The sequence below is a fragment of the Hevea brasiliensis genome, chromosome 5 (assembly GCF_030052815.1).
Source record: "Hevea brasiliensis isolate MT/VB/25A 57/8 chromosome 5, ASM3005281v1, whole genome shotgun sequence".
NCBI lineage: Eukaryota > Viridiplantae > Streptophyta > Magnoliopsida > Malpighiales > Euphorbiaceae > Hevea > Hevea brasiliensis.
This window is the reverse complement of record NC_079497.1, coordinates 114,296,274-114,791,220: the sequence shown is the minus strand read 5'-3', so window position 1 is coordinate 114,791,220 and position 494,947 is coordinate 114,296,274. Positions and strand designations below refer to the sequence as shown.

The 494,947-nt window shown below is 35.3% G+C and overlaps 40 protein-coding genes, 3 long non-coding RNA genes, 1 other non-coding gene and 1 pseudogene across 87 annotated transcripts; 23 read left to right on the top strand and 22 right to left on the bottom strand.

The window, feature by feature from the left end:
- Nucleotides 1-130: 130 nt before the first annotated feature.
- On the top strand, nucleotides 131-2,723 carry LOC131179990 (glutathione S-transferase L3-like). 2 transcript variants are annotated; one of them, XM_058147557.1, is made up of 10 exons: nucleotides 136-187; nucleotides 270-353; nucleotides 500-560; nucleotides 634-720; nucleotides 1,167-1,265; nucleotides 1,373-1,475; nucleotides 1,558-1,634; nucleotides 1,799-1,906; nucleotides 2,354-2,434; nucleotides 2,516-2,723. In XM_058147557.1, exons 1-10 carry the CDS (start codon nucleotides 174-176, stop codon nucleotides 2,522-2,524), a joined length of 723 nt encoding a protein of 240 aa, XP_058003540.1. In that variant the 5' UTR covers nucleotides 136-173; the 3' UTR covers nucleotides 2,525-2,723. The 2 variants fall into 2 exon arrangements, with proteins under 2 accessions (XP_058003539.1, XP_058003540.1); XM_058147556.1 differs by lacking the exon at nucleotides 2,516-2,723 and having other exon boundaries at nucleotides 131-187; nucleotides 2,354-2,446.
- Nucleotides 2,724-29,324: 26,601 nt separating this feature from the next.
- LOC131180289 (uncharacterized) lies at nucleotides 29,325-30,821 on the bottom strand. Its single transcript, XR_009149065.1, has 2 exons — nucleotides 30,204-30,821; nucleotides 29,325-29,755 (listed from the first exon to the last, which is right to left on the bottom strand). It is a non-coding gene; the product is annotated as an uncharacterized LOC131180289 (long non-coding RNA).
- A 5,313-nt stretch (nucleotides 30,822-36,134) lies between these two features.
- Nucleotides 36,135-37,499, bottom strand: LOC131180288 (uncharacterized). The gene is made up of 3 exons (XR_009149064.1): nucleotides 37,412-37,499; nucleotides 36,906-36,963; nucleotides 36,135-36,328 (listed from the first exon to the last, which is right to left on the bottom strand). It is a non-coding gene; the product is annotated as an uncharacterized LOC131180288 (long non-coding RNA).
- Nucleotides 37,500-37,862: 363 nt separating this feature from the next.
- On the top strand, nucleotides 37,863-41,564 carry LOC110633694 (glutathione S-transferase L3). 2 transcript variants are annotated; one of them, XM_058147555.1, is made up of 10 exons: nucleotides 37,863-39,025; nucleotides 39,110-39,193; nucleotides 39,340-39,400; nucleotides 39,474-39,560; nucleotides 40,005-40,103; nucleotides 40,211-40,313; nucleotides 40,396-40,472; nucleotides 40,637-40,744; nucleotides 41,194-41,274; nucleotides 41,357-41,564. In XM_058147555.1, exons 1-10 carry the CDS (start codon nucleotides 39,012-39,014, stop codon nucleotides 41,363-41,365), a joined length of 723 nt encoding a protein of 240 aa, XP_058003538.1. In that variant the 5' UTR covers nucleotides 37,863-39,011; the 3' UTR covers nucleotides 41,366-41,564. The 2 variants fall into 2 exon arrangements, with proteins under 2 accessions (XP_058003538.1, XP_058003537.1); XM_058147554.1 differs by lacking the exon at nucleotides 41,357-41,564 and having other exon boundaries at nucleotides 41,194-41,286.
- A 1,660-nt stretch (nucleotides 41,565-43,224) lies between these two features.
- Nucleotides 43,225-46,407, top strand: LOC110633672 (glutathione S-transferase L3). Of its 2 annotated transcripts, XM_021782391.2 has the most exons (9): nucleotides 43,225-43,707; nucleotides 43,858-43,918; nucleotides 44,001-44,087; nucleotides 44,736-44,834; nucleotides 44,942-45,044; nucleotides 45,126-45,202; nucleotides 45,366-45,473; nucleotides 45,952-46,032; nucleotides 46,139-46,407. In XM_021782391.2, exons 1-9 carry the CDS (start codon nucleotides 43,421-43,423, stop codon nucleotides 46,145-46,147), a joined length of 912 nt encoding a protein of 303 aa, XP_021638083.1. In that variant the 5' UTR covers nucleotides 43,225-43,420; the 3' UTR covers nucleotides 46,148-46,407. The 2 variants fall into 2 exon arrangements, with proteins under 2 accessions (XP_021638083.1, XP_058003536.1); XM_058147553.1 differs by lacking the exon at nucleotides 46,139-46,407 and having other exon boundaries at nucleotides 45,952-46,044.
- A 1,374-nt stretch (nucleotides 46,408-47,781) lies between these two features.
- LOC110633722 (uncharacterized) lies at nucleotides 47,782-62,318 on the top strand. The gene is made up of 18 exons (XM_021782445.2): nucleotides 47,782-47,983; nucleotides 48,529-48,598; nucleotides 49,082-49,861; nucleotides 49,955-50,101; nucleotides 50,225-50,338; nucleotides 51,170-51,228; nucleotides 51,559-51,625; nucleotides 51,795-51,846; nucleotides 51,954-52,046; nucleotides 52,172-52,255; nucleotides 52,395-52,795; nucleotides 53,631-53,692; nucleotides 59,075-59,144; nucleotides 59,725-59,805; nucleotides 59,956-60,057; nucleotides 60,527-60,651; nucleotides 61,536-61,626; nucleotides 61,968-62,318. Exons 1-18 carry the CDS (start codon nucleotides 47,937-47,939, stop codon nucleotides 62,046-62,048), a joined length of 2,526 nt encoding a protein of 841 aa, XP_021638137.2. The 5' UTR covers nucleotides 47,782-47,936; the 3' UTR covers nucleotides 62,049-62,318.
- Nucleotides 62,319-62,548: 230 nt separating this feature from the next.
- Nucleotides 62,549-67,726, bottom strand: LOC110633728 (probable serine/threonine-protein kinase PBL7). The gene is made up of 5 exons (XM_058147552.1): nucleotides 67,420-67,726; nucleotides 65,674-65,864; nucleotides 65,210-65,399; nucleotides 64,731-65,122; nucleotides 62,549-63,255 (listed from the first exon to the last, which is right to left on the bottom strand). Exons 1-5 carry the CDS (start codon nucleotides 67,529-67,531, stop codon nucleotides 62,986-62,988), a joined length of 1,155 nt encoding a protein of 384 aa, XP_058003535.1. The 5' UTR covers nucleotides 67,532-67,726; the 3' UTR covers nucleotides 62,549-62,985.
- A 1,449-nt stretch (nucleotides 67,727-69,175) lies between these two features.
- On the bottom strand, nucleotides 69,176-74,235 carry LOC110633736 (WRKY transcription factor 44). Of its 3 annotated transcripts, none has more exons than XM_021782490.2 (6): nucleotides 73,849-74,235; nucleotides 71,765-72,232; nucleotides 71,538-71,669; nucleotides 70,601-71,340; nucleotides 70,270-70,434; nucleotides 69,176-69,739 (listed from the first exon to the last, which is right to left on the bottom strand). In XM_021782490.2, exons 2-6 carry the CDS (start codon nucleotides 71,981-71,983, stop codon nucleotides 69,556-69,558), a joined length of 1,440 nt encoding a protein of 479 aa, XP_021638182.2. In that variant the 5' UTR covers nucleotides 71,984-72,232; nucleotides 73,849-74,235; the 3' UTR covers nucleotides 69,176-69,555. The 3 variants fall into 3 exon arrangements, with proteins under 3 accessions (XP_021638182.2, XP_021638191.2, XP_021638159.2); XM_021782499.2 differs by lacking the exon at nucleotides 73,849-74,235 and adding an exon at nucleotides 73,267-73,672; XM_021782467.2 differs by lacking the exon at nucleotides 73,849-74,235 and having other exon boundaries at nucleotides 71,765-73,672.
- A 24,236-nt stretch (nucleotides 74,236-98,471) lies between these two features.
- LOC110633765 (two-component response regulator-like APRR7) lies at nucleotides 98,472-122,074 on the bottom strand. 3 transcript variants are annotated; one of them, XM_021782509.2, is made up of 9 exons: nucleotides 121,203-122,074; nucleotides 120,718-121,074; nucleotides 104,879-105,040; nucleotides 104,627-104,760; nucleotides 104,198-104,359; nucleotides 102,722-102,905; nucleotides 102,121-102,568; nucleotides 101,160-102,000; nucleotides 98,472-98,874 (listed from the first exon to the last, which is right to left on the bottom strand). In XM_021782509.2, exons 2-8 carry the CDS (start codon nucleotides 121,061-121,063, stop codon nucleotides 101,214-101,216), a joined length of 2,223 nt encoding a protein of 740 aa, XP_021638201.2. In that variant the 5' UTR covers nucleotides 121,064-121,074; nucleotides 121,203-122,074; the 3' UTR covers nucleotides 98,472-98,874; nucleotides 101,160-101,213. The 3 variants fall into 3 exon arrangements, with proteins under 3 accessions (XP_021638201.2, XP_058003533.1, XP_058003532.1); XM_058147550.1 differs by having other exon boundaries at nucleotides 121,150-122,060; XM_058147549.1 differs by having other exon boundaries at nucleotides 120,718-122,061.
- A 1,169-nt stretch (nucleotides 122,075-123,243) lies between these two features.
- On the bottom strand, nucleotides 123,244-130,850 carry LOC110633771 (pentatricopeptide repeat-containing protein At5g02830, chloroplastic). Its single transcript, XM_021782523.2, has 12 exons — nucleotides 130,296-130,850; nucleotides 129,750-129,837; nucleotides 128,450-128,654; nucleotides 127,675-127,782; nucleotides 127,008-127,172; nucleotides 126,308-126,901; nucleotides 125,595-125,660; nucleotides 125,394-125,474; nucleotides 125,158-125,255; nucleotides 124,217-124,427; nucleotides 123,943-124,003; nucleotides 123,244-123,785 (listed from the first exon to the last, which is right to left on the bottom strand). The coding sequence occupies exons 1-12, from the start codon at nucleotides 130,846-130,848 to the stop codon at nucleotides 123,448-123,450; spliced, it is 2,568 nt and encodes an 855-aa protein (XP_021638215.2). The 5' UTR covers nucleotides 130,849-130,850; the 3' UTR covers nucleotides 123,244-123,447.
- Nucleotides 130,851-131,156: 306 nt separating this feature from the next.
- LOC110633786 (zinc finger CCCH domain-containing protein 11) lies at nucleotides 131,157-134,979 on the top strand. The gene is made up of 8 exons (XM_021782552.2): nucleotides 131,157-131,327; nucleotides 131,566-131,650; nucleotides 131,763-131,903; nucleotides 132,012-132,100; nucleotides 133,196-133,384; nucleotides 133,535-133,665; nucleotides 133,818-133,920; nucleotides 134,333-134,979. The coding sequence occupies exons 1-8, from the start codon at nucleotides 131,157-131,159 to the stop codon at nucleotides 134,495-134,497; spliced, it is 1,074 nt and encodes a 357-aa protein (XP_021638244.2). The 3' UTR covers nucleotides 134,498-134,979.
- An 8,464-nt stretch (nucleotides 134,980-143,443) lies between these two features.
- Nucleotides 143,444-146,852, bottom strand: LOC110633795 (uncharacterized). Of its 3 annotated transcripts, none has more exons than XR_002490887.2 (3): nucleotides 146,555-146,852; nucleotides 144,554-144,915; nucleotides 143,444-143,962 (listed from the first exon to the last, which is right to left on the bottom strand). XR_002490887.2 is itself a non-coding variant. In XM_021782561.2 (2 exons), the coding sequence occupies exons 1-2, from the start codon at nucleotides 146,706-146,708 to the stop codon at nucleotides 144,647-144,649; spliced, it is 423 nt and encodes a 140-aa protein (XP_021638253.1). In that variant the 5' UTR covers nucleotides 146,709-146,851; the 3' UTR covers nucleotides 144,479-144,646. The 3 variants fall into 3 exon arrangements, 1 of the variants encoding a protein (XP_021638253.1); XR_002490888.2 differs by having other exon boundaries at nucleotides 143,444-143,956; XM_021782561.2 differs by lacking the exon at nucleotides 143,444-143,962 and having other exon boundaries at nucleotides 144,479-144,915; nucleotides 146,555-146,851.
- A 1,421-nt stretch (nucleotides 146,853-148,273) lies between these two features.
- On the top strand, nucleotides 148,274-158,183 carry LOC110632136 (protein REVEILLE 8). 3 transcript variants are annotated; one of them, XM_058147547.1, is made up of 9 exons: nucleotides 148,274-148,713; nucleotides 149,727-149,784; nucleotides 149,858-149,981; nucleotides 150,075-150,233; nucleotides 150,343-150,468; nucleotides 150,557-150,666; nucleotides 156,564-156,623; nucleotides 157,577-157,694; nucleotides 157,779-158,183. In XM_058147547.1, exons 1-8 carry the CDS (start codon nucleotides 148,493-148,495, stop codon nucleotides 157,658-157,660), a joined length of 942 nt encoding a protein of 313 aa, XP_058003530.1. In that variant the 5' UTR covers nucleotides 148,274-148,492; the 3' UTR covers nucleotides 157,661-157,694; nucleotides 157,779-158,183. The 3 variants fall into 3 exon arrangements, with proteins under 3 accessions (XP_058003530.1, XP_058003531.1, XP_058003529.1); XM_058147548.1 differs by having other exon boundaries at nucleotides 148,274-148,630; nucleotides 157,577-158,183; XM_058147546.1 differs by having other exon boundaries at nucleotides 157,577-158,183.
- Nucleotides 158,184-158,500: 317 nt separating this feature from the next.
- Nucleotides 158,501-165,695, top strand: LOC110632147 (mediator of RNA polymerase II transcription subunit 4-like; annotated as a pseudogene).
- Nucleotides 165,696-167,400: 1,705 nt separating this feature from the next.
- LOC110633808 (60S ribosomal protein L4) lies at nucleotides 167,401-169,645 on the top strand. The gene is made up of 2 exons (XM_021782580.2): nucleotides 167,401-168,583; nucleotides 169,327-169,645. The coding sequence occupies exons 1-2, from the start codon at nucleotides 167,468-167,470 to the stop codon at nucleotides 169,438-169,440; spliced, it is 1,230 nt and encodes a 409-aa protein (XP_021638272.2). The 5' UTR covers nucleotides 167,401-167,467; the 3' UTR covers nucleotides 169,441-169,645.
- Nucleotides 169,646-178,975: 9,330 nt separating this feature from the next.
- On the top strand, nucleotides 178,976-182,210 carry LOC110633816 (APETALA2-like protein 3). The gene is made up of 10 exons (XM_058147544.1): nucleotides 178,976-179,551; nucleotides 179,689-179,714; nucleotides 179,850-179,880; nucleotides 179,992-180,079; nucleotides 180,167-180,312; nucleotides 180,480-180,524; nucleotides 180,628-180,731; nucleotides 180,820-180,956; nucleotides 181,088-181,204; nucleotides 181,603-182,210. Exons 1-10 carry the CDS (start codon nucleotides 179,142-179,144, stop codon nucleotides 181,846-181,848), a joined length of 1,350 nt encoding a protein of 449 aa, XP_058003527.1. The 5' UTR covers nucleotides 178,976-179,141; the 3' UTR covers nucleotides 181,849-182,210.
- Nucleotides 182,211-186,195: 3,985 nt separating this feature from the next.
- Nucleotides 186,196-186,802, bottom strand: LOC131179989 (uncharacterized). Its single transcript, XR_009149000.1, has 2 exons — nucleotides 186,666-186,802; nucleotides 186,196-186,546 (listed from the first exon to the last, which is right to left on the bottom strand). It is a non-coding gene; the product is annotated as an uncharacterized LOC131179989 (long non-coding RNA).
- A 35-nt stretch (nucleotides 186,803-186,837) lies between these two features.
- On the bottom strand, nucleotides 186,838-194,728 carry LOC110633822 (uncharacterized). Its single transcript, XM_021782604.2, has 14 exons — nucleotides 194,584-194,728; nucleotides 193,615-193,704; nucleotides 193,331-193,458; nucleotides 193,093-193,246; nucleotides 192,854-192,963; nucleotides 192,639-192,722; nucleotides 192,515-192,563; nucleotides 191,654-191,745; nucleotides 189,837-189,975; nucleotides 189,520-189,584; nucleotides 188,173-189,422; nucleotides 187,756-187,848; nucleotides 186,992-187,680; nucleotides 186,838-186,909 (listed from the first exon to the last, which is right to left on the bottom strand). The coding sequence occupies exons 2-13, from the start codon at nucleotides 193,696-193,698 to the stop codon at nucleotides 187,130-187,132; spliced, it is 2,799 nt and encodes a 932-aa protein (XP_021638296.2). The 5' UTR covers nucleotides 193,699-193,704; nucleotides 194,584-194,728; the 3' UTR covers nucleotides 186,838-186,909; nucleotides 186,992-187,129.
- Nucleotides 194,729-197,030: 2,302 nt separating this feature from the next.
- Nucleotides 197,031-199,340, top strand: LOC110633839 (L-ascorbate peroxidase 2, cytosolic). 2 transcript variants are annotated; one of them, XM_058147542.1, is made up of 10 exons: nucleotides 197,031-197,173; nucleotides 197,270-197,397; nucleotides 197,504-197,678; nucleotides 197,765-197,830; nucleotides 197,924-197,972; nucleotides 198,064-198,146; nucleotides 198,255-198,334; nucleotides 198,721-198,823; nucleotides 198,927-198,985; nucleotides 199,097-199,340. In XM_058147542.1, exons 2-10 carry the CDS (start codon nucleotides 197,279-197,281, stop codon nucleotides 199,113-199,115), a joined length of 753 nt encoding a protein of 250 aa, XP_058003525.1. In that variant the 5' UTR covers nucleotides 197,031-197,173; nucleotides 197,270-197,278; the 3' UTR covers nucleotides 199,116-199,340. The 2 variants fall into 2 exon arrangements, with proteins under 2 accessions (XP_058003525.1, XP_058003526.1); XM_058147543.1 differs by lacking the exon at nucleotides 198,721-198,823 and having other exon boundaries at nucleotides 197,066-197,173.
- A 5,868-nt stretch (nucleotides 199,341-205,208) lies between these two features.
- On the top strand, nucleotides 205,209-207,110 carry LOC131180177 (L-ascorbate peroxidase 2, cytosolic-like). Its single transcript, XM_058147807.1, has 8 exons — nucleotides 205,209-205,448; nucleotides 205,535-205,600; nucleotides 205,694-205,742; nucleotides 205,834-205,916; nucleotides 206,025-206,104; nucleotides 206,491-206,593; nucleotides 206,697-206,755; nucleotides 206,867-207,110. The coding sequence occupies exons 1-8, from the start codon at nucleotides 205,209-205,211 to the stop codon at nucleotides 206,883-206,885; spliced, it is 699 nt and encodes a 232-aa protein (XP_058003790.1). The 3' UTR covers nucleotides 206,886-207,110.
- Nucleotides 207,111-225,141: 18,031 nt separating this feature from the next.
- LOC110633848 (probable LRR receptor-like serine/threonine-protein kinase At1g67720) lies at nucleotides 225,142-233,238 on the top strand. Its single transcript, XM_058147531.1, has 15 exons — nucleotides 225,142-225,588; nucleotides 226,530-227,061; nucleotides 227,366-227,871; nucleotides 228,100-228,232; nucleotides 228,355-228,426; nucleotides 228,535-228,603; nucleotides 228,732-228,803; nucleotides 229,103-229,171; nucleotides 229,925-230,076; nucleotides 230,178-230,419; nucleotides 231,223-231,349; nucleotides 231,418-231,486; nucleotides 231,634-231,820; nucleotides 232,282-232,417; nucleotides 232,589-233,238. Exons 1-15 carry the CDS (start codon nucleotides 225,519-225,521, stop codon nucleotides 232,922-232,924), a joined length of 2,772 nt encoding a protein of 923 aa, XP_058003514.1. The 5' UTR covers nucleotides 225,142-225,518; the 3' UTR covers nucleotides 232,925-233,238.
- Nucleotides 233,239-233,644: 406 nt separating this feature from the next.
- Nucleotides 233,645-236,344, top strand: LOC110633855 (nuclear transcription factor Y subunit B). Of its 10 annotated transcripts, none has more exons than XM_058147539.1 (7): nucleotides 233,677-233,863; nucleotides 233,989-234,234; nucleotides 234,344-234,749; nucleotides 234,883-234,945; nucleotides 235,079-235,129; nucleotides 235,295-235,363; nucleotides 236,032-236,344. In XM_058147539.1, exons 2-3 carry the CDS (start codon nucleotides 234,002-234,004, stop codon nucleotides 234,543-234,545), a joined length of 435 nt encoding a protein of 144 aa, XP_058003522.1. In that variant the 5' UTR covers nucleotides 233,677-233,863; nucleotides 233,989-234,001; the 3' UTR covers nucleotides 234,546-234,749; nucleotides 234,883-234,945; nucleotides 235,079-235,129; nucleotides 235,295-235,363; nucleotides 236,032-236,344. The 10 variants fall into 10 exon arrangements, with proteins under 10 accessions (XP_058003524.1, XP_058003522.1, XP_058003521.1 ...); XM_058147540.1 differs by having other exon boundaries at nucleotides 233,679-233,863; nucleotides 234,344-234,473; nucleotides 234,744-234,945; XM_058147538.1 differs by lacking the exon at nucleotides 235,295-235,363.
- A 3,059-nt stretch (nucleotides 236,345-239,403) lies between these two features.
- Nucleotides 239,404-253,734, top strand: LOC110633888 (E3 ubiquitin-protein ligase UPL4). Its single transcript, XM_021782714.2, has 18 exons — nucleotides 239,404-239,584; nucleotides 240,127-240,835; nucleotides 240,964-241,074; nucleotides 241,211-241,327; nucleotides 241,434-241,592; nucleotides 241,680-241,841; nucleotides 243,364-243,519; nucleotides 243,601-243,722; nucleotides 243,806-244,964; nucleotides 245,096-245,194; nucleotides 245,352-246,593; nucleotides 246,704-246,928; nucleotides 247,021-247,125; nucleotides 252,511-252,591; nucleotides 252,700-252,768; nucleotides 252,866-252,994; nucleotides 253,099-253,182; nucleotides 253,260-253,734. Exons 2-18 carry the CDS (start codon nucleotides 240,185-240,187, stop codon nucleotides 253,323-253,325), a joined length of 4,737 nt encoding a protein of 1,578 aa, XP_021638406.2. The 5' UTR covers nucleotides 239,404-239,584; nucleotides 240,127-240,184; the 3' UTR covers nucleotides 253,326-253,734.
- A 204-nt stretch (nucleotides 253,735-253,938) lies between these two features.
- On the top strand, nucleotides 253,939-256,413 carry LOC110633931 (pentatricopeptide repeat-containing protein At3g09650, chloroplastic). The gene has a single exon (XM_021782779.2). The coding sequence runs from the start codon at nucleotides 254,072-254,074 to the stop codon at nucleotides 256,325-256,327; it is 2,256 nt and encodes a 751-aa protein (XP_021638471.2). The 5' UTR covers nucleotides 253,939-254,071; the 3' UTR covers nucleotides 256,328-256,413.
- Nucleotides 256,414-256,510: 97 nt separating this feature from the next.
- LOC110633923 (probable DNA helicase MCM8) lies at nucleotides 256,511-281,837 on the bottom strand. Of its 2 annotated transcripts, XM_021782766.2 has the most exons (17): nucleotides 281,248-281,837; nucleotides 280,996-281,136; nucleotides 280,790-280,907; nucleotides 280,463-280,685; nucleotides 280,154-280,317; nucleotides 279,686-279,949; nucleotides 279,187-279,282; nucleotides 278,853-279,005; nucleotides 259,435-259,505; nucleotides 259,224-259,342; nucleotides 258,816-258,945; nucleotides 258,298-258,349; nucleotides 257,998-258,154; nucleotides 257,715-257,889; nucleotides 257,167-257,337; nucleotides 256,958-257,071; nucleotides 256,511-256,765 (listed from the first exon to the last, which is right to left on the bottom strand). In XM_021782766.2, exons 1-17 carry the CDS (start codon nucleotides 281,440-281,442, stop codon nucleotides 256,715-256,717), a joined length of 2,394 nt encoding a protein of 797 aa, XP_021638458.2. In that variant the 5' UTR covers nucleotides 281,443-281,837; the 3' UTR covers nucleotides 256,511-256,714. The 2 variants fall into 2 exon arrangements, with proteins under 2 accessions (XP_021638458.2, XP_058003513.1); XM_058147530.1 differs by lacking the exon at nucleotides 279,187-279,282.
- A 34-nt stretch (nucleotides 281,838-281,871) lies between these two features.
- Nucleotides 281,872-285,577, top strand: LOC110633905 (PWWP domain-containing protein 5). 5 transcript variants are annotated; one of them, XM_021782753.2, is made up of 4 exons: nucleotides 281,873-282,017; nucleotides 282,095-282,191; nucleotides 282,264-284,857; nucleotides 285,119-285,577. In XM_021782753.2, the coding sequence occupies exons 2-3, from the start codon at nucleotides 282,117-282,119 to the stop codon at nucleotides 284,841-284,843; spliced, it is 2,655 nt and encodes an 884-aa protein (XP_021638445.2). In that variant the 5' UTR covers nucleotides 281,873-282,017; nucleotides 282,095-282,116; the 3' UTR covers nucleotides 284,844-284,857; nucleotides 285,119-285,577. The 5 variants fall into 5 exon arrangements, 2 of the variants coding, with proteins under 2 accessions (XP_021638436.2, XP_021638445.2); XM_021782744.2 differs by having other exon boundaries at nucleotides 281,872-282,017; nucleotides 282,095-284,857; XR_002490906.2 differs by having other exon boundaries at nucleotides 281,873-284,857; nucleotides 285,119-285,215; nucleotides 285,400-285,577.
- A 1,089-nt stretch (nucleotides 285,578-286,666) lies between these two features.
- Nucleotides 286,667-292,253, top strand: LOC110633941 (uncharacterized). Of its 5 annotated transcripts, XM_021782796.2 has the most exons (10): nucleotides 286,670-286,808; nucleotides 286,905-287,130; nucleotides 287,878-288,105; nucleotides 288,202-288,471; nucleotides 289,159-289,193; nucleotides 289,269-289,364; nucleotides 289,661-289,844; nucleotides 289,918-290,585; nucleotides 290,831-291,718; nucleotides 291,876-292,253. In XM_021782796.2, exons 2-9 carry the CDS (start codon nucleotides 287,007-287,009, stop codon nucleotides 291,680-291,682), a joined length of 2,457 nt encoding a protein of 818 aa, XP_021638488.2. In that variant the 5' UTR covers nucleotides 286,670-286,808; nucleotides 286,905-287,006; the 3' UTR covers nucleotides 291,683-291,718; nucleotides 291,876-292,253. The 5 variants fall into 5 exon arrangements, with proteins under 5 accessions (XP_058003511.1, XP_021638497.2, XP_021638502.2 ...); XM_058147528.1 differs by lacking the exon at nucleotides 286,905-287,130 and having other exon boundaries at nucleotides 286,667-286,808; nucleotides 287,923-288,105; XM_021782805.2 differs by having other exon boundaries at nucleotides 286,668-287,130; nucleotides 289,924-290,585.
- Nucleotides 292,254-292,835: 582 nt separating this feature from the next.
- LOC110633974 (40S ribosomal protein S23) lies at nucleotides 292,836-294,410 on the bottom strand. Its single transcript, XM_058147529.1, has 4 exons — nucleotides 294,255-294,410; nucleotides 293,441-293,596; nucleotides 293,199-293,325; nucleotides 292,836-293,117 (listed from the first exon to the last, which is right to left on the bottom strand). Exons 1-4 carry the CDS (start codon nucleotides 294,257-294,259, stop codon nucleotides 292,977-292,979), a joined length of 429 nt encoding a protein of 142 aa, XP_058003512.1. The 5' UTR covers nucleotides 294,260-294,410; the 3' UTR covers nucleotides 292,836-292,976.
- A 23,227-nt stretch (nucleotides 294,411-317,637) lies between these two features.
- LOC110632256 (interactor of constitutive active ROPs 2, chloroplastic) lies at nucleotides 317,638-322,905 on the bottom strand. 4 transcript variants are annotated; one of them, XM_058147523.1, is made up of 5 exons: nucleotides 322,668-322,905; nucleotides 321,138-321,241; nucleotides 319,926-320,103; nucleotides 317,966-319,674; nucleotides 317,638-317,842 (listed from the first exon to the last, which is right to left on the bottom strand). In XM_058147523.1, the coding sequence occupies exons 2-4, from the start codon at nucleotides 321,155-321,157 to the stop codon at nucleotides 318,007-318,009; spliced, it is 1,866 nt and encodes a 621-aa protein (XP_058003506.1). In that variant the 5' UTR covers nucleotides 321,158-321,241; nucleotides 322,668-322,905; the 3' UTR covers nucleotides 317,638-317,842; nucleotides 317,966-318,006. The 4 variants fall into 4 exon arrangements, with proteins under 4 accessions (XP_058003506.1, XP_058003507.1, XP_058003509.1 ...); XM_058147524.1 differs by having other exon boundaries at nucleotides 317,987-319,674; nucleotides 322,668-322,900; XM_058147526.1 differs by lacking the exon at nucleotides 322,668-322,905 and adding an exon at nucleotides 322,110-322,294.
- Nucleotides 322,906-325,265: 2,360 nt separating this feature from the next.
- LOC110632228 (uncharacterized) lies at nucleotides 325,266-329,492 on the top strand. The gene is made up of 6 exons (XM_021780373.2): nucleotides 325,266-326,163; nucleotides 326,793-326,984; nucleotides 327,091-327,330; nucleotides 327,582-327,799; nucleotides 328,092-328,346; nucleotides 328,911-329,492. The coding sequence occupies exons 1-6, from the start codon at nucleotides 325,749-325,751 to the stop codon at nucleotides 329,172-329,174; spliced, it is 1,584 nt and encodes a 527-aa protein (XP_021636065.2). The 5' UTR covers nucleotides 325,266-325,748; the 3' UTR covers nucleotides 329,175-329,492.
- Nucleotides 329,493-331,181: 1,689 nt separating this feature from the next.
- On the bottom strand, nucleotides 331,182-335,893 carry LOC110632236 (protein IQ-DOMAIN 2). Of its 2 annotated transcripts, XM_021780384.2 has the most exons (6): nucleotides 335,365-335,893; nucleotides 334,769-334,881; nucleotides 334,342-334,683; nucleotides 333,125-333,346; nucleotides 332,560-332,679; nucleotides 331,182-332,180 (listed from the first exon to the last, which is right to left on the bottom strand). In XM_021780384.2, exons 2-6 carry the CDS (start codon nucleotides 334,841-334,843, stop codon nucleotides 331,482-331,484), a joined length of 1,458 nt encoding a protein of 485 aa, XP_021636076.2. In that variant the 5' UTR covers nucleotides 334,844-334,881; nucleotides 335,365-335,893; the 3' UTR covers nucleotides 331,182-331,481. The 2 variants fall into 2 exon arrangements, with proteins under 2 accessions (XP_021636076.2, XP_021636084.2); XM_021780392.2 differs by lacking the exon at nucleotides 335,365-335,893 and having other exon boundaries at nucleotides 334,769-334,938.
- A 1,879-nt stretch (nucleotides 335,894-337,772) lies between these two features.
- Nucleotides 337,773-340,344, bottom strand: LOC110632249 (beta-1,4-xylosyltransferase IRX9-like). The gene is made up of 3 exons (XM_021780403.2): nucleotides 339,348-340,344; nucleotides 338,538-338,766; nucleotides 337,773-338,020 (listed from the first exon to the last, which is right to left on the bottom strand). Exons 1-3 carry the CDS (start codon nucleotides 340,043-340,045, stop codon nucleotides 337,853-337,855), a joined length of 1,095 nt encoding a protein of 364 aa, XP_021636095.2. The 5' UTR covers nucleotides 340,046-340,344; the 3' UTR covers nucleotides 337,773-337,852.
- A 2,223-nt stretch (nucleotides 340,345-342,567) lies between these two features.
- Nucleotides 342,568-349,416, bottom strand: LOC110632219 (importin subunit alpha-9). Its single transcript, XM_021780363.2, has 11 exons — nucleotides 349,191-349,416; nucleotides 348,703-348,922; nucleotides 348,057-348,210; nucleotides 347,592-347,694; nucleotides 347,023-347,207; nucleotides 345,994-346,073; nucleotides 345,071-345,221; nucleotides 344,341-344,422; nucleotides 344,200-344,258; nucleotides 343,817-344,122; nucleotides 342,568-342,953 (listed from the first exon to the last, which is right to left on the bottom strand). The coding sequence occupies exons 1-11, from the start codon at nucleotides 349,240-349,242 to the stop codon at nucleotides 342,780-342,782; spliced, it is 1,566 nt and encodes a 521-aa protein (XP_021636055.1). The 5' UTR covers nucleotides 349,243-349,416; the 3' UTR covers nucleotides 342,568-342,779.
- Nucleotides 349,417-355,950: 6,534 nt separating this feature from the next.
- On the top strand, nucleotides 355,951-359,520 carry LOC110632212 (lipid phosphate phosphatase gamma). Its single transcript, XM_021780356.2, has 2 exons — nucleotides 355,951-356,841; nucleotides 359,154-359,520. Exon 1 carries the CDS (start codon nucleotides 356,151-356,153, stop codon nucleotides 356,817-356,819), a length of 669 nt encoding a protein of 222 aa, XP_021636048.2. The 5' UTR covers nucleotides 355,951-356,150; the 3' UTR covers nucleotides 356,820-356,841; nucleotides 359,154-359,520.
- Nucleotides 359,521-360,239: 719 nt separating this feature from the next.
- On the top strand, nucleotides 360,240-363,942 carry LOC110632201 (uncharacterized). The gene is made up of 4 exons (XM_021780345.2): nucleotides 360,240-360,899; nucleotides 362,146-362,579; nucleotides 363,185-363,440; nucleotides 363,611-363,942. Exons 1-4 carry the CDS (start codon nucleotides 360,473-360,475, stop codon nucleotides 363,724-363,726), a joined length of 1,233 nt encoding a protein of 410 aa, XP_021636037.2. The 5' UTR covers nucleotides 360,240-360,472; the 3' UTR covers nucleotides 363,727-363,942.
- Nucleotides 363,943-370,285: 6,343 nt separating this feature from the next.
- Nucleotides 370,286-371,208, top strand: LOC110634015 (uncharacterized). Its single transcript, XM_021782885.2, has 3 exons — nucleotides 370,286-370,601; nucleotides 370,703-370,866; nucleotides 370,983-371,208. Exons 1-3 carry the CDS (start codon nucleotides 370,529-370,531, stop codon nucleotides 371,001-371,003), a joined length of 258 nt encoding a protein of 85 aa, XP_021638577.2. The 5' UTR covers nucleotides 370,286-370,528; the 3' UTR covers nucleotides 371,004-371,208.
- Nucleotides 371,209-383,957: 12,749 nt separating this feature from the next.
- LOC110660113 (cell number regulator 8) lies at nucleotides 383,958-386,882 on the top strand. The gene is made up of 3 exons (XM_021818294.2): nucleotides 383,958-384,454; nucleotides 385,315-385,517; nucleotides 386,510-386,882. Exons 1-3 carry the CDS (start codon nucleotides 384,127-384,129, stop codon nucleotides 386,747-386,749), a joined length of 771 nt encoding a protein of 256 aa, XP_021673986.2. The 5' UTR covers nucleotides 383,958-384,126; the 3' UTR covers nucleotides 386,750-386,882.
- A 173-nt stretch (nucleotides 386,883-387,055) lies between these two features.
- On the bottom strand, nucleotides 387,056-389,499 carry LOC110660114 (DNA-binding protein S1FA). Its single transcript, XM_021818295.2, has 2 exons — nucleotides 389,306-389,499; nucleotides 387,056-387,436 (listed from the first exon to the last, which is right to left on the bottom strand). Exons 1-2 carry the CDS (start codon nucleotides 389,357-389,359, stop codon nucleotides 387,221-387,223), a joined length of 270 nt encoding a protein of 89 aa, XP_021673987.2. The 5' UTR covers nucleotides 389,360-389,499; the 3' UTR covers nucleotides 387,056-387,220.
- A 1,721-nt stretch (nucleotides 389,500-391,220) lies between these two features.
- LOC110660116 (L-type lectin-domain containing receptor kinase VIII.1) lies at nucleotides 391,221-394,158 on the bottom strand. The gene has a single exon (XM_021818296.2). It carries the CDS (start codon nucleotides 393,789-393,791, stop codon nucleotides 391,644-391,646), a length of 2,148 nt encoding a protein of 715 aa, XP_021673988.2. The 5' UTR covers nucleotides 393,792-394,158; the 3' UTR covers nucleotides 391,221-391,643.
- A 27,904-nt stretch (nucleotides 394,159-422,062) lies between these two features.
- LOC110660117 (uncharacterized) lies at nucleotides 422,063-423,242 on the bottom strand. Its single transcript, XM_021818297.2, has 2 exons — nucleotides 422,947-423,242; nucleotides 422,063-422,860 (listed from the first exon to the last, which is right to left on the bottom strand). Exons 1-2 carry the CDS (start codon nucleotides 423,232-423,234, stop codon nucleotides 422,264-422,266), a joined length of 885 nt encoding a protein of 294 aa, XP_021673989.2. The 5' UTR covers nucleotides 423,235-423,242; the 3' UTR covers nucleotides 422,063-422,263.
- A 2,214-nt stretch (nucleotides 423,243-425,456) lies between these two features.
- Nucleotides 425,457-425,562, bottom strand: LOC131180432 (small nucleolar RNA R71). Its single transcript, XR_009149206.1, has one exon. It is a non-coding gene; the product is annotated as a small nucleolar RNA R71 (small nucleolar RNA).
- A 12,439-nt stretch (nucleotides 425,563-438,001) lies between these two features.
- Nucleotides 438,002-443,300, bottom strand: LOC110660118 (MLO-like protein 3). Its single transcript, XM_021818298.2, has 15 exons — nucleotides 443,107-443,300; nucleotides 442,961-443,018; nucleotides 442,588-442,862; nucleotides 442,381-442,497; nucleotides 442,241-442,301; nucleotides 441,369-441,457; nucleotides 441,145-441,219; nucleotides 440,937-441,028; nucleotides 440,790-440,839; nucleotides 440,173-440,213; nucleotides 439,029-439,202; nucleotides 438,889-438,924; nucleotides 438,676-438,743; nucleotides 438,516-438,576; nucleotides 438,002-438,417 (listed from the first exon to the last, which is right to left on the bottom strand). The coding sequence occupies exons 1-15, from the start codon at nucleotides 443,245-443,247 to the stop codon at nucleotides 438,190-438,192; spliced, it is 1,566 nt and encodes a 521-aa protein (XP_021673990.2). The 5' UTR covers nucleotides 443,248-443,300; the 3' UTR covers nucleotides 438,002-438,189.
- Nucleotides 443,301-446,782: 3,482 nt separating this feature from the next.
- LOC110660119 (MLO-like protein 12) lies at nucleotides 446,783-450,187 on the top strand. Its single transcript, XM_021818300.2, has 15 exons — nucleotides 446,783-446,939; nucleotides 447,061-447,118; nucleotides 447,214-447,440; nucleotides 447,534-447,650; nucleotides 447,735-447,795; nucleotides 447,877-447,965; nucleotides 448,048-448,122; nucleotides 448,232-448,326; nucleotides 448,415-448,464; nucleotides 448,844-448,884; nucleotides 448,991-449,164; nucleotides 449,251-449,286; nucleotides 449,373-449,440; nucleotides 449,531-449,591; nucleotides 449,680-450,187. Exons 1-15 carry the CDS (start codon nucleotides 446,817-446,819, stop codon nucleotides 450,073-450,075), a joined length of 1,671 nt encoding a protein of 556 aa, XP_021673992.2. The 5' UTR covers nucleotides 446,783-446,816; the 3' UTR covers nucleotides 450,076-450,187.
- Nucleotides 450,188-450,276: 89 nt separating this feature from the next.
- Nucleotides 450,277-459,608, bottom strand: LOC110656435 (probable E3 ubiquitin-protein ligase ZFP1). Of its 10 annotated transcripts, none has more exons than XM_021813178.2 (10): nucleotides 459,447-459,608; nucleotides 458,055-458,140; nucleotides 457,589-457,723; nucleotides 456,497-457,377; nucleotides 453,061-453,220; nucleotides 451,884-452,633; nucleotides 451,405-451,805; nucleotides 451,068-451,166; nucleotides 450,814-450,951; nucleotides 450,277-450,618 (listed from the first exon to the last, which is right to left on the bottom strand). In XM_021813178.2, the coding sequence occupies exons 5-10, from the start codon at nucleotides 453,158-453,160 to the stop codon at nucleotides 450,472-450,474; spliced, it is 1,635 nt and encodes a 544-aa protein (XP_021668870.2). In that variant the 5' UTR covers nucleotides 453,161-453,220; nucleotides 456,497-457,377; nucleotides 457,589-457,723; nucleotides 458,055-458,140; nucleotides 459,447-459,608; the 3' UTR covers nucleotides 450,277-450,471. The 10 variants fall into 10 exon arrangements, with proteins under 10 accessions (XP_021668870.2, XP_058003501.1, XP_021668871.2 ...); XM_058147518.1 differs by having other exon boundaries at nucleotides 457,255-457,377; nucleotides 459,447-459,604; XM_021813179.2 differs by lacking the exon at nucleotides 456,497-457,377 and having other exon boundaries at nucleotides 459,447-459,604.
- Nucleotides 459,609-480,919: 21,311 nt separating this feature from the next.
- LOC131180175 (uncharacterized) lies at nucleotides 480,920-481,471 on the bottom strand. The gene has a single exon (XM_058147806.1). The coding sequence runs from the start codon at nucleotides 481,469-481,471 to the stop codon at nucleotides 480,920-480,922; it is 552 nt and encodes a 183-aa protein (XP_058003789.1).
- Nucleotides 481,472-494,947: the final 13,476 nt, after the last annotated feature.

The following is a 494,947-nucleotide window of genomic DNA, read 5'->3' as shown; positions in this document are numbered from 1 at the left end:
TCTATTTCTGTGTATCTTACTCGTTGCTCACCTGGCATGTCGTCACTGCTAAGATCACTATAACTCTCAACATCTCTATATAAAGAGCATTCCTCATTCTGCACTTACCATCTCAACACTCCCAATACCTTCATCCATTATCGTTTCTCCACTGAAGAACTCTGCTTCAACCAATGGCTGCTACTGCGTAAGAATCTCCAAACTTTCTACAATTTTCCTTCTTCTTGTTGATTTTCTTCTAAATTTCTTTCTTTCTTTCTTCCCCTTAGTTTGGATAAGAGCGTGCCTGAGATATTGCCTCCAGTGCTGGAACCCGCTGCTGAGCAACCTCCACTATTCGATGGAACCATAAGGTTTTCTTCTTTTTCTTTCTTTAATCAAACCCGTCTGTCTTCTCTGTCTACGTTTATTGTTAATCTCAAATTTTTATGTTACAGGAGTCTCATTTATTTTTGTTTATATATTTACTGATATTTCTTTCTTTCCCCTTCACTTGAAGGCTGTATACCGCCTACAGATGTCCATTTGCACAGCGAGTGTGGATCACCAGGAACTATAAGGTTGCTTAATCTCTTTTCTCCATTATGTTCTCTTTTTAAAGATTTCTTCTTTATGTAACTATGTGGGGTGCAGGGTTTACAAGACAAGATCAAGATAATTCCTCTCAACCTTGACAGTAGGCCTGCTTGGTATGGAGAGAAAGTTTACCCCACCAATAAGGTCGGTATAGTTAATTTGTAGAAGTCATATATTTTCTTTTTCATGAATTTATGTAAGTTGAACTGCAATTCATTTTCTTGCTTGGCATGTGAGTCTTTTTTTTTTTTTTTTTCCAGTAATATTTCAACTGCTTTATTGTAGGTAAAATTATACTGTTTCTAAATATATTTTTAAGGATACCATTAAATTATATTCGATTATCCAAAAATGAACTTTGAACGAGAATCAGCATCCATTTTCAAACCAAACCCATTGTGCCCTGAAAGATATTGTCCTGGAATTTGTCATTGTTTTTGGACTTAAAAAGCTTTTGTATCTGCGTAAAAAATTCTTGCTATTTCGGTACACTGCATTTTTCTTGTGTACTAATTGCATACTTTTGTTGATAGGATAAGAAGCTGTTCCTTGTTTTCTTAGTTGATGATGAAATCTTTCTTTTTTTATAGGTGCCATCTTTGGAACACAACGGCAAAATCATTGGCGAGAGTCTTGATTTGATTAAATACCTTGATAGCAACTTTGAAGGGCCATCTCTTTTCCCTGATGTAAGATGTACATATTTCTGTTTGCATCTGTGATAAAAGGCCATACTCTCTTTCTGCTTATGTTTGTGTGTGAAGTTGGACTAAATTAATGCTGTAAATTACTGTAGGATGCTGCTAAAAAAGAGTTTGCTGAAGAGTTATTTGCCTACACTGATACTTTCAACAAAATTGTGTTTACTTCATTTAAGGGAGATCCAGCAAAAGAAGCTGGTCAGTTTTGAAACTTACTGAGGTTATATGGATAGCTTTCAACGTATAAAATGTGCTAACTAAAGTCACTAAATTGGTTTAGCTCCCGCTTTTGATTACTTGGAAAATGCTCTTCATAAATTTGATGATGCGCCATTCTTGCTTGGCCAATTCAGTTTGGTAAGTTTCATTCTCAATTTTATGTTGATATTTTTTCCTATCTAACATATTAATTATTGATCTTTTAGTTTGCAATTTGGAAATGAGTGTCACAGTTAAACTATTGCATAACACATTATTTTTGAGCATTCTGCTTGACTTTGGTTAAATTTTGTGTTCTTCAGGTGGATATAGCCTATATTCCCTTTGTTGAAAGATTCCATGTATTTTTATCAGAGGTATTCAAATATGATATCACTGCTGGCAGGCCTAAACTTGCAGCTTGGATTGAGGTATGAGCTATTTCTTTTCCTTGATGACTTGGCCTTTCTGTTTGTGTCTTAAGATATTGTGTTTAAACCATTTTATTCCCCTATGTGATGCAATTTTAAGATCTTCTAGTTTTCTAGTTCCCTCACTTTTCCATTTCCTCTCCCTTAGCAAGCTTTCCTCCTTACATGCACACAATCTTCGCTCTCTTCCTCTGGTTGAAAGACGCCCTTGTAACTCAGTGTTCTGGACCATTGCCTTATCTGAGTTTAATCAAGCTATTATCGTGGTTTCTTGTTGTCTTAAGCTTTTGAACAATCATTTACTGTTGCACAACTTATTGTTAGAACTAAATTTTCAAGCATTCCTTGATTCCTGTCTTCATCAAGGATTTTGGAAATGAACTGGTGTTGATTCTGAGTTTTAAATTGTTAATTTGTAACTTTCCCTTTTATAAAATCCTTGTGTAGGAGATAAACAATATTGCAGCTTACAAGCAGACAAAATTAGATCCAAAAGAGATTGTTGAAATATTCAAGAAGCGCTTTCTGGTGAGTGCATAATTTTACTATGATAATTCATGGAGTTGCAACAAAATAGCTGACAACTTCTATGTGTTTCCTTATTTGCAGGCTCAGTAATGCTCTTGGCAATGGTGGTTTTACGAAGAGACTGAACAAGAGACTTAATGTCTCCTACATAATATATCTTGGTTGAATAAAAATATTTTTCGTATTATTGGTTTTGCAAGGATCAAACTCATGTTAGTAATGTATTGTTGAATGGTTTGCCAGTATGTGCCTCGAGCGCATAAATAAAGATGATACTTGTTTAATGATATGTTTAGGCGTTACTGTTGTTGCATTTACTTTTGATTGAAGATTACTGTATTAAACTCTTAATCTTTGATGCTTGTTATTCAAGATTCTTTAGTCTAGGAGCACTGAGAATGAATAATACATGCATGGGTTCCTCCAATGGTGATGGAAGCACCTTGACAGTTGCATTAAAGAGCCATTGTATGCTATTGTTAGCCATTGGCCCTTTCTGTGAGTTTATTAAAATGTTCAACAACCAAATATTGGATTTATACAAGAGTAAAAATGTTCAACAACTCTGTATTTTCTGCATCCTCATAACATTTATTTCCAATATCAAAAACGATGAAAAATGAATGAATTACAAGCTTATTGGTCGGGAAGCATGCCTGATTCCTGGAAGAGTAAAAAAATTAGTAGAAAATGCATCTTGGGAAAAAACAATTATAGAAGAAAGTTCCTAGAATGTCTTGGCTGCTGAATTCTTTTGCCCAAAAGGACAAAATATTACTCCTGCTCTCTTCCATGGCTGCTCAATTTCATATAAGGTAATATTACTTTATTATAAAAATAATTTAATTTAACATATTTTTACAATTTATCTTGTGAAATTTTTATAAAATGAATTTTCTTTCCGTAAAATAATTAATTATAAAAAAAATTTAATAACTTAAAATTTATTTACTAAAAAAAAAATTTTTTTTAGTAATATTATAAAAATATTAATTATAAACAAACCAAATAAGGTATATATATTTAATATTTTTAATTAAAATTATAAAATTTTATAGAAAAAATTTAAAGATATTACAGAAAATATGATAATTTAATATAATTTTACAACTCACTTCAGATTATTTTTGTAAAATAATAATATTTTTATCAATTAATTAATTAATTATAAAAAATTTACTAACTTAAAAAAAATAGCAAAGAAAAAGGGCATTTAATATTTTTATAATAATACTATAAAGTAAAATATTAGTTAAAGAAAATAATTAATAAGATATAACATATCACATTTAAAATTTATAATTTTAATTAAAATTATAAAACTTTATCGAAAATTTTAATATATTAGTACTATTATCTATAATTAATGAGAACCTACTATATTTGGTGAGTAACTTATTGGTAAATATAATTTTTTAATAAAATTTTCCACATGTAATTTATCTGTTAAATTTTGAAAAAAATATTATGTGGTTTTTTTAGTAAAGTAATTTTTTTAAGTTAATAATTTTTTTTTTGTAATTAATCACTTTAAGGGAAAAAAAAATACCATTCTATAAAAATTTTATAAAATTAGTTGTAAAATTATGTTATCATTTAATTTTTTTTTTATAAAAAATAATTTTATTTTGAATGAATCCAAAACAAAGTTATATTAAAATAAATAAATAAAATAAAAAAAAACATTTTAAAAATAATTAAGAAATATTTTTAAAAATAAATAAAAAAATATCTTTAACATAAAACTTATTAAATATATAATATTTATGTGAAATTAATATTTAATTCAATAATAAAATAAAAATAAAATGAATTAAATTCAAAATAAACAACCATATAAAGCAAATGCACTAACATTTCTATGTTTGGCAAAAACAAAAACAAACACGCATATTGTCCCATTTTGCTGATAAAATTCATTATCTCTCTCAAGGCTTTCTTATCGCCACATGGCATTTCACATCGCAAAGATCACTATAACTCTCAAAGATCTCTCAGATAAAGAGCATTCCTCATTCTTCACTTATCATTTCATCACTTCCACTTCCTTTGCCCATTTTCATTATTTCTCAACTCTAACTCGCTTCAACCAATGGTTGCTATCGTAAGAATCTACAAACGCCTCCAATTTTCCTTCTTTTTGTTGATTTCTCTAACACTATGTTTGGGAGGACCATTTTGGAGCCAAGGTACGGCTAAGGCAAAGCATTTTCAAAACATCATTTTCAACCCACCAAGGAGCGCTTATGTCGCTGTCACGTCGTCAGGCGACTTTTGCCGGCATTCCAGGCGGCGGCCGGCGAGGGGAGGTGGTTGGGGAGGCACGCCGGCAAGCTGGGATGGCTGGGGAGGCGGCGGCGCGACAAGGGGAGGAGGGAGGAGAAAGAAAACGGGAGAGAAAGAGAGAGGGGTCGGGACGCACGCGGGGAGGAAGAAAAAAGGAAGAAGCCGGTCCGATTCGATCGGTCCGATCTGGTCCGATTCGATTCGGCCGGTCCGATTCAGGATACAAAATTTTAAATTTTTACTCTGCCTTGGGACCGAAAATGAGGCCCAAAAATTCGGAAAAAATTCTAGAAAACTCAGAAAAATTTGTACACTCCAAATATATTTTTAGTTTTGCCATGTGGTCTTTAAATTAATTTTTAAAAATCATCAAAATTTATATTTTCGAAAAATCGAACCCGATTTCTAAATTCCAAAAAATCTCAAATAATTTCCTAAAATTTTATTAAAATTAAAATATTAATATTTACTCAAAAATAATAAATTTAAAAATTAGGGGTGTTATATTCTTCCTCCCTTACAGAAAATTCGTCCTCGAATTTTACACAAGGCAGAATAAAGTACAGGATTACACATTGAACAGATAAGGGTACTTGCTATGCATGTCCTGCTCGACTCCTGTGCACTCTTCCACCGATCGGCTCTCCACAAAACCTTAACCATAAGGATCTGTTTTGATCTTAGCTGCCTCACTTGGTAGTCCACTATGGCTACAGGTTGCTCCTCAAACGTCAAGTTTTCTTTTAGCTCTATTACATCCGGCTGTAGTACATGATAAGGATCAGGAATGTATTTCCTGAGCATGGAGATGTGAAACACAGGATGAACATGAGAAATGTTAGGTGGTAGCTCCAACCGGTAGGCAATCGCCTCCAACTCACAAGAACCTCAAAAGGTCCAATATACCGAGGTGCCAACTTGCCCTTTTTCCAAATCTCAAGACTCCTTCATTGGAGAAACCTTCAAGAATACATAGTCGCCATCGCAAACTCCACATCCTCCGTCTGGGTCCGTATAACTCTTCTCGCCATCAAAGTCAAGCTTTCAATCGCTCCTAATTAAAAGAACTATCTCTGAAGTGTACTGCACTAGGTCTACATCATGTACCTTCACTTCTCCTATTTCCGCCCAACACAGAGGAGACCTACACTTTCTTCCATATAGTGCCTCATAGGGTGCCATCCCTATGCTGGAATGATAACTGTTGTTGTAGGCAAACTCCACCAAAGCTAGTTGATCATCCCATAGACCTCCAAAATCCAAAACACTCATGCGAAGTATGTCTTCCAGTGTTTGGATTGTCCTTTCAGACTTTCCGTCTGTCTGAGGGTGAAAAGCAGTACTAAAGTTCAACTATGTGCCAAGTGCCTCCTGCAACTTTCTCCAAAATCGAGAAGTGAATCAGCCCTGGCCGATATTATGGAAGCGTAAACTCCATGCAACTGACTATTTCTCAAATGTAGAGTCGAGCATCGTGCCACATAATATGTAGTATTCATGTGCAAGAAGCAAGCTGATTTAGTTAAGCGGTCTACAATTATCCATATTGAATCATATCCTCGCGTGGTACGAGGCAACCCAGTCACGAAATCCATAGTAATCATTTCCCACTTCCATTCTGGGATAGGGAGCTCTTGCAGCTTCCCTGATGGTCTCTGGTGTTCAAACTTCACCTTCCGACAAGTCAAGCACTTGGACACAAAATCGCTATGTCTCTCTTCATGCCATTCCACCAATAGCTATCTTTCACATCATGGTACATCTTGGTGGAGCTCGTGGACATTGTATGTTGTATAGTGTCCCTCTCACATGATTTCATTTCTCGAGATTGTCCACATCGTGCACACATATCCTAGAACCTTGCACTAGGGCGCCATCATTAGCAAATCCAAACTCACCACCTTCACCTTCACACAGACTTTTCTATGATTTTTATCAATTGTTGGTCTCGTGGCCGGGAAACTCTAACTCGTCTCACAAGTCCGGCCTCACCAAAAATGAGCCAACAATACCCCTCATCCGAAAGATCTAGGATTAAACCTTGATCCATCAACTCATGTACTTCCGAATCAACTGCCTCTTTCTCACGAAATGTGCACCAAGCTACCGTAAGATTTTCTCGCCAAAGCATCCGCTACTACATTGGCCTTCCTAGGGTGGTACCGATGGTGCAATCATAGTCCTTCGTAAGCTCCATCCATCTCCTCTGCCTCAAGTTTAAATCCCTCTGTTGGAAGATGTACTTCAAACTCTTATGGTCGGTGTATATCTCGCACACTTCACCATACATGTAGTGTCTCCAGATTTTTAGTGCAAAGACTGCAGCCGCCATTTCCAAATCATAGGTGAGATAGTTCTCATGCCTCTCTTCACCGCCTTGAAGCATAAGCCACTACTTTTCCATTCTCGCATCAAAACACACCCTAAGCCAACTCGAGGCATTACAATACACTGTATATCCTTCACCACTCATCGGTAGTGTCAACACCGGGGCGGTGGTTAGACATCCCTTAAGCTTCTGGAAACTCTCCTCACAGTCATCTATCTAAATGAATGGAACACTCTTCCGAGTTAACTTAGTTAGGGGAGCCGCTATCCTGGAAAAATCTTGCACAAAACGCCTATAGTAGCTGGCTAGACTCGTAAAACTTCGCACCTCGCTGATCGTTGTAGGCCTAAGCCAATCGGGCCATACCTTCAATTTTCTTGGGATCCACTTGAATACCTTCACTAGAAATCACGTGTCCCAAGAATGAGATGCTTTCTAGCCAAAATTCACATTTTAAAAACTTGGCATATACCGGTGCTCCTCAACGCCCGCAACACCATTCTCAAGTGCCACACGTGTTCTTCCTCAGTCCGAGAGTATACCAAAATGTCATCTATGAATACGATGACAAAACGGTCCAAAAATGTCTTGAACACCCGGTTCACCAAGTCTATGAAGGCTGCTGGTGCATTAGTGAGTCCAAAAGACATCAGCAAGAACTCATAATGATCATATCTTGTCCTGAATGCCGTTTTGGACACATTCTCATTCCTGATTCTCAACTGATGGTAGCCTGATCGCAGGTCTATCTTGGAAAAGAATCTAGCCCCTTGGAACTGATCAAACAAATCATCGATCCGAGGAAGTGGATACTTGTTCTTCACAAATACCTTGTTCAAATTGCCTATAGTCAATACACAACCTCAATGACCCATCCTTCTTTCTCACAAATAGAATAGGAGTGCCTAGGTGAAGTGCTCTGACGTATAAAACCCTTGTCCAAAATCTCCCGTAGTTGCTCCTTAACTCTTTCAATTCTGGTGCCATCCTATAAGGCGCATTGATATGGGATTTGTACCCTAACAATATCAATGCGTAACTCTATTTCTCTTTCTGGTGGCAACCCTGGAAGCTCCTTAGGGAAGACATCCATGAATTCTCTGACAACAGGAATATTTTCCATATTGACACCTTCTACAGATGTATCTCTTACCAATGCCAAATACCCTTGACATCCACGCCTCAACATTTTTCTAGCATTAATTGTTGACACCAAATTATATGGAGCCACGCTTTTGTCACCATCAAAGCTAAACTCTTTCACACCAGGTATCTGAAAATACACCTTTTTGTTCCTGCAGTCTAAAGTGGCATAATGAGTTGCCAACCAATCCATCCCCAAAATTACATCGAAATTTATTACTGGTAGAGGAACCAAGTCCGGGAGGATCTTTCCATCCACTACTATCGGGCTACTGGAAAACCATGTCTACATCTATGTTGTCACTAAGTGGGGTAGCTACAGACAAAGGGCATTTTAAAGTTGTAGGGTTTCTACCTAATCTCATGGCAAACACAGGGGAGACAAATGAGTGCGCAGCACGTGGATCTATCAAAACACGACCCTCATAGGAACAGACTAGAAGAATACCTGCCACAACTGCATTGGAAACCTGAGCATCCTGGTGGGTGAGAGTGAAAACCCGAGCTTGACTCTACCCCGAGTGGCGTAACTCGACATCGACTTCTACCTCCGACCGCCTCCAAATCCTCGCCCCTTATCCTTGGCCTGTTGGCACATCGAATCGATCGCCGCCATGCTAGAAGCACCAGTGATACAAATCGACGAGGAACATTTGCAATACAACCCTGTGACCCCATATGTGGCTCATCAAGACGCAGGCATTCCTCAGCAAAGTGACTCGTTGGCTACACTGGCGTACTCTTGAACCCATCATACAAGGTCCTGAATGTCCTCTTCCACACTATGCACAAGGTGCCAAGGAGGATCTCAACTGCACTCTAATCTGCATTCTCGAATCGTGACCATCGCTAGATCCATACTCGGTCCAACCTCGGATTTGTGTCTAAAACCACTCTTCTTGTTCCTACTTCTTCCTCTATAATTACTCCGCCACCACTATCCAAGCACCTAAGTGGGGAACACCAAGAACCTCTCGCCTGCTTTCCTTTGCTCTTCCGCTGCCATCCACAAAGATAGCTAATCTCTATCTGTCTGCTCGATCAACTACCACATCGTAAGATCGACGTACATCATGGCCAGTTTGCATACCTCCCGCCAAGCCCCTTTAGGAATCTCTTCACCTTCATAGTTTCGTAGCTACCGTGGGGGCATACCGCCAATTCCGTAAATTTCAGAGCATATTCATCTACTGCACTGCTATTCGCCTTAAGGCCTCAAAGGCCCACCGCTTTGATCTCTCAAACTTTTGGTACAAACTGCTGATGAACAGCTTCCACAACTGAGTCCACGACAAACCCTCCATCCGAGGTAATATGTAGTCATTCATCCATTGTCTAGGCATAGGCCCTATGACATGCTGCATACACTCTATAAGTCTTCTATCACCAATCGCACTCGCTCTCGCCTGTCTCAGAATCCAAAACTAATATGCATCGTCGACACATCATAAGTACTGTGCACCAACTTTTTGAAATTGATTATCTGTTTGTAAGGTTCCCCTCTTGGTGCGATGGACTACTGCTGCTGTGGAGGGTGGACCATATACTACGCCATCATATCGATGGTTCTCTGCAACCCAGCTAGAGTAGCTGCCATTGGGTCCATTGAACCCTGTGCCATAAAAGATCGATCTCGAATCGTGGCATCCGCTTCTTCTACTTGAGCAGCTCTAGGCCTCCTAACCCGTCTCCTCGGGGCAGTTGCCTCATCCTGTGCTGACACCTCGTCAGGCACATCTGGTTCTGGTGCAGTGGCAGCTCTCCTGCATTTACACATTTTCCTGAAATTCAGCAGCATTAGCCCACAATATTCAAAACAACATGTTACACAGCTCTATAGACTTATATTTATACATAATTATATGAAGCAGAAACTAGAAGCAAAGATGACAATGCAAGACGAATGTGGACCCTATTTTCCGCATGTGACTCATAGTAAACTCTTCCCAACACTTTAGACAAACATTCCCTAAGAATCTGGAGCCTAGGCTCTGATACCACATTTGTCACGACCCAACCTATGGGCTGACCCAAGACTAGACTGGCCACCCTTAAAGCCCCGAGGCCCGTAGTAAGCCTAACTATTCATTAACCCATCTTTAAAGCCCATTTGGGACCAATTTCAAGAAATCAACCGGACATAGTACAGCCATAAAATAGACCTTTCAATAGGTAGTTTTTAACTCACCCGACCAGAAACACAATAAATAATCAATTGGGGAGCTCAGCTCACCTTCCACATACTCAAATATCATAAAATAAATGGGAGCTCAGCTCCCTCATCCAACCCATCAAACATTCATAAAATAATAAGTTTACAGGTCCAAAATAAAAATTTATATTACAAACCCAATTTAATAAATATTTCTAACACATGCGGAAATTCTAAGAGTTAACAGGTTTATACAAACATTAATTAATGACCTGCGAGGGAAAAAAGCAGGTTAACCTCAAAAATATCCTCCTGTGGCCTGGAAAAATATTGAACAGGAGTGAGCGTTTGACTCAGAGAGTAAAATATCAATTTTAACCATAATCTCTATAACTATCTAAAACTAATGCACCCTATAGAGTGAAATGCAACATCAGTAATAATTTCACATCATAACATCAAAAAGGTAATTTGGAGCACTCACACACCCAGTAATATCAATCATAATATATAGGAGCTGATCCCCTATTCAACTCTCTTAATCCAACCTGTGCCATCGAAGAACTCAGCTCGGACTTCCACTTAAATAACCAAATTGGGGTCCCAGCGAAGAACTCAAGCCGTGTCTACCCCGAAGGATCGGGTCCCAGTGAAGATCTCAAGCCATCCTATCCATAGTCAACACCACATCACACGCACGCCAACGCACGCACACTGCTCCAAATTATCACAACAACATTCATGGCACTTTAATAGTTGTGAATGCAACATAAAACGTGCCTAGAGTTTAACTACATAGATATATACATATAAGTGATACATGGGCATGCTTGAACATATAATAATATCGAAATTATAATTAAAATTAATATTTTACTAACAAACTTGACAACAATCACTGTGGTGGCTGGGCGGAGGAAGAAGGCTGTCCCGGCTCACCTGACAATTTTATTATAATCATTTAATAAATTTGATTCAATACAAACTAAGAAAAGACCAAATACGTCATAAGTCGTGCCGAAAATCCGGCAGAGTCTCCCCTATACCTAGGACCTACCCAACCTGCAAAAGGGCTCAAAACGCATTTCTATATTCACAATTCATACACTCACAACTCAATCACATCACACAGCCCTCCTGGGCCCATTCAAACAGTCATCAATTACAATATGTAAATTGACAGTTTAGTCCTTATAATTGATCATTTTTACAGAAATTGCCCAGATAAGCTCTAAAAATTCTAAAACTTTGCCCCGCAGTCCCTAGCAATATTACTAGGCTATTGAAAAAAGAATCATAATTTTCTGAGCTATCACGAATATTTTATGGATTTTTAATCCTATTTAAGTACTAGAAAATTATGAAAAAGTAAAGTTTGGGTTTACCTATGCCGATTCCGACTTCAGGGACGCGCTTGAGACGTCTGACAATGGTGGGGTAGCCAAAACCTCGATCCAATTCGGAGACTTTTTCCGTAGCCGGTCTGTCTGGCCGGAAATTCACAGACCTGGACAACTGTTGAATTTCCGCGAATTGAAGATACCTACATGAAGCCCACAACACGGGGATAAGCACATAAATTTTACGGGATTTTCTAAGCTCATTAAATGCTCAGAAAAACACCGCGGTTCTCAGGGGACCCACCAAAACGCGGTTTAAAAATTTTGAAATTTATATTGCCGCTAAGCTCTCGACGAGTGAAGCACTCGTACTCTCGCTTCTCGTGGGGTTCACGGTTTAGAGAAATCTAGCCCAAAAATCAAAATGGGCTAAAACTTCCTGCAAAAATTGACAAACCGCCGATGGATTTCGTGTTCTTGGTGTCTATGGAAAGCTCTCGACGAGTAGATGAGTTTAGACACAAGACCCGCCAATCGGATCGGCCGAATTTCGCCAGAAGACGGCAAAGGCGCTTACGCGCCATGTCGCTTCGCGACTTTTTGCCTGCTGCCTGTGGCGGCGGTGAGGGGAGGTGGTCAGAGGCATGCCGGCGAAATGGATGGTCAGAGGCGCGGCGGCAAGGAGAGGAGGGAGGAGAGAGAAAATGGGAGAGAAATAGAGAGGGGTAGGGACGCGCGCGGGGAGGAAGAAAAAAGGAAGAAGCCGGTCCGATCAGGTCCGATTCGATTTGGTCGGTCCCATTCAGGATACAAAATTTTAAATTTTTACTCTGCCTTAGAACCGAAAACGAGTCCCAAAAATTCCGAAAAAATTCTAGAAAACTCTAAAAATTTGTAGACTCCAAATATATTTTTTGTGTTGCTATGTGGTCTTTTAATTAATTTTTAAAAATTATCAAAGTTTATATTTTTGAAAAATCGAACCCAATTTCTAAATTCCTAAAAATCTCAAATAATTTCCTAAAATTTAATTAAAATTAAAACATCAATATTTGCCCAGAAATAATAAATTTAAAAATTAGGGGTGTTACATTTATTTTAAATGATCTATATTTAATATTAAAATTATTTTTAATTAAATAATTATATCATGTTAATTAGTTTAATGGTGTTAAGGTAAAAAGTTTTCTTTGCTATTGACGCATAACATAAGATACCACTTAATAAAAAATTTAATTTTTTTCAACTTAAAATAAATACTAAATAATTATATATATATATATATATTATAATTTATAATAATTAATTATAAGAATTTGCAAAAAAAAAACATGAAATATTAGTTAAAGATAATAATTGAGTAAGATATAATATATTATATTTAAAATCTATAATTTTATAATTTATAATAATTAATTATAAGAATTTGCAAAAAAAAAAAACATGAAATATTAGTTAAAGATAATAATTGAGTAAGATATAATATACTCAACTCAACTCAACTCAACTAAGCTTTTATCTCAAAAATTTGGGGTCGGCTATATGGATTCGCTTTTTCCACTCTGAACGATTTTGGGTTAAATCCTCATAAATGTGTAATGCTTCTAAGTCATGTTGTACTACTCTCCTCCAAGTCAATTTAGGTCTACCCCTTTTTTTCTTTCTATCCTCTAACCTAATGTGCTCTACTTGTCTAACTGGAGCCTCCGTATGTCTACGCTTCACATGACCAAACCACCTCAATCTCCCTTCTCTCAACTTATCTTCAATTGGCGCCACTCCTACCTTTTTTCTAATACTCTCATTACGGACTTTATCTAGTCTAGTATGACCACTCATCCACCTTAACATTCTCATCTCTCGCAACTCTTATCTTAGATGCATACGACTCTTCAAAGGCCCAACACTCACTACCATATAACATAGCCGGTAGTATGGCTCTACGGTAAAATTTTCCTTTCAATTTATTGGGAATCTTACGATCACATAAAACTCCCGTGGCACGTCTCCACTTCAACTATCCGGCTTTAATCCTATGACTAACATCCTCCTCACATCCCCCATCTACTTGAAGGACTGAGCCTAGATATTTAAAGTGATTACTTTGTAACAGCATTCACTCCATTCAAACTAACTCCTTCCCTATCACCAGTTTAGCCTTCACTGAACTTGCAATGCATGTATTCTGTCTTCGTTATACTTAACTTAAAACCCTTTGACTCTAGAGCACTTCTCCAAAGTTCTAGCTTTCTATTGACTCCTTCTCGTGTCTCATCTATCAGAACAATATCATCCGCAAACATCATGCACCAAGGAATACTCTCTTGTATATGTTTTGTCACTTCATCTAAAACTAATGTAAAAAGGTAAGGGCTTATGGCTGATCCTTGGTGTAATCCAATTGAGATCGGAAAATCTCTTGTGTCCGCTTCCACTGTGCGCACAATAGTAGTTGCTCCTTCATACATATCTTTCAATACTTGTATGTACCTAATAGATACCCACTTTGTTCTAACACATTCCATAAGACCTCTCTTGGAACACTATCATAAGCCTTCTCTAAATCAATAAAACCATGTGTAGATCTTTCTTCACATCTCTATATTTCTCCATCAAGCTTCTAATGAGAAAGATCGCTTCCATAGTTGAACGACCGGGCATGAAACCAAATTGATTGAGAGAGATAGAAGTATCATGACATAGTTGATGCTCCACAACTCTCTCCCACAACTTCATAGTATGGCTCATGAGTTTAATTCTATAGTTTGAGCAACTCAGTATGTCTCCTTATTTTTAAAAATAGGTACTAAAAGACTCTTTCTCCATTCATCAGGCATTTTCTTTGAGTTTAGAATCTTATTAAATAATTTAGTTAACTATGCCACTCCCATATCTCCCAAATACTTCCACACTTCAATTGGTATTTCATCAAGTCCACAGGCTTTACCCACTTTCATTCTCTTAAGTGCTTCCTTTACTTCTAAAGATCGAATCCTTCTAGTATAATTTACATTCTTTTCTATTGTTCTATAATCTATATTCACGCTTATTACCATTTTGACTATTATTAAAGAGATCATTAAAATAATTTCTCCATCTTTCTTTAATGTCCTCATCTTTCACCAACACTTTTCCTTCTTTATCCTTAATGCACCTAACTTGATTGAGATCTTGACATTTCCTTTCTCTACTCCTTGCTAATCTATAAATATCTTTCTCCCTTCTTTAGTTCCAAGTTTCTCATATAACTTTTCAAAGGCCCGTGCTCTTGCTTGACTAATCGCTTTTTGCCTCTTTCTTTGCTATCTTGTACTGCTCATATGCCTCATTATTATCACATTTAGGTAATTTCTTATACTGCTCTCTTTTTCTCTTCAACGCCTTTTGTACTTCCTCATTCCACCACCATCTCTCTTTGAGGGAGGTCCATGTCCTTTAGACTCTCCAAGTACTTTTCTAGCTACTTCTCTAATCTTTGATGCCATCCAGATCCACATATCATTGGCCTCCATATCTAGCTTCCATACTTCGGACTCGAGAAGCTCATTTTTGAACTTCACTTGATTTACTCCTTTGAACTCTCACCACTTTGTTCGAGCTACACTATTTCTTCTGACCTTACTTGAATTGTTCCTAAACTTGACATCCAAGACAACCAACCTATGTTGCCTTGTTAAAGCCTCTCCTGGAATGACCTTGCAATCCTTGCATAGAGCTCTATTTGTCTTCCTGGTTAAGAGGAAGTCGATTTGGCTTCTATGTTGCCCACTTTTGAAAGTCACTAAATGTGACTCTCTTTTATAAAGTAGGTATTTGCTAGTATCAGGTCATATGCCATAGCAAAATCCAGGATGCTTTTTCCCTCTTCATTTCGATTGCCAAAACCAAAACCTCCATGAACATTCTCATAACCTTGTCTATCACTTCCTACATGTCCATTCAAATCTCCACCAATGAAAACATTCTCTTCATTCGGTATGCTTTGCATTAAATCATCCATATCTTCCCAAAACCTTTATTTACTCTTACTGTCTAGTCCTATTTGTGGGGCATAAGCACTAACTATATTTATTGTTTCTCCTTCTAGTACTAGCTTTACTAGTATAATTCTATCTCCTACTATTTTCACAGCTACTACTGCATCTTTCAATGTTGTGTCTATGATTATAGCCACTCCGTTCTTGTTTCTCTCCTTTTCGGTAAACCACGCTTGTACTCGAATTACCCGCTTCCTTACTTTTCTCTCCTACCCATTCAGTCTCCTGAATGCAAGCAATATTCACCATTCTCCTTTCCAAGGTATCCACAAGCTCCATTAATTTTCCTGTAAGTAATCCAACATTCCAAGTACCAACACTGATCCTCCTCCTATCCTGCTCCTTCCTAATTGGTCTCCTTCTATGATATCTTCTATTGTTTTCTATGTCTATCTTGTGTTCTGTTCCACTATTTGTTCTACTATCTGTCCTGTGGACTAACTTCTTTACCCACACCCGTCCATGATGTGGGAACCCTTGCTCACTTAACACCACACCCGGGCGCCGGCATGACGCGTCGCTTTCGGTGAACGCCCTACACCCTTGCATATTTATCATTACACCTGGCTCCGGCGCACAAGGCCGTTAGTAGAGAATGCCCCAACGTTTATATCATTTGAATCCGAGTAAGATATAATATATTATATTTAAAATCTATAATTTTAATTTAAAGTATTAAATTTATAAAACTTTAATATATTAATTATTTTAACATTATTAATAAATAAATATTGTCACACCTTACCCCTCTGTAAGGCATCACATGATCCCGTAGAATACCTAATGAACTACCGCACTTCACCTACCGATAACTCATTAAGTACCCTACAAGGGATTTTAAAACAATTTTCCTATTTTTGATAAGTGGTGAGCATTTCTAATAAGTGTTTAAAACATTTAGTTGAAATTAAAACTAATTAATATTTTTGGCCATTTTAGTTTTCCGCAAATTTTATAAAAATTTTGACAGAGTTTCCTCTGTATTTTGAGAAAACCGTTCTTCGAATACCTGTAAAAAGCACTTCTAAAAGTTTTTCTCAACCACTACTTCAGTTTCACAATCAAACTCAATCAATTTCTCAAGATTCACAAGTTCAATAATTCTCAAAATACTGCCAATCAATATCATTCATATTTCATTAAAAACAAAACAATTTGTACACAACCTTACAAATTTATATCAAAAGAAACACAAACTAAACTTTATTACAAACTTCATACAAATTTGTGTACAAGCTGCTCAAGACCCATTTTTACATGTCCATACATTTATGTGCAATATATACATCAAAAGGAGTATTTACAGTTAGGGTATAAATTATACCCGAAGGCTTCAAGCTGATGACTTCACACACCTCAAATACCGCCGCTTCCTCTAGTCTCAGATCGCATGACAAAGAATAAAGCTATCACGAGTACTAGGACTCAGTGGTGCACAATATACTAAAATAATCTTTATGCAAAGCTTAAAGCACATTCATTCAAAAATTTGACTAAACATGAAAATTAAATACAATCATGCATTGTAAGATTTTACATGTAAACCAAGTTCATTTCAAAGTATCAAAACACATTTCATAAAACCCACAGTTAGATCACGCCATTCGAAACAAATAGAATCTCAATAGCCAGAGGCTAAAGAGAAATTACATGAATCTCGATAGCCAAAGGCTAAAGAGAAATCATATCACAAGGCTAGCTAGCTCAAATATATGGATATCCATTTACATCCTCTTCTACTGGCACACCTCAACACTTCTCCAGAGAAGGAATCAAAATTCGAAACTAATTACCCCCACTAGTCGTGCTAGTGAGGTGTTCAATATATGGTCATGACACTGTGGTTTCAAAACTTATCTTAACAATTTGCTAAACATTGTCATTTCAAATATACACAATAACTTTCACAATTTAAATCAAACATCATAAAAATGCTATAATCCAATATTTCACATTATTCAAAACATTATGCAAAAGATGATTATAAAAGTATATGTTGTGCACAAACCTCAAACGAGTCGCCTGTTGGCCTTGACTCGACTCCTCGGGTTCTGTCCCGGTATTCTTTTCCACTGAAACACGAAATTTTCCAATGTTTCAGTACTAAAACTTAAAATAAATCCAAAATAAACTTAACTTCACATTTACCTAGCTCTAACGTGTTAAATTCGACGTTCTCAAAATTTTGTGTTTGAGTTACTATTCATCGCACTATTCAAGTCAAATTATTGACTTTCTAAGGCTTAATGGGTATGGGAACTCCAACTTCACCCACATACCACATTTTTGTCACCAAACGTGTTGGTTTTGGTCATTTGTTTAAAGCTTAGGTTATTTTGGCAAAATTGCCAATTTTCGCTTTGGTTCTCCGGTTGTACTGTTCCATTGGTCGATCTACTGTTGGAATTTGACAAAACTTCCTTCATAGAAAATGTTCCTTATTGTCTTAAGTGTATTCTCATTTTTGGATCACCCCAATCGGAGTTTTGTAGCTCAAGTTATGGCCAAAATAAGTTTACTGTTCATATGTACTGTTCATACTGAGATTTTAGTGCTGGCAGATTTTTGGTCTAACTTTGGTTAATAATTTGACCAAGTTAAGTTCATAATTTGGTCTCACTTTCTTCATATGAAATGTTGTACTATGTCTTAGGTTTCCATCGGTTCAAGAATCGCCTAAATCCGAGTTTTCTAGAGAGAGTTATAGCCATCCAAACATTGCTGCTCAATGAAAATTCTGCAGAATCTCAGTACAGTAATTTAATTTTGCTCAATGATTTTGAAAGGGTTAGTGGCCTAATTTGGGTTGGTGTTCTTCATGAAAGTTTTAGGTCTATATCATATCTAATTGCTAGTAAAATTTCAGGTCAATTTGACCTACCTAGCTCGAGTTATGACCAAATGAACAGTTACTATTCATTTGGTCAGTTTGGTGCAGTGGCAGCCAGCAATCAATTCACTTTGGTCAATTGTTTCACCAAGTTTTGGTCAATTTTTGGCCATGGTTCCTTAATGAAAATTGTGCTCTTTTATGTCTATTTTCATCTCCAATTGGTGGCATATCAATTGGACTTGTAAAATTTGAGTTTTGGTCCTTCAGTGGTTTGGTCATGCTGCCAGCAGCATGACCATTTACCTCCGAATTTAGTTTTCATTCCTATCATTCCCACACAAGTTATTTGGTCATAATTGACCATTATTTCATTTCACAATAGGTTAAACATGCCATTTATGCATTTCTCCAAATTTTGGTTCATAAACCCTAGCATTGAAACCCTAACTCACTCATTCAATCACAATTGGTGCATTTCCATCTTAACACCATACTAATGTAAGTTTATTAACATCTTTAATTCCCTTTAAACACATCAAACCATACCAATCATACTCCCATCAACCAAGCCAAAATTTCAGTTTAGTCCTTCTCCCATGATTTTATTTCATTTCAAGTTTATTTACAAGCTCTTGATGCCACACTAACACTAATTAAACAATAAAAATTGAAGTTTATAGTACTATACCTTGAGCAGAATTTTCTTCCTCCTTTTCTTCAAATTTTTCTTCTTTCTTTTCCTTGAATCTTCTTTCTTAGTTGCCCAAACAAGGTCTACTTATGGTAGGACAATTTTGTATGGTTGGATTTTAGTTTTTCAAGCTAAAAAATGAGCTTTCATGGTGGTTTTGTGAGGGAGAGAAGAGAGTGACGTTTTTGAGAAGATGAAGATGACTTTTTGTTGTTAATTTTTTTCTTTTCTTAATTTATTTTAGTTGATGGAAGACCACAAAATCCCATTTAATAAATAACTTAATTAATTTCTTATTGACATCATTCATGATGTCATCATCTTTAACTTTTCTATCTTCTTCTTCTTTTTTTTTTCTTTTTTTTTCTATTAGTTTTTTAATTTAATTCTCGATTCCGAAATTTTCTTTTCTCCGATTTTATTTGACAGTTAGGTCAGGAGTCAGCTCTCGGGGTCAATTGACCAAATTGCCCTCGCGGCTCATCCCGGTTTGCAAATAATCCAATATTTCTTCCGCCTCGACCTAATTATTTGACCGACTTAACAGCTTCTTTTCGTGATTTTCTTTTCCATCAGGTCCATAAGGGTCCTAAGGACCGCAGTCACTACTTTTTACGGTCAAATTTGAGTTTAAAATGACTTTAGCTGCGTTCCCGAGGAGGTCACTCATCGCGTGACTCTCGGCTGCTTAACCTCTTATGTTCCGTTTTTCTTATTTATAGTTAACTAATTAAACATTACTAATTATTTGTGTTTATGGCTTCTCAAGTTGTCTTAAATGTGGCTCTAATCTCCTTAATTGTCCGAACCGACACCGGTCACCGGAACAGTGAAATCTACCAGGCTATGCAAACAAGGGTGTTACAATTCTCCCCCCCTTAAAATAAATTTTGTCTCGAAATTTTACCTGGTACTAATCTCTGAATAGCTGTGGGTACTGTCTCCTCATGTCCTCTTCTCGTTCCCAAGTAGCCTCCTGGCCCGAATGATGGCTCCACAACACTTTTACCAACGGTATTTGCTTGTTCCGTAGCTGCTTCACCTTATAAGCCAGAATCACTATGGGTTCTTCCTCATATGTGAGGTCTGGATTCACTTCAATTTCATCTACTGGTAGTACATGAGATGGGTCTGATCGATACCTCCTCAACATAGACACATGGAAGACATTATGTATCTTTTCCAACTCTAGAGGTAGTGCCAACCGATATGCCAAAGGACCCACTCTTTCCAAAACCTCATATGGCCCAATGAAACGAGGACTTAGTTTCCCTTTTCTGCCGAATCTCATAATCCTCTTCCAAGGAGAAACCTTGAGGAAAACTTTCTCACCCACTACATACTCAATATCTCTTCTTTTCAAATCAACATAGGACTTCTGACGGTCTGATGCAGCTTTAAGTCGATCTCTGATCACCCTAATTTTCTCTTCAGTCTGTTGGACAATTTCGGGTCCGATCATCTTTCTTTCACCCACGTCATCCCAACACAACGGGGTTCTACATTTTCTGCCATACAAAGCTTCATATGGAGGCATCCCAATGCTTGATTGGTAGCTGTTGTTGTAAGCAAACTCAATCAAAGGCAAGTGTGTATCCCAACTACCCTCAAACTCAATCACACAAGCCCGTAGCATGTCCTCCAAAATCTGAATTACCCTTTCAGACTGGCCATCTGTCTGTGGGTGGAATGCAGTACTAAAGTTCAATCTAGTTCCTAGGGCTCTCTAAAGACTATCCCAGAATCTAGAAGTGAACCTAGGATCTCTGTCTGACACGATGGATACTGGCACTCCATGCAATCTCACAATCTCATCGATGTATAACTTGGCCAATCTTTCTAAACTGTAGTCCATTCGATCTGGCAGAAAATGAGCAGATTTAGTCAGTCTGTCAACAATGACCCAAACTGCATCATGACTCTTCTGTGTCCTCGAAAGTCCCATCACAAAATCCATCGTTATTCTTTCCCATTTCCATTCTGGTACTGGTAGTGGATGTAACAACCCAGCGGGTACTTGATGTTCTGCCTTTACTTGCTGACAAGTTAGGCATTTGGATACAAACTCTGCCACATCTCTTTTCATAGCCATCCACCAGTAATGCTCCTTTAGCCCTCTATACATTTTTGTGCCACCAGGGTGAATGGCAAAAGGAGACTCATGTGCTTCCTTCAAAATGATCTGCCTCAAATCAACATCATTAGGAACACATATTCTGCCTGTGTAACAAAGAAACCATCATCTCCGATTGAGAATTCTCGTTTCTTGCCCCGCTTGACTTCTTCCATCAACTTCGATACTTCTAATCATTCGAAAGTACCATTCTAATATGATCAATCAACACCGGCCGTACATGCCATGCAACCGTTGTCCGCCTCATCATTAATCTCTAAACCGCATGTAATGATCTCAACTCATGTACCAAAGACAAAGGAGTAACTCGAGACTTGCCATAGTCTTGCAACTTAAGGCGCCACCACAACATTAGCTTTCCTCGGCGATAGTCTATCGCATAATCATAGTCTTTTATCAACTCTAACCATCTCCTCTGCCTCAAATTCACTCTTTTGGGTGCCCAAATACTTCAAACTCTTATGATCTGTGTAGATGTAACACTTTTCCCCATATAAATAATGTCTCCAGATCTTAAGAGCAAACACAATGGCTGCAAGCTCCAAATCATGTGTTGGATAATTCCTCTCATGCGGTTTCAGCTGGCGTGATGCATAGGCAATGACATTTCGATCTTGCATCAACACACAACCTAACTCGTTGTGAGAAGCATCGCTGTAAACTGTATATTCTTTACCCGGTGTGGGTAAAGTTAGGACTGGAGTTTCAGTCAAACATCTCTTCAATTCATCAAAACTCTGCTGGCATTTATCCGTCCACTGAAATTTTACATCTTTTCTAAGCAGCTTGGTCAATGGAGATGCCAACATGGAGAATCCCTTCACAAATCTACGGTAGTATCCAGCTAAACCCAGAAAACTACGAATTTCTGTGATATTTCTGGGTGGCCTCCAATTAAGGACAGCTTCAATCTTACTTGGATCTACCTTAATGCCCTCTTCTGATACTACATGCCCCAAAAAGGATATCTCCTTCAGCCAAAATTCACACTTTGACAATTTGGCATATAGCTGTTTCTCCCTCAAAGTCTGTAGTACAATCCGCAGATGTCTGTCATACTCTTCTGCATTCCTCGAATAGACCAATATATCATCAATGAATACCACAACAAACTGGTCGAGGTATGGTCTGAAGATAGTGTTCATCAGATCCATAAAAGTAGCCGGAGCATTAGTTAACCCGAATGGCATAACCAAAAACTCATAATGGCCATAGCGGGTTCTAAAGGCAGTTTTAGAAATACTCTGCTCTTGTACCTTCAGCTGATAATAACCTGATCTCAGGTCAATTTTGGAGAACATACCGCACTTCAACCGATCAAACAAGTCATCAATGCGGGTAATGGATATCTATTCTTTATTGTCACCTTATTCAACCGCCGATAATCAATACACAAGCGGAGAGTGCCATCTTTCTTCTTTACAAACAACACCGCGCTCCCAAGGTGACACACTAGGCGGATAAAGCCCTTGTCAAGCAATTCTTGCAATCGCACTTTCAACTCTTTCAATTCTGCAGTGCCATTCTATATGGCGTTATGGAGATTGGATCCACACTGTGCATAACATCAATTTCAAATCGCACCTCTCTTTCTCGAGGTAATCCCGCAATTCATCAGAAATACATCCGAAAATCACATACGAGGGATGTCCCTTAGTGCCGACTCCCACTTGGGTGTCTATCACATGTGCCAAGTATGCTTCACACTTTCTCGATCATCTTTCCGCTAGTGCAAATTAAATGATGTTTGATGGCGAAATGCCTCTCCCCGTATGACCACATCACCGCACAAAGGGAGACCAAAAGTGATCGCTTCGCCTACAAATAAATCATAGCATGATGCCTGGCTAACCAATCCATGCCTAAGATAATATCATACTCTCTGAAGGGCATCTCAATCAAGTCTGACAGGAAAACATGTCCTTGGATCACCAAAGGATAGTCTCTATAAATTCTGTTGACCCGGACCTCTTGTCCTAACGGACTAGTTACTAGCACTTCAAAACCCATTTGCACACATGGGACAGCAAGTGAACTGACTATGCTAGCACTAACATATGAATGGGTTGAACCCGGATCAAACAATACAAATACATCTTGACCAGAGATAGAGAATGTACCAGCTACCACATCAGAAGTCTCAGCCTCTTCACGTCGTCTCATTGCGTAGATTCTGGTTGAAGCACTTCCTTGTCCTGACTGACCAATTGTGCCCTGACTGCCTGAAGCAGTGCCTCTACCTCTGCCTCTTCCTCTGCCAACTGACTGTGAACTTCTGGGAGCAGGACTCTGAATAGATCCCTCGGCAGTAGTAGGAGCTGGGCTATATCTCGGAGCACTAGTACAGTCTCTTGCTAAATGACCCTTGCCTCCACAGTTAAAGCAGGCTCCAGTGGCCCAATAACATTCCCCCCCATGAATCTTGCTACAAGTCTCACAGGGGCGGGCAGAATGTGAACCTCGCTGATCACGACTAGACCTAGGGGTCTCGACTGTAAAATCTGCCCGCCAAATCTGCCACCTCGACCCCTGCTGGGTCCACTAAACTTCTTTTTCTTTCCAGAGGTAGCACCAGAACTCTGTTCAACTGATTTTTCCCCCTTGTCTTTTTCTAATTTCTCGACTTTTTCCTTCACTGGGTTTGCTTCTGCTTCAACTCTCTCCAGTTCAAGTGCTTGAGACATAAGTTCTGAGAAGTTGCTGTGTCGAAATCCCACAACTTGCATCCTTATGCTGGGCTTCAAACCCGTCTCAAATCTCTTGCATCTTGCCTTACTGGTAGTAAGGAGACTCTCCGCATAGTGACTCAAGCGGGAGAACTCCCTCTCATACTCAGCCACTGATCTATTCCCTTGTTTCAAACTCAAAAATTCTTGCAACTTCTGATCAACATATGCGTCTGGGATGTATTTCTGTCTGAACTCTCTGATGAAGTCATCCCAGGTTAGCATTGGTGGTTCAGCCAAGCTGTGGGGGATAGTCTTCCACCAGTCATACGCATCCCCTTGCAATAGAGACACAGAATACTCAAGCTTCAATTCATCTTGGCAAGGCTTCTTAAATACTGGCCCATTCTTTCAAGCCATTGCTCGCCTCAAGTGGGTCCATCAGTACTTTAAATTCTGCAGCCCCATACTTCAATAACTTGTCATACTGTTCGCCGAGGCAGTGGTTGTGCCATGTGTGGTTGGGGTGGAGCTTGAGCAGCATACCTCACCATTTGTCAAAACATCGCAGCCATCTCTGGCGAATTGTGCAGAAATCGCGCATTTGTGGGGTGTCGCTGACCCACCGACATTCGTAAAGCTGGGCTTCCTCTTGTGCCTCGGCTTCAGCATCGCTCAACTGAGTGATCCCCTTCTTCCATAACAATTTGGAGTAGGGTATCTCCTGAATAAGTAACACAAGGAGATTTCCCTCCGTTAATTCATATTCATGATGTAATGCACTGTATGTAACAATTATGGACATTGAGCAGTTGTACTTAACAAAGAAAAGACACAAATTCACAATTGAAAACATAATTCAAAAACTTGCTCTGATACCACTAAAACATGTCACACCTTACCCCTCTGTAAGGCATCACATGATCCCGTAGAATACCTAATGAACTACCGCACTTCACCTACCGATAACTCATTAAGTACCCTACAAGGGATTTTAAAACAATTTTCCTATTTTTGATAAGTGGTGAGCATTTCTAATAAGTGTTTAAAACATTTAGTTGAAATTAAAACTAATTAATATTTTTGGCCATTTTAGTTTTCCGCAAATTTTATAAAAATTTTGACAGAGTTTCCTCTATATTTTGAGAAAACCGTTCTTCGAATACCTGTAAAAAGCACTTCTAAAAGTTTTTCTCAACCACTACTTCAGTTTCACAATCAAACTCAATCAATTTCTCAAGATTCACAAGTTCAATAATTCTCAAAATACTGTCAATCAATATCATTCATATTTCATTAAAAACAAAACAATTTGTACACAACCTTACAAATTTATATCAAAAGAAACACAAACTAAACTTTATTACAAACTTCATATAAATTTGTGTACAAGCTGCTCAAGACCCATTTTTACATGTCCATACATTTATGTGCAATATATACATCAAAAGGAGTATTTACAGTTAGGGTATAAATTATACCCGAAGGCTTCAAGCTGATGACTTCACACACCTCAAAGCCATTTGCTCCTCTAGTCTCAGATCTCATGACAAAGAATAAAAGCTATCGCTGAGTACTAGGACTCAGTGGTGCACAATATACTAAAATAATCTTTATGCAAAGCTTAAAGCACATTCATTCAAAAATTTGACTAAACATGAAAATTAAATACAATCATGCATTGTAAGATTTTACATGTAAACCAAGTTCATTTCAAAGTATCAAAACACATTTCATAAAACCCACAGTTAGATCACGCCATTCGAAACAAATAGAATCTCAATAGCCAGAGGCTAAAGAGAAATTACATGAATCTCGATAGCCAAAGGCTAAAGAGAAATCATATCACAAGGCTAGCTAGCTCAAATATATGGATATCCATTCACATCCTCTTCTACTGGCACACCTCAACACTTCTCCAGAGAAGGAATCAAAATTCGAAACTAATTACCCCCACTAGTCGTGCTAGTGAGGTGTTCAATATATGGTCATGACACTGTGGTTTCAAAATTTATCTTAACAATTTGCTAAACATTGTCATTTCAAATATACACAATAACTTTCACAATTTAAATCAAACATCATAAAAATGCTATAATCCAATATTTCACATTATTCAAAACATTATGCAAAAGATGATTATAAAAGTATATGTTGTGCACAAACCTCAAACGAGTCGCCTGTTGGCCTTGACTCGACTCCTCGGGTTCTGTCCCGGTATTCTTTTCCACTGAAACACGAAATTTTTCAATGTTTCAGTACTAAAACTTAAAATAAATCCAAAATAAACTTAACTTCACATTTACCTAGCTCTAACGTGTTAAATTCGACGCTCGATATTTTGTGTTTCTGGTTACTATTCAATACACTATTCCAGTCTAATTATTGACTTTCTTAGGCTTAATGGGTTTTGGAACTCCAACTTCACCCACATACCACATTTTGGTCACCAAACTTGTTGGTTTTGGTCATTTGTTTAAAGCTTAGGTTATTTTGGCAAAATTGCCAATTTTCGGTTTTGGTTCTCCGAAGTTGTACTGTTCCATTGGTCGATCTACTGTTGGAATTTGACAAAACTTCCTTCATAGAAAATGTTCCTTATTGTCTTAAGTGTATTCTCATTTTTGGATCACCCCAATCGGAGTTTTGTAGCTCAAGTTATGGCCAAAATAAGTTTACTGTTCATATGTACTGTTCATACTGAGATTTTAGTGCTGGCAGATTTTTGGTCTAACTTTGGTTAATAATTTGACCAAGTTAAGTTCATAATTTGGTCTCACTTTCTTCATATGAAATGTTGTACTATGTCTTAGGTTTCCATCGGTTCAAGAATCGCCTAAATCCGAGTTTTCTAGAGAGAGTTATAGCCATCCAAACATTGCTGCTCAATGAAAATTCTGCAGAATCTCAGTACAGTAATTTAATTTTGCTCAATGATTTTGAAAGGGTTAGTGGCCTAATTTGGGTTGGTGTTCTTCATGAAAGTTTTAGGTCTATATCATATCTAATTGCTGGTAAAATTTCAGGTCAATTTGACCTACCTAGCTCGAGTTATGACCAAATGAACAGTTACTATTCATTTGGTCAGTTTGGTGCAGTGGCAGCCAGCAATCAATTCACTTTGGTCAATTGTTTCACCAAGTTTTGGTCAATTTTTGGCCATGGTTCCTTAATGAAAATTGTGCTCTTTTATGTCTATTTTCATCTCCAATTGGTGGCATATCAATTGGACTTGTAAAATTTGAGTTTTGGTCCTTCAAAGTGGGTTTGGTCATGCTGCCAGCAGCATGACCATTTACCTCCGAATTTAGTTTTCATTCCTATCATTCCCACACAAGTTATTTGGTCATAATTGACCATTATTTCATTTCACAATAGGTTAAACATGCCATTTATGCATTTCTCCAAATTTTGGTTCATAAACCCTAGCATTGAAACCCTAACTCACTCATTCAATCACAATTGGTGCATTTCCATCTTAACACCATACTAATGTAAGTTTATTAACATCTTTAATTCCCTTTAAACACATCAAACCATACCAATCATACTCCCATCAACCAAGCCAAAATTTCAGTTTAGTCCTTCTCCCATGATTTTATTTCATTTCAAGTTTATTTACAAGCTCTTGATGCCACACTAACACTAATTAAACAATAAAAATTGAAGTTTATAGTACTATACCTTGAGCAGAATTTTCTTCCTCCTTTTCTTCAAATTTTTCTTCTTTCTTTTCCTTGAATCTTCTTTCTTAGTTGCCCAAACAAGGTCTACTTATGGTAGGACAATTTTGTATGGTTGGATTTTAGTTTTTCAAGCTAAAAAATGAGCTTTCATGGTGGTTTTGTGAGGGAGAGAAGAGAGTGACGTTTTTGAGAAGATGAAGATGACTTTTTGTTGTTAATTTTTTTCTTTTCTTAATTTATTTTAGTTGATGGAAGACCACAAAATCCCATTTAATAAATAACTTAATTAATTTCTTATTGACATCATTCATGATGTCATCATCTTTAACTTTTCTATCTTCTTCTTCTTTTTTTTTTCTTTTTTTTTCTATTAGTTCTTTAATTTAATTCTCGATTCCGAAATTTTCTTTTCTCCGATTTTATTTGACAGTTAGGTCAGGAGTCAGCTCTCGGGGTCAATTGACCAAATTGCCCCTCGCCGGTTCATCCCGGTTTGCAAATAATCCAATATTTCTTCCGGCTCCCTGACCTAATTATTTGACTGACTTAACAGTTCTTTTTCGTGATTTTCTCTTTTCCACTGTGTCCATAAGGGTCCTAAGGACCGCAGCGTCACTTTTTACGGTTCGAAATTTGAGTTTAAAATGACTTCGCAGTCGTTCCCGAGGAGGTCACTCATCGCTGTGACTCTCGGCTCATTTAACCTCTTATGTTCCGTTTTTCTTATTTATAGTTAACTAATTAAACATTACTAATTATTTGTGTTTATGGCTTCTCAAGTTGTCTTAAATGTGGCTCTAATCTCCTTAATTGTCCGAACCGACACCGGTCACCGGAACAGTGAAATCTACCAGGCTATGCAAACGGGGGTGTTACAAATATAATTTTATATTTATAATTTTTTAACAATATTTGTGACGACCCAACCTATGGGCCGGACCGGCACTAGGACCTGGGCCAGCCTAAAGCCCCCGAGGCCCGTAGTAAGCCTAACTGTTCATTTACCCAATTCTAAGGCCCATTTGGGCCCAATTTCAAGAAAACAAACGGACAGAGTCCGGCCATAAAATGGACTTTCCAACGGGGAGTTTTTGACTCACCCGACCTGTAAACACAATAATACTCAATTGGGGAGCTCAGCTCACCCTCCACATACTCATAGCATCATAAAAGAAATGGGAGCTCAGCTCCCTCATCCAATCCATCAAACAGACATAGAATATTAAGTTTACAGGTCCAACATGATAATAATATTACAGACCAAATTCAAATAAATACTGCTAACACATGCGGAAATTCTAGGAGTAAATAAAATTACACAAATATTGATAAACAACCTGCGAAGTATAAAAGCAAGTTAACCCAGAATAAAATATCCTCCTGTGGCCTGTAAAAATTTTTGAACAGGAGTGAGCGTTCGACTCAGAGAGTAAAATATCAATTTTAACCATAATCTCTATAACTATCTAGTACTAATGCAACCTATGGAGTGAAATGCAACAGCAACAACATTTTCACATCATAGCATCAAAAAGGTAATTTGGAGCACTCACACACCCTGTAGTATCAATCATAACATATGGGAGCTGATCCCCTATACAGCTCTCTTAAATCCAACCTGGTGCCAGCGAATTACTCAAGCTCGGACTTCCACTTAATAACCAAATCGAGGGTCCCAGCGAATTACTCAAGCCGTGACTACCCCTCGAAGGATCGGGTCCCAGCGAATTACTCAAGCCGTGACTACCCCGTCCTATCCATAGTCCACACCACATCACAAGCACGCCAACGCACGCACACTGCTCCAAATTACCACAACAACATCCATGGCACATCAACAGTTATGAATGCAACATAAATCGTGCCTAGAGTTTAACTACATAAATATATGCATATAAGTGATGCATGGGCATGCTTGAACATATAATAATATCGAAATTACAATTAAAATTAATATTCTACTCACAGACTTGACGATGGTCACTGAGGCGGCTGGGCGGAGGAAGAAGGCTGTCCCGGCTCACCTGACAATTTTTATTACAATCATTTAATAAATTTGACTCAATACAAACAAAGAAAAAGACCAATACGTCCTAAGTCGTGCAGAAAATCCGGCAGAGTCTCTCCTATACCTAGGACCTACCCAACCTGCAAAATGGCTCAAAACACACTTCTATATTCACAATCCATATATCCACAGTTCAATCATATCACACAGCCCCTCCTGGGCCCATCAAATCAATCATCCATCACAGTATGTAATATTTCAATTTAGTCCTTATAATTGACCATTTTTGCAAAAACTGCCCAAATAAGCTCTAAAAATTCTAAAACTTTGCCCCGCGGTCCTTAGCAATATTACTAAGCTATTGCAAAAAGAATCATAATTTTCTAAGCTACCACAAATATTTTATGGATTTTTAATCCTATTTAAACACTAGAAAATTACGAAAAAGCAAGGTTCGGGTTTACCTTTGCCGATTCCGACTTCGGGAACGCACTCGGGACATCTGACAATGGGGGGCTAGCCAAAACCTCGGTCCAATTCGGAGACTTTTCCGGTAACGGGTCTGTCGGGCCGGAATTTCACAGACCCGGTCAACTGTCGAATTTCCGCGAATTGAGGATACCTACACGAAGCCCAATAATAATATATAAAATCAGGGGTGTTACATTCTTCCCCCCTTACAGAAAATTCGTCCTCGAATTTTACACAAGGCAGAATAAAGTACATGATTACACATTGAACAGATAAGGGTACTTGCTACGCATGTCCCGTTCTGACTCCCAGGTGCACTCTTCCACTGACTGGCTCCTCCACAAAACCTTAACCATAGGGATCTGTTTTGATCTTAGCTGTCTCACTTGGTAGTCCACTATGGCTACAGGTTGCTCCTCAAATGTCAAGTTCTCTTTTAGCTCTATTACATCTGGTTGTAGTACATGAGAAGGATCTGGAATGTATTTTCTGAGCATGGAGATGTGAAACACGGGATGAACGTGAGAAAGATTGGGTGGTAGCTCCAACCGGTAGGCAACTGCTCCAACTCTATCAGTAACCTCAAAAGGTCCGATATACCGAGGTGCCAACTTGCCTTTCTTTCCAAACCTCATAACTCCCTTCATTGGAGAAACCTTCAGGAATACATAGTCGCTCACTGCAAACTCCACATCCCTCCGTCTGGGGTCTGCATAACTCTTACGCCATCTTGAAAGTCAAGCTGCTGCTCTCGATTAAAGGAACTACCTTTGAAGTGTACTGCACTAGGTCTACATCATGCACCTTCGTTTCCCCCATTTCTGTCCAACACAGAGGAGACCTACACTTTCTTCCATATAATGCCTCATAGGGTGCCATCCCTATGCTGGAGTGATAACTGTTGTTGTAGGCAAACTCCACCAAAGCTAGCTGCTCATCCCATTGACCTCCAAAATCCAAGACACTCATGCGAAGCATGTCTTCCAGTGTTTGGATTGTCCTTTCGGACTGTCCGTCTGTCTGAGGGTGGAAAGCCGTACTGAAGTTCAACTGTGTGCCAAGTGCCTCCTTTAACTTTCTCCAAAACCGAGAAGTGAACTGGGGCCCTCTGTCAGATATTATGGAAGCCGGAACTCCATGCAATCTGACTATTTCTCGAATGTAGAGCCGGGCGTACTGTGCCACAGAATATGTAGTATTTACAGGCAAGAAGTGAGCTGATTTGGTTAGACGGTCTACAATTACCCATATCGAATCATATCCTCGCGTGGTACGAGGCAACCCAGTCACAAAATCCATAGTGATCATTTCCCACTTCCATTCTAGGATAGGGAGCTCTTGCAGCTTCCCTGACGGTCTCTGGTGTTCAAACTTCACCTTCTGACAAGTCAAGCACTTGGACACAAAGTCTGCTATGTCTCTCTTCATGCCATTCCACCAATAGCTATCTTTCACATCATGGTACATCTTGGTGGAACCTGGGTGGACACTGTACAGTGTATAGTGTGCTTCTTGCATGATTTCATTTCTGAGATTGTCTACATCGGGCACACATATCCTCGAACCATGCACTAGGGCGCCATCATTGGCAAATCCAAACTCACCACCTTCACCTTGCTGTACTCTTTCTATAATCTTCATCAATTGTTGGTCTCTGTGCTGGGAAACTCTAACTCTGTCCCTCAAGTCCGCCTCACCAAAAATGAGCCAACAATACCCCTCATCCGAAAGATCTAGGATTAAACCTTGATCCATCAACTCATGTACTTCTGAATCAACCGTCTCTTCTCTCACAAATGTGCGCCAAATCGCTGTAAGATTTCTGCTCAAGGCATCTGCTACAACATTGGCCTTCCTGTGGTGGTACCGATGGTGCAATCATAGTCTTCGTAAGCTCCATCCATCTTCTCTGCCTCAAGTTTAAATCCTCTGTTGGAAGATATACTTCAAACTCTTGTGGTCGGTGTATATCTCGCACACTTCACCATACAGTAGTGTCTCCATTTTCATTGCAAAGTCTACACCGCCATTTTCAAATCATGGGTGGGGTAGTTCGCTCATGCCTCTTCACCGCCTTGAAGCATAAGCCACTACCTTTCCATTCTGCATCAAAACACACCCAATGCCAACTCGAGGCGTCACAATACACGGTGTATCCTTCACCACTCACTGTAGTGCCAACACAAAGTGGTTAGACACTCCTTATCCTCATCATTATAACCGACTCTATCGAGCTCTCTTCCCGTCCTTTGCATCTTATCCACTTCCCTTTTCCTATTTTTGGTATTGTTGGTATCTTTTCAACTCTTTGTATTTATTCCTTAATTTTAGTCCTATCTCATCCTTACACCTTTTCCTTCGAAGATGTCTATCCCATCATCAACTTTAACTTTCTTTTTATTTCTTAGTCTTATCTTGATTACTAGTTCCGTTACTTCAGGAATTCTAACCTTACGATTTTCTCCTACCAGCACATTCTTCACCTTTTGTAACACTTATAATTAACCATAGAAAATTCGTTTTTGTAACCCCTTTCCCAACTTAACTATCAGAACATTATCATTTCCTACCAGCCTTAGTAGGAAATTGCTCATCCTGGATGGATAGGAGCTTCAGAAACTATAAGTTCCATCTGAACTAATACGGCTGTGGGAAATGTGTGTCATGCCTTAATTCTAAATAAGATACTTCACGTGTTTATTCTCCTTAATATAATCACATATACTGTCTACAACTTTCCAAACTTCAACCTCAAATTACCCATTGGCAATAATTTCATCTATTGAAACTCATCCACAATTAGTATTTCCTCCAGCTCATAGTTTAAAACAGTTGCAAGCCTTAGTAGCTAACTCAATTTAACTCATGTCATTACTCTGTTCGTCCTTTCATACTTAATACTAGGTATGCACTTACTGTCATTCTCATATCAGGAAATTATGTATGAATTTGTGCCTACCAAACTCTCAATAACTAGGTCTCCTTGACTCAGTTTCTGTTCCTTATATAACCTTCTAAAACCAAAAGCACAAGCTAAACTTGAAAAGAAAGAAAAATATCCTCTTATATTCAACTACGCCAATTGTCCATATAATAACGTTTAACCTATGTTTCTTGGTATTTTTCTTCAAATTTCATCATCTCTTAGCACAATTGTGCTCTACCTATAAGATATCATCTGCATGAACACTTTACCGTACCATTGTCCTTCCTGACATAATATTTTATAATTTATTAACTTTACTTATACTCGACCAATGATTCATATCTATCATCGTTTATATTGTGCTATTAACTTTTGTTGATTCCTGAAAGATTTCTCTCACTAATAAATTCTTCCAACACCAATTCCACCCTTATCTATGGTCATTAATTTGATCCTTGAACTTTCTAGTGATTTATAACCACCCAGACTTGTCACTTTTCGTTCTACTCCTATCGTTGTTCTCATTTATTTCTTCACTGCAAAGTGATTCGGTTGATCACACTAAAAATGTTTGCCTAACATTCATAACGAACCTCTAACTACCTTCTCACTATCTCAAAAGTCTAACCTAAAGCTTATGTGTCATTATCTATAATTCTTTCCACTCATCATACCTATTTGATCCCTTAGATTGACCTTTATTCAACTTACTACTTACTAACTTCATTTTCTCTACCTAATTAGGTAGTCCGCAATACCATCGCACACCTTCTAGCATTTACTCATTATTATGTTATTCCATACCTCCATCACTATTCTCACTAATGTGGTCCCATTTTGGGTTTTCCATCTTTGTCATTCACCTTGCCAAGAATAACACTTAGCCTACCCTATATCTTAACTTTGTTCCTTTTATTATGCGCTCTTCAGATTGTCCTTCCGTTTATCTCCTTTGTCTTACCCAAAATAGAACTTAACTATTCTATCCCTTGTTCCATTCTTCTTCCTAACATGACAGCTGTACCTACAAACTATATCTTTCAGAGTTTCTACCACGTTATCACATGTCTATGCTACTCAGATTTGGTCCTTTGACCACTCTAGCTAGTACTTCCACTAGCATTTAGATTATATTGCATCTGCAATCAATTGTCCAAACTTTCATTCTGCACTTTCTCTATCCATTGGCCTTCTATAATTTATCTTTGCTAATTTATTACTCTTGACACTATTATAATTAGATTATACTATTGTTTTGAACGATATGAAGTTAGAAAGGAACTCAGGAAATTACAGTCATACTTTTTTTTTGTATGATTTATATTCTTAGCTTACATAATACCCTTACTACCTCGAGAACTGATTCTGCAGTAATTTTATTTATTTGTTATTATTATTATTATTTTCCATGTTTACTCAACTAGCCAAACTTAAGATTCCGGCTACCCAAACCCGTCATCCAATTCAAAGGATTTACATCCATCATGATCTGATTATATATGATTCCTATAATGGAACTTGTATCATCTGCAGGATACCCCAGCCAACTACTCTCTACCACACTCTACAGTCCCATCTGGGCACTATTTGGTTGGTCACCATTATTAGTAATAACTTTCGATCCCTTCTGAAAAGATAGGACTACACCCTAACTTGCTGCATCAAAGGTACTACATTTACCACCTTGCCCAAACCATGTCAAATTAATGACTCTCCTATCATATCATATCTCTGTGAATCATCAATTCATAGTTTCAACCTTCCCTAGGTAGTAGGGTTGCACTTTACACCTTGCTAATACACACAAGGTATTCTATTCTCACTAAGTTCTAAGCAAAACGTCTATCGTTCTGCAAAAACCATCCAAAATTCCATACCGAAGACTAGATGGTCTCACTCTATAGGCATCAAATTTACATTGAAACTAGTCCGAAACCTCTGGTCTGATGGCAACTCTTACTGTAACTCTAGCTCATGCTAGGGTAACTGAGTCACTAACTCTAGTTACCACCCAACTGTGACCTTTCGATATTCTAGCTCTAGACTCTTAACCAGGAGTTCCCAACTCCTCTGTAGATATAAAACTCTGTTCTGGCATAATTGTACCAAAACAGAAGCCATCCGCAAACACCCTCATTATGGAGCACCACGGGGATGCACGCAGCTCTATATAATAATCTCATGTCGGTACTGTAATCTGCAGCTTACAGAGCAGACATCGAGAACATTGTATAGTTACTACGATACGTCCGGACCGACTAGGCCTCCTAATTTCTTATCTCTCTCGAATCTTCTATTATCATAAACTTATTCTGACGGGGTCATCCACTGATGACTGCCTGCAGTGGTATCCTCATCCTTATCTAGGGCAACTGTACTTTCAAGACTCACGTTTATGTACTCGTGCCTTGCACGAAATGGGCACACCATTTAAACCCATACAGACAGAAACATAGCATTTCTTGGAGTACGTATCCTCATGATGGACCTCACATGTCTACTAACTCTATTTCACATTTCTGTGTACTCTATGAAAATCAAGACACTAACTGAGGTAATCTTATATTTTTCGAGGTATAACGTAGAATCTAGAAACAAAGAATTACAGGAAAAGACGAAAGAGAATCCTATACTCCGCATGTGACTCCTAGTAGACTCTTCCCAACACTTAGATAATTTTTCCCTATGAATCTGGAGCCTAAGCTCTGATACCACATCTGTCACAACCCAACCTATGGGCCGGACCGACACTAGGACCTGGGCCAGCCTAAAGCCCCCGAGGCCCGTAGTAAGCCTAACTGTTCATTTACCCAATTCTAAGGCCCATTTGGGCCCAATTTCAAGAAAACAAACGGACAGAGTCCGGCCATAAAATGGACTTTCCAACGGGGAGTTTTTGACTCACCCGACCTGTAAACACAATAATACTCAATTGGGGAGCTCAGCTCACCCTCCACATACTCATAGCATCATAAAAGAAATGGGAGCTCAACTCCCTCATCCAATCCATCAAACAGACATAGAATATTAAGTTTACAGGTCCAACATGATAATAATATTACAGACCAAATTCAAATAAATACTGCTAACACATGCGGAAATTCTAGGAGTAAATAAAATTACACAAATATTGATAAACAACCTGCGAAGTATAAAAGCAGGTTAACCCAGAATAAAATATCCTCCTGTGGCCTGTAAAAATTTTTGAACAGGAGTGAGCGTTCGACTCAGAGAGTAAAATATCAATTTTAACCATAATCTCTATAACTATCTAGTGCTAATGCAACCTGTGAAGTGAAATGCAACAGCAACAACATTTTCACATCATAGCATCAAAAAGGTAATTTGGAGCACTCACACACCCTGTAGTATCAATCATAACATATGGGAGCTGATCCCCTATACAGCTCTCTTAAATCCAACTTGGTGCCAGCGAATTACTCAAGCTCGGACTTCCACTTAATAACCAAATCGAGGGTCCCAGCGAATTACTCAAGCCGTGACTACCCCTCGAAGGATCGGTCCCGCCAATTACTCAAGCCGTGACTACCCCGTCCTATCCATAGTCCACACCACATCACACGCACGCCAACGCACGCACACTGCTCCAAATTACCACAACAACATCCATGGCACATCAACAGTTATGAATGCAACATAAATCGTGCCTAGAGTTTAACTACATAAATATATACATATAAGTGATGCATGGGCATGCTTGAACATATAATAATATCGAAATTACAATTAAAATTAATATTCTACTCACAGACTTGACGATGGTCACTGAGGCGGCTGGGCGGAGGAAGAAGGCTGTCCCGGCTCACCTGACAATTTTTATTACAATCATTTAATAAATTTGACTCAATACAAACAAAGAAAAAGACCAATACGTCCTAAGTCGTGCAGAAAATCCGGCAGAGTCTCCCCTATACCTAGGACCTACCCAACCTGCAAAATGGCTCAAAACACACTTCTATATTCACAATCCATATATCCACAGTTCAATCATATCACACAGCTCCTCCTGGGCCCATCAAATCAATCATCCATCACAGTATGTAATATTTCAATTTAGTCCTTATAATTGACCATTTTTGCAAAAACTGCCCAAATAAGCTCTAAAAATTCTAAAACTTTGCCCCGCGGTCCTTAGCAATATTACTAAGCTATTGCAAAAAGAATCATAATTTTCTAAGCTACCACAAATATTTTATGGATTTTTAATCCTATTTAAACACTAGAAAATTACGAAAAAGTAAGGTTCGGGTTTACCTTTGCCGATTCCGACTTCGGGAACGCACTCGGGACGTCTGACAATGGGGGGCTAGCCAAAACCTCGGTCCAATTCGGAGACTTTTTCCAGAACTGTCGGGCCTAATTTCATGAATCCGGTCAACTGTCGAATTTCTGCGAATTGAGGATACCTACACGAAGCCCAATAATAATATATAAAATCAGGGGTGTTACAATATTTGTCCTATATAACTTATCTATTAAATTTTTTTAAAAAATACTATATGTATTTTTTTAGTAAAAAAATTTACCTTTTCTGTTAAATGTCTTTTTTGTGTTTAAGGAAAATTTATCATCTTATAGAAATTTCATTATAAAATGATATAAAATAATCTCATATTTTGTAATAATTACTTTTGTATGAATTTAAAAAATCATAAAAGGCCGTTATTGCATGATCATCATCATCCTCCACTGGTTACGTTCAATTTTAACGGGGCTAATCGAATTGGAAATTGAAAATTTATGCTCAAGAGTTCAATTCAATTCATGCAAATATCAATAATCAAAATAAACAACTATAGAAAAGGCAATTGCACTGCGGCGTATTGCTCTCCCTTCCCTCTGTGATGACTGTTATGGTGGAAGTGGAAGACATTTTGCATGTTCTTAGTCACTGCCATCAAGCTCGGGGATTTTTGTTGGGTTTGGTTGATCCCAATTTTGTGGGACATTATTTTAATCCCAATTTGAAGGTTACAGAAGGGATGCAATTGAAATTAAGAAGGAACGACCTCGTGAATTTTAAATGTTCCAGGAATGGCTCACTGTCCCTTCCTCGGGCTGAGACGTCGGTGTCTTGGAGGGACCCTGATCATGGATTTAACAAGCTCAATACCGGTGGGTCGAGAAGAGAGAACACTGGAGAAGCGTCAGCAGGGGGTCTTATGCGGGATTTTGTGGGAAATTGCTGCAGAGGTTTTGTTTCCAACTTAGGTCGTTGCTCTATTCTGGCTGCGGAAATCTGGGAAAGGTTTGAAATTAGCCAAAGCGATGGGAATAACTCAGATCATGGTTGAGTGCTATAATGAAATTGCAGTGGTTATTTTGCAGGGAAGGATTGAGGGGCATCCTATGGTTTATGCTCTGGTCAAGGAAGTCAAGAGATTTCTTGAGATGGATTGGGATGTCAGAATTCAGCATGTGTATAGAGAAGCTAATTTCTCTGCAGATTGGATGGCAAATTTTGCCTCGAGCTTTCCTCTGGGAACGCATCAGATTGCTCTTCCGCCTGTGGCTCGCTCACGATGCTGTTGGCACTGCCTATTCTAGGAATGTGGTTGCGTAGTTTGTTTTCTTAGCCTTTGGGCTCGTTGTTTCCACCCAAAAAATAGAAAGCACTTGAACAAACATGTACTCATCCCACTTTTCAGATAAAATTCAATCTCCTCTCTGGCTGTCTCATTTTCTATTTCTGTGTATCTTACTCGTTGCTCACCTGGCATGTCGTCACTGCTAAGATCACTATAACTCTCAACATCTCTATATAAAGAGCATTCCTCATTCTGCACTTACCATCTCAACACTCCCAATACCTTCATCCATTATCGTTTCTCCACTGAAGAACTCGCTTCAACCAATGGCTGCTACTGCGTAAGAATCTCCAAACTTTCTCTACAATTTTCCTTCTTCTTGTTGATTTTCTTCTAAATTTCTTTCTTTCTTTCTTCCCCTTAGTTTGGATAAGAGCGTGCCTGAGATATTGCCTCCAGTGCTGGAACCCGCTGCTGAGCAACCTCCACTCTTCGATGGAACCATAAGGTTTTCTTCTTTTTCTTTCTTTAATCAAACCCGTCTGTCTTCTCTGTCTACGTTTATTGTTAATCTCAAATTTTTATGTTACAGGAGTCTCATTTATTTTTGTTTATATATTTACTGATATTTCTTTCTTTCCCCTTCACTTGAAGGCTGTATACCGCCTACAGATGTCCATTTGCACAGCGAGTGTGGATCACCAGGAACTATAAGGTTGCTTAATCTCTTTTCTCCATTATGTTCTCTTTTTAAAGATTTCTTCTTTATGTAACTATGTGGGGTGCAGGGTTTACAAGACAAGATCAAGATAATTCCTCTCAACCTTGACAGTAGGCCTGCTTGGTATGGAGAGAAAGTTTACCCCACCAATAAGGTCGGTATAGTTAATTTGTAGAAGTCATGTATTTTCTTTTTCATGAATTTATGTAAGTTGAACTGCAATTCATTTTCTTGCTTGGCATGTGAGTCTTTTTTTTTTTTTTTCCAGTAATATTTCAACTGCTTTATTGTAGGTAAAATTATACTGTTTCTAAATATATTTTTAAGGATACCATTAAATTATATTCGATTATCCAAAAATTAACTTTGAACGAGAATCAGCATCCATTTTCAAACCAAACCCATTGTGCCCTGAAAGATATTGTCCTGGAATTTGTCATTGTTTTTGGACTTAAAAAGCTTTTGTATCTGCGTAAAAAATTCTTGCTATTTCGGTACACTTCATTTTTCTTGTGTACTAATTGCATACTTTTGTTGATAGGATAAGAAGCTGTTCCTTGTTTTCTTAGTTGATGATGAAATCTTTCTTTTTTTATAGGTGCCATCTTTGGAACACAACGGCAAAATCATTGGCGAGAGTCTTGATTTGATTAAATACCTTGATAGCAACTTTGAAGGGCCATCTCTTTTCCCTGATGTAAGATGTACATATTTCTGTTTGCATCTGTGATAAAAGGCCATACTCTCTTTCTGCTTATGTTTGTGTGTGAAGTTGGACTAAATTAATGCTGTAAATTACTGTAGGATGCTGCTAAAAAAGAGTTTGCTGAAGAGTTATTTGCCTACACTGATACTTTCAACAAAATTGTGTTTACTTCATTTAAGGGAGATCCAGCAAAAGAAGCTGGTCAGTTTTGAAACTTGCTGAGGTTATATGGATAGCTTTCAACGTATAAAATGTGCTAACTAAAGTCACTAAATTGGTTTAGGTCCCGCTTTTGATTACTTGGAAAATGCTCTTCATAAATTTGATGTTGCGCCATTCTTGCTTGGCCAATTCAGTTTGGTAAGTTTCATTCTCAATTTTATGTTGATATTTTTTCCTATCTAACATATTAATTATTGATCTTTTAGTTTGCAATTTGTAAATGAGTGTCACAGTTAAACTATTGCATAACACATTATTTTTGAGCATTCTGCTTGACTTTGGTTAAATTTTGTGTTCTTCAGGTGGATATAGCCTATATTCCCTTTGTTGAAAGATTCCATGTATTTTTATCAGAGGTATTCAAATATGATATCACTGCTGGCAGGCCTAAACTTGCAGCTTGGATTGAGGTATGAGCTATTTCTTTTCCTTGATGACTTGGCCTTTCTGTTTGTGTCTTAAGATATTGTGTTTAAACCATTTTATTCCCCTATGTGATGCAATTTTAAGATCTTCTAGTTTTCTAGTTCCCTCACTTTTCCATTTCCTCTCCCTTGGCAAGCTTTCCCCTCCTTACATGCACACAATCTTCGTCTTCTTCCTCTGGTTGAAAGACGCCCTTGTAACTCAGTGTTCTGGACCATTGCCTTATCTGAGTTTAATCAAGCTATTATCGTGGTTTCTTGTTGTCTTAAGCTTTTGAACAATCATTTACTGTTGCACAACTTATTGTTAGAACTAAATTTTCAAGCATTCCTTGATTCCTGTCTTCATCAAGGATTTTGGAAATGAACTGGTGTTGATTCTGAGTTTTAAATTGTTAATTTGTAACTTTCCCTTTTATAAAATCCTTGTGTAGGAGATAAACAATATTGCAGCTTACAAGCAGACAAAATTAGATCCAAAAGAGATTGTTGAAATATTCAAGAAGCGCTTTCTGGTGAGTGCATAATTTTACTATGATAATTCATGGGAGTTGCAACAAAATAGCTGACAACTTCTATGTGTTTCCTTATTTGCAGGCTCAGTAATGCTCTTGGCAATGGTGGTTTTACGAAGAGACTGAACAAGAGACTTAATGTCTCCTACATAATATATCTTGGTTGAATAAAAATATTTTTCGTATTATTGGTTTTGCAAGGATCAAACTCATGTTAGTAATGTATTGTTGAATGGTTTGCCAGTATGTGCCTCGAGCGCATAAATAAAGATGATACTTGTTTAATGATATGTTTAGGCGTTACTGTTGTTGCATTTACTTTTGATTGAAGATTACTGTATTAAACTCTTAATCTTTGATGCTTGTTATTCAAGATTCTTTAGTCTAGGAGCACTGAGAATGAATAATACATGCATGGGTTCCTCCAATGGTGATGGAAGCACCTTGACAGTTGCATTAAAGAGCCATTGTATGCTATTGTTAGCCATTGGCCCTTTCTGTGAGTTTATTAAAATGTTCAACAACCAAATATTGGATTTATACAAGAGTAAAAATGTTCAACAACTCTGTATTTTCTGCATCCTCATAACATTTATTTCCAATATCAAAAACGATGAAAAATGAATGAATTACAAGCTTATTGGTCGGGAAGCATGCCTGATTCCTGGAAGAGTAAAAAAATTAGTAGAAAATGCATCTTGGGAAAAAACAATTATAGAAGAAAGTTCCTAGAATGTCTTGGCTGCTGAATTCTTTTGCCCAAAAGGACAAAATATTACTCCTGCTCTCTTCCATGGCTGCTCAATTTCATATAAGGTAATATTACTTTATTATAAAAATAATTTAATTTAACATATTTTTACAATTTATCTTGTGAAATTTTTATAAAATGATTAATTATAAAAAAAATTTAATAACTTAAAATTTATTTACTAAAAAAAAAAATTTTTTTTAGTAATATTATAAAAATATTAATTATAAACAAACCAAATAAGGTATATATATTTAATATTTTTAATTAAAATTATAAAATTTTATAGAAAAAATTTAAAGATATTACAGAAAATATGATAATTTAATATAATTTTACAACTCACTTCAGATTATTTTTGTAAAATAATAATATTTTTATCAATTAATTAATTAATTATAAAAAATTTACTAACTTAAAAAAAATAGCAAAGAAAAAGGGCATTTAATATTTTTATAATAATACTATAAAGTAAAATATTAGTTAAAGAAAATAATTAATAAGATATAACATATCACATTTAAAATTTATAATTTTAATTAAAATTATAAAACTTTATCGAAAATTTTAATATATTAGTACTATTATCTATAATTAATGAGAACCTACTATATTTGGTGAGTAACTTATTGGTAAATATAATTTTTTAATAAAATTTTCCACATGTAATTTATCTGTTAAATTTTGAAAAAAATATTATGTGTTTTTTTAGTAAAGTAATTTTTTTAAGTTAATAATTTTTTTTTTGTAATTAATCACTTTAAGGGAAAAAAAAATACCATTCTATAAAAATTTTATAAAATTAGTTGTAAAATTATGTTATCATTAATTTTTTTTTTATAAAAAATAATTTTATTTTGAATGAATCCAAAACAAAGTTATATTAAAATAAATAAATAAAATAAAAAAAACATTTTAAAAAATAATTAAGAAATATTTTTAAAAATAAATAAAAAAATATCTTTAACATAAAACTTATTAAATATATAATATTTATGTGAAATTAATATTTAATTCAATAATAAAATAAAAATAAAATGAATTAAATTCAAAATAAACAACCATATAAAGCAAATGCACTAACATTTCTATGTTTGGCAAAAACAAAAACAAACACGCATATTGTCCCATTTTGCTGATAAAATTCATTATCTCTCTGCGTTTCTTACTGCTCACATGGCATTTCGTCACTGCAAAGATCACTATAACTCTCAGCATCTCTGTATAAAGAGCATTCCTCATTCTTCACTTATCATTTCATCACTTCCACTTCCTTCGCCCATTTTCATTATTTCTCAACTCCAGAACTCGCTTCAACCAATGGTTGCTACTGCGTAAGAATCTACAAACGCCCTCTCCAATTTTCCTTCTTTTTTTGTTGATTTCTCTAACACTATGTTTGGGAGGACCATTTTGGAGCCAAGGTACGGCTTGTTGAGTTTTAAAGAAGGTAAGGCTTTTGAAGGCAAAGCATTTTCAAAACATCATTTTCGACCCACCAAATTGGCGGGTGCCTGCCATTACCTCACTTTAAGAAAACCTCTATATGCTTCATCCAAACACACCGTAAGTTTCTCTCTTTCCATTTCTCCGCTTGGTTTGGATAAGAGCGTGCCGGAGAAATGGCCTCCAGTGCTGGAACCCACTGCTGAGCAACCTCAACTCTTCGATGGAACCATAAGGTTTTCTTCTTCTATTTTTTAACCAAACCCATCTGTCTTCGCTGTCTACTTTTGTTGTGAATCTCAAATTTTTATGTTACACAAGTCCCATTTGTATTTGGTTATGTATTTACTGATTTTTTTTTTCCTTTCTTTCCCCTACAATTGAAGGCTGTATACCGCCTACATATGTCCATTTGCACAGCGAGTGTGGATCACCAGGAACTATAAGGTTGCTTAATCTCTTTTCTAGATTAGGACCATTAGGTTCTCTTTTTAAAGATTTCTTCGTTAATTATTTATGTGGGGTGCAGGGATTACAAGACAAGATCAAGCTAATTCCTCTCAACCTTCAAAGTAGGCCTGATTGGTATGGAGAGAAAGTTTGCCCCACCAATAAGGTCATTATAATTTGTATGAGTCATATATTTTCTTTTTCATGAATTCATACAAGTTTAGCTGCAATTGACCTATTGTTATATTTTTCTGTTACGGAAATTGCAATTATTTATGAGGCATTTGAACAAAAAACCGTGAATTCTGCTTTATTATGATCTATGGCACTTGGGAAGCATTAGGGCAATGTTTGGTTTGATTTGGAATTGGGCATGCAATGTAATAGGGCAATGTTTGGTTTGATTTGGAATTGGGCATGCAATGTAATTCTTGGAATATGATCTCATTTTCTTGTTTGGCATATAAGAGTCCTTTTCTATTTTTTAAAAATATTTCAACTACTTTAATGTAGGTAAAGTTATACTGTTTCTAGATATATTTAAGGATACCATTAAATCATATTTGATTATCCAAAACTGAACTTTGAATGAGAATCAGCATCCATTTTCAAAGCAAAACAATGTGCCCTGAAAGATATTTTCCTAGAATTTGTCATTGTTTTTGGATTTGAAAAGCTTTTGTATCAGTTTAAAAAATTTTTGCTATTTCAGTACGAGCCATTTTTCTCGTATGTTAATTGCATACTTTTGTTGATAGGATAAGAAACTGTTCCTAATTTTCTTAGTTGATAATGAAATCTTTCTTTTGTATAGGTGCCAACTTTGGAACATAAGGGTAAAATCATTGGGGAGAGTCTTGATTTGATTAAATACCTTGATAGCAACTTTGAAGGGCAATCTCTTCTCCCTGATGTAAGATGTACATAATTCTTTTGGCATCCAGGATGAAAAGGCATATTCTCTGGCTGTTTATGTTTGAGTGGGAAGTTGGACTAAATTAATACTGTAAATTTCTGTAGGATCATGCTAAAAAAGAGTTTGCTGAAGAGTTATTTGCCTACACTGATACTTTCAACAAAATTGTGTATACTTCATTAAAGGGTGATCCAGCAAAAGAAGCTGGTCAGTTTGAGAACTATTGAGATTATATGGGTAGCTTTCCATGTATAAAATGTGCTAACTAAAGTCACTAAATTGCTTTAGGTCCTGCTTTTGATTACTTGGAAAATGCTCTTCATAAATTTGATGATGGGCCATTCTTGCTTTGCCAATTCAGTTTGGTAAGTTGCATTCTCAATTTTGTGTTGATGTTTTTCCCTCTCTAACATATTAAATATTCATGTTTTAGTTTGCAATTTGGAAATGCGCGTCACAGTTAAACTACTGTCATAACACATTATTTGAACATTCTGCTTGACTTTGGTTAAATTGTGTGTTCTTCAGGTGGATATAGCCTACATTCCCTTTGTTGAAAGATTCCATGTGTTTTTATCAGAGGTATTCAAATATGATATCACTGCTGGCAGGCCTAAACTTGCAGCTTGGATTGAGGTATGAGCTATTTCTGTTCCTAGATGACTTGGCCTTTCTGTTTGTGCTTAAGATACTGTGTTCAAAAGATAATTATTCCCCTGTTCAATTAGTGTTACAATTTAGGATAAGTATATTTTTAGATCTTCTAGTGTTCTAATTCTCTCACTTTTCCATTTCCTCTTCCTTGGCAAGCTTAATTCCCCCTCTTTACACACACATACAATCATCTACCTTCTTCCTCTTGTTTAAAAACGCCCTTGTAACTCAGTTTTCTAGACCATTGCCTTATCTGAGTTTCATCAAGTTATGATCTTGGTTTCTTGTTGTCTTAAGCTTAAGAACAATCATTTACTGTTGCACAACTTATTGTTAGAACTAAATTTTCAAGTATTCCTTAATTCTTGTCTTGAACAAGGATTTTGGAAATGAGCTGGTGTTGGTTCTTAGTTTTTAATTGTTAATTTGTAACTTTCCTTTTAATAAAATACTTGTGTAGGAGATAAACGATATTGAGGCTTACAAGCAGACAAAATTAGATCCTAAAGAGCATGTTGAATTGTTCAAGAAGCGCTTTCAAGTGAGTACATAATCACAATATTATCATGACATTGTAATAATTTGCTTAAATTCATGGGAGTTGCGATATAATAATTGACATCTTCTATGTTTATCCTTATTTGCAGGCTCAATAATTTCTAGGCAATGGTGATGTAGACTGAATAAGAGACTTGATGTCTCCTACATAATACATCTTGGTTGAATAAAAATATTATGTGTATTATTAGTTTTGCAAGGATCAAACTCATGTTAGCAATGTATTAATGAATGGTCTGCCAGTATGTGCCTCTAGCGCATAAATCATAACGATCAAACTTATTTAGTCATTTGTACGTGTAACTGTTGTTTCAGTTACTTTGATCAAAGATCACTGTAGTAAACTTTTAACCTGTCATGTTTATTATTCAAGATTCTTTAGTTTAGGAGCACTGAGAATGAATAACATATGGATGGGTTCCTTCATTGGTGATGGAAGCACCTTGACAGTTGCATAAAAAAGGCATTGCATGCTATTGTTAGCGATTGGCCTTTTATTTGAGCTTCTTAAAATGTTCAACAAGCGAATATTGGATTTATACAAGCACAATCTCTGTATTTTCTACATCCGTATAACATTTAGTTCCAATATCAGAAAACTAATGACAAGCTTAAATAATTGGTTGGGAAGCATGCCTGATTCCTGGAAGAGTGAAAAATTGCAGATATGGAATCAATGATTGTACACGAATAAAGAAAGAAAATACAGAAACTTCTTGGAAAGAACAGCTTAAGAACAGGTATAACATAAAGTTCCTAGAATGACCTGGCTGCTGCTGTAAGTCTTCAGAATATATATATATATATATATATATATATATATATATATATATATATATATATATATATATATAGAAAAGCTGAGTTTTAAAAAATGTTTTTTTCAAGGGTGTGTCATGTAACTTAAAGGGGTGTTTTAAAAAAATGTCATGTAATATTGTCTCTTTTTTTATCTTTATTTTTATATAAAAAAATCTAATTATATTAAATATTAACTTTTTTATTTAAATATTTTCAACTTTCAACTACTAAAATTTTATTCAATATACAAAATAATAATTATTTAAAATTCTTTTTATTTCATCTTTTAATAATTTTAAAATTCCTAAGTTTATAATTTCAAATATTATAAAATTCTACTCATCATATAATATTTCTTTAAAAATCAATATTTTTAATTAAATTTTCAATTATATTAGGAAAAGTGAGAATTATTTTTTAAAATTTATTAATATATATTTAAATAATTATTTAAAAAAATTATTTATTAAATTTAAAAATTATTTTTAAAAATATTTCGCATATTTAAAGTCTAAAATTTTTACGGCATGCTGGTTTTTTTTATTAACATATGTCAACTAATTTAAAAATAATAAAAAACAATTTATTAATCAATTTATTTATATATTAATATTTAAAATAAAATTATATATTTTTTAAAATTTTATAATTAACAAGATTTTTAATTTAACAAAAATTTTAAAATAATATCAAATTCAATATCATATAAATTCAATACTGTTGTTAAATCAATACTGTTGTCGGGCGAGAGAGGGAATACGGAGTGGACCCACGGTGGTCAAATTCAACGGTCAACTACTACCCTTCAAACATTATTCACCGCGCGTGACCTACAGTCACAAATTTTCCAATAAAAAGGTGGCACGTTGCCCACAGTGGGCCAGCAAGATCATTAATCTATGTCCTTTTAGCATGTCCCCATTGAGAAACCCGCCTTAGAAGCAGCACGTGACCATCCTACACATTAACGACCAGGAGCCGGAGCAAAGCTCTTAGCTATCAACTCTCCGAAATTCACAAAATTCAGTTAGCAAAATTCATGGGTTAGATCTCCGAAATCTCCAAATCTTGATCGGTTGATCGAAGATGGCGGAGAAGAGCTTTAATCTCCTCCACACTATCGAGCGCAGGAGGTATACATTTCATTTCCAACTTTTTTTTTTCTGTCCACGCGTCAATTGAAGCTAAACTTTCTCCACAATTATTTGAAAGATTCTCTCATTCATCTTCTTCTGATGAAAATGAATATGGTTTTTGGATTGATAGCTAAAGATGTTGCTTGCATTATGTTTTTCTACAATACCAATGTTTAGTACTTGAATTTCTAGTGTTTTACTTGATAGTGGAGATGCTATTTGTAGAAAATAATGAAACTTTTATCCTTCTAGTACTGAGCCGAGAATAGAGTTAGGTTAGATTATGTGGTATGAAGGGTGGAATTGTGAGATTGGTGTAAAACAGAAAAGAGCTATGGGCAGTAGAATTGGAGTTCTATCTGAAGTATGTTGTTGTCCTTGTTGAGTAGGCGCTCATTAGAGGTTGATTCCAGGCAAGTTATTTGTATTAAGAATTGGATGGCATTTCTGTTCCTTTGAGGATTTTAGAAATGGGAATTCCTTATTTGCTTTTTTTTTTTTTTTTTTTTTTCTCTCCCCCTGATTTTTATCACTGTCTACAGGGATTCCTATGGATTTGCTTTGAGACCTCAACACGTACAAAGATATAGAGAGTACGTTAGTATCTATAAGGTATATTTCCCTTTTAATCCTTACTAGTTGAAGCAATTTCATGTAAGCCAATCTAGGTTGAGTCTTTTTCCACTCTGATTTAACAGAGGCACGTTTTAACCAATCTCTAAAATCAAGGTGATTTGTAGAGCTGTCTTCTAATCAATTTTGAACTATTGCCCGTGTATCAGGATTGATAAATTGAAATTTATTCATTTTGGAATTTAATGATTCAGATGTTAACTAAACAATTGCTGTCGTTTTTTCAGCAAAAGCTATTACTCTAAAATTTTTCCTGCTAAAGCAAATTTTCTGGTTTATAATTTGTCGTTGTAATTTAAAAGATATGAAATATGTCATCTTCATGCTTCATGTCCTAGTATCTTTAAGAGGTTACTTTTGGATAATTTCATGAACTATTTTCCACTGAGATTAGCAGAGTGAAATCAATAAAAGTAAAAGGGGTGTTTTCTTCCCAGCTTAGAAATATATTCATGATTTCAGGAGGAGGAACAGGAAAGATCAGAGAAATGGAGGATCTTCCTTGAACATCAAACAGAATCTGATCAATTTTGCTCATCTGAAGAGGAATCTGGAGAGATATTGCGGGCTGCTAAATTGGGAGTACAGACCATTTCAGAAAGAGGCCAAGAGGGGGATTATTCTAGTGGGAAGAAATCTGATTTTGATGGCTCAGAAGAATGTGATCCTCAACAGGTGGTGCAACTTTCAGACGAAACTGAGAAAGAGGAGCAATTTTCAGAGGAACAACAGAAGGAACAGTCTTCGGAAGAGCTTGGAAAGGAGGTGCAGCTTTCCAAAGAACTCAAAAAGGAGGACCAGATTTCAAAGGAACCTGAACTAGTGGTGCAGCATTTGGAAGAACCAGAAAAAGAGGTGCAACTTTCAAAAGAACCTAAAGAGGAGGAGCTGCTCCTAAAACAATCAAAGGCCGCTAAAGTTCAAACCTGGTCTAGGATTAGACTCTCCCTCCATGCCCTCGAGAAAATGATGAGTTCACGTGTTAAGAACATAAAGAATATGAAAGACAATCAGATCACTGCAGGCAGAGGTCATCTTCTATCAACGAGAGAGGCAGAACTTGCAGGAGAAGCCAAGGACGTTGAGGAGGATGTCTGTGTTAAGGACACTTCTGATGGAAAAGTCAAGACATCCATACAAGAAAATACAGCAGACAATGAGACTCCAGAGATGTTCTTTTCTTGGAAGGAAGAACTTGAGTTCCTTGTTCATGGGGGAGTGCCGAAGGATCTCAGAGGAGAGGTAAAGCTGACACTATTTAGTTTGTCAATGCACTTGAAGTTCTTCTATTTATAACAAAATTGCATATTCACCATGTTTATCCTGCCATTATAGGTATGGCAAGCCTTTGTTGGGGTAAAGGCACGTCGAGTGGAGAAGTATTATGAGGAGTTGCTGGCTGAAGAAAGTAAGGCTGATGAAAGCAAGGACCATAGTAACTCAAATGATGTACCCAGGAAATGGAAAAGGCAAATTGAGAAGGTCATTAGATGCATGCGCCTAGGACTTTATCGTTCAATCTTTTAAATTTGTAGGTGCTACTTCTTTTGCTTTGGATTGCAATCCAGGTTTCTCCCTAGAATGATTTTTATGTTTACATTGCAGGATATACCACGAACCTTCCCGGGTCATCCTGCATTGGATGAGCATGGCAGGGATTCCTTGAGGCGTTTACTTTTAGCCTATGCGCGGCATAATCCCTCTGTTGGGTATTGTCAGGTAGTTGGTATCCAAATTAATATTTCTGTACATTCTAGCTTAACTCTGAACAATGCTTCAATTTATCTGCTTCAATATTTTCTATTTCAACGGAAATTTGTGTAGACATTGTTTTTATGAGCCAGATTGAATCCTCCTAAGTTCTATGACATCATTGAAAAAAAAAAAACAGAGACTATCCTTTTCTTTTGAAATCTCTCTCTTGATTATTCTCCTCCCCCTCCTCCTCTCTCTCTCTCTCTCCATCCCTCCCTCTTCTTCATTTCTTTGTTTCAGTTCTTTAGAAATTTCTCTCTTGATTACTTCCGTTGTTCATATAGCTAACCCCAAATTTTTGGGATAAAGGATTAATTGAGTTGAGTTGAGTATTACTTCCATTGTTCATACAAGTCATGTAAACTGAATGCAAAGGGTTTCTTCAAGGTTCAGAAAATGATGCCAGGGTTATGTCCTGCAACAATAAAAATGCAATGGCCCAAAACACCTTAAAATTTTGCAATGTTATCAGAGGTTTATTGACATTTGATTGTTGAGGTCTCAGCGTGTTGAAGCTTCCTTGTCACCCCAAAAGACAAGCATTTTGCAGGGTTTTTTTTTTTTTAATTCTGGATTTGATTTGCTCCAAACTCAACTTTATTGGCATAATTGATTTTTGGCAAGTGGTCAGGTTGTGTTTTACGCTAGTCATAATGTGTTGCACTTGCTTCACATGGTTATCTTACCATATAATCCTTATATTAACTTCAATTTAAGAAAACCATGGCATAGTGAATTGATTATATATTGGCATAATCATGCTTGTTATTAACTATAATACCTAAATAAATGCAGGCGATGAATTTCTTTGCTGGATTATTGCTACTTCTGATGCCTGAGGAAAATGCCTTTTGGTATGTTTGAGAAGCCTATCTCCTTTGTTTATTATTTTAAACAGGGATGTGATGAAAATGAACTGAGAAAAGTTCATTAAATAAAACTTATGACTGGGCACTGTTCATATCTGGAGGATAAATTTTATAACTGGTTTTTATCACTCCACCCACAAAATTTCGTTTCTTTTATTGTGTGACTTGAAATTAGTGTATTTTTTTGCTTCATCAGTCTCTAATATAAATGAGGGCACTGCTTATCTGTTTCTTTGTTCGTGATATGCACAAATACACATTATAATTATATACAGATAGGCTTGATGGACCAGTCTGTTTGGTGGAATTTCTCAGGACTTTGGTGGGCATTATTGATGACTATTTTGACGGCTACTATACGGAAGAAATGATAGAATCTCAGGTGTGAGTCATTTCTTAATTCTTATCCAAAGCCACTTGTTGTTTTCTGCTTTAGCAATTGGCATACATGTATATGACATTCATTTAGACCGATAGATCAAATATTTATAGAAGGATTGGAGACTTTTCTGTTATTTGATCTTTATTAAATAAGTTGTTTTTGTGATTAGGTGGACCAACTTGTTTTTGAGGAGTTGATGAGAGAAAGATTTCCAAAATTGGGTTTGTCAATGTTCAACACTTGCTGTATTTAGCAATCTATTTTGCAGTTCTTTTCTCACATGAATCTGTATAGACAATTTTTCATTCCATTTATGCCTTTTGTGCAGTTAATCATCTGGATTACTTGGGAGTGCAGGTGGCATGGATATCTGGACCTTGGTTTCTTTCCATCTTTGTCAATATGATTCCTTGGGAAAGTGGTGAGCTTTTGTGGTTTCAGATGAAAATAAATTTTTGCACAGCATTTTCTCGTTCTGTTTAATTATATATTGGTTATTCTCATTTCAATATTAACTTTGAACTGTTATGGTTCCTTTTTCTCCAGTTATCCGAGTTTGGGATGTTCTTCTGTTTGAAGGAAATCGTGTGATGCTGTTTCGAACTGCACTTGCTTTGATGGAATTATATGGTACTGATTAATTTATATTATGAAAACAAGTGTTTTTGCTTTCTATACGTTTTGTTTTCAATCTGCTTGGGTAAATTCCAATTTGTTGATGTTTCTAGGGGTAAAGCAACATAATTCCATGCCATGCAATTTTCTGTAGGTCCAGCCTTAGTAACAACTAAAGATGCTGGGGATGCAATTACTTTGTTGCAATCCCTTGCGGGGTCAACATTTGATAGCAGCCAGCTTGTTTTTACTGCTTGCATGGGGTTTTTGGCTGTAAATGAGGCTAGACTACAAGAGTTGAGAGAAAAGCATAGACCAGCTGTACTACTAGTGGTAGAGGAAAGATCGAAAAAGGGTAGAGTTTGGAAGGATTCAAAGGGGCTTGCATCTAAGCTGTACAGTTTTAAGCATGACCGTGGACAAGTAACAAAAGAAAAAAAGAATGGTGAAGGAGGCAAGTCTAACTTGGAGCATCCCTCCTCTAATCTGGATGCTTTGCTTGGTGATCTAAATGTTGTAACTGAAGCAGATTCACTACCTGATCTTCAAGAACAGGTACTTTTTCCCTCTTTTTAAATTAGTTCTGCATTTTTAAGGTGTATGGAACATGATTTCAAATCGCCGTCGCGTTTAAGGAAACAGGCCTACAACTGCCGTAACGTAGCGCTATGCAAATTTTTTTGAAAATTCGGAAAGTTTATAAAATGATTAGATATTAGTAGATACAAGTAAAATTAAGATACACAGTTGTATAATAAGCACAAATACATCAAATCTGTCATTTTTAGACATCAATGAAAAGAGAAGAAAAAAAATACTGTTTGCATCCAGAATACTGCCTTCATGGGATTGCTTTATTAATTATTGATATATCTGTGGACAAGATATGTTCTCTTAATGGTCTTTCACCTTCTTAGGTTTGACTAGATTCTAGTTACCCATGTTGGGTGATTTGAATTCGTTTGGGGTTAGATTCCATTATGATCAGTTTCATAACATGATAAAGAATTCTAACATATCATTTTCTGAAATATTCACTGATGTTTCAAATATTAAATGTACTTATGCCACCTCCAAAAATATAGGTTTGGCCTGAAATATGAAGAGGAAACATGGTAAAAAATCTAATTTTGAGTATTTGACCATAATTTTCTTGTATATATTAATTTCATTATCAGAATTACAATGGCTGCATTATGAAAATTAGAATGTTTTGGCTGACTTTCTGTTCTTATCGTGGCTAATCATCTTCAAGCATTCCATAATTTAAAAATACATGAAGAAATATATGTTCAAGGTTTAATCTTTTGCTCAAATTCTTGTAAAAGATTGAAGGCAAGTTATTGTTTTCACTCATTTTAAAATTCAGTCATTAACAGCTTTTGTGCAGGTGGTTTGGCTGAAGGTTGAATTGTGCAGGTTGCTGGAGGAGAAAAGATCTTCCATACTCAGGTTTGTACTTTTTGCAGTATCTAGCTTCTTCAACTTTCAAGGATGTAATTGTTTCATTGTTCCCATATATAGTGGAGATAACATGATGAATGACTGCTTTAAAAGTAGAAAAATGTAAACATCCTGGCAGCTTAAATAATGCTGTCACAATCACATTTTTGGTTTGCCTTGTATGTTCTGCAGGTCATATTGTAATTTATCTGCATTGCAGGATTTAGCCTTGTTGATTGCTGTAGAAAGAGATGATTCTCCTTAATTTCAATTAATCTGTACATGGGTATATATATACAATTGATTCCTATAATTGTGTTCTACTAATTAGGAAGAAATCCTAAATAAGAAATCCCAAATAGGAATACAGAATACAGAATATACAGAGAAATAATATAGTGATTGACTTTCCATAACACTCCCCCTCAAGTTGGAGCATAGATGTTAATCATGCCCAACTTGTTACAAATGTAGTCAATTTTAGCTCCATTCAGAGCTTTTGTGAAAATATCTCCTAACTGCTCTCCAGTTTTGATGTGTCCTGTTGAGATGATCTGTTGTTGAATCTTTTCACGAACAAAGTGACAATCAATCTCAATATGTTTGGTCCGCTCATGAAACATCGGATTAGAAGCAATATGGAGAGCAGCTTGATTATCACACTACAATTTCGCAGGCAGTGAGGTCTTAAAACCTGTCACATCTAGTAATTGAAGTATCTACATTACCTCACATACTGATTGTGTCATGGCTCTGTATTCGGATTCAGCACTAGATCAAGAAACTACATTCTGCTTCTTGCTTTTCCAAGACACCAAATTTCTTCTAACAAAAACGCAATATCCAGTAGTTGACCTCCTGTCAACCTTAGATCCAGCCCAGTCGGCATCTGAAAAATATTTAATATTCAAATGCCCATGATTACCATATAACAAACCTCTTCCTAGAGCGCCCTTCAGATAACACTAGATTTGTCCCAAGGCTTCCCAATGAGCAACCGTTGGGGAAGACATAAATTGACTTACCATACTAACGGCATAAGCAATGTCAAGACGAGTGACTGTAAGGTAGTTTAATTTTCCTACCAATCTCCTGTATCTCTCTGGATCTTCAAACAACTCACTATCCCCTGCTAACAGTTGTAAATTTGGAGTCATTGGTGCGCTACAAGGCTTAGCACCTAATTTTTCTGTCTCTGTCAATAAATCGAGGACATATTTTCTTTGAGACAAGAAAATACCCTTCTTACTTCTCATAACTTTAATACCCAAGAAATACTTTAACAATCCCAAGTCTTTGGTCTGAAACTGGGTTTGGAGGAAAGTTTTAAGAGATGAAATACCTGCAGAGTCACTCCTAGTGATGACAATGTCATCCACATAGATTACCAGGAGAATTAGACCAACCTCAGATTGCCTATAAAATACTGAGTGATCACACTTACTCTTTTGCATACCAAATTCCTGTACTGCTTTACTGAATCTCCCAAACCAAGCCCTAGGACTTTGTTTCAAGCCGTAAAGAGACTTCCGAAGCCTACAAACTTTACCCAACTTCCCCTGAGCAACAAACCCAGGTGGTTGGTCCATATACACCTCCTCTTGAAGATCACCATGAAGGAAAGCATTCTTGATATCCAATTGGTGCAGGGGCTAATCATATGTAGCTGCTAAAGAGATAAACAAGCGAACAGAAGTAAGTTTAGCTATAGGAGAAAAAGTGTCAGTAATCAACCTCATATGTCTGAGCATATCCTTTTGCTATAAGGCGTGCTTTTAACCTAGCCACAAAACCATCAGGATTTACCTTTACTGTAAATATCCATTTGTAACCAATAGCTTTCTTACCAGTGGGCAAAGGCAACAGTTCCCATGTACCATTAGCATCTAAAGCCTCCATTTCCTCTTTCATAGCAGCACACCAGCCAGGATGAGACAGTGCCTCACCAACAGTATTAGAGATAGGAACAGAGTCTAAAGAAGTAACAAAACATCGAGAACAAGAAGACAATTGATTATAAGAAACAAAAGTAGAGATAGGGTAAGTACATGAACGTTTACCTTTACGAAGAGCAATGGGTAAGTCTAGATCAAAATCATGATCAGTATGAGATACAGGATCTCCCAACGAAGTAGCTGGTGGAGGATCTGAGTCAAGAATCTCCTATCTCCTGGAATAAACATGAACAACGGGAGGTCGAGCAAGTCTAGAGACAGAAGGAACAGGCTGTGGGAAAGGACTAGACATTGGTTTGATAGTATATATTAATAGATCATCCTCCTCCCCCTGACTCTCATACACAGATGATTGAGGAAAAAATGTAGTGTACTAAAAAAATGTGACATCTGCAGAAACAAGATAAGGATCAAGAGTAGGAGAGAAATATCGGTACCCTTTTTGCAGTAGGAAGTACCCAAGGAAGACACATTTGAGAGACTTTGGATCCAATTTAATAACCTGTGGACGAGCATCACGCACAAAACAGGTACAACAAAAAATACGGGGTTCAACAGGAAACAAAGCAGTATAAGGAATATCCCCATTAAGGACAGAAGACGGCATACGATTGATAAAAAAACATGCGTAGAAACTGTATCCGCCCAAAAGTGTTTAGGAACTTTCATCTGAAAAAGAAAAGCACGAGTTACCTCAAGAAGATATCGATTTTTTCTTTCGGCCACGCCATTTTGGGATGGGGTATTTACACAGGAAGACTGATGAAGAATGCCATTTTGTGTCATATAAGACTGAAATTGTGCTGAAAAGTATTCTTTGGCATTGTCACTTCTTAATATACGCACAGAAATATTAAATTGAGTTTTGATTTCATTACAAAAGGCGTAAAAGATAGAAAACAACTCAGAACGGTTTTTCATTAAATATAACCAGGTAACACGAGTAATCATCAGCAAAAGTAACAAAATAACGAAATCCAATTTTAGAAGTAACAAAACAACGACCCCAAATATCAGAATGAACTAACTCAAAAGGAGATGAAGCCCGTTTATTGACTTTAGATACAGAAGGCAAACGATGATGTTTTGCAAACTGACACGACTCACATTCTAGTACTGATAAAGACTGAAATTGAGGACACAGCTTCTTCATGGTAGACAAAGAAGGATGGCCCAATCTACAATGAGCTTCAAGAGGTGTTAAGGTACTGGACCAAACAAGCGACCGCGGTACATGATTTTCCAGAATGTAGAGACCACCTGACTCACGTCCTCTACCAATAATCTGCTTCATCGTAAGCTCCTGAAACAAACACTGGTCAGGAAAAAAAGGAAACAGAACAATTTAAGGTACGAGTAAGTTTACTAACAGAAAGTAGATTAAAAGAGAATTTTGGTAGATATAAAACAGATGATAAAAAAATTAATGAAGTCGGATTCGCAGTTCCAGAACCCATGACACAAGAAGTAGAACCATCAGCTAAAATAACAGTAAAGGAAGTGAGATTAGACTGAAAAGCAGATAGAAGACTAGAATTACCTGTCATGTGATCTGTCGCACTAGAATCAATAACCCATTTGGATGAGGAAGATACAAGGCATGTAGTGGATTTACTTGACTCGTGATCGCGATGTGAGGAACCGGTAGGCTTTAGAGATGCACGATCTTTGGGAAAATCGTGCAAAATCCTCTCTGAGATACCAAAATAGTTTTCTTAGAGGAAGATACTGTAGAATCCTCTGCTGCCATATTTGCCATCTGTGATCGCTGATTTTTCCTTTGAAGTTGCGGACAATTATATTTTGTATAGCCAGGCTCATGGCAATAATAACAAATGACTCATCTTGAGTCCTGATTAGAACTAGTCTCTCCATTACGTTGATTACTTCTGTTGCCTGTAATTCCTCCTCTACTTCCTTTTCTATTACTCTGTTGTCCATTTAGATTACGGCTAATAAGAGCACTACTGGTAGGCTATGAAGATTGGGTACTCTCTGTACGAAGGAGCCGTGTGAACGTTTCATGTAAAGAGGAAATCTCAGAATTGGAGAGAATCTGAGATTTAGCAGTCTCATACTTTGAAGGAAGGCCTGCAAGAAAACTCATAACAGCCAGTTGCTCCCGTTGGGCCTGCTGAACTTTCACATCAGGACTAAAAGGTAACAATACATTAAGTTCCTCATATACCCGTTTAAAATCCATAAAATAAGCCGTGAAAGACTTATCCTCTTTCTCAGCACAGTAGAATGCCTTACAAGCATCATAAATACGGGAGATATTCCCTTTACTAGAATACAGAAAATCTAAGTAATTCATCAATTCCTTAACAAATTCACAGTGAAACATCATAAATAGGGGAGATATTCCCTTTACCAGAATACAGAAAATCTAAGTAATCCATCAATTCCTTAACAATTTCACAGTGATTAATTAAACTAATTACCACACTGTGAATCGAGTTCCGAAGCTACAAAAACAACCAAGCATCCTCTCTTAGCCAAGTTTGTCGTGTATCATCCGTAGGTCGATTTTTAGTAAGGGGATCATTCTTATCAATGCTACGCAAATAGATCCTAACAGTCTTACTCCACTCCAGGTAATTCGAACCATTAAGTTTGTGTTCCGTGATCTTAGTCATCACCGGAATCACATCTGAAATAACATTCTTGTTGTCTACTATTTGTTGAGACAAAGAAAACTAACCAAAATGCTAATCCAAAGTGCTTACAGCAGCAAAATAACCCAAAATCACAAATCAAACAAATACCGAAATGGGATCTGAGAGCCAAACCTCAGAAGTCCTTTAATAGTGTACTGGATCAGGCAACAACACACAGTGGTGGAATGAGGGGGTTGAGGCGACGCCGGCGATGTTGATCGGAGTTGAAACGGCCAGTCGGCAGCCAAGGTTTCTCCTGAGCTGGGTGGTGAGAACAAATAGTTACCCTAGATAGATGACCTGCTCTGATATTATGTAGAAAGAGATGATTCTCCTTAATTTCAATTAATCTGTACATGGGTATATATATATACAATTGATTTCTATAATTGTGTTCTACTAATTAGGAAGAAATCCTAAATAAGAAATCCTAAATAGGAATACAGAATACAGAATATACAGAGAAATAATATAGTGATTGACTTTCCATAACAATTGCATTGTTCTTATTCTGATATACATTAGTTTTCTGTTCACCTTTATTTGCATTAGCAGATATCCTCCCTGTCTAATTCTGTGACTAACAGTTGCTTTTTAAGGGCTATTCGTTATTGGTGGTAATCATTCATGATAACAAATAGGTGTCAATCAGTTCAAAGCTAGGAACGACTTATAACAACAATTTTAATTGCTGATTGACCTGTCTAATTCGTCTTGTACACATACCCACGAAAAATCCAGTTGTATTTATGCTATTCATTCTTGTGCTTTTCCAGATCTGAGGAACTGGAGACAGCATTGATGGAAATGGTAAAAGAAGATAATCGACGGCAATTGAGTGCAAAGGTACATTTAAAGTTGATTGGACAACTATTGTTGTTTCTATTTACTCCATTGTGAAAGATATTTGCGCTGGTATAATTTAAACTTTTCTCCCATCCTAGGTTTGGAATTTTTTGGATCACATTATGGACTTTCGTAGTTTGAATACAGTGGATAAAATCAATCAAATGCCACATGTGAAAAGATTGCCTGCAAATGATTTATTTTTCTCAATAAATTTCTCCTTTGAGGCTAAATTTTATTCTTTGATGTTTTGGAGTGGTGGAAGACAAATGCTTTAGGGATCTTGCTTTGGTTTGATTTGAGTTTAATCACAATAATTAAAACTCAGTATATGAAGTTTCCAATGCTGATTGTTATGGACCTGATTAAAAGAAGCCTATCATGAATTCAGTTAATTTTAGAAGTATAAAAGAAAAGGAACTGATTCAAAGATCCACCAAGGCATAAACATAATATGCCTTGTCCTCAAGCTACAAGCTGAATTAGTCAGTAGTTGATAAGTATAAATACTTTGTTGTCCATTTGGGCTTCTTGCCACTCAATTTGCTTGGCTAAGTCAAACTTGAGATTGATTTTGCAGATTGAGCTATTGGAGCAAGAGGTGGCTGATCTGCGGCAAGCCCTTTCTGATAAGAAAGAACAGGAAGCTGCAATGCTTCAGGTTAACATTTCCTAATAATTCTATAATATCCTTCTTTCCTGATGATCGAATATTTTATTCTAATGTCTACTTTTAGAAGTTGGATCTATATTTATGCTGTGAGGAGTCCTAACTCCTAACTAATCTGTATAATGTTTATTAATGTTGCAGGTTCTGATGCGGGTAGAGCAAGAACAGAGGATAACTGAAGAAGCTCGTGTAAGTGCTGAGCAAGATGCAACTGCTCAAAGATATGCAGCAACTATACTTCAGGTTTCCTTTCTCCCCTTTTCTCTGGTTATCTTAGTCTTCAATATTGCAGGCAGCTGAAGCAGATCTGAATTTTTGTAAAATAAAAATATTGCTACGTTATTTTATGGATTGAATAAGCACCTCCTATATCTTTTTAAGTTAAATTTTTGGATAGATGAGTCTTCGCCAACCCTTCTGTAGTGAACTAGATCTTTTCAAGATGGTCATACATTGAGAGTCATTTTCTTCCCCTTATCGATGTGTATTTATTTAACGTGAAAACAATCGGTCCTCCATTGTTTGTTTTATGTCTCCTCATGGCAATTATATGGCTGTTGAAAACGGCTATTTGATAGTACCTGGAAGATTGTGCTGTTATTCTCTCTGCACCATCAACAATTATGATCCTAGGAATATAGCATTACGTTTCACTTTCCATCTTTACTTTGCATTATTACATCTATTTACAGTACAGCAATTATATGTGCAGGAAAAATATGAGAAGGCTATGGCTTCACTTTCTCAGATGGAACAAAGGGTGGTTATGGCAGAATCAATGTTGGAGGCTACCATAAATTATGAATCTGGGCAAGCTAAAGCACTGTCTTCTCCACGGTACACAAGGAAAATCATCATTGTTTTATAGTTTTTCACGTGGCTAACATCATATAATAACTGAAAATAGTCCACTCTGCTTTGCATGAATATGTGACCGAAAACTAATGCGACTCCTTTCACATGGTCCTTTTAACAAGTCCAGCCAACTGACAATGAAAACATAAAATGCAACATATGAAAATTCTTTAAAGACCCCTAAGAAAAGTTTGGCTTTCCATCTACAGAAGATCTAAATTACATCTAGCTAGCGTCTGCTAGAAATGCCCAAATGCCAACAACTCTGTCCTGGATGGTAAATTTTTCTTGTTTTATGACCTTAAGCTTTTTAACAAATAGTAGCATATGGGTGATTCTCTTTGCCATTGTCTATCAAACTTACATAGTACCATACTACCATTATGTCATGAGGGATCTAAATTTGATCAAAGATCAATGAAGCTTCCTTGCAATTAAAATATTTTCAAAGCTTTTTATGTATGTTCTGCAAATATGCATACACAGCACAACACCCTTAAAGTGGTCTTTTTTCTTTAATGGCAAATGAATCCCCTGATTAATGCTAATGTGGATCAATAGAAGGTTGCCCTCTGGGATTTATCTATATAAGCTTTTTCTGCAGACTGTGACATCCATTAATGCGCCTATGCATGATCCAAGACATATGCTCTTTTGATATTGATGATTGTGCAATGGGCTTTACCATTGTTTCTGCATGCCATGCAACCATTTTGTTCACCTAGTCACACTACGAAACTGGGATTTTGTTGCATACAAATCTTTACATCAGTCGCTTTACTTAAGCATACTGAGAATTCATGTGCATTTGAATGTATTTTGTGCATCTAAGTTGCATTGTGTTTCTGTATGTAATTTGCTTGTAGATTAGGGCACAGTCAAAGCTCCACAGCAGAAAGCCCCGGAAGAAGGATGGGTCTATTAAAATTTGGCCTTGGATGGCGTGACAAAATTAAGGCAAGTATTTGTGCTTTCGCCCTATTTTTGGTGAATATCCGTGTTAGGTTCAAAACAAGGGAAGATGAGTATAGATAAATGCTTAATATACTTGAAAGCAGTCATCAATAATTAAGAGGACAGGTTTGCCCAGAATTCCCTGGCATGTTATTAAATTGCAAAATTTTTATTTGTTCTAATTGTTTAAGTTGGTTTAAATAACAATCTCTATAGTCCACTCTGTTGGTTCATTAATTGTTCTTAAGATTTTCCTTTGGACAGTTCCTCGATAATGGATTTAAGCCATGATGTGTGTGTGTGTGTGTGTGTTTTAATTATATAAAAAAAATTCTGTGTGACAGGGGAAACCAAATGACGAGTCCGCCGACATTATGTCCAGTAATGGGGGAAAAGATCCAAGCCCTTTGCTGAAAGAAAGCTAAGACCAAGAGAAGATGTAGGGGAGAATTTTCAGAATGCCTCTAAGATGGCACTTTTTGCCCAAGAACTCGCCAAGTTCTCTTTGTAATTATGCATACATTCAGGGTAGGAGAAAGGAAGCCATATATTTGTATCAATTTCAGTTCGAAGTAATTAAAGCAATTTTTGGTCCCCCTTCTCTTCCCTTTTTTCATCATCATCTTCTTCCAGAGAACATATTGTAGAGTATGATTTATAACATTTTTTAGTACATGAGGTTCTTTTTTATTTCATTTTGTTCAAAGCTGAATGAAGAATAAACTACCTTTCCTTTTACAAGTTTATAAATATTTTGCCATTGTTTAACAGTTGTTTTATATTGACCGTCTAAACATTTCCTGCATGCACATTTATGCTTACTTTTGTGTGAGATCAGTGATTATAAGTGGTCACTTCTCTTTATTCATGTGCCTCTTTTATCTTTTGTTTGGAGTAGGATATATTTTTTGACAAGGCAATAAACTGCTTGCAAGCCTACGTTTCCATTTGCATCTCAGTGCCATGTTCTATTATCGAACTGTTTAATTTTACAGGGCTTTCATATGTTGAGGAACAAGAAATATACAACCACCAGCATTAGAAAGCCCTCGCACCTGGTATTAACAAACAATAGGGATCAACATAGGTCGTTGGGAATATGTATATGATTACAACCAACTACTCTGGTTCAAGACGTATCTGCTAATATAAAAAATACCAAATACCCGGAATGACACAAAAATTTGATATGAAGGCCCTAATGAGATGTGGCCGATGCTAAAACTCTGAGCCTTGTGATCTACATAAATTTGTATGCAATCCTTTTGAGCATTAATATTTCCTTGTCAAGCACAAGGAATCCAAGATATCAACAATCAGTAGTGGAACAATCTTAACTTAATCCCCTTGGTTTGAAACCTGTCAGATCCTGCCACTACTGAGCCTTGCTTCCTTCTTTGTTCTTCTAGGAGTGCCAGGGGCCGTCTGTGCATCTGGGTCATATTTTTGTGAAGCAAGGTAAGTCAAAGCTGTAACCACATCAGCTATAACTGGTCTCAAATTAGGCTGCTCCTGGACACACATTGCTGCAATAGCAAGAGCTTGGTACAAACCCCTTGGAGGATACTGACCTTGAAGCATTGGATCAGCCATTTGTGAGAATTTTTTTCGGTCTTTGAACAAGGGGCTTGCCTGCAGTCAAAGTCAACATGCCATCAGCTAACACAGCAGTAAGTCCTTAATTTCACTCTCTCTTTTTCCTTTTCATTTATACAGTTCTATAGTAATGAGGGCCAAGGCTTACTAAGTGGGGGAAAGAAAAATCAATTAGTAAGAACCCAAATTTGGACCAAAACCTTAGGACTTCCTTCACAAATCAATATGTTGCTTTCTGCAATAAGAAAATATTTCCTGACAAGACAAACAGTAACCTTTATATAACGTTGAGCTAGCCTCAATTATGGTCGTCACTATTATGCATTTATGTTTTAAAGCATTGTATTCTGCAATCACCAATCATATATTACATTGAAAAAAAGAGAGGAATGAATTGTTATTTTGAAATAAATGTATGGTGGAAGATTGTTTCAAAGTTCAACTGTTTATAAGCAATGCATTGACATTTTTATTATAAATCAAAGTTCACTTCAATAAAAAAAAAAAAAATGAAAGCTACCTAAAACAAATGCACATTCTAGCTATATATCATACATTTCCTGTCAAGGGCGGAACTAGAAATTCATCTTTTCTGGTGTTGGGAGGGGGGTGTGGTGGGGGGGTGGGTGGGTGGTGGGGGGGTGGGTGGGTGGATGAACGTTAAAAGAAAATGAATGAAATCTTGATAAAATATAGGGCCAAAATAAAAATGTGAAATAATAATATAAAGAACCTGAATGAAATTTATATAGAAGTGTAGGGGCTAAATCAAAGCTATGAAAGTATTAAAGAGCTAAACAATATATACATATATATTAAAAAAAAGTAAAATTTATAGGCAAACATTTAATTTTAAACACTTTTGGGGGTCCTAGGGCCTAGGCTCCTTTACTTCATAACGTAGTTCTGCCCCGGCTTCCTGTGGAAACTCAAAGCGCAAGTGATTAGGCAATAAATTATGACTTCAGGCAAATATGAAGCAATAGAGGACTATATACACATAATTGACTTACAACCCCATTGTCTCTAGCCTAAGTTGTGTGTTTGAAGCTGTTCCTCCTATTCTACCTAGCCAAATTCCTAGATTTGGTATGAAAGCCTATCAGACTACTCATGAAGCTCAATCTCAGGTTTGGACTGGAGCTGGTGAAAATGCGAGTTGGAAGGGTGGTAGATTCTACTGATTATCCCATTAAGAGGTAGCACCACATGACTCGTGTGTTGATGTTACAAAACCACATACCTGCAATTACAAAACTGCACTACTGGATTCCTATCTTTATTTATCAGGAAAACTCTATCACCAGATCATCCTCTTCAGCGAGTGACACTATTTAGGGAAATTTTACACCACTCACCATGACATTTCACTGAATGTGCTGACTCATGAAATGATATATCACACAAAGCAAACAATGATATGGGCAAAGATCCCAGGAAAAACAAACAGGATTCTTAAACTTATTTCTCAAGGACAATGTGAAAGCATCAACAAAGGCAGGGTCTCTTACCCAAGCAACAAGATTTTGCTCCCCTGTAGCTTTCGAACTGTCGATTGCTTTTCGGCCTGTAATGATTTCCAGAAGAACAACCCCAAAACTATAAACATCTGATTTGATAGTCAGCTGACCTGTCATTGCATATTCTGGGGCACAGTATCCATAGGTGCCCATGACCCTAGTGGATACATGGGTGTGATCTCCAACAGGCCCAAGTTTAGCCAAGCCAAAATCAGAGAGCTTAGGATGATAGCCCTCACCAAGCAAAATGTTGGAGCACTTTAAATCTCGATATATAACAGGGGGACTAGCTTTATCATGTAAATACTCCAATCCTTTTGCTGCACCAGCTGCTATTTTCATTCTTGTGTTCCAATCAAGTCGTTTCATGCCTGGTGAAATATCTGGAAAAGAAGCAAGTAAGCTGCCAGCCTAAAAGGAAGAAATAGGTATGAATATTAAATCACATCAAGTTAATGCAATGTATATACCATGCAAATGGTCTTCTAAAGATCCTAGAGGCATGTACTCATAAACCAGTAGCCTTTGATCTCCATCAGCACAATAACCAATTAGATTAACAAGATTAGGGTGGTGAAGTAGACTTAACATCAACACTTCAACTAGAAATTCCCTGTTCCCTTGCAAACCATTACGATTAAGTTGCTTGATAGCTACAACCTGAAACAAACACCACAAGGATTGACTTTCAGTACCTACTTGCTTCACATACATGCTTGGAGCTTCAGTTCTTTTCACAAAAAGTATTCATAATTTTATCAGTCAAAGCTCCTAGTAGAATTTTACGGTTGAAATTGACCCAAAAAGTAAAATTCAACACTTAAAAGCAAGCCACAAAATTAGAGGAGAGAACTTGGTGTGGAACTTACATAGGTTGCTTACAATTTTATCCAATATGCAATAGAAAAGTTACTATATGATCAACGTGACTAACCTGGTTAGTGCTTTCTAGACGCCCTTTGTACACCCTTCCAAATCCTCCCTCACCCAACAAAGTTTCTGCTCTAAAATTTTTAGCTGCGGTTGCCAATTCACGGAATGTAAATGTCAGTGCTGAAATGTTATCTGACCCTCCATGTTTAGAAGCATCCTTAACACTTAAAGGGGAATTGCACTCCAATTTCTCTGCAAATAAAGATATGGGGGAAAACTTTTAAGCATTAATCCATGCTCATATTGGGACTTGAAATATTACAGAAGATCTATCATCACATTCCAGAAATCACCTCCATGTGTAGTACATATGAGATGCTATAAAGAATTTTGCTACCATTTTGGTTCACTGTCTCAAGACTAATTAAGATAAGCAACAAAAGATTAAGCATGATTCAATAATCCATAGAAACATAAAGCAAGATTTCAATTACTGAAACAAGTACTTTATCCACCACTATCAGTTAACGTTTTAACCAAAAAAAACAAAAAAAAAAGGCCCTTCAATAATTCAATTCCTTGTTGTCAGTAGCATTTTTTTTAATTAATTAGTTATTCTTTCTGCAGAAGACATTCAAAACAATAATATGCAGTTCAAAATGCTCAAATTGGAAAAAAAACCTATAACTTCAACAGGGCTTCACTGCTCCCTCACATGCGATAACTCTATCTCTATGTGACAATTGAAGAAATTAAAGAATGCAATATAAATGCAGCAACTTGACCTTGGACTTGGAGAATAGAGACTTTAAGTAATGAGCATTGGCTTTCTCTCCTTTTCTTTCTTTTTTTAAGTTGTTGCTTAGGATATTCGAAACAGTTTTTTTTTTATCTATTAAAATATTAAAAGAAGAAGAAGAAGAAGAAGAAGAAGAAGAAGAGAAAGAAAGGGTGTCTTCCTAGGAATTTGAAAACTTAAGCCTTGAGCAGCAAAGAGTAATTAAGACAAAAGAAATTTGCAGAAAGAGAAGGGAGGAAAGGAAATCCCAACAATTTTTTAAAATTTAAAAAGAAAATTGTAGAAGATAATTAGAAAATGAATTAGAAGAAAGAATAATAACAAAAAGAAAGACTTAAAGGGGAACTGCTCTCCAGTTTATCTGCACACAAAGATATGGGGGGAAACAGTTCATTAATGATACAAAAAAAAAAAAAAAAAAAAAAAAAAAAAAAAAAAAAAACTTTGCAGGGTTGTTCTAGCAGTGGAATTGGATATGAAGCTCCTATCAAAGGATAATAAACCACAACTGTTGCATCTCACAAGCAAATATCAACCAGCAGCTGATCTGGATTGTTGTGATGAAGCAAAGCAAACAAAATTTTAAGCATTAATCCATGCTTAGATTGGGACTTGAAATCTTACATAAGATATATTATCATATTCCAGAAATCACCTCCATACATATATGCTCTAAAGGATTTTGTTACCGTCTTGGTTCACTGTCTCAAGACTAATTAACATAAGCAACAAAAGATTAAGCATCCTCAATAAACCATAGAAACATAAAACAAGTACATTATCCTGCACTGTGAGTTAACATTTAGCTGTTTCGAGTAAGTTTGGCAGGCAGGAACACCCCATTTCTCAAGGACATCAGGGATAGTAAAGAAGCAATTAAATACCTAGACATGTCTTAAAAAGAGAGAAATTCATTCACAACAAACCCAGAAAAGGAAACAGCAAAAGATCCTTAGTCCTAGAGTGATTACATGAAACGGGTCACACTGTTTGTGAAGAAATAGTAACCTGAAGTGGGTTTGATCTGATCAAGTTGCTTCTGGTTGATGATCATCCATTTCTTCGTCTTCTTCTTTGAGTTATTGGCTCTTGAAATACCGGAACAGGGAATCCATGCCATCCGTCCTCAATTAACACTATTTATGAAAGAAATAGAGAATGAAGAACTCAAAGGGATAGTTGTTGGTAATATATAGTGGCCATGGAAATAGATAGATAAGTTAAAACGGGGAAAGAAAAAAAGAGAGAAGCCATCAACCAACCATCTCTCTTCCTTTCCAGCTTTCTATGCTTTCGTTTCCTTTCCAGTTTCTTTCAAATTTGATGATTGGCTGAAACGGTCTTATTGGACCACCCTCTCTTAAGAAAAACGATGTCGTTTACTATCATAAGTTGATGGTTTTGGTGCGTTCGTTAATTTCCGTTGACGAGATCCAACGACTGTATCTTCTGCATCATATGATGTCAACGCGGAGTTGACTTGCGCTTTCTACAGCCCAGTGAAATTTGGCAGATTTTAAATCAAATTTCATACCATTTATAAAATGCTCTATGACTGCAAAGAGTACTAAAATTTAATATTTTGAATGTATCAAATAATTTTTTATAAAATTTTCTTAATTATTTTCAAAAAAAAAAATGTTTGTTACATCTTAATCAATTTCAAAGAGCAAGAGTTGCTTAATTAGTGAATGAAACTTGTCAAATTCTTGATTTATGATAATTGTTTATGATTTTAAATAGCATTACAAGTTATTATTTAGCATTATAGTAAAATTGATTTGATTAAAGACAAATAAGTCACAATGAAGACTTAAAATTTGTAATCGTTGAAAATATGTAAGTGTCAAATAAATTGAGTAAAAAATATATAAATGAAAATGACCATACGCTTATTGCATTTGCCTTAAGATTTTTTATTAAATATGGTGTATTTTTTATGAAGATACATTAAAAAAGATTCATGCTTTGGCCTCTCTAAATCTTTAAAAATAATAATAATATGGAGATGGAGACAAATCACATAGGTGAAAGGGATAATAGGAAGAAAGAAAGAAAGAAAGAAAGAAAGAGTCTAAAATGCCCAAATGGCACGTCCAAGAAAACGTGCAAAGCAAATGGTATGGATCAATTAACAATAAGCAAAGCATAGGTGGACTCAGAAAACTAACTTCCAACTTCAATATCTTTTACGTAAAAATCACGCACACAAATTCAAGTAAAGAAAATTCAACTTTTCCTTATACAAAGATAGATTATAATACTGAAGTCATCTTCGTAAGTTTAGCGTTAAATATATAAAACTATTGAAATTGGGTGGTAAAAACGCGGTTTGAGTATAGATCCTAAAGAAGCCAGATCCATGAATTGAGTCAAGATGAACCAGATTTGGGTAAACTCCCAGACTAGTCAAGGAGAAATAGAGCATGAGCGCAATGCTAAGAAGAGCTAGACATAAGTAGATGGTCCACCTCATGCAGTGGTGAGTGAGTAATTTCATGCTGATCTTCAAGTCCAATAAGAAAAGGGTCCTTCTATAATTCAATTCCTTCTTGTCGGTAGCATTTTTTTTTTTTTTTTAATTAGTTATTCTTTCTGCAGAAGAGATCAAAACAATAATATGCAGTTCAAAATGTTCAGGCTAATAGGAAAGAAACTATTAACATTGACAGGGGCTTCACTGCTTTCACTTACATGCAATAACTCTTATCTCTACTTGACAATTATAGTATTTAAAGCTTTGTAATGGTAAACTTGTTCAAAGTTGATAGGAAATGGAACTGCACTGCATACATATTACACATTGATTATCCAAGGCAAGTCATCACTTCATTGTTATGCTCAATTAAAAAATAATTGGAAAAAAAGAAAATTGTATTCCTAAATAATAAAGCTAAAGACAGCACAGGCAGCAATAAGAGATTAGGTCGAAGGAAGAAAGGAAAATAATCTGAATTACCAAATACAAAACTGTCTTCACCAAGAAGTGCCTGCGAGCTAGCCACAGGATTTCACAGGACAAACATGTAGAAATGCAGCTTCTCCCAATTATTTAGCTTCTGACGCATCTCAATTCTTTTCTGTTCAGACTCTAATGGTCAGAATAAACATCAAGTTGCAAATAGCCTCCTTCAACTCATGAGATCACGCCTTGCTTCTACTGGTAGGAGCCTGTGAATTGGGTTCAGATGCTGAATTTGTGCTCCTGACAGGCATCTCATGGTTATGTTTCCCCTCATACGTTGTAATAAAAGCTCCCGGATCATCTGATACTCTCTCCACATACTTGCGGACATTGCATTTTAGACCTGTGCAACGATAGTAACTTCTGCAAGATGAATAAAAATAAGATGTGAGGAAAGTTTAAGAAAATACTAAGAGAGTTTTGATAAGAGGGTAAAAATAAAATGCAGCAACTACTGATGTTTCTGAATAAACTAGCAACCTACTTAAAACTAGAAATGATCATGGAATCTAAATCAAAAGGTTGTGAATATTAGGAATACAAGTTCAAGCCTTGCCGAAATAGCCAGATTCATTTCTTCAAAGTGTTTCTTAAGAGATCAAACATACGGAGGCTTCAGTTAGACAAGTAGAGCACATTAGGTTAGAGGATAGAAAGAAAAAAAGGAGAGGAGATTAGTACAACATGACGATCTAGAAGCATTACACATTTCTGAGGATTTAATCCAAAATTGTTTAGAGTGGAGAATGCGAATCCATATAGGCGATCCCAAATTTTTGGGATAAAGGCTTAATTGAGTTGAGTTTCTTAAGAGATCCTATTAAAACTCAGTCTGGATAACAGAAGAAAATCAGAAAATATTATACATCCTCAACTAGTCCAGGAGTATCAACCTGGGATATGGATTTCCCTTCACAACTTTCTGCCCATATTTTCTCCAGCGGAAACCATCACCCACTATCTCAGTTTCAGTAGAACTTTGTACCACTAGGCAGGACTCTTGTGCTTGTACACCATCCCCTGATATGCCTGCTTCATTTGATTGATTATCATTTTTCCTGAAAGAGTATCAATAAAATCATAATGAAGATCATCATTCAAGAATTATTAATAGCATTGAACATCAACTGATGAAAGACCAAATGACTATCACTTTTCCAACAATATGGTGAATGTGGAAAACACCACAGATTTTCAAACTATCTAAAATGCTTTATCTCTTACCTCCTTTTAATTTTAGGTTCATCACCATCTCCCTCCAATCCCCTACTTCCTTCCTCACATTCCCCACTAAGCCCACAAGAGTTATCAGGAGTTGCAACACCAGCATTAATTGATCCAGTTCCAGCAGGATCATGGGATGATGGAGCTTTAGCCTGATAAGTCGAATGAAGAGGCAATCCTTTTTCATTCTGATCTTCACCTCTACATTTAGAACCTTCATTTCTTTCATTGAGATGATTATTCCATAATGGGGTACTTATGCCTTGACCATTGCCATCGGATACAATTCCTAGCCCTTCCATCCCTGATGAGTTGCGTTTAGGAGGCTGAGGCTTTGAATGGTTGTGTTCACCCTTGTAGACAATTTCTGCAATCTGTCCATCTAAAGATCTTTCGACCTTCTTTTTCACTGGACAATTTGGATGCGTGCACTTGTAGTAACTTCGCGGATACTCACTTCCCTTTACTTGCTTTTGCCCATATTTTCTCCAATTATAACCATCATATGAAGGTCGATCCCTATTAGATGCAGCAGATAAGGTTTTCAGATCCTCCTCTTGGTTCTGAGATGTTAACCTTGAGGGTTCAGTTGACTGATCTGTTTGTGCATGAGATGGAATATTATGGTGAAAATTTGATGTAATCTGGGTTGTAAAATTGTGGTTTTCTTGGTTTGTATGTTGAACTCGAGCCTCAAGCAATGGTAGCGTTTGTTGTTGATGACCAGCAACAAAATTTCCCTGGTCAGAAGAAAACTTTTTATTCTTGCATTTTTAGCGTCTCAAAAGTAGAGCAGTGATACTCTGCATATTCAACATCATATTATATACATGTATTCCAGAAGAACATGTATATATCAGGACAAGAAAGAGGAAGAGTAAGAAGAAGAAGACAAAGAAAAAGTGAAGTTACAGGAAAGAAGAACATGACTACTAACCATATTCGCCAAAAGAGAAACGGTTGTCTTTGAAACAAGTTTGGCCTGCGGTTTATATATCACAGTAGGTTTACTGTCTGATTTTGAAACTTTATCATATGAATTGCAAAGTGCAGTTCCAGAGAGATCAGCCTGACATTATCAAAAAAAAAAAAAAAAAAATTTGTAAAGTTAAGAGAGAAGTTTTCTTGAAGGGGAAGGACGACTCGGAGTGACTAAGTGGTCACCTGGGAAGAAATCGATGCAGCTGGAGCACGATTCACCATTGGCTTGAACCTCACTGTCTTTGGTCTAATAGCAGCAACTGTGGTTTCTGAACATACATTAGGGGGTGAAACACTAATGGCACCTGCAAGGAGTTCTGAGAAAGTCCTAAAATTGGAGCAAGTAGGCCTGGAAGCTACTGGTTTGGCTATAACTACCCTTTCTGCTTCCTTGATTTCCATTTTCAAAGAATATCCGGAATGCCAATTTCACATTTTATTGGTGAATCATATGCCAATTGAACATGAAGGAAAGCTCGGAACTCCAATGTTATTGGCCCCTAATTCCCAATTTAACTGAATGCTAAAATATTCTAAGCAAGCTGTGGAGAAGGAAAACTTGGCAGTGACAGATAATATGTAGACGCTTAGGCATTGCTCTTCTTCAAGTCGGGTCCAACAGTGCAAGGATCAAAGTTAACTTCTTTGAATCTGCACCACGCATGGATTATGTTGATGATTAATACAAAACCGAAGATTAAATTAACAAGAAGAAATAAAAGTACTACTCCAAAAAGAACATTATCATGCCACTTGCAGCAGCAGGCATTTGTTGGTAACAAATTAACTTCTTACTTTTAAAATAAACTATTGCATTGGATCATACTCAAAATTGCAGAATCTTTTCATGCTCCACTGCCAATAAAAACTTTTAAAGTGCAGATTTTTCTTTAAAAGTAAATACTGTTAGGAGATAGGAGAAAGAAATCAAAGAAGGTAAGATGATAAGCAATACCAATTTTGCAAAATATTTTGCTACCAATATAAGAAGAACTGCAGGGCAGTTGTGAGGTCACTGGCTTTGGAAAAGAATGGAAAAAGAAATGAATCAAAGAAGAATTGAGTAATTAAGTTCTCTAACTACACATACTAAAACTCACCTAAAAGCATGTGAAATTGAAGGGATCCCCAGAAAAATTCCTGTTCTCTCAACTTAAAATTACAGTAGCTAATGAGGTCTTTTTTTTATTTTTTTATTTTATCAAAGCTAATGAGGTCTAATATCTGTAAGAAGTGAAGAAAACAAATAGCCAATTGAGCAAACAATCTTATTGAAGGACAGACAGTTGAAACATCTTCTTGATTTCCAACCAAATACAAATAACAGTAAAGGAACCATTTCCAGTATCCACTTTTTCCTTTCTTAACAATCTTTACTCTTTAAAGTCTTAACTACTACCACCAACAGAAAACATAATTTCAAGAACTTACTATACCTACACATCATTGCTATGACTATGAGCAATTGCAGACAAATATCCAACCAACAATCATAAACCTCGGATAAAAGTCTGCAATAACTTCAAGTATTGCTACATTAGAGAAAAAGTAGCAGTTCCCAACTTCACTCACTCCTAGCACAAAATGATGTGCATCTGCCTCCTACCCTTTGGTAAACAAAAACTTCCAACTGCAATTACTAGTTTACAGTTAATACATCAAGATTTTCTGGAAGGTTATAGTACATGATAGAGTTCCTTCTGATATTCTTATACCAGAATCATGCAGCTTCTTGAGATAACAAAGTTGTTGAGCAGTGGATGAACATGAATAGGAAACATAAAGAACTGAAAATTTTGGTTTAATGCTTAAGTTCCCCAGCAAAGAAATTAAAAACCTTCATCTTATATGGGATCATTTTTAATCTCATAAATTCCCCAGTTAACTAAAGTTCTGACCCAGATTTTAATTTTTATTTCAGATAGTTAGGATTCTTAAACAAAAATTAGCAAAAATTACACCAATATCGTAGTAAGTTAGTGGAAGAATTGAAAAATCAACAAGGTTTGTAAAAATAAAGAAATTTTGTTAGAATTTGGAAGGTTGATAGAAAAGATTTAAACCCTAGAAATACTTAATAAAAAGAGAAGATGGAAAAAAAGAGGATAAATGTATTAAGAAATCATATGGTTGGACAAGATTTCATTTAGAATCTCTATGTGAGTTGATAAAACATTGAACATAAACCTGCATTGCAGAAGCAGCAACTCAATAAGAAATATAGAATTAAGAAATCAAAGAAGGTGACATAAATGCAGCAACTTGACCTTGGGGAACAGAGACTTTAACTCATGAATGTAATACAATTATGTAAGTAATGAGCATTGGCTTTGTCTTCTTTTCTAAGTTCTTGCATAGGATACTTGAAACAGATTTCTTTATATATTAAAAAAAATAAAAATACATAGAGAAAAAAGGGAGTTTTCCTAGAAAGTTGAATGCTTCAGCCTTCAGCAGCAAATAGTAATTTAGACAGAAGAAATTTTGCAGTAAGAGGAGGGAGGAAAGAAAATCCCAACAATTTTTTTTTTTAATTTAAAAAAGAAAATTGTAGAAGATAATTATAAAATGAAATGGAAGAAAGACTGGTAACAAAAAAGAAGGTTGGGTTGGCTGGCGTAGGAAAGAAAAAGAAAGACAGCTGCAGTGAAGCGAAGGGTACGGCCAATTAACTCTCTCTCTCTCTCTCTCTCTCTCTCTCTCTCTCTCTGTCTGTGCACTGCACACATAAATAAATAAATAAGAAAATAGGAAAAGTTGTGATTAGAAATAAAAAATTATTTTATCATTTTGATATTAATTTAAATTAAAGTTTATTACTTTTTAACTAATAAATTAATTTAAAAAAACTTTTTTTACTAATATTTAAGACGAATCTAACAATATGCTTCCCACATTATTTCATATTAAAAAAATTACTTTCTTTTTTTGAGTTCTACAAAGTGAAAGTAAGGGAAAAAAAAGAAAAAAAAAACCCTAAAATGAGGTAAGAAAATTTCAAAATGGAAAAGGTAAGCAAGCAAGAAACATGAGCAAAGTATAAATGAAAGAAGCAAATAGTATTAGATGAGTGAGGGACTTGGAAATGGTAATTTTATGACAAAGGAAAGCCGCCTTGTCTCATTATCTACTCTAGCTTTTGAAACATTAGGCTATACCTACCTTTTCACATTATTAAAATAAAGACTTGGATTTCCACTTGCTTCTTTTTTATATAATACAACAAAATTAGGGTATTAACTAAGATTAGTGACATTCAATGTTTCTAACTTCAAAACACATTACATCTTCTTTGACAAGTTCAAATATAAAGTGGGTATTCATCATCAATTAAAAAAGAAAACTATAGCCTATCTAGGCAAGCTTTTTCATATATATGTGTGTCACAGAAGAGCTACTATATGCAAGATTTTTCTTAATTTATTGCATAATTCTCTTCATTATTTAAAATAAACTATATCTTAACATACCATTTGCTATAATATTTGTGAGTAAACTATGTAGAAGATTATAATATTTGTGGTAAAATCTTGGAAATTGTTTTAATTATGATAAATACTTGTATAAAAAAACATAAAATAATGAAGAAGAAGAAAAAAAGAACGAGGGATTAGTGGAGAAGTGAGGATTGGAATGTTAGTTGGGGCAGATGAGGACACGTGTGACGGTGACCCAGCCAAAGTCCAAACCTCCAAACTGAAATTCTACGGCAAAGACTGGTAGTTGTATCATGCCCCGCACGTGCCAAATCATCCCTCAGGTTTACTTGCCATTGCTATATCTAAGGATTTTTTTTTTTTTTTTGTCATTATAAAGTGTATCTGAACTATTAGTCAATCAAAATAATTACTTTCTGAATTCTCGTAATAGCCTGAAAATCATAAAAGACAGATAGCGAGCTATAAAATAATGAGTTAAACGGTATACTTATAATCCCTAATCTTGAACCTGGGATCTCTCCTAAACTCATCTTATCATTAACCATTAGGCCAATGAATCATTAATATCTAAAGAATTCAAGGAGTAAGAATCAAATGGTAATATGCTTCTAATTGAATCAGATAGTAATATGATTCTGATGATTAGATGAAGTTAGATTAGATGTATTTATGCTGAAATTTAAATTTAAAAAAAAATTATAATTTTAAAAGTAATTTTAATATTATTAAATTAAAAGTAATTACTTTATTATTTAATATATATATATATATATTCATCCAATCACTCTTAAGTCTCCAACGATAAATATTTAAAATCTACATATGAAAATATTGCAATTTCTAATTCTCTTACAATGATTCATTTTCGATGTAACACCCATAATTTTTAAATTAATTATTTTATGGAAAGATATTAATATTTTATTTTATTTTATTTAAATTTTAGGAAATTATTTGAAATTTTTTGAATTTTTGAAATCGAGTTCGATTTTTCAAAAATATAGAACTTTGATGATTTTTTAAAATTTATTTAAAGACCACGTGGTAAAACTAAAAATATATTTAAACTCTACGAATTTTTCTGAGTTTTATGAAATTTTTTTCGAAATTTTTGGCATCGTTTTTTGTCCCAAGGCATAGTAAAAATTCAATTTTGGATATCTTGAATAGAACCGCTTGAATCGAACCGGACCGGTAGAATCAGACCGGCCCATTTTCTTTTATCTCTTCTTCTTCGCGCGCCCTCGACACTCTCCCTCTCTCTCGTGTTTTCTCTCTCCTCCCTTCCCCTCTAACTGACCAGCCACAGCCTCAGCCTCCCCAGCTTGCCGGCGCACCTCTAGCGCCCTTCCCCCTCGCCGGCCACCGCCTGAAGAGCCGGAAAAATGCTCCCAAAGACGCTTACGCACGCAGCACGCCGTTTCGTCTTCTCGGGCCGATTCCGGCCAATCTGGCCACCAATCGGACCGGGTCTTGTCCCAAAACACTTCTACACCTCGAGAGCTTTTCATAAACACCAAAAATACTAAAATCCATCGGGCGGTTTGCTCAATTTTTGTCTGGAAAGTTTTAGCCCATTTTGACTTTCGGGATAGATATTTCAAAAACCGTAAACCCCACCAAAAATATGAGGGTACCGGAGTGCTCCACTCGTCAAGAGCTTCGCGACAATACCCATTTCAAAATTTTCCAACACCATTTTTCAGTGGGTCCCGCGAGATTTCACAGTATTTTTTCGAGTATTAAATGAGTTTAGAAAATTTCATAAAAATTATATACCTTTAATTCACTGAAATTCAATAGTATAAATTTAACTTATACTATATATCCAATAACCTAAATTTGGTTTCAAGTAATGCTATAGACTTTGCAATCTTATTGCAAACCAAACCTATTTAATTAATCAATTTGTAACACCCCTGATTTTTTATATATTATTATTGGGCTTCGTGTAGGTATCCTCAATTCGCGGAAATTCGACAGTTAATGGGATGCGTGAATTTCCGGCGAACAGACCGACTACGGAAAAGTCTCCGGGTGGATCGAGGTTTTGGCTACCCCACCATTGTCAGGCATCCCGAGCGCGTTCCCGAAGTCGGAATCGGCAAAGGTAAACCCGAACCTTTCTTTTTCGTAATTTTCTAGTGCTTAAATAGGATTGAAAATCCATAAAATATTCGTGGTAGCTTAGAAAATTACGATTCTTTTTGCAATAGCTTAGTAATATTTCTAAGGACCGCGGGGCAGAGTTTTATAATTTTTAGAGCTTATTTGTGCAGTTTTTGCAAAAATGATCAATTATAAGGACTAAATTGAAATTTTACATATTGTGATGAATGATTGATTTGATGGGCCCAGGAGGGGCTGTGTGATGTGATTGAGTTGTGGATATATGGATTGTGGATATAGAAGTGTGTTTTGAGCCCTTTTGCAGGTTGGGTAGGTCCTAGGTATAGGGGAGACTCTGCCGGATTTTCGGCACGACTTAGGACGTATTGGTCTTTTTCTTTGTTTGTATTGAGTCAAATTTATTAAATGATTGTAATAAAAATTGTCAGGTGAGCCGGGACAGCCTTCTTCCTCCGCCCAGCCGCCTCAGTGACCACCGTCAAGTCTGTGAGTAGAATATTAATTTTAATTGTAATTTCGATATTATTATATGTTCAAGCATGCCCATGCATCACTTATATGCATATATTTATGTAGTTAAACTCTAGGCACGATTTATGTTGCATTCATAACTGTTGATGTGCCATGGATGTTGTTGTGGTAATTTGGAGCAGTGTGCGTGCGTTGGCGTGCGTGTGATGTGGTGTGGACTATGGATAGGACGGGGCAGTCACGGCTTGAGTAATTCGCTGGGACCCGATCCTTCGAGGGGTAGTCACGGCTTGAGTAATTCGCTGGGACCCTCGATTTGGTTATTAAGTGGAAGTCCGAGCTTGAGTAATTCGCTGGCACCAGGTTGGATTTAAGAGAGCTGTATAGGGGATCAGCTCCCATATGTTATGATTGATACTACAGGGTGTGTGAGTGCTCCAAATTACCTTTTTGATGTTATGATGTGAAAATGTTGTTTATGTTGCATTTCACTCTACAGGGTGCATTAGTTCAGATAGTTATAGAGATTATAGTTAAGATTGATATTTTACTCTCTGAGTCGAACGCTCACTCCTGTTCAAAAATTTTTACAGGCCGCAGGAGGATATTTTATTCTGGGTTAACCTGCTTTTATACTTCGCAGGTTGTTTATCGATATTTGTGTAATTTTATTTACTCCTAGAATTTCCGCATGTGTTAGCAGTAATTATTTGAATTTGGTCTGTAATATTATTATCATGTTGGACCTGTAAACTTAATATTTTAAGTCTGTTTTGATGGATTGGATGAGGGAGCTGAGCTCCCATTTATTATTATGTTGATGAGTATGTGGAGGGTGAGCTGAGCTCCCCAATGGATTGTTTATTGTGTTTACAGGTCGGGTGAGTCAAAAACTCCCCGTTGGTAAGTCCATTTTATGGCCGGACTCTGTCCGTTTGTTTTCTTGAATTTGGGCCCAATGGGCCTTAGAGTTGGGTTAATGAACAGTTAGGCTTACTACGGGCCTCGGGGGCTTTAGGCTGGCCCAGGTCCTAGTGCCGGTCCGGCCCATAGGTTGGGTCGTGACAAATGTGGTATCAGAGCTTAGGCTCCAGATTCATAGGGAAAAATTATCTAAGTGTTGGGAAGAGTCTACTAGGAGTCACATGCGGAGTATAGGATTCTGTTTCGTCTTTTCCTGTAATTCTTTGTTTCTAGATTCTACGTTATACCTCGGGAAATATAAGATTACCTCAGTTAGTGTCTTGATTTTCGTGGAGTACACAGAAATGTGAAATAGAGTTAGTAGACATGTGAGATCTATCATGAGGATACGTACTCCAAGAAATGTTATATTTTTGTCAGTATGGGTTTAAATGGTGTGCCCATTTCCTGTAAGACACGAGTACATAAAAGTGAGTCTTAAAAGTACAGTTGCCCTAGATAAGGATGAGGATACCACTACTGGCAGTCATCAGTAGATGACCCAGTCAGAATAAGTTTGTGATAATAGAAGATTCAAGAGAGATAAGAAATTAGGAGACCTAGTCTGTCAGGACGTATCGTAGTAACTATACAATATTCTCGATGTCTGCTCTGTAAGCTGCAGATTACAGTACCGACATGAGATTATTGTGTAGAGCTGCGTGCATCCCATGGTGCTCCATAATGAGGGTGTTTGAGATGGCTTCTGTTTTGCATACGATTATGCGAACGAGTTCTATATTTGCAGAGGAGTTGGGAACTCTGGCTAAGAGTTTAGAGTTAGAATATTGAAAGGTCACGTTAGGTGATAACTAGAGTCGATGACTCGATTACTGACAAAGATGAGCTAGAGTTTCATCAAGAGTTGCCATCAGACCAGAGGTTTCGGACTAGTTGCAAAGTAAAGGTGACACTTATAGAGTGAGAATAGTATACCTTGTGTGTATCAGTATGGAATAAAGTACAACTCTACTACCTAGAGAAGGTCGAAACTATGAATTGATGATTTATAGAGCTATGATATGATAAAAGAGTCATTAACTTGACATGGTTCTGGCAAGGTGGTAGATGTAGTACCTTTGTTGCAGCAAGTTAGGATATAGTCCTATCTTTTCAGAATGGATCGAAGGTTATTACTGATAATGATGACTTATGGAATAGTGTCCCAGATGGGAATGTAGAGTGTGGTAGAGAGTAGATGGCTCGGGTATCCAGGAGAGGATACAAGTTACATTATAGGAATCATATATAATCAGATCACGATGGATGTAAATCCTTTGAATTGGATGACGGGTTTGGGTGCCCGAAATCTTAAGTTTTGGAATTGAGTAAACATGGAAAATAATAATAATAATAATAATAAAAATAATAATAAATAAAATTACTGCAGAATCAGTTCTCGAGGTAGTAAGGGTATTATGTAAGTTAAAGGATAAGAATAGAGATCATACAATAAAAGTATGACTGTAATTTCTCGAGTTCCTTTCTAATTTCAAATTATTCATAACAATAGTATAATCTAATTATAATAGTGTTAAGAGTAATAAATTAGCGAAGATAAATCATAGAAGGCCAATGGATAAAGAAAGTGCAGAATGAAAGTTTGGGCAATTGATTGCAGATGCAATATAATCTAAATGCTAGTGGAAGTACTAGCTAGAGTGGTCAAAGGACCAAATCTGAGTAGCACAGACATATGATAACGCGATAGAGACTCTGAAAGATATAGTTAGCAAGTACAGCTATTATGTTAGGAAGAAGAATGGAACCAGGGATAGAATAGTCAAGTTCTATTTTGGGTAAGACAAAGGAAATAAATGAAAGGACAACCTAAAGAGCGCATAATAAAAGGAACAAAGTTAAGATATAGGATAGGCTAAGTGTTATTCTTGGCAAGGAGAATGACAAGGATGGAAAACCCAAAATGGGATCACATTAGTGAGAAAAGTGATGGAGGTATGGAATACAATAATAATGAGTAAATGTTAGAAGGTGTGCGATGGTATTGCGGACTACCTAAATAGGTAGAGAAAGAGAAGTTAGTAAGCAGTAAGTTGAATAAAAGTCAGTCTAAGGGATCAAATTAATGACCCTAGATAAGGGTGGAATTAGTGTTGGAAGAATTTATTAGTGAGAGAAATCTTTCAGGAATCAACAAAAGTTAAGGGCACAATAAAAATGATGATAGATATGAATCATAGGTCGAGTATAAGTAAAGTTAATAAATTATAAAATATTATGTCAAGAAGGAAAATGGTAGTAGAAAGGGTTTATGCAGATGATAACTTATAGGTAGAGCATAATTGTTTTAGGAGATGATGAAATTTGGAGATAAAGACCAAGAAACTTAGGTGAAACGTTATAATATGACAATCGGGTGTAGTTGAATATAAGAGGATATTTTCTTTCTTTTCAAGTTTAGCTTGTGCTTTTGGTTCTAGAAGGTTATATAAGGAACAAAAACTGAGTCAAGGAGACCTAGTTATTGAGAGTTTAGTAGGCACAAATTCATACATAATTTCCTGATATGAGAATGACAGTAAGTGCATACCTAGTATTAAGTATGAAAGGACGAACAGAGTAATGACAGGAGTTAAATTGAGTTAGCTACTAAGGCTTGCAACTGTTTTAAACTATGAGTTGGAGGAAGTACTACTTATGGTTGAGATTCAATAGATGAAATTGTTGCTGATGGGTAATTTGAGGTTGAAGTTTAGAAAGCTATGGGCAGTATATATGATTATATTAAGGAGAATGAACACGTGAAGTATCTTGTTTGGAATTAAGGCATGACACATATTTCCTACAGCCTTGTTAGTTCAGATGGAACTTATAGTTTATGTGGCTCATATTAATCCAGATAAGCAATTTCCTACTAAGGTGATAGGGAATGATAATGTTACGATAGTTAAGTTGGAAAAAGGGGATACAAGAAAAAAAATTTTCTATGGGTAATTATAAGTGTTACATAAGGTGAAGAATGTCTTTGGTAGGAGTAAATCATAGGGTTAGAATTCTTGAAGTAATGAAACTAGTATTCAAGATAAGACTAAGAAATAAAAAGAAAGTTAAAGTTGATGATGGGATAGACATCTTTGAAGGAAAAGGTGTAAGGATGAGATAGGACTAAAATTAAGGAATAAGTACAGCAGGTTGAAATGATACCAATAATACCAAAAATAGGAAAAGGGAAGTGGATAAGATGCAAAGGATAGGAAGAGAGCTCGATAGAGTCAGTTATAATGATGAGGATAAGGAGTGTCTAACCACCTTTGTGTTAACACTACCTATGAGCGGTGAAGGATACAGGTGTCTTTGTGATGCCTCTAGAGTTGGCCTAGGGTGTGTTTTGATGCAGAATGGAAAAGTAGTGGCTTATGCTTCAAGGCAGCTGAAGAGGCATGAGCAGAACTATCCCACCCATGATTTGGAAATGGCGGCTGTAGTCTTTGCACTAAAAATCTTGAGACACTACCTGTATGGTGAAGTGTGCGAGATATACACCGACCATAAGAGTTTGAAGTACATTTTCCAACAGAGGGATTTAAACTTGAGACAGAGGAGATGGATGGAGCTTCTGGAAGACTATGATTGCCCCATCCAGTACCACCCTGGGAAGGCCAATGTAGTAGCAGATGCTTTAAGCAGAAAATCTTCCGCGCTTGGCGCACATTTCACAGAGAAGAGACCGTTGATTCAGGAGGTAAATGTGTTGATGTATAAAGGTTTAATCCTAGATATTTCAGATTAGTTGGTATTGTTTGCTCACTTTTGGTGAGGCGGACTTGAGGGACAGAGTTAGAGTTTCCCAGCACAGAGACCAACAATTGATGAAGATTATAGAAAGAGTACAGCAAGGTGAAGGTGGTGAGTTTGGATTTGCCAATGATGGCGCCCTAGTGCAAAGTTCTAGGATATGTGTGCCCAATGTGGACAACCTCAGGAATGAAATCATGCGAGAGGCACACTATACACTGTACAGTGTCCACCCAGGTTCCACCAAGATGTACCATGATGTGAAAGATAGCTATTGGTGGAATGGCATGAAGAGAGACATAGCGGACTTTGTGTCCAAGTGCTTGACTTGTCAGAAGGTGAAGTTTGAACACCAGAGACCGTCAGGGAAGCTGCAAGAGCTCCCTATCCCAGAATGGAAGTGGGAAATGATCACTATGGATTTTGTGGTAGGTTGCCTCGTACCACGCGAGGATATGATTCGATATGGGTAATTGTAGACCGCTTGACCAAATCAGCTCACTTCTTACCTGTGAAGACTACATATTCTGTGGCACAGTATGCCCGGCTCTATATTCGAGAAATAGTCAGATTGCATGGAGTTCCGGCTTCCATAATATCTGACAGAGGGCCCCAGTTCACTTCTCGGTTTTGGAGAAAGTTGCAGGAGGCACTTGGCACACAATTGAACTTGATCTGACTTTCCACCTCGCATGCACGGACAGTCCGAAAGGACGATCCAAACACTGGAAGACATGCTTCGCATGAGTGTCTTGGATTTTGGAGGTCAATGGGATGAGCAGCTAGCTTTGGTGGAGTTTGCCTACAACAACAGTTATCACTCCAGCATAGGGATGGCACCCTATGAGGCACTATATGGAAGAAAGTGTAGGTCTCCTCTGTGTTGGACAGAAATGGGGGAAGCAAGGGTGCATGATGTAGACCTAGTGCAGTACACTTCAGAGATAGTTCCTTTAATCAGGGAACGATCAAAACAACTTTTCAAGAGGCGAAAAGTTATGCGGACCCATCGAGAGATGTGGAGTTTGCAGTGGACGACTATGTATTCCTGAAGGTTTCTCCAATGAAGGGAGTCATGAGATTTGGAAAGAAGGGCAAGTTGGCACCTCGGTATATTGGACCTTTTGAGGTTACTGATAGAGTTGGAGCAGTTGCCTACCGGTTGGAGCTACCACCCAACCTCTCTCACGTTCATCCCGTGTTTCACATCTCCATGTTCAGGAAATACATTCCCGATCCTTCTCATGTACTGCAGCCGGATGTTATAGAGCTAAAAGAGAACTTGACATTTGAGGAGCAGCCTGTAGCCATAGTGGACTACCAAGTGAGACAACTGAGATCAAAACAGATCCCTATGGTTAAGGTTTTGTGGAGGAGTCAGTCAGTGGAAGAGTGCACCTGGGAGTTAGAACGGGACATGCGTAGCAAGTACCCTTTATCTGCTCAATGTATAATCATGTGCTTTATTCGCTTGTGTAAAATTCGATGACGAATTTTCTGTCAGGGGGGAAGAATGTAAAACACCTGATTTTTTTATATCTTATTATTGGGCTTCGTGTAGGTATCCTCAATTCGCGGAAATTCGACAGTTGTCCGGATCTGTGAATTTCAGTCCTGACAGACCAGCTACCGGAAAAGTCTCCGAATTGGATCGAGGTTTTGGCTACCCCACCATTGTCAGGCATCCCGAGCGCGTTCCAGAAGTCGGAATCGGCAAAGGTAAACCCGAACCTTGCTTTTTCGTAATTTTCTAGTGCTTAAATAGGATTGAAAATCCATAATATATTCGTGTTAGCTTAGAAAATTACGATTCTTTTTTCAATAGCTTAGTAATATTTCTAAGGACATGGGCGAGTTTTATAATTTTTAGAGCTTATTTGAGCAGCTTTTGCAAAAATGATCAATTATAAGGACTAAATTGAAATTTTACATATTGTGATGAATGATTGATTTGATGGGCCCGGGAGGGCTGTGTGATGTGATTGAGTTGTGGATATATGGATTGTGGATATAGAAGTGTGTTTTGAGCCCTTTTGCAAGTTGGGTAGGTCCTAGGTATAGGGAGACTCGCCGGATTTTGCACGACTTAGGGCGTATTGGTCTTTTTCTTTTTTTGTATTGAGTAAGATTTATTAAATGATTTTAATAAAATTGTCGTGGTGAGCCGATGACCTTTCTTCCTCCGCCCAGCCTCGGTGACCACCATCAAGTCTGTGAGTAAAATATTAATTTTAATTGTAATTTCGATATTATTATATGTTCAGCATGCCCATGCATCACTTATATGCATATATTTATGTAGTTAAACTCTAGGCACGATTTATGTTGCATTCATAACTGTTGATGTGCCATGGATGTTGTTGTGGTAATTTGGAGCAGTGTGCGTGCGTTGGCGTGCGTGTGATGTGGTGTGGACTATGGATAGGACGGGGCAGTCACGGCTTGAGTAATTCGCTGGGACCCGATCCTTCGAGGGGTAGTCACGGCTTGAGTAATTCGCTGGGACCCTCGATTTGGTTATTAAGTGGAAGTCCGAGCTTGAGTAATTACGGCACGGGTTGGATTTAAGAGAGCTGTATAGGGGATCAGCTCCCATATGTTATGATTGATACTACAGGGTGTGTGAGTGCTCCAAATTACCTTTTTGATGTTATGATGTGAAAATGTTGTTTATGTTGCATTTCACTCTACAGGGTGCATTAGTTCAGATAGTTATAGAGATTATAGTTAAGATTGATATTTTACTCTCTGAGTCGAACGCTCACTCCTGTTCAAAAATTTTTACAGGCCACAGGAGGATATTTTATTCTGGGTTAACCTGCTTTTATACTTCGCAGAATGTTTATCTAAATTTTTGTAATTTTATTTACTCCTAGAATTTTCGCATGTGTTAGCAGTAATTATTTGAATTTGGTCTGTAATATTATTATCATGTTGGACCTGTAAACTTAATATTTTAAGTCTGTTTTGATGGATTGGATGAGGGAGCTGAGCTCCCATTTATTATTATGTTGATGAGTATGTGGAGGGTGAGCTGAGCTCCCCAATGGATTGTTTATTGTGTTTACAGGTCGGGTGAGTCAAAAACTCCTCGTTGGTAAGTCCATTTTATGGCCGGACTCTGTTCGTTTGTTTTCTTGAATTTGGGCCCAATGGGCCTTAGAGTTGGGTTAATGAACAGTTAGGCTTACTACGGGCCTCGGGGGCTTTAGGCTGGCCCAGGTCCTAGTGCCGGTCCGGCCCATAGGTTGGGTCGTGACACAATTAAACTCTTTAATTAATCAATTAAATCATATTTTACTTGGTAATTATCTTGTGTATGTGTGTGACTCACTAGGCTCATCACTAATTGGCAATGAGATATGATATTAACTCTTAATATCATCAGAACTCTTTCTTACCATATAAATAATTTCTCTAAATCATTTTAGGCATCTCATAGACTGTGGTTGACACCTAGTATAGCGTACCATTGCCACCCAATCAGTAACAAGGAATACCTTAAATGAACCTTTAATCATATATTACCATGTACTAGAACATCTCTGTTATAAAATCCCAATTTGAGCTAGAGTCATGGTTTATGTCAAACCCCATTTGCTATGAATATTATATTCTCTTTTAATTCCAGTTCTTGATTAATTAGATTTTCTTATCAGAAACTCTTTTCTGATTAAATCTGTCTGTCCTTACCAGGAACTTAAAATATCAAGAACAATTAAATGAATATAGGACTTTATCCCTATTTACTTAGGGTAACAGATTCTATCTTGATCAACACCTACCTCCATATATAACTAGTAGGAGCCAACACATGCCCATATACCCATACACAATTCAAGTATGAAAGCATTATCAAACTCAAACCACCTATATACAAGATAACTGTGTTATCTCAGGTCTAAAGATTATATTCACTGATATGATATATGACAATGCATTGATAAGAGTAAACTCCATGTGCTTGTCATATACGTCACTGGTTCAGCCTACTTATCATGTATAAGTGCCTATCATGTTTGTTATATGGCATGAGGCTCATCATTTCATCTTATTTATATCTCATATAAATACCTTGGGAACAAACATGATTACAATCTTTCTGGATAAGTCATGTCCTTATTGTAAAGTATCCTCGATTATGAACCAATTTATAATACTTTGTGCTATAAATAATATCACTCATATTCTTAATAACTTAAGAATAGAATTTCTAATAAAATATCAATGGACCTTTTCTATTACACATAAATACATTATGTAAATGGAAAAGTGAAATTGCCTTTTATTAATAAAATATGTACAAGATACATACTAAATGTTATGTTCTATGGCATACTACTAACAATCTCTCATTAGTACTAGAGTCATTCATTACAATATCTTAGACCCATCTTCTTAATATGTCTATCTAACTGAGCTTGTGACATAGGCTTCGTAAATGGATCAACTGGATTTTCAGCTGATGTTATTTTCTGCATGGCTACATCGCCTCGCCCAACTATTTCTCTGATAATGTGGTAGCGCCTTTCAATGTGTTTGGAATTTTGGTGAGACCGGGGTTCCTTAGCCTGTATGACCACTCCATTGTTGTCACAATAGAGTGGAACTGCTGACTCAATGGAAGGAACTACTGTAAGTTCTGTAATGAACTTATTTATCCAAACAGCTTCTTTTGCAGCATCTGATACAGCAATATACTCAGCCTCTATAGTAGAATCAGCAATCGTACTCTATTTGGAACTCTTCAAACTGACTGCACCTCCATTACAAATGAACACAAACCCAGAGGTAGACTTTCTATCATTGATATCTAATTGAAAATTAGAATCAGTATAACCATCCAATTATAAGTCACCACCTCCATAAATCAAGAATAAATCCTTAGTTCTTCTCAAGTACTTAAGGATATTCTTGACAGCTATCTAGTATTCCAAACCTGAATTGGATTGAAACCTGCTAGTAAAACTAACAGCATGTGCGATATTCGGCTTAGTACATATCATTGCATACATCAAACTCCCAATAGCCAAAGCATATGGAATCCTGGCCATTTTATCTCTTTCTTCAGGTGTCTTTGGAGACATCTCTTTAGAAAGGTGGATATCATATCTCACTGATAACAATCCTCTCTTGGAATCAAACATGTTAAACCTCTTTAATACCTTTTCAAGTATAGACTTTGGGATAAACCAATTATTCTTTTCGCTCTATCTGTATAGATGCAAATTTCAAGAATATAGGTTGCTTCCCTAAGTCTTTCATGGAGAATGTATTTGACAACCATACCTTTATTGTCACACCCCGGCTTAGCGGGCCCCAGCTCAAGCCCCTCTATGGGTGGCCATCTTGCCGGCGTACCCCTCTAGAGGCCGGCGATGCGACTCAAATCGGTACTGTCCGCTTTGGTGGAGTTCAATCCCTTCGCCCTGTAGAGCTAGGATTCGAACCCATATCACCTCACCTGACGGTTTCGCCTCTTACCAATTGGAGCTGCATCGCGCTTTGGTGGAGTTCAATCCCTTCGCCCTGCAGAGCTAGGATTCGAACCCATATCACCTCACGGATTTGCTTCGCCTCTTACCAATTGAGCTGCAGCTCAATTGGTAAGAGGCGAAGCAAATCCGTGAGGTGATATGGGTTCGAATCCTAGCTCTGCAGGGCGAAGGGATTGAACTCCACCAAAGCGGACAGTACCGATTTGAGTCGCATCGCCGGCCTCTAGAGGGGTACGCCGGCAAGATGGCCACCCATAGAGGAGCTTGAGCTGCGGCCCGCTAAGCCGGGGTGTGACATTTATAGCTGTCAACATACCTATGTCATTACCTATCAACAGAATATTATCCACATATAAGACAAGGAAAGTGATAGCACTATCACTAACCTTCTTATATACATATAGCTCATCCACATTTTTGATAAAACCAAATGACTTAATGGCTTTATCAAAATGGATGTTCCAACTCCTCGAAACTTGTTTCAACTCATAAATGGATCGCTTTAGCTCGCATACCTTAGAACTATCTTGGGATTCAAAGCTCCTATGTTGTTCCATGAAAATGTTTTCTTCAATGTATCCATTGAGAAAAGTTATTTTGACATCCATCTGCCAAATCTCATAATCATAGTATGCAGCTATTGCTAATAGAATCCTAATTGATTTAAGCATGACAACAGGAGATAAAGTCTCCTCATAGTCGATTCCTTGCCTTTGGCGAAACCCTTTCGCTACTAGCCTTGCTTTATAGGTCTCTACCTTTCATCAGAACCAATTTTCTTCTTGAAAACCCATTTATTCCCTATAGGCACAGTACCTTCAGGTGGGTCAACAAGATCCCAAACTTGATTCTTATACATGGAATCAATTTCAGATTTCATAGCTTCAATCCATTTTGAAGAGTCTATATCTGATATAGCTTCTTCATAGGTAAGTGGATCATCTCCATGATCTACTTCTTCATGAGTAAACAACTCTTTTTCATCTTCATGAAGGAAACCATATCTCACTAGTGGGTGAGATATACTGGTCGATCTGCGAGGAATTACTATAGATATTTCATCAATAGGTATAGGTTGACTAAATGGATCTATATCCATTTGATCTGTTGGTTGGTCAGAATTCTCCAATTCTAACTATATTTGCCTTCCTTTGCCTCCTTCTTCAATAAACTGTTGTTTAAGAAAAATGGCATCTCTGTTTACCACAACTTTTTGTGATGTAGGCAAATAAAAATAATATCCAAAACTCTCTTTTGGATATCCAATAAATCGACCCTTTTCTGATCTGGTTTCCAATTTATCGATGTTCAGCTTTTTGATATAAGCTGGACAACTCCAAATCTTAACATGCTTAAGACTTGGTTTTCTTCCATGCCATATCTCATAAGGTGTGGAAGAAACTGATTTTGATGGAATCCTATTCAGAATATGTAAAGCTGATTCTAATGCAAATCCCCAAAAGGAGATTGACATATCAGTATAGCTCATCATACTACGTACCATATCTAATAGGGTACGATTTCTCCTTTCAGATATACCATTCAGCTGTGGCGTTCCTGGAGGAGTCAGCTGGGAAACAATGCCATATTCTTTCAAGTATTTATCAAATTCAGTACTTAAGTATTTACCTCCACGATCTGATCGAAGAGTTTTAATACTTTTTTCTGTTTGATTTTCTACTTCAGATTTAAATTCTTTGAACTTTTCAAAGGATTCATGTTTGTATTTCATCAAATACAAATACCCAAACCTTGATTTATCATTAGTAAAGGTAATAAAGTAATGAAAACTACCTCTAGCCATTTCCTTAAATGGATCACATACATCACTATGTATTAGCTTCAAAATATTTTCAGCTCTTAGTCCTTGTCCAATAAAGGGTGATCTAGTCATTTTGCCCTGAAGGCAAGATTCAAAAGTTGGAGTAGGTTCAGAACCCAATGAGGATAAATTCCTCATTTTCTCTAGTTTTGTAATCCTATCTTTTGCAACATGACCTAATCTTAAGTGCCAAATATATTTTGAACTTGAGTTGATTTTCACCATGGCATTGCATTCTTTTAGATTGCTTGCATTCATTTTGTGTTTATCATTATTATCCAAATAATAAAGACCACCATGCATATAACCTGAGCCAACATATTTATTTCCAAAATAAATATTGCAAACATTATCTGTGAACTGAAATTCATAGCCATTTCTAGTCAAACTAGTTATAGAAATGATATTCTTAAAAGCATCAAGCACATACAAAATATTATTCAAATACAAAACATGTCCACACATATAAAAAGATTTAGATCCTATGGCTAAAACTTCAATAGTTGAGCCATCGTCAATCTGGAGTCTAACATCTCGAGCATGCAAGCTACTACTGTTTGCTAGTTCCTGCATATCATAAGAAATGTGAGAACTGGCACCAGTATCTAAAACCCAAGCTGTAGATGAACTATGAGCATTATCAGTATCTAAATAACAAGATATAGACATACCTTCTGAAAGTGTATCCTTCTTGTCCTTCAAAGAAGTAAGATACTCTAGGCAGTTCCTTTTCCAGTGCCCATCATTCTGGCAGTGAAAATACTTTCTTTTGTCTCCATTAGCTTTGGTCTTCCCTTTCTATTTGGCTATCTTCTTGGAAGGTCCTGGAACTTGAGGTTTCTTTTTCTTATTGCCCTTCTTCTTGTTGGACTTTCCAGCAAAAGAAGATGCAATCAAAGCTACCTCTTTTTCTTTATTGCCCGGCATATTCTTTTGGGCAATAACAAGCCTGTTAAGTAAACCAACCAAGGTGTATTCCTGCTTAGTCATATGGAAATTTGTCACAAAATTCCCAAATGACTCAGGTAGGGACTGAAGGATCAAATTCATCTGCAGTTGGAAATCCATGTTAAAGTCAAGATGTTCCAGCTGCTCTATAAGCCGAATCATCTTGTGGACATGATCCCCAATATTCTGTCCCTCAGACATTCTCATTCGAAATAGCTGCCTAGATATCTTATACCTAGCATTCCTATTATGCTCACCATATAACTCTTGTAGGTGAAGGAGGATCTCACTTGCACTCTGCATGTTCTCATGCTGCTTTTGTAACTCATTACTCATAGAAGCAAGCATGTAACACTTGGCTCTCATATCATGCTCCTTCCACTTGTCCAAAGTGTCATGTTCCTCTTAAGTGGCCTTTGGAGGTAAGGGATCAGGAACATTTGAGTCTAGAATATATCAAATATGTTCTATGTTCAGGACAAGTTTTAAATTTCTTAGCCAATCAGAAAGATTGGGTCCTATCAATCTATTGTGAACAAGTATGCTTGCAAGGATATTGGATGGTGGTGGTTGTTGAATGCTCATTATTATCAAAAGAATAACTGTAGAAAATAACTAGATTAATTAGTAAATGTATCAAGTAATTAACCAAAATGATTATGGTCTTTTAATCAAATTAGTCCTCCCACTAACTTGGCAAATCCTACACTTTCAAAGTAGGAAACGAAAATCCTAGTTTGATAGATTTCTAGTGGGTGATTGAATTTTTATAGTCTTATTGATCATCCTCAGGCATATTCATTATTGGAATTACAATAAACTATAAGTGAGCAACTCCTTGCCCATCATATCTCATGTGAGGTTCAATCCTTTATCTAGCCCCTAATGCTCAAAATCTCAGGCACATCCATTATTGATTCATCTTGCATTAGTTAAGTTGATCCCATTAAGCCAGTAAACATGCAAATAACTTTAATGTCCTCAGGCACATCCATTATTGGGCATCAACTTATTTACATATTTACAACATCTCATGCTTAACAATTATTCTTAAGAAAATCTCTTAAATTAAATGCATCAAATGCAGGTATTTAAAATTTCTTAAAATAATTGCCTTAATGGAGGGCCCATGATATAATTTAATTATACCATTTCCAACTTAATCATTTGTTTGGAAGATTTAGTGGTCGGCTTAATTACTATTATGGTCTCACTTTGCACATTATCTAATTAGCATGCATATATCATATACTTGCATACATCTCATGCATACATGGATAAATAATAAATATGGTATGATCATGGACTTTCTAAGGGATTCAATTCTGAGCCATCAAGAATTGAATTAGGGCATTCCTAGGTGCATTTCATTCATTCATTTTACAAGAGTTGTCGAAAGAGTACATAGTCAACACTTGATCTTGATTTTCTTTCACTGGTCCCACCAATGCTCTTGACCTCCTTGATCTTCTTGCAATCCAATTACATAGTAATCCTTGACATACCAAGGCGAATTTACAAGAATATGGACTTTAAAGTCCTCAAATAAATGAAATTACAACCTAAATTATTACAACACTTATAATACATGCCACAAAAAATAAAACTAATTATTTTACAACTCAAAGAAAAATAAAAAAAATAAATCCAATAACATTGGTCTTTTATTATCCATGATCATCCATCATACATATTACCATTTAACAATTAAATAAACATACATACTAAAATTAAATTGAATATCTCATATTCAACTAAAAAATTCAGATTTGAATCTCATTCAAAGAAATTTAAAATTTTATATTTGAATCTCATTCAAACAAATTTAAAAATTCATGTTTGAATCTCATTCAAACAATTGAATTAAAATTTAATTATGTGATTAAAATTCTTAATTAAATAATTTAATTAAGTGTGGGCCTTAATTCATATACAACAATTGTATAAAGAATCACCAAACCATGCGCACACTTTAAATGTAAAAACCATGCGCACACTTTCATGGATACGACACCATGCTGCCACATATATGAATGCAACCAGCAATGAATCAATCAAAATTAATTAAATCACACAATTAAATCTCATATTAAACAATCTAAATGGCAAATATAGTGGCTCTGATACCAATTGAGGGAGTGGAAGCATAAAAGTTTTTCATTAGAGCATTGAATTTTAAAAATTTTCTTCTAGGGTTACATACATCATATCACATCTGTTATATGCCTAATTAATTTCAATGCTCAATTGCATATTAAAATACTTTTAATATGTATTAGGATATATGTTTGCCATTCAAGATTGTGAATTAACAAATTAATTCATTTAAACCCTAGTTTAAAGGAGGAGTTAGAGCACTAACCTCTTTGATGCACCATGGATGTGATTGCTACCTTTACGAAGCACCTAGGACCCCAAGTGTTGTCCCTCTAGCTTGTCCACACCAAGATCACCAATGGGCAGCCCCCAATTTGCTTCTCAAGCCTTTGCCAACCAATTATAAATTGGGTTCTTACCTTTAGAGAGGTTGTATGTGTGTATAGGACACTAGAAACAATTTCTAACAATTTTAATTCAAAGGGAATGGAGTGATTCTCTTTTAATTGATGAGAAAAGATGAAGAGAGGAGAGGGAGGAAGAGGTGCCGCCACACATAAGAGAGAATAAGAGTGAGTGTTTCTTCTTTTCTTTTCCTTTTTATAATTAGGTCATCACTTAAACCCTATGCCACATATCACCTCCACATTGCATCTTATTTTCAATTGACCTAATCACATTAAGCCAAGTGTCAAAGCTAGACTTAATCTTGACTTTGATCATCTTACATGATAGGAAGACAAATGGCAAGCTAATATGGTGCCATGTGTCACCATCTCATGGTGCCACATGTCACCATGTGAAATGACCAAATTACCCTTATGTTGTAATTTTGAGTTCTGAACCCAAAATCATTATTTCTTATCTTCAAATCAATTTATATCAAATATAAATTAATTAATTAATCTCTATTAATTAAATTTTCACAATTAAATTCATATTTAAACACTTTAAATATAAATTTAACTTATACTATACATCCAATAACCTAGATTTGGTTTCAAGTCATGCTAGTGACTTTGCAATCTTATTACAAACCAAACCTATTTAATTAATCAATTAAACTCTTTAATTAATCAATTAAATCATATTTTACTTAGTTATTATCTTGTGTATGTGTGTGACTCACTAGGCTCATCACTAATTGGCAATGAGATATGATATTAACTCTTAATATCATCAGAACTCTTTCTTACCATAAATGATTTCTCTAAATCATTTTAGGCATCTCATAGACCATGGTTGACACATAGCATAGCGTGCCATGGCCACCCAATCAGTAACAAATAATACTTTAAATGAACCTTTAATCATATGTTACCATGCACTAGAACCTCTCTGTTATAAAATCTCAATTCGAGCTAGAGTTATGGTTTATGTCAAACCCCATTTGCTATGAATATTATGTTCTCTTTTAATTTCAGTTCTTGATTAATTAGATTTTCTTGTCAGAAACTCTTTTCTGACTAAATCTGTCTGTCCTGGCCAGGAACTTGAAACATCAAGAACAATTACATGAACATAGGACTTTATCCCTATTTACTTAGGGTAACAGATTCTATCTTGATCAATACCTACCTCCATATATAACTAGTAGGAGCCAACACATGCCTATATAACCATACACAATACAAGAATGAAAGCATTATCAAACTCAAATTACTTATATACAAGATAACTGTGTTATCTCAGGTCTAAAGATTATATGCACTGATATGATATATGACAATGCATTGACAAGAGTAAACTCCATGTGCTTGTCATATGCGTCACTAGTTCGGTCTACTTATTATGTATAAGTGCCTATCATGTTTATTATATGGCATGAGACTCACCATTCCATCTTATTTATATTTCATATAAATACCTTGGGAACAAATATGATTACAATCTTTCTGGATAAGTCATGTCCTTATTGTTAAGTATCCTCGATTGTGAACCAATTTATGATATTTTGTGCTAGAAATACTGTCACTCATATTCTTAACAACTTAATAATATAATTTCTAACAAAATATCAATGGACCTTTTCTATTACACATAAATACATTATGTAAACGGAAAAGTGAAATTACCTTTTATTAATAAAATATGTACAAGATATATATTAAATGATATGCTCTAGGGCATACTACTAACAGACACTCGCTAGGACCCCGTATTTGATTTATGAAGTGAAAGTCTGGCTTGAGAGACACTCGCTGGCAGAGGTTGGTTTAAGAGAGTTGTATAGGGGATCAGCTCCCATATATGTACTGTTTGAACAGTGTTGGGTGTGTGAGTGCTCCAAATTGCCTTTTTACTGTTATGATGTAATTTGTATGAAATTTATGATGATATTGCATTTCATTCCTTAGGATGCATTAGCTTTAGATAGCTATAGAAATTGTGGTTAAAATTAGTATTTTACTCTTTGAGTCGAACGCTCGCTCCTGTTCATTTATTTTTTCAGGCTACAGGAGGATTACTTGTTGTGACTAACCTGCTCTTCTTCTTCGCAGGTCAATTAGTAGTATTTAATGTATTTTGTACAATTGAGTTAAATTTTAGATTCCGCATGTATTAGAAATATCTTAAATTAATTTGGGTCTGTAATATAATATGGTGTTGAATTTGTAAGATTATTAATTTCATGCATGATTGGATTGGATGAGGGAACTGAGCTCCCATTGGATTTTTGATATTATGAGCATGTGGAGGGTGAGCTGAGCTCCCAAATTTATTTATATTGTGTTTATAGGTCAGACGAGTCAAAAACTCCCCATTGAATGGTCCATTTTATGGCTGAATTCTGTCCGATTGAATTCTTGAAATTGGGCCCAAATGGACCTTAGGATTGGGTTGAGGAATAATTAGATTTACTACGGGTCTCCAGAACTTTAGGCTGGCTCAGGTCCTAGTACCGATCTGGCCCATAGGTTGGGTCGTGACATTCAATGCATATAAAAGAAAAGGAAATGATTAAATGTTGATTTTGTCTCCTCATGAGTGGCACTAACTACAAAATAATAGATTTTGAAATGTTGATTAAGTAGGGATTCAAAGAGTACTAAACTAACTTAAAAAAAATATTTGACTTAACTACTTATTTTTAATTTTTAATTTAAAATATATTTTTTAACTTAAAAATTAATTTAAAAATAAGTAGTTAATTATTTAATAAAATTAATTAAAATTAATTTTTAATAATTTAAGTATTTAATTAAAAGGTATTTAAAAGAAGCTTAATTTATCAAAATGACTAAAAATGATATATCATTAAATATTATAGTTGTCAAAATGAAGATAATTTTAATATCTTTAAAAATTATTAGAATAATATAGGTTTTTACTTGGTTAAAGAATAACTTTAAAATAAGTAAATAAGTTGTAAGTAACGACTCATTACTTATAGTTTTTGACTTATTTTAAATAATTTTTTAAATTTATAAGTCAAATTAAATATTCATCTACTTGTAACTTTATAGTTATTATAAGTAGTATTGACTATTTATAAGTCAAATCAAATGCCCTCTAAATTTAAAAGTGTATATGATATACATGAAGTCAATGAGATTTTGGCATTGAGCATCTATTTTATAGTGTAAGAAGTCAAAATTTTTTTAAGTACTCATAGTAGATCCGGTTAAGTATCAAAATTGAATCGATTCAAACCAAATGAAAATCAATTAAAATTGACTTTAAAATGAATTAAATTAAATAGAAATCGGATGATTTCATTCATAATTAAATTTTTTATTCTTTTTAAATTGAATATTAATGCGAATTTAGTGCATAATAAAGTTAAATGACATAATGATTTATATAGCCAATCCAATTAATTTTGAATTAAAACTTTATTATTGTTTAAAAAAGTTTTTTTTTTTAAATAAAATCAATTATTGTATTTATTAAAATTGAAATCGAAAGAACCAACTACACTCTTTAATTTGTAATTTCAATTTTAATTTCCTAAATTTTGAATTGAAGTCACCGATTTCAATTCAAAATTAGGTTCTGGATTGTGTCTCATGAAAATTAATTATCCTTATTTTATCCTCGTATCGAATTTCTAAATTCATTAATTAAGAAATAAAATAGAACTTAGGACCTCAACTAAATCATTCACTAAATCTTCAACCCATTATTAATTTAAATGTAACCCCAAGTCAAAGAAGCAACCCCATTTCATGATACACATAACTCTCTAATTCTTTAAGTGGTATAACCTGGCTGCTGGGCTGGTTCTGGTTGATTTTGGGTAGGAATTGATAGTTAAAATCTTAGTAAGGGAGTGAACCAAAATTAGATTGGATCAGATTCAATTCCAGACAATTTCAGTTCGATTCAAAGGTGATTTCAATTTTTAACGATTTTTATTCTAGTTGGAAAACAATTTGGTTCATGTGTAACTCTCTAAATCCGGCACTTCTTTTTTTTTTTTTTTTAAAAAAAAATCTAATTTGAACCATTAGAACTAACAATTGAAACCACTAATTTCAGTTCAATATTTAGAGAAGGGGATCGAAACTAGCCCCTATAGTCAATTTGGTTCCTATTCAGACTGTTGAACCAGTAATTCGGACTAATTTTAAATTTGATTCAAGTTGATTTCAATCCGATTCAAAGCCTGAACCGGCCTGTGGGCTGACCTACATGGTAATGTTTTTTTGGACACCAAAACATAGGCCCCTTATTGAAAGGCAGTCCAGTCGCATTAAACATTATGTTAAGGAGTACTCGTATGCTTCTAAGTTTCTCTTCGGAATGAAATTGGACTTCTCAAATAACATTTATTCATAGGAAAAAAAGAGAACAGGGGCCTACCCCCATACCCATACCCACACCCATACCCAGACCCAGTGCAAGATTTCCTTTCCCAGCTGACATTCTCTTTGGAGAGAAATAGAATTTATCTCAATTTCCACATGTATTCAACTCAATATTGTCTGCAAGCTTAACAGAATCTCCCATTATCCACAACATTTGCTTATTTATTTATTTATTTATTTATGTAATTGGTAATTGCTGCTATTATTATTGCATGGATCCACAGTTCAAAGTCTTCATCCTGCAACAATTAACAGATTCTTCATCAAAGCACAATGAGTCCAAGCTTATTGGTCACAAGAAAGGCATTTGATAGTGTTACCAAGTCTAAAGATTATAGTACACTGAAATCCTGAGCTCTCACGTATCTTGTTTTGCCTCTTTCATTAGTGCCTCAACTGTTATTTGAATGTAATTGCACTGAAGGAACTTGTGTACAAAGATATAAATCAATGAAGCTACTTTTTGTAAGATTATTTAGGACTTGAATCGTAAAAATTTGACTTGACTTAATTATTTTTCTAAATGAGTAAAACTTAAGTCTATTTTTTAAGCTCGTTTACTCAAACTTGTTAACATTTCACTCATTAAATCGCGAGACCTTACTTATTTAATAGGTTTGTAACTTATAAATAGACTCACAAGTTAACTTATTTAATTAAAATTATTTAGTTTTAAATTTATTATCTTAAACTTACTAAAAATTACATTGAACTTGAGCTATAAATATAAAAGAACCCGCTTGAACTTATTAACATTTGGCTCATTTAGAAATAAATCGAGCTCCTCCTCAGTTGATTAATATATCCTTCCCCTCAAAAGGAAGTCGGCATCATTTCTTGTTCCTCAAACTATTCTGGATAATCAATTGATTCCCAACACCACGAGTAACTAGTGATACCCAAATCTCAATTAAAAGCAAAAATATATCCAAAATAGCACCTTCACGAGAAAGCTTAGGAACACACCAAACCAATCGGGTCTTTCTCAGTTTTCACAAGCAATTCGCTGTTCAATCAAGTTTCAGACAGCCAACACACTATGTAAATGTAAATTTATTTCAGAAGGATAGCCCTTTCAAGACTAGCCACCTTCCTAAGTAGCAGGCAAAAGTTCTAAGCAACAAATACTGTTCCGCAATTTAAGTTTACATCAATCAAATACAGTTCTTGTTCTCTATCTATTCATGTCAAGCCACCTATGCCCCGAATAATCAGTGCGTAATTTTCACTATCAGATCAAGGGATCAATTAGCTCTCTTGTTGCTCTGCTTGTGCTCCCATTAGCTGTCTGCCGCACAAATTGTCCCCGCACACGCGGTCGTTGCTCGGCTAATCTCTTCCTGCTTTGTTACCGAACCTGAGACATAAAAACATTATCAATCTAAGCCTTTTTTTTTTCCCAATAAAACTTACAGGGTTGAACAATTAACGTAAGTTGGGGAAACCCTTTTATAAAACAAGATTTAACTGGTTTATATTGACAGATGAAAATGAAGCAAAATCTAGCTCAGCCACAAAATAATGAAAAATATAGACAAAACAGAGTTGAAACAGAGATATGTAGCATTATAACTGCCAAATATTTGAACTTGATTTATAAGGAAAATCTCGCCATTAGGCCAACGAAAACACGCAAAGAAACCGGAAAAAGAAATGACGGTAATGCTACACAAAAAGAAGACTTTCTGAGTTCCAATTGACATGAGGTATGCAACCCTGAAAGAAGCCTAGAACCAAAGTTGGATATATTCAGAAATAAAAAAATTTAACTTACAGGACGTCGCCTAATGCAATAATATAATCTTGCAAAATTTGTTGCAGGTTAAAGGCCTGACTCATGAAAGCAGCTGCTTCATGAGGAAGAATTGAAGAAAAGCACTCTCTCCAAAATTTCATTCCCAATATCATGCTTTGATGGAACTAAACATGGTGATTGCCAATTGAAAATGTAAACAAGATGATCAGGCTTGTGACTGAATAAGAAAGCGATATGCACAAGGGCAGAGCACAAAAAGAATCATGTTGAGTATTCATGCATGCATATACACATCCTCCAGTTGCAGGAAAGCTCAATAGATTCCAACCCTCTTTTATTAGAGGTTGAATCACCCAAAAGAATTGGGATAATGACAACATAAGTGCTTGAACTTTCAGCAACTTCCATATATAAGCTCCCCAACTTTAAATTTGGCAATCAAGTCTCTGAACAAACAAAATGTTTCTAATCAAGTGATTCTGACCATTTATGGATTCCAAAATGCCAATGTATACGTCAAAGACCATTCTCTAAAATTCATGTTGAGTTGGGTAAAATAATCCCAGCTTAACAGGTACAAATAATTATCTGCAGCAAAAAATAACTCCTTCGAGGTAGTATAACATAGACAATAGCAATCAACATGAGTCTCTGTGCCCGTCCAATTGACATTATTTTTCCTAACTCACATGAACCTTGGAGTAAAGAAAGCCACAATGTCCTCGTAAACAATCTGCTGATGGTACAATCTAATGCAGTTGATTACAAAATTATTAATTCAAGCACTTGATGCAAAAATTTAAAGTTGAAGCATTCAGATTCGCTTGAAAGTGCAATCACTTCTTGTAGTCATTTTTCCCAACAAAATACAAAATTTAGGGGCCTGTTTACTAGTGAAAAACAGTTTTCTATTTTCCATTTTGTAAGAAAATTTCAGTTTTCATTTTCCATGGAAAATGAGGGAAAATATGGAAATGTGTTCACCAATCAACAATAGAAAACAGTTTTCTAATCCAAAAATTAAAAAACAATATATTTCATATCTTTCATAATTAAAAAAATAAATAAAAAAATATATTTAAAAACTTTACTTTTAAAAAATTATTTAATATGTGTTATTTATTTTATAATAATATAGTTAATTTTTTATTATTGAAAATTAATATTTCTAAATAATATTAAATTTTAATTATGAAAAATTATAATATAATTTATTTAAAGAAAAATCATTGTTTTCAATTGGAAAACAAAACTTTCTTTATAAAAGAAAACAATGGAATTTGTTTTCTAAATCTTAGTTCAATTTTGGAAAACTGGAAAAATAGTTTTCCAGTTCTCCCTTTGGATAATTGGCACATATGAAAATGAAACTCTATTTTCCATTTTTTAGAAAATTTTCAAGAAAAATACTCCAATTTTCCATAAGTAAACATGCCCCAGATGTCCAAGAAATATATGACCAACAAAGGAAATCCTCCCAATGCACACAAATATTGCATAGAACAATTTAAATAGTGGATGAGAAAATCCAAATAAATTTGTATTGATAACTTGGCAACTGCTTGCACATAAATAGCAAATAAGCAAATGATACACACAGCAAGGGCAAAGATAATGAGAGTTGAAGGTAGGAGGACACCATATACAGCAAAAATGCAAAAGAAAAGAGCCATTAAAACAGTGATTCTCCAGATTTTCTTATTTACTTGGTGATGTTCTTTTGAAGCAAAAGCACGGAAAACAAAGAATGGAAGACCATTCCATAAAAACAGGGAACTTGAAAGGAAAAACCAAAATGGGAAGAAAAAGAATCAGAAAGAAATTGTGTCCTAATATAGCAACTACAACCCTCCATTAGAATGAAAACTATTTCTAATGCCAGTTACCTTTTTCCTGAAGCATCGCTACTTTCTTTTCTGTCGAAATTTGGTCAAGGCAGCTTATCTCTGAGAAAACTTGCTCTGATCTACTAGGTTTCCATCCCCAGTTCCACTCCCAGTCCCACGGCCATCACCACTTCCAGCTTTACCAGCGATTCCATTATCACTTTCTACATTAGTCCCTTCAGCATTGACTGCAGTGCAACTCCCATTTTGTCCATTGCTCCCGTGGTTACTGCCATGGTTACTACTGGAAGCACTTCCATTGATGCTGTAATTGCCACCATTACCTTCAACAGGACCACCCAACAAATTGGAGGACCCACAATGTGGAGGAGCTGCAGCCATTTTCTTCAATGATGAATTATCATGGTCAGGTGGCAGCTGTTGCTGTTGCTGTTGTGATTGCATGCTGTGAGGAGGATGATGATGATGATGGTTAGCAAGGTGCTGAATTTGGAGTTCCTGATTGGTGCCTCTTGGTTGAGCTAGCATTGTTGCACCGGCTACATCATTAGCTTTCTCTGATAAAATCTGCTGAGGGGCACATAATGGGTCACCTTTCAATGGCCGGAAACTAGAAGGTGGATGCAAATATTTGATTGTGGATGATACTGCTGATTTATTTTTCAAGACCATTGACTCAGTAAAAGTGTGATTTGTGGTGGAACCCATATCAATGTTATTGCAACCAACATTTGAGCATTGATTAGGATGATCACCATTCGAATGAGACAGCATATCACAAACTAATCCTTTTTTGGTAAAATCTAAACTAGAATCATGTGGGGAACCACTTTTAATGTTTACACCAGGAGCCTTATTTGAATTTGAGGCCGCATTATACCTGCTTAATACAAAGCAAATATGAACAAACTATCCACAATGTAGACATTAAGTATAAATTGTTTAGGATCTCTAATTGATGTAAGAAAATAAAAGTTAGGTCTTTATGCTTTTCTCATACCTAGAAAAAGCTGAAGAGTCTGAACGTCTTAAGACATTGCGGCCTTCCAAAACAGTAGTCCCGATATCCTTAGCTCCTCTAAGTCTTTTTAAACTAAGTTCAAGGGGCGGTGTTTCTTTAGCATCATTAGAGGCTGTATTTTTTATATCTGAGATCTTGGAATGTCTACATGAAGCCTCAAACTCTGTGCTATCCATATGGGGATCACAAACATTTGTGATGAAACCTGTCAGACTAGCAGCTTCATACTTTATTTTGCTTGATGGACTCTCACTGTTGAGGTCTAGCCGTCCTTTAACAGTTTGTTCTTTGAGTTTACCAGATCCCCCCTCAAGCACATTCTTCTGTTTTGCACCTACAAGTTTGATAGAATCCTCAACTTGGTATTCAAGTCGTAAATCTAGATTTCCTGGCACAACTTTCTCCGAGTCTTTACCAATTGCATTCTCTGAAATATACATATAAAAAAGGCCCACTATATGTTAGACATGAGGGAAAGAAAAACAAAGACATTAAAAAAGAAATGAAAATAACCTGAACAACAGAAAACATCTAATGAATAGCTCAATCAAAGCCTTGGTACACAGATCATCTCACGTACCAAGATGTTCCTCCTGTTCTTCACGCTCCCTTATAGTGGTTACAGGTGCCTGCTTGTTACCCGATATTTCAGCATTGGAGTAGATAACTTGTGCACAAGTACTGTCAGGACATTCAGCAATTTGATCCCAAGGAGACACTGGCTGGGGACTGTCAACATCTACAGCTCGTTTTGTCCAAGAGCTCTGCAAAATACTCATGCAGTCATAACCTTTTAAGTACTTGTAGAAAAAGTCCAACCTATACAAAATTTTTTCAAGTTCTACAAACTTTGAAGTGAGTTTGAAATTGGCATGATCTCATACAATCTAATTTATAATAATCTATTTCATATCTCAAGACTCTTCCCAGTATCAACTTGTACTTCCTATTCACTTTTGCATGCATATTTATACATACACGTGAGATTTTTCTAACCTGAAGGAAGACATAGTAATTCGATAAATAACTTATTATGATCAAAGTAGGTTAGCATTTATAATATGTGGGGGCATGTACATTATGTCATTGTCAATTATATTATATCATGAAAATAATCACTTAAATTTTGCCAACTTACTATGACCATTACTTCTTTATGTTCCGTGCAACAGCAGTTCTATTTTTTGTTGGAGATCTCCTTTAGAAAAGTAAAGGACCCGCAGCCAATAAAAGAAAATTTCAACATTTTATTACTTGATTTTGAGGAAAACAAATTAGGGTAAGCAAAAGTTAACCTAAAAATGCAATTTATCACCATAATATGTTGAGCTGCAAATGAGAGAAAGCATATCAATACTATTATTCATGCAATGTCATTATCATTATGGAAGAATACACACCAATGACTTTCATATTAAAATTTGTGAAGTAATTATGCAATAACAACAGTAGTCTAAGGATATATGAAGTAAATGATTTTCAAGCAGGCACTACATGAGGAGTTCCTCTCACATTTGATCAGTTTCTCAAATGAAATGAGAGAAAGGAAAGTTATTACCTGTCCCCTCCAACAAAAAATAAATAAATAAATAAATAAAAAGGAGATACTTTTAGAATGACTTGCTTTCCTGAATCTTTGAGAAGCATTGTTTCTATTCCATTAACTGAAGAAAAAATCTTTAAAATGCTAGAAGAATTTATTTATCTGATTTTGGTGAAACATAGCGTCTTTGTGGTGATCCTGATGGACTACAACAGAATTTGCTAAGGCCAATAACAATGACAAAAATGATGTCAAAACAATAAGTTACAGATTAAAGGCTATCCAGCTCACTGCTTATAAAAAAGCTTGGGATAGTAGCAATTAAAAAACCTGTTACAGTACCAGAACTAGAATAACTTCCTAAGTATAATTGCAAATATTGATAGTTCCAAATGTAATCACATTAAATATACACCAATAACAAATTTCCAGGATATTCTGGCCATATGCAATACAGAAAGTAAATAATGAGTATAAACATAATTTTGATAATAAAAGACTGATCTTACTTACCTGGGTGCCACTCCCATTGTCACTTCCACCCCCAACATTTAAACCACTGCTTTCACTATCATCTTCATCATTGCTTCCAGTGCCGTTGTCAGACTTTTCAACACTCCTTGATTTTACAGATTTTTGAGTCTGTGTGCCACTTTCACTTCCACTAGCACTAGACTAAGGGAAAGATGAGAAATGATCATTAAACATGGAAAGCAATATGCCCAAGCATGAAACTGAAAACCATAACCAGTATCATCACATAAATGTAACTTCCAAATCAAATCCTTCTATCTCAAAAGGGTAAATGCAAACAGGTGTATTCACTTCTGCATGCCATCAGAAAATAAGAAAAAGGGAAAAAGCAGTTGGCGACTTCATGATGAACTAATTGTGTTTGAGGTATGGATTTAAAATCTGAGGAGGAAAGTCCCAACTACTCACACTATGGCATCTTCTCCATACATGCTGCCAAAGGTTCTTAAGTTCATTCTTCCGTATGGGCTTCACTAAAAAGTCAACAGCGCCTTTTGATAAACACTTAAAGACTAAGCTCATTGAGTCATGAGAGGACATCACTGCACACAGATCTCATCAGAAAAGATCATTAAAAATATCTATTCAAGAAGACTTCATAAATAAACAATCAAGCTTTAACGCCAGAAACCAATAAAATGAATGAATAATTGAACTTACTGATGACAGGAATGTTCTTGCGTGTCTTGTGGCTCATAATTTTGCATAAAAGACCAATTCCAGATAATTGAGGCAGGACTACCTCAGTTAAGACCACGTCAATGTGATTGGTCAAATCTTCTAGTATCTTCCATGCTTGTAATCCATTTGCTGTTTCGATAACTGACATGATAATAAGAATAATAAGAACAGCAACAACAATAACTGTAGCTGTAATACTCTCACTATAGTAATTCTGTACATTCTACTGTTCGGGTGACCAGTGTTGGTCCGGACAGCTAGAACGTCTGAAAAAATATTTAAACTAAAGTGAGGAACCATAATTAACTCAAATATTAATAAAAAAAATTAAAAAAAATTTTAAAAATAAAATACAACCAAATTAAATAAGCCGGTGCCCTAGCGACGGGTAACCAAGTGGGAAGTTGCGGTTCTCGCAACTAGGAGCCCTAAACCCATGAGAAAATTCATAAAATAATTTTTGGGACTCCAGAGAAGAGTCATTGAAGTTCCTATGGCATTAGAATGTCAAGAAAATGCTTAAAAAAATTTTTAGATCGGTACAGACGATTTTGGCTCAATAAGCCAAACAGAGGGCATTTTGGTCATTTCGTCTTCAGAGATGATTTTTGGCCGACTTGTCCAGTTAAGTAAATAATTATTATGATATAAAATGTGAATAAATATTACTAAAAATTAAATTAAAAATGAGTAAAAAAGAAAAAAAAAAGAAAATGAAATAAAAGTCATATTTATGACATAAGCATGATGTAATTAAAATATTTTCACCCAACCAAATTTTGACACATCATTATAAACTACTTAAACATGAATAAAAGGAGATAAAAATTAAAGAACTAAATAGCTATCTTCAACCTTTGGGCAGCAAAAAACGTAGAAAGAGAGAGAGGAAAGAAAACTCCATGAAAGCTCCACTAAGCTCCAAACTCCACTCAATTCCACCATAAATCTCATCCTCCCTTTATTAAAATTTACCCTTATCACTAGATCAAGCTTGGGGCAACCATTAGAAGGAAAAATATTGAAGAATTACAAGCTCAAGTTGGGACTCAAGTAAGGTTAGTGTCCAATTCCTTGACTCTTTCCTTTAAATTCTTGTTAGAATGAAAATTTTAGCTAGGATATATGTAATTTCTTTAAAAATAAACATGTTATAGTGTTACCCTTTTTTTTTTGGCAGCCATGGACTTGTTATGGTGTTGATGATTTCTTTGGATTAAATGAGTGAATAGGCTGCCCTTGATATGATTGTATCACTCAAAATATTAGTTTATGAGTTTAGTGTAAGAAAATGAAATTTTAGAATTCTAGGGCTAGGGTTTGAAACTCAAATATAGGAGTAGATGCAATTGAACACAAAATTATGTTGTAATGGTCATGTAGTGACTATTTGGTAAGCTTTAAACTGAATATGAAGTGAATTGAATCATTGAATGTTGGAAAGCGTAGGCTATCTTGTGTGCTGCAGTCTGGACTCTTGGAGTCCAGTGTGTTTGGAGAGCCTTAACTGAACTTGTGTAGCTCCAATTGGTGCAAGGCCAATTGGAGGTGAAACTAGATACATAATGCTACAATTTTGGTAAAGGAACCCTACCCAGAAAACCAACCTAAGTAGCTCTAAAAATTGACCTAATCCGGGTGACCAATATGCAGTCCCTAGAAAATGACCAAATGAACAGTGTTCATTCATTTAGTCATAACTCAGTGTAGAAAGGTCCAATTGACCTGAATTTTTACCAGTAGAAAGCTGAGACATAGCCCTACAACTTTCATGAAGAAAACAAACCCAAATTTTGACCATAACATATCCAAAAACTGACCTGCAGTCAGTGTACAAAAACTGCAGAATTGATTCTGCCCAGAAATTCTGGAAAAATTGCAATCCGGCCAGTTATGGTGTTTAGGCCATAACTTAAGCTTCAAAACTCCAAATGGAGTGAGTTAAAAAAAGAAATGTAACTAGACACAATAAGGAACAACTTTGATGAATAACATTTGGCCAAATTCTCACTGTAGAATGGCCTAATGGAATAGTGAACTCTAGTACCCAAAACTGAAATTTCTGATTTATTCACCATTGGTTAGAAGTATGGATTGGTAACTAATGCCAACACTTTTGGGAACCAAAATGTGGTAAATTTATGTGATTAGGACTTATGTAGCTATTATGCATTGGAAAGAAAATAATTTGACCTAAATAGTAAAATAAATAGTAACCTTACATGTAAAGTACGAAAATTCAATCAATAACTTGGTAATGTGCCCTAGTACATCTAGTAAGATTCGTTTGGATAGGTTGGCATGCCAATAGGGTTCAGTTAGCAGTACTACACATAGCATTATGCCATTCTATGATTTTATGGCTTTTAGCCATTCTGAAATTATGGTGATACTTTGCCTTGTGCCTAATAATTATTGCACACCGGGAGATACATATGTGACCGATGGTACTTGGTACTCAGTGCCAGTTTACCCGTTTATCCAGTCCAATCATCCAGTATAGGTTACTTGGGCAACTAAAAATGGAAATTGATAAATTTAATGAAATCATTGATATAACAAGTGCCAAATAAATAGACTACAAATAATTATCAAAAATTTGTCTGCATGAGACATCAATATACACACTGCATATTTATTCTCTTTTAGTTCTTTTATTTTATTATTGACACCACTAAGCATTATTATTTAGCGCGTCGCTTTTTGCCACGCGTAGGTTCTGGAGAGACAGACAGAGAACCCAGCAAACCATAGACTGGGTGAGGTCACAGATCTGCATTGAGTCAGAGTCACCTCTCATCTGCAGTGCATCAGTGGTAGGACTTTTAGGTCCCTTTTGAAATTTTGTTTTTGCATTTTGTAATGGGTAGTAGTTTGTGATTTATAAATTATAAACTCGTGTAAATCGTAAATTGATGTAATCATATGTTGATGCACATATTTTGTAAAATTTAATTAATTAATATAATTTGAGAATATCTTCACGAAATTAAATTTGATTTTGATCTGAATGAAATTGTGGATTCATGTTGAAAATTTGAGATGGTTGTGAATGTTAAAAATTGTTGAGACCATGTTGATGGTTATTGGAGTTTGAGAATATGGATGAATATTGGAAGTGTTTTTAAGAGGTTTCGAAGAACTGTTTTCTCCATTTTTAGCCGGTACTCTGCCAGATTTTCTATGAAATTTTCGAAATCTCAAATAAATTTATAATTTCTATAAATGACTTAAATGAGTCAAATCTCACAAATTGCATTTCATCACCATAAAGAAATAAATTAAGGAAAGATAAAAATAATTGAGATAAAATATGGTATTCCGGTACACTATGTGGCATATCTTATTCGGCTACACTGTAGACGGGTAAGGAGTGTCACATTTAGTGGTATCAGAGCATGGTTTAGGCGTTTCTGGATTTAGATTGAGTCCATACAATGCATTGTATTTGTAAGAGTCGAGGTGACACTAATGCAGATCTGTTTGTCTTTGTTATTTTGATTAGGATATGGACCCCATGTCACAGAGGGCAGTTGAGGAGGAAGTGGAGAGTCATGCTCCACCTGCAGCAGCTGAAACTAGGGATAGGGGAGAACCTGCTCTACCAGCTCCAACAAAGCCTGCTCAGCCTCCACAGGCCATGTTTCAGCAAATGGCCGAGTTTTTCAAACAAATGGAAGGGGTAATGCCACCACCATCACCTCCACAGTAGAAATCCCATCTGGAAAAACTGAGAAAATTTGGAGCAGTAGATTTCTTTGGCAAGAGAGAAGATGATTCTATTGCAGCTGAGAATTGGTTGAACAGAACGGGAAGAGTTTTAAAACAACTTCACTGCACCCTAGAGCAAAACTTAGAGGCTGCTGTATCTCTACTGCAAGATGATGCCTATCAATGGTGGGATACAGTGTCCAGTGAAGTGCAACCAGAACAAATAACCTGAGACTTCTTCCTCTCAGAGTTCAAAAAGAAGTATGTGGGTAGTGTATATCTGGAAGAGAGTAGAAGAGAATTCATTAATCTTAGGCAGAGAAAACTGACAGTGGCAGAGTATGAAAAAGAATTTATTAGATTAAGCCGTTATGGAAGGGAGATAGTCCCTAATGAGGCCGAGAGGTGTAAAAGTTTTGAAGAGGGGCTAAATGACAACATAAAGATAATGATCACTACTTTGGGAATCACATACTTCACCAAGTTAGTAGAAGCTACAGTAAAAGTTGAGAAAATCAGAATAAGTGAGCAGACCAGAAGAGAGAGACAGCAGAAGAGGGGCCCAGGTTAGTCTAGCTCATCTCCTGCGCCTGGAAAGAAGTTCAAAGATCCACCTGCTCAGAGTTCAGGTCAGTCTCATGGTCAGGGTCAGTCCTAGGGGCCCAGGCCATAGTTCACACCTAGGAGAGGCCAGTCCACACAATTAGTGGGCAGCTCTCCAGGGACGGTGTTCAGGGGACCAGCCCCAGCATATTTTGCTTGTCCACATTGCCTGAAGTGGCATAAGGGGGAGTGTTGGAGAGTGACGGGTGCCTGCCTAAGGTGTGGGTCGACAGAGCATCAGTTAAAGAACTGTCCACGCAGAACTGCCACAGCTGCTCCAGCATAAGCAGATAGACCTGCCCCTGCACCTCAAAGGGGTAGGAAGTTCGATAAATCTGAGGCAGTTAGTCCATCACTGAGACCTGCATCTGAGCCAGCCGAGAGGCCAGAGCCTATGCCATGAGAGCTCAGGAGGAGCAAGATGCCCCAGATGTTATCAGGGGTACGTTCTCCCTCTACAACACATCTGTGCATGCATTAATGGATCCAGGATCCACTCATTCATACATCTGCATCAACTTACCCGTAGAAAATGGGACACTAGTAGGGGAGAGTGACCAAGACATCCTGGTCACTAATCCATTGGGCCACAGTGTAGTGGTGAACAAGGTGTACAAAGGTTGCCCGTTAAGGATTCAGGGGTATGAATTCTTGGCAGACCTGATTAAATTGTCTTCAAATGAGTTGGATGTGATTTTGGGAATGGACTAGTTGTCACGTCATCAGGCAATGGTCAACTGTAAACTGAAGAGGATTTCCTTGAAAATTCCTGAGGGTAATGAGATTACAGTTGTGGGGGAAAGGACAGATTTTTTGTCCAATATTATCTCAGCCACAGTTGCAAGAAAACTGATGAAAAAAGGCTGTGAAGCCTACCTAGCACATGTGGTGGATACTAGACAGGCTAAACCAGATCTTTGTGACATACCCACAGTAAGAGACTTCCCAGATGTGTTCCCTGAAGAATTGCCTGGCTTGCCACCAGAAAGGAAAGTGAAATTTGGCATTGAGATACTGCCGGGTACAACACCAATCTTTATTGCTCCTTATAGGATGGCACCTACTGAGTTAAAGGAGCTGAAAATCCAGTTGCAGGAGTTACTGGATAAGGGGTTCATACGCCCCAGTGTGTCACCATAGGGAGCTCCAGTGCTGTTTGTAAAGAAGAAGGATGGGACTTTGAGGTTATGCATCGATTACCGACAGTTGAATAAAGTGACTGTGAAGAACAAGTATCTGTTACCTAGAATTGATGATCCATTTGATCAGTTGAAGGGAGTAGGAGTATTTTCCAAAATTGATCTCAAATCAGGGTATCATCAGTTGAGGGTGAAGGATGCAGATGTGCCAAAGACTGCATTTAGGACCCGGTATGGGCATTATGAGTTTCTTGTGATGCCCTTTGGCCTAACAAATGTACCAGCAGCATTCATGGACCTTATGAACCGTATCTTCCATCCACACCTAGATCAGTTCGTAGTGGTTTTTATTGATGATATTTTGGTGTATTCCAAGACCAGGGAAGAACATGATGAGCATTTGAGGATTGTCCTGCAAACACTGAGAGAAAAGAAGCTGTATGCTAAGTTGTCCAAGTGTGACTTCTGGTTGAGTGAGATTGCATTTCTTGGATACATAGTGTCGGCTGATAGGATTAGAGTGGATCCCAAGAAAATAGAAGTAGTGATGGAATGGAAGCCTCCCAGAAATACAACTGAGGTCAGAAGTTTCTTGGGGCTAGCTGGGTATTATAAAAGATTTGTGAAGGGATTTTCTTTAATAACTGCTCCAATGACCAATTTGTTACACAAGAATGTCATATTTGACAGGAATGACAAATGTCAAGCCAGTTTTGAGAGGCTGAAGGCTATATTGACAGAAGCACCAGTGTTGACACAGCCAGTATCTGGGAAAGACTTTGTGGTCTATAGTGATGCCTCACATAATGGGTTAGGATGTGTATTGATGCAAGAGGGAAACGTGGTCGCCTATGCTTCCAGGCAGCTAAGGCTATATGAACAAAATTACCCTACCCATGATTTAGAATTTGCAGCAATTATCTTCGCACTGAAGATACGAAGGCACTACTTGTTTGGTGAAAAGTGCTACATTTACACAGGCCACAAAAGTCTGAAATATTTGCCAACACAGAAGGAACTCAACCTTAGACAGAGGCGATGGATTGATTTCCTGAAGAACTATGATTGTGTGATTGACTACCATCCTGGGAAGGCAAATGTAGTTGCTGATACTTTGAGCAGAAAATCCATCACAGCCTTGAGGTCATTGAATGCCTGTCTATCCTTAGCTCGAGATGGAGCTATTTTGGCTGAGTTACAAGTGAGGCCAAACCTGCTACAACAGATTTTAAATGGGCAGAAGGTAGATGAGAAGTTAATGACTACTATGAGCAAAATCTCAAAAGGGAAGGCAACTAACTATGAGGTGAAAGCAGATGGGTGTCTGTACTACAAAGGAAGAGTGTGTGTACCAGATGATGGGAAATTGAAAGCCAGTATCCTGAAAGAGGCACACACCAGTGTTTATGCTATGCACCCAGTAAGTACAAAAATGTATCATGACCTCAAACTTCATTATTGGTGGCCTGGTATGAAGAAGGACATAGCTGACTATGTGACTAAATGCTTGACATGTCAGCAAGTCAAGGAAAAACATCAAGTTCCATCGGGTTTGCTACAGCCTATACGCATACCTAAATGGAAAATGGATCGGGTCACCATGGATTTTGTAAGTGGTCTACCTCTCACCCAGAAGAAGCATGACGCAGTATGGGTGATAGTGGATAGATTGACGAAGTCAGCACACTTTCTGCTAGTTAGAACCGACAACTCACTGGAGAAGTTAGCAAAATTGTATATCAGTGAGATAGTTAGACTGCATGGAATTCCACTTTCCATCGTATCTGATCGAGACCCAAGGTTTACATCAAGATTTTGAAAGAGGTTGCATGAATCATTGGGTACACAACTCCACTTTAGCACAGTTTTCCATCATCAGACGGATGGGCAATCAGAAAGAGTAATCCAGGTAAAATTTGAAACCAATGGAACTAATACAAATATTGAACTGAAATGATAATATAACATGAAATATACGTCAGGTCCTTGAGGATATGCTAAAGAGTTGTGTCATTGAGTTTGAGGGAAGTTGGGATAAATACCTCCCACTCGCAGAATTTGCATACAACAATAGCTACCAAGCTAGCATCCAAATGGCCCCGTATGAAGCATTGTATGAAAGGAAATATAGAACTCCAGTGTGTTGCACTGAATTGGGCGAAGATAAACTGGTAGGGCCAGACCTGGTGAAACAGACTGAGGAGAAGGTAAAGCTAATCAAAGCCAATCTGAAAGTTGCCTCAGATAGACAGAAATCTTATGCCGACCTAAAGAGAAAAGAAATAGAATATGCAATTGGAGATAAGGTGTTCCTTAAGGTGTCACAGTGGAAAAAAGTATTAAGGTTTGGAAGAAAAGATAAGTTAAGCCCTAGGTTCATTGGCCCATATGAAGTCATTGAACGTGTGGGTCCAGTGGCCTAAAGGCTAGCTTTACCACCAGAGCTGGACAAGATCCACAATGTGTTTCATGTATCCATGCTGAGAAGATACCGCTCAAATCCTTCACATGTCATCTCCATGGAAGAAATTGAAGTACAACCGGATTTGACATATGAAGAAGAACCCATATAGATCCTGGCTCGGGAAGTGAAAGAGTTGAGGAATAAGCAGATTCCACTGGTGAAAGTGCTTTGGAGGCACAACAACACCGAGGAGGCAACTTGGGAAAGTGAAGAGACGATGAGGCAACAATTCCCTCAACTGTTTGCATCAAGTAAATTTTGAGGACGAAATTTAAATTAGAGGGGAAGAGTTGTAACACCCTCACTGTAGCAATTCTGTACATTTTACTGTTCGGGTGACCAGTGTCGGTCTGAACAGCTAGAACGTCTAGAAAAATATTTAAATTAAAATGAGAAACTATAATTAACTCAAATATTAATAAAAAAATTTAGAAAAAATTTTAGAAATAAAATACAACCAAGTTAAATAAGCCGGTACCCTAGCGATGGGTAACCCAGTGGGAAGTTACAGTCCTCGCAACAAAGAGCCCTAAACCTAGGAGAAATTTCATAAAATAATTTTTGGGACTCCAGAGAAGAGTCATTGAGGTTTCTATAGCATTAGAATGCCAAGAAAATGCTTAGAAAAATTTTTAGATCGGTACAGATGATTTTGGCTCAATAAGTCAAACGGAGGGCATTTTAGTCATTTCGTCTTTAGAGATGATTTTTGACCGACTTGTCTAGTTAAGTAAATAATTATTATGATGATATAAAATGTGAATAAATATTGCTAAAAATTAAATTAAAAATAACTAGAAAAGAAAAAAAAAAGAAAATGAAATAAAAGTCATATTTATGACATAATCATGATGCAATTAAAATATTTTCACCCAACCAAATTTTGACACATCATTATAAACTACTTAAACATGAATACAAGGAGATAAAAATTAAAGAACTAAATAGCTATGTTCAACCTTTGGGTAGCCAAAAACGTAGAGAGAGAGAGAGGAAAGAAAACTCCATGAAAGCTCCACTAAGCTCCAAACGCCACTAAATTCCACCATAAATCTCATCCTCCCTTCATTAAAATTTACCCTTATCACTAGATCAAGCTTGGGGCAGTCATTAGAATGAAAAATATTGAAGAATTACAAGCTCAAGTTGGGACTCAAGTAAGGTTAGTGTCAAATTCCTTGACTCTTTCCTTTAAATTCTTGTTAGAATGAAAATTTGAGCTAGGATATGTGTAATTTCTTTAAAAATAAACATGTTATAGTGTCACCCTATTTTTTTGGCAGCCATGAACTTGTTATGGTGTTGATGATTTCTTTGGATTAAATGAGTGAATAGACTGCCCTTGATATGATTGTATCACTCAAAATATTAGTTTATGAGTATAGTGCAAGAAAATGAAATTTTGGAATTCTAGGGCTAGGGTTTGAAACTCAAATATGGGAGTAGATGCAATTGAACACAAAATGATGTTGTAATGGTCATGTAGTGACCATTTGGTAAGCTTTAAACTGAATATGAAGTGAATTGAGTCATTGAATGTTGGAAAGGGTAGGCTGCCTTGTGTGCTGCAGTCTGGACTCTTGGAGTCCAGTGTGTTTGGAGAGCCTTAACTGAACTTGTGTAGCTCCAATTGGTGCAAGGCCAATTGGAGGTGAAACTAGATACATAATGCTATAATTTTGGTGAAGGAACCCTACCTAGAAAACCAACCCAAGTGGTTCTAAAAATTGGAAAATGACCAAATGAACAGTGTTCATTCATTTGGTCATAACTTAATGTAGAAATGTCCAATTGACCTAAATTTTTACCAGTAAAAAGCTGAGACATAGTCCTACAACTTTCATGAAGAAAACAAACCCAAATTTTGACCATAACATGTCCAAAAACTAACCTACAGTCAGTGCACAAAAAACTGCAGAATTGATTCTGCCCAAAAATTCTAGAAAAATTGCAATCCGGCCAGTTATGGTGTTTAGGCCATAACTTGAGCTACAAAACTCCAAATGGAGTTATTCAAAAAAAGAAATGTAACTAGACACAATAAGGAACAACTTTGATGAAGAACATTTGGCCAAATTCTTCCTATAGAATGGCCTAATAGAATAGTGAACTATAGCACCCAAAACTGAAATTTCTGATTTATTCACCATTGGTTAGAAGAATGGATTGGCAACTAATGCCAACATTTTTGGGAACCAAAATGTGGTAAATTTATGTGATTAGGACTTATGTAGCTATTATGTATTGAAAAGTCAATAATTTGACCTAAATAGTAAAATAAATAGTAACCTTACGTGTAAAGTATGAAAATTTAATCAATAACTTGGTAATGTGCCCTAGTATACCTAGTAAAATTCGTTTGGATAGGTTAGCATGCCAATAGGGTTCAGTTAGCAGTACTGCACATAGCATTATGCCATTCTGTGATTTTATGGCTTTTAGCCATTCTGAAATTATGGTGATACTTGGCCTTGTGCCTAATAATTATTACAGCTTATTAGCTGTTCTGTTGCACACCGGGAGATACATATGTGACCGATGGTGTAACGGCCCGGGGTACTTAGTACCCAGTGCCAGTTTACCCATTTATCCAGTCCAATCATCTAGTATATGTTACTTGAGCAACTAAAAATGAAAGTTGATAAATTTAATGAAATCATTGATATAACAAGTGCCAAATAAATAGACTACAAATAATTATCAAAAATTTGTCTGCATGAGACATCAATATACACACTGCATATTTATTTTCTTTTAGTTCTTTTATTTTATTATTGGCACCACTAAGTATTATTGCTTAACGCGTCGCTTTTTGCCACCTGTAGGTTCTGGAGAGACAGATAGAGAGCTCAGCAGACCACAGACTAGGTGAGGTCACAGATCTGCATAGAGTCAGAGTCACCTCTCATCTGCAGTGCATCAGTGGTAGGACCTTTAGGTCCCTTTTGAAATTTTGTTTTTGCATTTTGTAATGGGTAGTAGTTTGTGATTTGTAAATTATGAACTCATATAAATAGTAAATTGATGTAATCATATGTTGATGCACATATTTTGTAAAATTTCGTTAATTAATATAATTTGAGAATATCTTCATGAAATTAAATTTGATTTTGATCTGAATGAAATTGTGGATTCATGTTGAAAATTTGAGATGGTTGTGAATGTTGAAAATTGTTGAGACCATGTTGATGGTTGTTGGAGTTTGAAAATATGGATGAATATTGGAAGTGTTTTTCACAGGTTCCGAAGAACTGCCAAATTTTCTATAAAATTTTCGAAACCTCAAATAAATTTATAATTTCTATAAATGACTTAAATGAGTCAAATCTCACAAATTGCATTTCATCACCATAAAGAAATAAATTAAGGAAGGATAAAAATAATTAAGATAAAATATGGTGTTCCGATACACTGTGTAGCATATCTTATTCGGCTACACTGTAGACGGGTAAGGGGTGTCACAGTAGCAATATCATATCAGAAGGCAAAATTTTTTTTTAAAAAAGGAAGACATTATACATACATTTAGTGCCAATATCCTAGGTAGATAATAATAAATTGCTACTGATTTAAGTCGGCTTAATACGTGCGCAAATCACTAGCCTATCAGTTCAAAGGTCCTATGTCATATGCCTCGTCAATCTTTAGTTGTGTTCATCAGCAAGTTGGTTAGTAGCTTTGTCTTTTAAGATGTAGTTAGCAAATGACTATTACTAACTATAGTTGCATGAGTGCCTCCAAGAATCCAGGGTTAGTAAAGATATATTAAGAAACCAACATCCGCATTGAGTAAGTTTGATAATAAGAAACTTATTCTCAATCATCTTCTTCCTTTTGCATCCTCCCATTCCTCTCCCCACCCCCACCCCCCCTGTCACGGGGCCACTTCCTAGCTCGGACAGCAGTCCCGTGCGGTGCCTAAACTTCCACCCAATCTAGGCCAGCCTACTCGTATTCAAGGGTCTTTCCCCTTAAAGAGGATTTCCAATATCCTTATCGAGGGCCTCTCATGTATCTAGCCGATCATCGAGCATTGATATTCCTTGTAACACGATGTCGCCCCTCATCGTGTACATCCTCAAGCATCTACCGAAAGCCTAGCAACAAGCATCATCCGACCGTATGGCTGAACCCAAAGTCAATGTAAAATATTTGTTTCCCTATACCGAATAGCATCATTGGCCCGTATACCGAGCAGCATCGTCGGCCTTATATAGAAACCTCGGCCTTGGAGAGATGCGCACTACAAGCCCCTCGGCCTTATAGTGTCCATGAAGCTCCTTCTTCATGGAGACACCGAACTCCCATCTCTCGAGAGCACGATGCCCGCTGCCTAGTACAATGAGTACGTAGGGAGCTCACTTAGAGTCACGCCCTTGCGCCAGTGACCCCGGGGATGGTGGAGAGCTTGACACCAAATTCGGCAACTAGCTGGGCCCGACCGTGCTCACTAGTGGCCAACTAGTCACACCCCCCCCTAAAGAGCATTAGGAACATAGTGAACTCTGGTAGGAGGAGACATCAGTATGTCTCAGTGGTCACACCCCCCTGGACTTTCCCATATTTATAAAAGTGTCCGCCAAACTTCTCATTCTCATCAATTGTGCCCTTGCACCATTTTATAGGCCTACGACTTGGCTGGATTTGGCCAATGCTCGCGGGGTAACGGGCTGTCCCCCTTACACCCCCCTCCTCTTTTTTTTTTTTTTTTTTTTTTTTTTTTTTCATTAAATCTCTCTAGGACTAATAGATTAGAGATTCAAGCGCTAAAAGGTGACCCTTGATCTTAGATGAGAACAATTCCTAAGTGTTAAATTTGAACTAGAAATCTTTAATTTTGTTCATTCACACACACACACACACACACACACACACAAAAAACTCAAATCCCTGAAATTATGCTAACCAGTATAGGAATATATACACATATTTACTTCCTATTATATAGAACTCCCCTCAAATTGGAACGTGGAATCTCATCAATTCCAACACTCCCACTTGATGAAATTCTTATTAAAGCCAAGAACTCCCTCACAATAGCTCACAAATAGCACAACTAGCAGTTCACAAGGATGCACAAACACTAGAGCTTGATAACAATGAATTTTAAAAAAAGGACCCAAAACCATCCTTAGAACATTGCAACAAGTCCAACAATCCTCAGGTTCAATAATACCCATAAGAAACCACCAAAGGGTACCAGATTAGAAGCACCTACAAAAAGGCACGAACACACAAAGCAACTCACAAGGTTGCACTACCCTCTCCAAAAGCAATGCTAGTAAGGAAACACCAATACAAAGCAACTCACAATATTGCACTTCCCTCTCTAAAAGTGACACCGGCAAGGAAAAAGACTGAAACAGTAGTAAGATTTTCCACCAGCTCACGGAGCCCAAATACAAAAACGTCAAAGGAGTATCAAATGAGGCAAGTCCAAAAGCAGAAATTGAAAGCAAATAGGCAAGGATCGCAGAGCCCAAATACAAAAAACACAGTAACCAACAGAAATATAGCCAACAAAACAGTGACTAAAATAGCCACGGGTTACCCAAACCTTAGTATCAATAGTCATAACAATAAACCTTCTAGAGTCAAGTAAACTAAACACTAGGAATTAACAACAAAATGTTGTCAACACAAAAAGACCCAAATATAGGAATTGAAGCTTCAACCAAGTCAGCCACAAATAAAAAACAAGAAGATATAAATGAAGTAGGACCACAAATAACCTGCAATCGATGCACAACCAAGCCCGCAATGGAAGAACCAAACAAATAAGAACAATGCCGATGAACAGTACCAAAGCCATAATAAATCAAGGCTCTGATACCATATTAATTTTGAAGTAGAAATCCTTGATTTTATTCATTCATAATACACATATATTATATACATACAACTCAAATCCATAAATAGGAAAAGAATAAAGTCCCTAAAATTATGCTAACTAATATAGGAATATATACACAAATTTACTTCCTATTCTATAATACTCCCCCTCAAGTTAGAACATAGAATTTCATAATTCCAACACTAAGAGCTAGACAAAATAACATAATCAAGAATTCATAAAGATTTGAGATTATTTCCTCACTCACAATGAACTTGCATATTCACAAGTGCAAGACTCATATTTGCTAAAAGTACTGTTGTAGAAGTGATGCAGTATAATTTTGTTAACAAATTGTTAGGCCCAATGTTGATGCAAGCATCATAGTCCAGAATCTCTAGGACTTGCTAATAAACATTTTCAAATGTTATCCATGACTTGCAAATTGAAAGGTTGATGTGCACACTACTCTGGAGCAAGAAGATTCACTTTGCGCATCAAGATACATTTTGTGAAAAGTAAGCTTTTTATTGAGTAGAGTTTGCCTACAAGCCACAACCTGAATGAAGTTTTTCTGTAATCCTTAGTCTTTTTGGTTTATATGAATGTTAGAATGCTCGCAAGCACCTTACCTAGAGGTTCTAGAATCTTGCTACTTATCAAACTAATAAAGTTCCTTCACATAATTACATAAATTTGGAACATTTGGAAAAGGTTACAGAGGTAGCATCTTTTCCGACATTCTTCTGCAAGACCATACAATACTAGAGTCGTTACTTCATATATATCAGACAAATACGCAACTCAACTCAACTATGCCTTTATCCCAAAAATTTGGGGTCGACTATATGGATTCACTTTCTTCACTCTAAACGATTTTGGGCTAAATCCTCAGAAATGTGTAATGCTTCTAGGTCATGTTGTACTAGTCTCCTCCAAGTCAATTTAGGTCTACCCCTTTTTTTCTTTCTATCCTCTAACCTAATGTGCTCTACTTGTCTAACTGAAACCTCCGTATGTCTACACTTCACATGACCAAACCACCTTAATCTCTCTTCTCTCAACTTATCTTCAATTGGCACCACTCCTACCTGTTGTCTAATACTCTCATTACGGACTTTATCTAGTCTAGTATGGCCACTCATCCACCTTAACATTCTCATCTCCGCAACTCTTATCTTAGACACATACGACTCCTTCAGTGCCCAACACTCACTACCATATAACATAGCCGGTCGTATGACTGTACGGTAAAATTTTCCTTTCAACTTATTGGGAATCTTGCGATCACATAAAACTCCCGTAGCACGTCTCCACTTCAGCCGTCCGGCTTTAATCACATGACTAACATCCTCCTCACATCCGTCATCTACTTGAAGGACTGAGCCGAGATATTTAAAGTGATTACTTTGGGACAGTACCACTCCATCCAAACTAACTCCTTCCCTATCACTAGTTTGGCCTTCACTGAACTTGCAATGCATGTATTCTGTCTTCATTCTACTTAACTTAAAGCCCTTTGACTCTAGAGTACTTCTCCAAAACTCTAGTTTTCTATTGACTCCTTCTCGCGTCTCATCTATCAGAACAATATCATCCGCAAACATCATGCACTAAGAAATACTCTCTTGTATGCGTTTCGTCAATTCATCTAAAACTAATGTAAAAAGGCAAGGGTTTATAGCTGATCCTTAGTGTAATCCAATTGAGATCGGAAAATCTCTTGTGTCCTCTCACACTGTGCGCACAATAGTAGTTGCTCCTTAATACATATCTTTTGTTCTTGTCATTTATCTGCTTAAAAATTTCCCTTAAACATAAATTTTGAAATTTTGAAAAAAAAAAATCAGTAATTTAACTTTTCTTCCAAAATTTTCTGAAAGATTTTGCATCTTCAATGTGCTAGAAGCCTAGAAACCATTCACTTTTGTCCCACAAGATTTTATGAATGTACAACACTTGCTGCAAGCATAATGTTAACTCAGAACTTTGTATCCTCATTTCAGTTTTTATGACAATTTTACTATTGTAATAAAGCATTCACTGTCACAGAGAACACTACACAAACCTTCATAACTGCAATTCCGAAGTAGAGCAGTGACAACATGGCGTGTAGAATCATCATATTCAACAAGCAGAACCTGGAGGGATCTCAAATGGAGAAACCTCTCCCAACAAACTATTGATCCTTGAGACTGTTGTTGCTGCGCAATTTGCAGTGCAGCTGCAGGGGGCTGGGGAGCCCCTCCATGCCCATCTTTTATGTTTTCAGCAATGCCATTGACTTCCAAACCATGATATTCAGCTAAATTTTGCTCCTCGCTCACAACTCCATCCTTAACTCTCTTCTTCCCGTTGTGAAGCCGATGATTTAGTGGCCTCAAATCTTTGTCCCCATCACCATCAACGCTCATCTAGACGCTCCCTGTGAATCAGATTCAAAAAGCCTGATAACAATAATAATAATAAAGAAGTTGCAACACCTGAACAGTGAAAAAACCTCTTCAATCCACAAAACAAATGGCACATAGCGTCTGCTTCCAGAAACCCAACCTCTAAAGACAGTTCAGCTCAACCTGAAACAAGAGAGCAAATCACCAGGCCGGCAGTGACGCAGACAGCAGATCCATAACCAAATAAACAACACCACCTTAGATATAAATTGTATTCAATCCTCTAAAAATGTTCTGAATTTTCCCTGAAAGAATAGAGCATCATATCAGGTTATCTAAAATGTATATCAACCTAAAAAGAGAAATCGCCACCACTCAGACTCAAACCAAAAAAAAAAAAAAAGAAAGACCTCAAATTTCATGCTTAATCTTACTACTCAACCCATGAATATCAACCGACAGAGAGTGGATTGTAGTCGACTAATTTCCATACACTGCATAATTGTACAAAGTTCAGCAACAAACCCTAATCTCAAGCAAACAGAGAATCAAAAAGCTTCTACCATAACATAATTTAATAAAAAAAACACAATTGCAAAGATCTAAACAATCTTCAATCAAGCACTCATTTCAAACATCTTCAGCTTACTGCAGAACCGTGTCTTCAAGCATCAAAAATTGCATAAAATAAACAATTAATATGAATTCTTCACAGGATTTAAAAGTTTTTTAAAAAATTGATAAATTTCCTCTAAAGCTTACACAGATTAGACTGAAAAAGATTAATCACCTCCAAAATTTCATTAACCACCGTTACCAAGCTCAATTAAGCAACAAATCATTCGAGAATTTAACATTGCAGAAAAGAAAAATAAGCTAATTCTCAAAGCCTGTCAGTTGGAAAAAAATTAAAAATCAAATTTAGAATTTATAAACAGTAAAAAAAAAAAAAAAAAAAAGAAAAGAAAATGAGTTTGACTGGTGTAAGAAACAAGGAGCCCAGAACAAAAGGCAAATATCGGCTACCTTCCTGTTTGGGAGGAGAAGGGAAGAGAGATTAGATGCATGCCGGGTTGCTGACGTGGAGGAAATGGAGGTGTGGAATGTTTCAGAAGTGCCACGTGAAGTAGATATTTACACGTGGCGAAGTGACATGGCCTTGGTGAGCTGGACAAAATCTAATGCCGGGAGCTCAAGGTTTGTATAGAGTTCCTCTAATGACCTTGTAGATCTGATGTCGGACACGTGGGAGGTTTTAGTCGTTTTCACGGACGTCAAAGTTTCAAACGTCCAGCGTATATTCTACTGTTTGAATGATTTATAATTGAAGGGCGCTCATGACGGCGTTCAATTAGTAAAATGATTATATTAGACACTTTTTGATCCAAATGACGAAAATTTCCCCAATGTTTGAAGGTAAGGGCACGATTAGGTAAATCCATGAAAAATATCTAGAATTGTTTTGGCTTTACCACTAATTTTGCATTTTCTTTCTTTTATATATATATATATATTACTTTTTAATAATATTTTTTTGCAAAAGGTTTTTTTAATCTTTCAACTTGATAAATTTTAAAATAGTATGAAAGTATATTAAGAAATGTGTATCCTAAGGTTAGAGTATTTGAACGCTAGGATGATAAAATTTGTCACTCCTAGCATTAGACGACATCGTTTTGAGCGTAATTACTGGTTTTCCCACAACAACAGGGAAAGAGAGCAGTGACACAGAAATTTCGAAACCATTTTGGGTTATTAATGAAAGCTTCCAAATGCAACCAATGGTTAGTGTTACGGTGGTTGGATAAGGTAGATCACTCACCACCAAAGATTTGATTCTTGATACATCCGCAACCACCTTGAACCATGATGAAAATGGCGCATTGCCGCGTTCACCATTTCAAGATGAGTCGAATGACGTAGGCAACACGCTAAAACTCCTCCATTAGCGTTGACTATTTGTCTTCGGTGGACGGCAAGCCATTCCTCACATTTCCCATCTTCGCAACTTCTTCATTGATCTTAGGCCTGGAATTTTGAGAGAATTTTTGTTCGCTTGAATACCAAAATTACCTGTGAATTTTAAAGTGATCTTCTTGTGTACGATGCTTGTGCACTTGGTTTGTTGAAGAAAATGAGCAGTCATATCTTCTAGGAAGTCGATGAAGTTACCCATTTAAGGGTGAACAACAGAAAGCAAAAATCATAATGATATGGTGGCAACTAATGAACAAATGAAACACATCACATATGAGAAAGTGGTCTTTTTTGGTTGAGTACATTTGATCTTCTATCATAGCACTGTTTTGTGCTGCTCTGAAGTATACCAAGAGGAAAAAAAAAAAGGAAGAAGAACGCATATACAATCATTTACAAAAAATTTGGCATTTGTACATAAATAATAATCACCTTCCAGTAGAACATGTTCGTCTTTGCAGCCAACAATGCAATGAATTCTTTGTGACCTTTAACCTCCGTAGAACAATAGGACGTCGAGAGAGAGATACCATCTTCCTATCTGTTCCACAACTTTTTGGCCACTTAGGATCTGAATCAAGAAGGCTTTCAAAATCTGTCTCTGGGTCAGCCCTAAATCTAGGGTCTGCAATAAGAACCTCTAGCCCTAATTCATTCTGCAGAAGTTCAAATATTGTACGTTTCACCTCTGACTTCTGTGTGGCAGGAAGCATATCTACTTTATCAACTCCTAAGGTTATCCACATGTCATCTTTCACTGGACGTCCTGAAATCAGAAATTAGTGAAGCATCAAAATGCTTTAAGTTGTGCATCTAACTTTATCGTTCAAACTTGTGTACAACATGTGATTTAATTGTGCAAACATGAAACCATGAAGGAAAATAGTGGGTGGTTCTTTATTAGTCTACCGTTGATACTATACCTAAAGAATAATTCTCTTTGATCATCCGGAGAACTGCAAGAACCACAATCCGAGCTTCAACCTGTCAAGATATGTTGAAGAGATTAGCAATGGAAACAAAACATCAACACTTTTCTCTATAGCTACAATCGAAACAAGAAACTTCAGATCAGGGTTGGTACACAAATCTTAAAAACTGTATAATGGAACCATGATTAAGATCAGTGCTAGGAACTATTACCTAATGATTCAATAACAATATTTCAGCATTATCACGCACTGATATTAACTTTACCTTTGTCAGGCCCTGCAGGTCAACAGATAGATTTTCAGCAATACCGTTCTGCAAGTGTGCTGCAACTCTCTCTAGAAGCAGGCTGTGGGGTCCTCCAAAGTCAGATTTTTTGTACGCTTCAAACTCATCTTGGCTCTGATCATTATCTTGCATTACTCCTTCACACCACTCTTCAATTAGTTGCTTAAGATAGTAATCATTGGATTTATACCTGCATTGTCAACACATCACGACAAGCAAAGTGAACCCAACTGATTCAATATCAATTAGTATGCAATATACTCTAACTATCCTTTATGTAAAGTGATTCAGTCAAAATATATGCTAGGCAATATGAGGAAAAAGGCATAGAATTTGTCAAATTCTGTTAGTAAAGTTTGATGAGCAGTTCTAGAGCATTGCATGGTTATATCCAGAAAGATATTACTCTTTTAAAAACATTTTAAATATTTAATTGTATGGTTTTCTGAAACCCTTCCACATAAATACAAACATCTAGACAATGGAGTACCATAAAAAAATTAAAAAAAAAAAATAAATAAATAAATAAAAATCTTATGTTAAATTAGCAGACAAGGACAAATTTTATTTTGTTATTATAAATGAGAATACTCCTTGCTTGGGAAAATGACAGCCACGACAAGTACTTTTTCACACCTTTCAATTACCAGGAAAGCTTACAGAACAGGCTATACGCTTAAAGGATTATGGTGATATGGTAATTATTAAAAAAAAAAGAGTATTAGAAAATTCTCCAATGAATGACTTAATGCATCATTCCTAAGAAATGGAATTGATGGTCAGAAGCAAGGGCCTGATTGCAAATTAATTTTATTAGGAATCATAACAAGTTTCTTGATTGATGGAGAGGAGGGATACAGATATTTTAGCAATTTTACATGGCAATTGCTACAGAAACTTCATTATATGTGCCAGCATACCCTGCTTTCCTCATATCCTGATATATAGCCAGGCATTGTTGCACTTCTTTCAAAGAACCACATCTGGTACGAGCTTTTAGCAATGTATCATATGTCACCTGAAAGAAGGTAAAAGACCATTGACAATTTATTCAAGCTAAATGAAATTACCAGTGGCTTAAATATGAATGTGGCAGCATGCAAAATGAAATTCACATAATGATTGAAAAAAAAAAAAGGACATTCTTAGTACTTACTAAATTTGGTTTTATTTGGTATCTTTTCATTTCTGCAAATAATGAAAATGCCAGCTTCAAATTTTTATTTTCCACACAGACCTATGAACCAAAACAGAATGAAGAATCTCATCTGGGGAAAATCAAATGGAGAAAACCCTGAAAAAAAAAAGGAAATTAAGAGTACAATCCAGTGTAAAAAAAAAAAAGGAAAACTTAGACCTTGATAGCTGTTGTATATGCAACAACATCAGGTTCAACTGCAACCCCACGCATGTTCTTCAAAATCTGCACCGAGAGGATATATTCTCATGAATATTTTGTCCATAATAACTACAGAAGCAAAAATAAAAGAAGAAAAGAACATAGTGACAGCCGCTGGAAAGAGAGGAAGAGTTGTTTGATGGAAAATTTGGTTCTTGAAGTCATTCATGAAACAATGTTAAGAAAGGGAAAAAAACTTAAGCCACAGCTTAATCAGTCTAAAGAATGGAATCATACAGCCTATATAAGGGGTCTTGCAAATACAAGAAATTCTTTAAGGCCCTTACCTTTTAGTTCCAAAAAGTACAACTTTAAGTATAGATCCTTTATCAGTGTAATCACTACAGAAATTTATTCAAGTGATGAGTGTCTATTGGGATAGGGCAAAAGGTAAGTGGCAAATGACAGCACCTAATATTATTCTAGCTTACTGCAGAACATGACACCCACAGTTACCTATATGAGTTACAACAAATGCAATTGCTACTTAACTAAATTCCCTTTTCTGGCTTTTACTCTCCTTTTGATAAGTGGGTTATGTTTATTGGATTTGGATCCTTTTCAAAGAGCGGTAATAGTGATATTAAGATGATACTCACAATACGGAGATAATGAAAATTAGGCACAAAGATAAAAACAAAGATCAACTGTATTTGTATGATAAAGCTTACCTTTAAGGCACCCTCCACGTTGCCGGAACTTCCACATATATCAATCAAGATTGACCAGCTTATATGATTGGGGGAAAGGCCTACAGTCTTCATCTCATCCATTAAGGCCTTTGCACGATGGTAATCACTACCACATGCTTTCATTAATATATTATATGTTGTAGATGATGGCATAAAGGGAAAGTTCTTAATAAAGCCTAAATGATGTGAATTAGATGCTATATTTGGCACAGTAATAATATCATGTGACTGAGCGTGCTCTACACTTGAAATAGTAATTGCACTCGCATTGTTATCTGCATTGAAAATATCCTGGACTTCACTTCCCTTCCAAGTCTGGAAAAGCCGAAAAGCTCTATCATACTGGAAAGCCTCTACACAAGCATGTAAAAGGATGTTGCAACACTGTGAATTTGGTTCACACCCAGCTAAATGCATCTCTTCAAATAATTTAATTGCCTGCTCTACGAGACCCACATTGGCACAGGCACTGATCAATGATGACCATGTAAACTTGTTAGGATTAACACCAGATGATAGCATATCTTCTTTAATTTTTAGTGCCATTTGCCACAATTTTGCATCTGCAAAGATCTGGAATCAATGCATCATATAGAAGCTACTGAGTGATGATATTACGATGAGATTATCCATGGAGGAGAAGCTGAGATTCACAATCATATACCACAGTGAGATGTACCTTTATGATTGTGCAGTATGTGAAGTCATCCAACTTCAACTGTCCTGCTGATTCCAACTGCTTTACTTCTTTATAAACGTCTTGGGCCAAGTCCACTCTTCCAGCGAATGAGCATGCCTTCAAAAGGATATTATAAGATGCTATATCTGCTGTTACACCAAGATTCTGAATGCATAGGACAAAGAGGATTACCGTACTGTATAGATGATATTAATGCACAAAATATCTGCATTTGAATCAGTCTTCAGCATTACAGGGAAAAAAGATAATATCAATTAACTTTGCATTACACTGAAGAAAAATTTACAATTTCTTGCTTAATGTTTTAACAGTAGTATCATGATACAAAGAAGTGAGAAATGGTTTTAAAAAAAAAAAAATGCAGAACATCATTCCAAAGTTTGATAATTTTGTATCTCTAATCAAATAAATGGCAAAAGAATAAGTCAAAAGCTTAATGATAACAAGAATGTACATGCATAGACTAAAATATTTATAAATGTATACTCTGGACAATAGAGCTCAACTTTAAAGGATGAAGACATGGGAAATAATTTTGTGTATTGTGTGTGTGAGCCCAAGCTTGTGTGCATGAAGCGAGCATGTGTGCAGGAGAGAGAGAGAGAGAGAGAGAGAGAGAGAGAGAGAGAGAGAAAGAGAGAGTTACTTGCATGTTCTTGTACACATGCAATGTGTAACCCAAATCATGGGCATTCACATTCATGAGACTGTTAAAAACATAAGTATTTGGGATGACCTTCTGATTGAGTATGTCCTGCAGCATCATTCACATGTGAAAAAAAGTACTCAGCAGCTTTCTTAAGTTTCACAAAACAATTCGTAAATGCAAATTCTAACATTCATGTTTTGTGAGAGAAATATTAGAGATCATGAGATTTCAAGGGCACAAAAATTTTAATTAATGTAACTGTAAATTATATATTGAAATCTAGTTCCCATGAATCCTATCACATCCAAAATGATCGTTTATTATTTTTTTGAAGGTCTAATAAACCTACAAAGAATGTAAGTAAACTTGCTGACTGATAGCAGTAAATCTATTCAGACATCAATTCCTAGATTTTGTAATAGATAAAATTGGCAGAGAGTATACAAGCTTCAAATTGTATGTATTCATCCTATAAAGTGGGCCATCCTTCATTATCTCTGTGTTTACGTCTTTTATTATTGGTGCCTATCACTGAAAGTTGGTGAAATCCTCTAAGACTGCCGGAGTCTGAAGTTCATTGAATGAAAGAAATGGATATACATGTTAACGTGGTTAGATAGCATTCAAATACAAATTTAAACTGTTCATTGGCAAAATACAAACTACAATCCAAAGCAAAGAGCTATGACATTTAAACCAAATGAAGTTTCAATAAACAATTCATATAAGAAATTTTAGAAGATGAAGATAGTCAAAGACCCAAAGAAAGTACCTCATAAATATACCTGGATTTCATGTAGTCACCACAAAGACCACAAACATCAATTACAGCACGATATACATACATATTGGGAACATCTGAGTGCTGCTTCGATGCTTCATATGCAGCCAAAGCAGCTTCCAAGTCCCCCTTTTTTCCAAATTTTTTTATAATGCTACAGAATAATATACCTTCATGTGGAAATAGACATGCATACCTGCCACGCAAAATAATCAAACTACGAAGTTATTAAAGGTGTAAGATGCATTAAGGCACAAAGAGGTCCTAGGGCCTAGGCACAAGCACATGTCTGGGTGACATGAGGCACATCGAAAACTTAAAGTTCAATCACTAAGGTAAAGTGCTGATATCCAAACAAACAAGAGATGTTTAAGAGTGCAAACCTAAATCCAACATTCTACTAAATTACTTATTACTAAATTGCAACAAAACCTAAAACAACTAACTACTACTCAATCCTTATCAAAAGTAACATGATCTCATCATCATCTTCAAAACTTCCAAAGTTCTTTTATTTTTCATCCTCATTATATTCATCTCTTCTTCCTTATCAAGACTACTGCTCAATCCGTTCCTTATCTCTAAGTACTAGAAGAGTATTGGTTATCAAATTAGAAGATGATGCTTTTGCCATTTCCTTAGGCCTAACACTTGGAGTGGATGTAGGCTGAACACTTTTGTCTTTTGTTGCTCTAGCACAATAGAAATTCTCTTCAACTCCAGTAGCTTTAGGAACTGCACCACAAATTAAATTATCATCTTCAAACACAACTTCATCCTCAACATCCAAGAAGAAATTGATTTGGTAAGCTCAATCTTGCTTATTCTGTTCAGAGAAGAAAATAAAAACCCCAAGCTTTCAAGTCTGCCATTCCTATATTTTCTTAATTGTTTGTGTTTGTGTATTTTGGGTGTATGAGCCTATGGCAAGCCAACTTATATAGCATATGGGTGATGGAGATTTGATCGTCATTATATTTTTTTTTTTTTAAAAAAAGCATAAATGTATCAAAGGTGCACCTTGCACCATCTGTTGCATGTGCCTTAGCCAAAAGGCATTGCCTGAGTGACAGCGCCTGCCTTTGGGTGCTAGAGGTGCCACTCGCTAGGCTTTGAGCCTGTGGCACCTGGAGCTTGAGGCATGCCTTTGACAATTTAACATAGCAAAAAAGGAAAAAAAAAATTGAAACCACATTCACTGCGAGATACATTTTCTCCTGATGCGAAATAAATCTCAAAATAATTTGTCATATGTCTTAGGAACACACTCTTTCACAAAAAATGACCTTACCTAACCGCCATCTCTGGGTTACGTTTATGAATACAGATTTCAATAAATTGAGGTGGCTCCATTAGTTCTTTGATGCAGAAGGAAAAGCCTGCAAAATGAAATATTCCTTATCCAACGCAAAGAATCTCAATTATACAATAGCAAGTATATATTGAATCTTCCAAGCATGAACACTCACATAAAATCGCTGACAAATGCATGCATAGATATGTATCATAGTTTTCACTTGAATTGAGCTCTATTGGCTGGACAAGAAGTATGCCTCCCAAGATGTCTTAGTGATCATGCACTGACATCCCATTTCTTCAGTATTTTCTACAGTCGTTTTCATCACTGAAAACTCATTTCAACTCACATTCAAGCCAATTTAGCTATCAGAAAGAGGATCCCCTAAAAAAACAAATAAAACCGAAAGGCATGCGACTTCTAGACTATGAGTACAGCAAAACAAACTATCATGCATATGTTAATCACCCCGATAAATAATTGTTAAGATCAATTAGAGAAACAAATGGCAAAAAACTAATCAGAAACTGAAAAATTTACCTGCAAGAGCCTCCATTAAAACAACAAATTGCTCCAGGTCAAGACAATTCACAATCCGCACAAACTCTGCTCTAAGCAATTCCATAGCTACCCCATCAAACAGCTTCAACGGGGGAATTCCCAGCTTCTCAACTCTCCTCAAAACCTCAACAACACTTTCTACATTTCCCTCGCTAAGATTCTTGGAAATCCCCTTAGCCAAAGCCATCACATTGAGTCCATCAACGAAATGCGAAACCTCAACACCTGAAGCAATCACTGACTCAGCAATTATAGCGAAGTCATTGAGGCGGCCGTCCTCAACAAGCTTGGAAGCAAGGTCGAGGTAGTAGTTGAGGAGGGACTTACGACGTGCAAGGTCCAATCGGGTGGTGGAGAGGAGCGGAGAGCGGGAATGTAGTGTGGGGATTGGCTTGGATGAAGAAGGAAGAAGATTACTCCGGAATGAGGGTTTGGTTTTGGATTTGGAGGAATGGTGGTGAGGAGTAGAGGAGGAAGATGGATTAGGAGGAGTGACTATGGAGGAGGAGCCTAGGATCACAAGCTCTCTCATCGTTGCTACTCCAATGCCCCAACCGTCATTTTTAGCGGGTTTAAGCTTATGCGATTTGCTATAGAGTGGATTGAATTTGAAAGGTTGGCATTCTCGGTTGAAGAAGCAGGAAGTTGTGTTTGGGCCTTGGGCCTTGAGAAGGCTGACCCAAATTGGGGTATAGACGCCTAATAGAAAATGAAAATCCCCCGGCGTCACCACTCGTCTCCTCACCGGACCAATCAAGAAACGCCGCAATAGAAAGCCCTAGCCACCATCGGAGTAGCTTGTGTGCGGTGGTGGTGGTGTTAGTTGGATGCAAATAAGAGATGCCACCAAAGCAACAATCAAAAGCCGATTTAGCGAAGAAGCAGAAGATCGTCGAAGACAAGACCTTCGGGCTTAAGAACAAAAACAAGAGCAAGAATGTGCAGAAATATGTACAGAATCTCAAGCAATCCGTACAGCCCAACCCTGACCCTACTAAGGTCGCAGCAAAGGTACGATTTCTGCATGTTTACTTATTTTTCATTTTCTAATATATTTTTCTTTTTTTTTAATTAATTCTTCATCGAATTTAGGCTGTTCTATTCAATTTATCGCTAATTTTCTTCTGCTTCCACAGGAAAAAATGGCAGATTTATCTTTTTTTTTTTAATGGAAAGATATTAGAAGATTGTTGAACTGTTGAATTTCGTTTGGTTGTTTCTTTTCTTTTTTTTTTTTCTAATTTCACAGAAAAAGGAGGAGGAAGATAAGGCCAAAGAGAAGGAGCTGAACGATTTGTTCAAGGTTGCTGTTAGCCAGCCAAAAGTTCCCATTGGTAAAACTCTCTCTTTCTCAAAAAGAATGGATGATTATGAAGTAGTTGTGAGCTTTTTGTTGTATGCATATTTTGGTTGAATTTGCCCTATACTAATAGCCCATGTTATCAGGTGTTGATCCCAAGTCTATATTGTGCGAATTCTATAAAGTGGGACAGTGTGCTAAAGGTTTCAAATGCAAATTTTCACACGATTTGAATGTTCAGAGGAAAGGAGAAAAGATTGATCTTTATAGTGATAAGCGTGACCAAGGTTATTGCATGAGAATTTTTTTTTTTTTTTTTTTCCTGTTATTGACTTATGAGCTTTCATCTAGTTATTTTTCTTCTTCTCATTTTGTATTTGGGTTTTCTTTTTAAGAAACAATGGAGGATTGGGATCAAGAGACTTTGGAAAAGGTTGTGGAGTCAAAGAAAACGGAGTATAATCATAACAAACCTACTGATATTGTAAGTTCTCTTCTTAAAAACTTGAATTTGTTTCATGGAGAACTAAAAGGAATTCAGCTTTGTTTCCCATTATTTCCATGCAATATACAGCCCATTTATGAGCTTCACACTTATAACATGAACTTGTGCTTTTCTTTTTCCTTGTTAATTGTGTTATTTACTTCTAGTCCTAGAAATATGATTTCAATATGATATGTCCTTGCTACTTCGGAAGATGTGATCTCTTTGTTTTATGGCTCTGAGGCATGGTCTTTGCAGAAAAAGACTTCTGTAATACTCCCCATTAGAATTTAAGAATTAATAGTGCATTTAATGTTTCAACAATCATATCAATTTTTATTCAGTATTATCTAATTGTACTTTCTATGGCAAATCTTGACTGTATTTGATTTTTATTCCTTACTCCACATCTAATGGATGATTAAGTTTAGACAAATGTTCGTGAAAGACTGATACCAGAATGAGGGTGGAAATGTAAGATAGCATGGGAAATGTAAATTGAAAATATAGACCTGCACACACATTTGCGTATTTGGAAACTTGGAAAGATGATATATCCATTCAATTTAAAGTCTACTAGACATATAAAGAGAGTGCTTTGAGAGTTCTTGTCAATCTAGTTAGGGGGAAAAAAGATCAAGAGAGTGTATTGAGAATAGGTGTGAAGATATTACTTAAAAGATTACAAGATTGAGAGAAATGGTAGTGGATATTAGAAAAAAGATTCTTTTCATTTTTCAAAAAATAACTTTATACTGTAAAGGAAACAATGCCAAGGAAGTAAGATGACAAAGATGTTTGTATGGTATTTACTCAGAAAAGATGAGATTTTTGAAGTCCAATCTCTTTAAATCGGTGTCCATGCACAATTGAGCTCATGGCATCTACACATTCAGGCATATGGATACTTGCTGACACTCAAAAGTCGAAAGCAAACCTGATCAAGCAAATTACCCTTGAGAAGAAGCATTGTATGTTGCCATAATATGAGCTGATATGATGAGATAGAACTTTTGTCGTCTAAATGAACATTTAATCTGTGATTTTATTTGTGCAAATTTTGATGTGTTTGAATATATATATATATATATGCAGGTTTGCAAATATTTTCTGGAAGCTGTGGAGAAGAAACAATATGGCTGGTTTTGGGTCTGCCCAAACGGTGGTAAAGATTGTCATTATCGGCATGCTCTTCCTCCAGGATATATATTAAAATCACAGATGAAGGCTTTGTTAGAGGAAGAGACTGAAAAGATTCCAATTGAGGAGGAGATTGAAAATCAGGTGATAACATTTTTGCTTACGATATCAATACCTTGCATTTAGCAACGGGTCATTTCTCTTATTGCACAACAGATCATATATCATTTTTTGTTATGTTCATTACTTTTACCATCCAATAGTTTTTCGCCAAATAAATGTTCTTGATTTTAGCGTGCCAAAGTGACAACTTCAACCCCTATGACTCCTGAGTTGTTCATGCAATGGAAGAAGAAAAAAATAGAAGAGAGAGATGTTGGTTTGGCTGCACAGAGGGCAGAGAGGGCTAAGAATGATCGAATGAGGTATATGTTTCTTCCTCTCACACCCCCAAAAAAAAACAAAAAAAAAAAAAAAGAAGAAAGCTTCCACCACACAGGAGGGAGGGAGAGTTGATCATTTATGTCCTATTACATTAGTGTTATATGCTAAACATGTACTTTTGATTGCGTTCCAGTGGCCGTGAGCTGTTTCTATCAGATTCTAGTATTTTTGTGGATGATGCTGAGGCATATGACGAATATCGAAGAGAGGAACAACCTGATGTTCCTGAAGAGAAGGTAAACTATCCACTTATGTGATTTTGAAACAACAAGCTCAAATAAATAATGACAACAACAACATCGACAGCAAGAAAAGATGTTTGCCTTTGCATGTCATTTAGACAAGGTTAATGGAACAAAAACATTAGAGTTGGTTAATGGAAAAACAAAGGCTTTCTGCTTATTTGTTTATAGCTTAATTAACTTGGTACTTGTACTTTGTATCAAGGGTCAACAAAATAAACTGGTGAATATTTTCAAGCATTTGTATAGGCTTAATTTGTGGAGTGTTGACGCTTATGATGCATTTCAATTTGCAATTTTTTGTTACTGTAATCCATAAAACTGAAATGGATCTTTACCTATTCAAAGATATTGCAAAATGAAATTTCTTTTTAACTGGCTTACATTTGGTTTTGCTCCTATTCAGGCCAATGTCAATTCTTCAGCTGATGGGCCGAGTACCTCAGCAACATCCGTCGCCAATATTGAAGATGATGATGATGATGAATTGGACATGGATGAGTTAAATGAACTGGAAGCAAGCTTAGCAAAAACATCAATCCAAATTCAGGAGCCTGGCCGTGTCAATTAGTTTTGAGATGCAGAGTCTGATGTCCACATGCCTTTTAAAGTGTTGACTCCATGATCCTGCTGCAGAAGGATGTCCATGGCCTGCAACTACTTTGCGAGCCGTTGATGGTGTTCTGCGAGATCTTTTTGGAAGTTATGAGCCTCCCTGGTTTCAGCAATACATCTTTACACAATGCCTTCTATATATGATATTAAATGAGTATATTATGCATGTTTGTGTTAAATGGCCTTTGCAATTTGTCTAGTTTTGATGCTAGGTTTTCTCCATTCAATAATAGTAGGAAGAGGATCATAAACGTGATTGTAGGTTGACAATTTCTTTAGCATTGATGTCATTAGCGATACCTTGTGTTTGAAATTATGTGATTTGGCTGAGAAGTAAGGTCTTCACTAGATTGAGATCTTTTTATATGTTAGGGGAAAGATGATTGATTATTCTTTTATTTTAATGAATTAATAACATGAGTTCTTTTTATTTAGGCATTAAGGCTCCATCAGGAAAGCCTTATTTTAAATGTTGAAATTAAGATGTTTAGTTGTTCTAAAGTTCTTATGACTACAACATATTGAACTTAAATTTTTTTTTTTTAATATTTTAACTGTTGGTGTTAAATTTTTCTTTCTTTAAATATTTTAGATTTTCGATGTTTAAGATTGTGTTTTTTATAAGAATTTTCTTGTAATTTAACAATTGAAGAGTTTATTTATAGGCTATTTATGCTACCAAGCAAAGCATATTTTTCATGAAGTTAATTACAAAAATTTGTAAAAAATTTGGAGAAGTACTCTAGAGTCAAAGGGTTTTAAGTTAAGTAGAATGAAGACATAATATATGCATTGCAAGTTCAGTGAAGGCCGAACTGGTGATAGGAAAGGAGTTAGTTTGGATGGAGTGATACTGTCCCAAAGTAATCACTTTAAATATCTTGGCTCAGTTCTTCAAGTAGAAGGGGATGTGAGGAGGATGTTAGTCATAGGATTAAAGCTAGATGGTTAAAGTGGAGACGTGCCACAAGAATTTTTTGTGATCGCAAGATTTCAAATAAGTTGAAAGAAAAATTTTGCCGTATAGCCATATAACCGACCACGTTATATGGTAGTGAGTGTTAGGCACTGAAAGAGTCGTATGTGTCTAAGATAAGAGTTGCGGAGATGAGAATGTTAAGGTGGATGAGTGGCTATACTAGACTAGATAAAGTCTGTAATGATAGTATTAGAGAAAAGGTAGGAGTGGTACCAATTGAGGATAAGTTGAGAGAAGGGAGATTGATGTGGTTTGGTCATGTGAAACGAGACATACGGAGACTCCAGTTGGACAAGTAAAGCACATTAGGGTAGAGGATAAAAAGAAAAGAAGTGGTAGACTTAAACTCACTTAAAAGAGAGTAGTACAATATGACCTAGAACCATTACACATTTTCAAGGATTTAACCCAAAATCGTTTAGAGTGGAGAAAGAGAATCTATACAGCTTACTCCAAATTTTTTGGATAAAAACTTCGTTAAGTTGAGTTGAGTTGTATGATATACACCCTTTTCATTTAGAAATATGCTTGTAAAGAATAGTCCATAGAATATCTCAAAAAATTTGCTCTATCGGTGAGTAAGGATGGAAAATGATTTTTTTTTATCAGACTTTCTCTCTCTTCTCTTTCTTTAATATCTTCTCTCTTTTCATATATTTTCTCTTTCCTCTCTATTGTATCTTTATTATACTATTACTCCCTCTCTAACTTGAGGGTCGAAAAGCCTTTAAGGACCTTCTTGGTGGATCTTTGAAATTTTCTTTGTTTGCAAGTCCTTTGTAACTATGTGAGACTATAATGATGAAATTTGTAATTTTTAAAAATTAAAAATTGTCATAATTTTATTTGTAAAAAAAATAAATTTTATAAATTAAAATAGTAAAATATGACTCACCACAACTAAAAAAAAGAAAAAAAAAAGAAACAATGATTGATTATGAGATGAATATTATGAAGCAGCACTAAAGAAACCAGAAGACAATTTATACTGTGGAAGATGAAGGAATGATTGTATAAAAACTAAAATGTACTTGGGAGACTAACACTTTTTGAGACAACCACAAGACATTGTTTCACTACAAAAATGAAAATGTCCCTCATCAAATGAATTTTAATTTTTTTTCTTCGGTCAACGAAACAATTATTGTTCCTGCTGTTAATTAACAAAATTTAATCATTATTTATATTAAAAAAAATTAAAAATAAGTCAATTTAGATTAATTTAAAAATGTAATTTGCAGATTGTAAATGAATATGGGTTTTATGAAAATAAAGTTTTCTTTAAAATTGATATGGTGTATTTATATCACTAATCTATATATGTCTTCTATCCCTAAAATATATATATATATATATATATAAAGGTACACTTCCAAACAAGACTCGTTTATTGTGTTAAAAAAATTTTCTCTAAGGTTTTCCAAATTTTAAGTTGTTAGAAATTACTAAAATTTTGCTTCTATGATTCTCATTTCCTTGACTGTATAAAAAGGTCGCTTATTTACTCTAATCTATTCATTAAGTTATTAAGTAAACGTTTTAAAAATAAGTCATTTAAATCAAGAAAAAAAAATCTAAAATTTATTTAATTTTAAGTGTATTATTACATTTTATTTAGTATTATTATTAAGAAAACAAAATTAATATGTTAATTTAAAATTAAATTTATATGTTTTAATTATAAAAATTTCAAAATAATTAAATATTTATTTTCAAGTTATTATTTTTATCACTAAAAAATCTATTTACCATTGTTGTCAAGAAAATTTATTTTTTTAAATATATTAATTAGATAGTATTAAAAAATAATTTAATGTAATAGCTTAAATTTTTTTAAATATAAATTTTATATTTTTATATGGTATTTTAATATTATCTAACTAAATTATAATTTTTGTAATACTTTTATTTATATATTTTTAATTTTTTTTAAATAAATTTTATAAAATTATTTTAAAGTTTCAATTTTAAATTTAAACAATTAGTTTTAAAGTTTAATATTATATTAAGTATTATAGTATTATATTATCATGCATTTATTTATACTTAAATTTTTATTTATATTTAATTAAATGAAATAATTTAAATATTTAGCAGTAGTATTTAAATTATTAATTAGTTAAATTTTAAGGAAATTTAATTAAAATTTATTTATTTATTTTATTAAATTTTGTGATAATAATAATAATAATAATAATAATAATAATAATAAAGAGAAAGTTGGCCAGGAAGTGCGTTAGGGGAAGGAAAAGAAAAAACTATATATATATATATAAAAAGTTTCTTTGACGGGACGTTTAGCAGGAAAAAAAAAAAAGAGCGAAATTTGAAAAAATCAGCGGAAATCTTCCCCCTCCCCCCTCTAAATTTCTCTCTCACTTCCTCCCCCACTCTCCTTTATCCTTTTCTTAGGCGAGCATGAATCACTGCCGATGGCACCCACCAGACTGCCTCCTCTGGCAACGTCCACGGTCTCCTTGACGACAGTGCATGGTGACAGGTGGCAGAGAGAGAGAGATTTCTCCAATCAAAATTCAGCCGTTCCGGCCAGTGGCTAGAGAACCCACCAGCTCCAACCGACTCCGTACGAGTCCAACTTCATTTTTTGACTAGACTCACTCTCGGCAGCCACTAGAATCATGCAAATCGAGGAGAGTGAAAATAGATAATTTTTTAAGCTTTTCGATCACTTTTTCGGTGATCAGATCGTCTGATCGAAAATCTGAGACCACCGATAGACTCAGAACGATGAAACCTTCGAGATGGGACTGACCTTGCTCCGATCGGATACCGTTTGAAACAGACGATCATCAAACGGTCCAAATTATTTAGTGAGATTTTTGAGTTTTTTAAATTCTTGAAAATTTAAAATAATTTGATGATAATTATTGATAATTTTGAGCTTTATTTATGTGCGATTGGATCGATAATAGTTCACTGGTGCCGAGAAACTAAGTTTTCAGCTAGATCCGGCTGCCTGGCGGCCCATCCTAAAACATAGTTAATATTATAGTTGATCTCAGCATTTTCAGATGTTTTGAATGTATTTCAGGTGTCAAATTTGGCATTGGTAAACTCAAACTCCAAGTTATTCATTTTTACTTAATACCAGGTTTAGAATAAAAATTCATAAAATAATCGTGAGAACTCAAAAAATTATGATTCCTTTTATAATAGCCTTATAATATTGTTGAGGAACGTGAGCCATAATTTTAAAATTTTTAGAGCTGGTGTGGATGATTTTTGCAGAATGTTAGTTTTAAGGATTATAACTGAATTATCTGAATGCTTGAGTTTGATCCGATTTGGAAGGCCATGTGATGTTGATAATATGTGGGCTTGAGGCTTTGTGATATCAGAAGTATTATTTGAACTACTTTATAGGTTGTATAGGTCTTAGGTACAGGAGAAATTCTGCCACTTTTCGGCATAAATTATGATATCTTTGTCTCTTTAAGTTCTTGATTTGAGTTAGCACTAATAAATTCACAATATAATTGTTTAGATGATCAAGGTCATTTTCCTTCACTCAGCCACTACAATATTCTTTGGTGTACTGTGAATAAATATTGATTTTATTTATAATTTCAATATTATTATATATATAAGGCATGCTCATGCATTCACTTATAATTATATGTATATATTTATTATATGCACGCTTTGTGTTGTATTATTATTTGATGAAATTGATGTGAGTGTCGCCTTAGGGTAATTTTGAGCTGTGTGCGTATGTCAGCGTGCGTAATGTGTGGTACTGGATATGGGTAGGATGGGCAGATCAGGTTAAGCTAGTCTGACTTGGGGCTGGATCATTTCTGTGATAAGTCAGGTTGATCTCGCTGACTCTTGCATTTTGATTATTGAGAGCAAGTTTGACTCGAGTTAATCTTACTGGCAGATATTGAAATTAATAGAGCTGTATAGGGAATCAGCTCTCATATATATATATATATGATTAATGTAACACACAAGTATGTGAGTGCTTCAAATTATCTTTTGTGCTAATATTATTTGAATTTGGTTGAATATGTTTATATATGTTGTATTTCATACTTAGGGATGCATTAGCCTTAGATAGCTATAGAAATTATATTTAAAATCAATATCTTACTCTATGAATCAAACGCTCACTCATGTTTATCCTATTTTTTTTCAGGCTACACGAGAATTTCTTTTTCAGAATAACCTACTTCCTTTCTCGCAGGTTTACCATCAACTACTCATTTGTATTATTATTTCCTTAATTTGTAATTTAAAAATCTACAAGTACTAGTAGTAGTATTGATTTTGTCAATGACTTTGTTAATTTAGATTTTGATATTAATAAATGGAAAAATTTTGATGATATTTAAATAGTTTGTAAATGATGGTATCAGGGTTGAGCTGGACTCCCCTAACTTTATTTTCTGATAGTTATTGGATTGATTTGATTGGAACAAAAATATAATATTTTATTTTATTATATTTACATGTTAGGTCTCGATTTTTAGGACTGGTTATGAATTTTAAAATAATAAGATTTATTATTGATTTCAAAAATTTTATACTGACTCAGATTTTAGTGTCAATCTGATTTGTGAGATCGAATCGTGATATTTAAAATCAAAATTGATAAATTTTAATTATAAAAAATATAAAAATAATAATTTTTTAAAATTTTTTTATCAATTATATTTAAAATAATATTTTTATCCAAAAGCGCTTTAACTTCTAAGGCCAATTAAACAATTTTTAACTTTTTGCTAACTCCAATGTCATTTATGATTGTTTTTTCGTTTATTTCTCTCTCTCTCTATTTTCTTTTCTTTCCTTTTCTTGCTCACTCCTGTTTATCCTATTTTTTTTCAGGCTACACGAGAATTTCTTTTTCAGAATAACCTACTTCCTTTCTCGCAGGTTTACCATCAACTACTCATTTGTATTATTATTTCCTTAATTTGTAATTTAAAAATCTACAAGTACTAGTAGTAGTATTGATTTTGTCAATGACTTTGTTAATTTAGATTTTGATATTAATAAATGGAAAAATTTTGATGATATTTAAATAGTTTGTAAATGATGGTATCAGGGTTGAGTTGGACTCCCCTAACTTTAGTTTCTGATAGTTATTGGATTGATTTGATTGGAACAAAAATATAATATTTTATTTTATTATATTTACATGTTAGGTCTCGATTTTTAGGACTGGTTATGAATTTTAAAATAATAAGATTTATTATTGATTTCAAAAATTTTATACTGACTCAGATTTTAGTGTCAATCTGATTTGTGAGATCGAATCGTGATATTTAAAATCAAAATTGATAAATTTTAATTATAAAAAATATAAAAATAATAATTTTTTAAAATTTTTTTATCAATTATATTTAAAATAATATTTTTTATCTGAAAAAGCAGTTTTAACTTCTAAGGCCAATTAAACAATTTTTAACTTGTTGCTAACTCCAATGTCATTTATGATTGTTTTTTCGTTTATTTCTCTCTCTCTCTATTTTCTTTTCTTTCCTTTTCTTGCTCACTCCTGTTTATCTTATTTTTTTTTTCAGGCTACACGAGAATTTCTTTTTCAGAATAACCTACTTCCTTTCTCGCAGGTTTACCATCAACTACTCATTTGTATTATTATTTCCTTAATTTGTAATTTAAAAATCTACAAGTACTAGTAGTAGTATTGATTTTGTCAATGACTTTGTTAATTTAGATTTTGATATTAATAAATGGAAAAATTTTGATGATATTTAAATAGTTTGTAAATGATGGTATCAGGGTTGAGCTGGACTCCCCTAACTTTAGTTTCTGATAGTTATTGGATTGATTTGATTGGAACAAAAATATAATATTTTATTTTATTATATTTACATGTTAGGTCTCGATTTTTAGGACTGGTTATGAATTTTAAAATAATAAGATTTATTATTGATTTCAAAAATTTTATACTGACTCAGATTTTAGTGTCAATCTGATTTGTGAGATCGAATCGTGATATTTAAAATCAAAATTGATAAATTTTAATTATAAAAAATATAAAAATAATAATTTTTTAAAATTTTTTTATCAATTATATTTAAAATAATATTTTTTATCTGAAAAAACAGTTTTAACTTCTAAGGCCAATTAAACAATTTTTAACTTTTTGCTAACTCCAATGTCATTTATGATTGTTTTTTCGTTTATTTCTCTCTCTCTCTCTCTATTTTCTTTTCTTTCCTTTTCTTACCAAACCCAATCAAAATAAATTTTGGTCTTTTTTTTTTTTTTTTTCTTTTTGGTTGGATTTCTAATGGTGGAAACTCCAACGTCGCCTAACAATTCTTTTCTCTCTCACGGGAAGAGGGATGACTTCAACTCTAAGGACCTGAACCATATTTGAAAGCTTTCATCAGTTTGGCAGAAGAAAGCTTAAAACAGCAATCCAAGGCATTGACCCACATATGTGGCTTGCCTTCTTCAGTGCACATACTTTTCCTGCACTATTTGTTCCCTTCCTGTTCTTCTACTGTAACATGAAGGGCATTATGTTTTGTTTGTGCAATCCACTGTATGATCAATTGCCTCTTTACTGGTCATGAATTGTCTTACCAAGCAGCTGAACCCAGCAGAAAAAGAAACAGATTTGCCTGATTATTCCTTCTGTGTATACTAATTACGCAGAGAAAGGTGGAGAGTGCATTACTAATTAAAAGTAATTAACAACATAAACATTAATGTAAAATGGAGGTTTATTAAATTGAAAAAAAAAGGCCACCAGTAAACTGCTATCCATCAAAATGCATGGAGATACAATAAACAAGCTGAAAACAGAACTTTCAAGGGAATGTCAGAAAAAGTAGAGGTATAACTAAGTTCACCAGCCATTTGGTTGGTGAGGCTGATGGGTGTCCTTTAGCTTCTTTCCAGCGAGTGCTCTTCCTACTTTTTGAGCTCCTCTGCCTATCATGCTGACAAAGTTAAAGATTATCTTCATTTTGATTTGGCCTCTCTTTGGGGGAAGCCTAGCTCTCTCCTTCTTCTGCTGCTGGGATTCTGCAGCTTCATCAGTAATGGCCATGAAATTATATTGGAGAAAGAAAGAAAGAAAGAAAGAAAGCAGTCGATGAAACAAGTTTGGATTTTTCCTCCGACAGAAAAATGATAAAGAAGGAAGATCAAGTATAGTGCGAATGCAGAAGAGTGAGTTATAGAGGCATATATATAAACTTTGATTGGGAGTAGGGCCATTAATTCACCGAGGCTTTGCTATGTTTTACGGGTCACAAACTTTTCCATTAGGTGAAGATGTGAAGTGACCGTCGACAACGTGAACTAAAGAGGAAAAATTGCTTGGATTGTTGTCCTATTATGAAACTTTTCAACAATTCAGATTTTTTCGTTGATGCGCTTATGCATGATCGGAGAGCATTTGGGGTCCACTGCACGCATGGGTTTGCAAGAAATTTGATTTTAACTAATTCATGACTTAGTGCGTCGGACATTCGTCAACTTCGCTGTTGAATCTCAAACTTAAATACGGATAAATGGTGTTTTAGAATTTTTTGATATTTATCATAGATTAGCGAGAGTTAATCCTCTTCCTTTCTCACTTGAACAAGATCTCCCTACTTCTAATTAACAACATGCATAATTTCTAAATGAGAATCCAAATGAATTATAAATATTAAAGGATAAAGATAAGACTTACAAGTGTGCATGGGAGTCTGCTAGAACCATATTTCTTCTGCTATAAATAAGATCATCTATAACTACAGGTGTGAACTCTAATCTCCTGTGATAATATGGGGAACTATAATTTGTATTCATAGACGCAAGTCCTTCGTCACCATTAATGAAAGAGTATTGACAGATTGCTGACTTTCACATCCATTCACACACAGGCTTAGAGGTCTTATTGATTATATTCTAACTGATTTGATTAAAATGGGATTATGAGGATAAATGATTACCCATCTGTATTAAAGTATATTATCTGAGTGGAAAGGAAATAATTACAGTTTCAACTCGTCTTGTAGCTTCGGATAAGACAATTAAGCAAGGAAACTATTCTGATGGCTTAAAAGTAAAAATTTAAAGACAAGAAGTCAAGGTCTATTGCCCAACATGACCGGACAAGCTTACCACGCCAAGCCTAAGCACTCAAATTTCTCTGTTTATTAGGTGTTGCAATTTTTTTGTCCCCCATGAAAAGGACTGAAGGGGTTCTTGTACAAACAAGAGAAGACAAGCCTAACAGGTGTCTTCAGGCATCGAAGGGAATACCTCAGACAAGAACATTCACAGTCAAGGTGATTCTCAGGCCAACCATCTGATTAGCATGGGAAGAACTATGGAATAAGGCCAATTAACACCACATCATGCCGCACCATCTCCAGCTTCTAGCAGCATTTGCTTGTCAATGGTCAACCTCAGTGTCACTGCTGTGGCTGCTCGTCGCAGTAACTGCACCTGAAACAAGGCTCAGTACATATTGGACTCTCAAGACAATGCAGTAAAATTCAACAACTACGGATATAAGATCATGAAAAGTATGAAAGCAGTGAGATAAAACAGTCCGAATAGAGGCTTCTCATGCAAAGATCAGGCTTGATTTTTGCCAAAAAATCCAACTTATTCTCTTCAAAAGAAATCTTCAGTAAGTAATGGCTTAGTTGAGAAAATCTTCCAACTAATACAAACATGTAAAATGTTGGAGGAAATTCTATATACAATCCTCTCATATACCTCAGACACAGCCACATGAATAGCAATTTGAAATATTTGATACTTGATCAACTGCTTTAATAAACCTCAACCCACCCCCCTCCGGCCCTCCCCCAACCCTTTTTCCACTACAAGTCACCCCTCTTAAGACACCTGAGAAATATCCACAGCATAATTTGGTGGGCGTTCATTATTTCCCTCTTCCCATTAATGATTGGAAATTAATAACATTTAGCAACAAATGAAAGTTTTACACCTCAATGAAGAAAAAAATATTTGCAATAGACCAGGAAAAATTTTACAAAAAAAATACTGTTAGTAGTTGCATTTACTTACAATTCACTATCCTATGCCCATTTCCTTATATACTTCATCATACTTTTACAGCATAGGGTCTACTTTCTTGGACGGTAACAGAACTTAGTTGAATCATTTAATTGGATAAAGAATGGTGTAGACCAAAAGAAATGTGACTATTACAATAGCCCCCACTAGAGTAAACCTTGGACTCGTCCATAACATGAGGTTCGACCTCTCCGTCCTCTTGATAGGATCAACCTCTTCAGATAGTGGGTAGTTTGAGCGCCTAGGATTCCAACTCACATACTTGTTTGGAAAGAACTGAGAGAGGAGGGTTTTCTTCCCCTGTTTCCTGAAGTTTGACCAGGCCTTATCCCAGTCTGTTGAGGATTTGTCACCTGTGGCAAGTACATCAAACAATATTGGCATGAGATTTTCTATTCAGGCAGCAATGCAGGCAAAATGTTAGTTATCAGAAATTTGTACTCATATAGATGAAATATGCATATGCACAGATTTATTTCATTTTATTCAACAACACATATAGGCCTTAGTAAATATGTGAAAGAAATTCTGGTAGCCTTTTTCAAGCTTCTTCAATCTAATAAAATGCTTTTTAGTTGGCCTGAAATGCCAATATAAGTCTGGCAAAAGAAAAACAACAAATCAAAGAATTAGTGCAGAAATATAATGTAGCCCTGGTGGAAAAGATTTCAGCATCTTGTGGGAGTGGGACATTGTGGTTTGCATGACAACTATGTGAGGTTCAAGGTTTGTAATATGATGTTTAAGAAAGCGTGACCTAATCAACTGTTTCATAAATATCCATCAGCTATATTGATCAAAACCAAATTAAAAAGCATAAATCAACGCTTCAGTCTTACATGTATCCTATGGATTATGGGTCTTCATTAGCCTATATAAGAGCCTTTCCCAAAGAATAGAAGTCCAGCCTCCAGATTATCTAGGACTTGGTTGCTACAGATTTTATCATTGTTGCCCACGTGCAAGCTTGATCTATCGTCCCTCCCCACCTTTTTATACTTCCTTTCCATGCCAGTGTCTGCTTTAGTATACGTAATTTAAAGATAAGCCTCCAGGTATGCGCCAATTTCAAGGCTAAAAACCTTACAATAAGCTATATATATGTTGGAGAAAATTTAATTGAGATTAAGAGTTGGTGGTTTCATAACTACCCTATATGAAGAGACTAGAGAGGACAATATCTGTGTGCAAATTAGACTTTGAGCAAGGGAGTTTAAGGGGTACCTAATAGAAAGCTGGATGCCTACTTTTAATCACTAACCCTGAAGAAAAGGTTGTAGATTTGTTCAAATTGATTCTAATCAAGGTAAGTTTAAGGTAAACATCATTGGTTTGTCTCTCTCAATTTCCAACAGTTGAATATTGCTAATATAAAAGCGAATTGGAGAAGCAAAGAAAATCTTCCTTGGAATCAGCTTTTGGAGTTGGTTTATGGATGAGTTGGAAATGATGCAATGATTTTGTCTTGAAACGCGAGTGAAAAAGTGCTAATTCTATAATTCATCGTATAGCAACCTTCACAAGGTCCAATTTTGAGGCTTTTGAACAGGTGGGATATTTCACCGGTCTGCATAATAATAAACAACAAAAGCTCATAGGATGGGTTAAAACAAATTTCAATGGTGCTTCTGAAGACCATCTCAGAGAGCAGTTGCTTGAGGAATTTTGCGTGATCATCAAGGTGATTGGATGGATGGATTCATACACTATATGGAGTAGCTACTTCATGAAGGCTGAACAATGGGGTATTTACTGGGTTCTCAATACTACTCCACGCACCAAGGGCTATACGAAGTTAAATTCATCACAAAATCACCGACCTAAATCTCAAAGTTCAAACTTGTAATTGAGTCTGCTTGAAGGCATATAAGAATTAGGAAGCCCAGCAAGTGCTGGTTAGCATTCTCCCATCACAGGCCACAGAGTGAGGAAATAACAGGGCAAAATCTAATGCTACCCATTTAACAAGTTGGCTAGTGATTGAAGGCGTACCATTGTCGTCGCCGTTTTGACTGGACTCCCGGGACTTCTTTCGCGAGCAGAAAGGTCTGAGAGGATAGTAGCTAGAAAAGGAAGGAAATGAAAATTTTGTTATCATCGAGGAAGATAAGCTATAAGAGAGATGAGCTTGAATATCCATTTGCATCCAAAGAAAGATTTGAGCGAAGAAAGCCCCACTGGTTTGATGGCAGCAGTGGAGTGAGAGCACCTCAGCCAATGGATTTTGGGAACTCTCTTATCCCAAATCCACAGAACATTGAGTCTCAGATAGTCAGATTCTGCCATCTCTTCTCATCCGATGACACGTGGTTATTTGCGAGCCCGAACCTCATATCCGTATTCATCGAGGAATAATTATATGATACATATTACATGTTGGTATCCGAAATAACAAATAAATAAATAAGATTAGTATTGTATAAGTAAGTAGACCTTTAAAATTATAATCACTTGATAATTATTGAGTAAAATTTATTTTTTATTATAAAAAATATATATTTTATATTATAAAAAATATATATTTTATATTTAATTAAATATTTATATAAATAAATTTTAATAATAAATATTAAACATATAAAATTTGAACCATTATGAATAATATTTTTTATTTTAAATTTATTTCGAACTTATTTTATTAGAGTTTTAAATAACAGCAAAAACTCAAGTTGTTATAATCCATGGTTTTTATTGGCTATGTTAGCGAATTGTGGTACTAAGATGTGCAGGGCACGAGATTTGGCAAGCCAAACTAATCACATGTTCCGCTTCTCTTGCTTCTCCCCACCAGTGGTAATCAGTGCACCACGTGTCTCTTGATGTCTGATAGTGGAAAAGTTTAGGAGGGAAAGGCTTTAGGCCACTAACTAACTATTCTCCGCTTGTTACCATCCGCTTGATACCAAATATCAACTTTCAGCCGTTGGATCCAGAAGCAGCAGGATTAAATGCTGGCCACCAATCTTCACGCCAGGTACTAGGGCTGTGGAAGCATTAATACGTGGCTTTCGCAATCTTTCATGGGCCCACTTGCATTTCAGCTTGGCGATTTGCCACTCTATTTTCCAAAACATCGGTGCCGCTGTCAAAGAATGGAAAACGGCTGAATCTTCGCGTGGCGGCCTTGAAATCCAAGTTCCTATCAGGGATGAAATGGCAGATGAGGAGGAATCTTTTTTTTTTTTTTTACTAAATTTTCAATTTCATTATTGTATTTATTGAAACACTTCATTTAGAGATATTTATATAAAATTTTAAAGTAATATGTTTTCAAAACTTTAAATTAAATTCATAAAACTAATATTTTATGTTGAGATAAATTTGTAAAATTAGTAATTGAGAAAAAATATTTAGAGTGTTTCTGCATAAATAAATAAAATCAGATCGAGTATAAAGAAAATTATTTTATGTAATATAATAAATAAATTATAAAATATATTTAATATATTTAAAAAATACATTCAACATTTATAAAAATTTGATTATTTTTTAAATTTAAAAATTTATCTAACTTCAATTTGTATAAATATTTAATAAATATAAAATTATCTATATATATATTTAAGTAAAATTTATTATATTTTTAATTAAAATAATAATTATTAATTAAATGAATATATACATGCAGTACGGATAAGAATTACTAATAAATAACAAAACAAGTTTGTATTCAAAAATTTCTTGGCCAAAGATGAAATCGAGATCACAAAATCGGCGTAGTCGAGGAAGTGTGGGGGGGCGATTAATTGAAAGGTTTCAGATCACTGGCCAGTCTCCCCCAGGACCCCCACACTTGCCCAACCCACCAGGAAAACTTGGCCATTTTCCATGCCCTCACGCTCACTCACAAGCTTACAGACACAACCCTTTCTCTCTATACATGGTACAGAAATCTATGCTTTGCTTTGGAAATAGAGCAGCAGGAGGGAAATGATCAACACCAACTCATCCTCATCATCAGCGAAGCTGCCTCCTCCTACTCAACCGCCGCAATCGATGGCCGCATCATCATCTACAACGACCAAGACATCAACGGCGCCGCCTACCTCTGATGGCTCAGGCAAGAAGGTGAGGAAGCCCTATACCATCACCAAGTCCCGAGAGAGCTGGACCGAAGAAGAGCACGACAAGTTCCTCGAAGCTCTTCAGCGGTACGGTCCTCATACTCACTCTCTCTCTCTCTCTCTCACTGTTCAATTCGATTTTCCCCTCATTTTCCCTAAGAGTAAATTGACCATTAGCGAAAATTATAGTCTTGAATTACCTTAGGTGCTTCGATGATATGATTCTTGTTTTCTAAGTGATTTTGATTTCCTTTAAGCTGCAAAATCCTGTTGTGTTTGTTTGTTTGCATCATCGTTTTCTTCTTTCTCTCTGTCTCTCTCTCTCTCTCTCTCTCTCTCTCTCCTTGGTTTATATGTATGTGTAAAGCTGTGTGCTAGCGGATGGATTATGATTTGAAAATTTTGGGCATTAGATATACTTCTCAAATTTCAATCAATTGGAAGGTCCAGGACTTCAACAGTTGCTTAAAAAATTTTATATGTGGCAAATTATGGCACACTTAGTAACCATTTTGAGTTAACTGAGACTTGATTTTGACTAAAATTACAGACTATTTTTAATTCTCCGTTGTATGATTACTGCATTGTTGTTTCTTTCTTGCCCATATTTTTAGTTCAATAGTTATGGAGTTGAAGTGACAGGGCCAGGAAATTGTTGAAGCATTTCAAAAAATTTTGATAAATGCAATTTCCAATCTATATTAAACACGTAAGCATATAAAATAACTAATATATATATATATATATATATATATATATATATATATATATATATATATATATATATATATAGGATTTGTATCTATGAGGGCTTAAATGATAGCCGTCTACCTGATGGGGGGTACTTTATATTTAAATGATCACATAAATTTTTCACTAATAAAAATAAATTCATGCAGCTGAAAGGGGAAAAGGAAAAAAGAAAATTGGGGTTGGTGGGGGCGGGTTGCTGTGGGGTGTGGTTGGTTCATGGCCTCCATTAACTCTATCATTGTTTGCATATTGAATAAAATGAATTTAAATGCTTTCTTCTAATTTTTAGAACATTAATCTTATGGAACTGAATATTGAATATAGTAGCTCCCTGTCTTTTCATTAAGGTTTGATCGTGACTGGAAAAAGATCGAAGATTTTGTGGGTTCGAAGACAGTGATTCAGGTTTGAGTGCATTATTTTCTTCTTTGCAGGTTATCATTTTGGGAGGACTTTAACTGATTATTTGCCTTCTTAGATTCGGAGTCATGCACAGAAATACTTTTTGAAGGTCCAAAAGAATGGGACAACTGCACATGTGCCTCCTCCTCGTCCTAAGCGTAAAGCTGCTTATCCTTATCCACAGAAGGCATCCAAAAATGGTTAGTCTCTTTCATTAAATATGATGTTGCATTCAATTTTACCTTTAGAGAATTGTGGCTGAGAGCCCAACATGTTGTATCTTGATGTTGCAGTTTTAGTGCCACTCCCAGCATCCCTGACTTACCCTTCTTCTGTGAATACACTTGCACCTGGATATGCTCCATGGGATGACGCTTCCATGTTAATAAATATCACAAGCAGCAAAATCATGTCATTGCAAGATGAATTTAACAGTCTTCATGGAGCTGAAGGCACGCATACTTCTTTATTTTGTTATTTTCTTGTTATTGTATTAGTAGACTATCTTTAGTGGAGGGAACTTTCCAACACTTCTTATGCCATACAACATTACTGATTCAGCTGATATTGGATCAAAGGGGAAAGCATGGATAAGTAACAATAATGTTAGTGGCCTGGGGACCTTAAGTAGAACATGGCCAAGTTCTGAGATACCAAAACAAGGGAAACAGGCTCCTGTGCTTCATGGTAATCTTCTAGACTACTATCATATGCTCTCCACACACCTTGTAACAAGAAAAAGGGTTCCATTTCATGTCCCATTGATGGTTTGCAGGTTTACCAGATTTTGCTGAAGTATATAGTTTCATTGGGAGTGTCTTTGATCCAGACACCACAAGTCATGTGAAAAAGCTCGAAGAAATGGACCCTATAAATTTTGAAACTGTAAGTTATGTGGAACTCAATGAAGATGGTTTTAGTTGCCTATATATTTGTGTAAGATGCATTTTTTTTTCTTTTTTGTATGATACTGTGTGGAAATAACTAATCTTAGATAAAGAAAAATGGTCAAATGGCCTGGTGTGGTAGTGGGAAGTGGCTGATCCTTGTAGTTGAAATCTACAGAATTGTGCCATATATGTCCCACCATGATTGAAGATGAGTTATGTACCTCCTGCACAAGCATGTTATTTATTTGTGTAGAAAAAGATGATTCTCATTGATTTCAATTAATCTATACATGGGTATATATATACAATTGATTCCTATAATTGTGTTCTACTAATTAGGAAGAAATCCTAAATAAGAAATCCTAAATAGGAATACAGAATACAGAATATACAGAGAAATAATATAGTGATTGACTTTTCATAACATAGTGATTGACTTTCCATAACACTCCCCCTCAAGTTGGAGCATAGATGTTAATCATGCCCAAATTGTTACAAATGTAGTCAATCCTTACTCCATTTAGAGCTTTTGTGAAAATATCTCTTAACTGCTCTCCAGTTTTGATGTGTCCTGTTGAGATGATCTGTTGTTGAATCTTTTCACGAATAAAGTGACAATCAATCTCAATATGTTTGGTCCGCTCATGAAACACCGGATTAGAAGCAATATAAATAGCAACTTGATTATCACACAACAATTTTGCAGGCAGGGAGGTCTTAAAACTTGTCTCATCTAGTAATTGAAGTATCCACATTACCTCACATACTGATTGTGCCATGGTTCTGTATTTGGATTCAGCACTAGATCGAGAAACTACACTCTGCTTCTTGCTTCTCCAAGACACCAAATTTCCTCCAATAAAAACGCAATATCCAGTAGTTAACCTCTTGTCAACCTTAGATCCAGCCCAGTCGGCATCTAAAAAATATTCAATATTCAAATGCCCATGATTACCATATAGCAAACCTCTTCCTGGAGCGCCCTTCAGATAACACAAGATTTGTTCCAATGCTTCCCAATGAGCAACAGTTGGGGAAAACATAAACTGACTTACCACACTAACGGCATAAGCAATGTCAGGAAGAGTGACTGTAAGGTAGTTCAATTTTCCTACCAATCTCCTGTTTCTCTCTGGATCTTCAAACAACTCATTATCCCCTGCTAACAGTTGTAAAGTTGGAGTCATTGGTGCGCTACAAGGCTTAGCACCTAATTTTTCTGTCTCTGTCAATAAATCGAGGACATATTTTCTTTGAGACAAAAAAATACCCTTCTTACTTCTCATAACTTCGATACCCAAGAAATATTTTAACAATCCCAAGTCTTTGGTCTGAAACTGAGTTTGGAGGAAGGTTTTAAGAGATGAAATACCTGCAGAGTCACTCCCAGTAATGACAATGTCATCCACATAGACTACCAAGAGAATTAGACCAGCTTCAGATTGCCTATAAAATACTGAGTGATCACACTTACTCTTTTGCATACCAAATTCCTGTACTGCTTCACTGAATCTCCCAAACCATGCCCTAGGACTTTGTTTCAAGCCATAAAGAGACTTCCGAAACCTACAAACTTTATCCAACTCCCCCTGAGCAACAAACCCAGGTGGTTGTTCCATTTACACCTCCTCCTGAAGATCACCATGAAGGAAAGCATTCTTGATATCCAATTGATGCAGGGGCCAATCATATGTAGCTGCTAAAGAGATAAACAAGCGAATAGAAGTAAGTTTAGCTACAAGAGAAAAAGTATCAGAGTAATCAACCCCATATGTCTGAGCATATCCTTTTGCTACAAGGCGTGCTTTTAACCTAGCCACAGAACCATCAGGATTTACCTTTATTGTAAATACCCATTTGCAACCAATAGCTTTCTTACCAGCGGGCAAAGGCAATAGTTCCCATGTACTATTAGCATCTAAAGCTTCCATTTCCTCTTTCATAGCATCTCACCAGCCAAGATGAGACAGTGCCTCATCAACAGTATTAGGGATAGGAACAGAGTCTAAAGAAGTAACAAAACACCGAGAACAAGAAGACAATTGATTATAAGAAACAAAAAAAGAGATAGGGTAAGTACATGAACGTTTATCTTTACGAAGAGCAATGGGTAAGTCTAGATCAGAATCATGGTCAGTATGAGGTACAGGATCTCCCAACGAAGTAGCTGGTGGAGGATCTGAGTCAGGAATCTCCAATCTCCTGGAATAAACATGATCAACGGGGGGTCGAATAGGTCTAGAGACAGAAGGAACAGGTTGTGGGAGAGGACTAGACATTGGTTGGACAGTATATATTAAGAGATCATCCTCCTTTCCCTGACTCCCATACACAGATGATGGAGGAAAAAATGGAGTCGACTCAAAAAATATGACATTTGCAGAAACAAGATAACGATTAAGAGTAGGAGAGAAACAACGGTACCCTTTTTGGAGCCGGGAGTACCCAAAGAAGACACATTTGAGAGATTTTGGATCCAATTTAGTAACCTGTGGACGAACATCACGCACAAAACAGGTACAACAAAAAATACTGGGTTCAATAGGGAACAAAGATTTTGTAGGAAACAAAGTAGTATAAGGAATATCCCCATTAAGGACAGAAGACGGCATACGATTGATAAAAAAACATGCTGTAGAAACTGCATCCGCCCAAAAGTGTTTAGGTACTTTCATTTGAAAAAGAAGAGCACGAGTTACCTTAAGAAGATAACGATTTTTTCTTTCGGCCACGCCATTTTGGAATGGGGTATCCACGCAGGAAGACTGATGAAGAATGCCATTTTGCGTCATAGAAGGCTGAAATTGTGCTGAAAAGTATTCTTTGGCATTGTCACTTCTTAATATGTGCACAGAAATATTAAATTGAGTTTTGATTTCATTACAAAAGGCACAAAAGATAGAAAACAACTCAGAACGATTCTTCATTAAATATAACCAGGTAACACGAGAGTAATCATCAACAAAAGTAACAAAATAACGAAATCCAGTTTTAGATGTAACAGAACAAGGACCCCAAACATCAGAATGAATTGACTCAAAAGGGGATGAAGCCCATTTATTAACTCTAGATACGGAAGGCAAACGATGATATTTTGCAAACTGACATGACTCACATTCTAGTACTGATAAAGATTGAAATTGAGGACACAGCTTCTTCATGGTAGACAAAGAAGGATGACCCAATCTACAATGAGCTTCATGAGGTGTTAAGGTACTGGAGTAAACAAGCGACCGCGGTACATGATTTTCCAGAATGTAGAGACCACCTGACTCGCGTCCTCTACCAATAATCTGCTTCGTCGTAAGATCCTGAAACAAATACTGGTCAGGAAAAAAGGAAATAGAACAATTTAAGGTACGAGTAAGTTTACTAACAGAAAGTAGATTAAAAGAGAATTTTGGTAGACACAAAACAGAAGACAAAGAAATTGACGAAGTCGGGTTCGCAGTTCCAGAACCCATGACACAAGAAGTAGAACCATCAGCTAAAGTAACAGTAAAGGAATTGAGATTAGACTGAAAAGCAAATAAAAGACTAGAATTACCTGTTATGTGATCTGTCGCACCAGAATCAATAACCCATTTGGATGAAGAAGACACAAGGCATGTAGTGGATTTACGACTCGTGATCGCGATGTGAGGAACCGGTAGGCTTTAGAGATGCACGATCTTTGGAAAAATTGTGCAAAATCCTCTACAGATACCAAAATAGTTTTCTCAGAGGAAGATACTGTAGAATTCTCTGCTGCCATATTTGCCATCTGTGATCACTGATTTTTCCTCTGAAGTTGCGGACAATTATATTTTGTATGACCAGGCTCATGGCAATAATAACAAATGACTCCTCTTGAGTCCTGATTAGAACTAGCCTCTCCATTACGCTGATTACTTCTGTTGCCTGTAATTTTACCTCTACTTTCTCTTCTATTACCCTGTTGTCCATTTGGATTACGGCTAATAAGAGCACTACTGGCAGGCTGTGAAGATCGAGTACTCTCTGTTCGAAGGACCCGTGTGAACGTTTCATGCAAAGAGGAAATCTCAGAACTGGAGAGAATCTAAGATTTAACAGTCTCATACTCTGAAGGAAGGCCTGCAAGAAAACTCATAACAGCCAGTTGTTCTCGTTGGGCCTGCTGAACTTTCACATCAGGACTAAAAGGCAACAATACATTAAGTTCCTCATATACCCGTTTAAAATCCATAAAATAAGCCGTGAGAGACTTATCCTCTTTCTCAGCACGGTAGAATGACTTACTAACATCATAAATACGGGAAATATTTCCTTTACCAGAATACAGAAAATCTAAGTAATCCATCAATTCCTTAACAAATTCACAGTGATTAATTAAACTAATTACCTCACTATGAATCGAGTTCCGAAGCTGCAAAAACAACCGAGCATCCTCCCTTAGCCAAGTTTGTCGTGTATCATCAATGGGTGGATCTTTAGTAAGGTGATAATCCTTATCAATGCTACGCAAATAGACCCTAACAGTCTTACTCCACTCCAGGTAATTCGAACTATTAAGTTTGTGTTTCGTGATCTTAGTCATCACCGGAATCACATCAGAAATAACATTCTTATTGTCTGTCATTTGTTGAGACAAAGAAAACTAACCTAAACGCTAATCCAAAGTGCTTATAGCAACAAAATAACTCAAAATCACAAATCAAGCAAATACCGAAATAGGATCTGAGAGCCAAACCTCAGAAGTCCTTTAATGGTATACTGGATCAGGCAACAGCACACAGTGGTGGAATGAGATGTTGATCGGGGTTGAAACGGCCGGTCGGCGGCCAAGGTCTCTCCTGAGCTGGGTAGTGAGAACAAATAGTCACCCTAGATTGATGACCTGCTCTGATACCATATAGAAAGAGATGATTCTCATTGATTTCAATTAATCTGTACATGGGTATATATATATAATTGATTCCTATAATTGTGTTCTACTAATTAGGAAGAAATCCTAAATTAGAAATCCTAAATAGGAATATAGAATACATAATATACAGAGAAATAGTATAGTGAGTGACTTTCCATAACATAGTGATTGACTTTCCATAACAATTTGCACCAGTGACATGAAGTAGTAGCATCTTTTTGAGCACTAGTAATATTCATAAGGTATTTGCTTTTTAATTTACATATTGCTGGTAGGTGTAAACAATCTCTTGTATGCTTGAACTTATCTAAGAATCAGCAAGAACACATATAAGAGTAGAATGACCTCATAAACTACTGTGTGAACTTATTGTCTTCTATTTTATTTTAAAAAAAAAAAAATTCACTTATAGGATTAGTTCCTAAATGCTTTGGTAAATAGACCGTCCATGGTATGCTAGGTGTTTAGTTTCAACTCTTAAGAAGTGACTTTCATTTGGAGATGTCATGTTGGGTTACATTTGGGTATAGTTCATCTTAAGTGAAGAACCATCAACATGTGACCTACATATTAGTTTATTCCGATGAGATAATACTATGATTCTCTGAAGCCTCATAATTTGCTCAGACATGGCTTATGGTAGTTCCCCTAGCAAGTTTAATGAGCTTGTTTGGTTTATGAAAATTAGCCTAGTCTGCCAACCCGGCATTGCAGTCTATAAAGTATAATTATATAATTCTTTTTACTAGATAATGATATAAGTATTTAGTTCAATCTTGTCCATAGTTTCTGAATCATAGCTGCCATGATGTGTTTCCTGGGATCAAGTTTTATTTCTTTAATTTTTTTTTTTGGAAGTTCTACTAGTATTTTAGGCATATTGTGTCTTATTAATTTGGTCAAACATCTGAATTTGTGACATATAGGTGTCTAATGTTAGTCTCATTTTTTTTTTTTTTTGGTTGCAAATACACATATACATAATGCCATCTGTTGTCTTGCAGGTTTTGTTATTGATGAGAAACCTCACAGTTAACTTGTCTAGCCCTGATTTTGAACCAATTGTAAGCATTACTGCTCTTTGTTGTAGCTCGTAACTGCAAAGAACTTGTTATGGATAAGAATCTACTGCAATTTTATATGTTAGACAAAGAACAAAAAACACTTCCTTATACATTTACTTGCTTTACTTATCTTGGCTCATTGAAAGACACCTACTTTGATCTGTATACAACAATTGCAATCTCCACGCCATGCAATTATACTAAAGATTGGCATTGCACATAAAAATAATTCTTTACTTCATGTGGATGAGGAATTAACATCTAACATCTTATATTTCAATTTTCTTTTCTTTATTTTTTATGTTAGATAAGTGCATGTTTAAATAGCTCATGAATTTTGTCTGAAAAAAAAAATGCATTGTCTCATGAAGTGGCAATTTTGGTGTCAATAAGATATTTAATGATCATTTCACCTTTTATGTTGCGGGTTTTATGTGTTTCCATAGAAGTCTATTGCAATTTGCAAATGAAGTTCAGCAATCTAAGGAAGTATATTGTAGAGAGGCTGAGAGGGATAGTAAAATAAAAAACAAAAAAGTGTGAGCATATATTCTTCTCAAGAGTGTGAAGGCATTTTCCAAGCAGAGGATTCAAATGTGATACAGGTTTCTTGTTCTATCCTAGACAAATATGTAAAAGAGGTATTATGGTGTTGTGGGAAGTGATCTATCTGAGTGGAGATTCCAAATATTGTGAGAATACTGTTTGGCTAACTATGATGCGTGAAGCAATCTAAAGCATGTGAAAACAAAATTATCAACCTCTGAGTCCCTCTCTTCATAATCTTTTCTCATGCCAAAAATGCACATTGGCTTAGTTATGCAATTTTGAACAGAAAATGCCCCTTTTACAATTATCTTTGAAGCATGTTTATTTTTATATATAATTGTATATTATCATGGTTAAATGATTAATATTTTGACCTTGCTAATTGATCTCCTTGGTTAATTTAGGGGAAGGTCTTTTCATCCTGCGACATTAACACCAGAACGGTGGGAGTAACTGCCAAGAACCAAACCAATGATACATCAAGTTGAATTTTTGCTACTCGCAACTTGCTGACTAGCGAATGTTTTATTCTTACTCTTCTGGTTTTTTTTCCCCAATGCCATGCCTCTCTTTACCCTAATCTCCTAATAACTTCTCTCTTCACAGTAACCAGGTGATGTGCACCTAGAATTTCTTGCCGCTTCACTGCAACAATTACAAATGCCCATCATTTCCTGCAGTGCATACCCTCAAAATTAGAGAACTCAAAGCAGCCAAAGCCAAGAAGTATCTAATGGTGGAAGAAAGCTTTCTATTGATTTATAAGATCTGCAATTACATGGATCTTGATTTCCACTGAAACCAGTAGGAATGGTTGACCCTATTCTATACATGATTGGGCCTTTCAAGCACAAGTGTGTATATGTTGCGAGGTTTGCTTGGTGGCTATTTAATCGTTCGTTAATATAGTTAATTTCCATGTGATGGTGTACTCTTTGCCAAGGTGGTGTAATTTTGTACCTGAAACTTGCTTTTTTCTTTTTGTCAGTATAAGGTGTTACCTTTTCTTTATTTCTTGTCCCGGTGGGATTTCACATTCTCCGAGTAAAGATGGTTACAAAAGTTGATTATGTTCTATTAATTATCACGACCTTATTTGACAAAGAAAAAAAAATTATCACGACCTTGTCATTTTAGCCCAGAAATTATGACGTGGAGTGCCTTCAAGGAATTCCACTAATGTAGCACGAGCTACAGAGTAAACCACGTGTTGTCTGTTGGCTAAATTTTTATAAATAAATAAATAAATAATTAATCTCAAGCTCTATTAATGTCCGATCATATTCCATTTGGATTTGGGGTGTCCATCCTAATTACGGAGAGGAAAAATGCTTTAACAACAAATAGTACAATCTCCAGCAGGGCTAGGTCTTATAAATCCAAACTCACATTCTCTTCAAAACACTCCCCCTCCCAAATTCCCTTCCTCATCCTTTCAACTGCCATCACCCCACTACCATCAACGACAGTAGCATCCTCCAAATACCTTCGCCGCCACATCCACAGCTCTCCTCCCTCTTCTCCCTCCTCTCTGTGGAGCTCAGTCTCTTCTTCTCCAGATGGCCTCCTTAGCTTCCAAGTTATTCGAAGTCTCCCCCTATAAATCCCTTCGGCACTCCACCGTCCGTGGATCGCTACCTACATTCCTCTCCTCATTGACTCAATCAAGGCCTTCGTCTCCACTCGAATCTAATCCTTCCTTCGCTAAAGAAATTCTCTCTATTTTTACTTCCCTCCAGACCCAACTCTTCGGAGCAGTGTGTCACAGGTCAAGACTTTCAGCTTGCCTAGTGAGGCACTTGCCTGGCAGATTTCCCCAACGCTAAAGACAAGTAAGCCAATTCCAGCAAAGAACTCAAGCACACCCACACTCACACTTGGAATGCACAAAGGGAAATAAATTGGGCCAAAGAGAACTATATTCTGAGAAATTAGAATGTGTGTACAAGAGAGATATATAAGAACTCTTTTAGGGACTCTTAGTAGCTCACACCACTCAAGATGTTATTTACAAGCCTAGACAACAAGTATTTATAGGCAGCAGCATCTCTTCAACTTGTGGTGCAGATTTCTTTCCTCCCAATTCCTCAAAATTACTACAAGGCTTCCCTAGCAAGCTGCGTTGGATAATCAGGAGAAATGGAGAGAATTCTGGAACCTTTCAGCTTCCTTGCAAGCTACCAGCCCGAAATGAGGTTTGATTGGCCCAAACTCCTTCCAGCAAGCCAACTACAGCCCATCATTAGCCAGCCAATTGCCCAACTCATCCAGCCTACTGCCTAAAATTTTCTAGCAGGCTCTAGCATGCCCTATAGCCATCCACAAGGCTCTAGAAATTTTCACAAGTTTGCACCTGCACCACCTGACTTGTTTGGGCATTTTTGGGCTGTTTGGCACGTCTACCACCTGGGGGCTTACAATCTCCCCCACCAGATCCCTTAACGCCCTCGTCAAGCTTTTCTTTCCTGTGAACCTCGATTGCCTTCTTGAATTGCTACAAATCAGCTTCCTTTTCCCAATTTGCCTCAGTATCGAGCAGCCCCTTCCATTTGATCAGAAATTCTGTGTAGTTGGGGACTCCTCGCTGGCGCACCACCCATTCTGCCAAAATCTCCCTAATTTCCTGGTCAAATGAGGTTACAACCATGGGAGTGGCTCACTGAGATTTTCCTCGATCTGGATCCTCCTTGTCTGTGTAGTAAGGCTTTAAGAAGCTTACATGGAAGACCGGATGTATCTTCAGTTATGGGGGCAGCTCCACCCGGTAGGATACCTTCCCAACCTTTTGAGTGATAGGAAAGGGTCCCTCATACCTTCTTATCAACCCCTGGTGCACTGATCTGTAGGCCTTGAACTGCCGAGAGGGTAGTTTGATCAAACCAAGGTCACCCACTTGGAATTTCAAGGGCCTCCTCCTCATATCTGCCCACTTTTTCATTTCTTGGAGGCCTTGTCTAGGTAGACCCTTGCTTCATCGAGCTGCTTTCCCCATCCCTTAGCCCATTTATAGGCTGAAGGACTTACCCCAGTGTAACCCGCAGCAACAGCATGAGGTGCCAACGGTTGTTGGCTTGTGGCAATTTCAAATGGACTCTGCTGGGTGGATTCGCTCCTTTGTAGGTTGTAGAAGAATTGGGCTACATCTAGCAGCTTCGCCCAATCCTTTTGATTGGCACTCACAAAGTGCCGTAGGAATAATTCTAGCAACCCATTCACCCGTTCTATCTGCCCATCAGTTTACGGGTGGAAAGAGGTAGAAAAGTGCAAGTCCGACCCCATGAGCTTGAACAACTCCCTCCAGAACTTTCCTGTGAAACGGGGGTCACGGTCACTGATTATACTCCTAGGGAGGGCCCAATATTTCACAACATGCTTGAAAAACAAGCGGGCAGCTTCATCAGCGGTGCAATCTTGTGGGGTAACAATGAACATTTCATACTTCGATAGCCTATCTACTACCACCATAATGGAACCACAGCAGTCTGACTTAGGAAGGGCATAAATAAAGTCAATGGTAACACTGTCCCATGGGTGTTCAGGTGTCGGTAGGGGCTCCAACAATCTAGCGGGCAGTTTTTATTCCACCTTATCTTGCTGGCAGATAAGGCAGGTGCACATATAGCCTTCCACATCCTCTTCCATCCTAGGCCAGTAGTAGGATTTGCTGATAAGAGCCATTGTTCTCTAGATGCCTGGATGGCCAGCCCACATGGAGTAATAGCACTCCTTAAGCAATTCTTTCCACAAATTTCCCCACCAAAGAATGAAGAGGCAGTTGCCAATGGTATAGATCAGCCCATCCTGCTCCCAAAACAGCCGAGTCTTCCCTTCCTTAGCTAGCCCAAGCAAATTTTTAGCAAATGAATCATGGGCCATTCCTTCCTTCACACGCTCCAGCAGGTCGCTAGAGGCACTAGTGATGGAGTGAAATTCTGCCTTGTGACTCAACGCATCAGCCACTACGTTGGCCCTGCCCGGTTTTTACTCCATCACGTAGTCAAATTCTGTCAAGAAATCCTGCCACCGAGCTTGCTTAGGAGAGAGCTTTTTCTGATTTTGGAAGTAGCTTGTAGCCACATTATCAGTTTTGATGAGAAATCGGCTCCCAAGCAAATAATGCCTCCATACTCGTAGGCAATGGATAATGGCAATCATCTCTTTGTCGTGCACTGGGTATCTCTGCTCCGTATCATTTAGCTTCTGGCTCTTAAAAGCAATGGGGTGCTTTTCCTACATCAACACCCCACCAATGGCAAATTCAGAAGCATCGGTTTGGACTTCGAAGGGCTTCGAGAAATCAGGTAGCACCAGCACTGGTTCCTCCATAACTGCTTGCTTAAGATCTTTAAATGCATGCTGGCACACAGCGTCCCACATCCAAGGGACATTTTTCTTAAGCAAGTTTGTCAAAGGAGTAGCCCTCTTGGAGTTTCCTTGGATAAATCGTCTGTAGTAATTAACCAAGACGAGGAAAGAACGTAAACCAGATACATTGGAAGGAGGCTCCCAATCGAAAATAGCACGTACCTTGGCTATGTCCATGCTAATGGTTCCTCCAGCAATACGGTGGCCCAATAACATCACTTCTGGTTGTGCAAATGAGCATTTCTCCTTCTTGACATATAGCTTATTTTCACGTAGGACTTGGAACACCTTCCTCAAATGCTGGATGTGGTCCTCCAAGCTTTCACTATAAACCTCAATGTCATCCAAACATACCACCATAAACTTGTTCAGGAATGGGTGGAAGATTTTGTTCATGAGAGTGTAAAATGTTGCTAGCGCGTTTGTCAGCCCAAAGGGCATGACCAGAAATTCGTAGGAGCCATAACGAGTCACACAAGTAGTATTGGACTCATCCCCTTCAGCAATCCAGACTTGCCAATAGCCCAACCTTAAGTCCAGCTTTGAAAACCATCATGCTTTGCCCAACCGATCAAACAGCTCATCCACCAAAGGAATCGGGTATTTATTTTTCACAGTTACCTTGTTCAGCTCCCGATAGTCTATGCACATGCGAAGGCTGCCATCATGTTTCTTCTGGAATAGCACAGGGGCACAGTAAGGGGCCTTGGAGGGGCGGATGAAACCTGCCTCCAGTAGCTCTTTTAACTGCTTTCGCAATTCCTCCAATTCTAGAGGAGCCATCCGATAGGGAACCATCGCTGGAGGTTTGGCACCTTCTTCCTTGTAGGCTACCGGAAATGTTTCCTCCCCTTTCTTGACTCCCTTGGCTACTTGCATGGCTGAGAGAACTTCCCCTTGCACGAGCTGTCATTCCATAGCCACTGTATAATCTTGGCCAGCACTCCTAAATGTCATGCACCCATCCTCAGTCAACGAGAAGGGCAGGACTCTCTCCATGAAATCCAGCCCGATGACCAGCTGAAAATCCTTCAAAGGCACCACGCTCAAATCAACGGTGCCTACCCAATTTCCAAGCTGTAGGGGCACACCATGAGCAACACCGAAAAGAGGTTTGGCAGGCTGGTCTACTGCCTTCATGCATCCAGGCTCCTTGGCCACCTTTAGGCCTAACCTAGTAGCTTCCTCCACTGAAACAAGGTTTTGATTTGCCCCACTGTCCAGCAACACCTTGGTGTCCACACCATTCACCTTTGTTCCCACGAAAAGCAAGGCCTTCCTTGGCTGGAGTTTGGGAATTGGCCTAGCCTTGGTAGTCTCTCCCATGGCTACCTTAGCTTGCACAGCATTCAGCACCCGTAACGTCCCCAATTGCGCTGCCTCCCTTTGTTGGGGCGTCCCCTCAGAGGCGATGCAATGGCATTCAGCTTGGCCCGATTGGGGCATTCTTACACCCAATGAGGTCCACCACAGAGAAAGTAGTCATTCTTTGGCTTGGACCGATCCTTGCTACTTCCTTCCCCCTACTGCTTCTCCTTTGGCTTAAAAGACTTGGCTGCCTTGTGGGGCTTGTCTCCCCCACCTTTGCCATAGTTACCCTTCTTTTTCTTTTCTTTCTTGGCCTGTCCCTTAGAGAATTCCACCAATTATTCTGCCACAGCAATTGCACTAGCAAGGTCTTGGACACCCTGTGCTTCGGCTCTTATTCTGCCCACGCTGTAACCCATCAAGAAAATATAGCAAGCGGCTTTTATCGAGCATGTCGGGAATCTCCAGCATAATGGAGGAATACTCCCAAATGTAATCTTTAAGAGACCCCGTATGCTTCAACCCACGCAGCTTCTTCATTGCAACTTCTTCAGCATTTTCGGGGTAGAATTGCTTCTTTAGTTCCCCCTTAAATGCCTCCCAAGTGTAGATTTCTACTAGTCCTCTCTCCATCTCGGCATGATGACGTCTCCACTAAAGGATAACATTATATTCAAGGTAGAGAGTAGTAGTTTTGATTTTGGCAGAATCATCAACAACATTCAAGGCATCCAAATATTGCTCAACAAGCCAAATAAAATTATCAAGTTCTTTAGCATCTCTCTTACCTCTAAATTTTGGTGGTTCCGGGACTTTAATTTTCAGGGCAACGCTGGCTGTAGTGACTCCAGCAGATACAACAGCCTTGCACACAGCCACATCTTCCTTCAGAGATGAAATTTCAGCAGTAATAGCACCACGAAACTCCTCCATAGACTTGTTGACAGAATCGATGAAGGAATTCAATACACCTTGTATAGCCTCCTCGAGCTCCTGTTTCATGGCCTCCTGCGAGTTAAGAGTGTCCATGATATCCCCCACGACCAACTCCAGCTTGGCTAGCCTTGTTTCGAAGGCTTCTACCAAATCCAAAGCAACTACAGCCCCCATGGACGACTCCTTCAACCTGGCTCACCTCTTTGGCTGCACACGGGCTTCCTCTCGCCCTCTTTCCTCTTGCACCTCCGAGAGGTTACTTGCTTCAGCGTCTCTACTTGTTATGGTTACAAATCCCCTTGATTGCAATCTTGGCTCTGATACCACATGTCACAGGTCAAGACTTTCAGCTTGCCTAGTGAGGCACGTGCCTGGCAGATTTCCCCAATGCCAAAGATAAGTAAGCCAATTCCAGCAAAGAACTCAAACACACCCATACTCACACTTGGAATGCACAAGGGAAATAAATTGGGCCAAAGAGAACTATATTCTGTACAATTAGAATGTGTATACAAAAGAGGAATATATAAGAACTCTATTAGGGACTCTTAGTAGCTCACACCACTCAAGATGTTATTTACAAGCCTAGGCAATAAGTATTTATAGGCAGCAGCACCTCTTTAACTTGTGGTGCAGATTTCTTCCCTCCCAATTCCTTAAAATTGCTGCAAGGCTTCTCCAGCAAGCTGCCTTGGATAAATAGAAGAAATGGAGAGAATTTCTGGAACCTTCCAGCCTCCTTGCAAGCTGCCAGCCCGAAATGAGGTTTGATTGGCCCAAACTCCTTCCAGCAAGCCAACTACAGCCCATCATCAAGCACCAATTGCCCAACTCATCCACCCTACTGCCCAAAATTTTCTAGTAGGCTCTAACATGCCCTACAGCCATCCACAAGGCTCTATAAATTTTTGCAAGTTTGCACTTGCGCCACCTGACTTGCTTGGGCATTTTTGGGCTGTTTGGCACATCTACCACTTGGGGGCTTACAGGTGGCTAAGCTCTAGGAAATCCTCGACCTTCAAAATGCCAAACAAAGACTCGCCTGGGATATCAAATCCAAAGATTCTGTGCTCCTAAACTTCACCAATAAGCTCAAAGAAGCCGAAGGAGTCCTAGATATCATTGTTGATGATTACTCTTATTATCGTCGTCCCAAACGGGCAAAATTAAAATCTTTAGAGGGTGACGATGTGAGCAATACCACTGTTGCCTCTCAGCTCCAGTTATTGGATATTTTATCTTATGCTCACCGAATTAGTTTCACCACTTTTGCGCTGCCAGATTTTAGTGTTGGGCAAGCTCCGCTTCGTGGGGCGCTTCCTCCTGCTCCGCAAGAAGAGCAAATGCGAGCTTCTCCGTTGTACGCTTTTGCTGACCTTGATGTGGGATTGCCTAAAAAGGTTGAAACTAAGGAGAAAACCATTGAGGCAATCATTGAGCTTCCCCCACCATCACAACCAACGGAGACAAATCTGCTCGCCAATTTGGTTGCCATTCAGGGTTTGTTTCCTCCTAATATCACAGTTCCTGGGTGGAAGCCTGGGATGTCAGTGGTTTTGCCAACAGATTTACCCCCTCCACCACCAGGATGGAAGCTTGGGAGCCCATTGCCTCCAATAGAGTCTCTTCCTGTGCCTAGGATGGTGGAGCAACAATTGTAGCCAGTTGCTCCTCAGGGATTGCATAAGCCACCTGAGACAATATAGGTTCGACATGTACAGATTGATATTCTTGATCAGGATGATGATAGTAGCAATTATAGTAGTGACGATGGAAACTCTAATGATGAAGATTGGGAGGATGATGGTATGGATTAATTTGTCGTACGAAATGCTCCAGATAATTATGTTACTGCTTACAAAAGAATGAAATTTCACAGTTACATTTGATGTCTAAGCGAGGTGGAATTGTTATTACCCCGTTTTCTACCTACACTACAAATGGCAAATAATATTACTTTTACCATTTTTTTACATCCTTGTCTATTTCATGTGTTGAATTATAATTATAAGTGAACTGTAGAAAGTCCTTGGTTTCCATAAAAAAGCTATGAATGTGAATTTTCAACACCTGGGACAAACAAGAAACTAGAATTCTCTGTTTCTGCTTCATGCCATCCATGTACCTTAGTCATAAAGTTATGGGAATTTGGTTGTGGACAAGCAAATGGATATTTAGGATTCGTTTTACTGAGTTTGTGTTAAAAGTTAATGCTTAGTTAACTATTTCCATGCACGCTGTAAAATTTCTTGAAATTTATCATCCTTTATTACTTCTACGGATTTGTACCGCTGACTCTACATTGTTGGATTGTCTTTTTGCTTCTAACAATATTGCAACAGCGCATGGGGAAAAATTTTGGCTTTGATATTAGGTGAATGAGTGTGACTAGGCTAGCCCTTTCTTAAGTTCCAAAATAGCCAAAGCAATGGCCAATACTTATGTTAGAAACTTTTCTTGAATGATTTATATGCATTGTGAGGTTTGTCTATCCCCTTGAACAATGAAGTTTAATTGGTGATGAAGACATCATGAAGTTCAAGAAAATAAAGTTTCAGAAACTTAGGAGTTATAGTTTAGATTTTGCTTAGGATATATTTTGGACATTTTTAAGCAGTTGTTAGTCTTTATAATGTAGGTTATTCAACTAAGTTAGCTGCTAATCGAGTACTTTACAACTTTAGGATTACTGAGTATGGTAATAGCATTTCAGAATTCCTCAAATGGGATGAACTGGATAACCAATTTAGGGAAAAGTATAAAAAAGACATATGCAGTTTCTCATTTTAAAATGTAAAAGATCATATCCTCCATTAGTATTAATGGCTCTCATACCATTACTCATTAGGAGAGTCTTATTATGATAAAATTAACAAAATTCATGCAAGCCATCAATTAGGTCTTTCCCAAGGTCAAGAACAAGATAACGTCCTTTTGTTTTACTAATTTTATCTTAATAATGAATCATATTAAAATAATAATAATAAATAATAATAATAATAATAATAAAAGAAAATTCAAATAATAATATGGTGATTAACTTCAAAACTCCATATACATCAAGTGCAAGAAAATTAAATAATTTTTTTACTTAATTATTATAATAGGATTTTTAAAAAATGAAAATCCACTTATATTGATAAGTGACGCATTATAAAAAAGAAATATTCATTGAAAGATTTGTTAAATATAGGTTAACTATTATTCTAATTTCCACTTTTAAATTTTGTCAAAAAATTTAATATATTAAATTGTTCAATCATCAATGTTTGAATTATTTTCTTGCATATTTTTTATAATTTAAATTTTATATAAATATGAGTTATTCATTATAAAGAATTTATTATTATTATTATTATTATTATTATCATTAAATGATAAGGTCATAATAATCTTAATTATATTATAAATTGTAATACGAAGATTATATCAAATTTTATCATTAAAATTCATTATTAAGCTTTCTTGGAAAACCTTTCGCAAGTAATGCTACTCCTGCTCTATCCATCCAGGAACGGAACTACTCATACACCAATAAGAAACACTTACACGTGTTACCAAACACCCCTCATTTATTGAACCCTAAAATTCTATTATAAGTAATCGCAAAGCTTTTTAGTAACATTTCCCTAACAAAAACCCTACTATTTTCAACCCCACTTACACACACAGGCACACAGAGCACGATGGCCGCTGCCGCCGCTGCCCGTCCTCTGGTCAACGTGCAGTCTCTTCTATCTCTCAATGAGATGGCCACGGATTCTGCCAGTACATTGGCTCTTCCTGACGTGATGAAGGCTTCGATCCGGCCTGATATTGTGAACTTCGTCCACGCCAATATTTCCAAGAACAGCCGCCAACCCTACGCTGTGTCCAAGCGCGCTGGTCACCAGACCTCCGCCGAGTCTTGGGGTACAGGACGTGCCGTTTCCCGTATCCCTCGTGTCCCTGGTGGTGGTACTCACCGTGCTGGCCAGGGTGCTTTCGGTAACATGTGTCGTGGTGGGCGCATGTTTGCTCCTACTAAAATCTGGCGCCGCTGGCACCGTAAGATCAATGTGAATCAGAAGAGATATGCTGTGGTTTCTGCTATTGCTGCCTCTGCTATTCCCTCTCTGGTGATGGCTCGTGGGCATAGGGTGGAATCTGTCCCTGAAATGCCCCTGGTCATCAGCGATTCTGCAGAGAGCGTTGAGAAAACTTCAGCTGCGATCAAGGTGTTAAAGGAGATCGGTGCTTATCCTGACGCTGAGAAGGCCAAGGACAGCCACGCGATCCGGCCAGGAAAGGGTAAGATGAGGAACCGCCGGTACATATCTCGCAAGGGACCACTGATTGTGTACGGAACTGAAGGAGCCAAGTTGGTCAAGGCTTTCAGGAACATTCCAGGCGTTGAGGTGGCCAACGTGGATCGTCTCAATCTCTTGAAGCTAGCTCCTGGTGGCCATCTAGGTCGTTTTGTTATCTGGACCAAGTCTGCTTTCGAGAAGCTGGACTCTATCTACGGGTCATTTGAGAAGTCATCTGAGAAGAAGAAAGGTTATGTGCTGCCTAGGGCCAAGATGGTGAATGCTGACCTTGCTAGAATCATCAACTCTGATGAGGTGCAGTCCGTAGTGAAGCCGATCAAGAAGGAGGTTAAGAGGGCTCCATTGAAGAAGAATCCTCTCAAGAATTTGAACGTTATGCTGAAACTAAACCCTTATGCCAAGACTGCTAGGAGGATGTCTCTTTTAGCTGAAGCCCAGCGCGTCAAGGCTAAGAAGGAGAAGCTAGACAAGAAGAGGAAGACTGTTACAAAGGTTTATCATCTCTCTTTCTATCCTATTATTTTGGGTTTATGGCTTTTTTTCCTATTGTTATGCAATTCTTTTATTGTTTTTTACGTCCATATTATTTGTGCATTTTGATTGTTTATGAAATCAGTAATATGAGCTTTAGTGTGGAAATTGTAAAATTTTTTATTGTGTATTCTCTTGACACTTTGTTCTGTCCATGCTATGTTATATCGTTTGTTTTGTTCATGCTATTTCTCGGTTTGATTATTAAATGGGGTGGTATGGTCTTTTGTGTGGAAATTGTAAAATGTTTTATCCTGTATTCTCTTGAAGTTTTGTTCTGCAATGTTGCAATATTTAGGATTTATGTTGTTTGTTAGGTTCATGCTATTTGCGCTTTTTTATTATGAAATTGGTAACTTTTATCTTTTGTGTGGAAATTGTAGTACGGCTTGTCCATCCTACATCCTCTCCTGCAATTTTTTTAGTCTTTGTACTGTTGCAAGTTTTAGGATTGGTTTAGTGAGAATAGTGATTGTCTCTGTTATGATAACTATTTGATTTGTGTGTTTTCTTGTTGACGTTTCCTAAATTTGTGTTCGGTTTCTTGATGTATTTGGTGTATTTCATTTCTATTTATCTTGCATTTTTGTTGAAGCATAGTTGTGGATATATATGTCCTGTGATTACAAGTGCCCTAATCCATTGTGTTATATTTGTTTGCTTGATAATTAATTTTGTCTTCATTTCCTCTATGAACCTATCAGGAGGAGGCAGCTGCAATCAAGTCTGCAGGCAAGGCATGGTATCACACAATGATTTCAGATAGCGACTACACTGAGTTTGAGAACTTCTCTAAATGGCTCAGTGTTACCCAGTAATCTAGTTTCTCTTCGTTTCAAATTCTCGTGGACTAGATTTTTTTTTTTTTTACCTGTTTTTTTAACGAGATTTTGTTATCTGTTTTGTTAAATTTATTTTGCTATTGGACATGTATGAGAATGTGTTGCGATTGGACATCTGTGATCTGTCATATGTTTGGTTGGTCCAAAGAAAGTTCATAATACACTTTGGCTAGTTCAAGAATTTTATAGTATTGATATTAAATATTCTAGCATTAGTAGTATTGTTGACTTGTATGCTTTGGACGGTTTGCATGGGTGAGTGTTTCTTTTGGAATGATCATTGGTGAATCAACTATCAGTCTTAAAAATTCACACAAAGAAATGATATGGATCATTCATTTGTTTGTAATTTTAGTGTAGATTTAATTAACGATTGCAATTCAAGAATTTCGAATTAAGTGATTAATTTATATAGCAAATGAAAGTGGAATGTGTTTTGAGACTTGAGAGGTGACAATGTGGTTAGCCTTTTGAATTTTGACTAGCAAAAGTGGAGTGGAATGTGTTTGAGACTTGAGAGGTGACAATGTGGTTAGCCTTCTGAATTTTGACTAGCAAAAGTGGTAGTATGATTCCTGCAGCTCCCAATTCGCTGGGTAGTGGGAGCAACAATCACAAAATGGGTAACAAAAGGAGGTGATGGTGAAGCAAGTAGCCTTGGCGTGTGTACATCCATACTTGGATTGTCTCAGTTCTAAATGATATTCTTCTGTCTGCAGCAAGTTTTAGGCTTTAACTCGCAAGTATTGCTGCATGGGCGAAATAGTAGCTTTCGTGCATTCTGATAATTGGATGACAAAATATTACTGTAAAAACAGAACATGGTTCAAATTTATGTTATTAAGGGTCAGGTTGGATGGATGAGAATGCGTATCATTCCACTTTGATTATGTGCTCGAAAGCATTTGGTTGGGCTTGGCCTTCTGGGCCCTCTAAATTGGATCGATTATCCGTTTGAAACTGTCAGCCCATCTCGATCCTTCGTCATGATAGGGGCGTCCATCGATCCTTCCTTTTTTTTTTTTTTTTTTTTTTAATAATAAATATGAGTAGTCCAGGCACCCCAATTCTCACTTGCAAATATTAGAATTCATAGTTTGTGTTAAATCGGAGCACCAAACTGTTTTGCCAAGTCTCTTCTGATGTAGAAAACCACACTTGATAAATGGTGATTTTGATTTTGATTTTTAAGGGATTCAATTTAATTCGATCTGCATGGTGCCTTCCTATGTTTATATGGTTCAAAATAAAATCACATCGCTGATTTCCATTCAATTTTGGTCTAAAAATTGAGAGGACAGACTGAAATCGGCTTCCTATAAAAGATTCATCCTATAGAAAATTTAAGGTGGGTATAAGCTTTTGAATGAACCATTGATAAGGACTAATTTCAAATTTAATTTCGGAGTAATTTTGATTCAGTGTAGGCATGAATTGGCACCTGACCGATCAAATGGAGTGCATCAAAGTGTAAAAGGCATTTTAGTAGAAAAGAAAAACAAGTATTAATTGGGTTCTCAACTCTGAAGCTCCATTTCTTGCATGCGAGACAATGATGTGTCCTGGCATGCTTCTAGTTCTAATAAAAAAAGAGAAAATGCTTGGTGTACAAAAAAAAAAAAAATACTTACAAAAGTTGCATAAATGAAATAAAATGTTCATTTTATCCTTAAGTCATTTAGCTCCAAATTAATTTGATTTCCCACCAGAATCATTTCCCTCTAAAATTCAACCAATGATAATTCTCTTATTATTTGACCAATTAGCTCTTATCAATCTTTTAACCAATCATATCTCATCAATTTTTTAACCAATCAATAGCTTCTATCAATCTCTCAACCAATCATAACCCACAAAAAATTCAACCAATTATGTCTAACCACACTAAAAATTTAATCAATCACAATTGATTTATATAGTGTGTTAAAATCGAACCAAATCAGATTAGTCAAATCAATTTAAATGAGAACCGGGTCAATGACTGGTTAGGTTCAAGCTTTAATCTATTTATTTAGCAAATTGGAATTGACCCTTCCAAATCGGGTGAGTAACCGATAAACCAATTAGAACATAAATCAAGTAACTATTAATAATTAGATCATGAATAAAGTAATTATGTTCAATTACAACTTATCAATTGGATAAATAAATCAAGTAACTAATAATAATTAGATCAATTAATTAATTAGATGTTAAATAAGTAACTATGATTAATTAGATCATAATCAAGTATTATTGAGTATTTTATTAATTAATCAAGTATATCGTAAATTAAGTACTATAATCAATTAGATCATACTCAAGTACAATTGGATATTCTATCAATTAATCAAGTAGATTATAAATCAAGTAATTATAACCAATTACATTATAATCAAGTATTATTAGTTATTTTATCAATTAATTGAGTATATCATAATCGATTATATCATAAATCAAATAACCATGATTAATTACATCATCACCAAATACTATTGAGTATTTATCAATTAATAAAGTATATCATATTCAATTACCTCATAAATTAAGTAACTATAATCAATTATATCAACATCAAGTATTATAGTATATTTTATCAATTAATCAAGTAGATCACAATCAATTAGATCACAATTAAGTAACTATGATCAATTAGATTATAAATCAAATAATTATGATTAATTACGTTATAATAAATTAATCAATTAGATAAGAGTGAGTATTATTTGGTTCAAATCGAAATAACCGATTGAACCAAATTAATTCAAAAATTCAATTAGATTTTTATAGAAATTTGGTTCGGTTTAATTTTTATTTGTGAATTTTTTGATATATTTGGTTTGATTCTGGAAACAACATAATATTTTTATTTTTTCTCCTTTTGTGAAAATCAAATCGCCTAATCAATTAGATTATAAATCAAGTAATTATGATCAATCATATTATAATCAAGTACTATCGATATTTTATCAATTAATCAATTAGATCATAAATCAATTTATTATGATCAGTTGCATTATAATTAAGTATTATCGGGTATTTTATCAATTAATCAAGTATATGTATTTTATCAATTAATCAAGTATATCATAAATTAACTCTAATCAATTATATCATAATCAATTAGATCGATTAATCAAATAACTATTAACAATTAGATGATAATCAAATATTAATAAATATTTTATTAATTAATTAAATATATCATAATTAATTAGATCATAAATTATGTAATTATGACCAATTACATCATAAACAATTAATAAGGATGAGCATTATCTGATTCAAATTGAAAGAACCGACTGATCGAACCGAATTAATTTGAAAATTTGATTATATTTTTGTTGAAATTCAGTTCGGTTCAATTTTTAGGTTTGAATTTTTTGGTTTATTCAGTTCGATTTTGAAGATAACATGATATTTTTTTCCTTCATTTTGTGAAAATCAGACTGCCTAATCAATTAGATCATTAATCAAGTAACTATGCTAAATTAGATCATAATCACCTAGATCAATTAACCGAGTAACTATTAATAATTAGATCAATTAATCAATTAACTATTAAGCTATTAGATCATAAGTCAAGTAATTATGATTAATTACATTATAATAAATTAGAACAATTAATCAAGTAATGATTAATCAATTAAATTTTAAATCAATTAATTATGATTAATTATATTATAGTAAAATGTTGTCGAATGTTTTATTAATTAATCAAGTACATCATAATCAATTAGATATAAATCAATTAATCATGATCAATTACATTGTGATTAAGTATTATCGAATATTTTATCAATTAATCAAGTGTATCACAATTAATTAAATCATAAATCAAGTAAATATGATCAATTACATTACAATCAATTAAAACGATCAATCAAATAACTATTAACAATTAGATCAAGTACTATCAAGTATTTTATAAATTAATCAAATAAATCATATTCAATTATTGCATAAATCAGCCATGATCAATTACAATATGGTCAATTATGTCACACCCTACCCCTCTGTAAGGCATAACATGATCCCGTAGTATACCTAATGAATTACCAACTCCGTCTACTGATAACCCATTAAATACACTACAAGCGATTTTAAAAACTTTTCTTACTTCTTTTACAGTGGTGAGCACTATTTACAGGTATTAAAAACCTTTTTGAACTGAAGTGATAGAACTAACACATTTGAATTATTTGGAGTTTCTGTAAAAATTTTGGCAAAGTGCCATCTGTATTTTGGATAAAACAGTTCTTCAGAAAATCTGTAAAAATCACTTCAATAAATTTCCAAATCTCAACTTCAACATTTTTCTCAACACAACATGTTTCTCAAGTCAAATTCATAGTAATTTTTCAAGGACTGAGATAGAGAAAATATAATACAATTTTTACAAGTCAAAATATCTCATAATTTACTTTACAACTTCAATGTACAATTTTTATTTACAACTGCTCAAAACCAAAAATAATATGTACATACAGTGAACATACATTACATTACAAAATACAAAATATTGGTATACTCATTATACCCGGTAGTCACTCACTGGAGGTACTAGCAGCCTAATCTACTGCCCTGTCGGTCTGTCTACCTGCAACAGCAATAAAAAGCTATCGCTGAGACAATGTCTCAGTGGTGCACAACATTAACAAAATAGAATTTAAAACGCAATTCATAAGTCATGTAAACAGTGGATACTTAAAACTGTAGTTAAATTCAAGACAATAATGTCATAAGGAATTTAACACAATATTACAATAAATCTCAGTAATCAAAACATAGCTAAATTCAAAAGACAGTGAATGTCAATAAGAATTTAAACACATTTTACAATCTTACAATATGCATCAATAAATCACACACAGCTTTAATCATGTTCCCAAGTTCAATTCATCCCAAAAGCCGATGGCTAATGAGGTATTCAATTCATCCCAAAAGTCAATGACTAATGAGGAATAACACAGCTAGCTAGCAAAAATATGAGTACTCATTCTATTCGTCCTCAGCAGGCACACACCTCAACACTTCAGCCAGAGAGGGAATTCAATTCATCCCACTAGACAAGCTAGCGAGGAATACAATCAATGTACATGATAGCTGTGGTTTCAAACCACCATGTTGCTTTTCAATCAATAAGTATCCATCAAATATCATTCAAACCATTTTTCACAATTTCACAATTTAAAACAATAATATGCAAATAGTCATAATTTATTTCAATTGAAAATAATTCAAAAGAAATAGTTGTTGTGCACAAACCTCTGATGACTGTCTCCGGGTCTGGACTCAGTATTTCCTTCCCTTTTCCTGAGTCTTTGGTAACTGAGAAACACAATTTGAAGTGTTTCAGTACTAAATTAAACTGTCTCTAACGATAATGTTCGATAAGTAATTCACTGAAGGTTATTATTTGTTCAATCACCTAATATACTGACCCTCGATGCGTTTTAGGTAAATGAGGTTTTAGTGTCATTAATATGTCACATTCGATAATGTTTTAGGATTGGTACGTGTTACCAAACTCATTTCTATGTATTTTGCGTTTTCTTGCATTTCATTGCAAATTGCTGGATTTCGGGATACTAGTTTGACCTAGCCGGACGACCTAGTTTCCTCGGTTTTCGGGTTTCGGTCAAAACTACAAACTTGTAGATCTATGTCTTATGGAACGCGGGGCAAAATTTTAGGTCAATCCGAGTTAAGTAGACCAAGTTATGGTCATTACACAATTGCTAGTCAAATGACATCAAATTAGGTCAATTTTAGGTCAATTTGGTTAACTTTGGTTCGGCCAGTTTTTGGACCCGAACTTGTGCAAGCTTTTTGACTTGCTTCTGGTCATTTCTGGGTTTTGGTGTCTTCATAAGACTTGTAGGTATGGGTCTTAACTATTCATGGTTAAAATTTCAGGTCAATTGGACCTGTTTTGAGTGAGTTATGACCTAAACACTAACTGCTGCCCAAATGGTCAGTTTTTAGGTCTCAATTGCATCTAATCCGAATTGGTCATTTTTTTTTGTCACCTTGCAAGCAGAATTTTGGTATGCTTTCTCAATGAAAGTTGGCACATTTTGTGCCTAGTTTCACCTCCAATTGGTCTCATACCAATTGAGGTTACACAATTAAAGTTATTGACTAAAATGCATACTGCCCTTAACTACCATGCTTAAACATACATCAATTACACACTTACATTACTATATGTCCACTTCCCTTACCATTTCTGTTTTGGTTCATTACCAAAACCATATTCCACTTTACATTAACATCACTTTGGGCAGATTACAACATCCTTAATACACCAATTAAAGCTCACATTTACAAAGTCTAAATACAATCACATACACACCTAAACATCACTAATTCTTACATACACTTTACACAATCAATCTATATACATATCCATCAAACTTCTATGTCAATATTCTGCCAACACCTTCATGAACACACACATTTATTCAAGAATCCCAAAGCTGCCGAAAATCTTCCTCAATACCAAAGTGTCCTACAATCATCAATTTTCATCCAAGTGCAAAAATCACCTTATACATATGAAATAATTTACTAGGATATTAAATCACCATAACCAACATCATTTCTCATCAAATATATGCACAATTATTTCATCAAATACATGACTCTATGGCTGTCCAAAATGAACATCTCAATAACTCTTCAAACTTAAAAATTTTCTTCACAAAACCAACACCTATAACATGAACACAAAGTTTAACAAAGCTATCTTCAAAAATGCTAACTTACCTTATGGTTGGAACTTGCTAAACCTTCACCAAAATTCTTGATTTTAGTATCAAACTCTTCCTTGTGATGTGTAGACAATTTTTCATGAAGGAACCTAAGTGTTTAGAGGTGAAATGAATGGGTTAGATGAAGCTTGAAGAAAACGCCCATGGAGGTTTTCTCCTTTCTTCAATTCGGCATGGGAGGTCCAAGTGAAGAAGATGAAGTTTCTGCTTGGTTTAGTGGACTTACATCTGCCCCATTAGGTGTTTATTTTATTCCCTTAGTGACCCACTCACAAATTTTAATCATATAATAAGCTAAATTTTCACTTATTCCACATTAAACCCTTAATTCTCACTATTTACTTTAGGTACCACCAATTTAATTTTTCATTTTATTTTCTAAGTGTAATATTATTTATTTTTAGTAGACATTTAGGTCAAAAGACAATTCGGGATGTCAAATGACCATAATGCCCCTGTTTGGGTTAGTTACATTCAGATTTTTCAGAACACTGGTTTTGTCTGTTTTTCAATTTCTCACTTTTCTTTGTACTAATTATTTAATTTTTCTTTGATCTTTGTAATGATATTTATTCTTCAATAAGGGTCTATTTAAGTCCTAAAAATATTTTCCAGGGTTCCCCGCAATCCAGGGCTAGTCAACGGTGCACGCCGTGACTTCCCAGTGCAGTCACCCATCGCTAGGATTCCCGGCTCGCTTAACTTGATCACATTTCTTTGCTATTATCTTTCCTTTGTTTTTCTTGTATTTTCTTTTCTTTTATTTCATTATTTTATGTCTCCTCACTCATATTGAAGTGTAGTTCTAGGCATCCTAGCTGTCCGGACAACACTGGTCACCGGAGCAGCAGAACGCACTACCGAACTTTGGGGTGTTACAAATTAGATAGGGGTGAGTATTATTTGGTTCAGACTAAAATTACAAATTGATAGAAAATAATTAATTTGAAAATTCGGTTTAGTTTTTGTAGAAATTTAATTCGATTCAGTTTTTATTTATAAATTTGTTGGTTTATACGGTTTGATTTTAAAGATAACATAATATTTTGCCTTCTTCCCCCCTTTTGTGAAAATCGAACCACCTAATTAATTATATTATAAATCAAGTAATTATAATAAAGTGGATCATTATTAATTAAATTAATTAATCAAGTAATTATTAACAATTAGATTAATTAATTAAGTAACTATTAGTCAAATAAATCATAAATCAAGCAACTATGATCAAGTACATCATAATTAATCAATTAGATAATGGCAAGTATTATTCAGTTCAGACTGAAATAATCAGCCAAATCAATTTTATTCATAAATTTATTTTATTTTTTATAGAAATTTGGTTTGATTCAATTTTTATTTTTAAATTTTTCAGATTGATTTTAGAGACAATATAATATTTTATTTTTTCCTCCTCTTATGAAAATAGAATCATCTCTTATTATTATAGAACTTGAAGGGTGTATAAGATGAAAATAAAAATTTAGTTCGAGAAAAAATCGAAAATGGATACATGAAGAATATACTTCAGATGGGTATGGAGTATTTTACTTAGAATAAATTATGAAATTAGAGGTTTAGATGTGACATTAATGGTTAGAGTAATGGTGAACTCGGATAGGTTAAAAGGATAGTGAATTCTGATAAGTTAAATAAATGATGAGATGATCTCTTATTAGTTGAATAATTAGTAGAACATAATAGGTTAGAGAGTTAGTAGTATTTGATTGGATGACCATTAATAGAAGAGAGAGAAATTGTAAATTTTGAAATTCAAATCATAAAAGACTAAATAGATATTGCAAATCATAAAATTATTATGAATTTATTGAATTATTTCCATTTGTGACAAATTTTTATACACCTAGTCAAGTCTTAAATATATATATATATATATATATATATATATATATATATATATATCTTTATTCTAACGTAAATCTAATTTCAGGTTCCAACTTCCAATCTAAAAAGCTAAATGGGTTGAGGTAACCAAGAAGCAGTTGAATTAAATTAGTGATGATCTGTTTTTCACTAATCTCATATTTCTATTCTTTTAGTATAAAGCAAGTTGAGAGAATGTTTTTGTCCGACTTGACCAAAGCACTACTGCTCCAGATGCCTTCCATTACGAGTCCAAGGCAGCCACTTGTGAAAATGCAATCCTTTTCACAAGAAGCAAAGCTAAGTTGTGCGAGTGGGAACAGTAAATAATTGTTGATTTCCGGAGAAAAAAAAAAAAAAGGCTTTTGCAAATTGCTATTTGTGGATATGTTCCATGGAATTTGATTGTTCCTTAAACATTGCACTTTTCTCCTAAATTCTCTAACCTAACTAAACCATTTATTATTATTATTATTATTCTATCTCCATCAAAGCCAAGAAGAGAATTCCATTGATTGTGATGCATTCATTTTTAATGTTTTGTAATTTGGTAATTGCTACCACAAATTAGTAAATTTTTGTGTTTCATTCACCCACTATTTTGGCTCCCAATTGTTCAAGATAGACTCACTTATGATTTTATTTATATTTTAAATTAGGATCAATAGAGAGATTATATATAATTGTATGTTTTAAATTATAAAGAAATAATTAAATTTAAATTAACAAACTAATTAATTAATGCCATTATGATTTTCTCTTAAAATTAATTATAGTAATAAATAAAATCGGAAAGGAGAATAAAAAAAAAAAATGTGTTATTGTTAAAGCACGCGCCAAATCCATGTAGTTGGCAGATAATAAATAAGATGACGGGGAAGAAGGAGAAGGAGGAGTGGCCGAGTGAGCTAGATCGGTAGTTGCAACTCATCTTTCTGAAACGTCACATCCATAGTTTTTCTCCATCGTCATTTCCTCAAATACATGAAGATCAATAGCCGCTCCTGATTCTTTCCTCTTCTTCATCCCATCTTTTCCACTATGTTGGATCTTAACCTCTCTGTCCACAACCACCACAACATTCTACAACTTTCCGCCACCCATACGGAAACTTCTACTGCCTTCAATTCCTCCTCCATCGCCGACGATGACCCCTGCTTCAGCGCCCGACCTTTCGCCCACGCTTTCAGCATTTTAACTAATGACCCTACCAAATCCTTTGACGTTGACGACGACGCCGGTGACCCTACCATCCAGCTTTTTCCGCTCGACGGTAACTCTTCCGATTCCATGTCGCGGCAGTTTTTGGATCTCGGGTGCAGGGAGATGGTGCCTCAGTTGCAGCAGAGGCCCCAGGTCAAGAAGAGTAGGCGTGGGCCCAGGTCCAGAAGCTCGCAGTATCGGGGAGTCACGTTTTACCGGAGAACTGGGAGATGGGAATCGCATATTTGGTCAATTAGTTCATTCATAATTTAACTAATCTCCATCTCTTTCTCTCTCTCTCTCTCTCACTCTTCCCCCCGCTCCCATATTTGGTTGTGTAATTTTGTATTGGTTCTCAAGTGTTCTGGTTTGTGCTTCTATGCAGGGATTGTGGGAAACAAGTGTACTTGGGTAGGTAGATAAGAGTCGGTTTAATCCTTTTCTCTTTTTTCGTTTATATTTTCTTTCCATTTTTGGATTTTCACTTTGATGTTGCTTTTGGATTGAAGCATTATTTTGACAATTTGGGTGTTTTGATTCTTGTAGGGGGATTTGATACTGCACATGCTGCAGCTAGGTAATCATGCCAATCAAATCAGATGGAAAGTTGTTTAATCATCTAAATATACATCTGCTAAATATATTATGAGCGTCTTTAATTTGTTTTCACTGGATTGTCGATTTTCAGGGCATATGATCGAGCTGCGATCAAGTTCCGTGGGGTTGATGCTGATATCAACTTTAATGTGAGTGACTATGAAGAAGACATTAAGCAGGTGGGAATTGATGCCGATGTCGCTGAATGAATTTGATTCGATTTTTTGTTTTTCTCTTCTACTCACCAGTGTTTGGATGTTTTGCAGATGAGTAATTTTTCAAAAGAAGAATTTGTGCATATCCTGCGTCGCCAGAGCACTGGATTCTCAAGAGGAAGCTCTAAATTTAGAGGAGTGACACTGCATAAATGTGGGCGATGGGAAGCTCGTATGGGCCAGTTTCTGGGCAAGAAGTGAGAACCTCTTTGGTTTTGCATATATCCAGATTTTTTTCAGCCTTTTGTTTCTTTTCCTTATAGTTTCCAAAGGTTACTGTTATTTTTGTGTTATTGTTGCAAGTTTCAAGAGCTAGAAATATGCAGGATTGTAGTAAGACTATGGAACCTGGTTTTGGTTTCAGGTATATGTATCTTGGGCTATTCGACAGTGAGATAGAAGCTGCAAGGTATTAGTGATCACAAATTGAGTCTTTTTTTCTCTTTAGACGCGATGTGTTAATTTGTGCTCAACCAATTATGTTTCAATTAACTGGAGATGTTGTTTGCCAGGGCTTATGACAAGGCTGCCATAAAGTGCAATGGAAGGGAAGCAGTCACCAACTTTGAGCCTAGTACATATGAATGCGAAGTAATGTTGGAGGCCAATAGTGGAGGTACTAATTGTTGTTGAAAACTCAGTTCATCTTTGACTTCAACTAGGTGCTTTATATATCAATTTACAGTGATATAATTTTGATACAGATGACAACCAAAACCTTGACCTAAACTTGGGAATTGCTCCACCTGATTTATCTCATAGCCAAAAGATAAACAGAGATACAGATGTTTTCCATTTTCAGAGTAACTGTGATGGTAGATCTGTTGACAGGGGGCCAACGGTAATCTTGACAATAATTTTTATGATCTCAAAGTAAACTGTGTTTGTGAACCCTGCAGAATTCTCTTCATAGCTCCATTGAACTTTTGGTTGAGGTCTTGGGATTAGCTCACTTTTATTATTCTCTTACAGATTCTAAACTCTGCTTCTGCAAAATTGAAGTATGAACTGCCGTATAACCCTGCAATGGCATCTCAACACCCTCATTTATGGGGTGGCATAGATTCCAATTTCTTTCCCATCTCCAAGGTAATTCCCTTAATCTAATTTCATTTTCAAGTCACGCCTTTAGTTTTTCTCTGTTTGCTTTGCAATATGGATTGTTTCAACTTTTAACTAAATGAATATTTATTTCATGGTTACAAAAAAATCTCTGTATTCTCTAGTTGGGGCACATGCATAAACATTCACGTGAAGTGATTGTAGCATCATGCCAATCAACTTGCAAAATGAGCCTCATGCAGTGTTGCTTATAGCTATGACACTGTATCTTAACTTCATAAGACATGTCCATTGACCAATGTTTTTCGCTTAATCACTGAAAGCTTTTTGGGTTCACAGCAATTTATTCACCATTACTAAATATTACCAATACATATTGCATTTGTTTCCCCCTCTTAATGACAAAGTTAACGGACAAGTTGTAGGAAAGAGCAATAGAGAAGTGGGTGGAAGTAGATTCGTTGCCAAAATGGATGTGGCAAACCCAAGGGGCAAATCCATTGTGTCTCTTCTCTGCTGCAGCATCATCAGGATTCTCATCTTCAACAATTAGTGCACCTTCAGCAACTGCTGGTCAACTTCACTTCCCAAATTCAACAATTCTCCACCACCAATTATCTCCTTCCGTCAACAATCCCAGCAACATCTCCCATTTCTATTGTAGGGGCTGAAAGATCTAACATCCTTTTCTTTGGTTTAGAAAAGAGCAGATGGGTAAGCAGGCAAAGAAAAGGACAAGAATGGAAGTTAAATCCATATTTTTCACTGCAATATTCAGCATTTATTTTTCTTGTAATGCTCATTAAACTAGAGAATTGAAGCCCTGATGGTCGGAGTAATCATGAAAATTTTTGCTGAAGGATATGTAACCCTATTTCCATGCTGTGCCTATCTTTTTATTTGTATGTAGCTCTATTGGCATCCATCTTATGTTGTGCATGTTAGAACGAAGTCAGGCCGCATGTGAATTATATCTGGGTTTACCTGTATCTTTATACTCGGACGGAAAATGTATAAAAATTTGTTTCTCCAAGGCTTCAGTGCAATGCATGCTTTTGTTCTTGTCACTGGAGTGCAAATTGTTTTAAGAACTGTTGATGAACCAATGCTATATGCATCCCGGCGTGTACATGTTAATCATTTGTCATAAATTTTCTTTTTCCATGAAGTTTGGTTCATCTTTTTTTTTTTTTAATGAATAATGCGAAATATCAATCATGAGAACAGAGCATTACAAACAGCATAGCTAACTGAAATGGGGGATTTATTACCCAAGCATTACAAAAATTGCTTGGGTCATCCTATTTTGATTGCCTAGTCATTTATTATGCTGTTACTTATAATTGAGATGAAAGCCTCGGATTGTTAATATATTTTTGCTCTTTGTTTAGATTGAGAGAAATGAAGAGTAGAGTAGAGAAAAGAAAAGAAATTTGATTTCTTTAAATTTTTTTATTTGGACAAAAAATAGAAGGGAGAATTGAAGAGAAAGGAAGAGAAATGAGGAGAAATGAAGAGAAATTTTAATTCAAAATATTTCTCTTCAAATTAGTGAAAAATGGAGAGAAATAGAGAGAAATAATAGTTAAAATATTTAAATATTCTTCTACAATATAAATATAAGAAAGAAAATGAGGACATAATAATTATTTTTTCTATATGAAAAATTATATTTCTACTCTATTTTAATAACTTATTCAAACAATATAGAATAAATTAAAATTTTTTTTTCTCTTTATTTTTTCTCTTTAATTTTTCTTCATTTTTCCTGTCAAGTTAAGATCCAAACAAAGGGGTTAGAATAATCAATCGGGTGGTAGCCTAATTTTAGCCCACATGCACTTTCCTTTCCCTGCTTCTAGGGTTTTGAATCGAACCTAACCTAAGGTTGGAGGCTCCTACCCTCCCCTTCCAGTAACAGCCAATATAAGAATCGGAATGAACAAAAGTTGGATTATCAAGTAAATGTGCTTATTGATAATCCCAAAATCCAAATTAATTAATAACCAAGAGCTTGAACCAGAAAGCTATTTTTTCTTCCTAAAGTGTAAAAATGTGAGATGCATAGGAGCTAAAATGAATTCTTCTAACCCAAAAAAAAAAAGCAAAAATCAGAGAGAATTTTGGATGAATAGGAATCTCCGTCAAATTTGAGAACTGTTTGAAATTTTCATACCTAAGGCTGAGCTGATACAGTGAGCACTGAACTGAAGCATAGTACATTTGTTTGTAAATTTGTAATTAAAGAAAACGACAAATGAAAGTTGAAATTGGTGTCTTGATTCTCTTAATTGGAAACCACGTGTACAAGAAAGGACTGCAGCTTCGCAGGCCCCTCGGCTTCGGACACAGTACACCTTCAAAAAAGAGTGTAAAAAAAAATAAAAGGTCACTATCTGTATCATGAGCCGCATGAAAAGTCTGCTGTACTTTGCATGGATGAATAGTAGTATAAATAATTAAAGAAAATGGGCTGATTTTTGGCAGGCTTTACAACCTCTCTCTCTCTCTCTCTAGCTTACACTTGGCAGGTCGGGCCATCTCCTTTTACTTGTTGGGCCCTCCCAAAAAATAGGAAAAAAAAAATGATGACTTTTGTTTGTTGGACTCTATGATTCTCCTTCTGGGACACCCCTCCAACTGGAAAAATATTCAGGGTAACATAGCTGTGCCCGTGTTATTGAAGGTTGTCATTTGTGGGCAGATTCTATGGACTTGGTTTATCAGTATCGGACTATAAAGCTGCATAAGGCGTTTTTCACATTGGGTTTTAAACTATCCTCTTGTAATCCCTCATTTATTGACCTCTTGATTTGTCAACTTACCCCATTTTGTCTGGGTTTCTAATATTGCATCATTGCACTGTTTTAGGCCTGACCTCTCATGCAAGACTTCTTCCCACAAAATCTCTCTCCCACAACCAGAAAATTTAACCAACGATAATATGGAAACCCTTAATATTAATGATTGTGGCAGCTACCCCATAAGCAGAATATTTCTGTAATATTTCCTGTCCTATGTTAATGGAAAAGGAGACTCCTTTTCCTTTAAGAAAATAATTGAAGTCCAGACCCACAAACTGTTCTAGTTTTGCAACAATAAAAAGGAAGGTCAAATTTACGGGCTCAAATGGTCCATTTAATTTAATTTTATTAGGATTTAAATGATTATTAACTATTTTTTCAAGGTTTTAAGTTGGCCTTTTGCCTTTAAATTATAACTATTTTTCTTCAGAGAAAATTAAGGATAATAGTTGTATTAGTGGATACCAAAGCCAAAGATAATAAATGGAGTCTATTCTGGTTTGTTTTGTTTTTATCAAAGCTAGAGAACAATCACTCAGATACTCAATCATGGGAGTGGTTATAAAAATTCAAAAAGTGAATTGAATTAATCGGTTTAATTCAATTATGTCCATAGCTTTAATTTGTTTTAATTCTCATAAAATCTAATATACATCAAAAATATTAAAAAATAATACTCTCATAAACATAAAATTATAGTTAGTCATTAAATTAAGAAGTAATAGATCTCACGACTTGTGAAAAAGAATATACTCGAGAAGCACTCAATAATTTTTCTCAATTCTCATATTTTAACATTTTAATTATTTAGTTAATTCAATTTAATTCAAAACTAAACTGATGGTTTGCACACCTCTATGTTTTTAACATTTTGATCACTGCCATAGAATTATTGCTTTGGATTTCTATTTGGGTAACTTAGTCCCTTAGATTGCTTTGGATTACCATTTGGGTAAGTTAGTCCTTGGATTACCATTTGGGTAACTCATAGAACTCGTCCCACAACAAAGTTCATATTTCATATTTAAACATCACGTGACTAGATGTGAAGGGAGGGGAACGAACTTATGAGATTTGATAATAATAGTACGGTTTGGAATAGCACTAAGGGTGGAAATGGCACTAAGTTGAGTATTTTTGAAATGAGTTTAAATTTGAAAAATATAAATTAATTAAATATAAAAATATATATTTTTATATTAATATTTATAAATTTTTATATATTATATTTATTTAAAATATAATATTAATATTTTATAAAATTATTAAATTTTTAAAATATAAATTATTATCAAAAATATATTTTAGGTAAATTATTAATTAAAACATATAAACATTAACAACCAGATAATTTTAAAACAATTCAGGATATTTTTAATTGGATTTAAAATAAATTAAGACATTGATAATAATAATTGAGCTTAAATTTGAGTTGAGTAATTTTTGCAATAGACTTAATCCATTACCATACTTAAGCGTTTAAGAAGTATGGGATTAAAAAGGTGATAATAAATTATTGAATATTAAAGTGATTAGTTATTTTTGATGTATAAAATAATTTAATTTTTTATATACCCCTATTACAATAATTAACATCTAATTTGACTTTCCCTGCATTTAACAGTAATCTTACGAAGAAATGTAGCAAATTTCAATTGCAACAGTAAACGCAACCCACAGATGTCAGTTAGGACGAGTTTCACAGCCTTTTTTCGAAGGCATACACACGATAGCCCAATACATAGCCTGAGTTAATATGGCTAGCCTTTACTTTTCACTTTAGTACACACAATATAATACATAGATAATTGCTTTTTATCAAGTGGTTTAAAGAGTCGAACTGTAAAGGGTAGGTTTAGGGTATTCGACCTTTCATAGGTGGGTCAATGTATTCATACTATTTACACTCGCCACCTTCCCTCTTCCAGTCTTCTCCTTTCTAACCCAAACAAGGTTTCTTTTTTCATTAATAATTAATAGGTACGTTTAATGTTACCATGAGTCTGTGTCCGTGTGCTAGTAGAGAAGCAAGGGATGACCAACTTTGCACGCTTGAACTCTGTATTTTTTAAGTTTTCAGCTTTTTACTCAATTCTGAAACAGATTGCCATTAATGTGCACGAGACAATATCTCCCGGTAGATGTTTCCCTCATCCTTCGCTTGTAAAAAATACCACTTCAATAGAATCAGGTACTAGGCATGGCGCAATCTGGTTTCGGCTGTAATTAGATTCAAAATTCAATATTAAGGATTCAGAACCAGATAAAAGGTTTTAATCTCAATTTGATTTTAATTGATGCAAGCTCTTCCCTACGAATACCAATAGGTTCATATAACTGGGATAAATTTTGGGATTTAAGAATGGTTTAACCTAGGCGGCTCCTTCTAAATTCATTGTCCACACTTGGGCCAACTTGTCCAGTACGAGGACATGGAACTTTTGATCTCAGTTTTTCTTTTCGCCATTCAGCCACTGGCTAAGACAGTTTCCAATCCATCATACATACCCACGTAGATTACTGCCAGATACCCATTGCCTTTAACAGTATTCTCCCTCCAGCTAACTAGTATAAGCAACAAAAACACCAATGGTTGATGATAACTTAATTTGTGTAACCGGCATAAACTTTATGGATTATAAATGGGTGTAATGATTTTCTCATTCAACTATGAGAAGACTAACCAAGAAACTGAAAACGTACAAGCAGACAAGCGGGCATATTTATTTCTGCCATTCAGCTTTCCTGATGCATAAAAAATGGATTTTCATTATTGCGTGCATCTGCATTAAATAAGATGACCATTCAAATTAAACTTACCATGGAACAACTGTGTCAATCCTTCGAGCCTGCCACTCTAGACAACTGTGTCAATCCTTCGAGCCTGCCACTCTAGACAAACAGATCCTTTGGACTCCACTTTCAATTCTGCAGGCAAAATAAAATTCATTTATTACTTCCAAATCAAGAACGAACTTCCTGGATGTAAGACATAAAGAATGCAGCTTACCTGGTGTTTGTCAACAAACCAATGTGCTTTAATCGAAAAACTCAACCTCATTCAAAATGAGGGCAACTCACACCAAGTCTTCCAGCCACATTCCTGGCTCCATGCAACATCAAGGAGGAATTCCAATTTCAACAAAAATTACAAAGCAAATCCTCTGTTGTATAGATTACTGGAAGTGGACATCTGATACTTCAAGTCCTCGTGGCTCGGAATAATTTTATTGAATCCCAGCCTCCCATTCACAAATAATTCAGACATGCCTAGATTACCAACACTCTTGGTTTCATCCCAACCACCCCAACGGCCATGGGACATGTTCAAATTTCTAACCTGTTCAGGCATCACTTGTGCAAATGGAGATGGATTGTTGGGTGGGGATTGACCAAGAAGCATTGATGAAATATTGTAGGCATCGTCTGGGGGAGAGAATCTATTCCTGAAGTGATCCAGGAACCTAGGGTTCTGTTTGACAGAAATTGGTTGCTGCATCAACATCTGAAGCTCCATATCATGATTAAAAGGACCAAGATGTGGCAACAAAGCTGGCCTCATATCAAAGCCTGAATTATTCATCCTCACTGCCTGGATCCCATTACCAGCTTCCATTGTTGCAGGATCCATGAATTCAACATCAATGGAGCCGCCTGCATTCCTAGATAATGGTGCAGAGTTTTGTAGCAAATGGTTTGCTGCAGAATAATACAATGTTACAATTTGCCAAAGAGGAGAACCGCATAAACCATCACAAGTCAAATAATACAAACCATCACAGTTCACTGCCCCATTAGCAGGAAACCCTGGTGGTACTGATCTGCTTGGAAGTGAAAATCCTTGTGGAGATGTGGGAACTTTGGAAACTGCAACAATGTATTACAACAAATAAGTTTCAAAGAATGATAGAACCAAAAAAGAATTGGGATCCAAGGAATTTCTATACATATTTTGTTCCCTTCTCCTCATACTTCTGCCATGAAAACCTCATTTAACAGAGAGTGGCTATGAGAAATTGAAAATTCAGGCCCTTTAATGTTCCCAAAACTAGTTGAAATCCAGACAAAAACTTTATTGTAACAAGGCTTCACCACGATGGCAAAACCACAATATATTTACTAACGTAAAAAAGAAAATCACATCACAAGAAAGAGAGTAGAGAATAAATGTCAAATTCGACAATAGCTCACCAGAAAATTTAGAAGCTAAAAAAGGATGGCTGCTTAGAGAACTATTGGATTCCAGAGAACTACCATTTGAAATATCATAATGTCTGTCCATGCAAAAGTCCTTTTTCTCATTAGAATGACAAAAACTAGATGAATTGCAGATTGCATCAGCAACCGAATGCCCAAAATTAGACTCTTGGTTAAAGAAATCATCCTGTCTGGCAAATGAGAACCTTGACTGATTGCTATCTTTTACTCTTCTTAAACTTGGTATTCTCAGGGAATTATGCTGTCTATCAGTTTCAGCTAGCAACTTAACTAAACTCTGAGGTGATGTCAATGTATCTTCCCATGCATCAAAATCCATAGACAGAATACTTGAGATAATGCTGCTTTCTCCTATATCCGGGGCAACTTTATTGTTAGCATTGGCTTCAAAATTATCACATCCTTCCAAGTACTTCCCTAATCCCACGACTGGCAAGACATTAGAATAGTTAGAAGTCCCATCCATTTGCACGCAACTTCTAGGTTGATTGTCACAGAACCCATTGGACAGCACTGACTGGCCAGATCTCAAGGGAAGAGCAGCAGCTTCACATTTAATGTGTGCGGTGCTTGGATAGGCATCAACAGAACTCTGATGACTAATCTCATCCTGCTTCCAAGAATGACATCTTGACTCTTTCAAATACTGCTCTGAAGAAAGTAGACAAGACAAGGATGGTAGATTATTGGTGTCTCCAGAAGCTGTGAGCTGCTGATCATTGAAACTTGATGATTCCTTCACAACCGAGTTTTCCCTTAGTGCTGGTAATGCCGAAGACTTCATAAGTAAGTCCATATCTTGTTGTGAATATTGACTTAAGGGTTTATGATCATAAACTGAACTTTGTGAAATGACTGGATTAGAGTTCTCATTCTTAAGATGGCTATCAATGCTAATTGACGATAATGCAGAGCATAATCCCTGAATGTCTCCATCCGGATGAAAATTTTCATCTTCATGCAGAGCAGTACAGGATGGTTTGGCAAGTCCTGAAGAGCTTGCACCGGCAGGTGGTATAGTAATATCGGTAGACATCACAAGGGTAGGATGCAGTTCGCGACTTCCTTCAGGTATCATGGTTCTTTTAACATCACTATATTTTTTGGTGCTCACAACTTCAGATCCAAAAACTTGGGGACGAGTTGATGTTTCAGGACCCAGCGTTCCACCTGAACCTGACAAATTTGTCACCAGTGGTGCACCAGAAGATACACACGTAACCCTAATACCAAAATTAAAAGACAAATGAGATTAAAAAATTAGGATGACAAATATACAGAAGATGCAATTCTCATGCTATATAACACCAAATCTTATACCATGAGGCCAGTGCAGGAGTATCACTATCGGCACAAGATCCACTATCACAATTTCCAATATTCCGCTGTAAAGAAATAACATGTTCTATCAAGTTGTGAGCAACAGCATAAATCAACTCCCAGAATTTGAACATATCACGTTAATTAAAACTTCACCAGATTTTGAAATGCTTTTGACTTCATATTAGTTAAAAAAATTAACCATCCGCATACCTATTTCACCTAATAGGAATCGGGTTATATCATATAATGATTATCCAAAACTCAACCACCAATGATAAAATTACTTTGAGACAGAAAAAACACTTCAGTCTTACATTTAAAGAACTTTTGGAGTCGAGTTTGACTGTTGATGATATGTTTCTATCAGTATACTCATCCACAGGGGGTGGTAAGACATTTCCTGAACGCCGATGCAAATTAATCGTAGCGCCAACAATTTGCTGAACTTTACTCCTTCAACATCATAATGAGTTAATTTTCATTAGATAAACCTATCAGTAAATACCAAGGAAGCAAGCACAAATGTACCAGAAGTAATATAATTTAATTGATATCAGGTAAGGTAGATAAGTTGTGTGAGAAGGGCAATAAGTAGAAGGCCAAATAAGAAGTTACAGTCAAAAACAAAAAATACAAAGCCTTAAATAGTCTTAAGAGTTAAACAACTAGCATGCAGCATAAGTACTGTAACAAACTCAACAAAAACAACTAAGTCTTAATCCAAAACTTAACATTATTCCTAAATACCATTATCATTGCCATTTTTATCTCGTTATGGTCCATATACGTAACTCCGCCTAAGTAGTTTGCGCTTAGCCAGTCCCAAACCCGGATAAAGGAGGAGGATTGCGGTAGGTGATAACCAACGTAAAAATTTCGTCATATCTTATGATATGGATTCAAATAATATAAATGTTAAGGCGTCCTCTACTTACGACGAGCTACATCGGAGCCCGGGTGTAGTGAGAAATATGCAAGAGTGTATGGCGTTCACCGAAAGCGACGCGCCATGCCGACTCCCAGGTGTGGTGTTAAATGAGCAAAGGTTCCCACATCATGGACGGGTGTGGATAAAGAAATTAGTACATAGGACAGATAGTAGAACAGATAGTAGAATGGAACACCACATGAGCATAGAGAACAATAGAAGATATCATAGAAGGAGATCAATTAGGAAGAAACATGATAGGAGGAGAATCAGGGTTGGTACCTGGAATATTGGATCACTTACAACGAAACATCCCTTGGTTCATGATGTTTGCGGATGATATAGTTCTGATAGATGAGAAGCAAGGAGTTAATAGAAAGCTAGAGCTTTGGAGAAGTACTCTAGAGTCAAAAGACTTTAAGTTAAGTAGAACAAAACAGAATACATGCATTGCAAGTTAAGTGAAGGCCGAACTGGTGATAGGGAATGAGTTAGTTTGGATGGAGTGATACTGCCCCAAAGTAATCACTTTAAATATCTCGGCTCAATCTTTCAAGTAGACGGGGGATGTGAGGAGGATGTTAGTCATAGGATTAAAGCCGGATGGTTGAAGTGAAGACGTGCCACTGGAGTTTTATGTGATTGCAAGATTCCCAATAAGTTGAAAGGAAAATTTTACTATACAACCATACGACCGGTCATATTATGTAGTAGTGAGTGTTGGGCACAGAAGGAGTCGTATGTGTCTAAGATAAGAGTTGCGGAGATGAGAATGTTAAGATGGATGAGTGGCCATATTAGACTAGATAAAGTCCGTAACGAGAGTAATAGAAAAAAGGTAGGAGTGGTACCAATTGAGGATAAATTGAGAGAAGGAAGATTGAGGTGGTTTGGTCATGTGAAGCGTAGACATACGGATGCTCCAGTTAAACAAGTAGAGCACATTAGGGTAGAGGATAGAAAGAAAAGAAGGGGTAGACCTAAACTGACTTGGAGGAGAGTAGCACAACATGACCTAGAAGCATTACACATTTCCTAGGATTTTACCCAAAATCGTTTAGAGTGGAGAAAGAGAATCCATATAGCCGACCCCAAATTTTTGGGATAAAGGCTTAGTTGAGTTGAGTTGAGTATGGTCCATATACGTCCTTCATGTAGTTTAATAAATGCCCAACAATATGAAATAACATTAAATGACCATACCTTGTAAATGCAGAAACTAAATCATCTTTTGTAAAACTATCTTCCTCAGCACCATACTCATGCAAATATAAACAATCTGGAATGCTGCAAGGCTGGACCAACATAAGCACTAATCAAAACAATATCTAGGATGGCTCAGTTCTTGGTTTGCAAACTCATAAAGAACAATTTTGAACATATTAAGGTTCTGTTTTTAATTGCAGAAAATATATTTTTCATACTTTTTAGTGTTCAGTGCCCATAGGAAAATTGGTAAATTGGACAATTAAGTCATTACAAAAATGACTACATATTTTTACAATGGGAGGTCATTTTCCAAACTTCCACAAAACTCATAAAAGGTGAAGAAGTTTAAAAGCGAGCCATATAACCACATAAATACAAGACCACCAGGCACCAACTAACATCAGTGATCAGCCATCACAACCCACAGCACATAGGCCACCATGAGTCCCGTAAACATTGCAAATTACCTTTTCTATAAGTTTAGTCTATTCAACTACAAGTGGAAAAATATGAAGCTTAAATTCACCAAAACATTTTCAGTCTTCTACTAATATATATATATATATATATATATATATATATATATATATATATATATATATATATTTCTTTAATGTAAACCAACTACTAAAATGTAATTGCCACTTGATTTTCAATGTTACAACCAAACAGTTTTAGTGTAAAATAATTCATTTTCTAAAAAACTATTTTTCACATTGAAGTTATTTTCCATGAAAAATTTGAAGCCTAAATATTTTCATATTTTCTAATCACCAACAAAAGATGCCTTGTTCTTTCCTTAACAATTCCTCATCTATAGTGAACCTCTCATTCTTTTGCGTGTGGTATACATACCATGTTTTTAAGCCATGCATGGCAGTACTTGGTGGTTCCAAAACATGCCCTGCAAATAAAACTTGTCATCAATTGTCAAAGAGAATCCAAAAATAGCAAGTTAGGCAGAAGAATATGTTCTTACCTTAAGGTTCTTCCTTCTAAGACAAAACTGTGCACTGACTGAATACAGCGAACAGCTTCCTCCTCTTTCCCATATGTTATATACCTAACCATTAGAAAAGGAAACCACTTTACATGACAGCATACCCCAAGCAAGGTTCAGCCCAAATGAAAAACAGAGTGAAACAGAGAGGGAGAAAGAGAAAGAGTTTGACAACAAATAGCCCAGGTGCTTACACACAACAACTGTTGTTTGAAGAATGTTGAATAACCCCAGTCGCTGTTCTAGAAATAGACACCTTCAACACCTTTCCATATTGGCCAAAGTACTCTCTTCGCTGAAGAACCTGGCCGCAATGAATTAAAGAACAAAAATTCTGTTCAGATAATTGGAAATTTGATATTAGGAAAAAAAAAAAAAAAGCGCGAAGCAAATAAATGTTAAAACCGCAACAGGATTAAGTAATGTAGCTCACAGCTTCATCTGCAAGGTTGAGCGGTAATCCAATTGTGTACACTAGATTCCTTTGAATAACTCTAACATTGCTAAGATGCATCCTTCCTTCAGATAGTTTTGGCTTTGCCTTCTGTGATTTTAGTTTTCGCTCTGAATTTATTTCAGCAACCAATCTGTGTGCAAGAATGTATTGTCAATTGTGACCCACAACAATGCATTAAACAGAATTGCACAATAATGCATGCAAAGATAATAACCTTTCACAGTTTGCAGCCATTCCCACAATTCTTTCTTTGTCATAGGATGTGCGGCATGCCGGGCAGCGACCCTCAGTATTATCCTTTTCTGCCATTTCCATGATGTGATTCCAGCACCAAACACAAATCTGTAAAAGTAAACGAAAAGATGTAGATACACATGCAAATAACAGGAATTTTTTCAACATTGAGCAAAATACAAGTGTTAATATAATAAATTGCACATGCGGAGATCATATTGTAATGCCCAAAACTTTATCATTGGATAAGTTTAGAGCTCAAACCTCATAACCACATTTGCATGGTTTCAATTGCTGATCTGTCAAATCCATCTCCTCAGTACAGAGCGGGCATAACTTGTCACTCATGGTTGCCTAAGCATTAAACAATACCGAAGTCACATTTGATTAATCATTCTCATTTTATTATTATTTTATTTTTTGAGATATGACATTGTTTCTTATTCTTCACATACACAGAGAGACATGCTAAACACGTTATACAACTGAGGTAGTAAAATCTCACTGCTTTCAGTAAAATTACATTTACATGTTTTAATTAAAACAGCACTTGAAGCTTCTGATAAAACAAAATACTCTACAGGCCTACAGTCATCCTTTAAAAACTCTGAACATAGAACAGAAGCTCCTGCAACGTACATCCCACTTTCTTAGGTGGAATTCAGCTGATATACTTAAGTATCACGATATATTCACCGTCTCCACATCCCTGAATACATTGTGCACTTGATTCCCAAATTTTAACAGAAAATCATTGACTCATTTATAGCGTATACACTCTCTCAGTCCATACAAAGATGACCCATTAACGCTGAACCATAAAGTGCAACTCGCCTCAGCTCGCATTTTTCAAAAGAAAAGTTGTACAATCTTCCATCTTCCCCCTTTTTCTCAGGACCAAACACAGTTTCAAGTTATTCATTCATTCAATTGAATCAAAGTAGAACTGAAAACACTAAAAAGCCTAAAATCCTCGATCTAATCGATAATTCTACATCACAACAAGCGGCATCAATATCCATGAAAACGAAAAATAAAAAAACTAAGACCATCAATCAATTAAAAATGAGAAAGCAAATCTGCATCTGAAGCCGAAATCAGGATCCGAAAATCCGGAATCCGTTTACATTTTCAGTTCGATTAGCTGAAAACGAAACCTAAAAACAAGATAAAAAATAAGTGGAAAGGGAACGGGTTATCAAAATTACAGGTTTTTGCATGCGAAGAACTTACAGAGAGAAATGGAAAAGCAGCGGAACCTGAGATTGAGAGCGTAAGAGAGAGACAGAAGGAGAAGGCGACCTTTGGATAAATGAGAAAGGCAGAGAGTGAAGAGACCAAGTCTTTTTAGGATGGATAGATTTGTTAGTGGTGGTGTGGTGCTGTATACTGTAGCTTTGATGGACGTTTTTGTTCTCTATTGCGCTTCTCACTAACGTAATTTACGTATTTTCCAACTGACACTCTGTTTAGACAAATTTAGGAGACGAAGCTAAATTAAAAAAATATATACATTTCTTATTTTCAATTCTTTATTTTTTCTCTTAATGTTTGGATAGTAAAAAATAAAAGATAAAAAATTAAAATTGATATTAAAAATACAGAGTAAATATGTAATTTTTTAAATATAAATCTAATTTTTTTCTTTAATTTTTTATTTTTTTTATTTAAAAAAATAATTAAAAAAAATGAGAATTATTTTTTTTTCTTTCTTCCTTCTCTAAATAAGAAAAAAAATATATTTTTAAAGTTATTTTCTCTTAATTATTTTCTTTCTTTCTTTTTTAATCTATCCAAACATGGTATTAGTGTTCTCCAAGCCCACACTCAATTCAACAAGACTAGTCTTGGGCTATGACCCAACAAATCATAACTATCTTTTCTTTTGTTATATATATGGGGAAGGGGGAGTTAAACCTGAGTAAGGTATATGCAGCTGTCACTAAGTGCTCAATTTATCATTATGAGTAATTGAATTTCTTTTATATAAATTATTTTTAAAAAAAGAATTTAATTAAATTTTTATTTAGTTATATAATTTTTTTAAATTAAAAAAACTAAAATTTTGTATTGTACTATTATTTTTCTAAAAAAAAGTAATTATATGAATTAAATTATTTCAAATTTTTAATTTTTAAATAAATTGATAATAACTTTCCTACATAATTTTTTTTATTGAGATTCAAATTCAAATTATCATGTAAAAATCATCTCTTATTTTCTATTTAATTTAAAATGAAAGTGAGGGAAATATATTAAATTATATATATTCTTATTTATTCTTTGTATTTCTATTAGAATTTACACTAAAATTTTCATTTGAAAAAAAAAAAATTAAACTCTAATAATACTCTAATATTATTAAATTAAAATTTAATAATATTAAAATATGTAATTTTATTAATTATATGTTTAACTCGGTAATATTTGATAGTAAAATTTTTAATATTGTTAGTTATAAGTTTAACTCAGTAATATTAGACCGAAAGATTTTGGAAAGGCAGGGGCCAGAGGCAGGAGGAGGTTAGGTGTGGCTGTGCTGCCCCTTCCAAATATTTTTCAAAAGTATTTTCAAAAAATTTTAATCGGTATATCAAATTTTAATATTTTTTATTAATTGATCTCTTAAATTCTTTCTTAATTTTTTTTAATATTTATAAAAAAAATAAATAAATATAGTAAATTTTTATTTTTTTTAATTGACCCTCTTTAATTTTTTATTGACGTCTTATAATTTATGATTTACATATTATAATTTAAATTGAAATATTAAAATTATTTATTTTTGTTAAATAAATATAAAAATTAAATTAAAAATTAATTATTCAAACTTTTAAATTTATAAATTAAAATTTGATTGGTAGTTATTATTTGAAATTTAAATTTAAGTCAATCTAATAATTTACAATCACATAACTTAAAATTAGATTGAATTTTTTTTTTTCTGCTCTCCTCTCATTATATGGATAAAATATAATTATATTTATCTTCCCTCTCGTTTAGTTTTCTTTCATTTATTTTATTTAAATTAAAAAATTATTTTATTTATATATATACAAGTAGATAAAATTAATGGTTTCAACTCTTATCTAAATTTTAAATAAATCAAATTAAATATACATTTATTTTTAATTGATATATTTACTTAATTATTTTATGAATCTCTAAATTTTCATGTCTCTTTAATTTTAATAATAATTATTTTTTTTAATCTTAAACTATTTTGCCATATAATCTATATATTTAGTGTTTATATTTTTTTTTTACATTTAAATCTAAGAATTTATGTAAGAATTTAGTATAATACTTTAACATCAACTGATTTTTATTTTTTTTAAATTACGTAACTTGTATTATGAAGTTATATAATAATTAAAACTATAATATTGTAATATTTATATTTGTTATAGAAATTTAAAAAAATATATATATTTTATACTCGTATATATATATATATATAATTTCCAAGCTCCACCTTTGCAAAAATTATAATTTTACTATTTGTAAAAACACTTTTATATGTCAAAATTTTCCACCGAATCTAAACATTATAAAGGAAAATTCACTGTTATTTTCTCCTTTTATTTTCTTTTCATTCCTCCCTACTTTCCTTCCAAACATAGTGTAAAGGCAAACGAATAATTGTAGGCCTCTCCCGAAGTTGCTAACGTAATCCAATTGGAAGATTGTGGAGAATTCTAAAGCTAGAACCTTCTCTTGACCTACGTACCATCAATGCATATGGCTGCCGTTTTGCTCCTTCCTTTTTCTCTCACAAGTATCAACAAAGTGAATCAGTGGGGAACTAGTGCTCGATTCAAAGGTGTTTCATTTGATGTATTCTTGATTCTCGTCATTTTGTTTCTTCTTCTTTGGTTTAATCTGATCTTTTCCTCAACTTTTGGACTCATTTATATAGTTAGCAAACATGGGCAAGTGCTACCCCAAGCTGAGCGAGGAATATCAGAAAGCAGTCCAGAAATGCAAGAGAAAGCTTAGAGGACTCATCGCTGAGAAGCACTGCGCTCCCATCGTCCTTCGCTTAGCGTAAAATCTCTCATTCCATGTGTAAATAAATATATATATATATATATATATGCATACATATAAATTTGTGTGAAAGTTTTGAGATAGTGGTTTGGTGGTGTTGTAGATGGCACTCTGCAGGTACTTTTGATGTGAAAACAAGAACAGGCGGACCTTTTGGGACGATCAGGCACCCTCAGGAGCTTGCACACGAGGCCAACAATGGCCTTGAGATTGCTGTCAGGCTTCTGGAGCCTATCAAGGAACAATTTCCTATCTTGACGTATGCTGACTTCTACCAGGTAGGTATTTGTTGAGTGTTTGTAGTTAGTTCATCATGCATATACGTTGGGTTTCCAATGGAAAATGATGTGTTTCGTCGTTACAGTTAGCAGGAGTTGTTGCTGTAGAAATTGCAGGAGGGCCTGAGATTCCTTTCCACCCGGGGAGACCAGTTAGTGATCGATACTTGTAAACAATCTTCGATATTTAGATGGAATTAGATGTATAAGTAGTACTAAATCAATTAATTCTTGTGTTTATTCAGGACAAATCTAATCCACCCCCAGAAGGTCGCTTACCTGATGCTACTAAAGGTCTGTTTTTTTCTTGTCCAAATCACAACAACATGTATATCTACTTGTGTGTTGATCAAATTTCCTGATGAATTGTTTTCTCTTGTGTTAGGTTCGGATCATTTGAGGGATGTCTTTGGTCGAATGGGCCTCAGTGACAAAGATATCGTTGCCTTATCTGGTGGTCACACCCTGGTATTTTGATTGTTCAGCAAGAATAAATTAAAGTATATATTATAGCATACTATTCTACCATATATTTAATGATTTGCGTTCTTGGATCTTGCACATTTTTATTTTCAGGGTAGGTGTCACAAGGAACGTTCTGGATTTGAGGGACCCTGGACCACCAATCCTCTCATTTTTGACAACTCTTATTTCAGGTAAGACTTCTTTTATGTTTGGGACTATGTTATTTATTGCTTGAATAATTGAGCTTTCTACATGCTACTGTGTGAGCCTAGCCACCAGTTTGAATCTGGAACCCAATCCAAATTCGATTAGTTTAGTCTAAAATTGAAATCAACCCGAAATTAAATCAGAATCAGGTAGTTCAGTCCACTTACAGATTAAAACTTAGATTTGATTAAAATTAGATTGAATGGGAACAGAATCGGATACGCCCTGCCGTCAGGTCCTGATCCCCTTGAACCATTGAACCAGAACCACCCGATCCGTGGCCATGCCTACTACTGTGAAAGTGCAAAGTAGAATTGCTGGTTTTATGAAAAGAAAAACAGGGTGATGAGAATTTGATTCCTTTAAACAGGGAACTTTTAAGTGGAGAGAAAGGAGGTCTTATCCAGCTGCCATCAGATAAGGCTCTTTTACAAGATCCAGTCTTTCGTCCTCTAGTTGAAAAATATGCTGCAGTAAGTGTTTGTTTTTTTTTTTTTTTTTTTGGGGGGGTGGGGGGTGGGTGGGGGGTGACAGAGATAAACAATAAACCGATTGCCTTGGTGGGTTTCTCTTCAGGATGAGGATGCCTTCTTTGAAGATTATGCAGAAGCTCATTTGAAGCTCTCAGAGCTCGGGTTAGTGAAAATTTTGCTTCCAGATCTAGTTATACTGTATTTTATAATCGTACGCCTTATTGTTATATTTCAAAACTTATTTCCAAATTCAAGCGTTGTCTCCATTTTCAGCTATTGTGATGCTGAGTAAAGAACAGAGATGAGACCAGTGGAGCATCTGCTTGGTGTTCAATTGCTGATGGATTGGCTAGTTACTTCATTTCCCTTCAGGCTTGATTAGACACATTTGCAAGTGATTTATATTAGCAGATTTTCCTTAAATAACTCGATCCTACGTGTTTGTGTCTTTGGACTGGATATAGATAAAAATTTTCCTGTACCATCTTCAACAAATGAAATTGTCTGCGCTTCATTATCTTCTTTTTTTTTATTTTATTTTCTTCATTATTATCTTGTTTATGGTAAAAAAAAAAAAACACAGTAAAGCTATCACAACATAAATAAAATTATTTTAAGTTATTTTAATAAAAAAGATAATAGTTAGTATAAATTAGATAAACATAAAAGAAAAAATGAATAAAAATTAAGTGATTATAGAAATTATGTTTAAGTGGTTAAAAAATAAGAACATAAACGTGCATGTGTTGTGTTTAGTGGTTGTGCATGTGGGCAAAGAGTGGTTTATAGACCAGTTATCAGCCTTCCTCATCATTGAAATTATGTTTTTAACTTATATTTTATTCTTTAATGAATAAATTTATATTATATAATAATAAATTAAAATAAGAAATAAAAATAAAAAAGAAGTACTTGTGAGGAAACCAATCACACCCCCCCCCCTCCCTCCAATAGAAAAATTCTCGTCTCAACTTTGAACTTTTGTGAGGCAGAAACAGAGAGAACGATTTTCGTCTCCCGGCCATTTTCATTACCCCTATGTTGTAGTAAGGTATCTAGAAGCAAATCCTTTATTATTTGCAAGTAGAGGGCTGTTAACAGTAAGATGCATAATTTTTTTTAATTTAATTTAATTTTGATTAAATTCAGTAATTTTTTTTTTTTGAGAACAATAATTAATTTTTTTAATGACTGGCATACAATATTATAATCTGACTTCCATTATTTAGTACCAACGTAGAATCACCATAATGCTTGTCGGATCTCTAAAATACAGAGCCCATCTCTATATAATTTATTTTAAATAAATAAATAAACCCAAAAATAATTAAATTTGAGAACACCTATCTGTAACATTTGATTCTAATTCAAAGTATAGTAGAAACGTTAAAATTATTGGGCTGTGAGTCATCTTTTTGGAAAGTTTGGACAAATATATCTTTGATGAAAGGTAGGGCTTCAACAACCCCATAAGGAAGCCACATCTTGTTTTAAGTTTTATAAAATAGATAAAATGGTGTATTTGCTTTTTTTTTTTTTCCCCCTTCGTTTCATGCCATAAAAATATTTTTTTTTCTGTTATAAATTATAATTTTTTTATTTAAATTCCATCTATATAAATAATGAGTTCATAATTTTTTAGTCTTTTTTAATTGGAGGTAAGTGAATTAAAGAACTTTAAATTTTCAGAACATGTAAAAAATTAACTTCTTTAGTTACGATTAAGTGTTTCCTATTTAAAAAGTGAGAGGTCTTTTTTTTTCTTTTTTTAACCTTCCCGGTTAATAAGTTACTTATCCTAACTCATCCTAAAATTTTACTCCGTTGAGGGTAAATAAATTACAGAATTTCAAGTTTCTTTACTTTCTAATAAGTAAGTTATTTATCCTAAATTAAGCAACTTATTTTTTGAAAAATAGAGTTTTCGGGAAGCGATTCATTTTAATTAAATATGTTCTAAACTAGCTAGGTAGTTTATGTAATACCCATAATTTTTAAATTTATTATTTTATAGGTAAATATTAAATTTTATTTTATTTAAATTTTGAAAAATTATTTGAAATTTTTCAAATTTTAGAAATTAGGTTCGATTTTTCGAAAATGTGAAACTTTGATGATTTTTAAAAATTAATTTAAAGACCACGTGGTAAAACTAAAAATATATTTAGTCCCTATGAATTTTTTTGAGTTTTCTAAAATTTTTTCAAAATTTTTTGTCCTCATTTTTTGTCACAGGGTAGAGTAAAAATTCAATTTCGGGTATTTGAATCGAACCGAACCGAGTCGGATAGGCCAAATCAAACCGGCCCTTTTCCTTTTTCTTTCCTTCTCCCTCGAGTGTCCCAACTCCCTCTCTTCCCTTCCCTTTTTCTCTCTCCTCTATACTCCCCACTGCCAGCCGCCGCCACCCGGCCTTTCCCCTCACATCGGCGACCACCCTGGTACCCTTCCCCTTGCCAGCCTCCGCCTGGAATCACTGGAAAATCACTCCAAACTCCTCCCCTGCGCTTGCGCTACTTCATATTTTCCCGGCCCGATTTCGGCTGATCTGGCCACCAATCGGACCAGGTCTTGTCCCAAAACCCATCTACACCTCGAGAGCTTTCCATAGATACCAAGAAATTATAGACTACCCCAATATTTTCAATGTTCCAGACGTATTCCCAAGGTCGAAATTGGCATAGATAAACCCGAACCTTACTTTTTCTTAATTATCTAGTGCTTAACTATGATTAAAAATCTATTAAATATTCGTGGTAGGTTAAAAAATTATAATTCATTTTGTATTAACTTAATAATATTGCTAAGGACCGCAAGAAAAAATTTTAGAATTTTTAGAGCTCATTTGGATAGTGAGAAGGGTTAATTGTAGGGACTAAATTGTAATTTTTCAAATTATGGCCGTTGACTATTTGGATGGGCCCAGGAGGGGCCATGTGATGTGATTGAGTTGTGTATGTGTGACTTGTGAATATATAAGTGTATTTTAAACCCTTTTGCAGGTTGGGTAGGTCCTAGGTATAGGGGAGACTCTGCCGGATTTTCGACACGACCTAGGGTGTCTTTGATCTTTTCTAAACTTATATTGAGTCAAATATATTAAATAATTACAATGAAATTGTCAGGTGAGCCAGGACAGCCTTTCTCCTCCGCCCAGCCACCGCAGTGACCTCGGTTTAAGTCTGTGAGTAAAATATTAATTTTAATTATAATTTCAATATTATTATATGTTCAAGCATGTCCATGCATCACTTATAAATATGTATCTATGTAGTTAAACTCTAGGCACGTTTTATATTACATTATTAATTGATGAAGTGCCATGGATGTTGTTGATGGTAATTTGGAGCAGTGTGCGTGCGTTGGCATGTGTGTGATGTGTGGTATTGGATATGGATAGGATGGGTAAATGCAGCTTGAGAAACACTCGCTGGGACTTAGTCCTTTTATGGATAAGTCGGGGTAGGCATGGCTAGAGATAATCTCGCTGGCCCCCGCATTTGGTTTATCAAGTGAAAGTCCGACTTGAGAGACACTCGCTAGCAGAGGTTGGATTAAGAGAGTTGTATAGGGGATCAGCTCTCATATATGTACTGTTTGAATATTATTGGGTGTGTGAGTGCTCCAAATTGCCTTTTTATTGTTATGATATGGTGTATATAAAAACTTTGATGGTGTTGCATTCCACTCCTTAGGATACATTAGCTCTAGGTAGCTATAAAAATTATAATTAAAATTGGTATTTTACTCTTTGAGTCGAATGCTCACTCCTATTTACCTTATTTTTCCAAGCTATAAGAGGATTACTTATTGTGACTAACCTGCTCCTCTTCTTCGCAGGTCAATTAGTAATATCTAATATATTTTGTACAATTTAGTTAAATTTTAGACTCCACATGTGTTATGAGTATTTTAATCAATTTGGGAATGTAATATAATATTATATTGAATTTATAAGAACATAAATGCATGCATGACTGGATAAGATGAGGGAGCTGAGCTCCCATTGGATTTTATGATATTATGAGTATGTAGAGAGTGAGCTGAGCTCCCCAAATGATTATATAATGTGCTTACAGGTCGGGCAAGTAAAAAATTCTCTGTTGTATGGTACATGTTATGGCCAGACTCTGTTCGGTCGAATTCTTGAAATTGAGCTTAAAATGAGCCTTAGGATTGGGTTAAGGAATAGTTAGGCTTACTATAGGCCTCGGGGGCTTTAGCCTGGTCCAGGTCCTAGTGCCAGTCCGGCTCATAGGTTGGGTCGTGACAAATGTGGTATTAGAGCTTAGGCTCAAGATTCATAGGGAATATATGTCTAAAGTTTTGGGAAGAGTCTAATAGGAGTCACATGCGGAGAATAGGATCCACATTTGTCCTTGCATTATCATCTTTATTTCTAGTTTCTGCTTCATATAATTGTGTGTAAAAATGAGTTTATAGAGCTGTTTAACATGTCATTTTGAATTTTGTGGGTTAATGCTGTTGAATTTCAGGAAATGCATAGAAGTAGAAGAGCTACCACTGCACTAGAGCAAGATGTGCCAGACGAGGTGTTGGCACAGGATGAGGTGCCTACCCCAAGGAGGCTGGGCAGGAGACCTAGAGCTGCTCAAGTAGAAGAGCAGCCGCCACTAGTACAGGAACAATATTTTATAGCCTAGGGTCCTATAGATCTAATGGTAGCTACCCTAGCCGGATTGCAAAGAACCATCGATATGATGGCATAATATATGGTCCACCCTCCACAACAGCAACAACCCACTGCACCAAGTGGGAAACCTTACAAACAAATAATAAATTTTAAGAAGTTGGTGCCTGGTATCTATGATGTAACTGATGATGCTTGCCGGTTTTTAAACTTCTGCAAATAGGCAGGGGTGGAACTACAGTTAACTGATAGGAGATTGGTAGAGTATGTGCAGCATGTATTGGGGCCAGTGCCAAGGCAGCGGATGATAGACTACGTATTACCTCGTATTGAGGGATTATCTTGGACCCAGTTTGTGGAACCGTTCATCAACAGGTTTGTGCTAGAAAGCTTCAGAGACAAAAAATAGTGGACCTTTGAGGCCTTAAGGTAGAATGGTAGATCCATAGATGAATATGCTATAGAATTTTTAGAATTGAGTAAGTATGCCCCGACAGTAGTGGGTACAGAAAGTATGAAGGTAAAGAGGTTCCTGAAGGGGCTGGATAGGAAGTATACAAACCTAGCCATGATATCTGATCAGTCTTTTGATGTGTTAGTTGATCGAACCCGACAGATTAAAATCAACTATACAGGAGATAACAGTGGAAGGGCAAAGAAGAATATAGTAAAGGGTTTTTCAGGTATTCCCTACATGGGTACCACGGATAGTGGAGGCTAAAGTCATTACAGAGGAAGAAGTAGAAACAACAAGAATGGTGGTTTTAAACATTGATCTCGAGGATTCAGACCAGGGTATAGATCCAGCTGTGGTCACAGTTCGGATTATAGCAATTCTAGGTCTGGTTCAGGATCCTCCTTGGCACCCTGCAAGCAGTGTAGAAGAGGACATTCAGGACCTTATATGATGGGTTCAGGAGTATGTTTCCGATATGGCCAACAGGGTCATTTTGCTAGAGAATGTCCCATGTTCAGCGAGCCACAGATAGGGTCACAGGGTTCTGTTGCAAATGTTTCTCGTCAATTGTATCTTGGTGCTTCCAGCATGGTAGTCAGTCAGTTCAGTGGCTAACACGATTGAGGACAAGGAGGACATGGATTTGGAGGCAGGTCAGGAGGTAGAAGTCAACTTCAGGGTTCTGCAATGCAAGGTAGGGGTCGGGCTCGGGTTTTCACCTTGACCCACCAGAATGCTTAGGCTTCTAATGCAGTTGTGGCAGGTATTCTTCTAGTCTGTTCCTATGAGGCTCATGTTTTGATAGATCCAAGTGCTACGCACTCATTTGTCTCCCCCATTTTTGCCATGAGATTGGGTAAGAGTCCTACAACTTTAGAATGCCCTTGTCTATAGCTACCCTTCTTAGCGATAACATAAATGTGGATATGGTTTTTCCGGGTAGCCCCGTGATGGTGGAGGGAAGAATCCTCCCAACAGACTTGGTTCCTTTACCAGTAATGGATTTTGATGTAATTTTGGGTATGGATTGGCTGGCAACTCATTATGCTACTTTAGACTGCAGGAACAAAAAGGTGTATTTTCATATACCTGGTATGGAAGAGTTTAGCTTTGATGGTGACAGAAGCGTGGCTCCATATAACTTGGTGTCAGTAATTAGTGCTAGAAAGATGTTGAGGCGTGGGTGTCAGGGATATTTGGCATTAGTGAGAGATACATCTGTAGAAGGTGTTGATATTGAGAATGTTCCTGTTGTCAGAGAATTTATGGAAATTGTAATGCCCTCATATGTATATATAAATTTGTGTGAAAGTTTTGAGATAGTGGTTTGGTGGTGTTGTAGATGGCACTCTGCAGGTACTTTTGATGTGAAAACAAGAACAGGCGGACCTTTTGGGACGATCAGGCACCCTCAGGAGCTTGCACACGAGGCCAACAATGGCCTTGAGATTGCTGTCAGGCTTCTGGAGCCTATCAAGGAGCAATTTCCTATCTTGACGTATGCTGACTTCTACCAGGTAGGTATTTGTTGAGTGTTTGTAGTTATTTCATCGTGCATATACGTTGGGTTTCCAATGGAAAATGATGTGTTTCGTCGTTACAGTTAGCAGGAGTTGTTGCTGTAGAAATTACAGGAGGGCCTGAGATTCCTTTCCACCCGGGGAGACCAGTTAGTGATCGATACTTGTAAACAATCTTCGATATTTAGATGGAATTAGATGTATAAGTAGTACTAAATTAATTAATTCTTGTGTTTATTCAGGACAAATCTAATCCACCCCCAGAAGGTCGCTTACCTGATGCTACTAAAGGTCTGTTTTTTTCTTTTCCAAATCACAATAACATGTATATCTACTTGTGGGTTGATCAAATTTCCTGATGAATTGTTTTCTTTTGTGTTAGGTTCGGATCATTTGAGGGATATCTTTGGTCGAATGGGCCTCAGTGACAAAGATATCGTTGCCTTATCTGGTGGTCACACCCTGGTATTTTGATTGTTCAGCAAGAATAAATTAAAGTATATATTATAGCATACTATTCTACCATATATTTAATGATTTGCGTTCTTGGATCTTGCACATTTTTATTTACAGGGTAGGTGTCACAAGGAACGTTCTGGATTTGAGGGACCCTGGACCACCAATCCTCTCATTTTTGACAACTCTTATTTCAGGTAAGACTTCTTTTATGTTTGGGACTATGTTCTTTATTGTTTGAATAATTGAGCTTTCTATATGCTACTGTGTGAGCCTAGCTACCAGTTTGAATCTGGAACCCAATCCAAATTCGATTAGTTTAGTCTAAAATTGAAATCAACCCAAAATTAAATCAGAATCAGGTAGTTCAGTCCACTTACAGATTAAAACTTAGATTTGATTAAAATTAGATTGAATGGGAACAGAATCGGATACGCCCTGCCGTCAGGTCCTGATCCCCTTGAACCATTGAACCAGAACCACCCGATCCGTGGCCATGCCTACTACTGTGAAAGTGCAAAGTAGAATTGCTGGTTTTATGAAAAGAAAAACAGGGTGATGAGAATTTGATTCCTTTAAACAGGGAACTTTTAAGTGGAGAGAAAGGAGGTCTTATCCAGCTGCCATCAGATAAGGCTCTTTTACAAGATCCAGTCTTTCGTCCTCTAGTTGAAAAATATGCTGCAGTAAGTGTTTGTTTTTTTTTTTTTTTTTTTTGGGGGGTGGGGGGTGGGTGGGGGGTGACAGAGATAAACTATAAACCGATTGCCTTGGTGGGTTTCTCTTCAGGATGAGGATGCCTTCTTTGAAGATTATGCAGAAGCTCATTTGAAGCTCTCAGAGCTCGGGTTAGTGAAAATTTTGCTTCCAGATCTAGTTATACTGTATTTGATAATCGTACGCCTTATTGTTATATTTCAAAACTTATTTCCAAATTCAAGCGTTGTCTCCATTTTCAGCTATTGTGATGCTGAGTAAAGAACAGAGATGAGACCAGTGGAGCATCTGCTTGGTGTTCAATTGCTGATGGATTGGCTAGTTACTTCATTTCCCTTCAGGCTTGATTAGACACATTTGCAAGTGATTTGTATTAGCAGATTTTCCTTAAATAACTCCATCCTACATGTTTGTGTCTTTGGACTGGATATAGATAAAAATTTTCCTGTATCATCTTGAACAAATGAAATTGTCTGTTCTTCATTATCTTCTTTTTTATTTTATTTTATTTTCTTATATTTTACAGTGATTTAACAATGGAATTATTATTATCTTGTTTATGGTAAAACAAAAAACACAGTAAAGCTATCACAACATAAATAAAATTATTTTAAGTTATTTTAATAAAAAAGATAATAGTTAGTATAAATTAGATAAACATAAAAGAAAAAATGAATAAAAATTAAGTGATTATAGAAATTATGTTTAAGTGGTTAAAAAATGAGAACATAAACGTGCATGTAATTTTTTTAATTTAATTTAATTTTGATTAAATTCAGTAATTAATTTTGATTAAATTCAGTAATTAATTTTTTTTTTGAGAACAATAATTAATTTTTTTAATGAGTGGCATACAATATTATAATCTGACTTCCATTATTTTGTACCAACGTAGAATCACCGTAATGCTTGTCGGATCTCTAAAATACAGAGCCCATCTATGTATAATTTATTTTAAATAAATAAATAAACCCAAAAATAATTAAATTTGAGAACACCTATCTGTAACATTTGATTCTAATTCAAAGTATAGTAGAAACGTTAAAATAATTGGGCTGTGAGTCATCTTTTTGGAAAGTTTCGACAAAGATATCTTTGATGAAAGGTAGGGCTTCAACAACCCCATAAGGAAGCCGCATCTTGTTTTAAGTTTTATAAAATAGATAAAATGGTGTATTTGCTTTATTTTTTATTTTTTTCCTTCGTTTCATGCCATAAAAAGATTTTTTTTTCTGTTTATAAATTTTAATTTTTTATTTAAATTCCATCTATATAAATTATGAGTTCATAATTTTTTAGTCTTTTTTAGTTGAAGGTAAGTGAATTAAAGAACTTTAAATTTTCAGAACAGGTAAAAAATTAACTTCTTTAGTTATGATTAAGTGTTCCCTATTTAAAAAGTGAAAGGTCGTCTTCCTTTTTTTTTTTTTTTTTTTTTACCTTTCTAGTTAATAAGTTACTTATCCTAACTTATCCTAAAATTTTATTTAGTTGGGGGTAAATAAATTATAGAATTTCAAGTTTCTTCACTTTCTAATAAGTAATTTATCATAAATTAAGCAACTTATTTTTTGAAAAATAGAGTTTTCAGGAAGCGATTCATTTTAATCAAATATGTTCTAAACCAGCTAGGTAGTTTATGTAACACCCATAATTTTTAAATTTATTATTTTATAAGTAAATATTAAGTTTTATTTTATTTAAATTTTAGAAAATTATTTGAAATTTTTCAAATTTTAGAAATCGGGTTCGATTTTTTGAAAATGTGAAACTTTGATGATTTTTAAAAATTAATTTAAAGACCACGTGAGAAAACTAAAAATATATTTGGACTCTATGAATTTTTTTGAGTTTTCTGAAATTTTTTCAGAATTTTTGGGCCTCATTTTTTGTCCCAAAGTAGAGTAAAAATTCAATTTCGAGTATCCTGAATCGAACCGGACCAAGTTGGCAGGCCGAATCGAACCGGCCATTTTCCTTTTTCTTTCCTTATCCCTCGCGCGTCCCGACTCCCTCTCTTCCCTTCCCTTTTTCTCTCTCCTCTATCCTCCCCACTGCTAGCCGCCGCCACCCAGCCCTTCCCCTCACGCCGGCATCCACCCTGGTACCCTTCCCCTTGCCAACTGCAGCCTGGAATCGCTGGAAAATCGCGCCAAACTCCTCCCCTGTGCCCACGCGACTTCATATTTTCCCGGGCCGATTTCGGCCGATCCGGCCACCAATCGGACCGGGTTTTCTCCCAAAACTCATCTACACCTAGAGAACTATCTATAGACACCAAGAAATTATAGGCTACCCCATTATTTTCAAATGTTCCAGACGTGTCCCCAATGTCGGAATTGGTATAGGTAAACCCGAACCTTACTTTTTCTTAATTATCTAGTATTTAACTATGATTAAAAATCTATAAAATATTCGTGGTAGGTTAAAAAATTATAATTCCTTTTGCATTAGCTTAATAATATTGCTAAGGACCGCGAAAAAAAAATTAAGAATTTTTAGAGCTCATTTGGGTAGTTTTTACAAAAGGGTTAATTGTAGGGACTAAATTGTATTTTTTTAAATTATGGCTGTTGACTGTTTAGATGGGCCTAGGAGGGGCCATGTGATGTGATTGAGTTGTGGATGTGTGACTTATGAATATAGAAGTGTGTTTTGAACCCTTTTGCAGGTTGGGTAGGTCCTAGGTATAGGGGAGACTCTGCCGGATTTTCGGCACGACTTAGGATGTCTTTGGTCTTTTCTAAACTTGTATTGAGTCAAATATATTAAATAATTGCAATGAAATTATCAAGTGAGCCGGGACAGCCGTCCTCCTCCGCCCAGCCACCGCAGTGACCTCGATTCAAGTTTGTGAGTAAAATATTAATTTTAATTATAATTTCAATATTATTATATATTCAAGCATGCCCATACATCACTAATAAATATGTATCTATGTAGTTAAACCCTAGGCACGTTTTATATTGCATTCTTAATTGATGAAGTGTCATGGATATTGTTGATGGTAATTTGGAGCAGTGTACGTGCGTTGGCGTGTGTGTGGTGTGTGGTATTGGATATGGATAGGACAGGTAAATACGGTTTAAGAGACACTCACTGGGACCCAGTCCTTTTATGGATAAGTCAGGGTAGGCACTGCTCGAGATGATCTCGCTGGCCTCCGCTTTTGGTTTATCAAGAGAAAGTCTGGCTTGAGACACACTCGCTTGCAGAGGTTGGATTAAGAGAGCTGTATAGGGGATCAACTTCCATATATATACCGTTTGAACATTATTGGGTGTGTGAGTACTCCAAATTACCTTTTTACTATTATGATGTGATGTATATGAAAATTTTGATGGTGTTGCATTCCACTCCTTAGGATACATTAGCTCTAGGTAGCTATAAAAATTGTAGTTAAAATTGGTATTTTACTCTCTAAGTCAAACGCTTACTCCTGTTTACCTTATTTCTCCAGGCTACAGGAGGATTACTTATTGTGACTAACCTGCTCCTCTTCTTCACAGGTCAATTAGTAATATCTAATGTATTTTGTATAATTTAGTCAAATTTTAGACTCCGCATGTGTTAGGAGTATTTTAATCAATTTGGGACTGTAATATAATATTATATTGAATTTGTAAGAACATTAAATGCATGCATGACTGGATAAGATGAGGGAGCTGAGCTCCTATTGGATTTTATGATATTATGAGTATGTGGAGGGTGAGTTGAGCTCCCCAAATGATTATATATTGTGCTTACAGGTCGGGCAAGTCAAAAACTCTCCGTTGTATGGTCCATGTTATTGCCGGACTCTGTCCAGTTGAATTCTTGAAATTGGGCTTAAAATGGGCCTTAGGATTGGGTTAAGGAATAGTTTGGCTTACTATAGGCCTTAGGGGCTTTAGGCTGGTCTAGGTCATAGGTTGGGTCGTGACAAATGTGGTATCAGAGCTTAGGCTCCAGATTCATAGGGAATATTTGGGAATAGTCTAATAGGAGTCACATGCGGAGAATAGGGTCCACATTCATCTTTGCATTGTCATCTTTGCTTCTAGTTTCTGTTTCATATAATTGTATGTAAATATGAGTCTATAGAGCTATGTAATATGCCGTTTTGAATTTTGTGGGCTAATGCTATTGAATTTCAGGAAAATGCGTAAAAATAGAAGAGCTGCCACTGCACCAGAGCAAGATGTGCCAGACAAGGTGTCAGCACAGGATGAGGCGCCTGCCCTGAGCAGGTGGGGCAGGAGACCTAGAGCTGCTCAAGTAGAAGAGCAGCTGCCACTAGTACAGGAACAATCTTTTGTGGCCCAGGGTCCTATGGACCCAATGGCAGCTACCCTAGACGGATTGCAGAGAACCATCAATATGATGGCACAATATATGGTCCACCCTCCACAATAGCAGCAACCCACCGCACCAAGAGGGGAAGCTTACAAACAAATAATAAATTTTAAGAAGTTGGTGCCTGGTATCTATGATATAACTGATGATACTTACCGATTTTTGGACTCCTGCAAATAGGCAAGGGTGGAACTGCAGTTAACTGACAGGAGATTGGTAGAATGTGTGCAGCATGTATTGGGGCCAATACCAAGGTAGTGGATGACAGACTATGTATTACCTCATATTGAGGGATTATCTTGGACCCAGTTTGTGGAACTATTCGTCAACAGGTTTGTGCCACAAAGCTTCAGAGACCAAAAGCAGTGGGCCTTTGAGGCCTTAAGGCAGAATGGCAGATCCGTAGATGAATATGCTACAGAATTTTTGGAACTGAGTAGGTATGTCCCGACAGTAGTAGCCACAGAAAGTATGAAGATAAAGAGGTTTCTAAAGGGGCTAGACAGGAAGTATGCAAACCTAGCTATGATGTCTGATCAGTCTTTTGATGTGGTAGTTGATCGAGCCCGACATATTAAAATCAGCTATACAGGAGATGACAGTGGAAGGGCAAAGAAGAATAGAGCAGAGGATTCTTCAGGTATTCCCTACACGGGTACCACGGATAGTGGAGGCCAAAGTTGTTATAGAGGAAGAAGTAGAAACAACAAGAAGGGTGATTTTAAACACAGATCTCGAGGATTCAGACCAGGGTATAGATCTAGCAGTGGTCACAGTTTGGGTTATAGCAGTTCTGGGTCTGGTTCAGGATCCTCCTTGGCACCTTGCACGCAGTGTAGAAGAAGACATTCAGGACCTTGTATGATGGGTTCAGGAGTATATTTTCAGTGTGGCTAGCAGGGTCACTTTGCTAAAGAATGTCCCATGTTCAGCGAGCCACAGATGGGGTCACAGGGTTCTGTTGCTAATATTCCTCGTCAATTGTATCCTAGTGCTTCCAGCATGGCAGACAGTCAATTTAGTGGCCAACAGGGCCGAGGACAAGGAGGATGTGGATTTGGAGGCAAGTCAGGAGGTAGAAGTCAACTTCAGGGTTCTGCAATGCAAGGCAGGGGTCGAGCTCGGGTTTTCACCTTGACCCACCAGGATGCTCAGGCTTCCAATGCAGTTGTGGTAGGTACTCTTCTAGTATGTTCCTATGAGGCTCGTGTTTTGATAGATCCGGGTGCTACGCATTCATTTATCTCCCCCATTTTTGCCATGAGATTGGATAGGAGTCCTACAACTTTAGAATGCCCTTGTCTATAGCTACCCTTCTTAGCGACAACATAGATGTGGATATGGTTTTTTCGGGTAGCCCCGTGGTGGTGGATGGAAGAATCCTCCCAGCAGACTTGGTTCCTTTACCGGTAATGGATTTTGATGTAATTTTGGGCATGGATTGGCTGGCAATTCATTATGCCACTTTAGACTGCAGGAACAAAAAGGTGTATTTTCTATACCTGGTGTGAAAGAGTTTAGCTTTGATGGTGACAGAAGCGTGGCTCCATATAACTTGGTGTCAGTAATTAGTGCTAGAAAGATGTTGAAGCGTGAGTGTCAGGGATATTTGGCATTAGTGAGAGATACATCTGTAGAAGGTGTTGATATTGAAAATATTCCTGTTGTCAGACAATTTATGAATATTTTCCTTGAGGAGCTTCCAGGGTTACCACCAAAAAGGGAAATAGAGTTCTGCATTGACATTATGCCGGGTACATATCCCATATCAATGCCGCCTTACAGGATGGCCCCAGCAGAATTGAAGGAACTGAATGAGTAACTACATGAGCTTTTGGACAAGGGTTTTATCCATCTAAGTACCTCCCCCTGGGGTGCTCCTGTTCTATTTGTGAGGAAGAAAGATGGGTCCTTAAGGTTATGTATTGATTATAGACAGCTGAATAAGGTGACTGTGAAGAACAAGTACCTACTTCATCGAATCGATGATCTGTTTGATCAGCTCCAAGGGGCTAGATTCTTTTTCAAAATAGACCTATGATCAAGCTACCATCAGTTGAGGATCAGGAATGAGGATGTGCCCAAGACAGCATTCAGGATAAGATATGGTCATTATGAGTTCTTAGTGATGTCTTTTGGACTCACCAATGCACCAGCGACTTTCACGGACTTGATGAACAGGGTGTTCAGGCTGTTCCTAGACCGTTTTGTCATCATATTCGTAGATGACATTTTGGAATACTCTCGGACCGAGGAAGAATATGTGTGGCATTTAAGGATGGTGTTGCAGACTTTGAGGGAGCACCAGCTATATGCTAAATTTTCAAAATGTGAATTTTAGCTAGAAAGCATCTCATTCTTGGGACACGTGGTTTCTAGTGAAGTTATTCAAGTGGATCCCAAGAAAATTGAGACGATAATTGATTGGCTTCGGCATACAATAGTCACTGAGGTGCGAAGTTTTCTGGGCCTAGCTGGCTACTATAGGCGTTTTATACAGAATTTCTCTAGGATAGCAGCTCCCCTAACTAAGTTAACTTGAAAGAATGTTCCGCTCATTTGGACTGAAGGAGCGGATGCAAGAAAAATTATTAGATTAGAACATTGAATTCAAAAATTTTCTTCTAGGTTATCATGCATCACCAATATTCATTATTTACCTATTGATTTCAATGTTCAATAGCATATTAAAACACTTTTAATATGTATTTGGATCTACATTTGCCATTTAAGATTTTAGAATTAACATATTAATTCATTAGAACCCTAGATTAATTCAAGAACATGTGCACTAATATTTTGATGCACTGTAGATGTGTTTGATACCTTTGGGAAGCACCTAGGACCCCAAATGTTATCCCTCTAAATTGTCCACACCAAGATCACCAATGGTAGCCCCTTGAACGGCTTCTAAAGCCTTACCATCTAATTAGAAAATAGGGATTTGCTTTTAGAGAGGTTGTAGATATATACAGGACACTAGAAACGATTTTTTAGCAATTTTAATTCAAGAGAATATGGGCAATTCTCTTTGAATTGATAAGAGATGAAGAAGAAGAGAGGAAGAAGACTCCAAGGGTGGCGGCACACTTTTGATAAAATCATAATGTTATTCATTCTTTCATAACAACACATTACATAATTAAGTCATCACTTAAAACCCTTGCCACATGTCATCTTCTGATTGGCTCAGAATTTTAATTGACCTAATCACATTAAGCCAAGTGTCAAAACTAGATTTAATCTTGACTTTGATCATCTTACATGATTGGAAGACAAATGACAAGCTTATATGGTGCCATGTGTCATCATCTCATGGTGCCACATGTCACCCTGTGAAATGACCAAATTACACTTGTGTTGTAATTTTGAGTTCTCAACTCAAAATAATTATTTCTCCTTTTCTAATCAATTTATATCAAATATAAATTAATTAATTAATCTCTATTAATTAATTTCTCATAATTAAATTCATATTTAAACACTTTAAATATAAATTTAACTCATGCTATACATCCAATAACCTAGATTTGGTTTCAAGTCATGCTAGGGACTTTGCAATCTAATTGCAAACCAAACCTATGTAATTAATCAATTAAACTCTTTAACTAATTAATTGAATCACATTTAACTTGGTGATTACTTGTGTATGTGTGTGACTCACTAGACTCATCACTAATTAGCAATGAGATGTGATATTAACTCTTAATATCATCAGAATTCTTTCTTACCATAAATGATTTCTCTAAATCATTTTATGCACATCATAGACCATGGTTAACACCTAGCATAGCATGCCATGGCCACCCAATTAGTAATAAGGAATATCCTAAATGAACCTTTTATCATATGTTACAATGCACTAGAATTTCTCTGTTACAAAATCCCAATTCGAGCTGGAGTCATGGTTTATGTCAAACCCCATTTGCTATGAATATTATGTTCTTTTTTAATTCCAGTTCTTGATTAAAAAGATTTTCTTATCAGAAACTCTTTTCTGATTAAATCTATCTGTCATGGTTAGGAACTTGAAACATCAAGAACAATTAAATTAACATAGGATTTTATCCTTATTTACTTAGGGTAACAGATTCCATCTTGATCAATACCTATCTCCATATATAACTAGTAGGAGCCAACACATGCTCATATACCCATACACAATACAAGTATGAAAGCAGTATCAAACTCAAACCACCTATATACAAGATAACTGTGCTATCTCAGGTCTAAAGATTATATGCACTGATATGATTTATGACAATGCATTGATAAGAGTAAACTCCATGTGCTTGTCATAAATGTCACTGGTTCGGCCTACTTATCATGCATAAGTGCCTATCATGTTTGTTATATGGCATGAGACTCACCATTCTATCTTATTTACATCTCATATAAATAACTTGTGAACAAACATGATTACAATCTTTCTGGATAAGTCATGTCCTTATTGTGAAGTATCCTCGATTGTGAACCAATTTATGAAACTTTGTGCTAGAAATACTGTCACTCATATTCTTAACAACTTAAGAATAGAATTTCTAACAAAATATCAATGGACCTTTTCTATTACACATAAATATATTATGTAAACGGAAAAGTGAAAATGCCTTTTTTATTAATAAAATATGTACAAGATACGTACTTAATGACATGCTCTAGGATATACTACTAACATGGACAAATGATTGTGAGGAAAGCTTCCAAAAGCTTAAGGAATGTCTAACTACAGCCCCTATGTTGACATTACCGATGAGTGGTGAAGGATATACCGTGTACTGTGATGCCTCCAAAGTTGGCTTAGGGTGTGTTTTGATGCAGCATGGAAAAGTAATGGCTTATGCTTCAAGACAGCTAAAGAGGCATGAGCAGAACTATCCTAACCATGATTTAGAAATGGCAATTGTAGTCTTTGCACTAAAAATCTGGAGAAACTACCTGTATGGTGAAGTGTGCAAAATATACACCGACCACAAGAGTTTGAAGTACATCTTCCAACAGAGGGATTTAAACTTAAGGCAGAGGAGATGGATGGAGCTTCTGAATGACTATGATTGTACCATCCAGTATCATCCTGGGAAGGCCAATGTAGTAGCAGATGCTCTGAGTAAAAAATCTTCTGGTAGCTTGGTGCACATATCAGCGGTGAAGAGACCATTGATTCAGGAAGTACATGAGTTGATGGATCAAGGTATGATCTTAGATATTTCAGATGAGGGGGTATTATTGGCCCATTTTTCAATGAGACCAGACCTGCGAGACAGAATCAGAATTTCGCAGTACATGGACCCGCAATTGATGAAGATTATAGAAAGAGTACAGCAGGGTGAAGGTTGTGAATTTGGATTTGCCAATAATGGTGCTCTTATGCAAGGTTCCAGGATATGTGTGCCCGACGTGGACAATCTTAGGAATGAAATCATGTAAAAGGCACACTATACAATGTACAATATCCACCCAGGCTCCACCAAGATGTACTATGATGTGAAAGATAGCTACTGGTGGAATGGCATGAAGAGAGACATAGCAGATTTTGTGTCCAAAGTGCTTGACTTCTCAGAAAGTGAAGTTTGAACACCAGAGGCCATCAGGGAAACTGCAAGAGCTCCCTATCCCGGAATGGAAGTGGAAAATGATCACGATGGATTTTGTAACTAGGTTGCCTTGTACCACGCAGAGATATGATTCGATATGGGTAATTGTAGATTATTTGACTAAATCAGCTCATTTCTTGCATGTGAGAATCACCTATTCTGTTGCACAGTACGTCGGGCTCTATATTCGAGAAATAGTCAGATTGCATGGACTTTCTGCTTCCATTGCATCTGACAGAGGGCCCCAGTTCACTTCTCAATTTTAGAGGAAGCTGCAAGAGGCATTTGGCACACAATTAAACTTTAGTACTACTTTCCACCCTCAGACAGACGGACAGTTCGAAAGGACAATTCAGACACTGAAAGACATGCTTCGTATGTGTGTTCTAGATTTTGGAGGTTAGTGAGATGATTAGCTACCCTTGGTGGAGTTTGTCTATAACAACAGTTATCATTCCAGTATCGGGATGGCACCCTATGAGGCGCTGTATGGCAGAAAGTGTAGGTCTCCTCTGTGTTGGACGGAAATGGGAGAAGCAAAGGTGCATGATGTAGACCTAGTGCAGTACACTTCAGATATGGTTCGTTTAATCAAGGAACAATTGAATATGGCTTTCAGCAGGCAAAAGAGTTATGCAGATCCCAGACGGAGGAATGTAGAGTTTGCAGTAGGCAATTACGTATTCTTGAAGGTTTCTCAGATGAAGGGAGTTATGAGATTTAGAAAGAAGGGCAAGTTGACACCTCGGTATATTGGACCTTTTGAAGTTACTGACAGAGTCTGAGTAGTTGCCTATCGGTTGGAGTTACCATCCAGCCTTTCTCATGTTTACCCGATGTTTCACATCTCCATACTTAGGAAATACATACCTGATCCTTCTCATATGCTGCAACCGGATACAGTAGAGTTGAATGAAAACTTGACGTTTGAGGAGCAGCCAGTAGCCATAGTGGACTACCAAGTGAGGCAGCTAAGATCGAAACAGATCCCTATGGTTAAGATATTGTGGAGGAGCCAATCAGTAGAAGAATGCACCAAAGAGTCAGAGAGAGACATGCGTAGCAAGTACCCTTATTTGTTCAATATGTAATTCTGTTCTTTTATTCTGCCTTGTATAAAAATTTGAGGACGAATTATCTACAAGGGGGGAAGAATGTAACACCGTTAATTTTTAAATTTATTATTTTATAGGTAAATATTAAATTTTATTTTATTTAAATTTTGGAAAATTATTTGAAATTTTTTAAATTTTAGAAATCGGATTCGATTTTTCGAAAATGTGAAACTTTGATATTTTTAAAAATTAATTTAAAGACCACGTGGCAAAACTAAAAATATATTTAGACTCTATGAATTTTTCTGAGTTTTTTGAAAATTTTTTGAAATTTTTTAGCCTCATTTTTAGTCCCAAGGCAAGAGTAAAAATTTAATTTTGGGTATACTGAATCGAACCAGATCGGGTCGGATCAGCCGAATCGAACCGGCCCTTTTCCTTTTTCTTTCCTTCTCCCTCGCGTGTCCCGACTCCCTCTCTTCCCTTTCCTTTTTCTCTCTCCTCTCTCTTCCCCACTGTCGGCCACCGCCACCCAGCCCTTCCTCTCACGCCAGTGACCACTTTGGTACCCTTCCCCTTGTCGGCCGCCGCCTAGAATCCCTGGAAAATCGCGCCAAACTCCTCTCCTGCGCGCAGGATTTTCTAGGCCTATTTCGGCCGATTCAGCCACCAATTGGATCTGGTCTTGTCCCAAAACCCATCTACACCTCGATAGCTTTCCATAGACACTAAGAACACCAAAATTCATTGAGCGGTTTGTCCAATTTTTGTCTAGGAAGTTTTAGCTTATTTCAATTTTTGGGCAAGATTTCTCGTAAACCGTGAACCCCATGAAAAATTCGAGAGTACTGGAGTGCTCCCCTCGGCGAGAGCTTTGTGGCAATACTTATTTCAAATTTTTCCAACACCATTTTTCGGTGGGTCCCACCAAATTTCGCAGTGTTTTTTCGATCACTAAATGAGCTTAATAAATTTCGTAAAAATTATGTAGTAACCCCCATATTGTGAGCTTTGCGTAGGTACCTTCAATTTATGAAAATTCAATAGTTGCTCGGTTTGCAATTTCAGGCCTGGCAGACAGGCTACCGAAAAAGTTTCAGAATTGGGTCGAAAGGCTACCCCATTGTTTTCAAATGTTTCGGACGTGTTCCCAAGGTCGGAATTAGTATAGGTAAACCTGAACCTTACTTTTTCTTAATTATCTAGTGCTTGACTATGATTAAAAATCTATAAAATATTCGTGGTAGGTTAAAAAATTATAATTCCTTTTGCATTAGCTTAATAATATTGCTAAGGATCGCGGGGCAAAATTTTAGAATTTTTAGAGCTCATTTGGGTAGTTTTTGCAAGAGGATTAATTATAGGGACTAGATTGTAATTTTTTAAATTATGGCTGTTGACTGTTTGGATGGGCCTAGGACGGGCCATGTGATGTGATTGAATGTGATGTGATGTGATGTGTGACTTGTGGATATAGAAGTGTATTTTGAACCCTTTTGCAGGTTGGATAGGTCCTAGGTATAGGGGAGACTCTACCAGATTTTCGACACGACTTAGGGTGTCTTTGGTCTTTTTTAAATTTGTATTGAGTCAAATATATTAAATAATTGCAATGAAATTGTCAGGTGAGCTGGGACAGCCTTCCTCCTCCGCTCAGTTGCCGCAGTGGCCTCGGTTCAAGTCTGTGAGTAAAATATTAATTTTAATTATAATTTCAATATTATTATATGTTCAAGCATGCCCATGCATCACTTATAAATATGTATCTATGTAGTTAAACCCTAAGCACGTTTTATATTGCATTCTTAATCGATGAAGTGCCATGGATGTTGTTGATGGTAATTTGGAGCAGTGTGCTTGCGTTGGCGTGCATGTGGTGTGTAGTATTAAATATGAATAGGACGAGTAGACACGGCTTGAGAGACACTCGCTGGGACCCAGTCCTTTTATGGATAAGTCGGGGTAGGTACGGCTCAAGATGATCTCGCTGGCTCTCACATTTGGTTCATCAAGCGAAAGTCCTGCTTGAGATACACTCGCTGGCAGAGGTTGGATTAAGAGAGCTGTATAGGGGATCAACTCTCATATATGTACTGTTTGAACATTATTGGATGTGTGAGTGCTCCAAATTACCTTTTTACTGTTATGATGTGATGTGTATGAAAATTTTGATGGTATTGCATTCCACTCCTTAAGATGCATTAGCTGTAGGTAGCTATATTGTAGTTAAAATTAGTATTTTACTCTCTGAGTCAAACACTCACTCCTGTTCACCTTATTTTTTCAGGCTACAGGAGGATTACTTGTTGTGACTAACCTGCTCCTCTTCTTCACAAGTCAATTAGTAATATCTAATGTATTTTGTATAATTTAGCTAAATTTTAGATTCCGCATGTATTAGGAGTATTTTAATCAATTTGGGACTGTAATATAATATTATGTTGAATTTGTAAGAGCATTAAATGCATGCATGACTGTATTAGATGAGGGAGCTGAGCTCCCATTGGATTTTATGATATTATGAGTATGTGGAGGGTGAGCTGAGCTCCACAAATGATTATATATTGTGCTTACAGGTCGGGCGAGTCAAAAACTCTTTGTTGTATGGTCCATGTTATGGCCGAACTCTGTCCGATTGAATTCTTGAGGATTGGGTTAAGGAATAGTGAGGCTTACTACAGACCTCGGGGGCTTTAGGCTGGCTCAGGTCCTAGTGCCGGTTCAGCTCATAGGTTGGGTCATGACAGTTTATTTCATAGAAAATAAAATTCTCATAAAGTGATTCATTTAAATCAAATAAAACTTCATTTAAAAAAAATTACAAGTTTCAAAAAATACAGCCAAAAAGCTAGAGATAAGATGCTGAATCGAGAGTAGGAGAGAAAGGGTAAGAAAGAGATTAGGATCATGGTAAAGTTTTAACAATAATTACTTTTATTTATTTAATTTTGATTAAATTTAAAATTTTATAATTTCAAAAATAACTTTAATATTAAATTAATTAAAATTCATTACCACAATTATGGATATTTTAATATTACATATTTATATATAATAAATTTATTATTAAATCTTTAAAGTATCTTAGTTACTAAATAAGCTCAAATTTCGCCATGAATGAGTTAATCACTCCCAATGCTTTTATTTACGAAAAATTTTTATTTAGATGCAGTTTATTATATATATAAGTTATGTATTTAATGAGTAAGCTCTATCATATATCTTATATTTTGAATTCATGATAAATTGAATATAATTAAGAAAAAATCTTTATGTATACTAGAGAGTCAAATTATCTTAAATTAAAGAAATAAGGAAAAATTCTGAAAAAAAAAAAAAACTACTGCAAGGATAGAAATAAACATGAATCAAAAGAGCACAAGTAGTCTCATTCTTTATTACGTAATTGGAAACAAAGTAGGCAATATTATAATGGAAGAGCTCAGAAATCTCAAAATCAAATTAATGTGGGGTCAATGGTGTATTATCGATTATCACAAATTAATGTGGGACTTTTACCCAATCCTTTTTAAGAAAGTAAAACCATTTCAACTGTGGCCTGCCAATTGGTCAACTATTTTAGGCTTTTAATACATTTTGTTTTATTTAATTATTGTTGTTATTATTATTATTATTTAAAAATAAATTAATTATAAAAAAAAATTAATGTAGATGTAAAAAGATAATATTATCCTCATAATTAAATCAAATTTACGTACTCTTTTCTTTTTACCTTCATTCTCTATTTTTGTGTCTCTCTCTTTCTTTCCCTATCGTCTTTCCTCATTTTTATTTTTATCAAAAAGAGACGTCAATGATTGTGGAAGGTGTGATGGTTAACAATGATGAAAAAGGGACAGAGAGAGTGGGGGAGATAAGAGCTGGTGATCGAGGAGAATAATAAATGATAGATGGAGGAATAGTGGGATAGTATAATAATATTTCTTACAAAAATTGTGAATGGATCCATATAAATTTATGTGAAGTTATATATATATATGTATTAGGGATACTGAATAATTATTTAGTAAAATTAAGGATAATATAAAAATAATAAAAATATATCTATTATTAGATTTATTTGACTAATAAAATATGCTAAAAATATTGGATGAATGAACTATTAATTAATTGATAAAATTAAAATTTAAGGATATATTTTTTAAAATAAAAGAGTACCTCTAAATAATGAATAAAGAGAAATTTTTATTAAAAAAAATTACATGATGTGCTATTTTTATTTTCATTCTCAATAATTTAATGATTATATTATAACGTAAAAAAAAAAAATAAATATCTCTCATTTACAATTTTAATATCTTAAAATTTTGTTCACATATATTTATTTCAAGAATTTGGCCGTATTAAAATTAGTTAAAAAAAAAAAAAGACTTAGCCGTGTCATTCTCTAAATTCTTTCCCTCCTTTCCTAAGTTTTTTTCTTTAATCTTTCTCAATAATATCTAAATTTATATCACTTTAGTATGTGCATGTGTTTGTTTTTAATCTGTTTTTATTGATAAATTTAAGTTTTATTGATTTTTTGGAGGATTTGATGTCTCGTTTCCTTTGAGAATTTTATATTTTTTTATTTGTGAGAATTTATTATTTCCTCAATTATGAGATTTGTCTTTTTTTTTATATATATGGTTTAGTGTTTTTGTTATGCATTACAGAAATATGTAAACTATAAATAAATAAAGTAAACATATAAAAAAAAATATTTATATGGGGTATGCTATAATTCACTATAATTAAATAATAAATCATCATTATAAAATCAAACCATAATATCAACATTCCAATTACATCCAAGAGAACCCATATTTTATAATTGCTTATAGTAAATACATTAGTTAGTTCTCTCAGTCTCCTCTAAATATAATCCAATATATTTATTACTATAATCACTACACCACAGAGGGTAAGTAAGAGCTTTCTCATCAATGGACAAAGCCACTCTTCACGAGCAAAACCATTACCTACTAGGCAAAGCCACTCCTTATAAGTAAAGTCATTTTCCATGGACTAAACAACTCCCTATGGGTAAAACCAAATAAATTTTTTATAATTCTCCTATTTATAGTGTTGATTCCCTTAATCATAATCTAATTAATAGTCTCACTCAATTTATGAATAATACTAAAATCTAAAATAAGAGTTCTACTTATATAAGAAAAGTTCTCCCTCTAAATCCCATTAAGATTTTGAGTTGTAATTCTAATAGTTTTATTTTGTTATTAGGGTAAGAGTATAACGGTAGGAAGAACAATCTTTTAGGTTGATTGTTTTCAGATTTAGCTTGTAAAAAAACAATGATAGATTACCACAAAATAAAGTGTGCTTCTTACCAAATAATTAAATCAAATACTCTATCAACGCAATTAAATTCTTTACATTAAGGTAATTACTATTATATTTTATATAAGTGATTTACATATTTAATTTTCAACACATTTATCAACCTAAATTTTTTAATTATAATATGAAAGCTAAATTTTAATTTTTTAATTATTGCTCAAACTATAGGAAAATTAAACTCATGAGCCAGACTATGAAGTTGTGGGAGAGAGTTGTGGGAGAGAGTTGTGGAACATCGACTACGTCATGATACTTCTATCTCTCCCAATCAATTTGGCTTAATGCCTGGTCGTTCAACTATGAAAGCGATCTTTCTCATTAGAAGCTTGATGGAGAAATATAGAGATGTGAGGAAAAATTTACCCATGGTTTTTATCAATTTGGAGAAAGCTTATGATAGTGTGCCAAGAGATATCTTATGGAGAGTGCTATAATAAAATGGGTATCTATTAGGTACATACAAGTGTTGAAAGACACGTATGAAGGAGCAACTACTATTGTGCGCACAGTGGGAGGGGACACCGGAGATTTTCCTATCTCAGTTGGATTACACCAACGTTCAGCTGTAAGCTCTTACCTTTTCACATTAGTTTTAGATGAATTAATGAAATATATACAAGAGAATATCTCTTGGTGAATGATGTTTGCGGATGATATAGTTCTGATAGATGAGATGCAAGAAGGAGTCAATAGAAAGCTAGAGCTTTGGAGAATTACTCTAGAGTCAAAGAGCTTTAAGTTAAGTAGAACGAAGACAAAATACATGCATTGCAAGTTCAGTAAATGCCGAACTGGTGATAGGGAAGAAGTTAGTTTGGATGGAGTGATACTGTCCCAAAGTAATCACTTTAAATATCTCGCCTTAGTCCTTCAAGTAGATGGAGGATGTGAGGAGGATGTTAGTCATAGGATTAAAGCCGGATGGTTGAAGTAGAGACGTACCATAGGAGTTTTATGTGATCGCAAGATTCCCAATAAGTTGAAAAGAAAATTTTACCGTACAGCCATACGACTGGCCATATTATATGGTAGTGAGTGTTGGGCACTGAAGGAGTCGCACGTGTCTAAGATAAGAGTTACGGATATGAGAATGTTAAGGTGGATGAGTGACCATACTAGACTAGATAAAGTTCATAACGAGAGTATTAGAGAAAAGGTAGGAGTGGTACCAATTGAGGATAAGTTGAGAGAAGGGAGATCGAGGTGGTTTTGTCATGTGAAGCGTAAACATACAGAGACTCTAGTTAGACAAGTAGAGCACATTAAGGTAGATGATAGAAAGAAAAGAAGGGATAGACCTAAACTGACTTGGAGGAGAGTAGTACAATATGACCTAGAAGTATTACACATTTCTGAAGATTTAACCCAAAATCGTTTAGAGTGGAGAAAAAGAATATAAATAGCTAACCCCAAATTTTTGGGATAAAGGTTTAGTTTAGTTGAGTTGAGTATAATATGAAACCTTAGCAACAGTAAGCAAATCGAAAGCATGGTAGATTCTTCGAAATATTTGATGTTTTAGATGAATTGCAATGCAATTATTTTGAATTATCAGTAAGTTATTAATTGCAGCAGTTGAATTTATGTGATTTGAATCATAAAGGACAAGAAGATAGCCGGTGTTGATGTAGAGATAAATCTACAAGTCTAAATTGTAATTTAATCATATACAAAGTGTGAAATGAATATAGCCGACTAACATCCAATTGCCATTTTCAGCCACTGAGGTATGAACAATATTATATGTGTTCCTTAAGCTACCCTACTTCAGCTGCAAAGTGGAACCTGCTCACCGTTCACACTTACCATTGCATCTATGTATAGAAATTTAGAGTATTTTTATTTATGGGATAAATGAAATTTAGAGTATTAATCATCTGTTGTGAATCTTAGTCATTAATGCAGAATGAGACTGAGTGCGTGGTGGGACCAAGGTGAGAAAGCTTTGGTGATGTGATGTGACATGGTAAAGCAATAGAGTCCAACCATCATCAACCGATAGGAGAATATCGTCCTTTCCTTTCACTTATTTGCAAGCGTTCGATGGACTCGCGAGCTTCCAGATTTAACCAAAAGCTACTCTCTGGGTCCCACATGGTCAGCCAGCCCACCACTCACACTTCACTGCACGGGCTGCCTCCATTTCCATTCCCAAAGCATCCAACACTGCGCACACACACATATATTACCGAAGCACCAACTCAAAAGAAGACTCCTTCCGTTGATCCACTCGTCAACTCTACGTGTCTCTCTCTCCAAATCACCGAATCAAAACAGATTAACAAACGCTTGCATCAGTTGTAAAAATCACTTCTTTTGCAATTTTTCTTTACTGGGTCTTCGTTTTTTGCGATATAATATCTATGTTTTTATACAAATCGCTGGACATCTAACTTTATCCCCCTCCTCTTCTACTGTACAGTGTACACAGAGCAGCTACTTTCTTTCCTTTCCTTTCCTTTCCTTTCCTTTTTCCCTTCTGATTATTTGCCAACATTCTTTATGCCCTCCTTACTCAGCTAATCACTTTCTCTATTCACACTTTAGAGATGGAGACTAAGATTCTCTTCTTCTCTTTCCTTCTCCTTCTTGCTTCCTCCTCCTCAGCACAGATGCCAGGTAACCCCCTCGCCACTCCTTCTCTGTACATGTAGATAGTTTCATATGATATTTGTGTGTATATGTCTGTATACGTGATTTCTTACTACATATTTTCTCTTCCTTCTTATTGGTTTCTTGCTTGTCTAGCTGGTGAGGTTCAAAGATACCTATTTTTTGTTGTGTCTTGTGTAATTCATTGAGGCTCAAGACATTTTGTGGATTTTTGCTGCCGCCCAGGCGGAAAATGAATTAATAATTTTTTTTTTCTCATGTCTTTGTATTGTTGATATCTGAATTGGTTTTAAGAATTAGAGGCTGCAGAACTTTCCTCATCTTTTAATGTGATTGATAAGAATGAAAGTGAAAGGAATGTTCTTTGGTTAATTTTCCTTTACGTTGCTGGTTATGGGCCGCTCAAATTTGAGAGACCTAGATCCTGAATTTTCATTCTTTTATCCAGAAACTTAAATCTTATATGACAAACACTTCCTTAATTGTATGCGAATAGAGATGCTAATCACATTTCTTAATGGATTACTTGCTAGCTACACTTTACATGGTTTCTTTTGATCCATAGAGAGGTTCAGCTTAGATTTTCTTAGAGGGCTAGATGCTTGCTGAAGCAGGATTTTGCACTGAATGAAGTCAACATACTCAAGCATGTGCTTGTTGACCTGGAATGGGAAGTGGATATTAATTATTCAGTCTTCCTTTTCTGGAATGGGAAGTCAACATATCTCTGTCACTAATCTCTTGATATTTTCTCAGTTAATTTATTTCTTTATTATTTTCAGTTTTGTCCCCCTTATCAAAAATCGGTCTGTGTGTTGTTGCCATGAATGACTAAAATATCTCATTTTAAAATCCAGCTTCTTGCCAAAGTTTTCACACAATGTTGAGAATTAATCCTTCTTCCATTATAAATAGATTGCATGAACATATCTTAACTTTTGAAACAGGTTTCGTGAGTTTGGACTGTGGGGGCAAAGAAAATTTCACTGATGAACTTGGATTGGTGTGGATTTCTGATGATAATCTTATGTATGGAGAAACAGCAGTCATATCAGTTGCAAATGAGACAAGGAAGCAATATACAACACTGAGACATTTCCCAGCAGATTCCAGGAAGTATTGTTACACTCTAGGCGTCATAAGTAGGACAAGATATCTTTTAAGGGCAACATTCTTGTATGGTAATTTTGACAACAACAATGTCTATCCCAAATTTGATGTCTCTGTTGGGGCAACTCATTGGTCCACAATTGTCATTTCTGATGCTAATACCATAGAGTCTATAGAGCTGATATTTCTGGCTTCAAGTCCCACCATCAGTGTGTGCTTATCCAATGCTACAACTGGACAGCCATTTATATCGACACTTGAGCTCCGGCAATTCAATGGTTCAATCTATTATACAGCATATGAGAACCAATTTTATCTCAGTGTTTCTGCAAGGATCAATTTTGGTGCAGATAGTGAAGATCCAGTTAGGTATGCACAAAATATCTGGTTGAAGATTCAGTTTGTTCTAATATTTTAGGTGTATGTTTATCTGAATTCTTGTTCAAATGATAGGCTGTCAATTTAAAATAGAAAAAGGGGAAACAAGGATGAGACAGATTGAGTTAATAAAAATGATTTAATACCCAGAAATACCCCTTATCCTTGTAATTTAAAAAGCTCAGCTAGAAATATGCGATAGTATTTTATTGAATCTATGTGAACCCTTCTCATTCTAATACAAACTTGCTATTAAGAGTGATGTACAAAATAAAACTATATTCTGTTATTTCAGGTATCCTGATGACCCATTTGATAGAATATGGGAATCTGACTCTGTGAAGAAAGCAAATTACCTTGTTGATGTAGCTGCTGGTACTGAGAAAGTTTCAACTGACTCGCCAATAGATGTCAGCAATAATGGAATGCCTCCTGAGAAAGTGATGCAGACTGCAGTAGTTGGTACAAATGGATTTTTAACCTATCGGATGAACTTAGATGGTTTTCCTGGTTTTGGGTGGGCTGTCACATACTTTGCAGAGATTGAAGATTTGAAGCCTAATGAGTCCAGGAAATTCAGGCTTGTACTACCTGGCCACCCTGATATGAGCAAAGCTGTTGTTAATATCCAAGAAAATGCTCAAGGAAAGTATCGTCTCTATCAACCAGGATATCCCAACATATCTCTCCCTTTTGTATTGTCTTTTAGATTTGGAAAGACTTCTGATTCTACAGAGGGACCACTCTTGAATGCCATGGAGATAAATAAGTATCTAGAGAAAAATTGTGGTTCCCCTGATGGTAAGCAGAAGTATTCTTCCTTGAGTGCATATGTTTCATATCAGCTGTGAACTGTAGCATAAAATTTGGTGTTGTGAACTGTGTTTTGAAGCGTAAGTGCTGCAACATGTGCATTTTGCATTTTTCTTTTTGCCTATGAAGTGTGAAGCATATTATTGTGCATATCTTATATAATACATTATTTTTGAACTTTTTGAATTTAATTATATTGATTGTTAATTCATGTAGGGGAAGTTATTGCTAGTGTCATTTTGCCCTATGCATCAGCAGATTGGGCACAAGAAGGTGGTGACCCATGTCTGCCAGTGCCATGGACATGGTTGCAGTGTAATTCAGATGGACGACCAAGGATAGTCAAAATGTAAAGATTTGTCCCTTTTGGGTTTTTATTTGATGCATTGGTGTATTTCTGCTTTAGTCTGATACCATGACTGGGTGAATTATACTTCACACTTAGTCTCAAAAACTTTTGTTCTTTGGCAGCTCTCTGTCTAGTAAGAATTTGACGGGTAATATTCCTTCAGACTTGCCAAAGTTGAATGGCTTAGTTGAACTGTGAGTTCGGACTTCCATCTGCTTTTACTCAATCTTGGCATATACTTTAATCTTCTTGGAGTAATGGTCTCATTGTATCATTGTTATCCGCTTGTCTTATGTTCACAGATGGCTTGATAGGAATTCACTAACTGGTCCAATACCTGATTTTACTGGATGCAGAGACTTGGAGATCATGTAAATTTTAGATGACTTACTCTCTTAATATGGCATTTAATGTTGGTTTTTATAAACTTTCTCAAAAAAATAAAAATGTTGGCTTTTTATCAAGATATAAAACTAACCAAGATCCTTTTCTGGTATAGCCATCTTGAGAACAATCAGTTAACGGGTGAGCTTCCTTCCTCGTTATTGAACCTACCAAATTTAAGGGAACTGTAAGTTATCGGAACTTAGATATCAGTTATTATTATTGATTATGAGGACATTGCAAAATCTACCAATGGGGATTCAGAATTTAGTTTTGATCTTGACATATTAATACAAAATTATTAGGAGTCAAAGTTACAATTGATCATTAAAGGTTGTATTTGTTGTATTTTCTTATATGTAATTTGGTTCTCTTATAATTTAATTATGAATGGACAATTTTCATGTTGCTTTTGAGTGCAAGATCTTTTATACTCGATACTTATCTAAATGATTTCTAAATGCTTGACACATTTGATAATTGCAGGTATGTGCAAAATAATTTGTTATCCGGAACAGTACCATCAGGTCTTCACAATAATAACTTAGTTTTGAAGTGAGTTCCATTTTTAATAATTAGCTATAAAATGTTTCACCATGTTAAAAATTTTATGGCAATCATTAACATGTTTACAACTACAAACCTTCTATCATTGTATTTTGGGAATTGCTGTTTATCAGTTTATAAATTATTCCACTGTTCTGTTTTTTTATTAGAAAATTCATACCAGCTGGTGTTATGAAACATGACCAAATTTTTTCCATTAAATATGTAACAATAGAATGATTGTGCTGGGCAAAAGTATCTAGTGACTCCTGGCAAAAAGGGCCAAACTAAATAATCTTTCTCTTCAATCTGTACATGGACATTTTTTAAGACTATGATGAAGTATGTGAACATATATTATTTCAGAGAAGCTCTGTATAAGATGTGTACTCCCTCTCTTAACTATAATGGTTATAAAAGGCTTTACATCATAATTCTATGGATGTACAAGTATGTGGCAAGGGGCAACAATGCATTTAACCCCAATTACACATGATTTAATCATTGTGCTGGTGTATTTAATTGGGGTTCCTGAGTTGCAATGCGTTAAGTCAACATAGAGCACTAGTTGGGCTTAATAAAATTTGTCACAGTTCATTGGTGCAAAGCCACATCTGTACCAAATCCCAAACGGACCAGATGTGGAACTCTGTACATGCTAATCTTCACACAATAACATTTTCAATCACATTATTAGTGTACCACGGCTTCCATGTGGGTCTAAAGAGGAGTGTTTAAATTTACTTTCTTGTTTAACTGCAGCTACTCTGGAAACCTTAATCTTCATGAAGGAGGCCGAAGAGGAAAGCAAATTGTTATTATTATTGGTTCATCAGTTGGAGCTGCCATTCTGTTCATAGCTACAATAGCATCCTGTTTAGTTATACACAGAGGAAAGAAAAGTTCTGATCAAGGTGTGCATGCTTGATATTTAATTATTTTTCAGTTTCATGTCTATATTCAATCCTGCATCTCATTGACAAATACATGCTTAATTTTTCTTAATTTGTTTCAGAACAACTCAGGGTTTCCCCACGTGCTCAAGGGCTAGTTTCTACCTTGAATGATACTCCAGCAGAAGGTGCATATTGCTTTACATTTTCTGAGATTGAAGATGCTACAAAAACGTTTGAGAAGAAAATAGGTTCTGGAGGTTTTGGAGTTGTATACTATGGGAAAATGAAAGATGGAAAAGAAATTGCAGTCAAAGTTCTTACTAGTAATTCCTACCAAGGGAAGCGAGAATTTTCAAATGAGGTAACTTTCCACTGTATTGAACTTAGCTCAATAATAATTTTTTTTGTCAGTATAGAGACTCCAAGTCTACATTCAGGTACCATGTTTGGACTCATATTTATAGTTGTTGACGGTTTGTGCAATCATTTTGTAATAATATTAAAACATAATAAGAAAAGAAGGTTAATGGTCAGAATTGTTTAACGTTTGACCTTTAAGGAAATAGAAACATTAGGTACTTTACAAAAAACATAAGGGGAATATTCTCATACTATAGTTCATAAAGGACTTACATGGTCAGTCTCAGGTTTCATAGTTTTACCTTTGTCTGAAGTTCCTTTAACTCAATGGAATCTGCAAGGTGCAAGTTTTCCAATAAAATGATGACTCTTCTTTTTCCAAATTAAGGTTCCAACAGACAAATTTGGCCATTAGAGGCTCTAATTACCTGGAGTTGTCTTAGAGAACTCAATACAAATACATTAGAGATCATGCAAATATGTAAGAACTTGTGCTAAGGGTGGACTCTTTATATCTTTAGTAAATTCTGGACATCAATTTTGCAACTTGATGAAGGCATATTGATAAACCCCTGCACTTTTCCTGATTTTTGAAGTGATTGGTCAAGAAAATGGATAGGCCTGTTAATTGGTTGCCTGAGATTGGATGATGGACTGTAAGACTGGTATTAATACTGGTTCTTATGAGACCACCGGTGATAGCAATAGTTTGCCATAATAGTTTACTCAGTAAATCATGCTAATTGTTACATTGAGTTGCATGTTTTAATTAACTAAACTGATCTATACTTTCATTCAACATAGGTGACTCTTCTTTCAAGGATACATCATAGAAACTTGGTACAGTTTCATGGGTTTTGCCAAGAAGAAGGGAGAAGTATGCTTGTTTATGAGTTCATGCACAATGGAACGCTCAAGGAACATCTCTATGGTAATTTCAGGTTTTTTAAATAGAACCAAAATTAATTTTGATACTCATCTGCTTACAAACTTTGATAGGTCCATTAACACGTGGAAGAAGTATTAATTGGATCAAGCGCCTTGAGATTGCTGAAGACGCTGCCAAAGGTTTATAAGCTATTTTTTCCCCTTGTATTTATTGTACCATTGTCTTCTTTGACAAGGAATGGCAGTGTTCTTTGCTAAGCTGAAGTCTAGTTTTTTATAATAAAATTGTTGTTTAATTGATCTTGTTTTCCTTGTGTGCCTATTCAGGAATTGAATATCTCCACACAGGCTGTGTTCCTGCCATTATACATAGAGATTTAAAGACCAGTAATATTCTTCTTGACAAACACATGAGAGCAAAGGTTTCTGATTTTGGTCTTTCAAAACTAGCAGTAGATGGAGCTTCACATGTCTCAAGCATAGTTAGGGGCACAGTAGGGTATTTGGATCCAGAGTAAGTACTTTTTCTACTCTTTTTTCCCCACATCAACTTAAGCATCATGTGGTGAGTTGATAACCTATTGCTTGTGTTAGCAGATAACTTTTGAAAACTTTTAATGATTTGCAGTGCTAAGTGGCCTTAAAATTAATTATTTACTTATGGCAGACAGATGAACAAATGGGACATGTGATAGTTGTCAAATTATGAGCCATAATTTTCTTTTCTTCCTGTGTGCTTGTGCACATGTGTGTATGGTCATTAACAAGCCACATATCTTGTTTGTTTTAGAAAGGTTTTTGTTTGGTAAAATAATTGAGGACCTTTGTAAAAGATGTGTCAAGTCCGTGAATTCTAATAATTGTGCTGACAATATTGGTATTTTCTCCCATTTTGCTTTATAAAAGTGATTTCTGAATGGTGATGACAGATTGTATAGGACATTGCACTAATAATTTTGCTTCTCATGCACACAGGTATTATATTTCTCAGCAGTTAACGGACAAGAGTGATGTTTATAGTTTTGGTGTCATTCTCCTGGAGCTGATGTCTGGTCAAGAAGCCATATCAAATGAAAGCTTTGGTGTTAATTGCCGAAATATTGTTCAATGGGTAAGTTGGTGAGTTATGTAAGGATGCAAGGCTAGTATGTTGCTGAATTGCCGTAATTGACAATTTTCTGAACTCCTAACTGTTAAATTAAGTTCCTGGAAAGTGCAATAGCATGTGAACGGCTGAATGCTTACGGGGAGTTAATTTCTGTAATGTCTTCTACTTTGGCAGGCAAAGTTTCACATTGAAAGCGGGGATATCCAAGGAATTATTGATCCCTCACTACATGATGAGTATGATATACAGTCTATGTGGAAGATAGCAGAGAAGGCTTTGATGTGTGTCCAGCCTCATGGACACATGAGGCCATCAATTTCAGAAGTTCTCAAGGAGATCCAAGATGCTATCCTAATTGAAAGGGAAGCTGTGGCAGTGAGAGAAGGTAACTCAGATGACATGTCAAGGAATTCTGTTCGGTCTTCACTCAACTTGGGTTCCTTGGAATTTGGTGGCACTGAAAATTACTTATCCCTTGATGCGACAGTTGCACAGCCAACAGCTAGATAGTTTCTTGTTCATGCACAGGTACTGATTCAGCTTCAGGTGGAAAAAAAGTAAATTTTTGGGTCCATGTAGTCATATTCTTTGTTCTAGGATTACAATGGTGGATTTGCTATATCATGCTGGGAAAATTAAGAGAACATGTTAATTTTTTGAGCTTGCAAATTATGTGTTCCTTTTTTGATTGTAAATTTTTTGCTCCTAGTAAAGTTATGTTATTTCAGCAGGGAATTGATGAAAAAATGAATCCATTTTGGGTGATCAAACACCCATCAATGTTAAGAAAGACAATGAAATCTCAGTCACAGGATTTGATTTTTGATGCTGTTGGATTGTTGCAAAATTAGCCAAGCACGGAAAATAGATGAAACATGATGGAAGCAATGGCAAGGTTTATCACATAAGACCACCACAAAATTAAAACAATTCAGTCAATTTGTACAGGGAAAATGTTTCCAGGATAGTAACATACATCTTTATATATATTAATTATATAATATTAAAAATTAGTTTTAAATTAAATTTAATAGGTATTAGTTTCAAAAATTTTAAAATAATTAAACAATTTTTAAAAATAATATCTAAAATAATGTTTCTCCAAAACTTGGATATTCCTTGATACTGGCCAGGTTCTGGCAGATAAAACGACGTAGTTAAAATTGACATTACAAAGACAAAAACACGAAATCTCCCGAGACCACGTGGTCAAATAGGATCGAAGAACCTAATGCAGAACAGAAATCGCAGGGAATAATAATAATAATAATAATAAGAGAGAGAGAGAGAGAGCAGAATCAAAACCAACGGTGTTGATAAATTTCATGATCTGATCAGAGTCGTCTCCTATCTCCTCTCCTCTCCAGCGTCCGATCCCTTCTCTTTCCTCTTTCACCTCCCTATCCAATCCTTATTATTCTCTGGCGCCCTTTTCCAAAGCTCTCCTAGGTAAATCATACTATCCCTCTTCATACACCCGCACTTTCTCTCTTTCTCTCCTTTTCTTGCTCTCTCCCTTTGCTGTTTCTCTAATCTCTTCATTAACGATGGTTTTCGGTGATTGCTGTTGTCAGCTAGGGTCTGAGGATGGCGGAGGAGGCACCACCGGCGAGCCCAGGCGGAGGCAGCCGCGAGAGTGGTGAGCATAGCCCCCGCTCCAACTCCAACTCTAATGTCCGTGGGCAAGATAGGTATCTTCCTATTGCTAACATTAGCCGGATCATGAAGAAGGCGATTCCTGCCAATGGTAAGATCGCCAAGGATGCCAAGGAGACCGTTCAGGAATGCGTCTCTGAGTTCATCAGCTTCATTACCAGCGAGTACCTTTTTTTTTTTTTTTTTTTTTTTTTACAGTTCAGTTCCGCTTGTTAGTGAAATTGTATTTAGTTTTGGTCAATTTTGGAGATTTGATGGTTGATTAATTTGTAGGGCGGGTGATAAGTGCCAGAGGGAGAAAAGAAAGACGCTCAATGGTGATGATTTACTGTGGGCCATGTCGACGTTAGGGTTTGAGGATTACATCGATCCGCTTAAGATTTACTTGACTCGATACAGAGAGGTCAACTTGAACTTCACTCTCTCTCTTTTCACCTATTTGAATGACTCTGGCAGCACATTTTTGTGGTTTTAGTTTATAATAACATGAAAATGGTCGTACCAAAGTAGTTTTGGGATTCTGTTTTCATTTGTTGTTTATTTGATACGGGCTATTGATTTCTGAATCTGATTTGTCTTGTTTAATTCCCCAACAATGAAATTATTATAAAAGATTTTAGGTACTAATTGTTTTATTTTTCTTGTTATTTTATTGGCTGAACGGATGATGCAGATGGAGGTATGTTGATATTCTTTTCCATATAAATACAAATTCTTTCTTTCTTTTCAAAATTGATTTTTTCTTTTTTGTAAAATTTGATTTTTGAACACTGGGATCTGTAAATTGTGGTGTTTGACGGGGTGACACCAAGGGATCAGCAAAGGGCGGTGAAACGTCATTTAAAAAGGACTTTCAACCGAATCCAAATGTCCAGGTGAAATGAAGCTCTATTTCATGGAGTTTCTTCTTTTTCTCATTTTTGTCAATACTTGGTTTTTTTATACAGTCAAGTTCATATGCAAGACATATCATCTTATGTGAGGACATTTGGCCTATGAACCTTGCAGATTTCTCATCAAGGATCTTTCTCACAAGGTGTCAATTATGCAAATTCTCAAGTAATCTCTCTCTCTCTCTCTCTCTCTCCCTCTCTCTCTCTCTCATGCTTAGTTCTGCTATTAATTTTAGAAGGTTATAGGCCATAGTGTGTAGCATAGCATACATTCACCATAGGTCGTTGTACCATGCATGATTACTTTTTCTCTTTTTCATTTGAATACCAGTTACCTCTAGTCGGAACATCATGTTGGAACCTGGTTTGCAGTTAAGCATATGCATTGAGTAGTGACCAGGTGGTAAAACTTTTCAATTAGCTGGTTTGGTTTAAATTTTCATTGGCAAATTATGAGATCATTCATCAATAGATGTTGCTTTCCATATTGGCATAAACATTGCAAGCCTATAGCAATGCAAGAATAATGAAACTTGAAATAATATTGTTTCTGTAAGTAAGAGATCGAAAAGCAGGTTCACAAAGACCATCAATATCTATTGGAGGATAGCAACACACAATAATGTATGCTGATTTTTTTTATCATAATAATATATGCTGAAGTTGATTGAGTTATTGCATCTTAAATTTTTCATGCACAAGTCAAACTACTTTAAAGTGTGAGGAAACATAACATGACTGAAAATGCCTGAAGCTTAGCCAGCATAGAAATTTGTTGGAGTTCATTGACAAGTTATATAATTTTAGTTTTGTATCAAGTAATTATACAGTGTTGAAACTACTACACCTCTTTTTCTTGATTGTCCTTAGGGAATTATTTATGGTGTAGTTTCTTTCAATTTTTACCTTCTCTCTGCCCTGCTGCATTCATGCTTTGATTAATTCTCCTTATAATGTACAGCAATTGGTTCATGAAACTAATAGAGTTCTTGCTGGATGTTGAATTGCTTTGGGTATTCTGGCTCTAATATTACATATTCTGGACTCTTGAAATATTTGTAGTCGCAGGTCCAGCATATGATGGTTCCTATGCAAGGCACCGAGTAAACATATACTCTTCTTCAACCAGTGCCATAATTTAGAGACCTATTTAATAACTCGCTAACATTATGGATGGTTTTGGTTCTCTTGTTGTGTCTAGAGTTATTTTATGGTGATGTTTATATAATTAGGGTACCTTTTGCAGTAGGATGACTGTTTAAGAAACACTGTAAATCCCGAGAATATTATTTTCGTACTATATTGTGGACTCGATACTTGTCAAGCATCTTTTATTGCATTATGAATTGATTATCAAGCTCAAAATGCATTTACTTGTGTACTCCTCCTTTTCCCCCTTTTTCATATGATGTTTGTCAAAGCAAGAATGATTTAGCAGAGAGAATGTTTTATCAATCAAAATGCGTTATCCTCTGCATATTAATGTTGTTTTTTTGCCATGATTGGTATAATGGTCACATGCAAGCGCTTGATCTTAGGTTAGGGAACTAGTAGTGTTTTCATTGTTACATTGGTTGCAGCCCCAGGAGGCTTGTCAATAAAATAAGTGAGCCAGACTAATGGTTGCGTTTGCGTGCTTCTATTGTGTACCAACCACCAATCCTATTGTTTCCTTCCTTTCTACGTTAGACCATAGACGACTTTAGAATGCTTGGTCTATTGGGTTGCTGTTCACCTTCAATAAAGCATGATATAGCCAATGAGAACAGTGCCCATGGACCCATCTGCTTTTTCATTCAACCATTTCCTGCCTTCCATTCCACCATTCGATTTCCTATTTCTCCTCTCATTTATTATACGACTGCACATGCTGCAAAAGCAAAAGTCTGCCCCATTTTAAGCTGAGAAAGACCTTATTGTTGGGTTCACAGCCCTACCATGAGAGACTTGGAATGCTTCTGTAATTGCACCCAACTGTTATTCAGTATACCTAAAATATTATATTTCTGCATTTTAAGATAATGAATGCCTATCAGAAAAGACGAACCAAATAAAAATTTTCCATGATAGGTTGGAAAAATAGTGCTTTAATGGAACCTACTTCAAGAAGTGAAACTTTTACAATTCGTGTAATTCTGCGGAGGGAAAATTTAAGGGAAAATGACATAACATCAGCCTGTGAATGATTATAATTTTGCAATTAGAGTTGATTGGGAATGGCCACATGATGCATTCTCATTTGGCTGTAAAATTTCTGTTTTAAAATAAAATGAGAATCAATGGTTTTGAACCAAAACATGTAAGTGTTTGATGAGGTGAGAATCTAACCTAAAGCACAATATCAAGAAACCAGCCATTGAAAAGAAAGAAGACTGCCAGAAAGAAAAGCAAAAAAAGATCCGCACATTTGATGATGATCAGCAATTGCAATAAAGCTTAGAAGGTTGTCACACGTCACACATTAACCTTAATTGGCAACCCAATTGATAATATAAATTATGCTAGTGATTGTATTTAGGGATGTTTTCTTATTCATCCCAGTTGCATAATTAAGTGTAATGGCACCTCTTGACATATATTGGTTTCTTGAAAGACTTAAAAGATTTTTTTTTTTTAAATATCACTTTAAATTTTATTAAAAATATTATTTAATTATTCTAAAATTATTATAACTAAAATATTTTAAAAATTTTAACTTTAAATTAATTTTTAGACTCAATTTGTTTTAAAAAAATATAACTTATACATGAAAAAATATTTTTTATAAAAAATATTTTTTATTATTTAATTATAATATTAAATTAATTATATATGTTTATATTATACATGTATAAATATTTTCATATTTCAATAAAATTATCAAAATTTAAAAAAGAAGAAATGATTTTTTTTGTTTAAATAACTTAATTTTTTTAATTAAAAAAAATATTTTTTTAAACAAATGAAGCCTTAATATTTTTTCTTTTGTTCTAATAATAATCTCAATAAACTCATTCTACATTAAATGGTTTCTTTGATTCCGCTCTCATGGCCAGTTGTTAACGGTTTACGGTTAACAAATGACGGTTAGGCAGCAGCCAACAACTAGCGGCTAGCGATTTACAAACAATTGTTATAATTAATTATAAAATTTCAGTACAATTTTAATTTTTAAAATAACAAATATGAAAATTACATATAAACAAAAAAAATATATTTATATGTAATTATATACTTAAAAAAAATATTATTTTTACATAAATATAATGTAATCATAAATGTAAATAAATTTTATTGGTTATAAATATTAAATTAATAAATATTCAACCAAATAAAATATATTTATTTATAGGTATCTTAATATTTATTATTCAGTTATTATAAAATTTTGAAAAATTATTTTCTTTAATATAGATTTTGTATGATTATGCCTAAGGTTTTTCCATAATTAAAAAAATTTTAGATATTTTATTTATATAACAGTTTAGCATTTTAGTTCCAAACACTAAAATAATTACTGCTTTTACAAAATAATTTATTAAACACTTTAAATCTAATGGTTTCAATCATCAGACATTGCACAAACATCTAAAATTTTCCCTTTTCCTAATTATCTTGATAAATTATAGAATATAATCATTATACTAAAAATTAATATATTACGCACTCATAAAATAATAATAAAAATAAAAAAATAAAATATATTATTTTATGAATAAAATTTGATATATATAATAATTTATTAATAATTTTAATATAAAAAGATAGGAGACTCGAAATCGAGGCATTTTTATTTATTACATGTTAAAGATAAAGGATGAATAATCATATCAGTTTTGATTAACTTTATTATGTAAATTTTATAATTTAAATTTATTAATAATATTTGAAATTATTTATCTTAAATATATTAAATTAAGGGTAGTTTTTAAAATGGCTAAAAAAAAATAAAATTTAACGCATACAAATTTATTGAAAATATAGCAACTTAGAATGCATAAAAAGCAAGGGAAAGGTGGATGTAAACATGCATAATGACGGGAGCAAACGAAAGGGAAAACGCACGTCAATCCTATCTTAATTTCATAAGAAATGAAATTTAATAATCAATAGAATGTTTGCTTTCTGTAAATAAACATAAAATAGATGCCATTTTATTCAAACTTGCCACATAAGTCGGCTCTGATTTTCAATTTCCACGTCTCTTAGGTTGAATTCCCCATTCTTTATTGGAATTTCGTATTAATTATTTTAAATTTAATTTCAAAGCAAATAGGATGAAATATCTATAAATATTTGTTAATGTGTTCTAATTTTATCATTAAATTAATTCATTAATTAAATTAAATAAAATATAAGTTTTATGTAATGTGTACGGTTGATGCAAGAGAGACTGTATTAACTTCAATGTACCTGACAACACAAAAGATAAATCTCTAAGTAGTAGAAGCATAATTAATTACCATCTTCTATTAAAGATTTCACTCCTCCCCTGTTTGGCTTTGGCTGATTCCATCATCATCAGCTGTGAGGAGCATCCGCGAAATCAAGAAGAAACAATCTCTAGAAGGAGAAACTGAAAATTTCTTCATATTCAGGTCTTCGATTCTCTCATCGAAGCCCGATATACAACAATTCTTTGGTACTTATGCACACTCATTGTAGTATTCTTCTTCTTCGTGTTGTTTTCCTTTTGGTTTTGATTTTCGAATTTTTTATTCTTCTTTGTTGCTACCCGTGGAATTTGTTATATTATATGTGTGCATGTTTATATGTGAGTTTGAATGTATCTGTTATAGGTTTCTATTTACGGAAGTTGAGTTTATTTATCTGTTTCTGTTATTTTAGTTGGAATTTCTTCTTTGTTAATTTAACTTTATTTTCTGTTACTTGGAAAGAGACGTTCTATAAGTGTATATGTGTAAGCATGAGTGATTGGCTTCTGTGTTTTGTGGTGATTATTGGATGCTGTATTAGTGGATTCATCAACAATGCTAATACTTATTCTAATAAAAGTTTTGACCTTGCAACACTAAATTTTCATGTAAGTTTTGGTGATGTGATCATCTTTATTTTTTATTGTTTGATTTGATCCTGAGGGACTCGAGTTCGTGAATTTGTGAGAATGAGAATGCGATTTTTATGCTATCTGATATTTTCTGATGGAATATTCCTATGCGGCAGGGCTGAATAGTTTCTGAACGGGTTCTTGATAACAATCTGAGATACTAAACAAAAGACAATGGCAAATAGGGGGCAAAAGCGGGTGGAAATAATTGATGAATTGCCAGCAGATAAGAGAGCTTGTAGTTCATTGGAGTTTAGACCAAGTTCGTCCAACTCTTCAATTCAAACCCAAATAAATTCTGCAAATTCCACCCCTGAAACCAATGATGCTGAAACCCACAATGTTGATATGGATACTTCGTCCTCTGGTTCAGCTTCAAGCAGGTCAGAGGAGGAAGAACATGAGAGATATTCAACTCATGACTCTTGTGATTCTGATGATGCAGTACCAAAACACAGCAGTGTGCGAAGTTATCAAAGGCAGAGATCATTTGGTGATAATGGCAGATTGAGGAGTGCTTTGTCCCATTTAAGTGAAGGGACCGAGCCTTCAGGGCAATTAGCTGCTCTTACAGAATTGTGTGAAGTGCTTTCATTTTGTTCTGAAGATTCTCTTTCTAGTATGATGGCTGACTCGTTATCCCCAGTACTTGTTCAGCTTGCAAGGCATGAGAGCAACCCAGATATAATGTTGTTGGCTATAAGGGCTTTAACTTATCTTTGTGATGTGTCTCCTAGAGCATCTGGTTTTCTTGTTAGACATGATGCGGTTCCTGTTCTTTGTCAAAGATTAATGGCCATTGAGTACTCAGACATAGCTGAAGAGGTAGATTTTGTATTTGGTGAATAGATTTTGTCTAATGCAAGTAATTTTATTTGTGTTTCTGTTTATATTAATATGAGGATGCTCATTCTATATGATTTTTATTGACGATAAATGTATTGCTTTAATAGTGCTTGCAAGCATTGGAGAAAATATCACGGGAACAACCACTTGCATGCCTACAGGCTGGGGCTATCATGGCTGTTCTACGTATTATTGACTTCTTCTCGACAAGTGTACAAGTAAGTGGATATGCAAATATATTGCTTTTAAATTTTGGTTTTCCTTCCCATTTTTTGCTAGCTTTGTTTCTGTATGTGATTGGTTTGGTGTGGGAGGCTTAACAATTATCTTTGGTTTTCCTTTTTTCTTTTTTAGAGAGTTGCACTTTCAACAGTGGTCAATATATGTAAGAAAGTTCCAGCCGAATGCCCTTCTCCTTTCATGGAGGCTGTTCCAATATTATGCAAACTTCTACAGTATGAGGATCAACAGGCATGAACTCTCTGGAGTTTCTTCTATCTGAAATGATTTTGAGAGATTATTTTCTTATATATTCCCTTTTATCTGACAATTGTATGTCCTTGTGTCAATTCCTCAGCTTGTTGAGAATGTAGTTATTTGCTTGATGAAAATAGCAGAGCGAGTCAGTCAGTCTTCTGAGATGCTGGTTGAACTATGCAAGCATGGAATAGTTAATCAAGCTATGCATCTAATACACTTGAATAGCCGGACCACACTATCACAACCGATATACAATGTACTGGCATTTATCTGAATTACATTATTTACATTGACATTTTAATGCCTCTGAAAAATTGTTTGCTTTTTTTCATTTTGTTGGCAGGGTCTGATTGGGCTACTTGTCAGACTTTCTTCTGGTTCAATTGTGGCTTTCAGGACTCTTCATGAGCTCAATATAAGCTGCACTTTGAAGGACATATTAGCTACTTATGACATCTCACATGGAATATCTTCTCTCCATGCGGTAGAAGGGCAGAGCAACCAGGTTTATCCCGTGACTAAAAAAAAAAAAAAATTCGATCTTTTTGCTTTGTCTCTTCTGACATAGTAATTTTGACATGTTGAGGGAACAAATTGACCCATTTACTCTTTAAATTCCTGTTGAACTGTGTGAACATTGGAGTGTAATAAAAGTAAAGGATATGTATCATGACTCTTCTGAATGTTGCAAATTTTAGTATCATATTATTGTTTGTTTTGTGCGTACAGTGGGAGGGGACACGAGATTTTCCGATCTTAATTGGATTACACCAAGGATCAGCTATAAGCCCTTACCTTTTTACATTAGTTTTAGATGAATTGGCGAAACATATACAAGAGAGTATTCCTTGGTGCATGATGTTTGCGGATGATATTGTTCTGATAGATGACACGCTAGAAGGAGTCAATAGAAAGCTAGAGCTTTGAAGAAGTACTCCAGAGTCAAATGGCATTAAGTTAAGTAGAACGAAGACAGAATACATGCATTGCAAGTTCAGTGAAAGCCAAACTAGTGGTAGGGAAGGAGTTAGTTTGGATGGAGTGGTACTGTCCCAAAGTAATCATTTTAAATTATCTCGGCTCAGTCCTTCAAGTAGATGGGGGATGTAAGGAGGATGTTAGTCATAGAATTAAAGCTGGATGGTTGAAGTGGAGACGTGCCACTGGAGTTTTATGTGATCGCAAGATTCCCAATAAGTTGAAAGGAAAATTTTACCGTATAGCCATACGACCGGTTATGTTATATGGCAGTGAGTGTTGAGCATTGAAGGAGTCGTATGCATCTAAGATAAGAGTTGCAGAGATGAGAATGTTAAGGTGGATGAGTGGTCATACTAGACTAGATAAAGTCCGTAATGAGAGTATTAGAGAAAAGGTAGGAGTGGTACCAATTGAGGATAAGTTGAGAGAAGGGAGATTGAGGTGGTTTGGTCATGTGAAGCGTAGACATATGGAGGCTCTAGTTAGACAAGTGGAGCACATTAGGTTAGATGATAGAAAGAAAAAAAGGAGTAGACCTAAATTGACTTGGAGGAAAGTAGTATAACATGACCTAAAAGCATTACAAATTTCTGAGGATTTAACCCAAAATCGTTTAGAGTGGAGAAAACGAATCCTTATAGCCGATTCCAAATTTTTGGGATAAAGTTTTAGTTGAGTTGAGTTGAGTTGAGTATTATTGTTTGTTTTGATGACTATAGATTTTGTTTGGTAGAACACTTGTTTGCTAATTTATATGGTGGATCTTGAGGATATTTTGTGTAGTTTTACTGCAGCTTGCGTATGTGTTTTTTTTAATGGAATTTCTAATATGTTTGAGTTTGGACACCAGTTTATATTTATTTATTATTAATAATGTCTTCTTTTTGAGTTCTTAGTTCACTGTAATCCCATAACTGCTGCTACTCCATCATTTGGTTCTCTTTGAGTAAAATTTGACTTTTTATGTGGCTTCAAAATTATTTTTTATTGATTTAATAATCTTAAAGCTAGAAGAATGATTCTTATTACCTAACTTATTTTCTTAGGTACATGAAGTTCTGAAATTGCTAAATGAGCTTCTTCCTCCAGTAGCAAGGGATCAAGATGTTCAACAAGAAATGTCAGATAAGGAATCATTTTTAGTTAATGACCCTGATCTTTTGCATAAGTTTGGGTCTGATATACTACCCACGTTAATCCAGGTAGGTTATCTTATAGCACTGCAGTGGCTTTTTAATTCCTTTACTTTTGTCTGTGTGATTTTAACTTCTCTCCTCAAGCAGGTGGTTAATTCTGGTGCAAATTTATATGTTTGCTATTGCTGCGTATTAGTCATAAAAAAGTTGGTTTATTTCAGCAAATCTGAAATGCTTGCTGAATTACTTGAGAATGCAAACATTTCAAGGTGAACTTCACATTCTCATATTTAATTAGCAAGTTTTGACCATGTTTCTGTGAAGCTAATAAAGTTCTTGTATAACGTGGCAGTTTTTTGGCTGGAGTATTTACACGGAAGGATCAACATGTGTTGATATTAGCCCTGCAAATTGCTGAGATAATTTTGCAAAAACTTTCAGGTGTTTTCCTGAACTCTTTCATGAAGGAAGGTGTCTTTTTTGCCATTGATGCCCTTATGATCCCAGAAAAATGTTCACAGTCAATTTTCCCAGTATTTAATGGCATCCAGTTGCCTTCAGACTCAAGCCAAAAGTTTGTATCTAAGGTCGTACTAAGATGCTTATGTTATGCATTTGATGCTGGTCAGTCTCCTATAGCCTCAGAAGCAGGAACATGCAAGCTTGAAAAGGATGATGTTCAAAGTCTTGCGAAGCATATAAAAACCACATACTTTGCTCCAGAATTATGTGACTCTGAGAATGGGTTGACAGATATCCTTCAAAATCTCAGAGCTCTTTCTGCTTTGTTGAGTGATCTGATGAATATGCCTGTAAGTTCTGATGCTTCCACTCATGATGAAGAAAAGTTTTATTGTTTATTACATCAAGTTATGGAAAAGCTTAATGGAAGAGAACCTGTCTCTACTTTCGAATTTATTGAAAGTGGAATTGTGAAGTCATTAGTAAATTACATATCCAATGGTCAGTATCTGAGAGAAAAGGTGAATTTTCATGGTAGTTCTGACCATTATTATCATATAGGAAAAAGATTTGAGGTGTTTGCTAGGCTTTTTTCATCTTATTCAAGCCTTGATGAAGAGTCACCGGTATCACTTTTAATACGGAAATTGCAAAGTGCATTATCTTCTTTGGAGAATTTCCCTGTTATTTTGAGCCATTCATCCAAGCAAAGAAACTGGTTTGCTACTGTTCCTAATGGACGCTGCATGCCTCACCCATGTCTGAGAGTTCGTTTTGTGAGGGGAGAGGGGGAGATGTGTCTTTGTGACTACTCTGATGATGTTGTCACTGTTGACCCTTTCTCTTCTTTGGATTCTATTGAAGGATTTTTGTTGCCTAAAGTTAGAATCGAAAAAACCAATCCAATAGAAACAGCTGCTTTAGCCATGGATCCAATGGAAAGTGTACAGCTTCAAATTCCATCAAATGTGAACCCTGGGCCTGGACAAGGTGAAAGTTCAGGTCGTGTGGAGCCTGACAACATGTCTACTGATTTGACTGAGATTCAGGTTTTCTTCATGGACTTATGAATAAATGAATCTTTTGGGTTGGCTTCTTTTAATCCTCCTTTAACCCCTTTCCATGTTCTTCATTATGCAGTTATATAAGCGTTAAGGAGTTATGTTTATTTTTTTTGCAGGAAGATGAGGCTAAATTATCAGAGTCTCCCCTGGGACAAGCAGAAAATTTACAACAGAGAAATCCTGGCGAAACTACATTTTCAAATGATAGTCATCTTGTAAGCACTTCATAATCCCAATTGATTTCATATTGCTTAGCTAGATTATTGCTGTTGATTTCTTTCCCCTGCTGCTTCCTTATTGTAAAGGTTGTTTCCTCAATCAGCCAAAAAAAAAAAAAAGGCTAAACATTGCTAGTGACTTGTTATATTCTAGGCCTCTGTAGAGAAGCTGGTACAAGATCCTTCTGCGGAAGACATGAGTAGACAAAGTCAGTATCCTCCATCCTCTAGCAATGGTGATGCTTTTTCAAAACTAGCATTTTACCTAGAAGGGCAAGAGTTGGACCGGGCTTTGACATTGTATCAGGCAGTTCTCCAACAGAAAATTAAAGCAGACCATGAAATTAATATGGGGGCGAAGCTATGGAGTCAAGTATACATTCTGACTTATAGAATAGCTGTAGAACCTAAAGATGATAACCCTCAAAAATGTCATATTTCAGCGCAAGATTCTTTTGCATTGGATAAAATTGAGGCTTATATGCAGAATACTTCTCTTTTCACTAACATATTTAATTGTGAACTTTCTTCTGACTTGGATAAGTCAAGTCCTACTTATGAAGTTTTGTTTTTACTTAAAAGTTTGGAAGGCTTGAACAGGTTTACATTTCATCTGATGTCTCATGAAAGAATACATTCATTTGCTGAAGGACTAGTTGATAACTTGGATAATTTAAAAGTAGATGTTCATTCAGTCTCACAGAATGAGTTTGTGAGCAGTAAGTTGACAGAAAAACTGGAGCAGCAGATGCGGGATTCTTTGGCTTTGTCTGTAGGTGGTATGCCATTGTGGTGTAATCAGCTTATGGCTTCATGCCCCTTTTTATTTAGCTTTGAGGCAAGATGTAAATACTTCCGGTTGTCAGCATTTGGACCTCAGTTAGTTCAACCTCAGACACTATCAAATAATAATTCAGGAGTTCCAAGAGACGGGAGATCAAGTCCTGGTAGTTTGCCCCGTAAGAAATTTGTAGTTTGGCGTGACCGAATACTGGAATCTGCTGCCCAAATGATGGACCTTTATGCTCATGTCAAAGTTCCCATTGAAGTGGTGTATAATGAAGAAGTTGGTAGTGGTCTTGGTCCCACATTGGAATTTTATACCCTGGTCAGTCATGAGTTTCAGAAGTCTGGCATTGGCATGTGGAGAGAGGATCATAGTTCATTTCTGGACAGGAAAGGATTGCAGACTGAGGATTCTGGAATTCTGATGTCTCCTTTTGGCCTTTTTCCTCGTCCATGGCCATCCAGTTTGGATTCATCTGATGGGATACAGTTTTCTGAAGTCATTAATAAGTTTGTCCTCTTGGGGGAAGTTGTAGCAAAGGCTCTTCAAGATGGAAGGGTCTTGGATCTGCCATTCTCAAAAGCCTTCTATAAGCTTATCCTTCAGCAGGTCCTCTTTCAATTGTGAACTCAAAGTATTAATAGCTTCTCATTTAACTGTTCATTATTGTTGGTTCTGGATATCCTTGACCTTTTTCTTCCCCTTCTTTTGTGGTGTAGGAACTTAGTCTGTACGACATTCAGTCCTTTGATCCTGGGCTGGGCAGGACACTGTTAGAGTTTCAGGCCTTGGTTAATAGGAGAAAATTTTTGAAATCAGCTTTAGAAGAAAACTCATGTAACACTGTAGATGCATGCTTTCGGAATACTAGAATTGAGGATCTTTGTCTTGACTTTACTCTTCCTGGCTATCCTGATTACATTCTTCACCAAGATCACAAAATGGCAAGTCATCCCTAAATATGATCTTATTTAACACGAAATGATTGGTTGATAGTAATCAAACTTATGGTAGTTTATTTATGCCTTCTACATAGGTAAATATGGATAACTTGGAGGAGTATGTATCTCTTGTTGTGGATGCTACTATATATGCTGGAATTTCCGGACAAGTTGAAGCCTTCAAGTCTGGATTTAATAAGGTGTGTTCCATTACATTATGTTTTTGCTTGAAATAGACAATCCCGTATAAAAGTGAGAAGAGTCCCTGAGAGAATGGGGGTTGCATGTTTTATTGCTTCCCCTATTGCATGCTAAATTTATAACTTGATATAAGATTTAAACAATTTCCTTAAGCTGTTGTTTTGATTTTCCTGTGTGAGTTCAAAGGAACTTAGCCCAATATAGATTGTTGATTAGTTAGCCATTTCTTCAATTCTTTTGGTTTCCTTAAGAATTCTGGTCTAACCAAAATTTAATATTGTAGAAAGAGATGATTCTCCTTAATTTCAATTAATCTGTACATGGGTATATATATACAATTGATTCATATAATTGTTTTCTACTAATTAGGAAGAAATCCTAAATAGGAATACAGAATACAGAATATACAGAGAAATAATATAGTGATTGACTTTCCATAACACTCCCCATCAAGTTAGAGCATAGATGTTAATCATGCCCAACTTGTTACAAATGTAGTCAATCCTAGCTCCATTCAGAGCTTTTATTAAAATATCTCATAACTGCACTCCAGTTTTGATGTGTCCTGTTGAGATGATCTGTTGTTGAATCTTTTCACGAACAAAATGACAATCAATCTCAATATGTTTGGTCTGCTTATGAAACACTAGATTAGAAGCAATATGGAGAGCAGCTTGATTATCACACCATAATTTCGCAGGCAGGGAGGTCTTAAAACTTGTCTCATCTAGTAATTGAAGTATCCAGATTACCTCTCATACTGATTGTGCTATGGCTCTGTATTCCGATTCAGCACTAGATCGAGAAACTACACTCTGCTTCTTGCTTCTCCAAGACACCAAATTTCCTCCAACAAAAACGCAATATCCAGTAGTTGACCTCCTGTCAACCTTAGATCTAGCCAGTCGGCATATGAAAAACATTCAACATTCAAATGCCCACGATTACCATATAACAAACCTCTTCCTAGAGCGCCTTTCAGATAACACAAGATTTGTCCCAAGGCTTCCCAATGAGCAACAGTTGGGGAGGAAATAAACTGACTTACCACACTAACGGCATAAGCAATGTCAGGACGAGTGACTGTAAGATAGTTCAATTTTCCTACCAATCTCCTGTATCTCTCTGGATCTTCAAACAACTCACTATCCCCTGCTAACAGTTGTAAATTTGGAGTCATTGGTGTAATGCAAGGCTTAGCACCTAATTTTCCTGTCTCTGTCAATAGATCGATGACATATTTTCTTTGAGACAAGAAAATACCCTTCTTACTTCTCATAACTTCAATACCCAAGAAATACTTTAACAATTCCAAGTCTTTGGTCTGAAACTGAGTTTAGAGGAAGGTTTTAAGAGAGGAAATACCTGCAGAGTCACTCCCAGTGATGACAATGTCATCCACACAGACTACCAGGAGAATTAGACCAGCCTCAGATTGCCTATAAAATACTGAGTGATCACACTTACTCTTTTGCATACCAAATTCCTGTATTGCTTCACTGAATCTCCCAAACCAGGCCCTAGGACTTTGTTTTAAGTCATAAAGAGACTTCCGAAGCCTACAAACTTTACCCAACTCCCCCTGAGCAACAAACCCAAGTGGTTGCTTCATATACACCTCCTCCTGAAGATCACTATGAAGGAAAGCATTCTTGATATCCGATTGGTGCAGGGGCCAATCATATGTAGCTGCTAAAGAGATAAACAAGCGAATAGAAGTAAGTTTAGCTACAGGAGAAAAAGTGTCAGAGTAATCAACCCCATATGTTTGAGCATATCCTTTTACCACAAGACGTGCTTTTAACTTAGCCACAGAACCATCAAAATTTACCTTTACTATAAATACCTATTTGCAATCGATAGCTTTCTTACCAGTGGGCAAAGGCAATAGTTCCCATGTACCATTAGCATCTAAAGCCTCTATTTCCTCTTTCATAGCAGCACATCAGCCAGGGTGAGACAGTGCCTCACCAATAGTATTATGGATAGGAACAGAGTCTAAAGAAGTAACAAAACATCGAGAACAAGAAGACAATTGATTATAAGAAATAAAAGAAGAGATAGGGTAAGTGCATGAATGCTTACCTTTACGAAGAGCAATGGGTAAGTCTAGGTCAGAATCATGATCAGTATGAGGTACAGGATCTCTCAACGAAGTAGTTGGTGGAGGATTTGAGTCAGGAATCTCCAATCTCTTGGAATAAATATGAATAACAGGAGGTCGAGTAGGTCTAGAGATAGAAGAAACAAGCTGTGAGAGAGGACTAGACATTGGTTGGACAGTATATATTAAGAGATCATCCTCCTTCCCCTGACTCTCATACACAGATGATTGAGGAAAGAATGGAGTGGATTCAAAAAATGTGACATCTGCAGAAACAAGATAACAATTAAGAGTACGAGAGAAACAACAGTACCCTTTTTGGAGCCGGGAGTACCCAAGGAAGACACATTTGAGAGACTTCGGATCCAATTTAGTAACCTGGGGACGAACATCACGCACAAACAGGTACAACAAAAAATACGGGGTTCAACAGGGAATAAAGATTTTGTAGAAAACAAAGCAGTATAAGGAATATCCCTATTAAGGATAGAAGATGGCATATGATTGATAAAAAAACATATCGTAGAAACTGCATCCACCCAAAAGTGTTAAGGAACTTTCATATGAAAAAGAAGAGCACGAGTTACCTCAAGAAGATACCGATTTTTTCTTGCAGCCACGCCATTTTGGGATGGGGTATCAACACAGGAAGACTGATGAAGAATGCTATTTTGTGTCATATAAGACTGAAATTGTGCTGAAAAATATTCTTTGACATTGTCATTTCTTAAAATGCGCACAGAAATATTAAATTGAGTTTTGATTTCATTACAATAGGCACAAAAGATAGAAAACAATTCAAAACGATTCTTCATTAAATATAACCAAGTAACACGAGAGTAATCATCAACAAAAGTAACAAAATAACGAAATCCAGTTTTAGAAGTAACAGAACAAGGACCCCAAACATCAGAATGAACTAACTCAAAAGGGGATGAAGCCCGTTTATTGACTCTAGACACAGAAGGCAAACGATGATGTTTTGCAAACTGACACGACTCACATTCTAGTACTGATAAAGACTGAAACTGAGGACACAACTTCTTCATGGTAGACAAAGAAGGATGGCCCAATCTACAATGAGCTTCAAGAGGTGTTAAGGTACTGGAGCAAACAAGCGACCGCGGTGCATGATTTTCCAGAATGTAGAGACCACTTGACTCACGTCCTCTACCAATAACCTGCTTCGTTGTAAGATCCTGAAACAAACACTAGTAAGGAAAAAAGGTAACAGAACAATTTAAGGTACGAGTAAGTTTACTAACAGAAAGTAGATTAAAAGAGAATTTTGGTAGACACAAAACAGATGACAAAGAAATTGACGAAGTCGGGTTCGCAGTTCCAGAACCCATGACACAAGAAGTAGAACCATCAGCTAAAGTAACAGTAGAGGAAGTGAGATTAGACTGAAAAGCAGATAGAAGACTAGAATTACCTGTCATGTGATCTGTCGCACCAGAATCAATAACCCATTTGGATGAGGAAGGCACAAGGCATGTAGTGGATTTACCTGACTCAGCGATCGCAGTGACAGGGGAACTGGTAGGCTTTAGAGATGCCTGATACTGGAAAAACTGTGCCAAATACTCTGCATATACCAAAACAGTTTTCTCAGAGGAAGATACTGTATAATCCTCTGCTGCCATATTTGCCATCTGTGATTGCTGATTTTTTCTCTGAAGTTGCGGACAATTATATTTTGTATGGTCAGGCTCATGGCAATAATAACAAATTACTCCTCTTGAGTTATGATTAGAACTAGCCTCCCCATTACGCTGATTACCTCTGTTATCTGTAATTCCTCCTTTAATTCCTCTTCTATTACTTTGTTGTCCATTTGGATTGCGGCTAATAAGAGCATTACTGGCAGTCTGTGAAGATTGAGTACTCTCTGTACGAAGGACCCGTGTGAACGTTTCATGCAAAGAGAAAATCTCAGAACTGGAGAGAATCTGAGATTTAGCAGTCTCATACTCTGAAGGAAGGCCTGCAAGAAAACTCATAACAGCCAGTTGCTCCTGTTAGGCCTGCTGAACTTTTACATCAGAACTAAAAGGCAACAATACATTAAGTTTCTCATATACCCGTTTAAAACCCATTAAAAAAACCGTGAGAGACTTATCCTCTTTCTCAGCATGGTAAAATGCCTTACAAACATCATAAATATGAGAGATATTCCCTTTATCATAATACAAAAAATTTAAGTAATCCATTAATTCCTTAACAAATTCACAGTGATTAATTAAACTAATTACCTCACTGTGAATCGAGTTTCGAAATTGCAAAAACAACCGAGCATCCTCCCTTAGCCAAGTTTGCCGTGTATTATCAGTAGGTGGGTCTTTAGTAAGGTGATCATCCTTATCAGTGCTACGCAAATAGACCTTAACAGGCTTACTCCACTCCAGGTAATTCGAACCATTAAGTTTGTGTTCCATGATCTTAGTCATCACCGGAATCACATCTGAAATAACATTCTTATTGTCTGTTATTTGTTGAGACAAAGAAAACTAACCGAAACGCTAATCCAAAGTGCTTACAGCCGCAAAATAACCCAAAATTACAAATCAAGCAAATACCGAAATAGGATTTGAGGGTCAAACCTCAGAAGTCCTTTAATGGTGTACTGGATCAGGCAATAGCACACAGTGGTGGAATGAGGGGGTTGAGGCAACGTTGGCGATGCTGATTGGAGTCGAAACGGCCGGCGGACGTGCCTCCACGCGCCGGCGAGTGAAGAAATGGCGAGAACCTGAGTTGGGCGCGTGAGCCTCACGCACTTGGATTCCAACGACCGGATCAGAGGGGACGGCCGGTCGGCGGCCAAGATCTCTCTTAAGCTGGGTGGTGAGAACAAATAGTCACCCTAGATAGATGACCTGCTCTGATACCATGTAGAAAGAGATGATTCTCCTTAATTTCAATTAATCTGTACATGGGTATATATATACAATTGATTCCTATAATTGTGTTCTACTAATTAGGAAGAAATTTTAAATAAGAAATCCTAAATAGGAATACAGAATACAGAATATATAGAGAAATAATATAGTGATTGACTTTCCATAACAAATATTTTCACTTTTCCCCTCTGTTGACAGGATATTTTCCTCTTTAAATTTTTTAGTGTTTAATCAGATCTTTTTGGCTATTTTCATTGTCCAATTTGTAATTCGAATTCCAATTGCTATTTTATTTTTATTTTGTTAATAAGCAATAATTAACAGTAATTATTTTGTTATTAATTGATTCATTTGCCTGTTTTACTTCAAAATTTCAGGTTTTTCCAATCAAGCATCTTCAGATTTTCATTGAGGAGGAATTAGAGAGATTGCTATGTGGAGAACGTGATTTTTGGGCTGTATGTATAACATTTATTTGATTGATCATTCTGTACTCCTAATTCCCTGAATACTATCATTTTCTAAGTTATGATTTCATATTTGATTATTTGTTTATGTTAAAGCAGTTTAATGAGCTGTTGGATCATATCAAATTTGATCATGGATATGCTGCTAGCAGTCCTCCAATCACTAATGTTGGCTCTCTCTCTCTTATCATTGTTGGTTTTAGCATTCAAGTTTCATATTGTGGATCTTGAAAATCACTCGCTCAGTTTCTATGCAAATTTGCAGTTACTGGAAATCATGCGAGAGTTTAGTCAAGAACAGCGGCGAGCATTTCTGCAGTTTGTAACTGGGGCACCTCGGCTTCCTCCAGGAGGTTTGGCATCTTTGAATCCAAAACTGACAATTGTCCGGAAGGTCTGTGACAGTGAACAACTCTTTCCTGCCCCCATCTCCCTCTGCCTAGATTTTTAGTGTACTTAATATTTGAGTGATCTTAATCATCTTTCTGTTCTTTACAGCATTGTAGCAATTACGTAGATGCAGATCTACCCAGTGTAATGACATGTGCTAATTATCTGAAGTTGCCACCTTACTCTTCAAAGGTAAACTTGATCGCCTTTTTAAATGCATGCATTTGTATTTTCCCCCCACTCTTTAACAAATGTTTATGTATTTGCAGGACAAGATGAAAGAGAAGCTTTTGTACGCCATAACAGAAGGACAAGGGTCATTCCATCTTTCATAGTTTCACTGCTACATAGATTGTGAATTTGTAATTATTAGCATAGGTGCTTTTGTACAGGGAAAAGAAAGAATGAATGCCTGGTGAGTGGTCGGAATTGATGAAGGTAGGAAACGACGACTGATTATTATGGAACAAGAGGAAGCTCCTTGTCTTCACTGACTATGCATTTGGTGGGATGCGTACATAGGTTTGAGATACAGGTAGTTGATTAACAGAAGTTGGGAAGTTGTACAGAATATCTTTATCATTGGATGGACTGGCTTTCCAACATTCCTTGTACAAATCAGTGTACAGATATCTTTACCATGGAAGTATCTGCTCAGACAGTTTCGGATATTAGTATTTAATTAACATATTGCTAATGTTATTGACAAAGTTGTTTACAGAATGCATGGGGTCTTTTCTTTTAGCTATTCATTTACTCCTTGCACATCTATTATCTTTACTTGTACATTCATGGGCTCTACTGTTTTTAAAATTGAATTAGTTCGTAAATTGTTTTGTTGATAAGGTGAAAAATAAGGACTAAATCCAAACACTAGTTCAACAGCAGTTGATTTCGTTAAAATAAAAAGGTTAAATAACTAGATAGTAATTCTCTTGAAAAAGAAACAGTGGGAGTTGAACAAAGAAGAGGATAGGACATGTTCTACGTATTACATCTAACTCCCACCGAAGCCACATAAATTAATCTCTTTCTTCTTCTCTTTCATTTTCCTTTCCCAAATGGAGCAGCGCTGCCAGTCATGAACGCAACATTGTCCTCATCCTCCTGCTCTTCCTCGCTACTTTCTAATCCATACTCACTCACTCACAACCTCACTTTCCACTGGTCCCTTCCTCCATCACCTTCCTCCACCCTAAACACCACCACCACTACCACCGTCAAGTCCAAACCCGCGCGCCTTTACCGTGCGCACACCGAACAAGCCAATCCTACAACAGCAGACCTTTCTCTCACTACTGCTAGTAATGACCAGAGACTCTTGTCTCTCCTCCGCCAAAGAAAAACCGAAGAGGCTTGGACCCTCTATACCCAATCCACTCACCTTCCATGTCCCACTTGCCTTAGCCGCTTAGTCTCCCAACTTTCCTATCAAAACACCCCTCTCAGTCTTTCTCGAGCTCAGTCCATTCTCACGCGCCTCCGCCATGACCGCCAACTCCACCGCCTCGATGCCAATTCCCTTGGTCTACTCGCCGTCTCCGCCACCAAATCCGGTCAACTCATTTACGCTGTCTCCCTTATCAACTCCATGCTGCGTTCCGGCTATCTCCCCCACGTCAAGGCCTGGTCTGCCGTTCTGAGTCGCCTCGCCTCCTCCCCGGATGATGGCCCTACCCAAGCTATCAAGCTCTTTAAGTTAATCACTCGCCGTGTACGTCGCTTCTCGGATGTGGCAATGGTGGCTGACTCGAGGCCGGACACGGCTGCTTTCAATAACGTACTTAATGCTTGTGCTAATACGGGAGATACGAAAATGTTCCTCCAGCTGTTTGAGGAAATGTCTGAGTTCGGAGCTGAGCCAGATATCTTGACTTATAATGTTCTAATTAAGCTTTGCGCTAGGTGTGATAGGAAAGATTTGCTTGTGTTTGTCTTGGAGAGGGTAATTGAGAAGGGAATTCCTTTGTGTATGACCACTTTGCATTCCCTTGTGGCTGCCTATGTTGGGTTTGAGGACCTGGAAGCCGCGGAGAAAATTGTTCAAGCAATGAGAGAAGAAAGGAGAGATCTTTGTAAGATTCTTAGGGAGGCGAATTTGGATGATTATTGTGAAGATGAGGAAGATACAGTCGAGGATAAGGATGAGAATAATGTGTTTAACAAGTTACTTCCAAATTGGGTTGAAGCTAGTAACACCGAGCCACCATTATTGCCTAAAGCTTATGCTCCTGACTCTAGAATATACACAACTTTAATGAAGGGTTATATGAAGCAAGGCCGTGTAAGCGACACTATTAGAATGCTGGAGGCAATGAGACGCCAGGATGATAATGCAAGTCATCCTGACCATGTAACATATACTACAGTTGTTTCTGCTCTTGTAAGGGCGGGTTCTATGGACCGTGCTCGTCAAGTACTAGCCGAGATGACGAGAATTGGTGTGCCTGCAAATAGGATTACTTATAATATTCTCCTCAAGGGTTATTGCCAGCAGCTGCAGATTGATAAGGCTAAGGAGTTGCTTAAAGAAATGGCTGATGATGCTGAAATTGAGCCTGATGTGGTTTCATATAATACTTTGGTGGATGGGTGTATACAGGTTGATGACAGTGCAGGGGCTTTGGCCTTTTTTAATGAGATGCGATCAAAAGGAATTGCTCCCACCAAGATTAGTTACACTACTTTGATGAAAGCTTTTGCCTTATCAGGCCAACCGAAGTTGGCTAACCAGGTGTTTGATGAGATGTTCAAAGACCCACGTGTTAAAGTTGATTTGATTGCTTGGAATATGCTTGTTGAAGGGTATTGTAAATTGGGATTGGTCGAGGAAGCGAAGAAAATAATCCAGAGAATGAAGGAGAATGGATTCTATCCTAATGTGGCAACTTATTGTAGTCTTGCAAACGGTATAGCATTGGCTAGAAAACCAGGGGAAGCACTTCTACTTTGGAAAGAAGTAAAGGAAAGGTGTATGGTACAAAAGGAAGGGGAGAAGAAATCTAATTCCGATTCACCTGTTCCACCAACATTGAAACCTGGCGAGGGCTTGTTAGATACTCTGGCTGATATTTGTGTGCGGGCTGCTTTCTTCCAAAAGGCTCTAGAAATAGTGGCTTGCATGGAAGAAAATGGTATTCCTCCAAATAAGACCAAGTACAAGAAAATCTATGTGGAGATGCATTCGAGAATGTTTACTAGTAAACATGCCTCACAGGCCAGGCAAGACAGGAGAAGAGAAAGGAAGCGAGCAGCCGAGGCTTTCAAGTTTTGGTTGGGCTTGCCAAATTCTTATTATGGAAGCGAATGGCGATTGGATGGAGATGATTATTCTTGATTCAGTTTAACTTCTATGTATTTGACTGTATAATGTTTCTAATTGAAATTCCACAGAAGTAAAATGAAAAATAATTTCTATGGGAATGGTCTGTAAATCATGAACATTTGAATTTTGGAGGTAATATTATCATTGTATAAAGTAATGAAATTAAATCTGTGCAAATTTGTTCAGCAGAAGAAATTCAGAATTGATTCATGTTAAACATAAACTGGATACAACATTCATTTTCAACTGTTTACTCTGATGCCATAAACCCAGAAATATGTACTATGGATTTCTGTGGGTTTGTTGAAGCCAATTACAGTGCCCTATGAACAGTTTGATGGGATATTGAAAGAAATAATGGAAACAGGGAGCATAACATTTCCTGCTATTTGAAGAAGCTCAACCCCTTGACCGTGATGATTGACTTCCTGTATATGATGATGTTAGCACCTGCATCAAAAATGCAGTTCTTAAACAGAAGTTGCTTAAAGCTTGTCACTGAAACCAGCATTAGCTAATTGAATTATTTCTGTTCATAGTGCTGTTGCTGGTTTGAGATAGGTCCACAAGAAGATTTTTCATTTCTTTATGAAAATTGAATGATCTCATTAATTTGGTTCGCCAGATTGTGAATCACAGTACCTGATATTTCTTTGGTCCCTTCTTGAGTAGATAACCAATAATGTTTAAGTTGTCCACAAATGTGTCAATATCTGGAACTCTTAGCCCAATCCTATCTGCCAAACTGTATATTTCCTGAAATAACAAGAGAAGATAGATTAGAGGACGAGTTGATTTTAAGAGGCAAATTTTCCATTGCTATAAATGACAGAAAAAGCAATTCCCCATACAGAAATTGAGAAGGTATCTTTCTGCTGCAACTCTGACTGCTTATTGAGGGCAGTCAGAAACCGTTTTGCTTCTTTCTGTTGGCTCATTCCACCACTCCGACCAAAATCCACAAAACCGTGCTCATCAACATACTTATCATACAGGGACTCTTTCATTATTTCAACCACATCCTGTAAAGCAGATGCCGAAGTTCACAATTTGTTAGAAGGATGATGAAATATTATCAGAAAGTACTTTGTTTTAAAACTCTAATGCATTGAGGAATATTTAAGTACAGAACTGTAGGCTTTTTTACATGGCAATGTTATTTACATCTTGAAATAAAAGAATGGCTCCATTGAATATTGTGCAGCTTGATCACATCTGAAGGGCAGAGGAAGCAAACTATCTAATGTTTTCATGGCAAATTTTAATATCATTTTCACATATATATCTTGGCTTTACAACTCTACCAGATAAACAATATAAAAAACAACTGGCAATCTGACAAAACAAACAATGACTAGCTGCTAACAAAACAATTAGCTTAACCAATCTATATAACTACCATTGCATCTTGTTCTGTTATTTCTTCTCTCAACTCTAGCCGAGCTCGAGCTTCAGCAAGCCTCACTAGACTTTCCAGTTGCCTTGCTGTTATTGGTGTCCCATCAGCTGATGTATTATGGTCTCTAAGTTGTAAATAGAACTTCTGCAGGATTTCTGCTGCCGGTCTTGACATCCTATATCAATGAAATAAATACACGCAAATAAATTTGCATTAACAAATATTTGTATGTAATCACATAGTACAGATTACATCTTCACAAGGGAGAATCATGCCAAATCACCTAGGAAAGACATAAGTTCTTGCATAAGCAATATACTTTCGAAGAAGTGGACCAGGCAGAGGAGCAAAATCAGCATCCTTCTTTGGCTCAAGTCTCAGCCTGGAAATTAAAGAACCACTTCGTACATTCATATCTATGCCCCTGTTGCTTTGTGAGGCTGAATTTTGCATATTAAGGATACATATCATGAGAAACACTCTATGGAAATGTATATTCATCCATAGACAGAAACTCTACCTAAGTTTCCCCTTCCATAAAGGGAGAAAAACAAAGGAGCAAAGAGAAGCATAGGGACACTACCTATCCGTAGCCTTTTTGTTGCTGGTGCATGTTCCACAAAACCAGCATGAAGCTGTGAGATGAAAACATTGAGTCTTTTATATCCTCAAGAAACAAACAGATAATGAAAATGATCCAAAAATTATATGCATGGTCCTGGAAAAAACAGCAATCTTAACAGCCAAAAAAACTCTCCAATTGCTTGACAAACAGTCTCCAATTAATGCCAATAGTCTCCCATCCTATCATATCTTTTAAAGTGTGATCGTAATATCGAATGAAATGTGTAAAATATTTTGTGAAATGCAAATACATACTGAAGTTCCATTAAAATTTAATTCTAACATAAGTTGTCTTTCAAAGTTGCTTTGAAATTCGCCACATATGTTTATGACACATACACAAAGAAATGAACAAAAGCAGGTCCATTCACCACAATTTTTTATGCTTCACAATGGACTTACCTTCAATTAGATACAGATAGCGTGTTTTCATGCAAAAGAATGTGCCAATGCAAGATGTTAGACAGGATAACTTACTGACATGATGTGGTCTGAGACTTGTTTATCCAGTACTTCGTCAGGTTTATCGAGTAGTATGAAAACCAAATCAAATCGAGAGAGGAGAGCAGCACTCATTTTTAAGTTCTCATTCACCGTCTTTGCTCGGCTGCAATTTGGCTTTTGAAAATCAACTATACCAAACTATATACACAATAAAAGTATAATCATATAAATTTAAGGTATTGCTAGAACTAATATTCTGTTAGATTGGAAATTTTTGAATGTTTGCAAGAAAATGCCCAGTATCTGGATTATTTAATTTCACCAGAATCACAGAGATCTTTTTTTATGCATCACTGTTGCCTTTCTATTGCATTTGCTATCAGCTTCAAGAAAGTTATATTAGAAAGGATAAACTATAAACCAAAATGAAGAAGAAATTACTTGTAATGACCACCAACAGGGTTTGCTGCTGCTAAAACAGAAGTTCGTGCTGATAGACTTGCAAGCAGGCCAGCCTTTGCAACAGAGACACATTGTTGCTCCATGGCTTCCAAAAGAGCCTGTGGTAATCCCAGTATAAGTATAGCATATTTCTAGAGCTCAAGTGAACAAAACAAAGCAACCAGCAATCTATCAGGAGTCCAGGACACACCTGATGTTCTGCAGACATTTTATCAAATTCATCAATACAACACAGTCCACTGTCTGCTAGCACCATTGCACCTATTGGGAGATATAACTGTTACTTCAGAATTATCATTGAGTAATGCATGCCGCAAGAAGGATAAAGTAGAAACCTTAGAGCTCAAGGTAGTCCTAATTTTATGATTGTCACAAATACAGATACAACCTATCATACAGAAATTCCTATCTTGGGTATTTTTCCAAACTTTAAATGTCTCTTAAATTTCAAATTCTATATGTAGTATTTCTAACTCTATAATAAAGTGTTGAAGCTATGCTATGGTGTGAGATTGTGAGTTTCTAAACAGAGCAAAGGTCATGAAACACCCAACAAATAAGACCTGGACACATCACCCTTCAACAAGTTCCCTGCAGCACCCAAGTGCATTAAAATGCCAGATCACTATGTTCCTAAGCCTTGGAACAAGCATATAGCCTTTTGAACTTACATCTTAAAGATTGTTCCCAATGCGTGAGACTCCCTATTTTGTAAAGGTTTGGGGAGGATGATTGATGTAGAACAAAGGGAAAGAATAAAAAACAAAGAAAAATCAAAGACCAATCCTTGAAGAAAAGAGTACTAATTCTCAAATTTTATTGATCTTATAAAATTGCCATAACAAAACTTTTAATAATGAAAAACTTAGGTCTTAATTATAGGATTAGGAATCCCAATCACATTAGGATTTTAGAAATTCAATCCTAATTAGAAATTGATGAATCCCAATTTAATTAGAAACCTAATCTAATTAGGATACATAATCATAAAATCTCTAAAATTCTTACAATCATAAAATCTCCAAAATTCTTATTTTCTATATTTTTTCCCTAAAATTTGTACTCCTAAAATCTTTAGGAGCATATTCTGCATCATTTCCCCTTAGTTGAAAAGAACTCGACTCCGTAGAGTTGACTTGCAAATAAGCATCCCAGAGAGAAGGATCAAGGGTCTGGAATTCCTCTTGTGTGATCCAAGTAGCATCAGAATCAGGACGACATTGTCACTTGACAAGAAATCTACAAAATCCACCTTGTGAGGAAGTAACGAACTCATCATCAAGCACAGAGTTAACGATATCTCTAGGCTGAGGAAGTGATGGCGACTTTGACACAAACTGACCTGCAAAAACACTAGAAGGCAATATAGGAGGCTCAAAGGTGCTTCGATAAGGTGATAAGTCCTCCACATTGAAAATAGGACTAATATTCATATCTTTAGGTAAGTCAAGTAAATATGCATTAGATCCAAGTTTTTGCAAAATGGAGAAAGGGCCAATGGCTTGAGTATGAAGTTTCTTTGGAGAATTTTTAGGATATCTTTCAGGGCGAATATGAACCATGACATAATCACAATATTGAATTCTTTATTCCTACGATGCACATGAACAACATGTTTATAATTTTCAATACTTAAAGCAATCTTTCGCCTAATCTCAGCATGCAAATCATGAATATGTTATGCAAAAGATTCAACAGGTTGGGAAACACAAATATCAAGTGGAAGAGAAACAAGGTCAATTAGGGAACGAGGAGAATAGCCATTAACAATCTCAAAAGGGCTTTTACCCATGGAACGATTTACTGAATTGTTATAAGCAAACTCTGCAATAGAAAGAGCCAAATCTCAATTACCTTGCTTCTCTCCTACAAGGTACCTAAGCAAACCACCCAAGCTATGATCCACAACTTCAGTTTGACCATTTGTTTGAGGGTGCAAAATTGAAAAAAATTTCAATGTTGTGCCAAACAACTACCAAAGTGTCTTCCAAAAGTAACTAACAAACTTAATATCACTATCAGACACTATAGAAGAAGGCAAACCATGCAATTTGACAATTTCCCTGAAGAACAATGCAGCTGCATGTGAAGCATCATGTGTCTTGTTACATGAAATGAAATGCACCATTTTAGAGAACCTATCCACTACTATTAAGATGGAATCATGCCCTCGAGTTGTTTTAGATAACCCAAGCACAAAATTAATACTCACATCTTTCCAAGGGGTATGTGGAAGAGTGTACAAAGTACAAACCAGTGTTATGTCTCTTAGCCTTAGCTAACTGACAAGTGCGACACTGTGAGACAATCCTAGCAACATCTCTCTTCATTGAAGGCCAATAAAACCTATCCTCAATAAGAACAATGGTCTTATCTTTTCCAAGATGTCCTGCTAGCCCACCTGCATGCAATTTCCATACTAAAAATTCTCTAAGTGAGGTATGAGGAATGCACAATTTAGTGGCCTTAATTAAATAACCATCATGAATAACAAAATCAACAAAATCATGATGATTACCTGTATTCACCTCTTGAAAAATAAGACCAAAATTAGGACAAGTATCATAATCATCTTTTATTCTTTCAAATCCAATGACAGGTGCACTCATTTCATGAAGAGCAATTGCTATACGATTAAGTGCATCAACTGCTTTATTCTCAACACCAAAACAATGTTTAAAAACAAAGGAATAATCATTAAGAAACATAACCCACCTAGCATGTCTAGAATTCAATTTCTTTTGTGAGTTCAAATACCTCAATGCTTGGTGGTCAGAAAACAAAACAAACTCTTATGGCAATAAATAATATCGCCAATGACGAAAAAACTGGACTATAGCTTAAAACTCCTTATCATATGTGGAATACCTTTGTTTAGCCTCATTGAGTTTTTTCACTAAAGAATGCTATAGGATGATGACCTTCTTGACTCAAGACACCTCCAATGCCAACACCTGAAGCATCAAAAGCAACTTTAAAAACTTTATCAAAATTAGGATGCCCTAAAACAGGTGCTTCAGTTATTTTCAACTTAATTTCATTAAAGGCTTTAGCAGCAACTTTAGTCCAATTAAACTCACATTTCTTAAGACAATCAGTAATAGGAGCCATGATTGAACTAAATCCCCTAATGAACCTTCTATAGAAAGTAGCCAATCCATGAAAGCTACGAACCTCACAAATTGTTTTAGGTGTCAACCACTCTTTAATGACTCTTACCTTTTCAGAATCAGCTGTTATACCTTACGCAGACACAATAAAACCTAAGAAAAGCACTTTAGATTGCATAAAAGAACACTTCTTAAGGTTAACATACAATTTTGCTTCCTTAAGAGTCTCAAAACCTGTCAAAGATGATCCAAATGCTCTTCTTTGGATTTACTGTAGATCAAACTCAACTCAACTCAACTCAACTAAGCCTTTATCCCAAGAATTTGGGATCGGCTACATGGATTCTCTTTCTCCATTCTAAATGATTTTAGGTTAAATCATCGGAAATGTATAATGCTTCTAGGTCATGTTGTACTACTCTCCTCTAAGTCAATTTAGGTCTACCCCTTCTTTTCTTTCTATCACCTAACCTAATGTGCTCTACTTGTCTAACTGGAGCCTCCGTATGTCTACACTTCACATGACCAAACCACCTCAATCTCTCTTCTCTCAACTTATCCTCGATTGGCACCACTCCTACCTTTTTTTCTAATTATCTTATTACGGACTTTATCTAGTCTAGTATGATCACTCATCCACCTTAACATTTTCATCTCCGCAACTCTTATCTTAGACACATACGACTCCTTCAGTGCCCAACACTCACTACCATATAATATGGTCGATCATATGGATGTATGGTAAAATTTTCCTTTCAACTTATTGAGAATCTTGCGATCACATAAAACTCCCATGGCACTTCTCCACTTCAACCATTCGGCTTTAATCCTATGACTAATATCCTCCTCATATCCCCCATCTACTTAAAGGATTAAGCCAAGATATTTAAAGTGATTACTTTGGGGCAGTACCACTCTATCTAAACTAACTCCTTCTCTATTACTAGTTCGGCCTTCACTGAACTTGCAATGCATGTATTCTGTCTTCGTTCTACTTAACTTAAAACCCTTTGACTCTAGAGTACTTCTCCAAAGCTCTAACTTTCTATTGATTCCTTTTCGCGTCTCATCTATCAGAACTATATCATCTGCAAACATCATGCACCAAGGGATACTCTCTTGTATATGTTTTGTCAATTCATCTAAAACTAATGTAAAAAGGTAAGGGCTTACAGCTGAACCTTGGTGTAATCCAATTGAGATAGGAAAATCTTGTGTCCCCTCTCACTGTGCGCACAATAATAGTTGCTCCTTCATACATATCTTTCAACACTTGTATGTACCTGTCACGACCCAAAATTCTGTATCGCAACTGGCTCATAATTTAAGTATTCTTAAATTATGCAAGCCTTATCAGAATATCTTAAATAAATATATCATTACTTACTAATCAAAATAAATAAATAAATAAAACCTAAATAAATAAAATATTGAATAAACATCATAAATATCCCATAAGTAAACTGCGGAGTCTCTACGGATTTCAAATAAAAACTTAAACTGTTTAATAAACTAAATTAATTATTAGCCCGAGGAAACATGAATTCAGGCATACCATAAGAACAAATCAAAGATTGTCCTTCTCCAGAAAATGGACTGAATATTTGAATCAGCTATAGAATTCTACTGATATGAAATAGATAACAGATAGAGAAAACGTGGTTTGAGCTAATACTTAGTGAATGATAATTATAACACACAACAGAACAGGAACAGGCAGATGCTTGATTAATTTCATAATAAATTTTTCATTCAATAAAATCATGCTCATGCTATCAAAATCATTAATAAAATAATTTCATTATATATATATATATATATATATATATATATATATATATATATATATATATATTGTCGACACCATATTTTGGCCGATCCCCGAAATCAATAAACTTTGAAACCGATCCCCAACACATAGTCTCCCTTAGCCAGCCAATCACATTTCCGATCTCTCCTCAGAAGGAATCAAATCAATACTAAGTCCCCATATCATTTAAAGCCTGTTCGATCTCTCAAACCAATTGTCAAGTCCCCTGACCAGTCAATTACGTTTCCGATCTCTCTTGTTAAAAGAGATTGAACCAACGTTAGGCCTTCATGTCATCAGTCTTATTGCCGATCTCCCTTTTAAAAGTTTGGGAATAATCAAGTTAAGGTTCCAATCCGGTTTAATGATGATTCCGATCTTAAGTATTCAAATCAAATTTCCAATTTTAATCGAGTCCCGTTTAGCGTTTGTTCTCAGCCGATCTCATGCTTATAGTGTTTTCCGACCTCTTACACTTAGATTAATAATCACTTTTAGTTGTGATATGATCAGACAAGTGCTTAGGCAATTCAGATACTTTCCGATCCCATCCATTCATTGAACAAAAAGGGAATTTCATTTCATTTCATATTAAAATTTATACAAGTCATTCGGCTGGGGGTGATCCCCCAGCCTGATCTACATTTTGTTCGCTCCCTCTCTCACCTTCAGCCTCCTCCTCACTATCCTCACCTTCGTCCTGGGGAGCCAGACTCACCATCCAAGAGAAGTCCTCCTCGGGATATCACTTTCTGAGCTCGGCTAGATCCCTATGAGCGTTCACATAAGCGCCGGCCTCCCTTACCGCCTCTTCTTCTTTTGCTTTGAGCTCCTCAGTGAGGTGAGCAACTTCATCGGCTCGGAGCGCCCGAACTTCTTCAAGAACATGAGCTCGCTCGGCCAGAACTTGAGCTTGCTCGGCCAGCTTATCCTCGTAGAACTTCATTCGCCCCTCAATTTCAGATATGTAGTTTTGAGCGAATGAAAGTTGGGATCGGAGGGAAGCCACTTCGTGACCCATCTTCTCGACCTCCTTACCCAGACAGTGAGCCTTCTCCCGGACAATGTGCTGGTTCACCAAACTCTCCACGTTCAGGCTCATTGTCCGTGTCAGGATGTCATCAAGATTGTTCGGGGACAACCTATCCCGATCCTCTTGAAGGCAGATCGAGGCCCCCAAGACCTTGGCCAAGCCCGGATTTTTCCGAACAGTCCGGTTCTTCTCCAGCGAGTGGATCAGAACTTGAGCGCCGCAGGAAAGGGTCCTCACAGGAGGTTGGGAAGGGCCCCCTTCCGCACTCGAAGCGACTGGAGGAGGTGGAGGCGGCAATTCTTGGCGAGGAGGAGACCGGACTACTTCTATGACCGGCGGTCCCGAAGGTTGAGACGAGCCTCCTTGCATCTCTCCGGGATCATGACTGAGCGTTTGAAGCAGCTCGGAACGCTTCATCTCCCGCACTTTCTGGGAGATCTCCCTCTTCCGCTTTTGGCTCTCCTTGGAAGCCTCGCCGCTTGCCATACCTGCACAAAGAAGAGGTCAGTGAGATCGCTAAAGCCCAAAGATCAGAGATATAGAAAGTACCGGGGCTGAGATCAGAGAGTTGAAGCCCGCGTTCTTGGCCGGTGATCAGTTGTATGGTCCAATGATGCAGTTCGGCAGTCACTGCATCCAAACAAGAGAACTTCTCTCTAGCTGCCTGATCTTTCAGTTCCATCACCATTAGGCCTTCTTCCCTATTCAGGGTGATGCGCTTTGGAAGTAAAGGGCCCTGGTGCAGCCAGCTGCGAGGGAAACCTTCAAAGCCGTTTGGAATTTTGCTCCTCAGAATAAAGAAGCGATTCTTCCAATTCTTCAGGGAGGAGGGCAGATCGGTATAAAACCCACAATGTGGTTTCGCCTGGAAGAACCAATACTCGTCGTCCTTTCGACGAGTCAGCCTATGTAGTTCGGCGAACACCTTAGCTGTAGGGCTGAGTCCTTTGGCTCAGCAAAGGCCTCTGAAGGCTACTAGGATTCGCCATGAGTTCTGGTGAACTTGGGCTATGCACACTTGGTGAAATTTTAGAACTTCCTTGAAGAAGTCATCAAGGGGGAACCGCAGCCCGGCCTTTAATTGCTCTTCGTATACCATGATCATATTGTTCTCCTCGAAGAAGTGATCGGCTCGAAGATCACCATGACACTTAATGAGTTCGTATGAATCGGGCCGGATGTTGTATTCTTGGCTGAACGACTGCAGGTCGGTTTCTCGAAGGATTGATGGTAGCTCATCCATGGGAAGATTTTCTCTCCCTGAAAAATGTACATGCCTTGATGGTGCTGCTTGCCCCCGAGCTGGAACAGAGGCCCTAGGAGGTTCAGGTTGCACGCTTGGTCCGACCACCTCTACTTCATCAGACGACCACGAGATCTGAACGGAAGGGGGGCTTGCCGCTCTCTGACGCTCAGCGCCGCTCATTTTCAAAGGAAATAGAGAATTTAAACTAAAAGAAGGATCAAAACCCTTACCGGAGTTTGATCGGTGTCAGAAGGACTTGAAAAACCGAGAGAATTTTGGAATCGCTCGCGGGATGCTGAAAATGACATAAGAGAGCAACTGGCTGACCCATCCCCTATTTATACTCGTCTGAGCATTTAATGCTCACAGTATTCCAGGTGGTGCATCGGTTAGCGGGATTCGCCAGCCTTTTTTTGACATGTCTCACGAATATTCCAGAAATTCCATAACAAGGAGAGATCGGCTAGTTAGAGATCGGTGAATTAAGGCAGATGTTTGGAAGTGCGGATCGGATAAGGGCTGTTCAGTTAGGAACTGGATCGGATAAACACATCAGAGATCGAAAAATAATCAATGCAATAAAATGATAGTTGTCAAAATAAGTTTTATTTCCGAAAAGTCGGATTACATCATTTGGGCGATCTCTAGATATTGGATTACATTAAAAGTCGGATTACATCATTTGGACGATCTCTAGAGATTGGATTACATCATTTGGGCGATCTCTAGAGATCAGATTACATTAAAAGGTCTGATTACATCATAGGGGCAATCTTTAGAGATCAGTGGAACATCCCATCTAATAAAGACCTATGTCAAAGCCTAGTCTCGTGGCTGAATCAAAAGATGTGTTAGACCAGCCATCGACATCAGACAGATGTACAGCTCAGATGGGGGGATTATGACTCTCACGGAGATGAGAGAGGTCGTCATCAATGTTATTGCTCGGAACTGAGCCGCTGTCGAGACACCCAATGTGGTGAGAAGCCGAATAAACTTCAAGGGGCAGTCACCAATGTTAAGGGGAATATTAGCAGTCTTCTCGCCCGAAATCAGTTCGCCGATTATATCGGTCGAACGATTCGAAATCGACACGATCGAAGTCCTCGATCCAGGTAGGTAAGTTAGTCCGGTTCTCTCACTGTCATCAAATGAGGTTATCATAATTCTCCGATCACCGGGATCATAAATTTTCAGTCGAGGAATAAAAAGGACAATCGGAAAAAGATCAAAAGCCACTATCATGGCCGGGACTATTGCCGGAGCAGTTAGAACAGGAAATGTGAGAAGGAAGAGGAGAAAATCAAATGCATAGGGCTTTCCCGTTGAAGATATATATAGGAAAAATCTGAGTATTTATTGCGAGCAGAAAACGAAGCGGATGCCTCGGAAATCGAATGAATAAATGCTTTGACTGAACCGGACAAGATAAAGGAAAAAACCGGAGTAGGAGAGGTAAGAAGAGGGAGCCCGGCAGGAGAGATCGGAAAAGGATCATGTTGGAAAGATCGGAAGGGAGAGGAGGTCGAAAGACAAAGAGAATAAGACAACTTCCGCTGATTGTCGTCATAATCAGAGTCGAGGTAGTTAAAGCATTGCAGACAAAATCTCCACTGCACGCCTTAGAATCGCCCACATTACTGACAGGTGCCAGAGTATGTCATGACAGTGCTATGCATCCCAATCTCCACCGTTGATCTTACTTGTAAGGACGAGCCCGGAGCCCTTGGATCAAAGAAGAAGACGACAAGATCGGCGCCTTTTATTCCCAGTTCTTGGATCGCCCCGGACAAGAAAATTTGGGCCGTCAGATTAGAAGAGAAAAAGGACACAAATTTTTGAAAAGGATCTCAGCCGTTCATTCTGACTCTCTTTAATTCCCAAACGTCAGATTATGTCCTTCAAAATCCTAACCTTCCATCTCCCTCAAAATAAATCCTGACCCTTCATGGGGAGCACCCGGTTCCTATAAATACCTGCATGAAAACTGTTCAAGGGGGGACGAAGAAAAAGATGGTGACTATAGCGGAAGAACTCTGAAACTTAATTCAGTTCGTTACTCTGCTATTTTTAAGCTTTCATAGAAAAACTTTAGAAACCAGTTTTCTGAAGTATTCTCTTGGAAGGGGTTTTGAATACTGAAACTCTCTATTTTCAGTTCGTTCATTACTCTGTGACACTCTCTCACTTTCAGTTCTGTCTTTGTTATCTTTATTTCCACTCGTTGTTCAAGCTCAACTCCATTCAAACTCAATTATTATTTTGACCTGACTGCATTTTAGCGAAGTATCCTTCATTTCAAGGCGAACCTTCGCCCTCAGGCTATCAGCCCGCAATCCTGCTACGTTTTGTGATTCCATAGTTAGTTCAATAGATTCGACGCCCAACAGGTGAGTGCTCATATCGCTGCTCTATCAAGTGCTTGTTTTTTTTTACGTATTTCCGTTGTTTTTATGTTTGTAATTTTCACCAAATTTATATTGTGTTAAAAACGCGAAGAAGATTATTCTCGAGTTCACTTCTCGTTAATCAGTCCATTCTTTTTGTCAATCTTTGTTACTTCTAAATACAAGTGTTCTAATCTCGAGTAGTGCATAAGTGGTTAGATAAAATGTAGGTAACTGTATCTTAAGAGTCTCTTTAAAATAATAAAAGGTCTGTGAATAATAAGTCAGGAAAATAGTAAAGTCGAATCACTAGAATAACACAAAAGACGATTGGGTAAGACGTCACAAGGCGGAGTAAAACCAAACCTTAGATAAGCAAATGGGACAGATCGGGTATCGCTTGCCAAAAGGTGCTGTTAAGGCGACTACATAGGAGGTCGGTAAAATTCGGTCTGTACCCCCTGTCAAGTCATGGGGTACCAATGAGTCAAAAGAAGCCTTATTCAGGTTCCCGGCATCTTTGAATGCCAGAGCCCTTATCCTTAGGCTCTCACGATATGTAAGATTTCAAGAGGTCGGAAAAGTCCTTATCCGACTCCCATTCAAATAAAAGAGATCGGAAGAGAGTTCTTATCCGATTCTCAACCAAAAATTTTAATAAATATCTAAAAGAGATCGGAGGAGAGTTCTTATCCGATTCTCAACAAAAAATTTTAATAAATATTCAAAAGAGATCGGAAGAGAGTTCTTATCCGATTCTCAATCCAAAATTTTAATAAATATCCAAAAGAGATCGGAAGAGAGTTCTTATCCGATTCTCAATCAAAATTTTAATAAATATTTAAAAGAGATCGGAGGAGAGTTCTTATCCGATTCTCAATCCAAAATTTTAATAAATATTTAAAAGAGATCGAAGGAGAGTTTTTATCCGATTCTCAAATCGAATTCTAACAAATATGCAAAGTAATCCCACAAACGAAAACCACAACACAACACCAATTCACTAAGGTTGTCTCATTTACTTATGTATCTGGGTAATCCGAATTAGTAAAAAATCAAATATTCCTTTTTATCAAAAGGATTAACATTTCCATTCGAACCCCCCTAACTATCAATTCTAATTTATAAAGAACGTAAGGTTAAATCTGCTCACCCTCATTGAGGGACGAGGTGGGGTGCCTAACACCTTCCCCACCTGTTTACGGACCCCGAACCTAGAATCTCTGTATTTGAAGTGGTTTCATTTTAATTTGCATTTCACAAATGGTTTTCTTTAATTTCCCTCAAAATTAAAGTGGCAACTCTTCACTCTTTCCCACTTCTGTGAGTACTCGTCCAGGCGACCGCAAAATACCTTACGACATATATATATATAAAAGAAATTCATTCGATAAAATTTTATGGTACAGTACACCAGGATGATGATACCCCACATCACCAAAAATCAGATGGTAAGCGCGCTACCAGATATTAGATACCTTCCTCCTCCTTCACAGATATCAATGCATATGATACTAATGCAAACCATAAATTGCAATGATGCATGACTCAACAATGCAACCTAATACCGTGATAGTCCACACGGTGGGGCCAGATAACAGATACAGATACTAGGTACAGGTACCAATTCAAAACAGAAAATCAATTTGTACAAATCAATCAAAATCAACAAAAAAATTTCAAATAACAAATAATAACTGATAGTACAATTTCAATAGTTTATTTCAATAATTTCAGAGAGTCAATAAGATCAAATCAATCTCAAATCAATTTAGTATAACACATCAGTAAATTTTTATAGTCAGATATCAATTAATATAAAGACATTAAAGGCCTGTTCCTAAAATCCTAATGGCTCTAATGCAGAGATAATTGACAAAATTAATTATTTAATCAAAATCGGAATAAAATTCAATAATAAAACAAAACTCTAGAAATTCAAATGTAAAATAATTATTAAAATACTGATTTAAAATTTCATTTAATAACAAATTTAATACTAAGAAATTTTAAAAGGGACTAAAAAGGTGCCATGTACTATAATTACCACTCACCTGTAACCTCCAAGACAATAATTATTTTCAATGGAAGAGAGACAATTTCAACTGACAGATTAAATATTCGAATCTCCTACACACTCAAAATATAAAAGAAAAAATATCAAATAATAATAAAAAAATAACTCTAATATATATATATATATATATATATATATATATATATATATATATATATATATATATATATATATATATATATTTCCGGTGGGGACGTGATGAATGGGATGACGTGATGAATGGGATGAATGGGACGCAGAGCATTAAGGACCGCAAAGCCAATTCTTTTGTATATCATCCCATTCATCACGTCATCCCATTCATCCGTCCCATTCATCACGTCCCCACCGGAAATATATATATATATATATATATATATATATATATATATATATATATATTTAATAACAATCAATTATTGTCCAACAGTAATTATGATTAACCCAATTCAATACCAATGATCAAAGAGGAATAAAAAAAAAAAGAATTTCTAGAGTAGTTGAAACAGATCAAGAAAAGAAAATAAAATTAGATTCACTCATTATTGAACAAAGAACGAGAATTTTTACCTTGAAAACAGAATCAAAGCTGATGAATTGAGAAATAAAAATTTAAGAATTCTCTATATATATATATATATATATATATATATATATATATATATATATATATATATATATATATATAAAAGATGATGAAAATACCTGTTGAGAGTATTTGGTAGGAAAAGGAGGTGACAAATAAGTTTTGAGAGCAAAATTTAACAGAAGAGATGATTATAGTGTATATATTTCAAGAGTTCTATTAGGTGTAGAATGAAATAAGAGTTATTATTGAATTGGGTTGTTCAGATTATAGATGTATATTTAATTTCAAAAATAATATATATATATAAGAATAATTAAATAGGTCATCCAATAAAATATTCTTTATTTTATTTTATTATTATTATTTTTGGATAAATATTTTAAATTATTGTTAGATAATTAAAATAAATAAATAAATAATTAACTAGATAAATATTAGGTTTCCACAGTATCTAATAGATACCCTCTTTTGTTCTAACACTCTCCATAAGATATCTCTTGGAACACTATCATAAGCCTTCTCCAAACCGATAAAAACCATATGTAGATCTTTCTTCACATCTCTATATTTCTACATCAAACTTCTAATGAGAAAGATCGCTTCCATAGTTGAACGATCAGGCATGAAGCTAAATTGATTAGGAAAGATAGAAGTGTCATGACGTAATCGATGTTCCACAACTCTCTCTCACAACTTCATAGTATGGCTCATGAATTTAATTCCCCTATAGTTTGAGCAACTTTGTATGTCTCCCTTATTTTTAAAAATAGGTACTAAAATACTCCTCCATTCATCAGGCATTTTCTTTGAGTTTAAAATCTTATTAAACAATTTAGTTAACCATGCCACTCCCATATCTTCCAAACACTTCCACACTTCAATTGGTATTCCATCCGGTCCATAGGCTTTACCCACTTTGACTATTGTTAAAAATCTAATCCTTCTAGTATAATTCACATTCTTTTCTGCTGCTCTATAGTCTATATTCACGCTATTACCACTTTGACTATTGTTAAAGAGATCATCAAAATAATTTCTCCATCTTTCTTTAATATCCTCATCTTTCACCAATACTTTTCTTCTTTATCCTTAATGCCACTAACTTGATTGAGATCTTGACATTTCTTTTCTCTCCTCTTTGCTAATCTATAAATATTTTTCTCCCATTCTTTAGTTCCAAGTTTTTCATATAACTTTTCAAAGGCATGCACTCTTACTTGACTAACTGCCTTTTTTGCCTCTTTCTTTGCTATCTTGTACTGTTCATATGCCTCATTATTATCACACTTAAGTAATTTCTTATACCATTCCCTCTTGCTCTTCACTGTCTTTTGTACTTCCTCATTTCACCACCATCTCTCTTTTGAGGGTGATCCATGTCCTCTAAACTCTCAAAGTACTTTTCTAACTACTTCTCTAATCTTTGATGCCATTTGTATTCACATATCATTGGCCTCCACATCCAGCTTTTATGCTTCGGACTCGAGAAGCTCATTTTTGAACTTCACTTGCTTTACTCCTTTGAACTCCCATCACTTTGTTCGAGCTACACTATTTCTTCTAACCTTACTTGAATTGCTCCTAAACTTGACATTCAAGAACACTAACCAATATTGACTTGTTAAAACCTCTCCTAGAATGACCTTGCAATCCTTGCATAGAGCTCTATTTGTCTTCCTGGTTAAGAGCAAGTCAATTTGGCTTATATGTTGCCCACTTTTAAAAGTCACTAAATGTGACTCTCTTTTTATAAAATAGGTATTTGCTAGTATTAGGTCGTATGCTATAACAAAATCCAAGATACTTTTTCCCTCCTCATTTCGGCTGCCAAAACCAAAACCTCCATGGACATTCTCATAACCTTGCCTATCACTTCCTACATGTCTATTCAAATCTCCACCAATAAAAATATTCTCTTCATTTGGTATGCTTTACATTAGATCATTCATATCTTTTCAAAACATTTGTTTACTCTCACTATCTAGTCCTATTTGTGGGGTATAAGCACTAACTACATTTATTGTTTCACCTTTTAGTACTAGCTTTCTTAGTATAATACAATCTCATACTCTTTTCACAGCTAGTACAGCATCTTTCAATGTCCTGTCTATGATTATGCCCACTCCATTTTTGTTCTTCTCCTTTCCGATAAATCACAGTTTGTACCTTGAATTACCCACTTCCTTGCTTTTCTCTCCTACCCATTTAGTCTCTTGAATGCAAGCAATATTCACCCTTCTCCTTCCCAAGGTATCCACAAGCTCCATTAATTTTCCTGTTCAACATTTCAAGTACCAACCTTGATTCTCCTCCTATCTTGTTCCTTCCTAATTGATCTCCTTCTATGATATCTTCTATTGCTTTCCTTCTATGATATCTTCTATTGCTCTCTATACCTATCTTGTATTCTGTTCCACTATTTGTTCTGATATCTATTCTATGGACTAACTTCTTTACCCACACCCATCCATGATGTGGGAACCCTTACTCATTTAACACCACACCCGGGGGCTGACACAATGCGTCGCTTTCGGTAAACGCCCTACACCCTTGCATATTTCTCACTACACCTGAGCTCCGATGTAGCGCTTCATAAGTAGAGGACGCCCTAATGTTTATATCATTTGAATCCATATTATGAGGTGTGACAAAATTTTTACGCTGGTTGTCACCTACTGTAACCCTCCTCCTTTATCCAGGCTTGGGACCAAGTAAGCACAAACTACTTAGGCGGAGTTTTACTGTAAATCAAAATATCATCAAAATAAACTACCAAAAACTTACCAATGAAAGATTACAAAACATGATTCATGACACGCATAAAAGTACTAGGTACTTTAGACAATCCAAAAGGCATCACTAACCATTCATACAATCCTTCGGTTTTAAAAGCAGTTTTCATTCATCACCTGGTCTAATCCTGATTTGATGATACCCAATACGCAACTAAATTTTAGAGAACATACAAGATTTTATAAACAAGTCCAACATATCCTTAAGTCTAGGAATGGGAACCTATATTTAATAGTGATCTTGGTTATGGCCCTACCATCCACACACATTCTCCAGCAACCATCTTTCTTAGGTGTCAAGAGTGCAAGAACAGCACATGGGCTAAGACTATGCCTAACAAATCCCTTTGTCCAAAGTTCTTTAACTTTCCTATTTAAGTCAGCTCGCTCCACAGGGTTCATCCTATAATGAGGAAGATTAGGTAACTGTGATCCATGAACTAAGTCAATAGCATGTTGAATGTCTTTCATTGGTGGTAACTCATTAGGCATAATGTTAGAGAACTCTTCTAACAAGTGTTTTACCTCAGAGGAAGTGTTAGGTCTAGTATCACAAGGGACCTCTTTAGCTATGACAGCTAAGCAATACTTACTTTCCCTTCTTACCTTTTCAAAAGCCACATGATTCAAAATAGAAATTTTCTTTTGAGCCTTAAGTGAAGACTTAAGCTTTAGCTTTGAAGATGAGGAGTTCTTTTGGGAAGGTTTGGCAGGTGTCAATGATTTTCTTTCCATTAAACTTAAACACGTAGGTGTTGTCCTTACAATAGTTAAGCACATCATGATCATAAAGCCAAGGGCGACCTAAAAGAATATGAGCAACATCCATAGGTAAAATATCACAATAAATTTCATCTTTATAATAACCCATTTGGATGAGAACAAGACATCTTTCAGTGACAAGGAAAGTTGTGTTATTTACCCAAGGTTTAGGATGTGGCTCTACCTTATGGTTAAGTCTATCAACGGCTTTCTTAGCTACCACATTCATGGTACTCCCCCCATCAATTGCCAACTTGCATGACCTATCCCCACTTTTAACAAAAGTATGAAAGACTTTAGTGCGTTTCCAGTCATCATCAATAACAGTTAACAAAGAACAACGAACAATATTGACATGCTTATCATCTATATCTAGCTCATCTTCATCACTAGAATAATCAATAGGTCCTACAACTTCTTCCTCATAATCAGATGAGTTATGCTCACTTTTATGTTCATCTTCACATGCTTGTTCTAAAGTTAGTGCACGGTGTGGACACTGAGATGCAATATGACCTTTATCATGACTATGAAAGCATTTTATGGAAGAGCAATTAGCTCGAGACCCACTAGATGCAACAACAGAATGAGAATTAGCAGAAACAGTTGCTTTACCTATGCTTTTTACTGTGTTATCTTTAGAATTGAAAGATGATTTTGACACAGTTTTAGACTGACTTGGACTGACAGATTGTGGGTAAGATTTAGACTGATATGATCTAACTGATTGTGAAACAAACCTACAAGAGGTAGGGAATTGGTAATAACTCTCAATCTCTAAAGCCTGATGATAGGTTTCCTCTTAAAGAGAATGCAATTTGAGTTCCTTTTGAATGTCAAGTCTCAATCCATTAATAAACTAATGAAGTACAAGGAAAGGGCTCTCAACTGAATCACAAAATAGATCACATGTAAGCAAAGTTTCCTCAAAATTTTCCATATATTTAGTAACACTAGAGGTTGATTGCTTATGATTCATCATCTCATGTACTATTTTATCCTTATAATAGCTAGGTACATGCTTCTCCTTCAACTCACTTTTCATGATAGGCCATTGAGTAATAGGAGACTCATTCAAGCACTCCGTATTGCGTTGAATACTTTGCCAATATTTTCTAGTAGTTCCAGTCAATTTTATTTTGGCAAAACGAACACGCTCCAAATCAATCATGTGATAAAAATCACAATACTCCTCTATCCCATCTAACCAATCAATGAAAGCATTAGAGTCCAATTTTCTATCATATTCAGGAGCATTTAGTTTGACCTTCCTAGTAATGTTAACATGTTCATTATTAGCATATCTAGGAGACTGCCTATGGTCTCTATCAAAGAGTCTACCATAAGGATTAGGTTGCCTATAGTTTCTATCAAAGGCCCTACCATGAGGATCATAATGCTCAAAATGAGGATCTTGTCTAAAATGAATGCTTGGTGGTGCAACTCCTTTCTTCAAAGTGCAAAGGCATATTACCAATAGGATTAAATCTCACTTGTTTTGTAGCTACATTACTACCTCCATGCGATCTATTTTGTGTGCCTGATGTATAAATTGCAACAGGTGCATACTCAACAGAATGAGGTGACCCTAAGTGTAGCTTAGCAGACTCTTCTTCCATTACAGTTTGTTTGCCCATAGCTTTCAGATGTTCAACAATTTGCTTCACTTGTCTCTTTAATTCAACAAATTCAAGTTGATCATGTAATGTGGAATTAGGGGGTGGGTTTGAGGTAGAGGCATAGTGCTTATCTTTAGTTGTAATGGATGCTAAGCAGAGTAAAATTAGTAAAATTAATGCAAATAATAAACTTAATGCAAACACACATCAACAAGAATATTAAACCCAATTTTAATGAATATGTCAAAGTTATGGGTGATTGGGTTGGATATATGCATGGTAAATAAGTAAGTAGAAAGATAAAATTAAAGGAATGAAACTAAGTAAGGCTAATGTTGAATGGGTAAGGTGAATTATAAAGCAAATTCTTGGATCTAAAACACCTTACAAAACTATTCAATTTATGAATAATAATCAAGTTTTTAGTAGAGATGCGTGCCTCACCAAAAAACCATAAATTTAGTCTCTTAGAGTCATTTTCTGCAAAGACGGATGCCAAAATTGGACTCAGAACGTCGAAATTAGCCAGGCAGGACACTTTCAATTTTTGTTGACGTGGCAGTGATGACGTGGCACTTTTGATGACGTTGCAGTGATGATGTGCACTGGATAGCTGACATGGCGATGGCGTGTTGATGAAGTGGCAAGATGGCATGGCAGCGTTGACGTGCTGATGGGGTGGCAATGATGATGTGATAGTTTTGATGACGTGGCACCACTGTCAGGTGATGTGGCGCTGATGTGTGAAAAGGTATGTGAGCTCAGTTGTTGCAGAAACGGATCAATGCCCGACCCATTGAGTTCTTGCTCCAGGGGCATCGAAATTAATTTCTGACGACATAGAGGCATAGATCGGCAGCTGGAGAAGCTCGGGGAGGGTTCAGCAGCTTGAAATGGTTGATTCTCAGGCGGGTCACTTTTCGGGTCAAGATCTGACCGGTCGGATCTTGGAATCCGGCGAGTTTCAGGTGACCGGAAGGGTATCTCCGGACACGTCTCAGGTCGGTGAGTCTTCTGCAGTGGCAGCGTAATTGTTGGGAGACCGGATGATGGTGGGTAGGTGATGGGCTGTCGACGCTACTCCTCCCTGTTTCTCGCACCTCTGTTTCTCGAATTTTTTTTTTTTGGAATAAACAGTAAACTAAAGGCAAAAAGAACACAGATTTGAAAGCTTGAAAGTTTGCGAAAACTCAAGAAATTTGAATTAATTTTGACTCTGATACCGAAATTGATGTAGAATAAAGGGAAAGAATAAAAACAAAGAAACATCAAGGACCAATCCTTGAAGAAAAGAGAACTAATTCTCAAATTTTATTGATCACATAAAATTATCATAACAAAACTTCTAATAACGAAAAATCTAAGTCTTATTTATACGATTAGGAAGTCCAATCACATTACCATTTTAGAATCCTAATTCAATTCTAATTAGAAATTGAAGAATCTCAATTCAATTAGGAACCTAATCTAATTAGGATACACAATCATAAAATCTCTGAAATTCACACAATCATAAAATCTCTAAAATTCTTACAATCATAAAATCTCTAAAATTCTTATTTTCTATATTTCTCTAAAATAGATGCTCTTAAAATCTTTTGGAGTATATTCTGCATCAATCATCTATTACGCATACCAGATATCCTTCCCTTTGTTCATAGAAAGGCAGTTCTCATGACTCAAAACGGTGACTTCTTTGCCACAAATGATTAACCTTACCATTGCACCAAAACTTTTCCTCTTTTGATCTTATATCTTTTCTTCTTAAAAAAAGTCCTAGTGAAGAGCCATCCTTCATTGGGTTTTTGGGAGGCTCAAATGTATGCAGTCTTCCCCTTGCACTGCGAGGAGGCTATTTTTGTGGTTTGAACCTATGACCTCTAGGTCATAATGGAGCATCAAAGTTCAAGTGTCTTTTATCATACATGACCTATGAAAGAAATGAAAGGAAACGGCACATTTTGATATTAAAAACAACAATCCCATGTATCCAATCACAACTAAGCCTCTATCTATTTACAACACTAAACCAATTAATCACCACTTGATGCTTCAACTTTTCTCTAGTGTGACAGAATATAATCAGATATTGTTGATCAGTTATCCCAATTATAGCTTAGTAAACCACACCATGGAGGTAATAAGTAATAAAAAATACATCACAAATTAATGTGATAAAAAGAAGAAAAGAAGCAATCAGCTACCAGCCTCAAATGCATAGTCACTTGTCATAGAATCTTTCACTACTGCAACAGTGAGGCCAGCATTGGTGGTAGCATTGCCGCACACATAAATGCCACGTGGAGAAACGGCAGCTGCTGCTTGCAGTAATTGACTCTTGCCTAGTCCAGGATCACCTAGCAAAATGGGCAATGATATTTAGCAAGTTCATTTCTCTTTCATCCATCCCTCAAAAAAGAAAGTACTTTTGACTTGTAATTGATTAAAGCAATTTTGTCAGAAACAATATTCATCCCCATTTACATAAACTGTCCTATTTTAATGCTATTATAAGGGCAGAAAAGAGTTTAAGCGTACCAACAATTATGACATGGATATCTCCTCTAACAGGGACCTTATTTTGATCTGTCGAATGTTTGCGTACACCTCCAAACAGTGCTAATGTTATACCCGCTGTTAAAAATCAGAAAATTTGAATGTATATGCCACCTCATTGTTGAAGTAAAAGACCATGGTTAGAAAGGAATAAATCAAATGCAGAGCACTAGAAACTTGGAGATTTCCCTTAACTCAGATATTACTCATTAAGCCACTTGGCATTCAGTTATTCCAAAAATGATTCAAGATGTGATCAGCAAATAACAATGAAAGAACAAGAAACGGCAAAGGGAAACAGTTGAATACCATGGTCTCAGGTAGATTACTGTTTTATACATGAAATTCCAGCAAATTTTGCAGTTGTTTGAAAATAATTTATTTTTCCAGCAACAAGTTACAAAGATGGGAAAATTTTCACTTCTTAATGCATATAGAATGTTGGAAGCGGTGGGAAAATGAAGTGGAACACTTGATATACCTTTAACAGGTTCATGTCCATAGATTGAGGGACATATGGATTGAATTATTTGCCGGAAGATATCTGAACCATATTCTTCTGAAAACTTCACAATAAATTCCAAATCCCTGGGAGAGAATGAGTACAAATCAGACAGCTCTGTAGCTCTATCATTAGACTTGGAATCTTGCAAATCATACGATGCAGACTGTGACTTGGAATTTTTTATGGAAACCACTTCTAGATATAGATAGTAAAATCCTTGATTTTTGCCTTTTGATTTTCCTGAAAATATTACAGATTGTAGAATGCTATGTCAGGAATTGCAAATAGTTTGAAATCTGCATAGGATCATCTGAATTGGAAATCATTAATCATTGAAATATTATGTCTAAAAAAATTTGAGATAAATTAACCATGAAGTGTCCATGTTCTTCAAATATGGAATTATTGATCATGAAAAATACCATGTAAAAATTTTTAGCCCACCTCCTCCAATGTCCACATAATTATTAATTGTTCTTATAATTCCCGAAACAGTCACCACATCTCCAGGAATGCATGCATCAACAAGATCTTCAGTCAGTTCACATTCCACTGTTCGAGGAACCCGCCCTTCTTCATGATCTTCAGACTTTAGTAACTCCTGTATCCTGGATGAAGCACAGACAAAATTCAGAAGAAGAAAAAAGGACACAAACGAAATAAAAATACAAACAGGCAAGATAATTCTTTATTTGAAAAAGAATTGGGAGAACCATACACTCATCCCACCACAAGAAAATAAAAAGTGCTTGCCTTATTTTCTGAAAATCTATGTCTTTGGCAGAAGCTCGAATGGGGTGAAAAGTCCTGCTCTTGCACCCATTTAAGTTACAAATAGTTGGCGGCGAAAATTTTCCATCAGGAAGTACACGTATGATATTGGATTTACACTTTTCACAGTCAAAACTCATCTGTACCACCAAAGGCCTAACTGTGCTAACTTTCACCACAGTCCCTCGCACAGATACAAGCTTATCTGCCATTTCAAGCAATGATACAATTTGTAGTGCTTGCTCAACATAAAAGCTCAAAATTCATCTGATCATGAAATTGCAATTGCAAGCATTAAATGAAAGTTACCAATATATGCTGCTTTTAGGTTTTTCAGAGCAATCATTGATTCAGGGTAATTGTGAAGACGGATGTTTATCTTTGTCCCATTCTCTAGAATGTTCTCCTCCCATTTGGTCAAAAGTATCTGTTTTGATGATTGTAAAAGACTTCCTTCATCACAGAAAAGTAGAAAACAATTGATAAAAAACTTAAAAAATTTCTCCGCTTTGTACCTTGTGAACTGCGGCACCCATGCAAGAGAGAGCTACTTTAGGTTTCTCCTCTAGAGTTGCATAAAATTCCTCAACCTCACACAGTTTTCGAAATTGTTGAAAGTCAATTGGCAAAAAGAAGGAGCCATTCTCTTCCTTTACCTGTTCAAGTGATTGAAATTTCAATTTTCCTAGTTTGTGACCTAATTAAATCATTTTAACAACTCTGCCAATATCAAACCCAAAGAATTGATATTAGAGAAAGAGAGACACCTGAGAAGCGAGATCTTGACCCGGAGATGTGGAGAAGAAGTGGATGAGATCAGATGTGAGCATAAGCTTGTCGTCGTCGACTGCAAATTCGTTCGAAGGGAAGTAAGCGGCCAGGATGTCCATACTGTTGCTCAATTCGTTCATCGTCCGGCGGTGCTTATTTGCGCTTGTGCTCTCTCCATTACCTCCGTACATGATGGCGATCGATAAAAAAGGGCCGTCTCTCCCTCTCTCCCTGCTAGTGCTAGCACTGCCAAGTGCTTGTTAAAATCCTCTCGTTTTGGCGGGAGAGACCTTAGATTTTATATGCTACAAGCCATTTACAATTTGAAAACACGACTTGTCGCACATTCTGGTACGTGTTTCCCCGAAAATGTCGTCGCCTTGCAAACGACAAGTTATTTCTCACGAGATTATTTACATTATGCTAAACGACGCCGTGTCCATTGATGAGTGCAATTTTATATTGCGGTTTACACGTGGAGAACCATCAAATAAGAATTCGTGGATTACAGCCACCTGGCCCAATAACCACAGGCCGTCCGATCTTTTCCACGTGTCAATGCAGATCATCTATTTCGTACCCTTCAATTCATAGAAAACCATTGCCGATACGAATGCGGCCCTTAACCTGACTCTGACCATCATCTTTCTCTCCGCTGCCTCTCTCTACTGGAATTTCTTATCAGTTCAAAACCAAACTGGCACCTTAAAGCCAAGCTAGCTTACTGCTTTCTTTCTCTCTCTCTCTATCCAAACAGTTACACAAGGTACTCGTTTTTCCTTTGTTTTCTGTCTTCATTTGAGTTGGGGAGTTTCTATTTTTTTAATGGAGTTTTATTTATAGACACTGTTTTTGGAGTGTATCAATGTCTGCGAATCTTGACCCCATCGACCTTAATTCCGACGTCGTGTCAGTCGAACCAGAAGACGATGTTCATGGGGTTAGTATTCTAGAACCAACTGTTAAGCTTCGTTTGTCTGATGCTGAAACCCTAACAGACTCTTATGGTCAGACCCAGAAGCCAGTAGTAGACCAAGTTAGAAACTTTGAAGAAGCTAATGACTTGAAGGGGGTAATTGTTGATGGGTTAGGCAATGGGGATTTGGAAAGAGAAACGGAGTCTGTTGATAGAGGAATTACTTTGGAAACAGAAATTGGGTCTGTAGAAAGGGAGAGCAATACGGTTGTTGATGTCTCTTCTGGAGTAGTCCTCCAGGTAATTGAAACAAGTCATGGTGAGGTAGAAGAAAACCATTCGGGTCAAGTTAAGAAGGAAGTGAAGGTGGGTATTCCTTCAAGTTCAGCATTTGAGGATTCAATCCAAGTTCAAAATGCAGGTAATTCGGGCCCTTTGCCTGGAGTAGTGGATGTGTTAGTGAAAGAAGCTAGCGCAAATTTTTTATTGCCTCTCCAAGATGTCGGTGAGGTTTGCAAAGAGGTAACTTCTGATTGTACTGGGTTTCAGGCCATGGAATTGGATGATCAAGCTAATACCTCTGAAGTGATTTGCCAGGAAAATGATGATAATAATAAGTCCGGTGCACTAAATCTTGTAGTGGATTTGAACCCATACGTGAGCATTGATGGGAATGATTTAGGTAATGTAAATGTGAAAGTATCTGCCTCCAAGCTGGAATTCAGTGTTTCTGACCTTGTATGGGGCAAAGTGAGAAGCCATCCCTGGTGGCCTGGGCAGATATTTGATCCTTCTGATTCCTCAGAGAAGGCAAAGAAGTATTTTAAAAGGGATAGCTATTTAATTGCATATTTTGGGGATCAGACATTCGCTTGGAATGAACCATCAATGATAAAGCCTTTTCGATCCCATTTCTCACAAATGGAGAAACAGAACAACTCAGAGGAATTTCATTATGCCATTGATTGTGCTTTGGATGAGGTTTCTAGACGTGTAGAGTTTGGGCTGTCCTGTCGTTGCATATGTGAGTATAGCAAGATTAATACTCAAATAATCGTTAATGCTGGAATCCGGGAAGATTCTAGTAGAAGAGTAGGTGGGGATAGCTTTTCAGGTGCAGATGCTTTTGAACCTGCAAAACTAGTTGATTATATTAAAGCATTAGGCCTATTGCCATTTGGTTTAATTGACAGACTGGAATTTGTAACAACACAGGCCCAACTATTGGCGTTTTGTCGCTGGAAGGGTTTTTCTCAACTGCCCGAATTCCAAATTCTTGGCACCTTGTTGCTGAGTGATACAGAAATTGCACAATTAGTACCAGTAGAAGGGAAGTGTTGCAGTGAATTGAATGAAAATCCTGGTGCTGAAGATAAAGATGACAAGCATGCATCTTCAGGAAAAGTGGAGTCAAAATGTCTAGATCACTCAACTCCTAAGCGTAAGTACATCTCTGGAGATAATGTATATCCAAGAAAGAAAGAGAAAAGTTTGGCTGACCTAATGGCTGAGAGAGGCTTATCTGTTCCAAATGGTAAAAGTGGATTGGGGATTAGAGCTACTAACAAGGTAACTTCACCATCTTCTGGTAAGAAAAGGAAGGCTGTTGATTCCATTTATGATGACTCTTTGGTGAATCACAGCAAAATTCTTTCATCATCAGGGGGTGGAATCAACCCTTCTTCACAGCCAAAGAGAACCTATAGAGTTGGAGATAGCATTCTTAGGGTTGCAAGCCAACTGTTTGAACCAACGCCAATAAGCAAATCTGTTAATGGAGTTTCTCCAGATTCTGCAATTAGGGATGAGAGCAATGAGAAGTCTCTCTCAAGAAAGTCACAAGGTAAAAAACTGTTTCAAATAGAGAATTCTTCATTTTATGAGATGGTGTCGCAGCTTTGCTTGGTAGCTAGAGATCCCATGGATGTATGCAGCTTCTTGAAATCAGTAGTTAGTTTCTTTGTGGAATTCAGGAATTCAGTTTGCCTGGAACATTTGAATTCACTGCAGCACAAGTCATCCTTTCTGGAATTTCTCTTTTCTGATAATATTGGGAAGGAATCAAGCAATTCAGAAACTGAAACATGTGAATCAGAGTATGCCAAAGACTCTTGTTTGCAAGACATGATAATTCAAAGTGTCCCCAAAGAGCTGCCATCACCTGAGAATCAGAATGGAGCTGTAGACATGCCACCTGAAAGTACAACCAAAAAGGTTATTCCTCTTATTGAATTACAACCTACTGCTCAATCTAGTCCTAATTTGGATTCTGAACATCAAGGTGCTGGTGAAATTCTTGATATGGAAGCAATGAAGCCAGTGGATCACTCGGAAGAGAATTGTAATGATCACTCTCCAACAGCTCTGATTCTGAACTTTACTGGCCTGGATTCCATCCCTTCAGAATCAAATTTGAACAAGATATTCAGCCGATTTGGCCGTGTGAAGGAATCAGAGACTGAAGTGCTGAAGAAGAGTAACCGTGTGAAAGTGGTTTTCTACAGGCGAGATGATGCAGAAACGGCTTTCAGCAGTGCTGGTAAATACAGCATATTTGGACCTTCACTTGTTAGTTATCGCCTCAAGTACATGCCTTTCTCACGAAGTAAATCTTCTCCGAAAACAACAAAGAGCAGCAAGAAAAATGCAAATTCTGTGGAGGAAAATACAACTTGATGCATCAGACTCTGGTATAAGTTGCCAGCAACATGAAGTTAAAACTGTTGGTAGTTTTCATTTGTTCCTTTCTTTGGCTGATCCCTGGTGATCTTAAGTGGACTATACAAGTAGTCTGACTAAATACAGTTTGTTTGCGGATGTAATTAATCTATGGAAATTATTAGGGAGTATCTTGATTGATAGAACTCGCTATTTTGTTTATATTTCAATTTGCCATAGTCTGGCATTTTCATGTAGTAAGGTTCAATTTTATTGTGATGATCACTTGACAGGATAAGGATGCATGTGGATGGTTCAAAGCAAGTGCATCAGTTCTGCTTTATTGGTTACCAGTGAATCGCCATTCAGACAAGGCCATGTGTGGTGGAGGTTTGATGCTGATATATACTCTTTGGCATACACAACACATTAACATCACTTGTTGACACTTTAAAGGAGTTGCTTAAGACTACAGTAAATGACTTGTGAACCTCAAACTAGCTGCTTAGATTATCTGTTGCTTAAATTTATACTTTATGCCATGCCAATCTGATAATATGTGTATCCTTTTCAGCTGCGGTTCTGCAGAAACAGGCAAGAGAAAGCTACTTCATGCAGTCTCAAGTGGCTAAGACTATAGTGCCATAATGTGAATATTGTATTGCTTCTCTTAGGGACATGTTCATATGAAGTTAAAATATAAATACAGAAATTAGATGAATTGGTCATAAATATAATAAGCTTTATTAAAATTTTGTAGTATTTAGTTTCATATTCTATAAGACTCTAATTCATGTGAAAATTATCCCAAGAGAAATGTAGGGAAAAAAATGAAGGTGAAAAGAGCAAGAAGGGAAAGAAAATAAAGGCAGAGAAAGTTTGATAATCTTCTCTAGTTTGGTAAAAAAAAATTAGTAATAATAAATTAATTACAATAATATTCCTCAATTTTTGAAAAATATTATAATAACAACAATAAAATAATAGTTGTATAAATTTTCACTCAAATTTCATTCCAATTTGCGGATTTTGGGTTTGATTTGATTAATTTTGCCACTAATACCTCCATTGTTTTTTATTGAATTTATTGTGTGAATTAATATTAATTCATTCAATGCTAATTATTTAATAAAATAAAATCTGTTTAATGTTTAAGACGGAATTTCCCATTTATATGTTCACAATAATTTGCTCTTTTATAAGTTTGAGCACTTAACTTTTATTTAATTATAAATGTTTAAATTTATATTGATTAAACGTATTTAATTTCTCTTCTATAAAATCTACCCACAAAATTATTTAATTATTTGAATGGATAACTCATCTCTAATAGGTGAAACATTTGGTTAAATTACTACTTGTTAAAAATAATGATTGGTTTTTGTATTTTCCAAAAAATATATATATAATTTGATTTTTCACATTAATGTCAAAAATATTCATGAATAAAGGATTATCATTAATGATAAAAAAAACGAGAAAAATAAGTTGAGAGGCAAAAATGTATAATAAAATTAAAATTTAGAGATTAATCAATATATTTTTTAAAATATAAAAATTAAATCATTAATTTTGATATAATACAGACTAAATAATTTTTTAAAACATTTAATATATTTTTCATGTAGTTCACTTGAATTTACAGGTTTATTTAGTATTATTGTCAGAAAATTACTGTGAAACACATTTTAAAGATAATAATTAAAAATATAAAAATAATTTAAAATTAAATTTAATATATTTTAATTACAAAAACTTTAAAAAATATATTTTCTAATAATTAAAATGTGAAATACTTAAATGTTATATACTATTTTTTCTCATAATTATTAAATTTAGACTGAATTAATACATAGAATTAATAAATTCGATACCAAAGACCTAGTGGTTAGACCGATGGATCAGTGTGATCTATTCAGTTCCGCCCATCAATAGAAATATGTATATTTTTTGAGTATTGGCATCACTGCTCTTTCCTTCAAGGTATATATAATTTATCCCTTTTTTTTAATAGTTTAATTCCGAATCGCCGCTTCTCCAAAATTCAAAAACTCATCTCCCTTACTTTCTCTCCGCCAGAAGGAAAACCACTTTTTTCCTCTCAGTCCCATTCAATTTCTCTCTTTTGAATCAATCAAAACCTTACCAATTCTATTTTAACTTCATTAATCGATCTATACAATGAGTGGACCCGAGGAGAATTTGGTTCTTGAAGACAAAATGCTAAGTCTCCTTGATGTCTGCTTCGAGGACGATTGCCTCTACAATTCTCCTTCTCGCGATCATCAATTTCCCCATTTTCCAGGTTTTTCACGCTATATTTTTATCTTTTCTTGATTTGTCACGTTATTGTGGGAATTATGATCTTAATATGGCATTTACTTCTGCAATTGAACTCCATAACTTTTTTCCTTTCGTTATTAAAGATTAGTATTCTTTTGATGTGTAGCTGATTGATATTGTTATTTTATTATTTTGATTCTTTTTTTTTAGTAAAAATGTTAAGTTTATTATTTGGTTATTCTGATTATGCAATTTTGAAACTAAATTATCACTTCAGAGTCGGGAAATTGATCGATAATTGGAAGAAATGAATGAAAAAAATATAGATGCGAAGTTGAGTTGAGAAATGATTGTAGATTTGAATTTGAGTTGATTGTTATCCATTGAATTTAGAATTGTGAAGGAAAATGAATAGCTTAAATTAACATTATTAAAAATTTTCATTATTTTTGTTAACATATAGCATTATTTAGGAATATATGTTAACAATTTAGCGGGTTATGTAAGTTAGCTTCTATATAACAAAGATAAAGTTATGCTTATTCAGATTTTTGGTCTTCAAAATGCTGTTGAGCAATGTTACGGTTTCAATGTCCTACATTGATCATATGAGAAGCTTGTTGTGGTAGATAAAGTCTTGGGCTCCCTTTGCTAAGAAATGGAAAACAGTGTTTGTTCCTATGCGGATTTTAGGGGTTGGCTTGTATAAAAGCTTAATTTTTGCAGCTTTTATTTGTGCTTTTATTTCGACTTTATGTTTTACAATCAGAAAAGAAAATTCCTTTTGCATTATCTGGCATCGTGGCATGTTCAGATAAACAGACAGAGCACGAAACTGTTCAAATGGTGGGTTTGGACGAACCGGAAAACTCTCTTGAAGGAGGTGAACAAGCCACTCAACCATTTGAATTAGCAGAACAAGAAAAGACAAGAAAAAATGAAAAGTACAACTTGCGCAAAAGTTTAGCCTGGGACAGTGCTTTCTTCACAAGTGCAGGTATTTTTTTGTGTGCACATTTGTTACTGTACATCTATATCCTTCCTCAAAATTAATATAATCATTTAGTTGGAGATGCATCTTGTTTGTAACCAGGTGTTTTGGAACCAGAGGAGTTATCTACTATTATAGGAGGAACTGAGAAAGGAGGAAAAAATCATATATTGCTGGGAATTGAGGAGGATATACACAGATCTACTGATTCAATATCTACATTTGCAACTGATAATTCAACATTAGGAACTCTCGAGGATGACTTATTTGGAGATATAAGAGCTTCAATCCAGAAATCTAGTAAAGGATCCAATGCAGCAGTTTCACATGGTAAAGCGGGGTCTGGAGTAAATGAAGGCCAACTTATCAAATGTGAGTGTCCCTTTAATATTATATTTGAAATAGGACAGTAGAAAATATTGCATCATATCCATATCACCTCTTCACCCCATTACCAGCTCTCTTAACACCAGTCGAATTTATCATTCCATCAAGGAGAAATTGCATTATTTTTGTCAACAATGCAACCAAGGGCACTCCTTATGTCCCAGTATTACTGCCAGAAAATCCACATCAATTTCCTCCTCTGCCACCATTGTGCAGCTTTCCAGCTCCGTTGGATTGATGTAACAACTTGAATATCTTGGCCAATTCAATTTTACCTTCAGTGTGCATTCAGTCTCTTCTGAAATGACAAGGTAAAAGATACTCATGCATTTTATAAAATTCATTCTTGGTCTGTCTGGCCTTTTATCTCCCTTACACAAATAACTGTGTAGGAAAGATCAAAGAACAATTTTAAATGGGTCTATTTGTGTTTGCTGTGTGGTGTTCAGCTACCATTCTCATCCCCTTTAAATGCATGAATAGGTTTGGATTTTTCAGGATATTCTTCCTTTGTTTTTGTGCTATGATGAAATTATTAATTATAGGATCCAACTGATGGGGCAAATCTGTTTTGTTGGTTACCCTGTAGATTTTGGTTGGATATTTTAATTGATGTACAGAACACATCTTCTGGTTTGATTACTTTTAAACTAACAGTGCCTTTCCTTTCAGCTTCGGAGAAAGTGGACATTGTTGTTCAAAAAAAGGCAAGTTAATTGGTTATCAGTCCTAAATTGTCATTATCTTTAGTTGTACCTTATTTGTTGCATTGTGAATTTCAGTTAAAGACTAAAGCAGCTCCCAGGAAGCTAACCGTTGCCATTAAAGGATCAGGAAAACTGGCAAACCAGGTCTCTCCTACTCCACAAGCTTCAAAGGCATGTATCAAGTTTGGAAAATGTTTTATTGTCAGTGCATGAAAGTAGTTTCCACATGAATTATACTGTCATTTTAACTAGAAGTAGACATTATCTGCTCAAAAAGGGAATAGGAGCGTTACTTCTCATGTCAGTTTCAATTATCAGGTTCAGGAAAATTTAAACAAGTAGTGTTATTGGGTTTTACCCCCCTTACGCATGTATGTGTTGAAGTAATCAAAGACAAAATAATTGGTTAAACAACATGAAGTTGAATCTGGCTTCAAATGTGATTTGACTGGTCTACTTCCATGCAGTGTGGTTTGATGAATGAAGAGTCGACTTCTTCTGTTCGTAAGCCACCCAATAGAGCTGGCAGAGTTAGTCCCATCTTAACAACAGCAACCAAAAGAGCTTCCTTGGGTGCCAACCATGTCAAAATGGAAAAGGACAGTGCAAAATATTCAACTGGTCATTCAGATAAACCAAAGAATTTGACTGGTAATATAAACTTTTTATTCATAATTATTCTTTCCATACACAAAATGTATTTGACAGTCAATTTATTAAATAGTGGCAGTTAGAGGAGCTAAACCTCCTTATATGGGTGGTTCACGAAATACCGTCCCCAAGCCCACACTTCCTTTCAAGTCCTCTTTGCAATCATCAATGGCATCTAAGTCGGAGCTAAGAACTTCATCTTCCACCATTGATAGTTTGGGAAGCTTGTCATCTGACGGTAGCAGTAGATGTTCTTTGTATAGTGAGAAAAGAAAAATTGATTCCAAAACTGGCAATCATTTTTCCACCGTTTCAACTGTCAAATCCACATTGAAAACTGAATCAAGAAGTAAGAATCAGTCTATGAGTCCACGTATCTCACCTTCTGTGACCAAGGCCAAGTTCTTTGCTAGCATATCACCTGCTAGTTCTATCAGTGAATGGTCTTTGGAATCGATGTCACCAACTTCTACCCTTAATAAAAGAACTAACAGTTCAAGACCTAGCCTTGACACTCGCTTGTGCTCGGATGCTTATGACAATGGTGATGCTTCCCAAGTTTTGGACTCTCAAAACCATTCTAGTGACAAATGCTCAGTGGGACATGGTACCCAGGTCATTGGACTGCCAAGTGAGTGTGGAAAGAGAGTTTCAACAGGAAGTGGTGCAGTTGTTCGTCCAGATTCAATCAAACCGTCAGGGCTTCGGATGCCATCACCAAAAATTGGCTTCTTTGATGGGGTTGGTTTTGATTTCCTGTTCACTGAGCATTGTGCAGGAGTGGGGAAGTGGTTTTGCCAAGGTAGTTTTCAAAGCTAAAAAAATGTGAAAGATCTCATTTCAGAATGTCAGAACTATGCATCTTGAAAAGATGTACCACTGATATCTATGTTGGCAAAATCACCTCCCTATTCATTATTATTTTTCTTCTGATTTGCGTTTTTTTGGCCTGCACCACATTTACATGTAGTTTCTACATTATTCAGGTGAGATCAGAAGTGCGCACTCCCAGTGGAAGGAACCAATCACATCCAGCTGTACCCAGGGGCTTGCCCAGATATGGGGTGGAAAATGTTAGCCCCAGTGGTAGGTCAAACGAAGCAAAACTTGGAAAGCTTCAACCAATTGCATTGGCAGTTCGGGGCACCAAAGCCAGTGCTCAGCAAAATGCCTCAGAAATCAAACCTAGACCTCCTTTACCTCTTCAGGCACCCCCAGGTAATGCATCAAAGGTCTGTAGTGCTTCAAGAAATGGAAAATACTGTCCTGGCATGCCTCTGAAAGTTCAAAGTAGAATATCTCCTGGAAATGGTAGGCAAGATAACTTGAAGGCTGAAAAAATTGCGCCTAAAGATTGTGATACAACAATAAACAATCCAGACATTAGGAATGAGAGCCTACATAAGAATAAAATGAGCCCACAGAGTGAGAACAAAGGTCCTGTAAAAGATGCAGACTTTACTCGCATCATTGGAGGACTTGGTGTTACATGCAACTTGAGTTCCGTGTCTGAGGCTGAAAACATAATCATGTCACAGAAGGTGGGCGAAAATGCTGCATATGGTCAAAAGAAAATTTTGGGCTTACTTTCTAACATCAATGAGAAGGGAAAAACATGTTTTGAAGATCAAGTTGATCATTTGGCTTCACAAGTTGGAGCTATGGATATTCATAGGGAGATCCAGCAAAAACCTGTTCTTGACTCTTGTTCTCTTCATCAAGTTAATGAAAGCAGAGCAGTTAAAACTAGTGCCCAAGAGGAATTCGCGAAGTTGTTAATGCCTTCCTCTGCTCTGACCCCTACTAAAGGGGTAAAGGTAGAGATATATGAGAACTAAAGATGGCTTAACAGTGTAGAAGCAAGTTTCTTTAAGGTATCTAAATTCTGTTCTAGCATTGGTGGACTTGATTACACTCTTGCATTTCAATAGAATATTTAATCTTAGATCATCTCTACTTATTCAATTAAGTTGCATAAAATTTCTGGAGTTCTGATTTCCTATAAGAACTGCCTTATTTAATGCCATGCAGGTAGCTTTGCCCCTGGACTGAGAATTGTTAAGAGTAGAAATTATTTTATTGAAGAGTCGAAGGGAAATGAATAATGTGTCTTGGAAGAATGAGAGGGCTGAAGTTACATGTTATAAAGCAGTCTGATGTAGATTGTATGAGAAGAAAATGAAGGTCATAGATTAAAGCTGCACACAATGTGACTAAAGGAGGAATGAGTTTCAGTTATGTGAATGTACATTTTGTGAGAATCTCTCTAAATTTATATGATATGTTTGGGATTTCGAGATTAAATTGTTAGCAGCCTTTTATTTTGTGCACAATGTTCATTCTGCCAATAGCTGTGAACGTATCATTAAGAACTGATCCAAAAAAATAGGACAATGTTGCTTCTTAAGATATTGATGAGGCTCCTAATATTTTATAGTACATTATTCTTCTGTTGCCATTTTCCTCAGTTAATGAAGTTAATTTGGTGATATGATAGCTTTCTAAAGTGTATCCTCTTCTTACAATAAATCAGAGAATTACAATGCAGCAAAGGCTATAAACCTTTCGTAGATTTTAAGTTTTAATTGAGAAGCAATTTTTTCATTTCAAGTAACCAGCATTCTTATCTTTCTGTTTTGCTCTTTCTTACCAGCAAACTTGCGTCTCATAATCTAGATTTCCTTCATGCTCTGTTGTGTTTGCTCCCCCGTCTGCTAATGCAGCTGCTGATAATTGTTCTCTTGGCTAATGAAATATTCTATTCAGATAAAAAAAAACAAATTGTGCCTCGTACTGATCTCAACAAAGATATTCAAGTTTTAGTTGAAGTGAAATAGCATTTCTGGGGCTAATATCATCTATACAGATTTTCATTTTGGGTTCACATGGGTTCATCACTATGCTAACAGCTAAATCGTGCAATTTAATGTCAAGATGGGTAATTAAAAGGCAGTTTAAAACTATACACAAAACTACAGGCGAAATATAGTATTGGGCAAAAACTGAAACCATAAATATTCAATTCAATAACTAGAAAGATTAAAAATTGTTCAACAGAACCACTGAAAAACAAAAGAACCACTCCAATACTTAAAAAAAAGAAAATTCACTAATTAACACTCCATTGCAAACTTATGATCTTGGCTTTTCCTTCTTCTCCTTGAATAGTGCCAAAAGGGAGACACCAGAGACCTTCACAACCTTGAATCTAACTCCAGGAATATCTCCAACGGCATGACCCTTACGTCCAAATCCAGCAATCAAAACCTCATCCTTCAAACACAAATTATAGAATGTTAGGAGAATACAGGGAAAACATGAAATTGGAACTGCTTTAATACAAAGGATACTCACATTCTCCTCAATATAGTTTAAGCAACCATCGTTTGGAACAAAAGCAGCGATCTTCTTCCCATTTTTAATCAGTTGAACTCTAGCACATTTTCTGATAGCAGAGTTTGGCTGCTTGGCCTCAATACCTCTGCAATTAGACATCCATTTGCGCAATTTTGAATATAATGCTCTAAACAAGGAATGTTCTAAACAAGGAAGACCAAAGCAGAATAAAACCAACCAAAGGACTAGTGAAGTCTTACATCTTCTCAAGAACAATGCCTTTGGCATGGGAAGACCCAGCAAATGGCTTCTTCCATTCATTGCCAAGGTGGGACTTCTTGTATGCCTTGTCAGCCCACCTTTGCCTTCTTCTGTGGGACTTCAGTTTGCGGGCAGCTCCCATACCACGTGTCTTCCTGTGATACAATTGTGGAAATGAGTAAATCGACAATTGGAAGCTAAAACTATATTAGAACACACAGAGAAATGCAATCCACATCACTGAAATTCCACAAACAAGCAGGGAAAACTTTTCAAATCAACAATGAAAGACATGCTACAAGATTGCTACATGCAACAGGAATCAATTGAATAACGCACATAAGAAATCCGTTGCTTTCCAGTACAAAATACCACTTGCCCTTCTGGGAGGGTTCATGTTAAACCCTCACAAGAAGTCTAGCAACACAAATCATTGAAAACTCTAATTCAATGAAAAGATTCAAAATTGTTCTCTAACTGTTGTCCACATACTTTAAATAGTAATCCAGTTCAAAGTACTAATACTACTTCTCATAATAAAAGATAGATCCATTAAACTAAACTAATCGGTCATTGCTTATAATAGGCATTTGGTGGCATAATATTAATTACTACGTAGCTTTATTCCCATGAATTAATTCGTCACCATAAGCACTGAAATTTTAAATCAATACATAGAAACCTAATTATTTTAAGCAAATCAGTCCTAGGATCATAACTAACTAACCTGCAACATACAAGGATCTATACAACTATATCATTATAGCAATAGGAATCTAAAAATGTGAGTGAAATCAAAGAGAGGGATCGTACCCCATGGTTAGACAAGTTTCTTCTACGGTGACGAGGGTTTTCGGGGCTAAGGATCAAGAGAAAAACAGGCGCAGCGGCTTGGTAAAACCCTAACCCTGAAAGTGGCGTGGAAGCTCTCTCTCTCTCTCTATATATATCGATATAGATATTAAGTGGGTTTGGGCGAGAAAGATTTGGGCTTCCGCCGCTGGGTCTCTCTTGGCTCAAATGAACAAAAATACCTTCACATATTTAATATAATTATTTTATTTAATTACTACAAAAATATTAATTAATTAATGTAAAATTTTAATTGAATAAAACTTAAAAGTATTAATTTAATAGGAAGTTTGTATAATAATATTAGATTATTAGGAATACTAATCTAATAAGAAGTCTATAAACTAATATTATGAATTTATTATTTATATTTTATAAAATATAATTAGATTATTAATGAAAAACTAAATAAGTTTAAAAATTTAATAAAAATCAAATTAATTCACATATCTTTCATAAGAAAAATCTTATTAAAAAGGGTAAAACTAAAAATTATTATTAAATTTTTATTATTAAATTTAACATTTTACATTACATTATATAAAATATATTATTTTAATTATAATATTATATAAATTATGATATTTATTATTCATACATGTATTAATAATTTTTAGTTTTTTATAAAAAAAAATCTATTTTTCTTATTTATTTTTATTTTATGGTATTTTAATAAACAAAAAAAATTATTACACATTAATTTTATATTGAGTATCCCTAAATTATCAATTTTAAGGTGAATAAATTTAAAATTTTCATCATTAGGTTTTAAAAAAATTAAGTTTTTAATGAATTTTAATATAATTTTTTTTTAATATAGATTAAATATTATTAAATTTAATGGTAATAGTTTTATAATTGTCATAAAATTAAATAAATTTAATATACTTATACTTTAGATAAAAATTTACAAAATTTAAAAATAATTACAAATTAAAGATAATAAAAATGCATTTTCTATAAATAGATTTATCAATATACCCACCAATTAAATGGTTTTAAGAAAAATTGCATATTAATCATGCAAAATATTTATCTCAAACTATTTTACATTTTTAATGAAAAATAGAGAATATAAAATTTTACATTTGCGATTCCAATTAAATATCTATCAAATGAATAAAATTATATAAATAAATTTAGAAAATTATTCAAGAATAATTATCCAAATGATAACAAAATGAGGAAATAAATAATAGAGCAATTGGCCTCTTGAAATATCTGAATGGTTTAGGTAGTCTTCTTTCTACTTTACTTTTTTTAAAATTATTTTTAATAAAAGTTATAAAAAATAATTACAAATTAAAGATAATAAAAATGCACTTTATATAAATAAATTTATCCATATACCCACCAATTAAATGGTTTTAAGAATGATCGCATATTAATCATGCAAAATATTTATCTCAAACTATTTTTACATTTTTAATGAAATTTAGAGAATATAAAATTTTACCGAAATCAGTATTTGCGATTTCAATTAAATATCTATCAAATGAATAAAATTGTAACACCCTCATTTGTATAGCCTGGTATATTTCACTATTCCGGTGACCGTAGTCAGACCAGACAATTAAGGGGATTAGAACCACACTTAAGATAACTAGAGAAGCCATAAATACAAATAATTAGTAATTGCCAATTAGTTAAGTATAAATGAGAAAAACAAAACATAAGAAGTTAAACGAGCTGAGAGTCACTACGATGAGTGACCGTCTCGGGAATGACTGCGAAGCCATTTTAAACTCAAATTTCGAACCGTAAAATATGACGCTGCGGTCCTTAGGACCATTACGAACACAGTGAAAAAAAGAAAATTACGAAAAAGAACCGTTAAGCTACCAAATAATTAGGTCGTGAGCCAAGAAATATCAATTATTTGCAAATCGATGAACCGGCGATGGACAATTTGGTCAATTGACCCCGAGAGCTGACGCCTGACCTAACTGTCAAGTAAAATTGGAGAAAAGAAAATTTTAGAGTTGGGAATTAAATTAAAGAACTAATAGAAAAATAAATAGAAAAAAAAAAGAAAAAGAAAAAGAAAAGTTAAAAAGTTAGCGACATCATCATGGTGACATCACATATGAAGTCATAAATAATTTTTATTTACTAGATAATTTGACTAAGTCAATTAAGAGATAAATATCCAAAAATATATATATATATTTTTTACTTCTTCTTCTTCCATTTTTCCGTCACCCCTTTCTCTCTCAATTCTCTGATTTCCTTTCCACCATTAACACCTATCTCAAGCTTTCAAAGCTTGATTTTATTTTATAAACTCTGTAACTCCTTTAAGTAAATCTTACCCCTAGACCTAGATAAACACTTTGGAAGCAAGAAGGAAAAGAAAACTTGGAGAATTGAAGAATTAGAAAATCTACAAATTGAGGTAAGTGCAATTTCAAGTTTAGATTCTTATTGAATTCATGAATTTAAGTTTATGTGTGATGAAATTGCATTAGAAATAAAGGAAACCTTGCTTAAATAAGGGAAGAGAGAATGTGGTAGCCATGAAACCCTAAGGTTTTGATGGTATTTAGTTAGGTTAAACATGAAATCTTGGTGAATAGATGTTATATATGTGAATTGTATATTTAGATTACATGAATTGTGAAGATTGGACAAACTTAGGGTTTTGGACGTTAGGGTTTAGAGATCAAAAATGTGAGAAACTTGTAAATGGTGTCTTTGACCTAATGTGAAGTGAGAAATGGTCATTTGTGACCTAATTAAGTGTGTTAGAAGTGTTGGAATTAAAGTCAAATTCGGAGGGAGTGTGGTCATGCTGCTGCTGCATGACCAAGTCAACTTTGAGGGATCAAAAATGAAATTTTACAAGTCCAATTGGTATAAGACCAATTGAGAATGAAAATAGGCACTAAATGACACAATTTTCATTTAGGAAGCATGCCCAAAAAGTGACCAAAACCTAATGATTGACCAAAATTGAAAATCTGCACGCTGCCCTGTACAAACTGACCAAATGAATAGTGTTTGTTCATTTGGTCAAAACTCGAGCTAGGTAGGTCAAAATGACCTAAAATTTTACCAGTGGTTAGATGAGATATAGACCTAAAACTTTCATGAAAAACACAAACCCAAATTATGCCATTAACCTAATCAAATTACTGAGAAAAGTTGAATCACTGAATCTACAGAACTGCAGATTTACCATATGAACAGTAAAGTTTCAATGGCTATAACTCTCTCTAAAAAACTCTGATTTAGGTGATTCTTGAACTGATGGAAACCTAAGGCATATTAGAGCATTTCATATGAAGAAAATTATATCAAATTATGGACTTATCGTAATCAAATTGCTGAACGAAATTAGATAAAAAAATCTGCCAGAACTAAAATCTGTAGCATGAACAGTAATCGTAATTTGGATATAACTTGAGTTACAAAACTCTAATTGGAGTGATTCAAAAAGGAGAATAAACTTAAGACAATATGGAACATTTTCTATGAAGGAAGTTTTGCCAAATTCCAATAGAAAAGTGACCAATGGAACAGTGCAACCTTAGACACCAAAACTGAAAATTTGGCAATTTTGCCTAAAAGACCTAAGTTTTGAGAAAATGACCAAAACTAACAAGTTTGGTGACCAAAATGTGGTATGTGGGTGAAGTTGGAATTCCCATACCTATTAAGCCTTAGAAAGTCAATAATTTGACTTGAATAGTATAGTGAATAGTAACTCGAAACACAAAAATTTCAAGAAAGTCGAGTTTAGCACATTAGAGCTAGGTAAAAGTGAAGTTAAATTTATTTTTGGATTTATGCTAAGTTATAGTACTGAAACACTGTGAAACTGTGTGTTTCAGCTGAAAAAGACTTGAAAAGTCTGAGAGACTGAGTCAAGGCCTACAGGCGACTTACGTCAGGTTTGTGCACAATAAACCTTATTTAAGCCTTTTGTCATTGAAAAAAATTGATTTAGTGTGATTTATGAAAATTGAAGTTAATTATGAATTGTGTTGCCATCTTGTGAATGAAATTATGACTTTGTAAATTTATTAGATTTCTCACAAATTATTTGAATAAAATGTTTAAAATTGATTTTTGATTCACACTTAGCATGACAGTATCTTATTATTCCTCCTCCATTTATGGGGTGAGATCGGTTATCTTTCCTCCCTCTCTAGTTTACCAGTTGAGGTTGTAGATCGGATGAGTACTCATTAGCTAGCTAGCCATCTCCCTCATTGATTTCGATTAGTGGGGTTGTAGATTGCTTTGTCGTGGTGTACAACACGACATTGATCGAAAATTTTGTGTCATTGCTTAAGTTGTGTATGATTTGGCAACACTTTGTTTACTAAATTATTTGATCAAATTGTGTTATTATGAGTTTTGATAATTTATGAAATGTGATTGAGAAATATTTAAATTGTGTTTTGTCAATGAATGATTTATGTATTATATTTTAAATTTTTATTGTGCACCACTGAGTATTTTTATACTCAGCAATAGCTTGTTTTGCTGTCGCAGATAAGAGCAAGGAGAAGGCAGCAGAGTGAGCTGTTACTGATATTGAAGACAACCTTGATATTTTTGTACGGGTATTATTTTATACCTTTGTAGTTATTTTGATGTAAATATTGCTATGTTTTATGTATCAATGTAAAGTTGAGCAGTTGTATAATAAATTATAATAATATTATTTTTGAAACTTCTTTTTATAAATTAAGGTTTGTATTTGTGAATTTCACACTTTATGCACTGTGAATGAAGTTATGAATTATTTTGAGATGATAAACCTTAATCGGATTGTGGAATTATTTTGAAGTGGATTGAATTGAGTTGACTTGAAATTATTTGAAGGTTGGGAGTTGTGGACAATTTATTGGAAGTGTTTTTCACAGGTTTTTGAAGAACTGTTTTCTCAAAATATAAATGGAACTCTGTCAAAATTTTTATAAAATTTGTGAAAAAATAAAATGGACCAAAAATTTTAACTAGTTTTAATTTCAATTAAATATTTTAAATACCTATTAGAAAATGTTCACCACTTACCAAAAATAAGAAAATTGTTTTAAAATCCCTTGTAGGGTACTTAGTGAGTTATCGGTAGGTGAAGTTCGGTAGTTCATTAGGTACTCTACGGGATCATGTTATGCCTTACAGATGGGTAAGGTGTGACAAAAATTATATAAATAAATTTAAAAAATTATTCAAGAATAATTATGCAAATGATAACAAAATGAGGAAAAAATACTCGAGCAATTAGCCTCTTGAAATATCTAAATGGTTTAGGTAGTCTTCCTTCTACTTTACTTTTTTTTAAATTATTTTTAATAAAAGTTATAATAATTGATTTAGAGATTGATTCAATAAGAATTTTGTAACTAATAATTTTTAATTCTTATTTTACTTAAGAAATATTTTTAAATAATAAAAAATATAATTATAAGTAATTTTAAAAATTAACAGTATTTTTTACAATTCTATTATTCTCTTTCTCACTTTTATATATATTACAAATATTATAGATAATAATTAATTTTCTCCAATATCTTATTAACTAATTTATTTAATAAATTAATAGGCTTCTTCTAATATATAGATAAATAAAATGAATACATCATGTATATATGATAAGTTAGTTAAATATTTACAATGTAAATTTTGTGATTTGATGGTTCATAATTATTACTTTTTGTAAATTTATATTATAAAAAATAATAAAATAATTAAAAAAATCATGTAAATATTGATGATAAAATAATTTAATATAATAAAAATTTTATCAAAAAGTTAAAGAGGGTGAAAATAAGTTAGTATGTTACTTATATTTAATAAATCTCAATAAATTATTTTAATATATCACCAATCAATTTTTATGTAAATAAATTTTTTGATTTTTTAATTGTATATTTTGATTAATTAAAGTAATGTTATATAGCTCATAAATTCTATTTTAATTTTTATAATTTTTATTAAATAATTACTCATTTTGGCTAAAAAGTAAAACCTGTAAATGATGGGTTAAAAATAATTTATATCTAAAAATTTTTAATTTTATATTGTCAAAATTTATATATTATTAATCGAGCTAATAAAAAAATAAAATTTAAAATATTTTTGTAATTCAAATAAGAAAAATTTAGATTATCATTTTGACAAATTTCAAAAATTATATTATAATTTTTTTTAATATTACAATATAAAGTTTTAATAACAATAATTATTCTAACACCAACTCCTAGCAATATTTACAAAAATTATTGAAATTCATTAAACAAGTTTTAATTAAAATTTTTTATTATAAATGAAAAATAATAAAAAAAAATCATTGTTGTAAGAAATTATCTTTACTTGACATTTCTCACAGAAAATTAATGATTTAATTGCAACTTATTTCAATAATTTTAATTTTGGTGATTTCGATCAATTTATTTAATTGAATAAATTTAGATTTTTAATTTTAACGATTTTAATTAATTTTATCACTAAATTTTTTAATTTTATTTTATAATTTAAACAAAATCTTCTTTCTTTTTTATGTGCTTAATAGTGTTTTAAAATTATTATTTTACTACGATAAGAGTAGTATCTATCTGTGTCATTTGAGAAAATTTTAAGAAATGTTGTTTTCATAATTTTGATATAGTGCAATTCTTACACATATTAAAGGCGTAGAATTTAATAGATTCAAATAAAAACACAAAAATATAAAAAATTTGTCAATTAAAGTTTAAAATTTAAATTATTGAGTTTACTTATGTTTTCATATAATCTATATTATCTATAAATGTGTGTAGAGAAATATTGGTTTTGTAAAAAATACCATTTATTTTTAAATTAATTAAAATTATATTTTATTATTTAAATTAATTTTAATATTTATATAAATTTAAAATTTTTAATTTTAGAGGTCATATAAATTTAAAATTATTAATCTGTTTATATTAACTTCAATTAAATATAAAATTTTATAATAAGTAATTAATTAATCTATAATCTATATAATATATCAATATCTGAAGTGAGAACATTGTGTTCACATAAAATATCATAGTAACATAAATAACTAAATTTAATTGGTTATGCTATTTAAGATTAATTATGCTAATAAAAAATTAAATTTAATTAAATATTGAAAACTAAAAATAATTTTAATATAGGTATGACTCTCTTTTTATTTTTTATGGTATCAAAAATAAAAAAAGAATTGAAAAAAAAAACGATATTAAAAAATTTTAAAAATAATTAAGTTAATGAAATCATTAAAAAAGCAAAAAAAAATCTTTTTGTATTAAAATTTTATTTTAAATTTATAAGCTTAAATATATATATATATTTTTTAAATTAATTTGTTTGCAATAATTAATAATTATTTGATCTATAATACCTTTAATAATTATAATATTACTACTAATTAATTATTTATTAAATTTTTATATCATAAAATTTTTAATTACAATTGTTTATAATAAGCCTAATTATTTATATATCCTTATTTAGTTTAACTTTAACATCCCTATTCATACTTAGTATTGAGTTTTACTTATAAAATTAAAATTTTAATTTTAAAACTTCTATAACAATTTTTTTTTAATTAATGTATTTTAATTTACAAGTATTCTTAACTTATACAAATCTAGCCAATCACACGGTTACTATTTTTTTTTTCTCTTCAAAAAATATATTAGTTATTTATTGTCTTTTAATAATCCTATTATAATACTAATAAAATTCTAACATTAATTCAAATATCACAAAAATTTATATTTATATATAAAATTTTTAATTTAATTAGACCTCTACAATATATAATACGTACAATTTTCTCAAAATATATAATAAAAAGAAATATAATACTCTAAACTATCTTCATATATCTATATATTTGTATTTTCATCTAATTTGAATCATTTAATGTCATTTTCTAAACTAAATGGTATAGTAATAAGAATTAAAAAAAAAATTATTAATTTTAAAATTAAAAAATAAATATGTAAAAAAATACAACAGTAAGACTAATATTTTTTTTATATAAATTATTTTAAGTTAATTTAACAAAATTATTTTTAGTTCTAAATTTATTTTACATACCAAATATATTACATTCATTATTTAATTTGAAAATTAATATATTTTAAATAAAAAATTATTAATTCTAAAATTTTTATTGCATTAGGATAAAGCTTAACAATAGATTTAGTAGTATTTAAATGAGACTTATAAATTTAAACTTATTGGAATTAATTTAACTGTTTATAATTTTTATATATTATTAACTCAAAAATTAGTATTATGATGTTTATTTATTTTGTACTCTTAAAATTATAAACTAATGCTTTCAATTTATAAATTCGCTTTATTTTAATTGACTAAAAAATTATAAGAATTAATTTTTAATTTGATTGATTAGATTGTTTTAGTACTTAAATTCAAATTCTATTTTATTAAGAAATATAATTTTTGTCATGAATTAAACATAGAAATCCTATTAAAAGTATCTTAATTTACTTAAATACTTTATGTATTCATATATTACAATTTGCAAATGCACTATTTAATGAACAATATAACTATTTATTTTTTTAATAAAATTATGTTTAAAAATAGTAAACTAATTATTTATATTTGAATAAGAATTCTAATGTGAGAAGAAAAGCTTTTAATTTTTACTTTTGTTTTTTTGTTGAGGTCATTTCTTGGATTGCCTTTGATTTATTTTTATTAGCAAAATTAGGATGTCACATAGCAAAATTATTTATACTTGAATAGAATTCTTTTTTTTTTTAATTTTAATGTTTTTATAGAAAATTTCAATTAATTTTAAAGTTTATTAATTAATAAATATAATTTTTTTAAAAAAAAATTATATAAAAAAATTAAATCACAAATACATATAACAAATATCGATTAAGTACAATGCACATAAAATAAATACTACTATATGAAAATATGGAAATTAACATGCTTTTATATATAAAATTTATAAATATAACTTTTTAATTGGAAATGAAATTATTAAATAAAATTATGTTTTAATAAACACTTAAATATATTAAAAATAAAAAATTTTATAATCCATGAATTTTATTTTAAAAAAAAATCATTTTTAGAGATGTGATATTAATCAAGTTAAATGAAAATAATTTAATTTTGTACTTTAATGCAATTGAAAGATTAAGGGAGTAAAATGAGTTCATATCTTCACTCCAACTTTGTTGGCTTTTTGTTTCTTATTTGTTTAATATGAAATTTGGATTTATTTTTAGTAAGATATTTGTGGAGTAACTCATCTTCTATATATTATTTTTGTAACACCCCTAATTTTTAAATATATTATTTTTGGGCAAATATTGATATTTTAATTTTATTTAAATTTTAGGAAATTATTTGAAATTTTTCAGATTTTCGAAATCGTGTTTAATTTCCCGGAAATATAAAACTTTGATGATTTTTAAAATTAATTTAAAGACCACGTGGCAAAACAAAAAATATATTTGGAGTCTACGAATTTTTCTGAATTTTCTGAAAATTTTTCGAAATTTTTGGATCTCGTTTTCGATCCCAAGGCAAAGTAAAAATTCAAAATTTTGTATTTCGTATCGAACCGGATCGGCCCCTTCTTCTTCTTCTTCTCTTTTTTCTTCCACGCGTCCCGACCTTCCTCTCTTTCTCTCCCGTTTTCTCTCTCCTCCCTCCTCCCCTTACCGCGCCGCCGTCTCCCCACCCCACCGCCGCGCCATCCTCACCGCCTTGACTCGTGGTGCCGCCCGAACGCCAAAAAAGGGCCAAAGAGACGCGGCAAGCGCGCGCCGTCTTCGCCTTCCATCAACCGCTAATCCGGCCACCAATCGAACCGGATCTTATGTCTAAATCCATCTACTCGTCGAAAGCTTTCCACAGACACTAAGAACACCGAAATCCATCGAGCGGTTTGTCCAATTTTTGCCCGAGAGCTTCGCGGCAATATAAATTTTAAAATTTTTCGACACTATTTTTCGGTGGATCCCATGGAACTTCGCAGTGTTTTTTGAGTATTAAATGAGCTTAGAAAATTCTGAAAAATTTATGTACTAACCCCCGTGTTGTGGGCTTCGTGTAGGTATCTTCAATTTGCGGAAATTCGACAGTTGTCCGGGTCTGTGAATTTCCGGCCAGACAGACCGGTTACCGAAAGTCTCCAGATTGAATTGAGATTTTGGCTACCCCACCATTGTCAAATGTCCCGAGCGCGTCCCCGAAGTCGGAATCGGCATAAGTAAACTTGAACCTTACTTTTTCATAATTTTCTAGTGCTTAAATGAGATTAAAAATCCGTAAAATATTTGTGGTAGCTCAGAAAATTATGATTCTTTTTGCAATAGCCTAGTAATATTGTTAAGGACCGCGGGACAAAGTTTTAGAATTTTTAGAGCTTATTTGGGCAGTTTTTGCAAAATGATCAAATATAAGGACTAAACTGTAAATTTACATATTATGATTGATAACTATTTGGATGGGTCCAGGAGGGGCTGTGTGATGTGATTGAGTTGTGGATACATGGATTGTGAATATAGAAGTGCATTTTGAGCCCTTTTACAGGTTGGGTAGGTCCTAGGTATAGGGGAGACTCTGCCGGATTTTCGGCACGACTTAGGACGTATTTGGTCTTTTCTTGATTTGTATTGAGTCAATTGTATTAAATAATTATAATGTAATTGTCAGGTGAGCCGGGACAGCCTTCTTCCTCCGCCCAGCCGCCACAGTGATTGCTGTCAAGTTTGTGAGTAAAATATTAATTTTAATTGTAATTTCGATATTATTATATGTTCAAGCATACCCATGCATCACTTATATGCATATATCTATGTAGTTAAACTCTAGGCACGATTTATGTTACATTCATAACTGTTAAAGTGCCATGGATGTTGTTGTGGTAATTTGGAGCAGTGTGCGTGCGTTGGCGTGCGTGTGATGTGGTGTGGACTATGGATAGGACGGGTAGACACGGCTTGAGATCTTCGCTGGGACCCGGTCCTTCGGGGGTAGTCACGGCTTGAGTTCTTCGCTGGGACCCCGATTTGGTATATTAAGCGAAAGTCCGGTTTGAGTTCTTCGCTGGCACAGGTTGGATTTAAGAGAGCTGTATAGGGGATCAGCTCCCATATATTATGATTAATATTACTGGGTGTGTGAGTGCTCTAAATTACCTTTTTGCTGTTATGATGTGAATTTATTGCTGATATTGCATTTTACTCTACAGGGTGCATTAGTTTTAGATAGTTATAGAGATTATGATTAAAATTGATATTTTACTCTTTAAGTCGAACGCTCACTCCTGTTCAATATTTTTCTAGGCCACAGGAGGATATTTTTGAGGTTAACTTGCTTTTCTCCCTCGCAGGTCATCTATTTATGTTTGTGTAATTCTATAAACTTCTAGAATTTCCGCATGTGTTAGAAATATTTATTTGATTGGGTCTATAATATTATTATCACGTTGGACCTGTAGACCTATAACTTTATGCATGTTTGATGGGCTGGATAAGGGAGCTGAGCTCCCATTTATTTTATGATGATATGAGTATGTGGAGGGTGAGCTGAGCTCCCCAATTAATTATTTATTGTGTTTACAGGTTGGGTGAGTCAAAAACTCCCCGTTGGAAGGTCCATTTTATGGCCGAACTCTGTCCGGTTGATTTCTTGAAATTGGGCCCAAATGGGCCTTAGAGTTGGGTTAGTGAATAGTTAGGCTTACTACGGCCTCAGGGGCATTAGGCTGGCCCAGGTCTTAGTGCCGGTCCGGCCCATAGGTTGGGTCGTGACAAATGTGGTATCAGAGCTTAGGCTCCAGATTCTTAGGAATTATTTGTCTAAAGTGTTGGGAAGAGTATACTAGGAGTCACATGCGGAAAATAGGGTCCATATTCATCTTGCATTGCCATCTTTGCTTCTAGTTTCTGCTTCACATTATTATGTATAAATATGAGTCTATAGAGCTGTGTAACATATTGTTTTGAATATTGTGGGCTAATACTACTGAATTTCAGGAAAATGCGTAGAAGCAAGAGAGCTGCCACTGCACAAGAACCAGATGTGCCTGACGATGTGTCAGCACAAGATGAGGCACCTGCCCCAAGGAGGCGGGGTAGGAGGCCTAGAGCTGCTCAAGTAGAAGAGCAGCTGCCAACAGTTCAGGATCAGTCTTTTATGGCACAGGTTCCCATGGACCCCATGGCAGGTACTCTAGCTGGGTTGCAGAGAACCATTGACATGATGGCGCAGTATATGGTCCACCCTCCACAGCAGCAGCAGTCCACCGCACCAAGAGGAGAACCGTACAGACAGATAATCAATTTCAAGAAGTTGGTGCCTAGTACTTATGATGTGTCAAACGATGCATATCGATTTTTGGATTCCTGCAGACAGGCAGGAACAGAATTGCAGTTGACTGATAGAAGACTTATTGAGTGTGTGCAGCATGTCATGGGGCCTATGCCAAGACAATGGATGAATGACTACATATTACCTCGAATGGAGGGTTTGTCGTGGACTCAGTTTGTGGAACTGTTCATCAACCAGTTTGTACCAGAAAGTTTCAGAGATCAAAAGTAGTGGGCCTTTGAGGCCCTACGATAGAATGGCAGGTCTGTAGATGAATATGCTACAGAATTTCTGGAATTGAGCAGGTATGCCCCTACAGCCGTAGCTACAGAAACTATGAAGGTGAAGAGGTTCTTAAAGGGGCTTGACAGGAGGTATGCAAACCTGGCCATGATGTCTGATCAGTCTTTTGATGTGGTAGTTGATGGAGCCAGACAGATAGAGATTAGCTATGCTGTGGATGACAGCGGATGAGCAAAGAAAAACAGAGCAAAGGGTTCTTCAGGTGTTCCCCACATAGGTACTCCGGATAGTGGTGGCCAGAGTAATTACAGAGGAAGAAGTAGGAACAAGAAGAGTGGTTTTAGACACAAACCTCGAGGGTTCAGACCAGGATACGGATCCAGCAGTGGTCACAGTTCAGGGTACAGCAGTTCTGGGTCTAGTTCAGGATCCTCCTTGGCACCATGTGCACAGTGTAGAAGAGGACATTCAGGGCCTTGTATGATGGGTTTAGGAGTATGCTTCAGGTGTGGCCAACCAGGTCACTTTGTTAGGGAATGCCCCGTGTTCAGTGAGTCACAGATGGGGTCATAGGATTCTGTTGCAAATGTTCCTCGTCATTTTTATCCTGGTGCTTCCAGCAAGGCAGGCAGTCAGTTCAGTGGCCAACAAGGCCGAGGATAAGGGGGATGTGGATTTGGAGGCAGATTAACAGGTAGAAGTCAGTATCAGGGTTCTGCCACTCAGAGTAAGGGTCAAGCTCGGGTTTTCACCCTGACCCACCAGGATGCTCAGGCTTCCAATGCAGTTGTGGCAGGTATTCTTCTGGTCTGTTCCTATGAGGCTCGTGTTTTAATAGATCCGGGTGCTACGCACTCATTTTTCTCCCCTGTGTTTGCCATGAGATTGGGTAGAAACCCTGTAACTTTAGAATGTCCTTTGTCTGTAGCTACCCTACTTAGTGACAACATAGATGTAGATATGGTTTTTCTGGGTAGCCCAGTAGTAGTGGATGGAAAGATTCTCCCAGCAGACTTGGTTCCTTTACCAGTAATGGATTTTAATATAATCTTAGGGATGGATAGGTTGGCAACTCATTATGCCACTTTAGACTGCAGGAACAAAAATGTATATTTCCACATACCTGGTGCGGGGGAGTTTAGCTTTGACGGTGACAGGAGCGTGGCTCCATATAACTTGGTGTCAGCAATTAGTGCTAGAAAAATATTGAGGCGTGGATGTCAAGGGTATTTGGCATTGGTGAGAGATACCTCTGTAGAAGGTGTCAGCATGGAAAATGTTCCTGTTGTCAGAGAATTCATGGATATCTTCCCTGAGGAGCTTCCAGGTTTGCCACCAGGAAGGGAAATAGAGTTTTGCATTGATGTTGTGCCAGGTACAAACCCCATATTAATGCCGCCTTATAGGATGGCGCCAGCAGAATTGAAAGAGCTAAAGGAGCAACTACAGGAGCTTCTGGACAAGGGTTTTATATGTCCAAGCACTTCACCCTGGGGTGCTCTGTTCTATTTGTGAGAAAGAAGGATGGGTCATTAAGGTTGTTTATTGACTATAGACAGCTGAACAAGGTGACTGTGAAGAACAAGTATCCACTTCCTCGGATCGATGATCTGTTTGATCAGCTCCAAGGGGCTAGATTCTTTTCCAAAATAAACCTGCGATCAGGCTACCATCAGTTGAGAATCAGGAATGATGACGTGTCCAAAACAGCATTCAGGACAAGATATGGTCATTATGAGTTCTTGGTGATGTCTTTTGGACTCACTAATGCACCAGCAGCCTTCATGGACTTGATGAACCGAGTGTTCAAGCCATTTTTGGATCGTTTTGTCATCGTATTCATAGATGACATTTTGGTATACTCTCAGACCGAGGAGGAACACGTGTGGCACTTGAGAATGGTGTTGCAGACTTTGAGGGAGCACCAGCTATATGCCTGTAACACCCTCACGGTAGCAACTCCGTACATTCTACTGTTCCGGTGACCGGTGTCGGTCCGGACAGCTAGAACGTCCGAAAAAATATTTAAACTAAAGTCAAGAACCAAAATTAACTCAAATATTAATAAGAAAAATTTAGGAAAAATTTTAGAAATAAAATACAACCAAGTCAAATGAGCCGGTGCCCAAGCGATGGGTAACCCAGAGGGAAGTTGCGGTTCTCGCAACGAGGAGCCCTAGACCTAGGAAAAAATTCATAAAATAATTTTTGGGACTCCAGAGAAGGGTCATTGAGGTTCCTATGGCATTAGAATGCCAAGAAAATATTTAGAAAAATTTTACAATCGGTACAGACAATTTTGACCCGTTAAGCCAAACGGAGGGCATTTTGGTCATTTCGCCTTCAGAGACGATTTTTGGCCGACTTGTCCAGTTGAGTAAATAATTATTATGACATAAAATATGAATTAATATTGATGAAAAATTAATTGAAAGTTAGTAGAAAAGAAAAGAAAAGAAAATGCAATAAAATGCCAAATATGACATATTGTGATGTCATTTAAAAAGCTTCCTCCAATCACAATTAAACAACCCTTTAATTAACTAATAAAAGAGACCAAAGGAGACCAAAATTCTGGTCATCTTCTTCTTCTTCTTCAGCCAAAACGTGACCTCCCTTTCCATAACCCTCCATGAAAGTTTCCTTTAATTTCTTCCATTTCCCATGAAATTCCACTACTAAACCCTAAGTCACCTTCACTAAAACTTGTCCCCACATCACAAGGCAACTCTAGGCAGCCACAAAGAGGAGAAATTCTAGAGTTTTCACAAGCTCAATAAGTTGAGCAAAGAGGTTAGTGCTTAATTATGCATGTATATCTCTTGTTCCATGTTAAGGACTTAAAAATGAGTATGAAATTGTGGATTAAATGAATGAAACTTATGGGTATGTATGCCATGGATTTCGGCTGCCCTAAGGAAGGAATAGGATTGATTGTTTGTGATGGACTTGGAGTGAACTAGAAACCATGTTTAAAGTGTATAAATATAAGGATAATGAACTAGTAGTTAATTAAGGTAAGTTGTGAAAATTCATAATGGGAATTAGGGTTTTAAGGGTGAAAATTGGACTTGGCATTTGAATTGATTAATGGACATTCTAGTGGTCAATTAGTGACCATTTAAGGCAAGTTAATCATAATTTGAAGTGAGTTAATGCATGGCAAAGTGAATGTGTAGGCTGCCTAAAGACAGCAGCAGGGTGACTGAAATTTCAGTCCACTTGGACTGCCATATCTTTGGCTGTGTTGGTCCAATTGGTGTTTGGCCAATTGAAAATGAAACTAGGCTTATAATGGCACATTTTTGCTGAAGAAACCATGCCCAAAAGTCCAAATCAAGTGGACCAAAAGTTGGCCCCAATCCGGATACCCTACAACAGTACCTGCAGAAATGACCAAATGAACAGTAACTGTTCATTTGGCCATAACTCAATGTAGATAAGGTCAATTGACCTAAAATTTTTACAGCAACAAGTTAAGACATAGACAAACAACTTTCATGAAGAAACCTACCCCAAATTATGACCAGAACCTAACCCAAATGGCAGTGGCAGTCACTGTTCATGTTACTGTAGATATGGTAATTTCTGCAGAATGGAAATCCGGCCAGCTGTGGTTTTTGGACCATATCTGGAGTTACAAAACTCCAAATGGAGTGATTCAAAAAAGGAAATTCAACTAGACAAAATAAGGAACAACTTTCATGTTTGTCATTTCTTCAAATTCCCACTGCAACAGTGCTTAATGGAACAGTAAAATTAAGCTTCACAAACTGAAAATTCTGCTTTCCTTGGTTTAAACTTAGAAATGGTAATAGTAATCAATTCCAACAAGTTTTAAATACAAAATGTGGTATGTTTGGGTGTTAAAACCAATACACCTATTTTCTATCCAAAAGTCAACATTTTTGTTGATCAATGAGGTGAATAGTGACACCAAAACTTGAAATTCAAAATTTGAAAAATTTAAAAGTATCAAATGCCCTAGTATACCTAACTAGATTGGTTTGGATAGTTTGGCATGGCAATAGGGTATTGTTTTAGCAGTACTGCGAAAGGAAAGGCTTTGTGCCTGTATTCATGGCTTTATGCCCGTATCCATGGCTTTTATGCCCGTATTCATGGCTTTTATGCCCGATTATGTGATATCATAGCTTTTAGCTATATTGACTGCATACGTGGTTGACGTTCTGCGTCCCATGGTATGACGGCCCGAGGCACCGTGGTGCCCAGTGCCAACGACCCGTTATCCAGTCCAGTCATCCAGTATAGGTTACTTGGGCAACCAAATGAATGGAAAAGTATAACTGTGAACTGATTATTAAAGAAAATACGAAAATTAAGTATCAGGAATGATTACAAAAATACAAGGAAGCTCAAGATCATGAAGAAAATAATTAACGAAATGCATGAAGAAGTTAATATCATAAAACATGATTAGCCCTCGACTAAACAATAAGTTAGTAATTACTCATTTCTTATGAACACAATAGCAAGGAAATTATTATTTTTATTTGCATATTATATTTTCTTGTATTATTGGCACCACTAAGCTTTATGCTTAGCGTCGCTTTGCAGCGTGAGTGCGAAGATTTGAACAGAGGGCCCAGTAGACCACGATTCGGTAAGGCGGTTCTGATTCTGCATAGTGTCCGTGTCACCTCACCGTCTGATTGCATTGGTAGGACACTAGGCTTCATTTTGGTATTTTGTAATTGATTTTTATTTTCCTTTGTGTAAATGAAACTTATGTAATGTATTTTGATTTTCATGTAAATAATGCAAAATTGTGTTTGTAAATGGAAAAGTGAATATTGATCTGTGGATCACATGACTATCAAATGTGATGAATGATTGAGAAACGAATGGTTGAAAAATATTGAGATTTTGATATTGGAGTTTGTGAATAGATGAATATGATTATTAGAAGTGTTTTTCACAGGTTCCGAAGAACTGTTTTCTCCATTTTTAGCCGGTACTCCGCCGGATTTTCTTTAAAATTTTCGGAACCTCAAATAAATTACAATTTCAATAAATGAATTATATTTCACAAGTTATATTCAAAACTACGATAAAAATGAATTAAGATAAAATAGAGTGCTCCGGCACACTGAGTGGCATAACTTGCTCGGCTACACTGTAGTCGGGTACGGGGTGTCACAATGCCAAATTTTCAAAATGTGAATTTTGGCTAAAAAGCATCTCATTATTGGGACACGTGGTTTCTAGTGAAGGTATTCAAGTGGATCCCAAAAAAATTGAAGCTGTAACTGATTGGCTTAGGCCTACAACAGTCACTGAGGTGCGAAGTTTTCTGGGTCTAGCTGGCTACTATAGGCATTTTGTGCAGGATTTTTCTAGGATAGTGGCTCCCCTAACTAAGTTGACTCTGAAGAATATTCCATTCATTTGAACAGATGACTGTGAGGAGAGTTTCCAGAAGCTTAAGGAGTGTCTAACCACTGCCCCTGTGTTGACACTACCTATGAGTGGTGAAGGATACACCGTGTATTGTGACATCTCCAGAGTTGGCTTAGGGTGTGTTTTGATGCAGAATGAAAAGGTAGTAGCTTATGCTTCAAGGCAGCTGAAGAGGCATGAGCAAAACTACCCCACCCATTATTTGGAAATGGCGGCTGTAATCTTTGCACTAAAAATCTGGAGACACTACCTGTATGGTGAAGTGTGCGAGATATACACCGACCACAAGAATTTGAAGTACATCTTCCAACAGAGGGATTTAAACTTGAGACAGAGGAGATGGATGCAACTTCTAAAGGACTATGATTGCACCATCTAGTAGCACCCTGGGAAGGCCAATGTAGTAGCAGATGCTTTGAGCAGAAAATCTTCTGGCAGTTTGGCGCACATTTCAGCAGAGAAGAGACCGTTGATTCGAGAAGTGCATGAGTTGATGGATCAAGGTTTAATCTTAGATCTTTCAGATGAGGGGATGTTATTGGCTCATTTTTCAGTGAGGCCAGACTTGCGAGACAGAGTTAGAGTTTCCCAGCACAGAGACCAATAATTGATGAAGATTATAGAAAGAGTACAGCAAGGAGAAGATGGAGAGTTTGGATTTGCCAATGATGGCGCCCTTATGCAAGGTTCTAGAATATGTGTGCCCGATGTAGACAACCACAGAAATGAAATCATGCAAGAGGCACACTATACAGTGTACAATATCCACCCAGGCTCCACCAAGATGTACCATGATGTGAAAGATAGTTACTGGTGGGATGGCATGAAGAGAGACATAGCAGACTTTGTGTCCAAGTGCTTGACTTGTCAGAAGGTGAAGTTTGAACACCAGAGACCGTCAGGGAAGTTGCAAGAGCTCCCTATCCCAGAATGGAAGTGGAAAATGATTACTATGGATTTTGTGACTAGGTTGCCTCGTAACACGCGAGGATATAATTCGATATGGGTAATTGTAGACCGCCTAACCAAATCAGCTCACTTCTTGCCTGTGAAAACTACATATTCTATGGCACAGTACGCCCGGCTTTACATTCGAGAAATAGTCAGATTGCATGGAGTTCCTGCTTCCATAATATCTGACCGAGGGCCCCAGTTCACTTCTCGATTTTGGAGGAAGTTGCAGGAGGCATTTGGTACACAGTTAAACTTTAGTACTGCTTTCCACCCTCAGACAGACGGACAGTCTGAAAGGACAATCCAAACACTGGAAAACATGCTTTGCATGAGTGTTTTGGATTTTGGAGGTCAATGGGATGATCAGCTAGCTTTGGTGGAGTTTGCCTACAACAACAGTTACCATTCCAGCATAGGGATGGCACCCTATGAGGCACTATATGGAAGAAAGTGTAGGTCTCCTCTGTGTTGGACGGAAATGGGAGAAGCGAAGGTGCATGATGTAGACCTAGTGCAGTACACTTCAGAGATAGTTCCTTTAATCAGGGAACGATTGAAAACAGCTTTCAGTAGGCAGAAAAGTTATGCAGGCCCCAGAAGGAGGGATGTAGAGTTTGCAGTAGGCGACTATGTATTCCTGAAGGTTTCTCCGATGAAGGGAGTCATGAGATTTGGAAAGAAGGGCAAGTTGGCACCTCGGTATATTGGACCTTTTGAGGTTACTGATAGAGTTGGAGCAGTTGCCTACCGGTTGGAGCTACCATCCAACCTTTCTCATGTTCATCCTGTGTTTCACATCTCCATGCTCAGGAAATACATTCCTGATCCTTCTCATGTACTACAGCCGGACGTAATAGAACTAAAAAAAAACTTGACGTTTGAGGAGCAACCTGTAGCCATAGTAGACTACCAAGTGAGACAGCTAAGATCAAAACAGATCCCCATGGTTAAGGTTTTGTGGAGGAGCCAGTCAGTGGAAGAGTGCACCTAGGAGTCAGAACGGGACATGCGTAGCAAGTACCCTTATCTGTTCAATGTGTAATCAGGTACTTTATTCTGCCTTGTGTAAAATTCGAGGACGAATTTTCTGTAAGGGGAGAAGAATGTAATACCCCTAATTTTTAAATATATTATTTTTGGGCAAATATTAATGTTTTATTTTTATTTAAATTTTAGGAAATTATTTGAAATTTTTCGGATTTTCGAAATCGGGTTTGATTTCCCGGAAATTTAAAACTTTAATGATTTTTAAAAATTAATTTAAAGACCACGTGGCAAAACTAAAAACATATTTGGAGTCTACGAATTTTTCTGAGTTTTCTGGAATTTTTTCGAAATTTTTGGACCTCGTTTTCGGTCCCAAGGCAGAGTAAAAATTCAAAATTTTGTATTTCGAATCAAACCGGACCGGCCCCTTCTTCTTCTTCTCTTTTTTCTTCCGCGCGTCCCGACCTTCCTCTCATTCTCTCCCGTTTTCTCTCTCCTCCCTCCTCCCCTTGCATCGCCGCCGCCTCCCCTGCCACCCCAGCCCGCCGACGCCCGTCCCCAGCTGCCCCAGCTAGTCGGTCGCCGCCCGGAACGCCGGAAAAAGGAACCCGAAGTGACGCGACGCTCAAGCGCGCCGCTTCGTCTTCCTGGCCGAAATTCGGCTAATCCGGCCACCAATCGGATCGGGTCTTATGTCTAAATCCATCTACTCATCGAGAGCTTTCCATAGACACCAAGAACACCAAAATCCATTGAGCGGTTTGTCCAATTTTTACCCGGGAAATTTTAGCTCATTTTGAGTTTTGGGCTAGATTTCTCGCAAACCGTGAACCCCACGAGAAAACCGAGAGTACCAGAGTGCTCCACTCATCGAGAGCTTCAAGGCAATATAAATTTTAAAATTTTCGGACACCGTTTTTCGGTGGGTCCCACGGAACTTCGCAGTGTTTTTCCGAGCATTAAATGAGCTTAGAAAATTCTGAAAAATTTATGTACTAACCCCCGTGTTGTGGGCTTCGTGTAGGTATCTTCAATTCGCAGAAATTCGGCATTGTCCGGTTCGTGAATTTCGCTACAGATGCACTTGCCATCAAAAGTCTCCAGATTGAATCGAGATTTTGGCTACCCCACCATTGTCAGACGTCCCGAGCGTGTTCCGAAGTCGGAATCGGCATAGGTAAACCCGAACCTTACTTTTTCGTAATTTTCTAGTGCTTAAATGAGATTAAAAATCTGTAAAATATTCGTGGTAGGTTAGAAAATTATGATTCTTTTTGCAATAGCCTAGTAATATTGTTAAGGACAGCGGGGAAAAGTTTTAGAATTTTTAGAGCTTATTTGGGCAGTTTTTACAAAATGAACAAATATAAGGACTAAACTGTAAATTTACATATTGTGATTGATAACTATTTGGATGGGCCCAGGAGGGGCTGTGTGATGTGATTGAGTTGTGGATACATGGATTGTGAATATAGAAGTGCGTTTTGAGCCCTTTTGCAGGTTGGGTAGGTCCTAGGTATAGGGGAGACTCTGCCGGATTTTCGGTACGACTTATGACGTATTTGGTCTTTTCTTGATTCGTATTAAGTCAATCGTATTAAATAATTGTAATGTAATTGTCAGGTGAGCCGGGACAGCCTTCTTCCTCCACCTAGCCGCCACAGTGATTGCTGTCAAGTTTGTGAGTAAAATATTAATTTTAATTGTAATTTCGATATTATTATATGTTCAAACATGCCCATGCATCACTTATATGCATATATCTATGTAGTTAAACTCTAGGCACGATTTATGTTGCATTCATAACTGTTAAAGTGCCATGGATGTTGTTGTGGTAATTTGGAGCAGTGTACGTGCGTTGGCGTGCGTGTAATTTGGTGTGGACTATGGATAGGACGGGTAGACACGGCTTGAGATCTTCGCTGGGACCCGGTCCTTCAGGGGTAGTCACAGCTTGAGTTCTTCGCTGGGACCCCAATTTGGTATATTAAGCAAAAGTTCAACTTGAGTTCTTCGCTGGCACAGGTTGGATTTAAGAGAGCTGTATAGGGGATCAGCTCTTATATATTATGATTGATATTACTGAGTGTGTGAGTGCTCCAAATTACCTTTCTGTTGTTATGATATGAATTTATTGCTGATGTTGTATTTTACTCTACAGGGTGCATTAGTTTTAGATAGTTATAGAGATTATGGTTAAAATTAATATTTTACTCTCTGAGTCGAACGCTCACTCCTGTTCAATATTTTTCCAGGCCACAAGAGGATATTTTTGAGGTTAACCTGCTTTTCTCCCTCGCAGGTCATCTATTTATGTTTGTGTAATTCTATAAACTTCTAGAATTTCCGCATGTGTTAGAAATATTTATTTGATTGGGTCTGTAATATTATTATCATGTTGGACCTGTAGACGCATAACTTTATGCATGTTTGATGGGCTGGATGAGGGAGCTGAGCTCCCATTTATTTTATGATGATATGAGTATGTGGAGGGTGAGCTGAGCTCCCCAATTGATTATTTATTGTGTTTACAGGTCGGGTGAGTCAAAAACTCCCCGTTAGAAGGTCCATTTTATGGCCGAACTCTGTCCGGTTGATTTCTTGAAATTGGGCCCAAATGGGCCTTAGAGTTGGGTTAGTGAATAGTTAGGCTTACTACGAGTCTCGGGGGCTTTAGGCTGGCCCAGGTCCTAGTGTCGGTCCAGCCCATAGGTTGGGTCGTGACAATTTTAAATATTTTAACCCCATCTATAACAAAATTTTTCTAAAAGATTATTTTTAAATATTAGATATTAAATAGGTTTTATTGAAAAAAAAAAATAGTTAATCAGATAATTTGATTAATCTTTATTCATTTTTAAGGTGTAAGAACTAAGAAAAATTTAAATTCGAGTCCCTCTCCCTATTCAAAAATCATTGAACTTTATGGTAAAAAAAAAAATAGATGGCCACCTCCCATTATAACCTAACAGTGATTACTCAGTTCATCGACAGTTTTTTATAATTCTATTATAAAGTTCTAATTTTAGTAATTTAGTATTTAAGTTTTGGATTTTTTTCAATTTTCTCACTTAATTGGTTAAGATTCAAAATGTCTTTCATTTTCGATGACATACAAGAAATGGGATTTCTCTCTGAACTTATCACAATTATAGCTTTTACCTGGATAAACAGCAATAGCATTTATCATTTTATTTTGCTGCTGATAGATTTTTCTATTGGTAACTCAGAAACAAATAGTTCATGTTAGTGATTTGGCATGGCATGAAGGAAACTGACAAAGCACCATGGCTAGGAAGCTTGGTATGTCAGTCTATCTACAAATGTTTAAAGAGCTGTGTTAGCAACAATAATGAATTAGCTCAGTAAATCTGGAAAGAAGTTTCAGCATCACACTGGACAATACAATAAAACTGTTGTTCCATTCTTCTTTTATCACCTGTTTCAATTTAATACATAATCGCACCGTCTTAATCACAAAAAGGCCAACTACTTTGTGCTGCACACAAGAATATGCCTAGGGGAAAGTATGCAATACAATGGATATTATGAAGTTCACTGCCTTCCATACATCTATACAGTAGTCTCTGAAACCAAGCACCAAAAACCTGAAATTAATAAGAACAAGAACATTAAAGAATTAAACTAAGTAAATTAATACTTAGACCAACAATAACAAGAACATTAAAGAATTAAACTAAGTAAATTAATACTTAGACCAACAATATTACCAATGTAAAATGGACTGCAACCTGCCAGGTCCTGGTACTGTCTACTTCTGACCCTTCTTCCACAACACCCCAATCTTCTTCAACATGTTCCCATTTTTCTTCTTTGGAGAGTCATCATCCATGTCTTCTGAGTAAGGTGAACCCATTGTGCCAGCTATAGTATTGTAGTTGTTTTCGAGGGAACCTGTTTCTACAATTTTTCCATTGTTCCCTCCTGAAAGCATAGCAGCAGCTACCTCAGCTGCCTTCCTCCACTGGTCTGACTGCACCTTTAACCTCCTCAACTCTGCTTCCATTTCTGTGTTTGCTGCCTGGGCTGCATCCAGCTGCTCAATCACTCGTGCTGCTCTTCTGCTACTATTATCTGCTTCCTCTGTTAGATGACTGAGTTTCACCAAAGCCTCTCGCTCTGCAGCCTTCGCCGTTTCTGCCAAGGTAACGGCTTCATCATGTACTCTACTCCTTTCCAATTCCCCTTTCTTGACTTCCATCTTCAGCATTTCATTTTGCTCAGTTACACTCTGCAATTGGGTCTCCTTATCCAACAAGCTAGCCTTCAACTCCGCCAAATCATGCTCTAACTTCTTCATCTCCATTGCAAGTTCAGATTCTCTTTCATGTGGCTGATTCTTCTCAATCTTCAAATTCAGTCCTTCATTCTCCTCTGAAACACTCAGCAATTCAGTTTCCTTATCCATCAGGTTAGCCCTCAACTCTTCAATATTACTCTTAGCCTTCTCTAATTCAGCTTCCAATTCAGCCTCTCTTTTTCCCGATTCTAATTTCACTTTTTCAACTTGTTCATAAGCACTTCTAATCTGCAATGTGCTCTGAATATATTCTTCTTGGTACCTTGTCTCAGACACCTCTAGTGCAGATCTCAATTGACCCACTTCAAATTTCAATGAGTTTAGCTCTTCTTTGAGTTGGTTTCTTTCCTCATTTTCTCCACTTTCCCCAGCATGTTCAACATCTCCTGTAGGACTCAACAAATTTTTCCCACCACTATTAGCCAGATCTGACTGGAGTTTGCTAACAAGTTCCTCCAATGACCTTATTTGAGCTTTTGATTGCTCAAGCTCTAAAGACATGGAGTTGTAGGCCTCCATGGCTTTGATGCCATCTGACCGCAGCATTGCTGCAGTTGCATTTGCTGTTTCCAATTGCTTTTGAGTTTTACTAACTAGTTGTAAGGCTTGAGCTTCCGACACCCTGCAATCACTGAGATCAATTTTCAGTTTTTCAACAAGGGAGAGAGTTTCAGTTAGTTCCATTCTCAAACCCTGTAACTCGGCATGTGCTGACTCTGCATGTTTTGTTTGTGCAGCTTCGGATTCCGCTACCATTTCCAGCTGACCTTTGAGTTTCTGGATTTCATTCATGGCAGAAGCCAATGCTGCAGAATCAAAGGAGTGCTGCTTCTGGACTGCCTCAAGTTCAGATTGCCAAGCTTTATCTCGGTCGTGGGAGATTTTACGGAGCTCTTGAACCAGAACATCCTCAGAAGTAGAAAGTTCCATCAGTTGCTGTTGGGATTCCTCAAGTTTAGCTGACATGGCCAAAAGCTGCGTCTTGGTGTCTTCAGCCTCCTGCTGTGCCCGCCTCTTCCATGTCTCAGATGTGTTGAGTTGATCCTTTGCCTTCCTCAGATCCTCCTGGAGTTGAACAAGCTGCGACTCTAATTCAGATACTCTGCTTGGGCGCTTTTTCTATGGCTCATGAGACAAAGGAGAGATGAAAACCAAGTGAACAAATGACTAAAATAATAATGATAACTTGTAAGAAATTTTAAAATTGTAAGTCATATGACTAAGGCACCCTGAATTGTGAAGACACATGCATTTGTCACAGTAACATATGATAAACATCAAGCCTATAAGACTTTTCACTGTACCAAATGCTTTCCAAGGCAACTTCCTTCAATATGAGCTAGCCTTTGTTACAAGTAATCAATGAGTACCTCAGTTGCTGGACTTCGTGGAGATCTGCGTTCAGGTACTTTAGGACTTTTGTCTTTTGGAGTCTTGCTTGCAGGATTTGGAGAGAGCGAGTCAGAATCTGATCCTGGTATCTTGAGTTGGCGCGCAGTCCGTGGTGTTGCAGGAGATTTTCTTTGAGGCACTTCCGAGGAGCCAGCCCTGCTCTCAAAGCCAATGGAATGACAATCAGCATCATTAGACTTACATTAAAATTTAGAGAAAAAGAAAGTACCTATTTCGAACAATTGATGCCAGAGAAACAATTGAGGCATATAAAGAAGCACCAAATTGAAAGAATGTTTAGTTTAAACATTGTGTTTCAGAATTAATAGTATGGTATTAAGCATTAACATATCACTGCATTCTAAGATGATACAATTTCAATAGCTGCCACCTCTTGGATAGATTAAATATGTTCAGATTCATCATTCACCCACCACGCGGATATTGATGCATGACCATCTTTGAAATACGATTGATTTGAACTCTAAGGAAAACTTTCTTTTCTCTTTTTAGCGACTTTTCAGATACTAGCCAATACATTTCTAATTATTGCTGCAGAAGTTGAGTTTTAGAGACGAAAGAAAACATGATTTGGAGGGGATAAAAAAGAATATCCCTTGTGGTTGAGGCAGATACATCAATTGATGTATTGATAAAAAAGCTTCTGATTTTTATAATGGCGCATTAACATACACACCCAAAATGAAATGTCATTCAGATGAGTTGTTCTAAACATTAAGCAACACCTTAAAGTAGTATTCCACAAAAATTTTAGATATGCTACCTGAGAAGTGTCTTACTCAATTATGACTAAATTTTTAAACCTTTAAAAAGAGTCCACCAATCACAAACCACATTATAACACTCTTTGATTAACTGATTTGCTTTCTATGACTCTGGCAGTGCTTCATATAAATAGGTATTGTGCTATAAACTTGATCCATTCCTTATGAAAACTAGTTTTTCCATCGAGTCATATCAATCAAATTAAATTCTGTGATCCATCTTAGGTTACCGAAAATTATTCTTCAACTACATTGCAGAAGGCGAGTGAATAAATAGAAAAGAAATTAAAAAGCTGCTGCAAAGCAGTAAGAACTAGTAAATAGCATAGGAGCTATCATTCTGAGAAAAAGAAAATAAAGAACTAGTAAAGTTCTGCAAAAGTGCTTAGCAAATGAAAATCTTGCCTTGCTTTTGGAGTCTGCATTATTTCTTCTCTCTTCCTGAATAGAAGGGGTTAAAAAGTAAATTATAAGTCTTCTTCTTGAAACTCCTACCTGACCCACTCCACCTGCAATAGTTCAGAGAAGTATTTGGGTGAGAAAGAAAATCAAAAGAGAATCTATTATATATGTATGTAAAAGAAAACAAAAATTGCATAACTCGTAAAGGGCAGCCACCTCTAATCGGTTTGCACAGTCCCTAACAAACAAGCAAACAAACAATACAATCCCTTCAAAGAAACTCCTCACAAACTACCCCCACTACCAACCACCAACCAGAACCACAGGACAAAAAATTTTTTTTGAAAAAAGAGGAAAATTTTGCAATCAAAAGATCTCATTAAAAATTTTAACATAATCCATCTTAATAATTTCCCTTTTCTCCCTTTCCTTTCACTCCTGTACTTGTGTTATGCTCCATTCACGTTTTTAAGAACCGACAATGGCCCAGCAAAAAAGACAAATGGCAATAATAACACAAAAAAAATTGCTTTCAATGTGTTCTTGAATTAAAGAGTTTCTTTCTGTGTCTTCATATGTGCGCAACTGCGCATGCTTACCCGCCCAACAGCTTATTTTCCAACCCACAAAGTAAAATCTAGAGACATTGCATAACACCAAAATCGCAAGTAAAAAAAATGGAGATTTTATCTCTCTATAAATTGAAAGAAAATGTTAGGATGTGTTCTTCAAATTTTGCACGTTAATGAAATTTTATGAAAAGAAAATAAAAGCCATCTAACCCAGAAACTAGCAACCCAAAGCAAAACTCATGAAGAAGAAGAAGAAGAAGAAGAAGTAGAAGAAGCGTTCTTAAAGGACAGATTTTCAGGGCTGGACTGAGTAGACCTTCAGAAACTCAAATCCTTGAAGGCATTAAGGCCTATTAAACAACAAATAATCAAGAATAGGCTACAAAAATAAATTATCCCAGACCTTGACTTGACTCCACATGTTAATAATCTGTGTGCTAACACTTTAGATCTACAGAAAAGTGATATAAAAGAAGCCAATGCGAAAATAATCTGAAGCATAGAGAGCAGGCAGGGACAGAGATCCAAGTTAAGCAAATAATTGGTTTTCAAAAGAACTTTCCCACTTCTAAATCCAACACTTGACGGAGTAACCAACGAAAAAAAAATGAAAGCTTTGCTCTTCTTCTAAGAAAGTTTCAAAACCCAAAGAGTAGCCATTTTCAAGCTCTGCATACCAACCAAGATTCCTCATTTTCATGTAGAAACAGATACTTCACCATGAAAACGACATTTCTTTGAAAAAGGAACTCAAAAGAAGCATTTGTACTCTTGAGAAATTCCTAAAACAAAAAGAAATTCCTAAAAATCTCAAATATTTGAATCACGCACCCAACACTGAGACATCAAAGCAGAAGAAGGAGAAGAAGCAATAGCCTCAAAGAAGAAAGTAAACAAGTGGGGAAATTAAAACTCCATTGTTAAACAGTGAGTAGTATCAAACAACATCTGAGTTTCTTACCAGAAGATGTCCCTGCCTAGACAACGCGATAGCTTTGGCTGAGTTGGTACTAAGTTTTTTATCTAAAAGATGTGAAAGGAAAGAGTTTCAAAGCCCTAGAAAACCGTAGTTTAGCTAAACCAAACAGGGTCTTATCTAGTTTCTTCAGCTAAATCTTCGCTCAACCCCCGAGTCTTCCCTCTTAGTTGTCCCTGTTACTTGTCAGTGGGGAAAAATGTAAAAGAAATAGTAAGCACAAGCTGCATTTCATATATGAAGACTGGAGTCAATGTCTTATGGAGATTGCAGTGATACTATTGGGCCACCACCTTAGTTATATTATATTACTTTGGCAAAAAAAATATATATATTATATTATATAATTTATATTTTCCATTTGCAAAAGCATAGCTATCAACATCAGCTAAAATACAATATGTTAATGTAATCTGCATAGCAATTTTGCTCCATTTTTGTACAAAATTTAAAAGAAAAATCACCAAAATGATAACATTTGAAAATTTCAAGTAGAACAAGAAGCTGCCAAGAGTTAAAAAAAACAAAACAAAACAAAAGCTGCCAAGCGACAAGAAGCTCCAATAGGGCTTTTTAATAATTTGAACAAAGAAATGACAAAACAATTCTTCCCAAGGGATTTGATTAAACTGTATGAAAAGAGAAGCTACCAAGTAAAATGGACCCCTTGTAATCAAAGCCAAATGACAAGCAGCATTCATTTTGTCCACAACAGTCAACTATTTATCAAAACAAACCATACTTTCTAGAGTTCAAATTTATCCAGAATATGGGTTTTCAATTGTTAAAAGTTAAATGCACAATTTGGTTTCTTATTTCCTTTCAGTTACCTACCCTTGCAACCCTAATCAGTGGAGCCTTAGAGCGGTGATTTAAATTTGAAAATATTATTAAAAAACTTATATTAGCATTCTAATCAAATTTATACTAAAATATGTAAAATTACAAGAAGAGAAAGAGTTACTCTGACTTTTTTAATTGACAATAAAAAAATAACCAAGTAGACATTACATTCTACAGAAATGAAGTAATGGTGAATGAAATGACAATTTTTGTGGGTCAAGAAAGAAAAGTAATGTGGGTCATATTTGTTCCTGATTTCAACCATACATGTACATGTGCTTTGCCTTCCTGTTAAGGGCATGGAAAATCAGTATCATTGGGGCTGATTCTTATCCGAGTAAATTACTCCAGTGGACCATCCAAAACTAGGCCAATGTCTTGCATTATACCTAAGATGAGTGGAACACAACGAACACATAGGCCATATGTTTCCCACCTATAATAATTGTGTACTTGAGCATTTATAAATGCTCTTTGAACTGCTTTAAGAGTACTTAATATGAACAAATGGACTTTGAAAAATATTCATTATTTAGGGGCCCAATGACTCAAAGAATTAACATGTGTGGATCACAATCATAACACCTTTTTGAGGATTAATCCAAAGGCTATATCATCAAAATGTAAAGTAAAGGGAGGATTGAGGTTGTCATATGCTTTGTTTAGAAAGAAAGCAACATTCAATGATATAGTGACTTTGTGATGTTGATAATTTGCCTTGAACGCCCATCAACCAACTAAAGCAATGTGATAATTTTTATGGTGGGGCATATTTACTCGCTGGGACAAGGGAGAAATGAAAAAGGAGTAATATGGCTTAATGGTTAAGCAGTTTTGCCGAAACCCACTGCAAGATTTCTTTCCTTGTATAGCATCTATTTGATATTTTTATTACAATATCACAAAAGATAAGATATCGTAAATTAAAGGTAATCTAATTGTTCATCTTCAAGTTCGCTCATCTGCACATGAAATTGTCTTGTATGGCCATTACTCTTTGCACATGTTGTCTAGTCTTTTCTTAAATTTTCCTGTGCCTGTTTTGACTCATCATACATGGTCTAAAGTGCAATGCCCTCAGGTATGTGGAGAGAGTAGTAAATGATCTGAAAACTTTTATTACAATTAAAGATTGGAAACTTAACCATTATAAGATGCCTTTTAAGGGCACAAATCTTGCATTGAATCCAACTATCACCACTCATAATAAACTATGATATCAAGAGTTGAAAGAGGCCATTTTTGAGAACCTGCATGGAAACATTTTTAATTTCATTGTATTGTTTAATTTATTTATAATATTAATAATAAATAATAATAATTATAGTGATAAGTAGCAGTGATGGTGATAATAAGATAGTTAAATAATAGTGGCGACGATAAAATAAAATAATGACAGTAACAGTTATAAGTATGGTAAAGGAGATCGTAAGCGGTGATTGTGGCTGGAGTAACAGGGGAGAAGTAGTGGTAACGGTGGTAATTTTGTACATATTTACCATTATCCATTACCCACATTAGAGGCTCATTTAAAAAGAGTTCCCGAGGAATATTCTATAATCCTCCTCACTAAAATTGGAAATATTAGGACGTTACCTACTGTATGTTCGACTGAAAGTAGTACCCTCAGATAGGAATAATAGGGTATATTAATAACAGCCAACGGACTAGATCTAAGGAGCACATACTCTCTTGCAGAATTTCATCAAAACGTCATTAAAAGTGAGAAAATGTTGGAAAGAACATTTCAACATTCCCGTGCACATGCATCCACCGCATGTTTCTCACTGACACTGCAACCGCCGGTGCCAACCGCCAGACACGCCAACCATCTCGCTGGTAAACTAAGGCCACCGTGAAGTCCACGGTGGTGTGTAAAAGTTGACTTGAGTGGATAAATCTTCACCGTTGATCTCATCAAACTCAAAGCAGGGAGGAGAGTGAGGAAGGATTAGTTAAGCAGTCAATTCATAGAAAAATAATAGAAAATATAAAAGTAAAGGTATTGGATACATCAGATTATCGTCAGAGCCAACGGTTTCTGTGTCAGCTGATAGTAACAGTAACGGCTGACGCTTTTGCTTTTTCGTCTTTCGGTTTTCTTTATTTAAGAAGATTTTGATTCGTTTTAACAATGGTCGGTTAGGGTTTTCCTTTTTGGATCAACCAATTCTGAATTGAAATTCACGCTTCTAAGTGGACTGAACCTTGGTTTCAGCGAGAATGGCGGAGCTGAGAGGAGGGAACACGTGGACGGAGGAGCTTGCGAGTCTGGTAGCGGACACCGGGATAAGATATGCTGGTGCTGCCGCCGGGGAATCTATCGGGTTTTCGGCTCCGGCGTTCAAGAAGTCGGGATTTGTCGACGAGGAAGAAGTCAAAACAGAAAGTTTGAAGGAGCAGGTGACAGGGTTTTTGAAATCGTGGGGGGAAATGTTGTTGGATTTAGGTAAGGGGTGCAAAGACATTGTGCAACAGAGTTTGATCACTGAGGATTCCTTTATAGTGAGAAACGTTGGAAAGCCAATGGCTAAGGTCTCAGATCGATTCAAGATTTTGAACGAGTTCTTGCCTGAGGATCGCGACCCAGCCCACGCCTGGCCTGTGATATTCTTCGTTTTTATACTCGCGCTTGCTGGTATAATATTTTTTCTCCGTATCAAACCATTGTTCCTTCAACAAACGGAGTTCATGCTTTACTTTTAGCAGTGTCTAAATTTTTTAGTTTTGGTTAAAAGTATCTGAATATATTGTTAGAATTGCCACTATAGCTGCTTATGCAGCTATTTGATTAATTTCATACTTCACAAGGATAGATTGCTATGATTGAGAAAGTTTGTATCGGGAAAAGCTGCTAAATTTTGGTTATTAGTATCATAATATAATGCTGATCGGAAAGGTGATTGGCTTGGATCTTTTAATGGGGTTATCTTTGCTTCAAAAGAGCTAAAGGGAGTGATAGATGCATCTAAATCCTTGCCACTTCAGTTAATTAGGGCAATGACTTGAAAAAATCCCTGCATATAAATCCCATTTCCCCCTTTCAAAATTTATATTTCAATAATGTAAATGTAACTGCCAGCTCTTCCATTGGTCTTAATACACACACAAAAGACACACTAGAATGTTAGTTCAGATTACCGTTATCAACTGAAATGGAGAGTTGCAACTTGCTCCTGCTGTTCATTGATATGATCAGTTATGTGGGTACCTGAAACAAAATAATATGACTGATGATGTAATTTATTGATGTTTGACAATGTGCAGCTCTAAGTTTAAATACCACACATGATACCTCAGTCCCAGCAGTAAAGAGAGTGCGCATACATCCTCCTAGTGCAAATCGCATTCTGCTTCCAGATGGTAGGCAAATGGCTTATCATGAAAATGGTGTCCCTGCCAACAGAGCGAGATTTTCCATGATTGCTCCACATTCTTTTATTTCTTCTCGACTTGCAGGTATAAGGCAATTACTGCTCTTTGTTTCTCTAAAGTAATTTTCATGGAACTCAACTTGGCGAAAACTAATTTGATAATAATTTGTCAAATAAATTTTCCATAAAAGGTATACCTGGAGTTAGAACATCATTACTCGAAGAATTTGGTGTTCGCTTGGTCACATATGACCTTCCTGGTTTTGGGGAGAGTGATCCTCATTCCAGCAGAAATCTTAACTCATCAGCCCTTGATATGCTCTACCTAGCAAATGCTATCAGTGTTAATGACAAGTTTTGGGTGCTGGGTTATTCAAGTGGAAGCATGCATGCTTGGGCTGCACTCAGATACATCCCTGATAGAATTGCTGGTACATTAACCTTTTTTTTTTATCAAATTTATAAATTTGTTATTTTTATAGATAATTTTGGATGTTTGGCATAATCAGGCTGATGTTATTCTTAGGCCCCGCAAAATGGACTTCATTTTACATGTTTATAATTTCTTATGATCTAAAGTTGATACATAAATAAGTACATCTATATGATTTTTTGTCAAAGATTGTGGGGCACTGGTGATCACTGAAGTAAAATGACTTACTGTGATTAACTGGATTTGCAGGTGCTGCCATGATTGCCCCAATGATTAATCCATATGATCTGGGCATGACAAAAGAAGAGATCAGAAGAACATGGGAACAATGGTCATCAAAAAGGAAATTAATGTACTTCTTAGCTCAGAAATTTCCAAAATTTCTCTCTTGTTTTTATCGCCGAAGCTTCCTATCCGGTTTTCATGGTCAAATTGATAAGTGGATGTCTCAGGCACTTGGAAGGAAGGTTGGTTTTTCATAATTTTGAATTACTTAAAAAAACCTGTCCAAATTTCTCCATTTGCATCTTCAATTTTAAGCTTTTCAATGATGATCTCCCTGTAAGAATTTTGATTATTTCCAGAAAAACTGATAGTTTGCATGCAAAGATATGATATCACTATTTTGTTAATACAAGTTTCTGATTATTTCAAAGTTCATCTGTTTCATAGCCTTCCTAAATAACAACTGATTATGAAGTGTGTATTTATTGTGAAAAAATTGTATATTAAAAAAAATTACACTTGATACACATGCAGGACCAAATTCTGATTCAGGATTCAACATTTGAAGAATTTTGGCATAGGGATGTGGAGGAGTCAATCCGCCAAGGGAGCACAAAACCATTCATTGAGGAAGCTGTACTACAGGTGTCAAACTGGGGTTTCAACTTGGCAGATCTACATGTGCAGAGGAAGTGTCAGAGGAAAGGCATTCTCCTTTGGCTTAGGTCCTTGTACAGTCAGGCAGAATGTGAGTTGGCTGGATTTCCAGGCCCAATTCACGTATGGCAGGTTTGCACACATTTTCTTCTTTATTATTGCTGTTTTGTTGGCCTGCTTTGTGGTTCATTGCTGCATGACATTCTGATAGGATGCTATAATTTGGTTGGTTTGTGAACTTTCATTAGAATCTGCTGTCTTAAGGACATAAGAATTCCTCTTCTTTTAAACCATGTGAGCCCTGCATATGCTCTCTGCCTTCGCACGTGTGTGCTAATTGACACTTCAAGTGCTGAACATTATAGTTTTGAACCTTTTTTATTGTGAAAATATTCAAAGATTTTGAACAAATTTGTTTGAATCCAATCCATCTTGGGGTGATGTTTTGCAATAATGAATTAGGTTAGAGTTCTCTCTTTCTTCCCTTCATCTTTTTCCCCTTCTTGGAAAACGGGTGTTAAATATGTGGTCTAAACTCTAAACTAAAATCCTCAGATCTTGCTGTCTCTACTTTGTGTTTGTGGTTCATGGCAAAGCAGCTTAGCCATGCTCCTAAATTTGTAACTGTTATAATTTTAATGTAGTTATGGTTATTCTGTCATTCAATTAACAGAGATTTTGTTTGATGCTGAGCAGGGGACAGATGACAAGGTAGTGCCACCATCAATGACTGACTACATAAGCCGGGTTCTACCTGGTGTCATCTTGCATAAGCTTCCAAAGGAAGGCCATTTTTCTTTTTTGTATTTTTGTGATGAATGCCATAGGCAGATATTCTCTACTCTTTTTGGAGATGCTCTAGGTCCTCTTGACAAGATGGTGGAAATTAATGAAACTTCATTTAAAGGAGAGATGGAAGAGGTATCATCCTTCACTGATTCTACTACAGGAGATATGTGACTATAGATATATACTCCTTTTCCCCTTTTTGGTGAATTTCTGATGTAAATATCACAGCCACGGTTGGCTCCTGATCTCAGTGGAGCCTAAGATGAAATTCTAAGGTATGATTTTGTTTCAAAATTTTTGGAGGATAATCACATTCTGAGGAAAGCAGTTAAAAGCGAAGAGGCAGCAATTTTCTATGAAGGTTTTCCATTTCTTCATTTTCATTAGGCTTTATGATGCAATCTGTATTAATCATTTAGCTATATAGCACCGAGTGGCTACATTCTTCCATGAAAATAACATCTAATTATTACTTCTATTGAAAATTAACCTTCTTGAGAATCAATTAAACTGCACAGATGAGAAATGCCCACTGTACTAATTTTTAAAGACTGGGGAAGGATGGAGTTTGCAAGCATGATTAGTGCAGGATTGGATCTTGCAAAAGGGTTTGTGAATGGCGTTCCCTTACTCCTAGAGTTAGCCAATGACTAATGGGACTTGTCAGTTAATGTTTTTGTTCTCAGAACAGGGCATCATGCATAGGCACATTCTGAGTAATGCATTTAACTAGGGTTGCTTGTGGAAGTGAGAATGCTTTTTTTTTCTCTTTTTGTGTGTGTGTGTCCTTGGGAATGCGAGACCAATGCCATGGCATGTGCATGACCATGTTTTCTTCCCGAAAGTGGGCAGAGTTGGATTGGTTTGGGTCAATCAGGCAGTATGAAATTAGGATCTCCAGGCTGGAGGGATTATAATTCACCCTTGACAATATAAATTTTAGTACTACTACTGAAACTATTGATGAATTGCCCTTGAGAATAGAGGAAGTCATTTTGCAGTTGAATACGTTCATGGGGCAAGACTCCTTCTATTGCATGACTAGAAATAAATGGACTTTCTGAACTTTGAGTCAAGGATCAATGCATGGAACTTGTCATTTACTGCTTGTTTAGAAGCCGCATATACAATGTCAATACCCATGGCTACAAAACAGAACATTACGATTATACTGGTGAAACAGGTTTTATTGTGGAATAGATTATTGTCTCCAGTCCCTTCATATTATGGTAATGATCAATAAGTATGGCCATGATTCAGTTCAAGCTCCAAATTGAACTGAAATCAATTTGATTCGACTTGACTAAAATCTCCTTTGTATTGGATTGAAACTAATTATCTGATTTTGAATTAAAATTGAATTTTCTATTAAAAAAAATAAAAAATAATCATTAGATTTGATTAAATTCGATTTGTGCTGGAGTCAAGCGGAATCGAAACTAAAATTGAGACTCTGTGGTCCAATCACATTTCCCTTGAACCAATAAATCGGAACCATCGATTGTAAAACGGACTGAACCAGAGGACAGGCCTAATAATATATGGTTGTTATAAGATAAATTTATTCGAAACCGTTGCACATAAAATTATCTTATGCAACGAGGTACTGTTAAGTATAGAGACAGTCACAGGTACTGTTCTAACCCCTAAACTCCAAGTTTTCTACAGGTTTTCTTAGCGTTGTCAGATACAACAGTTGGGGTTTCTAATCCAATGCCACATCTCCAAACAGTAGCAAAGCCAAGGATTCAGCAGCTTCAAGATTTTGCCCAATATCAACTTACTCAAGAAGCGATGAAGGAATTGTACTTGCACATAAAGGGTATTTCTGTTTCAAATACGCAAGGGGACCACATGTTCAAATCTTCAGACTTGTGAGTTGTCCCATAGGAAAGGTACTTTCCTTGATCTTAAACAGTAATGTAAGGCATACTTCCAGTGGACATGGTATTTAGGCCAAGAACTAATATTCTTCAATGAAACCATCCTTTCAACGCTTTGGGTGATGAAAAGCCATGAATATGCCTCAATACATATTCATTTTGCCCTGATAATAATTTGGAGAACAGATAATGCACAGAACAACAACATCAAATGTCTCAAGAATGAGCAGCAATTATGAATCAATTCATTCATTCAATCAATCAAGAAATTCAAAGAAAGGAGACAATTGCAAGGTGTTCAGAGTCAATTTGGAGATTATTTCGTCATAAATTCATAATACAAATATCAAGGTCCAATCAGATTAAATATAAACAAATAGATAAGGACAAATAATAAGCAGTACTTCTGAAACAACTAACCAACGAGATCAATTTCACCCAAATTCAACACTTTCTCAGTAATGAATAAAAATTATCAACAACAGGAGAGGATTCAGAAATTGAATGAACCTTATTTTCCTCTTTTTCTTGTGTTCTCTAAAGAATCGTAATTGTTTCACACTTATCCCTCAAATATTAGAAGTTTTTAGCCCTCTCAAGTGGCCACACCACTTTCCGAATTTAAGATGCTCTCCACCTTTTGTGGACCCGACTGCCGCCTAGGTCTGGCTGGTGAAGGTGGGTAAGAAAGCCGTTTCTTAACTGGCCCCAAAGTCCCTTTTTCCTTTTCTGGTGTACCATTTTTTTCTTCCCCCAGTGGACTCTGCACCCTGGACTTTGCTCTTGCAGATTCAGTAGGTACCATGTAGCTTGGACCTGTTGAAGAGATACCAAGGCTCTCATCATCCTGCACAGATGATCCTGCAATGCTATGCCTTCTATATCGATCTGAATGCATGCTGGCCATGCTTCTGAAGTCATCATCAGGAGCCCCAAAGCTGCCCCTTGGACTTGCTGACTTCAATTTTCTAGCCACTGTAGAAGAAGCTGGCTTGGAAGAAGTTGAAAGGGAAAGAGGGCTCATTGTTTGTCTTGCCTTCTCACTGTCTATGGGTGAGAATTTATCGGAATTGAGCTGGTAGCGAGCATAAGACTTGCTGATTTCTCCTCCGACTGTGCTGCAGCTTGCACTCTTCAAGGATGAGTGGTCATTATTGAGTTCTTTCTCGGTCATGCTCCGGCTCTCCCATGGATGGGTCGCCATCCATCGTTCCAACCAGCTCCAACCCCAGGTGGGATTGCCCGAGTTCATAAACATAGGATTTGCAGATCTTGAAGAGTCCTTCCAGGTTTGCTGTCAAGGGATTTCAAGCAAAATTCGGCTTAGAAGACGGTCTAAATAAGTTTCAACAAACTTGAAGAAGTGAGCACAGGCCATTTCATTATTGCAGGCAAATCATATAATGAAAGTTCAGGGTATCATCATATAACAAAAGTAAACTATATACATGCAATTATTTTACAATTGTTAGGGTTTCAATCCTAAGACTTTGACCAAGCAGATAATTTACTTATGCATGAAGTTATCAAGCTACTTTAATTGGCTGGCTTATCTAATCCTAGTTTTTCAGATCTTAAAGAGCCAAAGCAGAAACTAGTGAAGACATTTTTAACAAGCATGTAATACTATTAATGCCCTCATGCAGGTTAAAATAATGGGAAAAATTGATCACCTGATTCGAGAATGAATAAGCCATAGCTCTTTCCCTTCTCATAGCTGCCTCGTACTTGTTTAACAGGTTAGCTTCAATCTGTTCCTTTGACTGCAGGCTGTCATCCCATTCCTCTCCCATCTGTTACAACATCCATATGGTTATACTCAGCAGAAGGGACAGGGCTTAAAAACCACCAGCAGTAGCATGTTATTCCACAGAAGAAATGAGATGCAGGTATCCTAAGCAATGTTCATCTTGATTAAAAATACCATGTTTTTGATAGCCTCCAAATTCCAAATGTAGAGTTATTGAGAAATGGAAGTTTAGCATGGAAACCCTCCAATTACTCAGAGGTTGTTTTTCTCCCATTTGAAGGAAAATTTTCAAATCTCACTAGTTAATTTTCATGGACATAAAAAGCCCAAAACCAACCAGGCAGTGATGTACACAGACTCCCAAATAGCCTGCCTTCATAATTTTGTGTGCACACAATATAGTTCAGCAAATTAATGAGAATTAATCAGATAATAACAAATGGTTCAGTTAGGTGGGGAATTTCAAAATGAAAGGAAACAGGACACACCCGCAACTTCTCAAGCTCCTCTGCATGTTTCTGTAGGAGTTGTCTCTGGAGCGCCTGGTTCTCTTCTGACGTTCTGACCCTCCTCGAGTGAATTTGAGACTGCACTCTGGATAGAGTCTGCATGCAGCGAAGGGTATGTGTGGCTTGCCGTTTTACAGTAGGCCCTTCCATCAGTGATTTGAGCCTCACCAGCCCTCTTAAAGCTCGCAATGCCCTTCTCGCCTAAAGGAATTCAGAAATGCAGGATTAACTTCACAAGTCCACTTATCACCCAATATAATATGATAATAAAAGTTTGAGCTCATACTTATGTTCCTCCACACCTCTCTCTCTCCCTTGTTCTCCCCCCTTCCCCCCACAAAGGCAAACAACGATATATCATTTAGAATGACAGTAAGGCCCAAATTACTAGAGAACAAAAACAATACTCAAGTCGGAAGAATCATTGTATTTTCATTTCTTCTAACCTTAATAATTTCCTAAGGAGTCAGGATATAATTGCTTCACACAAGAGAAAACAATATAAGAATCATGCAAATATATCTTTGTTATTCTTTCTTTTCTTCTCATTTTCCACCTATTTACAGATAACAGGACCAGAACAACATTAGCTCATATTAGGTCTTTGCGAAGCAGCAGTCAAAGTCATTACAAAAATTGGATTTCTCGAGTCTTTGCAAGTTACCATTGTTCTGTGACTTGTGCACAGGAACAAATAAAGTCATATATGCTACCACCATATCATAAATGCTATACAAAAAGCAAGCTGCATTCACAAGCAACTATAGTTATCAGAATTTTGAGTCATAAAGGGAAGATGTTAACACTTAAAACTTCTAAAATACAACAGAAACTGTAAACTTTTTCTTGTGATTCCGTATGTGGCAATTGCAGTTTTACAAGGAAAGACTGGAGGGTATTAGGTCAGTAGTTGGAAAAAAGAATTGCTTCAATATTAGAAGTTAACATGGCATAGTTCTAGAAAGATTTTCTATAGATGGGGGATGACAACCATTACAACTTAAAACCAGCTTGATCATAAAGCTGATTAAGACATCTTTCATTCATAGAAATTCTTTTAAGTAGTGAGTAATAGTTTTGGTTGCTTGCTGTCAATTATTATGGTATTTCTATGAGAGTGAGACGTGCATGTAACCACACAACATACAATGATATTTGATAAATAGACATTAATGATAATACTGTATAATAAACACCATGTATCCTCGGAATGCTGTTTGAATCTTGATTGCGGCCACTTCCTCATTTGATTTTCCAGCAAACTTATTAACCTTCACAAGTCGGACAACCTCCATTGTGGTCTCAACAGGAGGATAAGCGGGTTCAGCATCAGCAGCAACAGCAGTGGCAATTGGAACAGGATAGGCATGTTTGTTCTGATCATTTGTTGCTTCAATTGTCTTTACCTCTTCTGGCTGAGGAAGAACAGGAGGAGCAGGAGGAGGAGGAGAAAGTGCTCTGACATTTTCTAAGGGGGTGGAATCCGAATCCAGTTCATGTTGCTTGCCAAACCATTTCTTCTTTGATTTATTTGATTTCTACAAACATGACATTAAAAGTATTAAAAAAAAAATCCAACATTATTGAAAATTCCTGACAATTGAAAACTAAAAAATTAAGTACCTGGTCTTTCATCTTCTTTGACTCAGGACTAAGAGCTTTCCTTACACTTGAAAACCATTTTCCTTTCCTCCCCATCTTCTTATCATTTAATAGCTCAATCTTTTTAAGCAATACTACAAGCAACACCAGGGAAGTACGTAGGCAACACTAAATTTCCTTGAAATCTAAGAAAAAATTTCCTTGAAATCTAAGAAAATTTGACAAGCATAAAGGGACCTAAAACAATCTTAGGCGAGTCAGCCTAGCATAGTATACAAGTGATTTTAGCTTTCTCAGGTCACATACATAATTGAAAATATTGTTAAGTGAAAATTTTCCATAATTCCATTTACATAATTTCCCCACATTTTCTGAGCAAGCAAACAGAATTCCCACAAAAAAAAAAATAAAAAATAAAAAAATAAAAAAGGCTATCGACAAACAGCCAATTCCAAGCAATGCTGTATTCAGCAAGAACCCATCTTGAACAAAGCCATTAATACCCAAAAGAAAAAAGAAACAGAGAACGAAATTACATAAAACAACATAAAACGAGTGGAAGAAAAAGCAAATCTTGTAATTGGGTCCATAAATTAGAAAAAAAGGAAATAAAGTACCAGCCAGATCTCAAACAGCTTTCCTTTTGATGAACCCAGAGACGGGTCTCTATCTATGTTTCTCTTTTCTGCTATTGAGAGAAGAAAAAGAACAAAAATATGATAAAAAGAGAAGCAGAAGACTAGTATGCAGTATATAGATCTTTGGTTAACAATAACAAGATTTGAATAATGAGTGAATATGAAGAAGACACAGCTGCAGCTGTTTTAGCCAAGTGAGACCCCACTCTCTCTCTTTCTCCTTCAATGGTGAAAATAGGACCCACCACTCCATCATATGTAATCAGTTAAAATCATCTCACTACCATTCTTTCGGTACAGGGAAGGAATCTTATGCCGTGTCTTCTGCGGTCGCTTTCCCGTTTTCGGGCCAATCAATCAAACGTTGTGAAACTGTACAAAGTAACAGTTTAACTGAAACAGTTGAAATCTAATACGATCCCAAAAATTAGCAAGTCCTCCACACCCTCTCCTTGCAAGTGATTTTCAATGACCTATTCTCATTTGATGCAACCATTGCCTTTTAAATTATTTATCTTCAATATATCAAATCGATAAAGCACGTAGAACATAATTTAGGCTTTAGTAGCTAAACTAATTCATTTTTTCTTCTTATCTTTGACTGCCTGGTTAATTTATGATTAGTGTACAGTCAATTGAGTGGGGCATGGGGAGCTCGTGTATATACTCAATTTCTAAGGCATAATCAAATTCTAATGAGTGGATTTCATGTCCCTAATTCAACAACTCACGCCATTATTGGAGTAGGTTTGGCCAGCGTTTGATGCCCTTTCAGCCTCGTTACCAACTCAACCGCACGCCACGTTCTGAAATATCTATATAAGGGTGGTCACCGTCTGGTTTGAGCTGGATTCAGATCAGAATTGGCGATTTTGATTCAATGATTCAGTTTTATTGGCTTCAATTTTGGTCTTCTTATTTCAATTTTAATATTAATTTAATATAAAAAATTAAAAGGATAAAATTTAATTTTAATGTACGTAAATTAATCAAACTAAAGAGGCAGATTGCATTTTATTTGGTTGATAAGGTAATTATGAATTAAGCTTAAACCAAATTAGAAAATGCACAGTAAACTAAAACAAAGAAAGGGATTAATTAAAATATATTGATTTATAAGGAAATAAAAATTAGATCGGAATTAAAATTTATAGAGCTGCATTCAAGAATCATACATACATACATTTTCAGTACACACTAAGACTTCATTTATTTCTCAAAAAATATTTTTTTGAAAAAATTTTTTCATATTTTTTGGTATTTGGAAGCATTAAGAAAAATTGATGAACGAAAAATATTTTCTTGTTAAAAAAAAAAATAAGTCATTTTCTGTTTTCTAAATTTTAAAAATCTTATTAAAATATGAATCTAATTATACATATATAAAATAAATAAATATAATTAATTTAACATTATAATTAATAACAAGTCATTTTTCATGAAACAAATCAAGAGCTTAACAATATCAAAACATTCATACGAAATGCTAGTTGTACCTCTGCCTGAAACAGCTTAGATCCCTGGACTAATAACGGGGGGAGAGCATTTTCACAGCTACTCCAGTGCCATCTACTTCAGTTACTTCATTTTAGTACACATAGCTATTTCATCAAAGTGGTATTTTATCATATATGTAGTGGCCACGCCTGAAAATTCATAGTGACCATTTTAGTAAGAATGGGTTTGATGTAAAATTATTAGGGAAAGAGGGATAAAAATGAGAAATTAAAAAAAAAAAAAAATTAATGGAGAGTCACTTGATACTGACTTTATTATATTTATATAGAAATATATTTTATGAGAAAAAGGGGTTAAGAATTTGAAATCTCCCATAGAAAATTTTGGAATAATGTCCAATTCCTATCACGAAGGAGAAAGGAAGGGACAGAATACAGTGTGGACGAATGTCGGCACCATTTTCTTGAATATGCAATGAAACAAAAAACAAACATATCATATACAATTTAATATTTATAAAATTTATCAAGTGACTCAAATTAGATTTAGTGTTATTTGTTTGAAAATTCACTATCAAAATTTATTAATTTTAATTAAATTTAATTCAAATATAATTAACTTTATATGATGTATAAAGAAGGATACAGTAGATTGATGCCCGGTTTAAAACTCAGCTATTTCTCATTATATAAAGCATTATAATATTTAAAATAATTGAATGGAGAAAAAGGATCATATAGTCGACTCTAATAAGTTTAATATTAAAATCAAATATAAGTTTTTTTTTTTAAATTTGGGAGGAATGTGAATTTGGGTTTTGATTGGATATTAACATGGACAATGTAAAATTAAGAATCATTTTTCTCATATTGGATTTAATCTTTAATTGATAAGCTTTCTCTCTATATTCATACTAAAAAAAAAAAAAAAAGAAATGTAATAATGAAGCTCAAAGGATAAATTTAAATCTCTCTAACACATTTTATGGTGTTGTTAATTTTTCTCCTCTTCATCTGTAGTTGCTATCAACTGCATTGTTTGAAAGATTATCAGATGATTCTTTTTCAATGGGAAATTTAAGCTGCCAAAGCATTATTTTAGAGCAGTCCTCTGGTGGGATTCCCTTTAGCTTGGTCTCATCTTCAAGAGCTACTTGCCTTACAAATTTGATTGAATTCTGCCAAACAAACAAGAAAAAATTAAAATTTTATTGAAAAAATTAACATCCCTATACATAATTATAAAAGAAGAAAAATATGATCATTATTGTCCTATCACCTAATGTCTATATATTTAGATATAATTATGATTTTAATATGGTTGGAGGTTGGCCAAACTTCCAGTAAACCAAAATGATTAATTTCAAAGCATATCCTAATTGTCTACCAGTTGGTATGATTGGAACCCAGCTGCATAGCTGAAGCTATGATTAGCTTTTCATATATATATATATAGAGAGAGAGAGATTCTATCTTCTTCATCTTCATTTTCAGGATGGACAAAATCTCAATTTTGATGCTGATTTTGATTCGATTTTGATTTTAATTAAATAAATAAAATATCTTTGACTCAAAATTAAATGGACTGATTCAAACAGAAATTCAATTTAAAATCATTTTTTATCAATTCGAGTTGACAAGTTTTGAGTCGGATTCCGTTTTAATTATATATATAAGAAAAATAAAGATACTTACCTGTGAAGTGTGTGGAACAGAAGAAGGGCGACCCCATCTCTCAGGATCCCAAAGTATAGAACTATTGAAAGCAAAACTTGAAATATGTATGGGAGGTTTTTCATCAGTTTCATTGTTGATTTTCTTGAGATGCCATCCAATAACTTGCGAAGAATCACATACAGGTCCTTCAATTATCACCTTATTCTTGTTTGCTGATAGTAATGCCATTGGCCATGTCCCAAATACTCTGCATAAACAATTACCCTGTAAATTTTCCAAGCTTTTGATGCTTAATTTCTTTCTCCAGGCTCCAATTCCACGTGCAATTTCTAGTCTTCCATTCCAAGATAAAAATATAAATAATTCCATCTCTACGGTGTTAGTACATATATATATATATATATATACTGGTTGATCCAATGCTTTAAGAACAGATCATATATAGCCCAACTGCTCAATCTTTATATTATTCTTACTGTTCTTTATTCTATAAACAAGTTAGAAATAGTCAAAATAAAAATAAAAATGTGAATTCATTAGCTGGGTTGTTTTTCCCTGACCAATTCTACATTTTCTTTTGGTATAAAATGCAACTTGGAAACTTTAAAACTTGTATTTGGTACACCAGAAGAAGTATACCATCTTCCATTTGCCATTGAGATTTGTTCAAGAAAAAACCTGAACTTTGAGATTACCAATCTATTCTAAAATATTCCCTGGAAGCATAGTAACTTGTAAAATTAATTAAACAGCAACTAAATAGCACTAATATTAAAAAATTCATCTAAAAATATTTCATGGCGAGAGATAAGGAAAAAAGACACTTACTCAATTTCTCTGAGCTCGTCAAAGAAGGCAAGATCATAGACATTAGAAAGGCCAGCAAAATGAACAATTCCACTTAGCTTGTGCTGCTCTATGTGTCTAAGAGCAACATTTCTCTGATGATCCAATTCAGCCTGTGGATCTGTAAAATTCTCTTTGGACACAAAGCGCCTATACATAATACCTGTTTTTCTAAGAATCTCTGAGGCTTCATTTGAGTCTGTTTGCCCCTCCACAACAATCCACAGCAATGGTGGAGGAACTAACCTTATAGTATTAGCTAATCTCCTCAAAAACACCCCTTGATACCGATCCTTAGTACTCATTGGCGTGACGATAATTATTAGTCTTCTTGGATTCAACATCAGTTCTTCTTCTTCTTCTTCTTCTCTTTTTTCCAGGAACTTCGCTCTTTCAGATTCTGCAGAACTTGCTGGAATTTGCACGGGAGTTTCAGCTACAAAACTGACATTTTTGGGAGCCTGTGCCTGTGGTGTCACTGCTAGGTGAAACGTATCGATGGGTTGTGGAGAGAAGTGTGACTTGTTTGAGGAAATAATTCGAGTAGAAAAGATTGAATCTTTACCAGTAGCAGTAGGAGCAAAGCCTGTGAAGAACCCCATAACGAAACACAAAGCAAAATGTACAACAGCTTTCTTCCATAACTGAACCTTCTTCTTTGATCTTTCTAAAGATCCCATTTCATCAAACCTCACCGGAATCTAATTTTCTGGGCTTGGATACCGATCAGTGAGTTTTGGTGAAAGAGGATCAATCTTTCAGAGAGATTCAAGAAAGAAGAAGACTATACCATATATAAGAATCGATTTTTTTTTTCTTTGAATGAAGGTGGAAGCCAACAGTTGTACGATGGATACTAGCAAACTCAAAGGCACAAAGTTTTCATTTGAAGTTTTTTGAAGTGGGGAGGCATTGCTTCATTTGGTTGTCTCTTCAAGTGAAAGGAACATTGAAATATGCACACAAGACTACTCAGACTGCACCAAATAGTTGTTGGGGATGGAACCCATCAACTAAATATATTTAGGCAAACAAAAAATAATCTTAATTATAACCACATATAATGTTAACATCATTTTATTACACCAACCTGTTAGTTAGGATTCAAGCTCTATATTTTAAAAATGGAAAGATAATTTACTCGTGTTCTATGAAAATTTCATATAAAGTATACTTAATATTACGTTAAATTTTGTATGCAAAAAAGGAAAGATTACGTTAAATTTTCAAGTCCATTAATTAGCATAATTATGCTGCTTATTTTCTGTGTTGTTTATTGGAATTTGTAATACAAAGATAATATATTTCAACAGCTTTCTTTTAAAAAGTCCTTTTCTTTTAGTCATCCCCAAATAGGACTGAGACTGCAACTGATGCCAGCTTTTACCTTGCCTTCAACAGATGTCGTGTTGTTCTGACTACAGGAAGGCAGACCCTTCTGCTGCTCAGGGGCCTTTCCTCTATCGTTCTCATTTCTCAATACTTTTCTCATAAAGCATGAATATCTACCGCTTTATATATGAATTTTATAGCACATTAATTACTCTTTATAGTCAGTCAATGATTTGAAGTTAGCAGGAAGTCTATGGATTCACTAAACCTGAGTACAGCGCAACTCCTATGGCAGACTAAAATTGACAAAATGCTCAATAAACAAGTAAAACATGTGATAAAAAAAATGAAAATGTCAATGCCATAGAATCCCCAAAACGCCATAATTCCTTAACATTCAGAGACACGAGGCAACGACCGTAAACTTACGAGAGACACAAAACTGCAGGAATAAGAAACTGAATCTGTTCTCAAAGTAACAGCAAAAACAAGACATAACTAAACTAACAACTTCAACCTCACTCTGCAGACGCTTTACTTTTTCTTTGCTGCAGACTTGATGCCTTTGCACCAGTATTTTTTGGATCCTTCTTCTCGACACTCTTGATGACACCAACAGCAACAGTCTAGCTCATGTCCCTCACATCAAAACGACCAAGAGGAGGATACTTAGAAAAGGTCTCCACAATCATGGGCTTGGTGAGACCCATCTTCACAAAACCAGCATCACCATTCTTCGAGAACCTGGGCCCCTTCTCGAGCTCCTGGGCTCCTTCTCGAGCTCCTTACCAGATCGCCTATCAATCTTGGTCAGAATCTCTGAAAACTTAACAGCTATTTCCACTCACTTACACGATTGTGACTAAATTACATTCCCACCTTAAGTGATTTTTAGAAAAGTTCTTTTAATAATAGCAATTATAAGATTCGAATTCTTGACTCTATAAGTAAAATTTGACTGAAAATACAATCTAACTTCTGCAGATCTAATCACCTATTAATTGATGATGTAGTTACTTTTAAAGCTGTAAAATCAATTAAAATTAATTTTATTAAAAAAAAAACTTTTATGTCCTTACTCTTGGCCTCATTAGCAAATTTGCCCTGGTCTGTTTTGTTGATGTTGATTTTGATTAGAGTAAGATTAATCAGTTAACTGGTTTATTAGCCATTTAATTAGAAATTGTTTAATGTTTTCTGCACGCATACATTGTCTTATAGTTATGTGAAATTATTTATATTTAAAAAAAAAATTTACATTTTCAGAAGTGAGAACGCACTACTTCGTGTAATTTCTCTTTTTTTTTTAAATATCTAATTGTTGACATCGATTAATCTATTTAGTTAATCTTTCTTTCTTTTTTTTTTTTTTTTTTACAGTTCTATCATTTATTCAAATTTAAAATTAACTAGAATTAAAAATTTATAGTTGGAAGTAGTAGTGAATGCTATGAATACCCATTGATCGCTAAGCACTACACAATTGGGTCCGAGCACTGAGTGGTAATGCAGAATAAAGAAGCTATTTGTGTGATATTGAAAATGATTCCCAGCTCATGATCATTAAATGATGTATCCAATTATAAAGCTTCCTAGCCCAATCAAAAGCATAAATTTAATTTGACATAGCAATAATTTGAGAAAAATGGAAAGGATGGCTGACAACAACGTTCACAACGAAGACAAGCAGGCTAGTGTTTGTTAGTTTCCCTGTTGACATCATAAGCTACTTTTGCTTGCACATATCAAGGAGGATACCCTACACCTTTCAAGAGTTATCTACATTAGATGCTAACAATGAGGATACCCTACACCTTTCAAGAGTTATCTACATTAGATGCTAACAATGTATGTTCCATATGTTTTGAAATTTCATGAGGAAAAACAATGTCAAAATCTGCATTTATAAAGAACAAATCAGACGATAATTGCATATGCAAACATGCTACAAACTCAGGCGTTCTATTCATTCACACCAACCCACCCTCACATTAAGTTCTATTCGGCATTCTCCATGAGCAAAGAAAGTTAGACGAACTTTGTCATATGTGGAGGGAAGGCTGTATTTTGGCAACGATCACATCAATCAGCCAATTCATCAAGCCCATAGTCCTCACCAAAATATCTATCAACCAAACCATTTGCCATGTTTCTCAGATCTTCATTCTCATGAAACTGAAATCTTTCCATGGCTTCGATCCCATCCTCTTGTTCAACAAGCTTTGGGCCCTCACCATTTGGCATCCCCCTTAAAACCTGCAAGCACAGATTGATAATTGAAGTGCCTCCTTCAAAAAATGATTTGTTCAGAAACAAGATTCTCACCAACTAAATACAAAGATATCATTCTAAATAAAGAATTTTTTAACCCAATTTGAATTCAGTGCATACATTCTGTTTTATCATTCATTCTAACTAAAAAGAGAAACCCATATGATCAGCCAAAAGATAGCTTAGCAAGAAAATAAGACTACCATATATGAATTAACTTGCCATATGTGCACACAATTTTGTTTGCTACAAAAAAGTGTCTCAAAGTGTTAAAAATTTTTAAATAAGAAAGAAATCAAGATCCAATACTTTCTAGAACCAACAATGCAGGGAATCCTCTTACATTGAACCATCTTTCTTCTAACATATTCTAAGTAGTTTATAAATTGTTCAATTGCTAAATACTGGATGATAAATAAATGTAAGTACTTAAAGAATCCAATGCTATTTTAATACAACACTGTATTCAACAAATTTCCTAACAGAATTGAAAAACCGCTTCTAATCTATAAGTTATTAACATGATTAAAATCTAAATTTTCTTTAAAAAAATACTGTTTACATTAATCAAATTCGCATAAGATTTTTTGCTAAACAAGTTCAAAATATTGCTAATGTGCAATGCATATGAAAACTGAAAGGTGCAAACCATATATTGATATTACTTGTTCTAGTACATAGGTTCATGTCTGTCCCATAAGGAAAAGTCACTAACAATGGCCACTAAAGCAAAGGAAACAATGAAAGTAAACCACTGGACAATGAAGAAAACCATACTTTAAATATCAATACACATACTTTGCAGGATATAAGTTGCACATAAATCAGCGAGTACATCATTTACTTACCAGCTCTATAAATTGAAGACCTAGTCTTGCAGCCTCTGTATCAACGGATCTAACCAAGTCAATAAAAGCAGGAAGGCATCCTCTACCAACAAGGGGAACTAAGTGCTCCAAAATCAGGTCTGGCTTTCCATTGCCTTCTGCTGGGGCAACACAGAGATTACCCAAAACATAAGCTACTTCTTTTCTTATGTCGAAGGGTGCTGTTGAAAGAAGCCGCAATAGTAGTGGCACTGCCTCACTAGAATAGACGAACTGTTTGTGCTCAACTGAACCGGCAGCTATATTAGATAACACCCATGCAGCTTCCTACATCATTGATAAAGCTCCTAGTAATAAAGGGCAATGAGGTTTCATGTCAAAAAAAAAAAAAAAAACTGACTCACCTTCTTCAAGACTCGATGTTCACTCTTCAAACATTTTACCAGGACCTCAATAATATTATCTGAAATTTTCATAGAAAATATTTTTTAAACAGTATATAATAAGGAATAGAGCTTCTCAAGTTAAGAAAGTATTTCGCTAACCTGTGATTTCACGTCCAGGAATAAGAATAGCAGAAATTGTGTGAGAATCACCAGCTATAAGATTACCTAAACTTCTCAGCAACTAAAAAGGAAATACTTGTTAATTGGTCCAATCATCAAGCAATAATAACTTTAAACACATCCAAAAACCATTTAACTACACATACCACATAATCTTGTACCAACTTAATATAATGCTTAGAGCCTAGAGGAGCCACAAAAAACATCTATTATTCCTTCGGTTAATTTGATTTTCGTGATGAGGAACAAATAAGAAAATTTCAACTGTAGAGAGTTAAATATGGAGAGACACCAATTTCCTTTAAAATATGCATTATGGTCAAATTCTACATAATGAAAGATAAACCTATAAAATCATATTGTCAGATTTGCTCAGTTTTTGAAAGCTTGCTTTCGGTATGAACCTCAATGGAAAAATAAAATTTAAATAGTCCTAAGAAAAGTATTCAAGCCAAGGAACTCATCAGATCAGATTTTCAAGATGAAAACATTTAACAGAAACCAGCACAAACTTTAAAACCTCATCAGCACTAACCATTACACTTTTCACACACTAAATGTACAAAAAAAAAAAAAAACCACCACCATATCCAATGTTATTTTGTGAAGTTTTTGGGCATATGCCTGCACAAAATGAACCATCTTAAGTTTTCTGAGCATCGAAAAACTAGTGCGCAAATAAATGCTTTCAAAACTCAGTGCACGTTACCGGAATGAGCAATTGCAAGCTGTTTGATGTTGCTAATCTTTGTATGAGCAGTTGAAGAACATCACTTTTCACCAGCATATTGGTAGCAAAATTTGAGAGGGCTGAAAGATACACGACTACCCATGCTACTTCAGTTGCCAACTCCTCATCCCTGAATTTGGAAAGCACACTTACTATTCAAACTTGAGAATAAACTTTATCCAAGAATAAAAGAACTTGAGGATAAACTTTCTCCAAGAATAAAAGAATTTTGGTTAATTGATATTTTAATTCCACAGAAATTAAGAAAAGACAGTATATCTACTCCTATATAGTTTTCACGATGATAGTTCCACCTAGTAGATGGAGTATCAAAACAACTAGTTCTCCAGGAATTTTTCTCATCAAAAGCTCATTCAAAACAAGCAGAGCCTTATCAGTGAACATTGTAACTGCAACTAAACAGCAGCAATAGCATAACCTAAAGACATTCCACAATTAAGTCCAAAAGGTGGACTTTCTAGATAATAAACAAAATATAGTGGAAAGTAACTTTAATTATGAGAATAATTCTCAATTAAATTTGAAATTGAAATTCGAGAGAGAGAAAGAGAGAGAGAGAGAGAGAGAGAGAGAGAGGAGGAAACAAAAGTGATGTGAACCCGCCTAACTTCATGCTGTGTTATTTAAACGGGTTGTCTCAGAAATTGCCATCCCAACTTTAAATGACTTCTGCTTATGCGGAACAGGGTTGATATAACAATGAAACCATTTAATAATGCTCAGTAAACCTGGTCAGCCACTTCAATCTCCACAAGGATTAAAATGGAAAGGGCCCAAACAGACAATTTGGTAGAGGAAGAGGCAGTTGAAGATGCTTTAAGAATTAATCTTTATTGGCCAGAACTTAATAAAATCACTTAGGCAAATAAGAGTTCACTTACGCTTTTCTCAAGTGCCGACATATTGCATCCAGTACCCCATCAACTCGAATGAGTTCTGTTGCAGCTTTAGAATCCGGTCCCTACATTCAAGCAAACTGCAGCTATGTTGTAAATGGAATTTGGAAAGAACACAGAAGCAAACAGATTTGCCTATGATAGAATCTTGATGAACTTCAGTCAAATAATAATAATTTGAAAAAAAAAATGATGCAGCAGTCTCTTTTAAGAAGACTGACTGCAGGTTATGTGCCAACCTAACACCAAATGGGCATTTATTCAAGGATGCTGGAGCTGATTTGACTAACCTGATGTGATAGCTTCCGATGCACCAACAGCCAAAAAATATAAAATGGGAAGAAAAAACTAAAGCAGATAAGTCTAGATGTAGTTACTGGAAACTAGTTCACACTTAGGATAGAATATCTAAGAATAGAAACATGAAGGTAGTGAAATAGATATACCATAAAGTATCATAATAGGGCTTCTAGAAAGAATTCACTAGGGACTCTTGGGGATCACACCACAGATCCCGTGTATATAGCTTCTCAACAATCAAAGCAGTAATGCAAAATTCTGCTTTAGGACCTCTTTTTCAAAATATGGCCCATCTAAGGAGGTTCCTGGAGAGCCTGAATTGAGGAAGTTTCTCCAAGTTATGGGCTAGGCAGCTAGCCTCCCCAAGGGTGAAGTTCCCTTAGGAAACAAATGTTCTTCTCCTAAAGACCGGAACTTCTTCTAAGACCACAAAATTGACCCCTTATTATAAAACTCTAGATTATTCTTATTTGCACAGAACTCAGTAACAGTTTTCTTGAGCTATCATCAGGAGGTCTTGAATTGAAGTAAAATTTGGCTTCCTTCCAAAGCCTTCTGGACTCCTAACCATCACCATCTTGAGAAAATTAAATGATAATCAAGATCTAGCACGTTGAGCTTTTCCATGGCAAGGTAGACCATAGATCCAGGCCAAGAGTCCTCAATACACAGAGACACATGCACAAGATGTTCATGAGGAAAAGATTTAAAAACCTTGATTAGGTTTGATAATGCCCAAGCAGCTGTTCTAACGGTTGAACCCTTGTTTGGTAGCATCATTCTAGCAATAGGCAGTAAGGCTCCTTGGGCTAGCAAAACATTCCTCAAATCTTCCCCTTCTCCAGCAACATTTCCCAATGCCCATGCACACTGCTCAGCAACAGGCAAAGAACTCTTTTCTGCAGAAGAGAGTAATTATAAATGCAAAACCAAAAGAAGCATAATGATCCAGTAAAGTTTCAAGCAATTATTGCATCATAAAACAAGGAATGAAATATTAAACATGTGGACGACAATATAAACGACATATAAAAACATATTGCCAATAATTTGAAGAAGTTAAAAGTCACCATGTTCATGAATCATAAAGTTTCAAGAAAATAATTTATACACTCCATTTCAACTGTCAAACTCAGATATATCTTATATTTCTTTCAAGTATGGACTCATGTAGTTGCAACTACAATATTTGTATGATAAAAGTATTGAGAAGGCATGGAGAAAGAAGGAAGGGGGGAAACTGTTTCTTGATACAGAAAAGAAATGCATTAGCCATCACTAACCTCCAAGGTGTGCAATAAGCAATGGTAATGCAGGCAGTAAAGCCTTTGTTTCTTCTGGTTTTCCTGCTGCTATGTTTGTAAGGCACCAAGCTGCCTCAAGCAACTGCAATATTAAAAAATTAAATAAATAAACAAAAAAGGTAAGTGTTCCTATTCCCACTGCTTATTTTAAGCAGCAGCCATAAAATAAGTTTTTTATTTTGTTCACAGACTGTAAAGGTAATTATTATACATTGGCTATAGGCAAGAAAAGTCATTTCAGCATAGGTTGGGAATTGAAAAAGCTAACTAACAGATGATCAGAATTTAAAAATATCTATATCCATAGATACCTTTCTCTAACCACCTTCAGTTCAAGAAAAAAAACTATTACTTTTGTCATAAATAAGTCTAGCCAAATATCTATATGCAGAAGAAAATAATTCATGAAGACTATGAACAACAAAATAAAACAAATCTTTCAACCTGTTCATCAGGAGAGCCAAATGAAAGGCACTGCACAAGTAGCGGAACTGCTCCAGCTTTAAGAGCAGCTTCAACAGGAGGGAATTCAGATCTTGACAGCAAACGCCTTAGTTCACGAAGTGCACCAACTTTCTTCTGCATTGCACCTTTTCCTCTATTGATTTAATATCAAACACAGTACAAGCAAATTTCAAAAGAAAGATCACGAATCCCCACAATAGAACCAATCATCAAACAATTTAGATTGCAATTACACAACATATTAATGAATAAAGAAATATTCCAAAAAATATAGAAGAATAGAAAAAAATTTTTCCTCTTTCCACAGAAAATGCTTTTATGTCTTCCCCTCCAAACCAACCAACAAATAGCAACAGAGATTAACTCAGGAAATTTTTTTTTATCCCCTTTTATTATATGGGAAAAAAAACCAATCCGGACCACAATTCTTCCTCAATCAAACCAGCTAATACCAGAAAATACCAAAAGCTAAGCACGATTTCAAATAACCTCCAACAATAGCAAAAGCAAATGTTTTACTGATTCCACATCAAATTCAAAAAGCTTTGAGAAATGGAATGCTCAGCTAAATATAAACAACCGTTTCACCCATTTTGTGTAACAATGTGTAAAAACATTTACATACTGAAAAGCAATAGCAGACTTCAACTCTTCCACTGCCGACAAAGTTTGAGCCTCCAGAATCGATTGCTCTTCGTCAATCATCATGTCACTGTCAAGAGGAATATCACTATCACCACTAATCCCTACTCTGCAAAGGCGCTTTGCCCGCACTAATGATTCTCTCCTTTCCTTACCCACAGCCACAGCATTCTGCCGTCTCTTCTGTGCCGCAACACTCCCAACTACCCACAGCAAACACAGGAAGCATTTCACTCAAAATGAGAATAAAAATCCAATCAAACTTAAAAGGAAGCTTATTAAGTGCCTACTTAAATATAGACTCTAAAGCCCACATTTTGAATTCACAAAATTTAATCTGTTTGATTCTTGGAAAAGCATGAATGAAACTAATTCAATATGCAACTGCTTGATAGTTGAAATAGAAAACCTAACAAACAAGAAGCAACAGCCCAAAGAGAAACAGTAGAAGGAGAATAAGAAGAAGCAAACCTGAAGACTTGATAGGGTCTCTTTTATGAGAAGCCAATCCATCTTCAGCCATTATAGAAAGCTTTTGAGAAAGCAGAGAAGTGTTTGTGCAGCGGTAAGGTTTTGAATGAGCAGAAATGGGAACAGAAAACCCCCAAAATGACAACGATTCTCTGCAATTCACGAGCCCAAGCGCCAAAACTCGCGGCCTTTGATCAATTGCTAATTTATTCTTCGCAAAATGCACAAAGGTCCTCTCTTAAACTTTTATTTAACACTTACACCCAAAACGTTTTCAATATATCACTCGACTCAAGTCTCCACCTTTTTTTCATTTATTATTTTTTTAAAACAAAAATAAAAAAGAAAATTTTAAAATCCTTAAAATATGTATTTTAAGATATAAATAAAATTTTGTTTTTATTATTTAAAACTTAATTATTTTATTCCTTCTGCTTATAGATATATAAATTTTAATTTATTTTTTAACCAAAAATAAGTTGTTGAACCATATGGATTATCCAAGTATTTTTTTAATAATAATAAAAAAATAATAACTAAAGACATATCAAATCTTTCTTGATTTGTATTCAATTTTTTTATTAATATTTTCTTTTATATGATGATCAAATATAAATTTTCTGTAGATTAGGATCAAATATAAATATCTAGTCATATAATCTTTTTTGTAAATTATTTTTAGGAAGTAGTGAAAAAAATTATATAATGTTAAAAAATAATTTAGTTATTATAATAAAAATATATTAAATTTAATGTAAATTAATTTTAATACTATATAATTAATATATTTAATTATTTATTTTACTTATTTCAATAATAATAATACTAATAATAATAATAATAATATTAATAATAAAATACCCTTGTCAACTTCACATGCAATGTTGAGGCAAATGATGTCTTCTTCAATAGATAGATAATACCCGGGCCATTCCTAGTCCACTAAAACTCTGAGTTAGGTAACTTTTTGATGCATGGTTTTTTTTTTTTTTTTAGGTAATAGTACATTCTCATTATCAAATTCTGTGTGCATATATTTTTTTATTTATGACAAAAAAAATTTTTTTTTGATAAAATAAAAAAGTACAGAAATAACTAGAAGCTTAAAGTGCAACCCCTGTTTCAATAAATGCAAAAAATATTGTATCCAACAATGAATTTTAGGTGTTGTACTTTAACCAATCATTTTAATATCACAGCTTCTCAAACTAATTAAGATGTTTAAAAATTTTGTATTCTTATTTTATTTTTTCATAATTTATAAAATTCTAATTATATTATATTATTTTATTTTTAAAAAATCTTACCTCTGATCTACGACAATGACATTTTAGTAATATATATATTTATTTTATCATACCAAAATAAGAATATGTAACTATTATGTATCATATTATATTCTTAAATATATTAATAATAAAAATTATGTCATATAATACAATTTAATATAGTTGTTACGATTTAAATTATGGGTCGGATCGACACTAAAATTTAGATCTACATAAGGTCTGCGAAACTCGTGGCAAACTCAACTAATCTTTAAGTTATCCATGAAGCACATATTTGAAGCCCAATTTCAAGAGATCAATCAAACAGAGTCTGACCATAATATAGACTATCCAATGGCTCAAAATAAAATCATTTGAGAAGTTCAGCTCACCCTTACAATCATTCACAAATCAATATAAAATCAAATGAGAGTTAAACTCTCTCATCCAATAGTCATTCATCCACACATTTACACATACATAGATTAATAAGTTTACAATTCAAAAAATAATTAATCTTATAGTCTCAAACTAAATAAAATGGTTCTACAAATACGGAGATCTATAATTCAATTTAATAATACAAAATATGAAAATAAAAATTTATGGACCTATGAGAAAGGAAACAGATTAAACACAAGGATAAACTCTCTTGTAACATGGAAAAATGGATAAACAGGGGTAAGCATTCGACTCATAAAGTAATATAGTAACTTTACTTACAATTTCTATAACTATCTATGTCTAGTGCATTATAAGAGTGAAATACATTATCTTCACATATTTCAAACAAAAAGTCATAATCACATTAAAGGCAATTTAAAGGACTCACACATCCGTGTGTCACATCCATACTCACACACACACATATATATGAGAATTTATCCCCTATACAGTTTTCTTAGTTTCAATATTTCCTACTAAGATTAACTCAAAGCTGGACTTTTTCTTAATATCCAGATGTAGGGGCCAGCGAGATCAACTCAAAACTGTGCCTACCCCGACTTATCTATAATAAGGATCGGGTCGCAGTGAGTCAAACTCTAACAGCGTTTACCTGTCCTACCCATATCCATATACACACCTTGTAACACCCCAAAATTTTAAAATTTTTATTATTTTATGAATATTACTGATATTTTAATTTTATTTAAATTTTAAGAAATTATTTGAGATTTTTTGGATTTTAAAAATCGGGTTCGATTTTCCGAAAATATAAACTTTGATGATTTTTAAAAATTTATTTAAAGATCACGTGGCAAAACTAAAAATATATTTGGAGTTTACGAATTTTTTTGAGTTTTCTGAAATTTTTTCGGAATTTTTGGACCTCATTTTCGGTCCCGAGGCAGAGTAAAAATTTAAAATTTTGTATCCTAAATCGAACCGGCTGAATCGAACCGGACCGGATCGGACCGATCGAATCGGACTGGTCTTCTTCTTTTTCTTCCTCCTTCCCGCGCGCGTCCGACCCCTCTCCCTTTCTCTCTCTTTTTCTCTCTCCTCCCTCCTCCCCTTGCCGCGCCCTCACACCCACTCGCCGTGACCCTCGGTAGTCTCATTACCGTTGCCGCTGGAACGCCGAAGTGGGCGCGAGCGGCCTGGGCGTTTAAACTGCGCCAAAATCCGGCCGATCCGGCCACCAATCGGATCGGGTCTTGTGTCTAAATTTATCTACTCATCGAGAGCTTTCCATAAACACCAAAAATATCGAAATCCATTGAGCGGTTTGTCAAATTTTTGCCTGGAGAGTTTTAGCCCATTTTGACTTTCGAGCTAGATTTCTCGCAAACCGTGAATCCCACGAAAAGATCGAGAGTACCATAGCGCTCCACTCGTCGAGAGCTTCGCGGCGACATAAATTTCGAATTTTTTCGATACCGTTTTTCGATGGGTCCCACGGAACTTCGCAGTATCTTTCCAAGCATTAAATGAGCTTAGAAAATTCTGAAAAATTTATGTACTAACCCCCGTGTTGTGGGCTTCGTGTAGGTATCCTCAATTCGCGGAAATTCGACAGTTGACCGGGTCTATGAATTTTCGGCCAGACAGACCCGTTACCGGAAAAAGTCTCCGAATTGGACTGAGGTTTTGGCTACCCCCCCCCCCTCCCCCCATTGTCAGACATCCCGAGTGCGTCCCCGGAGTCAGAATCGGTAAAGGTAAACCCGAACCTTGCTTTTCCGTAATTTTCTAGTGCTTAAATAGGATTAAAAATCCATAAAATATTCGTGGTAGCTCAGAAAATTATGATTCTTTTTGCAATAGCCTAGTAATATTGCTAAGGACCGCGGGGCAAAGATTTAGAATTTTTAGAGCTTATTTGGGTAGTTTTTGCAAAAATGATCAATTATAAGGACTAAATTGAAATTTTATATATTGTGATGGATGACTGATTTAATGGGCCCAGGAGGGGCTGTGTGATGTGCTTGAGTTGTGGATATATGGATTGTGAATATAGAAGTGTGTTTTGAGCCATTTTGCAGGTTGGGTAGGTCCTAGGTATAGGGGAGACTCTGCCGGATTTTCTGCACGACTTATGACGTATTTGGTATTTTCTTGATTTGTATTGAGTCATTTATATTAAATAATTGTAATATAATTGTCAGGTGAGCCGGGACAGCCTTCTTCCTCCGCCCAGCTGCCACAGTGACCGTTGTCAAGTCTGTGAGTAAAATATTAATTTTAATTGTAATTTCGATATTATTATATGTTTAAGCATGCCCATGCATCACTTATATGCATATATCTATGTAGATAAATCTTAGGCACGATTTATGTTGCATTCATAACTGTGAAAGTGCCATGTATGTTGTTGTGGTAATTTGGAGCAGTGTGCGTGTATTGGCGTGCGTGTGATGTGGTGTGGACTATGGATAGGACGGGTAGTCACGGCTTGAGTTCTTCGCTGGGACTCGATTCTTCGGGGGTAGTCACGGCTTGAGTTCTTCGCTGGGACCCCGATTTGGTTTATTAAGTGAAAGTCCGGCTTGAGTTCTTCGCTGGCACCAGGTTGGATTTAAGAGAGCTGTATAGGTGATTAGCTCTCATATATTATGATTAATATTATTGGGTGTGTGAGTGCTCCAAATTACCTTATTGCTGTTATGATGTGAATTTATTGCTGATGCTGCATTTCACTCCACAGGGTGCATTAGTTTTAGATAGTTAAAATTGATATTTTACTCTCTGAGTCGAACGCTCACTCCTGTTCAATATTTTTTTCAGGCTACAGGAGGATTTTATTGTGGTTAACCTGCTTTTCTCCTTCGCAGGTTGTTTATCAATATTTGTGTAATTTTATTTACTCCTAGAATTTTCGCATGTGTTAGAAATGTTTAAATGATTCGGGTCTGTAATATAAATTGTTATGTGGACCTGTAAAATTTTTATATGCATGTTTGATGGACTGGATGAGGGAGCTGAGCTCACATTTATCTTTATGTTGATATGAGTACGTGGAGGGTGAGCTGAGCTTCCCAATTGATGATATATTTTGTTTACAGGTTGGGTGAGTCAAAAACTCCCCGTTGAAATGTCCACTTTATGGCCGGACTCTATCCGGTTGATTTTTTGAAATTGGGCCCAAATGGGCTTTAGAGTTGAATTAATGAATAGTTAGGCTTACTACGGGCCTCGGGGGCTTTAGGCTGGCCTAGGTCCTAGTGCCGATCCGGCCCATAGGTTGGGTCGTGACACACCTACTCACACACACAACTCTAGATCGCCATAAAACAGCAATCACAATAATATCATCGAGAACAAATACAATATAAATCGTGCCTAATATTTACTACATATATATATATATATATATATATATATATATATGTATAAGTGATGCATGAACATGCTTTGAATATAATAATGTTGAAATTTTAAATAAAATCAATATCTACTTATAGTACTCAAAAAATTACTACTGTGGATGGACAAAAAAAAAAGGCTAGTCCGGCTTACCTAAACATTATATTACAAATTGATCAATATTTATTTAAAATAAAACTTTGAAAGAGTCAAAGACAGCCTATATTTGTAAAAAATTTGGCATAATTTTATTTACACCTATGACCTACTAAACTTGCAAAGTAGATCAAATCACACTTCTAAAATTACAAGTCTCAAATTCACATATTAACAACATCATCTAGCCCCTCTTGGGCCTTCCAATTAGTTAAAATTTACATATTACATATAAAATAATTATTTAAAAAATTAAAATATTACAATAATATGATACATTAATAAATTATATTATACCCGATCCAAACATGATATAAACATTGTAATAATGCATGACTTAAACTTAATTTATTTTATAATAAAATTCTCATAATTTTCAACAAGTAATTTACACGTAACTCATTAATATAATGCATTTAAAGATATATTTATTTTTATTTTCTCTCTCACGTCATGGCATTATATAACTTTCTTTTTTTTTTTTCAATATTTTTTATTTCTCCTTAACTTTTAGTTGATCTCTTTGTAACCCTCTCAATGCTTCTTTCATCTCCATAAATTGTCAATTTCCGATCATCTGTAACTTACACAATCATATCCCTCTCTCTAAAAATTTATATCCCTCGCCATCAAAGGAGCACCATTACGTAGTAGTAAATTCTTTTGGTTCGCTTATGAAGGAGCGACCTATAGCGTCGCCAATGAAGAAGTTATCGACCCTCGCCATTGAAAGACTTAGTATTTAATAGACAACCCAACTGAAGATGTCACAATACAATGATTGAATGCTCCTGTTTGCCGTTGTGATGAAGAAGCCAAATTAACAATATCATGGAAAATGTTAACCGCAAAATAGGTTTAATTGGTGCAATCAATATAAAATAAGTTAAAATCATTTATTTTATTTGGCACATGCTACTAGTTAGAAGTATGCACTATAATCAAATAATCAAATAAAAATAAGTAAAAATTCAATTAGGTTTTATAACTTTATTGGTACTATTTGAGTTATAATTATTTTTTTTTGTAAACACATCACATTTATTATTTGACAAAAAAAAAAATATAATTATAAATATATTTTAATAATATTTTATTATTTAATAATACAAATTATATACTATTTTTTAATTTAGTTATAATCTATAATTAATAGTTGATCAAACATTTTAATTTTATTTGATTTCCTATTATTTTTAATTTAATTATTATTTTAAAATATTAAAAATTTTGATACTCTTATATTTGTTGAAAATGTTTAATTTAATTAATTTTAAATTTTTATCTAAATTATTGTAGAAATTTAGATTTAAATTTAATTTAGTTTAAAAATTAAAATTTTGAGCTAAAATTAAGTTTAATTTTAAGATTAAATTTTTTTTATTTAGTTGAAAAAAATTCAAGTCTTTTTAATTTTTAAATTAAATTTAATTTAAATTAAAAAATTAAAAATAAACTAAATCAAACCTACCATTGAAAATAGGGTGAAATTCACCCTTGCTCGATGGTTCAATATATATGTACAAGCCCCAAACCTGTGTCCCCTCCTCTTTGCTGGCTGCTCCTCGTCCCTTCCTAGTTCCTAGGGCTTGCTTTTCTTCATCCTTATCCTTATGTAACTTTCTACGTCTTCGGATTATCGAGAACAATCACAGAACACGAAACCCAAACACCACCACATCTCACAGATCTCTCGCCATTCTCCACACCCAGAATTATCAATATCACCATGGCCCATCCTCCACTCAAGGCCGTCACTCTCACCCACGTCCGGTACCAAAAGGGCGACCACTTAGGCCATTTATTAGCTTGGATCTCGCTAGTCCCGGTCTTCATAAGTTTAGGTGGATTCATTTGCCATTTCTTCTTCCGTCGCGAACTCCAGGGCATGTTCTTCGCTCTTGGCCTCATCATTTCCCATTTCATCAGCGACTTCATCAAGACATTGGTCCAGCAAGCCCGCCCCGAGACCTGCATCTTTCTCGAGATGTGCGATTCGCACGGCTGGCCATCCAGTCACTCTCAGTACATGTTCTTCTTTGCCGTCTACTTTACTCTATTGACCTTTAAAGGAATTGGGTTAACCAAAGTTAATCACAAGTGGGCGAGGTGTTTCCTGCCGTGGTTATTGGCGGTTTTGACCATGCAATCGAGGGTGTACTTGGGATACCATACGGTGCCGCAGGTGTTTGCTGGTGCTACTTTGGGGATTTTTCTTGGAGCAGCATGGTTTTGGGTGGTGAATTACAAGCTTTTTAATTTTTTCCCTGTGATTGAGGAGAGTAGGTTCGGGAGGATGTTTTATGTGAAAGATACTTCGCATATACAAAATGTGTTGGAATTTGAGTATGATAATGCAAGAAAAGCTAGAAAGGAGATGGCTGCCAAGTCCAATTGATCGACTAATATTGCTCTTCTAGGTAATTTGAGAATTGATCTTTGTTTGCATTTTTCCTTCTTCTAAGAATTGTTTTGTGTGTATTTATATTTCTCTTTCCCTTTAACCTTGATTTGTGATGATTAAATCAAAGTATTAGCTTTTTATGTTTCCTCATCCAATTTGTGCAATCTTAATTAGTTGAATTTTGGGTGCCAGCCACTCAATTTAAGAAAATTGTGAAAAATCATGTGAATTATTTCCGCAATACATTTATGTGAAGATTTAAGGACTGGACATGCAAAAAATGTTCTGTGATCTTATTATAAAGTTTGATTGTATATTGTCGAAAATACAACCCTAGTAGGTAAGAAAAATTTAACAAAACCCAAATAAGATATGAGATAAGGGCTATGCCATTGGCATTAGGATGGAGATAGACTTAGTTAATCAATCTCTGATGTTTAAAAGAATGATACTTGAAGGAAGGGAATTTTTTCAGTGTCTTACCTACAATATAATTGTAGTAATTATGTTTTCTAAAACTTGAAGCTAGTTTTAAAAGTCTATATAATTTCCAACCCTAATGCCACTGCAAGTTTTAGGAAGTTATTGTAGAGAATAAGTAAGTTATAATAGGCGAGAAGGTTTTTAAGCAGTTGTAACTGATTAGCTGAGCTGGACAAGTAGTTACAAGAATTTGTTAGGCTAACAAGTGCATGAATAATTTGTATATAAAGAACAGTAACTAACTTAATAGAGGGACTTTTGATTCTCTTCATAATTTGTTCTCTCTGTATACACATTCTCTATTGAGTTGATTACTTTTCTTTATATACAAATTATACACAAAATTGTTAGCCCAACAAATTCTTGTAACTTCTTGTCCAGCTCTGCTAATCAGTTACAACTGCTTAACAACTCTTCCCGCCTATTATAACTTACCTATTCTCTACAGTCATAACGATTTCCTTTTTAACTTTTAATGTACATTTGTGTTGGAATGATGCCTTTTCTGTTGATAGGCTTGATTGAACCATAAATTTATCTCATCCTGAAAGTCCCATTTGGTACTTTTTTTTTAAAATTTTTACTATCCTCAAGATTCTCTTTTTAATTCTCTATTTTAGAAGCCGTTGCCTTCTTGCTGAGATATTTGCATAGTGCCATAGCCTGATCATTCTTGTAGAATTTTGAATTTATTAGCTAAGCAACAGAAAACATACCTCTTCATTGCAGAAGCCATAGTTCTTCTGTAGGATGGTTGTGTAAGCATAACTGTTCTTGGAGAATTGTGGCTGTGTGAGACTTCTGACTTGTTAGCTACTCAAAACAAAAAAAAAAATCTTTCTTTTTTTCCCCCTCAGTAAAATAAATTGCTATTGCAAATTTATTTTGTCTTGGAGGATCTTTTTCTATCTCTTTCCTTGTTTTTGTTTTTTCCATTCTCATATAATGGTTCATAATTTAACATCATAACGATGTTAAGATTCCCAATATCCTATAATTTTTTAGCACACTGGTAGATATCTGACTTTTACAAGTATTAGTTATCATGTGGTGAATGAGGTTATATTTGTACTTCTAGTGAGTAGTGACAGTTGACCTATTGAGTAAAGTATTCTGAAGGAGCTATTGTGACTTGTATCTGCACAATTTTGGAAATATGGCATACATCTGAAACTATCATTAGCTGGAATCTGTCTGGAGGAAAGGACAATCACTCAGAATTAAATTTCAGAAAAGTTTTTATCAATCGAAAGATGCTCTTTTGTAATTAGAGCAGAATCTATTTGTGCTCATTACAAAAAACTTAAAGCTTTCATCTTGCTTTATTAGGATTGCTTGTTTGAGTTGAACTGATTAGGGAACTTCTTTATGTGCTGTTGGATGATCCATGAATATTAGTTCTTTTTAATATGTTTTGAGGAAGAAATTGATTTGTCTGCTGTATTTCTGCTAAAAGTTTGTATCAGAGTAAGGGTATTGTGGGGATGCAGTGCTTTTAAGATATTGGATGATTGGTTTCATGATATTAACAATGATACGTCTTGAGAATGGCTAAACAAAGATCAACCATCCTCAAAAACATGCTGCATGGAATGAACATATATTCAAACAAGAATGTTGAGTCAGTTCCATGTGCAGTGGCTTATAATTGAGTTCTTGTATTGTAGTGCTATTATGTCTACACACTACAAGAAAAATTTATTGAGACTAGCTTGATTTGTGTAGTCCTATTCTCTCTCATGAATGCAAACTCTTAATTATTTATTTTTTATAATTTTATTTTTGATGTTGAACACATTCTTCTAGCAATCATGTATTCTCATGTTTTTCTGCTCCATTTTGCAGGTTGGTAACTTTTTCATAGCTGCATTTTCAGATTCCATTCACTCTCCAATTGATCGTATGGATGACAAGATTCTTTATTAAGCAAGTCTTGTTTATAGTCTTGTTTATATCACTTCATCTAGAAGACCATATGGGAAGCTAGCTGGAGGGAGTAGCATTAAGGTTTAGATTATTTTAAGAATATTGATTTGTCATACTCGCAGGATCTCTACATTACTGAAAGATGTCACAGAAAACATAAATCTCTTAGACAATAAATTTAGAAACTTTACTTCACGTTGAAGCTTGAAGTTTGTACCAAAAGATCTCTTCTTTTTTGCTGTTTTCAACTCTTTAAATTAAATTATATCCATTGAATATTATTTCATTCAAGGGGTCACTTCATTAGCCTGCTTGGTGTCTTAAGAATTAATTTATTTTCAAGGCATCTAAAACACTAAAACCAACCTGTTATGGTAATATTTAGCTATGTAATTGATAAATTAATAGATTTCTTTTAGTGTATAGTTGAATAAAATGAATGTAGCATGAGTCTATGGTCTGGTCTGATTCCAAGTAGGAATCTTCATTTCGGCCTATAAAATTAAGGGTTCGAAATTGAATTAGAGGGTCTCTTGTTTCGGTTTAAATTTTGGTCTAATCGTGATCCAATTTCCTTATATTTTTGGTTTGGTTTGCTTTGAGTCAATCAAATAATTGAAGTTTTTCCATTTTTTAAAATTTAGTTTGAGCTGAATTGGATTGACATTGTTTTGTCCATTTTAATTAAAAAAGTAATTTTGATTCAATTGAAACTAGTGAAACTTGGGTCATATTCTAATTTCAAATTGAATCGAATTTACTTCAATTTAATCTAGAATTTGATTTGAATTTAGATTGAATCTATGTATCTAGATGACATTGATGTCGGTATTAGAGCTACTATTTAAAAAATATATATATATTAAATTAATTAATTTAATAGTATTAAAAATTAATTTAAAAAAAAAAACATTGAAGTTAATACTTTTTGAACTTTTTGGCCATAAAAATATTTAAATAATATCTAAAATACAATGCATCTCTGGTGCTTAGTTTTGGTATGATGGTAATTGGACAACCAAAATTACCAATCCAGATTAATTTTCCAAATTGGAAAATTAAAAGATGGAAACAAGCGGGAACCATGTGAACTCTGGTCGCTAAACCCAAACAGGCCAATTTTGGCAGCCACCTAACTCATCCTCCGCACTCCGCTCCTCTCCCTTCCCATAATCTTCACTTCACTTTCTTCTCAATGCACATCAACCGCCACTAGCCTCTCATTTCGTTCTTAAAAAATGTGGCAACTTCTCCTCGCTGCAGCAGTAGCAGGATCTACTACTTTCGTAGCTAAGCACTTGTTTGCCCAGGAACGTCCTAGAGAGGACGAAAACCCTTTTCAAGCTTCCATTGCTTCTGCATTTGATTCTCCTTTACTTTCAAACCATGGTAATGAATCTGGATACGAGAGTAATATCGAGCAGCCACCTGACGGGATCTTTAGGTTTTCGAGTTCTACTTCTTCGTCAAGTGGCAAGAAAACTAGGATTTTGAGGAAGAAATCCGGGATCACGGGTCGCCGATTGAAATTTGGTGCTGAAAATGACAAGGTTGATAAAAGATCTGATGGTTCCGAGAAGAGTGCAAAGCGATTTGCTGTTTGCTTGAAGAAGAGGAGAACTGCCAAGAGTGTGCCTTCCAAGTGTGGATCCTGTTCTTCTAAAGGTTTGTTTTTCTTCTTTTCTTTCAATTTCATTTTACTGTTTTAATTGTTGGGTTGCTGATACAGTGTAGGAAAAGTATTTAACATTAAACAAGGGCCCTTGACTGATTGAGGCACAAAATAACGCAGCATTAGTTCCACGAAAGTCCTGTTAGATGAATTGAGTAAGGGTTTTTTTATCTGCAAAAGATATAGACACTTGGTTCTTTGAATGATCGCTTCAAAATTTTTGTGCTTTGTGATGTTAATATAACAATTGAAGTTAATTCCTTATGCTCTTGTGTATTTTGAACCTATTTTAGTGAGTTACTGCTTAAGTTTAATAAGAAATGGTGGTTTGGAATCTTTTAGTGCCCTTCTGTCCCCTACTTTTTTTATAATGTGGATGGAGGAGCCATTTGAAACCTTTTTATGGCATACAACAAAACATTACAGATACATAACTCACGAACACAAGAAAATTGAAACTTTTTACCACTTTACCAGTTTCCCCAGCTGTGTTGGTGAATAGCTGTTCTGAAACACTGACAGTCGAGCTGCAATCACTAATGGAAAACACCTAGTGCTCATAATCCAAGAAAATAGAGAGAGAAAGTTTCATTTCACATTGTTTCAATATTATGTTTTAACTCACAATCGTTTTTTGTGTAAATCTTATTTATATAGGATTGTAATTAACTGCCAATAGCTACCTATCTATCTATAATTATTACTATCTGGGTCAGGTCTACCCATCAAGCTCTGGATCCCAATTTCAACATCTTGTATTCCTGTTAGATAAATTACTTTGTCAACAAGAGGAATGGAAGGAACAGGTTTGCAAGGAGTTATAGTTGTAAAATTGTAATGTTACCAAATGGTTCTTTAAACATAGAGAAATTCCCGACTTAGGCTCTGCTTTTTTAATAGAATTGTGACTTTATAATGGGTCTATTTGTAAAGACATTTATCAAAGAGTGATTTTATATATAGATTTATTTGTGTTAAAAATAAAAGGTTGGTATGTCAACTTGTCAAGGATTTTATCTGTTTTACAAAAAACTGAAATCATGTGATGATAAATCATCCTTAATGTTCCTTGTTCTTGTCATCTTTATATAAAATTGTCAGAATTGATTCATATGTTTATGGGAAAAATCACTTGGTTTCTTGACTATATGAGGAAGTGCTTCTTTGTTTTCAAGTTTGCTGTCCAATAAATTTCATGTAATTATTGAGCTGAGAATGACATCGTCTGATACTCTACAGATAGCTCTTTGTTTGGTTGTGGACTTGGAATTGGAATCATGTACATGATGTCAGCTGGGAAAGCTGAGATCAGTAAGCTAAGCCATGCCATGGACAAGACTTCAAAAATTGTTCAGGAATTAAGAACTGATCTGTATAAAAGAAAAACAGCCCAAGTTGCTGCAAGCACAAAAGATTTAATAAGTAAGAATGATCTTATTTATTATAGATCAGGTACAGGGCATAATAATGACCCAAAAGATGTCAAAGTGTCTGGGATCCCAATGATTGATGATGTTGAATGCCCAAGTAGTGTTCTTACAGAAGAGCCAGAGCCACAGCAGCTGGAAATGGATCAACTCGAAGCAGAGCTTGCATCTGAACTACAAAAACTTCCATGGTCCTATAATGAAGCTTCTGAACATGAAGGATTTAGGTTGCCAAATATGGACAAGGTAAGCCTTTCCAAATACATCTTTGTTCTTTATTCTGTAGATTTTCTTACCACTAAAAGTCATGTCCTTCCTTTTGATGCATTTATCTGCCCCTATCTTTAAGATTTGGAATAATGTGTACCTAGTTTTAAAAAATTTTTACTTCAACCTAGACAGAAGATTTGTTTCTTTGTTTTAGTTATTTGAATTTCACCTCATTGCTTAGAGGCCATTAAAAGATTACAATCCCTCTCATTTCATGGGCAACCAAAACTTTGCTTAAGCCTGGTTAACAGGGAGTCATTACAGATTGAACTTTGGTAAAATTACAGGCTTACAACTATAACTCAGAAAAGTCATTTAACTTCCTTTGATGGAAAATTCATATATAGCATCTGGATTCTGGACTAGTAGTTTGTGTTGGTGCATTTAACAGTTTGTACTGACAGTTGATATAAAGGGTGTTCAAAAACCTGATTCGTGGTAAACACTAAACAGTAGACTGTAACCTTGAGTCTTGAAGAATGGCATGTTTTGAGTCAGTGGCTGGAAAACTGGATTATCAATCTGTGATTGGCTATAAGGATGGAGTATTCCCTAGTTTTTATTAGAAACATATTGTGCAGAATGAGGCTTCGTCTGGTGGGCTTCATGAACTGGAGGGTCAAAGCAGTATTTCTTACCAATGCCATGGAGTCTTGCCATCTGAACTGGATCAGAAACTGTCTCGTTTGCTCATTGAACAACAGGAAAACCAAATTGAGGAGCTAGAATCCGAATTACATTCTGCACAATCCAAACTCCATGAGAAGGAAGCTGAACTCCAAGCACTAAAGGACTGTGTAAAACGCCTTAATGAATTCTCTCTATCAAATATATCAGGCAAGTTTTTCTGCCTCCATCCACTTAAGATTGTACGCTTATGAGATAATATTCTTGAAAGAAAGCAACAACTCAACTATTGGTTTTTGCATGAGTTGGTATTACCATGCGCTAACAAATAGGCTTGTTATGTGAAATGCCTCTCTTTGAACATAAGCATTGTTTCTCAGATGATGAAGTTGTGACACATGCTGAGCAAGAGTGCACCAGTGAATGGGATAACGAGAGCAACATGGGATCTGAGTCAAGGAAATCGGTGGTGGGGATGAAAAGGCCTATGGAATGAAGACTGCATAATTCGGTTATTAACCTATTTGATTTTAATTTGTTACACCACATGTTAATGTGTAGTTATATGATGCTATGTCTATATGATGTGGGTAGGAAGGTAACTGAGTAGGCAGTGACAGGAGTGTAACTTGACTTGCCTCCCCTAGGCCCTACTACTTCTTGTATTTTAACATGTTAGGATTTTAATTTTAAATTTTCCATTTGTTTATTACTTGATGCATTGGTAGTTTTCACTTTTTTTTTTTTTAAATATTATTATTTTATTGAGAATTTATACCTTTAAACTAGGGATGGCAACGAGTCAAATTTTTGTGAGTATTCGATCCGACCGAACCTTAATAGGACGGGTTTGGGTAATATATAATCGGGGTGGGAATAGATTCGGATTTGAAATTTAATACTCGTGACGGGTTTGAGTTTTATATATTGGGTATCCGTTATCCGAACCCATTTATATAAACATTTAATTAAATATAAAATATATATTTTTTTAATAATATTTATAAATTTTTATAAATTTTATTTTATATATAATAAAATTGAAATATTTTATGAAATTATTAAATTTTTAAAATATAAATTATTAATAAAAATAATTTTTTATATGGATTATTAATTAAATATATAAAATTAAATGAATTTGGTTATTTTTTGGGTAATAACAATCGGGTTTGGGATGTGTTTGAATAGTTGAGAATAAATTTTATTCGGGTTTAAGATGGGTTCGAGTTTTCAGAATATTAATTGAATTCGGATTCGAGTATGATGCTTTTCGCGGGTATTCTACTCGTTGCCATCCTTACTTTGAACAATGATTCAATATAAGATAATTTACATAAAATGACAAATTAATCATACAAATGAAATGACAAATTAATCATACAAATAAATAGTAGTGGGTTTACAAAATTTAGTTAAAAACAGTTTTTTTTTTCCTCTTTAAATTATATATTTTTTTACTTAAATGACTCTATAATTAATTTATCACTCTATAATTGATGCATATGTTATATCCACATCGGAAATGTTTGATTTGCTCGATCCTTTTAGTAGGGCGTAATGTAATGATTTAATATTTTATTTAATGGGGTGTAACATAGTATAATATAAGTAAATTTTATTTAAAATTTTAATTATATTATATTCCATTACTTCCTTTAAACTTAACATAAAATTTAGCAAAACGTCGATTGAACAAGGGCTCGTAGGCAGAGGCAGCGTTATTATGTTTTTTCTCTATATTTTTCATAAAGTTCCATAATTAAGCATTATTATGTAATAGATGTGGGGGTCTAGTTCAGAAGCACCCCATCGGTTGATGAACTTGTCCCATCATCATTTCCCACTGGATAAGAAACTAGGGATGGAAATTTTCTCTTAAACCAAGCAGCTTGATTCTGTGTTAACTAGGAAGATTTGGGTTCAGGTAGAATTGTTTTTTGTTATAGAAAAGGGGTGAAGATTAAGGAAAGGACTATCCTGTTGTGTAGTTTAGAACATTGCTTGTTAAATGGACAAAACAAGACCCTATTTGGAACGTGGACATACAATATCTTTGTTGTTGACAAAAAATAAGTGTATCTACAAAGTGCAACTCTGGCGCCCATCTTTAAAGCATAAAAGTGCAAGAAGTCTTTTTCAATTGTTGCATTGGCCATACCTCTTGCCTTCTGTATGCAAGGCTTTTTGAAGGTGCAATTGTTTCCAGGTCCAGGGCCCCAAAGTGCCCTCAACGATTCATGAGCTTAATGAAGAACTGGAGATGAGTGAGTTCCAGGTGGCTGCTTTATATGTAACCCTACCAGCATCAGAAATCAAAGTTTCAATCCTCAAGTCCCCATCATAACTACTAACCTTTTTCAAGCTGTTGTACAAGCATGTGAGGAATTCTCAAAAAGCAATATCAGAAGAACTTAATGGTTCAGATTCAATATTAATGATCAAATGGCTGAAATGACCTTGGGACTCTCCATGGACAAGGAAGCAACCTTTAGCCCTTTGCAACCTCTCTTTTTCCAGAGAGTGTTGTGTGATATGAAACTTTTTTGCATTGCAAATTCTGGAAAGAGTAAAATGCACAAGTCCTTTTTTTTTCCCTTGCATTTCAAGGATATGATTTGATGATTTTGACCCATAATCTCTAGGCCACAATGCAACGACCTTTTCCATTGTAATCTTGATATTGTGTGCCGCATATATGTGAAATGCATGGTGAATCCTACACGCACAAACTACTTCGATGAACAGCTTATATACAGACAACTACTGGGATGAACAGCCATGTATAGTATTGTGTCCTCAGATGGGTTTGGTGCATCAAAATTATTAGGCTCTAAAAGCATAAAAGAAGCAGAGTTCAGAGCCTTTTGCTCACAGAAAAGGTAGCCTTTATCTTTCCTGGCAATCAGTCACTGAAGTCCATGCTTATAATATCACAGATGAGATGACTTATCAACTCAGTGGGCCTGCACTTGGTATTCACAAGCAAATACAACCATACAATCACATTTCAGCTTTATTTGCACATTTTCTTGAAATTTGATGAATGAACTAAACAACCACTCATTATATCATATCAATATCATTGGTGATGCTTGAAGCCCAAAAGAAATTTAGGTAGCTCAGCTCAGCATTATATGTATATAATTCATTCTTATGAATTTCCCTGTTAAAGATTTAGGAAGCCCACATATCTAACCCAAAACCCTAAGACAATGGGTTTATAGGTATTTCCCATTTATATATCTCTCACTCATCCTATCTTTTTTTGACGTGGGAATTCCATACTTACATATTCCCAACACTTCCTCTTTTAGGCTTTTCACAACTTTTTTTTTTTTATGGAAATTGATTTACCATTCAATAATTTCATTTTTAATTTACCCATTTAATTTCAGAAAAATATTTAGCAATTGGTGTCATAATCATGCATTAAGGATCAATAATGGATGTTAGTGTTCAGTCCAATAGTCACTACAAAATGATTATTTATCCTGATTGCAATGAAATCAAGTCAACATATTTCTAGAGAAACGATTGGATTTTTACATAGAAATATGACACTTGTCAAAATGATTTGATTGCATGAAATAGAAAATGATTAATGAACTGATTTTGACCTAAAAAATTTATTAAGTCATCCATATCATTGATAATTTTCCCCTCATTATTTATGGAAAAATTTCACAAGCATCTATATCTATCAAGTTATGCATATATAAACAAATGAAATGCAAGCTAACATGTCATTTTCTCTAGAGACAATGGAGACTGGAGATGAAGGGCACCTGTTAGACTTCTGGCTCAAAATTTTGCCGTTGGGAGTGAAGTGGTCTGAAGCAGGCAGGATCTATTCATATCAGCCATGACCTGCAGCCAGGGCATAGCTGTTGATGTTGGACCCCCTTTGAAGGTGACCATAATAGCATGCAATCTAATTCATTCAACCCCACTAGGGACAATTAATGTGACAAACTGACCATCATAATTCATAAGTTTGGGTTTCCAACCACTTTACTTTTCTTTTATTATATGGCACTGTTGTTCACTTGGCCCCCTCTAATTAAGAGTATCCTTAGGGCATATTCTAGCCATAACCTCTAATCTCATGGGTAAATTGTAGGTTTTGTCACTAATGTTAATCTCCATTATGGTTTGTTGACATAATTTTGATTAATTAATTAATTAACCATTCCAACCAAAAGAATCAAGAAAAGAAAAAGGGATGGAGGGTGGGGTCAGGATTAGGATATAGAAGAAACCAATGAAATGGAATGCAGGGTTATCTGTTCACTATTACCAGAAGATAAATTTGATTTTTATTTTTTCTTTTCATTGTAATGATTAGAAGAGAAGGATTTGAAAGTTGTATAGATATTTAAATTTGTTAGATATTTAAATTTGTTCACTGCTTGTAATTGAATTAATTATGATATAATATTCGATTTAATTAAGATTTTGATTCAAATTAATTGGATATTAGTGATAAGGATCTGTTTTCCATTTAATTATACAATGATATTGTCTTTTAAATAATGTCCACATTGCTCAAAATGATTTATAAATTACTTTACCTTTAATAAATTTACATAAATTGATAAAAAAAATTATATGTTGTGCACCGCGAAAGCGTATAAATTATATAAAAAAAATTAAAGTAAATAAAAATATAACAATAAATGATTTATCCTTAACATGAACTATATTTACAAGTCTGTCATCTTTTACTATTTTGATTAAACACTGTTACAAACTTAAAATTATTTATCTGTCAACTCAATTATATATAGAATAATCTCATTATATAATTGTTCATAGTAAATATTTTAATTTATTCTCTTCGTCCTCCTCTAGATATAAACTAATATATTTATTAGTTTGACTGCTTTATATACCACAAAAAAATCTTCAACTGCTTGAGTAAGAGCCCTATTAATGATATAAAATTCCCTCCATGAAACTACAATAATAATTAATAGTTTTTCTCCTGGACTGTACTCTTTTTTCACCTTGAAACTTTTCTTTATAGGACTGCAATGGACAGAAGTCCTCATCAATTAGTAAAATCAACATTTTGATCATATTTCTATTCATAGTGTTATCTAATTAGAAATAAAAACCAATTTAGAAATATCTCTGCAATAGAAATTATACTCTATAAAATATTCATTCCACTCAAATTAATAAAAAATATTTTTCAAATTTACTAAAATTTTGAATTACAAATCTAACAATATACAAGCGTATGATTAATGCATAGGGGATTATATTAAAATGATGATATGATAATTGAATTAATTAAGGGCATAGGATTAGTGGAATCCATGCTTAGCTTTTGACTGATTAATTGGTGATTAGAACAAAAAAATCAATCATTAGAAACAACTCACCACATGACCATTACATTTGGCCTTTTTTACCTTTTGAAATACATTAATTATTAGAAGATATCTATATCCATCCACCCATTTGTTACTGTAACTTATAGGCCCACCAATAATAATTCTCATGAAAATGATCTCTCCTTCCTTCCTTGAACTAATTAATAAATTTTTCTTAAAAAAAAAATTTAAATTTATGAATTTTTTAAAAATAATTTAATTATTAAATTATGACCATAATTAATCAGTCAATATGGATAATTTAAGTATTTATATATTAATTTAATTATTAAATCAGGACCATGCTTAGAGGTTAAAACATCAAGGAAATGTTAAGGTGAAATAATTATCATGGTGAGAGAGAGTGGTTGAGAGTTGGGAGACATAGCTCCCAAGCCCACATCATGAAAAAAATGATTTATTTTTGACATTTTAGGTAGCTTGTGATTATAATTCACAAAATAATTATAATTTGAGAGTGAAATGTTTCTAATTTCTTATTAATATGTTTAAATTTACTATATATACACATCCATAATGCATCAAAATCACCAAATCTCTCTATTACTTCCAAAGAAGCAGAATTATTATACCTAAAAAAGATATAATATAGATGATTGTTCTTGTGCTAAGATAAACCTTTGAAATGACTTCCATGGAATTTAATATTATTAATTGAAAATTTTTTTTTCTAAATTCTATTTATTATGAATTTAAAATATTAATATATAAAATTTATATATTTAATAAGTGTGTCTCACTATAAATCTTGTATAGAGATCAAATTTAAATAAAAAAATTCTTAATTATATTATTTTTTCTCTTTTAATTTCCATATATAAACCACATAATTCATATTACTTTGGCAAATTTTACCATTAAAATCTAAAATTTTATAAAAATTCAATTTAATAAAATTTTAATTAATTTTCATGTTTAATAATTTAATTTTTTTTAAAAATAAAAATGCATATAATTATGTGAAGATTTAATTAAATTTTTTCTATACAAATAATTTATTGCAAACAAAACCAAATAAAAACAATAGGTCCAGCAAGACAACTAAATGAGGCATGTCCCTCAACAAGACAGACAATAATATCCACACATGACTTTGTCTAGAGAAATCTATAAATAAATAATAAAAATTAAAGATTATAGAAAAAATTTTCAATGTGTAATCTCTAAATCATGTATTATTTAGTAATTATATGGTTAATAGTTTTTTTTTTAACTAATTTTTGCCTTTTCAAATTAAATCCTTTTTATGAGTATTTTTAAGAATTTTATATTATTTTAATGTATTTAAGATAAATAATATTTACGATCAAGAGTATTTCATATTAACTTTTGTATATAAATACTAAGTTTCTTCTTCAAATGATCTTTAGAAACAAAAATTTTTTTTTATATTGACATGATGTATTCAGAATAAATTTTCAACAAAATCTCACCTACTATTAAATTAACTCTATTGGATTCAATCACATATTCATAAATATATCAATTATTCATCTAAAATCTTTCCATAAATTTAAAAATATCTTTAGGATATATAAGAGGGTACACAGTGAATTATTTCACAAAACTATAATAATAACCTAAGTCCATTAGGTACATGATATTGATATGGTTAGAATACAGAAATGTTCCAACCCAACACATCCACATCTACTAATTGCTTTGTAGATAGTGACCATTTCATTTTAAAAGCTGAAAGAAAATACCTCAACTGCGGCCTCAACCCTTTCTTCCTTGGTGACCATCTCATTTACTTCAATTATCCATCTCTCTCTCTCCTGCTTCTTCTGCTACTGCTGCTGCTTCTTGATCTTCTTTATATACTTATAAATGAGATATAGATAGCTAGCTATAGCTTGTGGAACTGAACCATCAAAAAAATTTTGTTCTCTTTCCATGGAGCTCAAGTGTAGCATCGCCCCCATCTTTCTCCTATTCCTCCTCCTTGTCTTGCCTTACATTTCAAGAGGTCTGCAAGACTTTGTTATCACCATGAAGAACTTTATTATAGCTGACTATAGTTGTAAATAATAATTTTATTTATTTATTTATTTATTTTGTTGGGTGTAGGGGGTTCTGAAGTAGAAGAGTCAGAGATTTATGATATTGATTATAGAGGACCTGAGACTCACTCTTCTGCTATGCCTCCTCCCGGGAGTTCTCATGGCAGACCTTTCATTCACGGAGATCAAGCAGCTATGGCAGCTCGTAAATCTAAAGGCAATGGAGAAAATGTAAGAGCCAATTATAAGTTAAAACCTCTCTCTCTCTCTCTCTCTCTCTCTCTCTCTCTCTCTCTCTGTGCTTCTTTTGAATTGATTTCTTTTGGTTTCTTGAACATGTTTTGCAGGCCAAGAAAATCCATGGATGATGAGCAAAATTATGGAAATATTAATTAAAGTTGAATTAGTTCGATCTTTAAATGAATTTGGATTTGGAGTTTGTGTAATTGTAGTTATGGTTGCAAGGACATGGATATATCAAGAATTAATGATTTGTGAATATAATTAATTATAAGATTGTATTAAATTAAGATTCTTATGCAGCTAAATGTTAATTGGATTAATTTTCGCTTTCTTGATTGTGCTTATTCATCTTTATCCAAATGTGATGATAATTAATTAATCATTATGAGTTGATTAGTCCTTAATTAAAGACAAATTATTAGGTTTTGCTCTCCTTTTCTGATCAAATATTACTCTTTACAAGTTCTTACTATTTCCAATCCCTTTGATCAATATAACCAAAATTGGCCTTATAGATTAATCAATTCTTTAAACTTTATGTATGCTCGCAAATATTTCTTATTTATTAATTTAACTTAAAAATTATTTATTTATTATTTTTTTTTTCAGTAAGTGTGGACTGTTTGTCTTGTCTCTCTCGATAATGGTCTGATTAATATTGTTTGAGTTGATGTGGGAAAAAAATATTATTTTGAATATATTAATTAAGATTTATTAAAATTAATTTTACGTTAAAATTGGTATGCTTTAGATTTTTTAATAATATTTAAAATATTATTTTAAAAAAACAGATTGAAATTACAATTCTATACAAGATCTAAAGCCATTGAATAATGACTTATAAAAAAATAAGGAGTTTAAAAAATATTTGAAGTATTTTAATGAGAGAGGATAATTTATTGGCTCCTAACCCTTAAAAAGCTTAGGCTATGTTTGATATGATGTAATCATAATTATATTACATATTTGATTACTTTATTTGTTAAAAAAAATTAATATAATTGAATGAAAATTACATAATTTAATTAATTATACCTTAAATAATATAATAACTTACTTTGATTTTTTCAATTTATTATCAACACCATTACCACTACTCGGCCACTATCACCACCCCAACTACTACCATCACTACCATCACTATTACTACCACTTAGCCACCATCACTACCACTATCACCACCACCCTGCCACCATCACTACCATTAATCACTACCATTACCCTACCACCATCACTACCATCCTGCCATCACTATCATTGCCACTATCATCACTCTGCCACCAATGTTGTTGTCACCACCACTTGGCCGCCTCCACCATTATCACCACCCCGTCACCACCATCAAAACTACTATTACCCTGTTGCCCTCACCTCTACTACTATCATTATCACTCCGGCACCATCACTACCACCACCCCTTATTACCACCATCACCGTGTGAAAATATTAATAATTTCAAATTAAAATAATATTTTATAAGATAACATTATCAATTAAAATTTTATTACTAATTTAATTATATTTCATCAAATTTTAATGATAATTACATTACAAATTTGTTCTTCCAAACAAAGTAATTTAATGTTTAATAAATTGTATTGCATTACAACTTTGATTCTATTACATGATTGATTATATTCTATTATATTACATTATACTAAACATAACCTGGATTATAAATCTCACATTAGAAAAATATAAACATAAAAGGGTAAATATAAATAGTTAGATTACAACATTAGTTTGACTAGTTATTTTAATTTATAAAACAATCTAATTACTTATATAAGCTCAGATTAAAAATGAATTAAATTGTAATTTGATCAATATTTTCTCTAAATTTAACATTTGAATTACTTTTATAGTTTAGAGAATAAAACTTAAGACTTGAATTGATTCCTTTTTTTTAATTTTAAATTAAATTAATTTAATATTAAATCAGATCATACTTATAATCATCTCTTAAATAAAGGAAGTAGGCTTGGCTATTAGTTCGATTCAGGTCAATTTTAGACTTGTTAAGAAATGAACTGAAATCAAATTAATTGATCATGTTTTTATTTAATTTTAATTTGGTTTAATTTTAATTTGAAAATAATTAGATTTATATGTCAATTTTTAAAACAATTATTTGAATGGTTGATTTCGATCTAATTTAATTTAAAACTTAAGGAGGGGATTGAAATGGACCTTTTTATAATCGATATGATTTCAATTTAATCTCTTAATTTAAATAAATTTTAATACAATTTAAGGCATAAATCGGCTATGGCCATAGCTAGAGGAAGGAAAGATGGACTCGTATAGAGGATTTTTTTTTTTTTTTTTTTTTTAATCTAGGATAAAAGTTCATTGCATGGGAGAAAAGTCCTGAGGCCCGTTACAATATAGGATTGTCCATCTGACATACTAGCATGCTAAAAAGGGTAGATCCAACTTCATCCTAACATACTAAGACAAAACAATAGAAGTCCACAATTGGAAACCTAAGTCCCAACATATACAAAGGGTCCTAAAAGGCTGCCCCAACTAGCACAAAATAAGACTAAGGCCTAACGTCACCCAACCTCTAGTCACTACTCGACCCAAAAAGAAAAAAACCGGACGCAAGGGAGATGATGCTACCAGTGATCCGTAGCACTTGAATCCAAGCTGAGCTATGTCAGAGGTGAAAAATCAACCAGAGAAGCATAGATGGATCACCTAAGCCAAACTCAGTGATACCAAACGCATAAACACCTCCAAGAAACTAAACAACCCAAAAGATTCTTTCACAGCAAAGAAGAACACAAAGCTAAGGTAAAAGCCGAAACTAAAGCTAAAGGGACCACATGAGCGCGAGGTGGAGCTCCTTTAGAACGTTCTGCCCTTTAAGAGACCGTAAGCCGACAAGAGGCACCGGTAACGTCTCAAAGAGTTACCACAAAACTAAAAGGAAACTTATGGATTCACAAAATCTCCTAGCTTTAAGTCAGAGAACAACAGTTGCCGACCAACCCTGCTTACGGCTGTGCAGTTTTGGTTTCGGTTCGGTTCTTTATAAGAACCAGAACTAGAACCGAATGTCAATTCTTTTATTTTTTAGAACCAAAAGATGAACCAAATTTCGGTTCCAATTTTGATTCTGATTCGGTTCTAAGTGCTTTCAGTTTCAGTTCTAATTTCAATTCAGTTCAATTCTCGATTCTTACACTTAAAATTGTAATATTATTGTATTCCTTTTAAAAGAACAAAAATAATTATATATTTTTTAACATCAAAATATTAATAAAAATAATAGTACTGATATTAAAATAAGAATACCAATATAAAAATAAATATCAATAAAGTAACATAAATATAATAATTTATTCAAGAGAAATAATAAAATCAAAATGATAATTCTCATATAAAAATTCAAATAACACTAAATATCCATAATGTTGGCACTGAGTGGAGATAGCTTGGTAGATTAGTATTTTGCTCAGATACCTTTAGCTCATGGCGCTTTAGCTATTACACTATAAGGGTTAGAGTTGTGCCTCTGCTAAAAGCTTAATCTCTTAGCACGGTGGTAAGCGCTCGATCTTATGATTGGTATCAGAGCCGAGGTTATTAGTTTGAATCCCTGGTAGGTGTTGGGGGTAGATTTTTGGCACTAAGTGGGGATAGCTTAGTAGGCCAACATTCTGGCCAGATCCGTTCAATCCATGGTGCTTGGGCTGCTACGCTTTTGATATGATAATAAGCGCTCAATCCCACACATAATAAGTTATATAATATTTTCATCCAAATTATAAAACAATAGCAAATCAACGAGTATTATGTGAGTTAGATTAATATAACTTAAGCTAAGAACATAAAACTATGCAATTTTTTACTTTAGAGAATGTAATACCCTAAAAAATTTTAAAATTTATTTATAATTACAAAATTTACTATTTTAGTTATTATTTCTTTCAAACATATTTTAAGAAAGCATTTTAAAGTTTAATACTATTTCAAGTATTAAAGTAATAGTATTATTAAATGGGTATTATTATTATTATTATTATTGTTGTTGTTGTTGTTGTTGTTGTTGTTGTTATTGTTGTATTTTATTTAAAAACTAGATTTAAACTAATTATAGTACTATTAGACTATTGGACCCTATTGAAAAAAAAATATTAGACCCAATAGAACATATCTAAAAAGTTCAAGGACTAAAAAGGTAATTAAAAGTAAAAAAGAAAAATTTGCAAATTTGAAATAGGCTAGCTACCCCCCCCCCCTCCCCCCACTCCAATTCTCTCTCTTCTTCCCCCTCCCTTCCTTATTCCTTTCTTCGCTGGAGTTGAACCAATGGCTGACGAGCCTCTCCGGCACTAGTAATGAGCACCAGCAACTCCTAGACACTGGCAATCTTGGCAAATGGCGGTTGGCTTAGCAAGATCAAGGAGAGAGAGAGGCAAAAGGGATGCGCGATGCGTCTACTTTATTGGTCGATTCTAGCCATTTTCGGCAACCATCCTGCCAGCTTTGGGTGGCGATAGCTTCCTTACACAATTAGCTTCCTTTTCCAACCAACAGCACCTGGAACTGATGCCGGAGGAAAGAGATCCAACGAAAGAGAGTGAGGAGAGAGAAATGGGTGGCAGCAGTTTTCCAGCCATTTTTTCGGCGATTCGACTATCGAATTGGCAATCTGAGACTACCGTTGAGTTCAGCATGCCGAAATCTTTAAGATGAGACCCATCCCGCTCCGATAGGGTATTGTTTGAAAAAGACGATTATCTGATGGTCCAAATCACTCTGTGAGGTTTTCGAACCCTTTTTGATTCCTGTAAATTAAAAATAATTACGTGATAATTATTAACAATTTATGAGCTTCGTTTAGATGTGATCGGATAGGCGATAGCCCACTAGAGCTCAGGACTGAGTTTTTGGTCCGATTTGGATGTTCGGCAGGCTGACCCAAAAGATGGTCATGTTTATAATTGTTTCTAACATTTTCAGACATTCCGGTAGCATTAGAATTTGCAAAAGTAGTCACAAACTCAAGTTGTGTAGTTTTTACCTTGGTTAAGCTAGCTAATTGATTTGTAAAATATTTCTGACTTAATAAAATTAAGTAAAATAAATTTAATTAATATAAGGACAATGTAAAGGACATCTAGGAATATTTTTATAATTTTTGAAATACTAAAAATAATTATTTAGATGTAGAGGATTTAGAGACCCGAATTGGAGTTTGGACAATTAAGCCTAAATTAGGTTTCTTGTAGGCCTGAATGGACATTATAATTGTTGTTGTAAACTTGAGGCCCTATGTTGTTGCTTTGGTTGAGTTTTCTTATAGAGGGTTAAGTTCGCTTATAAGGGAAACTCTATCGAAATTTTAGCAAGACCTTAGGATTTATTCTTACTTTTAGAGTTTGAATTAATAAGTTAATTTCTCAGTCTTGTAATAGAGGTTAGTGTGTATGTATAGGTGATCGATGTAGGCCGTCTTCTCCTTCCAGCCAGACTAGTTGCAGTCAAGTAGACCCGTCTATGAGTTGGATATTGATTATTTTTACAATTTTAATATTATTGAAATTTTTGGTATACTCATGCATTTTATAAATACATTTACATACTTAGTTAAATAAATTAGATGTATTCTTATTGTTGCATATTTAATTGTTATTAAATTACTTGTGTTTGCCACCCTGAGAATAATTTAGAGTTATGCGTGTGTTATATATGGCACATGATGGATATGAATTGGACAAGTAATAGCTGCTTGAGCAGTCTTTATAGATATAGAAAGTCAGGGTGAGGCACAGTTTTAAGTTGATTTCGCTAGCCTCCGCACTTGGAATTAAGTGAAAGTCTAGATTGAGTTGAGTTTGCTGGCGGGATTTAGATTTAGAGAGCTATATAGGAGACCAGCTTTCATATTTATGTATTGATATGATACACTGGGTGCATGAATAGCTTTAAATTATCTTTTCATGTGAATATTTAGTGAATTGTTTGTATATGTGTTGAGTGTATATCACATGGTAGAATTGCACTATTTTTTTTAGGTGGTTATAAAAATTATATCTATAATCAATATCTAAACTCTTTGAGTCGAACACTCATTTCTTTTTAAATATTTTTTTCAGGTTGTAAGAGGAGCAAGTTTATTTTTTGAGTCTTATCTATATTTTCCTCCGCAAATTATGATGCTTCTTAGTTATTAGTTTTTATTATGTCTATTTACTTGTTTATTTATTTATCTATTTATTTAATTACTAGAACTCAGCTGTGACACTAGTTTATAAATATATTATATTAATTAATGAAAATTAATGGTATTAAATAGTTTGTACATGTTGTGTATTAAGATTGAGTTAGGATCCCCTAATAGTGGATTTTTGGTAGTTATCAAATTGAGTTGGCCCAAGTCCTAGTATCAGTCTGGTTCATAAAATCGTGACGTGACAAAGAAATTCTTTATTATATTTTCATTCAACTCTTTAAAGTTAAAATTTTACTGGACAATGTATAATTTTTACTAATTTAACTTTTAATTCACAACACCAAGTATTAAAAATAAATTTAATTTTAATATAGTAGATGTTTATAAAAATTTTATAGATTATAATTAAAACTTTTTCAAATTAAAAATATAACACCTCTATATGCATAGCCTGATATATTTCACTGTTTCGGTGACCGGTATCGGTCCGGACAATTAAGAGGATTAGAACTATATTTAAGACATCTAGAAAAGCCCTGAATGGAAATAAATAGTGAGTACCAGATAGTGAAGTAAAAATAAGAAAAATAAGGCATAAAATGTTAAATGAGCCGAGAGTCACAGCGATGGGTGACCTTCCCGGGAAATGACTGCTAGGTCAGTCCTAACCCTACTTTTGAACCGGAAAATGTGACGTCGTGGTCCTAACGACTATTGCGAACCTAGTGGAAAAGAGAAAACCACAAAAAAGAACTAATAAGTAGGTCAAGTAATTAGATCAGGGATCCAGAAGAAATATTGAATTACTTACAAACCGGGTCAAACTGGCGAAGGGCAAATTGGTTAATTCACCCCTAGAGGTGACTCATGACCTAACTGTCCAATAAAATCGGAGAAATGAAAATTTCGGAATAGATAATTAAATTAAAGAACTATTAAAAAATTTAAGGAAAAGAAAAAGATTGAAAAATGGCTTTATTACATCACATAAATGACATCACATATGATATCACAATTAAAATTAATTTCCCCAAATAATTGACCAAGTCAAAAAGCAATTTAAATACACAAAATCAAAAAAAAAAATTGTCATCTTCTTCTTTTTTCCCAAGCCTTGCCATCACCTCCTCCTCGCCTCTCTCAATTTTTTCTTTTACCTCCATTAAAGCTTAAGTCTAAGCTTTTAAACCCCCAAATTTCTATCAATTTCCCCAAATTAACTACTTAAACCTTACTTTGGTGACTTGAGAAGAAGATTGAGCAAGAAAAGTAAGGAAGAAAAGGGAGAAATTGGAGAATTGGAAATCAAATTTTGAGGTTAGTGATCAAACTTGAATTCTTTTATTGAATTTCTATGTTTTTAGTTCAATTAACTTAGAATTTAACTTAAATGCAAACAAAACAATTATGGATGGCCAATTGGGAATTTCGGCCAACATTAAGGAGGATTGAAAATTCTTGAATTTGATGGAATTGAAAGATTAATTGAGATGAATTAAGTAGGTAGATCAAGAATATACAATTTAATTGCATTAAATTACACAAGTAAAAAATTTAGGGTTCTTGAGCTTCATAAATTGGGAGAAAAATTGGAGAAAATGGTCAATTGATGCAATTGACCCTAATTGAGGTTAAAAATGGTCAATTGGGACCATTTGTGATGTGTTTGAATTGGTAGAAACAAATTGTAATTCGGATTGGTTAGGGTTCCTATTCTGGCAGCTTGACCTAGGTCCCTTTGAGGGACCAAAACTGAAATTTTACCAACCCAATTGGTATGAGGCCAATTGGGAATAAAAATAGACACATAATGACACATTTTTCATTTCGAAACTATGCCTAGAAAATGACATTAACATAGTGAATAATTAGGTCAAACCCGAGTGTTGTGCACTGCCACTGTACCAAAATGATCAAATGAATAGTGTTTATTCATTTAGCCATAACTTGGGTTAGACAGGTCCAAATGACCTGATTTTTGTGGCATTAGAAAGGTATGACATAGCATTACAACTTTTATGAAGAACACCAACCCAGATTCTGTCCATAACCAAGTCATTTTGCCACCAAAATTTAGAGGTCTACAACAGCCAGAACCAATTAGGTGCGCATAAATTCTGGGTAATGCCAATCCGGCCAGCTTGATTCAAATAACCATATCTTGGGCTAAAAAACTTCAAATGGAGTGATTCAAAAAGGGAATTAGAGATAAGACAATAAGGAACAACTTTGATGAAGAACATTTAGCCAAATTCCCACAGCAACTTGACCGATAGAACAGTGTAAAACATAGCACAAAAACTGAAAATTTGAAATTGCACTTAGGAGACCTAGAAATTTAAGGGGCAACCAAAACCAACAAATTAGGCACCCAAAATGTGATATATGAGTATAATTGAAATTCCCATACCTATTAAGTATAAGAAAGCCAATAATTTTACATGAATAGTAACCTCGAAATACAAATTTTAAAGAACGTTAATTTAAGCATATTAGGACTAGAAATAAGTAGATGTAAATTTATTGTTGAATTTATCATAAGTTGTGATACTGAAACATTGTAAATTGTGTGTTTCAGTTGAAAAGAATATGGAGAAAGGAAATGAAACATCGAGTCAAGGCATAAAGGCGACTCGCACGAGGCTTGTGCACAACATATAATTTTTCTGTAAATTTTCTTTGGCAAATTGTTTGAATGAATAAATTGTGACTTATTTGTATTGGAAAATTTTAATTTAATGGAATAATATGCTTTTGACCTAAATTGTTGGAAAATTTAGTAGTATGTGATGAATTGCAAATAAATGTTTAGAAAATTGTTAAGATAGTTTTGAAACCACATTGTCATGACTATATATTTGAATGTCTCACTAGGATGACTAGTGGGAGGAAATAGTTTTGAATTCCCTCTCTAACTGAAGTGTTGAGGTGTGTGCCAGTAGAGGAATAAATTTGAATGGGTACCCATAGTTTGAGCTAGCTAGCCTTAGTATGCCTCATAAGCCTTTGGCTATTGAGATTAACACTATATTAATGGCATGATATGACTGTATATTTTTATAAAGTTTGTTTTGTGACTTTTGAAACGAAAATGCTTTGATTAAAATTTAAAATTGTGTTTTGCATCTATTTACTGACTTCATCATTATAATTGGATATTTATGATTTAATTATGCATAAAGGAGTATTTTTAGTATGTTGTGCACCATTAAGTCATTGTACTCAGCGATGGCTTTTTATTGCTGTCGCAGGTAAAGAGACTAGTAGAGCAGCCGAGTGAGTTGCTGAAGACTAAAGTACCGCCTTTGAGATTTTGTTGGGTATAACATTATACCCTTATTGTACATATTTATTTTGATGTATGTGACTGTATGTACATTTTATAAATTGGTCTTGAGCCGTTGTACAAAACTTGTAATAATATTATTTTGAATTTTCTGATGTAAAATTAGACTGATGAATGTATATCACTTTTTCTTTAATGGAATGTAAATGAAATTATTCAATATTATTTTTGAAAATATTTGAGTTGAAAATTGACTTAAATTGTGTAGTTTGGAAAAAATTATGATGAATTGAGCTATGATGGTTGTTGATTTTAGTGAAGTACATAAATTGAAAGTGTTTTCTACAGGTGAAAATTTGGTTTTTCTCAATTACAGCTGGAATTTTTCCAAAATTTGCGAAAAAATAAAAATGGACAAAAATTTTACATAACTTTTAAACTTCAATTAAATTTTTTTAATGCCTGCTAGAAATGCTCACACTTTCAAAAAGTAAGAAAATTGTTTAAAAATCTCTTATAGTATATTTAATGGGTTATCGGTAAATGAAGTCGGTAATTCATTAGGTATACTACGGGATCATGTTATGCCTTACAGAGGGGTAAGATGTGATAAAAAATAAGATAATTAATGTAATTTTAAATTTAATGAATTCAATTATTAATACTGACATTTAAATATTGTTTTAGCCCATACTATGCACTATCACCACATACCTCACAAAATATTTTATTTGGATCGCATCACTGATATTTTGAGTGGGTCATAATTCAATCTTGTGAAATAATACATACATAAATTAAGTCACTTCATAACATATATTTTAATAAATATATTCTACTATCTTATGTATATTTTTCAATTATAGAATTTTTAATAAGAAAGTATACTACATGGTTAAAAAGTGATTTAATAAGATAATTAATGAATATAAAATGATTTAATATATTTATAATTAAAATAATAAAAGTTAATATTAAATTACATATATACTATAATAATCATAATTACATATAATATATATAATTTTATTGAAACTATGTAATATATATAAAATATATAAAAAAATACATATGTCTAAAATCGGTTCTTTGCTTCAATTTTGGTTTGATTCTTTATGAAGAACTAAAACTGAACTAAAACAGTAAAACAATTTCGGTTCAATTTCTACAATAACGATTCTTTTTCAATTTCGATTTGGTTTGAATCCTCAAAGAACCGTACATAGCCCTAACCCTACCCATCAATAATGAAAACCATCACAGAAGGAAGCAAAACCATCACTAAATTTAAGAAGTCAAGCCATTGCAAATTGCAAAAAACCCTCACCATCAACCTCAAACCTGCAAATCAACAAAAAAAAGCTCAAAAATATTTACAATCCACCCAAAAAAGAGAGAAAAAACCTACGCCAAGGTAAGAAGGAGACCTATCTCCCTCCTAAAAAGGCAAGAGAAGGTCAACGTTGCTCGGCAAAAGGAAATTTAAGGTCTTTTATAACTAAAAGCCAGAAGATAGAAAATTTATCTCTTTTATCTCTTTACAAATAGAAAGAGGGATTAAGAGTCAATGCAGAAACATTGTTCTCTTTTATCCTTTTAAAAAAACATATGTATATAAAGTAATGAAGTTTTTTCTTGTTGTTGCTACATGACATTCTAAATTTTGATACCGCCACGTAGCATTATAAAATAAAAAGATTTCCCCTTGTTACTGACACACGACATTCTAAACTTTAGTACTATCATATGGCACTTACCATATAAAAATTATTGTATTTAATAATTATATTAATTAATATAAATAATTATTACCATTATATTATTATTAAATATTTTTATTATTACTATCATTACCATAATTTTTATAGCTAACTAATTAAAAATATTAGACATATTTTAATAATTTTATAAAATTTTGATTTAATGATTATTAAATTTTTAATTATTTTATTTAATTATAAAAAATTTAAAAATTATATATCTTAAAATTAATAAAATAATTTAAAATTATACAATAAAAATAATCGCATGGAGTTAAATATTTTGCCCTCTCTCTTCTTTTTATATATTTAATAATTTTTAATTTACTTTAATAGTATTTTATTTGTATTTATCTTATTTTGGTGTACATTTAATAAAGACATATTTTCAATTATATATTGAATGCTATATGTATAACGAATTATGAAAAAATGAAATGAAACAAAATAAAATTTTATTTTCATAAGTATGGTAAAAAAAATTATATTAATATTCAATTTTCATTAATTTTTTGATATTTTTTATAGTATAATTAATAAATAATTAATATTATTACTTCAGTTAATGTTTATTATTTTATTATTATTTAAAGAAAATTTTAAATTTTATATATATATATATGCGCCAAGTAATTTTATTAAATTCTTTTTTTTGTTAATTAATTATATAATTTTTTTAAATTATAATAAGTTATTAATTCCCTAATTATGTATATATAAATTATAAATTATTTAATTATTATATTTTAATATTATAATAAGTAGTTATTATTATTATTATTATTACAAATGCCTAGAAAAGCTCAATTTAATTAGAGAAAGAAAAATATAAGAGTTAATCATATTAATTTATTAATTATACTCAATAAACACATATGCTAATTTTATATATGTTTTATTTTCACTTCCTGCTAAAGAGGTGGTCCAAATTTTATAAAATAAATTGTAAAAGAGATAAGATTTTAAATCTATCACATTTATACTAAATAACAATTTTTAATTGAATTTATTAATGACAATTTTTTTGTATTTCTTAAACAATTATAATATATAATTATTACATAATTTAATTTTCTAAATACAATTCTTAATTATTTTAATCTTTCAAATTTAAATAATAGAAATATATTGATTACTAAATATATTATCATTCATTATAAGGTTTTCTAATTTTAAATTTTAAAACGTCAATGGCAGTTACTTTAAAAGAAAGTGAAATATTTTTAAATACATTTATTATAATTAAATTTAATATTTAATTACTGATAATTTGACAACTCAAGACATTTAATTTTAAAATTTAACAAATATTATCATAATTATTCAATTATTATCACAACTGAATATTTAATTTCATTTAAATATTTACTTCAAATTAGAACTAAACATATTTAAATTTTTGTGAGAAATTAATAATTAATTTTTTTTAAATATATCTAATTATTAAAAATAATATCTATCCATTAATTTTTAATTTTTTTAAAAGAGAAACATCAATGTTAAGTTTTTTTTTTTATATTTTCTAAATAGCTCTAAAATATAATTATTAAATATAATTATCACAAATTATCATATTTTTAATTTTTAATTTAAAAAATTAATTATAGTAAAATTAATACTCATATTTACTGTAAAAGAAAATTAATATTTAACATTTTAGAGTTTTAATATTTTAAATAATAATATTAAAATTTTTTTAATTAATAATAATTTAATTAAATTTAATATAAATTTTTTCTATCACTTTATATATATATATATATATATATATATATATATATATATATATATATTATACAGTATTCGGCTAGTTTATATAAAAAATATTGTAATAAACAAGTGCTGGTCCTTAGCACATAGAATAGGATAAAAACCATCCGCATCGAAGCCAGTTGGCAGCAAAGGTAAAGAATACACGGCGGAGACGCGCTTATAGATCCCCATTTTCGTTCTTTCTTCTCCTACCTCTCTGCATTTCTCATTTTTTGATCTCTCTCTCTCTCTCCCTCTTCGAAATGGCTAACGATACGGCCACGACCACCACGAACTCCAGCCTCAACGACTGCAGAGATCACGACGAATCGAATCCTCTCTTGAACAAGAGCCTCCAAGAACACGACAGCAAACCCACAAAGATTTCCAACACCAAAGTCGCCGCATCTCCTGTTCAAAAATCCGCGGCGCTGGAATTGGGCTTGCCTGAATATGGGTGGACAGCTAATGGGTTGCCGTTGGGTAACGGTGGCGTTGTAGGTGAGCCAATGGATCGGGCTCAGTGGAACTCCAGTCTCTTCGCATGTCTCGCTCGTAATGATGAATTCTGTAGCAGCGATCTTGAAGTTTGTAAGTCTTTGATTTTTTTAATTTGGATTTGACTTTATATGCTGGATTTGTGAATTTGAGCAAGAACTATTTTTTGGTAAATTTTTTGCAAAATTTCTATTAAATGCATTTCCAATATTGACGAAATTGATTGATTAAATTATAGGAAAGCAATGCATATTGGACTAGGATTACCTGATCTGCTGTGGGAAGGCAAGAGAATGACGAAGCTTTATTAGTCTAGAATCATTCTATTACATCTATTTATTATAGGAAAGCAACGGATGACTCATAATTGACAAGTATTACCTTATTCCCAATGTTTAGGAAGAGATTTATAATAAGAATTATTAGAAATGACTGATCATATGTTTGCATTAGATAGTTATTTATTGATTGCATATAAAATCGAGAGCTTTATGGTGATTAAAAAGCATGTGCTTTGTATATTTTTAATGTAATAGCTGTAAGGTATTTTTGAAGTTTGGCAACTTCGTTGGTTTTATTTCCTTGTGTTTTATGCAGCCATTAGTTCTGATGGGATGAGATGGAAGACACGTAGTTTTTGAAAATTGAATCTGTTAACCCTTTGCCTTGCAATTGCGATAACTGATTTGATAGTGTTTGGGGTGGACTTGATTGTTAGACTGCAAGTTTCATGATGAACCTATCAGAGGAGGAGGATTTATATATATATATATATATATATATATATATATATATATATATATATGTATGTATTCGGTAGTAATATCATGCAATGCTTCTAGGTTATCAGATTGTATTTGTACTTGATTTGTTTCATGACTACTGCTTAGGATTGTGCTGTTGTGGGCACGATTTAATTCCTGTTTTTGTTTTTCTTTTGGTTATTTTGCTAGGTCTTCTTGGCAGTGTTGCCCCTTGTGTGCTCTATGGAAGCAATGCTGAGAGACTTGGATCTAGTCCTGGAACCTTTGCCAATCATTGCTTGCCCTACACTGGTCTATACTTGATTGGTAATGCATTTTTTGGTTGGAACTGCCTTGCACCATGGTTCTCATATCCTAGCCGTACAGCTATTCGTCGGAGGTTTAACCTGGAGGCAAGTTATTTTCCAAATTTTGCCCATACATATCTTCAATTAGGGTCGATTCTTAGGTTGATTTGGTGGAAAAGTTTCTAGCATTGAAATAACTAAATCTGCTTTAACAACCAAATTGATAACCGGAAAATACAATTCAGTTCAGTCAGTTTATTCAGTTAGTTTTTATTGGGCTTTTAATCTTTTAATTTTGGATAAAAATATATGCGAACGCATGCATGCATACACAATATATATTTTTGAAGATGAAAACCAAATCAAATTAAATCAACTGAAATTCATTGATTTGGTTTAGTAATTTGGTTTAAACCAAATGATGGTCACCCCTATCTATAATTTGGCATGATTCTGACTTGTGGGAGGTTGCATAGCTCATGACCTCGGTGGGATCAATAGTTAAGCATTATGTTCATAACTCTGGTTCCGTCTCATAAAAGTGTACTTCCCGTGGCATCTTATTTCATAGTTTTTTATTCTTTTTCAGGGAGCTGGCCCTGAAATAAATCCTATTAATCATTATCATTTGTTTGATTCTATTCCTATAGTGTTGTGTGTTTGCATGTGCCTTATAATCCATGATTTTCTGTTAAGTTTTATATATTTTGCCTTTTGTTTTTGTGAAGTTAGTATCTTTGAAACTGTGGTTGAGTCCGTGTTAGTTGATTTATACTTGATTTAAGGGACATTCTACATTCAAATGCCACTACTAATATTAGCTGTAGAGCATTATTTTGTACTTCTGAGCTTTCCTCACTTTGTATACATGGCTGGCATCCCTTTGTTGTATTTTTTTTCCTTTATTTACTTACAAAAAAAAGACGAAGACTTATTAATATTATTTGGTGGGAGGGGGTGTTCTTGGTGTTGAATTTGACATCTATGTATGAAAATAAGTTGATGCAGGTGTGTTTATGTATTTGCCACTTAATAAAAGGTTGGAGTTAAAGAAAGCCTTTTTGAGCATTAATTAACACAGGTTTGATTTGAAACAGGGTAGCTGTGAGACACTTAATAATTCATGTGGTTGCTGCGGAAGCTGTGTGGATGATGAGCTGCAACGTGAGCAGTGTGAGTCAGCATGTGATTTTGCAACCCATGTATTCTGCCACCTATGCGCCCTTTGCCAGGAAGGCCGTGAGATCCGTCGCAGGGTGCCTCATCCTGGGTTCAATGCTCAATCAGTCCTGGTAATGATCCCACCTGGGGAGCAGGCCATGGCCCGTGAGGCTTGAAGGGACCTGCCTTTGCATGTTATAGATTTTTGTTGAAGTTTGTTTCTTTTACCCTGTTATGTTGTTTGACTAAAAGAATGAAGAATATGTAAACTGTGATATTTGATGCAATTTACGTGGATATGTTGTTCTCTTTTTCTTTCTTATTTTTTTTTTTAAATATTTTATTTATCTAAATTTTGGAACAAAAGTGTGGCACCAGCTAGGCACATATTCTGTGCACTACTTGTAAGGTCTGATACCTAATTCTAGAGATGATGTCCTGTAACTTTTCAATCGGAAGACAAGCTACATCGAAGACAAATATTCTACCCAAAATATAAGTCAGATTCTGAACTTTGAAGTTAAAATTTCTAACAAGTATGAAAACTAAAAAGTGAAATAACATAGCTCTCTTGACACGAAAGATGGGAAAATTTCGAACACGAGAGTTCAAAACACTGGTAATGAATAGGAAACACATCTCAAATTTCACTCTCCAGGCGCAGAGACACCTTGCTTCAGTCTTTCCCTCTTCATCTTCTTCTTTGAGATTGGCTTCTTCTTTTTGGGAGGAAGCGTCTTCTGGGCATACAAGTAGAGTACATAATTTCCAATTAGGAATGTCAGAACTAGCCCGCCAACAACCAGCAGGACTATCAATCCTGGGTTGAATCCTTTAGCCTCAACATCCTTGACCACATTCCCCTGTTGACGATGAAACTGAAGTTATATTTCATAAGCAAACAAAAGACAACAAACAAAAAGAAAACAAACAGCGAGTATAAACAAAACTTATAAATTAACACCAACATTTCAATATCATCGAATTGGACAGGTCAACTCTTACATTATAATTGTTCCTGTTTTCCAAGAAAATCGTTTTTGAAATGTTTTCTTAGCATAATTAATCCTGACGCTTTCATTATTGACTGAGTTACTAAATGATCTTTCAAGGCAATTGAGTACTGATACAAACATGTATAGGCCAGCCTGTCGAGGGTGTTGGCATGCTTGTATACACATTCAAAGGCCCATTTTGTTAATGATGTGATAACAGAATTGAAAGACATACATTATGAAAAAAAAAAAAGTTTCATAGATAAAACTAAGAAATTCAAGGGAAGAAAATGCCTTCAACATATTTGCACAAGTGGTCTTCTAAAACTTCTTCCTGAAGATTCTGAAATAGCTAATAGAAAAATAAAAAAGTAAACAGAATAACTCAAAGCTGATTATAAATTGAATTGTACGATAAGAATGCCTGATTGTCTTTCCAAAGGTCAATATATGATTTACTTTCATATATAGGCGTTTACATTATTAGTCTCCTAAACTGCACAACATTCTAGTAGCTAAGTTTCCTCATTAACTGTCAAGAAACACTTAAATATATATTATAAGGTATAATTTAGGGTCTGTTTGGCATTACTGTTGAAACTGCTATTGAGAAAATCACTTTTTTAAATATACTAGTTAGATAGTGTTAAAAAATAATTAAAAATTAAATTTGATCAGTTTTAGTCACAAAAACACTAAAATAACAAAATAGCTTTTTTCAAATTATTTTTCTCAACAGCATCTATAATGGTAGAAAAATAGTTTCAGGCTCTGAAATTCAATACCAAATAGGGCTTTAGTGTCATGCAAAACATATTTACAAACATTGTGCAGATATCCAAACGAGAAATTTTTACGATCCCATTCTATTGTAAATTTGTGACAATTTGCTTATTGACAAAGAAGTTAACAATTTGCTGGTTCAACAATGGAGCAGAGCACTTGTTGCATATATCTAGAGAAAAACATTCTCGTAAATAAATGTTGAAGTAACCAAATCACAAGCAAGACACAATTTATAAAGATAATCCTTCAAACCGAAAGTTAAAAGGAAACTGGAAACGAAGGGAAGCTGCCTTCAATAATTCAATTCTCAAAATAATAGATTACAAGCAAGTTATCTCGGGGAGCTAAGGTCCATCAAACTATCTCCTGGATTACGACAAATAACACAACTCCAAAAAGAATTTTCTTAATGGTACAATTGGGAAAAGAAATCACCAGTTAACAAAATTAAGCGTGGTGAATAATACAAATGACATTGTGAACTAAGAATCAGACAAAACAAAATAAGCTTAAAAAATACCAATTAACCAATTACGTGTGCTAAATAATACAAATTACATTATGAACTAAGAATCAGAGATTAGAAAATGAACTAAATCATTGAAATGTAATCAATTCTGTTGTCTTCTGGTGAAATTTATCTCCCACCAAGATTAATATTAATCAAAATATACAGAAACACTAAGCTTCCACGTAATTTCATACAATAATTTCTTTACAAATATAAAATAACAAATATACAGATTTACCAACATCACTCACAAATCCAAACAAGAGTTAAATTGTCAATATGAAGAAAAAAAATTGAAGACCATATCGAGAATGAATCCACATAGAAAATGAAAATAAGATCTCAGAGCTAAAATCCTAAAAATGCACTTCTTTTAACGCAGATCTCGCGAGATCAACTAACTGAAATGAATAGAGAAATTGAAATCGATGAAAGCGTACCATATTATGGAACGACGGAGGAGGGTGATCGGCGAACTCGAAATCGTCCTCCATGGCTGCCGGTGATCAGCTTCGGTAGACCAATCTCGCTGTGTGAATTGGACAAGAGAAGATTCCAGAACGCTAGTGAGAGAGAGGTACGCGAGACGGATCCAAATTCTAACGCACAAAATGCGAAACCAGAGGATAATTATAGCGGGTTACAAGGACAGTTTAGTTCGGCCCTCGAAGTTTTGAATATTTATGTTATTGCCCCAATTAGTCTCCATTTTAATTCAATTCAGTCTCGAACTTTGGGCCCAAACCAGCCCGTGTGGAAACCGATATGAGCTTACTGGCCCATGCAGATCGAGTGGTCTTAAAACTGGGCTGGGCCGGAAAGATAAATAAAACGAGGACAGTGGTTATAGCACGTGACTCACATGCTGCTCTCACATTATCACATGGATGATGTATGGATGATGTACTGCACATCAATCTATATTGCTTGCTAAAATCTATAAGGATAACATCACATCCATAAAGATCATTTATAAATCCTGAAAATTTAGGACCACCGCAATAAGGAAAATACATAGTAGTGCACGAGAAATTAGACCTTGGCTTTCGATTGTCATTATCAAGTGGTTAAGGGTGCTTAATCCATTCCAAAGAAATGGAATATAAATGGAGGAAAACTAATTAATTAATAAATGGTAAAAATAAACCTAATAAATGGAAGAAAAATATAACTATATATATATATATAAAATTAATTGAGTAAATGTGAAAATTATTTTTTAATTAATTTAATTTCAATTAAATATCCCATTTATCTAAATATATATTGAAAATAAAACAGAAATAATGGATTGAAATGGTTTGATATGTCTAGTAAATACAGGGACTAAATTGAATATTTTACTTTAAAAAGTATCCATTTTAATTAAGAATCGATGCAAAATCGATAGGCGAATAAGCTTATAAAAAGAAAAGGAAAAAAAAAAAATCTAATATGTATACATTTTATTATTTGTGTGCAGTACAAAAGACCATGCACGTGACTATGGTCAATGGGTCTATTGTATAGGTTGATTAACAATTATTTATAAAAAAAAAAAAATGAAATTGTCGGCTAAAGTTTGGATAATTAGATAAGTGATTAACATTTATTATTAGCCGTTAGAAATGTCAACAAATGCAGGCTTTTGCTCTAAAAATTGCTTTAACCAACATGGAGAAGCCAAGCCATAAAATGCCAGCAAAACTCCACTCTATTGCATTTTTGTATAAAGGTAAATGGGTTTATCCTTTTAACAACAAATTAATTATCTTATTCAGTTTTTCATTGAGATGGTTTGCTGCAAGAAAATATTAATATTCCTACTTGCTTTTAAGCTTTTGTCATAAAAAAAAAATGGCCAGAAAGGTGATTGAATTGATTTTCAAAACATTGTGATTGTGACTCTAAGCTCTTTGCCAAGGGCAAAAAAAAATGCCTTGCATTTTGATTAGGATTGGCTTATCTTTAAATGTTCACTTGCAAGAAAGAAAGAAAGAGAGAGTACTCTTTATAAGCATTCATGTAAAAGAAGAAACTTAAAATATTCCCCTTTGGAAAGCAAACTTCAAATTTTAATAAATCATTATAAAAGGCATTTATTAGAAAAATAGAAATTGATTGGGTTGATTTGTTGATTCCTTTCTCCATAATCATAAGCATGTTCCATTGCTTCTTTATTACCCCTTTTCATTTGTCTTTAGTATAACAGAATAATTATTAGACCCTAAAAGGCATCATACAATTTGATACTGCAATTTCCTTGCAGCCATCAAAAAGCCTAAAACTTTGTTAAAAAACAAAAGGAAAAAAATCTTTAAAACATAATACAAATTTTCATTCTCAATAAAATTTAAAAAAAAAAAGAAAAAGAAATAAAATAATGGTTAATTGGCTTGGATGTTCTTGAGCTGTCCATGGCAGCCAGCCAATAATAATAAACATGAGCTCGTTTTTCTGTCACTATACTTTACCAATCCTCTACTCAAACGCCTTGTGTGCGTACTTTTGACTATGAGCTTTGCTGCCTGTGAAAGCCACTACCCACCATCGAAGAAAAGAAAACCCATCTGATCAAAGCAAGAAAGTGACTCCCACCTAATTTTCCTTTGTCCCACCACTAACTAATCTATACAGTACATGCATTAGTTTAACACCAAAAAAATAAAAATTTTTCCCCTAAGCTGCTTGTGATTACATTGAATATGTTACTTTGTCATAAATACAAAAACGAATAATAATATATATAATTACGAGTCAATAAACAAAGGTTGTGGAAACCCACCCGTCCAGTTTGGATCAAACTATGTCATCACCAATATAACCATTTTCTGATGAGGAGGTTGAGATAGTGATCATGCCATTGCAGTCAGACACACTGTCCTGCAAGCTCAACAGGAGATGGGAAGTGCTAAAACTCATAGTAGGCTTTGCTCTTGGGACGATTGGGACCTCAGCCTCACCTACAAGCATCTGGACCACAGTCCTCATTGTGGGTCTAGTCAATGGGTCAGGGTGAGAGCACGCTAGCCCGACAAGTAGAACCCTTCTCATTTCATTCTCATCAAACTCACCTTCAAGTCTTGCATCAGCTGCCATCAGCAATCTTCCTTCTCTGTGTAAACTCCAAACCCATTCAACCAAATTGCTGTTAACCCCAACTTTCCCAACCCCACTTGTTTCTTTCTCAATTGGTCTTCTCCCACTAGCCACCTCAAGAACCACAGCCCCATAACTAAACACATCAGTTTTGTCAGAAGCTCTTCCTGTTAATAAATACTCTGGTGCTAAGTATCCCATTGTACCTGCAGCTGCTGTTGCGTCCGGTGATTTATCATGTTCAATTTGTCTAGCCAAGCCAAAATCTCCTAATCTTGCATTAAACCCTTCATCGAGCATAATGTTACTAGTCTTAATGTCTCTATGAATCACCTGGTTCTCACATTCTTGATGCAAGTAAGCCAGAGCAGATGCAACACCAAGTAAAATTTTTCTCCTATGTGGCCATGGTAGAGGCGTCCTCGCTTCAAACAATGCTTTGTCAAGGCTTCCATTGGGCATCAAATCATAAACCAATAAAATTTCACCTTTCTCATGACACCAACCCTGAAGCCGAACAAGATTTCTATGCCTAAAAGTACCAATTATAGACAATTCAGATAAAAACTCATTCTTTCCTTGGCTATTATGACTACATCTCTTCACTGCTACAATGTCGCCAGTCTCTGGCAATATACCCTTATAAACAGTACCAAATGCACCATGTCCTATAATTCTATTTGCATTGAAGCATCTTGTGGCTGATCTGAGCTCTTTGTAGCTAAATTCCTTTGGCATTTTGATAACCTCTGACGCAAAAGACTCTGTTTTTTTCACATGCTTGTACCTTTTAGAGAATACCCAGATAAGAACCCCGGCAAAAATAGCTAAAAATGCACTAGCAGTAACCACCCCTGCAACGGCCCCAGGTCCTTGCTTACAGAGCTGGTTATGACACGAAGAAGACTTGCTGTTCTTTTCTTGACTACTAATTGAATCAGAACCAGTAGGAGCCAATGACGGCGGCGGTGACTTCACAGAATTAGCCGTTGGGTTCATCAAACTAGTCGTTGGAGGCGGCGGAGATGATGACCCAGGACCAGAAATTGAGTCAAAGGAATAACTAAAGCTCCACCATTCGATACTATGGATCTCTGTGCTTCCTTGCGTCGACCCAGTGAACCCAACGTACATAAAATCATTCACGTACTGATCTAGATCAATACTAAATGATAGAATCGGCTCTTTGGGCTTAAGATTGGAGTATGAAACCGAGATGTTGAGGACGTGATTTGTGCCATCGTAGTCGATCCACGCATTAACAAGATCACCGCTCTTAAGATCGATATTTATAGCTCCTAAATCCCCAGTCTGCGAAGAAACCAAACTGTTTAGATCCAAACCCACATGGTTTCCATTAATATCTTTGAATTCCACGTCCATGAGAGTATCAAACTCGACCGCCACAAAGCCCGAGCCGAGCCCATCAGTGTTGAGGAGTCCGAGACACCCACCGGCAGCACCAATAGTCTCGGAGTCCGGCGAGATGACAAACGCAAGCCCGCCACCAATAGACGACGGGTTTAGATTGGAGATATAGAATGAGAAAAAAGTGATGAAACTGGTAATAGAGTGAGTGCCCGGTTGCCGAAATCTAATTGGCTTAGAATAAAGAACTTTGCCAGCGCCAGAAGTGGGAACGGCGAGGTCATTTGTGAGACGAACACTCCCATTGTTTAAGTGGGCGTCGCCGAGAAGCTTGAGACTGCTTAGAGTTAAAGTACCGAAGTCGAATTCAGTGGTGGCAGTGGCTAACACAAAAAAACAGAGCAAGAACAGGGAAGAAGAAGAAGAAGAAGAAGAAGAAATGGATATAATGCGTAAAATTGTGTGAAGAAGAGGCAACATTTGCTTGGCTAGTGAATGGCCATTAGAGAATTTTTTGTGCTGATGGGAAAGTGGCAGCGCAGAGAAGCAGATGAGAGTTCACGGGTTCAGAGAGATGAGAAAGAGAAAGAGAGATTGGTATTCTTTGCCTTGAAAACAAAAGAAACCAAAGGGAGGAAATAAGGAAAGGAAACAGCACAGGGAATCGGAAGGAGAGAGAGTGAAGCAGACAGGTGGGTCGGTGGGACGACACGTGGCATTTCCAACGGTTGTTTTTTTGGCGATAAAAAGAAAACATTTTTTTTTTCTCCTTGCCTCTGTCCTAACACTCCCCCCTTCCTCTCTTCTTCTAGTTTTATCTGTCTGCAACTCGCGGCTTCAGGCGGTCGTGTCGCCCTCTCATGGGTTGGATTTCGCTTATATTATTTATCAGAAAATTGTAGGCGCTTAGCTATCATCATGTAAAATCTCGAAAATCTTTTAAATTAAATTTGTCATATTCATTCAATTTTATTAAAAAAAATTGATAATTAAAATAAATCGAATTATTTATTTTTTAATCAATTATTATTGAGTATTAAATTAGAGTTCAAATATAGAAAATATAATTTAAATTAAATATAAAATAAGTCAAAAGAATTTAATATAAAATTTAAATCAATAAATCATTTAATTTAAATTTTTATCTAATTTAATATAATTTATTATAAATTTTAATTTTTTTAAAATAAAATCTTATCAAGTTAATTGCACTAATGATGATCACATATGCATAATAAAAAGAAGTGCCTAAATCAAATGGCATGGTGACATTTGGTGAATTAATAAATGGCCCATTGCGTCAAACTCCATAATTAATTAAATTATATTCTTAATCATCATCTAATCCATGTCATAACAACTTGCATTTAGATTCCTATACTGTGCTATGCTTCCTTGCAGAAGAAAAGCAATTCTTTGAACCCAGCAGTGGGCGAAGGCCCAATTCTATACCTTGCCCTCATGCCACAACAACACAAAGGATCGTGTTCACACAGGTTTGAATAGCGCGCGTGGTCATTTTTTTTTACGTCTCCGGACCAATGAAGATGAGCATAATGTAAACCGTTGGAGTTCAGTTAGTAAGTAAAAACACACTCACGCTAGAGGACGTTGCACGTGAATTTTGTCAAAGGGCAGTGTCAGAAATTATTTGCTTAAATATAATTCACAAATGGATTTAAGATACAATTGATTCATATATTCAGACATAATTATATAAAATTTATATATTAATTTTATTCTATATTTTATACTGATAGAATATATCTCTTGTAGATAATTATATATTTATCTTCATATATTTATTCTTATGTATTTATCCTTGTAACAAACTCCAACTGTGTAACAACTAGATAAGGTTGGGTATAAGTCTGTCACCTCCACAGTCTGTGTATATATATTATCATTTAATAACAGTAAATGATAAGGTTGATCTATACTTTACATGGTATCAGAGCCATCTGACCATGGCAGACTTTTCTTCTTCTCAAGCTTTGGTTTCTAGCACTAATACTGTTATCTCCTCTCTTTCTACACCATCGAATGTTGCTTAGTTCATCTCTGCGAAATTAAATTCCTCAAACTATGTCCTTTGGAAAGCACAGTTGGTGCCATTACTGCATGGGTACAATTTGTCTCATTATATCTCTGACACTGCCACTCTGCCATCCCAATTTCTTGAAGATAATAAGCCTAATCCTGAGTATGATCTCTGGTTTCGGCAAGACCAGATGGTCCTGAGTTGGTTGTTCTCCTTTGTTTTTGATACTATTCTACCACAGATTGTTGGCAGTACGACTGCAAAGGCAGCCTGGACGAAACTTGCATCCATATATTTCGCTGGTTTTAGAACTCAAATTCTTCAACTTCGGAAACAGCTCAAGCATTTATCTCGGGGCACTGATTCGATTGATAGTTACATGCGACGACCCAGGACACTAGCCGATCAGCTTGCAGCTCTTCAAGCACCTGTGTCTGATGACACTCTAGTTAACGACATTCTTGAAGGGTTAGGCAGTGAGTACCGTCCCTTTATTCGGACCTTTGAGGCTAGGAATGTTCCAATTGAATATGATGATCTTTATGCTTTGTTGTTGAGTGAAGAAACTCAACTAAAAATGGAGGCACTAGCTGTATCCTCTTCAATTTCACCATCAGCACATGTGGCCACAAAGACACCACATCAACATGGTGGCAGGTCTGAAGTTCGTGGTCGAAGCAATAAACCACCTTATGGTACCAACTCTTCCTCTACTGCACAAGTGTCACCTAATATTATTTGTCACAATTGTCGTGTTCATGGCCACATTGCAAGGCAGTGTCCTTCACCAAAGCTCCGTTATAATAGCAACACTGGACAAACTAAGCCAACCACATACCTAGCCTCATCATCTAACAATCCTTCCATGGCTCAATAGACAGTTGACTCTGGCACTAACCATCATCTCACTAATGAAACGGGGAATGTTTCCAATCTCACTCCTTGTCAGGGCTCTGACGAAATTCTTGTTGGAAATGGTAATACCCTCCCTATTACCCACACTGGTACATCACAAATTTCTCTTAATAATCGTTCTTTTACTCTTCATAATATTCTTTGTTCGCCTACTGTTACTCGCAATTTACTTTCTGTTCACTCTTTTACTTCACATAATAATGTCTCAATTGAGTTTTTCCCTGATTTATTTGTCATCAAGGATATCCCCATGAGGCAGGTCTTATACACAGGCTGGAGTAATGGGGGCCTTTACACCATGCCGCTTTCTTTGACTCCTATCAAGCCTGAAGCACACATTGTGGAACTTAGCACATGGCATGCACGTCTCGGTCATGCCAATGATCGTGTTGTCCGTCGTGTTCTGTCCAGTCAGAGTCTTTCTTTTGTTAAGAATAAGTCCTTCGTTGTTCCGTGTCATGCTTGTAATGTCAGTAAAATTCATAAGTTGCCATTTATCAATTCAGTTTCTGTTATCAATAAACCACTTGAATTGATTTGTTCTGACATTTGGGGCCCAGCACCCATTGCATTTATGGATGGATTTCGTTACTATGTTATCTTTTTTTATCACCATAGTAAATATACCTAGATTTATTTTATGCGGAGAAATTCTAATGTTCTGAATATTTTTATCCAATTAAACACTTGGTTGAAAAATATTTTGCGCTTACCATCAAATGTTTTCAGGTCGATTGGGGCAAAGAGTACCAAGCACTTACCAATTATTTGCGTGAACATGGAATTAGCCAACACATCTCTTATCCCCATACCCCTGAACAAAATGGTTGTGCAGAAAGAAAGCACAGACATATCGTTGAAACAGGTCATGCTTTACTTACTCATGCCTCTATTCCCTTGCATTATTGAACTTATGCATTTGAGTGTGCTGTCTACACACTTAACAGATTACCTTTTGACCAAACCAAGCCTCATTCTCCATTTGAACTATTATTCATAGCCCTCCAAATTATAACGATATGCGCATTTTTTGTAGCCTCTACTACCCATGGCTCAAGCCCTATTCTCCTCATAAGTTGGCACCTTGCTCTGCCAAATGTGTCTTTCTTGGTTACAGTAAGGTTCATAAAGGGTATTACTATTTAAATTTATCTACTAAAGAAATTCTTGTCTCACGCCATGTTATTTTCCATGAACAGATTTTTCCATTCAAAAGTGTTGATGATGCTAGTGCCAATAAATCAACTATGTCCACTACTGCTCCATATGCATCTCTTCCACCTCTTTTGTTGACGCCACAACCTGTAACTGTATCACTATCTCCTCAAGATGGTATACTTGGTCCTCCACCAACTCACTTATCTCTACAGCCCACTGATGCAGTATCCACCCTAACTCCAATGACACATAGTCCCTTGGCCCACCCTCAGTGTCACGACCCAACCTATGGGCCGGACCGGCACTAGGACCTGGGCCAGCCTAAAGCCCCCAAGGCCCATAGTAAGCCTTAACTATTCATTTACCCAACTCTAAGGCCCATTTGGGCCCAATTTCAAGAAAACAAACGGACAGAGTCCGGCCATAAAATGGACTTACCAACGGGAAGTTTTCGACTCACCCGACCTGTAAACACAATATATAGTCAATTGGGGAGCTCAGCTCACCCTCCACATACTCATCAACATAATAATAAATGGGAGCTTAGCTCCCTCATCCAATCCATCAAACATGCATATCATTATACGTTTACAGGTCCAACATGATAATAATATTACAGACCATAATCAAATAAATACTTCTAACACATGCGGAAATTCTAGGAGTAAATAAAATTACACAAATATTGATAAACAACCTGCGAAGGAGAAAAGCAGGTTAACCAAAATAAAATCCTAATGTAGAGTTATAAAAAATATTGAACAGGAGTGAGCGTTCGACTCAGAGAGTAAAATATCAATTTTAACCATAATCTCTATAACTATCTAGTCCTAATGCAACCTGTGGAGTGAAATGCAACAGCAACAATATTTTCACATCATAACATCAAAAAGGTAATTTGGAGTACTCACGCACCCTGTAGCATCAATCATAACATATGGGAGCTGATCCCCTATATAGCTCTCTTAAATCCAACCTGGTGCCAGCGAAGAACTCAAGCCGGACTTTCGCTTAATAAACCAAATCGAGGGTCCCAGCGAAGAACCCAAGCCGTGACTACCCCTCGAAGGATCGGGTCCCAGCGAAGAACTCAAGCCGTGACTACCCGTCCTATCCATAGTCCACACCACATCACACGCACGCCAACGCACGCACACTGCTCCAAATTACTACAACAACATCATGGCACTTTAACATTTATCAATGCATCATAAATCGTGCCTAGAGCTTAACTACATAAATATATGCATATAAGTGATGCATGGGCATGTTGAACATATAATAATATCGAAATTACAATTAAAATTAATATTTTACTCACAGACTTGACGACAATCACTGTGGCGGCTGGTCGGAGTAAGAATGATGTCCCGGCTCACCTGACAATTATATTACAATTATTTAATAAATTTGACTCAATACAAACAAAGAAAAAGACCAATACGTCCTAAGTCGTGCCGAAAATCCGGCAGAGTCTCCCCTATACCTAGGACCTACCCAACCTGCAAAATGGCTCAAAACACACTTCTATATTCACAATCCATATATCCACAGTTCAATCATATCACACAGCCCCTCCTGGGCCCATCAAATCAGTCATCCATCACAATACGCAAAATTCCAATTTAGTCCTTATTATTGATCATTTTTGCAAAAACTGCCCAAACAAGCTCTAAAAATTATAAAACTTTGCCCCGCGGTCCTTAGCAATATTACTAAGCTATTGCAAAAAGAATCGTAATTTTCTAAGCTACCAAGAATATTTTATTGATTTTTAATCCTATTTAAGCACTAGAAAATTACGAAAAAGCAAGGTTCGGGTTTACCTTTGCCGATTCCGACTTCGGGGACGCACTCGGGACGTCTGACAATGGGGGGCTAGCCAAAACCTCGGTCCAATTTGGAGACTTTTCCGGTAACGGGTCTGTCTGGCCCGAAATTTGCAGACCCGGTCAACTGTCGAATTTCCGCGAATCGAGGATACCTACACGAAGCCCATAATACGGGGGTTAGTAGATAAATTTTTCAGAATTTTCTAAGCTCATTAAATGCTCGGAAAAACACTGCGAAGTTCTGTAGGACCCATCGAAAAACGGTGTCGGAAAAATTTGAAATTTATGTCGTTGCGAAGCTCTCGACGAGTGGAGCGTGCTGGTAGCCTCGGTTTTCTCGTGGGATACACGGTTTTCGAGAAATCTAGCCCAAAAGTCGAAATGGGCTAAAATCTTCCCGAGCAAAAATCGGACAAACCGCTAGATGGATTTCGGCGTTCTTGGTGTCTATGGAAAGCTCTCGCCGAGTAGATGATTTTAGACACAAGACCCGGTCCAATTGGTGGCCGGATCGGCCGGATTTGGCCGGGAAAGCCGAAACGGCGCGCGCGCAGGGGGCGTTGCGTGTTTTTCCATTGCTCGCGCACTACCGGGCCGGGAGGGTGGCGCGGCACGGCCTACTGGGGTCAAGTGTGGTCGGGGTGGGGAGGAGAGAGAAAACGCGAGGAAGAGAGAAGGAGGAAGGAACGCGCGCGGGAGGAAGAAAAAGAGAAGAAGACCGGTTCGATTCGACTGGTCCGATCCGGTCCGGTTCGATTCGGCCGGTTCGATTCGAAATACAAAATTTTTGAATTTTTACTCTGCCTCGGGACCGAAAACGAGGTCCAAAATTCAAAAATTTTAAAACTCGTAAAAATACGTAGACTCCAAATATATTTTTAGTTTTGCCACGTGGTCTTTAAATTAATTTTTAAAAATCATCAAAGTTTATATTTTCGGAAAATCGAACCCGATTTTTAAAATCCGAAAAATCTCAAAAAAAATTCCTAAAATTTAAATAAAATTAAAATACCAAAAATGCTCATAAATTTAATATTTTTGGGGTGTTACACTCAGCATAGTCACATCACACTATGTGCATCCACTCTCCCACATAGCCCCCCTACTTCCACTCAACCTCATGATACTTCCATATATGCTAATACTCAAAGCCCACACTCACCTAGTCATCTCCACTCACCTCATCAACAAGGTCTCACCAACTCCCATAATCAACCATCTGTTCCACTTAAAACTCATCCAATGGTGACGCGATCTCAAACAGGGAATCTTAAACTAAAGATCTTTGCCACTACTATAGTTGCCTAAGCTGTTCCTACATGCTATTCCCAGGCTATGAAATCTGAACAATGGCATAATGCAATGCAGTCTGAAATAAATGATCTAATTCAAGCGGGTACGTGGGAATTAGTACCACGAGAAGATGCCTAGAATATTGTTGGTTGCAAATGGGTCTTCTACATCAAACATAAACCAGATGGATCCATTGAAAAGTACAAAGCTCGATTAGTTGCTAAGGGCTACCATCAAAGGCTAGGCATTGACTTCTTTGAGACTTTTTCTCAGGTGGTAAAGCGTACTACTATTAGAATTATTTTGTCTTATGCAGTTACACTGGGGTGGAATATCAAATAATTAGATGTTTCAAATGCTTTCTTACATGGCAAACTTGACGAGCTGGTCTTTATGGATCAACCTCCTGGTTTTACTGATCCCGATAAACCGAATCATGTATGTCGGTTACATCATTCTCTGTATGGCCTTCGTCGAGCTCCACGTCAATGGCACAAGTGCTTGTCTGATGCGCTTCTTAAAAATGGTTTTAAGTCATCTGCTGCAGATACATCCTTATTTTCTTATACGAATAGTGGGAACAAGCTTTCTGTCTTATATATGTGGATGATATCATCCTAACTGGGAGTGATAATACTCATTTACAGCACCTTATTGCATCTCTGCAACTAGAGTTTTAATTAAAAGATTTGGGTTCATTAGATTATTTCTTGGGTATTGAAGCTCATCATACAAAAATGGGTTTATTACTTACACAGACAAAGTACATTGAGGATTTGTTGCACAAAGCCAATATGACCACATGCAAAAACTTATCTATACTAGCCACACCGAATGAGAAATTACAAGCAACTGGTGTTGAATCTGCACCTAATATCACTCTCTACCGCACCATAGTTGGTGCTGTGCAATATTTGAATATCACTAGACCCGACATTTCCTTCTCGGTCCACAAAGCTTCTCAATATGTTCATTCTCCCAAACTGCAGCATTGGGTTACAGTAAAACGTATTTTACGTTATTTGAAGGGCACACAACGGTATGGGCTGCTTCTTACTCCTTCTTCTAATCTTGATATTCATGCGTATAGTGATGCGGATTGGGCATCCAATCTGGTTGATAGAAAATCAACAAGTGGCTATGCGATATTTATGGGGAGTAATATAATTTCATGGCAGTCTAAGAAACAACCTACGGTAGTGCGTTCATTTACCGAAGCAGAATATCGCTCCATTGGTGCTGCAACTGCTGAATTAACTTGGATTCAAACTTTGCTTCGTGAGTTGTCTATTTTATCTCCACAAATTCCTTCTCTGTGGTGTGATAATGCAGGTGCCACCTACCTCACAGCTAATCCCATCTTCCATTCCCGCATGAAACACATTGAAGTGGACTATCATTTTGTGCGAGACAAGGTGGCTAATAAAGACCTGCAAGTTCGCTACATATCTTCTAAGGATCAAGTTGCAGATGTGCTGACCAAGCCTCTTCCAAGCAGTAGACATGCTGATTTGCAGATGAGACTCACAATTCTAACCTCACCAGGGCGGTGATAGAGTATATCTTGTGTAGATAATCATATATTTATCTTCATATATTTATCCTCATGTATTTATCCTTGTAATAAACTCCAACTGTATAACAATTAAATGAGGATGGGTATAGGTCTGCCACCTCCATAGTCCGTGTATATATATTATCATTTAACAACAGTAGATGATAAGGTTGATCTATACTTTACATATACTTCATATTCACAATAGATTGAGTTTATATAAAAAAAATGTTGAAAGTGCACCGTAATCGCGCCATAAGGCGAGCACGCAAACTGTTCAATTTAGTCAACGAAACTAAGGTCCATCTAAAAATGGAAATAGGGTGGATTAGGGGTGGAAATCGCTACATATCCTACAAAAATTCAAAGTCGAGACAAAGGCTTTTTCGTGGGGAAGCGAAGAGGTTTTTTTTTATTTATTTTAATTTATTATTATATATTATAAATGTATTTAACAGAATTTAATAATATATTTATATTTTTAATTAAAATTATAATATTTAAATATATAATTATATAAAATAAATTATTTTTTTAATAAAAAATGATATATTGTTATAAGAGCAGTTTATAGAAATTTAGAACCAAGAGAAAATCTTTCTGTTCTCATTTTGCACAATATCAAAATTAGGATGAGATAAAAAAAAATTAAATTTAAGTAGATCAAATTAAATTTGAAAATAATTCTTATCCTTGGCCTCCATTATATATTTATGGCTAATTATTTAATAAATCAAAAATATTAAAAAATAATATTTTTTTAAATATAATAAAATAATTTTCTCTTATTTATAAAAAGATAAGATTTATATTTATAAATAAAAAATACATATTAAATATATTTAATAATTTTTTTATAATTAATTTCCACGTAAAGTTTCCACGTCAGCAAGTAGACGTAAAATAATGGGAGCCCAGGCACAGAAATTTTGTCATGGGGTTAGGGGTTTTCCAACAAACGAGTATTGATTTCTTGTGTATGATTACTGCGTGGACTGTAGCAATTTTTGAGATAATTTAATAATTTTTTTCATATTATTTGTAATTTAAGTGGACATTCCCGAAATATATAATCGTTTTGATTTGCCGTGGTTTGATCGGACGATGCAGGACGAGAGATGGGAGTTGAGAACAGAAGCACTGGAAACTTTGAGTGAATTTTAATGTAGGCGACAGGTGTTTCCTTGAAGCAAGAAACTTTATTGGGTATATATATATATATATATATATATATATATATATATATATATATATATATATATATAAATTAAAATTTATGAGTTAAATTTTTTAATTTAAATTAAAAATTAAAAAGTTGAAATTTTTAATTACGAGATTAAATTTTTTAATTTAAGCTTAAAAATTAAGAAGTTAAATTTTATAATTTTTTTTATATTTAAAATAAATTAAATTTAAAATGAAAATTTCAAATTAAATTAAATAAAAAATTAAAAATATATTAAATAAAACTTCTTTAATAAATATAGTGGTAATAGAACTTTAGTCAAAGGGGAATTGTGTTTTTGGGGGAAACAATGATGATAAATTGAAGTTGTTATACCCATTATCTACAAAAAAAAAAAAAAAAAAGAAGTTGTTATTCCCATTACCCATTTTCATGCTTTTATTGCTCTTCTCTTGAAGAGAGTACTTTCAATCAATGATTGATTCAATGCCCAACCACTATGATGCCTTAATTGGGTCCTGCCTAAATTTCTATGTATGTTTGGTTTTTGATATAGGTATATTTTTTAAATAATTGAAATTTTTTATTATATTTTAAAATCAGTAAAATTATAAATTTCAATATAATTTTAAAGTTACATATCTCCTCACATTAAATTTGGCCATGGGTTATTTTAAAATTGAGTTTACACTAAAATTGAATGGATTAAATTCATATCCAAAACTATTAATTAGGTTCAATAGTTTTCGATTATAATAAAAAAGTCAAATCAAGCTAATTTGGTCTATTTGGCTTGATTAGTTAATTCAATTAATTCGATTTGGAGAGTTATTTTTGAGAATTTAAAATTTTAATTTATTTCAATTATTTTCTCAAATTAATAATAAAAAAAAAGAAACCGAATTGAGTTTTTTAAAGGGTTTTCTCTTTTGTCTAGCCCATTAACTTAAACCCAAAACTTAGCATTTGTAGACCTGAGTTTTTTAGTAGGCCCATACCCGGTTCAAATTAAAAAATCAAACTAAATCAAATTGAAAATTTCTATTTGGTTCTTACGAATCAAATTGGTTCGATTAATCATAATAAACTATTTAGTTTTTGTTGATTTGGTTCAATTTACAATCAAGCCAACTGAATACTTAGCCCTACTATTATTGGCTAGTTGTTTCAAATCAATACCCTAAAGATTAGGCTATATCTTTTCTCGAACATCAAATAGAAAACAATTCAGTCTAGTGACTCAATTTGGTTCAACCATTTAAAAAAAAAAGAAAAAGAAATTTAAATTTAATCTCATGCCTCAATCAAATTGAAATCGTAAAAAAAACTAAAATTATTTTGAACCTATCCCATAAAATTTGATTCAAGGCCTAAGAAATCACGGCTCAAAATTTGACCATGGCTGTAGCTCATAAGGCCATGTATGTGTAATGTCCAAAATTTTTAAATAATTATTTTATATATAAATTTTGATATTTTAATATATTAAATATTATGGTATTTTAATTTGAATTTTTTGAGTTTTTAAATTTGAATTTTTATTTTTCAAGCTAATTAATTTCAATAATTTTAAAAAAATTAATTTAAAGATAACGTAGCAAGTTTGAAAATACTTTTGGACTCCATAAATTTTTTTGAGTTTTTTATATTTTTTTTGAATTTTTTGGGTCTCGTTTTATATGTCAATGAAGAACAAAAATTAAATTTCGAGTGTTTTGAATCGAATTGGTCGAATCAAATCTATCCAAATCGGATCGTCTGAATCGAACCAATCTCTTTTTCGTTTCTTCCCCTTCTATTCGCGTTACCCGACTTCCTCCCTTCTCTCCCTATTTTCTCTCTCCTCCCTCCCCACCACTGTCGACCACTACTCCCCCGACCTTCCTCCCTTGCTGGTGCACCTCCAGCACCCTTCCCTGCAGCCAGTAGTCCCTTTTTCTGGCGAGAATTGGGCTCCAAATCCCCCTCATGGGCATGTGCGACCTCTGAACTTCCTTCACCGTTTCCAGTGATTTCAGCCACCAATCACCAATTGAACTGGGTCTTATTTCTTTTTTGTTTTACACTTCATAAGCTTTCTATAGACACCAATTTCACAAAATTTTTATCAAGAAGTTTGTGTGAATCGAGCCCTGAAAGTTTTAGGCCTTTTTGAGTTTCGGGCTAGATTTCTCTCAAATCATAAATACTACAAAAAATCTAAGACCACTAGTGCGTTCTACACGTCGAGAGCTTTGCAACGATACAAATTTGGAATTTTTTTATACCAAAAATTTAATGAGTCCCATGAGCTTGCTAGTGATTTTTTGGGTCTTTAATGAGTCTTTTTAATTAAATAAAAATTATATTCTAACTTCTGGTATTGTGAGCTTCGCGTAGGTATTTTCATTTCAAAGAAATTCCATTGGTAATTGGGACTGCAATTTCGGGCCAGACGTGCGGGCTGCTGTAGCCACTTTGAAAGTGGGTCAATATTACAATACTTTCCCCTAATTTTAGACGCTCGGACGCATTCCAAGTGTCATAATTGGTATTGGTAAACCCAAACTTTAAATTCTCTTTTCGCCTAATATTGAGTTTAGAATAAAAATCCATAAAATATTCGTGGGTAGCGAAAAATTTATAATTCTAATTGCAATAGTAGAATGACATTGTTAAGGACTGCAGGGAATAATTATAGAATTTTTGGGATTAATTTGGATAGTTCTTGCAAAATGTTAGTTTTAAACTAAATAGTTGAATTGTGTATTATGTGGAATTGACAAATTTGGCAGGCCCAAAAATGGGCATTGTATTGTTGTTGTATTGTGGGCCAGAGGCCTTTTGAATTGAAAAGTGTTAGTTGAGTTGTTTTGCAGGTTGGGTAGGTTCTAGGTACAGAAAAAACTTTACCAGATTTTCAGCATAAATTTATGGTGTCTTTGACTCTTTAGTTTTTTGTTTTGATTTATTATTGATAAATTTCTTGAATATAATTTTTTAGGTGATCTGTGTGACACCCCTATGTTCATTAGTCCTATATATTTCACTGTTCCGGTGACCAGTGCCGGTTCGGACAGTAAAGAGGCGTAGAATCATATTTAAGTCACCTAGAAAAACAATAAACAAAAATTAATAGAAATTATATATGAGGAAAAATGGAAATAAGGTTAAATGAGCAGGGGCCACAATGATGGGTGACCGTATCGGAAAGTGACAGCGAGAGCAGTCGCTGCCCTATTTTCGAGTGAGACCTAATGGCACCCCAGGCCTAAGGATTATTGCGAAGCTAAGGGTATTATTAAAACTATAGAAAAGAACCAAGAACCAGTTCAAATAATTGAATCAGAGTTGCAAAAGCAATTAAATACTATTGAAGAAATGGATCAAACCGATAAGGGCAATTTGGTCAATTCACCCTTAGAGGTGACTTTTGGCCTAAATGTCCAATAAAATACAGGAAATTAAAATAGTGAAAACTAAATTCAACTTGGAGAGGTGTATGGAAGAAAATGAAAAAGGAAAAGAAAATTTCAAAATTTAAAAGAGATATGACATCATCCATAACACAAGCATGATGCAATAAATTTTAATTTTAAAAAATTCTAAATTTTGGGATAATTTCTAACAATTAAAAGTCAAATTAAGAAAAAAAAAAGTGGTCTTCTTTTCCTCATCTTCAACCCGTCACCCTCTCTCTCTCTTCTCTCTCTCTTTCCTTAAGTCCTCCATTAAAACTCACTTTGGAGCTTCCCTAACCCTAAATTCAACCATAATTTTTATAGTTTCTTTGATTAAAACTTAGTTGTGAGTATTGGAAAGAAGATTGGGAGAAAGAAATTGAAGAAAAGTGAAGAATTTAAGAAGCTTGAAATTCTTCAAGTGAGGTAAGCCAATTCAATCTAATTCTTTAGTGAAATTGATTAAGTTTAATGAAGAATTAATTGATTATGTAAAAGAAATTGAAAAAAAAAATCATGTAGAGGGACCCCATGAATTCGGCTAGCTTGAGGTTGAGTAGGGAATTGATGTGAATTGATTGAATTAAATGTGTGAGTATGCTTGAATAAGTGTGTAGATACAAATTATACACTTTGAATTCATGAATTGAACCAATTGAGGAATTAGGGTTCTTGACCCTTAGGGTTTTGGGAAAAAAATTGGGGAAATTGAGTAATTGATGCCAATTGACCAAATTGATGCCAATTGAACAAATTGATGTTTAAAGTGGTCAATTGGTATGTTTGGGAGTTGATTGAATGCATGGAGATTTAGGTGGGGTAGAATGTGATGCTGCCCCAATCTGGACTGCCTGACTATGGTCCACTCACATGGCCATAATTGTAATTCTGTTGCTCCAATTGGTGTGAAGCCAATTAGAGATGAAAATTAAGACCCAAAGCTACAATTTTTGTGTAGAAACCCAACCCTAAAACTGACCTTAAATTAGTGTAAAATTGGATCAAATCTGGATTAGGTACCCTGCCACTAGACAAAACTGACCATATGAACAGTACATGTTCAAATGGTCATAACTTGGTGTAGAAAGGTCCAAATGACCTGATTTTTATACCATTAGAGAGCTATGACATAGTATAACAACTTTCATGAAGAAACCAAACTTAAATTTTGACCATAACCAAATCAAATTGCCAATCAAAATTGGGTCACCAAATCTGCCAAAACCTAAAATTTGCCCAGAAATTTGGACTTTAGTCAATCTGGCCAGTTATGGTTAAATAGTCATAACTTGAGTTACAAAACTCCAAATGGAGTGATTCAAAAATGGAATTAAAGCTAAGTCACTAAGGAACAACTTTGATGAAGGGAATTCAACCAAATTCCCACTGTAGAGGGTCCAATGGAATGGTAGAAATAAGTGACCCAAAACTGAAAATTTGTCAATTCTCTTAGGAAACCTTGAATTGAGTTTGGCAATCAATACCAACAAAAATGTGACCCAAAATGTGGTATGTGGGGATAATTAGAATTAACATACCTAGTAAGTATGAAAAAGTCCACATTTTGACTTAAATAGTAAAATGAATAGTAACTCCAATATGCCAAACACAAAGAACTCCATTTTAAGCAAATTTAAAAGTATAATCAAGTGTGTATGAATTTAATTATTGGATTACTTATGAGGTATGGTATTGAAACACTGTAAATTGTGTACTTTAGTAGAAAAAGAGACTGGAAAGGAGGGGAAGAAAAATGTGAGTCAAGGCAAAGAGGTGACTCACTATAGATTTGTACACAACTAAATTGATTTAATTGATTTTAATTTTGTAAATTATTTTGAATAAATGGTAATGGTTTGCAAATATGATTTCCCCATTGCAATTATGAATTGTGTGTTGCCAATATCTTATGGATTTGAAAATGAATTGAATGTGATTATTGAATTTGAAATGTAATTATGTGATTAGAAAATCTTGTAAATTATTTTTAAACCACAGTTAGCATGACAGTCTTGTTCGGAACTCTCCAATAGTAATGGCTATTTGGGGTTGGATAATTGACATTAATTATGTCTCCTATTAATAACGGTTAGTAGAATGACAATGTATGAATACTCATTAGCTAGCTAGCCCTTCCCTCATTAATAACGGTTAGTGAGGTGATTTGCTTTGTCGTGGTGTACAACACGGCATTGATCGTGAAATTTTGTGTCATGATCTGGACTGTACGTTCTTGGCAACACCTTTATTTTGTTATTTATGAAAAATGGTTTGAAATAAATGGTTCATGTTAACTTGAGACTTTGGAAAACACCTCATGTGATTATGAAAATTTTAATTTGTCATATTTTGGTTTATTGTGCTTTATAATGAGTTGAATTTACTTAGTTGTGTACTACTGAGTATCAATACTCAGCAATAGCTTGTTCTATTGTCGCAGATAAGGAAAAGGACAAGGCAGCAGAGTAAGCTGCTTGGAGTTGAACTTAAAGCTATTTTGGATTTTTTTCGGGTATATTAATTATACCCTATGTAAATTTTTCCTTTTGATGTAAATTAATTTTATGTACCCATATGTACACATTGACAGTTGTCTAAAAGTTGTACTATTATTTTGATTAATATAAAACTTTGTAATATAAACTTGTTTGCATTTATTTATTTTTATGCATAAATGCAGTATGTAAATTTCTTTTAGAATTCTTTGAAATTGTGAAATTGAGTTGAATTGAGATTGACTTGGTTTGAGAATAATGGAGGTTGGGATTTAAATATGTATTGGAAGTATTTTTCACAAGTTTTGAAGAACTGTTTTTTCCAAATACAGCCGGCACTCTGCCGAAGTTTTTACAAAAATTGTGGAGATTTTAAATTAATCAATAATTCAATTTTGATATAAATTCCAATTAAAGGATTTTAATAATTAAGAAATATGACCCACCATTTTAAATTGAAAGGAAAAAGGGTTTAAAATTCCTTGTAGTATGTTTAATGAGTTATCAGTAGGTGAAGTTCAGTAATTCATTATATATACTACAGGATCATGTCATGCCTTGCGGAGGGGTAAGGTGTGACAATCTGACTCAACTTTCCTATTCTTCTCAGTCGCCCCAGTAGCACTTGGATAATTTGTGAGTTTGATATTGATTTTATTTATAATTTTAATATTATCAATTTATATTAAGGTATGCTCATGCATTCACTTATATATATATATATATATATATAGTTAAATGCTAGGCACACTCCTTTGTTGCATAAATTATTAAATTTGTTGTGGATATCGCCTTAAGATAAATTAGAGCTGTATGTGTGTGTGTGTTGGCGTGAGTATGGTGTGGATATAGATATGAGTAGGATGGGTAGTCACAGTTGAAACTTAACTCGTTGGGACCTGATCCTTATATATGGATAAGTTGGGGTGAGCACGGCTTTGAGTTGATGTCACTGGCCCCTGCACTTGGATCATTAAGCGAAAGTCCTACTTCAGTTAACTTCGCTGACAGGTATTGGATTAAGAGAGCTATATAGGGGATCAACTCCCATATATGTATTGATGTGACACTTGAGAGCGTGCGTACTCCAAATTATCTTTTGTGCGAATATTGATTGAATTGTTTGAACTATGTGAACGTGTTGCATTTCATACATAGGAAGGCATTAAATTTAGATAGTTATAGAAATAATATTTAAAATAAATATCTTTCTCTTTGAGTCGAAAGCTCACCCCTGTTCAATTATTTTTCCTCAGGTGACAGGTGGCTTTATTTGTGATTAACCTGCTTTCTTTCCCTGCAGGTTTAAATAAAAAATATTTTGATTTGCTTTTATTGTCTTTTATTTAATTCTAGAACTCCACATAAACCAATAGTTATATTTTATTTAGGTTGTAATAACCTAGTTCTGGGGTTGTAAAATTAATTATATGATATTGCATGAATGTATGAAATGTTTATTATTAATGATGGAGGGAGTTGAGCTTCCAAATGTTGATATATGTAATTTGAGAATTGTGAAGGTAAACTGAGCTTCACATATTATTGATATTATTTGTTATAGATCGGATGAGTTAATACTTCCTATTGAATAGTCCAAGTTATGGCCATACTCTGTCTGTTTGTTTTCTTGAAATTAGGCTACTTTAATGGGCTTCATGAGTGGGTTAGAAATAGTTAGGCTTACTATAGGCTTTAGGAGCCTTATACTGACTTAAGTCTTAGTACCGGTCCGACCTAGAAATCAAGTCGTGATAACATGGTTCTTGGAGGAACCAAGGCGATAGGAATTTTACTGAACCAAAGTTTTTTTATATTTTGGTTCGATTCTAATTCTTCACAAAGAATCAAACTGGAATTGTATGAAATCAAAAATCGTACCAAATCAAAGAATCGAGAACCATACCAAAATTTCAGTTTGGTTTCGGTTCCTAGGCAAATCTCGAAACGTACCAGAACTAGACACCCCTAGTACTAATACCTCATATGAAATTTATAGAAATTCTTGAATTACATATATATATATAAGAGAGAATATTCATTAGATTTGAAATAGAACATGGGCTAAAACGCAAATACAAGAGGCCAAGAAACAAGCCTGATGAAACAGACATCACAATCTAAAACCCAAGCTCATTAAAAAAGCCCATCCAAAGATTAGAAAAGAGATCCTAAAATTCAGCTTCAAGCCCAACGCCAACTGTAGCTATGGAGAAACAAATAATAGAGACTCAGCTTTAAGTGTTGTCATCGTCTCTGCAAACACCGACAATCTTGAGTGCTAAGGAAAGAATTAGGCCATACATGTCGAACCCAGACAGAGACGGAGATAGATCAAACTAGGTCAACCAATAGAGTAGAGATCCAAGGTGGACTTAAGGTGAAGGAAGAGACAACCAAAGGGTGCAAGAACTCAAGAAAAGCAGTCCTCATCGTTAAAGTCCAAAGGGCGATTATAACACCAATCGACAAGCATCCCACTCGTACTTTATCCTCCCAGCCCTGAGTAAAAAACAAACGCTCATACCTTTGATTCATCAAACACTCATGCAAGGCAACAATAGCTTGCCTCCCTTGAAAACACCGAGTAGGCACAGAGGGAGTTTTAACATAAAGGCTTGAAAACCTTAAAATGAAAAGAAAAAAGAAGAAAGATTCTATCACGACCCAAACTATGGGCCGGACTGGCACTATGACTTGGGCGAGCCTAAAGCTCCTGAAGCCCATAGTAAGCCTAGCTATTTCTTAACCCAATCCTAAGGCCCATAATAAGCTCAGTTTCAAAAATTTAACCGGACAGAGTCCGACTATAACATGGACCATCCAACGGGAAGTTTTTTACTCTCCTGATCTGTAAGCATAATATATATAACAATTTGGGGAGCTCAGCTCACCCTCCCTCCACATACTCATAATGTCATGAAATCAAATGGGAGCTCAGCTTCCTCATCCAATCCAATCATAGATGCATTTAATAGATTTACATATCTAACATGGCATTATAATACAAACCCAAATCAAATAAAATACTTCTAACACATGTAGAGTTCTAGAATTTAGTAAAATTATACAAAACATAACAGATATTACTAAATGACCTGCGAAGGAGAGAGACAGGTTAGAACTCAATAAAGAACCTCCTGTATCCTGAAAAAAAAAAAGATGAACAGAAGTGAACGTTTGACTCAGAGAGTAAAATACCAATTTTAAGTACAATTTCTATAGCTATCTAAAGCTAATGTATCCTAAAGAGTGGAAAACACCTTCATAGTTTTCATACACAAATCACTTCATAAACAATAAAAAGGTAATTTAGAGCACTCACACACCCATATAATATTCAAACAGTATATATATGGGAGCTAATCCCCCTATACAGCTCTCTTAATCCAATCTCTAATAGCGAATACATTTTAAGTCGAACTTTCGCTTAATAGACCAAATATGGTGGCTAGCGAGATCATCTCGAGCCGTGCCTACCTCGACTTATCTATAAAAGGATCGGGTCGCAGCGAGTCAAGCTCTAGCCTCGTCTACCCGTCTTGTCCATATCCAATACCACACACCACACACACGCCAACACAAGCACACTACTCTAAATTACCATAAAACAACATCCATAGTATTTTATCAATTAAGAATGCAATATAAAACGTGCCTAGTATTTAACTACATAGATATATATTTATATGTGATGCATAGGCATGCTTGAATATATAATAATATCGAAATTATAATTAAAATTAATATTTTACTCACAGATGTAAACCGAGGTCAATGTGGTGGCTGAGCGGAGCAGGAAGGCTGTCTCGGCTCACCTGACAATTACATTACATTTATTTAATATAATTGACTCAATATAAGCTTAAAAAGAATCAAAGAAACCCTAAGTTGTACAAAAAATTTGGCAAAATTCCTCCTATACCTAGGACTTACCCAACCTGCAAAAGAGCTTAAAAATAGACTTCTATATCCACAAATCACACAACTCAATCACATCACATGGCCCCTCCTAGGCCTATCCAAACAGTCAACAACCACAATTTGAAAAATTATCATTTAGTCCCTACAACTAACTCTTTTGCAAAAACTACCTAAATGAGCTCTAAAAATTCTAAAATTTTGCCCTGCGGGCTTAGCAATATTACTAAGCTAATAAAAAAGGAATTATGATTTTTTAACTACACACGAATATTTTATAGATTTTTAATCTAAATCCGAAACTAAATAATTAAGGAAACTTAGGGTTTAGGCTTACCTATGCCAATTCGGATATTGGAAACATATCCGAGACATCTGAAAACAGTAGGATAGTCTATAATCTTGACTCGGTTCTGAAGTAGTTTCAGCTGCCCAGTTGTCCGGCTTGAAAATGCAGACCCGTTTGACAGTTGAATTTTCGCGAATCGAGTGTACCCATGCGAAGCTCATAACACGTGGGTTAGACTAAAATATTTATATTTACATATAAAATACTTATTTAAAAATTAGGGGTGTTACATTCTCCCTTCTACAGAAATTTCATCCTTGAATTTTACACATGACATAATAAAGAATTATAAGATTACACAGTAGACAAGTATGGGTACTTATTGTACATGTCCTACTCTGACTCTCAGGTACACTTTTCTACTGATTGGCTCCTCCACAAAAGCTTAACCATAGGGATCTGTTTTGACCATAGCTGCCTCATCTGAAAGTCCACTATGGCTATTGGGTGCTCCTCGAAGGTTAGGTTTTCCTTTAACTCCACTGTATCGAGTTGTAACACATGAGAAAGATCAAGTATGTACTTCCTAAGCATAAAAATATGGAACACTGGGTGGACGTGAGAAAGGCTTGGTGGTAACTCTAACTGGTCAGCAACTGTTCCAACTCTATTAATGACCTCAAAAAGTCCTATGTATCTAGGTGGCAGCTTGCCTTCCTTCCCAAATATCATAACTCCTTTCATTGGGGAGAACTTTAGGAATACATAATCGCCCATTGCAAACTCTAAATCCTTTTGCTTAGCTCTTTTGCTTGCTGTAGTGTCCTAGCTATCATCATCATTTCATAGCGAAACTCGTACCTCAAATCACTCCTCAATCTTTTTCTAACATCTTCAATACTCACTATACTCCCACTGCGCTTGACTTGATATCTCATAACTTCAATCAGCTTTGGTGCTTACCTCTCCTTCATCATGTCCTAACGTATCTCTTAGTAACTTTAGTCCCCATTCCTCTGTTTTAACAATCTCTACTTCCCAAAGACATAACTTATGTTCCTTATCCTATAGTATCTTATGAGATGATTTCCTGTAGCACCTATCATAGGCATCTCATTCGAATTTCTACTTGTTCTATGACCTCAATGGTCAATACCTATGCATCTTCTCACTCTCATGATACTTCGAATTTCCAATCTCTTTTGTGTCATTACTAAGGTCCTTAGACCAACTCCTGTCCATCTTATGCAACTAGTCATGTAGAGTTCCATCGAAATGACAAGTGTACCTACACCATCTATGCTTCTTCTACACTCTGATATGGCATCCTGCAGCACTAGCATTTGTTCCCTTTTATTACCAATCCTTGTGGTGTAAGGATGTGACTCATATTGTTTGTTTTACAACGTCTCATGAAACACCCTTTTGAAACAACTACTTTTGCATGCACCTTACCCAAGATCATTGCTAATTATGTTGACCATTGAAGCTTTAGCTAGTTCTTCCCACACTAAAAACATTTTTACCTTCCTAATTCCATGATACTGTAAGCTTCTAACTTACTTTGTATCACCAAAGAGTTCTTTGTAACAATTCCTACCTATCTTAGGTAATTAGTTGTGTAGAGTTCCACCTAGTCAACACTACTTATCATAGCCTACTCATTTCCTAAAAAGAGAGTTCTTTGATTTCTACTTAAAACTTCTTACTATCTGACGTGCTTTCGGATACATTGGTACTTAAATCGAGGCTGCATTATTCATTTAGTCTATCATCTCACCATAACTTATTTTAAACATCTCTTAGTGTGTTCCTAACATACTTGTTCCTTCTTATTCTCCTATCCTTTAGATCTTATCCACTTCCTTTTCCTGTTTCTGCTATTGTTGATATCTTTCCAACCTACTGTACTTATTCTTTAACCTTTGTCCTCTCTCACCCTTATAACTTTTCCTCCAAGGATGTCCATTTCATCATCAACTTTAATCTACTTTTTATTTCTTAGTTCTATCTTGATTATTATTTCTGTTACTTCCGGAATTCTAACCTTACGATTGGCTCCTACCAACATATCCTTCACATTATGTAACACCTGTGATTGACCATAGAAAATTCTTATTGCATCTTCTTTTCCAACTTGACCATCAGAAGTTATCATTCCCTGCCACCCTTTGTAAGAAATCGCTCATTATGGTTAGATAGGAGCCCTTAAAACTATAAGTTGCAGCTGAAATTACATGGCTGTGGGAAATGTGCGCTAGGCTTTAATTTCGGTCAAGATACTTCACATATTCATTCTCCTTAATACAACCACACATACTGCCCATGACTCTCCAGACTTAAACCTTAAAGTTACCCATCAGCAACAATTTCATCCACTAAAACTTATTCACAACTAGCTCTTCCTCTAGCTTATAGTTCAGAAGGGTTGCGAGCCCTAGTGACTAACTCAACTTAATTCCGATCACTACTCTGATCATCCTTTCATACATAACATTAGGTACATGCTTACCATCATTTTCTTTTTAAGAAGAATGTGTACAAAATGATGCCTATCAGGTTCTTAAATACTAGGTCATCACAACATTATTTTCCTTGCTTATGTAGACTTCTAGAGCCAAAGGTATGATCTAAACTTGAAGAGAATGAGAAATCTCCTCCTACTGACATCAACACACCATTCATGTCTCTTGGTCTTCTCCCTGAAATTTCATCATCTCTGTATAAGATATCAACTACAACAATCTTTCTATTGTACCACCGATTTGCCTAATATATCATCTTAAGATTTTCTATCTCCACTTGTACTCCATTTCTACCTTTTTATGCCTACCTTAACTCTTTTGCATCCCTATATTTTACTGTATTCAATAAGATACCTCTCACTAATAAACTCTTCCAAAATGGATTCCAATCATGCTTACTGTTATAACTCTTATCCTTGTACTTCTCAATGACTTGTGATTTTCACTTATACATATCTCTTTCTGCTCTTTCTCCTTCTATCGTTCTGTCACTCATTTTCATTCATGTTTCCTTATAAAGTGACCCTATTAGTCATACTAAAAATGCTTACCTAATCCTTGATCACAGAACCCATAATTGCTATCTCACTACCTCTACTCAGGTCCTGAGCCTATGTGCCATTTTCCACCATCCTTTTTGTTTGTCATGCCTATTTGAACCATTAGGTTTACTTTTATTTAACTTACTACTTATTAATTCACTCCTTTGCCTGATAGGACAGTTTAAGAGATCATTGCACATTCAATAACTTTTACTTGCTCTGGTTGCATTCCTCAACTAACTTTCCTCATACTGTTAGAAGTCTAAATGGACTTATCCCATTGCTACCTACTCCATCTTGGAAATAGGAATAGACAGAGTTTGATCCATGTCCTGTAACTCTGAACCCCATGTTTTGGCTCTTGACACTGCCCGACCCATGACCTGCTCTAAGTCCCACACTTTTGGATTCCATATCTTGACAACTATCCTCACTCATGTATCCTCGTTCTAGGTTTTCTAATATTGCCTTTCAGTTCATCCTATTTACCTTGCTTAGGATGGCACTTTATATACCTTATATCACACTTTATTCTTCCTTACCTTATCCTATTTTTGGCTATTCGGTTTGCTCTGTAATTCATCTCTTTTATCTTACCCAAAGTAGAACTTGACTATTTTATTCTTTAGCTCATGTCAAGAACTTATATCCCTTCACTGTCTCTATCACGTTATCAACACCTTGATGTTACTCAAAATTGGTGCTCTAACCACTCTGACCGGTACTTCCACTGTTATTCGAATTTCTCTCCTGTTGCATTTAAAACCAAATATCCAAATTTTCATTTCTATATTTCCTTTTATCTACTTATATTTTATGACTTATTTTTGCTGACTTACAGTTGTTGTCCTTTCCTCTGTTTAACTCTAAACTACCCTCTAATACTTCAAGGAGGGAATCTACAGGATCCTTTTTTTTTTTCCTTACTACTCCAAAGCTCAGCATCCATCATGATCTAATCTCTTATGATCCTTACAATGAAAATAGTACTCTCCCTAAGGGGATACTTGAGCCACTATTTCTTATCACACTATAGTCCCATTTAGGACATCATTCCACAAATCGTTACATTAGCGGTACTCTTCTGTCTCTCTTCAGAAAATATTATCATACTCTATAGTATAACTGACTATAAGAGAGGTACTACCTCAACCCCATTACTACAACTATATAAAGTTGTCTGCTCTCTTTTTATGTTGTCAACCTTCCTAGAATGTCATTTTGCAGGTTATGAATAATATTCATAACCTCCAATCTCCTTTAGGGAGTAGATTGGTACTTACACTCCAATGTTATACGAAGGAGGTGCTATCTTTTATTAAACTTTAGGCAATACGTCCACTGTAATGCTAACACTGCCAACGATCTCATACCGGAGACCAGAGGATCCCACCAAGTAGGTGTCACCATTACACTGCAATTATACTAAAAATCTCTAGTCTTGTGCCACTTATGCTCTAACTCTATGCTCAAAGTAGGATAACTGAGTCACTGATTCTAGTTATCACCTAACTGTGACCTTTGGTGTTCAATCTCTAAGGTCTTAAACCCTAACTAGGAGTTTTCCTAAGTCCTCTGTAGAAATAAAACTTTGTCTTGACATAACTGTAGTAAAACAGATGTTGTTTACAAACACCCTAATCATGGTGCACCACAGGGAAGCATGTAGCTTTACACAATAATCCCATATCGGTACTGTAATCTGCAGCTTACAATACAAATATCGAGAATATTGTATAGTTATTACGGTACATCTTGACATACTAGATCTCTTGATCTCTTATCTCTCTTGAATCCACTGATAGCTTGAACTTACTATGACTAGGATATCCACCGATGACTGCCAGCAGTGGTACCCTCGCTCTCACTTAGGGCAGCTATATTGCTAAAAATTACCTTTATGTCCTCGTGCCTTGTATCAAATAGGCACCCATACTGACAGAAACATAGCATTTTTTAGAGTATGTATCCTTATGGCAGACCTCAACATGTCTGCTAACTTTATTTTACATCTCTACGTACTTCACAAAAACTAAGACACTAACTGAAACACTCTTATATTACCCGAGGTATAATGAAGAAGTTAGAAACAAGGAGTTACAGAAGAAGATGAAATAGGATTCTATACTCCACATGTGAACCCCTAAGCAGACTCTTCTTAAGCCTTAGACATGTATTTTCCATGAATCTGTAGCCTAAGATCTGATACCACATTTGTCACGACCCAACCTATGGGCCGGACCAACACTAGGACCTGGGCTAACCTAAAGCCCCTGAGGCTCGTAGTAAGCTTAGATATTTCTTAACCCAATCCTAAGGCCCATAATAAGCTCAATTTCAAGAATTCAATTGGACAGAGTTTGACCATAACATGGACCATCCAACGGGGAGTTTTTGACTCACTCGACCTGTAAGCATAATATGTATAACAATTTGAGGAGCTCAGCTCACCCTCCACATACTCATAATGTCATGAAATCAAATGGGAGCTCAGCTCCCTCATCCAATCCAATTATAGATGCATTTCATAGATTTACAAATCCAATATGGTATTATAATATAGACCCAAATCAAATAAAATAATTCTAACACATGCGGAGTTTTAGAATTTAGTAAAATTATACAAAACATAACAGATATTACTAAACAACCTGCGAAGGAGAGAGGCATGTTAGAACTCAATAAAGAACCTCCGATATCCTAGAAAAAATAGGTGAACAGGAGTGAGTGTTTGACTCAGAAAGTAAAATACTGATTTTAAGTATAATTTTTATAGCTATCTAAAGTTAATGTATCCTAAAGAGTGAAATGCAATACCTTCATAGTTTTCATACACAAATCGTATCATAAACAACAAAAAAGTAATTTAGAGTACTCACACACCCATATAATATTCAATCAATACATATATGGGAGCTGATCCCCTATACAGCTCTTTTAATCCAATCTCTGCCAGCGAGTACATCTCAAACCGGACTTTCACTTAATAAACTAAATGCGGGGGCCAGTAAGATCATCTCGAGCTGTGCCTACCTTGACTTATCCATAAAAGGATCGGGTCCCAGCAAGTCAAGCTCCAGCCGCGTCTACCCGTCCTGTCCATATCCAATACCACACACTACACGCATGCCAACACACGCACACTGCTCCAAATTACCATAAAATAACATTCATAGTATTTCATCAATTAAGAATGTAATATAAAATATGCCTAGTATTTAACTACATAGATATATATTTATAAGTGATGCATGGGCATGCCTGAACATATAATAATGTCGAAATTATAATTAAAATCAATATTTTACTCACAGATGTAAACCGAGGTCAATATAGTGGCTGGCGAAGCAGGAAGACTGTCCCGGCTTACCTAACAATTACATTACATTTATTTAATATAATTGACTCAATATAAGCTTAAAAAGAATCAAAGACACCCTAAGTTGTGCCAAAAATCTGGCAGAGTTCCCTCTATACCTATGACTTATCCAACCTTCTAAAGGGCTGAAAAATAAACTTCTATATCCACAAGTCACACAACTTAATCACATTACATGGCCCCTCTTGGGCCCACCCAAACAGTCAACAACCATAATTTGAAAAATTACTATTTAGTCCCTACAACTAACCCTTTTGCAAAAACTACTCAAATGAGCTCTAAAAATTCTAAAATTTTACTCCACGGTGCTTAACAATATTACTAAGCTAATACAAAAGGAATTATAATTTTCTAACTACCCATAAATATTTTATAGATTTTTAATCTAAACCAAAAACTAAATAATTAAGGAAACTTAGAGTTCGGACTTATCTACGCCAATTTGAATATTAGAAACGTATCCGAGACATCTGAAAACAGTGGGGTAGCCTATAATCTTGACCCGGTTCTGAAGTAGCTTCGATTGCTTGGCTATCTAGCCTGGAAATGCAAACCCGTTTGACAGTTGAATTTTCGTGAATCAAGTGTACCTACGCAAAACCCATAATACGGGGGTTAGACTAAAATATTTATATTTACATATAAAATACTTATTTAAAAATTAGGGGTGTTACATATTCTTTCTCTAAAAAATTAGAGAAAAATTCAATCCCAAATTAATTAAGATATTGTTACATTTCAATAAGTAGAATTATATTTGGATTAGAAAATTATTCTAAATCTAAGTAGTAGGTCCGAGTTCTTGGTCCATGTGCGAGGTCCATTACTTATTACATTTATTTAAAAGACAAACCATGCCAATATCATCTTTTGCAAAAAATAAAAAAATAAAAATAAAAATAAAAATAAAAGAAATAAAATCTTTCTTTAAAAAAATTAGAGAGAAATTCAATTTCAAATTAATTAAGATATTGTTAATATTTTAATACATAAAATATATCTGGATTGAAAAAGTTATTCTAAATCCAAATAGTTGGCGTGTGTTCTTCGTTCATGTGTGAGGTCCATTACTTATTACATTTATCTAGAAGACAAACCATGCCAATATTATTACAAAATAAATAAATAAATAGATAAGTAAATGAGAAATTTATATAAATAATTAAATATAATAGAGGTCAGCTCCAAAATAGGCTCATATTATGTTGCTATATGATTTCTTATTGTTGCTAAATTGAATCCTTATATTTTTACCTAAACCTGTCTAGCATGTACCCCAACGCCAAAGTTTCTCTACCATTAAATGGTTAATTCCTCCCTTTTAAATGGTTCTCTCAATCCTTCAACACTTTTAGTTAAGGCTTTTAATTTTGCCCTTTCAAATCTCAACAGCTTTTAGTTGTGGCATTGGCCTTTCATCTCTTGTATCTTGCACTCCATTTTAATTTTTACCGTCACCTTTGTCTTACACATTCAATTCATTTTCCAAATTTTTATGTAGCATGCCAATTCAAGAGTTACACAATCTGCTCTGCGATTTGAAAAATATCAAAACACACGTTCAATCTAACACACTCTAAATTTTGCTGTTATTTTCCATTTTTGTAGACAGAAATTTAAGAAGGGAAGTTGTTTATGATCTTATGCTTGCAATGTGGAGAATCACAATGGAAATAACAAACTTCAGCTCTGGGTTATTCTGAATAAGCGCTGGGGCATTTGTCTGAGAACTTCAAATTTTGATACTCGAGCGACATGCGAGCTTTCCTCTAGTTTAAACATGCATATAATCTATTAAACTTTTTTTTTTTTTTTTTGCCTGTAGTTGTGCATTAATTGGGACCCATACTGTAAATTATCATTACATGTCTCCAAAGTTGTTTCAGGTCCAGCATCCTAGGTATTAAATGTCAAATGAATTTAACAATGTTAGGAAAAATGACTCCATGTATGTCTCTATATATAACAAATCTATATGTATAGATAGGGACAAATTATACCAAGGCATTGAGGGGTCTTTTGCCTGATGCTAAGAAAAGAATCTTCTCATTGTTCTTTCTCAACCTCATCATGCATGGTAGGACACACCTCTTATACTGTAATTGTTCATCTCATCTTCCTCTAGCTTATTTCGTTTACCTTTATATGAGTTTAACACATTAACCAAAAGCAAACAAAAGTACATTTCACCACTCCTTTATTTGTATACACCGCTCTTTATTTACATATTACAAGCTCTCTCTTTCTTTTTTACAGTTGGAGCTTTCGATGGACTAGAATCTGTGATCGAGATTTGGTTTTTCATCTTTCTTCTTTCAGCTATTGTTTAGTAGAATGAAGAGAATATATCTTCTATCATATCTTCTCGACATCAATTCCTCTCAAGATTCTTGTTGAATTACAGATGCAACAGTTCTAGCCCAGAACTTGTGGTGTTTTTTCATGTCAACAGCTGCGGATACTCTTGGCAACCTTAGATTTAATAGCGGCGAATCGGGTCTTTTTATTAGCCAGGCCTCTGATAAGTATGGCCTAATGACCCCCTTCTCTTCTTCCTGCTTGTCTCTTTCTCTCTGTATGTCATCATCATCTTCAGGTACTTCGCTGGTAATGAGTTTGGTGTTGTATTTATTTTTGTATAATCCTAGTCTCAGCAAACCAGGGACTACACTTATCATTCTTGGGCTTATGTTCTCTTTCTTGAATATAAATCCAAGATCCATAAAGCCTTTCAATTCTTCCAGTTCTAATTCTCCCAAGCTCCTGCAGCTCATGTATTTCTGCAGCTTCCTTGATGAACATGAATTTCTGATATTTTTGGGTCTACGTTTCTCAGTTGATGGTGATGAAGAATGTGAACGAACTCTGGTTGTGATAAGATTCAATCTTGTTGGCCTTTCTTTCTGATTAACAATAACCTTATCTTCTTCTTCTTCTTCTTGAGCTTCTTGTTCTACTTCTTCTTTATCCTTATTCAACTAAGCAAACAAGAAACCACTACTTAAAACAAAGCGCGAAAGCCGACTTGTGCAGTTAAAAGAAGTAGCTTGTAGCTTTTCATTACCTCTAGAGTGACTGGAGGTGACGCTGAGGGGACTTCCTCTAGCGGAAGAGGTGATAATGGGATTTCTTCCTCTGGAGAAGTTGCTAAAGAGAGGCTTGAAGTTGATGTTAAGTCTATAAGAGATTCTGTTATAAATGGGGATTGTTGTTTAAGGGTTTTAGGGATTTGTACCGCAGAGGACTCTGAGAAGAGAATAATCTGGTGAAACCAAAGACGTTCCATGACTCCTAGGAGACACAAGGAATAGAGATCAGCCATGGGGAGAGAGAGAGAGGCTATCTGATGCATACATTTTACATAGTCATTTAGGTCTAATTTTATAGCCATTTTATTCTATTATTAGTTATCTTTAGCTAATTTCATTAGTAAATTAGTTAGTTTTTCATAGTTGTCAATTTTGCATTAATTTGTAATTTTTACTTTGTTTTGTAGGAAAAATGGTGTTTTTGAAGGACTGAAGAGAATTTTGCCATTGAGGAGTGTCTCCTACAGCCAAAAGATGTCAAAAACAGGTTTTCAAGCTGAAATATGCATTGACCAAACTGTGCATAACTTGCCGCATAAGCTATGCAGATCTGCATAAGGAGAAAGATCACTGTTCCAGAACCAGCCGAAAACTGCATAAGGGACTGCATAACTTATGCAGTCCACTTATGCAGTCCCATGAAGAGTTCATTAATGAGCTGGCAGGAGATTCCCTCAAATAATTCCTCCTAGAACATACCATTTTATGGCTCCATGTCAGAAAAATGCTATAAATAGTCTCATTTTCCCATTTTAAAGGGGAGAAAAGGAGCAAAGAAGAAAAGGAGGGGGGCTGAGCAGAATTTGAAGAGTCACCTTCACCTTCCACACCATTTTCAACCAAGATTTGCAGATTTCTTTCTTCCTTTATATTTTTCTACATTTCTAGTGTTTAATTTCTTACTTCTTAACTTAGATTAAAGCTTTATTTCCATTTGAACTCATCATATCTTGTAAGCATTATGGATAGTGAGTAGTTTACTTTTGATTCTGGAGTAAGGGTTGTAATATTTGAGATATTTTGTGGATCTTTATTGGGTAATCCATATTTTGTGGTCTTAATGAGTTTTATTCATTTCTTGTATGCTTAATGACATGCTTAGTGTAGGATCCCATTAAGTGATGTTCTTAATCCATGGTTGAAGCACCGAAAGGAGAAGGCCTTGTGATAGATAATCAAGAAATTGGACTTAATTAACTTAGACCTAGAAATAGGCTAAGGATTAAGAGGATTCACAGATTAATTAAAGAACTTAATGGGTCTTAATTAATTCTAACTCCACGAAAGTAGGATTAGTTTGATTAAGGCACTCTTTGTCTCACTCGAAAGGGAATTCAAAGGATTTAAGAATTAATCTCCTTAAAACCCATTAGTTTCATAAGATTGGATAACCAATTTAAAATCCCAAAATAGCTCGAATATGAAATCCCGAACTCCGGAATCACCTTTTTACCATTGTTAATTTTCAATTGAATTTAATTGCTTGCCATTTTCAATATTGCCATATTTGAACTCGCTTATTTCAATTTGATGCAATTTTAGTTTAACGCAATACATTGTTAAATAGAATATTGATTTTGCACATATAGATTTTACGCTCCATTACTCATCAATTCACTTCTTTAATTTCATAGATACTTCGATTTAGTCAACTTTTATATCGAAAATTCAATCATTAACACAACTCCTCGTGGGATCGATATTTTTCTATACTACTTGTACGACCCGTGCACTTGCGGTAGGAACGCATCAAGTTTTTGGCGCCGTTGCCGGGGAGTTGTTTGTTTAAGATTGAATTCTTGATTATTTTAGTTGTTTTTAGTTTTATTTTGTTATATTTTCATTTTGTGTTCGTTTGTTCTTTTTCAGGTACTCTTAATCTTTTATGAGAAGAGCTAGAAGCACAAGTGACACATCCTTATTATTCAATCCTGAAATTGAGAAATTTTGTAAGGCCAACAAGAAAGAAACCAGAAAAAGAAAGGAAGCTTTGAGAGAAACTGAATTAGAAGAAGTCATGGCTGATGAAAGAATTAGAATTGGTGTTGGTAATGCTGGAAATGGTCAAAACAATGAAAATGAAGCCCAAGGAGAAGAAGTTGTTAATGCAAACGTGCCTAGGGGAAGTATGATGGATCATGCTTTTCCTCGTTTTGATGACTTGAGGGAGAGCATAGCAAGACCAAGGATTGATGCAAATAGTTACAAGATAGATTTTGGAGTTCTTCAAATGATTCAAAATTCTCAATTTGGAGGACATCCTTCTGAAAATCCACACACACACCTGAAGAAGTTTGCTATGATTTGTGACATGCAAAAACAACCTGGAGTGTCTGATGATGCAGCAAGATTGAAGCTATTCCCATTCTCTTTGAAAGATAGAGCACTGGATTGGCTTGATTCTTTACCTCACAACTCCATCACAAATTGGGAGCAACTCACTGATGCATTTCTTGCACAATATTTTCCACCTGGAAAAACTCAAGAGCTGAGGAATCAAATGACGACTTTGGACCAAGAGAAGATGAAACTCTCTATGAGTCATGGATGAGATGGAAGGAATTAGAGAGATTATGCCCACATCATGCCATTCCAAAATGGATGATAAATCAGAATTTTTACACAAATGTCACTCCTGCAATCAGAGGGATTATTGATGCTCAAACAGGAGGAGAATTTATTATTAAGCATGAAGATGAAGCTTATGAGCTGTTGGAGAAAATTGCAAAGAACACTCATCTTTGGAGTAGTCCAAGAGGACCAGCTCAAACTCAAAAGAGGCAAGCTGCTGGAATGTATGATCTTGACCCATTCAACATGATTAATGCAAAATTTGATGCACTTACAAATGTCCTTGCTAAGAAGATGGAAGATTTGAGTATGTTGGTTAGTTCATCATCATCAGCTGGAAGTTCACAACAAGTGGCTTATGCAGAGGAAACAACCAGCTGTGGAGTAGATTATGGAGAACAAGCAGCATATGTTGGTAATTATGGAAACAAGCAAATGGGGAATCCTTATTCTCAAACTTACAATCCAAATTGGAGGAATCATCCCAACTTTTCATGGGGAAATCAGCAAAATCAAGTTCAAAATCAGAATTTTCAACCACAACAGCAACAAGGAGTTCCATATCAGCAAAATAGGCAACCACTGCCTAATTTTCAGAAAATATGAACCCTCCACCAAAACAAAGAAGAACGAAATTCCACCATCAAGCATTATTACAACAGATACTTGCTAACCAAAATAAGCATGATGAGGAGATGAGAGAGGTGAAAGCAAGGCTGGAACAGATGCAAACACACAACAGAATGCTGGAAAACCAGATTGCACAACAAGCATCCTCCTCAAGTGCCAAGTCTTTTGGAAAGCTTCCAAGTCAACCAGAAAATCCAAGAGAGCAGTGTCAAGCTATTACTTTAAGAAGTGGAAAAGTTATAAATGATGAGAAGAGTGAAAACAGTGAGAAGAGAGAAAATGAAAAAGGAACTGATGGGAGTGAAAAACAAGAGAGTGCAGAAAAATGTAAAGAGGAAATTGAAGAGAAGGAAGAGAAATATATACCTCCTGAACCCTACAAGCCACAGCTTCCCTTTCCACAAAGATTTCACAAAGCCAAGCTTGATAGGCAATTTGGGAAGTTCTTAGAAGTTTTGAAGAAACTTTACATAAATGTGCCTTTTGTTGATGCTCTTTCACAAATGCCCTCTTATGCAAAATTCTTGAAAGAAATTCTCTCAAACAAGAGGAAACTTGAAGATGATGAAACTGTAGCTTTGACAGAAGAATGTAGTGCTATCCTCCAAAGGAAACTTCCTCCAAAGCTTAAGGATCCAGGGAGTTTTTCAATTCCATGCCACATTGGAGAGTCTTGTTCTACAAAAGCTTTATGTGATTTAGGGGCTAGTGTTAGCCTTATGCCCCTTTCCATTTATGAGAAGCTCAACATGGGAGATCTTAAACCAACCCACATTTCTCTTCAGTTAGCTGACAGATCAATTAAGTATCCTGAAGGGATTTTGGAGAATGTGCCTCTGAAGGTTGGGAAGTTCTACATACCTGTTGACTTTGTCATCTTGGACATGGAGGAAGATTTTAATATCCCAATCATCTTGGGAAGGCCTTTCCTGGCTACAGCAGGAGCATTGATTGATGTTAAGGGAGAAAAATTAACTCTTAGGGTTGGTGAAGAGCAATTGGTTTTCAATATTAATAATACTATGAAAAAGCATCATTCTGAAGCTGATACTTGCTTGAGAGTTGATATTATTGATGAGCTGGTTGAAGAACACTTCAGAAAGAAATATCCAGAAGATCCACTTGAAAATTGTTTGGTTCATGGAGGAGGCATAGATTATGACAACTCTCATGTAGCTGCATATGCTCAACACTTAAAGGGAAGTCCACCATTCATTTCTGCTCCAGTTTTTCAACTCACACAAAAGGAAAAAGTCGAATCTAAGCAACCATCATTCAAGGAAGAAGATGCACCTAAGGTAGAACTTAAGCAACTTCCTTCTCAGCTCAGGTATGAATTTCTTAGCACCAATAACACTTATCCAGTAATTGTAAATGCAAATTTGAGTACATTAGAGGCTGATAAGTTGTTAAGAGTGTTGAGACAATTTAGGAAAGTTTTGGGATACACCATAGATGACATTAAGGGAATAAGCCCACACTTTTGCATGCATAGAATCAGTTTGGAAGAAAATTGTAAACCATCTATTGAACATCAAAGGAGGTTGAACCCAAATATGAAAGAAGTTGTTAAAAAGGAAATTTTGAAGTTGCTTGATGCATGGATCATTTACCCTATCTCAGATAGTACTTGGGTGAGCCCAGTACATGTTGTCCCAAAAAAGGGTGGAATGACAGTTGTCAAAAATGAAAATAATGAATTAATTCCCACCAGAACAGTGACTTGTTGGTGAATGTGCATAGATTACAGAAAATTAAATGTTGCCACTAGAAAAGATCATTTTCCACTTCCCTTCATTGATCAGATGTTGGAAAGACTAGCTAGGCATTCTTACTTTTGCTATTTAGATGGATATTCAGGTTTTTTTCAAATCCTTATCCATCCAAATGATCAAAAGAAAACCACTTTTACTTGTCCATATGGAACCTTTGCTTATAGAAGGATGCCATTTGGGTTATGTAATGCACCAGCCACTTTTCAAAGGTGCATGATGGCAATCTTCTCAGATTTCATTGAAGACATAATGGAGGTTTTTATGGACGATTTTTCTGTTTATGGATCTTCATTTGATATATGCTTGGCTAACCTTTCTAAAATTTTGCAGCGATGTGCGAATCGACCTTGTGTTAAACTGGGAAAAGTGTCATTTCATGGTTCAGGAAGGGATAGTGCTTGGACATTTGGTGTCTAACAGAGGAATAGAGGTTGATAAAGCCAAAGTTGAAGTGATAGAGAAGATGGCTCCTCCTACCAATGTCAAGGGAATTCGAAGTTTCCTAGGACACGCCGGGTTCTACAGACGCTTTATCAAGGATTTTTCTAAAATAGCTAAACCTTTGTCTAATTTGTTAAGTAATGACACACCATTTGTATTTGACCAAGAGTGTTTGGATGCCTTTTGCAGGTTGAAGCAAGCTCTTATCACTGCACCAATCATGCAACCACCCGATTGGAGCCTACCTTTTGAAATTATGTGTGATGCTAGCAACTATGCAATTGGGGCTGTTCTTGGTCAAAGAAAGGACAAAAAGGCTTATGCTATTTATTATGCTAGTAGAACACTGGATGAGGCTCAAACAAATTATGCAACAACCGAAAAGGAATTTTTGGCAATTGTCTTTGCATTGGAAAAGTTCAGACCTTACTTTATTGACTCTATGGTGGTTATATTTTGGATCATGCAGCTATCGGTGTTGCTCAGTAAAAGGAGGCCAAACCTAGGCTCATTAGGTGGATTCGATGTTACAAGAATTTGATTTGGAGATTAGAGATAAGAAAGGAGCTGAAAATGTAGTTGCTGATAATCTTAGTAGGTTGAAATTGGATGGTGAAGAATTGGATGAAATCCTATTGATGAGTTTTTCTTGGATGAACAACTTTTCTCTCTTGTTGCTAAACTACCTTGGTATGCAGACTTTGTGAATTATCTATCTTGTGGAGTTTTACCTCTAGGTATGACATGGCAACAAAAGAAAAAGTTTTTGCATGAGGTGAAGTTTTATAGATGGGATGATCCTTTACTCTTTAGGAGATGTTGTGATGGTCTAATTAGAAGATGTATTCCTGAAGAGGAGGTACAGAGTATTTTGCATCATTGCCATGCTTCTGATTATGGAGGTCATTTTGGCATCTCTAAGACAGCTAGTAAAATTTTGCAAGCTGGTTTCTTTTGGCCAAATCTTTTTAAGGATGTGAGGAAATTTGTGTTGAATTGTGATAAATGTCAAAGGAGTGGAAATTTGTCAAAAAGAGATCAAATGCCCCTAAATAATATTCTTGAAGTGGAATTATTTGATGTTTGGGGAATAGATTTTATGGGGCCATTCCCTCCTTCATATGGTAATAGATACATCTTAGTTGGGGTTGACTATGTGTCAAAGTGGGTGGAAGCTATTGCAACTCCAACTAATGATGCTAGAGTGATAGTGAAATTTTTGAAGAAATTTGTCTTGAGCAGATTTGGAGCTCCTAGGGCTATAATTAGTGATGGGGGTTCCCATTTTTGTAATAAGCAATTTGAGAGCTTAATGAGGAAGTATGGTGTAGTGCACAAGATAGCTACCCCATACCATCCTCAAACTTCAGGACAAGTTGAAATTTCTAACAGAGAGCTCAAGCATATTTTGGAGAAAACAGTGAACAATTCTAGGAAAGATTGGTCTATTAAACTAGATGATGCTTTATGGGCATATAGGACTGCCTACAAAACCCGTATAGGAACTACTCCCTTTAGGTTGGTGTATGGTAAGTCTTGTCATTTACCTGTGGAGCTAGAACATAGAGCATATTGGGCCATTCAGACCTTGAATTTTGATCTTAAGCAAGCTGGTGAAAAAAGGTTGTTACAACTTAATGAGCTTGAGGAATTGAGGATGGATGCTTATGAAAGTGCCCGTATTTACAAAGAAAGAACTAAAGTTTGTCATGATAAGCATCTGAGGAAAAAGGAATTCAAAGAAGGTGATTTAGTTTTGTTGTTTAACTCAAGATTGAAATTGTTCCCTGGAAAACTCAAGTCAAGGTGGACTGGTCCATATAGAATTTCTAAGGTTTTCCCTTATGGAGCAATTGAAATTTGGAGTGAAAAATCTGGGAATTTTAAGGTCAATGGGCATAGATTGAAACATTACATAACTGGAGACCCAATAATAGGAGCAAGCTGTTACAAGCTCTCCAATCCCTCACCTCTTTTCAGTGAAATTCACGAAGAGTCCAGCTAAGGACTATAAAATAGCCCTCTTGGGAGGCATCCCAAGTCCTTTTATTTTGCTTTTGCTAATTTACTTTCATTTTCATTGATTTTGTTTTATCTTAAATCTCCCCAAATTCAATTTTTGACATTGTTAAATCTTGTCCCTTGTAGATGTAATTCAATGAAGAACGGCTGGTGAACTGTTGGGGAAGTAATTCTTAACTTGAAAAATTTTGTCCTTCAAAAGAACTGATAAGTTTTTGCTGCATAATCTGTGCAGGAGCTGCAATCTAGTTCATGCAGAGGAAAAATGAAATCTGCAGCAAAAAGGGTGTCTGCAGCAAATGGCTTGTATTTTTGGTGAGGTTGGATGTATATAAATGGAGGAAGGTTGGTGAACTGCTGAAGTTGCTATCTGGTTTATGCAGAGCAGAAAAATAAAATCTGCAGCAGATCACTTAAGTTCTTGGTGAGGTTGGGTGTGTATTTTTTTTACTTGTGCTTTTAATGTTAATATGGTGGTAAGTGAGTCATTTTTGCAGTTTTGAGCTTCTTTGGGTTATAGGATACAAGGTAGAAATGCTGCATTTTCTTGGCAAATCTTGGAGAGTTCATTTCTCATTTGTGGTTAGATGCAACTTTATGCAGATTTTTATGGAGTTTTATGTGCTGAATGTTGATTTGCAGAATTTGAGTCAAAATGGCATAGCTCTCAAAGGTCTTTTATGTAAGATCAATGTCTACATGCCTGTGTGATGCATTTTTGATGAACTTTGTATATATTGATGTGTTTTTGGTGAAAAATTCTCATGGTTTATGCTTCATGGAATTATATTTCCTCATTCTAGGGTATTTTTCACACTTGCAATCCATGTTCTATTGCATTCTTGATCTTGTTAAATTGTGCATAAGCAACTGCATAGCTTATGCAATCCTGCATAACCACAATTCTTGCCATTTTTCACCTTTATTGCAAGTGCATAAGGAGAGTGCATAGCTTATGCAACTCTGCATAGCCTAATTTTGTCAAATTTCACATCTCCAGAAACTTGCATAAGCAGAGTGCATGACCTATGCACATTTGCATAACCTCAAATTCTTCATTTTCTCTCTCTGCCAAAGTTTGCATAAGCAGAGTGCATAACCTATGCACTTCTGCATAACCAAAAACTCTGAATTTCCAATTCTGCCGAGGGGTGCATAAGCTGAGTGCATAACCTATGCATACGCATGACCGAAACCGAGAAAAATCAAACTTGCCGAGAAATTTGCATAAGCAATGTGCATAGCTTATGCACTTACGCATAACCAAAGATTCTGAATTTCAAAACCCAGAAGAGTGCATAAGCGAGTGCATAGCTTATGCACATCGCATGACCACCAACCAAAATTCCAAAAATTGCCGAGCGATTGCATGAGCAGAGTGCATAACCTATGCACTTCTGCATGACCCGCTTTTCTGAAAAACCACTTCTGCCGAGAGATGCATAAGGGGAGTGCATAACTTATGCACTCCCGCATGACTTCGCTCCTCAAAATTTCTAGGGTCACCGAAGCTTGCATAAGGAAGGTGCATGACTCATGCACAACTGCATGACCACTAACCTAAGCTTTCAATACCTGCCGAACAGTGCATAGGTTATGCATAAATCATTTTTCACTTATGCAGTCTTTTACATAACTCATTTAAATCAAAATTTTTTTCCTTTTTCTTTCCCACCTTCAACCCGATAAACCCTGTTCACTTCCCTTCCTCTCTCAAAATCCTCATTCCGGCATAACTTCTTCTCACACCTTCTTCTCCATTTCGATTTTCACTACATTTGCCCTAATTCTCACTCTTCTTCGATTTTCTTCTTTCCCCATTATCTTTTCCATCTTCCCATCGGCAATGGATTCCCCTCCACATTCCCGCCCCGCTTCTCCTCTCGAAGTCTCTCCATTGTCATCGATACACCCCACCCCCATTCCTCCTCCACAAGCGACACCCCCACCACCACCCCCAACCACCTACAAACGCAAAATCCGGTCCAAATCTGTGCGACCCATGTCCTCTGCTCCTCCTCTGTCCAAACGCAAAGACCCACCCACCCCATTGTCGGAACCGCCTCCCAAAAAGCCAAAAGCTCCAGCCTCTACACCCTCTTCCAGCAAAAAGACAATTTCGGCAACCTCATTTGTATCAAAGCTACCCTGGCCTCTCCCTGATACGATTCAAAAAGCAGCTTTTAAGCGACTTAAGGATAGGAAGGTACAACCCACTAGGTATATATCTGCTGATGCTTTACAATCTCTTGGTTTATTTGACAATGTAGTTGCATATCTTGATGGTATGGGTTGGACAGAATTTGTGCATAAGCAAGAGGTAGTTTATCCAATTCTAGTTTTGGAGTTTATTTCTTCATTCTCTGCTACCCTCAACTTGCATGATGTAGACCATAAGCCAATTATGAAATTTAGATGCTTGGGGCAAAATAGAGAGCTGTCATTGGACCAATTTCATAGCATTTTTGGTTTTGCAATTGATGGGTTCTTTAGAGTACCACATACTGGAGTAGAGGTAGCCAACAAAGGCATTTGGAATGCTGCCCAATTTTGGAGAATCATAACAAACCAACCTCAAACTTTCTCTGCTGGAAGATCAAAAACATCCCAAATCCTTGACCCTGCACTTAGGTTTATTCATAGGCTGATGGCTAGCACCATATTGGGCAGAGGGACTAGTTACGTCTTTGTGGGAAAATCTGAACTTTTTATGTTATGGTGTGCATTTCACAAAGTTAAAGTTTCTCCTGGTTATTTCTTTTGTGAGCATGTGCTGCATATTGCCACCAAATCCATAGGTGACATTGTTTTGGGTGGGCTCATCACTGTCATAGCCAAGCATTTTGGTTTTAATCCTGCAGAGCACTCAATACCAGCACTTGAGGACACTTCATATTTTGATACTGCACACTTAACCAAAACAGGGTTCAATTTGTCATGTTTTGATACTGTCCACCCTGCAGCAGAAACTGAGCCTATTGCACAACCAGAAACCCAACCTTTCAAACCAGACCCACAACACCCTACTACTACACTTACCCCACCCCCTCAGCCTGCTCAGGACATTCCAGCTACCTCTGCTCAGCCCATACCTCCTACAGATGAACCTTCCTCATCCACAGCACCTCCTGCATTCAACACTAAAGCCTTATTCACCTATCTTGAAAGGCTTAGTGATGATATATTCTTTGTGGATAGGAAGCTTGACACTGGTCTTGATACACTCAAGGATCGTCATGATCAACTATTTGACCTTGTCATGGAAACCAGGGACAAGCAGAAAGAACTGAAGGAGATGGTGAAGCAACTCATGATCTTTTTGGGCATGCCACCCCCACCTCCATCACCTCCTCCAGCACCATCTTTTCGACAGCCGGCAGCAGCCACCAGCCCCTTAGCAACATCCTTGGACAAAGGCAAAACAATAGACATAGATTAGTGTTTGTTTTACTTTTGTTCAATCTTGTAGGACCTTTTCTTTGTAAATATGTTCAAACATTTCTAGTTTGTTTCAAATTATGTTTGTTTGTTTTGAATTAGTTTGTTTTAAATTTTGTTTTTCTTGAAGTTTTATTGAATAGCTATTACATTAGTCTTCTTTAATTTTCATTACACTTATTGCCCTTTTGTACATATTCGACCATACTCTGTATATATTTCAATACTTCTACTACTGGTTGTACATTTCCCTTGCCAATTCCTATGCAGCAGCTTTTGTATACACTGCACAGGCTATGAATTTCCTCATGCAACTGTTTTGCACAGCCTGTGCAACCCTTTCTGCTACTTATGCAGCCTTTGCATGAGTTGTATTCCCTTATGCAAGCATCTGCATAGCCTATGCAACATTTATTGCCTCTTATGCAGCACCGCACGGCTTATGCACCTTACTTATGCACATGTCCTGCACAGCTCTTAACTCTGCATGACCTATGCAGTTTCTTATGCATCCCTTTATCTTGAATTCTCATCTGCTACATACCAGGTAACACTTTCTTCTTGCTCTTAATCTTTACAATTCCTGGTAATTACTATTTGCTTTGACTTTTGCTAATACATTGCTTGAGACATTGAGGACAATGTCCAATTTTGAGTTTGGGGGTGCACATTCTGATTTTTGCTTAATTTTTGCTTCATTTTTCACATTTTGAGTATAAGAGCATCTCATCCCATTTCATTTACATATATTGTAAATATTTTACATATACATCCATACATACATATTCATTACACATTTACACACACATTATACATCACTTAGAAATTGTACAAATTGCATACAAATAGACTCCTTCCACTTAGTTAATGCATTACTCATTTTAGGAATCATGCATCATGCATTAAAATCTTTTGCCAAATCCCTTGAGTATTGAAAATGTGCCTATGAGAGTGATTTGACTCACCCTTTAGTTGGGTTTGTGGATTGAAAGTTTCCTAAAAGGTGCAAGGTTTTGAAGTGTCTATCCCTTGCCTATATCTTCTTAGCCAAAAAGCCACCCAACTAGTCATTTGGAGGTGGAAGTGTTTAGAGGGAGTTATTGGATATAAGGTAGTCAAATGATGTCTCACCAATCCTAGAATAAATTTTCTAAACCTTTCAAGGCGAAATACCAGCTTATACTTGAAAAGAGAGATGATTAGGCATTCTTTGATTTAAACCTTTGGCCTTTTTCCTAATTAAAATTAACCCTTGCAAACCCCTTTGAACCTTTTTATTCCTAATTTTTCTTGAAACCCTTATTGCTACCTAGCCAATGAACCAAACACTCCAACCCTTTTCATGAGGATAATTATTCATAATATTAGGTACATAAAAAAAATAAATAAAAAAATAAAAAATAAAAAAAAGAAAAAAATACAATAAAAGGGAGAAGAAGTGCTTGTCATCTTGTAAAAGTGCTAGTATATGTGCTTTTCACTATTGCCATTCAAAATGAAAGAAATCCACCCAAAGTATTAAAAGAAATGAGTTTGGGGGTGGCATTTTTTTTTTTAGGGACAATTATCAAAAGAAAATACAAAATACAAGTTAAAGTATCAAAATGTCCCTCTATTTTTATGTGTTTTGTAAACTATGCTAGCACTTGACAATCCTCATTGTGTATTTCTCTCTCCCATATAAAAAAAGAGAAAAAAAATATATAATAAAGTGTACCTTATGTTTCAAAATTGCAACATATTCTCATGCTTTGAATACTTTTTACCCATTCTTCTTCTTAGCCTCATTTTGAACCCCATGGCCCCATTACATCCCTAAAAAGACCTTTGATCTCTTGAAAGTACTTGCTACATTAGTGGAGATAGGAGTGGGGAATTTGCCTATGGGATTGGAAAACTATTCATTCATTCATTCAATTCCATCATTCCATATAGAGACACTTTGACTATTGATTGTTCTAGAATTCCTTTTGAGCATGACCCTCTCTTTTGATTGGTTGGTTTGGAGATTTTGAATGATAATTGACTTGATGGCTAAGCGGTGAAAGCTTGGATAAGCATTAAATTCTTTGCATTTTGAAGGATGGGTATATGGATTGCTGGTATGGCTGAAGGTGTGTTAAGTTACTTCAATTGGTAATTTTCATAACTCTTTGGATAAGGCACCCCTAAAAACTTTGCACCACATTTTAAAGTTTGCTTGAGGACAAGCAAAAGCTTGAGTTTGGGGGTATTTGATGCATACATTTTGCATAGTCATTTAGGTCTAATTTTATAGCCATTTTATTCTATTATTAGTTATCTTTAGCTAATTTCATTAGTAAATTAGTTAGTTTTTCATAGTTGTCAATTTTGCATTAATTTGTAATTTTTACTTTGTTTTGTAGGAAAAATGGTGTTTTTGAAGGACTGAAGAGAATTTTGCCATTGAGGAGTGTCTCCTACAGCCAAAAGATGTCAAAAATAGGTTTTCAAGCTGAAATATGCATTGACCAAACTGTGCATAACTTGCCGCATAAGCTATGCAGATCTGCATAAGGAGAAAGATCACTGTTCAGAACCGGTAAGCGCATAAGGGATGCATAACTTATGCGACCCACTTATCTGATCCATGAAGAGTTCATTAATGAGCTGGCAGGAGATTCCCTCAAATAATTCCTCCTAGAACATACCATTTTAGGGCTCCATGTCAGAAAAATGCTATAAATAGTCTCATTTTCCCATTTTAAAGGAGAGAAAAGGAGCAAAGAAGAAAAGGAGGGGGGCTGAGCAGAATTTGAAGAGTCACCTTCACCTTCCACACCATTTTCAACCAAGATTTGCAGATTTCTTTCTTCCCTTATATTTTTTTACATTTCTAGTGTTTAATTTCTTACTTCTTAGCTTAGATTAAAGCTTTATTTCCATTTGAACTCATCATATCTTGTAAGCATTATGGATAGTGAGTAGTTTACTTTTGATTCTAGAGTAAGGGTTGTAATATTTGAGATATTTTGTGGATCTTGATTGGGTAATCCATATTTTGTGGTCTTAATGAGTTTTATTCATTTCTTGTATGCTTAATGACATGCTTAGTGTAGGATCCCATTAAGTGATGTTCTTAATCCATGGTTGAAGCACCGAAAGGAGAAGGCCTTGTGATAGATAATCAAGAAATTGGACTTAATTAACTTAGACCTAGAAATAGGCTAAGGATTAAGAGGATTCACAGATTAATTAAAGAACTTAATGGGTCTTAATTAATTCTAACTCCACGAAAGTAGGATTAGTTTGATTAAGGCACTCTTTGTCTCACTCGAAAGGGAATTCAAAGGATTTAAGAATTAATCTCCTTAAAACCCATTAGTTTCATAAGATTGGATAACCAATTTAAAATCCCAAAATAGCTCGAATATGAAATCCCGAACTCCGAAATCACCTTTTTACCATTGTTAATTTTCAATTGAATTTAATTGCTTGCCATTTTCAATATTGCCATATTTGAACTCGCTTATTTCAATTTGATGCAATTTTAGTTTAACGCAATACATTGTTAAATAGAATATTGATTTTGCACATATAGATTTTAAGCTCCATTACTCATCAATTCACTTCTTTAATTTCATAGATATTTCGATTTAGTCAACTTTTATATCGAAAATTCAATCATTAACACAACTCCTCGTGGGATCGATATTTTTCTATACTACTTGTACGACCCGTGCACTTGCGGTAGGGACGCATCACTATCAAGCGGAAGGAAATCTAAATTTGTGATTGAAAATATAAATGAAGTGTGGTGGTAGTGAAAGTAGAATAAAGGAATGTGGAAAGCAAGTGGTGGAACCTAAATGGACAGTAGAGGAGGAGATGTGGTCATGAGTTATGGATTGCCCAAACTCCACATGTTTATTCACAAGCTAAATGTGGAGGCTATATCTTATACCTAATCAATAACCATATGGTGCCAAGATTGTGGGACCTCTGAGAATTACCCAGTGCATGATAAGAAGTGGGCAGTGACTCATTCTCCTCTTCTTTGAATTACTGTTTCCTTGCTCTTTATTTCCTTTTTGTCCTCCTTTGTTTGCTTTTCATAATTAAAACAAGAGTCTATTCAGGTTAAGAGTAGTCAATTTGGCAACTGCCATGCACCAAGGTAAAAAGAAAGAAAGATTTGAAACCTTTTGAGGAGAATTTATTATGACTATTAGAGGATTACATCTTGAGAAAGTGCAAGAGAGTTGAAAAAAGAAACAAATTTCTTTCTAAAATAAACTTCTTTTCCCCTACTTTTTTCCATATGTTTAACAATGTTGATATAATAAAGCAAGGCCACAAGGGTCTCAGTTAATAAGGCATTTATACTTGAGCGATTTCTCTTTCACTGTAATTGTTTTCAAGTCTTGAATTTTCAGTAGGACTACGCATATTTCTGAAGCTCCAGTCTGCAGACAAATTAGAAGTATCCCTTAAAGATTGTAAAGATTTTTCTTGTTTCTTCCTTCTTTCCCTCACTTCTTCATGCCATTGCTTTATAATTTGTGCCACTTGCTCCTCTACTACCTTGCTCTTGAATTCTGACCCCATCTGTCAACAACGCAGAAGAAATGTAGTTTTAAAATACTAGAGCAAAATGGACACATAGCTTTGGCACTCGGCTCCAGCAGAAGAAACTTAATTGTAACCTGTGTGACAAGTGCATGGAGGGGAAGAGTGATGTAGCTGCAAAGTACTTGAACTGTTACCCTGATGAGGAGAAGAAGACAACTTATAAACCAAATCATTAGCATAAAAAAATTAATTATCTTGAAGAAGTTCATAATATTCCATTTGTAGCTTGCTTACGCTAACACCACCCTTGCGACCACGACTACAGTGTGCTCATGGTAACATGAATCCAACCCAAATTCTATCTGAAAACAACAAGGCAAAAATATGAGATTTCGGATACACTCAACCGGTAGCCGAGTCTAAATATGTGAGTTTCAGCATAGCTTTATACTTTGAGTGTATGATGAATTAAATTTAGATAAGAATTCCTCAGATGATATTACTTACCGTAACCCAAATGAAGAAGGCAAGTTCAAATGCATTCTAAAATAGAAACATTTATATATCAGTTAAATGTCCAAAATTATTGGATAACCAATATATATTTTTAAATTTTTTTCTAATAAAGAGGAATAAGAATTAATTACCAGAAATAGAGTATAATGCAGGAGAGTAAGAACAAATTGGGGGCGTCCAAACCAGAAGAGATTATCATTTGGTTGAACAAGAGGGGTGCCAATAATCACACTGTTTTGTTCATTGATGTGCATAGCCATTCGTTCAACAATGACTTCAAGTTTGGTTCCCAGAATCAGCACCACCTTCAACCAAATTAAGCAAAATTAATAAACAAAATAGTTGGTTTAATTAATTAGGAAAATTAATTTACACTATATATATATATAGGTCGCTATGGTTCGATTCCAAGTTGGTTCCGAGCCATAGTTTGAAAACCCTAAATTGGACCGCGTTGATCCTTTTTAAAGATAATTCAGAATTGATAAATTTTTTGATTTGGAGTTTGATATAATTGAAAATTTGATTTTTAAAATAAAAACTGCTATAAAAAAAGATATTCATACTAAATTGTACCAACGGGTTAGACTATCAATTTTGGTGTTAGAATTATAACTCAAATTCTTGTCTATTGGTGAGAAAATTCTTACACATATAGTTAAAGACACCCTTTATGGTGTAGTATTATAATAGTAAATATATTGAATTATTTCTAAAGGAGACTGAGAGGGACTGACTAATATATTTACTATGAGTAGTTTGATGCAATATAAGTTCTCTTGGGTGTAATTGAGTTTATGAATAATATAGTTTTGAGCTTGTAACGATGATTATTTATTATTGATAGTGAAAGATGACATGTCCGTGAATGTAACCCTATGTTGAGAGGGTGAACCACGTAAATATTAGTATTTTGTATATTTACTTTATTTTTTTTGTAATTTACACGCTTTCGTAGTGCACAACATCTAGTTTAAATGTTGTAAAGAGGAGAATTGAATCTAACCCTTTAGAGTCTAAATTTTAATCTAATTTGTACCTAAAAATCATTGATCAATTTTGATTTCAGTTTTAACTAGATCAATATAAATTCAAGCCCAACTTAGACCATAGCAAGATCTATCTATGGTGCAAAATTTTTTTTAAAGAAAGATAAATTTCATTCAAAGAGAAACTGAATACAGTAAGCCTTCCCTGTTTCATGTGTGTGTGCGTTTCTTGTATTTAATTTAAATAAAAAAAAAAAAACAAAACATCCAAATTAAATGTACTTACCAATAGTGGAATATAGGATATCCAAACAAATACTTTCCAACCTGTACAAGTTCCACATAATTAATTTAGTGTCCCTTTAACTCAACTACCAATTAGTGATATGGGTTGATAGAGAAACATTTTTATATTTCTTCCATTTATTTTTATATTTTTTATTTATTTTTTTAATTTAAAATTATTTATCACATTTAAAATATAAAGAATGTTAATTTTTTTTAATTTTATTTATTATATTTATTAAATATAATAAATATTCATATAAAAAATAATTAAATAAAATAAAAATAATTTAGTCAATTATGTATATTTTTATAAAATTAAAGTTATTCAATTATTTATTAATCATTGTGCAAAACTCAAATTCGATAGAAAAGAAGTAACAATAGAATATATATTATTTCTGCCTATTTTTATTTGTTGTATTTGAATTTTGCACAATAATTAAAAAAATATTTGTATAACCTTATTTTTACAAAGATATATTAATAATCGACTAAATTCCTCTTTATCTCATTTAATTACTCATTATATAAATATTTATTATAATATTTAGTAAAAATAAAAAATAAAATTGAAAAAAATAGTTAATACCAAATGTTACAGAGTAAATACTTTACCACGTACGTCGACCAACATGAAAATGACAACTAGAAGCCACATTAAAGGGCTGCAATGAGACAGAAAGAGGATTATGAGTGGAAAAGATGAAAAATTAATTACCAATTAATGCTTAATATAGGTGATGATCATAAATTAATTACAACCTGATGCTAACCACGATCTTAAAATCTTCGTCCAGGGATCGTTGTATGTATTGTTGGAAATTGAAGTTGTTGTTCAATGTTGACATGTGAGCCTAAATTTACAAACACGAACATATATAGGAGTACTATGATTAATTAAGGAGACAATTTCATAATTAATGAAATTAAAGACCATTAATTCTAGTTAATGTCATTAAAAGATGATTACCGAGATAAATCCATGTCTCAAGGTGAGATAATCAACTTTTGCCACTGAATTAAAGAATTGTCTGAAAAAGCATTTCTGTATTTTTCATCCAATTAAAAGTACTTATTAGTTATTTTTTAGAGAGAAATAACTAATAAATCATGAGTCTAAATCTCAATTAAAATTAAATAAAAAAAAAATATGTAAAAAGAAATGAATAAATAGAAAGGAGGGTTGATACTCACAGTCCATAAATATGCTGATGTTTCTTTGTAACTTGTTATGTGTCGTCTTCCAAATGTTGTTTGTCTTGCAAATCTAAATCGATTTGGATCTAATAAACAGAAATTGTCAATAAAAACAAACTGAAATATATTTAATAAATAAATAAAAACAATTATAATTGAAAATTTAACTCTTTTTTTGGGTTAAATTTCTGATAGTACTATATTAAAAGATCACTTAATTTAAAAGTTTAAATTTATAAGTAAATTTTATATCTCTAATATAATTAATTCATATATTTTTATTTCATAATTAAGTGATAATAATAAAATTAATTTTTATATTTGTATTAAATTAAAACTTTCCAAAATCAAACTTTAATAATGAATATAATGTGAGAAAAGCAACAATATTGGAACTTGGCATGCATTACACGTCAATGTTGAAAAGTTGCAGTGAGATTTGGTGTTTTGGACCTCTTTAACTTTGATTATTTTAACACGCTAATGTTGAAAGGTTACACTACAATAACACAGAAGCCAAAAGTTTATCGTGTGCTTGTTATTTTTCTTATCTAAATTGAATTTATTGTATATTCAAATCGTAAATATGTGAGATATATATATTTAATAGGTAGATTTTACTATACATTTTATATCTTATATTCATAATAGACTCGATTTAAGTAAGAATTTTCCTATTTTAAAATATGAGTGAAATGAATTTTTTTTACCTAGACTGAGTCTACATGAACTCAAGATACAAGATGTATAATGAAACCGAATTATTTATAAGTAGATCTCACATGTTTGTATTTTAAATTTATGGTAGATCTAATTTAGGTAAAACTTTGCCTGAGTGAGATATGGGATCTCATAATTAAGAAACATACCATTAGCAACTTGGTATTCAGTTGTTTGAGTCTCATTCTCCCAAGCTTTCCAGCGTCTCATCTATGCAAATAAACAGATGAAGAAGCATTAAATTGAGCATCAAGAATTCAAAACAAGAATTAGTTAATTAATTAATTACCTTGGCCCTGCCCAAAGCCATAGTTAGAACACTGTACACAATTTGCATAACTGCTAGCACAAAGATGAATATGTGAAGCTGGTGGATCCCATCTTCTGCTATTAAAGAAACCTTTCCCTGAAAAATTCTTACTTATATTAATAAACTGTAAGTAAAGTTTTTCTTTTTAAAATGTAATTCACTAGAGATAAAGGTCCACATATGTACTTTTGAACTGCAGGGATCATCAGAATCTGCACTAGTTTCATCAGCCTCATCATCCGCTAATATTCTATGGTGCCTTTGAACTTTAGCTAACAATGACCAATTCCCAGCCAATCTTTTCACAAAGTGCTCATATTCTTTCACTTTGATGGTTTCTGATTCAATCTCTTTGCGACATGGAAGCATAGAGTCTGCAATCTTGGTGGGTATGCAGATTTTAGATATAGATTCTTGAGTCACTGCCAACATCAGTGAAATGAAACCCAACAGCATCAACTCTGAAAAAAAGATTAAAAAAATTCTCAAAAATTAATTTAGAAATTTGATCATCTTTGTGGAAGAAAAGGGATATGATCATCTTGGTTACGACATGCACCTGATTTGAGCTTGACCACCGCTTCACTCAGAGCAGTTTTTCGACGGCTCTTAAGCCACTGCATGCATGAACATTTTTCTGATAAATAAAAATGTAATTAATCTTGAAAATAATAAGAAAAAAAAAGTGGGTTTTGATTTACTGACGTTGGTGAGGAGATGGAAGATGTGCTCTATAACAATGGAAATGGAGATGAACACAAAGCAAACAGTGGCAAGTGCCCATGTTGGTGTATATTCGAGTGAACCACTTGATGAATCTCCTGCTGCCATAATCCAACTGATCATGTCGATCTATGCCAAAGACTGCTAAAACTCAAGAGAGTTTCTCTCTCTCTCTCTCTCTCTCTCTCTCTCTATATATATATATATAGATATAATTTATTTTATTTGGAATTGAATTTCAGGTGTATTAATCAATTAACTTAATTGGATTTCAATGTTTATACGTACGTAATGAGAAATTCTGTCTGGTCAGTCTTTGTTTATGCATATTCTCTACATATTGCTACTATTACTATTTATGAGATAGTCTATTTTGAGAATTATATTAATTAATTAATTCTTATAATTTAATTTCATTAAATTAAATGGTCATCTCATCTATATTTTATAGATTTAAACTCTGTTTATTTTATAAAAAATAAATTATCTATAAAAAATATTTTTTGAAAAATAAATTATTTTTTATTGTTTATTGCAACATTAAAAATTAGTTAAAAATAATTAAATTTATTATTAAAAATTAAGGAAAAAAAAAACTAAAAACAATAGCTCCAGTGATTTAAAAGTTTAAGTGGATTTATAAAAAAAAAGAGTAAATATTGAGAAAAATATTTACTAATTTTAAAATAGGAAATATTTTTTTTAAATTAAAAAAAAAATAAAACAATTTTTGCAAAAATATTTTTTATGAAACAAATGAAGTTTAAGTCATTAATTAAAGTATAAATACTTTTAAATAATGTTACCAATTAAACGTTAAATAATAATTTTTCTTTAAAAAAAAATTCTTTAAACTAATATTCTTAATCTAATAAAAGGTCGGATTTAAAATTAACAAAAGCAAACACATGTTTTATTTATCAATTTGCTTATTATTATAATAATGTTTTTATTTAGATCAAGTGAAAATGATGGAGGAGATATTTATTTTTTTAAATAAATAATTCTGAATCTAGAAATTGAAAATTGAAAGAAAATTTGCATTTCAGAAACCATAATGACCTAATCCTTTGACCTCAATTAGGAATATATAAACCAAAATCAATCTATAATAATCAGAGTTGGAAATATTACAAACCTTCAAAAGGAAAATGTTGACTAAAATTGTCCATTGAATACCCACAACCCTCAAAAGAAAATTTGCCTCATCTTTCCAAAACCATGGCTTCTCCGTCCACAGATTTTAACAAGCTGTTTTGTTTGAGGATTTTAAATTGGAATAGAGTCTAATTTCCTCTATATGTTTAATTTAATTTTAATTTTTTATTTAATTTAATTTAAAATTTTAATTTATGTCTAATTTAACTTAATTTAAAGAATGTATAACTCACTCACCACTTTAGTGCATGAATTACTTTTTTTTTAATTTTTAAAATGTTTTTAAAATTAATTATTTTTTAATGTTAATTACTTAGTTAATTATTTTTAATTTTAATTAATTAACTATAATTAGTTATTTTTATATTTTAGCAGCCGTGAATGGCTCCAGTGGAGGAAATGAAGCTTTGGGAAAGGCTTTGCAGATTAGATCACTTATAAACTTTGATTAAAATTTTTAATTTTGAATTATTTTTAAAATTATAAAAAAATCTGAATTTAAATCTTAATCAGAATTAAATTAATGAAAAAATTGATTAGAATTTTATTTACTTGTTTTATAAAATAATATAATAAAAAAGTTAAGAAATACATGATGAAAATAGGAAGAATTATTTTAATATTCGAAAGTTTTCATTAATTATAATTATTGAAATGATTAAGACATTTTCTTTTTCTTTAACATCTATTATTTATAAGTCTAAAATTCAGTGAGACAGCCATGAAAAGAATACTTGTTCCCTGGGACGGTGGTGCCTTGGATGCCGGGGCTGTGGACGGTGGACCTCTCCCGTCAAGGACAAAAGAATAGAGTTATATATATATATACACTAAAATCTTAATCTTTAAAAACATTCAAAACTGAATATCTACTGTATTTTCTTATAATATCATCATTTTTAATTTTATTTATTATTGTGTTATTAAATATTTATATTTTTATTATATTTGTTTTATGGGTATATTATACTTTAAATACTCAATATTTATATATAATAAAAAGTTTTTCTTCAAAAAAAAAAACTTAATCTTATTAGGCCACAAGTGAAATTAATAAATAATAATTGTGGATGACTAGGAATACAAAACATAATTTTGAGATTTTTCACTTTTCATAGTTTTGAAAGAAATAATGAAAATAATTAGGGAAATGTTTGACTTAATTTATAAAATTAGCTTATAAATTAATTTGAATTTATAAGTATTTAAAATTTTAATCAATTAAGTATTTATAAATGATTGATAAATATTTAATGTGCTTGATAAAAACACTTATAAATATGTTTATTATTAAAATGACTAAAAATGATATCTATGATAAAAATTTAAAAATTAAATAATAATAATAATATAATAAAATATTTTATTAAATTAATTTATAAATATTAAAATAAAAAAATTATGTCATTTATTTTTTAAATTTATAAATCCAAAAAATTATAAAACAAAAAAATCAGTTTATTTTAGAATTGATAAATTAATTTGACTAATTTATAAATTAAGATTGCTAAAAGAATATAAGATAACTTTTACAAGGAATAAGCAAATTATAAGTTGCTAATTTTTCGCACCAAATTAGCAATTGGATTCCTCAATTTTTGTGGTATAATTTTGCAGTCCACATTGAAATGGTAGCTTTGGTTCTTAGCTTTATCAACGTCAACCCTTAAGCCACAACTTGTTCAAAGTTCCTCTAAGTCCACCCATCACCATTTCCCCCCACTACCAACATTTTTCTTAGAAGTTTCATATTCTTTTTTAAATTTCAGATATTATTATTATTATTATTATTATTAAGACTTAGCACCGGTGTGATTTGAATTATTCTAAATTGGATTTTTATTTTATTTAAAAATATAAAAAAAATTTTAATAACCAAATTTAATTAAATTAGAATTGAACTGAAATTGAATTGAAATTGAGGGAAACAATACAATTCCTTGAATTTTAAATGAAAATTGTCGATTTTGATCCAGAACTAGTCTAATGGCACCCCCTAGTGTTAGATTTACATATACCATGACACGCAATAATTAGGAGAGAATAAAATAAACTTGGCGATGATCACCTAGAATGGAGTGGACGTGAAAAAAACAAAGGTCGCATTTGACACCTCAGATGTTCATAGAATGGAAAAGAAAATTGCAAGTTGGCTTATAAGTTAGAACAAAAGTATAGTATATGTTTGGTTTATATATATATATATATGTATATAATTCGTCCACAGAAGCTTATCGCATGCAATTGCAAGGAACGTTTTTGGTCAGGACATTTTGTCACATATCATCTCTAGAACCTCTACTAGGAAAACTAATTGGATTGGAGGGTACCCATCACAAGTCATAACAACCCATATTCTAAGCCAAAAGTCTACTCTTTGTTCGTTATAGCACGTTTATGAAGACCCTATTGTTTACTTGAGTCTTCCAATAGTTTGAACTCCCAAGTTCTATTGACCTTTAACTTCTCTCTATTTATAGACATGCTTAGTTATCTTCTGTGCTTAAAGACTTCTGCATTAGTGAATTGGAAGCATGGCAGCTGAGGCAGGAAGTCGATCTTTGGAGGAAACACCCACTTGGGCAGTTGCTGTTGTTTGTTTTGTGCTGGTTTCCATTTCAATCTTCATTGAATATATCATTCACTCGATTGGGAAGGTGATTGAATGCTCCTATATATATATATATATATATATATATATATATATATATATATATATATATATATATATTAATAAATCATGCTTAACAAGTATGTGTTTTCCTTTGGTTTGTGTAGTGGCTAACAAAGAGACAAAAACGAGCTCTATATGAAGCTCTTGAAAAGATTAAATCAGGTATATATATGCATGCTAGATATACTTATTAAACTAATTAATGATTCTTGAATTTTTAAATCTGGTTTTCAAGACACTAACTCAATTTTCTGTAGAGCTTATGCTGCTAGGATTCATATCATTGCTCCTAACAGTAGGACAAGGGCCTATTACAAAAATATGTATACCAAAATCCATAGGTGATACTTGGCATCCATGTAATAAAAAGCAAGAGAGTAAATTAAACAACCAAAGAAAGCTTCTTTCAAACTCATCATCAGGTTCTAATGGCAGCGACCGAAGGGTTTTAGCTGCTGATGGGGATAACAAATGCGCTTCAAAGGTATGGTTCATGAGTTCGACCACAGAGACTATCAGCTTCTTTCTTCCATAGAAAAAGGAACATGTCAGAAAATATAACTCTTTATGATTGCAGGGGAAAGTCCCATTTGTTTCAGCAGAAGGAATCCATCAACTTCATAGATTCATCTTCGTACTAGCACTTTATCATGTGATTTATTGCATTATTACACTGGCTTTAGGCAGAGCCAAGGTATATATGGACATCTCTCTGTAGGTAGTTAATTATAATCCATTTACAATTTTGAAATTTATTTTGTTGTGGTATGCATGGAAGATGAGAAAATGGAAGAAATGGGAAAAGGAAACAAGAACAGCTGACTACCAGTTCTCACATGGTGGGTTTCACAGCATGCATGTGCAATAATATATAACAAATATCATAATTGAGATTGGTTACTTAACTGTTCATATTGCAGACCCAGAGAGGTTCAGATTCACAAGAGACACTTCATTTGGGAGAAGGCATCTAAATTCTTGGAGTCATTCATCAATTCTTTTATGGGTAGTAAGTGAGAATTTACTTTCTTTTCTGCAGGCATGGGCCAGGGTTATACATTGTAATGCATTATAATTTTTCTTTTCTGCAGGTCTGTTTCTTCAGACAGTTCTTTAGATCAGTTCTTAAGGTTGATTACTTAACCCTGAGACATGGGTTTATCATTGTGAGCCATCTTGCTTTCTCCTATTCAGTATATAGATTCATGTATTTAATTAAACACAGAATTCAGTAATCTTGGTCATCAACTCAATGGTTCAATGTTTAATTCTCAGGCTCATTTGGCACCCCATAGTCAAATTAAGTTTGATTTCCACAATTACATCAAAAGATCACTTGAAGAAGATTTCAAAGATGTGGTTGGAATCAGGTTAGTCTTGCATTTAACTTACTTTCTCTTTTCCAGGGTCTCAAAAGAGATGGGTTTTGCTCTAACCTCTTATACTTCTGTTTTGTAGCCCAATTATGTGGTTATTTGCGGTCGTTTTCCTATTGTTTAATACTCATGGTAAGTTCATACCACTCTTCATTAATTATTAGAACCCGAATTTGGATCGTTAAGCACAACAAATTAGCCATGGCCACGGTCTAGTCTAATCCAAAATTGAAATTGATCCGAATAGACTCGACAGAAATCGGCCTTGAACCGATAACCGGTTCAATTTTGTAAATTGAAACCAAATTGGAGGACCCTGCAGTCCAAATCCCCTTAAACCATTGAATCTAAATTGTCAATTTAGGTCCGGCGGCCATGACTAAAACAAACCACTTCAACACGATATATAAATATTTTTTTAATTGATGGAGTTTCACCTGATAAATTCTTCATATATTAGCACCAGAATCATTGACCTTAAAATTTGGTATAATGTTATTGTTGTGGACAGGCTGGTATTCTTATCTATGGCTGCCATTCGTCCCTCTAATTGTAAGCATTAAACAAGCAATAATTCTATCAAGTTGTTGTTTGTCATTTACTAATTAATGGCTCCCACAAAAAGCTACAAATCAAATGTTTAACATGGAGTCTACAGGTTATCTTATTGGTAGGGACAAAACTACAGGTTATTATAACCAAGATGGGTCTAAGGATTCAGGAGAGAGGAGAGGTGGTTAAGGGTACCCCTCTGGTGGAGCCAGGTGATGACCTTTTCTGGTTCAACAGGCCTCGTCTCCTTCTTTACCTCATACACTTTGTCCTGTTTCAGGTTATTCTATATTATCATTAATTATATGGAATTTTTTTTTTTAAATTATTATTGTACTCTAATGATAATTAATCTCCCTTGTACAGAATGCCTTTCAGCTTGCTTTCTTTGCATGGTCCTGGGTAAGCCACTGAACCATTTGTCCAGAGAATTGCTTCTGTAACCAAGAAAAGTCGCTAATTTTTTTCCTTTTTTCTTTGTTTGTTAGTATGAATTTGGCTTGAAGTCTTGCTTGCATGAGCACCCAGAAGATATAGTCATCAGGATAACAATGGGGTGGGTTTCCTTGATCATTTCAAGTCATTACCTAGCAATTTTTGCATTCAACTAAGGAAAATTTTACTAAAATTGTGAATTTGAGAACAGGTTAATAATTCAGATACTATGCAGCTATGTGACCCTTCCTCTGTATGCCCTGGTGACACAGGTATGCTTGCTGGTTACTGCTGCTTTTGCTTTTCTCTTAATTTAGTAATTCATGTACTTCAATAATGGAAAATTCTGAATTACATCAGATGGGTTCAACGATGAGGCCAACAATATTCAATGAGAGAGTGGCCAAGGCCTTGAGAAGCTGGCACCAGGCAGCCAGGAAGCACATAAAACAGAGTCGACATTCTGGTTCTGTAACATCAACTGTACCAGGCAGCAGTGCTCCGTCTCGTAGTATGTCCCCAGCTCATCTTCTACGAAACTACAGATGCGATCCTGATAGTGTTCAAACGTTCCCGAGGATGTCTAATCTGTTCGATACTGAAGCTTGTGAAATGGACAGCCCACAAGATCGAAATCATCATTGTCCAGAACTAAGCTCCACTTATATTCCTCCTGTTCGAAATGCTAATCGCTCTCAACTCCGAATCGAGATAGAAACAAGTGATTTTTCATTTGATGAAAGTGGAAGGAAATGAAATATTTCTGAATCATTGTTAACATGCATTATATCCTCTCATTTCTTCCTCTACCGCCCAATGTATACCGTTACTGCGCTCTTGTTAAAATTTAGGATAAATTACTTTTTCATCCTTTATTATGTTAAAATTAAAACTTATCTTCCCTTCTCAGTCCTTTCCCCATGACCAAAAAAATGACAGACAATTACTGAAAGACCATTCAAATGGCAATTCAGGCTCCACAAATTTGAGATGGGAACCTCCCAACAAATTGATTGACATTGACCAGTATTCATTTACATATTCCCTAGAAATATCAGTTCATCTTTTTCTTCTTTTGAGCAAGTACTATATACAACAATGATAAACAGTTTCCTCTAAAAAAAATTATAAATGGTTGACAAGGTAATTAACTTATTCCTTCATGTTATCAGCCACAGCAGAAGCTTTGCAGATTGGACACAAGTTTTTCATTGATAGCCATTTCTTGATGCAGCTCACATGGTAATCATGCCCACAAATTTTCAACGAACCAACATCATCCATGTCTTTGTACTCTTCCTGCCAACAACAACATGGATTCTTAAATTAGAAAACTATATATCCAGTGACAGCCAAAATCACGAGATTCCTCAGGCACAACTGAGAGTGGTGATAATCCAAGCCACTAGTAGTCAATTCTCTGTAACACAAGCTGACCCCTTTTATAAATAGAATCCAACCCACATCTGTGTATACAAAGGATAAAATTCTTACCAGGCAAATCACACAAGTTCCTTCATCCTGGCTTTGGCCTGAAGAACAATATACTGTTTCTGTCAAACACTTGGATATCAGACCTTCAGCCAACCCTGTGCTGACACTCCCAATCCTTTCACCCAGTGCAAGTAGTTCCTGGTTGGTCCAATCATTCAATAACTGATTAGGATTTTTTATTTTAATTAAAAAAAAAAAAGAGAAGCAGAAGAGGTCATTTTTTTTTTGTTTTGAAAAAAAAAAGAAGTAATAACCTCATAGCTCATGTTGTCTATGTCTAGCCTCATATCCCTATGCTGATCAAACATATTTCTGGATCCATAAAAGGCTGAGCGGTCCACAACCATAAAACCCTGTAGAACAATAGTAAAAGTACATCATTTAAAAGCAAAAAAATCACATATTAATAATGCAAAGATGCGGATCATTGCACAGGCAAAACAATGCAAGAATCAGCATCTAGGTAATCTAGCATGCTATTGTGGAAGAAATTGCTGTCATTTAGCAAAAGAGAAGTTTATGGCATATGAACTCCATCCAATGCCCTTCTCTCCCGATGTACAAGTAGCAAACTCATTTTGGGAATTATACCTCAGATGAAAATCGATCATGAAGACTTGGCTCATGGTATCTCTCATAAGAATTCCTTGATCTCCCATTCCTATCACTATTACGCCAAGCTACAGTGGATAATAGCCTTGGTTGTCTGGAAGATAAATTTTCGGCAACCAATGGCATTCCATCATCAGAAGGTGCCAAATGCCCCAAGCGCAAACTGCTGGTGGAAGCCCTGAAAGTTGGGCTAGGTCTCTGAGAATAGCTGCTGCGAATGCCTCTTACAGAATGTGCTGAGGCACTATGGAAACTCTGAGGAGCAACAGGGTTTCTACTTGAAATGAAATCATGATGATATCCCCTAACATCTGCTGAAGCATTAGTTATGCTGCTTCCAACAAGGAAATGGTTTGTCTCATGACTATAACCGTTAACATCTGCAACAAACATGCAAGAATCCCTCAGAAATAATGGAATTCAAAAATGTTCCATGAAATTATATGTCCGTCACTAACCTGCAACTAGCATCCTTCCAGAAGCAACAGAAACTCCAGTATGGCTCCAGTCATGTGTCATAGCACTAGAACTTTGACCTGAGAAATCCAGTGAGCTAGAATGGTCAAATGGGTGGCCTGCAGGATAGGAATTGTGGGAAGAGTTGCTAGATAAATGGGTCCTAGCCAGGTTGGTTTCCAGATCAAGTGCAGGCCTGCTTCTCACATTCCTCATAGAATCCTCGGGCCTAATTGAGAGATTGCCTCGATGGCCAGGAGTCATATTAATGCATTCCCAGGCCATATATTGAGTATCTAAATTTGGTTTCTCCTGCCGCAACTCACAAGACAGAGGGGTATCTGATGAACTTCCAGCACCATAATATCTGCTTGTACTGCCCCCTTCACATGCAGAAGGGACTACAGGGCTTTTTCGCTTGTGGGGCCCTCTTCCATTTCCCATTGTAAGATCAACAAGGCCACCCTCAACACCATTAAATGTCTGTCTGTCATAATTGGAAGAAGAAGCATGGTGTGCATGATTTTCTGGAACTGTGCAAAAGGATCCATCTGTTGATGAATGCTGAAAAGGATCATGAGAAGGGCCCGAAACATCTGGTTGATAATGTGATACTTCAACACTGTTACTTGAGGAAATATATGCATTTGACATTGGTGCAGGGTTCCGTAGAGAAGTAAAATGCACTCCTTCAAGAGGCATATTTTCTGCAGGATAAAAGAAAGCACCATTCTCTGCAGGACTGGCCCTGGCTGCAACATAAATCCATCAAAATTAAAGTTAAACTTAGTTGTCAAACTCTCATGAGAGACATGCAGATCTAGCTACAACCGCATCATCAGAGCTAAGTAGCTCTAAGGCACCCCGAAAAGGAATTAAGGCAGCTCCTAGTTTTACAAGTTCAGTTCGTGTGCTTCAATTGTTTCCCCTAGTGCTGAAAAAATGACTTGTAAAGGTTAGAAAATAACAGAATTGAAGAAGTTTGCAAAGCCTTCAAAATATTGATATCACAAAAATATAGACCACAATATCACAAACCAAGTCATGTCTTGCCATATTTTCTAGGTAAATATGATAAGTTACAACCCATACTAGAAAGAAGATATGGACCATTCCATTCCCTATCTATTCATGAATATTTTCCCCTAAAATAAAAATTTGCAGGAAAAGAAATTTTACCCAAATTTGTATAAGGTTGCTCTATATGCATATGATTCCAATTCTGATCCTGTTCATTCTCGAAAATTTGGGATGTGCTGAATAAATGTCTATGACCCATAACAATATCCCTTCAAACTTTAATTATGTCCCGTAGTCAAATCAAGGAGAAAGCCACAATCTGCATCAACGAAAAGCATCTCAATGAGCAAAAGTGATGGCTTAACTACTCTAAGTAAACAGAAAGTGAAAAAATCCCCTTTCCATATGGTTATGCATTATGTTTCAACAAATTTGAAAGGAATTGCATTCATCATCATAAATTCTATATTCTAAATGCTAAATGGATTAGTTTCATGCGCGTGATTGTGCACAGGTTTATGTGAAAGGATTATGAAAGCAATCATATTTATTTATGGTCTTAAAACAGATTATATTAATAATTCAAAAAATGTTTACCACTCACCAATAACCATTCAAATTAGTGGTACAATGAATTTTAAGCCTTGCATTTTAGGAGGTCAAGACACCAACATTGTAAATCAATACATGCCCTTTCACAAATGAACAAGGTTATCAACAGCAACATCATATCAGAATGCTTGTACAAGATGAAGTGGACAACATTAAAGACAGTTTCCCAAACGGAGAATATTGACCATGAGTGGATACTGGATAGAGACATTAGATAGGGAAGCAAGAAGATGGATTGTTTTGATCCTATCATCTCCAAGCACTGACTGAACCCAAAAAGTATTAAATAGGAAATTCGTAAGAAATAACAACCAAGAAAAATCTCTCTCCCTGAGAAAGAACAATTGTAACTTCTCCATAGATGACAAGTGATAAAAGCTACACAACAAAACAAAGGGGTCCAACTTCAGTAAAAGTAGAGATAAATTGTCATATATCTTACAAGCAGTGGGAAAATATTTTGGTACCTATTGCGTAAGTCAATTGACTTAAATTATCACTAACACTGCAAGGTGTAATCTCACCTACCACTCTACTGCTGCAAATGCTATCAGACAGAAAGCCTCACCTAAAAAGCCAAATGTGAGATATAAAGCTAAAGAAATTATTAAAACATCCCCATTAAACTATTACCAATTCCACTCTTAGCCACCAACTTTTGAGGATCAATATAATAATCACTGAAATAATTAACACAACAAAAACAAGTAAAATTAAAAGGAAAATGTCTTACAACACATAGTGAAATGAAAGAGAGAAGCTAGAGTGATACTACCAACTTGCAAGCATGACAAACAATTCATACCTGTAATGCAATAGGAAAGAGATCCTAGTTTCATAATTTAACCAATTGAAGAAGCTGATACATTACTCGGATAAATTTTAACAACCGTCCATGAACTTATCTAGTTGTAACATTACAGTTCCTCAATTTAAAAATGTAACATAAAACTCTACCAACTTTCACATTTTGCACAGTAAAATCCCTCTAACTCTAATTACTGATTTTTCAGTTAGACGCTGACTTGGACAGTTCCAGCATGAAGCTTAGTCAGTATTTCTTTTTTTTTTTTCTCTCCATCAATGTGTAAATTAAATCATTCTCTTCTCTACAGATAGAATAATTTTTCACATGTAGAGAGAATAATTTTACACTTTACATAAGAGAGGAGAGAGAATTGTTGACAAAACACCATGTGAGAGCTATTCTCATAAGTTTTTAACTGAAAAATCAATAATTGAAAGTCAAAGGGATTTTCCTGTATAAAATTTGAAAGTTTAGGGGATTTTATGTTACATTTTAAAATTAAAGGACTGTAATATTACAACCATATAAGTTCAGAGACAGTTATTAAAATTTATCCTACATTACTCACATAAGTTATTTGGGAGAAAACTGTTGCTGATTTTTGATAGGTTTCTATGGTTTTACCTCTTCAAAATACCAGGAAAATCAGAATTCTGAAATATACTGACAGCAGAAACAAAAAAAATGCAGTTGAGCACTATTATGCGAAACAGACACCCCATTGAGGTGTTAGTCTCAAAGATATCTTAGATAAGAACATGAGACAACTTAAAGTTAGACAGAAGCATTATACATATATTTCATGTTCGCCTAATTTCAAGGTCTATGATTGTGAGGATGTGCGGACATGAACAAATTGGGTAAAAGTGCACTAAAAAAGGAAAAAGATTAAAATTCTAGACTGAGATAATGGAAACTAAAACCCGTAAGTGCTTTCTCACTAATTGTGGGAAAAAGATAATTCTAAATTTCCAAATAATTGAATAATCAACACATGCCTGAAGACTCAAAAGACATTAGGAGGAATAAAGAATAGGGAGAGAACGAGATAGAGAAATCCAACTTTCTCAGTTTTTGAGAGCACTTTCTCAGTTTTTGAGAGCACAAGGAAAAGTATCTTTCATTTCTTTTGGTAAACAATATTACCTTTCAACATCTGAGCCAATGCCTAGGAGTTTGGTTTACTTCAATCACCATCTTCTTTTTGCAATGCATATCAATAGTAAAAAATAAAAATAAAAATAAAAGATCCTTCAAGGGTTCAATTCCAAATACAAATTGTTAAAACCTTAAAACTAGATAGAATATTTATTGCCAAGACAAACCAGAATAATTTAGTAAGTTAATTTCACCATAAAAGTTAACTGCACCATAAACCAGAATAATTTAGTAACTTAAGTTTGCGTCTCACCTGTATAACTTCGCATATTTTGTCAGTTAACTGCACCATAAAAGTTGAAGTTTGGGGGGGGGGGGGGGGAGGGAGGAGAGAGAAGGTTTACGATCAGAATTCAGAACAAAATAATAGCCAAGAACTGTAGTGTTGAGCCCATGCATAATTCAACAGATAACACTGTCATAGTTACTTCTACAACAACTACGCCTTAATCCCAAACTAATTTAGGTTGGCTATATGGGACCCTATTTGCCATTCAGCTCTATTTGAAACTAATTCCGCACCGATATCCAAAAATTGTAAATCTTTTGATATTACTTCCTTTCATGTCATTTTATAATTTTATTAAAGTATTACTTTACCAACTTGGGCATCAATACCTTTAATTTAAAATAGATGAAATTACAAAGAAAATGATCTACAAAATCATAATGGGAGTATCAGAGTATGAAAGAATGATGGAAAAGGCACCTAAGAGAGGCAATAAATAAGATAGTAACTTTTTAAGAGATGGCCAAACCAAGAAAAGTTTAAATTTGTATCCAACAAAAAACCATTTTATACCCACATGTAGTTCCTAATGCTCAAAACATATTCCTGAAATAAAACTTGAAGTTGCTTATCCAGGGTAATTGTAAATTTCCACATTAAGATGAAATCTTCCCCTAATTATAATGAAAAGTTTTTTTCTAAAAACTAACATATAGGTGATTCTTATATGACAATATAAAAAAATTTTCACTATTGAAGTTTTTATGATACAAAATCAAGGGACATACATGTACCCTAGAAAAGCTTATTCAAATCTCTGGAGAAGGCAAGCTTATACACATGTTTATAAAATGCTCTTGAAGATGAGTCGAAAAGAAGATGTCCTAAAACGCAAGGGAGCACTCTCATCATGCCCAATTCTCATAATTGTTCTTTAGCATGCAGCCACGAAAAAAGCCTTGTCAGCAGCAGAGTTATTAATAAGCGATCAGCTCTCCGGTCAAGAATATCAAATGCCCTCCATCTAGGAAGTGAAATTTATGAGCATTGGACTTTGATTTCCGTCATAGATGTTATGTACAAGTCTCCCCTCCATGCTCACAACCTAAGGAAACCTGAAGGCACCAAGCCTTGAACTTCAACTATATAAAAATTAGCATCTCCATGCTTTTAGTTATTGGTTTCCCCTACAAGTAAGATTACTGCCACCTAATGCTCTGCAACCAATGTGTAAATCATAATGTATCTGGAGGCAACTAATGCAGACCGCAGCACTAATAGTAATCCCAAAATTATGCCACCATCCATCACCAGAGAAAACAAGTCAGTACAACAATAAGGCCACACCATTTCAATTCTTCCCACCAGACAATTCTAGGATATCACATCTCATAATAGCTCAAAATGCAATCTGCAGATTATCTAGATGATGTCCCCTGAGCCACATACATTAATGGATCCAATCCTGAATTACTACTTCTCAACTTCCAGACCAAACATAATGAAACTCAATATAGCAGCAAAGGGTGAACAAAAAGATGACTACCACTCAAACAGAACTTCTGAAAATCAACCTTCATTCCCCCACACTGCACACCAAAGGAATCACATAGCGGGTTATAACTAGCCCCTTCATATTAATGCCACTTCCTAGATTTCCCATGACAATCTGTATGAAATATTTGGCATCATTAATCATAATAGGAAACAAATAAGTCTATCAATCATGATCCTCAACTCTAGCCATGCAAATTTCTTTTTTATTGCAATAAACAGTACGGGCTCCGACTGTGGAATCAGATGATCCCATAGCAAAAAATGATTTGCAAACTAATAAGATCTAAATAATTCTTTAAAGTGGTATTGGAAATCTTTAATACCATATACATTGCTCTCCAGAATGAGTCAACTTATATAACTGCAAGACAGACAGCAGATTGAGCTACTCTATTCTGAAGAGAACACAGGATTTAAATTCAATTCTGCCCTTCAATTGCCGAATAACCACAAAGTGCCTGCAACACCATTTGCAATTCAGAATGTATGAACAAAAAAAGCTAAAACTAAGTTAACACGATATTCAACATCCTATAAGTTCCAAAGGTAAATTGTAGGAAGCCAATTATATAACACAGATGAAGCCTGGGAACAAAAACCAGTAGAAGTCAGGAAATAAAAACTTGAAATATAGATGACATCGTGGCAAGACAATTTCAGAAATTTAGGATTCAAATATGATGAAAACATAACCTTGACCTAACTGATATTGACCCACTTGGCCGATATCTAAAAAGCTACTAGGGATAAAGATTGGAAGAGAGAACAAGCATCATTAAAACTTCTTACCTGCAACCATGGACTTTGACATTCATTCATCCTTTAGTTCAAAATCAAAGATGTGACCAACAGTAAACACCATCAGACCATTAAACCTGCATCATAAGAAAAACAATCTAAACCTAGTTGATGCTAAGGTCATCCAAAGTCATACTAGGGTTAAAAAAAGCTATCACAGGCCCTCATTCAACAAGCTACCATTTGAAATATTTATACAAGAAACTAGAATAAATATTTTAGGTTTACAGCCACTGAGCCACAACAAAAAAACTATATCATTCTAATATCAGGCAGAAAAAAAATGATAAGAACAACTAAGATTATTTTCTTTCGCTTCCACAAATTTGGTCAGCTTGGTGCACTAACGACAACGACAAACAGGTAATATTCTTGGAATTCAATATAAGCAAGAAAAAATACAAGACTTTTACAGAAATTCACTAAAATGAACAAAAATTGGCAGCAACCCAACAAAAGACAGCATTGATTTGAAGAGCCTAGAAGAAGAGAATAGGACGATGGGTGTTCAGAGTAAGACATGAGAAGGTCAAAGGTATTCAAGGAAGTACCACTAGCTCTTGTATAATAGGATACACATCTCTTATCCAACTGTACATTAGATTGAAAATAAACCTAGAATCTGTCTTCCCAATACCAAATTATACTCGGTTTAAACTTGACAACCCTAATGTGCCAAACGCACACATTCAAGCACTAATGTAGACTAGCATGCAAATCTATACCCGTGTAACTTCATCTCATGAGATATATTGGGATAATTAAATTAGAAATTACAGAGGTCCTTTCTTATCGAGACCAACCATATTTGGCAGACAGATATAAATTATGTGACACATTTAGTACAGATATAAAGTCTGAACGATCATCACAACTGCAACCATTTTATGAGCTGAACTCAACTGATACAACTTATAGAGTAATTTTAAATATTCCAAGATTAGAAAACGAGAAGTAAATGTAAAACTAAATACAAAATGCAAAATAATCACAAGAACATAGTTATAACTACACCTAATTTAGAAAATCCATAATTCCGAAGCACAGGTCAAATGATAAACAAGAAAAAGAAAGAGGGAAAAAAAAAAAAAGCAAGCCAAAGTGAAACTATCAAAAGCTAGCAGAAACCATTAACTAAACAATCAAAGGCAAAAACCAAAAGCTGATCAACTAGAAGATGATCAGACCACAGAAAACCAAAATTAAACAAATTTAAATGATCAAACCAGAAAACCAAAGCCAAAAGCTGATCAACTAGAAGATGGTCAAACCGCAGATAACCCAAAAAAAAAAATGATCAAACAAGCAAACCAGATTAAGAACAAAAATTGCTAAACATGTGGCAAATTTATCAAACCGAGATGATCAACCGGAAAACTGTACCTTGAAAATCCGGCGACGGAAAGGGAAGAGAAGTTTATAGAGAGAGAGAGAGAAGAAAATGGGTGAGATGAGGATTGTTCTATGAAGGAACGAAGAAGTAAAGCGGTTGGGTGCTTGCGTTTGGCCTTGCTTGAAGAAATAAGAGGAGGAGAAAATGGCTGGCATGCCCACCGTCACCGGCTACCGAGGCAAAACGTATTAACTATTTTATTACTTTATTATTATTTTTGGATAATTATACCATAGATAATTTTTTATTTTTTTAATAAGTAAATTACATTTTCATTTATATGATACCATAATTAATGAAATATTAATAACTATAAAAATGATTAAAAGTAAAAATACTATAATTATAAAATTTAAAATTTATTTTGATAATACTAAAATATTTTTTTGATTTTTATTAATAAATAAAAAATAAAATAAAAAATTTTGTAATATAAGTAAATTTTATGATTTTTTATTTATTTTTTAAAATATAAATATAAATCTGGGATAAAAGCACAAGCATGTGAGGGTGTTTAGGTATTTTTGAACTACAAAATTAATATTTATGGTTGAGTGTGAATACAAAATAAATAAATTGAAATATGATTGTGCGTTTCATGCTAATCGCCTCGGTGAGGGATTGAAGCAAAAATAGTTTGACACGTGTGTTTATTTACATTTCTTATTTTGCAATGGAATTTTGATGTGTATAAAATATTTGTCTCTCCCCTTTTGTTAGGTGATGTCCGTGAATCTTAGCTATCCTAAATTTAAAAATTAATATAAATTTTAAAATTTTACACTGTAAGATTACAATAGTCTATGTCCAATTTAAAGTAGTGTTAATTTTTTTTAATAAAATTAATTATATTTTTAAAATTTAAATTATTTTTTTAAAAAATAATTTAATTTTTTTTATTAAAAAAATATTTTCTATTAATCAAATTTTTTTAAGTGTTTAAATGTTAAAATTATTTTTTTAAAAATATTTTTTATAAAATAAACGCAGCCTAAGATTAAGATCAACCTAACTAATGAAATGTGAAATTGAAAGGCAGAGTGTATTAATGCTTTATAAGTAAGTTACTTATACAATTTGTATGTTTCAATTTAATTCATTGTTTGAGCATCCAACTTGAAAAGTTGGCAAAAAGAAGGAAAAATAATAAAGCGACGTTCGCTTATGAAAGGTCAGCCTACTTTTGTGGTTGTTGGAGTTATATATATATATATTTTTTTTAAATTAAATTTAATATATTTTAATCGGAAAAATCATAAAATAATTAAATAAAAATGATATTTATTGAAAAAAAAAAACCGCAATATAAACATGCTCTCACCTCCACTTTCACTATAAATAAAGGTTTGTTTGGCGTGGAGAAAAACACTTTTTTAAAAATATATTAAAAATTAAATGCGTTAAGTTTTAATTATTATAACGTTAAAATAATGAAATTTTTTTTTGTATATAAATTTTTTTTTCTCTAATTTATAATTTTGTCCTTGAAAGACTCTTATGAAAAGTCGACAATGTAATCCTTTAAGCAAATCTAGACCAACTAAAACGTAATTATCATAATTAGAGACATTTATTGGGCGAACTACTTTGAGCGGCGGCATTAATAGGCTTGTAAGAAAAAAAATGGATAAGTTTACTTAAAAAATTGAATAATAAAAAGAAAAATCCCCAAATTGAATCTTAGGGCGAAACTAAAAATTAATCTTTAGGCTCTAAAGATAAAATTCAAAAGAAATTAAATAAAATCTTATAAAAATATATGGATTAAAATGAAAATATTAAATATTAAGAGATTATAATTAAATAATATAAAAATATGAATAAAATTTATATAGAAGTGCAAGGATCAAATAAAAATAAAAATATTGAAGGGGTAAATAATAAATTTTTTAAAAAATACATCAAATTTTATAACTAAACTTTTAAATTTAAAAATTTCACAAAAAATCATTACAGTTTATAGATAATATTATAATTTTTTAGAACTTTTGGGAGGTCAGAATATGGGATCCTTTAATCAAGTCTTTGTACCTTTTATTCATACCCACTTGATGCTATGATGATTGAATTAGGTGGCCTTTTTTTTTTTGTCGAGACTATAGGAAATTCTTTCATTAAAAATAGAGGTACAACATTTCAATATTCTAGGCCTCAAAGGTCTCTTAGTCAAAGACGCCAATGACTCTGTTAAGCCAAGCCCAAAGAAAAAGAAGTTTAAGCCTATCAATTAAAACAGCATAAGGCTCAGTCCCAAACAAATTGGCGAAAGCCTAACCAGAAAACCTAATAGGAAGACTAGTCTCCCCAAATCCGGTAACCCATCTTCAACGACCAAACCACAGTCACCTATAGTGAAGAACACTAGCCACCAGTGTGGAGACCATGGATCATTCAGCTGCATTAGGTTAATGGGAAACTCAACCAAAACAAGCAGCATGCAAACACTCGACATGAAGGATGGAGTCCCCAGAGCATCAAACCTAGAAGCAGAGAAAGTAGGAAGGGATCATTTTCGACGAAGGGATCATTGAACTAAAGGAGTTGCCAGATGAATCGGGAACAGGAGTGGTAGAGCTCCAGCATCTTAGTCTCTTCTAGCTAGGATGACTTGTGTCCCTTGAGAGTACCAACCAACAGGACAAGCCATGAAGAGAATTAATGTGGATTCATATCACAGATTTTCAAGAAAATCCCTCGCAGAGACAAGCACAAGAAACTGATATGCAACAAACCCAACACAAACAAAACTATACTTCACCAAAACGGAAGGGAGAGAGGGATAATCCACCCATGTGGATGAGAAAAACCCATCCCGTGCCCCTAAGGGCAGAGGATGGCCACAGATATGACTGAGGGAATACTGATAAAGAGAGAAAAATGTTTTCTCACTGAGAAGGAAGAATAAGCTCCCATTGACTCTCGATTCTCAATTTCTCGCTTCTTCAGCCTAAATAGGTGGCATCATTTGGTTGATGGGACATTGCGTTGCGAGAAATGTGTAATTATGAGTTTTGCCTGTTTTAGCCTTGGGCAAGAATGTCAGGATCTTGTAGGGATTATTTCGTTGCAGTAAAAACGAGAGAAAAATTAGGTACTGCAAAAGCCCTCGAATTATCCGATCCGTTTTGAATCTGATTAATTTTTTTATCTCATTTTGATTTTGATTTATGAGGAGTGAAAATGGGATGATCTTTTCTCTGCTCTAAAATTCTATTACCTGTCTCGTTAGTAATATATTATTATTTTTTTATTAAAAATAATTTTTTTATATATTTATATATTTAAATATTATAATTTTAATAAATTTTTTTATTTATAATATATATATATATATTTTTTTTATTATTTTTTTTTTTTTAAATAAAAAATTATATTATATATTAATAAATTAAAATAAAAAATAAAAAAAAAATTCTTAGTGAGAAAACTCGCCCCGTTCCGCACTCGACAGGTTTTGCATTGCCCCGACTCAAGCTCCTGTGGGGCGGGGACATGAGGAGCGACCTCGCTCGGACTCGTCTTATTGCTATTTCTAGAGAAAATGAAAAAAAAAAAAAAAAAAAAAAAAGATAATTTCCTTATTTTGTTGGAAGAAAAAATGAAGAAAAATTTTTTTGAAAGTCTAATTTTCTTATTTTATAAAAAAAAGGGGAAAAGAAAAAATATTAAGATTTGTGTGAAAAATGTTCATAAAGTATTTTAAGCCATTTTGTTTTTCTTTCAAATTAGGTGAAAAAAAGTGAAAAATAATGTTAAATTTTTTTTTTTTCTATGTACCTTTATTTTCTTTCAATAATTATTTTCAGTATAATCTTATTTATTTAATGTGAGCATAATAATAAAAATATAATGATTTTCTTTCCGTCAAAATATGAAAAATAAATAAATCATTTGCATTCCTTTCATTTTCCTATAAAAAAATATTTGTAAGGAAAATAATTTTTTTTTTTTTATAATTCTATTCATTTTTCCTTCCCCAACTTTTCCTTTTAACGAAACAGGCTATTGAGAATCTATACTATATCTAACGAGTTTGGTATTTGACAGATACATTGACGTTATCTTCTCATGTATGTTTTGTTTGTGGAGGGATTTTTAGGAAAGTATCCTATGCGATTTATGTTACCACAATGATTAATGTACCGCCAAACTCCTACTTAAATAGAATAAACTCAAGTTTCATTGTTTGGATTGTATTGGCAGGGTGGACATGGTTAGGGAATCAATGGTTACGCCTATTTAAATTTAATAAAATTATGAATTTAAATCAAATCTTCATAGGATATTTTAAAAGATAGATCATAAACCGCTAGTTTCGGTTTGAGTCCCAATTTAAAATGATTTGAAGGATTATTTGACAAAGGACAGTTCAAGACAATTTGAAAGGCAGTTTATGAGAGGTTTAAAGGTAGATAAGATAAAAAAAAATTAGAGAAAAATTTTATTAATTTAAAATTAAGTTATATTTATAAAAATATGTTAATTTTTCTTAGAAATTTATCAATCCAAAGAAAATAAGATAAAAAAAATGAAATTAATTTATTTTGAAGAAAATTTTAATAAGAAAATACTTAGACTTAATTAAAAAATTAGAGATGAAATTAATTTTTTCAAAAAAATTAAAAAAAGTGCAAGATATATGCTCTTGGAATTTAGAAGAATCAAAGCTTTCAGTTTTATTTGCTTGTCCTTTTTTCTAAAAATTGTATGATAAAATTTAATAATTAAAAAAAAAGCACAAACGAAAAAATATAAAATTATCTCCTTAGAAAACAATTTGGCTAGTTAATAGCTTAGAAAATGTGCAGGCATGTCAGATACTGAATATATCACTAGGAATTGCGTTCTGACTTCTAAATCAAATGATTGTAAGAACTGACTATACTAAACGCAGTTTCATCAATCTCACTCTAAAATAAAAAAGCAAGTAAATTGAAAATCGAAATGACGCTTTGATCAATTAAAAAGAGACTACAAGACTTGAAATTAAATGTGAAAGCTTCAAAAAAAAAAAGACTAATAAAATAAAGATAAAAGATTGTTAAAGTCTGGTTGAGTAGTTATTGTTTGATATTATTGGTTGTTGGACTTTTCACATTGTAGCATTTTTTGCTTTTATAACTCCGCTTGCAAGTATCTAAAAAACTCTGGAATATACTTTGTCACATACCTGTAGCTACCTGCTCACTCCCTGCTTGGAATGGTTAAAAACTATTGTCAACTCCCTTCTTTTAGATAATCATCCAGTAACCACCATTAATTTAATTATTAATTATCTCATGCCATAAATTAATTAAATTAATAAATTAAATTAAATTAAATTAATTTCATAAAAAATTAATTTAATTAATTCTTATGCCAAAAAATAATTAAAAAATAATTATTTTTAGTATAAACAATCACCCTCCGCACCTGGATTAGCTGATTAAATCATTATAGTTGGATAATAAAAAAAAAAACTAAATTTGGTTTATCTTCTTACTGTTCAAAATTTAAAAGTAACCAATTATCACCTGTGATCTCTCTGGGCATTTGAAATTTAAGCTAACTCTATTCAATAAGAGTTCAATTGCCTATCAAACTCTAATCACTGCAAATCTCTCAATTATTGTATACTTATCTCTCTAATTAAATTTTATTGAAGCCAAATCACTTATTTCTATCCTTTTTCCTTTCTCTCTCTTTCTCTCTTTTCTTTTCCTTCCTTTTTCCTCACCGATGCACCTACCTTCCTTGTGCGACTGCCATCACCAAATCCTTTCTCCAGTCGAGAATTGATCCTCCTTTAGTCCTTCATTCATGGTCTTACGACACCTTGCCTGAAGCAAGCTTTCTTTCATCATAATTTCCAATCCTATTGGCCATGGTTGATTGACCATTGTCATTCAATCATCGTCGCACCATTCTACCACTGCCCAAGTCCTTGCCACCAACATCAACTCCATGCTGATTCACTTTGCTGCAATTAACTCTAGGTATTCTCCTTACTTTTTTGTTCTTGCTCTAATAGGTGATTTTGAGATTCTTGATGTTCAATGATGGTTGAGAATGTGATTGAGCCATGTTAATTACTTCCAAAATTAGGAATTTCGTAGGCATCTGCCTAGTTACTTGTAATATATTGATCGGTATACAATAGTTGGTACCTGTAATATATTGGTCGGTACCTACAATGTATTGGTCAGTGCCTACAGTTGATACCTATAAATTGTTAGTCGGTACCTAAAGTTAACATCTACAAATTGTCTGCATTTGTTAAATATAAGCATTGTATTTGAACTTGTATATCAATACATGTGTTTCTTGCTTGACTATTATTGCTTAGAAATGCTCATTATATCCCTTGTATTTGTAGATATGGCATCGAAACTTCCTTCTGGTTCATAGGTACTGGCTGGTATCCAGGTACTACCAACTCCGCAAGTACTGTTAATGGTACCACAGGTTTTTCTTATTAGCAGTGGCTTTCCTAGCGCTTCCTCATCAAGTGCCAGTATCAAATACTAGAAGTTGTCTATCCAGCCTCGTTCTAGAGCTACTTACTGACTCTAAATTTCTTCCAAGAAATTTTTTACTGCTGTAGTTATTATATCTTGATGTAATAAATTAGTATACATATAAATATTTAGGTATTTGTTGAACAATAAGCCGTGTTTTTGGCTTTTATTTATTAATGAAAGTGGCCATAAAGCCTACTTATCACATTATTCCTCTATTTATTTTGAATAAGTGGCAACAATATTTACTCAATTACACTTTAGCCATTATATCGGCTATGTCTATTCCATTTTATGTAGGGTCCTTAGGAAAAGCTGTAAAGTCGACTATTTAAGGCTGTAGGTCGACCTTAGCTATTTATGCTTAATGTTATCCCATCGATTTCCTACAAGGTGCGACAGCTTTGGACTTGTAGAATCACGTCATTTGAACCACTACCTTAAAAATTAGAGCAATTGTAATTGTCATAAAAGGAATCTGTATTATGGGAACGTTGATTCCTCTTATACTATCCCCTGGGTAAACTTCAGGCTAGTGCTCCTCGAGTTCTCTGGAGATCCCACATAGCACACAATGTAGTCCCTTTGAAGTTATTGCCCCCAAGCCAAAGGAGACAAAAGGTCACCTGGGGGAGTCTGCACCTGCTGAGGGACCGGTACCACCTGAGGACCTATAACTACCTTTGCATCATAAACATTAGAGTAAGTGACTAGGTTAGTGCTATTGAAAACTTGAGTGGGAATAATAGTTTTATTGCTGGGGCGGCAGAGTTGAAATGGTATTCTTGTTTGGCTAGCCACCCATTCTTCTCTCATATAGGGTGGCTGATATCTTGCCTTGCTCAGCTTCCCTCAGCATTGCCCTGATAAGTTTGGGACTGGACCTGCCTCCCGAGCTACCTAGCATCTTTGGGCACCGCTTCAAACTCTTCTCGCCTAGAGAACTAGCCATCAGAAGGTAACAAAATATGCAAATTTTACTTTTCAGCTAATGACTAAGTCAACAAAATAATCTTCTTTGTATTTGCATTAATTTTGTCGAGAGCTATATTCATCCGCCTTTCTATGCCTTTTTCTAAGGCATCAGTGATGGTTGATATAAGTCTTTCTTCATCACTATAAGGCCTTTTGTAATGCCTTATCAAGAATGTGAATGATAATGAAGCATGAGAATCGTCCCATTGGACATACCAAAAATTGTTTGCTAATTTTTGGCATAGAACAATGTTGTGAATTATTATTTGAAACTGTGTGAGAATGTGTCCCACTGAGCGTGTCAAAAATTATTTTCTTGAAAAATAATTTGGTTGGCTAAGAACTTAGGAAATGCGCTGGCGTGCTAGATACTGAGTATATCATTTGGAATTGCGCTCTAACTTTTGGATCAAAAGACTGTAGGAATTGACTACACTGAACGCAGTTTTGTTAATCTCACTCCAAAATTAAAAAGCAAGTAAATTGAAAATCGAAAGAATGCTTTGATTAATTAAAAAGAGAGTACAAAACTTGAAATTAAATACAAGAGCTTTGGAAAAACAAGCGATTGATAAAATAAAGATAAAAGACTGCTATAGTCTGATTGAGTATTTGTTGTTTGATATTATTGGTTGTTGGGCTTTTCACGTTGTAACATGTCTAGCTTTTATGACTCTTGGAGGTATCTTAAAGACTCTAAAACACACTCTGTCACGTTCTGTGGTTACCTGTAGTCACCTGCCTACTCCTTAAAACTGCTTGTGACTGCTAAAAATTGTTGTCAACTCCCTTCTTTCATATAACCATCCAGTAATCACTATTAATTTAATTATTAATTATTTTATGCCATAAATTAACTAAATTAAATTAAATAAATTAAATTAAATTAATTTCACAAAAAATTAATTTAATTAATTTTTAGGCCTAAAAATAATTAATAAATAAAATAATTATTTTTGGTGTAAACAAAAATAAGGGGTATTGAAAATTTTATTGAAGATATAAAATAATAATAAAGTAATTGAGATAGTATTAAAAATTTTAATGAGTCTATAAAATAATAAAGTAGGGAAATTGATAGAGCATTGAAATTTAGAAAGAGTGTAGAAAATAATTATTTAAAAAATTTGAAAATGTATTGAGAATTAAAAAGAGTGTAGAGAATAATTGTATAGATAATTTGAAATTTGTATAAATGAATTAAGAGTGGGTGATGCATTTATTAATTTATTTTGTATTTAAACCATCAATTTGATTCGATTCTGAACTGTTTTGAAACCACTAATTCATATTTTTAAAAAATATGAATCTAAACCAAATCATAAAAAGATAATTTCAATCTAATTTGAAATTAATTACAATTTTAATTAATTTTGATCTGATTTTAATCGAGCTAATTTCAATTCGAAATCAGATCGTGATCACCCTTGTCTGGTTTGTCGACACCATATTTTGGCCGACCTCCGAAATCAAGGGACTTTAAAATCAACTTTATCGTTCGCTCTCAGCCGATGTCCTTCGATCACAAATGGCTTTTCCGAACTCACCGATTGCTCGATCATGGAATAAACTGATCCCATAATTAGTTAATTGTTTTTCGATCTCTTATCAGATGGGTTCGGATCAATGTTGGGTCTCCGGACCATCCAGTCTTACCTCCGATCTCCCTTTACAAATATTGTGGAAATGTTATGATCGGGCTTCTCACTTGAATGCCCTAGATTTTCCCTAAAACAAAGTTAAGGTTACTATCTAGTGTAATGATTATTCCGATCTTAAGAGTTCAGGTCAATGTCAAGTCTTTGCAATTCTAATGTTCTAAAGTTTTACCCGGTATTTGGTCATGGCTTAGTCTGATCTTATGCTTACTTGTAATATTTTTCCGACCTCTTATGCTCTGATAGGTTCCAGAAACACAATAAAAATAGGATAAATGAGAACGGTTAACCAAGGTCATCAAATTGAATAAATTTTCGAAATAAGAATCAGATCGGTTACACTTATCAGAGATCGGAAAAATAACTAATTCACTAACAAAACAAAAATAGTCAAATAAAATTTCACTTCATTTTCAAAAGATCGAATTACATTTGGGCGATCTCAAAAGATTGGATTACATCATTTGGGCGATGTCAAAAGATCGGATTACATCATTTGGGCCGATCTTTAAAGATCAGCACTATATCCTACCTAGCTTAAGACTACTCCGAGTTTCAAAAAAAGTAGGCCTATGTCAAAACCTAGTCTTGTGGCTGAATCAAAAGATGTGTTTGATCAAAAAGCCAGCTACAAATGTTGGATAGATGTGCAGCTCAGATGGGGTGACTATGACTCTCATGGAAGTGAGCGGAGTCATCGCCAATGTCATCGACCAATATCGAGCTGCAGTTGGGACGCCCGATGTGGTTGGGGGCCAAATGAACTTCAAGAGGCGGTCATCAACATTAAGATTGAAATTTGCAGTCCTCTAGACCGATTCGAGATTGGCACGATCGTCACTTTTGATTTTGATCGGTAAATTAGTCCGGTTCCCTCACTATCATCAGACGACGTCCTTATGGTTCTTCGATCGTGGGGGTCATAAATTTTCAGGCGAAGGGAGAAGAAAATAGTCAGGAAAAGATCAAAAGCAGCCACCATGATCAGAATTGTTACCGGAGAAGTTAAAATTGGAAATGGGGCATTGAAAAAACTGGAGGAGGAAAATTGAAGAGTGAAGGAGATTTTCCGTAGGTGCATATATATAGAGCCTGGGCATTTATTGTATACAGAAATCGAAGCGGATGCATCGGTAACTGAGGAATTAATTGCTTTGACCAAGGTAAGTCAGATAAAAAGGAAAAATCTAGAATGGGAGAGATCAGGAAATGAGGGGGGACCCGATACGAGAGAGATCGAAAAAGGAGAGGGTCATAATAGGGAGATCGAAAGAAATAGAGATCGAAAAGCACGGAGAGATTAAATAACTTTCAATCAACTCTCTTCATAATCAGAGCCGAGTTAGTTAAGACGTTGCAGGCGTAATCAAATCCTCACCACACGCCTCATCTGCAGAAACGCCCACCTAGCTGACAGACGTCAAAAACAGTTATGGCAGTCCTGTACATCTCGATCTCCACCGATGATCAAAATCGTAAGGATGGACCCGGAGCCCTTAGATCAAAAAGTAGACGACAGGTTCGGCACTTTTTATTCCTAGCCATCGGATTCATCTTGTAAGGAAAAACCTTGAGCCGTTGGATTAAAAGAAGAAAGGACGGATATTCTGAATGGAATCACAACCCTCCATTTTGATTCTCTTTAATTCTCAGATATCAAATTATGTCCTTTTGAATCTAAACCCTCTGTCTCCCCTGGTGAGATCCTGACCCTTCATTATGGGCACCCGTTCCCTATAAATACCTACATGCAATACTGTAGAGAGGAGGGAAAAAAAAAAGGTGGTGGTGATTATAGTGGAAAGACTCTGAAATTTGATTCAGTCTTGCTACTTTGCTATTCTGAGCTTTTGAGAAACTTTAGAAATCAGTTTTTTAAATATCTTCATCGAAGGAGTTCTGAACCCTAAAATTTTCATTTTCAGTGCTTGTTCATTGCTCTGTAAGGCTATTTTCTTTGTTCAGTTTCATTCTCACCGCCCTAATATCAGTACATTACTCTCCAAGTTCAACTTCATTCCGACCTGGTTCCCGCTACTTCGAGTAAGTACTAGTCTTTTGGCCATCAGCTTTCACCTCTACAAGATTTGTGGACACCAGAGTTAGCTCATTAGTCTCCTCAACTTCTCACAGGTAAGTGTCTTGATTGTCAATTTGTCGAATACTCGTGCTTTATTTTCTCCATTTTGTTTATTCTTAAAATTTTTTTTATATTCAGTCGCACTAAAATCCCAAAGTAGAATATCCAGGCCAATGGTCATTTCCCGAGTCTTCTTTTTCTATTCATTCGTAAACTCTATTTATCTCCTCTTAGTTTTCATTTCCTTCGAGACTAGACGTTCAGGTCAAGGACAACTTGTAGATAATCTAAAAGATATTGGTAGAAATATTTTAACATGAAAGCTTCGGGCCTGAATGAATGAAAAGTGACAAAAGATAAGCGTAGCAAAAGGTTGAATAGATTAGAAATAAGAATAAGTCAACTAAACGAGTTATGAGATCGGGCCTCAGAACGAAACTAGGCAAAAATATAATAGATCGGGAATTAAGATGAGATCGGATCCCGGACTAGTGACAAAAGAGATCGGATATCGCTAATTGAAGAGTTCTAATAAAATGATCAGGCGAAAGATCGGCAAAGAGTTCGGTCTTTTATTCACTATCTAGTTATAAGGTCCCGTAGGCTAGGAAAAGCTTTACCCGGACTTTCAGTGTCTTCGGTACTCTATTATGGTAAAAGGGGAGGTCCAGAAAGACTCCTTACTAGAATCTTTAGTTCTGAGTCCTTACAAAACTCCGTTCTAATGAAAATACCTTAAGAGATCGGAGGAGAGTTCTTACCTGATTTGTCACACCTTACCCCTCTGTAAGGCATAACATGATCCCGTAGAATACCTAATGAACTACCGCACTTCATCTATCGATAACTCATTAAGTACCCTACAAGGGATTTTAAAACAATTTTCTTATTTTTGATAAGTGGTGAGCGTTTTCTAATAGGTATTTAAAACATTTAATTGAAATTAAAAACTAGTTAAAACTTTTAGCCCATTTTATTTTTCCGCAAATTTTATAAAAATTTTGACAGAGTTTCATTTATATTTTGAGAAAACAGTTCTTCAAATATCTGTAAAAAGCACTTCTAAAAATGTTTTCTCAACAACTACTTCAATTTCACAATCAAACTCAATCCATTTCAACAACTCCATAATCATTTCAATCAATTTCTCAAGTTCAAAATTCAATAATCCTCAAAATACTAGCAATACATTTCATTCAAATTAAATAAAATAGTTCCACTCATTTTTCATTAGAGACAAAATAATTTATATACATCCTTACAAAATTTACATCAAAAGAATTACAGACTAAACTTTATTATAAACTTCATACAAATTTTGTACAAGCTGCTCAAGACCCATTTACATGTCCATACTTTTATATGCAATACATACATCAAAAGAAATATTCACAATTAGGGTATAAATTATACCTGATAACTTCAAGCTGAATGATCTTTAATCCTTAGAGCTCAGTCTGCTGCTTCTCTAGTCTCTGTATCTACGACAACAATAGAAGCTATCACTGAGTACTAGGACTCAGTGGTGCACAACATACTAAAATAATCTTTATGCAAAACTTAAATCACATTTATTCAAAATTTTGAGTGAACATGAGAATTAAATACAAATCATGCATTATGAGATTTTAATCCCAAACAATTTTATTTTGAAGTATCAAATCATATTTCATAAAACCCACAGTTAGATCATGCCATTCGAAACAAATAGAATCTCAATAGCCAGAGGCTAAAGAGAAATCACATCACAAGGCTAGCTAGCTCAAATATATGGATATCCATTCACATCCTCTTCTACTGGCATACCTCAACACTTCTCCAGAGAAGGAATCAAAATTTGAAACTAATTACCCCCACTAGTCGTGCTAGTGAGGTGTTCAAATATATGGTCATGACACTGTGGTTTTAAAACTTATCTTAACAATTTGCTAAACATTGTCATTTCAAATATACATAGTAACTTTCACAATTTAAATCAAAACATCATAAATAAGGTCACAATACTTTCAACAATTCAAAGCAAAAGTAAAATGCATATTTCATTCACTTAATCAATGAATTTTAAAGCATAGTGATATTGTGCACAAACCTCAAGCGAGCCGCCTCTTGGACTTGACTCGGCTCCTCGGGTTCTTTCCCAGTATTCTTTTCAACTGAAACACACAATTTTATAATGTTTCAGTACTAGAACTTAACATAAATCCAAATAAATTTAGCTTCACTTTTATCTACCTCTAACGTGCTAAACTCGATGTTCTTGAAATTTTGTGTTTCGGGTTACTATTCACTACACTATTCAAGTCAAATTATTGACTTTCTAAGGCTTAATAGGTATGGGAACTCCAACTTCACCCACATACCACATTTTGGTCACTAAATTTGTTGGTTTTGGTCATTTTCTCAAAACTTAGGTCTTTTAGGCAAAATTGCCAATTTTCAATTTTGGAGTCCTAAGTTGCACTGTTTCATTGGTCCTTTTACTATTGGAATTTGGCAAAACTTTCTTCATAGAAAATGTTTCCTATTGTCTTAAGTTTATTCTCCTTTTTGAATCACCCCAATTGGAGTTTTGTAGCTTAAGTTATAGCCATTGAAACTTTACTGTTCATATGGCAAACTTTACTTTAATTCAGTGACTCGACTTTGCTCAGTAATTTGATTAGGTTAATGGCATAATTTGGGTTTGTGTTCTTCATGAAAGTTTTAGGTCTATATCTCATCTAACCACTGGTAAAATTTCAGGTTATTTTGACCTGCCTAGCTCGAGTTATGACCAAATGAATAAATACTATTCATTTGGTCAGTTTATACAGAGCAGCCTATAATTTTCCAACTTTGGTCAATTTGTTCACTAGGTTTTAGTCACTTTTTGGGTATGCTTCCTAAATGAAAATTGTGTCATTTAGTGCCTATTTTCATTTCCAATTGGTCTCATACCAATTGGACTTGTAAAATTCCATTTTTTGTCCCTCAAAGTTGACTTTTGGTCATGGTGCATACCCAATCTGAATTTGGCTTTGATTCAAACACTTCTAACACACTTAATTAGGTCAAAAATGACCATTTCTCTCCTTAAACTTTGTCAAAGACATCATTTAGCACTTATTCACATTTTTAGTCCCTAAACCCTAATGTCCAAACCCTAATTCACACTAATTTTTGTATTTACTTGATTCTATGCCTTTAACCATAGTCATTCAACTAACTAAGGTTTATATACCCCTTTCAAACCATTCAATTCATGTAAATCATCCTCATAACCAAGCTGGCCAAAAATCAGTTTAGTCCCTCAACCAATTTTTCTTTTCACTTTAAGTTTATTTCTATGTTCTTGATGCTATACATACACTAATTAAACTAAAAACTTGAAGTTTGCATTACTAACCTTGTTAGGTGTCTTTGAACTTTCACTTCCTCTCAATTTTTTTCAATTCTTTGATGACCAATCTTCCTCTCAAGTGATTAAATCAAGTTTTTGTGAAGCAAGTATGGGAGGATTTGGGGTTTAATGATGGTTTCAAAGCTTGAAGCAAGCTTTAAATGATATTTGCAATGGTGAGGGAGAGAGAAGGATGGGAGGCAGCAACTTTGCTTAGGAAGAAGACTTTTTACTCTTTTTTTTTTCTTTCCTTTTGTTTTGTTTTTATCCTTATGGAAGACTCAAAAATCCCAAATAAATAAATAAATAAATTTTATTCTTTATGGCATCATGCATGAGGTCATGCATGATGTCATCACCTTTTGATTTTTTTCATTTTCTCTTTCTTTTTCTTTTTTTTTTTATTTTTCTATTAATTCTTTAATTTAATTCTCAATTTTGAAATTTTCTTTTCTCCGATTTTATTTGACAGTTAGGTCAGGAGTCAGCTCTCGGGGTCAATTGACCAAATTGTCCCTCGCTGGTTCATCCCGGTTTGCAAATAATCTAATATTTCTTCCGGCTCCCTGACCTAATTATTTGACTGGCTTAACAGTTCTTTTTCGTGATTTTCTCTTTTCCACTGTGTTTATAATAGTCCTAAGGAGCGCAGCGTCACATTTTATGGTTCAAAATTTGAGTTTAAAACTACTTCGCAGTCCTTCCCGAGAAGGTCACCCATCGCTGTGACTCTCGGCTCGTTTAACTTCTTATGTTATGTTTTTCTTATTTATAATTAACTAATTTGTAATTAATAATTATTTGTGTTTATGGCTTATCTAGTTGTCTTAAGTGTGGTTCTAATCTCCTTAATTGTCCGGACCGACACCGGTCACCGGAATAGTGAAATATACCAGGCTATACAAATAGGGGTGTTACATGATTCTTAACTAAAATCTTAAAAAAATATGTGGAGATCGAAGGAGAGTCCTTATCCGAGATCCTTCACTTAAAACTCTAAACAGAATACATTAAGAGATCGGAAGAGAGTTCTTACCTGATTCTCAGCCAAAATCTTAAAAAAATATATTTGGAGATCGGAGGAGAGTTCTTATCTGAGATCCTTCGCTTAAAACTCTAAACGGAATACATTAAGAGATTGGGAGAGAGTTCTTACCTGATTCTCAGCCAAAATTTTAATAAAATATGTGGAGATCGGAGGAGAGTTCTTATCCGACATCCTTTACTTAAAACTTTAAATAGGATACTTTAAGAGATTGGGGGAGAGTTCATACCCGATTCTCAGCCAAAATCTTAATAAAATATGTGGAGATCGGAAGAAAGTTCTTATCCGAAATCTCCCGCTCAAACTCTTAACAAAATACTTCAAGAAATCGGAAGAAAATTCTTACCCCAATTCTCTTAATTAAAATCAACATTAAAATACCACAATTTCAATATACAAAGTTGTGGGGGTGAGGTGTGAGGCGAAATATCATCCATTAGAATTATATAAAATGCACCAGGTAATGCCCAGGAAAGATGGTGGAGTCACAATGGTCTCACTTAAGTACCACCTCCTTAGACAGCATTTCCTAGACATGCACTTCATACAATCCTAATAGAATCAAACCACTGGTAAGTACCGTCTTCCCATAACACTACCACGGTACTAAAGATTTATGCCATGAAGGCATAGATAGACAGGAGTCGCCACCCGGGTAATAACCGGGACATATTCAGTGTTTCTTTCGAGGGTCATGGATGGCAACTTACTCCTTGCAGAGTTTCCACAACCGTCATTACCATAGCCCAATGTCTAGGTTCGGGATAGTGGGTGCGTAAGGGGAAGGTGTTAGGCATCCCTTACGCCTGGTCTAACCTCGTTAATTCGAGTGCCAGTCCTCTACTAATGTTTCTAGAAGTCTTGTTTATTATTCCTTTATTAAACTTTATCCTAAAAAATGCAATTCTAATCCTACACACGCAAGTAATTCACAAAAAGGGTTATTGTTTACACACAATTTTCATGCACAAGTAATTCCTATCTATGGGGTTGCTAATTATTTAAATGATATTTACCAGATGACTAAAATTAATTTATTATAGGGAATTTAATTTGCAAATAAATTCAATTTCAAATAACCCTATGTTTCTATTTAACCTAAATAATTAATTTTCACCAAGTTACCCTAAGGATAATTGAACTAAGTTAATTATGTACATGTGTAATTTATTCTAATATCACATAAGTCCCAAACAATCACAACCTAATAAAGATTTCTAACATGCAAATTTATTTTACAATTACCAAGTATTAAATTAAATTTATTTTACATGCCAATATTAGTTTAATTTACAAACAAGATTAATTTTAATTTACAAAGTATTTATTTAAATTAATTACATGCAAAAGTCAGTTAAATTAAAAACAAAGTTAATTTTAATTTACCAAATGAAAGTTCTATTATTACTACAATTTCATGCCAATGGTTATTCGAGAAGTTTAGAGCTACTTACTTGTTGGTAAATGCAGTTGCCATTGGGGCAAGCTACCCTTAAAAAAGGGTATTCTCTTCTAGTATGGCAATGATATCCCTGGCTTACTCCCGTTTAGCTCCATATAAGCTCCGCGCAAATGCCCTCTTTGGTACTTACCTTAGGGCTACTTACCAATTTTATTTGTAATAAAAAGTAAAGAAAATAAAGAAAAATAATAAAAGTACGAGAGATAGAAACTAAACATGTGCAGAGTTGTGTAGCCCCCTCAAATTAAACATGATTACATGATCTATATGAACATATAAAATAAATTGAAGACAAAGAGCATAGAATTAAAATACTGCGTTGCATAGATCTTGAAAAGAAAACAATAAAAACTGACCTTCCAGAAATCTTGTATGAAAATCTTCTTAAAGAAAAAAAAGATAAGGAAGAACTCAAAGAGTCTTAAATATCTCTAAATTTCTTATAGCTCTGAATTTTCTCTTCCTCTTTCCTCCCATCATCCCTTCTTCCCTTCTCTAGTAGGGTATTTATAGGGTTTTAGGAGAGAGGTGTGATAGGGTTTGGAGTCTTAGGATGATAAAGTTTAAATGACTTAAACAACTACAATTGCAGAATTCAAATAAGACTGGGATATGGGTGAGGTGTTTCAACCAATAGGAAGACAAGAAAAAATGGAAGGCACCAATAGGGAATGAGGAAGAGGTGTGGTAGGATTTGGAGTCTTATGGTGATAAAGTTTAGATGACTTAAACAACTACGATTGCAGAATTCGAATAAGACTGGGATATGGGTGAGGTGTTTCAACCAATAGGAAGACAGGAAAAAATGGAAGGCACCAATAGGGAATGAGGAAGAGGTGTGGTAGGATTTGGAGTCTTAGGGTGATAAAGTTTAGATGACTTAAATAACTACGATTGCAGAATTCGAATAAAACTGGGATATGGGTGAGGTGTTTCAACCAATAGGAAGACAGGAAAAAATGTAAGACACCAATAGGGAGTGAGGAAGAGAGTGGGGCCAAGGAGGAGAGAGATATTTTATTATTTTAATTTTCAGAAAATAATTAAATGGGCCCCATTTAAAATTCCTAACTAGGCTTTCTTAGGCTCATGGAGCCCAATTAAACTTAATTAGATCCATTTAAGAACTACCCATATTAAATTTAAACAAAATAAAATTTTATTTAAATTTAATTAAATTAATTTCTCCAAAACTTTATTATTATTTTTATTTTTTCAAGATCATGCCACGGAATTAATAATTCAGCTCCATGCCTCCAATTACATCTTACAGTCATATAATTTTTCGTCATCGGGTTTCCCACGGCCTCAATGCACATACTCATCACAAAATAAGGGTCTACAGTTTGCCCCCCACTTTGGCGAAAGTTGAAATCAATGCGAAAGCACTGCTCAAGTTTCGTCAAAGTGAAACTCAAATTTCTAATAACTATGAAACATTGGCTATGAGGATCAAGTATATCTTGCTCGGTCGACATACTCTATGTTATGAGACTAGCTACGGTCTCATAACAGTAATAACTGTGTCATGTGAAAAATGAGTATATCTTGCTCTGTCGATACACTCTACGTTATAAGACTAGCTACAGTCTCATAACAGTGATAACTGTGTCATGTGAAAATTGAGTGCATCTTGCTCTGTCGATACACTCTGTGTCATGAGACTAGCTACGGTCTCATGACAATGGCAACTGTGTGATTTGAAATGTTGTGGATTCGTATTTAGGACCGCAGTCCTAAACTACCTACGTATCCTCCTCATTATCCTGAGGAAGAATCAGACCCACTCGTAGTTCGACACTTGAAACTGTGGTGATGCATGTTCTTCTACGCCTTACACACCTACAGGTGACATGTTAATGCGTGTTCTTCTACGCCTTACACAACTATGCCATATGCCCTAAACAACGTCTAAGGACTTACTAAAAAAATATCTGTCATGAAATGTTGTGGGTTCGAATTTAGGACCGCGGTCCTAAACTACCTACGTATCCCCCTCGCTATCCTGAGGAAGAATCAGACCCCCTCGTAGTTCGACAATTGAAACTGTGGTGATGCATGTTATTCTACGCCTTACACACCCATAGGTGACATGTTGATGCACGTTCTTCTATGCCTTACACAACTATGTCATATGCCCTAAACAACGTCTAAGGACTTACCAAAAAATATATGTCATGATTTGAAAAATTTAGAATGATTGGGTCTCAAAATTCTCTCTGATTTTTATGTTTCCTGTATGCTACTTCCTATCATGGGCATGCTGATTTTACTAAAGATTCTAAAAAAAAAAACATAGTCCTCTGGGGGATCTCTTTTTGCAAAAACTTTCTTATAGCCTCAAAGTTTTTTAGAAGAATTGTTCACCAAAAAAGACTTCCTTAAGGTCACAATACAATTTCTCTCTGATTTTTCTTTTTTTCTTCTCTCCCCCCATGGTTTCTATCTTGACTCATTTCTCTTTCATGAACTCCATTCTCTATGCCCTAACTTTTGCCTAAAATGACCTTTTGGATTTTCATCTCAGCGGGCTTGCTCTAACTTTTGCCTAAGCGGCCCTTTCGGGTTTTCCACCTAGCAAGCTCCACTTTTTTTTTTTTTTTTTAGAAGGCATAGATTAAATCAAAACAATGCAGTTCAATTACTTAATCATTTGATGTATCCCTCAAGGCACAAACATTCGCGATCATAATTAAATAAAATCCATTCCTAGTTAATGCAATAAAAAAAATTCTTTATTTATTCAGGTACACCATTACTCCCTCTTACATTAGGTTTTGCCAAATTTCTAACCTTCAAAAGTTAGAAATAAGCTTTATAACCTGCTGAATGACCTTTTCAGGTTTTCCATCCAGATCTTTTCTCATCTCTCCTTTTGCCTAGACCGCCTTTCGCAAGTTTTCAATCTAGCATTTTTTTTTTTGACCCTTACTTTTGCGTAGACCATATTTTGTAAGTTTACAGCCTAGCGGGCCTATCTCACACAAAGTACCATTTGAGCTTGTCTAAGTTGACTGGTTCTTGAAATTCATTCCCATCCATGTTTGATATTCTTACAGCACCTCCTGACAAGATCTTTTTGACTATGTATGGACCATCCCAATTTGGCTTGAACTTTCCTCTTGGATCAAAAGGGATGGGCTGAGCTTATTTCAAAACCATGTCTCCCTCTTTGATCTTTCTTGGCTTCACCTTCTTATTAAAGGCCCTTGCTATCTTTCTTTGATAAGCCTGCATATGATACAAGGCTCGCATCCTCTTCTCATCAATCAAAGCTAGTTCTTCATATCTTTTCTGGGCCCACTCATTTTCCGGAATCTTAGCTTCTAGTATCACTCTCAAGGATTTGACCTCTAACTCAATAGGTAGCACTGCTTCAGTCCCATACACTAAAGAGAATGGAGTTGCCCCTGTGGATGTTCTTGTAGTAGTGCAATAACCCCAAAGAGCATAAGGGAGCTTCTCAGGCCAATCCTTATAGGTTTCAACCATTTTTCTCAAAATGGTTTTCACATTCTTATTTGCTGCTTCTACTGCTCCATTAGTCTGTGACCTGTACGGTGAAGACTTGTGATGCTTAATCTTGAATTCGGTAATTAATTCTAAGAAATCACCTTTGAACTGGCTGCCGTTATCTGATACTATCTCATGGGGTACCCCAAACCTGCAAATCAAGTTCTTTCGCACAAACTTACTTATTCGCTTCGCCTACTACTTTAGAAGATTCAGCTTCAACCCACTTGGTGAAATAGTCAATTGCCACAATGATAAATCTATGGCCATTAGAAGCCGTGGGAGAAATCTTCCCAATAATGTCTATGCCCCATATTGAGAATGGCCACGGTGAAGTCATCATCGTAGAGTTCATCGGACGGTAGGTGATTCAAATTTCCATGAATTTGGCACTCATGGCATCTTTTCACAAATTTAGCGCATCGGTATCCATGGTAGACCAAGAATAGCCCAATTTTAAAATTTTGCTCGCTAATACCCTTCCGCTCATGTGAGGACCACACACTCCTGCATGTACTTCCTCCATTATCTGCTTAGATTGCTTTGTTGTCACACACAAGAGCAATAGTCCTTCGAAGAACCTTTTGTAGAGTTGCCCCCCAGCCAAAGTGAACTGAGTGGCTAATCTACGAATTGTAGCTCTATCCCTACTATTGGCTGACTGTGGGTATTCTCTTACCTCTAAATATCTTCTTATGTCCTCATACCATTTCATCTCATCTTCTAGATCTAAATGTGCTATTATTAACCCTTCATAGCATGGGATTCTACCTCATCGGGATAACTGGTCAATAACTTCGATCACCCTTCTCCCATAAGGATGCCAGCGTGGCTAGAGCATCAGCCATCTGGTTCTAAGCTCTAGGCATGTGCTTCATTGTCACTTCCTCAAAGCTAAATAATAGTTTCTTAGCATACCTGTATGGCCTCAACTTTTCTTCTTTCAATTCCCATTCACCTTTAATATGGGAAACTACTAGCATTGAATCTCCAAACACCTCCACTTTTTTAGCCCCAACAGCTATTAATGCCTCTAGGCCACAAATGCAAGCCTCATATTCTGCAATATTATTAGTGGTTGGGAAACATAGCCTTTTTGACATTAACAATTGTTCTCCATTCGGTGCTTCCAAAACTACCCTGCATCGCCCGCTTTTATTCATGACCCCATCAAAGTACATTTTCCATGGCTGGACCTCTACTAGCTTGAGACTCTCATCCGGGAAGGCTGTTTCGACTTCTTCCTCTTCATTAACTGGATTTTCAGAAAGAAATTCGGCCACTACACGCCCTTTGATAGTTTTTCGAGTCTCATACACAATATCAAATTCAGACAGTAGGACCAACCATTTGGCCAATTTTCCAACTAGCGTCGGTACTTCAAATAGGTACTTTAAAGGATCCATCCGGGATACTACAATAACTCAATGGGTCTGAAAGTAGTGCCTTAACTTCTTAGTTGCCCATACTACAGCCAGACAGGTTTTTTCTATTAGTGAATAATTCTCCTCATAAGCAAGGAGTTTCTTACTAATGTAATAGATGGCTCTCTCCAGATTCTCTACTTCTTGTGCCAACATTGCCCCTAGGGCCATGTTTTCCACTGATAGGTAGAGGATTAGAGGGATGTCAGGGATGGGTGGTGACAAAATTGGTGGATTGCTCAGGTACTGCTTTATCTTTTCAAATGCCTCTTGACATTGCTCATTCCACATCACTGGCTGATTCTTTCTTAGTAGCTTAAAAATTGGTTCACAGGTAGTTGTGAGCCTAGCTATGAACCTACTGATGTACTGTAATTTTCCTAAGAAACCTCTAATCTCTTTTTCTCGTTTCTGGCCGGCATCTCTGGATTGCCTTCACCTTATCCGGTCAACCTCAATCCCTTTTCTACTAATCGATGCCCTAACACTTGCACAAGTGACCCCAAACACACACTTGCTAGGGTTCAGTCTCAATTTATACTTGATGACCCTCTGAAAGAACTTCTCTAATGCCTCAAAATGTCTCTCCCTAGTTGGGGATTTTACTACCATGTCATCCACATATACTTCAACTTCTTTTTGCATTATGTCATGAAATAACATAGTAGCCATTCCCTGATAAGTCGCACCAGCATTTTTTAGCCCAAAAGGCATGACCTTATAACAATAAGTCCCCCATTCAGTGATAAAAGCTGTCTTTGCTTTATCTATCAAATCCATGAGGATCTGATTATATCCCGAAAAACCATCCATGAAAGAGTACATGGCCATGCAAGCAGCACTGTCAATAAGCACATCGATGTGAGGCAATGGGAATTCATCCTTAGGAATAGCCTTATTCAGGTCCCTATAATCTACACACATCCGAACTCGCCCATCCTTCTTGGGGACTGGCACAATGTTGGCTAACCACTCAGGATACTCAATTACTTCAATGAAATCAGCCTCAATGAGCTTTTTCACCTCTTGAGCTATCTTTTCTTCCCATTCTGGCCTAAGCCGATGCTTCTTTTGTTTTACTGGCCTCATGTTAGGGTCTGTGGGGATCTTGTGTTGTACTATGTCTCGATCAATTCCCGGCATATCTTTATAAGACCAGGCAAATGCTTCTTGGTACTTTATTAATAGGGCTATAAATTTATCTCTTTCTTTTTGGGTTAAATCTTCAGCTAACTTAATGTCTTTAGGATCATCTGGTGTACCCAAATTAATGGAGATTGATTTTAATGCATTAATGTACAGATTCTAAATGATTATGAATGCCATGCGTGTAGCCATTAGGATGAACATCAAACAAGTAAGCAAAAGGACTAGTCATATTATTTAACTTTGCCTCAAAATCGTCATCAAGTACATCAGAAATAACAATATCAGTATCACTACTGTGACCATTACAAAAGACAGACTCAAACTTAGGGGTGTAGGTCCAAGTGCTTGGCTTCCATGCAGACCTTAACTCGATGGCACTGACCTCATGTTCTAATTCCTCAACATGCGGCAGCTCTTGGTCATCAGTCCATGCAATTGCGCCCTCCCTGATAAACTTGGTGGGCTTAAGTCCCTCTTTATCTTCAGTTGGCTGATAGCCCAATCCATATCTAGTGATCTGCCCTTTTATTTCTGGAAAAGTCACTAAGCCATTAGCTCGTTTTCCCAGACCCATGCCAAGAAAAAACTTCATCTCTTTCATCATAGTGGCCACCCTGGAGTCCATCCAGTCTCCATAGATCCCAGCAACTTGGAAACCAGACAATAGTGGTACCGAACCATCCACTTGCAGCATAGCTACTTCCCCATCTCTTTCAGCATTGACGGTGATTATACCATCTTGGTGCGGGATCTTAAGGGATGGAACCAGATTCTACCCAATAGTAAGGAGAATGTCATGGGGATGTCTAGCACAGTGAACTCAACTTCAGTTTCTATAGGCCCCACCTTAACCATAGTCTTGAATACCCCTATCACGTTTCTTTTTGAATCATCATAGGCCCTGATAACCAGATCAGAACCAGTTAGTTCCGACATAGAAATTTCTAATTTTGGCAAAATCTTCAGAGGGCATACGTTGATGGCTGACCCATCATCTATCATCACACAAGGCACTTTCCACCCTCCAACCTCAGCGGTCACAAACAGAGCCCTGCTATGGTTTCTCCCCTCAGCTGGGAGATCATGATCAGAGAAAGTAATATGACCCCCATCTTCTATAAGCACAACTTTGGCAATCTCTTCTGGAGTTATCTCTGTGGAGACCTTAAGTACACTCAAGGCCTTGGTTAGTGCAGTTCTGTGTTTTTCTGATGCCAATAGCAATTCCCAGATCGTTACGCTAGCCTGAGTCCTTTTCAATTGCCTAAGGAACTGATCATCCTCTTCATCTGTGTCCTCTTCAGCCAACACCTTGGCTTTCCCTCTCACGTTGTCCTTCTCCATGGGTGGATCAGGAAAATATCTATCACTCTTGGTCATGTGGCTCACCCTACTCTTTTCCTCTCCGTCAGAGTCAACCCAAACATCTAACAAACCTTCCTCATCACTGGAACTATCCCAAATATCAATTGCCATTACAGATCGAGGTTCATCAAGCTTTTGGATAGGTTGGATAAGGTTGAGAATTTGGTCAGGATTAATTGAGGTGGTGGAAATCATGTAAAGTCCTGGTGGAGGTGGAACATTATGGTTGGGCATTGGGTTGGTGCGTGTGTTGGGTCGATTTTCTGGGTCAGCTATTTTCTTAGCATCGATCAGGTCCTGAACTTCGTGTTTTAGCCGAAAACATCTATCAGTGTCATGGCCATGAGTTTGATGGAATTGGCAATATAGGTTAGCATTGTAATTGGGTGGCAGTGGGTTTGGTGGTGGTTTAGGTGCCAAGGGTTGGAGGAGACCCTGAGCTTTGAGTCGCTCGAAGACTTTAGATAGAGGTTGGTTGTATTGCGAGAATTTTGTAGGGGTGAGGGACAAGGTTTGAACCTCTATGAGTTTGTTTTCCCATGTAATGTTGCCAGCTGTCTGGTATCCTCGCCTCTTGGGCTGATAACTCTTCTTTTCATTGTTCATTACATACTCCACTAATACTGACATCATATAGCTGTTCAAAGGTAGCCAGGATAATAACAAAGTTTCTCATAATAACTAGGCTGAGACTTTTCACTACCAATCGCACTTGATCCTTTTCAGCAGGCCTATTGGTCATCTTCATGGCCTTTTTCCTCCATCTCAATAGATACTCTGAAAAGGTTTCATTTGGTTTTTGCCTAGTGGTCTCTAAGTCTCTCAGGGTAACATCTAAAGCTGTATTATAGGAGTATTGTTGCACAAATCTCCTAACTAGCTCCTCCCAATCTTTTCTCACAGTGGCTTCTAGCCCATGATACCATGAAGATGCAACCCCTTCTAGTGACATAGAAAAGAATTGAGTGACTTGGTTCTTAGTCAAACGAGTTGTTTTCATGACTATAAGATAAGACCTGAGGTGAGTTTTTGGGTCACCAGTACCATCGAATTTAGCCAAATCAGGCATCTTGAATTTTTCAGGTAGATTTCCATCCAACTGGATGTCAAAGTCATCTACATCTAACAGCCCCATTCCTGTAAATTCAGCTTGCTTTTTCACACTGGCCTGAAGTTTTTCCATTATCTTTGTAACAACTCTAATCTCCTCACTTGTCCCCTTTTCTTTCTTTTTGGCCTTGTCTTGGAGATAGTCTTCTTCATCCCAAACGTCATCAAAGGCCTTCTTTTTACTAGTCTCTTCTTCAGGCCTTTGCACCTGAATATCACTAGGCCCACCCATCTCTAACTTCTTCTCAAAGTTGGCTAGGATTTTTCCTTCAAGCTCAGCCATCTTGGCATTCAAAGCTTCTTCAAGCATCTGTCTAAACATGACCTTAGTGTCTTCCATTTTAGCTTGTGCAGGTGTAACTCTTAATAATCTCTTTCCCTCCCTAACCCAAGTGACCTAATTAGAAGTCTTCTTGATGTGTTATAAAGCTATGTTTACTACAAGAGAAAAAAAATACAAGGTTTTAACATCTTATGCTATGTACAAATGCAATGCATGAATGCATGAATATGCACTTTCATTTTTACCTTTGCCTTTACAAAGCCAAAACCGAACCGTACTAATAAGACCAAAACTGAACCAAAACCGAACTGTATAAACCGAACTAAAATCGGACCAAAGACTAAATGATAAACCGAAAAGAATGTCTCCAGAACTAAATCTTCGCCCCCTTATACCTTCAACTCTCACGTGTAGGGTAAGAAAAAATTCTATCCTAGGCTATGGTACACTGGGCACACCAACAGGGGGTGGTCCAGGACGATCCTTCCCTCACAAACAAAGGATTTATATCCTTAAAGTTTAACCATAAGTAAGCATCCTCTTGCTTAACATGGGTTTTGAAATGGACTTGGGCCTATACATACATTAGGTTTATGCATAGGCCTAGGTTCATCTCAACTACCTCTAGAACTTATGGTTTAAATAGTAAGGTTATAAATCCAGTACAACAAAAATCTACGGGGTACCTAGGGTTGAAATCTATGGCTCATGGGCTTCATTGGGTAGGAAAAGGGTCACCCATGCGAGAGCTTGTCCATTAAGCACTGTAGGGTGTGGCTTTTTATATACTCGAAGGTACGGGCATGGGGTGCTAGCATTCACCAATTCATCATAGCTCGAGTAGAACCATGGTCTCCTTGGCTAGTACTAACAAGGCTAAAAGGGTAAGGGTGATCCGTGTGATAGTGTAGTGCAATGCAAAAAGTTTAACAAAGGAATAATATTAGACTAATAGAAACATGTTGGAGTAATTATCCATTTAGTCCCCAGTGGCGTCGCCAAACTGTGGGGGTGGGGCGTGAGGCGAAATATCATCCATTAGAATTATATAAAATGCACCAAGTAATGCCCAGGAAAGATGGTGGAGTCACAATGGTCTCACTTAAGTACCACCTCCTTAGACAGCATTTCCTAGACATGCACTTCATACAATCCTAATAGAATCCAACCACTGGTAAGTACCGTCTTCCCATAACACTACCACGGTACTAAGGATTTATGCCACGAAGGCATAGATAGACAGGAGTCGCCACCCGGGTAATAACCGGGACATATTTAGTGTTTCTTTCGAGGGTCATGGATGGCAACTTACTCCTTGCAGAGTTTCCACAACCGTCATTACCATAGCCCAATGTCTAGGTTTGGGATAGTGGGTGCGTAAGGGGAAGGTGTTAGGCACCCCTTACGCCTGGTCTAACCTCGTTAATTCGAGTGCCAGTCCTCTACTAATGTTTCTAGAAGTCTTGTTTATTATTCCTTTATTAAACTTTATCCTAAAAAATGCAATTCTAATCCTACACACGCAAGTAATTCATAAAAAGGGTTATTGTTTACACACAATTTTCATGCACAAGTAATTCATATCTATGGGGTTGCTAATTATTTAAATGATATTTACCAGATGACTAAAATTAATTTATTATTGGGAATTTAATTTACAAACAAATTCAATTTCAAATAACCCTATGTTTCTATTTAACCTAAATAATTAATTTTCACCAAGTTACCCTAAGGATAATTGAACTAAGTTAATTATATACATGTGTAATTTATTCTAATATCACATAAGTCCCAAACAATCACAACCTAATAAAGATTTCTAACATGTAAATTTATTTTACAATTACCAAGTATTAAATTAAATTTATTTTACATGCCAATATTAGTTTAATTTACAAACAAGATTAATTTTAATTTACAAAGTATTTATTTAAATTAATTACATGCAAAAGTCCGTTAAATTAAAAACAAAGTTAATTTTAATTTACCAAATGAAAGTTCTATTATTACTACAATTTCATGCCAATGGTTATTCGAGAAGTTTAGAGCTACTTACTTGTTGGTAAATGCAGTTGCCATTGGGGCAAGCTACCCTTAAAAAAGGGTATTCTCTTCTAGTATGGCAATGATATCCACAGCTTACTCGGTTTAGCTCCATATAAGCTCCAAGAAATGCCCTCTTTGGTACTTACCTTAGGGCTACTTACCAATTTTATTTGTAATAAAAAGTAAAGAAAATAAAGAAAAATAATAAAAGTACGAGAGACAGAAACTAAACATGTGCAGAGTTGTGTATCCCCCTCAAATTAAACATGATTACATGATCTATATGAACATATAAAATAAATTGAAGACAAAGAGCATAGAATTAAAATATTGCGTGGCATAGATCTTGAAAAGAAAACAATAAAAACTGACCTTCCAGAAATCTTGTATGAAAATCTTCTTGAAGAAAAAAAAGATAAGGAAGAACTCAAAGAGTCTTAAATATCTCTAAATTTCTTATAGCTCTGAATTTTCTCTTCCTCTTTCCTCCCATCATCCCTTCTTCCCTTCTCTAGTAGGGTATTTATAGGGTTTTAGGAGAGAGGTGTGATAGGGTTTGGAGTCTTAGGATGATAAAGTTTAGATGACTTAAACAACTACAATTGCGAGTCGAATAAGACTGGATATGGGTGAGGTGTTTCAACCAATAGGAAGACAAGAAAAATGGAAGGCACCAATAGGGAATGAGAAAGAGGTGTGGTAGGATTTGGAGTCTTAGGGTGATAAAGTTTAGATGACTTAAACAACTACGATTGCGAGTCGAATAAGACTGGGATATGGGTGAGGTGTTTCAACCAATAGGAAGACAGGAAAAAATGGAAGGCACCAATAGGGAATGAGGAAGAGGTGTGGTAGGATTTGGAGTCTTAGGGTGATAAAGTTTAGATGACTTAAACAACTACGATTGCAGAATTCGAATAAAACTGGGATATGGGTGAGGTGTTTCAACCAATAAGAAGACAGGAAAAAATGAAAGACACCAATAGGGAGTGAGGAAGAGAGTGGGGCCAAGGAGGAGAGAGATATTTTATTATTTTACTTTTCAGAAAATAATTAAATGGGTCTCATTTAAAATTCCTAACTAGGCTTTTTTAGGCTCATGGAGCCCAATTAAACTTAATTAGATCCATTTAAGAACTACCCATATTAAATTTAAACAAAATAAAATTTTATTTAAATTTAATTAAATTAATTTCTTCAAAACTTTATTATTATTTTTATTTTTTTAAGATCTTGCCACGGAATTAATAATTCAGCTCCATGCCTCCAATTACATCTTACAGTCATATAATTTTTCATCATCGGGTTTCCCATGGCCTCAATCCACATACTCATCATAAAATAAGGGTCTACACCCCAAACAAAGATCCGTTACCCGACACCTACTCATTAAGGGTCATCTCATGTACTCGTATTCATAGGCAGCCCTGAATAGTGAAATATTAAATATTCCTTTTATCCTTATGAAAGGGACGACGTGGGGTGCCTAACACCTTTTTCACCCGTATACGGACTCCGAACCTAGAATCTCTATTTTCGAAGTGGTTTGTTCTTCATTTACCTTTACAAATTGTTTTCTTTAATTTCCCTCAAAATTAAAGTGGCGACTCCTCACTTTTCCCACTTTGGTGAGAGCTCATCCAGGCGACCGCAAAAACCCTTGCGACAGCTTGGTGACTCCACTGGGGACCTATTTTTAACCTTGATTTAGAGGTCCAAAAGCAGATTTAATTTTATGCTCAATAGGGGGTTTAACTTACAAAATTTGAAAATCCTGATATATTAATTATTATTCTTTCTAACCATTTTTGTTTTCTTTGATTGTCTTATTTCTCACAGCAATTTTCGTCTAAAACTCCCTTGTACATGGAAGAGGTAAATGTGTCCCTTCACACACTGAACACTCACACAATGTCCTCATACACTTCAGCCCTATACTCAGGCTTTCTTACTCTTTTAGGGAATAGGAGGGAGTCATGTAGCGGTACCCGTGGGTTTTACCCCGTTAGTATCCGTGAAGGCTTCTGCTCAGATTGGAACTTGTTCTATCTGCTGTGATACCCGTGGAATTCTCCCGTTAGTATCGTGGTGGTGGAATGGGGCTCTACTGTTTACAGTAGGGACAATTTGGGAACCAGTGGCTTTAGAAAATTAGACCTTGAGCTAAACTATTACATTAACTGAAAGCCATAGCAAACTACCTCCTAAGATAGAACTATCCAATTAGATAGTACTTACCCAGTACTAGGACTCTCCCCATTTTAGGACAAAAAGGGACATACTTGCTTTCACTTTACTCTGTTTGTATTTTTAAATTTTTTTAAGGGTAATTTTGAATCATACTGTTAGGATGATCTAAACATCTTCCTACTTTGATAGGTGTATAGATATTGCCATGCCAACAGTATAATTCAAAATTACCTAAATTCATTATGCTAACAAATTTTCTCCCACAGGCATTATAAATTAGGATCTGTAAAAGGATAAACGGAAACTTTAATATGGCATCCTCGAGTTAGTCAATAGAAGAAGTTCCAAGGCAGGAATGGAATGTTAGATAATGGTCCGAACCGCTTCATAGTTCAGAATCCCCTCAGATTGATGACATAGGGGCAGGCTTTGGCCTATTACCTCCGCTAGATCCAAGCAAAGTTGAAGTCAGAATCACCGATCTCGAGGACCTATCCAGCAATTGGAAATCACTTCCTGATCACGTCAAGGCAAAGTTTAAGGAAAAGTATGGGAGGATTGCAACCTTGATACGGGTCAGAATATAAGTTCCGGCGTTAAAGGCCATGTTATCGACTTGGAATCCCAAGTATGGGGTGTTCTTCTTCAACAATGTTGATACAACTCCCACTATGGAAGAATATCAGGCACCGCTAGAAATTCCTTATACAGCCCAAAATCGGATCTACCTACACCTCAAGCATAGACAGACTTGGAAACGATTCGCACATATATTGGGAGTCTCTATTGAGGAAGCAAAGGAAAAGGAAACTGTTAAAGGAACCACAAGTGGCTGGTATTAGACTTACGTCAAAAAGCATTTGGATCTGCATATTCAGAACAAACAATGGGAATAAGCTTCGATAGCACTAGCTCTGGGGATTTACGGCCTGATCTTATTTCCTAGGCCTTTGGAAATTATAACTTGCAGCGTCACAGAAGTGTTTTGGGCAGTAGAAAAGCAAAATGTCAATCCAATACTGGCAATCCTTGCAGAGACCCTTTTGACTCTTACCTATTGCCAACAATAAGGCAAGGGATCTATCAAGTGCTGTTCCTAATTGCTACATCTTTGGATTCTTAGTCACATGTGTCCTCTGGAAACTAGGGGATTAACTTAGTATCCTGACCAGCCTCTTATCAGAAAAATGGCTAGACTGACAATAAGTCCAAAGAATGAGCTACAATGGCAAGAGCAGATTCTGAGCTTCAACAGTCACAACTACTGCTGGAGGAAGTTATCGACTTTGGGTCAGCCTATTTTGTTCAGTACAGGGAGTAGTCATTCGGTACCTTTGATCAGAGTGACCGGATACACAAGTTACACTCCAACTTTGGTAATGAGGCAGTTCGGTTCAACCCAATTTGTGCCCATTGTTGAAGAACTTCATCAAACTCATTTCTACCATGAACTCAGTGAAGAGGAAGAATTGAAAGCATTCTGCAAATCCTGGGAGAGCGTTACTATGATGCAACGGTCGCCTAAAGAGCCAAGTACTACAGAAGATTATCTCAAATGGAGAACAAACCGAGACTAAGGATGCCCCAAACCAGCAGAACCTAAGGGGAGCGTTCCTTATCGGGAAATTCTCTCAGAAGAAGCTAATGCCCAATTGGTCAGCTCTCTACAAAATTCGAATGCCGAGAACAAGCGACTACAAGAACGAATAAGACAGTTGGAAGACCAACAGCAGATCTTAAAAAGGGAGGTGAAAAGGCTCAGGGAAGAAGCAACAATAGAATAGGCAGAATTTGAGGAACAAGAAACACGGTGGGAAAAAGAAAAGATCTCCCTCCAAGGTGCAATAAGAGAGGCAGGATGTCACGACCCAACCTATGGGCCGGACCGGCACTAGGACCTGGGCCAGCCTAAAGCCCCCGAGGCCCGTAGTAAGCCTTAACTATTCATTTACCCAACTCTAAGGCCCATTTGGGCCCAATATTAAGAAAACAAACGGACAGAGTCCGGCCATAAAATGAACTTACCAACGGGGAGTTTTCGACTCAACCGACCTGTAAACGCAATATATAGTCAATTGGGGAGCTCAGCTCACCCTCCACATACTCATCAACATAATAATAAATGGGAGCTCAGCTCCCTCATCCAATCCATCAAACATGCATAGCATATTAAGTTTACAGGTCCCAAAATAATAATTTAGTTTACAGACCCAAATCAAATAAACATTTCTAACACATGCGGAAATTCTAAGATTTAACAAGTTTATACAAACAGTAATATTTGACTGCGAGGAGAAAGCGAGTTAACCTCAAAAATATCCTCTGTGGCTGTAAAAAATTTTGAACAGGAGTGAGCGTTCGACTCAGAGAGTAAAATATCAATTTTAACCATAATCCCTATAACTATCTAAAACTAATGCACCCTGTAGAGTGAAATGCAACATCAACAACATTTTCACATCATAACATCAAAAAGGTAATTTGGAGCACTCACGCACCCTGTAGCATCAATCATAACATATGGGGCGATCCCTATCTGACTCTCTTAAATCCAACCTGGTGCCAGCGAAGAACTCAAGCCGGACTTTTGCTTAATAAACCAAATCGAGGGTCCCAGCGAAGAACTCAAGCCGTGACTACCCCTCGAAGGATCGGGTCCCAGCGAAGAACTCAAGCCGTGACTACCCTTCCTATCCATAGTCCACACCACATCACACGCACGCCAACGCACGCACACTGCTCCAAATTACCACAACAACATCATGGCACTTTAACATTTATCAATGCATCATAAATCGTGCCTAGAGTTTAACTACATAAATATATGCATATAAGTGATGCATGGGCATGTTGAACATATAATAATATCGAAATTACAATTAAAATTAATATTTTACTCACAGACTTGTGGCAATCATCATGGCGGTGAGCGGAGGAAGAAAGGCATCGGCTCACACGACAATTATATTACAATTATTTAATACAAATGACCCAATACAAATCAAGAAAAGACCTAATACGTCCTAAGTCGTGCCGAAAATCCGGCAGACTCTCCCCTATACCTAGGACCTACCCAACCTGCAAAAGGGCTCAAAACACACTTCTATATCCACAATCCATATATCCACAACTCAATCACATCACACAGCCCCTCCTGGGCCCATCAAATCAATCATTCATCACAATATGTAAAATTTCAATTTAGTCCTTATAATTGATCATTTTTGCAAAAATTGCTCAAATAAGCTCTAAAAATTATAAAACTCTGCCCCGCGGTCCTTAGAAATATTACTAAGCTATTGTAAAAAGAATCGTAATTTTCTAAGCTACCACGAATATTTTATGGATTTTTAATCTATTTAAGCACTAGAAAATTACGAAAAAGCAAGGTTCGGGTTTACCTTTGCCGATTCTGACTTCTGGAACGCGCTCGGGATGCCTGACAATGGTGGGGTAGCCAAAACCTCGATCCAATTCGGAGACTTTTCCGGTAGGCTGATGCATGCGGCGAAAATTCACGCATCCAGGACAAGCCGAATTTCCAGAAATTGAGGATACCTACACGAAGCCCAATAATAATATATAAAAAATCAAGGGTGTTACACAGGAGTTCGGAATGGCAAGTTGCAAGAGAAAATGGCATACCAGGAGATACTCATAGAAGAGTATAAACAAGAAAGCAAAAAGAAGAAGCTTGACTAAGAGAACAGGCACAGCTAATCAATGACATTTTGAAAGAATGTGCTAAAGAAAGGAAAGAAAAAGAAAGGCAAGTAACCCTTCATCAAAAGCTGAGAGAAAATGTTAACCAGCTAGAAAAAATGATAGCATAAGGGAAACAAGAGCTCCTGCCAGAATTTGAATATGCCTTGAGGACATTTAACCCCGCTAGACAAGAAGAAAGACTCTATGAGTACCTCAAAAGATGTCATTGTATTTGAAAGAGTCTTCCTGAGCCTAGGCAATTGTAAAGAATGCTATGTATAAGCTGTTTAATTAATGAATCACTTTGGACCATTGTTTAGCAAAATATGAATGAATAGTATAACTCCCGTAGGAACTATCCTCGCTAGGGTTGTACGAAAAGAAGAATGTGCCATATGAACAAGTATCATAGACACGCATTCGATCTAATCATTCACTGTCGGACTATCGACGATGCTATGATAAAGTTGACACAATTATCTTTCTACAGACTCCGTTTTTGGCGATTATAGGCCACCGTATCCTTTGCCCGATTAAGATCCCTAACTCTAATAAAATTTCAAACTAATTTAAAATTACTTCTCATAGGAAATCAATATTGCTCCAAGCAAAGCAAGCCTGACAAAGTAAGCAATTCAACCAAAACGAGTGTACTTAACAAGGTATCGAACAAAGAAGATAATGGAAGAGAAGGAACAAGTCCAGAACCTACAGGAACAACTTTTCGAATTGAGAGACCAAGTCTCAGAGCTCATGAAATTGATGAAGGAAATGTTCCAAAATAGACCCACATCTGAACCAAATTTTCTATTACCTTCCCCACTCCCTACAACGGTTGATTCTCATCAGGCTTCAACCTCTTTCACCTTTCAACCTCCTATTCCGGATCCGACAATCACTGTTAATCCAAACCTCCCAAATAATAACTTATCTTTCCCTTATTTTCTGGCTGTCTCAAATGCCAAGTTACACCATTCCATACCAATCCCACCAGTTCACCTTACCCCTTTTTTTTCCCAACCAGGGGAACAGCTCATGCAGTAGGAGGAGAGAATAGAGCAAGAGAAAATGAGAAGTTATCTGCTCTGAAAAAAAGATTAAAAGCTATCGAAGGATTAAATATGTACGGCTCAGTCGATGTGTCGTCACTGAGATTAGTACCAGATGTGGTGGTACCACCGAAATTTAAAGTCCCGGAGTTCGACAGATACAACGAAAACTCAGGTCCACGCATCCACTTAGCCACTTATATAGTTAAGATGTCTGCCCTCACAGAAGATGATAGGCTCTTGGTACACTTTTTCTATAAAAGTCTCACAGGGGCCGCCCTATGGTGGTGCATACAATTCGATAGGAGTAAATTACACTCCTGGAAGGATTTGGCTGATGCTTTCCTTAAGCAATACAAGTTCAATTGTGATGTTGCCCCCACAAGGAGAGACCTCCAAAACCTGGTATAGAGGGAAAGGGAAAGCTTTAAGGAGTATGCCCAGAGGTGGAGAGGAAAGGTGGCTGAAGTTTATCCTCCGGTGACGGATAATGAACTCTGCTCTCTGTTCATTGAGACACTGAAGGCTCTATACTTCAATTTAATGATTGGGAATACTTCT

Bases quoted from the DNA above. Each gene is read 5' to 3' on its own strand.
- LOC110632219 (XM_021780363.2), bottom strand. From the start codon at position 349,242: ATGGCTGAAGATGGATTGGCTTCTCATAAAAGAGACCCTATCAAGTCT. The intron at 346,074-347,022 runs GTTTTTAAATCT...GCTTGAATGTAG, and splicing joins CATTATCAAACCTAATCAAG to GGACCGGATTCTAAAGCTGC. The intron at 344,423-345,070 runs GTAACGTGCACT...TTTCCTTTTTAG, and splicing joins GCTTGCAATTGCTCATTCCG to TTGCTGAGAAGTTTAGGTAA.
- LOC110660118 (XM_021818298.2), bottom strand. From the start codon at position 443,247: ATGATCAGTTGGATTATGGCAGCAGGAGATTCATCAAGTGGTTCACTC. The intron at 440,840-440,936 runs GTTGTAATTAAT...GTCTCATTGCAG, and splicing joins AAGATCGTGGTTAGCATCAG to CCCTTTAATGTGGCTTCTAG. The intron at 440,214-440,789 runs GTAAAGTATTTA...GAACTTGTACAG, and splicing joins CATGTTGGTCGACGTACGTG to GTTGGAAAGTATTTGTTTGG.
- LOC110632212 (XM_021780356.2), top strand. From the start codon at position 356,151: ATGGCCCATCCTCCACTCAAGGCCGTCACTCTCACCCACGTCCGGTAC.
- LOC110633728 (XM_058147552.1), bottom strand. From the start codon at position 67,531: ATGGCATGGATTCCCTGTTCCGGTATTTCAAGAGCCAATAACTCAAAG. The intron at 65,865-67,419 runs GTTACTATTTCT...CTTTATTTGCAG, and splicing joins TCAGATCAAACCCACTTCAG to AGAAATTGGAGTGCAATTCC. The intron at 65,123-65,209 runs GTATATACATTG...CTTCTTTTCCAG, and splicing joins TTTAGAAGACCATTTGCATG to ATATTTCACCAGGCATGAAA.
- LOC110660119 (XM_021818300.2), top strand. From the start codon at position 446,817: ATGGCAGCTGAGGCAGGAAGTCGATCTTTGGAGGAAACACCCACTTGG. The intron at 448,123-448,231 runs GTGAGCCATCTT...TTTAATTCTCAG, and splicing joins TGAGACATGGGTTTATCATT to GCTCATTTGGCACCCCATAG. The intron at 448,327-448,414 runs GTTAGTCTTGCA...TCTGTTTTGTAG, and splicing joins AAAGATGTGGTTGGAATCAG to CCCAATTATGTGGTTATTTG.
- LOC110633905 (XM_021782744.2), top strand. From the start codon at position 282,117: ATGTCTGCGAATCTTGACCCCATCGACCTTAATTCCGACGTCGTGTCA.
- LOC110633808 (XM_021782580.2), top strand. From the start codon at position 167,468: ATGGCCGCTGCCGCCGCTGCCCGTCCTCTGGTCAACGTGCAGTCTCTT. The intron at 168,584-169,326 runs GTTTATCATCTC...TGAACCTATCAG, and splicing joins AGAGGAAGACTGTTACAAAG to GAGGAGGCAGCTGCAATCAA.
- LOC110633839 (XM_058147542.1), top strand. From the start codon at position 197,279: ATGGGCAAGTGCTACCCCAAGCTGAGCGAGGAATATCAGAAAGCAGTC. The intron at 197,831-197,923 runs GTTAGTGATCGA...GTGTTTATTCAG, and splicing joins CTTTCCACCCGGGGAGACCA to GACAAATCTAATCCACCCCC. The intron at 197,973-198,063 runs GTCTGTTTTTTT...CTCTTGTGTTAG, and splicing joins CTTACCTGATGCTACTAAAG to GTTCGGATCATTTGAGGGAT.
- LOC110632256 (XM_058147523.1), bottom strand. From the start codon at position 321,157: ATGCAGACTCCAAAAGCAAG. The intron at 320,104-321,137 runs GCAAGATTTTCA...CTTTGAGAGCAG, and splicing joins ATGCAGACTCCAAAAGCAAG to GGCTGGCTCCTCGGAAGTGC. The intron at 319,675-319,925 runs GTACTCATTGAT...CATGAGCCATAG, and splicing joins CACGAAGTCCAGCAACTGAG to AAAAAGCGCCCAAGCAGAGT.
- LOC110633931 (XM_021782779.2), top strand. From the start codon at position 254,072: ATGAACGCAACATTGTCCTCATCCTCCTGCTCTTCCTCGCTACTTTCT.
- LOC131180175 (XM_058147806.1), bottom strand. From the start codon at position 481,471: ATGGATCCTTTAAAGTACCTATTTGAAGTACCGACGCTAGTTGGAAAA.
- LOC110633795 (XM_021782561.2), bottom strand. From the start codon at position 146,708: ATGCAAATGGATATTCAAGCTCATCTCTCTTATAGCTTATCTTCCTCG. The intron at 144,916-146,554 runs GTACGCCTTCAA...TACTTGCCACAG, and splicing joins TCAAAACGGCGACGACAATG to GTGACAAATCCTCAACAGAC.
- LOC110633736 (XM_021782490.2), bottom strand. From the start codon at position 71,983: ATGGAAATCAAGGAAGCAGAAAGGGTAGTTATAGCCAAACCAGTAGCT. The intron at 71,670-71,764 runs GTGACCACTTAG...TGATAATGTCAG, and splicing joins CTGCATCGATTTCTTCCCAG to GCTGATCTCTCTGGAACTGC. The intron at 70,435-70,600 runs GTAAGAGATAAA...ATACTCTTTCAG, and splicing joins GAACCTAAAATTAAAAGGAG to GAAAAATGATAATCAATCAA.
- LOC131180177 (XM_058147807.1), top strand. From the start codon at position 205,209: ATGCCCTCATATGTATATATAAATTTGTGTGAAAGTTTTGAGATAGTG. The intron at 205,601-205,693 runs GTTAGTGATCGA...GTGTTTATTCAG, and splicing joins CTTTCCACCCGGGGAGACCA to GACAAATCTAATCCACCCCC. The intron at 205,917-206,024 runs GTATTTTGATTG...TTTTATTTACAG, and splicing joins TATCTGGTGGTCACACCCTG to GGTAGGTGTCACAAGGAACG.
- LOC110632201 (XM_021780345.2), top strand. From the start codon at position 360,473: ATGTGGCAACTTCTCCTCGCTGCAGCAGTAGCAGGATCTACTACTTTC. The intron at 360,900-362,145 runs GTTTGTTTTTCT...GATACTCTACAG, and splicing joins TGGATCCTGTTCTTCTAAAG to ATAGCTCTTTGTTTGGTTGT. The intron at 362,580-363,184 runs GTAAGCCTTTCC...CATATTGTGCAG, and splicing joins GGTTGCCAAATATGGACAAG to AATGAGGCTTCGTCTGGTGG.
- LOC110660116 (XM_021818296.2), bottom strand. From the start codon at position 393,791: ATGTTGCCTCTTCTTCACACAATTTTACGCATTATATCCATTTCTTCT.
- LOC110633816 (XM_058147544.1), top strand. From the start codon at position 179,142: ATGTTGGATCTTAACCTCTCTGTCCACAACCACCACAACATTCTACAA. The intron at 180,080-180,166 runs GTGGGAATTGAT...GATGTTTTGCAG, and splicing joins ATGAAGAAGACATTAAGCAG to ATGAGTAATTTTTCAAAAGA. The intron at 180,313-180,479 runs GTGAGAACCTCT...TTTTGGTTTCAG, and splicing joins GGCCAGTTTCTGGGCAAGAA to GTATATGTATCTTGGGCTAT.
- LOC110632249 (XM_021780403.2), bottom strand. From the start codon at position 340,045: ATGGGATCTTTAGAAAGATCAAAGAAGAAGGTTCAGTTATGGAAGAAA. The intron at 338,767-339,347 runs GTAAGTGTCTTT...TTGTTTATGCAG, and splicing joins GACGAGCTCAGAGAAATTGA to AGTATTTGGGACATGGCCAA. The intron at 338,021-338,537 runs GTAAGTATCTTT...TTTGTTTGGCAG, and splicing joins CTGTTCCACACACTTCACAG to AATTCAATCAAATTTGTAAG.
- LOC110632236 (XM_021780384.2), bottom strand. From the start codon at position 334,843: ATGGGGAGGAAAGGAAAATGGTTTTCAAGTGTAAGGAAAGCTCTTAGT. The intron at 332,680-333,124 runs GTGTGTCCTGTT...ATGTTGTAACAG, and splicing joins AGGAGCTTGAGAAGTTGCGG to ATGGGAGAGGAATGGGATGA. The intron at 332,181-332,559 runs GTGATCAATTTT...ATCCCTTGACAG, and splicing joins CTTATTCATTCTCGAATCAG to CAAACCTGGAAGGACTCTTC.
- LOC110634015 (XM_021782885.2), top strand. From the start codon at position 370,529: ATGGAGCTCAAGTGTAGCATCGCCCCCATCTTTCTCCTATTCCTCCTC. The intron at 370,602-370,702 runs GTCTGCAAGACT...TGTTGGGTGTAG, and splicing joins CTTGCCTTACATTTCAAGAG to GGGGTTCTGAAGTAGAAGAG. The intron at 370,867-370,982 runs GTAAGAGCCAAT...CATGTTTTGCAG, and splicing joins CTAAAGGCAATGGAGAAAAT to GCCAAGAAAATCCATGGATG.
- LOC110633822 (XM_021782604.2), bottom strand. From the start codon at position 193,698: ATGAGTGACAAGTTATGCCCGCTCTGTACTGAGGAGATGGATTTGACA. The intron at 192,723-192,853 runs GTAAGCACCTGG...TCTAATGGTTAG, and splicing joins TCAAACAACAGTTGTTGTGT to GTATATAACATATGGGAAAG. The intron at 189,976-191,653 runs GTATGGTCATTT...ATGATGTTGAAG, and splicing joins TTAGTTTCTGCATTTACAAG to GAGTAAAGTTCAGCAAATTG.
- LOC110633722 (XM_021782445.2), top strand. From the start codon at position 47,937: ATGGCGGAGAAGAGCTTTAATCTCCTCCACACTATCGAGCGCAGGAG. The intron at 50,339-51,169 runs GTAGTTGGTATC...AAATAAATGCAG, and splicing joins CCTCTGTTGGGTATTGTCAG to GCGATGAATTTCTTTGCTGG. The intron at 60,058-60,526 runs GTTTCCTTTCTC...TTATATGTGCAG, and splicing joins ATGCAGCAACTATACTTCAG to GAAAAATATGAGAAGGCTAT.
- LOC110656435 (XM_021813178.2), bottom strand. From the start codon at position 453,160: ATGGGTCATAGACATTTATTCAGCACATCCCAAATTTTCGAGAATGAA. The intron at 451,167-451,404 runs GTATAATTCCCA...ATTGTTCTACAG, and splicing joins ATGATCGATTTTCATCTGAG to GGTTTTATGGTTGTGGACCG. The intron at 450,952-451,067 runs GTTATTACTTCT...TGGACCAACCAG, and splicing joins TAGACAACATGAGCTATGAG to GAACTACTTGCACTGGGTGA.
- LOC110633855 (XM_058147538.1), top strand. From the start codon at position 234,002: ATGGCGGAGGAGGCACCACCGGCGAGCCCAGGCGGAGGCAGCCGCGAG. The intron at 234,235-234,343 runs GTACCTTTTTTT...ATTAATTTGTAG, and splicing joins ATCAGCTTCATTACCAGCGA to GGCGGGTGATAAGTGCCAGA.
- LOC110633694 (XM_058147554.1), top strand. The intron at 39,401-39,473 runs GTTGCTTAATCT...TGTGGGGTGCAG, and splicing joins GGATCACCAGGAACTATAAG to GGTTTACAAGACAAGATCAA. The intron at 40,314-40,395 runs GTCAGTTTTGAA...AAATTGGTTTAG, and splicing joins AGATCCAGCAAAAGAAGCTG to GTCCCGCTTTTGATTACTTG.
- LOC110633974 (XM_058147529.1), bottom strand. The intron at 293,326-293,440 runs GTAAGACTTCAC...GTCTAATTGCAG, and splicing joins GGCATTGTTCTTGAGAAGAT to AGGTATTGAGGCCAAGCAGC. The intron at 293,118-293,198 runs GTGAGTATCCTT...TTGTGTTTGAAG, and splicing joins TAAACTATATTGAGGAGAAT to GATGAGGTTTTGATTGCTGG.
- LOC110633672 (XM_058147553.1), top strand. From the start codon at position 43,421: ATGTTTGGGAGGACCATTTTGGAGCCAAGGTACGGCTTGTTGAGTTTT. The intron at 43,708-43,857 runs GTTTTCTTCTTC...CTACAATTGAAG, and splicing joins CTCTTCGATGGAACCATAAG to GCTGTATACCGCCTACATAT. The intron at 45,203-45,365 runs GTAAGTTGCATT...TGTGTTCTTCAG, and splicing joins TGCTTTGCCAATTCAGTTTG to GTGGATATAGCCTACATTCC.
- LOC110633765 (XM_021782509.2), bottom strand. From the start codon at position 121,063: ATGAGCGTTGATGGTGATGGGGACAAAGATTTGAGGCCACTAAATCAT. The intron at 105,041-120,717 runs GTTTGTGTAGTG...TTATCATGTCAG, and splicing joins TCGGAATTGCAGTTATGAAG to TTATCGAAACAGCAAATGGA. The intron at 102,569-102,721 runs GTACGTGAGATG...TGTATATTTCAG, and splicing joins AGAACAGGAGGAACATCTTG to AGAATGCAATTGGTAAAGAC.
- LOC110660114 (XM_021818295.2), bottom strand. From the start codon at position 389,359: ATGGAGGACGATTTCGAGTTCGCCGATCACCCTCCTCCGTCGTTCCAT. The intron at 387,437-389,305 runs GTACGCTTTCAT...CATCGTCAACAG, and splicing joins CTCCGTCGTTCCATAATATG to GGGAATGTGGTCAAGGATGT.
- LOC110632228 (XM_021780373.2), top strand. From the start codon at position 325,749: ATGGCGGAGCTGAGAGGAGGGAACACGTGGACGGAGGAGCTTGCGAGT. The intron at 327,331-327,581 runs GTACATTAACCT...CTGGATTTGCAG, and splicing joins CATCCCTGATAGAATTGCTG to GTGCTGCCATGATTGCCCCA. The intron at 327,800-328,091 runs GTTGGTTTTTCA...ATACACATGCAG, and splicing joins CTCAGGCACTTGGAAGGAAG to GACCAAATTCTGATTCAGGA.
- LOC110633888 (XM_021782714.2), top strand. From the start codon at position 240,185: ATGGCAAATAGGGGGCAAAAGCGGGTGGAAATAATTGATGAATTGCCA. The intron at 240,836-240,963 runs GTAGATTTTGTA...TTGCTTTAATAG, and splicing joins ACTCAGACATAGCTGAAGAG to TGCTTGCAAGCATTGGAGAA. The intron at 247,126-252,510 runs GTGTGTTCCATT...TCAAAATTTCAG, and splicing joins TCAAGTCTGGATTTAATAAG to GTTTTTCCAATCAAGCATCT.
- LOC131179990 (XM_058147556.1), top strand. The intron at 721-1,166 runs GTCGGTATAGTT...CTTTTTTTATAG, and splicing joins AAGTTTACCCCACCAATAAG to GTGCCATCTTTGGAACACAA. The intron at 1,476-1,557 runs GTCAGTTTTGAA...AAATTGGTTTAG, and splicing joins AGATCCAGCAAAAGAAGCTG to CTCCCGCTTTTGATTACTTG.
- LOC110633941 (XM_021782796.2), top strand. From the start codon at position 287,007: ATGAGTGGACCCGAGGAGAATTTGGTTCTTGAAGACAAAATGCTAAGT. The intron at 289,194-289,268 runs GCAAGTTAATTG...TGTGAATTTCAG, and splicing joins ACATTGTTGTTCAAAAAAAG to TTAAAGACTAAAGCAGCTCC. The intron at 289,365-289,660 runs GCATGTATCAAG...ACTTCCATGCAG, and splicing joins CTACTCCACAAGCTTCAAAG to TGTGGTTTGATGAATGAAGA.
- LOC110633848 (XM_058147531.1), top strand. From the start codon at position 225,519: ATGGAGACTAAGATTCTCTTCTTCTCTTTCCTTCTCCTTCTTGCTTCC. The intron at 229,172-229,924 runs GTGAGTTCCATT...GTTTAACTGCAG, and splicing joins AATAATAACTTAGTTTTGAA to CTACTCTGGAAACCTTAATC. The intron at 231,350-231,417 runs GTAATTTCAGGT...AAACTTTGATAG, and splicing joins GCTCAAGGAACATCTCTATG to GTCCATTAACACGTGGAAGA.
- LOC110633786 (XM_021782552.2), top strand. From the start codon at position 131,157: ATGCCACCAAAGCAACAATCAAAAGCCGATTTAGCGAAGAAGCAGAAG. The intron at 131,328-131,565 runs GTACGATTTCTG...CTAATTTCACAG, and splicing joins CTACTAAGGTCGCAGCAAAG to AAAAAGGAGGAGGAAGATAA. The intron at 133,385-133,534 runs GTGATAACATTT...TCTTGATTTTAG, and splicing joins AGGAGGAGATTGAAAATCAG to CGTGCCAAAGTGACAACTTC.
- LOC110660117 (XM_021818297.2), bottom strand. From the start codon at position 423,234: ATGCATCAGATAGCCTCTCTCTCTCTCCCCATGGCTGATCTCTATTCC. The intron at 422,861-422,946 runs GTAATGAAAAGC...TTGTTTGCTTAG, and splicing joins CACCTCCAGTCACTCTAGAG to TTGAATAAGGATAAAGAAGA.
- LOC110633923 (XM_021782766.2), bottom strand. From the start codon at position 281,442: ATGTACGGAGGTAATGGAGAGAGCACAAGCGCAAATAAGCACCGCCGG. The intron at 279,006-279,186 runs GTACGCTTAAAC...CCATTTTGCTAG, and splicing joins TATCCATGTCATAATTGTTG to GTGATCCTGGACTAGGCAAG. The intron at 259,506-278,852 runs GTAGCTGATTGC...ATCTCCCAATAG, and splicing joins TGACTATGCATTTGAGGCTG to GTGCAATGGTGCTAGCAGAC.
- LOC110660113 (XM_021818294.2), top strand. From the start codon at position 384,127: ATGGCTAACGATACGGCCACGACCACCACGAACTCCAGCCTCAACGAC. The intron at 384,455-385,314 runs GTAAGTCTTTGA...TTATTTTGCTAG, and splicing joins TAGCAGCGATCTTGAAGTTT to GTCTTCTTGGCAGTGTTGCC. The intron at 385,518-386,509 runs GCAAGTTATTTT...GATTTGAAACAG, and splicing joins GTCGGAGGTTTAACCTGGAG to GGTAGCTGTGAGACACTTAA.
- LOC110633771 (XM_021782523.2), bottom strand. From the start codon at position 130,848: ATGAGAGAGCTTGTGATCCTAGGCTCCTCCTCCATAGTCACTCCTCCT. The intron at 125,661-126,307 runs GTAAGCTTTATC...CTCTCGGTGCAG, and splicing joins ACGTGGAGGGTGCCTTAAAG to ATTTTGAAGAACATGCGTGG. The intron at 124,428-125,157 runs GTATGCTGGCAC...TTGACAATGCAG, and splicing joins CAGGATATGAGGAAAGCAGG to GTATAAATCCAATGATTACT.
- LOC110632136 (XM_058147547.1), top strand. From the start codon at position 148,493: ATGATCAACACCAACTCATCCTCATCATCAGCGAAGCTGCCTCCTCCT. The intron at 150,234-150,342 runs GCACGCATACTT...TTACTGATTCAG, and splicing joins CAGTCTTCATGGAGCTGAAG to CTGATATTGGATCAAAGGGG. The intron at 150,469-150,556 runs GTAATCTTCTAG...GATGGTTTGCAG, and splicing joins ACAGGCTCCTGTGCTTCATG to GTTTACCAGATTTTGCTGAA.